Genomic DNA, 576,716 nt, shown 5'->3' with positions numbered 1-576,716 from the left:
CAGCATAGTGACTTAACGTAGGCTGATGGAGAGTTAAAAATACAAGTCGCCTTGGGAAGGGTACCAGAGACACCCGCCTTGCAAGCTGTCCTCCCACACCGTGACCTTGCGGAGGCCTTGGAGAGTTGAGTGGGAGGAGCTGGGGCTGTCACCATCACCTCCCGGGGTGTCAGTGTTGCCTTTGTCTCTGGGCTCTTCCGGAACCGGTGACCAATGCCAGGAGGGATTCACTGGCTGGAGGAACTTGGCCCCCAGGAGGACTGAGGACTCTGATGGGCATGTGGTGGCTGCTCTTCCTCCTAACCCGCTGGTGGACCAGGTCAGCAGGGACTGAATTTCCCGTCTTTACCCCAGAAAAGTCCATGGGGCAAGTGGTCAGGTGAGCGGATGCGTCATCAGAGGAGCAGCTTGCGGTGCCTCCCTCTAAAGGAATCCAGGAGGGGGGCGTTCGCACTGGTGCTGGGTGAGGGAAGATCAGGACAAGCTCCACTCTGGATGTGGGGGGAGCCTGCCCGCCCATTCTAGGGGTAGAGAAGTTCCCCGGTGGAGCTTCTGCTTGGAAGCCCCCGCCCAGGAGCAGAGGCAGGGAGAGAGCAGGTTGGCACCCACGTGGCACCGGCTGGAGCCCAATGAGAGGGGCCCTGCCGTTGCCCACCCCAGGCCGTGCCGTCCAAATCGCCCTGGGCCCTGCACAGGAGCCAGGGGTCCATCTGGCCTGGCGGCGGGTGAGGCAGGCAGGTCCGCGTGGTTGGCGCACTGGGGCCTGGCGGCTGGCACCGCTCACTCCCAGATGCTGCAGCTGCTGTGCAGAGCGAAGGCGAGTGAGGGAAGGCCAGCAGCCCCCAGCGCCACCCTTGTGGACCCGCCCGTCCTGACAGGCCCCAGTAAGAGAAGGCTGCATCCCCACCAGAAGGCCACTTCTCTCCGATGGTGAGCAGGGTGGGTTCGCTGTGGCCAGTGTTTGCCATCTCAATGCGAGTCAGACGCACTGTTCTCTCAAATAGAGGGTACCCTGGCTCTGGAGGGTACAGAGGACTTGGACCAGAACTCCACTCTTAAGGACACTGCGTTTTCCTCGAATCAGCTGAATCCAGTCAGCCAGGGCAGGCTGTCTCCTTGCAGGGGAAGAAGATGTGGCCATAGGATGTCCTCAGATGAATCACTCCCTGGGCAGCGGCAGCACCATCTAGTGGCTGCAGCTGGAATCCTTGGGGAACTGGGGTTTACCTTTGAGAATCTGAGGAAAGAGCCAGACTTCCTCCCATAAAAATCCCCTTAGGCAGTTTCACACACAGTGTGTGGGTCTCCTGGATCCTGGGCTAGGAGCCCCTCTAACAGTGGTTCTGGGGGAAAACTATTCAACGCGCCACGTGAGATTTTGGGGAGGAGTGCAGAGCTGGTAGAGTGGTGTATTGGGGGGGCGGGGGGCGGTGTGCTGGTGCTACACACCTTGCCAGGGTGGGGAGTCATTTTGGCAGTAAGTACATTTGAAAAATTTAGTATCAGAACACGGGACATGTTATAAAGTAGAAAAGCCAAAGCCGGAGGCGACAAAGGTCTCTGGCGTTCGGCCCTCTGGCTCTCCCTGAGGGCAATCCTGGTCTTCGGGGAAGACCTGGGGCTGAGGCTGAAAAGCAGGAGAGAGAGGTACAGCGAAGAGCAGACTTTGGGTCAGTCAGCTAAGAACTCAACTGGCAGAGGAGCTCCCACAAAACAGCCAGCGGGGACACAGGTAAGGTGGGGTGAGAAGACGGGGGTGGACGAGGGCCAAGATTTCTTGAAGCCATGGAAAGTGGCTGTTCACAAAGGAACTCTGAACCTTTCCCCATCAGGGCGACTTCTTCAGGGACAAAAAGTTTACTGCAAAAAAATGCTGACTGAGCTCGGCGTGCCTGGAGATTATAGTTTGGGTCCAGGAAACTCTTCACAAAGCCCAGGTGGTTTTCATGGATGGTAAATGTTATCAACAGGCTAGGAAGGAAAAACCCCACGCTTGTTAACATTTTACCCTGGACCAGCAGTGAATCAAAGTAGCTGAAAACTTTTTATTTTCAGTAAAATTTTCTGGGTCTAATTTCTTTTGAACTATTTCATTATCCTTAATTCCTGCAAAGCTAAGAGGGAGACTGTATCTGCAAAATGAACTGTGAAATCAGACTGCAAGGGAGCCGCTGCTTAAAGGAAAAACGACTTTCCCCAGTGGTTAAGACTGAGAGATGGAAGCCATGTAGCACGATGTCACTCGGGGGTCAGAGCAGCGAGAGTCCAGTACAGTACATGTGTCATCCGCCAGCTGCATTTGGGAAGTAATGGGGTTTTCTGAAGGGAAGCAGGAACCTCCACTGACACAGCCGCCTTCCCGGGAAGGACAGCCGTGCGCTCGGGAGGAGGGACGGGTCCCAGAGCCACTCTCTCTCTGGTTCTGTCATCCTCTCTAGCTGGATGTGCATCTTTTATGAACGAGGACCTTAATCTGAAAAAGATAAAAAAGCCTTCCGCAACCCTCAGGATTCAAAAGTTCTAGGACTCCAGGTAACAGTGTGTTTCCCAACCATCTGTACATGCTTGTAACAGCAGGAAAGCTGCACTTTGCTCTTGGATCAGGGTAGGCAAATCATCCCCAAGCTGAAAATATACTTACTCTGTTTGATAGTTCCTTGGGCCTTCTTTTTTAAAACCTTTATCAACAGTTGTATAATTCATCTTTTTAAAAACCTGCTTTTGGCTTTAGGATCAACTTCACTATTTGTTGGTGTTCATGAGATTTCCCTGGTGGCTCAGATGGAAAAGAATCAGCCTGCATTCAGGAGACCCTGGGTTGGGAAGATCCCCTGGAAAAGGGAATGGCAACCTACTCCAGTATTCTTACCTGGAGAATCCCATGGAGAGAGGAGCCTGGTGAGCTGCCATCCATAGGGTTGTAAGGAGTGGTACACGACTGAGCAACTAACGCTTAAACACTAGTTCATTAGTGTTCTTATCCTTAACTCCTTCCTTTTGTTGGGATCACTAGGACCTCTTAAGCTTTCTCAAGTGTCCGCTTAGTGCACTGATTTCCTGTCTTGTTTTCCATTAAGTCACAAGGTAACCCTGTCCCATTCTGGCCTCACCCCCTGGGTCTTGATGGTCAGTGCTTCTACTGTCTCCCTTCCTGGTTTCCATTTTTATTTCCCTCTTTAAAAGCAAGTCAGATCCATGTTGCTGTACAGTGGAAATCAACCCAATGTTGTAAAGCAGTTATCCTCCAGTTAAAAATATAAAAGTCCTACGTTAATTCAGGAGCGCCTGGAGTCCCAGGTCTTTGCTTAGCGCTCTGTTGAAGCCTGACTGGAACCCACTGGGACGGGGGCACGGGACGGGGCCTGTCTGCTGGTGCTGCTCGTCGTCTAATCCGAGCTGCTCCTGTGGCCGCCATCTGCGGTCATTTCTTGTGTGTGGCCTGTGGGTATCTGAAAAGGTACAGAATCCTATCTATAGCCACTGTGTTGAGCTTATAAATTATATTAAGTATGTCTTCCAAATCCTTACATATTTTTACTGATTTGATCTGACCACCCACCATGAGCATGGATTTCTCTGTTTAGTTCCATCAGTTTTTCTGCTTTGATATTTTGTAGATATGGTAGGTGGCTGCTGGTTACAAGAGTCTTTAAATCAAGAGGAATGCAGTGGTTTGCCCTCTTAATCTTACGGAAATGGAAGCTATTTATCAGCATGAACAGGTCTCCTGTGTTACCCTGTCTTATCTCAGTGGGTTAACATATAACGGTTCCTCCAGTATTATCCCCTCTTCTCATTCTACTCCAGAATCCATCATCTTCCCCCTAGGTGGAGGACAGCTGTTTATTCATGAGTATGTAGAAAATGTCTACTTTGTATCACATGTTACAGACATCATAGTAAGCAAAAGTTATTAATGAAATTATTGTACAAATATATAATTATAAATCAAAAGCTACCAGGATAAAGGACTATCCTCCCAGACTGGGGATGACCCGGAGTTGAATTCGTGACCTCAGATCCAAGAGCTGGGTGGCTGACGAGGCCTTGTCAGCTCAGAGACCAGCATATCCAAAGGCCCCCCAAAGAAGAGGAGTTTGGAGACTGGAAAGAGGGTGAGTGTGCTGGAGGAGGGTGCCACAGGGCCTCACCTGGGAGCTACAGCGAAGGCCTCTGTGCAGTGTACACAACGACGCAGGGAGACCCCCAGCAAACGGGAAAGCAAAGGTGCAGAGGAATGTGGGGGGGTCACACAGTGCACCCTGGGGTTGCTCTTCTCCCCAACACTTACAGCCCCATGCGGTGCCCCTCCCGCTCGCCAGTGAAGCGCCTCCCTAAATACTGTCAGGGGGGAAGGCAAGTGCGAGGTCGTAGTTGTAACCCGGCATGGCATCACAGGACGAGCGGCAGATGGGTACCGTGCTCTGAAAGGCCAGCTGGTCCACTGCAAACGCATAGGCCTGGATCAGCCCCCGGTGTCTAGAGAAAGCACAGAGACAGCACAGTCAGGCCCAGGGCCTAGCCCCCGCGGCGTCTGCTCGAGACAGCCACTCAGGACGAATGTCCCAGTGTGTGCGACACTCCGACCCCGCGCCTAGAGATGAAGAGGTGAGCAGACAGGTTTGATGGAGGGAACTGAGTGTGGGGAGGCGCCCAGCTGGGCAGGCCAACGGTAGTAAGAAGGGCCTCTGAGCCCCTGGCGTGGCAGCCTCGGGCTGGGTATGAGGACTGGGCTTTGGCACTGTCGCTAGGCTTCTAACACCATCTTAAGCCTTTAGGCTTGGGCTCTAGGCATGTGTGGCCACAGCCCCGCTGTGCCCCTACCACCTCCCCACCCCTGCAGCATCCAGCTGCAGCAGGCACTCAGCCCGTGTTCCTGGCCACACCTATGTGTCTGTTCCTGACTTCAGTGAAAAGAACGGCCGTGCCTGAGGGTTCGCCCTGCAGAGAACTAGGTGGCCCAGGCTGTTTTAGTAACAAAATCAGGCTAAGAGTGTCTGTTCTGAACACCCACCCACCCAGGCCAACCCCCGCCTGAGCGCTGACCTGCGGTGGGTGGCGAAGTTGTCCAGGTCGGCGCTGCGCACCACCCGCTCGTAGGGCACGTGGGCCGTGATGAGGCTGTGGCTGTTGAAGGAGATGTGCCGCACGGGGTGTCTGGAACACATGGGGACGCTCGTCAGGGTAAGCCTGTGGGAACTCACGTCAGTGTCTGGCCTCACGGAGGCCAGGCCACACGCTGGGCCTACTCTGTACACGCGTCTCCATGGTCCTGTGCTCTCTGGCTAACGCTCCAGCACCTGGCGTGCTGGGACGTAAAAGGACAAATAACCTGAGACAACTTTTGACACCCGTGGTGGAGAACAGCCTCTCTCACGGGCTGGCCTGGGCCGGGTTCCCCATCTGCAGGGTCCAGTGCTGGCCCAGTGCTGGCCACAACGGCCCCGCCAGGCTCTGGACTCAGGAGCCCCCTCACCTCCTTACTCTTGAGTGGACCCTCTGCTCTGGCCAAGACGCCTGCCCCGCCCCTGGCCACCCCCAGGACAGGACTCCCCTTCCGCCCCTCTCAGAGGGCCAGGCTGACAGAGCAGTCAGAGGGCTGTACTCTGGTTTGTGACAGCACATTCAGAACGTCTAGGAACAAAGTGGCTGAAAACCTATGTAGCAAAGACTTTGTTCATTTAGAAAAACTTCCTCCAGTGGAGCAATGGGCCAGGAGACATAGGATAGAAAAGCTGTCTAATGCAAGAAGATGCCTGCCATCAGAGTCCCAAGTGTTAAGAAGGTGGGCTCTATGCCCCTGAAAAGCAGCCAGTGTTTCCAGAGCACCAGAGACGTTATAAGCCACAAGATGAGACACAGTTCAGCACTGGGAGGAGGAACAGGAGACACCAGCAGAGACTACAAGGGTCTTCTAGGCCCAGTAGACTCTGGCCTGTCAGCCAGGCCCTCTGAGAAGGGCTGAGGGGGTGTCCCTGCCCCAGAGATGGCTGGGGGCAGGACAGGCTTCTTGGCCAGAGCTGAGGATCCTCTTAAGGTGGTGACGGAGTTCCCAAGTCCAGGGTCTGTGGTGCCGGCTGGACAGAATGTGTTCCTGGAGAACTTCACTTAGGGCCCAGCGAGGCAAGAGGAGGACGGGGAGGGGACAGGTCGGGGCTCAGTCCCAGGCGTGCCGCTGGCTGGCTGAGGAGGGGCGGGGGGACCTGGGGAGTGTGGCTGTGGTGGGCAGTGGGACCAGAGCTTGAGGGCATGGGGCACTGGCCCCCAGGACTGGACTGAGTCTGAGAATCCCCAGCAGCCTGAGCGGTATCAGCCTTGCGCTGGTAAATGAGGCTTTGAGACCTTCTCTGGGACAAGCGCTAAGCACTGGTGAGAACCGACAGGCATCACAAACGAGCTAGGAAGGTGGGGCAGGACACAGTTCTGGGCCCAACCTTACTCACCCTGGCTTCACCTTAACGATCCACCCGAGGGAGAAGAGATTTTCAGGGAGAGAGAAATGAGCTCTGCTCAAGGGCAGTCCTTGTGGGCTGACCGGAGCTGCTGGGGGCAGCTGGGGGAGCGGCCAGGCTGAGACAGCGCTTGAGAAAAAAGTCAAGGCTGTCCTTCCGGCAGACAGTTCTGGGCGGCCACGGTGCGGGCGTTTGCTGCCTTCTGGCACCACCTGGTGGCAACTCTGCATCCCCACGGATGGCAGGCACCCCAGCTGAGAAAGCTGCCGGCCAAGCACCGGCTATCACTGCCCAGCAAGAAAGCAAGCCCATCTTTTTACCTCGTACTTAACCTAGACCTGTGAGCAGACTTCACTTCCTCATGCAGTTGGCGGGGACACGCCTCGGTGTGCATCTGCAGCCTCAGCCATGGATGCTCTGCCCTACATGCACACAGAACCCCTGCCCCAGAGCATCTCATCGCCGAGGTGCTGATGGAAAACTCGGGGTGGGAAGGTGGGTGTGGGCGAGGTGGCAGCCTCGAGTCGGCTCCAGCTGACCCTGCTCAGGCAAGGCCAGCTCTGCTTTAAAGGTTAGAAGCAAGCTCAAGATGTTTAACAGGTGAGGCCCCCTTAAGTATCCCTTTACCTAGCCATCTGCTCTGCTTAGGAGAGTATCTGTCTCTTGAATTTTAGAGCTAAAGGTTAAAGTCACAAATTCCTCCTTGGTTGAACCTGAATTTTTCAGTGTGAAGTGCCCGTGTAAATAGCAATACTCCCTGGAGTGGAGGATGGGGGGCCTGGGCCAGCCCCACCCGGGGACGGATGGGGGGGGGTCTGTCCCATCACGGTCTCTACCCAAGCCAGGTGGGAGCCGTCTTAACAGGTAGCAGTGACCAGCTCCAGTTCTGAACCCATTTCCAGAGATCTCAGCAGCTGGCTCAGAGGATCACAGCAAGGACACTCTGTGAAGGGAAGTGCCCGCCTCTGCAGCACCTGTGGGCCAGCCTACCTGGAGTGAACCTCCCACAGCTTCTGGCTCATCCGGTAGTCCCACACGGAGACCAGACCCTCCTCGCCTCCACTGACGATCTTCCAGTCATCCATCTGGACCGCGGAAACTCCAAGCTGGTGGGCGGAGATGGACAGGGCGATGCTGTCAGTGCGGAGGTCGTGGATCCTCACCCTGCAGGGCCCAAGGTGAGCACAGAAATTAGCATTAGAGCCCAACGTGACAGATTCCTCTTCATCTGTGCACAGCAACCCTATGAAGACGAAGAATATGAAACCCCTTTAGTTACAAACGTCCAAATACGGACAGTAAACGTTCACCTCCGTGGTGTACTCTCACAGGAGGCTACAGGGCACTAGAAATGACCTACTTTAGAGTACCCACACCTACTCAAAGTACAGAAAAGTTAGTCACTCAATCATGTCCGACTCTTTGCGACCCTGTGGTCTGTAGCCTGCCAGGCTCCTCTGTCCATGAGATTTCCCAGGCAAGAATACTAGAGTGAGATGCCATTTCCTTCTCCAGGGCACCTTCCCAACCCAGGAATTGAACCTGGGTCTCCCATATTGCAGGCAGATTCTTTACTCTCTGAGCCACCAGGGAAGATCAAAGCACAGAATAAGGATACAGATACCAGCTGTCCTGGACAGCAGCCCACGGAAAGGAGGCTGTGACCTGACTGGCATGCTGCCTCCCTCCATGGGGACGTAGGCCCGAGAAGCCCAGCATGGCAGTTTTGCTGTTTGTATACAAGACTGTTAAGGGCAAGATGTAAAACAGCTACATTTGTCTGCAGCCTGAACCAGTACCCAGTTCACCTGAAAAATAGCCCTTTTCCGGTGGAGTGGTATATGGTTCATCAGTGTCTTGTTGAAATTTGGAAAGGGGACGGATCCATAGTTGACTAAGCATAAGAGAATCATGAGAATATGTTGACACTAGGGAGTTGCTTATCCAAAGTCTTGAGATAATTACCTACCTTGTAATAATCTGAATTTAAGAACACCTTTAAAAACTACTTTCTATACAAGTATGTGCTGAATTTCCACCACCAAGGAAGAGACTAGTGCTGCCCTGAACAGATGCCACCAGCTGGCAGGGGAGCTGGACAAATGTGTCCCACACGGAGAACGTGGGGAGAAGGAAGAACTCAAAACACGTTCCAGGTCCTAGACTCCTACAGTTGTATGAGCGCACACGCACACAAACTACTTCCAGCATTCTGAGGGGAAATTGTTTCAACTGGAAATTCTACACTGCATCACTTACCAAGTTTGAGGGCATAATGAAGACTTTTTAAAAAAATTTTTACCAGAAAAGGACTCAAAGTGAGCTACCCGTGGATACTCTCTGAAAGAAACTGGGGTGGCAAAATATCAGAAGGACAGTGAGGAGCCCCCGCCCCAGAGTGAGGTATGAGCATCACCGAGAGCAGAGAAAGACCCACCGCGTCAGCCAGGCAGGCAGACTCACAGACAAGGACAAACCCACCTCTGAGGAGGAAGAGCCTCCAACAGGTCACAGAGCAAAACTCAATACATGCTGTACGTCAAAGGCACATTTGTGTGTGACAAGGAAGAGAGGTGACCATTTTAATACCTGAAAAGGTAGATTTCAGAGCAAAAAGCATTAGCTGAGAGTACTTGATGAGACAGGTACAGTGTACTACATGTTTCATAAAACTCGTCAGGAAAAAAAGCCCACATGTAAAAAGTATAAATCAAATATTCCAATTAAAAAACCACCCCATGATTTACACTTTTACATGTCAGTTTTAGTACATTTAATACACTGTCACACAGGGAACTCAACCAACCCAGTGCTCTGTGACAACCTACAGGAGTGGGAGGGAGGTTCAGAACATTATACTTAATGGCTGATGTGTATAGTTGCATTGTATGTAAAATAAAAAATAAACAATACCTAAGAAATTCATTTTTGTTTTGCTGTGCCCCTTCCTTCCATTACAAGAAAAGACCCCACTTAAATTAGCAATTAAAGACAAAATGCCTTATAATAACTTTCTCAACATGGAGCTCTACCCACCAAAACTAACTATAGAGGACTCTGAGAATTGAAAACAATTAAAAACATTCAAGATAGGCAGGCCTTTCTAAAAACATTAAAAAAAAAAAAATCAACGCAACTGGTAAACTGGGGAAAATGCAGCAGAAAGGACTGGCTAATTTCAGGTAAAGAAAAAAATTTTCATTTAAACTGATACACCCCATTATTTTTTAAATGTTTACTCGGCTGGTTGGGTCTTAGTCGCAGCATCCTGGCTTAGTTCCTGAACAGGGACCAAACCCATGCCCCTGCACTGGAAGGTGATTCTTAACCACTGGACCAGGCAAGTCCCTGATGACCCATTATTAAACTGAGAGAAAAGAAAAAGTTTACAGGAAAAGAAATATTAATACTAATGGCTTTTAAACACGTACAAGATGTCCGAGTTCACTGGTAACGAGAAAAATTATGCACCAAAACTGCAGCACCATAATACCACTTGTCAAACTGTCTACCCTGCAAAGGTAAGTTCTGCAATACTCTGAGATCTTCCATGCTGGTGAGTGCTGGATGGACAGGTACATCTGTGTGGCTGATGGGAGCACAAGCCTTCTCTTTGGGGAGTGATCTGACAATATCCAACAAATTAAAAAATACACTTCACTTTTGACCTAGCAGCTCTACTTCTAGGATTTTATCTAGGTCACATCTAATACTGGGGCTTCCTCAACGACTCAGTGGTAAAGAATCCACCTGCAACACAGGAGATATGAGTCCGATCCCTGGGTTGGGAAGATCCCCTGGAGAAGGAATTGGCAACCCACTCCAGTATCCTTGCCTGGAAAACCCCATGGACAGAGAAGCCTGGTGGGCTACAGTCCACGTGGTCACAAAGAGTCAGACACAACTTAGCAACTAAAGAACAACACATCTAATATACCTGTATATCCATACACATATATATAAGGCCATTAGTCACAGCACTTTTTTAGTAGCAAAGATGAGGCTTCTGTTTCAGGTACCTGCTGACTATCCCAATAACCACCACTTAGTATTGCTGGGTAAGATGTAACTACATCCTTCTAAATGCCTTGATGAACTCACAGAACAACTGACCTCCCTAGGACCTATTTTAGAAAACCAGTCTGGAGAGTCTGGTGCCTGTAGGCATGTGTGGTAGGGGTGAGGCTGAGGGCAGGTCCAATCACAGGAAGCAGTGGGCCTGGCTCTTACTGCACCACAGGGCCAAGACTGGGGTCCACCCAAACAGGAGTATTGAGAAGTCGCTTCACAAAAAAGCAGTATAGAACTTCTAGACACAAAAACATAATCCTGCAATTAAAATCGCTAGACAGTCTAGAAGCAGATTAGACAAAGCACTTATAAATTAGAAAATAAATCTGAAAAGTTACCTAGAATGGAGCACGGAGAGAGAAGCAGATGCAAAATGTGAATGAAGGGTTAAGAGACAGGAAGGACGGGAGCGGACGGTCCAGCTTATTTATGCCCGAAAGAAGTTTCCATAAGGAGAAAATACAGTGTATGGCAAAGAAGCACTATTTGAAGTGTTAATGGCTGATGTTTTCCCAGAATGAAAGATGGGCACACTCACACTCATGAACACTAATCAGAGTAACTTAAAAAGAGATACATATCAAAGAGTTTCATCGTAAAGTGGGAAACCACACACACAAAAAAAGAGAGGTCTTAAAAGCAACCTGAGACAAAAAGATGTTATGATTATTAGAGCATCGTTTTTGCATCGTCATAAGTCTGAGACTCAATGGTGCGCACAGGTTACCTACCTCTGTCAGCTGAGGCCGTGACAGTGCGTCCGTACAGGCATGATGGAGGCCCGCATAGGCAGGAGAGGATGAGGAGAATGACACGGACTGAGGGCCGCCGTCACCCACACACCGCCACACCCCAGGCGCCTGGGCCCAGCCGTGTGCCAGGTCGGCTGGGGGGGCGGCTGCACCCACCTGACTGTGAAGGCCCCTTCTGGAGAATGCGGCTACCCAGCCTCCTCTGAGCAGAGACACTCCCAGGAGACAACTTTTCCCTATATATACTTTTTTGTGCTTTTGAATTAAATTTTAAAAGTGTAGATGACTTCTCTTAAAAGACTTTTAAAGATAAAATTCCAGAAGGACATACTGAACAGGTAACAGCAGTTACCATGGGGAAGAGCATCAAGGAGGAATGAGGGGAATAAAGGCAGCTTTTACTTCTTACTCTAGACACAGCCAAACTGTTGAAGAAACGAGCTCATTTAGGACTGGGAGGGGCTCCTGGGGCCGTCACCGGGCCTTCACGTACTGGTCAAGCTGTTTCCTAAGTGCCTGCCTGTGCTGGGGGGAATGCCCAGGCATTCGGTTGCTCTCTAAATTCTACACCACATACCCTGTATACACTTCCACGTAGGTGTTCTGTTTCAAATCACACAGGGTTTTAGAAACCTCGTGTCTTAGGACACAGAGGCGAGGTCCAGGGCTGCCTCCAGCTGTCAGCTGGACGACAGAGCTCCGTCAGCCTCCTCCCCTCCCAGTCCCGCTTCCCAGTGAGGAGGGTCAGTGACCAGAGAGAGGCAGAGCGAGTGTGAGGACAAAGAGCTCCCTGGGTCAGCATTTGGAGACCCTGATCTTTGGGCATTTGTGGGCAAGAGGAGAGAGAAAAGGTAAAGCTGCTGTGAAGGGAATTCTGCCTGCAGGCTACAGCTGCACGGCCTACTAATGGGAACCAGAAAAGGATGAGGGGGAGGGAGAAATTTTTAGCTCGAGTACTTCTCAGTGCATATTTGGGTAATAAGGGTCTATTTTGCTCTGGTGATTTTCATAAAGAGCTCCTCTGTTGAATATTTATACTCCCATCATTTACAGTTTGGCTGTTAAGGAGACAAAGGCAAACACAAATTTGGTCCAGAAGTTCAAAGTTTGCCATCTGTTTTCCTATTGTATTTAGATACCAGCATGGATGGCTCCAAACAAAACACAAATACACTGGAAGATACCACATCAGTGTATTATATCACTAAGGAAAACAAAGATGGGCCAAAAACAGACTCGAACTTCTCCCCGTAGGGAGAAAGGAAAGCACTTAGAAGACACCTCCTTAGAGAGGCAAGGCTCTGGTCTCTGGTAGACAGAGACAGCCACCAGGGTGGGAAGTCCCCATGGACCTTTCGTGGCCCCAACCTCAACGGCAGCGCTCCTTGGCAGAGCGTGTACCCTCGGCGCACAAATCAAATGCCTAACACGGGGAAACAGGTAGCGCAGTGAACGGGCACAGACATGCCAAGACAACTGATTCCAGGGACACAAAGAAGCCCATGGTGGACACGGTGAATCCCCAGCCACCGTGCATTTCATCAACTTTGCCCGATGAAAAGAATTAAAAAAAAAAAATTGGTCTGAAAGCTGTAATTGTATTATGCTTAATATTCATGGTTGGGTTTGGAGGACTGTTCCAACACTCCCCTTCTCTCCAGCCCCTCTCTAATGAAAATCACACCATAGGAGTCAGCTCGAGCCCGCCAATTAAAACAAAAGACACCAGAACCTTCCAAAGACTCCCAACAGAGGAGCATCCATCTGATGGGCAGGAAAACGTGCTGGAACTGAGAGGGAGGCACGCTCTGGCTGGTCCTGTGCTAAGAGCTCTGAATAACTTATTATAACACTTGCAGATGGAGCAAGTGTAACATTTACGCCCCACTCGCTCTCCCTAACAGCCAGCAGCAGCACCAGAAGCCACCACAACTCTGCATTTGTCAGGGCGAGAAGCAAGCTCCAAGACTCTTTAATTAGCGGTCACAACTCAGAGCTTGCTTCCCATTGGTTTGGACTAAACAGTGCCTTATAATAATAAGCAACCCCCCCCCCCCCCCCGCAAAAAAAGGCAAAAATTGTATTTGATGGCAAAGATGAAGGCTGTTCAGACTCTGGCTTGGCAGTTTCATGAAGAAAGACCTGACCTTCAGCTATACTTCTATCCAGAAAACAAAGGCAACAAGCAAGATGGCATGAAAATGTAGTCCTTCTTTTTTAAAATGACCAAATTAATAAAGAAAACAAGTATTAAAAAAAAATAACATAATTCTGTTTTGTCTCATTCAAAGCTGGGCTATTAAAGAGGATTTTAAAATATAACATATGGCCAAATCAGTAGCTGTATCTATCTACTTATCTATCTACCTATACAGCAACAATGATGGCCTTTGGTGAATGATTTATTTTTAACAGCAACTAGAAAAACATGGATTTTCAGGCAGAACTGACAAGCTGAATCCAACCAGGCCATGGTCAGAGCTCTCTGTATTGTAAAGCTGTCTCTCTAGAGTTCTTTGTATTTTGCCCACAAAAGTAATAAGCCCTGTAAAAGTGATCAGTCGACCTTTCTGGGCCTATCTCCTTAGCTGGGCCAGCACTGGATGGTCTTAAAGAGCTCTGAGAGACCAAACACTGTAATCCTTACAAGACAGCCCATGACACCACCTGTGGACAAACATGAGATGTGTGTAACACCAAATTAACAAGGCTCGTTGGGAATATGGAAACATTGAGCTGACTGTAATATCCTTTAAAATTTTAATCAGATGAGCATACCTAGCATAACCTCTCCACTTTATGGTCAGTTGGTTTTCAACAGTGCGGCCAGACAATCCAGTGGGGAAAGAATAGCCTTTTCTCAACAGACCATGGCTCTCCTAGGACAGTAGATGTCCATAGGCAAAGAAGAATGAGGCAGGACTCCCACCTCACACCATATACAAAATTTAACTCCAAACGCGTCACAGACCTCAATGGAGAGCAAAACCATAGAAATTCTTCTAAGTAAACATAGGAATATATCTGCAACTTTGGGCTAGGAAATGGCTTCTTCAGTGATACCAACAGCACAAGCGGTAAAGAAAAACTGGAAAAGTTAAACTCAATCAAAATTAAAACTTCCATGCTTCAAAGAACACTATCAAGAGCATGAAAAGACAACCCACAGAATGGGGAAACATATTTACCAGTCGTATCTGATACGAGGTTGGTATCCAGACTAGACAAAGAACTCATACAACTCAATAAATAAAAAGACAACCTAATTAAAGAATGGGCTAAGGATCTGAACAGACATTTATCCAAAAAGGCCAAAAAGCACATGAAAGGATGTTCAGTGTCACATATTTAGGGCAGCTCTCAGAGACAACAGTAAGTATGGGTGAGGGTGTGGAGAAACTGGAACCTCCACACACTGCTGGTGGGAATGGAAAATGGCACAGTCACTTTGGAAAAGAGTCTGGCAGTTCCTCAGATAGTTAATTAAACATACAGTTATATAAGCCAGCAATTCCCCTCCTAGGTATATATACACAAGAGAACTGAAAATATAATATCTATACAAAAATTTGTAGCTGAATGGTAATAGCAGCGTAATTCATAATAGCCAAAAAGTGGAAACAACCCAAATGTTAACTGATGAATGACTAGTGAGTAAATATGGTATACTCACACGATGGAAAATGACTTGGCCATAAGAAGGAATTAAGTGGTGACTCGAGCTACAACACAGGTTTATCTTGGAGACATTATGCTGAATGGAAGGAAGAAGCCAGCCACAAAAAGGTCGCATGTTCTATGATTCCATTTATATGAAATCTCCAAAGCAGATCCATAGAGGCAGGAAGTGATTAGCAGTTGCCCAGAGCTAGAGGGGTTGGGGAGACATGGAGAGTGACTGCTAATGGGCACAAGGTTTCTATCTGGGGTGAAGAAAATATTCTAAGATTAAACCAACTTTGTCAATTTTACACGGGATTGTATAATTTAAGTTGGTGAATGGTAGGTTTGTGAATTCTCTCTCAATAAGCTAAAATTTTTAAAAATGAAGACTACAGGAGGAAAAAGCAATGGAATTTGTTGGTTCAGTGAATGTTGCCTTGGCAGCCCACTAACAACCTGACACACACCCTTACTACCAACTTTTTTCTTTTTTTTGGGCCCGCCACATGGTTTTCGGGGTCTTAGTTCCCCCTGACCAGGGATTGAACCCAGGCCCCAGCAGTGACAGCGCAGAGTCCTAACCACTGGACTGCCAGGGAAGTCCCACCTTACCTTATCACCAGCTCTTATTCTGGTTCTCCCCAGCAGAGCATTCTCTAGTCTGGATCCCTGGCTTCACTCATTAGAGAGGAAGGAGCAGCTCCCAGAGAGGAGACTGAGAGCAACAGAATGGGGAGGGACCCCACTTAATACAGCTCTCTGCTGCCAACTATCAAGTTTATTTTAATGATTTAAAGAGAGTAGGAGTTCGGATTCTGACTTCAAGTAAGCCCACAGCTGCCTGTCCTCTGCTGGATGCACAACCAAAACCTCTGGACAAAAAGGCAAGGACCTGAGGACCCTGGAGGGCTGCACTCACAGGTGAGACTGAAAGAAGCCCCATCTCCTGGTCAGAGGCCCTAGGAAAGGGGGCCCTGAAAGCTAGAAGTGTAGGGATGAAGAGCAGGAGGAACTGGAGACGGGGAGTCTGTGATACTGGGCGTGACTCCTGCTCACAGACGCTAAGCAGCACAACAAAGGCTCCAGCAAGACGGACAGCTCAGACTGAGCTTCGGGCGGCGCATGCAAGACAGAGTCAGAGAAAACTGAACTGACACCCACCCAAGGCAAGATACAAGTTGCAGTCTCAGCCTAACCAGGGGGACTGCCTGTTTAAAACAAACACAGAACTTAGCATCCTCCAGAGGATTATGCAACAGGACACAAAGCAGACACAAAATGTCCAGGACACATCCCCCATTACTTAATACTCCTCCCACCCTGAAAGCCCCAGGAAAATGTGACCCATTCTCCAGGCAAAAAACAATGTCAACCCTAAAATAACTTGTGACTTTAAAGCAGCTATTGGAACTATATTCCAGAAGGTAAAGGCACAGTGGTAAGAAAGGATGAGATTAGGAGCAGAGAAATAGAAACAATGGAAATTTTGAACCAAAGAGTATAAAATTCAGAAATAAAAAATTCACTAGATGGGCTCAATAGTACAATGGAGATGACAGAGGAAATAGTTAGTGGATTCAAAGTTAAAAAGATAGATATTTGCAACCTGAAGAATGTAAGGCTTAGGAAGGAAAATGAATAGAGTTTCAGGTATCTGTGAGGTAAAAGATCTGTCCTTCACATCACTGAAGTCCCAGGGGAGAAGGGAAACGGATCAGTGTAGAAAAAAATATTTGAAGAAATAATGGCAAAAAACTTCCCAAATTTGATAGAAGACATAAATTTACAGATTCTGAATGTTCAGTGAACCCCAGACAAAGGTAAAACTAAAAAAAATCCAAAACTCACAGTGGTCTATTTCTTGCGGACTTTATCTTGGTAACCCAATCAAGTTTCTCACAACTGTTCTAATTTCTAAGTTATGGATTTATTTTTGCCTTCACTGAACAAATACAAACTTTTATTTAATTGAAAACACCATCCAATGTAAGAAGCACCATCACTTTATGTAATATTTTAATATGCTGCCAATTATTTGTAAGATGTTGTAAAAGACACAACCTGATTTTATAGATGTGAAAATGTAAAAAAACAAAAATCAGTGCATCTTAGAATAAATACAAAATATACAGAGTTAAAGGCTTCCCTGTTAGCACAGTTGGTAAAGAATCTGCCTGCAATGTAGGAAAACCCAGTTTGATTCCTGGGTCAGGAAGATCCGCTGGAGAAAGGACAGGCTACCCATCCCAGTATTCTTGGGCTTCCCTTGTGACTCAGCCGGAAAAAGAATCTGCCTGCAATGAGGGAGACCTGGGTTCGATCCCTGGGTTGGGAAGATCCCCTGAAGAAGGGAAAGGCTACCCACTCCAGCATTCTGGCCTGGAGAATTCCATGGACTGTATGTATAGTCCATGGGGTCGAAAAGAGGGACCTGACTGAGCACCTTTCACTCACTTCACATACAAAGTTAAGCCCTCTCTGAGCACCAGACAGACACCGCGGTAAGACACAAGCTTCGAGTCCTAACACTGGATGCACACTCCACCCCTCCTCCTCAGACGCTGCTTAACCACTCTTTCTTCTTGGCTTAGCAGCAAAACACAAAGTACACATTTAAAAAACCCTCACTGATCTAGGGTATTAAAACTCTTGTGCACAGCCCCACCTATAAAAGCCCACCGTATCACCCTTCCCTCCCAACGAGGGCAAGGTACAACCCAACAGTAACTCAGTCCCCACACCCTGATCATTTTATAATCCTTTATCAGACTCAACTCAACTTCTAGTGACAAGCTAGGTGAACTACTTTTTCATTTTTAATTTCAGCCTATACCACGCCGCCTCCCGTCACCCCACAACACAACTCCTTATAAAATTCCACCCATGTTTACAAAGCTACTCAAGCTGATTTCCTCACTTTAATGAAACTTTCTTTTTGTTTTAACCTTGGACAGTTTTATGTACCTTTAGAGTCTATTTCATTCTCAAACTATTTATAAAGTACCAAGAGAATGCAATAGAAATTTAGTTTTTAAAATAAAAAAGGTCCCAAGGTTTTTAAACTGCATGTGTCACTAAGTGATAGCCACACAGCTCTCTCCGCAGTATTTGTCCCTTACTCTCACTTCTGAAATAAAACATAAGCTGTACAACCTGGGTGGGTATCTCTAATGAGATCCTACTCATAGTTATTAAATATTGAGCCTTTGGGAAAATCCCAAATGACATGACTCTATACACTTATAAAAGTACAGAGTTCAAAAAAAAAAAAAAAAGTACAGAGTCCATATTCTTTCCTTTTTGAAAGTGAAAGTCGCTCAGTCATATCCGACTCTTTGGGACCCATGGACTACACAGTCCATGGAATTCTCAGGCCAGAATACTGGAGTGGGTAGCCTTTCCCTTCTCCAGGGGATCTTCCCAACTCAGGGATCGAATCAGGTCTCCCGCATTGCAGGCGGATTCTTTACCAGCAGAGCCACAAGAGAAGCCCTTCCTTTTTACAGATGCGTAATATTTTAAGCCCCATGTTTCAAATTCATGTTGCTAACACTGTAAATGTGATTCATAAACAACAATCCTACATACAGTGGTGACCCTCTGAGGTACCAGCAGTGGTCAAACTAGTGGCACACAGATCTAGAATTGGCCCTGATGAAATGCCATTTTGGATAGCCCCGTCCCCAAGTCCCGAGTTCATTCTTTTCATCCATAAAGACAAAAGAAAAGCCAAAGTGTTAGTCACTCAGTCATGTCTGACTCTTTTCGACCCCATGGACTATATAGCCTGCCAGGCTCCTCTGTTCATGGGATTGTCCAGGTAAGAATATTGGAGTTGGTTGCCATTCCCTTCTCTAGGGGATCTTCCTGAACTAGGGATCAAACCCAGGCTTCCTGCCTTGCCAGCAGAGTCTTTACTGTCTAAAAAAACCATAATGTTGGTATATCAATCAAAAGGATTTAACGTGGTCAGATTGGGCCTTCAAAATGACCAGAGAGCCCTCTTACACTGTGTGCCCGCTTCTCCTCTGGCAACGGGTATGTAGTCAGGTAGCTCTACTCCAGAATAAAACATCGGCTTAACCCAGTACGTGCTGGCCTCCTCACTGAGAGTAGGATGGGCGGCTGACAACAGTCAGGACGATCTGGCTGTAACTGTGCTTCTGGAGCAACCAGGCTGCGCTGTGCGGAGAGCAGAGGCCTCTTCTCGGGAACACCATTTGGTTTCCTGGCAGCCTTGCTGTGGTTGATCACCTACACGCTCATGCTGTCAGCAAACACTGAAGCATAACCCACAGTCCCACACCCTTCCATCTGGATGCCCCCCCAGAGCACTCCTGGAAGGCAGGGGTGCTGCTGGGCCCCTGGGGGAGCTCCTATCAGACACGCTTGGAGCCTTTGTCCAGTTCAGATCAGAAATGAAAATGCAAAGAGTAAACCTACAAACTGGTTTGTTTTGTCTGCTGTGCCACAAGTGAAGCCAGTTATCAAGCCCAGGGATTTTCCTTTTTCTTTTTTTTAAATAAAAAGAAAACCTGCCTGCACGTATACTGAGGATTCTAATTCTTAAATATTAGAAGTATCAGCTGTTTCAGGACACCTTGAGGGGAAAAAAAATAAGATCAAGTATTTTCTTTCAGTAACGCATACTCACATTATCTTTTTGCTCTATGGGAGTGGGGCAGTAGTAGTGAAGGTCAGAAGTTGGAAATATTATTTGACAAAATAATTATTTTTGCAAGCTGCTGCACTGGTGTGACAGAGGTCTGGGATTTGGCACAAAGGAGGACCCGCCTCACGATCTGATACCCCCACCGAGCGGCCCGCCACCTGCAGCCCGGAGCCGGCCAGGGAGCGGCCGCCGGCCGAACCTGGCCTCCGGCCACCCTACCTCTCTTCAGGGCACTGGATCAGACGTGACAGATATCCAGCCAAAAAAAAGGAAGAAAGGAAAGGAAGAGACAAGGGGGAGAGGGGACAGAAAGGAAAAAACACCCCTAAAATTTGGGCTCTGTCCTTTCAAACACTCTAATCCTTTCGTGCTGATGGGTCCTGGAGCGGCTGGAGCTGGCACGGGACCCTGGAACGGGAAAATCCGACTCCCTCAGCCAATACGTTAAAGGGAAGACTGCTAATCAGCTAAATAGAAACTGGAATCTGTTCACATGAAGTCCCCCCCAACCCCCGCATCACCAGAGGGACACCATAGTGTTCTGAAACACACTCTTGACATCATTTGGCAGGCAACCCTGTTTTGCTAAACATGATTCATCCCTTAGGTTATTGTTTTTAATATTAGAAAGTGAGCTTTTAAATGCCAAACAAATTTTATAGCAGGGGGACAAAAGATATTCCAAGTGGTCTCACTGGACCTTCCACCAACTGCATCCACCAAATGGTCTAAAAGACCCCCTTCCCGTGGAGTTTCAGAAACAAGGCAGAGAGGCGGCTCCATCCAACTATTACCTAATACGAGACTTTGTTCTCTTAAGTTCACAGCAACAGTACTTGCGGGGTCAGGGCTGAACTCAGGTGGGCAGAGCTGTGAGTGAGAAGTGAGGAGGGTGAGCTCCGCAGGAGATCAAGAGAGCTCAGTGGGGCTGAGTGGCCCGATCTCCCGAGAAGCTGCCTGCAGCGGCCCGATACAACCATGTGGAAACATACCTCCGGTCCATGTTGCCGCTGACCATGAGGTTGGGAGGGCTGTCCCGGAGGTTGACACAGGTGAAGTCACCCAGCGCGTTGCCCAGCTTCGAGACACAGCGTTCTGCTTCCAGGCTGTACACCAGGATCTGGGGAGGAGGAGGAACACATGGGGGTGTGCGTTAGGTGAGCAGGCCCGCACAAACACCTTCCACTCAGCATCGCCCAGGGAACAGTCACACCACCTGCTCCCACAGAGAACAGGCTCTGCCTCCTGACCCCTTCCAGGTCACGACAGTGGAGGACGTCCCTGCCAGAACAAAAGGAAATGCAGAAGAAAAGAAACTCCAAAGAATCCCAGGCCAAGGTGCAAACAAACTCAAAGGACACACAGAACATGCCAAGTGGGGCAATTAGGTATCCCAATTTCCTAACACAGAAAAAGAAGCATGGAAACCAACTAAGGGTCACTGCTTCTGATTACATGATAGGGGAGGCTAACAAGAAGCCGGCATGGGTTATCTGTTTATCCCCCTCTGTATTTACACCACAGCAGGTAAAAGAACAGCAGAAGCATTAAGGAAGATGAAGCTTGCAGAGTTAACCACTAGATGACTCCTTTAAATGACAAACCAAAACATAAAATCCTATTTAAAACATTTAAAAAAAAGTTTTTTTTAATTGAGATACAACTGATCCTCCCCAGCACTTCCCCAGTCACTCTCCACTTGCTAATTATAGGACGCTCTGTTCCATAAGGTATGGAGGCAGGTAAGAAAGTATCCTTGGTCTCCAGACAATGTATTCAGTATATCTGAACACTGCCTCTTCTCCAGGGCTTCCCAAGGTGGCTCAGTGGGTAAAGAATCTGCCTGTAATGCAGGAGACCTGGGTTCGATTCCTGGGTCAGGAAGACCCGCCGGAGGAGGGCATGGCAACCCACTCCAGCATTCTTCTCTGGAGCATCCCATGGACAGAGGAGCCTTGCGGGCTATAGACCATAGGGTCGCAAAGAGTCAGATACAACTAAAGTGACTAAGCATGCATGCATGTCTTCTCTCCAGCAAAAAGGGGGCAGGGAGGATGATTCATAAGGAATCTTTCTGAAGATTATTTAAGTCTCTTACTAAAAAGTAATTCATTTAACATTAAGTGCTCACTATGGGTCAGTAACTGTTATTTAAGTACTAAAGACACAGTCCTTGCCCCAGAATTCACAGTTCAAAAGCCTGCTCATTTACACACACACACACGAGCACACATTGTATTCTGTTGATCATGGGGTTAAAATTCATCACTAAACTCAAAAGTTTTAATGTAATATTTTATAGGGAGTCTCCTCTCACCACACACCTGAAAATGATATGCTATTTTTTTTGTTAACCTATACACTTACCAACTGTCAGTATACAGATTCTTATTTCAGAATTGAGACGTATTAATAAACTGACCCCACCTTGAAAACCATCGATCTCACTGTCAACATACATTTATAAGAACTGAATCTCTAGAAATTCCTAAGAAACTATTGCTCATAGTATCTGAAAGAAGAGAGGGCAATTTCAAAATGTAAAATGCCTTCTTAATCCACAAAGACTATAGAGAACATGCTAAATTTTATTTTTATTTCATGCAGTTGAAAATAAAATTTCTGAGAAAATTTCAACTATAAAATACCCAAAATAAGATTATATGGACCTAGAAATAAATCAAATCTGCTATCTACAGTGAATATCCTAAAAACCGCATAGAAATTAGTTCCTAGAGGGAGGGAAAAACAAAAACATCAGCAATCTCCTGGTCTACTCTAAAGTAACATTCCGCACTTACTTACATATCACCGTAGAGTTTTCAATAGGACTTGGACTCAATCTCTTGTTTTTAAAATACTTCAACATCGACAGCAGGAAGAAATGTCCACAGTAAATAGAAGAATTAAAATCTGATACTGAGTCTATTCCTATGTCTTTCCTTTTTCTGGAAGTTCTTTTTTGGCGGGAGGACAGGTCGTTTCTGAATCAAACAGTGGGATCTAATCCCTCTCCAAATATTCATCGTAAAGACGTCTAAGTTAGTAGTCAGGAGTCAAGGATTTTCTAAAGTGTTTAATAATTCAATGAATCAGAACTACCAGAAGAGTACCTTGACCATTATGTTTAGTTAAAGACCGCAGAGATTAGAAAACACATTACCCATCTCAGAGGCGGTTCTTCCCACGTTACGAGTCCCTCAACGACCTTTACCATCTCCCTCTCCCTCCGTGCTCTCTCTCTTTTAATAAGGTTGAGCAAATGGGACTTCATTTTATCTGATTGCCACAGACTAGTGAGATTAATTATTCATGCTCACGCTCTCCCTCTTGTTAAAGCCATGCATTAGACTAATTTTTCTCTTTATTGCCCTAGTTGGGTGAGTCTCAACCCATGGCCACTTGACTCACTCTCAGAGGTGTATGGATATGCTGAAAAGAGGGAAAAAAACGACCTGTAGTTAAAACCTTGGGAGAAAATGTTCTGCGCTAATGTGACCACCAAATCAATAGATGTTGCTGGGGGTTTTTTTCTTTGAAGTACCAAGAGTACATCATAAAAGGGCTTAAATAGTAATTACAAAGCAAATTTTTGTAGGAGTTGGATGTTTCTTTAAGATTTGTCCAGAAGGACTGAACCTGTTGTCTATTTTACAAAAGAGAACTGCAGGAGAGGCAGTGTGGGGTCTCTGGACACTGTGGGCTCTACTCCTTTCTCTCTGGCTTCCAGGTCGATGGAGAGGGCACCTGGGGGCAGCAAGTGTTGTTTAAAAAGCACTTTGCTTTTTCCATCTTAGAGATCTTAAAAGTATTGCTACAAAACCCTAGTCTCAGAATCCTAACTTTCATTTCTGTCAATTACTTAGATTTCTCTGAAATTTCCAAAAAATTTTTTTTTCTGATTTCAAACATAATATATAACAAGTTCTAACACAACAAAATCATGTAACAAAAACTTGTAACCTTCTGCATATCCATCTCTCAAAAAGAGCCACTTTAACAGTTCAATGTATACAGCTGTCCCTCAGTATCCACGGGGGCTTAAGACCCCCGGATACCAAAATCTGCCCACACTTATATAAAATGGTGTAGTGTTTATATGTAACTTATATTTTCTCATCTACTTTAAGTCCATCTGTGGATTACTTACACAACTAACACAATGTAAATGCTGGGTATATAGTTAGTTGCTGGTGCTCAGCAAATTCAAGTTTTGCCATTTGGAACTTTCTAGAATATTTTTTAAAATATTTTCAACCTGGGATTGGTTGAATCTGTGGATTCAGAACCTGTCTAGCTAACTGGGTACTGCTAGACTTTTTCCATACCCATGTCTGTCTTGTCTGTTGCTCCCTCTCTGTGTGTATGTGTGTGTGTGTGTGTGTGTGTAAAATTATTCTTTTCTTCAATGGGATTATTGTTCTGTGACTTGCTTTTCCTACTAAATAACATGAGAGATCTTTCTTTATCAGTACCTAGTAATAAGTTGATCTTTTTCTTTTTAAAGGTTGCATAGAATTTGTCATGGATATATAATTCCATATTGGTGGATATCTGGGTTGTTTCTAATTTTTTTAGACAAAGTAAATAACAGCTATCCTTAATTTGTAATTCTTTCTGCAGTCAGTCAACAAATGTCAATGACTCTTCTTCGTGCAGCAGGCACTGGAATGAACAGGGAGGGTGGATGATGTGCAGGAGCCTCGGCGGGCTGTCAGCTGAAACAATCCACCTCTTCACCAGACAGCGTGCAGCCACCAGCTGTCCCGCTCCTCCATTTGTGGGACTCACCTCTCCGAGGGGACCCACCTTTCCACCATGTCCTAGCAGGTGGCGATGTCACAGTAGGGGCAGCAGTACAGTCAGGATGGAGGTGGCAGCCACAGGCCCAGCATCAGGGAAACCTCAGGCAACACCCTGGTGCAGGCAAACCCTGCTCCTCCCAGGTGTGACCCAGACCAGCTAGTGTATCTAGCACTGGCTTCCCAACCAGACCCTGAAGGAAAGGGATGAGAAATGGCTCTGTCCCGGCAGTGGGGTGAGCTCAACGCAGGCCAACTTCACCCAGTAAGACCTGGATTTAGCTGCAAACATTTCTGACATCTGGGACTGCTATTCCCCTCATTATGAAACAGGAACCATTTGTGTACAGAAATAGTTGTGAAGAGATTATAGAGTCTTGCAGTCCCAGACTTGTGGTCATGCACTAATGACTGAGGAAAGGAACTCCATTTGTGCTTTTTTTGTTTGTTTGTTTATAATAGCCAGGACATGGAAGCAACCTAGATGCCCATCAGCAGATGAATGGATAAGGAAGCTGTGGTACATATACACCATGGAATATTACTCAGCCGTTAAAAAGAATTCATTTGAATCAGTTCTAATGAGATGGATGAAACTGGAGCCCATTATACAGAGTGAAGTAAGCCAGAAAGATAAAGAACATTATAGCATACTAACACATATATATGGAATTTAGAGAGATGGTAATGATAACCCTATATGCAAAACAGAAAAAGAGACACAGATGTACAGAACAGACTTTTATTTTTTTTTTCATTTATTTTTATTAGTTGGAGGCTAATTACTTCACAACATTGCAGTGGGTTTTGTCATACATTGACATGAATCAGCCATGGATTTACATGTATTCCCTATCCCGATCCCCCCTCCCACCTCCCTCTCTACCCGATTCCTCTGGGTCTTCCCAGTGCACCAGGCCCGAGCACTTCTCTCATGCATCCAGCCTGGGCTGGTGTTCTGTTTCACCCTAGACAATATACATGTTTCGATGCTGTTCTCTAAGCTTACCCAAAACAGTAAGTCTTCCTCACACTACTCTGCCATCTGTCAAAGGCATGACACCAGCACCAACGTTGCCCTAAGCAGCAGGCTCACCTCCTCTGGACTCCTCTCAGCTGTGCCCATTTTTTGCGACCCCATGGACTGTAGCCCACCAGGTTCCTCGGTCCATGGGATTTCCCAGGCAAGAACACTGGAATGGGTTGCCGTTTCCTCCCCCAGGGGAGCTTCTCAAGCCAGGGGTCGAACCTGCGTCTCCTACACTGGCCGGTGGACTCTTCACCACTTGAACCACCTGGGAAGCCCTACCACGGTCTCGTATACAGGAAATAATCAAATAGGGCTTGTCTGCCTTTCCAAAGAGGTGAGGAGTGGTCAGAAGGCTTCCTTACAAGACTACAGCTTTTTTAAAAGTGTTGTGAAATAAAGATAGTCTCTCTGCCACCATCTTAAAAAGGGGACGCGACAGAGAGGAAAGGTGAGGAGATGCTGTGCTGGACTGCAGCAAAGTGAAAGACAAAAGTCACAGGGAGAAGACCTGATTGCCATTCGTGGAGATGACAAAGTCTACCTACTTTCTTTTCTGATCTTTAACAACTCACCTCCGTCACTACCATATATACTCTTCTGAGGGGGTAAAGTCATGATTAAGAAGCCAAATTCTGGAAAGTAGAGCCTCATGCTCTCCTTTCTTCTGTCCCAATCAAGCTTATCTTGAGTTCTCTGTGAGCCCTTAGCAGAGCTTAGCCCTTGTGTCAGTGCTGACGCCATCTACCGTCTATGCCGTCCACCCCATCCAGTGTCCCCAAGGTGCCATCTAGAACTGTGCATTTGCTTCCTCCAACTTTTCCCCAGACCTGTGGTTCTCAAACGCTGGAGGGCAAAAGGGTCACTGAGGAGACTGATTTTACAGACCAGCCGAGGCTCTGTTACAAAGCGCCAGGCCACATGCTGCAAACACTGTCCTGGACTGTAAGTTCCTTGGGGCATGCAGCAGTGACGAAGGACCCAGCAAGTGCCAGGTACCCTGTAAGTGTGTGCACATTAACTACACGATTATCAGGTAAACCCAGGGCTTAGCACGGTCTGCGTGTGTGCTCAGTCACTCAGTTGTGTCCAACTCTTTGCGACCCCAAGGATTGTAGCCCACCAGGCTCCTCTGGCCATGGTGATTCTCCAGGCAAATATACTGCAGCAGGTTGCCATTTCCTCCTCCAGGGGATCTTCCCAACTCAGGGACTGAACCCGTATTTTCTGCATTGGCAGGTGGATTCTTTATCACTGAGCCACCTGGGAAACTCTACCATGGTCTGGTACACAATAAATACTCAGATAGGCCTTGTTTGGCTTAACATATTCCCCCATTCCTGCATGTCTGATCTTGCTGCCAGCTTGCACAAAGGAACCACTTCACTGTGCTCAAAACAGAAGGTTCCATAGATCTCTCTCCACAATATCCAGATTCTAGAACTCCCACACCGTATCCAGGCCCCAGGTTCCACCTCTGACAACACAGCACACTAGAGTGTCTGGAAAACTATCCTGTTTCAAACACTGAGGATGGCTGGTTAAGATTCATTCTTCAAACGTTCTGTTTAACTACAAAATCCGAGAAATTCCAAGAAGCCAGAAACGAAGAGAGCACTACAAGCAGAAGGGGAGGCAGCACTCAGGTCAAAAGGTGCTCTGGGGAAATGTCTGCTGGGGTCAGGAGCCTGGAAAACGGGGGAAACAGGGGTACAGTCTCTAGCCAGAGCCAGGTGGAGCCAGCACTGCGGAGTCTGCCTAAAGCTGGGGCCCTTGGACAGCGATGTACACTTGGCAAAAAGTGAGCCAGGAGCAAAACTCTATCCACTGGTGAAGGGAGACTCCTGCAGGTTCAGCTCAGGATGGAAACTGGTTGCCCTTGGGCCTGCAACCCTCACACAGGCTGGGGGCTTGAAGTCATATGACCTGCAGGGCCAAAAGACCCCAGGGCTAGTAATTATTTTCATGTCGGTAACATGGTTCCTGGTAGCTGGCTGAATACTGACAGGAGGAAGACCCTCTCAACCCAGGTCCAGTAGGAGATCTACAACTCGAGATCAGCCAAGTATGAGTTCACAATTCTTAAAAATAAAAAAATTATTTTTCCTAGAGAAGGAAATGGCAACCCAGTCCAGTATTCTTGCATAGGAAATCAAGAACTGAGGAGCCTGGTGAACTACAGTCCATGGGGTTGTAAAGACTCAGATGCAACTGGGCACACACACATGTACGTGGCAAAAGCACAACCTGAAATGTCTATTAAGATATGTGTTAAATCAACTGTACTTCAATAAAAAAAAAAAAAAAAACAGGAAAGGAAAAAATTTTTTTTCCAAAGGCAGAAACAACTCTTTATAAGTGAGAGACATAAACCAGAAGAATAAGGCTTCCGAGGACATCAGATATTTTATCAGATGAAGAAAAATATGCATGCTGGAAATGTTTACAGAAATGAAAGTGAGGGATCAAAGGGGCAAGTTTGATTAAGTGACTTTGAAAAGCAAAACAACTTTCTAGAAATTAAAAAAAAATCAATGGATGAGTTGAACAAGTAATTAAGAGTTCAAGAGAGAATTTGTGAACTGGAAGACAGATGAAGAAATTATTCAGGATGCCACAGAGAGAGAGGGAGATGGAAAAGATGAGTGGGTGGGGGAGGGCAGAGAAGGGAAAACAGTTTGGTCTAACACACATCTAACCTGAGTTCAAGACAGAATAGAGATAATGAGGGAGGGGAAATTTCAACAAGTCAACAGCTGAGAACTTTCTGCAACTGAGAGCAAAGAAGTGCCAGAAAATCCCTAACAGGGAGAACAAAACTAAATCCACACCTAGAAATAGTAGAGAGAAACCACAGAAAATTAAAGATAAGGAAAAAGCAGCCACAAGAAGAGAAAGAGTCCTAAGTGGGAATGGAAATTAAGCAACGTCTCAGTTAACATCAGTGGAAGTCAAAACCAATCATCTCTTCAAAGGTCCGAGAGAAAACACCTATACATCCTGGAATGACAAAGGACTGGTAAAACCACCTTTCAAGAAAGAGTATGAAATAAAGATGCTTTGGGGTAAAAACAGAAAGCACACTTGTGGTCAAGAGATCCTCAATGAAGAATATACTTTTGAAAGGTGTAAAATCATTCCAGAAGAAAATATCTGAAATGCCAGGAAGAGCAGTGAGCAAAGAATAAGGTAAATGTGCATGAAAGTCCATGAGTGTTGACTATATACCACCACAACAACGCTGATTTGGGGTTAAATAAATAGAACAAACTCCATCTAGTCATTATTATTATCCAAACAGTCAAGTGCCATGCATCAGGGCAATGTACCAGGAGCACAAAGATGCCAGGTGCATGGGGGACCTCCAGCAATGTGGTCTGGTGTCTTGGATACCTGTACTGTTGTGTTTGGCACACAGGATGGACTCGGTATATCTGTGATGAAAGAATGAATAACTGCTGCACATTTACGCATGTGTTGATTATAGGCAAATGATACACCGGCCTTACATTAAAGATACGCACCACACATACAAATGAACACATTAAGCCAAACTGCTTTCCACCAACAGCAACATATTTAGCTGGTTTGTAAGTGGGAGGTACAGTTTCATCTGATACATATCTTAAAGTACAAGGACTAGTAATGCTCACTTAAAAAAAAATACAAAAGAAAAAGACCTCTCAGTTTTGGGGCAGAATTTACTCATGTGAGCGACCCAGGTTGATCTCCTGACCTAACATAAATATGACCCACAGAAACGTGGTCAAAAATTTTACTACAAAAAATGCAGGGTCTGCTTATTGATGTTCACATACTAAGCTAAGTGAATCGCCTCTATAAATCCACAAATGAGCTAAGATTAAAAAAAAAAAAAAAAAAAAGATGAGAAAGACAGACAATTGGGCTGGGAGGGCAAGCCGGTGAGAAAAGAGTAAATCATACGCAAAACAGCCAATAAAAAAATAAAAAAGCAGTTAATATACATGAATAATGGATGTCTGATTTAAAAGCAGTTTACTCTGATATGATGTAATTTTTGACAATCAGCCAGAGAGACTATTTTGTAAGTCCCTGCCAGAGATAAGTCAGCATGCGAGGCCTAGTAAGGTGGCGTATCTGTGAACATGTGGAAAATGACTTTCACCACCATCCCAAAGGTGACACGCTGCTGGCAGACAAAAACTTGCTTCTCAGGTGCTTTTAGCAGCAGCGAACACAAGCTGCCAAGCTGAAGAAATGGACCCCTGACTCGAGCACAGATCCCTCGGCCGCAGCAGCCCCGAGACAATTTCTATGACATGCTTCTGGCACGGTCCACCCTCAAACGTGACACAAAGGGAGCAGTAGCCTGGGCTGCTTTCATGTTTAAGTTTTAATTGGAGTGACAAGCCCACGAGGCCAAGATATCTCAGGGATGGGATGGTGCTGCTGAGCGGCGCCAGGCGCTGGGTAGGCAAGGCCCGCGTGTGCGCCCCAAAACCACGCGCCAATGCACCTGCAACCCCCGCTGTTCCAGGACTGGACTCTGCTCGGGAAGGCACTGCCAATCGCACAGACCATGCCAAACGTGGGGCTTTGTGATGTGGGCAGATGTCTACCAAGGGCCAGAGCGAGGCCAAACCGACACCTATTGTGACCTAAGCCTGAAAAGAACCCAGAGAGCAAGAGCACGCTCGGGTGACAATGCAGGCCAGCCTGTGATCCAATCTCTCCCCATCCCCCCTACATCCATAGATGCTGGAAATAATAAAGGAAGGCAGGTGTCCTCTGTGGACTGAGCCGAGAACGGCTGTCTGCTCTGCTTCAGGAATCTCTGTAGACAGTCTATGTGCTTGTGCTAGAAGAAGGTGAAGAGCTATAACTAGCAAAACAACAGGTCAATGGGGAACCTGAAATGAACAGGAGCACGTTCACTGTCAGAGCATTCAGTGCAATGAGGAGACTGTAATTGTTATGCGAGTGTGTAACTCAAAGCTGAAAATCCCCACATCCTTTCACGCACCCAACAGGCCTCATCATAATGAAGAGCGTACGGGGACAGTTTCAGAGCACTTCACGTGTAACTAATCACAGCCCCCGTGGGAAAGAAGGTTGTCATTAAATCTGTGCTTGTGGAGGGAGGAAAACCTAGGCTGCAGACTACAAAACGAAGGCTTCAAAATTCAAGATAACTTGGACATTACTCTTTAACTGGGAAGAGTGCAAGTGAGATGACGGTAGTGTAACAACACTTGTGAACCTGTAGATTCACACTGTATATGCAGGTCAGCACAGTTTCTGACTTTGGCATCAATTTTCGACTGGCCTGGCAACTCCTTGCTTGGCCCCAAGTTGTGGCTAAACAAAGGCTTACAAGCAGGTAGACTGGCAGAATGTGGCTACAATCAGCTGATGGAGGAGCATGAAAAACAGCAGTGAACTTCTGGGGCCTTTGATGAAGGGCGCACAGTCCACCCCAGCTCCCTTCACACCCTCAAGATCTAACAACCTTTCAACGACACTGTATGGTCCATGTTGGTGTCGGCACAAACGCGCTCAGCAGTGTCTTGCACATAAAGACAAATATTAGCTGTTAACAATCATCATGATAGTCTTTTCACACAAATCCTGTCAGAATATCATTCCGTTTGGTTCTCACAACCAGTAAAGGAAGACTAACATTACCATACACATTTTGTGCATAAAGAAACTGAGCCTTAAAGTGACTTAAATACGAATAACTTGCCCCAATGACACAGGGAGCAGCAGCAGCCCAGGATGCATGAGGCAGAGCCCAGCTAGTCTCATTTCCAGGTCAGTGTGTGCCTGGCCACATGGCACCACACGACAAGCCTTTTCCAGCTGACGGCAGAGCTGCTTCCTGCACGTGGCAGAGGTGCCGGGCCTCACTGAGAACCTCCCGAGGCCTTCATCTGGAATGTGACTGCTCACATGTAGACTGAGCTGGGGTTTCCTTTGTCCATCTACAGAACCAGATTTACCCTGTAAATTAGTAACACACTGAGAGGATGAAGAGAGAGCAACTTTGTGTCCATTAGAAGAATGCATCTGCAACTCAATAATTGATAAGTTAATTATAAACCCACTAACAGTGCCTTATAGACTGAAGTGCTGGGAAAATTAATAAATCATATTCATCTACGTACTGAATAAAAAGCAAAAGCCCTCCACTCTGTAATATTTTCACGAGTCTAGTTTAAGCTGCCATGTGAACCTGAAAACAGTAAAACCTCTTAAATATTCTGAAATTCAAACTCACTCAGGCCATTTTCTGTGTGCCCTCTTCTCCTGCCCTTGACCAAACCAACACCATTTGTCTCAACTGTCTGGACATATGTACATGGAAAGCCTGTGGCCTATTGTACAGTGTTACTGTTCCTGCTGTAGGGTAAAGGCAAACATTTCTGACAGGCCCCCTTGATCTTCATTAACTAGAAAAACAAGCTGATTTTTAACCCTAACGGACCTTGTTGCTCCTCATCGGGCAGGAAGAAACCAAAGCCACATGTACTTAGAAGTTGACATAAATGCACGATAACTCCAAGTTCATTCTCTCCCATGGCTGTGGAATGGTAAACCAGGATGAAAACTCCACGTAAATAATTAAGAAAGCCATCAGAAAATTTAGGCCCTAAATAAAACTCTAAGCTTAATTCAAAAGACAAATGAGAAAAAAGGAAATGATCATCACATATGTCACTGTAATGGTCTTGTAAACGTGCTCAGCGATTTGAGAATACAGATCAATGTTTTTTAGAAATGAGAAAATGGTAAGAACGTCACAGATGAACGAAACAACGCCAGCGTGAGTGAAGACAGAAGACACTTCAGACACAGTGCCAGTCCTCTCGGACAAGGCCCCACATCCCGAAGAGACCGTTCACAGGGTGACCCAGCACGCGCGTTAACGTCCTGTGTTCGCCCTAAGCTCCCCAGCCCTCCCTACTCTACACGCATTCTCTCAGGACAGATCTTGGGAAAAGGAATCCTGTAACGCACATGGACTGCTGTAACTGCAGACGTGGCTTCGGCACAGCTCCCACCCCCGCCTGCCCCACCTGTGCTCACCTGTGGCCCACCAGGACCACCCCAGCGCCCGGAAACCCTCCTCCAGGCCTGGTGCCTCTGCACTGGCCCCCTCGCCCAGGCTTTCCTGATGAACTCTAACCCAAGGCTGGTGGGGGTGGGGAGGCGGAGGAGGAGTCTGAATGGGTCCTGAGCACCAGCCATAAGCACGTTGCCTGCTCTCTCCAGGTATTCTCCCGTTTCCAAGTGGGAAGCCTGAGGCACATAAGCAACTTGCCTAAGGCTTATATATAACTCTAAAACCCTTGGCTCCGTGTCCAATGGTTATACCACTGCCTGACTTCACTGAAAATACTTTTCCCTATATTCACTTTCAGTCATTTCCTCACTCCCTCCCCAGAGTGGTTCCGGACCACTGGAGATCCTAAAGCAGTCTCAGCTTCTACAAGTGGCAGCATTCCAAAAATGGGTTTTGCAGAATCACCCACTGCGGGTGTAGAGAATCAGAGAGGTGGTCGGGTCCTCAAATGTCTCTAAGTCAGAGACGGGTCTTGAGAAGCCCTGAGGCTCTACAGAGGCATTTCAAGGTTTTCACAAAGATGTGAAAACTATTCATTTTTAACAATATACTAACAATTATGCCAATTACTGATATATTTTGATATTAAAACATGTAGAAAATGCATATGAATGTTCAGTCCTCATCTATGTATTCATCTATGCAATTTTCTATAATTACTCTGGAATCCAGCAAGTACACCGTGAAGGTCACCTTATAACCTCACGTCCATCGCAACATGGAGAAAACCATCTTTGTATTTGCCATGCTGCTGTTAAAGCCCACAAGATGGCGAGCCCCGAGGCAGATGTCATGTGAGACATCACTGCTTCCAGCACAATCAGAGATCCAGCATATAGTATGTGTTCAGTAAGCAGCGGTTAATGACAGCATCCTGAGCAACAGAAGTGGGACCTTTGGCAACATCACTAACAATCCAGAAAATGCGTCTCTGAGTGTTATTTTCTTAAACTTCTCCAAGCAGAAAGTAAATAAATATGAAAAATATTAAAGGTTTAAGGCGAAAGTAAAGAGGAAATGAGACATTTATTTACTTTGTGAACTTTAAATTTCAAATTAGTCATCCTGCTAGTAAAATACTGTTTTTAGTTCTCTTCTGGAATGGAAACTTGAACAAAAAGGAAGGCAGATTTCACATGCTGGTGTAGGTATGGAAAATGGAGCCGGGATCCATGAGCACTGCATTGGATACCAAAGGCTCTCCCAGACAGGTATCTCAACTTGTGATGTGGGCAATAAACAATCCAGAGTCTTTTCACGTCTGCGTATGGGGAATGATTATCCTAAGAGACGTTAGCAATTGTTTTCCAGTGTGATGTAAGTTGTGGAGGCAGGGCCAAGCCAGGGTCCTTGTCAAACACACCCAGCCTCCTGGATTACTTCACTCATGTCCCCTGATTAGGATGCGTGCCGCGTGCTGCTTAATACAACCTGCTGCCGAATGCCAAGCGCATTAGAACTAAATTAGGAAATATGTCCAAATACAAAGAATGATGCGAAGAGCTGTAAGTGGGTCTCTCTGTTCCTTGATGAGGTATGAGACTCAGCGTCAACATAATGCTCTTAAATAAGGCAATTCTATCTCCTAATCCTCCACCTCAGCGAGCAAAATTCAATTCAGGTAGCAAAAGAATTAAAAAAGATGATATGGCATCATAAAAACGTTTTCATGGATGGAAGTATTTTTGACAGGTTCAGGAAATATGAGACATAAAAACAAATTTTAAGGGGCTGTTTGGGCACAGAGGGCTGCATTAATGGAGCTGACACCGATCTCTGCCCTGCAACATGAAGAAGAGATGAGGCCAGAAGAAATGCTATTACACTTGTTTTCTTTTACAATCATATGCCACCTAGCAATGGCTACCTTTAAGATCATTTATGCCCCTGGTGTGTGACAACCAAAGAATGCAAAGTCCAAACTTAGAGTCCATTTTCATCTACAAGTAAAAGGACCTTCAAGCAGCTCACCACACATGTCCCTTGTCCAGCAAGACACAGGAATTGAAGAAAAAGTACCAAACAAGTTCCTGCCAGCAATAAGCATGGCTTTAGGAGATCCTGTTAAGAGATTGCATGCTCAGTCATGTCCAACTCTTTGCAACCCCATGGACTGTAGTCCACCAGGCTCCTCTGTCCATGGAATTCTCCAGTCAAGAATACTGGAGTGGGTTGCCATGCCCTCCTCCACCAGGCGATCTTCCCAACCCAGGGATGGAACCCGCATCTCCTACATTGGCAGGTGGATTCTTTACCGCTGAGTTTCCGGGGCAGCACTCTGATTAGAGTAGGTGGCCCCAGTCTCCCGGATCTGATGACTGATGACCTGAGCTGGAGATGATGTAACAATAATAGAAATAAAGTGCACAGTAAATGTAATGCACGTGAATCATCCCGAAATCAACCCTCCCACCCCAGTCCGTAGAAAAACTCTTCCGCAAAACCAGTCCCTAGTGCCAAAAAGTCTGAGAACCACTGTGCTAGAGAAGTATCAGGAGAGCAAGGGACTCCTCAACCCATCTCAGAAGCCCTCAGCTCCCCAGCAGACCCCTAGGATGGATCAGCTCGACACGACTCCACAGGTGAAGGAAAAAGTTTAAACCACCTAACCGCCTGAAGACTCAAGGAACGTGGGTGCTGGACAGAAAGTGAAAAGTCCCATGTCCAGCCCTCCTCATTTTACAGAACAGAGGCAGGTGAGTCTACAGTCTTTAAAGAACCATGAGCTTCTCCCATGTGGCAGCCAACAAGCAGTGTGTGTTACAGTTCCTTCTGCCCTAATGGTGGTCTGACAGGGCTGTCGGGCCCACTGCACTGATTCCAGGTGAAGCCTGTGATTCCAGATGAGGTCATTCATCATCAAAGCAGAGTGCCACAAAATAATTTAAATGAGAGTCAGGACCAGACAGAGCCCTGATTATTCCCTCTGGCCTCATTCTGTTTGTGACCTTTTTGCAAAGCCTGTTGAGAAGAAAGATGCTAAGGAACAGCGAGGAGGATGGGATGCACGGCCATCCACCACTTTCCAAGGAACGCCTTCTACAGAGGGCAACAGTTATCAAATGATGAAGGCGCAGACCCTTCTGACCCAGCAAGTCTTTACTTTGAGGAACTAATCCTACAAATACGTTCACATGGACCAAGTGCTGTTCACAATAGCAAAAGACTGGGAACAAGCTAACATCCATCAACAGGGAGTAAGGTAGTCTAATTACTCAAGGGACAACTGCAAAGTGCAATGTCATTAAATCACACACACACACACACACACACACACACAAACTACCATTAAGTTCTTTATTATGTTACAAGAAATGATGAAATGATCTCCAAAACATTTTGTTGCAAGAAAAAGCAAGATGCAGGACAAAAATAGTGTGTTTTACCATTTATATTTTTTAGAAAGAAGGGACAGAGGACATGTATGAATAATTTGCTTACAGACGCATAAAATGTCTCTGAAGGGATTCACAAGACACTGTCTTAGCTCCAGGAAGAGAACCTGGGTGGCAGGTCGAAAGGAGTGGGAGGAGTCATCCCATCACACACCCTCCCTTTCGCATCTTTTGATTTCTGAATCAGGCAAATGCGTTACCGAGTCAAAAAACACTTTTTTTTCCCAAGGGTGTTTAAAGATCTGCTCTTTTAAGAAAGAATGAAAATAGATAATAGCCATTTTTCCATTACTTTACCTGGCCAAAGAAAAAGGAGGTAAACCCAGGCATGGCCTCTAATTCTGGCCTCTGAAATCCAGAAATCTGAGGATCCCTATGCCATGGGCAAACCAAGATGTAGCTGACCACTAACGTTTTCTCTGGTCTTTCCTACAAGAGCTGGACATGGCTGAGCCAGCTGTAATCACATGCGTTTCCTTAAATAAATCAAATTCTCCTAAGTCACTTGGCTTCATTTCCTTAGAAAACTATGTTTATTAGCTTAGAAACCTAAGTTACCAGACTACTGAGGCCTGTGCACAATGCTGTTTTAATTTTAAAATGCTGAAACACGACTGGTGTTCTGTAACTTTCTGTGGTGAATACGTGACAGGTTGGCTAGCAGGCATGTGAATGGATGAGTCTGAACCATTATTACTATGCTCAGACAGCTGTGGTATCTAAAGAATGCTAATGTGATTATCAGATGGTACAAGGATATTCTCCAAGTAAACAAAAATAACACTACTGGAATACTCCTACAGGTCAGGGAAACTTCAGTTCCCGCCAAAAAATTGACATCAACATTTGGACTTCACAGCTGCATTTATCACAGTCAATCAATAGTGGGCTCTAGCTGACCCCCAGTTCTGTATCTGGTAGAAACAAAGATACACCAAACTCTGTGTTCCCAAAAAGCCTTCATCTGAATCCTGGACATATGGCCAGAGGCAGGCACAAATTCCCACATGGACGCAGCTCCAGGCTCACTCTGCTGCTAACAGTCTCACATGAACCTGATAAAAAGTGCTGTTCATGTGCTGCCAGGCTGGCAACCAACAGGACCAAAGTGTGGAACTCACAAGCCAGGTGACTAGGAGGCCACACTAAAGACTTTGAGAATTACAATAGTGCATCATGCAATGGCAGGATGCTACTGAAACCTCACAGAGCCACTGTGTAATGGCTTAATTCACACGGCAATGCTGATTTTTCTGAGGAAGCAGAAAACCCATTGAACATCATCAGATGGAAAGTCCCACCTCTGCAAAAATAAGGAAAGTTTCACAGCAAAGGCTTGGCTTCCCTCACGTTCGAGTGGGTGGCATTCATGTTGGAGAAACATCTTAATGCAGAGTTCTCACCAGCGCTACTAACAACAACAACCCACCCACCCACCCAAGTGTATGAACGTTTGCTGGTGTACTCATAAAACCTCTGGATAACTAAATGCCATTGCCAGATTTCACAGAGGAGCTTAAACACATTCTTGTAGCAAATTTATTTCCACTCTTAAAACACCAATGAAAAACACCCACTAACAAGTGACAGACATTATTTTCTTTGCTCCAAAATCACTGCGGATGGTGACTGCAGCCATGAAATTTAAAGATGCTTGCTCCTTAGAAGAAAAGCTATGACAAACCTAGACAGCCTATTAAAAAGGAGAGACATCACTTTGCCGACAAAGGTCATCTAGTCAAAGCTGTGGTTTTTCCAGGAGTCATGAATGGATGTGAGAGTTGGATCATAGATAAGGCTGAGCGCCAAAAAACTGATGCTTTTGAACTGTGGTGCTACAGAAGACTCTTGAGAGTCCCTTGGACTGCAAGGAGATCAAAGCAGTCATTCCTAAAGAAAATCAACCCTGAATATTCATTGGAAGGACTGATGCTGAAGCTCCAATACTTCCGGCACCTAATGAGAAAAGCTGACTCACTGGACAAGACACTGATGCTGGGAAAAACTGAGGGCAAGAGAAGGGGATGGCCAAGGATGAGATGGTTGGATGGCATCACTGACTCAATGGACATGAGTCTGAGTAAGGTCCAGGAGATAGTGAAGGACAGGGAAGCCTGGGGTTCTGCAGTCCATGGGGTTGCAAAAAGCCAGACACGTCTTGGTAAGCAAACAACAACAAGTTTTTAGAGGGAATAGGAACTTCTTTAAATGAATTTTTATCAAATTAACACACAAATCAGCTAATTCTCATAATTAATGCTTTTCAATTGGGTTGGAAAATTTGAGAGCCATCCAAAAAAGTGCCTACTTAGACCAATATCTAAAGGATGCTCCAAGTCTAATTTTGTGCTGAGCTATCTCTTTAACTGGGGGCTTGGCTTCCCAGGTGGCACAGTGGTAAAGAATCTGCCTGCCAATGCAGGAGACACAGGTTCATTCCCTGGGTCAGGAAGATCCCCTGAAGGAGGAAATGGCAACCCACTCCAATATTCTTGCCTGGAAAATTCCATGGGCAGAGAAGCCTGACAGGCTATGGTCCATGGGGTCACAAAGAGTTGGACATGACTGAGCAACTGAGCACACACGCATCCCTTTAACTGGTTTCTCAAATACATCCACTACGACTGTATCACTATAGAAAGAGATCCACTCAGATAAGACAAAGAGAAATAGGACCTGTCAGCTGAAAAATTTATTAAAACTATGAAAGATTTAAACCAGGCTAGTATTAATTCAGCTATCACCTCACTACACTGAGAACTTGAGAAATAAGTGAGATAATCGAAACCTGAAAGCATGATGGATGAAAAATTAAGAAGCAAATAGTCTCTCTTCTTTCAACAAAAGAGCTTGCCAGGGATGGGAAAAGAGTGTTTTCAAAGGCTGACAAAGGAAACTGCCTTAGGAAACCAACTGCTATCCCTTTTCCCCCACTTTCCAGGAAGACAAAACACAGGAATTATATATCATCACAGACTTTCCAGCTAAGATACGCTGAACAGGCTCCGGCAAAGCAGGCCAGCTTGAGCACAAAGGGATCCCTTCTTACAGTGAGATGACAATGAGTCTCATGTATTTTCAACCACTTTATCTGTCTTCCTGGTTGAAGAACATATAACAGGAATCCAAGTCGCAAAACCAGTGAATGCTTAGAGAAGTGAGATGTGACCTCCCAAGAGACTACAAAGGAGAGACAAAATGTACAAACCACAACCAGAGGCTCGGCTCAGACTATGACTGCGAGAAAGAATAGGGAAGCACTCAGAGGCTGTTACGCCAGGCACTATGGGTAAAGTTTTACACACGTGTTTCTTTAATCCTAGAATTCTATGATGGACTGTGATGGACTCCTTTCTACAAATGAGGAAACTGAGGCACAATGCAGGCTAAGCCACCTGTTTAAGGTCACAGTGGGGAGCGGACGGCAGGGCTGCAAGTGGAACACAGATGGCCTGCATCCAGTCTGGCTCTCTCCCGGTTCACAACACTGCTACATGGGAAGGGCTCTTTCTACAGGAGAAGGACGATGTCAGAGGAGCTGCTGGCTCAGGGAAGTTCCTTCCCAGGGATTATACCCACTGCCAGCAGGGTCAGGAGCCAGCAAACGGGAGGAAAATCAAAACAACACAAACCTTTATCCATAACTCTCTCCGCTGATCCTACTGGGAGAGAGAGTTCTATAAGTCAGTTTTAAGACTAAGTACTTGGCCTACAGTCAGGAATGGTAAAATACTAAGTAGTGCTAAAATCGAGTCATCATGCGAAGAATTTCAATTAAAAACCTGTCTCCTTGTTTCTGGCTCAAAGAGTATCAAGAGGCGCTTTACACACTGTGGAAAAGGATGTAAATTTTGATGCAACCTCATCAGAAGGCACTTTGGCAATGTCCATCAACCTTCTGACCAAGCAGCATAAACGCTAGGAATTTATCCCAGAGATTTACAAGCTGCAGTGTGCCCTGGAGCACTGTCTATAACAGTCTACAGACAGGGAAAGCAACCTCAGTGCCCACTGATGGGAGCCTGGTGAGGCAGACTGCGCGGCAGGCGTGCTGGGATCCCAGGCAGAGGGCGCTGACAAGGAATGCTCTCCAGGGCACACTACTGAACAAAACCCGGGGCACAGAACAGTATGTACACTATGACCTCATTTCAAAGACTTGCTCTTCTAGTGTATAAATGTACCCATCTATGCATTAAAATTTTCTAGATGGATACCTAAAAACTGTTAATAGTTTCTTCTATGGCGTAGGGCTGGGGAAAGGGAAGAGAAAGGAAATTACTTACCACTTTGTATCATTTTGAGCTACTTGAAATCTTTTTTAACCAGGCTGACTATATATATATCAATGTATACTGCCTGAACACATCTTTTAAAAATATACCAGAGAGATTTAATTTTCAAATTGCCTCTTAAAAAATAAAACTCATGTTTTTTTGTTAAATCGTACATCTTGCTATTTTTGTACCTTGTTTCCTTCGTACACCCATCCCAGACTCTTCACACCAAAAGCAGCCTGGTTGGCGGAGACATCCAGACACGTGACCGGCTGCCCGTAGACGTAATGGAGGGTTCTGGCAGAGTCTTCAGCTTTTAGCAGGTATACCAGATCTCCAGCAGTGGCCACTGCCACAGGGTACCTTTCAGTGTCTGGAACTATTTCAAGGTAGTCAACCTATTAAAGGATAAGGGTTATTTAGTCCATCAGGTTTCACCTACAATTCGTCCTGACTTGGTCAAAAATACACAATTCCTCCTGCATGTCAATGAGAAGATCAGTAACCCAACAGAAAAAGACAGGTCAAGGGCCAGTTCATAGGAAGTGAAACACAGTTCCTACACAAATGAAATAATGCTCATCATAAAAGAAACACAGCATACTCCTAATAGGAGAAATGCAAAGTGAAAATTCACCAAGATACCATTTTCACTTGTTGTGTCAGTAAAGATCAATTAGTCTATAAAGACACTGGGCTGGAAGTGGAGTGGCAGACAACTATATTTTTGGATCCCACTTATGGTTGGTGGGATGTAGTCTGGCCCAACTTCTATGGAAGGAAATCCTGGAACATTTTAATGCAAGCAAGTGTGCATGTGCTCTGATGCAGCACATTTGATGATCCAGGAATCTATTTAAACATAAACTCATATTTATGCAAAACAACTATGTACAAGGTTATTTGCTGCAGCCTTATTTGGAAACAGCTAAGAACCAGAAAACCCAGAACATGCCTTACTAAGGCACTAATTAAACAACTTACAGTACACCGATGTACTGGAATACCATGCAGTCATAGAAAAAAGCACAAAGACATTCTTTATAAACTCTTACAAATAGATCACTTCTGAGACACACTTGGGAGGGAAAAAGCAAGGAAGCAAGGTAAGAGGACTTCACAGTGGGCCAAGGTGTGTAAAAGTGGCAGAGGAAGCCTGTGACACACTTGGTTTGTACGTGCGTAAATCTAACAGTGGCCACCTTCAGGGAGGGAAATGAGCTGTGGGACAGAGCAGAAGGGAGATTCTCACTGTAAACCTTATTGTGTCTTTTAAATTCTGAACCATGAGGCTACAACAACTATTCAAAAACCAAAGTTAGTTTTTATTTCTTCATAAGAAACTGAATAAATGACAAAATTCACTCAGTTCCAAATTAGCCAAAACTGCATTTTCACGTTTGGGCAAATACCACAAATGTGTTGCCGGAAGTGTCTGAGTTACCTGCTTTCTCCCGGTTTCAACCTCATCCAGGGTAGGAAGGCCACAGGGAGCGTGCGGACGCCACACAGTCCTGCCGGTTGCACTGTTGCTACCACTTTCTCTAACTGACACGCACAGGAGGGGCCCCCTTTAAGAATAATGTGCTTTTCTAGATTCATAAGGGCATGCTTGCCCCAGGGCCATTTACATCGGGTTTCACCTCCCTGAATAAATTCTGAGAGGACAAAAGCAGAAGGTGAGCCACCTCTGTAATTATGAAAATCCACAGTCCCTGACAAGAAGCCAAGCGAGTTCAAAGGCCTGAATCCTGAGACCTGTCCAGAAGCGCTCGAGAGCGTAAACATCTGGGTGACTCTGCTAATCCTCAGGCCCGACGATGTGAGTGGCGGCCCACATCCCCAGCCCAGGGGCCATCACCCAGGACAGCTGTTCTGGGCCGGCACTACAGACCCGGGAACACTGCCACTGTGACTCAGGGAGCCTATCTGAGGGAGACAAAGATGGCCCAGCCACCAGCCCGGAGGTGCCTTTTCCAGGGATGGCCCTCATCCAGGATGAGAAACAATGAACAGTGTTATGACACATGCCTCCAGCAATGGCTGCTTGAGTCCTCTGTCCCCCATCCTAAACGTCACTTCTTGCTTTCCTAAAATCAACATCTTCAGTCTAGCTGTTAAATTTCACCTTCATGTTGGATTTCTGACAGACCAAGAGCTCAGACTGACTGTGACTGTGCCATTTGCTGGCAACTGGACACGACTTCACAAAGCTTCTGGTTGGTGCCAGCATGCCACCTGATTGCCAAGGCTGGATTTGCACTTTCTGGAGGGACTCACATCTTAAGTAATTGTCTGAGTTCATATAATCATTGTTAATCTACAGAGTTCTTTAGGCAGAGGCCAAACAACAGGCACTATGTGGTTTTAAGAAGAAATGGAAATATGGCACTTTTGCATTTCTCTAATAAAATCCCAAGAGGAGAATACAGCACCAGGCATTTTGGGGAACGCTACCCCCAAACCAGAGAGGCTTGTCGTTAAAGGGACAAGCGGCTTACAGAGGTAAAGTGGTGATACCATGGCTTTTTAGTTATTCGTGTCTAATAAGATTTCCACTGGGAGCAAAAGGGAAAGGAATAGGATTTGTTCCAGGTCAGGCCATCAATTTATTATTCAGTGTTGGCTTTTCTGTTCACTCTCCTACAAGTGCCAAAATCAAGTTTGCTTTAAACCAAACCCAAATTTAACATAAACAGGTTCCAGCTCTTCCTTCTTACCATCACATCATCTCCCACCGTACAAATGTAGAGGCTTCGGCACAAATGAACTCAGAAACGGGCTCCATGTAATGAACTACTAAGGTGAGCTCAGTTTCACACACGGTGTTGAGAACACCGTGATCAACACTGATCAACACTGACTAAACCTATTCTCATTCAAGAATTACTCCCTGATGCCAAATGAGAAAACCTTCAGATGGAAAAAGTGTAGGAGGGAAACCTTCTTTCCCACATGGCCCAAGATATACCACTGCACTCATTTTCACCCACGTATCAGGCCAGATCCTGGTCTCAGATTCCCAGGGTGAACGTCCTGTTAATGTGAAGGAGGCTGAGGATGCCAGCGATGAGAAACTGCAGCCCCCAATGTCAGTCCTGGGGTCGAAATCACAACTTCTTATCTAGGGCAACAGCCAGTTCACCACTCGAAGTCTCTACTGACTTCTTGGTAAATGGAGGAAACAAAACTTCCTATTTCACAAAGCTCCTGTGAGATTTATGGAGAAAGAGTCACAGGAAGCCCTGAGTGGATGGGCGCTGTCAATATCATTTCTGTTTATATCAGACCCAGAGATTCTAAGAATGAAAAACAGAACAATCAGACTAAAAGCTCACCAGTTTCTGAACTTCAAATTCTGCAGCTATTTGCAAATTTCCCTCCTCATTGGGGCATAACATTACGACATCAAAAGCAGAAGCTGTGGCAATTGTTGCATCTTCCTGGCTGAGGGCTAGTGCTTGTATTCTTGCATCATGCTCAAAACGATGAATAGGATACTTTCCAGTCCTTAGATTCCAAATATTAAGAAATCCTATGTAGAAAAAAATAATTGAGGAATCAAATTCACTTAGTATGCACAATTATAAAATAATCATGTAACATAAAGAAAATAAAAAGATAAATAATAACTTGGTAAAAAAATACTTGCATCACACATAACAACGGGTCAATTTCCTTAATATACAAAGAGTTTATATGATTCAATAAGGAAAAAAAGCAACTGAAAAGTAAGCAAAGGACATAAGCATGTTATGTTGTTCACAGGAAAATAAATACAAATGACATATAGCATTTTAAAAAATATAAAAATTCACTCACAATTAGAAAAACACAAATTAAAACTATAATAAGATATTATTTTTCATCAGTTAAATTGACAAAAAAATTCAAAAAACATTTTCTTGCTGAGGATATGGGGAAACAGGCTTTTGTTAAACTGCTGTTAGGAATATAAACTATTTCAGCTAAGTCTGGAGGCAATTTTATAATATGTACCAAATTACAAATGTAGGTAGGATAGTCACTACAACATTTTTAACCATGTCAAAAGATTGGAAGCTATGTAAATGTTTACCAATAAAGAAATTCTTAAATAAGAATTTAAGAATTTAAATACCTCCATAGTTTATACCTCCATTGTTTGGAGTTTAAGCGAGCAATCAAAAGAGTCAGTCTTATATATATGAGCTATATGAAATGATCAACAAAATATACTGTTAAATGAAAAAAGGAAAGTACAGAATACTGGTATAGCACACTATGTTACGTGTTTTAAAACTGTACACACACACACAATGTATACTTGGATTACCCCAGAAGGACACACAAAAAAATTTAACAATGACTGACCTCTAAGGAAAGAAACCAGGGGAAAGAGACAAGAGTAAAAAAGAATTTTTTTTTTTTTGTAGAAAAGAAATTTACTGTACATCCCCTTGTATATAAAAAATTTTCTCCAAAGCTATCTTTGCCAAAAAGATAAACTTTTAAAAAACTGTTTTATGAGAGATCTAAGAATTGTTTTTAGTTGCTAGGTCGTGTCCGACTCTTTTGTAACCCTATAGACTATAGTCCACCAGGCTCCTCTGTCCATGGGATTCTCCAGGCTAGAATACCGGAGTGGGTTGGCCATATCCTTCTCCAGGGGATCTTCCCCACCCAAAGATTGAACTCATGTCTCCTGCATTGGCAGGCAGATTCTTTACTACTGAGCTACCAGGGAACCCCTCTAAGAAGAATAGGAGGACATAATTGCTGAATAGTTTTAACATATGGAGTTCTTAACTTATTTGTCCTTTTGCACAACAAATAATTTTTTTCTGGTTTTGTTAAAATATAATTGACACATAACATTATGTAAGCTTAAGGATGATTTGATATACTGTGAAATGATTACCACGATAAGTTAACATCACCTCACATAGTTACAAATATCCTTTTCCTTATAATGAGAACTTTTAAGATCTATTCTCACAGTAACTTTCAAATATACAATATGGTATTATTAACTATGGGCTTCCCTGGTGGCTCAGTGGTAAAGAATCTGCCTGCCACTGCAGGAAACACAGGTTCGATCACTGGGTTGGGAAGATCCCCTGGAGAAGGAAATGGCAACCCACTCTAGCATTCCTGTCTAGGAAATCCCTTGGACAGAGGAGCCTGGAGGGCTACACTCCATGAGTGTTGCAAAAGAGTAAGATACGACTGAGTGACTAAACATTAGTGACTACAGTCATCACTGCACATTACACCCTCAGAACTGGAAGTTTGTACCTTCTGTACCCACCTTAAATCAATTTCTCTACCCTGGCAACCACAAGTCTGATCTCTGTTTCTTTGAAGTTTTTCTTGTTTTAATGATTCCACATATAAGTGAGATCATACAGTATTTTTTTTTCCTCTGACTTATTTCACTTAGTATAATGCCCTCAAGATCCATCCATATTGTTGCAAATAGCAGGATTTCCTTCCTTTTTTATGGCTCAATAGTGTTCCACTGTATACATATACCACATTTTCTTTACTCATTCATCTGTCAATGGACACTTAGGTCGCTTCCATGTCTTGGCTATCGTGAGAAATACTTCAGTAAACAGGAGGGTAGAGATATCTCTTCGACACAGTGATTTTGTTTCCTTCAAATGTACACCCAGAGTGGAACTGTTGGATCACATGGTAAGTGCTGCTGTTTATTTTTTGAGAAACCTCCATACAGTTTTCCACAGTGGCTGCACCAATTTACATGCCCACCAACAGTGCACATGGGTTCCCTATCATCCACATCCTCACCAACTGTTCTCTCTTGCCTGTTTTTTAATAATTTATTTGTTTTTGGTTGTGCTGGGTCTCTGTTGCTGCACAGGCTTTTCTCTAACTGTGGAGAGCAGGGGCTACTCTCTAGTTGGGGTGCGCGGGCTTCTCACTGGTATCTGCTCCCGTTGCTGAGCACAGGCCCTGGCGCATGAGGGCTAAGCAGCTGCGGCTCATGGACTAATCGCTGTGGGTCCTGAGCTCCAGAGCACAATTGTTTAGTTGCTCAGTTGTGTCCAACCGTTTCGTGACTCCATGGACTGTAGCCCACCAGACGGGTTTGTTCCTTAGGTCGTGAAGATCCCCTGGAGAAGGAAATGGCAATCCACTCCAGTATCTTTGCCTGGAATATTCCATGAACAGAGGAGCCTGGTGGGCTACAGTCCATGGGGTCACCAAACAGTTGGACACAACTGAGCAACTAAACAATTTCTTCTCTACCGCCCATCCATATATCCAGTCCTATTTATTACAACTTCCTATTATCTAAAGCAGATAAAGCTTTCAATTTCCATCTTTCTGCAATCCCTCTTTCCATTTTTCTTTGCCTTGTACTTTGTCTTTTACATGTCAGCAAAACTGGAAAACTCAGTAGCAGCCACAGGACTGGAAAAGGTCAGTTTTCATTCCAATCCCAAAGAAAGGTAATGCCAATGAATGTTCAAACTACTGTACAATTGTGCTCATTTCACATGCTAGCCAAGTAACACTCAAAATCCTTCAAGCTAGGCTTCAGCAGTACATGAACTGAGAACTTCCAGATGGACAAGCTGGATCTAGAAAGGGCAGAGGAACCAAAGATCAAATTGCCAACATCTGTTGGATCATACAGAAAGCAAGGGAATTCCAGAAAAACATCTACTGCTTCTGCTTCACTGACTACGCTAAAGCCTTTGACTATGTGGATCACAACGAACTGTGGAAAATTCTTAAAGAGATAGGAATAGACCACGTTACTTGCCTCCTGAGAAACCTGTATGCATGTAAAGAAGCAACAGTTAGACATGGAACAACAAACTGGTTCAAAATTGGGAAAGGTACATCAAGGCTGTATATTGTTATCCTGCTTACTTACCTTATACGCAGGGCACATGTGAAATGCTGAGCTGGATAAATCACAGGCTGGAATCAAGATTGCTGGGAAGAATATCAACAACCCCAGATATTCAGATGATACCACTCTAATGGCAGAAAGCAAAGAGGAACTAAAGAGCCTCTTGATGAGGGTGAAAAAGGAGAGTGAAAAAGGTGGCTTCAAACTCAACACTCAAAAAACTAGGATCGTGGCATCTGGTCCCATCACATCATGGCAAATAGAAGGGGAAAAAGTAGAAACAATGACATATTTTATTTTCTTGGAATCCAAAATCACTGTGAATGGTGACTGCAGCCACAAAATTAAAAGACACTTGCTCCTTGGATGAAAAGCTATGACAAACCCAGACAGGCTATTAAAAAGCAGAGACATCACTTTGCCAACAAAGGTCCATCTAGTCAAAGCTATAGTTTTTTTCAGGAGTCATGTACAGATGTGAGGGTTGGACCATAAAGAAGGCTGAGTGCCAAAGAACTGATGTTCAAATTGAGGTGCGGAGAAGACTCTTAAGAGTTCCTTGGACAGCAAGGAGATCAAACCAGTCAATTCTAAAGGAAATCAACCCTGAATATTCATTGGAAGGACTGATGCTGAAGCTGAAGCTCTAGTACTTTGGCGATCCGATGCAAAGGGCCACCTCATTGGAAAAGACTCCGATGCTGGGAAAGATTGAAGGCAAAAGGAGAAGAGGTCGGCAGAGGATGAGATCGTTATATAGCATCACTGACTCAATGGACATGATTCTGAGCAAACTCTGGGAAATAGTGAAAGACAGGGAAGCCTGGCGTGCTGCAGTCCATGGGGTCGCAAACGAGTCAGAAAGACTGAGTGACTGAACAACGACAACTTCGTCTTTACACAGTAAATGCGATGAGCGTAGGATCTTACTATAGGGTAACATTCAGCACTAAATAAATACAGCGAGTCAGAAGAAAATAATACATTTGGGTTGCTCTGCAAGCCTTTCAAATTGTCAGTAGGCTAAGGAGGTGATTACAAACAAAAGCTTCAAGTTAAATGCTGCTTCAGATGTAAAACAGTGTACCCTTCTAAGAATTATGATAAACGTGTTGGTAAGTGGATCGAGAAAGGCTCCACAACACATTCCTCTGGCAAATATTTTGGCAAATTCTTTCCATTCAGACTCAGAAAAAGGGCTCTACATGTTAAATGGGAGACAGGCACGTTCCAGGACGTGCCTCTTCCCAACAAGCCTGCACTGCATCTGTTTGCCGACCACACAGTAAAGCAGTAAAGCCTGCGAGTGTTCACACGCTCACCTGTCTCCTCTCCCACAGTGCTTACTTCCACCTCGGGAAGAACATCATCATCTTCATTTAACAAAAGAGAAGAAACAGAAGCTCTGAGTGGCTCAACAACTGGTCCAAAGCCACTTGGTAAGCGATGAGGCTGGGCTGGAAGTCAGCTAGAAAGTGCAGGGTGAGCGGCTGCATTTACAAGTGCATAAAATAACTATGAGCTCGATGAGTAATCGACATAAACTCAACCTGTGTTCTGCCAAGTGTGGAAGTTACTCAACCACAGTTCACTCGAAGCACACATGGAGTTTATCTATAAACACATTTTTCATTATTAATCAAGTATTGGTTTTGTTGGCATCATTTCCCCAATAGAATTGTATGCAATAAAATACCCTTCACCGCAAGACTGCAGAGCTGTTCTAAGAAGGGTCTTCCTAGAAAATATATTCCAGGTGCCATCCATTTAATGGTCACATCCTTCTCTTTTGAATGTCTGTGGTGTTGTGGTCTTTGTCAATTTTCTCCAACTATGAAGTGTGTAACTCAGCCAGACCCTCACCTGTCATCAGTGCCAGTATTGTTCACACAGTCCCCAACTTCACTTTAAGGTGTGTTAACATTTAGGGCTGCACTGTTCTCTTGATGAGGTGACCTTCTGTCATATGAAATGTCTTTCTGTTACGTTCTTCCCTCTGAAATCTACTTTGATATTGATAGAGTCACTCCAACTTTGGAGTAGTGTTAGCATGCTATGTGTTTTTCTGTCCTTTCACTTTGCCTTGTGTCTATCTAAAGTGGGCTTACTTGTAGATGCTGTGCAGTTGGTCTTGCTTTTAAAGGGTATGTAGACTACTAATCTTTAACGTGACTACTGGTAAGGGTGGGTTTAATCTACCATCTTGTCTTGTTTTCTATTTGTCCCATGTGTTCTCTGTTCCCTTTCCCCCTCTTTTTCTACCTTCTTTTGCAATGAGTATTTGGGTTAATTATGTGTTCGTTTCGATTCCTTTGTTGGTCTATTAGCCAAACTGTCTTTATCTTAGCGGCTACTTTAGACTTGCAGCAGTCATCTGTAACTCACCGGTCTGCCTTCAGGCAATACTGCACCACTGCACACACAGGGAGCCAGCACATTCCCATCCACCCCCCCCCCCCGCCCTGCCTTTCTGCTATTGTTGCCATACTTTTTAATCTCTACGTATGTTATAAACCCCACATGCATTGTGATTATTTTTGCATAAGCAGGCAATTATCATTTAAAGAGAAATAAGAAAAAAAGCCATTTGTATCTATCCCTGTAATTACCACTTCTACTGCTCTTCCCACATCACTTGTAAGATGGTTAAGACTCCTGCAGTTTTTGCAAGATGTGCAATTTCACTTTCCCACTGTGTTGCTGGGTATCTGACCCCAAAATACAGAGACGAGGTGAGCAGGAGCCAGCACAGCAGCTGACAGGAGGGATGCCTGAGTGAAAGCTGATTTTATGAAAGGTCATTTTTTTTTTTAGTTAGTATAGTTAAATCATACTACTTTTACAACCTCAAAACTACAGGGGCTTCAACAGTGAACACTTGAATTATAAGAATGTTTTATAATATTACACTTGAATTATTACCCATGTTAACCAATACTTAGCCAAAAAGCAGTCAATGCAACAATACATTCAGCACATATATGAGCTCCTGCCCTGGCCCAGTCACTATTCTAAAAACCGGGAAAACTGCAGTGAACAAGACAAAATAAGCAAAAAAGTCCCTGACTGCCTGGAGCTGATGTTCTAGTGGCATCACCAAGCATCTTGTTTTGAGGGCATGCAGGAAGGATATAATCTCTACTCTCACAACATTCACACTGCAGAAAGACCTGTTATAGTCATGAAGATACAACTAACAAAAACATAATATATATACACAAAGTGCAACAGGACAATGGATAAGCTTAACTTTTTGTCCTGTTGACACACTATTTTAAGATTTCCAAAAAGGAGTAGCTAACTTTCACAGACATTTCAAGTTGAACTGAGTCCACATACATTGCATAATATTAAAAAAGCTGTAGTCAACACCTGTCAGAGCCCGATAAACTCCCTTCCCAAACAGGTGACAGTTTAAAAAATCTGATGTAAATTCACTTGAAAGGCCAAGTTTTATCACATTGCAGACACAGCACTAGCATGGATTTGGCTCCTAATATGGGTGGATTTCTGAAGTGGCAGGCATGTGTCCTTTTTCTGCTCCATTTCCTACGGAAAGTGACTGAACATCCATAAAGGTTTGCTGAATGTTTGTCTTATGTTTTAGCAATGGAACATTTGGTTGTAAGAAACAAATCCACTGGCTTAAATACAAAAGGAAACGACTGAACAGAAACGAGGCTAGTTCACAGAACCCAAGGGCAGAAAACATATCTGGACAGGAAAAGGGATCAGAACCGGAAGTAGAGAAACATTCAGACCCAGGCAGTTCATGTCCTGACGCACCACTTGCCTCTGCGTCTCTCTGTACTGCGCGTCCCTCCCCACCCGCCCCTCTCCACAAAGCAGCTTTCTCTCCCCCAGTTTCAGAAGGGCTTCTACTCCAAGCACACAACTGAGACTGAAAAATCGGAGCCCAGCGGCTCAGCCGAGAACAGGAAACAGCCGCCCCCAGACCTGGGGTCCCCATCCTTGTTTACTGAGGCCAAAAGACCAACTCAAATGCTACAAATATGTGCACCTCTAGAGGGGCTTCCAAGCAAGGAGATGCCCCCAGAGGTGTCTGCCACCCTTACTCCGCATGCTCGGCCAAGGTGGAGCAAGAGAAAACTTCTCAGCAAATGCAAAGGGAGCTCCCTGTGGCTGCTCGGTGGTGACCGAGTGAACAGGCCGTCGCCACCACTCCCTGAACCAGGCATAAATGACCCTCAGCACCGGGGCTGGCGGCCCATCTGCCTCACACCAGGAAAGCTGAGAGGAGAGCAGGTGTATCTGCCTTTCCCTCGGTTCTGGGTAAAAGATGTGTAACCCTCAACCAGTGCTGGATCTCCACAGCACTGCTTCCCTCATGAACAAAACAAAAAGGACTCAGACAAAAGAAACAGGGTCTCTCAAAAACCATGGAGGACCACAGCGAGGGAGGGCCACCAGCCCAGGAAAGTAAACAGGAGCTGGGCTTGGCAGGACCACTGCTCTCTGGGCCCAGGACCCTCCACCCTGACAAGCATCCGCGAGGCGGCGGGAACTCCAAGCTCACCCGAGCCTAGGAACAGTCATTAGTGGTGACATGAGTAACGATGGCCAGTCTTTGGAGGAGACATAAAGCCGGCTCGGCAGCTGTGGATGGGCACCGGTGCCAGTCTGCAGCACGTCCCTCCCACCTCCCCGAGGAGGCCAGCCAGAGTGTGGTAATGAAACTGCACAGAGTGGAGATGGGATCTCAATGAGTTTAAACTGATTTATGTTAGCTTTTGTAAAGCGCACACGAAATCATGAAAGTGCTACCACTGTGAAATAATGTCGACAATCCTTAAGACCTCCGCCTAATGGCACTTGGGCAGAATATTTATATGCCTCGTCGTGGGAACAAGGGCCATAATGGATACCATTTTTGTTTTATTAGGGATGCATATTTAAATTAATCTGCTATTTGCCTAAACAATTAGCTGCTTCTGTTTGCATGCACAAAGCCAAAACTGCAATTAGGCTTCCATCAAAAAGATAAGTCCCAACTAAAACTGTCCCAGTGGAGTCGTAAGAGCTCAGGGCAGAACTTCCCAAAATTACTTTTTAGCATAATGGTAATTATGTTAATTGCTTGAAAGGTAAATAACTGCTGAACTGGTTTTGGAAAAAGACAATTGGTATTACCCCTCCCCTTTGATCTTTTCCATGTACCATAAAATTTACAACAGGTTACCAGTTTAGAAAGTCAGAGACTGGTCACTTCTTGAACTGCAAGGTCTATCTTGTGTTCTTTTGTGCTATCTCGATTAGAACTTATTTTAGCCATGAGCTTCTCTTCACTTGAGGTGGCGTAACCAACACCTGAGGTTTGGTCTCAGCTTCCTAAGAGTTAAGCAGACAGGATCATTTAACTGCAGTTCAGAGACACTCAGTGAAGCTGACTATTCCTAAAGACGGCTGGCAATCTCAATTTCCACCATGTAAGTAAAAACTTGCCTGTAAGAAATGAAGCAGGAGTCAAAGGAAATTCTGCAATGAGAAAAAGCATCTTAACAGAAATTTCAATCACACCCACAGCACTCACTGAATGTGTACCTCTTCACTCATAAGCCTACACAGCATCACCATGAAATGCAAGCCAGAGATGGAGGCTGGTGTAAAGTTTGAGAGGACAAAACAACTTCTGCTTTCATAGGAGAAGAGGTGAGTAGGAGGTTAAAACCAGTGCAAACAAGGGTCATAAGGTAGGGCTAACTCACAGAAGATCTTGAAAAAGATGAAACAGAATGAAATTTATTCTTTACCAAGATGCTGCATCCACATGCATGTCAGCCTTGACCTCCCAGTTGAATGTAGCTCTAAAGTTGAACTTTTGCTTAAGGCAGAAAAACTGTACACAGGAAGCATTTTGGAAGCTGCGTCCCAGACTGACAAGTAAGGGGATCTGAGTGGGCCTGTGGACCGATGAACTGACTGTTTAGCGCATAAGCAAGGGAGCGGCCAAAGCAGAAACTGAGTCAAGGAGAAGGAAAGATGAATATATTCAGTAGTCTCAAGTGCAAAGCAGAAAGAATGAACATTCTAAAAAGAAGACTCAAAAACAGAGAGACAGGAAATTGAAAAGGAGGCAGATGATATGGTGTAAGAATACGACAATGTGACTGAATAGAAAAATTTACAGTCAGCAAAGTCAAAGGAAAAACAGACTGGCGGGGAAGAATTTGGACTGGCTCTTCTTCTGTAAGGGGGTGTAGTTCAAGAAGGCAGTTGATGCGAGAGAGGCGTCGCATAGAGTGGCTGTGCATACAGCCACTACCTCCAGCCAGTTCCTTCCTGCAACACAACTGAACGATGTGAACACAACACAGGCTGCATCTGGAAGAGTGCATCGGACACCGGGAGCAGCCAGCGTCTTTGGGGAGACTGGGATAACTGGGGGAATCAGGACCCTAAGGTGGTAGGGAGAGAAAAAACTTTTTTTCTTACTACATGTTTTTTCTACAAGTAGTACGATATCAAACAATTTGTTATAATTTGTAGAAATATCTCTATACATATTAATTTGATCAGTGATGTTGAAAAGATGGTCATTTCTTTATCAAAGGATGTTGACACCTTTCATAAAAAAACATTTTTTCTGGACTTCATTCAGTTCCACTGGTCTATCCTCAGGCCAGTATCAACACTGTTTTGATTACTGATCATTTTACAGTAAATCCTCCAATCAGGTAGCATAAGAACTCCAGCTTTATGCTTTTCTCCAAGATTGTTCTTTGCTATTCTTAGGCCACCACATTTTCTTTCAGATTTTAAATTTTAGAATCAGCTTTTCAATTTCTACCCAAAAAGCCTATGGGGATTTTGACTGAAATTGGATTGAAGCTCTAGATCAATTAAGGGAGAGCTGGCATCTTAACAGCATTCAACCTGCCAATCCATGAATCTAATAATAACCCTCTCCCTTTATTTGTGCTTTCCTCAAATTTTTCTCAGTAATATTTTATACTCAGCATATAGGTTTTAAACATATATTGCTGAGTTAATCCCCAACTATGTTATATTTCTGATGCAATATCAATTCCAATTGTTTGCTGCTCACTTGAATACTATAGACTTTTGCATCCTGACCTAATATCCAGTATCATTGCTAAAGATATTAATATTTATTCTAGTAAAACACTTTTGTTGATTGCTTAGGAGTCTATCCATTTATTCACAATTTTATTCCCTCCCTAGCTGGATACCTTTTTCTTGCCTTACTGCCCTAAGTACGTGCCTCCAGCACAACATTTAACAATTGTAGTGAAAACAGTCTTGCCCTGTTTCTGACTTTAAAGGGAAAGCATCTTTTACGACTAAGTACAAAGTTCGCTCCAAGTTTTTCACAGATTGTCTTAAGCAGACTGAGGAAGTTAGCTAAGTTTTTAATAATGAATAAGAGTTGGTTTTTGTAAAAAAATTTTTTTGTTTCATTGAGATGAACATACGGTTTTTCTTTTATAGTCTAATATGACGCATTATATTAATTGTTAATAGAATCAAACTCACCTTGAATTCCTGGGAGGAATCCTAACTGGTTATGATGTATTATCTTTTTAATATATTTGCAGGATTCAATTTTATAATGTAGTTGAGGATTGTGACATCTATGCTCATGAGGAATATCCATCTATAGCACTTGTTTTCAGGTGTTAGTTATTATCATTTCTTCTTTATCTAGCCTTAATGCTGGCCCCATAAGCGGACTAGAGAACTGTTCCTCTTAAGTCTATTTTACCCAAGTGTGTAGATTTGGTATTATCTCTTCCTTAAGTGTTTGATAGGATTCACTGGGCTTGCAGTTTTCTTTGTGGAAACTACTAAATTATAAATTTGATTTTTTTTTTTTTTTTGGAAATAGAGCTATTCATGTTTTCTAGTTCCTGTTAAGTGAACTTAGGCAGTTTGTCTTTCAAAAAGTCAATTCATCCATTTTATCTAACTACTGGCATAAAGGTGTTCATAATATTTCATTTTAACTTTTTAATATTTACAGGATTTGTAATGACGTCCCGTCTTACATTCCTTATGTTGGCAATTAATTTCTTTTCTCTTTTTTTCCTGATCAATCCGGCTAGGGATTTGTCAATTTGATCAATTTTTTCAAAGGTATGGTTGTCCCTTTCATTGATTTTTCTCTATTTTTTTTCTCTATTCTACTCCATTGATTTCTGCTCTTTATTACTTTATTCCTTCTGCTTCTTCTATTTAACTTTCTCTTCTTTTTCTATTTTAAGGTGAAAAGCTATACTGTTGATTTGAGACTTTCTCTTTTCTAACATAAACAGTCAATGTTATAAATTCCCCTTTAAGCATTGCTTTAGCTACATCCCATAAATGAAATACTGTTTTTAATTTTCCTTCAGTTCAAAATATTTCCTAATTTCTTTGGTGATTTCCTCTCTGACTTATGGGTTATTCAGAAGTGTGTTGTTAAAAAAAAAAGAAGTGTGTTGTTTAGTTTTTAAATATTTGGAGATTCTTCCTGCCCTAGCCCTGGAGTCAGCCATTACACCAAGAAGCTTTGGGTCCTTTTAGTAAAGAGCAATATTTTTCAAGACCTGAGCACTAGGTTGGCTTATCGCTACTGGACTGTTGCTGCTTCTATACCTTTTCCACAAACAAAGCCAGGACATACATGAAAACATATGCATACAAACATACATACATCTCTGGCTGCTTATCAATCAATACTGAAAACCATGCACTCCACACCAAGAGGTCCTATTCCAATCCAGCCCCACAGAGATCCTTCTGGCCATCCCCGTTTCATACCTGTACCTCCCTTCTCCAATAGTGAGACAACTGGCTCCTATTATCCTCAATACTCTTACCTGCCCAGTCTCTCTGTATGGTGCCAAACCTTCCGGACCCTCCAGGTCACTGTTCCCCTCGGGCTCCCTGCCCCACCTACCCCTGGCACCCCTGGGCTGCCGTCCCACTCCATGGGCCTCCCTAACAGCTCTGTGACTCAAAATACTGAATACAGTTCACAAATATATTCACCTCTGCTTTAACAGAGCCTAGGGTTCACAACAGAGTAAACATTACAACTAAAAGTGGAAGTACTGAAGAGGAAATTAAATTTTATGGCTTAAAATTAATTTTCTTGTAAAAAAAAAATCATGCTTAGTTTTCATTAGGTAGATTGAAGAACTTGGATAATTTATTTCTGTAGTTTCCACTATCTCCCCAAAGCTACCCTGTGCTATTTATTGCTCCCTTCTGTTCTTAATCTCAACTGTAGTAAGACAGGATAGCTACTCTGAATTCATGTATCATGCTGTGCCTTATTAAAAAATCAGTGTTCAGTAAAACCAGACCCCCAATAAACCAAAAGATTAACACCAACTCTAGTATCATTAATACAATGTGCCAGTGTTTTCTGCATGATAAAACTATTTCAAATTACTTTCATAGTAACTTCAAAATTTATACTTATCCAAGAAACTGCTCATTTGCTATGTGTGTCTGAAGCATGAGAAAGTTGCTCTCCAGTGTTTCTTAAATTCAAGCGCTTACAGACCTCTAAGAATTCATCTATGGGCCAGTTAGTGTGAAAGACAAAGCATCACAAGGCACCGAGGTGATCACTCAGCGCCAACAGCCTGTGACTACAAAATGCAAATTCAATTAATGAGATCTCACAGTATGGTTCAGTTACAAGGTCAAAAGTTCCAGATTCCTTTTTAAAATGACCGTAAAAACACACAGATTCTAAAAAATTTCCTAGAGATCTCACAACTCCCACCCACAGTTTCATCTGTGGAGTGCCACTTAAGGAACACTGAGCTGTTATTTAGTTACAACACAAATGCAGTCCAAAGCATGTATAAGCAAGTGTAAAACAAATATAATTTAAAACCCCCCTGAGGAACAGAAAAACCTTAAAATAAGTATTTTTATTTGACATCTTCCTCCATAACATAATCACAGTCTCTATGGCTTGTCTATGAAACAAATTTTAACACCCTAAGACCACTCCAAGTGCAATCAACTATAAAGTTCAATGCTCTAAGAAATACTTCCACAGTACTAAAAACCACCACCTCAGTTCAGAATTCTGCATTTCAATTTTTAATTCCACTCTGAATATCTTTAAAATGTAAGCACTTGTACTATTAAGGAAACCGTTTAAATGTGTCCGTCTTTTAAAAGACCTCCACCTGAGGCACTTCCCTGCTGGTCCAGTGGCTGAGACTCTGCCTTCCAATGCAGGGGACAGGGGTTCAATCTCTGGTCAGGAAACTAAGCTCCCACAAGTCATGAGGGAACTAGAGAGCCCAAGCACCACAAAGAGAAACCCCTGCAGTGCAACTGGAGAAAGCCCACAAACGTCAGTGAAGACCCAGAGCAGACTTAAAAAAAAAAAAAAGGACTCCACCTGGTATTTTTCTGGTTTTGATCAGAAAGATGTTTTATTTTGTTTTGTCCACCAAGTGTCTGAATAAGGCTCCTAAAACCAAAAGGTAGACAAAGGTTTCTGGCAAGAATTACTTACTGAGACTTTAAGAGAAAAATGACCAGAAAAGGAAAGCCTTGAAAAAAAAACAATCCCAATCCTCCACATTCAGGTATACTAGCCATCTCCCAAATAATTATGTTAATAATCCACTTCTGAAACTTCAGTTTTGATCAGGGGAGAGGAGCAGATTGAATACTGCATTCAAAGGTTATGTTATGACATTGAAATGTCACCAACATCTAAGAGACATAAGCAAAACTACTGAAGAACCAATTTTTTTATTAAGCATAAAATTACAACTAAAACTTTGGAAGCACCTAGTCTCAGTAGCCGCCTAAGTAAAACATGGTCTTACTGTTCACTGCTGAAAAGAAGCTTGGAGAGACCCACTCCCATCCATTGTACACACGTCAGGAAATGAGAAATCATAGTCACTCCAGCCCAGGGCAGGCAGAGTCCTGGACAATGGAGCGTGTGTGCGTGCAGACAGCTGCACTGGGAGTGCCGCACGAGTGGATAAGCCACTCTGCCTGGCTCCACGGCGCCCCAGAAAGACGGCTGCTGGCTGTCCCACCTAGGCTTCCACGTGCTGAAGAGCACTGGGTCTCCGCTCTCCGCTTCCAGGGACAAATCAGAACTTCTTTGCACCTAAGAAGTGTGTAATCTCACTTCTAACCAAAGAGTGAGTTTTTGAGACAAACTCTGAGCGGGGAGCGGGTTTCGAGTACACTGCCGTTCCCTAATGCGGTGGCTCGAGGCCAAAGGCAGGCAAGCATGGAGCAGATGGAGTCCTGGCAAGGTCTGCACTGTCCCTGCATTAGCAGCATCTGCTCATTACTCAGAACCTTCTCCTGCTTTATCTAATGCTCCAGGAAAAGCATTCTGATTTGATTCATTTCGGTATGGTAAACGTGCAACACAATTAGTGGTAAAATCAAACTGGAGGGCGGCCAGGGCTGACAATCGGAAACAAGGCAGAAGAAATATGAGGCCAGTGGGTTGGAATTCAAAAAATCACAAGTGTGGATCATCTTGCCAAATCTCACCACCCCAGGTGGATGTAAGAGTGTTCCTGCCGGGCAGGGAGGCTAAAAAGGACGTGGGGATGACTTACTCTCTCCCAGACCAGCTTGCATCTCCCCCTCTGGACCTGATTCCTTCTGTGGAGAATACATGTACAGACATACCATCGAAGGGGTCTCAACAGCTATGGAGCTTCCCTTTGGCACAACCAGGGAACTGAAGTTCATTAACTCGTTTTATTGTCTTATTCCTCTTTTCTGTGGAACACAGTCACAAATTTCAGACCCCCAAGGTGAATTTCCTTTGTGCCATGGCACTGCCTAACAAGTCCATGTTCACTGCTCTAGAGAGAAGCACTACAAAATGTGCATTTGATTATCTCAATCTGTCTTTGCCCAGAAGTAGCTACTCATGAATATGTTAGTACAAATATCATAGTTCCAATCTGCTAAACTGAAGTAAGACTAAAGACAGAGCCACCTGAGGTCTGGGGGTGGGAGGGGGAAATGAAAAGTTGTTACTTATCTCAGAAAGTAACAACTCCTATCAGTCTGATAAAACAAGCTGAGTGAGAGGAACAAGGAAACTCAGGAGCTATCATCAGAGAAACAATCCTAATGCTAAAAGGAGTGCATGCGTGCTGAGTTGCTTAGTCGTGTCTAATTTTGTGTGACCCCATGGACTGCAGCCCACCAGGCCCTTCTGTCCATGGGATTCTCTAGGCAAGAACACTGGAATGGGTTGCTGTGCCCTCCTCCAGGGGACCTTCCCGACCCAGGGATCAAACCCAGGTCTCTTACATCTCCTGCATTGGCAGGCGGGTCCGTTACTACTAGTGCCACCTAGCGCCACCTGGGAATACCAAAAGGAATTTGAGAGAAATCAAAGATTTCAACGCAGATGATGCAGCCAAGGAAGTACTACAGATTTTACCCACAGAAGGGTAAAATGAAACCCAAAATAATAAGACTGAAATGTGATGATGTAAATGTAAGCAACCAGACAGAACACTTGGACAAAACGTAACATCTAGAAACAGACTGAAATACTAAGAGTTTCATATGTAAAAATCTGTAAAGGTAGCACCTCAAACCAGTGAGGCAGAGATGGGCTTTCTACCAAGAGATGTTGGAAAGATATAATCAGATTCATATGCTATTCCAGGATGAACTCTACATTGGTCAAGATTCAAACATAAAGATGAGCCATAACACTGTCATCAAAAAGAACACAAATGACAAATGCCAGCCAGGATGTGGAGAAAAGGGAACCCTCATACACTGCTGATGAAAGTAAACTGGTATAGACGCTGGAAAAGAGTATTTCTCAAAACACTAAAAATGTAACTACCATATGACTAAGCAAGTCCACTCTGGCATATATTCGAAAAAACAAAACAAAACACTAATTTGAGAAGATACATGCAACCCCAATCTTCATAGCAGCATTATTTACAATAGCCAAGATATGGAAGCAACCTGTCCATCAACAGATATAAAGAAAACATGGTGTATATATATATACACACATACACACACACAACAGAATACTACTGAACCATCAACCATAAAAAACAATGGAATTTCCATATGTAATAACATGGATGGACTTAAGAGGGTATTAGGCTAAGTGAAGTAAGTCAAACAGAAAAAGACATGATATCATTTATATGTGGGATCTTAAAACAAGCTAGCAAATATAACAAAAAAGAAACAAGCTCATGGATATAAAGAACAAACTAGTGGTTACTACTGGGAGAGGGAAACGGGGAGGGGCAGAGACAAGACAGGGATAGGAGCTTAAGCAGTACAAACTAGTGTGTATAAAATTTTAAAAGTGACATGGATATATTGTACAGCACAGTGAATATAGTCAGTATTTTATGATAACTAAAATTGGAGTACAACCTTTAAAACTGTGAAGTACTATGTTCTACACCTGAAATTTCTATAGTACTGTACACCAACTATATCTAAATTTAAAAAAAATTTTAAGCCCTAAAGTAACAGAAGAAAAAAATTACAAGTGGCAGGTACACAAGTTAAAAAATTCAACCTCTCTCACACTAACAGAAGTGTAAATTCAAACATTTGGATACCATTTCTTATCAAAGTGACACCTAACATTTTGAAATAAATAACTCTGCTGATAAAACTAAAAAAACTGGTTGGTAAGAATGCAAAATGATATAACCCCATTTTTTTTTTTATTAGTTGGAGGCTAATTACTTCACAACATTTCAGTGGGTTTTGTCATACATTGATATGAATCACCCATAGATTTACACGTATTCCCCATCCCGATCCCCCCTCCCACCTCCCTCTCCACCCGATTCCTCTGGGTCTTCCCAGTGCACCAGGCCCGAGCACTTGTCTCATGCATCCCACCTGGGCTGGTGATCTGTTTCACCATAGATAGTATACATGCTGTTCTTTTGAAACACCCCACCCTCACCTTCTCCCACAGAGTCCAAAAGTCTGTTCTGTATTTCTGTGTCTCTTTTTCTGTTTTGCATATAGGGTTATCGTTACCATCTTTCTAAATTCCATATATATGTGTTAGTATGCTGTAATGTTCTTTATCTTTCTGGCTTACTTCACTCTGTATAATGGGCTCCAGTTTCATCCATCTCATTAGGACTGATTCAAATGAATTCTTTTTAATGGCTGAGTAATATTCCATGGTGTATATGTACCACAGCTTCCTTATCTATTCATCTGCTGATGGGCATCTAGGTTGCTTCCATGTCCTGGCTATTATAAACAGTGCTGCAATGAACATTGGGGTGCATGTGTCTCTTTCAGTTCTGGTTTCCTCAGTGTGTATGCCCAGAAGTGGGATTGCTGGGTCATATGGCAGTTCTATTTCCAGTTTATTAAGAAATATCCACACTGTTCTCCATAGCGGCTGTACTACTTTGCATTCCCACCAACAGTGTAAGAGGGTTCCCTTTTCTCCACACCCTCTCCAGCATTTATTGCTTGTAGACTTTTGGATAGCAGCCATCCTGACTGGCGTGTAATGGTACCTCATTGTGGTTTTGATTTGCATTTCTCTAATAATGAGTGATGTTGAGCACCTTTTCATGTGTTTGTTAGCCATCTGTATGTCTTCTTTGGAGAAATGTCTGTTTAGTTCTTTGGCCCATTTTTTGATTGGGTCATTTATTTTTCTGGAATTGAGCTGCAGGAGTTGCTTGTGTATTTTTGAGATTAATCCTTTGTCTGTTTCTTCATTTGCTATTATTTTCTCCCAATCTGAGGGCTGTCTTTTCACCTTACTTATAGTTTCCTTTGTAGTGCAAAAGCTTTTAAGTTTCATTAGGTCCCATTTGTTTAGTTTTGCTTTTATTTCCAATATTCTGGGAGGTGGGTCATAGAGGATCTTGCTGTGATTTATGTCAGAGAGTGTTTTGCCTATGTTCTCCTCTAGGAGTTTTATAGTTTCTGGTCTTACATTTAGATCTTTAATCCATTTTGAGTTTATTTTTGTGTATGGTGTTAGAAAGTGTTCTAGTTTCATTCTTTTACAAGTGGTTGACCAGTTTCCCCAGCACCACTTGTTAAAGAGGTTGTCTTTTTTCCATTGTATATCCTTGCCTCCTTTGTCAAAGATAAGGTGTCCAGAGGTTCCTGGATTTATCTCTGGGCTTTCTATTCTGTTCCACTGATCTATATTTCTGTCTTTGTGCCAGTACCATACTGTCTTGATGACTGTGGCTTTGTAGTAGAGTCTGAAGTCAGGCAGGTTGATTCCTCCAGTTCCATTCTTCTTTCTCAAGATTACTTTGGCTATTCGAGGTTTTTTGTATTTCCATACAAATTGTGAAATTCTTTGGTCTAGTTCTGTGAAAAATACCGTTGGTAGCTTGATAGGGATTGCATTGAATCTATAGACTGCTTTGGGTAGAATAGCCATAGCCATTTTGACAATATTGATTCTTCCAATCCATGAACACGGTATGTTTCTCCATCTGTTTGTGTCCTCTTTGATTTCTTTCATCAGTGTTTTATAGTTTTCTATGTATAGGTCTTTTGTTTCTTTAGGTAGATATACTCCTAAGTATTTTATTCTTTTTTTGCAATGGTGAATGGTATTGTTTCCTTAATTTCTCTTTCTGTTTTTTCATTGTTAGTATATAGGAATGCAAGGGATTTCTGTGTGTTAATTTTATATCCTGCAACTTTACTATATTCATTGATTAGCTCTAGTAATTTTCTGGTAGAGTCTTTAGGGTTTTCTATGTAGAGGATCATGTCATCTGCAAACAGAGTTTCACTTCTTCTTTTCCTATCTGGATTCCTTTTACTTCTTTTTCTGCTCTGATTGCTGTGGCCAAAACTTCCAAAACTATGTTGAATAGTAGTGGTGAGAGTGGGCACCCTTGTCTTGTTCCTGATTTCAGGGGAAACGCTTTCAATTTTTCACCATTGAGGGTGATGCTTGCTGTGGGTTTGTCATATATAGCTTTTATTATGTTGAGGTATGTTCCTTCTATTCCTGCTTTTTGGAGAGTTTTAATCATAAATGATGTTGAATTTTGTCAAAGGCTTTCTCTGCATCTATTGAGATAATCATATGGTTTTTATCTTTCAATTTGTTAATGTGGTGTATTACATTGATTGATTTGCAGATATTAAAGAATCCTTGCATTCCTGGGATAAAGCCCACTTGGTCGTGGTGTATGATTTTTTTAATATGTTGTTGGATTCTGTTTGCTAGAATTTTGTTAAGGATTTTTGCATCTATGTTCATCAGTGATATTGGCCTGTAGTTTTCTTTTTTTGTGCCATCTTTGTCTGGTTTTGGAATTAGGGTGATGGTGGCCTCACAGAATGACTTTGGAAGCTTACCTTCATCTGCAATTTTCTGGAAGAGTTTGAGTAAGATAGGTGTTAGCTCTTCTCTAAATTTTTGGTAGAATTCAGCTGTGAAGCCATCTGGTCCTGGGCTTTTGTTTGCTGGAAGTTTTTTTATTACAGTTTCGATTTCCTTGCCTGTGATGGGTCTGTTAAGATCTTCTATTTCTTCCTGGTTCAGTTTTGGAAAGTTATACTTTTCTAAGAATTTGTCCATTTCATCCAAGTTGTCCATTTTATTGGCATAGAGCTGCTGGTAGTAGTCTCTTATGATCCTTTGTATTTCAGCGTTGTCTGTTGTGATCTCTCCATTTTCATTTCTAATTTTGTTAATTTGGTTCTTCTCTGTTTCTTAATGAGTCTTGCTAATGGTTTGTCAATTTTGTTTATTTTTTCAAAAAACCAGCTTTTAGCTTTGTTGATTTTTGCTATGGTCTCTTTAGTTTCTATTGCATTTATTTCTGCCTTAATTTTTAAGATTTCTTTCCTTCTGCTAACCCTGGGGTTCTTCATTTCTTCCTTCTCTAATTGCTTTAGGTGTAGAGTTAGGTTATTTATTTGGCTTTTTTCTTGTTTCTTGAATATAACCCCATTTTCATTTACCTTTTGACACAGACATTTTTTGGCAGCAAACAATCCATCCTGCATTCACATGAAATGTCATATGTACAAGGCTTTTTACTACAACACTGCAACAGTGAGAGCAGAAACAATCCAACTGTTCCTCAATAAAGGACTATGTAAATAAATCATAGTGTACACAACGGGATACCATGAAAAAGGAGCCCCTTTCCCATGCACTGGCATGGACAACCTTTCATGCTATGTCTTTAATGAGATGTGAGCATTCTCAGGTTTATTACAGGATTATTTCCAATAGCCAAGATATGGAAACAACGCAGAAGCCCATCCGTGGATGAACAGATAAAAAAGATACAGTATAGGGACGTCCCTGATGGTCCAATGGCTAAGACTGCACTCCCGAGGCAGAGGGCCTATGTTCCTGGTCAGGGAGCTAAGGTCCCACATGCCACCAACTGAAGATCCTATATGCTACAACTAAGACCCTGTGCAGCTAAACAAATATTTTTTTAAAAAAGACATGGTGCTAAGTCGCTTCAGTCATGACTAACTCTTTGCAACCCCATGCACTGTAGCCCACTAGGCTCTGCTGTCCATGGGATTTTTTTAGGCAAGAATACTGGAGTGGGTTGCCATTTCCTCCTTCAGGAGGTCTTCCCCACCCAGGGATCGAACCTGCATCTCCTGCATTAGTAGGTGGGTTCTTTACCACTCGTGCCACCTGAGAAGCCCCTTAAAAGACAAGGTATATATACCCAAAATACACAACACACAATAAAATATTATTCAGTCATGAGAAAGAAGGAATTCCTGTCATTTTCAATAATGTGGGTGGACTTTGACCATATTATGCTAAGTGAGATAAGTCAGACAGAGAAAGACAAGTGCTGGATGGCAACACCTACATGTGAAATCTAAGTCAAACTTGTTTTTAAAAAAACAGTAAAATGGTGATTACCAGCAGGTAGGGGGCATGAGGGATAAGACTGATGGTGTTTAAAAGTACAAACAAAAAAATACAAAAGTATTTAGCACTTGTCAAGTGATAAACTTGTTAAGTGATAAATAAATCACAGGGTTTAATGCATGGTATAATGAAATACAGGCAATAATACTGTACTATAATTATATAATATGATAAATATTGCTACAATGGCCATATTACAATATATAAATGTATCAAAGTAACACACTGTACACCTTAAACTTACACAATGTTATACGTCAAATTTACTCAATTAAAAAAAAAAAGATACGTCATTAAGTGGAAAAAAAAAAAAAAAAGGCCAAGGTATGGAATAATGTTAGAAAGTAGTATGCTGACAAAGATCCATAGAGTCAAAGCTATGGTTTTTCCAGTAGTCATGTACGGATGTGGACCACAAAGAAGGCTGAGTGCCAAAGAATTGATGCTTTTGAACTGTGGTGCTGGAGAAGACTTTTGAGAGTCCCTTGGACAACAAGGAGATCAAACCAGTCAATCCTAAAAGAAATCAGTCCTGAATATTCATTGGAAGGACTGATGCTGAAGCTCCAATACCTTGGTCACTGGATGCAAAGAGCCAACTCACTGGAAAAGACCCTGATGCTGGGAAAGATTGAAGGGAGGAGAAGGGGGCAGCAGAGGATGAGATGGCTGGATGGCATCATCGACTCAATGGACATGAGTTTGAGCAAACTCCAGACAATAGTGAAGGAGAGGGAAGCCTGGTGTGCTGCAGTCCGTGGGGTTGCAAAGAGTCGGACGTGACTGAGCGACTGAATGACAACAACAATCTTTTGTTTAAAGGGGGGAGGAAAGGGTAAGAGCAGATATTAATACTTTGTATTTACAATAAAGAAACACTGCAAGGCAACACAAACTGAAAAATATGGTTGCTTTAGAATGGAGTGAACAAAAACGGGTAGAAGACTTTGCAATGTACAACTTTATGTTAGCCTGACGTCAATGTATTAGTCAAATATATTAAATTACAAAATAAAACCCACTCATTTATGGATTAAAAAATTAAAATCACAAATATACATACATACATAACTACTATCTAGAAAAATAAACCTTAAAGTTCGTTGAAGAATAAGTGACAAATTGAAAAAGTATTTAAGAACAAGGACAAGCTTATTTCCTTAGCCCTTATTTTCAACCACAAAAGATAACAATCCAAAGAAAATGAGGAAACTATTCACAAAGAAAGAAATACAAGCACCTAATAACACAAAAGGCTGCATATTGTCGCCCTGCTTATTTAATTTATATGCAGAGTACATCATGTGAAAGGCCAGGCTGGATGAAGCACAAGGTGGAATCAAGATTGCCCGGAGAAATATCAATAACCTCAGATATGCAGATGACACCACCCTTATGGCAGAAAGTGAAGAAGAACTAAAGAGCCTGTTGATGAAAGTGAAAGAGAAGAGTGAAAAAGTTGGCTTAAAACTCAACATTCAGTATCTTAAAACTAAGATCATGGCATCCGGTCCCATCACTTCATGGAAAATAGATGGGGAAACAGTGAGAGACTTTATTTTTTTGGTCTCCAAAATCACTGCAGATGGTGACTGCATCCATGAAATTCAAAGACACTTGCTCCTTGGAAGGAAACCTATGATCAACCTAGACAGCATACTAAAAAGCAGAGACATTACTTTGCCAACAAAGGTCAGTCTAGTCAAAGCGATGGTTTTTCCAGTATATAAGAGTTGGACTATAAAGAAAGCTGAGCGCCAAAGAATTGATGCTTTTGAACTGTGGTGTTGGAGAAGACTCTTGAGAGTCCCATGGACTGAAAGACGATCCAACCAGTCTATCCTAAAGGGAATCAGTCCTGAATATTCACTGGAAGGACTGATGCTGAAGCTGAAACTCCAACACTCTGGCCACCTGATGCGAAGAAGTGACTCACTAGAAAGGACCCTGATTCTGGGAAAGATTGAAGGCGGGAGGAGAAGGGGAAGACACAGGATGAGATGGTTGGATGGCATCACTGACTTGATGGGCATGAGTTTGAGTAAGCTCCGGAAGTTGGTGATGGACAAGGAAGCCTAGCGTACTGCAGTCCATGGGGTCACAAAGAGTCAGACACAACTGAGCGACTGAACTGAACTGAATAACACAATGAAAAAATATACAATTATATAAACGAAGGCAAACAAAAACAATGGTGAAACACCATGGCCACCTAGCAGACAAGCATGAGGAAGCAGTCATTACACTTTTGTATACATACTGTCATACACTTTTGGTGAGACTATAACCTAGTGAAACCTTTTTGGAGGGCAATCTGGCAATACTTATCAACATGTAAAGCATCCGCAGCCTCCAATCCAGTGATTACCAGTAAGTTACCCTGTGGATATACTTGTATAAGTCCATCTCGGTATCTGCTCAAGGATACTGCTTTGCAGTACTGTTTTTAATAACAACAACAACAAAATCCAGATGTGCATCACCAAAGGCCCTAATAAATAAATAATCATACAGCCACATAGTGCAATACTACACAGGCTAAAAGAGAACAGGGTTTACCTATAAGCACTAATACAGAAAGACCCCAAGACATGTTACTAGGTGAAAAAGCAATGTGTGTGCAACCTGTGAGAGGAACTAGAGGTAGGGCAACAGGGAGGAACACTTCAACTTCTTTTTGGATATCTCTTCTTTTACATTTTATACTTTTGTGCTCTGTCTGCATTTTAACTACTAAATTTTTTTAAACCAAGTATTTAAAAATACATGATGGCAATTACTTGCCAAGTACTTACTGAAAAGAGAAGTTCCTCTGGCATATCTATAAGGTTTCCTAATATTTCTGTGCAACAACACGGAGAAGGGTGACAAAGACAATTCTAACCAACAATCTAAAACTAGCAGCACACTTACATATCATCAAAAGCTGGATTTTCAAGCTCATGAGATACGAGACGCGAGCGTGAAAATAAATCAGATGCACCGTTCTGTAAGTGTCTCTGTGGAGTATTACATAAACAGCATTGGATCCCGGGTACCGCCTAGGAGAGACCACCACCGCTGTGGATTCACTACTGACGGGCGAGTCAACCTCAAGGAAATCACTTGGCTTCTCTGAACCTCAGTTTCCCGATCTGAAGAAGTGTGACTGTGTGTGTGTGTGTGTGTCAGGGTGAGGCTATCAGATTGTTCTGCAGTGTATGATTCTAACAGAGAAGTACTGCAAGCCTTTGCACAGCTATATGGAAAAAACTTCACTGGTAACTTGACATGTAGGAATCACACTCAAGCTGCTCTTCTGTTATCTCTGCAGGAACTCAACAAATGCACCTCATCTAGGACATACCCCAGAGCTGAATTACCAGAGGCCGAAAGAAAGATCCATCAGTGGTGTCCGACTAATGCCAAACCCAAAGAACAGAGTTCACGTTGTTAGAGTAATAAAAGGAACATATTTAAGATTTCAGCCCTATCTTTTTTTTAATAGCATATGCATATAAAGTTCCCATCACCTTCATTACCACAGTTCTGTCCTACCTCTGAAGATCTGTAACCATGCCATGACATGAACACTAACATTCTGAAATATCTCATGGTCCCAACTTTCAAGCAAGTGGAGAGATTTTGGAGGTTCACACTTCACAATATAATGGAAGTTAGGAGCATGAGAGGTGGTATACGATATTATGGCCATTGAAATTATTAGACTCTTCTTACCCAGTTCTGTAAATCCACAGTTGCCAGTACACAAAAAGAATTCTATGAGTCCCAGAGAGACAACATATTACCATAATTTATCTCATATGGTGTGTTAGTGCCAGGAAAAGGTAGGCCCTGACTTTTATTTTTCTATTTCTGTATTTGTCAAAAGATTATCTCTGTCTGTCCTCTTTTCACTGTTTCCTTTGAATCAAGCAGAGCCAACAGGAAAAGTAGGCCAAGTATATTTAATATTTTACACCAAACAAGTTATTTGCTTAAGATGGCTTGGCCAGCCTTGTGTCTGGCACTAAAACCCAGCCCGACAGTTCCAGTAGGAATTAAACACCAGTTTTAATGGGTGCTGTGTTCCAATGCCTACTAATGCATTGAGGGTTATTGGCCAACTTCTTCACATAAAGACAAGGATGAGTGTATGTGTGTGAATATGTGTGTGTGCCCACGTGTACGTATGGAGGGATTACAGGGGGGAGCTGGCCACAGCTGCTTAATTTTTGTCAAGCTTTTTTTTTTTTCTTAATAGGGAGGAGGGTTGCAGTTACTTACCATCCTCGTAAGCTGCCACCGCCAGCGAGCTGTTTATCCTCACAAAGGAGACATATGGCTGCATTCCAGGCTCATCCTCCTCAAACTCTGATTCCAGGAAGGGGGCTGTGTAGTCCCAGGTGCGGGTGTCCCACACCCTCACGTCCCCTGACGTGTATCTGGAAAACAAGGACACACTTGGTTCCAAATGGGGAGTGACTAGCAGGGCCACAGTGGAGAGCCTGTGGGAGCCTTAAAACACCCGTGAAGGAAGACTCGGCAGGTGGGGACCCACTCCTGCATCACTGTTTACACGAGTCACCCCCACAGGAGAAAACGGCAACTCGGTAACAGAAAGGCTGAGAACATGCTCCCTCTTCTCATGGCACAATGGTGATAATTTCAAAGGAGAATACTGTAATTAAAACACTGGAGAGAAAGATCTCCTTGCCTTCCTTTTTGACTATTATACTCCTTCTGCTACCTTAAGTTCTCCCAGTAAAGGGATCACTAACAGAAATGTGCAGAAGCCACACTATTTACACACATACGCACACAGGCAAAAGACAGGGAACCGCTAAGGGCTAATGGTCTTACAGGCACAAGCTTTTCTAATACCTCATCCATGCATCAGATTTGACTGATTAAAGTCCCTAAAGACTAATTGATTTGCTGAAACAATTAAATCTTGCCTTCAGCAGCCAGACAGTGCTGCCTTCTCATGAAAAGCTCTTGCCGAAATGCATGACGGTTTCGCCCACTTAGAGCACGGGAGCACTCACTCTCTCCTATCACTCCTGCCACTCCAACAAATGGCTCTCTCCATCACAGCCGAGGCAGGGCCAGAACCTGGGCAGACACCAGGCCCCGGGGACAATGGAGTGGCCAGATGACGAGGCAGCGCGCTGCCTGCCACCGGAGCCTTTATGCGGAGCTCCTCAGAGCTGGGGCAGAGGGTCTGCTTCAACACTGAAGCACCTGTGCCAAGGCATGTTAGATGCGGGGTCAGAGCCTCAGGATAAACCCACACAAACACAAAGACATGCAGACAACGGGAAAGGTATTCGGTCTTCCTGAGGCCAAGCCACAGTTCCTTCAGGGTTTCTTTCATTTCACGTTACAAATGTAGAACCGAAAAAGATAACGCCGAGACTTACTTAACTACTGAAGTCTATGACATGATACATCTATGAAGTAGCTGTACCTCAGTTTCTCACATGAGGTTTCTTAATAAACTAAGGTTACTCTGACTCGGGAATGCTTCACTTACTAAATGCAGCAGTGTTTTCCTCACATTATTAGTTGACAACCAATATATACACCATGAATTCAGAGGTCACCCTGTCACACACCTTCTCTAGGCTGGACCACTCGGCTCTCTCCCTGCAGGATGGCACCCGGGGAGTGGGCGTGAAGAGGCAGGCAGGAGACATGTGCTGCCTAAAACTGGACTGATGGGCCTCTGACCACTGATCCTCCAGCAAACAAAAATGCTCACTCCATGACAGTCATTAAGCCTGGTGACACACAAGCAAAAGCAAGATACCACAATCGCCAGGGCCAAGCATGGCCGCCGGCTCCCAGGCCCTCCAGGCAACGCTCCAGATCACGTGACCTCAACGAGGACACCTCAACAGAACACACAGCCCACTGCGCCCAAACTACCCGGCTCACTCTGACACCCTAAGAATGACTACACCATTCCCTGGAATAAGGCCACTTGCTTAGCAACAGACACACTCAGAGACAACGTGTGTAGAATTTCTAGGCTGTGTATGCTTAGATTCTTGAGGTTAAATCGTGTGAAAGGAACTGGCCAATTCAGAAAAGGCAGCTGAGAAGGATGGCGACATCATTCAGAAATAGAGAGAAGTGACAGACAGAGGGGACTCAGGAGCTTTGAGAGAAAGAACTACACAAACCAGGAAAGTGTATTTCCTTTCTGTCCATCTCTGTCATTCTGCTGCTTGTGACCTGCATATGAGAGCACATCACTCATCCTCAGGGCCTCTGTGGTGCCCCCTGAGGCGATAAGAGTGCAGGATTTGGGGGGCTTGAAACCCACTATTTGCAAGTTCCCTTTACACAAGGAGTTCCAAGGTAAAGCAACGGCAACGAAATCCAAACCTCACAACCGTGAGCCATGAAATACAGTCTGCCTCTCTCTTTTGGGGGAAGAGGAGAGATGGAGGGCAGAGGCCACAGAAAGAGGAGCATCCATTAATATCGGAAAGGCTCCTGACTGTCTTTTCTTCCAAGAAGTTGTCCCCTTCATGCTGCAACTCACTCACCTAAAATTAAACACATGCTCTCCTCAAAAAACCTTGGCCCACGACCAAACTGGCTTGTTGCAAGTTCTTGATTTTGTCAGAGACAGAACTTGTCCCAGGTCACCAGTGCAAAACTGGGGGGCTCCTCAACGCCCCTGTGCCACCACGTACACATCACCACACTACTTACTACACATGCAGTCCACACCCTTCCTGCTCTCCTCGCTCCCAGGCTGCCTCTGGGCCTGGCCCACCCCTCAGCCGCCCCACGACAGCCTCCCCACTCCCGAGCCTCACTCACCTTCGGCCACCCTGCACCAGCCAAGCCCTCAGAAATACCTGACTACGTGGCTCTCTCCCCCTTTCCCCCTCCACCCTCCACCCCAGACCGTGGGTGCTACCATCTTCCCGGACAGCAGCGTGGACCCTCCTCTGGTGGCAGCTGTGTGTGCAGGCATCTGACTGCTCATCTCCCCTATGAACCATGAGCTTCTAAGGTCAGGGGCTCGGTCCTGCTCCCCGCTGTTGATCCAGTGATCAGAACAGCTGAACTAAAATAGCGCTTGACACTAGGGAGCTCTTTGTAAATCCTGAGACCTTACCACCACAATGAATGAAGCTTTAACTGTCAGCCAGGCCCTGAGAACCCTCCACTAACTTGCCTCACTCCTCTCCCAGCCTCGTTTTCTCCTCTTCCTTAGCAGGAGCCGGTCTGTAGCCAGGATGGTGGGTCACTGCCTTTCACAGTACCGGTGCCTCTGCACCTCGGCTCCCAATTACCCACCTTTCTGGAGCCCCTTCCCTCCTCATGACCCAGCCAGGTGGGCCAATCTTGGCTACATATCAGAATCCCCTGGGATGCATTTAAACTCTCAATACCAAGGGTGCACCAGATCAATGACATTTCATCCTCTGGGGGCGGGACCCAATGAGCTACCCAGACGGAGAACCACCCACCTCCCTCAAGCCTGTGCTGTGCTGTGCTTAGTCGCTGTCGTGTCCGACTCTGCGACCCCATAGCTGCAGCCCGCCAGACTCCTCTGTCCATGGGATCCTCCAGGCAAGAATACTGGTGTGGGTTGCCATTTCCTTCTCCAGGGGATCTTCCCAAACCAGGGATTGAACCCAGGTCTCCTGCATTGCAAGAGGATTCTTTATCAGCTGACCTACCAGGGAAGCCCTCGCTTAAGCCTAATAATGTATAAAGGTCTAGCCCAGGCCCCCCTCCTCCATGACAGCTCTCTGCCTCCACTACTGTGCCCCTGAATCTGAAGAAATGGTGTTCACTGCTACGTCCCATGTCTCCTCAACGTGACCTTGAAGGCCCTACGACAGCGCCACAGCCTCCATCACGGCGCCTAACACATAGCTGAGAGAAGGGGTCCCCGGGGAACAGCCCGACTGGTCTGAGTGGCACCGCCTTCTCTCTGCTGGCCCACTTCCAGTGCTAATGGTCAGTGAAACACCCAGAACACACATCAAGATGCATCAGACTTCTTCCAGACTGACTGAAACCTCTCTACAAGACACAGAATAAGTTACGTTATTTTAGTAAACATAAAACTTTCTGTAGATACCCATTCTAAGTCAACTCCATTCTTCACAGCCAAAGAGCATGATAACAGCATAAATGTTTTGCTGTAAAAAGACTCACGAGGCAAATACAAAAGACTCGGTGCTCCTTTATGATGGGAACGGAGAATAAATACCCTGCTTCAGCAGGTACTACGTGATGACCCAGCAACAGGCTCTAGACTGCACCACGTGAAAGCAAGCACAGCAGCGGCGCTTGGACACCATGTGCATGAACGCGTGCTACAGAAGCGGACGCTTTCCTGAGGATGAGACACTGGCTGGGGCAGAGGGACCTGGACCAGACTCTCGCTGCAGCTTCAGAGTGCTTCCCAACACTGCCAGGAGAAGCAAGGACAGAGATGGAAGGGGCGAGGGCTGATTTTTCTCCAAAGCTCCAGATGTCTTTACGGCTGCCTAATGACAATTACACTCAACCAATTAAGACACCACTATGACAGTTGCATTGTCAGGGAGCCTCTGGACCCCAATGTTGATGGTTCTCTAATTAGTGCCTGTGCAAAGTACAATGGCAACTAATGTATTAGCTGATGTAAGAACACTAACGAAACACTAAGGAAGAAAGAAGCCTTTTCCAAACAAGGAAGGTTGCCCCAGCCCACGGCACGCATCAGTGAAGCTGTATGCTTTTTCCAGTCTTTCTCCTGCTTGGCAAGGTTGAGTTTACCTCCAAATAAACAGGTCAGAGACCACAGCTGATTTTTTTGTTGAAAGAATGGGAAGAGAGCCTCTTTCAAGCTTGGCACGCCAGAGCAATTGCCAATTTCAAATGATTTACCACCGAAGAGCTTTCATTAACTAGTACATTTCCAATAAGCGGACTACTTATTTGGACCAAGAGACCTGAAGAAAAACGGAGAAATGTTGTACAGCTAAAAACCACCTTTAACCTTTTTTCCTGTCTTAAGTAGCCAAGCGGGAGAGGGGATGGTTCCATTTTGCTTCCAGGTGCCAGTGCTAATTTGCTGAAAACAATTTTTTCAAGGTTCTTCATCACAACCAGGGGCATTGTTTTCATTTAAGAATCTGGGCGTAAGGTTAAGTGACTCAGCCAAGGTCACAAGAAACATTTTAGTGGCACAGCTGGGATCAGCCTGGGTCCCCAGGCTTTTCTCTAACCGCTGCTTTAGCCAACAAGTCACTGCCTTCTCCAATGACAGTGTCTTGGAAACAAATATGGCTTTTAAGAACCATTCCCATTTGAATGCAATATAAGGAATTTATCCTTTTCAATACTCTTGACTCAGGCTTGCAGGTCACTGCCCCTGACCCTAACTCATCAGTTCTACCACTATTGCTCAACTGGAAGGCAAGAAGCCAACGATGAAAAAGCTCCATATGCTGGCAAGGGGCATGGGACTGGGCAGGTGCAAAGGTGTCTCCCACACGTGGAATGGTTAAACTTCACTCTCGGGATTTCCTGGGTAGTCCAGTGGTTGAGACTAAGTTTTGCAATACATGGGGTGTGGGTTCGATTCCTGGTTGAGGGACTAAGATCCCATGTGCCTCCTCACAGTCAAAAAAAAACCAAACCATAAAACAGGAGAAATACTGTTACAAATTCAATAAAAACTTTAAAACTGGTCCACATAAAAAACAAAACAAAAAAAAGTCTTAAAAAAAAAAAAAAGTCTTAAAAAACTTCACCCTCTACAGGATCATGCTCAAACAGCCACCTGCAAACTAAGTCACAAGTCCCTTCTGATCAAGTACTCATGGCAGCCAAAAGGAGCCTAGTTACGGGGGCCTCAGGCCAGGAAAGCGAATGGTTTCACCTGTGTGTCAGATCCAATAAATCAGTGATAGCTGCCTACGGCCCTGTGCTGAGAAGGATTCTGAAGCTGTATTGCGCCCAGCTCACTGTAATGGACTTCCCAAGTCCATCGCTGGTGTGGGAGTGAGCAGGGGCAGCATGTGTGTAAGTCATGAGCATCCTTCCTCCACACGACACTCTGCCTGGACGACAACTCGCTGTCCCTTCCAGACTCAGTTGAGGAGTCACTTCCCAGGAGGAACCTGCCTGGCTCGGAGCCTACCCTAGTGCCTCTCCCGTGTGTCACGGCGCCTGCTCTTCCCCTATCCTGCTCTCTCTCACACTGGCCTGTAACCACCGATGACTGTATCGCTTCAGCCTGTGAGCAAGGGAGCTGCACCCCTCCCCCGAGCAAGGAATGGGTCCGTAGTGTTCCTCTGTGCTTAGTACATGCCCACAAATCTGACTTAAACTTAGAAGATGAAAGTGGTTTAAATACTACAATGCAATTAGGCCGAGGCCCCTACGAGTGCAGTGCCTGCATTTCAAGAAATGTTTATACCCTTAACATGCAGAGGTTTTAGGAGCTAGTCACATACTCCATACTTTCTTCAGTAATACCAAAGATTACAAATCAATGAAAGCAAGAGTATTTACTGTTTTCTATGAAACACGACTGTGTTGTTATTATGCAATTAACAAAATGAACTCAATCCCACAGTGCAGTCTTTCTGTGGAAATGCACTGCTGCAAACATCAAGTGCAGCTTAAGATGCATCAATTGAGAAATAATGAACATCTTAATGGACCTTATGAGATCCATGCACTACACACTTAAAACTGTTTTCCATACATCTTGGTTAATCACAATCAATAGAGTGAGAGTCAATGATGATTATGCAGAGTTATTGTAGCTGTGGCCCTTCCCATTATTCCTTGGAGAACCCGAGATGGGTAAATGCAGCCATGAGTTCACCAGTATTTATTAAGGATATTCTAGAGCTCCTTCATTAAGGATATAATAAATGTGACGCTCTCCTCTGGTCTCTTATCAGTACCTTACCTCAGACTTATTTACCAGAAGAGCATGTACACCTCACAGCAGAAAATAAATAAATAAAAAGTATTTTTAAGAAGAGGTCCCTAACGGGTAATGATTGGATTCCTTATGGGAAATAGTCCAACATCATAATAAGCAGCAGCACAAAATCTATATAACACAAGGTTGAAAGGAAAACTGTCAAGAGAAAGAGTTGGTTTTTTTTTTTAAAGGGGGAAAGATAAAGCAAGTCCTTAGTAAGTGTACATACAGGGTGACATTTATCTAAGGCTATTTGTATCACCAATCTGTATTTACAAGGCATCTGCTATCATCTCAAGAGCCTCAAAGTAATCCTAGGTATTATATTATCTAGTTTTATACATTCACATGAAGCTAGCAGAATATTAGAAACACCACCTTGAGGTCTTCAGCTCCTGAACAGAAAGTGTTTTAGATTTTAGAATTCAGGGCAAATACACACTACTTCAGATCAAAGCCATATTTTGACATGGTTTGTGGTCAATACTAATTTTTAATTATTGGGAAAAGTAGTGGAAAAATGGCTAAAAGCAAGACATTTCAAGATTACCTTAGACACATGCCTATGTCTGAAGTATTATTTTTCAACAGTTCTTAGCTATAAACAATAACAACATTCCAAGAAAAGTGTCAATAGGCAAAGTGAACCCAGAGATTCAGACACTCAATTTAACATATATAGATTAGAAACTCAAAATGTTGCTTCATGTCTACAGAAGACTGGCAATCCTCTTGACTATCCAGGTCGTATGGACAGAGTTTTAGTCAATAAAAGCCAGAACAACAGCCAGAGGTCACTTCGGCTGCTAGAGACATGTAGGCAGTTTTGCTCTGTGTCTTACTTGCCTCAAAGGGAATGGAGATGGGGAAAATCAATGTAGACCAAATGGGACAACAGAGAACTTCTTAGGGAAAGATGACAGCTAACACTTGGTGACATTCAATGATAGAGATTTCCCTCCAACCATACTTGGGGGTGAAGAGAAACACAGACACACAGTCACCATTCTTCTCAGTACAGACAGGAAGCGCACCCTAAAAAGGCAGATCACCATAGTAGAGAACAGAAGAGGGGTGGGGGGAGCATTTAGGAGTACTGAGAAAAACCTTGACACAAAAAGGGGACTTGACACTTTTTTAAACCGGAAGGGGGAATATGGTCCTCTAATGTGAACAGAAAAGTGTGCTTTCCTATGCAAACTGAAACGCTTCAGACTTATGAATCTTAAGTAACACTGAGGAGGGAGTTTATTACAAAACACACCACGGCATACTCTTGGGCATCTGATAAAAGCTTTTGGTGAGCTAATAGCTTAATGGCCGGCACAAGGCCTCCAGTGAGCCCCCTGGCTGACTTTCTCCTCCAAGTTTTACCTGAGATGCGCTCCTTCACTAGATGGCAGTAAAGCAAACATATTTCTGGCAAAGTATACCTAGCCCTGCATCTCAGGTTATAATGTGACCTTTCTGAACTCATGTCGTCATCTGTTTTCAACACCCGTAACTCTCAGTATGACTGTGGAGAAAGAGGACTGTCTAGGTCTCACAACACAACATAGGACGGGGACGCTGTCACAGCCTCGTCCCTTTGGTCTTTTCCCTCAATGATAAACGTGTCATTTGAGACATTCTACAATTCTCGAGCTCTCACCATAAAAAAAGAAAAAGAAAGAAACAACCACCACGCTTCCTAACCACTTATTATCAACCAACTTTCTAGGTAACATCTCCTTCTAAGCCCAAGGACGGCACACACTAAACCTCACCGCATTTCAGGAACGCTACCAGATCACAGAGGAAATGCAGACAGGGGGTCAGCTCTGACAGAGAGAGAGAGGTGGCTATGTACACAGACCGGTGGCTTCTCCGCACAAGTTACTCTCAGGTTAAAGAAACGGGAAATCTCAGCGAGCAAAAAACAAGTCTAAGTACAGGCTGTGTTTGAATCACGTACTTTGTCACAGTCGCAGGGACTTCCAAGAGCACAGAAAAAACTGTTTCTGATATCTTCTGGGATGCTGCACACACTGCCAGGTGGCCACACGACACCACAGAGAGGTGTGAGGGGGGGACCCGAGCAGAGGTCTGTGAGCCAAAGGTGCAGCAAGGCGGCTCGGGGAGCACAGTGTGTGAGGGGCTCTTCCTTCTGTGCGTGCCTGCCCCGAAGTTTCCTGGGTGCTGGGACGGGTGTTCTTTAGGCTCTGCGGCTACACACACTCTTCACACACAGGCCCCACCATTTTAAGAGGAGCACAGTCAACAAGATCCGGCTAGTGTTATTTATGGTGCTGACTGAGAACGGGAAGGTACCCTCAGAAGAGTGGGTTTGAGGGACGGTTTAGAGACTCCAAGGCAAAAAGTTAAATGGGAAAGAACTTGAGGATTATTGAAGGCATTTTAAGATAATTTTTTTTTTCCTTTGACCACACCATGCAGCATGTGGGATCCTAGTTCCCTGACCAGGGGTCAAACCCAGCTTCCCTGCTGTGGAAGTGCAGAACCTTAACCAATGGACCACCAGGGAAGTCCCTAAAATAATTCCTTAATCTGAAAAAGATAAAAAATCCAGCCACCTAAATCCAGTAACATGCATTTGAAAACCGAAACATAAATGGCACACACCAAAACCTATAATGGGAGCTGTGCTAGCAAGCTGGAAATCAGGCAGCTTTCTCTTCTCCACTTTCTAATAGTTTTGCAAAGACAACATGGTCTTACTACTGTTTTCATTTTTAACAGAAGAGAAAGGCCCATACCTGCCATAAAGGAAAACAAAATGACACTATAACAACAGACAGGCCATCCGAGCAAGGAGCCAGGGCTGGAGATGACAGTGAGGGGCCGGGCTCTCACGGGTCCCTGCAGAACCACAGCGGGGCGGGCGGGGTACGCCTGTCAACCCCACTCCCCAGACCTCGGGAGCCTCCACGACCTCACGCAGGAGGAGCATTTCAGAACAGAATCTCTAAAGTTCCTTCCAGGTTTCAAACTGTGTGATTCTAAGTTGAAAAGAACTAGGAAATCAGAACAGACAAAAGAAATCAGGAATTCCTCCAGTTTCTCACGTAACATGTAGTATACATATCGGGGGAAGGGAGTCTATTAAGTGTTAACATTCTTCAGATTAAAAAAATGTATCAGTACTACAGGGAGCTTAACGAAATATTATATAACACTTCTACTTTTAAAAGATGCTTACAAATTAACTGGGAATTTACATGACTATAAAGTTTAAAAATAAAATAACAACATAAGACAAAAATGTTTCGGTGAGGCCTCAAAGCCATGTGGTTAGCTGCCCCATGAGCTGCAGACAATCGCTTCCCTGGGAGGCATGAGAAGGGGAGATGCTGGCCTGGAGGCAGGGAGAGCCAATAGGCCAGTGCACCATGGAAGCTGTGGGTGGCAGCAAGACTTGAGCTGAGCCATAAAGAATGGAGACAGGGTTTCTTCTGGAGGTGATGAAAATGTTCAAGAATTAGATAATGGTGGACAGTTTTACAACCTTGTGAATGTAGGAAAAATCACTGACTTACACAATTAAAAGGGTGAATTTTATGGTATGTAAATTGCATCTCAAGTTTAAAAAGACACGGTCAGAGGTAACTAGGGCAGTATGGGGGGAGAAAAACCAAAGGTACCCTGGGAAGAGTAATGAGGAAAAAGGAAGGTTGGAAACAAATTTCAAAGGGCTCCAAGCATCAGGAAAAGGTAATTGAGAATTATCATCCACAAGATAGGAAGGGAAACAAACACTCATCGACAAGAGGGAAAGATCAAAAGCTTTGAGAATAATGTCTGTTTCCTCTGGTGGAAAACAAGCCTCAGGTGAGAGACATCCACGTCCTGCTCACTTGACAGGGACTCGAGTGTCTCAGAGTTGATGAGCAAATAAGCATTTGATGGGTACCCTGGTTCTGCGTGAAAAGAAGACTGAGGCAGAACCAAGACTGGGTTAACTCTACCTTTATGTGTAACACACATCAGTCTAAGTCTAAGCAATCCAACTCCAAACCAGGAACACCTACACAGAGGACTGAAAAACTGAGAAGAAGCTGGGAAAAGATTCTGCAACAGAATCTTCAATTATATAATTAACAGGTTTAAATGCAAACATGGAACATAGGTTACCTGCAAATATATAAAACTAAGCCTCTGAACAGATTCCACTTGCATAAAAAATAGAGAAGAAGGAAGGGAAGAAGAAAAATAGGAAAAATGCAAGAGAAGTAAATGAGAAAGAAATGGTGGGGTAGCCACTGTCTCTTTAAGAAGCTCCTTGGAGATACATAACTGCAGAAAGCCTGGTGAATACAACATTGATTGAGAATGAGGTAACCGCAAACACCACTGTTCTCAAATGAAAAGGGATTCAAGCTCTGACCCAGAAAACAAGCATCGTAACCACCAGATAAAATTTTAAATGATAAACACAAGATGCTGTATATACAAGCAAGACTCAAGTATCTGAGGCTAGGCCATCAACTTAAGGTTCTCTTAGAAAGAGGGGCTGTGAGGAGCCTCTCTGACCCACAGATCAAGTTTCATCTTATCGATCCACAAAACTCTGCCATCGCTGTGCTTTGTGCTGGCAAAATCCGTGACACTGAGCAGGCCTCAGGGGAACGGAGAGGCAGGAGAAGAAGGACTGGGATCTGGACTCACGGCCAGGCTGCCTCTTGTAAGGTCCACGTCCAGATAAGAAATTCATAATTGGCTTTCGAGAGTCATCTTCCTTATTTCAATTCCTTTTATGACTTTCAGTTCAATCTCAGCAGTCTGTTCTCAAAGGCCTCTAACCAGAAGACCCCTGTAACTAGAATGATCCCAGTCCCTCTGGGGGTTACTAAGGAATCTCAGCATTAGCAGGTGAAGAGGACCGTACCTGGCATGAGCTCTCAGGCCCACACCTGGCTGATGGGGGCAGAAGCCTAGTGCCACACTGATAACTGGATGGACAGAATTCTAGATTTCTAGTCCATCAATTTTTCTAAAAGTTTCTAACTGTTTTATGGCACTCCCAAGAAGGGCATTAACCTCGAAATCACGGTCAGGAAAACACAAGCTAAAGGAAAGTGTTGCTCCTAAGGCATAACCTGTTTAAAGCAAAGTACCTTTACAAAGGCACTATGAAAGCAGAAAACATTAAAATAATCTGACTCTTTGAAATTTCAATTCAAACTATACTCTTCAAGCAACGCTTCTGAAGGAGTTTTCTTTAAAAGGAAAAGGCTCTCCTATGACTATGTTGTTAAGTCCAAGGCTTCTTTCTGTTTGTCCAACCAGGAGAAACCTCTTTTGGGCGGCTCACTTCAGAGTCAATCCAGACCCAGAAGTTTAAGTGTCCTGGTCTCTACAGTATTAGGTACACAACGTGAGACTCTAGTTCAAGACATACTGTTAATTCAAAAAGAAAATTACCACCTTAGTATACATTAAAGAAACACATAAAAACACCTCTCCGATAAAACATGAAGAATTCATGAAAGTGGTTTTTGGAATAGAAGCCAAATTCACAGAAGCTAAAATTAAATTTCTCAGCAATGGAGATAGATACGTAATAAAACACCTATTTCAGGACAAGTTAACTGCAATATGAACTGTGTGGTAGGGAAGGAAGGTTACCTGTGTGGCCACAGCCCTTCCTCATAATGAAGGCTTCAGAATGAGAAATCAAGAATAGGACCTGATTCTGCCAACACTTATCATTCTTGCTTGAGTTTTTTATGTCTTCATAAAGAACAAACTGTTGGCCTTAATGAAAATCTAACATAATAACATGCCACAAGAGTCATTTAAAAGCTCAAAAGATATGAGACAAATGGATTACAGAGCCGCCCCACCCCACTCGCTTCAGAACCCTCGACTACTGGAGGACGCAGTCAGGGGCTCTGTCTTGTCTCCACGCGGGCTGTGAGTGGGAAGGCACGCGCTCCCAGAGGTAGAATACGGTGGCTGAGACGCAGAGGGTGGTCCGTGAGAAGTGAAAGACTTCAAGATGAAGAGTATTAAATGGAAAACTGTTTTCGCTTACCCAGCAATGACAACGCCATCGTGAGAGTGCACATCACATAAAACTGCGTCGGGAATGTGTTCCAGCTCACTCACCGCGCCTTTGCGATTCTGCGTGAGAAAAGGGGTGCGGTTTATACTGCTCTCGGGATGGCAGGGAGACAAAGCATTTCGCTCTCACCTATATTCCAGGGTGGGTTATCTACAGCAGGGACTGTGTCCACAGTTAAGAGACTCAAAAGGACACAGACAACAACCAGTATGTTAAGCTCCTAGCACTTACGAGCTGCACACACTGAATGCAGCCGGACTGTGAGACACTGACCCCCCGCCCAGGGATTACAGGAGCAAACGACTTCACTCTACAGAGGCTGCCGGTGAAGAAGTGCGTAAAGTGTATGTAAAAAGTTTAGTTTGACGGAGAGGACGTGGTTAATGCTATTTTACCTGGTAACAGCTCTTGTAAGTGCTCTCAGAATAAAATTAAAACATATATACAACAAAATAAAAATCAGGTTGGGGGGGGGGGGGGAGAGAAGAGATTATTTCTGATTGAGAGGTCAGAGGTTCATGGAAATGGTATATAAAGGAAACCCTAAAACCCATAACACAGTAGCTCCTGATGTAGGTGAAGAGAGGCAAGAGGAAGATATATTTTCCAGTATACGCCCTTTCATGACTTTTGCTTGTATCATGATTATTTATTGATTCAAAATATATACAAATAATTATTTTTAAAATAAAGGGAATCTGGAGGTATAGAAAGTATTTACATGTGGGATGTTGGGAAGGGTGGGACAGTTAAGCCAAAAAGCAAGCATGCATAAAGGTATTCAAGAATATCAAGCCATCAAAAAATATAAATACCTAACTGAATCACTTTGCTATACACCTGAAACACAATATTGTAAGTCAACAATACTAAAATTAAAAAAAAAAGAATACCAAGCCATCCATAACTTCACCTTTGCTGTACCAGCATAAGGATCAGAAATAGTATAAGTGCCAAGGACAGTTCTTTGCACACAAGTTTCCAATAGATGGTAGCTACTATTACTATCCATATTATTATTAGGAGACAGATGATGACATCCATTCCATTAAAACCGACATTTATTAAGCAGCTGAGCTCCAGACGCTGTGCGAGATGACCCGCTCGGGGATCGCACTGAACTCAAGACCTAAGTCCAGGCTGAGGGACTCCACTGGACACGTCCGGGAGGGGCTGTCCTGCTGGTGGAGACACGGGAGGGGCTGCAGAGCCATCCGTGCAGGCGCCACAGACAAAGTGACAAGAACAGCAAGCGAGAGACCAGGCAGTGAAAGCCAAGGAGAGGGTCTGTGCCCTCATGGCCTCCACGAAGTTTTGTCACGTGGCTTCCTCTTCGTCCTGGGCTCCAGCCCCACAATGGTATTCTGGATGAAGAGACCCTAGCAGCCACTGTGAAACAAGTGTGTGCAAACATCAGGGAAAGGAACACCATTTCACCCTTGCTCTGAAGTCCAGGTCAGTTTGTACAGGTCACCCTCTGTGAAGTACTGAGAACCCTGGGGTCCCTTCTGAGCTTCCCCAGACACTGACCTAGGAGATGTCAAACCAAATCACCTTCCTGACCCATCCAGAGGATGACCAAGAATAGCACCAAATCACAGCGTCCGTGTGCCAAAGTCAAGGCTAACTGAGCCACCGACACGGGCCACGTCCTGTGGGAGGAGCGTCAGGGACCATTAGACAGTCCTCTTAACTGCAGCCTGGAGAGCGCAGCTACTCTCAGCTCCACATTAGAGATGGGAAAGCAGAGGCACCCACAGGGAAGGCATCCTGCTCTCTGCTACCTTTCATGTTTTCATAAGGATTCCTTTCATTCCAGAATCACTACTGTTAATGCAAGAGACATCACTTGACCTCTGTAGTCCTTATAGGTAACAGTGCAGGATGCGGGCCCAAGATGCTCCAAAGAGAAGCCTCCCTCCAGTCTGACTCCAGTTCATTCAAGCAACAACCTCTTATTGAGCACTTACCAAACACATGGCTTTGTGCTTGTTAGAGAAAAACAATAAACAGATGTTCAGTTAAACTGTATGCAATCTGTACACAGGCATTAAGTTCCAGATGCTGTGAGGCAGGTCGTTATACACCTTCACTTCTGCCCCCTCCAGCCTGGATGAGGAGGGCATACCTGCTTCCCTCCCTCATTGTCTCTGGTGCATGTAGGTGTGTGTGCTCAGCTGTGTCCGACTCTTTTGCGACCCCATGGACTGTAGCCCACCAGGCTCCTCTATCCATGGAATTCTCCAGACAAGAAGACTGGAGGGGGTTGTCATTTCCTTCTCCAGGGGATCTTTCCAACCCAGGAATTGAATCTGTGTCTGTTGCATCTCCTGCACTGGCAGGTGGAGTCTGCCAGGTTACCAACTGCACCTGGTAAGTGCCCATTGTCTCTGGAGCAAACAAAGAACTCAGCTGCTGTGTTCTCCCTTAGGATCTGACATTTATGAACTTGAGCCATGGTACCTGGAGTATCTCCAGCTCTTGTGCTCACAACTCTCAAAAGCATCCCTCCTTCCGGGACAGAACACACTCCTCTCAAGCGTTCCTTAAATTATGGCCCCTCCTGCCAGGGTTAGACCCTTGGCTTTCCTATCTCCAGCCTGTCTCAGCAGGTTTGCTCTCACTTATGTCCTTCACACAGACCAAACCAAGCAAAAGGGGAAGAGGAGGCCTCCACCTGGTCTGGATGCACATGGCGGGGCAGCGGGACTTTTATTTAGTGGCGGTGTCTTTGTGGTCTAAGGACAGCTGTGCTAATTCTCTTTGGAAGGGTGGCTCTCAACCAGGGGTGATGCTGGGGGAAGGAAGGGAATGGTTTCTGGCCTGTACTGGGGAGAAGCTGGAGATGCCGCAGAAGCAGAAGATCCTGCAATGCCCAGGACAGCCCTCACTAAAAAGGATCTGGCCCCAGACGGTGCCAGTGCCGGGGCGGAGAAGCGCCAAGTTAAAGGAACACTGCTCTTATTGACTTTGCTAGGAACTGTGACACTGCCCAGATCTAGAATACGGTCACTAATCAGGTTGTGAGGTGACTGGGGACAGACGTGCACATAGGCAGTATGTCACCATCAGTAATGAGCAAAAGCTTGTTCATCTCAAAGTCTATCAGGACTGACTTTTACAGGAGGGGAACAGAGAATCCAGTTCTGTCCCTTCCCTCCACCTGAACACCCAGCCCCCAAGTGGGAAGAAACGGCCACCAGGCCAGCATCTCCTCGTGCCTCGGACAGCTCCATGTAACACTGCTCCTGACATGATTTCTACAGAAACACTTCACTGGGCAAATGCGCAGCTGTGATCTAATATTTCTGTAGAGATTTTGAAGTGATAAACGTTATGGAAGCAAGCCAATAGGTTATGTGAGGGAAGGGAAGACAGTACTTAGAGACGCTTAGTAATCTCCCTCTCACATTGACTGAAAAGAGCACTTTCAGCCCCTCTTTTGTATTCAGGTGATGCTTTCTTGGTCCATCCAGGGAAGAGGGAACAGTGAAAGGGGGCTGCATGGAACACCACTCCAAACACCCCAACCATCAGAGGGAGGTTTTTAGCACCTCAGGCTCACCTCCTCTCCTGGAGGACAAAGGATGCTCCCAAAATAGGTGGCTAGAAATGAGGGCAGATACTCTAACGGTCAACAAGTCACTGTCAGCTGCAGGGACACTCACCACACCCTTCTCTCCGCTTTCAGCAGTGAACCTCAGGCTGAAACTGGAGGGACTCAGGGTTTAATCCCGGGCTTGGATTCCTGGGTCCCTGGAGGCAATTCCCCTGCAGGTAATGGTACTGGCCACTGCCTACCTTCCAGTTGGTTCTCAACATGTGCTCCTTGGCTCGGCACTCTTGGAAGACGAGCTTCCAGCAAGAATAATCGGAGATGCTGCTCTCGGGGAGGTGGCCTTCCTGCTGGCACAGCCTGTACCATAGCACCTCGTCCTCCGCAATCACCTTCCACGTCTTGCTCACCTACAACAGCCCAAGTGACACAAACATCAAGTTCTGCAATTAGAGACATCCCTTGTCATCCAAAAATCAATCAACACCTTTCTTTATCACTGCCCTGGGTTTATGGCAGTATAAAATGTCTCATTAACAAAATCCTCCGAGGCGAAAAAAATACAAGCAAATGTTTCCAGTTTTATCTTTAAAGATTTCAAAATTGCTGTACTACCAACCTAATGCCACATTTTAGACTATTTGGTTAAATTATTTTATACATACACATGTAAATGCAAGATACAAAGAGAAAAATACACAAGCATGTAAAAGACAAAAAATATACACTAACATGTTAACAGATACAAAATCACACACAGCTTTTCAGAACAGAATCTCTGCTTTTTACTAATAGGTACTTGTATTTCCATCTTATAGAGCTAGACACTGATGACCTCTGAAATAAAAAGCTGTGATAAAATTAATATCCATAACCCAAACTTCTGGTCATGTGAGAAATACAAATTCATTTTATGTGTGAAAACTCAGATTTTAAGTGTGTAAATAAAAAATATTCAACAGAAAGGGCAAGCTATTAACTAGGATGACAAGATTCGATAGAGAGAAATGAACACTATATCTGGACTGGATTTCAAATCCCAACAGTATCCAGAGGAAAGGGCCGTTTTAGCCGTTAAGAGCTTTGTCTTCCAAGCCTAACTTGGGGAAATGATGGATTTTCTTCATCATGAGATTTACTGTACCAAGTTGGGCAGATTGTAAAGGATGGACTCTGCTGGTGAAATGAGACACTGACGCAGCAGATCCACATGATCTGAGGTCTGCTCAGATTCTGCTTGCTGCCCACCCAAAGGCTGAGCCTCACTTCTAATAAAGTCATGACCAGTGGTTCTCAGTAACCTGCGCTCCATAACACTCCCTTGGGGCTACTCCAAGACATCAAATACTCAGATAAGAAAGAACATGAGACACAGTGAGAAAGAACACACAGCATGTGCCCGGCAGACTCTTCTTTACACAAGGGTGCCTCACTTGATGAAGTGCTGCTAGGGAGTTAACTTTCTAACTACAGAGTGAAGATAGCTGAAAATCTGCTCCTCCGAAGAAGCAACAATAATACTGCCAAAAATTGTCAAAAATCAACTTTTTCAGAGCCCCAGAAATTAACTAAAAGCTTATAATATTCCGAGGAGCATTTATTCAAGGAAAACGGCTGAATCTTAGTAAGAATAGCAACCTTTGTGTTGTTTTCACTTGCATTAATCCCATCCTTGTCCTCCAGCTCCATGGTAGCCTTGAAAACCAACAGCCTCCAACTACAGTAGCTATAAAAACCAGAGGTCTAGCAACTCCCAGAGAGGCCAAATGGGTTTACAGCTCTCCGAAAGTACCATCCCCAGAAAACTGTCACTCTTTGGCCTGTCTGGCAGCTTGCTAGAAAGCTCTGTTCTGAAGGCTTGTCTTCATCTGACCTGACTGAGATCTAACTCTGTCCTATATCCAGGGCATTTGTCAGAAAAGATGAGGGACCACTGTTTAACAGTGCAGCTGCCTGACATGGTACTACCAACTAGAGCTAAAAGGAGGCTGATCGAAAGACTTAAAAGGAAAACCTGGGGAGTGGAACACCCCATTATAAATATGTTCAAAATACTAAAGGAAAGCATGTCTAAATAAACAAACATATACGCACAATGTCTCAGAAAGTACAGAATATTGATAAAAAGATAGAAATTTTTTTTTAAAGAACCAAATAGAAGTTTTATAGTTGAAAAGTATAATAACTGAAACAAACAAACAAAAATCACTAAAGGGGCTTAACCATAGATTTGAGCTAGAAGAAGAATCGGAAAATTTAAGGTCAATTAAGATTTTCCATACTGAGAAAGAAAAAGAATAAAAAATTAACAAAATTAACAGAACCTCAGAGAACTATGAGACACCATCTGAGTGGACCAATATAGGCATTATAGGAGTCCCATATAGGGAAGGAAAGAGAAAAAGGAGTAGAAAGGATACCTGAAGAAATTAAGGCCAAAAATTCCCCCAAATTTGAGGGAAAACATTCATCTGCATAGCCAAGAAGCTCAGCAAACACCATGAAGAATAAACTCAAAGAAACTCACACCTAGACACAGTTAAACTGTTGAAAGCTGGAGACAGAATCTTGAAAGGATCTACAAAAAAAAGACTCATTCACAAAGTACTCTATACTTCTCCTCAGAAATCATGGAACTCAGAAAGCAGTGGCATACAGCATATTCAAACCGCTGAAAAGAGACTGCCAATCAACAAATCTATATCCAGCAAAACGATCCTTCAAAAATAAAAGGAGAAACTAAGATATTCCCAGATAAACAGAAAATAAGAGAATTCATCTGGAGTAGATTTGCCCTACAAGAAATACTAAATACCATATTTTGACTGCCTAAAGGCAGGCATTTAGGCTGAACTGAAAGGAAATATACTTTATTTTCCAAGTAAACATCACCATAAAGGTAAATATAAAAGACAGTATAAATGTACTTTTACTTGCATCCCTTTCCTTCCATCTGATTAGAAAGACACAGCCTAAAACTGCTGATGGGCTTATAAAGATAGAATTTGTACACAATAATAGCACAAAGAAAGGAGAGGGAAGACAGTTATTCTGGAGCACTTTGGTTGTACTATCGGAATTATGTTGGTATTAGTCAAAACTAGATTATTTTATGAGGCTCACTGTAACCCCTAGGGCAACCATTAAGAAAATAACTCCAAAATATGGCTTGTACAAGAAACAAGAGAATTAGAATGGTATGCTAGAAAAACATCTAACACAAAAGAAGATAATAGTATCTGAAAAGAGGAACAAAAAAGATATACTAAGAGTTCCTTAAGTGACTGAGGGCAGCCATCACGTTTCCCCTTAGTCATTTCTTCACTGGTCTAAAACTACTACACATTTCCTTCAACTAATTGTCACAGAACTAGCTCCCATATTCATTACCTCTGAAACGTACCCTCATGTTTATGCATCTGCATTGTCCCTCTTCAAATGTGGTACTTGCGACTAAACAATACCCCAGATACACAACTTTCAAGTGCCATGAACAGAAGGATTTTATCAGATGCTAATTCGCTACTTCACTTAAAGATACAATGCAGAACCCATAGGTCAGAGCTTCTGGAGTCCATTTATTTTAATAAATATTTAAGGCAGACAAAGTTATATATTAAAAACACCCATGGACACACCACTCTGCTTAACAAATATTACCAATAAGCTTAAAACTCCTATGTATCTCTCCGAGTCCACATCCTTTTCTCCCCAACAGTAACCTCAATTTGGTATTTATCAATCTTCAGTCTTCTTAAACACCAACTGTAATTAAAGAAAAAAAAAAAGCCCCCATTTCTTACTCTCACACTATCATGTTTTAAATTCTTACTTTCTAAACTTTCTCTTCATTTTAAAACTCAGCTCATCACACATACCCAGTCCCAGCATTTTATTTCATCTTTGCGTTTTAATTCTTTCATCCATTATATGTATGATACTTTCCCTTTACATAAGTCATCTGCAAAATGTAGTCTATGGGCCTTCATGTCTTAATTATTTTAAAAAAACTAACCAGAATGGGGCTGAGGACAGAGCCCGTGGCAAAGCACTAGAGCCCTCCTCCCTGGCTGACAGGGATCCATTAAGCAGCCCACCCTGGGCATGGCCACAGCATCTGCTACAAATCCACGTAACCACACTGTCATCCCACACCTCTCCATCTCAGCCATAAGGGCATCGGGAAAACAAACCCTCATCTGATCACAAGTGGTCAGGCAATAAAGAACAGAATAATGACTCAATAATACTGGAGTCCCAGTTCTGACTAGCAAGAATACCATGGTTTTATTTTTGGCACGTCTGGTCCACAGCTGAGCCTGTCCATGACACTGGGTGGTGTCTGTCCATCTGTCTGTGCCAAAGGGAGTCTCAGCACTAGTCAATCAGGCAGAACAGACAGGGACAGACCAACATCCGCTGTAATGAAGGTAGGCAACAATTCTAATAGCTCCAGAGCACAGTATTTCTCCCATAGGCTCCTGGAATTCAGGGTTAAATAAAGTATAAGATAAGGGTGAACACACAGACACCCTCGTGGTTTATCGAAGGCACAGAGAGCTAACTAAACTGAACACAGAGCAGTTTACTCTGATATGTGGGATACATCAGCCCTTTTTCTTGTAAAAATTATAAAATGTAAAACCTTGTAGAAATTATGAAATGTAACTACCAGATGAGAGACTCACAGTAACTACGTCATTATTTCACTACATGCTACACAGCACTTGCCAAAGCATATTCAGTAGACTAGCAGCTCTCTAACTTTAGGAAAGGATTCTCAGGACTTCCCTGAGGTCCAGTAGTTAAAAATCTGCCTTGCAATGCAGAGGACATGGGTTCAATCCCTGGTCAGGAAATTAAGATCCCACACGCCAAGGGGCAACTAAGGCTCAAGCTGCAGCTAGAGAAGCCCATATTCCACAACCAGAGAAAAGTCCATGTGACCCAGCACAGTTAGATTAAACAAATAAATAAAAATCAAAAGGATTCCACAGTCACACAAGTTTGGAGAACACTGGTTTAAACAAAACTAAGCAAGACTCTTCACTGTGGGAACTTCTCAGAGCTTTTACTACATTGACATGTGCTGCCTATCTCTAAGGAGGAGATATAAGAAGCTGTGTTTCTCAAACATATCTGGCTCCTGAATTTTCCTAACAAGGAGTGTCTCGAAAGCCTAGTGCCCTCCAGAAGGCACCTTAGAGAATGCTGATATGCGTTATCAGTCAATAGATTAAAACACATGCTGGGCGCTCACCACACAACAGGCACTAAGGCCAGCAATTCTCATCCACTTTCCATCTTAACCTGCCTAACTGACACCTTTTGCAGGTAGGTAACACCCCACAGAGGTGCCCAGATTGGGGGCCACCTCCCCATGGCTGGGGAAGCTAGAAAGAAAAGTTCCAGTCTCCGCCTTCAGAGTTAGGCTGAATCACAAGACTAGCCCTGAGCCGGGGGTAATCTTTGTAATTCTGGAGTTTAGAAATTAGCCACAAGGCTGCACTTTGTTAGATGGAGCCAGGGAATCATCAGCGTCTCAGGAGAATCCAAATTCAGCGCTCACTGATTACAAACTAGAATATCCCAATTAAACTCAACATTCTAGATGAGGTTCTACCAGTACTAAACTGTACAAAGGTCAGCCACTTTAAAACGGAGAAACTTCTCACAGACTTTCAAGAGCTCTCAAATATGTCAGGCCTTATAAAAGTTGGGAGCTGAAAACTTTTTTTATATGTATCAGCTTCAAAGAAAACGCCAAGTAGTCTTAAATAACACAATCTAAAATCTGTACAACAGGATTATGGGATGAAAACCCTAGAATAAAAAGTTGATGTTTCAGTGCATCATCCCACCACTAACCCCCAAACCACAGGACTTCTTTTATAGAAAATAATATTCAGGATAAAGTTTAAACCCTGGATAACAAACAGTAAAGCTCTTTGAGGGATTTATAAAAGATTAGAGGTGAGAATAACTTCCAAAAAGGGATCAGGATTGTACTTACAATTAGGTATTAAACACAGAAACATGCCAACAATTTCTTTAGCAAACTGTAAAGGGAGGGCTGCCTTTTTATTGTTCTTTAAAGGAGAACAAAGATGACAGGGTTTAAGAATTTCTTTTAAGCCTGAAAGGGGAAAAAAAATCAACAAGAAAAAGACCTAGTTAAACTTTCACAAGTAAATTTTAGAGTCTCACCAAAAGGAAATCTAATTGTTTTGATTTCTTAAGTTACATTAAATCTAGAAAGTTTACAAGTCTGCATTTTCCAAAGGCCTAATGGTCTTTCTTTAATACACTGAGATTGGACTGGCCCTGCCCAGTAAAAGCCCCACTGAGTGAGCCTCAGCTGCAAGAATTTGCTAATAAAAGTGTCTCCATCATTTTGCTTTATAGCACCACTATGAATTGTAGCATTTAAAAAAAAAAAAAAAAAAAGCCCTTGGCTCAAAAACTAGCTTATTAACTCTGCCTGGATTAAGGTTACCAGTGGGGCCCACGACAGGGGAAAGTGTCATTGTTCCAGTCAAGCAAGGATGCACGAAGTCTACCTGGGGAGAGCACTGCTGATGTCCAGCTGCTAAATCCAGGAGACACTTTTCAATCCACCTCTCGGCTGACTCACAGTACCACTCATTACACTGGATCACCTCCACCTCCCTGTAAAATTCTCTTCCTTGGTTCAGAAACTATGCACGCTGGGTTTTCTTCCCACCTTACAGGTACTACCTTCTTAGTCTGCTTATCACCTAATCACTGTGGTATACCAGGCTCAATCTCCCAATCTCCTCCTCCGTCTACACTCGTGTCCCTGGTGAGCTAGCTGTTTCCTGGCTTTAAACATCATCCATGTGCTGACGGCTTCCAGATTTACATCTTCAGTCCTAAGTGCAACCCAGAACTCACCTGCAGCTTTACATCCAAACACTGATCTTTGCTCATCCCACCACTTTCCCCTCCATCAGGAATGGCAACCTCACCCCCGGCTGCTCAGGCCAAACACCCTGGAGTGCTGTTGACTCTTCTTTCCCTCCCCACATCCAACACATCAGCAACCCTAACTGTCCACTTTCACCAGCCAGTCCTGATCCAAACCATCATGAGCGCTTATGGGGGTGTGTGTGTATGTGTGCGCACATGTGTGCTCAGTTGTGTCCAACTCTTTGCAACCCCATGGACTCTAGCTCCTCCGTCCGTGAAATCTTCCAGGCAAGAGCATGGAAGCAGGTTGCCATTTGTTACTTCAGGCCATCTTCCAACCCAAGGATGGAACCAGAGACTCCGGCATCTCTGCACTGGCAGGCAGACTCTTCACCACTAGCGCCACCCGGGAAGCCCCCCTGTGTGCTCCTGGCAGCCTTCAAACTGGTCTCCTTGCTGCAGGTCTTGTCCCCCAGTGTATTCTCCACTTGGCAGTCCAAACGATCCCTTTTAACACATAGGTCAGACCTATCACTCCTCGGATTAAAACGCTTCAATGGCTTCCCATCTCATTCAGAACCCAAGTTCAAATTCCTTTTATTCAAGTTCCACAGATTAAGTGCCTTTCGAGTTGGGAACATCTCAGCTTTTCTTCCCTGGAGAAGGAAATGGCAACCCACTCCAGTACCCTTGCCTGGAAAATCTCATGGACAGAGGAACCTGGTAGGCTACAGTCCATGGGGTCGCAAAGAGTCAGACATGACTAAGCAACTTCACTTTCTTTCTTTCTGCTTCTCTTAGCCCTGTCTACTCACTGTATTAGTCCTCTATTAGTTTTCTACTGATCTTCTAACTACTTACCACACTTAAGGCTTAAAATAACACACATTTATTCTCTGACAGTTCTGGAGGCCAAAAGTCTAAAATCAAGGTGCTAGGGAAATTCCCTGGCTGTCCAGTGATGAGGGCTCCATGCTTCCACTGCAGGGGGCAGGGGTTCAAGGGGTCAGGGAACTAAGACCCCACAGGATGCATGGTCCAGTCAAAAAACAAAACAGTAAAAAAGTAAAAGTGTTGGCAGCCAGGTTGCATTCCTTCTGGAGGTTTCAAGCAACAATCTGTTTCTTTACCTCTTCCAGGTTTGAGAGGCCACCTACATTCCTTGGCTTAGGGCCCCTTCCTCCATTTTCAAAGCCAGAAACATGGCATAAAGCCAGAAACATTGCATCTCCTCTTCTTGCGGACCTCCTGCCTCCTGCTATGGAGCTTTGCAATTACACTGAACTCACCTGGATAATCCAAGATCACTCAATGTCAAGATCCTTAACATACATCTGCAAAGGTCCCTTTACCACAAAAGGTAACACATTCTCATCACAGGTCTGAGGATGAGCACATGCACATCTCTGGGAGACCGATACTCAGTTACCACAGTCTAGCCAACTCTGACCTTCCTGCTATTCTCAAACACAACAGCTGCACTCACCTCCGGGCCTTTGCACCTGTGATTCACCTCTACCAGAGACCCGTCCAGCTTCCTGCTTCCCTCCTTTCAGTCTGAACAGAACGGTCCCCTTCTCTGTGACATCTTCCTAACACTTAGAAGTGGAACCCCAACATCGTCTCTGCTGGTCTCTTTTCTCCACAGCACTTACCACCACCCGATATACTCTATATTCAATGCTATATTTACTGCACATAATTTTAAAGCCTTCTAAAAGGTGGGGGAATGGGGTTTCTCTTTTGTTCACTGCTGTGCTCACTGTCTAGAACAGTACATACCTGGCACATAGCAGGCCCTGTGTAAAAGACTGAATGAGAAGAATAAGTCCAACACTGTTTGCCACTTTAAAAAACTGGATTGTTTTTACTTTCAAAGGTCAGCTCCTGGCATGTGCTGTCCTCAAAAGGCTCTGACTTTCTTATTCAAGTATAATCTCTTGCTTGTTTTTTCTCATTTAAATTTTAATATGGAAAATGTCCACCACACAAAACTGAACAGTATAAAACAACTCTCAAGTCTCGCCCCCCCCCCCCCCCCCACCGCCAACTCCATTCAAATGATTATCAACACTTCACTGTCCCTGTTTCATCGAGGCTCCCCATCTTCTTTCTGGAGCTGCTCTGCTTTTCCCTAAGCCCATTTAGAGGCAGCAGCCATTGCAACCTGGCAAATTAAAAGGAAACGTCTGTGGATGCTTGGGTGTCAGATGCGCACAAGCCTCCCTGAAAGGCGTCTGGGGGCAAAGGTGAAGTTAGGAACTGAGGGAACTCTGCCAGCAACCGCAGGTCCTCAGCATCATTTCTGCTCTGAAAAATCGACCCAGAGCGCCTGGCTCTGAATCCCTAACTTTTAAACCTGTCATTAAGATCTGCAGCTAGAAAAAGTCTGGTTTTAGCTTCTCTTATTTGGACATCTGGGAAGATCATAAGATCACATTTTCCTTAATACTTGAAATATCATAATCTAATAGACTAGGCTTTAGTTCCAGAAGTACTTCTTTATTTTGGTAACACCTACTTCTTGCTTGCCAATTTTTATCATAAATCTTAAGTTTTTAACCTCTCCATCTTCCCTCTTTTTCTTGATTACATTCTTTAAGCATTTTTCTATGTTTTACTTGAAAAGCATGACCTTTTTGCCTTTGCAGCTCTACTGCTAAAATTACACATTAGGAAATACACATAACTAAAATGTATATTAGAGCTGAAAATGAAAAAATAAAATTACAGGGCTTCCCTGGTGGCTCCATGATAAAGAATCCACCTGCCCGTGCAGGAGGCATGGGTTTGATCCCTGGTCTAGGAAGATCCCACATGCCAGGAAGCAGCTAAGCCCGTGCAGCACAAGTGCTGAGACTGAGCGCCCCAGAGTCCTTGCTCCACAAGAGACACCGCTGCAGCGAGAAGCCTGTGGGGCGCGAGAGTAGCCCCCGCCTCATCGCAACTAGAGAAGAGCCCGTGCAGCAACAAAGACCCACTGCAGCTAAAAATAAACAAAAATTTTTCACAATGAAATCTCTAAAAAGTTGTTTAAATAAAATAAAATTACAGAGATAGAGAATAAATTCAAGGTTTCCAGGGGTTAGTGAAGGGGAAGGGTGTGGCTATAAAACAGTAGCAGGAATTCTTGTGATGAAAGTTCTGTATCTTGACTGTGTGGTCACTCAAATCTACACACATGATAAAACCACACAGAACCAAATACACACAAATAAGTGTGTGTTAAACTGGTGAAATTTGAATAAGCTCTGCGGACTTCGCAAATGTCAATCCCTGGTTTTGATACCATGGGACAATTTTCCAAGACACTGATAATGGAGGAACTGGGGGAAGGGTACACAGAACTTCTCTGCACTGTATTTTGCAACTACCTATGAATTTAAAATTAAAGTGTTTTAAATGAACACTTGTACATACTTAAAAACCTTTACTCCTTAGAATTATCCAGTAATATAATAGCACTTACTTTTTTCTCATAAAAAACAAACAATTCTGTAATTCTGAAATCAACAATTTTGTCATTGTTATCCATTTTAAAATATTACGTTGGAAAGATTGAAATTCTGTGGACATACACACACGCATACAAAGAACATAAAATTGCAAGCAGCAAAATGATAAACTGCTCAATGAGCTGTCCCATGCATAACTGCTTACTAAAGGTCACACTGTTTGAGATACCTCAGCATGAGACTCTCCCACAGAGATATAAAACCCTTGAGGGCCAGGTATGGACAGCAAGAAGCTAGGGAGGCCAGTATCCAGAGTCCACAGGGTCACAGACTAACGTGGGGGGACTTCAGTTTTGAAGCATCAAGCTTCACAAAGCAAAAAGGAGACGAAGTCAGAGCCAAATCAATTCTCCAAGTCTGTGGCATAATGAAATCTCAGAAGTCCTCCCCAACCAGGGTTCCTTACTGTGAGTCAGTTACCAATTTGGCATAAAGATCTAAGCAAACAGGTTTTCTCCAAGGGCACACATATAGTTCATAGTGCCAATTCCCCATAACTGGCCCAACCAATTTCACTCAAATCCCAAGGCGGCTAGATTAAAAGAGAACCAGAGGAAAACAGCAAGGTGGAGAGAGCTAGCCCCCTCTAAAATAAAATCATAAAGCAGCAGGACGTTCCACTGAACAGAAGGCCCTTTCCCCTGTTTCAAAAATAAAAACACCGTGAGAAACAAATGGAAATGCTACTTATTTTTATTACTTTGGTGTTTTATTTTAATGCTTGAAAAAAAAAAAACAAATCCAAGTCTACAAACTACTGGCCATCCATTGTCCTCTTCGTGCAAAAGCTCAGAAAACAAACATAAAAAATCCCTAGCTTCGCAGATCACAGCCACCTCAGGGGCTCTGGTTAGGGATATTTTCTATTCTTACACATGTGCTTTAAAAGAGGAATCGGGTGGAGAGGGAGGTGGGAGGGGGGATCGGGATGGGGAATAAGTGTAAATCTATGGCTGATTCATATCAATGAAAAAAAAAAAAGAAAAAAAAAATTAGGTTCAACAACAACAAAAATCCATATCCAACTGGCCCAAGAGGAAAGAATTCTGGTGGACAACTGGACTACTGTGTTGCAAATTAAACTGTTCACACCTGCAGAATAATCTCACCAGCATAACCAATCTACCCTGGAATGCAGCCCCACTGTACCAAAAGGGGGATCTCTTCTTCCACCAGATCCTATCTTTCCACTGATAAACTCTCTGGATGAGAAAACCAGCAGCAGATGTGAAAGCCACATGGCCCTCTACAAAGCGGGAGAGCAAAAAGCAATGTTAAAAGAAATGATTCCTTAAACAGCAGCTCCCTATCAAGAATGAAGATTTTATCACCGAACGCTGACTTTGTGGAAAGCAAGCTATTAGACACTGTTCTAAGGCTTCAGCTAACAGCATCCAGCTGAAATCCAGGAGCTGGACTCACTTAGCTACGCCCTTGTTTTCAATTCTTGGGATAGGGCCAATATGTAAAGTTAGAATATAACAAATCCAACTGCCAAGGGAAAGAAGACAATGTAGGTACTCTTACTTAATGCAATCAATAGGCTCTGAGCACAGTTTATACTGCGAAGATTTTTATTTTGTGAATTTTACCCTTTGAATAATTTCTTCCTAATGATTTCCACACTCTCCATCAAAAAATATTAGCCAACATCCCCTTTTAACTGATGCTGTGGCAATCAAAAATCCTGAAAACTTTCTCAAATTCATATTTAAGTAGAAAAACATTTTGATTAAGCAAACTGCTTCATAACAGGGTAAAATCATAATAGGGAAGTAGAGTAAAACCAGAAACTCTCTGTCTTGTATTCTGTTGTCATTTCACTGAACTGCCATGGGGTCAGCCAGCTCTAGAGTCTAAGTTTGGGCACAGTTTTCACCACTCTCAAACTGCCTTAATATTTTTAACTTCACATTCATGGCAGTGTTTTAGATTTTTAATGTGTAGTTTTTCTACCAGTTAATGTCTTTTTTTTTTTTTGGCCACATGACCCAACATGTAGAATCTGAGTTCCCTGATCAGGGATTGAATCCGCACCCCTTAGAGCGGAAGTGTGGAGTCTTAACCGCTGGACCTCCAGGTAAGTCCTTCCTACCACCCAGTTTCACCAAATTCTTTCTCCTAAAGGTATAGCGACTTGTGTCAAAGGCATTATAGGATCTACAGATGGGAAACGGTAACCACTAAACAGATGACTTTTTTGGCTGATGTGGGCCATGGATACTCCAGTGTCTTCTGGGAAATACAGCTGTCCGTGAAAAGCCAAGTGATCAGCAATCACATTAACTCTTCACCAAGAAGAGAATACAAGACCAACTTTAATGCCATAAATGCCTGCCTCTTAAAGCATGGCCAAAGCCACACCGGCTTCAGCTTGTAGAAATGCAGACTAGTATGGGCCACACCCCAGACCTCCTGAATCTGAAACTGCGTTTTATCCAGACCCGCTGTGATCTGTGCACACAATAAAGTCCGGCCTAAACTATCTGCCACCATCCCACTCCACCAGCATGTGGCCCAGAGCAGGCACGAGATGGGGGACGCTGATCTGCAATTCCCTCAGTGGGTCTCACTTCTCACATGCCTCTCGCCTCACTGCATGGAATTCGGGTGTCTGAAGGGTAATTTGGACCGTACAGTGGAACATGATGTCACTGTTTTGTCCCCAGGCTGACCCTCAGCTCCCAACCTAACGGCTGGCTTGATTGAACCAAGGCCTCACACCTTTGCATCAGAAACAGTGAGGACATTAACAGCTCTGGAGAGCTCAGAAAGGCGAGCACAATGCTGTCAGCCTTGAGCACGCTGCCACGGGTCAGCCATAACTCAGACTGCAGGAGGAACGCAGCACTGGGGCCGTCGGTCACGAAAAGATCAACACCACGTGGGGATGTGGAACACGATCATTTAAGTTCAAGGTTGCTTTCCTTCAAGCAAAGCTGCTATCCAATTCGTTAACTATGTGGAGTCTGTCATTCTGTAAAGTACACTTCTATTATGGAGGAGTTTCCCACAGTTGAATTACACACGGAAGTAAATCCTGACAGCTTACCTGTGCACACCGTCCTAGTTCTCTCCTGTTCAGATACTGAAATATATTGATTGCCAACTCATAAGGCAGTTGGATGTCAAAGAAGGGAACATCATCCATTTCATTCTGAGGAGGAAAAAAAGAAAAGAAATATTAAAATTCTGAGACATGAAAATGCAGGCCCTTTAAATGATCAGCAATGGCCTTAGGTGGTGACAAGAGAGACAATGCTGATACCAAGGAGAAGCAAAGTGTTCTCACTATTCCATGGAGCACAGTCATAGAACTCATTCAGACCTTATAGCCACTCTCAAATCTCTGACCCCCACATTCATGTGAGGTCTCCTCAAATCCACCTATAAACTCCACAAGACCATGTCACATAACGAATCAAAAAGGAGTGGCAGGGGCGCCACGGCAATCAGTGCAGAGGCCTGTGGAAAGCCTCTCAACATAGTGGCAGGAAGCCAAGAAAGAGCCTTGAAACCAAGGAGGCAAGCCACTGATCCTTCCAGGACAACTGCTCCTGTTCCCCAACCTAGACGGGAGTGCGTGTCCATAGCAGAGAAACGCTGACCGAGGTCACTGCAGTGTTTCCTCCAAGAAGAGGGGGACAGGGCTGTGAACGTGAGCAGAAAGTACACAAACGAGGCGCGGCTCCTGCGTAAGGTGAGCACGTCCCCCCTGGCCGCAGGAGAAGCGCAGGTTTCCTAACGCACTGGGGGGCTTGCGCTGGTGAACCGAGCGAGCCAGTGCAAACAAAGCAGTTTCTTCTTCGGTGTCATTTATGAACGCGGAGAAATTAGAGCTCGCCTGCCTTTGGATAAGCAATTAGGGATGAGGTAACAGGCTTTATCTGAGAGATAAGGCTGTCATGACGATCCTGGTAGCACAAAGAAATATGAGCATGAAACAGGAAAAAGGCCAAGTGTGCACATGTATCCCTCTGCCTGTTCCTGAATCCACCTGCCAAAGCTCGATTTAGAGTAGGCTCCTGTGAAGCTGGGGAAAGCGGCACTCTTTGTCCCAACAGAACTTGCTTCATTCACTTCTAGTAAGCTCTGGCTGACATCAGTGACTTACTGGATACAAACAAAAGTATTAATTCACCACTCAAATGCAACAGTTGTACACTGTAAGGCTGCATGGAAAATCTCGGCATGCTAAGGCACCAAGAATCAGGGTGAAGATTTTTCTGGAATTGTGTTTCCATTCATCTAGGACTCTCAGGGCTCAGAGTACCCAGGGCATAAGGAGGTAATGTATTCAACTGCAAAAACAGTACAAGGCTAATAAGCATGAAGGCCAAGAAGGCTCTCTAGAGGGAAAGGGAGGGAGGGCTGACAGTTCTCGGCGGGTAAAGGAGGAACAGAATGTTAAGTCAGGACAGAAGTGTTGGCTGTACCGAAAACAACGGGGAAAAAAAGAATCTGCAAGTGTAACTGGAAGACAAAAGGGATCCCTGCCTAAAAAAATACAGGAAAGTCACTGGTCAGGCTAGGTCCCCTCCTACAGCTAATCGACTTTACCCATCGAGAAAAAGAGGCATCACTTTCTCTCTGCCCAGATCCAACTTCAGATGCCTTATTATAACGGTGGAGGGAGTCAACGAAAGCTGCACACGTTACAAGACTGTCATTCACAACCCTGGACTTCCTTTTCTTTTTTGGATTATTTGACTACAGTGCGGTGGAGAAGTCTATCTTAACCATTCAGTAGAGAAGCAAGAGAAAAAAATAAATGTTCCCTGTCCTATACAAGCAGAATAAAGGCAAAGTCCGCATTCATGCAAACTGAACTCATAATTAGCTTTTTTTTTTTTTTTAATCCACTGCCAGCAACATGCCAGGCACTGTTTTCTTCGATCATCCCTTCAGAACTCCCTACAAACTGGTGTCTGGATTTGACATGACTGGGATGAAGAGTGAGAAATCATCTCTATTTTTTAGTTTTGTTGGTGCACAAAAGCCACACTTCTGGTGGCAGGTGCCTGCTCCCTTTTGCCTATTCGGTTGGCCAGTTCTCTCTTCTCCTCCTAGAAAATAAGGCCTCTGCCTTAGCACACTCCAGACTGCCACCATCCGTCTGACACCAGTGACCTCTGCGATGCAGTACCACCTGGGGGCTTAGAGTTCAGATTCCAACTGGTTGTCCTAGCTCTGCCATCTCACTAGCCATGAGACCAGGCTACACGCAACTGATTCTCAGCTTCCTCATCTGTGAAACAGATGTGAGCATACCTACTGTGTCATTCACAGGGCAGTTATAAGGATAAAATGAAATAATTCATGGAAAGGACTTGGCACAAGTACCCAAGGCTAAGCATGCAATCATCAATTGTTACAATTACTGTTTTCTTTCCTTAAATGGTATATCCCAGGCCCCTTTTTTTCCTTCAACAAGTATTTGTTGAGGTCCACATTCCACTTTGCCCCCCACATAAGCTTGTTTACACAGAAAGTTGTCTCCCCTTGTCACACAATAAGCAGATGACGGTCGACAACAGTGGAAAGGAACGGTAGAGCAGAGGCTGTCACTCAGGAGTCTGAACACTGAAAATATCCACACAACAAGGTCTCTTCCAAAACGGCTTTTAAAAAGAATCATCAGGGCTTCCCTGGTGGCTCAGTGGTGAGGACTCTGCCTGCCAATGCAGGAGACATGAGTTCGATCCCTGGTCCAGGAAGATCCCACCTGTCATAGAGCAACTAGGCCCATGTGCCACAGCTATGGAGTCCATGCTCCACAATGAGAGAAGATAACACACCACAGCTAGAGAGGAGCCCCCGCTCACAACAACTAGAGAAAAGTCCGTGCAACAACAAAGATCCAGTACGACCAAACATAAAATAAATAAATTTTTTAAAAACAGAATCATCAATCCTAGACAGTTATACCACAGTAATAACTACAGAAGTATCTGCTCCAGTGCTCACTGGATGAAGATGAGGAGGCCAGCAGGGTGTGAACCACCAGTCAGGGGTGTCAGGGCTCCCACACCAACAAACACTCAGAGACGGCACACTGGTCTCACTGCTGACACACAGTTCTGATGGTTCTTGATCACTTACCAGTTCTAGAGGGTAACAATTGCTTCGAAGCACTGAATTATAATTATGTAAGCACCAATAGCACAAAGCCAACTCTTTTTTTAATCACTGTGCTCTGAGAATTATTATCTAAATTTCAAAATGATGGTCAATCCCAAACAGATCAAGTGCCAGACTCTTATGTAAACGAACTTCCCTGTTGCTACCACTGGCTGGGAATGGCAGGAAAAAGCATAAGAGAAACCAATATATTAAAGAGAGGTCCACATCCCCACATCTTAAGAAATATGTAGACCCACAAGGTCAGGAGACCAAATGCTGCAGCTTCCTGTTGCAAACTTGGAATCTTTCTGGCAAGACATTCTCTCATTGGCTCTTGTAGTGGAGGCTGTGATGGGTCACTCAGTTTCCCTGTCGGGGTCCACGACACTTATCCCCCGCTCCGAGGCCCAGGATGCTGCCTGCCACTGGCTCATAGCTGCGTCCTTTCCCAGGCACGCCCTGGGGCAAACAAGCTGCCTCATTCCAGGCCACACTCCCTCTTCAAGGGCAGTGTGCAGCCAATGACCTTTCAATGGCTGAGTAAAAAGGCCTCAATATGGGACCCCTTAGCAAGGCCAACCCAGGAAACCACCTGCATGCAAACCTCTATCTCAGAGTCTGTTTCACGGAAAATCCTACCTTTATTCCCAAGCAGCCCTGTGTTCAACACATTCCCAAGAGTTCTTATGCACAACTCCAGTGTCATTAAGCTAGGCAACCTACTTCACTTTCCACTAAGGAGGCAAAAGAGTACGTTAGAGTGACATTATTACATCAAAAACCAAAAAACTACAGAGGAGCTTCAAGGTTAAGTAAATCACTCATAAACTTCACTTTGTTTTTACTAGTAACATACCACTTGGGAAACACCTTACGAAACATTGAGAGTTATGAGCATGTTTGATCCTGTGGTTGAAAATGCAACCCTTTTACAGGTACAGCATGACTGGACAAGCAGATAGAGCCCCATCCTGGACTGAGGCTGCAGTCCACTAGCCACGTATACATTAACCACAGCAGCAGGAAGGTCCTCAGTGTTCTCATTTGGTACCTCCCACAGTTCATAAATGTAAGTAAAAATGATAATAATAATACTTGCTACTAGTGTGCACAGAAATACCTCGTAACCTGAAAGGCACCACCACAAACTCCACCTAGACTGTTTTGAAGCATGTGCCGTTGTGCTCAGTCGCGTCCGACTCTTTGTGGCTCCACGGCTGCCTGCCAGGCTCCACTATCCATGGACTTCTCCAGGCAAGAATACTGGAGCAGGTTGCCATTTCCTACTTGACTCAAGGATTAAACCTGCATCTCTTGTGTCTCTTGCATTGGTAGGCGGGTTCTAGCGCCAACATACCGCTACTCCAAAAGTTATTGGCCACATTAACCAACTATATCTTTATTAACTTAAATATGGAAATGGACAAGTTGTCATTTTCAGAAACTAAGATTTCCTAAGAAGAAAACAGACACTTGAAGGGTTTCCCTGATGGTCCAGTGGTGAAGAATCCGCCTTGCGATGCAGGTGACATGGGTTAGATCCCTGGTCAGGAAAGATTCCACATGCTGTGAAGCAACTAAGCTTGTGCACCATAAGTACTAATCCAGTGCTCTAGAGCCCAAGAGCCACAGCTACTGAACCCACACACTGAAACTATTGAAGCCCGTGCACTCTACAGCCCATGCTCTGCAATGAGAAGCCACTGCAACGAGAAGCCTGCACATCGCTATGACGAGCAGCCCCTGCCTGCTGCAACTAGAGAAAGCCTGCCCAAAGCAACAAAGACCCAGAACAGCCAAAAATAACATAAATCTTCGAAAAAAGACACTTGAAATAGGAAACTTTGTCATACTGTGAAAGTGTTAGTATGACTACAAAGTTTAGAGAATAATTTAGGATGGCCAAATCTATGGTACAGAAGACCATTCGGAAGACCAATAAATTTAAAGTATTAATATTAATGTGTACATGCTTGACTGTGTTTGATTCTTTGAGACCCCATGGACTGTAGTCCGCCAGGCTACATGGAATCTTTCAGGCAAGAATACTGGAGTGAGTTGCCATTTCCTATGCCAGGGGATCTTCCCAACCAGGGATTGAACCCTTACTTACTGCATCTCCTGCATTGCAGGCAGATTCTTAACCCACTGAGTCATCAGGGAAGCCCCACAAAGTATTAACATTTCTTCTAACTTAAAGAAAAACATCCTTTTGACAGCATACAATTTGGCTTTTAATTTTTTTTTAATGATTCAGATATTGACTCACTATCCACTACTGGTAACCCCTGCCCTGTACCAAACACCAGAATCACCTTTGGAGTTGTGAGGGTGCGTGTGTTTTAAACCAAAAGCCCAGGGTCTCACTCAGACCTCCTGTCCCAAATTCTCAGGGCTGGGGCTCAGGCATCCACTCCTTAGGAATTCTCATGCATACTAAACGCTGAGAAACACAACCCTAACTTATCGACAGATATAAAAATCAAACTTTTCCCAATCAAGTAAAAAAAAAAAAAAAAAAAAGAAAGCCACCACAGAGAGGTTATGTTACTTTGTTAATTCAAAGTCAGGGAATACTCGACTTTCCCAAAGTCTACTGGACTTACTCCAGTAAATGCTAAAAGAAATTGCAAACAAATCCATCCCCAGGGAGGCTGATTTGTACTCTCATGTACTAATGTAAGACTAATTCTGTAAATGGATTGGTTTTGTGCCTTACTGTTAGAAATTTAATCTGTCTTCTCTTGTTTAGTAGAAGAAGGGATAATTACTAAGCGCCAAATCAGTAAAGAGTGAAGAAACGGACTTAAGGTTTGTTCCCAGCGTACATCTCTAGGACAAACAGAGCACGAAAGCTCTCTCTAAAGATGGTGTCGTAAGAAACCGAGACAAGGACCTCAAGTTTAGACAATAGATAAGCAACATTTCTGCAAAATCTGCCCCTGAAAGGAGACTGTTTTCTATGGGAATTTATCTCAACTGTTCACATACTGCTGAAGAGTAGAGCAGACCCACACAGTCTCCATCAGAAGCAGTGGATGAGTTCTGGTTTCACCTGCATTTTCTTTAAGAAAAATAAAATTGGTCGATTGGGGGGAAAAGGTCTGAAATACTGTTGAGATACACAGGTATTAATTTACGTTCCCAAATGTGTCTCAAAACACATGTTATTTATACAAAGGAGGAAAAAAAAAAGTGACAGAAGTCCACCAAAATGTTAACAGCCATAGCCTCTGAGCAATGACATGACGGGAGTTTTGTTTTTGTCTTTCTGAATTTCCTTAATATTTTTACATGGACTATGTGATGTTGTCACAAAGAAAAGCATTTTTAAAATAAGGTAAAATGTTTTATGTCCAAAACACTATCTGAATTGAGGACCATGCCAAGTGCTGGGGGGAGGGGAGGTACTATGAGTGGGTGTATAAGAAATGATGTCAACACTCAGAACTAAAATTCTTTAGAGATATATCATTGTCACATAAAATGGGATAAAAACTGGAGTCTACAAAAAGCAATAGAGACAGTCCCCCAAGGTATTCCCAAGTTCATTAGGAAGCCAGCTATTCAGAACTTGGAAATCATCTCTCTGAAGCAACAATGCTATAAAGGGTGGTTAAACTCCCAAACAGTCCACAAAAGGCCAGTTTCTCATTTAACACTTAACGTAATCCCTTGCGTGTCACTATGAGAAAGAAAAGGAATTCAGTGACTTTCAGTTGATCACATACGTGGTTGATGTAACTGAACTGTAACACTACAGTACCTACCAGGTACACTGCACTGCATATAGCAGATGCACATTAAACATCCGTGATACTTCTTTATTTTTAATGGGCTTGCCAACTTCAAGAGCCACTATCATTCACCACCTACTGGTATGATTCCCCCGCGCTGACAAGGGATGGACACAAAATGGTTTAGCAACTGGGGTAGTGAGAACGAGGGCAATCCCAGGAGGCTGGGCAGTGGGGGAAGCTAGGAAGGCAGAAGAGGCTGTATCTCTGCTTTCAAAGCCCCCTTTTCATCTACACTGGGGTGAAATTTCTCTCTCCAGGAGGAAGAGAAGTCAGGAGGAGAAGAGGGAGCCCCTTGTCAAAAGCTTCAGGTCCCAGAGGAGCCCGTGTGGGTACTGTTGGTTTGTAAAAGTTCCCTGTCAAGGTCCCAAACTCTCCAACCACATTCATACCATCAAGATAAGCTACATAATTTGTGCAGCCCAGAGGAAAACGGAAGTGTAGAGCCCCTTGTTTAATATTAAGAATTTCAAGATGGTAACAAGAGGGCATTGAACTAAGCATTGTATGCTGCTGAGCCTGGGGCCCTAGGGTGACCACACAGGTCACACGGACCCGTGAGGCCAGCTGGCCCTGGCCGCCACAGAACCTTTGCACTTGCCGTCCTCTGCCTAGAATGCCCTCCTCTGAATATCTCCCCGCTTCTGTAAGTGTGACCTTCCCAAGAAGGCTTTCTTGGCTAGACTGATCCCCAACACATACACACTCTATCCCTTCTGCCTGCTGTATTTTTCCCCAGAGCATCTACTACTCAACCATTATTTGTTCACTGTCCATCTCCCTCTTGCCCAAAATGTGGACTTTATAAGAGCATGGATTTTTCTGTCTTGTCCACTGCTGCAGCCTTAATGCCAAGAAGACCGCCTGGTACCAAGAAGCGCTCTCTCTAGCACACGTGTGTGCACGCCTGCTCAGCTGTGTCCAACTCTTTGAGACCCCACCAATTGTAACCTGTCAGGCTCATCAAGAAGCTACTTAATGAGTTATCTGAGGAGTGCATGAATGGAGCCCAGGCTGCTGCATGCAGCAAAACCTTCCAACACACAGATGCCCTGAGTTACAAATTGTTCTGGTGCACACACAGAGACCGTTTCAAAACATGCCCAAGTAGACACCTGCTCATTCACAATAGGAAAAAATGAATGGCACTGACAGGAGACCATTTTAGTTTGGGTAAGGAAGAAGGCAGAGAATCCTGGGCTGGAGGGATCAGGAGAGAGTAAACAGAGGAACAACAATCAAGTAAAGCCTTAAAAGGAAAGCAAAGGACAGAAAGGAAGGGAAGTCTCACCAGGCAGGCCAACACACAAGTTCACATTTGACTCAGTTGCCTTCTCATTTTGTATTAGTGTTTCCCTACTTGTTTCGAAGTTTAACAGAAAGAGGAGAGTCATCAAACTGACCTTGCTGACAACACAGATGTAGGCTCTGACAAAATATGTGAGAAAGTGAGCAATAAACACTGGCCAACAGTATCAAAATTTTTTTATCAGGCCTGAAAACCCAAATCTAACACTCTGAATGGTTACCAGGTTTCTAACCACCATAGATCCTCAAGAGGTTGCTGTCGGAAGCAGCAGTTCAGCCCGTTATTTCTACTCCACAAATGCAGGTGGGGCCACGAGTACACTCAGTACCACAGGTGGGGGTACGGGAGGGGGACAACAGACCTGCCCTTCAGGGATTCCAATCCAGGCGGGGGTGGATGCTGAAGCAAGAGGCTCACCTGGAGTAACTCTTAGCAAAGAGGAAGTGAGATAGCATAATAAACTCTTCTGCAAAACCACTGACGATAATAGTGCTAGCTATAACTTACTGGCTACTTACTGTGAGCCAGGCTTGGTGCTAAGAATGTCCCATGCCTCTATACAAGACGATACTAGCATCGTCCTTTTCTGATAAGTAAGGTAGGATAAGTGAAACTGCCCAAGGTCAAACAGCTAGGCAGCAGCAGAGACCAAATGTGAACTCGAGTCTGCCTGATTCCAGAAGCTGGACTTATAACCAGGGCCATCCTGATCCATTAATGTCACCATTTCAGTTTAAAAAAAAGCAAGACTGTAGGATTCTGAGGTTTGCGACTGTGTGCATTCTGTTTACTGCCAATTCCCCAGAACTTAGCTGATCCACAAGTACATGCTGGATGAACAGAAAACACCTACACTCCTGCAAACACTTTGAACACTTACTCCCTTAAAGCAGTCATCTGTTGTCTCTGCCCAACATCCACTTCCTCTTTTCTCTTAGGAAGTCATCCCACTCTTAGTCAACATGGTTTAGGTGAGGCTGACCCCACTCATCTGCAGGAGAAGACAGTGGATATGAGCCTGGCTAATCTGCATCAGTGACTGACCCGAGGCTGGACCAATGAGAGTTAAAGTCCATGACTCCGGGAGCATAAAACATGCTCTTTTCCTGCCTGAGTTGCTTAGCTGCTAGCACAGAAAACTTAACTGGCCAGCAGACATTTTATCCCGAATTGGGGAGCACCTGTCTATGAATAAAGCCAACAAAAGGAAAGCAGGACCAAGAAATGGAGAAATTTCTATTAGGAAGGAAAAAAAAAAAAAACTTTGCTAACTACAAGGTAAAGGATGCTAAACAAACTTACTACAATCATTTTGCAATATATAGCTATGTCAACTCATCATGCTGTACCCCTTAAATGTAGTGTTCTATGTCATTTACCAAGTAATCCAAGCCTATGCCCCAACCAGTAATGCTGAAGGAGCTGAAGTTGAATGGTCCCATGAAGACCTATAAGACCTTCTAGAACTAACACCCAAAAAAAGTCCTTTTCATTATAGGGGACTGGAATGCAAAAGTAGGAAGTCAAGAGATACCTGGAGTAACAGGCATATTTGGCCTTGGAGTACAAAATGAAGCTGGGCAAAGGCTAACAGAGTTCTGCCAAGAGAATGCACTGGTCATAGCAAACACCCTCTTCCAACAACACAAGAGAAGACTCTACACCTGGACATCACCAGATGGTCAAAACTGAAATCAAACTAACTATATTCTTTGCAACCAAAGATGGAGAAACTGTACACAGTCAGCAAAAACAAGACTGGGAGCTGACTGTGGCTCAGATCATAAACTCCTTATTGCCAAATTCAGACTTAAATTGAAGAAAGTAGGGAAAACCACTAGACCATTCAGGTATGACCTAAATCAAATCCTTTACGATTATACAGTGGAACTGACAAATAGATTCAAGGGATTAGATCTGATAGGCAGAGTGCTTGAAGAACTATAGATGGAGGTTTGTGACATTATACAGAAGGCAGTGATCAAGACCATCCCCAAGAAAAAGAAATGCAAAAAGGCAAAATAGTTGTCTAAGGAGGCCTTACAAATAGCTGTGAAAAGAAAAGAAGCGAAAGGCAAAGGAGAAAAGAAAAGATATACTCATCTGAATACAGAGTTCCAAAGAATAGCAAGGAGATAAGAAAGCCTTCCTCAGCAATCAATGCAAACAAAGAGAGGAGAACAGCAGAATGGGAAAGACTGGAGATCTCTTCGAGAAAATCAGAGATACCAAGGGAACATTTCATGCAAAGATGGGCACAATAAAGGACAGAAATGGCATGGACCTAACAGAAGCAGAAGATATTAAGAAGAGGTGGCAAGAATACACAGAAGAACTATACAAAAAAAGATCTTTATGACCCAGATAACCACGATGGTGTGATCACTCACCTAGAGCCAGACATCCTGGAATGCGAAGTCAAATGGGCCTTAGGAAGCATCACTACAAACAAAGCTAGTGAAAGTGATGGAATTCCAGTTGAGCTATTTCAAAAATCCTAAAAGATGATCCTGTTAGAGTGCTGCACTCAATATGCCAGCAAATTTGGAAAACTCAGCAGTGGCCACAGGACTGGAAAAGGTCAGTTTTCATTCCAATCCCAAAGAAAGGCAATGCCAAAGAATGCTCAAACACAATTGCACTCATCTCACACGCTATTAAAGTAATACTCAAAATTCTCCAAGCCAGGCTTCAGCAACACATGAACTGTGAACTTCCAGATGTTCAAGCTGGATTTAGAAAAGGCAGAGGAATCAGAGAACAAGTTGCCAATATCCGCCGAATTACTGAAAAAGCAATAGAGTTCCAGAAAAACATCTACTTCTGCTTTATTGACTATGCCAAAGCCTTTGACTGTGTGAATCACAACAAACTGTGGAAAATTCTTCAAGAGATGGGAATACCAGACCACCTGACCTGCCTCCTGAGAAATCTGCATGCAGGTCAAGAAGCAACAGTGAGAACTGGACATGGAACAACAGACTGGTTCCAAATTGGGAAAGGAGTATATCAAGGCTGTATATTGTCACCCTGCTTATTTAACTTATATGCAGAGTATATCATGTGAAATGCTGGACTGGACGAAGCACAAACTAAAATCAAGATTGCCAGGAGAAACATCAATAACCTCAGATACACAGATGACACCACTCTTATGGAAGAAAGCGAAGAACTAAAGAGCTTCTTGATGAAAGTGAAAGAGGAGAGGACACTGAAAAGGTTGGCTTAAAACTCAACATTCAAAAAAAGATCATGGCATCTGGTCCCATCACTTCATGGCAAATAGATAGGGAAAGAATGGAAACAGTGACAGACTTCATTTTGGAGGGCTCCAAATTCACTGCAGATGGTGACTATAGCCATGAAATTAAAAGATGCTTCCTCCCTGGAAGAAAAGCTATGACCACCAACCTACACAGCATATTAAAAAGCAGAGGCATTACTTTGCCAACAAAGGTCCATCTAGTGAAAGCTATGGTTTTTCCAGTAGTCATGTATGGATATGAGAGTTAGACTATTAAGAAAGATGAGTGATGAAGAACTGATGCTTTTGAACCATGGTGTTGGAGAAGACTCTTGAGAGCCCCTTGGACTGCAAGGAAATCAAACCAGTCAATCCTAAAGAGAATCAGTCCTGAATATTCATTGGTAGGACTGATGCTGAAGGTGAAACTCCAATACTTTGGCCACTTGATGCAAAGAACTGACTCACTGGAAAAGACCCTGATGCTGTGAAAGATTGAAGGCACGAGAAGAGGACGACAGAGAATGAGATGGTTGGATGGCATCACCGATGGGTATGAGTTTGAGCAAGCTCCGGGAGTTGGTGATGGACAGGGAAACCTGGCGTGTTGCAGTCCATGGGATTGCAAAGAACTGGACACGACTGACAGACTGAACTGACTGATGTCAATTATAGCTCAGTAAAACCGGGGTGGGGGAGGAGAAAAAGAGATGGAAAGATTTCTAGTTACATTATAAAAGCACCCAGAACAAGAACCACCACCTGTAATTCTCTATTATGTGAATCAACAGATTCCAGTTTGGTTTTTTAAACCAATTTGAGTTGGGTGCTGATTGCTTGTTGCCCAGAGTCCTGATTCACCACCTGAAGAGAAATGAGACTGAGCACTTGAATTTCATGACCACCACAGTGAAGAACGCAGCAATATGCTTGCGATTATACTCACGCGGCTCCACTACCTATGGCAACCCTGAGTTTACTGAAAAGGGGGAAAAAGACAAAAAAGGCATGCCTCCAAAATTCTATCCAGGGCCGTATCATTTCTTTCACTAATTCAACCATATACCAAGAAGACAATTTAGGTGTCCCTAACTCACCACCTAAAACAGATGGTCTCCAAGCACTGTTACCAAAAGCTTCATAAGAGAAGGCCCAAGAGCAATCATTTCTAAATTTTCATTCGAGCTAGGCTTGCTCATCAAAGGTCTGGCCTGTACCCGATGGTGTAACACTACAACACTACCCCATTAAGAGGCAATTTCACTCCTGATTGCTAACTTACTAGTTGTTCTTGCTTCAGTGTTGATGGTGAAGACTGAAGTGAAAGAGACTGCATCAAAAAGACAAGACATGACAGTTAGCAGAGTGCCAAAGATGGGGAGGAGAGGGGAGAGGGGATGTTTGGAGGTGGTGATGACTTTTTATTTCCTTCTCAGGTCAAATGGTCAAGACTGTCAAGAGTTTTTTTTTTTTGGGGGGGGGGGCATACCAAATGGAACTAATCTTCCTTTTCAGTAGTCACCCACAGATCCCAAATTCATGGCCCAAAGCAGATCCAGCCCACAGAGAGGTGTTACAGAGAACTAGAGGAGGGAAGAGCTCTTGTGGCAGATGGCTGTATTAACTAGTCCCGACTTCTACATGATTCTCTGTACTCAAGCATGTGGGTAGCTCCAATTCTGGATGTGGCCATATGAATTGCTCTGGTCAATGAGACAATGACAAACACAGACTTCAAAAGCACTTGTGGGTTAGGACTTGCCCTCCTGCCACTCTCATAACTCTGATTAAGGTCCACCCAGGGCTAACCTGCTGGATGATGAAGCCACACACAAACACAGCCAGAGCTGCTTCAGTGACAGGAGCTAACCTCAGACAGGTACTTGAACCCACCCATGCCCAGCCCAAACTGCCACCCTGAAAGACACTGAGCTAAATAAATTCTTGTCTTAAGCCAAAATTGGGGGGGGGGGGGGGGGGGGGGCGGGTTGTAGCGAAAAATCTTTGCTAAGAGTTGGACTTCCCTGGTGGTCCAAGTGGTTAAGAATCCACCTGCCGCTGCAGAGGACACAGATTCAACTGGGAAGACCCCACACGCCGTGGGGCAACTAAGCCCCTGCACCCTAACTACTGAGCCTGCGTGCAGCAACTACTAAAGCTTGTGCACCCAGAGACTGTGCTCCGCAACAAGGGGGCACCACAATGAGGCTCACGTGCCACGATGAAGACTGGCCTCCACTCACTGCAACCAGAGGGAGCTCACGCACAACAGCAAAGACCCAGCACAGTCAAAAAAAATAAATAAGATTATTTTAAAAATGAAAAAGAAACTGATGAGAGTCCACATAAAAATACAAATCACAATGGGGGGGGGGAGAAAAAAACGTAAAGACTCTACAACACCTGGACCACATTCTTACATAGCAACAACCAGCTAATATGGGTCAAGACTCCCACGTTTAGCCCAGCCATAACATACATTCCCCAATTTGTCACTATCATCTCATCCATGTTAGGGTCAAGTTCATTGCCGCATGTCATCTCAGGTGGGTGGGAGTATATTTATGGCAAAGAAAAAAGTGAAACACCATATTCCACATATTTCAATTATTATGAAAAGTGAAAAAGTTAGCACAACTATTTTGGAAAATGGTCAATATCTACTAAGGGTGAACATATGCCTACCGTGTAACCCAGCCATTCTACTCCTAAGCAGATACCCAACAAGTGTGTTCATATGTTCCGGAAGATGTACAAAATGTTCGTAGCAGCACTTTTCCAGACAGCCCGAAACTGGTGATTAACAAACTAGTTATCAGTAATGCCCATCAACAGTAGAATTAGTAAGATGTGGCATATTCCTAGGGAGAAATCTCATACATAATGCTATGCACAAGAAACCAGACACAAAAGTGCATGCTATATGATTCTACTGATACAATTAAAAAATCCGATAAAATTTAAGGTGTTAGAAGTTAGGTGAGAGGTTGCCCTCGGGTGGAGTGGCACAAGTAAAGCTTCTGAAAAGCTGGTAATGCTGCTCTGTAACCTCGGTGCTGTTTACATGGCTATATACACTCTCGGAAACACATTCAGATGTACATTTATGGTTTGTACAATTCAATACAGAGGTTGTCTTTTTAAAAAAATGGGGAAACAAGACCAAGAGGAGGGCTGTGCATCAAGAAAAACGGTTAAGTATTTTTTCTTTAGCGATATATCATGAAGACAATTTCTACACCCTTATGATGTTTTACTATTTAACGTTACAAAAAGAACGGTAGTTGTCATGAAACAAATTATTACTAAAGTATGGCTGGAATCTGTGCTCAACAGAAACACCTGATGAACTAGGAAAAAAGGATCAAATGAGTAACAGCCTACGTGACTCATTCGTATTCCTGCCTGCTCTCTGTGGGCTCTGGGACTTATAACCCCTGAAGTACAAATCCAGGTCTTTTTTATAAAAGCTGCCATTGGTTTTCTGACTGAAGATACTGGGTGGGTCCCTTAAGTCAATTACTTTCCTAAACCTCATTTGCCAAATGGGTCTAATGCTAGCCACTGGAGAGGGTCACTGGGAGAACTGGAAATCACGTTTCTAAACCCTGACAATACCAAAGAGACAACAAGCAAGCACACGATGATTTTATTAGTTTTTTATTTATAGCCGTGTTACTGATGATTGCTAAGTACAGAAAACAAAACAAAACCACTAGCAATGCCCCAAAGGTTGGATGCTGCTGATGGCAGTGTAGAGCCCAGTAGAACCTCATGTGGCGGTTCCGAAGGGAGCAGAGGGATCAGGGGCATATCCTCCAGGGCTGGCTTTCTCTTAACTACAGATGAGACTGAGATTCTAAAGTCCCCTGGATCCTCCAGAGGGCAAGCTGCTTCCATTTTTAGGATACTTAAGTGAGGGCTCCTCTGTTTTTGGAATGGACACCTGTGCATCAGGAGTGTTAGGTCTAGAAAGCTTCGAGCGAGCATCAGGATCCCAAACCAAGAGGCGGTACAGCTGAGAACAATATCTCAAACTCACCTGATCATTCCAATCACCAGGTTTCTGGGCCCCTCCTCTGCAAACTGACGTAACAAGTCAAGTTTAAGGAACTCCTAGCTGGTGAAATTTAAAGTCCAACAGATCTGGACCCAAATTCAATCCAAAGAACTTGTCAGATGGGTAATCCTGAGCAAGTTACAGAAAACCTGCATTTCCTCATTTGTAAAAGGAGACCAACAATACCTACCTCCCAGAATTGTTGTGACTCCTAAAGACAAAGCCATATTCAGTAGGGAGGATTACTGGTCCTAATAATCCCCATTCCTGTTTCTCTTCACCCCCCCATGCACTGGTCTTGCTTTGCCTACATATCTGTGAGAATAACTTCGGTGTAGATCCGGCCTAGCCTGGGCAACTTATCAGGTGATAAGTCACCTTGCCAAGGCATAAAATTTTTTAAATTTTTACGTCTGTCAGACTTCAGTGGTCAAACACTTCTTACAGAAGCAGGCAGGATGCCAGTATTAATTTTCACACATATAAAGAATTGACACGTTAAATGAGAATGTTTAACAAACACATACACCAAAAAAAAAAAGTCACCTCTAACTTTAGAGATAGGCAGAGTACAAAACCAGAAACTTTGTGAAAACTTACAGCTACTAATATTATTTGAATATAACTATGTATTATGTTGAATAATCCATTTCTTCTACAAACAGCTTGGCAATTACATAATTACTTCCAACTGGGAAGTCACAGATACTGCCTTTGAGCCCAATTTAAATCAAGCCATTGAACCCACTGCCTTACCCCAACTCTTAACCATGACTGTGTTTCCAGTTATCTTGATTGTGCCAATCTCCTGAGAAGGATTAAAAAAAAAAAAAGTCCCCGGCTTTCTCCAGATTCTGGAAGATATTCATGTCCCACAAAATGGTCACCATCAGTAGCATGAAAGTTACCATCAAAATACTCTTTTTTGTGTGTTTTAATTGAAGTAACACATGCACAGTCAGAAAAAAACCTTAACTGTCCAAACACTATATAGAGAAAAGTTAAAATTCCTTCCTATCCGCATGCTGGGTTTACCTCCCTGAAATTTAGGAGCCCTTCCATACCAGGATTTCCTCGATCTGGTACTTATATTTTGGACCAGGTAATTTTTTGTGGGTGCTGTCCTGTGCGTTGTAGAATGTTCATCAGCACCCCTGGCCTCTACCCACGAGATACTTGCAGCTACCAGCCACCCCACACTGCCCCGCCCCAGTTGTGGCATCCAAAAATGTCTCCAAACACTACCAAAACCGGGGACAAAATCGCCCCGCATTCGGAACCACACCTTCCAAAGATACTCAATGCATCCACAAACATAGGTTTGTGTCGTTGTTTAGTCGCTAAGTCGTGTCCTACTCTTGGAGACCCCGTGGACTGTAGCCCGCCAGGCTCACCTCTTTTCATTTCCCCACCCCCACCCCCCCCACCGGTGGCACACAGTCACTTGCCAACTCATTAGGCGGTCTGTATCGGGGCGGGGGCCAGCCCGTGCCTCGGCGGGAGGCGACAGCCACTCACCAGGTCCCGGATGAGCTGGTCCACCAGCTGCTCTCCGCCCCCGGCAGCGTCGCGGGCCGGAGGGGAGCGGGAACGGCTCGCCGCCTCCTGCCTCTCGGCCCGGGTCGCCCGCGCTGCCGGAGGCCGCCCCGCGCCCTCTAAAAGACCCTGGGCCAGCGCCAGGTACCCCGAGGCCTGCTGCTCGCCGCGCCCGGACACCACCTCGGGCCGCCGTGGCCGCCGCTCGGCAGCCTCAGGCCGCCGCCGCTTCCTCAGCGCCTGTGCCTGAGCCAGCTCCTCCTGCCAGCGCCGGCGGAACTCGTCCAGACCGTGGTCGTCCATCGCCGCCGCTCCCCGCCCGCCACGGCCCGCCGGGTGCCACGGGGCTGTCCCTCCGCGGGAAGTGTCCGCCGCCGCCGGAAACCGCTGCTTCCGCGGCGCTCCGGTTCCGGGTGGGCGGCCCCGCCCCGCCCCGCCCCCGGCGCGCCCCCTCGGGCGGTGCAGGGCTTGTGAGGCTTGCAATGGAGCTCAGGGCGGGGTTCTGTGCCCCCGCCCCCAGCTTCTCCGCTTGTGGCTCTTGCCAGGTGCACACTGCGGCTAGCCGTTTGTTTTTGTTTTCTTTCAAACATGCATTGAGCAACTATTGTACGCCAGGCGCTGAGAAATCAACATTTAAATCTGCAGCAACAAAAATAATTCCTTCCCTCTTGGGTTTTGGATTTAAGTAAGGGGGTGGGGGGAGGAAGAGACGTTCGACAAATAAATATGAACGTCTGATCCGTGGGAGGTGTTATGAAGAAGCTACAGCAAGGTAATAAAATAAGGCGAAGGACGGGGATGGGAGGATAACCTTTAGAAGGATGGTCCCGAGAATGGACCGTCTGACACGTCATGTGAACTAAAAGCTAGATGAGAAACCAACTATGAGATGATCAGATCTCAGAAGAGGTCTTTCCAGAAGGAACTACAAGTGAGAGGTCTGTGAGACTGGAAAGAAAAAAGACATACAATCGCATACCAACTTCGAAAGGCTTTGTATCAATTGTTACTACAGGGAGCCTTTCTCCCCACCTGGACCTGATTAACTCCTCCACAACTTTTCATGTCTCAGCTCATTCCCCAAACCCTGCCCACACAAATCAAGTCTCCCTGTTATTCATTCTTATAGCATCCCATACTTAGAGCACAGAACACAGTTTGTGATCTTTTATTTGTGTAATGGCTTACTAACATTTCCCTTCCCTACTGGACTGTCGGTTAGCTTGGAGGTCAGTGATAAGTAGGAGCTCAATAAATATTTACTTAACCCTTAAAGTGAGAACTAATGTCTCCACTGTATTGACAAACAGCCACAAATCACACAGCTAGTAATTTGCAGACCCAGGATTCTAATCCTCTTTCTTACTCCATATGCTTAGTCACTCAGTCATGTCTGACTCTTTGTGACCCCATGAACTGTAGCCCGCCGGGCTCCTCTGTCCATGGGGATTCTCCAGGCAAGAATATTGGAGTGGGTTGCCATGCCCTCCTCCAGGGCATCTTCCCAATCCAGGGATCGAATCCAGGTCTCCCGCATTGCGGGCAGATTCTTTATCGACTGAGCCACCAGGGAAACCCAAGAATACTGGAGTAGGTAACCTGTCCCTTCTCCAGGGGAACTTCACATCCTAGGGATTGAACCAGGGTCTCCTGCATTGCAGGCGGATTCTTTACCAGCCGAGCTACCAGGGAAGCCCTCTTACTCCATACCAGACCTGCTAATTGTCAAACTCATAGAGTCCACACATCTGAAACAGCTAGGAGCCATTTGACCGCACCTCTGGTTACCATGCGTGTGTGTATATATGTTTTCAAATTCAGTGATATCACCAGCACAGTTATTGACAGCCTGGGTGCCAGAGTTAGATCTCGATGGGAATTCCAGCACCTTCATTTACTCACATCCTCTTTCTTCCAGCAATTCCCCTTCTAGGAATTTATCCAAGAGAAGAAAATTGAGTGAGGAGTCCAAAGAATGCCTTTAAGAATGGTCTCTGAAACACTGTTTATAGTATTGAAAATCAGAAGCAATCTAAGTAGTTGAGTAAAGGGCATTGGTTAACTAAGTTAAACCGAATCAGAACGTAGGAAAGATCCTAACTGGATTGTCAGCTTCATGAGAGCAGAGACCTGATCTATTTGTTCATGGCTATGTCTTCAGTGCTCAATACAGTGTCTGGCACATAGTATTACACATGACAAGTGAGTAAGTGAAAAATTGTGCATCTATTAAATTACATTGGAGAAGAAAACCATATGAAAATATTCACAATAGAGCAAGTCAGGATACATAGTCATATGTATGGCAAAATCTCTTCAAGTGTATGCATTACAAAAAATACACACCCAAATCTTACCAAAAGAGATCTCTAGAGAGAACAGAATTATGGGTGATTTACTGTCTTTATCAGTATTTTCTAATTTTCTACAATAAATGTTGTCCTAGCCTGAGTTCTCCCAGAAAGCTGAGCTTGAGACCCCAGGGTTTCAGGCAGCTGGTTATTTGTAGGAGTGATTCCAGAGAATAAGCATGGGGGACCAAGAAGCAAGGAAGAAGGGACAGCTAATCCAAAGAGCATTCTTGGGTTGGTCCTGCTGTGGACCACTCGTCTCACTGGGACCTCCTAAGGAGCCTTAAAGATTGTTCTCCCAAGAAATAAGAACTGGAAGAGAATATTTCTCCATTGACTCATCCTCCATTAGAGAAAGGTCAAACCATGGGTTTTTCATAATCTGTCACTTCCAGGGTGAATACAAGTAAACAGATTCCCATGGATGTTCCACACTAGGGCAGTAAAGATACCCTGGGGCAGAAAGCAAGAGATACTCTGTGCAGTTAACCTGATTGTCAGGTTACCCATGCATGAAGTCAGCCACAGCTAAAGGAAACAACAAATCAAGAGGATGTAGTGTAGGGCATTAGAAGCACTCAATAAAGTATTTTTTGTAATAAAGATAAAATGAGCTATTTCCCCCCAAACATTTAGCTAACATCTCCCTTCATTCTAGATGTTTTCCATATGAATTCCAAAGGTCAAACATGTTTTTATTTATCTGCCTGTAGGTCAAAAGCCAAATAAGGCTCTTCTGATCTCTCTAGGATACTTGGAGCAACTAATACTTGAAAAGCAGACTGGGAAAAATGTTAAATACCTAATTTTGATGGTCAAAAAAATCAGTTTCTTTTTCTTTTTAGAAGAATTTTAAAGGGCAGTGGGGACAGGCTAATGGGGCCATTAGTCACCCAGGGAAAATGAAAAAAAGGGGAGAAATATGCTACAAGGAAGGAAACCACTGTCCTTTTCTCAGTATTAGCTACCGTTCACTAATATTATGATGTTGATTTTATACATTCCCAATAAAATAGCAAATTCCTGGGCCTCTGTATCATCAAATGAAAAATAAATGGAAAGATATCTTCCCTTTAGAATGACTGTAAGGCTGGTAGGATGCCATAAAATTCCTAACATCCATAAGGCACATAGTAGGCATTCTATGAATGATCATGAAGATCCACATTGATATGGTCTTGGCAGTTAGAGATTATGTCTAACTTATCCTCTGTACCTCTGGTGCTCCATGAGCCCCACCCTTTCCCCTATCAAGAGTGTTCCTTGCAAGTTCAATCCATTAGAGATCTTTGGTTGCAAGCAACAGATACCAGAAATTGATACCTTAAGCATAAAGTTGGAGAGATAAAAGAGGAATAACTAGACCCTGGGAATGCCCAGAACCAGATTAGATTCAGAGTTGTCATTTAGGAAGTCATGAACCATCTGTTTTGGTTGCACTCACCACCACTCTTCCGCCTTCTGGCATTCAAAATCCCAAAGCAGGAGTTCTCAGAGTGTGGCCCCGGTACCAGCATCACCTGGGAACTCAGGAACCGAAGCTCTCAGGCCAGACTACTGAATCAGAAACTCTGGGGGTGCATCCCCAGCAATCTGTGTTTTAACAATCCTTCCAAGTGACTCTTAGTACCCCTACCCCAGAGGATCATCTGAATGGCCTGGCTTGAGTCACATCCCAGACCTTGACTGGGGAGCAGGGACTACAGTGGGTTGAATTTCCAGGACCAGGTCAAGTGAGGAAGCAGAGTTTCCCAAAACAGAAGAAGGGGGAAGGTATACTGCTCCAGACTAAAACATCTATATGGCTGTCTATCCTAGCAGGGAGACTCTGAGAAGTCAGCCTTAGTGCTCCCCATGCCTGCACCTCCCCTCAGCCCACTGTCAAGGTGCTATGCGCTTGCCACCGAACCCCAACTCTGCTGGAGCCCCAGAAAGACAGCTGAAAATGGCCAACACCCTTCCCCAAGTACTTACTGCCTCACTCCCCCTCCTCAGTCACACACCGGCCTACTGGGGTTCAAGAACTTCACTGCAGAATTATGTAGATCTCAAAAAAGTAGTTAAAGTGGAAGACAGGAGCAGAGATCATTAATGTGCTCTCACGTACAAGGTGAAAGTGAAGTCACTCAGTTGTCTCCAACTCTTTGCAGCCCCAGGGACTGTAGCCCACCAGGCTCCTCCATCCATGGAATTTTCGAGGCAAGAGTACTGGAGTGGGTTGCCATTTCCTTCTCCAGGGGATCTTCCTGACCCAGGGATTGAACCCGGGTTGCCTGCAATGCAGGCAGATGCTCAGATGCTTTATTGTCTGAGCCACCAGGGAAGCCCCTCACGTACAAGGTAAGAGGGAGTAACAGTTTCCCATGGCTGCAGTAACAAATTAATAACACATGAAAAAACCAAGTGACTTAAACACAACATACTATTGTTCTCTTACTGTTCTAGAACCCAGAAGTCCAAAATCCATTGCACTGGGCTGAAGTCAAGGTGCTGACAGGGCCCTGCTTCCTCCAAGGCTTGAGAGGAGACTGTTTTCTTGCCTTTTCCAGCTTCTAGAATGCGCAGTCCTTGCATTCCTTGCCTTGTTGCTTTATCCTCCTTCAAAGCCAGCAGCAGTCTTCCTTCCGTCATCACACTGCCTTCCGTCTCTGTGTTCAAGTCTCCTTCTCCCTCCCTCTCGCTCTAAGGGTACCTGTGATTACATAAGACCCACCTGGGTAACCCAGGCTCCTCTCTCCATCTCAAGATCCTTAGTTTACTCTTTTATTTTGGCCACACTGCATGGCATGTAAGATCTTTGTTCCCCAACCAAGGATCAAACCCATCCTCCTCATAGTGGAAGCACAGAGTCTCAGTCACTCTTCTGCCAGGGAAGACTCTCAAGGTCCTTAATTCCATCATATCAGCAAAAACCTTTCTGCCATCTAAGGTGACATTCACAGGTGCCAGGGACTCGGACTTGGATATTTTGGGAGGTCATGGTTCAGCCTGCCGAAGAAGGCTTTCAGTGACTACAGACTCAAATGCCTTCAGGTGACTCCACAAAATGAAAATGAGGCAAGTAGACCAGGTGTGAACTGTGGCAAATGAAGCATAGATGCCCATCTAGAGAGAAAAACCAAAGCTCTGCTCCACTCTGCTTCTAAAAACCAGTATCTTGATTTTTAATTACTAGCAACAGTTTCTGACTTTTAAAAAATAAAGTTTTTATTAGAACTGTGAGTTGCATTCAGTAGCCCCAAAACCCAAAAGTAGTTCATTCCTGAGCAATCCATGAATTAGGACAAAACTCCCTTCCACTTAGTCCGAAACGACTGAGCTACTGAGCATGCACGCCCTTCCACTTAACACTGAGATACCACCTTAGCTCTTGTGAGCAAGATTAAGGAATCACACCTCATTTGGAACCACTAATGAGTGAAAAACACCAGGAGACTAACCTGAAGCGAATAGAAGGAAATGATGTGATTTCACATGTTTAGAAATATTAGCATAAACTTTGGAATTTTACAAGCAGCTATTTCAAGTATCAACATGACTCTGATATATTTATCACCATAGGTATTATTGCCCTTTGTGGCTGTTTTATGCCTTCAAGATTAAAAAAATATTAATTCCTTAGCATGCTAAATTGCTTCAGTCATGTCTGACTCTTTGCGACCCTATGGAACGTAGCCCGCCAGGCACCTCTGTCCATGGAGATTCTCCAGGCCAGAATACTGGAGTGGGTTGCCATGCCGTCCTCCAGGGCATCTTCCTGACCCAGGGATCGAACCCATGTCTCCTGTGTATCCTGCCTTGGCAGGTGTGTCCTTTACCACTTGTGCCACCTGGGAAGCCCATTAATTCCTTGGGTGTAGGAACAACTCTGGTCTTAAAGAAAAACTACCTATAACAAGAAAAGATCTGCTTGTACTTGAGAATTCTCCCATCAGTCGTTTCACTTTTTTTAAAGGCTGCAGACAGGATTCGGTGTCAGCTGCTAGTTACAAACTTAATCATTCAAACGGAGGTTGTCCCATGAGGACACCACTCCCCACATCTTCCTCTCTCCTCGGTCTCCTCTTGCCTTTTTTTTTTTTTTTGCTGTCCCGGGGCTTGGTTGCAGGATGTGGGATTCAGCTCACAGAGCAGGGATGGAACTGCATTGGGAGCACAGTGTTCTACGGAGGTGCTTTGCACATACTTCTCTTGTCATAAAATACTCTTTCCACATCGCTTCTCTGTGCAGCTAAAACCCTATCCACTCTTCACTGTGCTGCGCTTGGTTGCTCAGTCATGTCTGACTCTTTGTGACCTCGTGGACTGCAGTCCCCCAGGCTCCTCTGTCCGCGGGGATTCTCCAGGCAAGAATGCTGGAGTGAATTGCCATGCTCTCCTCCAGGGGATCTTCCCAACCCAGAGATTGAACTCAGGTCTCCTGCACTGCAGGCAGATTCTTCACCATCTGAGCCACCAGGGAAGCCCAAGAATACTGGAGTGGGTAGCCTACCCTTCTCCAGAGGATTTTCCTGACCCAGGAATCAAATCAGGGTCTCCTGCATTGCAGGCAGATTCTTTACCAGCTGAGCTACCAGGGAAGCCCCATCCACCCTTTAGCTTAGCTTATATGTGACCTCCGCAGAAAAGCCATCCCTGCGTGCCTCATCTGAGGCATCCATACATAACTGTTTGTCACTGAAATGCACTCTTACTGTAATAAGTTGTTTTCTTTGTTATTTACTTGTCATCTCCTCCATTGGAACGTAGGCTCCCTGGGAACCATCTATATCTTGTTCAGCCTTGTGTTCTCATCTCAGTTTTGTTCCTAGGATTTGTTGGAAAATTGTTGGTTGGTTGGTTGGTTGAATGGATGAATGACTGACTGAATGAATCCATGGGTGATGAAGCTAAGAGAAAGCAGAAGGTATTTCTGAGGGTTGTGACCACACATAGTATATGCTCAATAAATGTTTGTGTTACTGAGGAGGCTATAATAAAGATAAGCGCAACTACACAAACACTCACACAAAGTGTAAGAGAAAGATGAATTCATTCCTTTAAGAAAGAAGTGAGGGACCTCACTGTAAGTCTCATAAATCTCAACACAAGTGCTCATATAGGAGATGGAAAGGGTTTCTTGGTCTACTCCATTTTACATACTGCTGAAAACATGTGTCTCTATTTTATAGAAAAATCACCCTGAGCACTTTGGTGTACAGAGCACTTTGGAACTCTAATTACAGGTGACACACAAATGGAAAGAAAAATAGGAAATCAAACAATTGAGCCAGTAAGTTTCAATTTATATGGGCACTTAATAGCAGCAAAGTGCCCTAAGTTACTCAGAATTTCATCAAAACACTTTGCAGATGGAACTGTCATGAGGATGAAGTCAAGAATGTCTATAATATGGCTGAGTTCCTTGGTGACATCAGTGCTGCGAATCTTAATGTCCATTTTCACAGTATTTCTACAAGGTCAATGCCATGTAAGACCTTCTGAAATCTGACTCTAGCTCACCTCTGTAGTCTGATTTCTCAACGCTTTTCTCAGTCACTAAGCTTTAATCATCTCAGTCTCATATAGCTTCCCACCCCATGCTTTCATCCCCTCTCACCTGCATCTGCCTAACTCCTTGTTGCTGTTGTTGTTTAGTCCCTAAGTCATGTCCAACTCTTTGTGACCCCATGGACTGCAGCATACCAGGCTCCTCTGTCCTTCACTGTCTCCTGGAGTTTGTTCAAATTCATTGAGTAGGTGATGCTATCTAACCATCTCATCCTCTGCTGCCCTCATATTTTGTCTTCAATCTTTCCCAACATCAGGGTTTTGTCATCTCTTCACAACAGGTGGCCAAAGTATTGGCACTTCAGCTTCAGCATCAGTCCTTCCAATGAATATTCAGGACCGATTTCCTTAAGGATGGGCTGGTTTGATCTCCTTGCAGTCGAAGGGACTCTCAAGAGTCTTTTCCAACACCATGGTTCAAAAGCATCAATTCTTCGGCCCTCAGCCTTCTTTATGGTCCAACTCTTACATCTGTACTTGATTACTGGAAAAATAATAGCCTTGACTATACAGACCTTTATCTGCAAAGTGATGTCTCTGCTTTTTAATATGCTGTCGAAGTTTGTCATAGCTTTCCTTCCAAGGAACAAGTGTCTTCTAATTTCATGACTGCAGTCACTGTCTGCAGTGATTTTGAAGCCCAAGAAAATAAAATCTGTCATTGCTTCCACATTTTTTCCTTCTGTTTGCCATGAAGTGATGGGACTGGATGCCATTATCTTAGTTTTCTGAATGTTGAGTTTTGCCAGCTTTTTCACTCTTCTCTTTCACCCTCATCAAGAGGCTCTGTAGTTCCTCCTAACTCCTACCAGATTTCATTTTAGAGGTCACCTCCTCCAAGAAGCCTTCTTTCCTTCTTCCTTCTCCAGACTGACTTAGATTCTGTTTTACTTAAGATTCTTAGGTTGACTTTTGATTCTGCCTTTAAGGAGCTTGGGAGCCTCCCCTCTGTCATAACAACAAGTAAAAAGCTGAAGAGATTGAAAAATCTTCCACTCTTCTTGTATCCATAAGAGAAGTGATAACAGAGGAAACCATTGTCCCCTAGACTGGTAAAACATGGACTTCCCTGGTGGTCCAGTGGTTTAAAATCAGCCTGCCAATGCAGGGGACACAGATTTGATCCCTGGTCTGGGAAGATCCCACATGCTGTGGAGCAGCTAAGCCCATGGGCCACAACTACTGAGGCTGTGGCCACGTGGGCCACGACTGGCAATTACTGAAGCCCAAGAGCCTAGAGCTTGTGCGCTGGAACAAGAGACATCCACTGCAACTAGAGAAAGCCCCCATGCAACAACAGACACACTGCAGCCATAAATAAATAAATAAATTTTTTAAAAGATTGATGAAATTGGTGAATATAGGGAGTCTAGCCTATTGAAGAAGAGTTTCACAAGCAGAATAGTGCTGGGACAGGAAAACCTGAGCTGTAATGGATGGATTGCCTGAGGTCCAGTGTGCACAAGTCTGAGAGATAAAAGCTTCAAGGGGACCCAGTCACAGGAGCCACACTCTTGTGAGTTTTTCCTCCAGAAGTTTGGCCAAGTTCTTACCACAAATATCAGAGAAAAGTCCTCTCACAGTTCCAGTGGGGAGAGGGTAAATGAACCATTTTGAAATACACCAGAGTATTCTGTTCTTCTTAACCAGGCTTGCCCTCAGGAGAAACTATTAATAGTTAACCAGAGCACAACTTGCTGGGGTATTATCAGAGCCTAAGTGACCTGGGGGTAAGGGAAATGTCCAAATTCGATCAGCTCCAGCCTCCACATGGGAGGAGGGGAAGAAAGAGAAAGGATATAAATTACTAATATCAGAAATGAAAGAAGGGATATCACCACAGGCCCTATGGACAGTAAAAGGATAATAAAAAGACTATTATGAATAACTTTATGCCTACCAATTTGATACCCTGGATGAGAACCCAAACAAGAAGAAATAGATGATCTGATTAAGTTTATATTAAAGAAACTGAATCAATAGTTAATAACCTTCTAAAATAGCACCATGCCCAGATGTGTTCACTGGTGACTTCTATCAAGTATTTAAAAAATAAGTTATGTAAATTCTCCACAATCTATTTCAGAGGATAGAAGCAGAGGGAATACTTCCCAATTCATTCAATGAGGCCAGAATTCCCCTAATACTCTTATTATCAGAAAAGAAAACAACAAACTAATATCTCTCGTGAACACATATGCAAATAGTCTCAATAATCTATTAGCAAGTCAAATCCACCAACGAATAAAAAGAATTATAGGGACTTCCCTGGTGGTCCAGTGGTTAAGACTCTGCTCAGGGAACTAAGATCTCGCACACTATGAGGCAGCCAAACACAAAACAAGAAAAGGATGATATACCATGACTGTGATATTGTGATTTTTAAGAAAGATATGGGGATTGATGGGAATGCAAACTAGTACAGCCACTATGGAGAACAGTATGGTGAGTCCTTAAAAAACTGGGAATAGAACTGCCATATGACCCAGCAATCCCACTGCTGGACATACACACCAAGGAAACCAGAATTGAAAGAGACACATGTACCCCAATGTTCACCGCAGCACTATTTACAATAGCTAGGACATGGAAGCAACCGAGATGTCCATTGGCGGACGAATGGATAAGGAAGTTGTGGTACATATATGCAATGGAATTTTACCCAGCTATAAAAAAGAATGCATTTGAATCAGTTCTAATGAGGTGGATGAAACTGGAGCCTATTATACAGAGTGAACTAAGTCAGAAAGAGAAACACAAATGCTGTATATTAATGCATATATATGGAATTCAGAAAGATGGTAACAATGATCCTATATGCAGGGCAGCAAAAGAGACACAGATGTAAAGAAAGGACTTTTGGACTCTGTGGAAGAAGGTGAGGGTGGGATGATTTGAGAGAATAGCTTTTAAATGTGTATAATACCATATGTGAAACAGATGACCAGTGCAAGTTTGATGCGTGAAGCAGGGCACCCAAAGCCAGTGCTCCAGAGGGATGAAAAAGTTCTGAAGAGGGATGGTGGTCATGGTTACTACAATGTGAATGTACTTTGGGGTGGGTAGAGGGTGGGGTGTTCAGGATGGGTAGAGGGTGGGGTGTTCAGGATGGGGGGGACACATGTGCACCTGTGGCTGATTCATGTTGATGAATGGCAAAAAAAAAAAAAGCATCAAAAATTGTAAGGTAATTATCCTCTAACTAAAATAAAATAATAATTTATTTTTTAAGAAAGAAAAATATGCGACCTTCCCTGGAAGTCTAGTGATTAAAACTCCATGCTTCCACTTCAGGGGGTGGGGGTTTGATCCCAGATCTGGAAACTAGATCTCGCATGCCACAGCTAAGAGCATGCATCCTGCATGTCACAAAAAAGACTTCAGCACAACCAATAAATAAATAAATATTTTTAAAAAAAACGGTGGTTATAAGTAAAGGAAAAGTTTAAGAATGATAGATAAAAGGTCTTTAGACTTGGAATCATGGTTGTATGAGGGGTTTTGCTGCTATGGATTTTTTTTTTTAACTGTGCTAATATATATATAACATAAAACTCAACATCTTAACCATTTTTGTTTTTGGCTATGCCACACCACTTGTGGGACCTTAGTTCCCCAACCAGGGATCAAACCCAGGCCCCAGCCATGAGACCTCTTAATCTTAACCACTGGACTACCAGGGAATTCCCACCCACCATCTTCGTCATTTTTAAGTGTACAATTTAATTGCATTAAGTACATTCACATTGTAGTAACCATGACCACCATTCCTCTTCAGAACTTTTTCATTAACCCCAAGTGAAACTCTAAACCCGTTAAGCACTAAATATGCACCTCCTGCCCCCAGCCCCTCACAACTACCATTCTGTCTGTCTCTATGGGTTTGACTTCTCTAGAAACCTCACAGAAGTGGAATCATGTCCTTTTGTGTCTGACTTATTTCACTTAGCATGCTTTCAAGATTCATTCACATTGTAGAGTGTGTCAGAATTTCCTTCCTTTTCAAGGCTGTATACTATTCCATTGTATGGCTAGACCTCATTTTGTTTACCCATTCAACCATCTGTAATATGGTTATCTTTTGACCGAAGTGTTAGAACTTTCATTTCAACAAAGGTGGAAGGTCTAACATGGTTATTGTAAGGTTTCTCAAGAAGTCAATCTGAGATGGAGATTAGCATATAGCGATTTGTTAGGGACACCCTTGGGGTCCAAAATCACTGTGGATGGTGACTGCAGCCATGAAACTAAAAGATGCTTGCTCCTTGGAAGAATAGCTATGACAAACCTAGACAGTGTTTTAAAAAAGCAGAGACATCACTTTGCTGACAAAGGTCCTTATAGTCAAAGCTATGGTTTTTTCCAGGAGTCATGTATGGATGTGAGAGTTGCACCATAAAGAAGGCTGAGGGCCAAAGAATTAACACTTTGGAACTGTGGCACTGGAGAAGACTCTGGAGAGTCCCTTGGACAGCAAAGAGTCAAACCATTCCATCCAAAAGGAAATCATCCCTGAATATTCATTGGAAGGACTGATGCTGAAGCTGAAACACCAATACTTTGGCCACCTAATATGAAGAGGTGACTCATGGGAAAAGACCCTGATGCTGGGGAAAATTGAGGGCAAGAGGAGAAGGGATGACAGAGGATGAGATGGTTGGATGACATCACTGATTCAATGGACATGAATTTGCGCAAACTCAGGGAGATAGTGATGGACAGAGAAGCCTGGCGGACTGCAGGTCACGAGGTCACCAAGAGTTGAACACGACTTAGCAAGCGAACAATAACAAGGGACATGCTTGGGGTCACACCCTAGGGAAGGGAAGAGAGAGAAGCAGGACTGGGCACAGGGAGATGCTGCGCTGTAATGTGGCCCCCATGACAGGCAGTTCTGTACCTTTGTCGTTTTCCCTCTGTGTATGTCTGTGTCCAAATTTCCCTCCTCGTATGAGGGTATCAGTCATTAGAGTAGGACATACCCTAATCCTATATGACCTCACTTTAACCTGCTTATGTATGTAAAGACTCTGTCCTCAAGTAAGGCTATATGCACAGCTTCCAGATGGAGACAAACTTTGGAGGACACTATTCAATCCAGCACACGTGATATCTGGAGCTGTGGCAGCCCTCCTACAGCCATGAGACAATAAGCCTGAGGACCAAAACCAGAATACTGAGGACTCTGGAGTAGAAGTAAAGGCATAGCCTGATTCTCAATGAAATAGTTCTACCATCAACCCAATTCTGGGCTTGTCTTCCTCCAAATCAGTGGTTGACACACTTTATCTCTAAGGGGCAAGATAGTAATATTTTACCTTTTGCAGGGCATGCAGTTTCTGTTGCAACTATTCACCTCTACTGTTGCAGCAGAAAGAATTATGGAAATAATACATAAATGAATGAGCAATGCTGCATTCCAATAAAATTTTTACAAAAACAGGCAGCAGACCAATTGGCTCACATACCATAGTTTGCCAATCCCTGCTCTGGACTGGTTGTCAGGTAAACAATAAAAACCCTTATGATTTAAGTCTCTACCAAATGCATGCTGCTGCTGCTGCTGTTTAGTCACTTCAATCATGTTTGACTCTGTGCAACCCTATGGACTGCAGCCCGCCAGGCTCCTCCGTCCATGGGGTTCTCTAGGCAAGAGTACTGGAGTGAGTTGCCATGCCCTCCTCCAGGGGATCTTCCCGACCCAGGGATTGAACCCAGATCTCCTGCATTGAGCCACCAGGAAAGCCCCTACCAAATGCATATCAACTGTGTATCTAGAACAAGGTTTCTCACATTTGGCGCTATTGACATTTGGGGTCAGATAATTCTTTGCTGTCTGTGCACTGTAGGATGTTTAGCAGCATTCCAAGCTTCTACCCATGAGATGCCAGTAGCACCCTTCAGTTTTGACAACCAAAAACCATCTCTAGACTTTGCCAAATGTCTCCTGGAGAGCAAAATTGTCCTTAGTTGAGAACCACTGATCTAAGAGTAAATAGCTAGAAACGGAATCACCAGATCATAGGGTATATGAATTTCCGATTTTTCCAGGTCTGCCAAATTGTTCTCTAGTATTTATCCTCATTTACCCTCTCATCAGTATAATTTCAAGTCTAGTGATTCACGTGTTTAAGCTCAGTTGCCTCCAATAAAGTGATTATTGCCTGAGCAAGGGACAATACGTCTGCATTTTCACAGCAGGAGTGCAAGTTTAATCAACCCTATCTCTTGTGACTCCAGTAATCAAGGCATTAGGTTTTATTTAAGTGAGCTTTACCCTTTACACTTAAAGTATTGATGAGACTATAATTATGCGCTGGTTAAGCTTTCCTCTCCTGCTGTGGACATTTGTCTGCTGTTTTCTCTTCACTTACAATAGAAACATCCTTAAGGGAGAAGTAGCAAATGAATACTTAGGAAGTCTCTGGAGGAGTTACCCCATCGTTCCTTGTATCAGGGGGTTAAACAGGATAAATGTGAGAGATGAGTGCTGTCTTGCTCCGGGTCTATTGAATGCAGGGGACTTTCCTACGAATAACTGTGATGTCATTGAACACTGGACTCACTGAAATATGAATCCTCTTGTTTCCCCAATGGGTTTGGGTCGGGGCCCCTGTTCTTAAGTGGATGCTTAATAATCCTGATACTTCAACAAGGATCATAACAAATATTTATTTAGTGCCAAGCACTTAGCTAAACATGTGATACAGTCTTCCTTTTAATCCTCACAACAACCCAATGAGGTCAGGGCTTTGACTATTATTTCCATTTTACAGATAGGTAAGTAGAGGCTCAGAGGGATGAAAAATATGCCCAAGAAAGGACTCTAGATTGCATGGTAGGGCTAGGGTTCAAACCTAGGTTTCTCTGGCACAGGGTGTCAAACCACTGTGCGATAACTCTGATTTTGATTCAAGAACTCTGTTGTTCATCAGGCTGACTCCTGGCATCAAATATGCCCCTGGCACTAATATATGGCTTCAGAAAACACAGCTGTTTGGAGGCAGCAACAGCTGTTCATTCATTTACCATTTCACCAAGCCACAAGAATTAAGACACCATAAGGTAAGGCTCAGTTGGTCTAAAACACCAGGATAGGTAATTATTTTTTTAATTAAAGAAGAGAAATACTACCACAACCCTCCTCCTCATACACACACACTCCCTGCTCAAAATACTTGAGTTTTGATTTTTGTAGGAGGTAAGGGAATGACTTGCAGTAAGAATTGATGTTATTGATGGTAACAATTCTATGTACATCACTGTGTATATCTGAAAGTGATAAAGACAAATAAGAACGCTTACCATTCATTCATTCTTTCCTTCCCTCCCTCTTTGTTTCTTTCTTTCTTCCTCAGGACAAATATTTACTGAACACCTGCCATTTGCAGCATATAGGATCTTTAGTTGCAACATGTAAAGTCTTAGTTGCCTCCGGTGGGATCTAGTTCCCTGACCAGGGATCAAACCCAGGCCCCCTCCATTGGAAGTGAGGAGTCTTAGCCACTGGACCACCAGGGAAGTCCCACTGAACCCAGTTTTGAGTACCTGTATACTATAGGAAGTCTTCATGGACTAGAAAAATCTATCATTTATGAGAGAGAAGCTATGCATCCTGGCAATTGGTAGGTAAAGTTTTCTCTGAATAAATGTGTCAACTGGATTTCACAAACTATTTCTCAAAATAATCCACTAAAACAACTTCTCCCTTATATGTTTCCAACAGGACATGAAGGAGGAAGAAGGAAACACATGAACAGTCCTAGAAAAATGTCTAAGCATGTGGCCAGCAGTAAAAGTGGGGGCAGTCTGGTGAATATATTCTCCTAGCTTTCCTTTGAGGACATGTCCCCCCACCCCCAACACACACTCCTTCTGTATTAGGGCTGCCCTAACAGGGTGCTACAGACTTGGGGGCTTAAACATCAGAAAGTTATTTTCTCATAGTTCTGGACCAAGATCAAGCTGTCAGCATGGTGGGTTTCTTCTGAGGCCTCTCTCCTTGACTTTCAGATGACCTCCTTCTTGTACCCTCTTCTTATAAGGAGACCAGTCATAATGGTTGGGAGTCTGCTCTAATGACCTCATTTTAACTTAAAGACCTTGTTTCTGGGTCTTCTCTGGCTGTCCAATGGTGAAGACTTTTCTTCCAATGCAGGGGGCGTGGGTTAGATCCCTAATTGGGGAACTAAGATCCCACGTGTGACGTGGCCAAAATAAATAAATAAAAAGACCCAGTTTCCAAATACAGCCATATTCCAAGGTACTGGGGCTTAGGACTTCCACACAGGAATTTTAAGGGGACATAGTTCAGCCCATTACAACCTCTCTCCTTCCCTCCCTCTTCCCAAGTCCCCAGTGGTGACATAATGCTAAAGAGTATTAACTCTGGGCCAGACAGCGTTTTGACCTTGGACAAATTAAATGCTCCTCCTCAGTGTGCTCATCCATAATAAAGGACTAAGAATCGTATCTCCGACTCCTTGTGACCTCATGGACTATAGCCTGCCAGGCTCCTCTGTCCATGGGATTCTCCGGGCAAGCATACTGAACTGGGCAGCCATTCCATTCACCAGGGGATCTTCCAGACCCAGGGATCGAACCCAGGTCTCCTGCTTTGCAGGCAGATTCTTTACCATCTGAGCCACCAATGAAGCCTGTCTTATTACATAGGGTCATTAAATTGGTTAATACATCTAAGGCACTTAGAACAGTGTCTGGCACAGGGTAAGTACCATGTGTTTACTAAATTAAACATTAACATCAAAAACTCATTTTTACTAAAGTGTTAGGAGAGTGTTACCTGTCAATCTCCCAAAGACTTTGCTCTTTCTAGATAATACTCATCATTAGTGACTGAACCGCCAATTCACAATAGGGGACCCGTAGATACTGGGTTTACCAAAAAGTTCATTAGGGTTTTTCATCACCAGAAAACCCAAATGAACTTTTTTGCCAACCCAAAATATTTGAAGGTGTGGGCCCACCAACCTTCTTCAAAGCACACTTTTTGACAAATACATGATTTACCTTAAAATAGCAACATTAGCCAACATTTATTAAGTGCTCACAGTGTGCTGGGCACCGTACTCTGGGCTTCTGGGTATGATCTTATTGAATCCTGTAAGGTAGGTACTATTATTATTCCCAGGCTCCAAAAAGCCACATCTCAAGGCCAAGCTCCCCAGTAAGTGAATGATGGGCCCACTCAAAAGTGAGACAGTTAGGGACTGACTGTCACTTTCAGAGTGTTGGGGGAGAGAAGGACGTCTTCCCTTTTCCCCCTCTTTTCCATCACCCCCTCTGCTGGACAACACGTCCACAGTCCCCATGGCCAAGACTGCACTCTCTATACTACAGATAACATCCAAGCTGCTGGGACTCGACCCAGCGCCACCTCACAAGCCCAGCATTTCGAGGGGCACGCTTCCAAACAGGGTAATAATTGTCCCATTAAAATTAATGTCCATGAAGTGAGCCGTTAAAAGCGTGCAGATTAAAAAGGGGGAGGAGGAGGGAATTGTTCAATTTAAATCCAAAGGGCTTTTTAAATAGACACTGTATCTTCATTCTTGGAACGCTACATTGGGCAAGGGATCCGGTCCCCTCTGCAAAGTCTAGCGGGGATTAAGGAGGTGAGTCCCGGGAGAATGGGGAAGTGGTTCTGGCCAGAAGCAAAAGGAACCAAGGTTTATCCAGGGCCCGCTGCCTGCCAGGTGCTTGGCACACATTTCTCTCATTTAATCTCTGCCCCAATCCTGGAAGGGAGGTATTATTATTCCCAGATTACAGGGGGCAGTATAAAACCATGGTTAAGAGCTTGGAGCCTGCAGCAGACTGTCCTCATTTAGATCCAGGTTTATTCCTCACTAACTCTGTGATCTCCTGGCAAGAGCCTTTACCTCCCTGTGCCTCAGTTTCCTCATCTGTAAAAAAGGATAGTAATAGCACATTCTTACCACCCTAGAATTGGGAAACTCACTTTAGGCAGTGTAGACAGGGGCCCAGTAACCTACAACGGAAGGCACTCAATAAGTGTTGACCAATATTAAGGGTAGGAGAATTGGGGCCCAGTGGATCCAAAGATGAGCTCAGTTGTGTCCGGTTCTTTGCAACCACATGGACTGTAGACCGCCAGGCTCCTATGTCTATGCGATTTTTTCAAGCAAGAATACTGGAGTGTGTAGCCACTCCCTTCTCCAGGGGAATCTTCCTGACCCAGGGATGGAACCCAAGTCTTCTGCAGTGCAGGCAGACTCTTCACCATCTGAACCACCAGAGACGCAGCGAGGACCTAAAGAGGCACCAAGGTCACCCAGCAGAGCTGGGGGCTAAGCCCTGACCACGCTCCAGGCCAAGGGGAAATCTCTCCATGATAAACCCAGACCCAAACTAAGTTCACAGTCCTGAAGAATCTTGTTCAAGTGACCGAAGGACTTGTCAGGCCTTAGCAACACTGCTCCTGCGGAGAAGACGATGCAGCTGCCTCATCAGGACCTAGAAGGCCAGCTTGGAGCTCCCCCAGTTTTCTGAATCCCCGTGGATTCAAGGTAGGTGAGGGTCTCATTCTCCCCCAAAGAAACCCCCAAGGGCCCTCTCGCCCATGTGTACCCTCACCAGCAGACACAGATCCAGTCTGGAGGGACACAGGGGCAACTCCAGGATTGGGGGAAAAAAGGGGAAAAAAAGAAGCTGAAGTCTGCGGCGCCACCGCCCGTCCCCAACCCCTTAGTCTCTATTGCGCATTAAATGGAGATCACTGCTACAGACTAACCCCGGGCAGGAAAGTAATGCTGACAAAAGAAACACACGAAAATAAGTTTCCTTCTGGAAAACCCCTAGTGAGGGTCTTTCTCGGGTGGAGACGCGGTGCGCTGCAAACTGCCAAGGCTAAAGGCCAACCCCCAGCCCTCCCCACTCCTCTATTAAGGTTTCCAGCGGAGCTGGGGGCGCTTTAGGGTCCCCGCGGCTTAACTCTGATGGGGGTGGGGGTGTGTGTCGGCTGTGTTTGTATCCGCAGCCTACAGGTGCGGAGTCAGACCCCAAAGTAGGCAAGCTGGGTTGGATCTGACCCTCTGAGGAGATTCTGAACCGACCCACCTCTCCCATACAAAACAACAGCTTCGGAACATTTTTTTTTTGTTGTTAAACGCAGCCGAATTCGACATCAGCTTCATCCAAAGCGGCAAACAAGCCTGTTCCCACCGCCAAATCGGAATCGGAGCTTAATTCGGGAAAAAGAGGAGAAAACCTCCCCCGGCGCGCCGTGCTTCCTTGAGGGTCTCCTGCGACCCCTCCAGCCCGAGACCCCAGCGGTGCCCAGCGCCCCGCGCTCCTCCTCTCCCAACCCGCGCGTCCCCTCGCGGCCGGCGCCGTTAGGGTTAAAAGTTACCTCTCGGCTGCGTCTGCCTGCAGCCCCCCCCACCCACCCTCGGGGCCGGATGATGTAACCCCCCTCCCCGCGCCCTCCCCGCCCCCCTCCACCATGTGACACTTTAATTAATAATAGCGCCGTCAGCACAACAAACGCACAACACAAGGAGAAACTTGGTGTCCAGGGGAGGCCCCCGGCGACTGGAGCGCGGCGGAGGCAGGCGCAGAGGCCGGAGGGAGAGGAGGCGAGGGGCGACCGGACGCGGGGAGGGAGCGAGGCGAGCGGTCATGTGCCCGTGCCCCCTGCACCGCGGTCGCGGCCCCCCGGCCGTGTGCGCCTGCAGCGCCGGCCGCCTGGGTCTGCGCTCGTCCGCCGCGCAGCTCACGGCCGCCCGGCTCAAGGCGCTCGGCGACGAGCTGCACCAGCGCACCATGTGGCGGCGCCGCGCGCGGAGCCGGAGGGCGCCGGCGCCCGGCGCGCTCCCTACCTACTGGCCCTGGCTGTGCGCGGCCGCGCAGGTGGCGGCGCTGGCGGCCTGGCTGCTCGGCAGGCGGAACTTGTAGGAACGCGGGGCTTCTTGGTGGGGCCGGAGCCGAGACCCAGCCGGAGCGAGCAACAGGTACGCGAGCTAGTGCCAGGGCGCGGCGGCTGGGGACTGGAGACGTGAGGCTGGTTTGGGAGCCGGAGAGCCGCAAGTTTGCGGCTTCTTCTCTGCTTCATTCTCTCTCAGGGATCTTCTTCCCCTTCTTAGACAGTCCCCATCTCTCCTTCCACGTACCAGGCCCACCGTTTCTAGCCCCTTGTCTCCAACTCCCCTTAAGCGCATCCTGCCACTCCCTCCATCGGGGCGGGGGGTGCTTTGAGAGGACTTTAGCCTCCGTAAGTCCCACCAACCCTTCAAGGAAACACACTGCAAGTAGAAAAGTGTGCTTGCTCAGAGAACAGAGTTACAAGCCACGCCAAAGAATCCTCATCCATCGCGCTTTCAAGACGAGTCCTCAGTCCTCTTCCTGCGGCCTGCCATTTCTAAGAGCCACCGTCTCCATCACCTCCGCCCCAAACCCTGTTCTCCTTCAGTGCCCCTTCTCCAGTTTCTGTAGCCCATCCTTCGGTGCCCGGAGCGCATCTCGCGACTTCCTCCCCCTCCAGGTTTCAGGCTGGCTCCGTCTTTCTCCCTAAAACTTTGCACTTTTCCTCCGCTCTGCCAACTTCTCTCCTTCTCCAGTGAGGTGTCCCATTCAAGGAGCTCGGCCTCCTCTTCACCAAACGGAGGGAGTTGAGATGAAGGCGATGTCCCCAAATGAACGGGAATCTGAGGCTCTTAGGGAAACTCCAAGGGAAGGCCTTAACGAAAGAGCATTCACTGAGCTCTTTCTGGTTGCTAGGCCTTGTTGTTGGAGGGGATGTTTGAGAGCCTGCGGTATGCTAGGCACTGGATGGTGATGGGGGTGGGTAATAAGTAGTGAGCGCCCAGCATGTTTGGTACCAGTAGAAGAAGGGTACTGAGCGTCTACTGTGCGCTAAGTCCTTGGGTTGGGGAATTACTGAGCACACGCTGAGCGCCGGGCACTGTTCTAGGCACTTGCGGGGAGACGGCGGGTCAGGACTGTCTTTTCAGGTTCTGGAATCGAGAGGAGAGCTGCAGAGAATGGGGGTGGAGAGAATCAGGATGAGCCCACCACGGGTGGGTCTCGGGCCGGAAAGTGAGAAAGCCAGCCCCGAAGTCACGGCCCGCAGACGCCGAGCGCTCGGGTCGCGGCCGAGCCCCGCGGTGCGCCAACACCCTGGGAAGCTGGCGCGGCGCCTGCAGAGAGAGGCGGCAGCCGGAGCGTGGGGGGTGGCAACGCCCGGGGAGCTGCGGGGGTGCGCGGGGTGTGAGCCGGGAGCGCGGGCGACAGATGTCGCGTGGGCCGGCGCAGCCCCGGCGCTGGCGAAGAGAGGTGCGCGCTTCGCGGCGCCCTCTGCCCGGCTCCCGGAGGTCCCATCCGTTTCTCCCTCTCGCGAAAGAGACAGGGGGCTCCCCTCGGCTGCAGGGGGCCGGGCGGGGGCTGCCGGATCCTGGGAGCAGGAAAAAAATTTTGGATGGGGCACGGGGAGGCGGGGCAGAAAAAGAAGCCAAGAAAGAGATTCTAAGCCCAAAGTGTGTAATTTAGGGAAAGGTGGAAAGAAGGTGGGAGAGGAGGCAGAGACCAAAAAAAAAAAAAGAAAGAAAGAAAGAAACCCACCAAAAAAACGGCGGCGAGACAAGGAAAGAAAGTCGAAGAAACTGGAGAAAAAGAGACTTCCTGGAGAACAAGACAGTGGGAACGTGGATGTGAAGCGAGAGGAACCCAGTGGAAATGGGGAGGAGGGTTAGGACATCGCTTCCTCCAGTCTTGGGGTCCAGGCGAGGTTCGAGAAGCGCTGTCTTCTCAGGACAGGACGGTGCGGGATGCTGGGCGTCCCACCCCCCGGGACGGAGAGCGCGCAGCCAGAGCCTGACTCTGTTCGCTTCGGGGCCGGGGGATGCTCCCGGGGTCCTCAGGAGAAGACTGCCGCCGGGGAGGTGCCCCGAGACCTACGCGAGGGCGCGCGGGGCGAACGGAGCGCGCCGCTCTGGGTTTGGGCGCGCGGGAGGACCCACGCCACCCGGAAGGGGGACGGGGAGGAGTTTGGGAGGAGTTTCGCTGGGGCGGCGTCGGCTAAGCTTCGTCGCCGCTGAGTTTATTTCCCCCTCCTCACTCTATTTCTGCCGCAGAGTCTCGTGCTGCGTCCCGACTCCAGGCCACCTCCCGCCTGTGTGTCCCTGCCGGGAGACCCCAGCAGTCACAACCCCCTAGGGTCCTTCCTCCTTGGGTGCCCCGACCCTAGGATGCCCGGCACCCTCTCAGATCGCCTATAGAATGAATGGTAGAGTGTATACCACTACCATCCCGGGGTTCGCTGCGCTGGGTCTTCCAGGCTTGGCTCCCGTACCAAGGACTTGGCTTCTCTCCCTGCTATCCACCACTCGGGCCTTTCTTGTGCTCTTGGCTTAACTGGGGGAAAGCCATCTTTGGTTAACCTCTGGTACGTTAGAAAGAAGTGAAAGGAAATCCCCTGGGGAAAGTCAGTTTTTTGAGTTCTCTGTGTGGTCCTCTCCACATTTCCTACCCTGGAGGAGAAATGGAAATGCTCACAGGGTACCTTAGGGGTTTCAGGATGGCCTGAATCCGCCATCTACGGCAGACCATTCTCTTAGGCGTTAAAGGCAAGCTTAGCTATAGGTACCAGGGCAGTTTCAACAAAGCGGTCTGGAGCCTCTACTGTGAGCCAGCAATACTTTTCTCAGAAGTCATCATTAAACAAACAGAGTCAACCTCTCCTCCAAGACTCAGTTTTCCCATATGTAATGTGGGGACAATAACAGTACTTAAATGCATAGGTGTTGTCAAGAGGGTAAAATGAGGTCATATACAGAAAGCTCTAAAACAGCGCCTTGTGCATCAAGAAGGGATTGTGCATTTAATACCTGTGTTTCACTTTGATTGTGCATTTAATACCTTTCTTCCTGAAAGTAGACAACATTTTGCCATTGTCCTTGCTGGTGGTTCCACACTATTCCTACTTGCCATTTTGGGGAATCAGGGCCACATGGGCCCAGATAGTATATTGATGAAGAGCATGGGTTTAGGAATCAGATGAAACTGGATTTAAGTCCCAGCCCAAGAACTTTCTGGCAGTGTGACCTTGGGTAAGAACCATAACCTCTCTGAGCCTTTATCTGTAAACCTCAGCTGTATCTTCGTCAGGGTTGCTGGGAGGTCGATAGGAGGCCATCCATTTCAAATGCCCAATGCAGTGCCTGACACTTAGTTCAATCCTTAGAGGGTGCTATGAAATGGTTAAAGCCATTCTTATTGTTTCAAAGGGGAAACTGAGGCAGAGAAAGTCCACCTGAGTCGTCCCAAAGGATCAAGGGCAAAGTCAGAGCTGACATTGGAGGGTCTGTCTTTGGGGGCCTTCACCCAGCCACCCTTCAGATGATTTGAGGGGTGCAGGGGATGAGAAGATACTCAGCAGAAAGCAGAGGGGGTGGTGAGCCTCAAATTCCTGCACTAGAGAGATTCCCTTTCTGAGAGAGCCTCAGGGGAGTAGGGGGGAGACTCCCTGGAGGCTGGGGAGGCCCGGAGGAGAATGGGTGTGTTTTAACCAGTCACTGCTCGAAAGATACAGGAGAGGGAACAAAAGATGCTTTATGGTAAGCGCTGGCTGGCGGAGGCGTGCGAGGGAGAAGTGTGTGCCTTGGGAGGCGGAGGGGAGGGGAAGAGAAGGAGGAGGATTCTGGCAGGGGGAGGGGGCTAGGGGTGGGCAAAACCTTGCCTTAGGACTAAGGAGAAGTGGAGAAAGGGGGACTCTGCGCGCCCAAGAGGCGACGTGGTCAGTGGCAAGGAAGATAATGGGCCAGCAGGAGCCGGCTTTAATGAATTAATGACGGTTTGGCCTGCCCGCCAGACATGCTAACTGGTTCTTGGCAGGTACTTTGGGGATTAAGTGGTTAAACCTGGAGGCGCATCCTTCAGGCCTCCCTCCCAGACTGCTGCACCCCTGCCAGAATGACTTTTAGAGCTTGAAAGCCTCAGCAGGGAAGAGGGAAAGGAGGGAACAGAAGGGAGGGAGACAGCTGTTGGGAAGGACCACCCCCACCCCCTAGGAAGGGGCCAGATGTGCGGGACTGTGGCAGCCCTCCTGCCACATGGTCCTTGTCTGGAATCACTCACTTGCCTGCTGAGAGGCCAGGGCACAAGTGACTGAGCTGTGGATGTAAACATAGCCACACCCGGGGATAATTAAATACACCCCCAAATGTGGGCTGGGTGGATTTGGCACCCGCACCTCTGGTTTTTGAAACGTCAGCTTTTGAGACCTATGTTGGGAGTAGGGAGGACGCAGAATAGTGAGGGCTTCGGTTTCCCTTCTGGTCATCACTCTGTGTGGTAGGATTTCACCGGAGCAACGAGCTGCCCCGCAGTGTCCCCAGTTCATGGCAACTTGCTTGTGGCATAGTAGATACAAAATAACTATGACGAATACAGTACATGAGTCATTCAAAAACTGTGTCAGATGAGTATTACTGTTTCCCAAATTCAGCTTCTTCCACTCATTCACCTATTAATTCTTGAGTTCCTGCTGTGTGCAGGGCATGATGGACACAGACCAAGACATTAGAAGCCCCTGCCTCTCATGGAGCCTACATTTTAGGGGAAGAGTATAGATGATAAATCACTAAAGATTGTTCTAGTTACAACTGCTGTGTAACCAATGACTCCAAAACTTAGTGGCTTAAAACAACTATTTGAGGGCCTTCCCAGGTGGTCCAGTGGTTAAGAATTTGCCTTACAATGCCTGGGATGCAGGTTCAATCCCTGGTCTGGGAAGATCCCACATGCCGGAGCAACTAAACCTGAGTGCCCCAACTAGAGAGTCCATGTGCCACAATGAAAGAGCCCACACAATGCAATTAAGATCCCGTGTTCTGCAACTATGACCCAACGCAGCCAAATAAATCTTTAAATAAATATTCGAAACTGTTATATATTTAAATAGATATTTAAATATTATGTTTAAATAAGTGTTTAAATATTAAATATTTAAATAAACATTAAAAAAAAAAACCACAACTATTTGATTAGGCTCAAACATTCTAAGGGTTAGAAATCCAAACAAGGCATAGCAGGGGTGACTCATCTCTGTTCCAGGCTGACTGGGGGACTGGAGTCATGGGAGTGGGATCTTCATTTATATCAAGGTCTGGCTGTTGAAGCTGGGTATGGGCTGGGACTGCCAATCAGAGCATTTATACTCAGTCTCCTCCTGTGACCTGGGCTTACCCACAGCATGGCAGCCTCATGGTAGATAGATTCTGACCTGGTGTCTTAGAACTCCAAAGGCAGACATCTCAGAGGGCCAAGGGGAAGCTGCTTTGTCTTTTTTGACCCAGTTTCAGAAATCACTTTGGTCAAAGGACTTCCCTGGTGGTCCAGTGGCTAACATTCCTCACTCCCAGTGCCTGGGGCCCGGATTCCATCCCTGGTCAGGCAGCTAGATCCCACATGCCTCAACTAAGACCCTACGCAGCCAAATAAATATTTTAAAAAGAAAGAAAGAAATCACTTTGGTCAAAAGCAAGTCACAAGTCGGCCGAGATTTAGGGGAGAGTGGAATTAGATCCCACCCCATGGGTGGCAAGGTTCTAGAATAGCAAATGGGAGAGAAGATATTGTGGCCATCTTTGGATTATGCAGTCTAAACACAGAATTTCAGAAAGTGCTGCAGGCTCTGAAGGTAACACACAAAGATAATATACAGGCAGGCCTTGGAGATCCTGTGGTTTGGTTCCAGACCACTGCAATAAGGCAAGTCATGAATTTTTTTGGTTTCCCAGTGCATATAAGAGTTACATTTACATTATACTGTAGTCTATTAAGTATGCAGTAGGAATATATCTTTAAAAACAATGTACACACCTCAATTAAAAAATACTTTATTGCTAAAAAATGCTGCTGACCATCATTTGAGCCTTCTAGAAGTTGTAATCTTTTTTAAATAATCACATCAAAGATCACGGATCACAGATCACCCGTAACAAATATAATAATGATGAAAGAGTTTGAGATATTGCAGGAATTACCCAAATGTGACACAGAGACATGAAGTGAGCAAACACTGTTGGAAAAATTGCATCAATAGACTTGCTCAACACGGGGCTGCCACAAACCTTCCATTTGTAAAAAACAAAAACAACCGTGAATACTCTGAGGTATGCCTGTCATAGAGGGAGCACTAGGGAGCCTGGTGCATTCCTACCTGCAATGGATGGTGATGGCCACTCGAGGAGAAACCTAGGGGTCAGTGACTTGAGTGATGAGAAGGAGCCAGCCATGTGGGTGTCTGGAAGAAAGATGTTCTGGGGAGGTGACACTTTGCACTGTATGTCTGAGGAAGAGAAAAAGGAGCAGTGGGCTAAGACCACATGAACCAGGGGGAGAGGAAGTCAGATGGCCGGCAGGTGCTAGATCAGGCCATGGTAGAGAGGGTGAGTTTTGCTATAAAGGGAGTCACAAGTGCCGACAGCACAGGAAGAGCTGCTTTATAAGCGGCGGATTCGATGTCATGCAAGAAAGAGAACTGGCCTTCCCTGGTTGCTCAGTGGTAAAGAATCTGCCTTCCAACGTAGGAGACTCGGGTTTGATCCCTGTGTCGGGAAGATCCCCTGGAGAAGGAAGTGGCGACACACTCCAGTATTCTTGCCTGGGAAATCCCATGACCAGAGGAGCCTAGTGGGCTGCAGTCCATGGGATTGCAAAGAGTCGGACACAACTGAGCAACTGAGCCCACACACAGACATCAATAGCGTGTATATGTCAACCCCAGTCGTCCAATTCATCCCAGTCTGCCCTTTCCCCTTGGATATCTATACATTTGTTCTCTACATCTGTGTTTCTATTTCTGCCTTGTAAATAAGATGGTCTATGCTAATTTTCTCAGACTCCTCATTTACCCGTTAATATATGATGTTTGTTTTTCTCTTTCTGACTTACTTCATGCTATAGGACAGTCTCTAGGTCAATCCATGTCTCTACCAATGACCCAGTTTCTTTCCTTTTTAAGGTTGAGTAATATTCCCTTGTGTTTATATATACATATATACACATGTATGTATGTGTATGTATACATATACATGTGTGTGTGTATATATATATGTATGTGTATATATATATATACATACATATATAAACCACATCTTCTTTATCCATTCCTCTGTTGATGAATATTTAGGTTGTTTAAGGTCTGAGAGATTCTGGTCCCTGTACCAGCTCTCTGATGCCCATCCCTCAGTGCCCTTAGAAGGTTGTGGATACAGGCTGGATTTCCATCACCTAAGAAATTTCACCATTCAATTCCGTATTGTCTTCCTTCCCTCCTTCCTGCCCTAAACTGGTGCCCTGCTTTTGGGTGGAGATCTCTGTTTTAGGTCAGTGAGACGTGACCTTCCAGTAGTCCTGTACACCCAGGAAAAGAGAAGGCTCCTTTACCTGCCCTGTGGACGGAAAATTGACTACTCCACAGTGTTGCCATCTCTAAGCTTTTGCTCCACAGGCCATGGACTTGGGCAAGATGGAATTAAATAGCTCTGGGAAACTTTATGTAATATTCCTTTTTTAGAAAAAAAATGGCTTATTTCTTGATTAAGAAAAATATTACAAGCTTATTATCAAATATTTGGAAAATATTGAATAAAATAACATTTTACTTGATTGTTTTTACCTCACTACCCATTGTTAACATTTTGATAGATTTTTTTTTTCCATTTAAAAAAAAATGCACTGAGGGGACTTTCCTGGCCGTCCAGTTGTCACGACCCCATGCTTCCACTGCAAGGGGCATGGCTTGGATCCCTGGTCTGGGAACTAGGATCCCCCACACTACATGGCATGGCTGAAAAAAAAACCCACTGAGAAGTAGTTTAACAAGTGGAATTCCTGTAAATGCATTTTCTGTAATCTGACTTTGTCATTATATCGTGGACAGTTCTGCATGTTTTATAGTATTTTCCGTGACACACTTCTTAGAGGTTACTTAGGATTTCTCTATTTGGCTCTTCCATCATCTGCCTTCTCACTCGGCTATTATTGGAGGTTTGGATTGTTTCCAGTTGTGATACAGAATGTCCTTGGGTATCACTCTTCAGGTACCTCACAGAGATTTTCTTAAGAAGGCCCACAGGTGGAACTTTGGTCTTAAAAGTGTATGTAAACATTCTTTTATTATAAAGGGTGTCTAAAGGGTATAAAATCTTGTGGGTTCTAGATAAACTCTGCCGTTTGTTCCCATTTCTCATTTATGTCACCAGCCACTATCCATAATGTGGTTATCGCTTGACTCTGGAGCTGGCTGTTGCCATCCTCAGCTGAGTCTGTGTTGTGTTTTTATGGAATATTCTCCGTAGATCACACCTCTAGCCGTTGTTGGAGTGCGTAAGTGCAGTGACCGCTGGCATGCCCATCCCAACTTCAAGGCGGGGCTCCAAGTCAGAGCAGTGTCACTGAGTTTGAAGGACTTCTCTGCCTGCCTGGCTGTACTTGTGGCACGATGTTCATCTGAGATTCTTGGATTTGGCACATGGTACTTAATAAATACTGCAGGATGCTAACATATGATGGCGGGGAATCTTAGACAAAGTGATTTTGGAGGGGTCCTCTGAGAGTGGGAATTTGCCAGGGGCCATGAGATAGATTTAAGAAGAGGCACTATTTTAATAGGTTTCCGAGATGGCAGTAGTGATAAAGAACCCGCCTGCCAGTGCAGGAGACATAAGAGACATGGGTTCGACCCCTGGGTTGGGAAGATCCCCTGGAGGAGGGCATGGCAATCCACTCCAGTATTCTTGCCTGGAGAATCCCCATGGACAGAGGAGCCTGGTGGGCTACAGTCCATTGGGTCGCAGAGAGTTGGACACAACTAAAGCAATTTAGCAATCAGCACGCACCATTTTCAAAGACAGCCCAGATTGAAAATGTTTTAGTCTGTTAGTGCATCGTGGAGCCTCACTCTTGATTCAGAAAATTGAACTGCTGGTAACTGTTTATCTAACGTACCCAGATTTTTTGTCGACATAGGACGGCTTGGTGGAAAGTGACATGAACTTTCAAGTCAGGCTGACTCTCAGGTCAGGTCCTAATCTGCCATTTCCCACTCGTGTGACTGTAGGCATTAACTCTGTACCTTCTGAGCATATAAGGTGTGCCACTGATGTTCAGAAAATGGTGGAAAGTGGTAAATGATAGTGCAGGATATGTGTTCTTGTTTGGTGTAAATTTCAGTCCATGGCCTCATATTAGTGTATGGTGGGAACTCTTTTTTTTTTTTTTTAATATTTATTTATTATGTGGCTGTGTTGGGTCTGAGCTGTGGCATGTGGGATCTTCCTTGTGTCATGGGGGATCTTTCATTACAGCACACGGATTCTCTATTTGCGGTGCAAGGGCTCAGTAGTTGTAGCACACAGGCTGAGTTGCTGTGTGGCATGTGGGATCTTAGTTCCCTGACTAGGCATCGAACCCATGTCCTTTGCATTGCAAGGCAGATTCTTAACCACTGGACCATCAGGGAAGTCCCTGGTGGGAACTCTCAAGGGACTTCTCTGAGCCTTCTGCACAAAGCAGTTGTCAATCCTGCCTCCTCAACCCTGTGGATCACCAATAGACTTCTTAAGTCACTGCACCAGGGCAGGGGGAACCTCCAGACCACCACTCCCCAACTGTCCTAGGGGACAGGACTCCCCTACTGTCCTGGGGGACACTAGCCCTGGGGTCCCCAGGGGACCCCAATTCATCACTTATCCTAGCGCCTGGCATGGTGACTGGTACAGAGCAAGCATTTACTAACTACTGAATGAATGGATGGATGAGTAAATGAGTGAATAAGTTGGGGAGAGGCCTAGTAAATTTGGGACCCTCCACCAGAAACAAGACATACAATTGGCTGAGTCATACTCCTTTATTCCTCTCCCCCACTTCAGAGAGAAATCATAGCTCTGATCTGAGTCTCAAAAGATCTTGGACCCCAAGAGATCACTGTTCCAGAAGCCTAGCCAGAGCTAGACAGGACTTTGGAAACCACCAAACCCAACTCCTCACCTTATAGATGATGAAGCTGAGGCTCAGAGAGCTTCTGAGGGTTAAAAGGAGGTGGGCTTACACGCCAGCTGTCCTTGTCTAAGACTACCTTCGTGTCTAGGCAGAGATCGAAACCCGGTGGTTTACTGGCTGAAACGGGCCTGCTGTTGAGTTTTATTTGACTTACATGCTTTCTCCCCAACACTTACAAACCAGGCACTTTCGTATAGAAGCCCACATTTTCAGTTTTTCTTGAAAAAAATGGAAAGATCTGACAACATCGAGTTCCATGTGGCAGCGAAAGGCTACAGATGAGCATCAGAAACCTCTTTAGATGGGACACAAACTCTCCAATGACTGTGGCCCCTCCTGCACTGGATCTGATGTGTTTAAATTGACAACGCCTGATTTCGGAGACCACCCCGTCAGAGGTCCCTTGATGCATAGTCACACCCACACATGCATCCTATTTTAAATAAATGAGATCATTCTGGTCCTGCCATTTGTCATCTGCTTTTTCCCTAATAAAAAAAATAGGTTGCTGAGATGTTCCCATGTCAACAGAGGTTTTCATCATCTCTTTTTATGGCTGCATGGTGTTCTGTTGCTTGGATGGACCACGGTTTCCTTATTTGGTCATTTCCCCAGGGATATTTACACTGTTGCCATTTTCTGATAGTTCATAAATGAGGTTTGATGAACATTCTTGTTTGAACAACTTTGTTAAAAAAAAAAAGTGAAGGCCCTAGAGGTGAAGTTGTTGGGTGAAAAATCGAATGTGTGATAAGGCGATGATACGCATGGTGGGATCGCTGTAAGAAGGATCTGCCCATTTGATCTGATGTCACTTCTGTGCTGTGCCACTCCCCACCTCCCCAGCTTCTGTGGAGGGACTGAATTTGTGGACATCGACTGAATTTGGCATTCAAGGCCCACCTGCCAGAACTTCATAGTGGGTGGAGCTTTGAGTTCTCTGGGCTCTCTCCACAGACTTTATGTGATCAGTAACTATTCACTGGACTTCCCTGGTGGTCCAGTGCTTAAGAATCCGCCTGCCAGAGCAGAAGACATAGCTTCAGATCCCTGGTCCAGGAAGATTCCATACGCCGAGGGGCAGCTAAGCCCAAGAACCACAGCTACTAAGCCCGGGCCCTAGAGCCTGTGCTCTGCGGTAAGCGGAGCTGCCGCCGTGAGCAGCCCGGGCACCACAACGAAGAACAGCCCCCGCTCACCGCAACGAGAGAAAATCCCGCACGGCAACAAAGACGCAGCATAGGCGAAAAATAAATACAGTAATTAGTTAAAAAACACTATTCATTGGTAGAACTGATAACTATTCACAGATAACAGGGGCAACAGACAGATAGGCAGAGAGAAGCAAACACTCCTTCCAGGAGCTGCCAGATAAACGGCCGCTTCCTGTCTCGTACACCCTGAACCTAGCCTCCTGCTCTTTAGTCCCCTCAACCACCGTCTCCTCAGAGCCCGGCGTTCCGAACTGGCCAGCATGAGCTACACGGGTGGAGATTTAAATGATAACATGGGCCAGAGCATCTTGCCTCTAGGAGCATTCCACTTGAAGAACTTTGTACCCATGATTCTTAGACATTAGGGCCTACCACTGGTACCATTTGAACCCCATGGTCAAAATCACCTTGTTGAAACCAAAGATGAAAGAGTGGGTAATAAGGACGACTATAAAGCACAGGGAACTCTACTCAGTGCTCTGTAGTGACTCATATGGGAATAGGTTTTAAAAAAACGTGGATATATGTACATGTATAACTGATTAAAAAGCAGAGCATCACAGCAAAACATCACTTTGCTGACAAAGGTCCATATAGTCAAAGCTATGGAGAATCCCATGGACAGAGGAGCCTGGCAGGCTACAGTCCACGGGATCCCAAGAGCTGGACACGACTTAGCAACTAAACCACCACCATCATGGTTTTTCCAGGAGTCATGTATGGATGTGAGAGTTGGACCGTAAAGAAGACTGAGTGCTGAAGAATTGATGCTTTTGAATTGTGGTGTTGGAGAAGACTCTTGAGAGGTCCCTTGGACTGCAAAGAGATCCAACCAGTCCATCCTAAAGGAAATCAACCCTGAATATTCATTGGAAGGACTGATGCTGAAGCTGAAACTCCAGTACTTTGGCCACCTCATGAGAAGAGTTGACTCATTGGAAAAGACCCTGATGCTGGGAGGGATTGGGGGCAGGAGGAGAAGGGGACGACAGAGGATGAGATGGCTGGATGGCATCACCGACTCCGTGGGCATGAGTTTGAGTAAGTTCCGGGAGTTGGTGATGGACAGGGAGGCCTGGCGTGCTGTGATTCATGGGGTCACAAAGAGTCCGACACGACTGAGCGACTGAACTGAACTGAGGTGAAGAGCTGACTCACTGGAAAAGACTCTGACACTGGAAAAGATTGAGGACAGGAGGAGAAGGGGGCAACAGAGGATGAGATGGTTGGAGAGCATCACCAACTCAATGGACATGAGGTTGAGCAAGCTCCAGGAGACAGGGAAAGACAGGGAAGCCTGGTGTGCTATGGTCCATGGGGATCACAAAGAGTCAGACATGACTTAACGAATGAACAACAATAATAACTGATTTACTTTGCAGTACAGCAGAAACTAACACAACATTGCAAATCAACTATACTCCAGTAAAAATCAATTTTAAAGATTAAAAAAAAAATCCCCAAAGATGGAAAAGCTGGGAAGTTACCACCATTATTCAAGTGCTCAGTTAGCCACTGTCACTTGACAGGTTGAACTGAGCACCTACTGTGTGCCGGGCACGCTGCTGGGCCCTGAGGAAACACGATGGGTCAAGGGAGAGACTTGGTGTGTACATGCACAGGTGTCCTGGGTGGCTCGGGGGTGGAGTGAAGGCGACTTTCTTTTTATTTCTATATCCTTCTCGGCTGTTTGGAACTTCTAACTTACCACATATGCAAACAGCGAGAACAAAAAAGTTTTTTTTTTTTAATTTAAAATTGGGACCCCTTAGGAGGGAAGCCAAAAGTCCTAACTCTTCTCTGATGTAGGGGAAAGGGAGTGAGACTTCTGTCCCATCTAACGCTTCAGCGGGATTCACAGCTCCCCACCTGCCATGCCTCAGCCCAGGCAGGTGGGGTTTCCAGGCTTCCTGTCCCCACCTCCACCCCAACCCCGCCCCTCCACTCTGTGGGGGCAAAGGGGAATCAGGGCCATTGAAAAACAGAAGTTCCATGAATCTCCCCAGTTGTGAGCTTTGCTTATGAGTCAGCGTTTCAGAAAATGCTTTATGAGCCAAGTTTGAGGAAGCATATCCCAGGGGCAGGACAAGTGGTTCATAGCGGGCGGTGGACTTTATGTTTTTAAATTAATATAATGACTCCTTGCTCCTTGCAAAACAAAAGAAAAATAACAAACAATATGGAAGTACAGCACAGAGAGTACTGTAGTGTTCTTTTACTCGGCCCCTAAAGCTACGCCCCTGGCGTAACTTTCAGTCTGGATGTATATAATACAGCAGTAACAATCGTAATGACAGATGGGTCGGTGCTCTCAGTCCCTACATCACCACAATGAGATTGAACATACTGCCCCACTCCTTTTCCATATAGGGAAACTGAGGCCCAGAGTGGTTAACAACTGGCCCAAAGTCACACAGCTTTTAAGTGTTTGAATCAGGATTTCAACTCAAGTGTCAAGCTCCAGAGTCTGGGCCCTTAACCACTAAACTATTTTGCCTTTCTGCAATACTTTTTATATGGATACATAGATAGGTATAAATGTCTATGTATACACATACACAAATACATATATTGATTAAAAGAAAGAAAAAAAAAGACCTGGGCTATTTGCTCTTGTCAATTAAAAATCATAGCCAACTTTCTATCTCAATACATTAAAAAATTTTTTATTTTGTATTGGGGTATGGCCAATTAACAATGTTGTGATAGTTTCAGGTGAACACTGAAAGGACTCAGCCATACGTATACATGTATCCATTCTCCCCCAAATCCCCTCTCATCCAGGCTGCCATGTAACATTGAGCAGGGTCCTTGTTGGTTATCCGTTTTAAATATAGCAGTGTGTACATAGCCACCCCAAACTCCCTAACTATACCTTCCCTCCATCTTTCCCCTATCTCCTGGCAACCATAAGTTCTTTCTCTAAGTCATTGAGTCTATTTCTGTTTTGTAAATTCATTTGTATCATTTCTTTTTACATTCCACATATAAGGAATGTCATACGATATTTCTCCTCCTCTTTCTATCTAATGTAGATTTACTTCTTTCTAATTTACATGAGGCTTGTTAATCCAGTCTCCTGTCAGTGAACACATAGGGGACTTCCCTGATGGTCTGGTGGTTAAGAATCTGCCTGCCGATGCAGGGGACGCTGGTTTGATCCCTGGACCGGGAACTAAGATCCCACATGCCTGGGCACAATTAAGCCTGTGTGCTGCAATAAGAGAAGCCACCTCAATGAGAAGCCCACTTGCCACAATTAGAGAAAGCTTGTGTACAGCAATGAAGACCCAGTGCAGCCAAAAATAGTAAATAAAAATAAATACATGGGTTGTTTCCAAATTCGAGATTTGTAATAAATTGCGAATTTGTTACAAATAAAGCTGGAGGGGACATCCTTAAGTACACTTATGTGACTACTTCTGTGGGCTAGGGTAGGGTGTCCAATTTAAAATCCCCTAGAAGTGTACGCACAGGCCCACCCACTGATTGTGGGACGTGGTGACATGTCCACTGGTTTTTTCATGCAGTGCAGAGAGGTGCTTCTGATGTTCGTCCTTCACTGTGGACACCAACCTGTAATCAGGATGCCAACTGGTAAAGGAATTTGTCCATTTAGCAGCCCTGGGAGAGCCTTAGAAAGACTCATTATTGGCTCAATGATTTATAGGTAGGAAAAGTGAAAATCAGTTGCTGGTTCTAGTTTTGCAAGAAAACAATACCGATTCTTGCCTGATGCCACCTTTTTCCCCTTCATCATCTCTACTCAATTCAAGTATCAGCACAACTTCAGTTGTCACAACTGTCTGATGCAGTTCCCTGCTCATTAGGGTCTCCTGTTTGAGCCATACCTGTCACTGTCCTTGAGCCTTGCTCAGCCTCTTCCCCACCTAAACCATCTTCCCTTCTTCCAAATATAGGGAAAAAAACTCCCCATGTATTTTCAAGACCCAGATGAAATCCTGCTTCCTCTCTGAAACTTTCCTGGTGATAAAACTGCATCCCAATTTCTAGGCTCTACACACACCTGCAGACAATGGACTTTTGCAATCCTGACCGCTGGTATTTCATGTCTTCCCCAGTAAGACTGGAGGCCAGTTGAGGTCAGAAACAACTTTTTCTAGAGCAGGGAACAATGCTTATTAGTACAAAGTCAGCACACTTGATAGCACACGGTAGGTGCATTCTCTCTTTACTTTCTTTTTTTAAAAAATACTTATTTTTTTATTTGACTGTTCCAGGTCTTAGTTGCAGCATGTGGGATCTAGTTCCCTGACCGGGGTTTGAACCCAGGCTCCCTGCATTGAGCGTGTGGAGTCCTAGCCGCTGGACCACCAGGGAAGTCCCCCCATCCTTCCTTTTTTGTACTGGTATTTAAGGCAGCATAATTGCCTTAGGCTAATATTGCAGGGTTCCACTGACTTTGGCTCTATAGATCAGTATGACTAGGCACCAACAAAGTAAGATTTTTAGGAGTTACAGAAGCTGGTTTCCATGAACTAAATCAAGCGTGTTTCTCAGTTGACAGTGACTCTGAATCTGTATTCCATGAAAACACACAGCGGCTACTCAGAACGCCTTAGGCACTTGTGCCCTGATGAGACAGGAGGGGAATGGGGTTGGGGTGGTGGTTGGCGGGCTGCAGGGATCTTCTCCTTCCGCCTGAGCCTGTCAAAAGCAAAAGGTTTGAAGTTGCTGGTTAAGATCTTTGTGACCCTCTGATGCGGATGCATTGGGTTGGCCAAAAAGTTCATGGAAAAACCCGAACCAACTTTTTGGTCATTCGAATAGTTGTGGGGTCCACATGATTGTGACTCCCCTCTTTCACACAGTTGTATGTTTTGGCCAGGGTCCAAATAAGAGGCAGCGAGCACCCCCAAACTGATTTATCAGAGGAGAGTTTAGTAAAGGTTCGACGGCAACATGTGGGCAGGGTTTAGGAAATCAGTGAGGTGCCTGCAGTCCCATCTCCACCACCGCACCCTCCACCCCTCCCTGGCAGGCTGGCCTAAAGGTGAGGACAGGGACTGGAGCCTGGAGAGGACCCTGGAGCTATAGCAGAGAGCTTCCTGGCAGGTGCTCTGGCCAATCTGTGGCCCTATTTGTGGCCCCATGACTGCTTTCTGAGAACTAGACCCCGCAGGAGGCCACAAGCCCAAGTGAGCTTGTTGGTGCAGTTCGGACAGGTCAAAATCCCAGACTGCTGCCTACCCGAAGGTCATCAAGTGATCTTTCTCCTACCCCACGTGGTTTGTAACAGGCACAAGGCAGTTTCCCTACCACCTGCTGTAGAGGAACGTGTGAACCGTTTTCGTCTCCTCTGCTAATTCTCCAGCCTCCTCTCTCCCATGGCCCTGTGGCCCAGTCTTCACTTGAGCCTCATCATGCTCCCCACCCTTGTCATGCCATGTCATTCCTCTGGGTCCTGTTTCTTTTCCCTTCCTCCTCCTCATCCCTCCCTTCAGCCCCCTCCCCCTTCCCTACTCCCTCTCCCCCTCCTTATAGCCTTTTAAAGTGCACAAGTTGGGACTTCCCTGGTGGTCCAGTGGCTGAGACTCCATACTGCCAATGCAGAGGGCCCTGAGTTCAATCCCTGGTCAGGGAACTAGATCCTGCATGCTGCAACTAAGATCTGGCACAGCTAAATAAATATATAAATGAATACATATTAAAAATAAACTAGCAATCTGGTGGCTCAGATGATAACCTGGTTATCTGGTGGCTCCCTGGGTTGGGAAGATTCCCTGGAGAAGGGAATGGCAACCCACTCCAGTATTCTTGCCTGCAAGAACCCCACGGACAGAGGAGTCTGGCGGGCTACAGTCTGTGGGGTTGCAAAGAATTAGACATGACAGCAACTAACACAGACACACAGCAATCTTTTAAAAAATAAAGTGCACATATCAGTGATGTTTATTTCCAGAACTGTGTGGCCATCCCCCAGTCAAATTTAGAGCATTTTTATTTCCCCAGCAGAAGCCCTGGGCCCATTAGCATTTACCCCCGCAACTGTTTACATTTCCTGCCAGCCCTGGGTGACCATGAATCTGCTTTTTGTTTCTATAGATTTTCTTATTCTAGACATTTCCTATACATGGAATCATACAATATTTGTCCCTTTCGTGTCTGGCTTCTTTCATTAGCATCATGTCTTCCAGGTTGATCTGTGCTGTAGCATGTATCCATGCTTCTTTCCTCTTCGTGGCCAAATAACATTCCACTGAATGGAAATACCCCACTTTATTTATGCACTCATCAGGTGATGGGCATTTGCATTGTTTCCACTTTGGGGTCATTAATAGATAATGTTGCGCTGGACATTTGTGTACAAGTTTTTCTGTGGATGTATAGCTTCCACCCTCTTGGGTTTGTACTATTTTTTCAGCCCTGCCCAGAATACCTTACCTTAACTTGGCTAATTCACTGGTATCATTCAGTACTCAGCAGGGGTCTGTTTGCTCTTTCTCTGAGGACTTTTCTCAGACTCCTCCTCCTCCCTCACAAGCTACCTCTCCTCTGGTCCCTCATAGCCCACGCTTACCCAGATTGCAGGCTCTTGCCATGACGCTGTCATGATTGATTTTATCCCATCTTCCCTTTGTTGGCCTCTGAGCCCCTGAAGGGTAAGAACTGTATCAGTGGATGTTTAACACCTTAGGTAATGCTTGGCATGTTCATCAGTGAAGGAATGGATGGATGGGTGGGTGGATGGACGGATGGATGAAAGCAGAGTCTGTCCTACAAGTCTGCCTTGAAGATGGATCTATGAAATGAATAGATGAAGGTCCTGTTTCCTGACACGGAGGAGCAAAAAAGTAGTGTCTTTACATTCTTTTTTAATCACAGAAGATGCCTATGTAAACCCATCTAGGTCTGAAAGCAGAGACAGGTGTGTGTGTGTGCGTGTGTGTGTGTGCACTCACAAATGCATGCTTAGAGAAGGCTGCTACGTGGACAGGGCTTTGTGGGGAGGGGCAGCACCAGGACCACCTTTGGGGGAACCTTTCCTCCCAAATCGGAGCTTTGGTATCTAGCCGCTGCCACCCATCCCCCTCCCTGACACTCAGGGCTGGCTGTGCAGCAGTCCAAGGCGCTGACATCATCCCCAGCCGCTGTCTGCACGTGCCTACTGACTGAAATACGAATCTTTATTTCTGCAGGTTGGTGAAAACCCTGTGTCCTGGAGAAAGCTGGTTCCTGTTTTCCCAAGGGGGAGCCCAGAGCTTGAAAGGCCACAGTTGGCACTTCGAGAAGGAAGTGGAGAATAAATACAGCGCCTGGAGCAATAGTAGCAACGAGGAACGGGACTGGGGAAGCCCTCTGGATGTCCAGCTGCAGAAACAAGACACCCCAATGCTATTTACATACAGCTTTCTATATATAAAAAAAAGAAAATATGAATATTACTATTCAGTGCATGCCTTGTCGAGGACGTGGTCCCCTCCCTTTTCTGCACCTTCCGATGTGAACTCTGATGCTCTGTCATGTCTGGGGGCACTGGAAGAGAGATGCTTACTGTGTACCTAGAAAATTTGCAAAGACTAGTGGGAGTTAGCCTCGGAGGTGACCAACTGCCTGGGAAGGGATGCTGGTGGAGGAAGAGGTGAAATGGCAAAAGGCAAAACAAAAAAAAAAAAGTGAGGAGGACCTGGGGCCAATGTCGTAGAGGCAGAGCCCGGGAATACTTCCATTTCTGTCTTCACAAATCCTAGCCTCTCTCTGTCTACCTAGATAGATGGCTAGTCCCGCTGTCACATCAAGACAAAAGGCATTTTTTACCCCCCTGACCAATCTGGTGTCTCTGGTGCTTCACTTAAATCTTGCTGGTGCTAAGCGTGTTCTTGCTGGTGCTGCCATGGTGTTCTGTTGCCAGACCCGTGAGGCCAGGGAACGAGAGAGATGTATTTTGCTGTTTCAGATTCTTTTTTAAAAGGGATCAGTCACAAAAGTGCCACTTGAGAGTCTTTTCTCTTTCTCTACGTGGGGATGAATATCCAGAGGTGTTTTGGAGCAAACCTTGGGGTCTGGGAGGGAGGAGGTGGGTGCTGATGCCACTGAGTGGCTTGCTGGTTACGAGGTAGAAAGCTCACATGCGGCTTGTTTGCTGTCTCTTCCACCCCCACAGAAAGTATCCTGGGAGTTCAGTCCACAGCCTCCCCCACACCCCAAGGGGATTTCAGGGCTTAGGTTTTATGGATTAAAGAGCCAAGAAACGGCTAAGTTCTGGTCAAGGGTGATTTATAAGCCAGGGATGTTGGGGGAGGGAGCGGGGTCATTTAAATGAAATGCACCAGCATCTCACTGACTGAAGGTCTGATGTGTTTTTTTTTCTCCAGGATAAGCTACTATTTTCAGAAGTTTCTAGAAGGGCTAAAAAAAAAAAAAGATGTGTGCTGGACTGAGACTTGGCTGCAAAGACTCTTCAGGGAACGGTGATTATTTTTTGCTTTCATTAAAAAAAATCCAACAACAACAGGTATTATTCCTCTGTGCAGGGTAAGGGTACACCCTACGGCTTTTAAAGCTGAGGTGGTGAGGCACCAGACTGTGGGTCCAGACAGTCATTCTACAAGGCTGGGTTTGCAGGTCACCACCCAGTACTTGTGGACAGCGGGTGTCCTGGGTTGTTCTGCAGACACCTTCCAAGAAGCCAGCAGAGGGATCATTTGTATTAAGACTGACACGGGGCTGAAACAACAGCTGTTTCCCGTGGGCTTTGCTGAAAATTACCAGGTCCTTTAGAATGCAGGAGCTTTCAGTGCTGCTGCAAGCTGGGAGCTGTCTCTTTCTTTGAAAAATAAGTAAGTCCATGCCTTATGTTTTCCTAAATAGCCCTTTAAAGAAACACGCAACCCAGAACTGCTGAAGGTGAGGGCAGCTTCCAGTCTCCTCCCAGACAGCTTGGAACGCAGCAGAGCCAAAAGGAAAGCTTGTTTATAGATGATTTGTTTCCCCCATGGCTGGAGCCCTTCCTGCAGTTATGTTTACAGGGGATGGGTGTGTAGGCACAGTCGTCAGGGAGTGGCAGGTGACATTCCCACCAAGCCGTCAGCTCAGAGAAGGCAAATTCACTAGAATGAGATGAAATACAGTCTCTGCTTTTAGCCAGTCACTTTCCTAGGCAGATGCTAGACTTTCCAGCTGACCCCATTTTCTGGGGAGGAGGTTTTCATCACGGTAGTTGTACTTGATCACAGCTCTCTGCTGCTTTAAGACTGCACCTTCAAGACCACAGTGGGGATGTGCTGACCACCTGGACACAGGTTAAAAGGTCAGGGAATCCCCTTTTTGGACCCTGACTAGCTTATGACATTTCCACTGGAGGATACAAACTCTAAGCGCGGGGGTTTGGGGCAATTTTTATTTCAATGAAGTCACACTGCTGAGAGAACTGGGCACCCAGGACCCTCCTGATGGAGCTTTACAGCCAAGTCCCTTGTACATATTCTCTTGTATTATTAGAAACTGTGTATTTATCTAACCCTGGCTTTTTCTTGCACATCATTAATTTGAGTGCATTTCTCCACTGCCCCGATTTTTGACAAGGGGTTGTTTTTAATGCTTGTTTTTATATGAGATTTGACTTCTTGATGGACATTTGTATTAGGAAATTGAAGCATGATATATATGTATATATTGTCTCCACCGTCTCTCCCGTTGCATTACTTGGATTGCATGAGATAGTGGGGTGGTGGTTTTTTTTTTAAATATTTCCACAGCATGCAAAGTGCTGGCAGCATCCCTCCCTCTCCCCCTTCCCCACCCCCTTGCTTTTCTCTGGCTGCCAAGGAGTCATTGATTTTGATTAGCTTCACTGCAGAGCGTCTGTGAAGAGAGAGAGAGAGGGAGGGAGGCTTTGAAATAAATTTTAAAAAAGACCTCATATCGGGTTTCAGCAGAGAGCAGTGAGAGAGAGAGAGAGAGAGAGAGAGAGAGAGAGTGTGTGTGTGTGTGTCCGTGCAAAGCAGAGGGAGGCCTCTGAGATCATCGTTTCGGTAGCTTGCTGCATAATGAGGTGAGGAGCACACAGAAGGGCCTCCTTCATTCTGGTTACTCTCAGAAGGCAGGGATCAAGGAGCCACAGGGATTGAATCCTTTTGGGACTTCAACATTCCAGATTAGATCCATTCCCTTTTGGAAGCTTCTCTCCCTTACCCCAACTCCCATGAGCAGAGAAGATCTCTTCTCCCTTTTTTAAATTTGGGGTTCCCTTTCCTATCCTGTTGGACACAGATACAGCTTGAGTAATAGAGTTCTTTGGGGAGCCCTGTGCCTCTCTGGCTGCTGTCCATGGTCCTAGACGGTGCATTTCCTAGAACCCAATTCCCATTTTGTTCCTCTTTCACTGGGATCCTGGAGACTTTTCCCCCACTTCTTCCAGTGGTCTCATTTTAAAGTTCTTTTCTAGTTTGGTGAGGGGGAAAGGGTGATTTAAACAGTACTGTCACAGAACAATGGACCTGTGACTTTGCTTTCACAATTCATGTATCTGATCTCATGCACTCCTACCTTTATTTTCATGTTCCTGACAGTGACAAAATATCACTTCCCCTCTTGCTTGGGAAACTAAGAAAGACTTCTTTGATGCTATACAGATGTCTTTTGGGGACACTGGCTTGCCACTGTGGAACTGTTGAGTGTCCACCTGGTATTAGAGGCCGCAGTGATCAGAATACAGGTTTTGTTTTTCTATGTTGATACCATTTCCTTTTCCGAATGTCCCCCTAAGTCCACCTGGGCCCATCACAGGGTCAGAAGCTGGTTTAGGGGATGAAGGGGGCAGGCTAGACACTTTAGCCTTGTCCCATGGGAACTGATGGAGGAAGCTGATGTCAAAGTGTCATTTTAAAGTGTAAACCGAAAGTTTACTTTTTAAAAGTTTAATTCATTCAACACCTATTTATTGAGCACCTACAACATGCCAGGTTGTAGAATGTCCTCTGGGAAGAGATTTATGTATTGATCATGGTGGGGCAGACCCGCTTAGAACCAGACGATACTCAACGTCTCTTTCCAGTCTGGTTCATGGTCTTTAACAGATTTGTCAGGTCATCGCTGTGACCCCAAGCCTTGCTGGCAGATTGTTCTACAGAATTTACATTTACTAAGAGCTACACTCATGAAGGCGATTCAAAAGCCGATGACCTCAACTCATTCCCAGCATGAAAAGGCTGGTTCTTGCTGCTTCACACAGCAAAGAAGCTGTGCCAAGTGCTTTCTGCATTACCCCTTAGCTATTCCTCATGCCCACGCTGGAAGACAGTGCTGGTATTATTCCCAGTTGAGGAAGCTGAGGCTCAGAGAGGTTATGCAGCTTAGCTAAAGTTGCATGCAGAGTGAAGTGACTGAGCCAAGATCTGGACTCAGGTTTCTGTGACCCCCGCCCCCCTCTGCTGCCCTGGTCCCACCTCTCTCCAAGCCCATGAGCTAACCATCCTGCTCCACTGAGTTCCTCCCACAGCATTGCTAGTTCAAAGGCAAGCACATGCCTGGGGCCCAGTAAGGGGCAGGGGAGCCCCACTTAGGTTGCATTTGGGGGCACTCCAGGACAGGCTGGATGGCTTAGCTGGGGGTTTTTATCTGTTCCTGGCCCTTTGTGTTCCTGGTTTCTGTAAGGTCCCTGGGACAAGTATCTCATTTGCAAACAATGTCTGTTTGACTTGGTTCCTAGGACATGGGAAGTTTTTCTCCCTTCCTTGTCTCCTCCCTCCTCCCCAACTCAAACCCCCAATTTCCTCCCCTCAAGGTCTTTTGCACTATAAGCGCCCAGGAACCCCGTGTGTGGTGGGGATGGCTGTGGAGCTGCTTGGATCCTCAGTGAGGCCTCTGACTCAGCTGGAGGGGCAATAAGCTTGGGGACATTCCGTTCCGGGTTCTACCCTTGCTGGTTCGTTGTGCTCTTTTGTAAGAGGAATTTCATACCTTGGAGACGCTTTGTACATATTTGTAATGACTTTATTAAAAAACAAACAAACTAGTTGTGTGCTTCCAGCCAAAGGCCTTTGCGTGTTCATTTCCTCTTGGAAGATTGGTCCCCAAGGACTAAGGAAGGATCTGGCCGCACATGCCACCCTTCCTGGGGACAGAAGGCCACACACTCAGCTCCTGTCTATCAGGTTCCTGGGAATACCCCAAGGGGAGGATTGGCCTAAGCAGTACCCTTGGGTTGAGCAACAGACTGGGGGAACATGTCCACCAGTCCAAGGTCAGTGCAGAAAAGCATCATTTATGCATGACGTCATGTAGATAAGCAAGTGAGCCTACACACTCATGTCTTCAGCTAAGGATGAATGAACCGCTCTGGGTGGGGTACTTTCACCTGCATTTATCTGGTCTGAGTTGTACCAAGAGACCAAGTTCTAGTTTCTTCCTAAGAATGGTAGGTTGAGGACAAATTGTTTTTCTAGATAATAGGTCCTTTCTTTTTTGGGGACCCACTGCTTCCCCACTCTCAATCCATAAGATTTGGAGGGATGGACTTCCTTTCCCACCCAACTCTGTTCTGACGTCCAGAGCTCAACACCCAATACAAGCTTGTCCAGCGCTCTGAGTCCCCAGAGCTAAAATGATTGGTTTGGGAACAAACTAATGAGAATAAGGCTCGGGACTCCTGCTGGAGCTTCAGCAGGGGCTCTTTGCTGAGGTTGTGAAGCTGGTAGAACACAAGCACAGAACTTCCGGGTGCCCTCTTCCCAACACATGGGATCTGACCGCCTGAAAATCAAAGCATCTCAAAGGAAAACAGAACCGAGGGATGAAAAGACGTGATTCTAATGTCCCTGGAGCCCCTGAATCCAGCCGTACCTGAAGCCCATGCTGTTACATGAACCAAATAAAGTCCTTTTATTCAAGACATAGCTGACTTGGTTTACCAATAATTGCGACCAAAAGGTTTTTTGCCTGATGATGCTTGTGTGGCTGGCTTCCTAATGTTGACCCAAGAGGCACCAGTGGTCACTACTGCTATTGATGTTTTAAATACCCATCATCACCTGGGGTCTGGGAAAACCCTTCTTGAATCAGCCCATGCACCTGGTGTCCTTCAGCCTATAGTGAAGGCTGCGGCGGGCACTGTAGATCCCTCTTGCCAGTCCTCGGTGCTGTCTTGCACCTTTATGTGTTCTGTGGCACCTGACACTTTCAGGCGCCTCCTCAGTGGAGTGCCTGAGAGTCCCTCCCACCCCCATGAGTGGGCATGAGCCCACAGCTGGGAGCACAGAAGCCTCAGGGTGGGACCAACCCTGAGATGCAGCTGATGCTCCAGAGCTCCCCGTGGGACCAAGCTGAGCTGGGACTTTCCTGAAAGTCTCCCTCTTGTTGGGCTCCATCTCCTTCCTCTCCCGTTTCACTCATTCCCTTACTGGTTTCTCCTGGGAGCACTTCCTTAATAAATCACGTGCAACTCAATGGGATCCACTCTGGGGAAACATTGCCATCAAAGCCACCCCTTGCACAAAACATCTCTTCAAAATTGTCCTAAAACAGGTCCACCTGGCTTCAAGAGGCAAATGGAGACTCAAAACCCAGATGTAACTTTCATCAACACATCATATTTATTGGCAGACGGCAACTTAAGGAGATGTTAAACACACCAAAGGCGGCTCTGTTTGGCCCAGAGCAAACATACTATAAGATTCTAGGACTCACTTTATATTTCCTATTTCCAACCCCAAGTCTTGGCATCTTGGAAGTCTTCCCATGCCTCTTACATGCTCCCCTTAGGAAGATAATGAACTTATGACATCCAGGTCCAAAGCATGGTTTTTTTTTTTTTTTTATTTCATATTTATTACGCTCAAGATCTTTTACATTAGGAGAGCCATTTCCAAGGACTCCGTGGAACTTTAGCCAGTGAATCATAAAATATTAAGAGCAGGACTCTCCCACCTGACACTCAATTAACCCTGCCTCTAACAAATGAGTTTGCAGAGCCAAGGTGGATAAAAGACAGTGGCATTACTCTTCCTTTCCAATGGTGACTCTTGGCTGCTTTTACTAAAATCTCGTGTTAGGGATAACATGCAGCTTGATGTCTGGAAACCTCTGCCCTGGCCTCTGTTTCTCTGCCTTAAGCAGAAGTTAAATCCTCCCACTCCAAAAGGAAACCTCCAGAACGTGACTTTCTGCCAGAGGGTGGGATGAATAAATAAAAATCTAAACTAAATCATCCCACCTGCCCCCGCCTCGAGTGTCCCCCGCATATGACACTCTTTAGTGTCTGAGACACAGCTCATTATTTGCAGAATGTTCAATATTTTTTTTTGGTGGCATGAGTATAATTGACAAAATGGTTGGGGTATTCATCAGTAATCTACATTGCTGGTTTCCCTGGTTCCCGTAGATAATGCACTAGGCTTTGTCACCCTGGAGATGGCTACAGGGAGGCAAAGTGACTTCCCAAAGCCATGCGGAGTCTGAAATCAGAATTCCAGGCCTGACTCCCAGCAGACTGCTCTGTCTGCGCCATCACATGCTGGCACATTAATAAGTCTTCTTCAGTGGCATTTTCTCATGCTTCTTTGATGGCATCTGCAGGCAGGATGATCCTTCTGATAAAAATCAGCTGTAGAAGCTCCTGGTGTGTCCCTTCAGTTCTTCCTCAAGGCAGCAGGGTGGGGGTGGGGGGTAGAGGGGAGAGGGGGCAGAGCAGCCAAATCCGCCTGGCCCCACTTCCCCTTCCGACTTGATTATCCAGGCAAGTGGGATTGTTAACATCACGGCCATTACCATAGTAACAGAGCTTGAAAGATGCCATGCTGCCCTGGAAGGGATGTCTTGCTGGGTATCAGGAAAGAGCCAGGGAAGTCAGGCAAAGGAAAGGTCCTGACTTGATAGCACAAAAGGGGTGAATGTCCTGAATGTCTTGGGGATGGGATGGGCATGAGCAGCCTGGCTGAGGGTGAGGTGGCAGCAAGGCTCCCACCATTTCTCTCAGGACTTTCTTGCTAATCTGCTCAGTAGCCACCCAGACTGCTCTCTCTGTAATGCTGCTGGCACCAGCCTGTGGTGCTGAGGTTGACAGTGAGTGAATAGCACTGGGAGGGCGGGTAGGCCAGGCAAGATTCCAGTGGCTTCCAAGGGACCACTTGTGCCTTCTCCTCCCAGATTTCAGAGCAGGGTCTCATGGGTGGAGAGCTTGTGTTACAGAGATTGGGAGCTCTGGTAGAGACATTCCAGGAAACACCGATCGCTGCTGTGCTCTCTGCCAGCATACTGGCTTGTGGGAAAAAAAAATCTGTAACAAGGATCTTGCCTTTTGCTCTGAAGGCTACCAGGGGAGAAGGCAATGGCCGCAGGAGCTGTTGACAAGTCTGAGACTTAAATGAGGGACAGGACAAAAGGAGGAGAGAAATAAAGACGGGAAGGGACACCCAGTGACACCTGCATCTGGACCAGAGCCGGCCTTTCTCTTTTTTCACTTCTGGGTCACGTCCCATGGCATGTGGGATCTTAGCGCCCTGAGCAGGGATCAAACCCAGGCCCCCTGCACTGGGAGCACAGAGTCGTAACCACTGCCTCCGGGGGAGTCTCCAGAACTGGCCTTTCTTGACATGCCATATGCCGTGCTCCATCAGTTGTGTCTGGCTCTTTTGCGACCCCATGGACTGCAGCCCGCCAGGCTCCTCCATCCATGGGATTGCCCAGGCAAGAATACTGGAGGGGGTTGCCATTTCCTACTCCAGGGGATCTTCCCCACCCAGGGATCAAACCCATGTCTCCTGTACTGGCAGATGGATTATTTACCACTGCGCCACCTGGAAGATACCCCATCACAACTGAGCATCCCTGGCAGGAGTCCAGCTAAACAGCAACTTTAAGGACCAGATTTTTCCATGAACCCAGTCACAACTAGATTTCCGGAGCTGGCATTCGCTATTAGCATCCTCAACGCAGTCCAAATGAAACACACTACATACTTGAGTCACCGATGACGTCAGAATCACCTCCTGTGCTTTGAAGAGAAAAAAAAAAAACATGACTGAGGGGCCGCACGCCTGCAGTGTCTGAGCAGCAAGTCAGTGTGGTTAAGAGGCAGGCTCCAAAGCCAGACGGCCGGGGTTGGAAGCTTGGTCCATCACCGCTCACTGGGTGACCTGGGAAAGTTTCCACGTGGAGTTCTCAGCTCAGTTTCTTCATCTGTGAAACAGAGGAGACAACAGTACCTCCACCTTGGGGTGGCGTGAGTGTTACAGGAGTTTGTCTGGGCTGAAAGTTCCAGACTGCCTGGCTCACTCTGAGAGTTCTGATACTCAAAGTTCCTGTAGGTATGAGGTGGGCCCAGCATTTGCATTTGAAAAGTACTTCAAGGTGATTCTCACCTGCAGACCTGGGCCCCTGGTGGGGAGGCAGCATTGAAAGGCCTCTCTCCAGTTTGCAGCATCAGGTGTCAGGTCACCACGGGTTATGATCACCAACAAGTAGAACCTGGTCCATTATCAGTTATTTGACTCAGAGGGAGGAGAGACCAAGTGTGAGTGAGACGGCGTCCCCATGTGGAGGCGAAGGGTGTGCATGCCATGAACAGAACAAGAAAGGAAGGTGAGGGTGGAGGTGGGGGACAGGGGCTGGATGGAGAGAGGCAGGAGGCAGGACAGTCGGAGCCTGAGGGCTGTTTTCCAGGAAGCTCCTAGAGGTGGTCCCGACACCACTGACCCTCCGTCATCTCCCTGGTGTGCCTGGGAGCCCCGGGGCCACAGTCTTCAGCCCTAGTACACCTGGAAGTGTGCCGAAGTGGCCCCGTCCTTCCAGCAGCGCAGGGTATCCACGGCAACCGAGCGGCAGAGCGGGCAGGTGCGCTCACGGTCCAGCCAGAGGCAGAGGCACTCCTCACAGAACACGTGCTGCGGGGGACAGCAATCAGGACCACTGGGGTTGCTTCCCCCAGCATTCGCTCCATGCCCGCCTTGGTCCTAGGAGCTGAGACCCAGTATGAACAAGACAGACAATTTCTGCCCTGAGTAGTCAAGGGAGGCTTCCTGGAGGTGGGGTGATGCTTGTGTTGAAGTCTGAAGGATGTTTAGGGGTTAACTGGGGGAAGACAGGGGTGGGGCTAGAGCATTCCAAGCTGAAGGGAACAGCTGTGCAAACCTCCTGAGATGGGAAAGTGTTTGAGAATCTTGAGATGCTTAACGTGGCTACAGGGTGTAGGGGAGTGGGGGAGAGGAGGTGAGGAGGCCATGCAGAGCCTTGAAGGCCGTGCCCAAATTCTCACCATGGTCTGAAGGGCAGGACCCAAGGGTCAGCAAGCCCAGCAGCTCCTTGAGGGCAGTGACTGCTGCTGCAGCCCCACTGCCTAGCCCTGGCCTGCACTCTGACAAACGAATGCCGTCCCAGGCAGGTTGGGTAGGAGATTCTAGAGATACCAGGATGATGAAGACCTGGTCCCTAGCCTCCAGGAGCTCACGGTCTCCTTCTCAGAGAATCAGACAGGACAGAATCTGGTCCCAAATTAAGAGATTCAAAGCACATAGGACCCCAGGGGCCGGGCTGGAGGAGCTCATGACCTAGGACTGCCTCCTACATCTAGAGAAGCAAAGGCATGTCTACAGAGGGAGGGGGTGGAGGGGTCCTTCTGGGCTGGGATGTGTAGCATCAGGTTGGTTTGTTGGTAGGGGATCGCAGGCGGGGCTGGATGGTTAACTGTTCCCTGGCTATGTCTCCTGGAGTGTGGACTTGGGAGAGATATCCTGGGGCGGGGGGCGGGCCACCCTGCCTCAGGAGATGCTCTATCCATCTTGTCTGTCCCATCCACCCATCCATCCATCCATCCATCTCTCCAACCATCCCATTCCTTCCATCCAGCCAATGTTTACTGAGTCAGTACTGTGGTTACACTACTAAGACAGACACGGTCACCACTCCCAAGTGGCTTACAATCTGGCAAAGAGGAGACAGACCTTACCTAACCAGCTGCCCAGTTAGCCATCTAGCTGACAACTGGGATAAGTTCTCTGAAGGAAAAACATAGGATCTGGAGGCTGCATAGCTAGGGGTGTTAACTAGTCTGGAGAAACAGAATCAGGGAAGCCTTTAATGAGGATGTAACACTTGACTCATTCATCTATTTGCTCATTCATTCAGTGCATTTAGGAATTACTGAGGCCCTTTTCCCTGTGGAAGGCATCTTTGTCCTTGTCCTTCTAAGCCCAGCTCACAGGAACAGAGCAAGACTGAGGCATGTACTGGGCCTGGCCAGGTATGTGCCAGGTATGGCCAGGTATGAAGCCCAGAGCTTCAACCAGCACTGGGTGTGGCCACTGCTCCTAGCTCTGGGATGGTGGAGTCTTGTCCAACCCCTCCCACCAGTTCTAATCCAGTGATGGGAACACATAGTGGTACTGGGAGAAGAATGGGGGACAGACACACAGATAAAGGCTTAGAGAGACTGCCATCAAGGAAGAAGAAAAACTTTCACCTTGACATCATGTTCAAATAATCACTGCTACCGAGAAGGAAATACAGATGGCTCTGAAGCATATGAGAAGATGCTCATCTGCTCTCATAATTAGACAAATGCAAATGAAAACTGCACCAAGATAGCGTTTGTCACCTGTCAGATTGGCGAGGCTCAGGAAAGGCTTGATAATGTGGTGTGTTGGTGAGGGGGGCGAAGCAAGAGGGCACGTCACACTCCTCACTGGGAGTGCAAACAGATACACTCCTTTATGGAAGGTGATTTAGCAGTATCTGTCAGACTGCAAACCCTCTGGCCCAGTAATTCCACTACTAGGAATGTATCCTAAGAGCTTGCACACGTGTGAAATGGAATACGTGCCAATGAGAGCTAATGTTTATGGAACCCTGACCGTGTGCCAGGTGTAGTTCTAGATGCATCACCTGAATTAACTCATTTAATCAACACAATGAGTCCAGGGAGGTGCTACAGATCTCCCTGATCCCTCCTGACAACTATATTTGTAGTAACAAAAGATTATGAACCACTAAAGGCTCATCAATGGGAGGATGGTTGAACAAAGTATGGTCAATCCATAAAAATAGGATGTTATGCAAATAAGGAGCAATCTCTCCAGGCAGTTTCAAGTCAAAAAGAAATGATGCAAAATGAAGCTGGGATAGAATGGGTCACAAGTTAGGACTTTTTGGAAATGATACATTCATGGTGTGTGTTGTGTATTTAAACTTTTCAGAGCATCTCTGGAAAGATATAAAGGGAACTGGCAACAATGGTTGCCCGTGTGGGTACTTAGGGGCCTAGAGAGCTAGGGATAAGTGAAGGAGCCCTGTCAGCACTTCCCTTTTTGTATATTTAAAATATCTTTTTAAAGAACTTTTTAATTTGAAATAATCTTGTACTGTGCTGTGCTTAGTCACTCAGTCGTGTCCAACTCTTTGTGACCCCATGGACTGCAGCCCACCAGGTGCCTCTGTCTGGGGATTCTCCAGGCAAGAATAATGGAGTGGGTTGCCATGCCCTCCTCCAGGTGATCTTCCCAACCCAGGGATCAAACTCACGTCTCCTGCATTGCAGGTGGATTCTTTACTGACTGAGCCACCAGGGAAGCCCAAGAATACTGGAGTGGGTAGCCTATCCATTTGCCAGGGGATCTTCCTGACCCAGGAATCAAACCAGGGTCTCCTGCATTGCAGGTGGTAGCTGAGCTACCAGGGAAGTCTGCAAAGGCAGTACAGAAAAGTCTTGGATGTCCCTCCCCCAGTTTCCGTCTCCCCCAGCATCACTGTCTTGCATCACAACGGTCCATTTGTCAAAGCCAAAAAAGAAACCCACACAGGCATGACCATGGACTAAACTCTAGCCTCTCTTTGGATTTTATGACACTAGTTTTTCCCTCCTGTCCTCTCTCTGTATCAGGTCCCACACTGCATTTAATCATCATGACTTCTTCATCTCCTTTTTGAATGTTTTGAGTCACACAAATTTACTCTCAATTTAAAAAATAAATACAATTAAAAATTAAAAATGAACCTCCTAAACATCCCCAAACAGTGAAAACAAAAAATTTTGCTGGTGCCAAAAAAGGCCCCCACCTCTTGTCCTCCTACCCCTGGGTGGTGGGAGCGAGGGGGTAGGGGCAGAGCCATATGCTCTCCCATTCCTTCCAGTCTGCAGACTACGCCTCCCCCAAAGCCTTCTCAACCTCCAACTCATCGAGCTCTGGCCTGGTCCCCTGGGATGCTGCATGAATCTCTCTTACACAGCACTTATCACTGCCTGCCTTGTTTCATGGTTATTTATGTATGTGTCTGTTTCCCCAGGGAGACGGTGTACTTCTAGAGAAGGGTACAGGGCCTGTGTGCCCCGTGCCTGCCCTCCCGGGTGTCTGATAGGATGCTTTGACTCATACACATTTGCTGAACTGACATCTTAGACCGCCCCCATGTCAGGAAGGGGAGGGGGAGGGGGAAGGGTTGGGGGGGGAGGAGAAGGGATAAGTTTAGGCAGCTCAAAGTAACTGACCAGTCCTATGAGTTGGTGACCCACAACTAATAATGAAAACAAGTGGCAGTAATAATTATAATGATGCTAATAACTGTAATAGTATAAAGTTTTAGGGCTGAATATTTTAAATTTAGCTCTTTTCAGGGATGATTTCATTTGATCATATGAATAGCTCTTATGATTCAATAAAGTAGGCATTATGATGATACCTGTTTTATAAATGAAAACAACCAAGACTTGGGGAGATGAACTGAGCCACTTGGGGTCCACACACCTGCTGAGATTCACATGCAGAACATTCTGACACTGTACCATACTGAAATGTGCATTTTCTACATTTTACTGATGAAACCAAGGCTCAGAGTGGTGAAGTAACCTGCCCCAAGGCAGCCAGCTAGGAAAAGGCAGAAGTGAGTTTTATACTTGGGTCTGACAGACCCCAGGCCTGACCACACTGTTCCCAAAGACCCAGTCCAGAGCCCCGAGGTTTGGCCAGAGGACAGGCACCTGGGGCTCCTGCATGGGGCAGGGTCCTGTGGCCCCATGGCCCCCGTCTCCAGTGGTCCCACCCGGCCCTGCTCACCTGGCACATGAGGACCAGAGGCTCTCGGAACTCAGCCTGGCAGATGGCACAGATGTCACCAGCTTCTGTGCACTGCTGCCCCGTGGCCCGGACTCCGTAATTCTGCTTGACAGAAGGGAGGGAGAAAGACACACAGCTGTGGCCCCTCGCTGGAGAGGTACCCTCAGAAGCACAGTGTGGTCTCATCCCAGTTCCCGGCTCCTATGAGCTCGGTGAGGCCCATCAGAAGCCAACTCACCTGAGAAGTGCAGAGAAGCTTCAGGGCCTTCCTGACTCCGCCCACACGGCCACAGATGTCGAAGGACTGAAAGGAGAGTGAGGGGATGGCTACAAACTATCCAAGGATGGTTCAGGATCTTTCTCACCATGGGCCTCATTTTGACTCTGAACATCTGCAGGGTACATCCTCCCATTTGAAACTTCCCATTCCCACAAGTTTTGCTTGGCTTTTGTCTTGCTACCCATCAGCAGTCTCCTCTGCCAGTGGGGCCAGGATGGCGAATATACAGCATGCCTAGTGCCTCTTCCCCCGCCATAAGCCCAGGGCAGGCATTGCACATCGATCACTCTTCTTCTGAGCCAGGCTGTGATCATCCTTCTCCATCTAGCACTCCTGTCGGCCAAGGCCAGCAGATCAGAATCGGCAGGCAAGACAAGCCGCAGTGGTTGACTCTACATGGACTGCCTAGCCAGTCCTGCTTTAAGGAAAGGGAACACATGATTCTTCCAGGATTCTCTACAAGCCAGAAATAGATACGGAAAAAGAAAGAGGAGGATGTGCTTATTGTTAGGGGTGGGGGAATCTGAGTCTGCACTAATGATGAAAAGAGAAGCACTCTATACTGACTTGCAGAGTTGAGGGTGTGCAATTTAAGAGGAACAGAAAACAAATTCCATGGCCGTGCTGTTGGTGGGTTGAGATCTCCAGACTCTGGAGGTAGCCTGCCTGGGTGTGATGCTCGTTCTGTGATCTCCAGCTGAGTGATACTGGGCAAGATACTTCTCTCTGGACCTCAGTACCCTTCCCATAATATTGACATGATAATGGAATGTATCTGGAAGGGTTGTTGTGAAGAAGACTATGAGAAAGGATGGCATATAGTGAGTTTTATGGGAAAGAAATTAGGATGCCTGTACCCATAAATGCAGGAAAGTGCTGATGTATGGTATAATGTGGAGGAACCTCAGAAATGACTCTACGTGAAAGAAGCCAGACACCAAAGATCACAGAGTGTATGAGTCCATCTACATGAAAATGCGCAGAAAAGGTAAATCCAGAGAGTCTTCAGAAAGAAGACCTGTGGTGGCCAGTGGCTGATAGAAGAAGGAAGCGTGATGCTTCATAAGTTGCTGCTGCTGTTGTTTAGTTGCTAAGTCCTGTTCAACTTTTGGCGACTTCATGGACTGTGACCCACCAGGTTCCTCTGTCCATGGGATTTCCCAGACAAGAATCCTGGAGAAGATTGCCATTTCCTTCTCCAGGGGACCTTCCAGCCCCAGGGATCGAACCTGAGTCTCCTGCACTGGCAGGCAGGTTCTTTACCACTGAGCCATCTTTCTGTGTGGGGTGATGGAAACGTCCTGGAACTAGACAGTGGTGGTGTTGACACAACAATGAGAATCTTCTAAATGCCACTGAACTGTTCACTATAAAACAATAAAATAATTTCGTACTGTGTGAATTTAGTTTTTCAGTTAAACAGAAAGAGATTAGGGTGTTTATCCAGGTTCCTCACTTGCCCCACCCCCACCACCTGCCAGGTCCGGCTGGTGAATGGCTCGTCCTTAGGCCAGCCCACTAGCCCCCAGGCCGCCTCACCTTGCAGAGGCTGTAGAGGACGATCAGGACCCCTCCCAGGAAGTAGCTATTGGAGGAATCATCACCCATGATGTATTTATACCACAGCTGGATGGGAACGAGAGATCGGAACAGCTGGCTCAGCTCCTCGATGACCAGATAGAACTTTCCCTGCAACCGCACAGAAAGCATCAATTATTATCAGCAGTAAAGACCCAAAGGACCCAGCTGGGGGGCCCTCCAGCCTGGGGAGTATATGACATTCCAGGTCACAGCCAGCCCATTAATCAGCTCTGGAAAGCACTCAGGCCTGCTCCTAATGGGCCTGCGATGTGGCCGGGGAGACAAGGCCCCTGCCCACTGCCCTCGCCCGCTGCCCACCGGCCCAGGAGATCAACGCTCTGAGGATCGCCTTTCAAGGAGGCAGAAACTGGACACCTTTGGTAGAAGGTTGGAGTGGGGGTCACTCCCTGGTGCCTGCTGTGGCTTTGAGGGCTCCAAGCCGATCATGGGGCAACAGTCACTGGCTCTGCACACAGATCACGCTCATCTCTAGGGGGCTGGCCCCAGCTTCAAGGGTGACTGCCCTCAGTGGCAGGGGCAGGGTGGACCACGGGATGCAGAGAAGGATAGGCAGAGAAGAGGAGGGGAGAAGATGGCCCAGCTCCCCTGCCTATTGTCTCCAAGGAGGCAGGATCATATGTGGGGAAAGAACATGGACTCAGGGGTGGGGTCTCAGGTTGGGGGGGACTCAGAACCTCAACTTGCTACATGTCCATGAGCCTCACTGTCATCATCTACAGAATGGGAATCACAACTGCTACCTTCTGGGTGGCTCTGAAGATTAAAGGAAATAAACAGGAAAAGTATTTAGGGTTCTCTTTCTCTTCCTCTCTTGGCTTTTATTCAAGTCTCTCAGCTTTCTGGAGCCTGCGCTATAAAATGGACATGAAAACAACCTACCCTGCCATGTTCAATGAGGTTAAACAGAAACCTCTTTAGGACCCAGCAATTCCACTCCCAGGTGTGCACCCAAGAGAAAGGAAAATATATGTCCATTCACTGGTAAATGTTCATAGCAGCTCTATTCATAATATCCCCAAACTGGAAACAGCCCCAAACATCCATCCATGGAAGAATGGATAAACAAACTGTGGTATATTTATACAATAGGATATTACTCAGCAATAAAAAAGGAACAAATGTTTGTGATACACAACAGCCTGGATGAGTCTTACACATTCTAGCCAATCAAAGGAGACAGATACAAAAGAGTACATATTGTGTCATTGTGATTTACATGAAGGTCTAAAATAAGCCAAGGTAAACTGCAATGGTGGAAACAAGATCAGTGGTTGCCTGGGGCAAGATGGGGGAGGACAGACTGTAAGGGGGCATCAGGGAATTTGGGGGAATGAAAGAAATTGCAGATATTGTCTACATAAAATTTTATACTGTATATAGTGATGGGGTGGTGGTTATTCGTGTGCATACATTTGCCAAAACTCACTGCAATGTGTGCTTCAGATCTATGTGTTTTGTTGTACAGATATACAATGTTCTACACCTCAATAAAGCCGACTGAAACAAACAAACAGAAACAAACAGCCCTGCCCCAAGCACACACAGCCTTAAAAATATGAATAGGGACTTCCCTGGTGGTCCAGTGGTTAAGATCCTGCACTCCCAATGCAGGGGGCCCTGGTTTGATACCTGGTCAGGAAACTATTGGTAGATCCCACATGTCGCAACTAAGAGTTCGCAACTAAAAATTCCTCATGCTATAATGAAGACCAAAGATCCCAACTAAGACCCCATGCAGCCAAATAAATAAATACATAAATAAATATTTTTTAAAAAGTGAATAATTTTTGTTCCAGCATTTCTACTTCTAGGAATTTACACTAATAAATCAGGGATTTGGATTAATAGATATGTCAGTAGGAATGGCCACTGCGGCATTCATTGTAACAGAGCAAAAAAAAAAAAAAACACAAAAAAAAACAGGTGACAAAGTAAATGTGTACAAAGAGGGTCTGGTTATGATAGAGATGAATAATGCAAAGCCATACAGCCAGTCAAATACCATCCTGAAAATGAGTGACTTTGCAGTGAAGAAATCCAGCACATATTGCCTTAACCAAGGTTAATTAAGGTTAGCATCCCCAGTAATAAATCACTGAAGACTAAACCCGTGATATGATGCACTGAGAACACAGTATCACTCTTGTGTATTCTGGTCAAAAGCTTACAACCTCAATTGAATCATGAGAATACAAGAGACAAATCCAAACTGAGGAACATTCTACAAAATAACTATCTGACATACTTCAAAAGCATGACTTCACCAAAGACCAAGAAAAGACCAAGGAATTGTTAGATTGGAGAAGTAGGTGAGTGAAAGTTGCTCAGTCATGTCCAACTCTTTGTGACCCCATGGACCGTAGCCTGCCAGGCTCCTCTGTCCATGGAATTCTTTAGGAGTGAGTAGCCATTCCCTTCTCCAGGGGATCTTACTGACTCAGGAACTGAACCTGGGTCTCCTGCATTGCAGGCAGATTCTTTACCATCTAAGCCAAGACTAGGGAGATATGACTAATGCAATGTGGAATCTTAGATTTGGTCCTTAGATCAGGAAAAAGACATCTGTGGGACAATGGGCAAAATGTGACAAGGTTTGCAGTTTAGCTACTAGTAAGGGAATTGATCTTAATTTCTTGGCTTTGCTAACTGAACTATGATTATATTAAATGTAACATTAGGGGAAGCTAGGCGATGGGTACATGGGAACTCTGCTCTATTTTTGCAACTTTGCTCTGAGTTGAAAATTATTCCAAAATTAAAAATTAAAAAAGAAATAATCCTGGCAAAAGATATCTACTGATTCAGGGAAATGCTCATATTATAGTTCCAAGTGGAAAAGCCACAGAATGCAGAAACTACTCATTTTCGTTGTGGTTTTCTCTTTTCCAATTTTTTCGGTACTGAGCATACGATGTGTTTAAATTAGAGGGAGAAAAAGGTTATGAAAATATGTTGTGTATCCACAAATGGATGATGTAAAAGGCTATGGATGGAGACCTTATATCCATGTTGCTATATTCTGTCTTGATGGCCTGGGTACAGGTCACTTGCAGGGGACTCCTTGAAGTGGATGTACCCACATCTGCTAAGGACCAAGGACAGGCATCCAGTCATCCGTTCACCCCCATGTCTGACCTTGCAGAATCAAAACCTCACTTCATACCTGCTAAAGCCCAGAACCATCTGTAATTTAACAAGGTTCCCAGGTGATAGGTGTGCACGTTTAAGTTTGAGAAGCTCTCTTTCAATGGATAAGTGGAAGAAGGACAGTGCACTAATGTGGGCATGATGAGTCAGTCTTTGACCAACTTGTTGGGAAGCCTCCTGTTCTGTCCACCTGGCCCCATGATGGGTGAGGATATGACCACCTCATGAAAGGTCCCATGTCCCTGTGTCTCTGGGAACCCCTGCCTGCTGGCATCTGGCTGGCTCTGGGGGATAGACCCTCCTGTCCCCTGTCAGGCTGATCTTGTACCACCAGTCTGGCTTGGTGGGTAAGAGTGCAGCCTTGGGAACCACACAGCCTGGAGTCAGATCCTATTGCCAGCTACCTTGCTATTTCTGTTCCCTTGTCATTGTCTTTGGATTCCCCCAATTCTCAGGCTCCACTGGCTGAGAGCTGGTCCTCTGGTCCAGACCCCACACTTCCCACTGGCCTAATGGGTGAATCCAGAACAAAGGTCAGCGACCTTTTTCTTCTGCCATGGGCCAGATAGTGACTACTTTGGCTTTGAGATCATACAGCCTCTGTCACCACTATACCCCTCAGCTATTGACAACAGACAAACAAATAGGCAAGGCTGTAAAATTTTATCTACCAAAACAGGTGTCGGGGCATATTTGAATGCAGCTTGTGGTTTACTGACCCCTGATCTACGCATCAGAAGCTAGATAAGTCAAGTCTGGGGGCTCCCAACATATCCCCAGAATTTCAGGGCAGACTCAGGGCACAGCTTTTGGGCCCTTCTTTCAGGTGCTTTGCTATGAAGACCAAGCTCCTTGTCTGCAGATGGATGTCTGGTCCCATACGCTTTGCCGAGCTAACACTTGTATATCTTCTGTGTCTCAGCTAGCTGTCACCTCCTATGAGAACTCTTCCCCAACTACCTAATTAGGTGCTCCTGTTACACCCTTTAAATCCCTCTTTTAGATCACCTCTCACAATATTTAAAAACTCATCTCTCTCTTCCTCTGGATTGCAAGCCCCATCAGCATGAAGATAATTTGGCTCCTGGTCATATCGCCAGCACGCAACACAAAGTAGGTGCTTATTTAAGAGCTAGACACCTTGGAAGCACAAAATTTCCACCCTTATTACTCAGGTCAATGTCTAGAGTTTGCTGATGGAGAAACAGAATTGGAACATGGAAGAGAGTACTTTTCTTTATAAGCAAGCCCTGATGTCACAGAAAATAAAATAATGGGAGAGAGAAAGCTAAAGGTAGCAATTAGCTGCTGGCGGGGTGGGGGGAGGCACTTGGAGAAGGAGATAGAACCACCGGGGAGAACTGGGCATATCCCAGTGAAACCATCTCTCTCTAATTAAGCAGTTTTATAATTCCAGGTTGCTTAAGCGTGTTATTTCTGACGACCACCAAATGGAATGTGTGGTTTCTCCAGGGTGTCAGAGAACAAGAAAAGCAATCGGATTATGAGCCGTCTGGCCTCCCTGTCACCCATGAAGAGGGAACAGTAGCAATTGCTACAGAACTTGGGCATGGAGAGTTTGCTGCTGGGATTCTGATAAAGGGGGCGGTAACAGCTGAGATGGAGAAGGCAGATTCGGTTCTGACTTTCTTACTGCTTGGAGGGGGAAGGGAAGGACCACAAGTGAACTGGGAAGCTAGGAAACAACAGAGAGCTGACTCTGGAAGGGAGTGGGAAGTAAAGGCAAGTGGGATGCTGAGAAGCCGAAGGAAGGAACAGAGACAGCACTCTTCAGAAACATACCTACGAAAGGTGATGTGAAGGATTACGGGGATGAAGAGGAAGGGGACAGAGACAAGCAAGATAGTCAAAGACACATTTTTCTTGTCTACAGAGGTAGGACAGTACAGTGGTTAAGGGCATGGAATTTGGGGCTCCAAGGTCAAATATGCGGCCTACTAAATTGGTTGACTTAGGGCAATAATTAAACTTCTCTGAGCCTCAGTTTACTCATCTGTAAGTGGGCTTGAAAACAAACACACACAGTGGAAAACAACCGAAAAAAAAAAAAAAGGGGCCCCGATATGTACACTTCCAATTTCTCTGGTGTAAATACTCCCACCAGGCCAATTTCAAGCTACCTAGGGTTTAAGGACTTCTTGCAAATTTCCTGAAAGTGTAACCATCCACTCTCACAAGCCTGTGCAAGTTGGCTCCAATACACCGAAGTGATTGGGAGGACTGAGTGAGCATATGAACCTAAAATACAGGTACCCAGAAAGGGCCCAGTGCATGATGAGAGCCAGGAAAGAACCTCACGATGACCTGGGGATGTGGGCACTACTACTGTCACCTTCTTTCAGAGATGGGGCACCCCAGGTTCCAAAGAAATGGGACTGAACTAGAATGAGGCAGAGGTGCTATCTGGGATGCTCAGGCCCCATGAGACCTCGTAGCTGTCAGAGCCTCCCCCTCACTTGCCTTTCTTCCTCCAGCACCACATTATGAAAAACCCAAAGGAAGACTACATGCAGATGCCATGTGCAGAGGGAGAGGCTCTGAACAAGACTACATGGAGGAGAAGCAAGGAACCCAGACAACAGGGAGAGCTGAGGTGGCAGATAGAGGACTCTGGGCAATTCGTCCCACCCATGTCAGCTGAGCCATTAGACCCATGAGTGAAAAAGCCATCTTAGGTGGTCCAGACTCACTGTACATCACGTGAAGACCAGCTGTCCTCGGTGTGTCCTGGCTGAACTCCTGACCCACAGAATCATAGGAAATAATGAAATGGTGGCTGTTTGAGGCCAAAAGAAAGAAAAAAAGAGAAAGAAGAGCAACTAAAGTACTCATCTAAGGATACTCAGCCAGTGCTATAGATTGAATGTGTCCCCACAAAATTCTTACTCTGAAGCCCTTACCCTCAGTATGATAGTATCTGGAGAAAGGGGCCTTTTGAGAGGTAAGTAGGTTATGAGGATGGAGCCCTTCAAGAGGATGAAGGGCTTCATGAGGATGGAGCCCTCACGAATGGGATTAGTGTCCTTATAAGAAGAGATAAAAGAGCATCCATCCTCCCTCTCTCCCTTGCTCCTTCCCTCCTTCAGTGCTGACTACCTGTCTCTCTCTCCCAAACTCGCACAATCATCCTTGACTTTCCCTTCTCTCATAACCACCATCCAATCCATCTACAAATCCTCCTGGAAACAGCTCCCTAACGGCGACTGCCTTTGTCCCACTATGCTTATTCTTTGTACAGTATCCAAAATAAGCTTCTCAAACACAAGGCAGATCAAATCATCTCTGGGCTCAAACCTGCCAATGTCTTCCACCTCTCTTAGAGTGACATCTGATGCTCCCTCCTACCTTCCAGATCCTATAAGACTGCCTCCCAGCTCACAAGTCTGATGTGCTTGATTCTCAAAAAAAACAAAAAACAAAAAACAAAAATCAAGCATAGTCCTACCTTGGAGCCTTCACACTTGCTCTTCCCTCTCCCCAGAGCACCCTTCCTTCTGACGTCTGCCAACTAACTAGCTCCCTCACTTCCCTTGGGTCTTGGCACACATGTCATCTCATCAGTAAGGACCCCTGAACAATGTACATAAAATAGCACCTCTGTATTTCCTACTGCACCATCATACTCCCTATTGTCTTTATTCAGCTTTTCATTTTTCTTTTTTGCACTCACCCCCAACACAGACTGTTTTTATTTGTTATGAGAATACACACCCCTGAAACACAGGGACTCTGTGTCTTTTTGGTGTTATCATTTCTGTTTGAAGAATATAGAGGGTGCTCAGTTCACATTTGTTGAATGAATAAGTGGGCCTCCATGTCTTTAAATATAGACTGCAGATAAGGTCCTTCAAAAGGGTTTTGATGTTAATAATAAATATATACATTGAGGGCTTATTACTTGCCAGGTGCTATGCTAAGCTCTTTGCATTAATTAGTTTAATCCTCACAACAAGCTATGAGATAGGAGACATCATCACCCTCATGTTACAGAAGAGTAAACTAGGGCAAAGAGAGGTTAAGTCACTTGCTCAAGGTCACACACTGGTAGGTGGCACAGACAGAATTTGAATCCAGGTAGGCTCGTTCCAGAGGCCACTTTATAAATCCCCTCTCGTCAGAAAAGTAAGTAACATGTAAAGATATTAAAACAAGGTGTAACATAGCACAATATTAAAAGTTGGCAATTATTATTACTACTACTGCTTGCTGCCAGCTAAATGAAGTTCATTTTAGACTAAGGGCTAAAGAGAGATAAGTCATAACCATCTTGGGTGCTGACCGCCCTTAAGGCCAACTCTCTTGGGTAAGTCTGATGTGTGGATGGCTGGTGATGTTTGTTGGCTTGGTATGTTAACATTCCAAGATCCTGTTTTCAAAAGTCAGCCACACTGCCACAAGAAGAGCAATACCTGCTCTTCTTTCTAGAATGGTCTTTGAAAAACGCAAATCTGATCATTGTGGACTCATTGTGATGTGATTTGCAATGAATATGAGAACACAGGTATCTTCTACTAACCCACATAATAATCTATGAAAATACTAAAAAAAAAAAAAAATTCCCTTTTTCTCAGTAATTAAAAGGATACTTGTCTTTAAAAGTAGAGACATTACTTTGCCAACAAACGTCCGTCTAATCAAGGCTATGGGTTTTTCCAGTGGTCATGTATGGATGGGAGAGTTGGACGGTGAAGAAAGCTAAGCGCCGAAGAATTGATGCTTTTGAACTGTGGTGTTGGAGAAGACTCTGGAGAGTCCCTTGGACTGCAAGAAGATCCAACCAGTCCATCCTAAAGGAGATCAGTCCTGGGTATTCATTGGAAGGACTGATGCTGAAGCTGAAACTCCAATATTTTGGACACCTCGTGTGAAGAACTGACTCACTGGAAAAGACCCTAATGGTGGGAAGGACTGGGGGCAGGAGGAGAAGGGGACAACAGAGGATGAGATGGCTGGATGGCATCACCGACTCAGTGGACATGAGTTTGAGTAGACTCCGGGAGTTGGTGATAGACAGGGAGGCCTGGTGTGCTGCAATTCATGGGGTCACAGAGTCAGACACGACTGAGCGACTGAACTAACTGAACCGAACTGTCTTTAAAATGTTTTTACATTAATATGTAATGGGTTGATTATTAAGTTAATTAGTAAGTACTGTAAGAAGTTCTTGGTTTTAATTTTTATTGCGGTGAACTGATTTTAATTTCTATTATGGTTACGTGGGTCATAACAATAATCCATACATGGAAACTCTGTAGGGTCTTCAATATTTTTTAAAAGTGTAAAGAGGTCCTAAGTCTAAAATGTTTGAGAAAGCCCAAGAAGCACCTGAAATAGGGTAAGTGTTCAATAACTTTGACTACTACTATTATTATCACCATCTGTTTCTTTGATAGGCTGTGAGCTTCATGAGTGCTGCGAACCATATCCTGTTCACTGTCTTTCCCCTATGCTTACTCAGTGTGTATTCCTAATTGCTGGCTGTCACCTCACATTCGTTCTTTCCTTCTTCCTTAGTACTAGAGGCATCAATATTTTAGCTAGATGATATCTCAAGCAAAGACTACACTTCCAAGCTTCTCTCCTGCATCCAGCTGCCTTTTCAGTGGCACTAAGATATAATTGTCATGTGATAACTTCAGAGAAACTTTCATCTTACTCTTCCCCTCTTCATCCATCTGGCTATCTTGGACTTAGATGTGATGGCTGGTGCTCCAGCTGCCATCTTGGGTCATGAGGAAGTGTCCTACATCCCAGGATTGGTAAAGTAGTAACCTGGAAGGTGTCATACTACCAGGTTTGGATCGCTTACCTTTGGACTTAACATGGGAAGAAATAAACTCTTCTTAAATTTAAACTATTTTTTGCTTTTTTTGCTGTTACTGGCATATCCCAATTCTAACTAATACAAAGAGTTTGGAACTTGGTAGGTGATCAACAAATGTTTGTCGAATGAATGAATGAACAGATGAATAGGTGGGCTAAATAATCCTGTGGTTCAAATAGCTAGGTTTTCCACAGGTGTGGCTCATAGAGAACCCTGAAATCATAGATGCTAGGAACCAAGGGACTGTGTATAAGGAAATGCTTGAAACTGTTGAGGCTAGGAGTGAGGAAAAGGGGCTGTCCAGGGACTGCTGGGTTTGGCGCAAGAGCACCATGAGGAAAGCAGGTAGTGCAGAAGAAAAAAACAACGACTTAGCTCTTACTGTGTGCTAGGCACCCACTCCCTGCACAACGCTTTGAGGTAGGTGCTATAAATGCTCCCATTCTACAGATAAGGAATGTGAGACCCACAGAATTGGTAACCTGTCCCAGGGGACATAGCTAAAAAGTTCTGGATACCTCTACTTGCTAGGAAAGATGGCCACTGGCAGCCCCAAGCCAACATTCACATAGCCTAACTCCAACAGAAAGAGAGGCCCTGTTACTCCCTGAGCCCATTTACCAACCTGAACAGCAAGCCTTGGATAAACTGGTCACAGGGGGCAGGCAGTGGGAGGGGTGCCACGACTGACAGCCGCATCAGGACCACAGGTAGAGGGAGGGGTGTTTCCCCCATAGAGAGGGGAGTGGCGGGAAAAGGAGGCCAGAAAGCTTCTCTGAGTTTAAGTTACAACAGGGCCAAAGGGAGTCCTCATTGCAGAGCCCTGCTTTATTTATTTTTTTTTTTGCAGAGCCCTGCTTTAATGTGGGGAAAATAAACAGTAACTGTGTCCAGACTCCCGGTGCTTGCCCTCCTTTGCTTCTGTTGCCCTGGACTGCTAGTTAGCGCTGGGCTGACTCAAGGGACAGGGCCACGCTTCCTGCTCCAAAATGGGTGGGCTGGGCCAGTGCAAAAGGCTGAAAATAAAGACTTGTTTTCTTGGGAAGGCATCCTGCGGGTCTGTTATGATTGCTGGCTGCACCGGGGGGTCCACAGCTGAAAGAGCCCTTTAGAACAAAACAGCCACAACATTGACCTCTAAAGTGCTATGCCCATTGGCTAAGGGGCAGGAGGGCCCATCTGAGACTTCAGAAAGCTTAGGAGTGGGGAAAGAGCTTGGTAACTGCCTTCAGAACAGCCTAGCCTGGAGTGCTGGAAGCAAGAGGTGTTGAGGGGACTAGGACTAGAAAGAAGGCCAGAGAGAAATGTAGGGGGTGGGGGAAGGGGAAAGACACAGGAGGGGAAATAGGGGATGTGCCCAAAAGAAGAGCAGGGAGGAATGACAGAGTCAGAGGTCAGAAGAAAAAGGGCACCCAGGAATGAGAGACCAGCACAGAGAAGGCCAAGGAGGAGAAAGTAATCCCATTATTAAGCACATATCATGGGCCAAGAATTGTACATCAAATGGTCCCCTGGTAGGGTAGCTATGACCCAGTTCCATCTCTCAGATGATAAATCTCAACAAACACAGGGGAGGCAAGAATAAAGTGCAGGAGACTAAGCTAATGACATATGTACAAGAGCGAAGAGACAAGAAACTAGCAGCAAGAAAGAAGATCAAGGGCCAGCTCAGTTTGGTGATGAAAGCTTCTCTGGGAACACTTAGTACCTGCATGTGGCCCCCAACTCTGACAACCCTAGGAGTCGGACACTGTTCTTATCAGTCCCAGTTAGCAGGTGAGGAAACAGAGGCTCTGAGGGGTTCCCATGTGCTAGACTGGGGTAGAGCCAGGTTTAAAGCCAGTCTGACTTCCCATCTTGTGTTTTGAGCTCTAAGAGGAGACTCTAAGTTAAGAAGTTAAGAGTGAGATGAGAGGGAGAGAGAAAGAAAAGATACAAGGTGTGTGGGAGGGTAGAAAACCAGAGTGAGGATGAGATTCAGATAAGAGGTCCTTTATCTGAAAGAACTTCTATTCTTAGCTGTCTGACAGTCTAGGGAACAGAGTCTCTGGTGGGGGGAGCAGTAAGGGACCTGTAGGGTTTCTGACCAGAATAGAGAATGAAATAGATTTGTGGGTGCTGGAAGCACTTTATATCTCTGCCACCCAATACAGTAGCCAGTCGCCATGTATGGCTATTGAGCACTTTAAATGTAGCTAAATCTGTACTGAAAGTATGAAATACACAGGAAATTTCAAAGTCTTAGAAAAACAACAAAAAGGTAAAATACCTCATTAAATTTTTTTATATTGATTACATGTTTAAATGATAATACTTTGCACATACTGGGTTAAATATATTATTAGAACTGATGTCACTTATTCCTTTTTGCTTGCTTAATGTGACTACTTGGAAATTGGAAATTGCTTATGTGACTTGTACTATATTTCTGTTGGAGAGCACTGGTGATATCTTGAAACATATGGATATACATATACATATTTTACATATGGATACATACATATGTAAAAACTCATCGAGCGTGTACACTTATAATTAGACTGCTTTACAATATGTAAGTTATGCCTCAATAAATAAAAAAAGAAGGAAGACTGAGCCAGGTTGGAGATAGAGGATGGGAGCACGGTGGGTGGGGGGCGGGGTCCGAGGGGGCGGTGCCAGAGGCTGGCGGCCACACGTTACCCGGCAACAAGCGCTGCCGGTGACGTCATCGGTGGCGGCGGAGGCCATCAATCCCCCTCCCGGTGGAGCGGGCGAGTGGGGCCGCCTGTCTCCTCCTCCCCCGGGCCCGGATGAGATCACCGCAACGGGCGGCCGGCTGTCCCCATGCTCCCAACAAATCGACTCCACGGCAAGCGCCGGCATCTCATGATCTCATGGCCCCGCGGGACGGCGCCGGCCGATGAGGTCACAGCCCCGCGCCCCTGGCTGCCCAGGTCTGCGCGCCGGCTCCGTGCCAGGGTCTCTGGGCACCCTGCCATCAGTACCAAGCAAGCCCCCCAGCTCCTGGCTCTTCAGCCTTCGGGGACAAAGGAGGTGGCTGTTTCAGAAGGGCAAAGCTACCTTTTCCACTCTTCTGCTGCACCTTTTCCTGCCCACTTACTTGAACCTGTCACCACACGAGGCCACGTGTCTAGCAGGGAGAGACTGCAGCAGCTCCCCAGAACTTGAGGTCAGGAGCAGTGCAAGGCGACTTGCACGCGTGATTTCACAGCCGCTCAGTGAAAGAACTTCTATTCTTAGCTGTCTGGCAGTCTAGGGAACTGAGGCTCAGAGCGGTAAGGGACACCTGCCCCAGGTCACCCAGCTAGGAAAGGGTTGGAGCAAGGACTTTAATTCTTTGGCTCTCTCTAGCTGCATCCCAAACATCTGCTCCTTTATCCCAGTTCCTCCTTGCTCTGGTGGAAACAGTGATCACAGCCACACTTGCTGGGTGCCCACCATGCACTGGGTACTTTATATTAAAAGTCACAGTTCCACATGCCAAACCCATGGGAAAGGTATTAGAGTATACGGGCTAGTCTGTGGATAAGAGTCATAAGGCTCAGAGGGATGAAATGACTTGTGGCAGAGCCAGGATTTGATTCTACAGCACAAACTTTGTATTACTCTATACCACCTTCCGCAACAAAAGGGGACGCTATCCTGTTAAATGTGGACAATATACCCTCTCACCTGTCTCCTTCCCCCTCAGGTCAGCCATCAAAGGCAGTCAAAGATAGGCAAGTGAAAGGGCCTCTTGAAGGGTGGTTCAACTCCCTTGCCAGCAGCAGATTTTCCATCACTTACTGCTCACCATTTGCTCTCCAGCAGCATCCACTGCCTAGGCTGACAAGGGAGGGAGGGAGGTGACATTTACTGAGTGGCTGTGCTAAGCCAGGCACTGAGTCACTGCCATTACCACGAGCAGAGCTGTGAGGAGGTCATTACCAGCTCCATTCTGCAGATGAGAAAACTGAATTTATTTTAACTAAAATCAGATGGCAAGGCAGTACCAGCTTCAGCTCCAATATAATTTCCACACAGAAAGTCCTTCCCATCTTCCTAAATGAATCCTCCGTGAATTTTTTCTTAGTGCTTATAGAAGTTTGAAGCTTTATGTTTGTGTTTGTTTAACGGTGCTCTTCCCAACTCAATGAAGGCACTGACCCTGTCTGTTTCACTCACCGTTGCATCCCCACACTGTGCGGTGCCTGTTATACAACAGACACACAAGAAATGTTTTTAGGGTGGATGCAAAGAGTTGTTGGCTTAGGCTGGTAGGCAGTCCTGATGTTCAAACTCAGGCTCATTTGGGCTTAAGCTTGGGCTTACATTTACTTTCTAAGAAGTCCAAGCCTCTTGGTACACATAACTTTATTCGCAGCAAAATCCCTCTGGTGCTCACTCAGAGCCTATTAATCCTAAATTTGCTCACAGTATTGACAAGTTTGATGTTCTTGTTTCCCAGCAGAGCCCTTGTTTGGTAACAGAGAGAGAGTAGGAGGAGGAACTTGGTAAGAAATTGGGTGTAGAAGGGGGGAAGTTATACATGTTTATGCCTGCTCTAGTCTTTTGTTTTTATACAATTTTATTTATTCAGTATTTTTGTGCTGGGTCTTTGTTGCTGCATGTGGGCTTTCTCTAGTTGTGGAGATGGGGCATCTCACTGCGGAGCATCTCATGATGCAGAGCATGAGCTCTAGGGCGAACAGGCTTCAGTAGTTGTGGCACGCGGGCTCTGGACTGCATGGGCTTTGGTAGTTGGAACACGTGGGCTTAGTTGTCTCACAACATGTGGGATCTTAGTTCTCAGACCAGGGATCAAACCTGTGTCCTTTGCATTGCAAGGAGGATTCTTAACCACTGGACCATCAGGGAAATCCCCTCCTCCTGTCTTTAATAACAGCTCAGCAAGGAAGGAGATATAAAAACTACACAAAAGCAGACTCAAGGAAAAGGAGGTAGTGGTAACCACAAAACTCTGGTTTCTCATGCACAAAGGGAGGAAGAGAAATGGATAGAATCCAGGAGATGGGCATAGGGAGCTTCTAAGCTACAAGTAATTTTCTACTTTTTAAGCTGGGTACATGAGTCTTTGTTGTTTACAAACATACAGAACACAGAATTTCTTGTTATAAGGAAATACTATGCACTATGTTCTTTCATTGAATGGAAGATATATTTTAAGTGCGATGCATGTATTATTATTGAAGAGATCTGTAATACTGCTCTTCTAAGCTACCTTAAGCTGCACAAATTTCTGTAGTCTAAAGGTGAGTAAGGGAATTTCCCTAGTGGTCCAGTAGGTAGGACTCTGCACTTCCAATGCAGGGGGCCTGGATTTGATCCCTGTTTGGGGAACTAAGATCCCACATGCTGTGTGGCACAACCAAAACATTAAAAACAAATAAATATATAAAAATGAATAAGATGAAGGTCATTCACAGAAGTTTGTTTCCTATGGAGAAAATGTATGTGTTTTTTACAAGTCAGATGAACAAAGTTTTTGCAGAGATTGTTCTCTCAATGTATGGAGCTTGTTCTCTCAATATGAGGAAATGGCAACCCACTCCAGTATTCTTGCCTGGGAAATCCTAGGGACAGAGGAGCCTGTCAGGCTACAGTCCCTGGGGTCACAAAAGTTGGACACAACTTAGTGACTAAACCACCATGGAGCTTGTACCCAGGACTTGGAGTAGCTAGAGAAATGTTTGGGAAAACCTACAAACCTACGTTTTCCCAAGTTTAGCTGAAAGTTGTGTGAAACTGTTCAAAGCCCAAGTAAGAGTGAACTTTCAGCATGCAGGGAAAGGTTTGTTTCCCATTTACTAAATGTATATCTCTCACAAACTGGATGAAGAAAAACACCAAATTGGGAAAGGAGTACATCAAGGCTGTATATTATCACCCTCCTTATTTAACTTATATGAAGAGTACCTCATGCAAAATTCTGGGCTGGATGAGGCACAAGCTGGAATCAAGACTGCTGGGAGAAATATCAACAACCTCAGATACGCAGATGACACCAACCCTTATGGCAGAAACCAAAGAACTAAAGACCCTCTTGATTCAAGTGAAAGAGGAGAGTGAAAAAGCTGGCTTAAAATTTAACGTTCAAAAAACCAAGATCATGGCATCTGGTCCCATCACTTCATGGCAAATAGATGGGAAAGATTTTGGGCTCCAAAATCACTGCAGATGGTGACTGCAGCCATGAAATTCAAAGATGCTTGCTCCTTGGAAGAAAAGTTATGACAAACCTAGACAGCATATTAAAAAGCAGAGACATTACTTTGCCAACAAAGGTCCGTCTAGTCAAAGCTATGGTTTTTCCAGTAGTCATGTATGGATGTAAGAGCTGGACCATAAAGAAAGCTGAGTGCCGAAGAACTGATGCTTTTGAACTGTGGTATTGGAGAAGACTCTTGAGAGTCCCTTGGACTGCAAGGAGATCCAACCAGTCCATCCTAAAGATAATCAGTCCTGAATATTCATTGGAAGGACTGATGCTGAAGTTCCAATACTTTGGCCAACTCATGTGAAGAACTGACTGACTGGAAAAGACTATGAGGCTTGGAAAGATTGAAGGTAGGAGGAGAAGGGGATGACAGAGGATGAGATGGTTGGATGGCAACACTGACTCGATGGACATAAGTTTGAGCAAGCTCTGGGAGTTGGTGATGGACAGGGAAGCCTGGCGTGCTGCAGTCCATGAGGTCACAAAGAGTCGGACATGACTGAGCAACTGAACTGATATATATGTATGTGTGTGTACATATATATACACCTCATGTATTATCTTAAAAATGCCACAAGCAGAACATTTGTTTGCCTACTTATTAAATTGACTGTAACAACCCCAAGAGGCAGGGGGCAAATTAGTACCCCTAGTTTCCTAGAAGGTACAAAATAAACCCAAGCTTTATGGTCAAATGAACCTAGGTTTGAATATCAGCACTGCCCACTAGCCTGAACCACTGAATCTTGGGAGAAACTGAGGCTCAGTGTCGGAGAAGTTCATCATTTTGCCTAAGATCACAGAGCTGATAAGTGGCAGAGGGGGCACTGGAATCCAGGTCTGTCTGATGTCAACATGGATGCGCTCACCCACCACTACATCCTGCCTTCTGATAACTAGACGCCTGTCATTAAAGAGCAGAGCCGGTGAAAACACCTGCCACCCACACCCTCCCACCTCCAATTTCCTACACTGGTCCTCTTTCTGCTCTGGGTTTCCATGCCAATGGCTGGGATCGGCCTCTGTGCTGTGGCTCCAGGGGCCTGCTGACACAGAGTTCTTGTGGCTGGACTGAGGCCCCAGAGAGTCTCTCGGCTGTGAGGAGAAACCTGCCCTTCAGTAGCAGCAGTCAGGCATCTGGCTTCACTGGCTGTGGTTCCCTTGATTTAAAAACCTCTACCCGTGGGCTTCCCAGGTGGCTCAGTGGTAAAGAATTCGCCTGCCAATGCAGGGGACATAGGCTCCACCCCTGGTTCGGGAAGATCCCACATGCCACGGAGCAACTCAGCCTGTGCACCACAACTACTGACCCTGTGCTCTAGAGCCCAGGAGCCACAACTGCTGAACCCATGTGCCACAACTCCCGAAGCCCGCGCGCCTAGAGCCTGTGCTCCGCAACCAGAAGCCACAGCAATGAGAAGTCCGCACACCGCAACGAAGAGTGGCCCCTGCTCTCCACAGCTAGAGAAAAACCTGTGCAGCAACAAAGACCAAGCACAGCCAGAAATAAAATAAATTATAAAAATAAAAACTAAAAGCCTCTGCCCCATGAACAGGAAGGGCCCAGGCCATGTGTCCTGGCAACATGCGTTATCAGGAGCTTCCTCACAATCAGGGCCCCGCTTCCAAGGACCCAGGAGAGGCCCAATTATAAGGTGTTGACAATGAAGCCCAAAGTGGCCTGGGACCCTGTTGGCTGCAGAAAGGCGGTCTCTCCCCTCCATTCCAGCCCCAGGGGGATAGATGTCCTTACTTGTCCCTGCGTCATCTACACTTTCAGGCACAAATGCTCTGGCCGCAACTTCCCAAGCCTGTCTACCCCCTAAAGTACTGGGTGTGGAGTGGGGTGAGTGGGTGCACGGGGCAGGGGTGGCCAAGAAGGGCAGAAGTTGCCTCCTTCCTGGTGGTCTAGTGATCACGAGAGGAACTAGATGGACATGGACTTCAACTGCAGGTCTGCCCCTTTGCTAGGAGCAATTTCCCCCGCATTACCTCACCTCTCTGAGCCTCAGCTTCTTCTTCTGCAAACTGGGGGAGGTGGTAGGCTAAACAATGGCTCCCCCATATGCCCACATCCTGATCCCTAGATAATGTTCAATGTCACCTTGTGTGGTAAAAGGAATTCTGTGCCTATGCCAATGTGATTAAATGTTAAGGATTTTGAGAAGGGGAGGCTAGCCTGGATTGCCAGGGGTGGGAGCAATGTCATTACAAAGGTCCTTATCAGGGAGGCTGGGGTGTCAGAGTGAAAGAAGCAGAGGTTGGAGAGATGTGCTCTGAAGAGATAAGAAGGGGCCACAAGCCAAGGCTCACAGGCAGCTTCCAGAAGGTGGAAGACACAAGGGAACGTATTTTCCCCGGAGCCTCCTGAAGCGACCAGCCCATACCTAACACTTTGACTTTAGCTCCATGAGACTCAGTTTGGACTTCCAACCTCTAGAACTGTAAGAGAATCAATTTATATTGTTTTAAGCCACTAAATTGGAGGCAGTTTGTTACAGTGGCAAGAGGAGACCAATATACTCTGCCTTAGTTCCCCCGTCATGAGGACAGAGTCAGGACCAAGTGGTCGGAGACTCTTAGTTTAAGGCCTCTCCCTGAAAGGCTGGCTCCAGGGCAGGACAGGAGGAGGCCAGAAAGCATGTCCTGGACTGGGAATGGCCTCTGCTGCTGTGGTCCCCTGCTGCCTCTCTGACCACCAGGACTGGCTACATAATTTGCAACGCCTGGTGGAAAATGAAAATGCTGGGCCTCTTGTTTTAAATAAAATCCTCACAGCAAAGATTGAGCAGGCACTGAGAGCACTGTGCTAAGCCTTCTAAATCCATGAGCTCATTCTCTCCTCACTGGGCTCCTCTTTGACGCGAGCCACATACATGGAGGAGGCAGTGGAAACTCAAACCTCTAAACTCGCTTCTCTGAGGATACATGGCTAGTGGCAAACGGGATTCAAAGCCTAGCTGTTCTAAGACCCAGCCAGGGCAGGAAGTGTAACATATCTTTCCTTCTTTGGCCTATTCAAGGTCTGACTCTGGCACTCCTAAGCCCCAAGATGAAGAGGCAGGGGTCTGCCAAGCTTTAGCAGGCTCTCAGCCGCTGAGCAGCTTGTTTACCTCCAATCTCCAAGTTCCAGCAGAATTCTGACCATTGAGGGTCACGGGGGAGAAAACACAAAAGGAAATACACACACACACACATACTGAGCACCTATTACATGTCAGTAACTGCTGAAAGCACCTCTACCTGTGCTGTCTCAATTATGTTTTTTTAGCTCAAATCTCCCCTAAAGCCTTGAGGGAAAACAGCATTATCTCCTTTTTTACAGATGGGGAAAGTGAGGCACAGAGCAGGGAGGTGACAGGCCAGAGGTGATACTGATAGAAATGGCAGAACTAGACGTCAAATGGGAATCTGCCCCCCTCCAGAGCCCAAGCGCTTTCCAAATGACTCTGGAATGTTTGCAGACACACCGTAAATTGAGAAGTATAAGTGGTGGGTTCCCTCAGACCATCTCAGTTGTAACCCCCTTTCTTGCCCCCAGGGTATCTGGGGGAAATGTGAGAGCAGGGCAGGCCCACCCACAGCACAGGAAGTCAACCCCAGAAAACCAGCAGAGTGGCAGCTACCCAGCAAAACTCGGGTGCCCACCTGGAGGGAGGGGACGCCTGTGAGGCCACCTCAGGGAGCCTGGCTGCCTCCCTAATCATTTAGCTGGAGAAGAGCAAAATAATCACCAATTAGCTGGCTAATTAATCCCTGCAGCACCCCAGAGTAGGGGCTGCCGCTGCACAGCCATAACGTGGTGCGGAAAGGCACGCGGTGAGCCTGAGAGTGAGGGACCGGGGCCTCCCTGCCTTGCCCCGAATGCAAATTCCCACCAGCCATTTATATCACTCATCTGTTCACTTGAGAGTCACTGCACACCTACTATGTGTCACCATGCCTAGTCACGAGCATGGCGGACGTCACCCCTGCCCTCCCGGAGCTCAGAGTCCAGTAGGGGAAACATTCAACAGTTAGCTGGAAAAATGCACACGCCAAACTGATTCCCACTGCAGTGCCATGGTCCTGGCTGTCCCCTCTCCCTCGCCTGCCCTTCTGGTTTGGCTTTGCCTGGCTAACTACTAACCATCTTTTAAACCTCCAAGGTCTTAAGTTCCAAGGTCACCTTATCTAGGAAGACTTTGCTGGGGGCTGGTTTAGGTGCCCACCCCTCTATCTTCCAAGAGGGCTCCACTTCCTGCCTGTCACTCCATCAGACTGTGAGTTTTGAGCTTGAAAGTCCTAGGTCTGGGTAGCCCCCATGCCTAGCAGGGTGCCTGGCACTCTGCTAACGTCTAATAAATACTTGTAGAATGAATATATGAGAAGATAAATCATGTGATCTGGGAGCAGTAACTTTGGAGACTTGGTTTCCTTATCTGTAGAAGAAGAAGGTCTTTCTGGGTCTAAATCTGTGAACAAAAGGGAATGACCTCCCTGCTGGTCCAATGGTTAAGACTCCACACTCCCAGTACAGGGGGCCGGGTGTGATCCCTGGTTGGGGAACTAGCTCCCATATGCCACAACTAAGAGATCCTGCATGCCCAACAAAGACTGAAAATCCCATATGCTACAACTACAACCTGGTGCAGCCCCCCCCCCCAAAAAAAACAAACAACCCCTGCAAAAAAAACCAGGAGTATAGCCCAGCCTCTGAGGTACTGGGGGTACCTCTGGAATGTCCGTGTACAACAGTTCTCAGCATGGGAACTGAGAATTTCCAGATGTTCAAGCTGGATTTAGAAAAGGAAGAGGAATGAGAGATCAAATTGCCAACATCCGTTGGATCACAGAAAAAGCAAGAGAATTCCAGAAAAACATCTACTTCTGCTTCACTAGTCAGAAACCTTCACACCAAAGCCTTTGACTGTATGGATCACAACAAACTGTGGAAAATTCTTAAAGAGATGGGAATATCAAACCACATTATCTGCCTCCTGAGGAATCTGTATGTAGGTCAAGAAGCAACAGTTAAAACTGGCCATGGAACAACAGACTGGTTCAAAATTGGGAAAAGGGTACGTCAAGGCTGTATGTTGTCACCCTGCTTATTTTACTTATATGAAGAGTACATCATGTGAAGTGCCGGGCTGGATGAAGCACAAGCTGGAATCAAGATTGCTGAGAGAAATATCAATAACCTCAGATATGCAATGACACCGCCCTTATGGCAGAAAGTAGAGAGGGACTAAAAGTCTCTTAATGAAAGTGAAAGAGAAGAGTGAAAAAAAGCTGGCTAAAAACTCAACATTCAAAAAACTAAGATCATGGCATCTGGTCCCATCACTTCACAGCAAATAGATGGGGAAACAATGGAACAGTGACAGACTTTATTTTCTTGGGCTCCAAAATCACTGCAGATGGTGACTGCAGCCATGAAATTCAAAGATGCTTGCTCCTTGGAAGAAAAGCTATGAAAAACCTAGACAGCGTATTAAAAAGCAGAGATATTACATTGCCAACAAAGGTCCATATAGTCAAAGCTATGGTTTTTCCAGTAGTCATGTATGGATGTGAGAAAAAGGGGTGTAAAGAAAGCTGAGAGCCGAACAATTGATGCTTTCAAATTGTGGTGATGGAGAAGACTCTTGAGAGTCCTTTGGACTGCAAGGAGATCAAACCAGTCAATCCTAAAAGAAATCAGTCCTGAATATTCATTGGAAGGACTGATGCTAAAGCTGAAATTCCAGTACTTTAGCCACCTGATGGCGAAGAACTGACTCATTGGAAAAGACCCTGATGCTGGGAAAGATTGAAGGCAGGAGGAGAAGGCGACAACAGAGGATGCAATATTTGCATGGCATCACTGACTCGATAGACATGAGTTTGAGCAAGCTCTGGAAGTTGGTGACGGACAGGGAAGCCTGGGGTGCTGCAGTCCATGGGGTTGCAAAGAATGGGACACGATTGAGTGACTGTGAACTGAACTGGAATGTCCAAACTGAGCATTAATCATGGTGGTCTGGCCCCTGCCAAAGTCGCAAGCAGGCCAAAGCTTGTGAATCCCTCCAGCCTCTGCCAAGGGAGCTGGTGTATATGTTACAGCTGTCTTTGCCTGCAAGGAACTGAAACTGACTCCCACCAAAGCCAGAAGGGCCTGCTGGACTGACTGTGAGATCGCCAGGTCATCTGAAGGCGGAAGTGGAAGGACCTCTCCTCTTGAATGATGTTTTTCCAACTTTCCCTGGGGATCTAGTTAAAATGCAGACTGATGCATGATGCTGCTCCCAGGTGCTGAATGATCAAGTGTACTCAACTTCTGTGTTCCTCTTTCCCTGGGTGAGGGCACTGGATGGGTCCTTCTTGGGCCAGGTGCCTGCCCCAAATTTTCAGTGACAGCCAGAGCAGCGGGAGCACCGACAGCAGCTTTGGCCCCAGCAACAGCCGTGGCTGCAGCCCTGTGTCCGTGTATCTAGTTGTTCCTCGGGAAGGGTAGGCCCTGGGCTGGGGCAGCCACCCTCAGAGGGGGTGACTACAGCTGGAGGGAGCCAGGCCAGCTCCCTGTGTATGCAGTGACACTCTGAGCGGTGAAAGGTATCATCTTTCAACCTGGAAAGTGATTTCCAAAGGCCCAGCACTGGGGGCGGATGGAGGAGAGTTTAAATAGCAGCTGTGTTCCTAATTTCCCCAGGAGGAGGCCTGGCTGCCCCTCCTCCGTGTTGAGTGTTTGCCATTAAAAACAAACAGTATCATTTGGTTCAATATAAAATGAATTAAAGGAAATTAAACTGCGGGGGCCATGTGGCAAGCCTTGTCCTCCATTGTCTGAAGCCATTTTTCATCTTCCCCGGTGGGGAACAACAGCTTGGGGGGTGTGGAGCCGAGCAGGGCTAGATAAATAAATAAATAAGGTGAAAGACCCCCCTTTCCCCAGGGGTGGAGGCTGGGGTGCAGGAAATCCCAGGTGCCTGCTCTGGCCCGTCTGTACTGCATTCCTTGGAGGCAGAATGTAGCCCTCGAGTCTCCCAGGGAACGAAGGGAAGGGAAAAAAACAAAACAACAACAAAAAATGATGTGGGGCCTCTGAGACAGAAGCAGGGTCAGGGCAGCTGAGAGAGGAGATTATGGACCAGAGGGGCTGGGAGAGGAGGGTCTCGGGCACCTGACTGGTGGGGAGTGATCCTGGCTTTTCCCCAGCCGCACAAAGCAGGGTTATTGCCGCTATTTGTGCTGCGGAAACTGAGTCAGGAGGGCAGGGGTGGGGGAAGATGGGCAGAGAAGAGAGGACTGGATAGTGGTTAGAGGGGGGAGGTCTGGAACTAGACTGCCCGAGTTCAAATCCCAGCTCTGCCACTCATCAGTTATGTGCCCTCTGCAAGTCACTTACCCCCTCTGTGCCTCAGTTTCCTCATTTGCAAATTGGGAGTAGTAAGTATCTCCTGCATAGGGTTGTTGTGATGATTAAACAAGTTCATGTCTATTAGGCATTCAGAACAGTACTAAGGACACTGGCTATTTGTTATTGCTGCATCATAATTATCATCTTATGATTATCAATAATCATAAACAGAATATTGATTATGTAGTTATTCTGGTCTCTGGGGGCATCTCCCTTGGCATCTGAAGACTTAGCCTTAAGTCACAGCTCTGCCATAGGCTTGCTGTGTGATTCTTGGGTAAACGAATATACCTTGCTGAGCCTTGGGTCCCTCATTCTACAAATCAGGGATAAGCGACCTGGGACAGCATGTGCTGGTGCCTCCCAAGGTCCATTCTCCCTTTCCTCCTTCAAAATAAGAACTATGATTTTTGCTTAGATCCACTGGAACCCAGCTTTAAGATGGGCCCCAGCTCCTATGCAGCGACTGTGACTGTGTGGTAGCCAATGAAATGTAAGTTAAAGTCATAGGAGCCATTTCCAGGAAGCAACACCTTTTAATAATATCTCCCTAAGTCCCCAGAATAATAGTTTAGTAAATGGTAATTTTTTTCCATCTGATTATGGTTAGATTCTGACTTTCTTGCTTACCTTAAACTGTAAATGCTCTCCATTTTCTTTAGAATAACAATAACTAATAACAACATGGATTTATTGTATTGCACAAGGAACTATGGGCTCCCCTGGTGTCTCATCGGTAAAGAATCCACCTGCAATGCAGGGGATGCAGGTTCGATCCTTGGGTTGAGAAGATCCCCTGGAGGAGAAGGAAATAGCAACCCACTCCAGTATTCTTGCCTGGGAAATCCCATGGCCAGAGGAGCCTGGCGGGCTGCAGTCCATGGGATCGCAAAGAGTCGGACACAACTGAAGTAACTGAGTACACACACAGGGAATTATATTAAATATCTTGCAATAAAGTATAATGGAAAAGAATAAAAAGTGGATATGTAGACAGTGTATTAAAAAGTGGAGACAGGTGACGTCACGGGCGCGCCACCCCATGAGCCAGGAGCCCGGGACTCCAGCTCCGGGAAGCAGGTCGTCGGTCTGTCAGCCTGCTTACCGCGCGACTTCGGGCACAAGGAACGTCTGCGCCACAAACTTGGACGAGAGAGGCTGTAGCGGTCGAGGGCTGCTGAAGAAAGTAGAGGCGGATAAAGAGTGAGCGACGCCTGAAGGAGACGTCAGCAGAGCGCACCGGAAGCGGTCAGAGAATGACGAGTGCCGTCTACCATGCCTTTTCTCAGAAGGAGGCAAAAGAGTTCGACATTCAGCACATGGGAGCCCAGCGGGCCGAGGCCTTCGTGAAGGCCTTCCTGAGGCGGAGCATGCCCCGCATGAGCCAGCAAGCCCTAGAGGACCACCTGCAACGCAAGGCCGTTGTCCTGGAGTACTTCACTCACCGGAAGCAAAAGGAAAAGAGAAAGAAATCTAAAGGCCTTTCTGCTAAGCAGAGGAGGGAGCTGCGGCTCTTTGACATTAAACCAGAGCAGCAGAGATACAGTCTTTTTCTCCCTCTACATGAACTCTGGAAACAGTACATCCGGGATCTATGCAACGGCCTCAAACCAGACACGCAGCCACAGATGATTCAGGCCAAGCTTCTAAAGGCAGATCTTCACGGCGCTATTGTTTCAGTTACAAAATCCAAGTGCCCCTCCTATGTGGGTGTTACAGGGATCCTTCTACAAGAAACAAAGCATGTTTTCAAAATTATCACTAAAGAAGACCGCCTGAAAGTTATCCCCAAGCAAAACTGTGTGTTCACCGTGGAGATCGATGGCTTTATTTCCTACATTTATGGTAGCAAATTCCAGCTGCGGTCAAGTGAGCGGTCTGCAAAAAAGTTCAAAGCCAAGGGAACAATTGACCTGTGAGCTGTTACTGCCTAAGGGGATTATTTATGCCAGCCAAAGACTGGAAACATCCGCCTTTCAGGGAAGAGATGGTCAGGCCAGTTCTGGTTATAGACCACTTCCAGCCAGTTTAAATCAGCATTAAGGACATTTAGTCATCTGGGGAGAAGCACACTGTACTGAGCACAGAATTCAGGGACCAGAGGGATGTGTCTTTACAGATGCTCTCGTTTTTCTGTTACTCCCATGGAGAGAAAAGATTGGCAGAAAGCACCAGGAGTAACACAAGTTGACCCAAAAAAAAAATAAAAAAATAAAAAAAATAAAAAGTGGAGACATCACTTTGCTGACAAAGGTCTGCATAGTCAAAACTGTGGTTTTTCCATTAGTCTTGTACAGATGTGAGAGCTGGACCATAAAGAAGGCTGAGTACTGAATTGATGCTTTTGAACTGTGGTGTTGGAAAAGGCTCTTGAGAGTCCCTTGGACAGGAAGGAGATCAAACCAGTAAATCCTAAAGGAAATCAACCCTGAATATTCATTGGAAGGACTGATGCTGAAGCTGAAACTCCAATACTTTGGCCACCTGATGCGAAGAGCTGACTCACTGGAAAAGACCCTGCTGCTGGCAAAGACTAAGGACAAGAGGAGAAGCGGGTGACAGAGGATGAGATGGTGGGACGGCATCATCGACTCAATGGACATGAGTTTGAGCAAGCTCCAGGAGACAGTGAAGGATAGGGAAGCCTGGTGTGCTGCAGTCCATAGGGTCTCAAAGAGTTGGATGCAACTGAGTGAATGAACAAGAGCAACAACAATGTACATGTATGTACAGCCAAATCGCTTTGCTGTACACCTAAAACCTAATACAATATTGTAAATCAACTGTACTTAAAGAAGACTAACTAACCAGCTATCACTTGGCCTGTGTTATTTTAATTATCCCTCACAACAGGGTTGTGATACTCCCATTTTAAAGAAGGGGATACTGAGGGTCAGTGAAGTTAATCAGGGTCCTAGAGGTCCTGTAGGTCTACTCTAATCACATGAGCCCTTTGAAGGCAGAAGGGTAAGTTACAGAGACATGAAGCACAAGAAGCATTCCATTCTGGCTTGAAGATATAGGAGGCCACGTGAACAGACCAGAATGTGGTTTCTGGGAGTTGAGAGTGATCCCCAGCCAACAGCCAGGAAGAAAATGGGGATCTCAGTACTACAATCACATAGAACCTTATTCTGCCAATAACCCAATAAGGCTGGAAGTCAATTCTGCAGAACCTCCAACAGGAGCACCGCCTGGCCAACACGTTGATTCTGACCTCAGGTGACCCTATACAGAGAACACGGTCAAGCGCACCCGGCTTCTGACCTACAGAACTGTGAACTAACAAACGGGTGTTTTTCAGCCAGTGAGTTGGTGGTAATTTCTTAGGCAACAGTTGAAAACTAACAAGTGTAGGGACTACTGTGACCTCATTTTACAGTTGAGGAAGTGAAAGTCTGCAGGGTGACACAGCTGGTAAATGGCAAAGGGCTTCTCAAGCAGGAGTTGAACCCAGACAATCTGGCTTTTAACCATTGTGCTGTGTTCTCCATTTGTATTTGTCTATAACCATCTCCAACACAGATAGTTGTTTTAAAAAGCAAGGTGGAAGCTATGTATAGAATATTGTTGTTTGAAAAATGAACTGTGGTTCATTAGAGAATGAACTTATGGTTGCCGGGGGAAGGATGGCGGGAAGGGATAGTTAGGGAGTTTGGGTTGGACTTGTACACACTGCTATATGTAAAATGGAAAACCAGCAAGGACCTACTATACAGCACAGGGGAACTCTGCTCAGTGTTATGAGGCAGCCTGGATGGGAGGGGAGTTTGGGGGAGAATGGATACATACGTATGTATGTCTGACTCCCTTTGCTGTCCACTTGAAACTACCACAACATTGTTAACTGGCTGTACCCCCATTCAAAAGAAAAAGTTTTAAAAAAAGAATATTACTGTGTGAATATATAAAGATGAGTGGGAAGAACATACCCATTGGTTGGCTTGTATGTGGCACAGTAGCTATAAAAAGATTCAAGGATGGTATGATTATTTCCCAGGAGGAGAAATGGGTGTTTGGGGGATGGAGAGGGGAGGAGACTTTTCACCATTATTGTTTTGACTTCTGAACTCTGTGATTATATAGCCCATTTAAAAAATGGTGTCCTCAATAATGAGAGGAATGGGGAAAGGTTGGGAGACATCTGAATAGATGGAAAACACACTCTCAAAAGGACTCAGAATGACAGATAAACTGGTCTGTAGGTATATTAATTTCCTAGGGCTGCTGTAACAAAGTACCACAGACATGGGGCTTATACAACAGAAATTTATTTTCTTACAGTTCTGGAGGCCAGCAGTCTGAGATGAGGGTATGAGCAGGGTTGGTACCTTTTGAGAGCTGTAAGGACAAGACCTGCTTCATGCCTCTCTCCTTGGCTTATAGATGGCCGTCAACCTCCTGTGTCTCTATGTTGTCTTCCCTCTGTGTGCGTCTGGGTCCTAATTGCCTTTTTATAAGGACACTGGTCATATTAGATTATAAAGTGAAAGTGAAAGTGAAGTCGCTCAGTAGTGTCCAGCTCTTTGCGACCCTATGGACTGTAGCCTACCAGGCTCCTCAATCCATGGAATTTTCCAGGCAAGAGTACTGGAGTGGGTTGCCATTTCCTTCTTCAGGGGATCTTCCTGACCCAGAGATTGAACCCGGGCCTCCCGCATTGTGGGCAGATGCTTTACCATCTGAGCCACCAGGGAAGCCCTCATATTAGATTAGGGCCCACCCTAATGGCTTCATTTTAATTTCATTACCTGTTTAAAGACTCTATCCAAATACAGCCACATTCTGATGTACTAGGGCTTAGGACTTCAATATATGGATTTGGTGAAGGGACACATTTCAGTCCATAAAATGAACATTTAACCCAGGGTTTCTCAACCCTGGCACTCAACACTGGGGACTGGATAATCCTTGGTCTCAAGGCGTTGTCCTGCGCTCTATAGGATGCTGAGCAGAATCTTTGCTCTCTACCTACTGAATGCCAATACCACCCCCACCCCAACCCCATTATAACAATCACAGATGTCTCCCAAGGGACTTACCTAGTGGTCCACTGGTTAAGGATCTGCCTTGCAATGCAGGGTACATGCATTCAATCCCTGGTCAGGGAACTAAGATCCCACATACCATGGAGCAATGAATCCCACACACCACAACTATTGAGGCTGAGAGCTCTGGAGCCCATGGGCCACAACTAGAGAATCTGTGCACCCCAATGAAAGATCCTGCATGCCGCAACTAAGACCCAATGTAGCCAAATTAATAAATATTTTAAAAAAATATCTCCAGAAATGACCAAATGTCCCCCTAGTTGGGAACCCCTTTTAGCCCAGCTGTGTGGGCAGCTGGGCCAAGTACAGCCTGCTCATCGAGAAGTTCTGCACTTTCATACACAGAATCATGTACTGTGAGAACCACAGCTGAGACCTAGGAAACCCAGCCCTGCCCTGGTGGAGACCTTCATCTGCTTAGGAGGGGAGTGGAGAGGGGAATGACTGACTTCCAGGAGGGAAGGTGATTCAATCAATGGGAAACCACTCTGAGAGCAAAAATGTTGGGTTCCGGGCCCAGAAAATAGAGTGATTTTAATGGCACCAAAAGCCTCATGAATCCTCTCGGCTCTCACATCCAAGAAAAACCACGTTTCCTGCTCTTGTCGGCTCTCCCCTGTACTTAGAGACAAACCACCAGGCTGAAAGTTCGCGGAATCTCGCCCTCTGGAAACCTCTCATCTGGGGGCTGGCTATCCAGACTGCACTAGGAGTCAGTTAAGATGATTTCAGACACAGGAAGGGCTTTCTCTTTCCTATTCTGATGGGAGAAGATAGGAAGTTGGTCCCGTGCTGTGTTCTTTGGAGAAACAGCTTGGCTAAACTTTTCCTTGTTTCTGACATAGCTAGCCTTATTAACCATCCAGCAACTGGATACCTACTCTTCTACCTTCTAATAACCTTAACGGGATAAAAATGACCATTTCAGACATGAGGAAGCTCCAAAGAGTGAGGTCACCTGTCCAAGATTGCATAGGCAATAAGTGTCCGGGAACCAGGATTGGAACTCAGGTTTGCTAACCCTACAACTTCGCATCAGGTCAGCACTGACCCAGCTCTCAGTAGACGTCAGTTCCGCAAGTACGTCCTCTACCCATGCGCGGAGTCGCTCAGTCATGTCCATGGACCAGAGCCCACCAGGCTCCTCTGTCAATGAAATTCTCCAGGCAAACATATTAGAGTGGGTTGCCATGCCCTCCTCCAGGGGATCTTCTCAACCCAGGGATCGAATTTGCATCTCTCATGTCTCTTGTATTGGCAGGTGAGTAATTTACCAGTAGTGCCACCTGAGAAGCTGGTAACCAGGTTTGGGTTAGGTTAATACAAAAGCAAGTTTTACTCGCAGAGAATAAGGGAGTGCCTGAAGGCAAGGAAGGCGTCTTACTCATGTTTATATTCTCAAGGTCTAGCACTGCCTCTTTAAGCAAATAAGTTCCAAATAATGTGAGTCGGATTGGGGAGAGAGAGGGGAGGTGGCTGAGAAGAACTCTACGTGGGGGCAGCAGCAGACCTAGTTTTAACCTCCCAATAGGAATTTAACACGAGGCTCTTCACTCAGCCCGTAATACCCAAGGTGTGTTTCCTGTGCATCAAGACAGACCTGATGGTCCTTGTCCTCGTGAGTCTATACCCAAGTAGCAGAGGTAGAAAATAAACACAAAACAGTTCAGTCATTTCAGATACTGGCACATGCTAGAGGAAGAAATAAAATGGTGACGGGATAATGCAGTCTAGGACCACCACTCTGGACAGAGTGGTCAGGGAGGTGACAGAGTCTCAGAGGAAGTGACACTGGGGTGACACCTGAATGATGGGAATGGGACAGCCGTGGAAACACAGGCAAAAACCTCCCCAGGCAGAGGGAGCAGTAAGTGCTAAGGGTCTGAGAGGGAAGGCGCTGGCTGGTCCAGGGTGAGCAAGGCAGAGGAGAAGGTCATGGGTGATGAGGTCAGAGAAGTGGGTGGCAGTCTGATTGGGCAGGGCCTAGATGTATGGGTTGTATAAGTTATCTAGATTTACGATGACAAGTGGCTGCTCTAGTCATCTGGCCAGTGTGATGGTTTGGGGCTGAGGTTACAGATGGGTGGTCACCATTGTTAATCCCACCTCCCTTCTTGGCTGGCCAATGAGCCTAGAGATCCTGGGAGGCCCAGGTGTGAGAAGATCCTGGACAGACCCTCTGGTGTCTGGACGCATGTGGGGATTGGTGGCTCATCCGGCCTCACACATCAGGGACTGTGGGGCCATCAGGCAAACCCAAATTCCAGAAGCCCTTCCAATACAATGATTATAATATTAAAAACCAACGCACCCTCTCAGTGGACGGCATGGAGGCGCAGGAGAGAGCATCTGTGCTGTGAGCCATTAGGGTCCCTGACAGATGTGTGCCTCCCCCTCCCCCCACCAGCTGCAAATGAAGACCCGTCCTTTTCTTCTGCCCAGACAAGGATTGATGAGGATTCGGGAGAGCACTCAGACAGGCAAGGAAAGGCTGCGAACCTTTTCCAAGCCTGCAATTTATCTTGAGGAGACTATTCACATCACTCCTTACAGGCTGGATTCTGCTCTGACCTGGCACATTAATCTCGCCGAATAAAATAATAATAATCAGAAAAAGGGAGTTGGATAGTTGCCAGGGAGGCATTAATAACTGTCACCCACACCTCGGCAGTGCAGGAGAGGGGTGCCGAATCCCATCCCCGCCCCCTGACCCCCAGCAGTGCCCGTCGAAGAAGACGGAAGTGAGGAAAACTTTGTCTGAACCTTGGGGGGATTTTCTAGAGATGGTGTATGGGGACATAGTTCCTCAGTCAACGCAGGAATTTCCCTAGGCAAACGCAGAGAACTTCCCTGGGAGGGAGTGTGGCTAGTGATTAAGAGCAGTCCTGGAATCAGACTGCCTGAGTTCAAATCCCCACTCAGCCGTGTATAAGCTGCATGACCTTGGGCCTCTTAACCTCTCACTGGGTTTGTTTTTTCCTCTGGAAAACAGGGATAAAACTAGCACCTACCAGGGAACATAAAATGGTATAGCTGCTGTGGGACATAGTGTGGTGGTTCTTCAAAGAGTTAAACACAGAATTACCATATGACCCAGCCATTCCACTGTTAAGTATTACCCAGAAAAACTGTGTTCAGAGATCCTTGTGCGCACATGTTCAAAGCACCTGTATTCCCGATAGCCAAAAAGCAGAAGTAATCTGAATGTCTATCAAGGGATGCATGGATAAACAAATGCTGGTCTCTCCACACAATGGAATATTATTCAACTATAAAAAGGAATGAAGTGCTGACATCTGCTACAATGTGGATAAATCTTGAAAATAAGACACTAAGGGAAATAAGCCAGACATAAAAGGTCATATAATGTATGATTCCATTTACATGAAATGCCCAGAAAAGGTAAATACATACAGATATAAAGCAGATTGGTGGTTGTCAGAGGGAAGGGGGAGTATGAGGTTTTCTCATGCGTATGAGGTTTTCTGCTGGGGTGATGAAAATGTCTTAAAATTAGATAGACGTGATGGTTGCCAGTGAATGTACTGAATGTCATTGAATCACACACTTTTAAATAATTACTGGTTAATTTTATGCTATGTGAATTTTACTTCAATTTTTAAAAACCCACAAAACAACAGCACTTGCCTTCTAGAACAGATGTCAGAGGAAAATGAATTAGAGCCAGGCCTGGCCCACATGAAGGCCTGACTCCACATCCGCTGCTCCTACTGCCATGGGCATTATTATGCTGGGGTTTGCGATCTCTGGCAAATTATTTAACTCAGTGTCTGCTCTGTGCGTGCAAGGAAGTATCAACAGTATCTACCTATCAGGATTGTTAAGATTAAACAAGACAATGTCTTCAGTAGACTATCAACTCCATGAGCATGTGGATTTTTGTCTACTTTGTTCACTGATATACCCCTGTGCTTAGAACAGTGCCTGGCACACAGCTGGCATTTAGCAACTGTTTCTTGAACAAATGGCAGTGCTTAACTTAAACACGACCTGGTTCCTGGTAGTTGCTCAGCAATGTTTAGTTGTGTTTATTACTACTGGTCTGGCAGCTGTATCTTTTGAAGGCCCCTGCGTGTTCCTTTCTAGCACGGGGAAGTGAGGACTACTTTGCCTTGCAGGTCTTGGTGTCTTCACAACAGGGTGTCTGGACATCTACCAGACATGAGAGGTCTGAGCTGACTTGACAATGGAGTCTAAGCTCTCACTGCAGTTATAAGAGGAGGTGATGAGAGTTAGCGTAGCTAGCTAGACTATCAACTCATCCACTCACCCATCCATCTACCTCCCTGTCCGTCCATCCTTCTAAATCTCCATCCAAATATCCATCCATCCATCTATCCATTCAAATCTCCATCCATCATCTAAATATCCATCCATCCATTCACTATCCATCCAACATCCAAATATCCATCCATCCATCTATCCACACAATCACTTGATGATCTATCTATCCACATATCCACCAACCTTCCCAGCTATCCATTCAGTTCACCCATTTACCTTATATAGCCATACCACTTCCCTATACAGCCATTCATCCATCCATCTACTCCCCATATCTACATACAATGAACATTTCTGAGTGCATATCAGACGCTGGTGATCTATCAACAAAGAAACCAGATGCATTCATTTCCTGCTGTCACAGAGGTTACAGGTGAGCAGAGCAGGCAGACAATTAAACAAGCAGTTACGGTCAGAGTGGTGAGTGCTGGAACAGGGGGAGAACAAGGTGTTAGGAGAGCCTAACAGTAGGAGCACCATCCCTCATCTAAAGGGCAGGAAGATGCCTAAGAGGCTGTGATCTGTAGGAGGAGCGTGAATTGGTTAAGAGACAAGAAAGGAAAAGGGTCTCTGAGGTAGAAGGATCAGTGGGTAGGAGAAAGGGCAGCACAGAGCCGGCTCTGGAAGCTGTATGGGTTAGTTACTCAGCATCCCTGTGTTGAAGGTTTCTCATTTGGAAAATGGGATAAGAGCACCTGCCACATGTCAGATTGGGACCAGCTGGTGTATGGAAAGGAATGAAAGAAGTAGGGTCTGGTCTAACTAAAGCACAGGTTCCTCCTCTGTGGATTCAGCCACTCTCATGTAGAAAATCTAAGGACGTGGGACCGCGGATGCAGAAGGACAACCATAAGTGGCTTGAGCATCTGAGGAAAATCCTGGAACCAACCCGTCACAGATACTGACGGGTGATTGTGCTCAGCTTTTCAACTGGAAAGAGTTGATCATAATCTCTCTCTCTCTCTCAGAGGGGTACTGAGAGCCTTACACAAGTCAAGGCGTAGAAAAGAATCTAGCAAGAAGCAGAGTGTACTAGGTGAAGAGTAACCATCCTCTACCTGTTTTCCTTATCTTTCTCCCACAGCTACTTTGAGGCAGAGCTTGGGCCCTGAAGCTGAAGCTCTGGGCTGGAGTCCCAACCCTTACCACGTAACAGCTGCTTGTCCTTCCGTCTCATCATCAATGAGAGAAATAGTATCTCCCTGGGAGGAATTGAAGAGACTACAAAAGGAATTCATACATAAATTCCTTCATACATAAAAACCCCAGTTCGATTCCTGGGTCAGGAAGATCCCCTGAAGAAGGGATAGGCTACCAACTCCAGTATTGTTGGGCTTCCTTGGTGGCTCAGACGGTAAAGAATCTGCCTGCAATGTGGGAGACCTGGGTTCAGTCCCTGGGTTGGGAAGATTCCCTGGAGGAGGGCATGGCAACCCACTCCAGTATTCTTGCCTGCAAAATTCCCTGGACAGAGGAGCCTAGCGGGCTACAGTCCATGGGGTTGCAGAGTCAGACATGACTGAGTGACTAGGCACACACAGCACAGTCTCAGGTTCACAGCCAGCGCTCAGTAATTGCAAGCCATTGTTATTCCAGGCCGTCAGTGTTGAGCCAGCTTCCTCACATGCTTGGATTTACATCTCCTGCCTTCCACAAAGTGTCACAACTGCTATGAAGGAAAAGGCTCAGGGCATCTAGAAATGACCGAACCTAAGGAGGGGGTCGTGGGAACCCTGCTTTGTGGCTGGTTGATCAGAAGCACAGGTGACAACCTGGGGCTTGTGACTGGCCATCTGAAGAGACAGGGGAAGTCTGGTGGGACTAAGCCCTTCTCCCGTGGGATCTAATACTATCTTGAAGTGGATGGTGTCAGAACTAGATAAACTGTTGAGGACACCCAGCTGGTGTCACAGAATTACATGACGTGTGGGAAACCCACATGTCTGGTGTCAGAGGTAGTAAGTATGCTTGTGTACAGAAGAAACACAGGAGTGTGTTTTTCCTACACACCTGGCCAGTGATTTGACCAGCTGTCACTCAAAATGAATGGTCAATTCCAACTTGCTCTTCTGCCAACCAAGGCCTGGGATAAATTTTGAGCTTTCTGACCTAATGATGATGTCTCTTCCTAACACTGCCCAGTTCTCTGAATTACAATGATTATCCCCCAAGACCTCCTCATACCAACACCTGTTGCAGACCTTTCCCTAAGCTGACACTGCAAAGAATCCTTGTCACCAGTTCTCCTCCTGCAGCCATGGCAAGCATCACTCATAGATCACAGAATTCTTTTCTCCTGAGCCTCGGTTACCCCCACAGAACATGCCCCAGAAGCCACGAAGAGTGAGACCTGTGAGAGCCACCCTTCCATATGAAAAGCAGGACCCAGGGCATGTCGGTGTGCTTTTTTCCTTTCTCAGGAGGAATTTAGATGAAAACTGCATCTTTGCAGTTCAAAGGCCAGCTTTGAACAATAAGACTTAGGAAGTGCACTTGGAGAGTAGAGACGTGACAGGAGGGTGATGACAATAAAGAATGATTCGCAGCTTCAAACAATGATGAGAGGTGGGTCATGGATCTACCAGCTCAGGTTCTGTTCATTTGATGACCTGACATCAGCTCTGCTCAAGTCCAACCTTTCTTTCTCCAGGAGGCGCACTAGAAGCCCTGCATGATCAGTGTGATGGGGGCTGCCACCTGTGCCTACCTTGGACTTGACGGCCAGGATGATCTTAGGCAGGGCCACGACGAGGCACTTGAGAGCAATGGTGATGTACTTGAGCACAAAGTCTGCGATGCCCACAATCCATAGCAGGTCGAAGAAGTCCAGCATCTCCAGGTTGGGCTTCAGGAATATGAGGCTAGGGGAGGAGTCAAAGTGTCAGAGTGTTCACTTAGGAACACTGGCCCTTGGCAGCTCCTTCTACTCATTCTAGGAACCTTGTAAATATTACCTGTAGAAAGAGCACTAAACTACGAGTCAGACATCTGTGCTCTGTTCCTGAATATGCTACGAACTTGCTGTGTGACCTCGGTAGCTATCTTAACCTCTTGGAGCCTCAGTTCCCCTGAGAGTTAAATGATGAGCTTGGCCTGGGACATTATAAGTTAAAATCCCCTCCAGTTTTATGGGTCCACAACAGGCTTCACAAGAGAAACTGGAAGGAAGGGAGGGAGGAGAAAAAGCTGACCAACACCATGAAGGAGGGAAAGAGAGAAGCAGGGAGGAAGGCTTTGATGTGTGACAGTGTGCTAAGCCCTTTACCCACTGTATCTTATTGTTCTGTGCAGTAGGCATTGCTTACCCTCACTTTATAAATGAGGCACTAAAGCTTGGAGAGGTAAGGTAAGTTGCCCAAAGTCATACTGCATTCTAAGCATATGGGCATGAGTATCAGACAGACTTGAATTTGAATCCAGGCTTCTCCATTTTTTGAACTAGGCAAATCATGTTCTTTCTATAAGCCTCAGTGTTCTCATCAAGAAAATGGGAATCATTCTGTCCCTCCTAGGGTTATTGGTGGGATTTGATGAGATAATAGACATACTACAGGCTCTGCCAAGCAGCACTGACAATGACAACCACATCTCTATGATAACCACTGTTATCTACCCATTTTGCAGACGAGAAAACGGAGGCACAGAAAGATAAAGGAACATGCACATAGTCCTACAAATACGAAGGAACAGTGGTAGATTTGAACCCAGGTGTGCTAGCTACAATCACTGCCCTCAGTCCTTACTCTACAGTAGGGCTGCTTGGAGTGTGTAATCCCTCTTACCCATCCGTGACCAGGTAAGGCAACCTCACACTCAACTTCTGTACTTCACTCATGGGAGACAGACAAAAAGTCATTCTCAAACTGACTCTGGTCCGTGGCCCACATGTGGAGCAGCACTGCTGTCTGTCACCTCTGCAGACGACGATATTATTCATGTTAATAATATCTTGGTTCTTTACATCACACTGGCCCTACTCCACCTGCTGTATGTGTCTCAAGTCATTTCATCTTCCCAAAGGCTCTAACTGCTAGGCACTATGATTATCACATTTCCAGCTGGGGAGTCTGGCGTTCTATGACATCATGGAGCCCACAGTATCTCAGCTAGAATGTAGAGCTAGGATTGGAACCAGTGACCAAACTGTGCTGGGCCCCTCGCTTTTCTTTCTGCCGGATTAAAGGCTCCAAGCAAAGGCCACTCCGAGTCTCACCTGTCCCCCCAAAAGCAGGGGACAGCGCACACAGCCCAGACCGAGTGCTTTCTAAACTCTTCCCACATACTCTGCTGGGCTGGCAGACAACAGCGCAAACTGAGGTCCCCTGATGAGAGCATCCTAGGAGTCATATGGTCTGTTTTTTCACTTTTATTTTTAAAAATCAATTTCTATTTATAATAAAGATCTTTGAAGAGCTAGACTATGGGTTAAATCAATGAAAACAATCTATTTTGGCAACCTCTCATGACACCATCAGTGTCCTTCCACATCTGAGCCCCATCTTCATGGGATGCCTCGTCTCCAAGTCTGAGAGGCACCCAGGTTACAATATGGGCAGAGGCAGGCAGCCCTGAGCTCCTCTCTTCATCTCTGCTCTTATCCCTGCCTGAGCATATCCCAGGCTGGCGGGCTGACTTTCATGCCGTGCTTCTCTATTATGCATGCATCTCTGATTGCAAAAAAATGAAGATGTGCCATCCACTTTCCATTTTATCCCAGAGATACCAATCTGTTACATTCACCTACCTGGGTTTTACTTCATCATCTTTGTGTTTTTCTGTTGGCTTTGATGCCGGAAAGATGCCAAAGTGTTTTTCCACAGATTGATCACTATATCCACTTATTTCTAACATACACTATGAACTTTAATGGACAGATACATTTTATTGTTAGTTTTCCACCCCATTAGGCACCACCACCAAAAGGTATGGTAATTCATCATAAAACAATAATATTATGACATGATTAGGGCATATCAAATGTTGTACAGTTTGCCCAGTAGTTTCTGCATATTGTAATATTTGGCCTCTCTAATCATTAGCCTGTTCAGGTGGGTAAAGCAGCAATTAACTTGCTCCCAGTTTCACAAACATAGAAACTAGGGGAGGTTCAAAAAGGTTCCACTACTTTCCAAAGGGCACAAGCTAGTATGTGGCAGGACTATGACCTTCTGATGCTGGTCATCAGACTTCAAATCCTGGGATGATTCAAACTTGCTTTCACCTGCTGGGACTAAGGTTCATTAAAAAGGGCTTCATTAAGCCTCAGTTTCCTTACCTGTAAAATGGCAACAGCAATACCCTGCTCACTTGGAAAGCAAAGTAAGATAATGGCTGTTGGTATCACTTACAAACACACTCTAGACCACTGACATCAAAAAGGAAGGCACTCTACTGCTTTTCACCAAGCCACTCTCTTTCTTTTCATGTGCTGCCAGTTTGACTCAGCCCTGGTCTGATGAGGGCACAGAGGTCTGAGCCTGCAAATGTGATCATGCCCAGAAAATGGCACGAGCTGGAAATTCATCCAAGGTTCTGGGAAACTCCATCTCCTTTACCCTCCACCAGGACCTTGATCTTCTGGGCCGGGCAACTAATGCAACGTGTGAGAGGCATGTTGATGCCTTGGAACAAATTCCCCAAATTGCTTTTATGCATCTTTGGGTGGCCCCAGAAAGTGGTGAAACTGCTTACTCCTCTAAGTCCATTTTGAAAACAGATGGACATAATCTGAAAGCTTGGCTTGAGTTTCAACCCTGTATTAGAGACCATCACTGGCTAGTCCTTTCCCCTCATGCACTAGGTGGTCAGTAGAAAATGCAAAATTATACATGCGGCTTGCATTCTATTTCTGCTCAAGAATTCTGCCCTAGGCATGTGTGCACTTAACAACAGGGTGGGATCTGAAGGTTACAGTGTGGCTGAGGGCTGCTATATCATTCTTCAATGAAGAGACTGTGGGTCCCAAGTACAACAAAGCTCCCCACTTTCCCACTGAGGATCAGACTCCTCTGCTCACCTGTTATACAGCTGCTGGGAACTGAATGTGTAGAGCACATAAAGGGTGTTCCCCGCTAGAAAGGCCAAGATCCACAAGATGACCAGCACCGACCTCTTCTCCTGGAGACAAAGCGAGAGATCTGTGGGGATGCTAAAATGTCAAAGGTACACCTGGCAGAATATTCCAGAATGCTCCCCAACAAGGGGCAAATGTTCCCTTTCTCAAAGGTTTAGAGGAAACATGGCTAATGGTGAAAGGAAGGGTGTTGGCATCTTTCCATCCCACTGGAACCCAAGCAATGGTTACAGTGAAGGTAACAGAAATGTGTGAACCTGCTTGGAGAACTATCCAGAGTCAGGAGGGCACCATGGTTAGCAAAACTGATTCTAGAGCTGGATGACCTATGTTAAAATCCTTGATCTGCTACTTGGGGGCTGTTCAACCTTGGGCAATTACTTAAACTCACTGCATTTCTCTTTCCTCATGTTCAAAAAGGGTGAATATTATATCTTAACTTATAAAGTCATGAGAGCTAATGTACATGAACCATTTAGAACAGTGACTGACATATAGGAAATGCTAGTTTACATTTACTGGTAGGGACTGAGGCAGGGAGAATTTAAGCAACACTTGCTCAAGGGCACATGTTTTAATAACTTTTTTTTTTTTTTGACCACACTGTGAGGCGTGTGGAGTCTTAGTTCCCTGGCCAGGGATCGAACTTGTGCCCCCTGCAGTGAAAACATGGAGACTTAACCACTGCTCCACCAAGGAAGTCCTTTGCTGTTGCTGCTAAGTCACATCAGTCATGTCCAACTCTGTGCGACCCCAGAGATGGCAGCCCACCAGGCTCCTCTGTCCCTGGGATTCTCCAGGCAAGAACACTGGAGTGGGTTGCCATTTCCTTCTCCAATGCATGAAAGTGAAAAGTGAAAGTGAAGTCGCTCAGTTGACTCTTGGAGACCCCATGGACTGCAGCCTACCAGGCTCCTCCATCCATGCGACTTTCCAGGCAAGAGTACTGGAGTGGGGTGCCATTGCCTTCTCTGAAGGAAGTCCTTTAGGGGCACATATTTTAAGGTCCAGTGCCCTTATTCAAAAGTGAGGTTTTGTTAAGGTTTAAGTAAACTTGACAAATGTAAACATTTAGTCGGACACAGGAACGTGTTTCAGGGTCACTAAGTGGCAGGACCTGTTATTCCAACTTCACAACCCACCACTCGATTCAGATTGACAAGTCAGAAACTGCTGTTCTAACTTTTTTGTATGCACCTTTCCGGACTGACCATTCAGCACAGGGGCACGTTTGTAGGACTACAGTTAGCTTCGAACATATTGACGTCTAAGCCCTCTGCGATCCAGCCCGGTTTCTCTTTCTTCAGACTTGTTTCTAATTAGTCCCCAGGAAGACAAGCTGGGAAACCTTTTCAGTTTGCTTTCTCAGTAGTCTCTTGGCCTGAGAGCAAACCCAGGAAATTTCTAGAGGAAGCGTACAGCAGGGTGTTCCTGCCTGTGTACCCTGGGATACACAATCAGACCCCCGTGCTGTTGATTCTCAAAAGCTTGTCTCTTCCTGGACCGGGGCGGCTGCATTGCTGGAATAAGATGAGGTCATAACTTTCCCAGTGTAACCTTCCCTGCGGTTTCGGTAAATGCTCCAGTCTCCAGACACAGCTCAGTACTTCACACACTGTTACAACACACATTTCCATAGAGCAGACAAAATAAATGCATCTCCATCCACCCATTATTCCAGGAGTGGTCAAGGTTAACGGCCCGAGAAACCACCTCCAACCAACCAACTGCTCTTATCAATGTGATTAATCCACTCAGCAGCCCTTTTTATGCCAATAAATAATAGATTCCAGTTTAATCCCCTGTAAATCTGAACCAAAAGTAGAAGAGAGAGGGAATGAGCAATGCCCTGAGAAGCCAGACTCGGGAGGACAAGTGGGGTAGTTCTCCAGGAGTAAGCTGAGATTCCTAAACCAAGAGCCATGTAGACCTACTGCCACTGAAATATGCACACATAAGCAAAACATCACCCGAGTCTTCAAAGGCTGTAAAGACCTCTAGAAGCCTGTTCATGGATACAGGCATTCCCTTGTCCTTAAAATTCAAGTCAAGGCACCATGAGGATGTTACTGCATCTGAGAAAGAGACGCCCCAACAGCCCCACTATGACACTGAACAACCTGCTGTTCTTTTTTATAGGTGATTGTTTTTTTTTTAATTTTATTTATTTGGCTGCATGGGGTCTCAGCTGAGGCATGTGGGAACTTGGTTGCATCACGTGGGATCACTTGTTGCGGAGCACAGACTCCCTGGTTGTGGCCATGTGCAGGTTCAGTTGTTATGGCATATGGGCCCAGCTGCTCCATAGCATGTGGATCTTAGTTCCCCAAGCAGGGATTGAACCTGTGTCCCCTGCATCGCAAGGCAGATTCTCAACCAGTGGACCACCAGGGAAGTCCCAACTTGTTGTTCTAATAGCAACAGAAAGGGGTTTACATGAAGAAGATGAGACTGAGGGTCAAGAAGAACCTCTGGCTCCATGCCCTACTCCTGACTTCAACGTGCTCATTTGTTTAAAATAAAGACTGAGCTGGCATTTTTGTCTCATGGAGGCCTAGGTGCTTCCAAGAAAGCAGATGACCCCAAAGCAGGGTCAGAGAGGATCGTGGCTATGATAGGAGCCCATGTGCTGCAGAATACACAGGCTTGTTAAAAAAAAAAATAGCTCAGTTAAATTGCTCCTATGAGCCAGGTGCTGCACAAAACACGGTTCCACACACCATCTTGTTTAATCCTCTCAGTGGGTGAGTGAAGTGGGTGTGGCAATTCCTTGCCCAGAGGTGACACCTGAGGATGAGATCAGTGAGGTCACCCCTCCAAGGGCTTGCAGGAGGGTGGAGAGGCTGGGATTTGAATCTGGGGGAGCACAGGCTCTGGGCACATTGCCTGGATTCATATCCTGACACCATGCTTCGCACTGGCTGTATGGCCTTAGGCAGAAACCTTACATCTTAGCCAAGAAAATTCTGGGCCACTGTTTTCCTCATTGGAAAAATAAGTTAAGTGTGATTCTGCCTGCCTCCCAAGTTGCTGGGATAGATCTCCAAGATGAGCTGTGAAATGGGTCCAGCACGGTACCGGACACATTGAGTGCTCAGCAGGTATCAGAAGGCACTGGGGATGATGGTGGTGAAACCCACGCAGCCACCCAGAAGTGCCACGGGGGTGGCCTTAACCATGAGGGTGGGCTGGAAATGAGTTAACTGAATGTCAGGAGGGTAAGGGGACTGGGTTAGGGGCATGAGAGGAGAGGCTGCTCTTAGAAGGGAGAAGGATGGCACATCTGGGGAGCTGCCAGGGTAGGAGGCAGAAGAATGACTCCCAAAGGTGTACCTGTCCTAATTCCCGCAGCCTGTGAATCTGTTCAGTTCCATGTTGATAAAGGCTGCAGGTGGAATTAAGATTGCTAATCAGCTGACCCTGTGTTGGGGAGAGTTTCCTCGATTATCCAGGGGGTTGGTCCAAAAAAAAGTGGAAGAGGGAGACAGAAGAGCAGAGTCAGAAGGGGGATGTGTCTATGAAAGGATGTTCACAGAGATGCAATGTGGTTGCCTCAAAGGAGAAGGGGCCAGGAGCCAATGAATGTGAGTGACCTCTAGGACCTGGAAAAGGCGAGGAAAGAGACTGTCCTCTGAACCCTCCAGAAGGAAGACAGGCCTGGTGGACACCTTGATCTTAGGTTAGAGGGACCCACTTCAGACTTCTGACCTATAGAACCATGAGGAACCCATTTGTGCAGTTTTAAGCCACTGAGTTTGTGGTCATTTGTTATAGCAGCGCTGGGAGGTTGATTTGCCAGGTGACTCACCTTTAGAGAGACCTGTTCCCGGAGCGTGGAGTTGGCATAGGCGAAGGTGCTGGCCATTCCGATGCACACGGCAATGCCTGCGGGGCAGAGGAGGGGCCGAGACCACCCACTTAGATGCATCAGGCTTGGCCTGGCTTACTAGGGACACAGAACTCACACCTGCTCCCCTCAGAGTCAGCACACTAACCACAGAGGAGAGTGAAAATCCCATCTCTGGGGCATTTGGGCTGCCATGTATATTGCTGGGAACCTCAAGGCCCCTGACTTAGGGATGGGATTGAGGCCACTGGGGAGAGGGTATTTTATAGGACCAGTTAGTATGGGCTGTGCAGTCTGGTAAGATCTGGGTTCAAATCTCAGTTCTGCCACCTCCTCTCTGTGTGAGCTTGGACTAGTTACTGCACCTCTCTGAGCCCAGTTTCCTCATCTGTAAAAACAGAATAATAACAGAACTGAACTCAAGGAGGGATACTGCTTACGGTGCACAATCTCTAGCAGTTTGTGGTTGTCGTTCAGTCACGAGGTCGTGTCTCACTCTTCACAACCCCATGGACTGCAGCACGCCAGGCTTCCCCATTCTTTACTAACTCCGGGAGTTTGCTCAGACTTATTTCCATTGAGTCAGTGATGCTATCTAACCACCTCATCCTCAGCTAGCCCCTTCTTTTGCCTTCAGTCTTTCCTAGCATCAGGGTCTTTTCCAATGAGCTGGCTCTTTGCATCAGGTAGCCAAAGTATTTCTATTTTCAAAAAGAATCTGAAGCATGTTATTTGTAATAAAAACATATGTAGCAAAAGACCACAGCACCATAAGAAATGGAAGTTTTATGTTAAAAGGGAAAAGAGTTCCTAGCTGACAGGAAAACATGACCTTTGGAGAGGGGGGGGAAAGAATAGAGTTTTATTCCACAATTTGCTAAGCTACAATCAGAATTCTCCCTGAAAAGGGATTTTCAAATCCTACTTTTCGTTCCTTGTGGACAGGATTCTGCTTTTACACAATGTACACAATTTCCCATGCTTGCCGTTCACTTTTACTTTTTAAATAGTGCATGTATTTCATGCATGCTTCCAGATCTACTTTATAAAAGATGAGTTGCTTTATTGAAAACATGTAAAATCAAAATCAGTAACCCCACAATCCCTTCTTATACTCTCTGATCAACTGAACAAACCTGACAGCTGAGAAAGAATATGACCAAACTTGGGAATAAAACTTGGTGGTGAGTTTGCTGGAATTCAGGGTAAGAAGAAACAGGCCAGCTTCTATTTCTAGGAATAAAATGGAAGGTGGAGAAGGGCACGGCAACTCACTCCAGTATTCTTGCCTGGAGAATCCCATGGACAGAGGAGTCGGTGGGCTATGCAGTCCATGGGGCTGCAAAGAGTCAGACATGACTGAGTGCCCAGCACTCTCCCTTCCTTTCATGAAAAGGTAGAGGTGTATAGTACACTCTTTACCTACATTAGGAGAAAGAGGGGTGGAGAAAGCAGGGGCCTGCAAGGGCTGAGGCTCAGTAGCTTGCAAAGTTTAGAAGCAAGGGGCAGAACTTCCTGCTTGAGGCTTTGTCTACAACACCTGGGGAAAGGGTTCAGGCACGCAAGGAGGGGACCGGCCCCACTGCCACAGGAGCCCTAGTCCAGCTGGCGCTAGACTTGGAAGGAGGTGCTGAAGGGCCCAGAACCCAGTGCATACACAGATTATAAAAAACAAAAAAAGCTACCATTTTTTTAATTGGTCAAAAAGGAAAAAAAAAAAAGAAGGGACTGATATGGTAGCATCCCAAAAAGGAAGGAGTGATCTGGGTCAGCTGGAACATACCAGAAAGGGGCAAATAAGACACAAATGATGGCCTAACCTCTTCTAGATATTTCTTGTGGGATGTACTAGGCTATGAGATAATTTGTACTGCAATTTCTACCATAAGATGAAAACAATAGCCTAAAACTCTCCAGGGCACAGCAACATCATGATCTAATACCAGTAACAGAAATTAATAACAGTGGACCAGAGACCACGTTTATTGAATGTTAACTATGCTAAGTACTTCATAAATCATTATTTTGCTTCCTAGCAATAATAGGCTGTATTTATTGAGCACTTGCTATGTGCAGGATTCCACATTAAATATTTTACAGGTACTAACAATGAATATAATAAAGACAATCATTTACAGTTGCACAGCACTTATTCTCTGCCAGGCACTGACCTAAGGGCTTAACAAGTGTTTACTCATTTAACCTTACTCAATCTTATGAAGGCAGAAGCTGTACATAAAATAGTATCTGCAACATACCATTATAGTATATGTGTATCTATGATACCTCTATAATAGCATATGAAATAGTACAGCTGTCCCCAGCCTTTCTGGTACCAGGGACTGACTTCATGGAAGATAATTTTTCAACAGGTCAGGGATGGGGGGAATGGTTTCAGGGTGATTCAAGCACATAACATTTATTACGCACTTTACTTCTAATCTAATGCTGCTGCTGAGCTGACAGGAGGTACTGTTCCACGGCCTGGAGGTTGGGGACCCCTGAATAGTACAAATACTATTTTAAACCCCCATTTTAGGGATGACGGGACTAAAGCACAGAGAGGAGGTTAAATAACGTTCCCAGCATCACACAGTTAGGAAGGGGCAGAACTCAGGTTCAGACCGGAGCAGTCTGAACTCCTTGATGCCTTCAAGTCACCCAACCAGCTGAGGGAGTTTCTATCATAATTCTCGCTGGACAGATGAGGAAACCGAGGCTCAGAGAAGGTGAGTACCTTGCCCCAGGTCACACAGCTAGTAGACCAGGATTTGAACCCAGGTCTGAAGTGGGATCCTGGCCTTTTAAGGACTTTGCGCCATAAGGACCTCTACTACCTGCCCTTGGCACTTGGGATGGAGACCCCCAACCCCTTGGGTAAAGTGGCAGGCTTTGACCACTGCATCCCCACACCCCCACCTCTCCCCACCCCCCACACACACTCACCGAGCTTATGCTGGAAGCACAATTTGGCCAGGAGGATGAGGATGAAGGGCAGCCCTTTCTGGAGCCAGCAGATCACGGCCTTCAGCTCGGACAAGGCCGGGGCGGGTGTCCCGGGCTGCTCATCACCCACCTCGTCCGAGTGTGAGCGGTGGTCCCCACCCACGTGCTGCAGCAGGGAGCCCCCGCGGTGGCTGCCGTGGTGGAAGTGGTGGTGGGGCTGGCGATGGTGGTGGTAGGCGCCCCCCTCGCCGCGGCCCCCGCCTTCCTCCCTGGACGCCGGCATCTGCAGGAACACGTCCCCACCGCCGGCCGCGGCCCCCAGGACCAGGCTGGATGGGAACGGGGTGGTGGGGAGGCTGCCTGCCGGGAGGCCGGATAAGCCTGAGAAGAGCGCTGGTGGGGAGGCTGCTTCTGCCTTCAGACTCTCAAAGACGCCGCCTTCGTCCACACTCGCCTCGGAGCTGAGCGCTTGGCTGCGATTTCTGGACCAGAAAGGAGGAGGAAGTCCCACCAAGTCAGGCAGTGGAGGATGGGGGGCAAATGACAGTATCAATAATGTTACGGGCTGAATTGTGCCCCCTCCCCTGGGAAAATCCTACATTGACACCCTAACCCTCAGTATCTCAGCATGCGGCTGTTTTTGAAGAACGGTTTTTGCAGAGGTGATTAAGTTAAAAGGAGATTATTAGGGCCAGCCCTTGTCCAGGTTCACTGGTGGCTCAGATGGGAAAGAATCTGCCTGCAATGCAGGACACTGGGGTTTGATCCCTGGGTGGGGAAGATCCCCCTGGAGAAGGGCGTGGCAACCCACTCCACCACTCTTGCCTAGGCAATCCCATAGACAGAGGAGCCTGGCGGTCTATAGTCCATGGGGTTGCGAAGAGTTGGACATGACTGAGCGACCGACAGTTTAATCCAATATGACTTGTCCTTACAAGAGGAAATCTGGAGACAGACACAAGAGAGGGTGGATGATATGACGACACAGGGAGGAGGTGGCCATCTGCAAGCCACCAAGGAGGGCCTCAGAAGAAACCAACCCTAATGACACCCTGACCTTGGACTTCCAGCCTCCAGAACTGTGAGAAAATAAATTTCTGTCATTTAAGCCACCTAGTCTACAACACCTTGTCATGGCCAGCCCTCGCAAATTAATACAAGTAATAATAGCAATAGGGTTATAATCTTTATTGAAAATTTACTATGTGCCAGATACTTTTTCCAAGTGCTTTTAATTAAATTTACTCATTAAGTCTTCCTATCAACCCCTGTGAACTAGGTACTAATAACACCCCCATCTTACAGATCAAGAAACTGAGGCACAGAAAAAAGTAACTTGTCTAAAGTCACACAGCTGTTAAGTGGTGGAATAGGGGAGATTCAAACCCAGAAGGCTACCTCTGGAGTCTGCTTTCTTGACCACTTTACTTCACTGAAAAGGGAGCACAGGGTTCTATGATTCGAGAATAACCTCAGGAACTCAGGTTCCCCTGGCTCTGTCATCTCCAAGTTCAATGATTCCCAGTTCCCAAGAGGATCCACCTTGGTAACAGCTGGTATTTGGAGGACAGCAGAGAGTAATGGGAAGAAGATTTAATTGGAGAAGCCCACATGCGAACCCTAGCTCCACCCTTCCTAGGGATCTTAACAAGCCTACACTCAGTTTTCTCACCTAGAAAATGGGTATAAACACTGTTCATGCATAGAATTCCTGGGGATCAAATTTAGAATGCCCCTTTCAATATATCTGACACTAAGTAAATGGGAACCCTTGTCTCTATCCCCATGCAAAACCTCCAGGGCCAACTGCCATTTCTAGTTCCAAGCACAGCCTCTTATATTGGAATCAGATAAAGGATGATGATGCTCTTTCAGAGCCACTGCCAGAGGAGCAGAGAGCCTAGAGTTACTCTTCCAAGGATGGAGAGCCTTGAACTGGGTGCCCTTTCCCATAAACACCAGGCTCCAGAGCCCTGGATGTCCTGTCTTCTCTTGGGCTTGTCCTTTTCAAATGTAATCAGTCTACAGAACAGGTGGGGCTGATTAGTTTAATGTGCTGCATCAGTGGGAGGGGCAAAGAGCCACCCTTTCCTCCTCCTCTCACCCCAGAAGAGGGCCCCCAAGGCACCTCCACAAACCCCTTCAGTATACCCAAAACATCCCGAGTTTACTCCAAGTGAGAGCTGAGTTCCACTCATCCTCTGGACTCCACAACCCAAGGCATACAGTAGGTGCTTAATAAATTCATGGCAGCTATCATCCAGGCACAAAATGGCCCCTGAGGGAGGCTCCAGGGAAGGTTTTACACTGCCTTCACACTTGACCTTATATAAACTATCCCCAACTCAGAGAACAGAATGAATAAAAAAAAAAAAAACAAACCAATATATATTCAATTATTTCACTATCCCACTAAAAGCGTTTCCCATTCTAAACGCCCTCCTGCAGTCTCAGATAAATCCCATAGATAGGGACTAATATCATTCCCATTTTATAGATAAAGAAACAGAGTCTCTTAGCACAGCACAGCACACAGACTTAGTCTCAGAGAAATGAACTTGCTGGACAGCCTGGATTATCTCTGGCCCTGAACTCCAATCTCTCACTACCCAAGGGCTTCCTACTGGAGGGCCTTTGCCAAGTCCAGCCCCTTCACTGGCTGGCCCCCACCCCCGCCTGGTCCTACCAGGTAACCTGCTGATCCATCAGATTTCAGCTAAACATCTCTCTTGCTCGGTGGAGCTTTGCCCACCTCCCAGACAATGACAGTCTCCTTGCTCTCTGTCCTCACTGTACCCTAACCTCCTCTGTATGGGGCTGATCATAGTTATTTTACTCCTTACCTGGGACTCTCAGCCCTGTGTGTACATTATAATCATTCAGGGGAGTTTTTGAAAAATACAGGCCTTGGACCTAGTGTTGACCAACTGAATCAAAAATCTTTGGAGTTGGACAGTATACCACAAGTTAGAACACAGTACACTGATTTGTTTACATGGCCTGTTCTCCTACTAGACTGTAAGCTCCTTGAGGCCACACACTGTATCTGATTCACTTCTTTATTCTCAGTGCCCAGCCAGCGGCCTAGACCACAGCAGGTGCCTAGGACGTTAGAAGATGAAACAGCTAGATAAAGCCTAATCAATGAAAAAGAAACACTTAGAAGTATACAAATTCATTAAAGTTATATTAATTCTAACTTGAAAAAAAAATCTCTGAGGTTGGGCCGCAGTACCTCTATTCCCTCAGAGCCCCCAGGTGATTATAACATGTACTCAGCACTGAGAATGGTACTTCAGACTGGGCCCTGCTCCATAAGGTTAAAGACCATGACTGTCTGCCCTCCACTGGATTGCCATGACCCAGCACAATGAACCTGGCACATAGAATATGCTCAATAAATATTACTTGAAATAATGAATAAGTACACTAAAGGCTTTGAAAGGCTCTGAGAAGGCCTGCAATTGAAAAAATTTGTTTAAACTTTGTTTAACAAATTGGAAAAACTTTGTTTAAACCTAGTGTTTCCCAAACTTATTTGATTACGGGATTATTTTCCTCCACAGAAAACCTACTCACATCTTGAAGAACATCTGTGAAACCCGGCAGGGGAGATACTGATCTGCAGAAATCTTGGGGCTGGCCTCACCGGCCTTACAAACTTGACCTGGGCATAAGTTATTATAAACCACCAACTTTATGCCCAGGCAAGGGAGGGAACTTGAAGATGGCTACCTATTCCCCCACCTCCCATGGCCCATCCCTGGTAGCTCCAAAAGCCCAGGAAATGTATGGTCCTAGTTTCTTGAGCTTGGGATGATGATAAAGATAATAATAATAATAACAATAACTAACACTATGGCTATGATCCTCAAGGGGCCTTCAGCTTTTTCTGCACTTTAAGAAGCTGAACTGAGAAAGCAGGAGTCCTGGCAGGTGCCCACAGCGGCCACCCTCTCCCCCGCCACCCCAGGGGCCCTGGAAAACCTCTTGCCCGCCTTGAGCTCGCCAGCACTCTAAGCTCACTGGCTCAGGGGACCTCTAGTGCAACCAGGGAAGGCGCAACCCACCAAGGGCCTTTTTATAGCTGGCCTCCCTTCCCTGGGCCTTTCCCCAGCATGCAGTTGAGATTTCAGCCTAAATGAGAAAGAATAACCCTCGGGGAGAGCAGAGGCTGAGCTTCCAACTTAACCACTTAAAGGCTAGAATGTGAAGCAACCTGGAAGGATGGTGAACCCACCAAAATAGGAGACAGCTGAAATGTAGAGTCTCAAAGCACTTACTTTGCAGAGGTCAAATTGACTGGGGCCTGAATCTCAGCCCTGCCACTTCTTGTCTGTGTGACTTCGGGTATCTTACTTACCTTCTCTGAGCCCCAGTTTCCTCATTTATAAAATGGTGATAAACAGTCCTGACTTCCACAGGCTAATATGAGGGTGACATAAGAAAGTACATGGGTTATAGTGGCCATTACTTTTCCAGTGTCATCTCTCCCCCCAAAGATCTCACCATTCATTTGAAAGCAGAGAGCAGTTCCGTCTCTGGAGGCTGGAAAAAGCTCCAATGGCACAGCTTATCAAACATCCCTGGTGCTGTGTTTATGTATTTTCACTCATTCACAAGCAACCCTGAGTTTTATTATCTGCCATTTATAGATGGGGACACTAGAGGTGAAGGTGCTTGCCAAGGGCACTGAAGTGGGAAGTGACTGATGTGGGATTCTGTCGAAGGGTTATCTGACTAAAGGAGTTTTTCCTCAGAGAACAGGGAGGCTTCATGCAAAACTCAACACTGGCACTGGTGAGTACTTTGTGATTTTGCTGTGAACCTCAGAGTCACAGGGGACTTGAAATAGGAAAAGCTTGGTTGCCAGCTTCTTGGGTGTATGTTCCAGCATGGTGAGAGGGCTGGGGCCGGGAGACTGTCACAACCTGAGAACAGGGCCCCATGGTCTGTACTCTTTTTGGCTTAAGTAGGTAGAAATCCTAGTTCATTAGTGTTTTAACTGTTGTTTTCTTAGGTTCTGTATTTGTCTATTTGGCATCTACTCATTTTGGGGCTTCCCTGGTGGCTCAGACGGTAAAGAATCTGCATGCAACGCAGGAGACCTGGGTTCGATCTCTGGGTCAGGAAGATCCCCCTGGAGAAGGAAATGGCAACCCACTCCAGTATTCTTGCCTGGAGAACTCTACACATAGAGAAACCTGGCAGGCTACAGTCACTGGGGTCGCAAAGAGTCAGACATGACTGAGTGACTAACACTTTCACACACACATTACAGGATCAAACTAATGGCCAAACTTGTTTACAGCTTCCCTGTGACCTAGAGCCTATATCCCCAACCATCTCCTTTATCTAATTCACATTCTCAGCCAATATTTCCTCTGCTTCAAATCACCCAGGGCCAGGTACCAGACAGCTAGAGACCACTCCTATAACCTAGAGGCCACCAACATTATTCAAACTAGTCAACGCTAAGCTGTTTCCTTTGCCCTGCTTTACTTTGTGTGGAAAACACAATAAACGCTGTGACCTATGCTTTCCCTCTGCTCCTTTCTGTCTCCTGGCTGACCCTGGTGCTTCCCCGTGTGGCCCTGCGTAGGATGGGATGCCCTCTTCTCTTGGGAAGTGCAAGCAATAAAAATCTTCTTTCAAGGTCATCAGCCTCTCCATGTTCCCACCCAGACACCTCTATAAATTAAAATCCCCTGGGTGCAATCATTGATACAGTTAGTCAAGTGGACCACTGGCTGCACGGGCTTTGAGAATTACCGTAAGAGCAACAGCAAGCTGTTGTGTGTTGAGGATATGAGGTCATCTTTGTGCAAAGCAGTTTCCGATCCCTCCTCCACCCTTCTGACAAGTAGCCCCGAGGAGCAGGTAGTACTCAATCCAGTTTTGGGTTGTCCCGACCACCTGAAGCTTAGAGCCTCGGATGGAATGAGAGTGATGCCTACCTTTCAGGTGGAACGTTTTCTGTGTTGCTGCTGTGGCGTCTCTGCATTTTCCTTAAGACCTAAAAGTCAACACAGGCATGAACTAGAGTCTCCCAACATTCCCAGTGCCTAGATTGCCATGGTAACTATAAATAAGTACTACTCATATCTTATATCCCTAGAGCTTTCTGACATTTCGCAAACTAGGTTTCAGTCTGTTATGTCATTCAACCCTCAAATCAACATTCTGTCCCATGAGGAAAGTGTCATTCATGGATGAGGAGGATGAGACTTGAAGGTGGAGGAAGTCTTCATATGAGAGAAGAAAGAAGTGAACTATAAAGCAAAGAGGTGCTGGAGGAGGTGCAGTAGACAGACATTTTGGAAACACAGATCCTGGACTGCTGCCACCTTTAATTTGCTGTGTGACCGTGGACAAGTCAGTAACCTCTTGGTGGCCTCAGAGTCCCCATGGGTTCAAAGAGAGAGGGGTGGAGTGTCTGAACCCAGAGCTTCCTTCCAGCCCTCACATTTGGTAAAGTGGTAATGAAGATGTGAATTCCCATGCAGACACGTCACCTGGTTCACTGTGAGGAACCACATGGACTTCAGAACTCCATGTTGACGACACCTCAGATGGGCATTCAGGGTTCCAGGTAGGGATGTGACCACTGGATTCCAGAGAAAGCAGATCTCTCCCTCTTCCTTCTCTTCGAAGGGACACACAGGTCACAGGAGCTTACCAGAGACTCCAAATCCTGGATGGCACAGAACACTTAAGTGACTAGTTCATGGAATACCTTGAGCCTAAGAAGTCTTGGGGCTTCATGGGGAGCTATAAGCAGATGGTTCTGTTGCCTCCTTATCCCTTGTTAGCCTCCCATTGATCCCTCATTGGTATTCCTGAGGACAGTTATGATCTGAACATATTTTTCCGTATTGTCAAACTCTGAGTCCTGACTGGGAAATACAGACATGTTTTAGGGCCTCCAAAGGTAATCCACTGTAACCAGAATAAAATCAAAGTTTTGTTCCTGGCCTGCAGGCCTCACCTGTCCCCAACCTTACCTGCCTCCATTCTCCCTTTAACCAAGCCCCTTCAATTGCCCTGGTTTTTTCGTTTTTCAAAGATGCCAGCTTGTTCCTGTCTCATGGCCTTTGTGCTTGCTGTTCCCTCTCCCCAGAATGCTTTTCCTTCTGGCTAGCTCCCTCAGGTCAAATGTCACCTCCTCCTAGAGGTCATCTCTTCTCACCTTCCTGACCCAAAATATCATTGCCCTGTTCAACTATCTTCATAACATTCATCAGTTATTTACATGCTTGCTTATTTATTTATGCTATGTCTCCCATTAGAATGTAAATGCCACAAAAGTAAGGATCCGTCTGCCTAGTTTGCCCTTCCACCTCCACATGTAGAACGCTGCCTGGAACAGAGCTACACTAAACAAGTAAAACATCAGTGGGTCTCTCTCTTTACCTCTTTCTATATATCCTTTGCTCCTTCCTGACCTCTCACTCTAGAGAAGAAATAAAAGCCAGAGACTTTACATGAATAGGTTTAGCTTCCTTAAATATTTTCTTGGCCCAGAACAAAAGATGATATCTGGCTTAGTTCAGGGCACCATAATTGGCTGTTGAGTGATTTCTTGATTCTGACCAGCCTTCTTCAGGGGACAGTACCGGTGTTACCAGGGCTGCTGATTGGAAACAATTCACCACAGAAGCCTTTTTTCTTTTTGGAAAATCAGCCAAAAACAAAACGAAACAAAACTGGTCAGTAGCACCATCTCCATATATGAAGGAAAGTTTATCCCGTAATTGTATTCATCTCACATGCTAGCAAAGTAATGCTCAAAATTCTTCAAGCTAGGCTTCAGCAGTACGTGAACTGAGAACTTCCAGATGTTCAAGCTGCATTTAGAAAAGGCAGAGGAACCAGAGATCAAATTGCCAACTGTTGGATCACAGGAAAAGCAAGAGAGTTCCAGAAAAACATCTACTTCTGCTTCATGCTAAAGCCTTTGACTGTGTGGATCACAACAAACTGGAAAATTCTTAAAGAGATGGAAATACCAGAATACCTTACCTGCCTCCTGAGAAATATGTATACTGGTCAAGAAGCAATAGTTAGAACCGAACATGGAACAACAGACTGGCTCCAAATTGGGAAAAGCGTATGTCAAGACTGCACGCTGTCACTCTGCTTATTTAACTTATATGCAGAGTACATCATGTGAAATGGCAGGCTAGATGAAGCACAAGCTGGAATCAAGATTGCTGAGAGAAATATCAATAACCTCAGATATGCATATGACACCACCCCTAAGGTAGAAAGAGGAACTAAAGAGCCTCTTGATGAAAATGAAAAAGGAGAGTGAAAAAGCTGGCTTAAAACTCAACATTCAGAAAACTAAGATCACGGCATCCAGTCCCATCACTTCATGGCAAATAGATACAGAAACAATGAATGAACAGTGAGAGACTTTATTTTCTGGGGCTCCAAAATCACTGCAGATGGTGACTGCAGCCATGAAATTCAAAGATGCTTGCTCCTTGGAAGAAAAGCTATGACAAACCTAGACAGCGTATTAAAATGCAGAGACATGACTTTGCTGACAAAGATCCGTCTAGTCAAAGCTATGGTTTTTCCAGCAGTCACGTATGGATGTGAGAGTTGGACCATAAAGAAAGTTGAGCGCTTTAGAATTGATACTTTTGAACTGTGGTGTTGGAGAAGACTCTTGGGAGTCCCTTGGACTGCAAGGAGATCCAACCAGTCCATCCTAAAGGAAATCAGTCCTGAATATTCATTGGAAGGACTGATGTTGAAGCTGAAGTACCAATACTTTGGCCACCCTATATGAAGAACTGACTCATTGGAAAAGACCGTGATGCTTGAAAAGACTGAAGGCAGGAGAAGGGGATGACAGAGGAAGAGATGGCTGGATGGCATCACTGACTCAATAGGCATGAGTTTGAGCAAGCTCCAGGAGTTGGTGATGAACAAGGAAGCCTGGCGTGCTGCAGTCCATGGGGTCACAAAGAGTCTTGACACAACTGAGGGACTGAACTGAACATATCCTGTAAATTCATTTCAAGAACCTGCACTCTTGCCTTAATGCCCCCTCCCCCTACAATGATTCCTCATCACCTACAAATCCTTGGGGAAAATAAAATACATAATCCCAAGTTTCAGGGCTTCCCTCGTGGTCCAGTGGCTAAGACTCTGTCCTCCCAATGCAGGGGGCCCAGGTTCCATCCGTGGTCAGGGAACTAGATGCCATATACTGCTGCAACTAGGAGCCTGCGAGCCACAAAGAAGATAGAAGATCCTGCATGCCGCAACTAAGACCCGGCACAGTCAAACAAATTATTGTAAAAAAAAAAAAAAATCCCAAGTTTCTATCCACACATTTGCCACAGCCTCCTAAATCAAATACCCAAGATTCCACTTTCAGATGCTTGCTTTCGAAGGGGCTTCAGGTTCTGTGTTGGAAGCAGGCCATACATAACTATTCCAATACCGAATTCTGGAATAAAACGATTGCATGTGGGATGCTTCTGAAATGACTGATTGAAATGGCTTTTTTACCCTCTGCTTCATACATCGCACTCCATTTCTAAGAACGATTTCACCAAGAGTTTTCAATGTATGGGAGATTTTAAGTTGCACCCCCAGGCCGTTACATGATTGCACGGAAATGCACGCAAGAGAGCATCTCCTGCATCACTTGCATTGGAAGCAGGCAGGTGCACTTCGAATACAATGCCGTGGGCGTTTTTCATTCCTGCAACCAACATTTAGCGCGAAACGCCCTAGGACTGCAAGGGCAGATTACACAGACCACAGTGGGGCTGGCGGGGGCGGGGGGTAATAACGTTCTCTTTTTACCTGCACAGACGATTCAGCAATCACAGCGGCATCATTCACGTCCTTCCAAGCCAATCATTCGCGAGGCCCGGAGAGCACCTGACTTCCGAGTGCTTCCGGCCTCTCCTCAGGTTTTTCTCTCAGGTCGCTAGGTCCGGCGCTAAGACCCGGGCATAGCTCATGATTGCCCACCCCCTCCCGAGATTTAGCCAATAAGAAGCCGTCGCTCTGTAGGGGACCAATGAGGAGGAGGCTGAATGAGGCCCGGCGGGTGACGCGAGGGGTGCGGAGGCGGTGCGTGGGGCGGGGTCACGTGGGGAGGTGAGAGGTGGCTGACGGGAGCTGGCTGGGCTGAGGGCCGCCGGGCCGGCGCCCGCCGCGAGCCATGGGGCTGCCGGCCGCGTAGGGGCCATGCCGCCGGGGCCCCACGCCTGCCCCGCTCCGCGCCGGGATGGTGAACCTGGCGGCTATGGTGTGGCGCCGGCTTTTGCGGAAGAGGTGGGTGCTCGCCCTGGTCTTCGGGCTCTCGCTGGTCTACTTCCTCACCAGCACCTTCAAGCAGGTCAGTGCTGCACCGGCTGCCCGGGTGAGGGAAGCTGCCTCTGCAGCCGCGCTGCCCGAGTGTCCGGCGTGCCGGGGCGGAGACGGGAGAAGGAACCTGCCCCTTTGGTTGGGACAGAGCTGGGACTCGAGCCCGCCATGGTGGGCCTTTAACGCTGTTCTTTTCACCCTTAGGGCTTCCTACCTGCCGGGCTCGGGGCTTCCCAGCTGCCGGGCCCAGGGCTGAGCGGGGGCTGGCGTTTCTCCCTTCCTCCTCGCGGCGGTTCTGGGGGGATTTGGGTAGTGTCCACGTGTTATAGCGGGGGAGCCTGGAGACTGGGAAAGGTGGAGATTCCTGGGCGTAAGTAGCCAGGCTGCGAGGCCAGCGCCGGTGTGCCTGGTTTATTTGATTTCGGGGCTCAGTGGTCGCCAGGGAAACACTTCAGGACTCCCGCGGTTCCCTTCCTATACAAAACAGGGTTGGGTGGAATTTTCTTTTCACCTTCCCACCCCCTGAGTTTTTTTTTCTCTGTGCGAATTTCTGACAGAAAAGGCAGAGAGCTTTGTTGGGAAATGTTACCCAGAGCACGGGGCAGGGCGTTTAGAAATTTGGTGGGAGCGTTTGGGTTTTTCCAACGGATGAACCTGCTTCAGAGGGTACCCGGGACAACCCTGCTTTATGCTGTTGCTCTGATGGGAGTTTAAAAAATCTCTACTTTTCATTCTCAAGGGTCAAGTTCCTAAATAGAATGTATCAGTGAATAGAAAATTACTTAAACAAAGGAGGGAATATATGTATACTTACGGCTGATTCACGTTGTTGGATGGCAGAAACTAGCACAGTATTGTAAAGCAGTTATTTTCTGAGTTAAAAAAAATAATAAACGAGATGGTCACCCTAGTTTTAGCAGGTTGGTGGGGGAGCTGTAAAAAAGGACTTTAGAGAACTGTTTCCCATCTTTCACCTGTGTTGTAAACTCCCTCTGGTGACTAGGTTGTGTGGGTGACATTCCTGTGAACTCAGTGCTTCTTGGACGTGTGTTTTCACAACTTCACAGACACCTTCTCGTGGTCACATGCTGTCCCCTGTCTGTCCTGCGGGTGCTATGGTGAGCAGGGACTCAGCCCCCTGCCTCCCTCCCACCTGCTGTTGCTCACTGCTAGCACTGTTGGTTTCAATACCAACTGTATGCTGTTGGCTATCCTGATTTCTATCTCCAGCCTCGACTGATTCAGAAACCCCCAGGTTGTTCTGTCCAGTTGCCTGCTTGAGTCCCTTTTGAATGTATTGTCAGCTCCTCTTACTTGTCCAAAACCGAACTCCTGATTCTCCAGCACCCACACTTCTCTCCAGTCTTCACAGGCTCACTAGTTACCGTTCCTCAGGTGGTCCGGCCACAAACACTTTCTGCTTTACTTTATCTCACTCCTCGACTGCGAAACATTTCCTCTGCCTCCGCAGCAGATCCCGAATCTGTTCTCTCCCAATTGTCACCGCAGCCACCCCAGGGCAGCCTGCCCACAGGTCTCTGCTTTCTTTCTTGTCCTATAGTCTGTTCTCTACCAGCAGGAGGGGGTGATCATCTGAATAAAAAAAAGATATAATTCTTTGGGTTCCTGTTGCATTTAGGTAAAACTCCAGGCTCACGTTCTAGGATCTCTCCATGGTGAGTCTTGTTGCTGTTGTTAATTCAGGTGAGGCTTACTGTTACTGCCCCGGGCCACACCGGGTGACACGGTTTCAGTGACTTCACTTTCTTGTCCATAGTCGTACTTTATTTTTTTTTTTTGTGGTAGAAATAGCTTACTGAGTATTTCTGGATCATTTACTTGTTTATCTGTCTGCTCTCACTCTCCCTTCTAGAGCATCATTTTTTGGAGAACAGGGACTTTGTGTTGTTCATAGAATCCCAGTCTCTAGAATACTGCCGGGCACTATCGTGGTTATTCAGATATTGGTTGAACAATCAAATCTTTATAATTGGGTGGCTTCCTTTCTTCCCAGTTAGGCACACTCCTACTGATTTTTCCTTTCTTGACTGAGATGCTGTCTACTCTGTTACTTTCCCTACAATCTCCTTTTTTGAGGGGTGGGTGTGGATGGGCACACCATGAGGCTTGTGGGATCTTAGTTCCCTGACCAGGGTTTGAACCCAGGCCCTTGGGTGAAAATGCAAAGTCCTAACCTCTGGACTACCAGGGAATTCTCTACAACTACCTTTTACTCTGGTGTACCTAGTTTTTTTTTTTTTCTTTTCTTTTTTTAATTTAACTTTTGATCTATGGCCACAATCATAGGGGTATGTTTGGGTGAGGGGGCCGGGAATGATTGTGATTCCTTAAAACTGTTCACAACTGTTTTCGTTTTGTAGATTTTTTGGATCTAATTACCCCATGGCCTAAAAAACATGTTAGCCATGATCTCTCTATTTCTGCCCATTAAGCCCCTGGCAACCACTAGTCAACTTTCTGTCTCCATGGATTCACTTATTCTGAACATTTCATATAAATGGATTCGTACTGTGTGTCTTCTGTGTCTGGCTTCTTTCACTTAAAGGCCTGTGTTTTCAAGGCTCATCCATCTTGTAGCATGTATTAGTAGTTTATGTCTGAATAATACTCTGTTGTAGACATCTACCACATTTTGTTTGATGGAGACTTGCCTTGTTTCTGAAAATAGTGAAAGTAGTGAAAGTGTTAGTTGCTTAGTTGCGACTCTTTGCCACCCCATGAATTGTAGCATGCCAGGATCCTCTGTCCATGGAATTCTCAGGGCAGGAATACTGACTTGTTTCTACTTTTTGACTATTTGCCATGAACACTGGTGTACAAGGTTTTGTTTGGAAATAGGTTTTCAGTTCTCTTGGATATGGTCCTAGGAGTGGAATTGATGGGTCCCTTGGTAACTCTGTTTAACTCTTTGAGGAACTGCCAGGCTGTTTTCCAAAGTGGCCATACCATTTGCAGTGAACTTTTAATAAACTACACTTGTCAAGTTTTTGATGTACTATCAAAGGTTATCCATAATTATTTGGAAAAACCACTAAAATATTCTATTTCCAACTACAGATCTGTATGAGATAGATTTTCTTCATAAGCTTTAACCCGAACAATGTATTGCAATAGATTGGATGCAGAGGGAGTTGTGAGAATCCAGCTGTTTTCCATTGAGCCAGGCATTAAAAACATTTGCAGAAATGTAAAAACATTTTCTCATCTCAATAAATACATATTTTTGTTTTGAAAAATGTTCTTTTCCCGCACGCACATGAAAAACTGTTGATGGGTAATGGGCTCATTATTGTTATTTTTAAACAAATAGCTTATTTAAAATGTTTTAAGAAGTTATGTTTTAGTTTCTAATATGATAACGATCAATAGCCATAACCCTCAGTGACCCACATATTGAAGTCCTGAATAATTTTTAAGAGTATAAAGGGTCCGTGGACTTTTGTGAGATGAACATCATCCCAATCTGACTGATGCTCTTACACACGTGTGAGTTTGCTTGCCGGTTCTGTTTTCTGCTGCTGTTTTGGTCTTCGGTACTCTTGAGATCAGTGGCTTGAGGCGAGTGGGCTCTGTTTTGCCTACCCTCAGGCTCTATCTGTAACAGAGCTGTGCTATCTACTGGACAGGAAGGCGGGGTGGGAGTGGTTAGAATTAATTGAGAGGAGACTGGAAAACTCCAAAGCTTCATATGATCCTTAGCTCTGCTTCAGTGAGACTGAACTCTTGGAGCAGATGCAGCCACTTTTTGCCTAGAGAATAGTTGATTATTCTCTACAGCTTTGAATTCCTCTTTTCTTTGGTTTTCTTGTTAATTAATGCTCTGGGGGATAGTTTAAATTGTAGGTATGGGAACACGAGAGAAATGAGTGACCTTGGTGGGGATGCCATTGGGGGAGAGGGCTGGGTGCCAGGTGACTTGGGCACACTGATTTAACAAATGTTTTAGTGAAAACCAGCTGCACTAGGCAATGTCTGCTAGATAATGGTGATACAGTGGGGGGCAAAGCAGATGTAATCTGACTCTCCAAGAGCCTGTATTCTGTAGGGGGTGAGGGGTAGAAATGGCAAATGAGCAGGATTATTTCACATAACAATTTGTAATATAAAGAAAACAAAACAAGGTACTATGATAGAGCAGCAAGGTGGGCCTAACTCTTTGGGGCATTTGAGCTGAGATTAAAGAAATCCCAGTCTTGGAGTCAGAAGGGTCCTTAGAGGTCCTCTCATGCTGTTCTCATAGTTGTTCAAGTAGTGCAGTTCTGAAAGTGTCAGGGCTATTGGTATAACTACTTGAGAATACATGAACATCATCATCTTTAAAGTAATTAAGTATGTAAATTGGTTTCAAGTTAGACACTGTCTAAAGTGTAATAAATCATGAGAGAGTTGTTCATTTGTGTTTTTGTTCTGTTTTTCACTGATCACCAAAGTACATATACCTTTCAGAGTTTGTAAAGTGCTGCACAGGTTAGACAAGGAAAACAGTTATCTTTAATCTCAGCCACCAGAGGGATTCACTGATGATATTTGGGCATATTTTCTTTCTTCATTTTCATATTTTAAACATATAATTGGGGCATTCTCTTTTTTCATTTAACATGTATGCATTTTCCCATCTTTAAAAGCTCTAAGTATAAATTTTTATAACTAAAATTTTCCATGATCAGGTTATATTTATTAGTCATTCCCCAAATATTGGACATTTGGGATTCCCTCTGGCCTTTATCTCCCTTTTTTTTTCTTTTACTTTTGAGAATCATAAGCGAGTCTTTTAATGACAATGCCTTATGCTTAGGTGCCTTACTGCTTACATGAGACACGTATCTCATTTGACCCTTAGGCTAACTCCTGAAAAATAGGACAGTTATTAATACGTGTGCCCATGTGCTCTGTCACTCAGTTGTGGCTGATTCTTTACTGCCCCATGGACTGTAGCCCTCCAGGCTCCTTTGTCCATGGAATTTTCCAGGCAAGAATATTGGAGCAGATTGCCATTTCCTACTCCAGGGGACCTTCCCAACCCAGGGGTCAAAACTCATGTCTTTTGTGTCTCCTGCATTGGAAGGTGGATTCTTTACCTCTGCGCCACCTGGGAAGCCCCAGTTATCAATATAGCCCCTTTTAAATCAGAGATTAAGTAATATATGTTAGTAATAAAACATTTCTATAGTTGCTTGTAGTTTATGAAAATTCGGGAGGTGCTTTGAAAATAGAGAACCCAGCTACCTTTGTTTCTGTATCCTTAACGCATTGTAAGAACTTGGTGGCTTTGGATGGATCTGAAATGAGAAAATACAAACATACTGGGAGAGGATGTTTAAAATTGAGACAGCCTGTTAGGGTAGGTGGACCAGTTGGGGAAAGGTGTAATGCTGCTTGTTCAGTGAAGGAACCCCTTCAGTGCCCCTTCACCACGTCTTTGGAAAAACAACCATGTGCTAATTCATTACATTTGTCGTTATGTCTTACACTCTGTCTTGTACAGTCTTTTCTGGTTGTACAACTCTGACCCAGTCCTTTTGGCAAGGTCGTGAATATTCAGGTTTGAAAACAATCTCAAATGCTGGGAGCATTGCCTTCCTGTTTACCAGGATCATAGTAATGTGGAAGAGGTCTTTCTGGAATGCCCTTGTCCACGAACGCTTGTTTTCTTTCAGGAGGAATAACAGGAAAGTTTGAGAGTAATTTGAAGAGCACTTTCAACCTTGCTATACTGTAAATCCAGTTTACTGTACTTTGACCAGCCTCTTAAGTCTTTATGGCTATTAATTTATCTAGGGTAGCATTTGAAGTGCAGTTTAGCTTGCACATAGCTTGGTTACCTCATTAACTGATACAGCCCCAGCAGAGCAGAGGAGCATGAATTAACAGGTGGTTAAGCAGTGTGCACCTAAGTGATTTGTCCATATTCCCAAGGCTTCTGCATTTAACTCCCATTCTTCCCCCAACCAAGTAATACTGATGTTTTTGTATAACCCATCTTGTTCATGCTGATGCTAGTTCAAAAGAAACAAAAGAGAGGGGAAAGTGAAAGTCGCTCAGTCATATCCGACTCTTTGTGACTCCATGTACTATACAGTCCATGGAATTCTCCAGGCTGGCATACTGGAGTGGGTAGCTGTTCCCTTCTCCAGGGAATCTTCCCAACCCAGGGATTGAACCTAGTTCTCCCACATTGCAGGTGGATTCTTTACCAGCTGAGCCACCAGGGAAGCCCAAGTATACTGGAGTTTTAGCCTATCCCTTCTCCAGGGGATCTTCCCAACCCAGGAATTGAACCAGGGTCTCCTGCATTGCAGGTGGATTCTTTACCAGCTCGGCTACCAGGGAATCCCAAAAGAAAGGGGGCAGAATAGAAATTAAAGCCACCTGGTAGGACTCTCTAACCTTTAGTAAATTAAGGAACAAAATTCAGTACTGGTGTGGCACAGTGTTATTTAAATGCTGGTAATGTTATAAGTGGCATATATAACTTTTGGAAAATTACCTCGCACTGTGTGAAGAGCTGACTTATTGGAAAAGACCCTGTTGGTGGGAACGATTGAAGGCAAGAGAAGAAGGGGGTGACAGAGGATGAGATAGTTGGATGGCATCACCGACACAGTGGACGTGAGGTTGAGTAGGTTCCAGGAGTTGGTGATGAACTGGAAGCCTGGTGTCCATGGGGTCACAAAGAGTCAGACACAACTGAGTGACTGAACTGAATTATAGCATTGACTCCACTTCTAATAATAATTCCTACCACAAATGATGCAAGAGAATAAGCGAAAGGTCTCCCATTTTTATTGCAGTGCTGTTTATGATAACAGAAACCTGGGGCAGGCTGAAACATTGATCTGTAGAGGATGTGTTTACTAAATTACAGCACATCAACATGATGGATTATTATATAGCCTTGAAAATGATTATCAAGATAATGTAGGTACTTGAATCATTTACCATCCAATTAGTGTCAAGAGGAGCTGAATGTGAAGCATCCTAATTTGTAGTATAAATGCTGGGGTCAAAGGCTAGAAGTTAATATGCAGAAATAGCTACAGCTTTATTTAAGTAATGGGATTGTGGGGTATTTATGTCTTTCAGATTGGTAATCATGGTTATTTTAAAATAATAAACTTAATTTGGAATAATTATGGGTTTACAGAGAAGTTTCAAGGGTAGAGTTCCTGTAGATTCTGCACTAGTGTCTCCTCTTGTTAATGATAATCATGTTTTTAATAACTTTTATCATTTTATTTTAAATTCAAAATGAAACTTTTCCAAAGATGAAAGATGGTAATAATCACCCATCCTTTCCATGTTAATGGTCTGTAGTGTATCTTTCCATGCCTTTATCTCAGCTCTTAACAAACCTGTATGTATACATTAATAGAGTTATTATTGTAATACAACATGTGGTAATATGCATATTATTCTGTAACTTGTTTTTTAGCTTAATATACTAAGGACATCCACCAGTGATCTGCAGCCCTGTTTATTAATATCATCTAAGTGCTTTGAAAAAATAATGATTCCCAGGTCCCACCCACAGAGCTTTTTACTCAGTCTGGAGTTGGACTCAGGAATCAGAATTTTAAGTGTCTTATATAATCTAACATTCTAGTCATGTTTAAGGACTCCTGCTGTAGGTAAATACACATCAGTCATGTCTTTTTTTTTTTTCTTTCTTTTTTGGTAATAGCCATAGCTATCCATGTTTATTCAATCATTTCTTTGTGGTTGGGGTTCCTGGTTTTTTTTTTCTATCACATAAACAGTCCTATAGTGGACATCCTAGTACACCCTTACACATTGGTACTTTCTAGAGGCTAGGTTTCAAAAATGTGTTTGCTGTGCCAAAGTATATGTGGATGTGCATGTTGCAAATATTAAATAACTCTTCCCAGAAAATAACTCTTTTCAGTTGTCTTAAAGTATAACCTCTATCATCAACTTTCAAGGTTAGTCCCTTTTGCTCAATGACACATGACAGGTCATTCTTAATGGCAAAAGCCACAGAGCTCTATTAAAATGGTAGAATGGTTAAATTATCCTCTGTCCATGGGACTTCCCTGGCAAGAATACTGGAGTGGGTTGCCGTTCCCTTCTCCAGGGAATCTTCAGGGATTGAACTCAGGGATTGAACCCTGTGTTGCAGGCAGATTCTTCACCACTCAGCCACCAGGGACCCATATAATAGATGGGTTGAGTAATTCAGAAGATGGCTGTCTCCTGAATCAAGATGGCATGGTCTGTGTTTTGGCACTCGGGCACCTTACTTAGTCTGTCTTAAGAGTATAATAAGACAGTTTGGAAAGTCTAACTGCGACGCGGGGGCTAGGAGAAAAGGTCTAAACTCTTGCCTCTAGAGAAGCTCCTCACTTTGCATGTCTAGGTAAAGGCTGTCTGACGTGGGTGTCCTTTGTAAAGAAAGATACATTCTAAGGGTCACATTGTTTGCTTGCTAAGTTGCTTCAGTCATGTTTAGTCTTTACAACCCAATGGACTGTAGCCCACCAGGTTCCTCTGTTCATGGGATTCTCCAGGCAAGAATACTGGAGCGGGTTGCCGTGCACTCCTCCAGGGGATCTTCCTGACCCAGGGATCAAATCTTATGTCTGCTGCATTGGCAGGCAGGTTGTTTACCACTGGTGCCACCTGGGAAGCCCCAAGGGTCATACACTCAGTATTTTTTCATAGAAAAAATTTGCAAGTTTCCATGCTTCTTGCACCTAAAATCAAGCTCTTAATTCAGTGTTCCCATTAGTTTACCACTGTACTCCTCACTGCAAATTAAAGTAACCTTGTTACCTGTGATGTGTTCCAGTATTGTCTGAAATGAAAAGTTGGAAAGTTTCTTTGACGTTTCCTCTTTTATTTTAAAAATGTATTCAGATTTTACATTCTACTCCACAATGTAAATGTTTACTTTGACATAAAAAAATGTCCTAAATGATTTGCCATCAGAAAGTTCAAAACTCTTTCCCTTCAAATTTTTTGAAGAAACTAATGCTTTTGTACACATTTATAATGTGTACTTAATCCAGGGGCATTTATGTAAGTTTTGAAGCATAGCTCTAATTTATTACTTCTTCCTAAGGGTTTATTTTGCATTTTTTTTTTTTTCATTTTTTTTAAAATGACTTTGGCCCAGACTTTTCTTACACCAAGTGAGGTTTTCTGTTGTGCAAGCTTTTTTATATTGTTTCTGTCCTGTTACTGTAGTTTATATGAAAAATTGGTGAACATGCAAGAAACGATAGCTGAACCTTCTCATTTATGGTCTCTTTGTAGGAGGAGAGGGCAGTGAGAGATCGGAATCTCCTCCAGGTCCAAGACCACGATCAACCCATCCCGTGGAAAGTACAGTTTAATTTGGGCAATAGTAGTCGGCCTAGCAACCAGTGCCGGAACTCCATTCAGGGGAAACACCTCATCACAGACGAACTGGGTAAGGCTGGCTCCCTTCCTCTCCTGCAGACTGGTGCCGCTTTTCCTTAATGTCGACTATCCAAACAGTGGTCAGAATTCCTCAGTTGTTTTGTGGGGTTTTTTTTCCTTTTTCAGCTGGTGGTTCGCAAATAATCTGGTTTGTTTGGCAAGAGTAAATTTTGCTCTTAGAGGGTCTCAGAACAAATGAATTATGAACCTAACAATAACTGAAATTGAAAACAGTAACCCTGAATTAGTCTTCATTGACACATGATGAAGCTCAACAAAATGAAGACAGGTACTGTCTTTAAAATGAGACTACAGTGCATGTGTGTGTGTGTGTGTTTAAAGTTTGCAACCTCAGTAAAATTACTAAGGAAAAAAAATTTTTTCCTAAAAGATCTCAAAGGTGTCAGAGCATAGGAGGTTATTTGGGATTAAAGGAAAGAATCAGGAAAACTAAGCAGTGCTGAGCTCTGTTTTTAAGATGACATTGAAAAAGCAGATTAAGTTGCAAATAACATTTGTTTTGTTTTAATGGAGTAAAGTTCAGTTAAGGGAAGTTACTTCTACAGTATGACCCAGCTAGTCAGGCAGGGGTAGACCTAGGACTAGGACCAGGACTGAAGTTGGAATTCAGTGCTTTTTTCTTATAGTTTGTATGATACCCGGTGAGAAAGCTTGAAATCTTATGCCTTGACTTTATTATTTAATATAAGGTTATAAATGACAGTTTGTCTTTTCCTTTGGTCATAGCTGGCAAAAGAATGATTTCCCTCTGATTAATTCAAATGAGACAAAGACTCAGATTTCTTAAATAAAAAGTGCCAAGAACTAATCAATAAAAATCTAAGAACGATATGTTTTATATTACCTCCATGAATACACGAGAGGAGATAAACAGTGTAATAAAGAAAACTTGCAGGAAATTTTTGCGTTTTAGTGAGCAGATGCCACCAACACGAGTGTTGCCAGTTATACCTTATTCAGTAAGACAACCAATAGAGTTAGAAACTTTGCAAAGGTTATAAGTTGGTTTCTCAGTCAGGAGCAGCACACTCTGAGATTGTGATCTCACAGGACTCGTTGTTGGAAATAATGTTTGCAAGAGTGCATTTCTCTAGGTGCAAAAGGAAAAATCTTGATGGGCTTTCTTTCACCAGAAATTAGAAAGATCTGGTTTCAAAGCTCAATATTGACAGATTGTACTGGGGAAAAATAGAAGACCCGAGATGCCAACACTTACAACATGGAAAAGAGAAAAGGCAGAAAGATCATTTCAACGAGGGTAATATTTTACATCTTTCTGACAGATTACATGATAAGATGCTCTGTATTTATCATTTGGGGCAGAATTTTAAGGAACATGCTGACTTATTTGGATTTTTAATTTGTAATTCCTCTGAAGATGATGAGTAAGAATAGTTAGGAAGAATCCCAGAAACATTTATTGTGGCATTAGGATCATCCTCTCTTATTTTCGAAGACAAAACTGCATAGTTAAAACTACCACAGCAGCGACAAGAAGCACCAGCACCCGGATAAGTGGAATCTGCTTCTCACAGGCCTCAGTTTCCCTAGTATGAAGTGAGGGCCCTTCTCGCCTCTTCCATTGTTATTTTACTAGTGCCTTCTGCTTTTGCACAGACTTTGTTTTCCAGAATGGTTTCTGAAAACAACCTCTTGCTTCACAAGGTCTCATTCTCTGAGGATTGTGAAGCTGGGGCATTTGGAATGGAAGGATATGAGGAACAGCTGCTCTGCACCTGTGGGCCTGGGCCTGCACCTGGGAGTTTGCCCATGGGTCAGGTGGTGTCCTCATGGACTTACTCTTACATTTTTCTGTCCCACTCCCAGAAGGATGTAGAGAATTGTCTCTTTAGCAGCTATGAAAAATAAGCTAGCTTTTGTGAGGAGATTTCTTTTCTTAAAGTTGAATATGAATACATGAACTAAGTTGGAGGGGGTATATTTAGATGATGAGTGGAGGAAATTAGGATTTTTCTTCCTTGAGTCTTAGAGTACTGGCATTCCCTAATGCTGAGGGCTGATTGAATCCCTGTTCTGTATACTTAAAAACAGCCTAAATAATTTTCTAAAGGTTAGATGTGAAATGGCAAGTATATGAAAGGTATTTATAAAAAGTGTGTGAAGTTTTTTTTGTTTTGTTTTTTATCTAGGAGGATCTGATTTTCAGGAATGAACGCCTTGTTTTTTTCCTCTCTTCAGATTTTTGTTTCAAAAAAAATTTCAAACAAATTTAGTTGGAAAAAAAATTTCTCTAGGGATAGATGAAAAATTGGTTTGCATAGGTTAGAACAGAGAAACAAAGGCCATGTGATGATTAAATATGTGACTGCAGACTAAAAGGTCATTTAGGTAGATTAGGATGTGTGTAGCCTACTTATAAAATAGGAGTCTGTGTTTCCTATAAACTGTTGCATGCAGGTAGCAAGCTCTGATTAGACACTGTCTGACTCCAAACTCGGTGGTCTTTAGGATGCTCCTGACTCCAGACTCCTGCCTGGGTCTGTGTTCTTGGGGAGCAGGCCTTTCACTGCTGCCTCGTGATCGCCCCCGGTGGACAGGCAGGGGACTGCCAGGTTTACTCAGGCTCGTCTCTGACTTGCAGGTTACGTCTGTGAGAGGAGAGACCTGCTGGTGAATGGCTGCTGCAACGTCAACGCCCCTGGCACGAAGCAGCACTGCTGTGACGGCTGCCTGCCCAATGGCTGCTGTAGCGCCTACGAGTACTGTGTCTCCTGCTGCCTCCAGCCCAGCAAGGTGTGGGGAGTTGCTCCTTGGGCTGCACCTCCTTTAATTTTTCTGCTTGCATTTCACATTGAGCATTAGAATCTTTGTGTGGGATTCTTTGAAAATAGAAGAGAACCCTGTCTGGGTGTCAGAAATGGCTGCTGTGAGGTAGCCTTTGTCTGCAAGGGAAGGAGGTAGGTCTCTTTCCTCCAGCTGTGCTTTGGTAGGGTGGGCTGTTGTAGTCCCAGTCAGAAGTCTAAAGAATAGGACATCAGCCTCCTGCTCATGTAAGCCCCTCTTTCTCTCCCTCCCCTCCCTGCATCAGCAGTCTCTTAGTTTAGGAGAAGTTTCCAAGGTTACCTTGTGCTGCTGAGTTTGGAATTTATTATTTATTTTTTGAGTTTGGAATTTATTATAGGTACTAACTTTTGTTTCCATAGCAACTCCTCCTGGAGCGCTTCCTCAACCGGGCAGCTGTGGCATTCCAGAACCTCTTCATGGCAGTCGAAGATCACTTTGAATTGTGTTTGGCTAAATGCAGGACCTCATCCCAGGTCAGAAGCCATGATGCCTCTGGTGGCGGGGTGGGCCGGTAGGAATCAAAGTCTGGAAGAAAACTTGAAAATCCACTCTGGGGGCCCTTTGGTGGGGTGATAATGGTGAAGAGATTTAAATGGAACTTTGGGGGATTGGTTGTATAGTCATCCCTTGGTATCTGAGGATATTTGGTTCCAGGACCCCAAATTCCTAAATGCTCATATAAAATGGCATAATGTTTGCATATTACCTCCCTCCATCCTCCCGTATGCTTTAAAGCGTTTCTAGGAAAGAAACAAACAAAAAAAATAAAGTGTTTCTAGATTACTTATAATAACTAATACAGTATAAAGGCCATGTTTTGCTTTTTGGAACTTTGTGGAGTTTTTTTGAAATACTTTTGATCTGCGATTGATTGAACCCATGTATGCAGACCCTATGGATACAGAGGGCTGACTGTATTTAGAATGTCAACATGAGATTTATATGATTTAGGGATGTAAAATATTTATATTTATTCAAATCAAGGTCTGACTAACTTGCATCTTCCTTGTCTGATTAGCTTGTTTGCATTTTAAGTCCTACTAGTCAAATTCCTGAGAGAGGCTCTCTCCTCTGTCTTTGACTGAAATTTGACTAAGGCTTTCCAGCCACCACTCATTTAGAGTGGGTACTAAGTTACTCTGGGACAAAAATGTGGTTTATTTTAGGATTCAAGGGCATGGGGCAGGGGGGTGTTGAAAAATACACAGATAAATCTGTAGGTTGTTAAGCTTTCAGTATTTTCTAGCATGTTGTCATTAAATGCTTTGCTCTGTGGGCATTCAACATGGCACCAGCTGCTGAGAGTGTCTGAACCTTTTTGCCTGTTGACTCCCCGTCCTCTGCTCTCAGCCTTTGTGATCTGGTGGTGGTTGGAGCTCTCTCTGTAAAATCACCAGATTTTCGTTATACAAGCACACTTCCTTTGGCTTTCCTTCATGGTGCCTCCAAGATTGACCTGGCTCTATCTGAGATACATGACTCATTTGCCATTCTCTGGAACTCTTAAACCCTCTGCCAGATTTCTGTAGTCCTCCTCTGGGTTTTATGCTACTCTGTATGTCTCTGGTTTGCTCTTACGGCATCTAGCATTGTTGGGTAAATGTTTCAGGGATTATAATGAGTATTTGAAACATGAAGAAATTCCTAATGGCCTTGTTTTGCTGAAAGAGCTTTCCATTTGACTAGACTTTAAAGAAAATGTGGAGGAAGTTTGAACCCATGACTTTGATTCATACTCTCATTCAGAGAAATGGAAAGTAGAAAAAAGGCCAGGTGTTTTCTTTCCTTAACTGATAAAACCCAGGAGTTAATTCCAAACTTGAGTGAAGATACTGAACTTTCCGGCTTTGCTTTTTCATTGTAAAGAGAAAATTCCCAGTTGCCAGTTTTCCTTTATAACAGTGTCCCAAGAAACAGATTTGGCTGCATGACTATAAATTGGAATACTTACAATTTAGATGTTTAGGCTTGGTCTTAGACTAATTAATGAATTCTCAACTAGCCAGAAATTCAAGTTGCTTGTATGAAGACAAATTGCTGAAAAACTAGTCATCGAGGCTGATTATCTGTAGTCACAGCAGTGTGACTCCCCATTTGCTTGGCCAGATGTGGTCAAGCATTTGTGTGGTCATTTGTGTGGTACCGTGGTGTTTTGCTCATGTGCCAGCCCTTAGGTACACAAACCTTGATGGAAGCAGTTGGAAGTGCATCTCCTTCATCTCTGCAGGGTGCAGTGCCGGGGACGGAATTACTTTGAAGCACAGGGTCAAGTGCAAAACACCTGTTGGATCTTAATCTGACTTAAAATAATCTGAGGAAAGTTTATTGTCTCAAGTTGTCCCAGTCACAGCTGGGTTTTAAAAAACTTACTAGTGTGTGTAAAAGAAATGGTCCTGTGACGCTCTGTCCTTTCTCATGCCCTTCGTTGGCGTTCCGTGCTGAGCATCCGCCTTGCTTGCAGAGGGTGCCCTGGTGACGTTTTGGAGCTGGGCTCACCTGGGCTCCTGCAGGGAGCGTGTGCCGGCCGCCATCCCGCTCTCTCTCACAGCGCTCTTCTCTTCCGTTTTGCCAACAGAGCGTGCAGCACGAGAACACCTATAGGGATCCCATAGCAAAGTACTGCTACGGAGAGAGCCCTCCCGAGCTCTTCCCCGCGTGACGCTGCGGGAGACTCGGCCCTCTGGGAGGATGTGCTGCTGAAGAACTTGCAGCCTGAAGCTTTTCTCTGGTCTTCGAGAGAAGACTTGATCATGACCACTTCTTGTGTTGTGCTCTGTGGCCTCACTTGCCCCCGGGCTGACCAGATGGACTTGCTCCGTAAAGCAGTTGGAAACGCCAGCGGGTCGCATTCGAGAAAGACAGTAACGGCGGGTGACCTGGTGGAGGCGTCAGCGGTCTGGGCGCCTCGGCCCTGCGGCTGCTTGGGAACCTGTGGGCCCCCTTGTGTGTTCTCCCCGGGCCCTTCACTGTAAAGTTATTTATTGGACTTCTTTGGAGTGGTGGGAAAATTCTGTTTCCTGTAGGAAAATGTTTTGCCTTGATAGTTGAATATATTCAAGGAGATTGTTGTTCTTGTTGTTTTCTTGTGTTCTTGAGTTTCATGAGTGAAATCGTCCCTTCACCTACTAAAACTTTGGCCTCTTAAAACGTGCATGTTCTCTCAAGGTGGTTTATTTTTGATTTTGTTTTGACAGCATCTTCAGGAGTGCGCCCTGACGTCTAAAATTGTCTAGAAGCTCAGATGCTATTCCCTTCTCATCCTGTGCCAGCTTTCTGGCATCTGGCACTGTGTGCTCTCACGTTTTTTCCTAGTCTGTTTGGATGTGCTTGTTTACTGATGTACATGCATCGTTGTAACCAGAAATTCTACCCTGTGGTCCTGGAGGGTTTTGTAATTGTTTCCTACACCCTAGTTGAAATGACTGGTCTTCTCAGCCCTGGAACATCAGGAGTCTCAAGAAAGTCACCTGCGGGGAGGCCTCCTCCTCTCCTGACATGGGAACCCTGTGTTAAGGTGATTCCCAAGTGAAGATACATCTCACAACTGACTGTAAGTGGCCGTCCTTCATTACTTTCAGCTTCGGGAGGTGTAACAGGTACAGACATTTGGTTTCTCTCTGATTTACGGAGAAGAACAACAAAACTCAAGTTTCGGTCACGGTGCTATAGGAGACATCTGCCGCCAGTGGATGCAGGACTCACAGGCGCTGGTCTGCTTGCTCAGGGCCTCCTGTGCTTCTGTTACAATAATAACCCTCTGGTCAATGCCAGCAGCACTTGGGGCTTAGATCAAGACGTCGTGCCTGTCGCATAACACAACTCTTTGCTCTCTGAAGTCATGCTATCACCCACAGTTCTTTTACAGAGCCCTTCACTAACCTCTGGATCCGTCAAGGTCTCCCTCGTTCTTTGTCGGTTGTTCAACTGCTGCCCTTGGAGCAGAGCACAGGTTTTACAGCCCGCTTTCAGCATTTTTATTTCAGTGGAGCTTTGCCTTCCTCTGTATCTCTGAAGTCTGCATGTTGGAATTTCCCTTAACTCTTTCGCATTATTTCTCACCCTTATCTTCCCAAGCTAGTTGTCCCCCTAAGTCCACTTTCTTAGAGGTAAACTATCTGGCAATTGTTTTTAAATGTTAGATCCCAAGAAATTTATTTAGTGTGCATTGGGCTCTTTGGCTTCTGTGTGTGTTCTGTGAAAGCGTGAGTACGTCTGCCTGTTTCATCATCTCACTGCTTTTGGTAACTCAGCCTGTCTCCTGGTGGTTGTCACTGATCAGCCTCTCCTTTGAGCTTATTTGAACCCTTGAACAATAACTCACAGTAGATTTACTGTGAAAACAGTTTATATCAAAGATCAGCCATGCCTATTTACTCTATATTTGAACATTGGTGTGCATTGCTTTGCATTTTCACTGCTTTCACAGTCTTTGTAACTTAAGTAGAAAATTAAGCTCGCTTGTTCCCACCTTGTAGATGAGGTGATAGAATGAAGTGATTTCCCTGGGTCCTCACGACAGAACCAGAGCACGACCTTCATCTGCTGCTCGGGGGTCCACCGTCCTTCCCAGTGCCCCTCGCCCGCTCCAGTGTTGACTCATCTGTAAACACTCCCCTGAGAGCATATAGATTTGGATTGTCCAGGCTGGAAGAGAGAAGAGGTGGCCTAAGTAGCCAAATTGGGTCGATAATCAAAGGTCGTTTTCATTCAGTCCTGGAATATGTTTCTCTATACTGTAGTCAGTGAAGAGGTGTGTTAACTGTTTTCGGAAACTCACGGTACTGCAGACTGTAGCGAAGCCTCCCAAGGACCTGGAACATCATGGGCCTCCCCAGGCTTCCAGCCTGGACCCCTCTCTACTCCCCTCTCTGGTTTGTTTCTGGTTCCTTTGATTGAAAATTTCCATAATTAGGAATCTTGTCTTAGTTTTGTATGCCCAGAGGTCAGCAAAGTGCGTGATACACATTGGATTTTAGGAAAAGATCAAAGATGAAACGAGAATTCCTTTAGAAGAAAATATATTAAATTGGAAACATTTGGGGTGAAAGGTAATTGGCTAATTTAAAGCACTTCCCCCAATTCTGAATCCTACCTGCCATGCTTGTTGGTGGAGCTGTAAAGATATGTCCTGATAGGGAAAGAAACGTTCGTGAAAAGGGTGCTGTGCAGAAAGGGCCACCTGCCTCGATGCAGCCTGGGACTCAGGGTGGCCCTGGACCTGGCAGTGTTGGAGCTGGTATTGAAGGGCCAACTCTGCAGCTCTTGTAAAAGCGGGGGATAGGATTTTCGAACAGGGTTTGCAGCTTTCAGCCTTATCCCGGAGCTGACTCGGAGGCTGTCCAGGGAGCGCCTCGGTTGGTGAGGCTGCACAGGTGCTGTGGGAGCTGTGTGCAAGATTCCGAGCAAGCTGGTCCCATCGTTGGGATTTGCAGGTAAATTGTAAACGCGCAGAGATGTTGCTGCTTTAATCTCCTCTTCACTGACTGGAGAGATTGTGGCCTTGCAGTCAGTAACTCCTGCTTGTTACTAAGGCGCGGCCTTGGGTAGTCCTCTTTCCTCTTTGGGACCCAGGCCCTGCTCTGTGATACAGGACCACACCCGATGGCTCCTCGCGGGGCTGTTGTGAGGTGTCAGAGTGAGGGAGGGCTCAGTCCTGGGCACAGAGTCACCTCTGCAACCCAGCAGGGGCCCCGCAGTAGGTGGTCAGCAAGGTTGGGAATGGTGGGCCCCTCGGGTGGAAGGAAGGGAACTACAGAGTTCTGGGTATTGTTTTCATTACTATTTTTAGAAGAACTCATGCTAAAGATAATTGTTCAAATGGAGGTAATTTAGAAATATGTCAAGATGAAAGTAATAATTACCTAAAATCATGCAATCTAGAGATCAGCCCCTGTTTTTTTCCTCTTCCCTCATGACTTTCTAGGCAGATACGAGAATCCTGTTTCTTCTTGAAAGCAGTCCTCTGATGAACATTCTTCTGTGTGACATACAGGCCTATCTAATAATCTTTAGTGATCACATGGTGTCAGTTTCATGGATATACAGTAATGTTATTAATCCCCTGCTGAGGGCATTTAGCGTGTTACTTTTTTCTTTTTTGGCTACTGCAGGCAATGCACTGATGATCTGCTTTCATGTGCACAATTGTATGTTTATCTGAGAATGATTTTCACCAATTTATGCTCCCACCTAATGTATGAGATGAGTGTCTCTTTCTGCATACCCAAGAACCCCATGGTATTGTTTACCTCTTTGCCGACAGAGCTCAGTGTTCTAATTGATGTTTATCTGATTTCTTCCCATATTTTGATTGGTCATCTTATCATTCTGATGTAGTGAACTGCTGCTTGTGACCTTGGCCGGTTTTTCTCTCATTGGTCTTTATCTTACAGAGCGTTTTTCACCGAAGGAGGCCTTAAACCCCTTTCCTTGTCTTTCTCAGCCCTGCGTTTTACAGAGGCAAGTGGCTTGTTTGTTAACAAACTAACCTTTCCACTTGATCTAGGGCAGCAAACAGGGGCAGTTTTGCCCCCAGGGGACAGTTGGCAACGTCTAGATTGCCAGGTGGTCAGTAGGTGTGATGGTTGGAGACCAGGGATACTGCTGAACACCCCACTGCCCCTGTGACACAAAATGATCCGGCTCCAAGCGTCAGTGGTGCCGATGTGGAGAGGCCCTACTCTTGGTCACATTTCCTCCCTTTCAGTTAAAGAGAAAAAACTACCAGGAGCTGAGAGCTGACTTGATTATTTCCTTGCCCTTGCCTTCTGTTGTGCCCAAGTGCTGCTGATTAAATTACCTTGAAATCCCACAGGGCATTCGGCTTCCTTGCTGGTCTCTACCAGCCCAGTGCTGCCTCCAGGAACTGGCTTATTACTCTGCATCAGCGTCCCTTGTGTGCTGACACAGCCCAAGCACAGACACCCTCCTGTGGGCAGAATAACCTCAGGTTTACTCACAGCCCCCTCTGCTAACCGTTCTCCGCAGCAGCCCTTTGCAAGGAGGGTTTGGGGGCGGGGGGAGGGGAAATGTCACTACAGATCCCATTTAGAAAACTAGTCCTTCTTCTATAACAAAGTACCACATAAGTGGATAGTAATAATGAAAAGGAAAAGCTTTTGGAAATGTGGAGTTGTGACAGTTCTTTCCTGCACAGCACTTTCCCTGACTCTCTGGCATCAGTCCATTGCCTTCCAAACCCCTTGCCTGTGTGGACTCTTCATGCAGGGTTTGTTGTCACAGCGTAAAGACAGTTTGGGGTACCGGGATCCCTGTTTTCACTCAGTCACATGGCTGTGATGTTCTTCGTCCGGTCTTCTTTCACAGGTGGGAAGAGGAACAGGTCGCCCCCTCAGGCCTGAGTGGGGACCATTGGGGGTCATCGTGTTTGTGCAGCTGACTCCATGTCCTGGTAGCCCCTCGCCACATACCTTCATGTGTACAATTTGATTCCCCTCTGCTCTAGAGCTGCAGTGGTGGACTTTGTAAAAATAGAAGTGCAGCCTTTAATATTATAAAGAAACAAAACATCTAGCCACTTAAAGCGAGTGGGCCCAACTGTCAGTCAAATGTTTAAACAGGGGTCCTGTATTGTTTCCCAGGACTGCAAGGTCAGTGACTTCAAGGGAACCAAAAGCAAAACTATATCACTGCAAGCAATGCATTTTATTTGTAAGTGGGTGCTTTCCTAGTTGTTGGTAGGGTCATTAGTTCCTCCAGTCTTTGGACTTTTTAAATTCTTACATATTTTTATGGAGCATAGTGTAGGCAAGCTCTGGTCAGCTTGCATTTGGGTTATCAAAGTCAGAAATGTTTGCTAAATGAGAAAAAGTGGTATTGGCTATCAGTGAAATTCAAGATCTCAGTCTATGGTGGCCACATGTCACTATTACTGAGGAGGAGTATGTGTGTAACAGCAGAAGTGTGTGAGTAGCATCCTAATTTTATTGAGAGCACAGACATTTAGTGGCCTTAAGTAAATTAACCTTTTCTGGCTTTGGTTTTGTCATTTGTCAGAGGCAGGTGATTACTAAGATATCTTGCAGATCCAAAATTCTGATTTTTGTGCCAAAGATCCTGCCATATATAAAGCAAGACCAGAGCCCAGCAACTTGGTCCTTGGCCCTGATTCTCAGAGGGTAAGTGGAGACCAGCCATCTGGAGCCTGTTTTCTTCAGACGGGCTTCCCCTTCTCTCTTGAAGATTTCGGCTGGGGCTCACCATATTCTGCCTCTTTCTCCTCAAATATTAAATAGACACCATATTCTTCTCTGCTGGCACCAACTTATCATGTATTGCTGCTCTGCACCTGTGAAGACAGCTGCTGTGTTTTCCATCATAAAAACAGCTGCCTTTTGGCAGAGAGGCCCAGAATGTGCTTTGTAGCTGTACCTTAACACAGTGCTAAATTATTTAGACATGCTTAACCTGAGATACTCAGAGCATCTTGGAATTCCTGTTTAGGGCTTCTGTAGTCACTGCTTCAGTAAAAGGTTTCCCTTTCATATCTTTTGTGATTACTAGGCAGAAATCTGAAAATACAGGAAATTACAAAGATACTAAATTATCAGATCCCCAGCACCGCCCCCCCCCCACCCCCGGCAAGAGATAACCACTAATTAAAGTTTTGGTGTAAAGTTTTGCCTTTTTTTTGTATATAATGTATATTTTGTGTTAGTACATAGATAAAGGTAGAATCTTGCTGTGTAATATTTTAAAATAAACCTTTCCTGTTGGGTTGGCTTAACTCAATTATAGCTAATTAATTTACAGAGTGGGAAAAGTGTACATTTTAATTGTATCATCTGTGCCTCTAACATAAAGTCACGGTAGGGTTGAAAACCCTTTTAGAACTGCACACAGGTTTGGCATTGCCTTTCTACATCCCTTTTCTTTGTCTGATTTCTACACAGTGGGGAGACAAGTCTTTGTGTTCCTCACAAATAAATTGCAGGCCTCCTACCTCAGCCAGAGTTGACTTGCAGGAAACGTGAGGAGGTTGAAACCTTCACGGCAGAACCCCACTTTCTCGAGAGAGCTAAGGAAAAAAGATGAGGGGAGCCCCGCTCCAGATCTCCCCAACTATGTCATTCATTTCAGTGAATCACTAAGCGCAGCAATTAAATAAAAAAAATTATAAAATGGCTGGGAAGGACACGGGGACCATCTTTCTGGATACTTGGTTTGGGGAAAGGATGATCTGAGTTCAAAGCAGCCAAGTTTTGTCAAGTTTGTGGCCCACAGTGATGGTTTTTGAGGGAAAGAGGGATGTCAGTTTCTAAAGATGTTCCAGATACTCCGCGGGTTGCTATTTGGAGCTGGAATCCTCTGTGCTCCCCTCCAGAGCCTCAAGAGGCCTGGCGTCCCTCGCATGTGCTGGACTCAGTTTCTCTGAGGAAGTTTTTGCCTGGGCAGCAAGTGCTGACACCCGTGCCCTTCCAGGGCTCCGCCTGCAGTCTGCTGCGTGCCAGCTCGGAGGCCTGAGATAAATGGTTTTGCAGCCGCTTAGCCGTCAGCCAGGCTCATTTATTTGACACAAATAAGCTCATTGACCTGATTTAACAGAGGGAGGAACTATGGAGTCAAGTCCAATATGATCTTAAAGCCCTGTCTTTTCATCGCAGTCTTTTCAGATCTTTAAGGATGGCTGCCGAGTTAAACGATGCTCATGGGCACTCTCTCAAGGAAAAAAGGAGAAAGAGAAGCTGGAGAGATGGGAGGAAGGGGAGAGGAGAGAGCAGGAGGTGTTGGCACAAATGCCAACAGTTGCTCTCTGTGCCACTTGGGGGCACCAGTTACTTAGGTTTTCTGTCCTCAGCGTAGTCCTTGTTAGGAGACCGTGAGACGTGTGCCCACGTGGGCTCCCTCTCACTGAGACAATGAAGCTGTTCCTATAGACGAAGGACCATCTGGTGGTGAAGACAATCCAGGACTCTTTCCCAGAGCCCCATCGACTTTGTGCACAGGGACTCAGGCATGTCCTTTTGCAAAGAAAAGGAAATCTGCTGCTGGTGCCATTGAAGACCTCAGGCTTAACTCAGGGCCCGTGCCGTCCCCTTCTTCCTCCTCTCCCATTTGCCGAGGTGAAATGTGGGATAGTCTCTTGACTGTTCCTACCCCGACAAAAAAAATCTGGGAACTGCTTACAACATACCATCCTGCATTTGCACCATCACGTTCACACGGCAGTGTCTCCTGAGGCAGGTATTCTTTCTCATCTTCATTTTAGGAGCCTGGCTCTGACACGGGTTATATTTTTCTCCAGGTTATAGATGCCAGTTGCAGAGCCCCGGAAGGCGCACACAGGCCCAGCCTAGGTACGTTGTGATCGCAGCGACCGTCTTCCAATCATTTCTGGTATTAAAGGCCTCTTATTTAATCTCAACAGCCACGCTTATGAAGTTGAAGGTTTTTTATCCTCATTCTAAAGAACTCAGAGATTAATTTCTTTGTCTGGGGAAACATCATCTTAGTGGTTTAAACCAGGATAGTGGTTGAACCCACATCTTTTTTTGCTCCAGGACCTTGACTTTTAGCCCCTGAGATGTAAGTGCCACTGTGGGCTGAGTGCTGAGAAGGAGGCTGAGATGGAGGAGGGGTTGTTTGCTTTAACCTTGCTATTTGGCCTAGGATTTGGATCATCCTTGATTTAAGCAAAATGTTTCACCTTCTTGCTGCTGGTTCTACCAGGAAGAGTGTTTGAAGAATGCACTGAAAGTTGATTTTAGCTTTTCAGCACAGCTCTGGTAACTTCCTTTTTCTCCCTGATCAGAGTCCTTATAATGGGCTGAACTGTCTCCGCCTACCCAAATCCATATACTGAATTCCCAACCCTCAGTGCATTACAGTGTAACCTATTCAGATAAACTGCCTCTGAAGAGGTGATTAAGTTAAAATGAGGCTGTGAGGGTAGCTTCTAATCTACTAGGACTATGTCCTTATGAGAAGAGGGAGAGAAAGCCCTTAAAGAGGGCTTTAAGAAGGCCGCCATCTGCAATCTAAGAACAGCCTCAGGAGAAACAAACCTATTGACGCCTTGATCTCAGACTTCCCAGCCTCCAGAACTGCAGGAGAATAAATTCCTGTCCTTTAAGCTCCCCAGTCTATGGTATTTTGTTAAGGCAGCCTGCGGTGACTGATAACAATCCTTGAAGGAAATGATGCTGAGTTACTATGCAAACCCAAAGGATAGCAGGGCAGGTAGCAATACTGATCTGCACCGCTGGAGTCGTCTTGGCTCCAACGTGTTTCTTTTCTGTGAAAGTGTACCTGAGACCATGTCCAAGGTTCCTTCCAGCCCTGGTCTTCAGGGGTTCTAGTTTCAGGGTCTAGCCTCAAGACCTGAAAAGTGCTGCTTTAAACCTGTGGTGTTTAACCAGAGGGGCATTTTGCCCCCCAGGGGACATAAGCCAACGTATGAAGACAGTTTTGGTTGTCATGACGTGTGTGTGTCTGCCTCCAACTGAGGCACACGCGCAAGTGCCCTGCACAGCCCCCACCACGGAGGGTTGTCCACCGCCTAGTGTTAGCAGGGTTGAGGTGGAGAAACCCTGGGTTCAGCTTTGTTGCCCTTCGAATGGGGGTGATGTGGGATTGTCAGCTCCGGTCATTCATTCAGCAGGTACTCACTTAGCACTTACTGTCTGCTTAGCTCTGTGCTAGGGAGTGCAGAGACCTAGAAGAGTCTCCTGAAATTTAAAGTCGGGTTGATCTTAAGCTTCTGGTCTTGGGAACACGGTATTAATACCTAAACATTCTTAGGTGATGATGTTACCATCCTCCCTAGGATAAACTGTCACTTTGGATTTCCAGAGAACGTTTTTTGCTTGGACAGCCAAGCATCATTTGTTGAATCCTGCCTCATTCACAGATCTACACTAGTATACCTTTATTGTTCAGTCACTAAGTCATGTCCGACTCTTTGTGATCTCATGGACTGCAGCATGCCAGCTTGGTTCTTTTTATAAAGGATTGGAGGAGGGACTTGCCTGGTGGTCCAGTGGCTAAGTCTCTGCTCCTAATGCAGGGGCCTGGGTTCGATCCCTGGTCAGGGAACTAGATTCCACATACAGCAACCAAGAGTTTGCATGCCACAACTAAAGATCCCTCGTGCCTCCACGAAGATCGAAGATGTTGTGTGTCCCAACTAAGACCTGGTGGGGTGCAGCCAAATAAATAAAAGTAAATATGAAAAAATAGAAAAGACCTGAGGAAGCTATGTATTTATATATAATACTGATTAGTAGAACTAGTTTAAAAGGAATGGCTACCCACTCCAGTATTCTTGCTTGGAGAATCCCATGGACAGAGGAGCCTGGCAGGCTATAGTCCATGGGGTCGCAAAGTTGGATGTGACTGAGTGACTGACACTTTGAAAGTGGAATGCCAACATGCAGATGTGAGACAGAAACACAGTTGATGTGTAAATCCATATATGCATTTTTCCTAATTACAAAGTGACACATTACATTATAGAAAGAGAAGTAAAGAAAATAAAACTTTCATAATCCTTCCATCTGTAGATAACCACTTATGTGATATGTCTCTTTTTGTATACATGCACATATATTTAACAAAAAAAATTGCAACCCTACTTTCCCCTTTTGTCACCAAGTGAATGGCCCTTGAATGGGGCTTTGACATCTGATTTGGTGATCACAAGGCAGAGAAAGATGTCTGCATGCCAGACTAGCTGTGGAGTTAGGTAACCAGGGTCACTGCCTACCAAGAATGCATTGATCCAGGGAGATGGTGAACACCCACATTTCACAACTCCAGAGGGCATCATTCACGTAGTAACAGAATGGTGTATTCCGTGTTACCCCTCCGCCCCTCCCCCCTTGTGTGACGCAGCAGCCCTGGAACTCTATTTTTTTGCAGCAGCTTTGTTGAGCTGTGGTTCACTTACCATGTAGCTCACCCATTTAAAGAGTACAATTCAGTGACGTTAGTGTATTATTCAGAGCTGTGCAGCCATCACCACAATCCATTCTCGAACATTTTCATCACCCCAGAAAGAAATCCCATACCTGTTAGCTATCACTCTCCCATTTCCCCTGATCTTTCCAGCCCTAGATAACCACTGATCTACTTAGTCTGTAGATTTGCCTATTCTGGACATTTCATATAAATGGAATCATATATAATCTTTTGGGACTGGCTCCTTTCATATATCATCATGTTTCCATGACTTGTCCAATTATAGCATGTATCAGTGCTTTGTTCTTTTTTAAAATTTTATTTTTCTAGTTGAATTGTTCATATACAATACATTCACCTTTTTAAAGTATATAATATTTTTTCCTATTCACAAAGTTGTGCAGCCACTACCACTAATTCCAGAATATTTTCATCCCTCCAAAAGAAACCCCTTACCTATTGGCAGTCTTTCCTCATTCTTCCTCCCTGCCAGCCTGTGGCAACAATTTACCTTCTGTCTCTACTGACTGACCTATTCTGAATAGTTCACATAAATAGAATTGTACAGCATGTAGTCTCTTGTTACTAACCTCTTTCACTTAGCATGTTTTCAAAGTTCACTCATGTTGTAGCATGTGTCAGTACTTCATTCCTTCTTATGGCTAAATATTCCACAATATGGATAGACCCCCTTTTGCTTATCCATTCATCAGTTGACAGGCATTTTTGGTTATTGTGAATAATGTTGCTCTGAGCATTTGTGTACCAGTTTTAGGTGGACATCTGATTTCTGTTCCCTTCTAGGTATATACCTAGAAGTGGCATTACTGGGTTATATGATATGGGTTTCATCTTTTGAGGAATTGCCAGACTGTTTTCCAAAGCAGTTGTACCACTTTGCATTCCCACCCAGCAGTGTACGAGGATTCCGATTCCTTCACACCCTTGCCAACACTTGTCTTTGTTATTGTAGCCATCCTAATGATGATGAAGTGGTATCTCGCTGGGGGTTTTGAACTAGTGTATCCCTGATGGCTCATGATGCTGAACATCTCTTCATGTACTTAGTGGCCACATGGACATCTTTAGGGATGTGTCTATCTTAATTCTTTGCCCATTTTAAAATTGGGTTGTCTTTATAAATTGTTAGACTTCTTTATGTATTTTAGATACAAGTCCCTTGTCAGATATATGATTTGCAAACATTTTCTCCTATTCTATGGATTGTCATTTCACTTTCTTGATGGTGTTCTTTGAAGCATAAAAATTTTAGTTTTGATGAAGTTCAATTTAATTTTTCTTTGGTTGCTTGTGGTTTTGGTATCATATTGTGATACTAATTGATTTTTAATGAATGATAATATTCCTTGGAATAGATGTAGCATAAAAAGATAATTGTTTGATACTAATTGCATAATGGTCTTTATTTTAATGTCTTCACGCCCACCCCCACCCCCAATATCTTTATTCTGGTGACATTGGGAGTTATACCTCAAGTCGTTTGCAAATTGCATTAGATTCCTGTAGCCTTTGTAACACATCATTGTTCCACATGTCCTTTTTCCTCCCCTACGAATGTGCTGAGTGGTGCCCAGACCTCTGCAATGCAACTGACAAGGAGCAGAAGTCTCCATACAGCACAACTTAGCTGCCCTCTAAGTCCCTGATGGCCAGCGTTGCAGTGTTGCAACCTTGTGGGGCCACGTCGCCATCTTCTGGCAAAGGCGGGAAAGTGAAATGCCAGAAACTTCAAGGTTTTACCGAAGGTCTTTTTATTTTTCCCTTTCTCCATGGCAGATTGTCAGGTACCAATTAATTCTTTTCCTTCTGACCTCCTCCTGTTGCTTTAAGGTCTTTTCACCTTTTGAAGTAATGTTTAAAACTTCAACCACTTACAAAAAGTGAACCTGTTTCCTGTAAGTCAGGGAAGCTTGTGTGTTTCTCTTTCTACAGGCGATTGCTAGTGTGTTACACATTTCTACTATCGAGCAGGAAGCAGTTCTTTACCTTCAGTGTGGAAAGGCAAATGGATGCAAGTCATTTCTCGTGTCATCTGGGTCAAATTACTGTGTTTGTTGAGGCCTTGATAGGCTAGGACTCTCTCAGGTGTGCATTTTGCCTGCTTTGCCCAGCCCTCCCAGGCACACCCAGGTCTGTGTATCGTTCCCACTTTGCTGATAAGAGGGAGGCCCTAGGAAGGGAAGTGACTCATTTTTGTTTTCTAGGACAGAATGGGCAACAAATTTTTTTTTTAAATAAATGATGGAACAATTGGGATGTGCAATCTTTAGTATCCAATATAATGCCGTATACTCTATTTTAATAAATCTTTATTGAAGACAAAAAAAAAGAAATTCTGTATCCTGACTCCCAACCTACTTTCTCTTCACCACACCCAACTGCTTCTCCTATCATAAATGCCTAAGTCATTTCAACGAATATTTGCACTGTTGTTCAATGAGAGAACAGGTGTTTATAACTTTCAATCTTTAATAAAATGAGGAAAAATGTGATTATTAAAAGACTGTGCAGAAAAACACCTACACAAATATTCATGCCAGTGTTAGTCACAGCAACCAAAAAGTAGAAACAATCGAAATGCCCATCAACAGATGAACAGGTAAGAATGTGGACCATCCACACAGTGGAATATGAGTCAGCCACAAAAAGGAGTGAGGTATTGACACAAGCTACAGCATGGTGACTGTTGAAAATGTGATGCTTAGTGAGAGAAGCCAGTCCCCAAAGGCCATGTGTTATATAATTCCACTTATATGGAATGTCTAGAATAAGCGAATTTATAGAGACTGGAAGCAGATTACTATATGGGGGGAATTAAGGGTGGCTGCTAATGGATGTGGGATTTCTTTCAGGGTGATGAAAATGATCTGAAGTTGATGGTAGAGATGGCTGCACAACTCTGAATATACCAAGAAATATACTAAAAATACATTTGAAATGGGTGTGCATTTTATGCTATATCCCAATAAAGCTGTTTTTAAGGTGTGTACAATGAGCTTTGCAAAGGGCTGGTGTGTGTATTGGGAAAGGGTGTTGGGCTTGGGACCCCGCGGAGGAAGTGGAGCGCTGGGCTCAGCCAGAAGGACCCCAGCTTAAACCCCAGTTCTGACCTGGACAAGAAGCATCGTTTTACCGCAGTACTTAGCTGCTCTGGAGCTTGTTTCCTTATTTGTAAGACAAGCATGATAGTATGACAGTATCCTCCTCACAGGCTCTTTTTGGATTAAATAGATGACGTGTATAAAGTTTCTTACACATAGCCACGCTCAGCAAATACTCATCCCTGTCTTTCAACCCTGAATTGCCATGAATCTGTGACTTCAGGCTAGTGAACAGACTCTGAAGCCCCCTTTGCCTCCCAGAAGCATCTAGTGGGTTAGGGTTAACGCAGTCAAGTGGATCCAAAATGTGAAATGAGGGGTTTAGACTAAGCTAAAAGCCTGGCCACTGCAGGAGTCTGTGGTGTCTTTGTTTCGATACCCTAAGTTAGTGGTCTGCTTGAGCCCACTCTGGTCTGTCCTGCAAGACCCCTGTCCTGCGCATGGCGGCTTGTGAGCCAGTGGGCACACCTGCATTGTCCTCCGATCCTGAAAGGCCTGTGCGGCATCTGTAGGCAGTGTCCTCCTGTCTGCCGGTCACCCCCATCTCTGCCTCCACCAGCTCCTTCTTCAAGGGGTCGATTGGCAGAGGGGCCTTGTTATAAGGGGGACGTTGGGAGTGTGGCCAAGAGCAGCTTTTCCTGTACCCTCGTAAAGCAGTTTTGTCTTGGATGAATAAGGACCCTTCAAGCTACTCAACACAAACAATGCTTGGGATAAAGGCAGATAAGCATGTGCCAGTGAGGCTGGGGGAGAAATGGAAGGGGGTGTCTCGAATGTCTCTGCCGTCCCTAAGCCAACAAGTCACATCTGTCCTTCGATCAGACACCTCGGGACCAGAGGAAATTAACTCCATCGGTGACCCCTGACCCCTCCCAACAATCCTAGGCAGCCCAGGGACCTGGTGAGCCCCATCCTGTGCTCTTCTTTGAACCCGAGGCCTCAGTGGGGCGGTGCCCAACACAGGGGAGTGAGTCCTGAACTCACCCTGAACGAGGCCAGCAAGTGGGGGTCAGACTCAGCCCTGCATCTGGATGTGAGGTGAAGGCGTTAGGCAAGAAGTGACTGCAAATGAAGACCATCTGTGCTCATTCCTGGGCCCTCCGCCCTTCTGCCCACACGTGTCCCAGCTGAGCTCTTTATCCTGAATGAAGAAGCCTTTCTCCCCATGAACGTATGCTGGTTCTTGCTTCTGCCTGAGTGCTGAATCTCAGAAGCCCCTTTGATGACACAGACACCTGGAGATGGGTGCAGGAGATAAACCCAGTCAGGGCCGAGGGCAGTTTGACCCTCCCAGGTAGAAGGTCATGGTCAAGGCAGATGTGAAGGGACAATTGGTGGAAAAAAAAAAAGCCGGATCCAGCCTGCAGGCTATAGTGTACTGACCTCTGGTTTAGCAGGCCGATCTTAATTGCTCAAACCCCCTCCCTTCTTAGTGTTGTCCCTTATTTTAGAGACAAAGTGCTAGAAAAGCCTCAGTCTCTTCAGTGATCACAAGAAGGTCGCTAACAACTACAAAAGGCCACCTTTAGAGAAAAACCTGCACCAAGTGGAAGCAACAGGAATTTGGAACTTTTACCCTCCGGCAGATGCTGAGAAATGAAGATTCTACTTTTTTCCCATTGTCCCTCAACGGAAGGCTGGGTGTTTTAATTAGCTAATGTTGGCAAATTGCTTTGAAGAAAATTGTAAAATGTTTCGTGCTCCAAGTGCCAAGAATTCTAATTAGCTTTCCTTAAAGATACCACCTGGAAGTGTGAGCGCTTGTTGCTCGAGGTCCCAGCCAGCAAGAATAACCTGCGGACCCCAAACCGGTTTTTAAGCAAATGCAACCGAATACAAACAGATCTCTACATTGATGTCACACTTTCTTCCTTCTGCTGAATCTGAGTCCTAGCAGCTGGGATATTAAGCCCCCAAAATGGAGGTTTGTTGTTGTTGTTTTTCCAGTGAAAGTCTGGTGGCAAAGGAGACATGAAACACAGTAACCCATCCATTTGTCGCTCGCCTGTGTTGCCTTTCAGAGTTTTAGCTTGTGTGTTGGAGGCCCTGCCCCGGCGCGTCAAGGTCACAGAGAGGAGGAGGCGGGCAGCCACTCAATCATGCAGCAGGGCCGGCTCCCAGGTCCCCGGTCTGAGAGAGACGCGTGTATGCTCTGTCGCTCTTAACAGCTGGGTAATGAATTTGCTCTCCAGCAGTTTCGTTTCGTGTGGTGGCAGTGGTGACGGCAGCAGCATCTGATCTGTGTCACCGTCAGAAGCAAGTGAGATGTAGTTAATGTGGACCTTAGCCACCGACGGGCATTGATTTGGAATCTCCAGGCTCTGACAAAGTCCCGCTCAATTGGCAGGGCCGGGCGCCGCGTGAGAGGAGGCGTCCAGCCCAGGGGCGGGGAGGAATTCCTTAGCCTCACCACCGTTGGCGTCTGGGGCCAGATGAGTCTTTGAGGTGGGGACTGCTCTGTGCACTGTAGGGCGTTGAGCGGCATCACTGGCCTCTACCCGCTAGGTAGTGGTAGCAGCCCTCCTTCCCAGTGGCGACAATGTCCCAGACACGGCCCGATGTCCCATGATGTCCCAGACACGGCCCAATGTCCCAGTGTGTCCCAGTGTCCCATGATGTCCCAGACATGGCCTCGTGTTCCCGAGAACCACCGGGTTAAGGGGAGGGATGGGGCAGGGAGTCATGTTGTCCAGGGGTGCACTTGTACCAGCGACCTAGTAGAGAGGGGGCTCCAAGCATCACTCTTGAGTCCTCTGTGCCACACCGTCCTCTAATCCATGAGCGAGTCCCAAAGGTTCTACCTCAATGGCATGTTCTGCAGCAGACCACTTCCTGCCACCCTGCCTCGCCTGCTCTCATTCAAGCCCCTACATTTCTGGTCCAGAAGAGGCGAGCAGCCTCCCAGCTGGTTCTCCCACTCCCCTTTGCTCCGTACAGACAGAGGGACCCTCGGGAAAGGAAAGAGAAAGCATCTCACCATCCTGCCGGGAAGCCCAAGGCTCCTTGGCACGTACCCTTGAAATCACCAGCCCCACCAGGTGATATGCTCTGTGGGCACCTCCCCTCTGCCCACAGACGTCCTTCCCTGGATCTCTGGTTGAATGCCCCTCTCCAGAGGCCTTCCCTCACCCCTAACCTGAAGACCAGACGTCTGTGTTCTCTGGGCCAGGGTCCTCAGCCTCAGCACTATTGCCGTTTGGGGCCAGACGATTTCTATAGTGGGAGCTGCCGTGGGCATTGTAAGACATTGGGCAGCATTCCTCACCCCTCCCCAACTGATGACAGTGGCACCGCCCACACCCAACTGTGATGCCCAGCAATAACTCCAGACATGGCCCACTGTCCCTGGAGAGGCAGGGTTGCCCTGGTTGAGAATCACCGCTTTCCTGCAGGTGTTTTATTTTTCTTCATGGCGCTCTCCGACAGGCTGTCCAATCTGTTTGTCTTCTTCAGTGGAATGCAAGCTTTAGAAAAGCAGGGACTTAGATTTGTCCCCTGCTATATTCCAAGGGCATAGAATGGAGCTTTGGACATGGTAGGTGCTCTGTAATTGTGTTGAATTACAATGCTACAATGCTACAAACTTCATGCTTCTAAGTAACTTGTGAGGGGATGGGGTCAAGGATTAGGGCAGGACTGGCCCTACAGAGTGTGCCTTAACTGGTCATGGACATCGAAATGCTGTGCTTTGGCCACCTGCAAGCTCTTTAAAGCATAAGGAAAGCTCGAGAAACCTAAGCCAGGGGTCTGGTGGAAGGGCGGCTCCAGAGCCCCTTCACCAGCGGAATAAGCACTTCCGGGGATAAGTGGCATTTTTCACAGGTGCCCAGATGAGCCTGCAGACCATCCTTGGATGGTCTCACCAGGCTCTGTTGAGAGTGATTGGTCTCTGGCCGGCAGACATTCTCAAATCGAAGGATTTGTGTGGTCTGGAGAGCCAGCACATATTCTAGCTTCTGTTCGTGGGTGTCTTGAGGATTTCTTTCCTGGCTGCAGGTGGTACTTGGAACTTGGCTAATGAGGGCAATTCTCCTTTTCTCCATCACCTCTCTCAGCATCACTGAGATTTCCAGGTGACGGCTGTGGTCGGGCGTGGTGAGCCCTACAAATACAGCTGCAAACCAGTGTCATGGAGGCAGGGGGCCCGTGTGCAAAGCCACGTCTTCCTCCTTCTGGTACTGTTCTTTCAGCGTCTGGTGTTTGCAGGTTATTTCTCCCACCTTATATTCATAGCAATGGGGGCATACTGTCAAGTGTAGCTAATTAGGAGAAATACGACTTCAAACTGAGACTCTTCCACTGACTGCATGGCTTTGGCAAATGTCTTCACTTTTTAAAAACTCAGTTTGCCAATCTCTACAATGGGGGTAATAATACCCAGGTATCCATTTCCTCATGAGGATGCCATGAAAAGAGCAGGGCTCCTCACCTGGCCTGGCCTACATAAGACCTCACTGGGGAGCTGCTATTATTATTTCCCACCTGCCAGGGCCTTCCTTTATCCAGCTCAGCCCTTAGACACAGGGTTCACCTGCCTCCTCCCTTCGCCTCTCGAGTGTGGCTCCTGCTGCCTCTGCAGTGTCATCGTCCCCACCAGCGAACGACTTCCCCCCTCCTGACTCTCGCCCCCTCTCCCCTCTTCCCAGCATGCGTATCTCATCACTGTGATTACGCCGTGTTAGCCACCGTGATTGTTCCATGCCTCGGCACCTCATTACTGAAATAAAGTTAACATTAATGGGAGTCCTGCAGCTAATCCCTGTGCTTACCTCTCCTGAAAATGCATTCCAGTGATTAGCAGGAGAGACACATGCATATATTCATTTAAGAACTCTTCCCGGCTCCCCCCTCTCCCTCCACATCTCCTCCTCCGTCTCTGCAGAGATGGAGGCCAGGGGGCCTTTTAGCTGCCAACGGGCAGAGGAGGCGGTGAGAGCCTTCCGAACTGGGGCAGGCAGGATTTTGGTAGCAGCCAACTTTTCCCCCTAGAAAAAGAAATGCATCCGTTTCCTTAGGGCGGGGTGCAATTACAAACAAAACCAACCTGCAGACAAAAGGCCTTGGAGGGAAACCGACCGGGAGCTGTGTGGTAGCCCCGGCACTTTCTCCTAGGGGACCTCGGTAACATAGCTTTAACCTTCCTAATGCACAGTCTCCTCCTCTCCTGAAGGGGATGTCAGCTCGGGGAGGATTATGTCAGATAAGGAACAGGGAAGAGCCTAAGGTCTCAGGGCTTGCTTCCCTCCCCTCCCCACCCCTCCCCTCCCCAAGGATCGCTTCCCCCCCACCCCCACCCCTGCTCCGGGTCTGTGAAACCAGAGGTCACGTGTGTCCATGGGGCTCCTTGAGGTCCCCAGTGTCGAGAGATGGCGCCGAGCACGATGAAGATGAATTTCTCCGTGACATATTATCATTCAGAAGAACTTGGGTGAAACTCACTCCGTCTTCCTCCCCTCCCTACCTGGGAGAATCTGCAGATCCCTCACAGGGTTCGGGAGCTGGGCTCCCAGTTCCACCCAGGTAACCAAAGCTCTCCTTTCCCGCACTGCCTCTGTCCTGATTAAAGCTGGGGGCAGGATGACCCCCACTCCCCGTGCAGCTCCCCCCAACATGGCAGCAGCCAAGAAAAGGGAGCAGGGGGACTGCAGAGGGGAGGCCTGGGGCTGTAATGAGATTCGCAGGCACCCTCACTCACCCTCCGTGTCAAGGAGACATTTTCAAAAAAGATTTGACACAGCATCGTCGCAGAGCCCTTTGCCAAAACGCAAGGTGGAGGCCCCCAGAGTACTTTAAGCCGGCTCCTGTTAGCAGAGCGGCCCGTCTGCATATTATAATCACGCCGCTCCAATTGCCCGTTAAGCAGCTGTTCCCACAAAGGGGGACAATAGCCCAGCCCCACCCCTTTGAGAGCTGATTTCAGTCTTGTCTTTGCCGGTGCCAATTCTTTGATCAGTTTTCACTTAGGATCTGGAGGGCATGTTACAAAGTGCTTTGGGCTGGCTGCCAACGGGCGCCTCACTGGAGCATGACAGGGGCCCAGAAGTGTCAGTGTTGGGAGAGAGACAGTGCTCACAGGATGCCTTTTAAAAAATAATTATGTTTGAATTTTAAAAGCAATCTTCATATATGTTAGTAGATTCATTTATATGGAAAGCTATGCTGGTTGCTATACCCTTTAATATTTGATGTCACATCAGCTTCCTTCACAGTTGGGGTAAGCGTTCTGTGGCATCTTGGGGACTTTTGGGATCCCTGGGTTAAAGAAAAAACAATGAGAGGGCTAGATACTGTCATTTCTTTTCCATTCCTCATCTGTTCTCCTTCCTCCCACACCTCAACCAGATGCTTTGTTGCTAAATTGATTGTAGAGGATCCGAGTGAGCAAGGTGGGAAATGGGAGGAGGGTGTCCAAAATAAATTTGGTTTGTTGGTGGTGGGAGAGGTAACTATATCTATTGTTTATTTTCTCTTTTATTGTGATAAAATATACCTAATATAGAGTTTACCGTTTTAACCATTTCTCAGTGCACAGTTCAGTGGCGTGAAGTACATTCACATCATTTTGCAGCCATCACCTCCATCCCAAACTCCTGAACTCTCATTTTCCCAAACTGAAACTGTACCTGTTAAACCCTAATCCCACCCCCACTCCCCAGCCCTTGGCAGCACCTTTCTACTTCCTGTCTCTATGGCTTTGACTCCTCTAAGAATCTCGTATGAGTGGAATCATACAATATTTATTTCTTAGTGTCTGATTTCTTTCACTTAGCATAATGTTCTCAAGACTCACGCATGTTGTGGTAGGTGTCAGAACTTTAACAACTAATATTGCATTTTTGTATATACTCCATTATCCATTCATATGGCCACTTGGGTTGCCCACTATTTATTGAATATTATGGTTTCCAGTCCACCATGTGAGGTGTTTGCCTACCTACAGATATCTAATTTAATTCTCACCAATGCCATTTTATAGTTGATGAAAGGAAGCCTGGAGAAATGAAGGGTCTTGCTTGAGGTAACCCACTATTAATTGGTGGTGCTGAAATTTGGTTTTGGGGCTTAGCACTATAGTTCTTGGCACTGCCTTAGTGGTTCAGTGGCCACAACTCTGAGCTTCCAATGCAGGGGGCTTGGGTTTGATCCCTGTTCAGGGATCTAGATCCCACTTGCCACAACTAAGAGTTCTCATGCACAACTAAGACCCAGTGCCGTCAAGTACATAAATAATATATAAAAATTAAAAAAGATAAAACTATAGTTCTCAAACATTCCAGGAATTGTTTAGGAGGTTCCTGGGCCCTGTCTTGACCTACTCAGAAGGTTCAGAAAGTCTGCAGTAGGTCCCAGGAATTTTTGTCTTAATAAGCATACTTCTCAATACAGGTCATCAGAGAACTAGAGTGTGCTTAATATCAGTAAAGTCTAGGGGTTTTGACTACTATCCTATATGATCTTGTTCTTAAGGGAGTTGGAGGCAGCTTTCACCCCAAACATTTTAAGATAAACAGAAGTGTTCTGGGTAAAGGGAGAGTTGCAACCCATAAGGCATTCACACACAGGGGCATCTGCGAGGGCCTGTAGTTTAGGCTGCAGGGTCAGCTCTGAGCTTCCTAGCAGCCCAAGCAAAGAGTGAAATAAGATTAGCCGTAACATGTATCTAGCTCGTAACATAAAACATACCACCAGGAGCACAGCTATTGTGTGCATTTTGGCCTGAGGGCTTCTCATTGAGAAGACCCTGTGCTATGATGGAAAATAGTCACAAACACCCCTGAATCAGTTTGACAGGACCATCATAGGGCTGTGTCTAGAGCAAACCAAGGTGCGGTGCTAATGAACCCTTCCGGTAGAGACGAACCTGGAGAAAAGCATACTAAGCTGTTTCAAGCCTGCCTTTCTGCAGGGGTGTGATGGAGCTCTTCATGTTCTGAAACAGATCCCCTGGCTTTTTGTTAGACTGCTGGCCTGCCTCAGCGGCTCCATTCTTTCCAGCTCCTCTCCTGAGCCTGCAGGTCCCCCCTGCCCTGGAGAGAAGAGCTCAGCGGGGGGCCTCTGCTTTAATGACTAGGATGCTTGTCTTTAAAGTTTGCCAAGCCCTCGTCCTCCAACCAGTGGCCAGTGTGGCCCTCCTCTCCTTCGGCATGCAAGAAAAGCTGCTGTCTGGTTGAGTGAGCTCTGCTATAAATCAAAGTGTCACCACTTAGCCAGTAGAAGTGATTTAATTAATCCGCTGTGTTGTCCCCTGAGCATCACTCCACCTGACTGCTAATCAACTTCCATCAGCAGGAGGAAAATACAGACCCCCTTTTACTGAACCACATTGCATGAGATGAAGGAGGAGAGGGAGGGGGAGAAAAAGTTAATTGTGGCAGGGGAGCTCAAACTGTCACAAGAAAAAAGTCTCTTGTCTGGCATCTGCCTCTTTACACACCGTTGTCCCTGTCTTGGGTGAGCTGCAGGAGAGGACCACGTTTTAGTGAGATTAATATAGACATTATCTATTGTCCATATCTATTTATCAAAAATAATATCTTGCCTAGAAACCCTTGACAGCTGGCATATTGCAAAAAGGAACTGTTCTCTTATCATGCACCCAGTATTTAGACCTTAAAAAAAAAAATCCCACACAGAACCTTCATTGATAATCAGATAAGACTGAGAGTTTATATATCTATCTCTTGGGCACAGGAACATTTTTGACAGATGACCACCCCAATTTCTGTCACATTCAGGTGAAATAAACTCAAGGCATTTCTCTGCAGTGTAATTAGGCAGATCTAGTTAATGCTATAGTGCTTTGAAGGTGAAATAAGCTTTTGTAATGAGAATTCCAAGTCCAGGATACATGAAACCTTCTTTAACACCCTTCAGTCTCCTTGAAACTCTTCACAAATGGCAGCTAGCACGGCTCCATTTTACAGTAGGAGAAACCGAGGCAAGCAAGGGTCAGGGAAGTTTCCAGGAACTTGCAGAGCCAGTGTGAGTGTTCTGAAACTGGGATCCATCCCTTGTTGGAGGAGAGGGGCTGCCTAAGATTCTGTTTTAAAGCACGGGCTTATCTAGAATTGGATTCTTTTCTGATTACTGAGCACTTACTCTATAAAGAGAAATTTATAGAAAGTCTCTTTAACAGGATAAAGACCAGAAAATCTTTCATCTGATCCAAAAAATGACATCTTGCATCAATTATACATAAACCTTGGTTTTTTCCCATCAGAGGACTCTCCTTCCTCCACCCTCCCCCACCCCCCACCCCAAGCAAACACGGAATGCCTGCCCTGCTGGGCTTTTGTGGGTGAGTCACCCTGTCTTTAAAGATGGGTTAGGGGCAGTGTTTACCTGCTCGGAACCCTGTGTTTCAGCAAAGATGTGCTTGGAATCAGAGCCCCTGATGTACTCAAGTTGATGGATGTGCCTTTTAAAGGAAAGAGAGCCCTGGAATCTAATTCCACTAACTCGAAATGCCCAGGGCGGTTAAGGACTTCCCTGGGCCCCTCCACATGTGACCTCTTTATGTGCATTATCACTGCTGGGCCAGGGCCACCCGCACAATTCTGGATGAGCGACAGGGTGAATGACAGGAGTGCTTCTCCATTATTATTAAGTCGAAATCTGATTAAAATGGATATCTGGGGCAGTCTTAAAGGGAAAGAGCTGCCGTTAAGAGATGCGGAGTTGCGTGTGGTCCGTCGAACACTGGGGGGCAGTATCACCTCTTCCCCTACCCTAGGATGTGGTTTCTCTAGGAACAGCTTTCCTCTTGCCTGAAGGAAAGCCAGGGCTACCTGGGTAGAGGAGAGATCCGGAGTCACTAGCTTCCACCAGCTAAAGGTCGCAGCACCCACAGGACGAGCGCTGCCTTCTTGCAGAGTGTGGGGGCCTGCCCCAGTCTGTTGCTGGGGCAGGGTAACAGGGGCTACCCATGGTGCTGGGTAGAATCCTGACTGTGCTTTTGATTACAGTTCCCTCTCTGGACTGAGTTTTCCTTATCTGCAGAATGGGAATGCCCATCTCCCAGACGGGACATGGGGATGAAATGAGATCATATATATGCAAGTCTGCAGCATGGCACTAGGGAAACTGATAATTCGAATCCCAGAGTCATGTGAAGATCCAAATCCTGCCAAGCCTCCCCTGCCTCCCCTGCCTCCCCTGTCCTTCACCCCCTCAAGGCAGGCATCAGGGAGTCCCTGCCCCCCAGCTCAAGAGGCTGGGACCCTCCTCTCCCCACCCACCAAAGCATTGTTGCCATGTGGAACTCCTTTCCTTTCACCTGTTTCCACCACAGCCGTTGAACCGCACTCCAGGCCCGGCTGCTGGTCATGTGGGGGCCAGCCAGGGAACCCTTCATTGTGGCTTTGTTTATTTTTGTACACAATTTAGAAACATCTGTTCTGACATTTTCCGGGGTCACAGACAGGAAGAGAATGAGGCTGATATTTCTCAGGTGTGGGGCCCTAGTGCATCTGTAATTGGAAAGTGGAATGGTTGGGTTGCTTCTCCATTTGTCAAAAACATTTCATTTGAAAGTGAAGTCAGGGTTATGGTGCCCAGGGGTTACATTGTATGCAAACAGGTAAGCATTAAAGGGAAGTCTTGGGAAGTGAGAAATGGCAAAGCATTAAGAAATCCATGGCATAGGTCTGTGCAACTTTCTTTAAGACAAAAGACCAACCATGGGGAGTTGACTGCAGCCCTTGTCTGCTTCCTTGCATTGGAAGCCTATATTCCTTTTCTCAGTTACTCCCCTTCTCAATGAATGTGGTAAAGGTGGTGCCCGGAGTTCACTGAAGGTAAGTGATCAAATGTATTGGTTCGGAAAATATTTACTGAGCACCTACTCTGCCCAAATCTGAACTAAGTGATACATAACATAATTATATTATGAACCAGCAGGTATCACCGTGATACTAAGGGAAGTTGGAGAGGGACTCAGGAAAGGTTTCATGAGAAGTTCGCCAGGCAGAAGATGAGGGAGGAGATCAGGAGACAGAAGGATGAGCTTCTACCAGGACCAGAAAAGGTAACAGAAAAAGTCATCAAATAGCATCATTCGATTATATACCAAAAAGTATGCTAACTACAGGGCTTCCCAGGTGGCTCAGTGGTAAAGAATCGTCTTGCAATGCAGGAGACATGTGTTCAGTCCCTGGGTCGGGAAGATCCCCTGGAGAAGGAATGGCAACCCACTCCATTATTCTTGCCTGGAGAATTTGCCTGGACAGAGGAACCTGGCAGGCTGTGGTCCATGGGGTCACAAAGAGTGGGACACACCTTAGCGACTAACCGCAACAACAATGCTAACCATTTTCTTGTTTTATCCTCCAATATCCTGCAAGGAGTAGGTGGTATTATCCTTGTTTTTCAGATGATGCTGGGGGAGACTGCATTGCTCAGCTGAGGTCAAGGCTAACCAGGTGGAGAACTAAGATTTCTCCCCAGGCCTGTCTGTCCCTCTCACCCCACCCCACATGCTGTACCCCAGCACTGCCCTACTTGGTATGATTCGAACGTAGAAAATGGAGCTGGAGAGGTGTAGGGAGCCAGATTGCAAAGGACTTTTCATGGTGTGTTATGGAGTTTGGACTTTTTCCTGTCGGCAGTGGGAAGCCAGCACAGGTTTTTAAGTGGATATTGATTCCATCACCAATGGGAGATGGATGGAGAAATAACCTGGGCCGGACTGTGCCTGGAACTTTGACCACCATCAGATTCAAGTCCTGCCCATCCAGCTTCTTGCCCATCCTCAGGGCTGACTAGCCCCTCAGCTGAAAGAACTAGACCACTAGGGAGGACGAATCTCATAAGTGATATAGGAAGGGAGCCGTTTTCTATTCATCTTTTTTGGCTTGGGTATGCCCTTTTTGTTCTTCCCCATAAAGCTCACATGTGAGATTTCAAAAATGCAGCAATGTGGTATAAAAGAGAAACAAAAGTAAAAGTTGCCTTCCAATTCATCTCATTCCCCAGATGTAAACAGCTACCAATTTCTTGTATAGCTTTCCTGAAATTTTCTATTCATGTATAAGGATCTGTACATATGTATAACTTTCTTTTTTTTATTTTGTCCATTTCTGCCCAGCTAATACATGTACATGGTTCAACATTCAAAAGGATTTTACTGGGAAAAGTGCCTCTCCCACTGCTGTCCCCAACCTCTCTGTTCTCCTCCAGTGTCACCATTATCTTGTATTTATGCAAATACAGGCTCATGCTTTGCACGTGTTATATCTATTTTCCCTGTAAGTACAAAAGCTATAACAAGTGCTATCTACACTGTTGTACCTCACACTCTTTTGCTTCATGGTAATTTTTAAAATTCCAATATTTAGATAGTGCTTACCAAGTGCCCCGAATTCTTCCAAGTGCTTCCTGTATTAGCCCACCGAATCCCATGACAGGGGCAAGTGTTTACAATCCTCGTTCACCAGGAGGAAACTAGGGCACAGAGAGATTGAGTGACTCACCCAGGGTCATTCGGTTAGTAAATTAGCCTTGACTGTAGGGCTGGAATTGAAATAAGACTGGAGAGGAGATGCCACTGGTAGCCAGGGCCAACCTGAAGATGTTTGGGTCTTGCTTTTTTGAGGCTATCAGCATACCTTGGAGATATTTCCAGATTAACACATACAGACTTAATTCTTTTACATGGCTGGATAGTTAACTTCAGTTAATTCGTCCCTTACCTATCGATAGATATTTCCGTTGTGTCTGATGCTCACCTCTGACCAGTGCTTCTGCTGAAGCATCCTTGTACGTACACCTTGCAGTGAGGAGCAAACGTACCTGCAGAATAAATGACCCCGTGGGCTTGCTACTCACCAGGTGTGCACACTCTACCTTTCAGTGGATGACGCCAAACTGTGCTCCACATGTCTGCACCAGTTTCCCCTCCCCCAGAGTGCATGAAGGTACCAGCCCCCATCCTCACCCTCCCTGAGCTTTATCAACCTGTTTAATCTTTGACAATCTTCCCACTGAAAAATTGGCTCATTGTAACGCACATGCATTATGAGTGCATTTTTTCATGTGTTTATTTGGCCATTTATAATTCTTTTATGAACTGGTTTTCCATGCCCTTTGCACAGTTTGTGCTTTGGCTTTGTCTTAAAAAAAAAAAAAAAAGAGAGAGATATTTAAGAGCTCTTTGAATACTAAAGAAATGTGTTACAAATATTTTTCTAGTTTATTGTTTGCATTTGTAATTTTTTTCACCATGGAGATTTTAATTTTTATGTAGTTATATATATTAATCTTTTCTTTATGGCTTTTGGGTTTTGTGTTTGCCTTTTCCTCTCCATGACTATATATATTTTTAATGACCAGTTTTTTTCTCCTTAGCCTTTTTGTGGCTTTAATTTTTAAATTGAATGCTAGTCCATTTGGAATTTATTTTGATGTAAGGAGTGATATAGGGGTCCAACTCCTATTTGGTTTTGAGGGGAACTTGTTTGGACTCCTTGATGCCCAGGTTTCACCAAACTGGGGCGGGGGGTGGACCACAGCAGGAAGCTGGGGGGAGAATTTGCAATGTGGCAATGTGGGGGGGTGCTGGGGCCACAGCAGGCTGGGGCTTCAGCCCCCAGGGGCTGTTGAAACCCAGAGTGGCCAGACCTCTGGCACCTGGAGAAACAGGGGCTTCTCTGGGGTGTATATCTGAGCTGAACACAGAGACTCTATCATCGTAAGGAAAGAGATGCATCTTACCTGTCTCCGTATATTCCCAGTGCTGCTTGCAGGCCCTGGCACAAGCTTGGTCATTATCGCATTGTATGGAATCAACTAATTCTGACCCCTGAGCTGCTGCTGACTTGTTGCATGTGATTTTGGGACTCAGCGCATCCCTTCACATCTCTGAGTCACACTATCCCCATCTGTGAAGATAGGACACTCCACCCCAGGAGCTATTGCAAGAGGTCTCCAGAGTAAAGGTGGAAATGGGTGTGATTGCACTTGATGAACCCCAGTGAGCTCTGCGGATGGAACATTGAAATGCTCAGCCACCTCTTTGCTGCTATCCATGTGTCTCAGCCTGTAATCAAATGAAGTTGTAAAAAATTATAGTTCATCTCCATGTGGGATGTGACTTTTTTATTTTTTAACTCTTAGTGAGAAAAGGCAGCTTCTGAATTTTTTCTGAATGTATTCTTGTACCCCCCAAAAATGTTGTCTATTACTATCCCCAAACCTCTGACATTTAGAAAGTAAAGCTGGGCTTGGAATGGGAAGGTCTGTGTGAAGCAGAATCAGGTACCTGCAGGGAACAGAGCAAGGAATTCACTGCCAGTCCATAGGAGAAAGTCCTGGGCGCTCAGGCTTAATTTGATCCTGAGTGAGACTTGGACCATTTTGTGCTTCAGTTTCTCTCAGTTGGTTATAAAAGAGACCTCACATCCAAGAAAAGTCAACCTAGAGCAGCCATCTAGACTCGTAGTTAAGAGGGTGGGTTCCAGAATCTGACCACCAAACTTCAAATCCAGCTCCACCATTTACTAGGTGACTTTGGACAGCTCACCTGCCTTGTTTGTCACGGGGCAGGTGAAGACCTGAGTGTCTGAGAAGCTTAGAACAGACTCAGGCATACAGCAAGTGCTTAATGAATGCACTTATCATCTTCAAATATTTTATTGGATTTGATAGCCTGTTATGTTAATATATCGAGGCATCTTTCGTTGATAGTCCCATAGGAGGTGCTTCAGGGAACCAGGGGTGATGGATACAAAAAGAAACTAGAGGGATGGTCCTCAAAGAACCTAGGAGATATGCTCAGATAGGAGAGATGCCACAAACACACATGAGAAGACTGCAGGCCTAGGGTTGCAGACTCTAACACCTATGGAGCACAGAGAGGCCTCAGGCAGGAGTGACGCATGCAGTATGACGCAACCATACGCAGATGACTGTGCTCCTTAAATCACAAAGGAGTGATCTGCTTCTCCACAAAGGAATATGCTTTCTCCATTTGTCTTGAAGCTTGCTCACCTAGATTTTTGGTGGAGGCCTGGCTACAGAGAGAGGGTTCTTTTGTCATCATAGAAACAACAGTGCATGTAAATGATCAGTGACAGCCGAGCCTGGCCTCAAAACCAGGGAAGAAGGGGATCCGTGGAGTCTTGGGATAAGGTGACCCCATCCAAAAGGGCAAGTCCTTGTGAGGCTAGAGCTTCTGCACTTCCAAGAGAGAGCAGAAATCAAGATTTTTATCATATTTTTTTAAAATGTCGGATACAACAGTTTTAAGATAATATGCTGGCTCAACACAGCATGTCCATGGGGATGAATTTGGTCTTTGGGCCCAAGATTTGCACCTTTTGCGTATAGCCTGTCTTATAAGCGTACTGATGTGCAATTCACACACATCACACAGTTGTTACGTAAGAAGCACTGCCTAGCTGAGCAATTTTGCCTTTCCAAATCATTCAGGTGTTGTCTCTTCACAGTCTCCACTGTTCCAACCCATAGTCTGCCATGATCCCTTTACACAAAACTGCCTTATAGGAAAAGATAAGTTGGAAAGCATAGTGTGTTTTCATACAATGTGTGAGGTTAGAAGAAAGATACTCAGGGTTTGAAGTTGTGCGATAATCAGTGCAGCTGCCATTTTAGATGTTACCTGGTTGAGCGTGCCGGTGTTCACAGCAGCATTAGCCATAATAGCCCGAAGGTGGAAAACAGCCCAGATGGCCATCAGCAGGTGAATCAAGAAACAAAACGCAACATATCCATACAATGGAATAATATTTGGCAATGAAAATGGTTGACGTGATACAGGTAGATGCCCCAAAATCTAATTTTCAAGGACAAACCTTGAAAATACGATGCTCAGTGAAAGCCAGGACCCCAAGATCACACTGTAGGATTCTATTTATATGGAATACATAGAATAAGCTAAACCATAGAAACAGAAAGGAGATTCGTGGTTTCTAGAGGGTGGAGGGAAGGGGAACTCGGATTCACTGCTATTGGTATGGAGTTTCTTTTAGGGGAGACAAAAATGTTCTAAAATTAGATTGCGGTAATGGTTGCACAACCCTGTGAATATATAAGAAAAAACACATTGAATTGTATGGTACGTGAATGGTGTCTCAAAAAGCCATTTGAAGAAAAAGGTGACATGATTCCTTCTTTGATGCTCTTTGCCACATACAGGGACAGCATCTGTCATCCCTGAATACAAAGGCCAATGACATAATTAGGACAGTTACAGCCTTTTAAATGCACTGGCAATTGGTTGCCACAGGCACAGACAACTGCAGTTCAGACCATTGGATCACTGGATCCTTATTATATTGTTTACTAATATTATGTTCCGAATCCATATCCAGCAGTGTAAACAGTCTTGTTAATTTTAGGTCTGTGAGGACAGGGGAATTTTTTTTTTTTTTTTTTTTAATGGACAGGGGAATTTTAAGAATGCCGGCGCCTCTTCCCATAACCCGCCTCGTTCCGGCAAAGGGAAGCCCGGCGGCTGTGCCACCAAGCCAGTGTCAAGTGTGAGCCCAGAGGATCTTGGCTCGCGGCCACCAGTTCATCCTGTTTGCTACCAGTTGGGGGTTGTGTGTGGGTGTGTGTGTGTGGTTATGTTTTCCTTTGGGCTGCCAGTCAAGCTTCGCCTTTATCCTCTTCACCCTCCAACCTGATCGATGTAACCCCACCAATGAGGGTGAACTGGACGGTCCCTGCCATTGTTGCTGAATGGACATGAATGAAGGGGCAGCCACGTGGCAAGAACCAGGTCCCGCATCTGGCAGCAGCCTCATCTGCTTTCTCTTAAAGGGTCCACACATTTCCCACCAGCAGAGAGCCCCAGTGGCAGTGTAGACCGTCCCGGGGGCCAGCACCGCTCTCCAGTCCCCTTGCCAAGTCTTACCCCTTTCCCCCAGAGCACCTTGCTCAGGGCTTCAGGCTGGCTTGGCTGATTCCCTGAGTTCACAGCACATTTGCTTTGTTGCCCCTCCTCTTCTCTGAACTCTGAGGTCAGTGCCCCTTCCTATTGCTTTTTCCTGGCTCCGTTGTTTCACTCTGGACTGTCACTTAGCACGCTTCCTGCCCGAATAGGACAAGACCTGGTAATGAAAGTCCCCCTTCACTCTGGGGGGCCCTTGAGCATTAATGGCCTCTGGAAGCAGATATTGTCTGACTTCCGGGAGTCTAAAGTGCTTGACCTGCGCATAATTACAAAATGACCTACCAGACAAGGAAATGTTTGTTTATACTTCATCTCTGTCGTCCCTGCCCCCCTCCCCAAGGGGAAAAGCTTGGCAAGGTCCATTCTCCTAAGTCCATTGTGAGTCCTTCCTCTGGGTTTCCGTCCTGTCCCCTCCCCTCGACCCGCCAGTGAAGTGGGTGGTTGAAAGCAGATGGAGTGAGTTTCTTGCTTAAAAAGTAGGCTGAGTTGTGCAGGTGGGTCGCCTTCCCGTCCTCACACCTGCAGCATGTATCTCTTGAGCTTATATGATGAGCCAGGTGCCACGTCGGACACGATGCTGTCGGAGTGTGTCTGATGTGGCCCCTGCCCTCATCGAGCTTGTAGTTTAGGTGACAGGTGCAAGATGACAGTAGAGGTAAGTGCTCTGATAGAAGAGTTCAGGGCACCTTGCAGGCATTTAATGGGGTCAACTGACCCATTAGTGGTGCTGGGAGGTTGAGGAGGTCAGAAAAGGTCTGGGTTGCATTAATCAGGCCTTGGGGGACCCCATTCTTTTTAAAAATTACATTTTACAATGGAGTTAGTATAAACCCAGGCTAGATTCATCAATATATAGTTGCTATTATAGTCACTTTGTTCTTCTGATTTTAAAAGAAGTTAAGCATTTTTCTCCTGGGCCCCTAAGGTATTGTGGGTCCTTGGCTGTGTCTAATGGAGAAATCAGCCCAGGAAAAGCTGCCCTGAGGAAGAGACAACTAAACTGAGATCCAGAGAATAAACAGTACTTAATTCAGTGGACCTGGCAATAGAGGCAGCACATGCAAAGGCCCTGTGGTAGGGGAACTAACCTTTGGAGAGTGTCAGAGATGTGTAGTGCAGAGAATAAGGGGACGCAGGGATAAAGTGAAGCTAGAGACAAGACAGGACCATATGGGACATGAATGTTATTGTGACCTTTGCCCCAGGGCAGTGGGAAATCGATAAGTTTTAAGCAGGGCAGTCTGGATGACTTCTAAAGATATCAATAGGAAAAGCTGACTGAAAAACCAATGATGCTCCCATGGGGACTTCCCTGGTGGTCCAGTGGCTAAGACTTCACGCTGCCAGTGCAAGCGACCCAGGTATGATCTCTGGTCAGGGAACTAGATCCCACATGCTGCACCTAAGAGTTAACATGCCACTACTAAAGATCCCACATCTGAAATGAAGACTGAAGACCCTGTGTGCTGCAGCTAAGACCTGGTACAGCCAAATAAATAAATATTTTTAAAAAGAATAGAAAACCATTATGCTCCCTATCCTCAAATTCTCTCTATTAAATCTAGTCACCAGAATGAGAACTGGTTTGAAATTGATCAGGCATCAAATTATGTTAAAAAGAAACTGAGACACAGCTGCTGGTCTGTGATTAGTGGAGAAGAAAAGACAGTATTTTGCCTCAAATTTCATTATGCTCCCCCAACCTGGATGGGGCCTTCAGGAAATAGATTCTGAGACAGAGATTGCATGTAGATTCCCGGAGTGTGCTCTGGGGAAGAGCATCTGTAAGGGAGTGAGGGCAGGACCGAGCAGATGCAGCAGGTATCAGGCATTCCCACGGGGCTCCCTGGAGAAGCATCCCCCGTGGAGGCCAGGGAGTAGGACCTTTGCACCTGCCAGATGAGTGGCTGCCACGGGGGCAGCGGGGAACCTCCGGTGAGCCGCTCTGAAGTCAGTTCCCGGCCAGGGTCTCAACGCCCAGCAGCCAACACCGCTGGCCCCCGAGGGACGCACTTTTTCTATTAAGGGCCTGGGAGTGGATATTTCCAGCTCTTTGGGCCATACGGTCTCTGTTGCAACTGCTCAGCTCTGTGGTTAAGGTGCAAAAGCAGCTGTAGACACTACATCATGAGTTGGCATGGTTGTTGGTCAATAAAACTTTTTATGGATGAAAATTTTTAATTTTAAATAATATTCACTTCTCACAAAATATTCTTCTTTTGCATTCCCTGCCCCCCACCCACCCCCAACCCAATCATTAAGAAATGTAAAAACCGTTTTTAACTTGTGGGCCTTGGACCAGGTTTGGCCTGTGGGTTGTAGTTTGACAACCCCTCCACCACAGCATAGAAGGAGACGCAGGAGTTGGAATCTTTGGTGTTTAAGTTGTCAGCTGTAGGCTAGTTGTCAGGGGACAGTTCCCTTCTCCCTTGCTTGTCAGTAAAACAGGAATATCTTGAAAACCCAAGCTCCTGCAAGGGGGGCTGAGTGGTGTTGGGAACCCGGGGCAGGCTCTGTTAAAGCATTCCTGAGTCATATTCAGAATACTGAGTACCATGGATACATTTCTCCATCCAGTACTGCCCTTTAGGCCCAAGCCATGCTGGAGTCTAAAGAAAACACGTGTGTCTGCTAAGGAGCCTGGTGACATCCTAACTGCACAAGGGGGAAACAGAGTCAGAGTTGGTTTAGCATTTGGGGGGTTTTTCCCCAGCGTGAAAGTCACTTGGGACTCAAACCTACACCAGGCAAGTTCCTGTCCTTTCTGTTTCTCATTCTGGAGAGACCAGTAGTCCCCTCTCCCTTCCTCCTTCCTTCCCCTGCCCTCACATTCTCACCATCTCATCACCTATGTGGTAGCAGCCCTTGTTAGTGTCCTAACCTAGGTTGCATACCACAGGACTGGGTTTCCAAAGCTGCCTGCAGGAGGCCTCCGAGTGCTTAGAGATGAAAAGACACAGTCTCTCCAGCATCCTCTTCCCCCCAACCCCCACAGGAGCGAGCACATATCACCATTGCACAGCCCAGAATGCTCCAAAGGAACACTAAGTCTGGGTTTGTGACTCTAAGACTCACAAATTGCAAGAAGAAACTAATAGAACATCAACTTTGAATTTCACTTCTGTCTCTGGCCTCTTTCCTTGACAGGTGCGTGTTCTCCTCAACCTGCATTCGTGGTTCACCTCATTATTGGTTTCCATTTATTTTAGGGGTCAGGAAGTGATTGGGAGGGGGCAGAATGCCATTTTAGCGAGTCACAGCTCCCAAAGTACATTGTAGAAGTCGCTGGCCCTTCTGAATGTCTGGGGTCACCCCTGACCTCGGGGCCAGTTCTCAGCTTTCAGCACAGCTCAGCTTGGCAGCTGCCACTGTGCCTTGTTGTTTGTTGTCCCATTTAGCTTGTTCATTTGCACCCCACCCTTGTTCTCGTTCTGTTCTATTTCCTTCCTCTCTTACTCTGGTATTATTCTGGCTATCGTGGGAGAGAAAAGGTACAGCGTTTCCATCTGTCACCTAGTGGTTGTCTGGGTGTGACAGCTGGCACTGAAGGAGCTGGTCAGTCTTCCTGTTCCCCTGCTGTGTTCTCTACGCCTGGGTCTGAGTGCCATTTTCATCTCCATTCCTTTAGTCCTGGGATGTGTTTGCTTCTGACAAAGTTGATAAGCCTCGTGGAGAAGATAGTTCATGGATAGTTAGTGGATCAACTAGATGGAAACTCCTGCAGGCTCAGAATCATGCCTTGTGTTTATTTTCCTGTATCCCCACAGTGCCCAGAATAAATCAGCCTTCTAGAGTCACCTGTTGGTTGACAGGACAAGTCTAGTGTTTCTTGGATCCCACTCTCCTTCTGCCACCCAGGCCCTCATCATCTGTTTCTTGGGCCTTTATAATACTTTCCTATTTCACCTCCCTGCCTGTCCCCTCTTCCCCATTCCCAGTGAAGTTCAAATATTTGAGCCCATAACTTCCACTATTTGGCCTAAGTTCGCTTGGTGGGGCAGCAGGGAGCCCTGCTATTTGGATTTTCCTGGACTGTGTGAGGGTGAAGGGGGCCCATTTCTTATCCATCTCCATATCTTCAGTGTGTGTCAAAAGGCCCAACTCTTAGTGTGTGTTCAACAGTGTGTGCTGAGTGAATGAATGAAAGGACAGGAGGAACCTCTTTAACTCGGCATGCTCCCCTCCAGCTCTCTCTAATCCCAGGCAGGATGAATTCTTCCTACTCTAAGCAAAATCTTTTGGTTCAGCATCTACTGGCACGTATTATAAAAATCCTCCTCAAAGAGGGGGATCCAGAAGGAGCCTGCCGTCAAATGAGTTTGAGGACTAGCTGCATCCCCTTTACACATTCTAAGACTGACCATGCACTTTGGCATTTAAAGACTGAGACATCCCATGTTTAGATACCTCTTTAGCTTCATTCTTTTGCTTGTGGATATCCAGTTTTCCCACCACCATGTGTTGAAGAGACCATCCTTTCCCCTGTTGTGTCAGTAATTACTGATTTTTATTTCAGAGCTTAAATGCACAAGGATAGCAGTGGTAGTGGTAGAGAAGGGGTCTATTAGTGTTACCTCGGCCTAGGGACATCTTTCAACTAATTCTCCTCCCCAGTTTGCCTGGGAGTGGGAGGTGTGGAGACTGGCCAGGTGAATGTTGAAAAAACTCCAGGTGAGGACATACCTGGTGGTACAGTAGATAAAAATCCACCTCTCAATGCAAGGGACATGGGTTTGACCCCTGGTCCGGGAAGATTCCACATGCTGAGGAGCAGCTAAGCCCACGCGCCACAATTACTGAACCCACGTGCTGCAACTACTGAAGCCCATGTACTTAGGGTCTGTAAGGCTGCACACAGCAACAAAGACCCAGCACAACCAAAAATAATAAAAATAAATAAATAAGAAAGAAAAAACTCCAGGTGATCCAGTATATGTGCCCCTCTTCTTCTGGTTAACAACCTAGAACCAACGGAGGACAGAAATCATTAAATCGACCGGAAGCATCACTGTGCCGGGTAGAGACACTTTGCCCGTGGGATCTGCTTGGCTAGCATGGACTTTGTTCCTACTGGGTTTTCCCAAAGCTCACAGGTGAGCTCACCCACCTGTGAGCTCTCCGGAGGCTCGGGGATCTGGCTGCCCAGGTACTGAGGAAGAAGTGCTGGCTGTCCTGTACTTGGACAGTCCAGGAAGCACCCTGAGCGTCTGCCTGCAGTTTGCACATCCATTTGAAAGGCTCCCTTGGGGGAAAAGGGAGGAAGAGCTGCTGAAGGGAAGAGAGGAAGGACAGACAGTTGGTCTGCATGGAAGGCATCTAGCACAGGTGTGTGTAGCAGCAGATGTCAGCCTGCAGCAGAACCCCCACGGTCTCCTGGCCCTGCAAAGGGAAATGAGAGGGAGAGGGAAGCCGGCTGGGCTCCTGAGGAGCCGTAGCCTGGAACTGCAGCGCCCGCCTCTGTGTATATAGCACTCACACCTGCTCCTCCCCTCCAAGTATCGATCCGAGGCCTGGAGTACACAGGCATCTCAGAGAGCTGGGTCTTCACCACAGGCTTACTGGTGCTTCTAAATGATTCTTACCTGGGGGCTGTGTTGCTGTGTCTCTGAACACCCACTCAAGAGTCCCACCAAGCCTCCACTTTGGCCACAGTATGGCTGAGGGAGCGGCCAGGGCATCCAGTTTTGTCTGCTGGAGATGACCATTCACAGGAAACTAGATCAGGCGGAGGAAGAAAGGGCCCCAGAAGCAAAGCCTGAGCATCCTGGGTTCAGCAGAACTTTTATCCCTTACTCTCACTGATGGCAGGCAAACCAGTGGAGGTTGGTGGTGGAGTGGAAAGGGCGGGAGGTGAGCGGGGGCAGCAGGAACAGGAAACAGCAGGCACCACCACTCGTGTTCACAGCAAAGCATGGCTTCCCCATCAGCATCTCTACTGTGCTTCGGAATCCTCCTCAACAGCCGCCCTTGCAGTCAGCGCTGGCCCTGGAGAGGAAGAGGAGAGCTGTCCTGTAGGATGCTTATCCTGGCTCTGTCTCTGTGGCCTCTGTGCATCTGGAGATATCCCTCCACCCATGAGACTTTCGTTGTCCCAGCTGGAAGAAGCAGGAAAGTTGCTCCTCCCCAAGTATTTGTTCTCTCTTTGCACAGAGGCTGGAACAAAAGCCCAGAAATCCCTGCTCCAGAGTTCTGTGTGGTGTGGAACCTGGGAGCCCTGGGAAATTGTCGAGCCCAAAATTGAGAGACAGTGTGGGGCCAGGGGTATGTGTGACCAGGGAGATCATGGTGTTGATGATAACCACCCCCACCCCCCAACACAGGGTGCTGCACGGGCCAGCCCGATCTGAATACTCTGCATGTGTGAGTCCATTCAGCACCCCCAGCCATCCTGGAACTAAGCACTGAAACCTTCCTATCCCACACACGAGGAAATGGACTCTCAGCCAGGTTGAGTAACCTGTCCACACAGCTGCTGCTGCTGCTGCTTCTACTACTAGGCTGGGATCAGATCACAGGAAAGCTGGGTTCAAAGTCCATGCTTTTAACCACTCTTATGCTATAAAACAAGCAAACAAAAAAATCAAATCCAAAATCAAAAGCTGATTTTCATCCACCAGACTGATGACAAGTAATAGGTTTGATACAATCAAATCACCATGAGGCAGTGGCGAAGGGCCTATACCTCATTACGTCCAAAAAGGCCTAGAGGGCTAGGACTGGGGCTGGAGGCTGGTGGGCACTTTCATCTTAGCTTGTGTTTATTCTGCAATGCAGAATATACTTGTACAGGACTTGGGTTCATAACTCATAAGAGAGAGAGAGAAGTGAAGATGATCAGGGAAAAGAACCAAAGATAAAGACCTGGAGGGTTTTCGGAATCCAAAACCTTTGAATGTGAATTCAAACTTTGAGTGTGACCTCTTGGCTGCAGAAATTCTGCCGGCCTTGAGGCTTGGAGAAGCTCATGTTTTCCTCCAGCACACATTTCTTTACTGAGGACCCCTGTGTTCCAGGCTCTGGGTCAGGCTCTCGGCTCTTTCCACACTAACCCAGGGTGTGTCCTGACGGTACCGTCTCACGTCTCTCCCCAGTCCGGGTGCCTCTGTGGCGATGAGGTCACGGCCGCACGCAGGGAAGAGCGGGTTCACCCCTCAGCGCCGATTTGTGCTGGGCTGCTGCCCCAGAGCAGCTGCTGCAGCAACATTTACTTTGTACAGCGGCCAAGAGAGAGAGGGAGAGGGAGGGGAGACAGCGAGCCGGCAAGAGTGAGCGCGCATGAGCCTACCCCATTCCAAAATATTTCTGACAAAATCTGGCACTCCTGGTTCTAATCAAAATACTGAACTTTGGAACAAATTAACATTCCACAGCCTCGCAGGGAAGGAGAACTCAGCCGAGACAACTTCAGTTCACAACCACAACAAAAATAGCTTCTCCCGGGGAAGACACAGTCTGCTAACAAGGTCACTTTTGTTTTGCTTCCCCTGCCATCTGGCTGAGTGGCACCAGGGGCTGGATTTGGTACCGACTTCTTCTGCCGAGAGTGGATGGGAGCCGGGTGGCACTGCAGAAGGCTTCTCAGCCTCCTGGCAAAGGGTGCCGGCACAAAGTTACCTTCAGACACCCCCCAGCAAGCACGCAGGCAGATGGAGCCCCGGTTTCACCCAGCCCGACTCAGCTCTGAGCTCCGAGTGTGCAGAAGGTGTGACACCAGCAGACAGCAACAAGCAGGTGGGAGTCAGGGGAGAGTGAAAAACACGACAGGATGGGGAAGCTATCTTCGTCTTGAAAAACATTCCAGGACTCAACGCAACACTCGCTCTGGCAAGTCGGGAGTCTGAGTTCCAGAAGGCGAACAAAGAAGCATGATTTTGGGTTTGGGTTTTTTTTTTTTTCCTTTTCCTCTTCCCTTCTGCTTGCAAGATTCAGCCCCTCTCTATCATTATCAGGGATGTTCAGTAACCTCCCTTGGCCTGTTTCCTCGTCTGTAGGACGGAATCACCTGCAGTCGTGGGTGAAGAGAGCGGATGTCACTGCCTAAGGACGTCAGGCTGAAATTCCCAGAGAACACGAGTGCACTCTGACCTGGTAGCCCAGGAGGGCTTCCATGTAGAAAGACCCCTCAACAGCCCTCTATAGAACTTCCAACATGACATAAACAGTCTGCCCAGAGTTACTTCATTTTGAAGGTGGGGAGCTGGGGTTTGAACACAAGCCTTTTTCTTACGAAGATTCTGCTGCTTCTTCTATACCAACGATTTTCAATCTTTTAAAAAAGGATCAAAAGCCATGAATATCCACAACGGGTTCACAGCCTACTAAAACCATGTCCCTCCCATGAGGAATCTGTTCGTGCTAAGTTGCTTCAGTCTTGTCCGACTCTTTGTGACCCTATGGACTGTAGCCAGCCAGGCTCCTCTGTTCTTGGGATTTTCCAGTCAAGAATACTGGAGTGGGTTTTCATTCCCTTCTCCAGGGCATCTTCCCAACCCGAGATCGAACCCCCATATTATGTCTCCTGCATTGACAGGCAGGTTCTTTACCACTAGTGCCACCTGGGGAGAGGAGTCTAGGGAGCTTAGTTAATTATCATAGTAGATCTGCTGGGAAAACAAACAAAGCTTTAGTAAAACAGAGAAGGAATCTTTAAAATGACCTAAAACCTCCCTACCCTTAAATGAAGGAAAATAAGTTCATTAGAACATCTCCTTTTAGGGTTCCCACATCCACTCGCCCCCATCCCCTGCCAAAAGACACATAAGGAAACTTTGATTTCAAGTGAGTTAAATCTGGTCTCCCAGGGGTCAGAGGTGGGGTGAGTCTGGTGAAAATCTTGGGACTCTAAAGTTGTGTCATTGCTGCCTCTGGGGAATGGGGTGAACAAGGGGAGCCCAAGGTCCCACTGTCGCAGGTGGCTCCTGAGTCAGAACTGAGCTATGATATCTGGCATAGGGTTGAAAAGGTCGAGAAGAGTCCTGGGACCATTTGCAAGTGTTCATTGGTGTTAAGGACTGAGCTCCTCTCTGCTGCTGGAACCTGTGGGTCTTGCTTCCCCACATAGCACAGGGAAGGCTTCCACTGCCCCCCAGCAAGGAATATGGTTGGGGGAGGGGAGCGGTTAGGCCACTGAATATTGATTATACACCAGTCAGTGAGCTCAGCTCTGTTGTCTAACAAGGAAGAAGAGAGATAAAGCACTTGTCCTCAGAGGGCTTTCTGTCTTGTAGGAAGAGAGACATTTAACTCAAAGAATGGGACAGGGTGGAATGAGGGCAGAGATTGAGTTTCTAGGTAGAGAAACACAGGCCATGAGAACAACTTGAAACAGAAGAGAACACTGGTGGCTCCAGAATGTTCTATCTCAGAGACACATATTGGTAACTTGTCTTGAAGCAGTGTTAAAAATAGCACTTTACAGGCTTTTGAGGCAGTGAGAATTACCTAATTCAAAGAATATACATGGGAGGTATTGAGTGGAGTGGGATGTGGGGAGGTGGACCAAATTCCTGGGTGGCCGAGGCAGAAGTCCACATCGCCTCTTCATCCTTTGCTTCCCTGTTAGCAGCACCAGATGGACTAAATCCTTACCTTATTAACTGGTCCTATGACACCTGCTGGACTCTCCCTGGTCATCTAGGCCCTCATGTGGTGGCCACTTGGACCCCAGAATGATAGGTGGATCGACACTGGTTCTTGGATTGTCCACATCTGGGCCTCAGGTCGTCCCTCGCTCTTTTAACTTCTCACACAGTTGTTTGCTGTCAACACAGCAGTCAGTTACCCAAGATGTAGGACAAGCTATCCTCTTAGGATCAGGCCTGAGAATGGGGTGAAACTTCTGGGCATTTTTTTTGGTGCTGACAGGCCCTATGAGTCTGTGACATGACCCTAGCTGGAAGAGAATCAGTCAATGAGACTGTCACCTCCCAATAGGTCAGGTTCCTGACGCAGGGTCCAGTAGACCCCACCAGGTTTGCAGATCGGCAAGGAAGAGTGAGTGTCACAACTCTTCCCAGTCAGAGCCTGTTCTCAGTGGCTCTTGACTCAGGCTGGTGCTTACCCAAACTGGCCTCCCTCTTTCAAGTAAAGGACACATTTTTCACTCTCTGTGTTTTCAAAGAGAAGCTGACACTGAGAGAATGTTGCGAATCACAATCAGAGCTCCCTGCTGCAGAGCACACAAGATGAGAATTGATCTCAAACCTTTTACTGTCATCATTTACTGAGCACTGGGAAGACACACACATAAGTCAGCAGAGAAAAACCCAGAGTCCTGGTGTCTAGCTGCATGTCAACAAAGCGCCCAAATAACGCTGCCTGCTGTAACACCGAGCAGAGTTAAACCACAGCCCAGCCAAGTCTCCTTAACGCTCCCAGAGTATCAAGGAGATCTTTGACTTTACCTTTATATGTCTTTTAGTCAACTTTATTGAGGTGTAATTTTCACACAATGAATAGCACTCGTCTTAAGTGTATGGGTTGATGTTTTGACAAATGTCTACAACTGGATAACCATCGCTTCAGTCAAAGTATAGGATATTTCCAACACTCCACCCCTCCAAATCCCTTCCGGCTTTTGGAAGAAGTCCGTCCCCTTTCACCTCTGCCCTCAGGCAGCCACTGATCTGCTCTCTGTCACTCCACTTTTACCATTTGTATAATTCCATGTAATGGAATCAAACTGTGTGTACTCTTGTGTCTGGCTTCTTTTTACTGGTTTAGGAGATTCAGCCACATTGTTACATATATCAGTAGTTTATTTCCTTTTACTGTTGAACAGCATTTCACAGTTTGTTTATAGATTCACCTAGTTGATGGGCATTTGGGTTGGTTCCAGATTTGGATGTTATGAATAAAAATTCTTGTAAACATCTGTGTATGAGATTGTGTGGACATATGTTTTCATTTCTCTTGGATATATACCTGAGAGTAGCTGGGTTGTACGTTAGGTATATATTTACTTCTTAAGAAACTGCCAGACCTTTAGATGCCATTTTCACATTCCCCCCAACAGTGTCTACTTCTAGGTGTTCTATATCATCAGCACTTGGTTTTATCAGTCTTTTTAACGTTAGCCGTGTCTAATGGACATGGTGGTAGCTCATTGTGGTTATCATTTGCATTTCCTTGATGACTAGTGTTGAGCACTTTTCCATGTGTTTACTGGTCATTGTGTACCTTCTTTTGTTTGTTGCTTGGTCACTAAGTCGTGTCTGACTCTTTTGACCCCATGGACTGTAGCCCACCAGGCTGTTCTGTCCATGGGATTTCCCAGATAAGAATCCTAGAATGCGTTGCCATTTCCTATTCCAGGGAATCTTCCCAAACCAGGGATCGAACTCGCATCTCTTACATGTCCTATATTGTCTGTTCTAGGTCATTTGCATTTCCACATAAATTTTAGGATCAGCGTGTTTCTATTAAAGAGTCTGCTGGAATTTTGGTTGGGGTCGTGTTAAATCTGTTTGGGGACAATCAACATCTTAACAATTTGACCCTACCCATCCATGAACATGGTATATCAATCCATTTATTTTAGTCTTTTAGAATTTCTTTCAGCAGCATTTTGTAGTTTCTATTGTACAGGTTGTGTACACACTTAAAAAAAAACTTTTATTTCATGCTTTTTGGTATTATAAATATAGAATTATATTTATTTGTTTCTATATGTTCGTTACCCTCTCTTCTTCCTCCTTCTTTTCAGTTATCTCTTCCTTTTTGATTCTAATCCTGACATTAAAGCCTTAAATATATATTTTTTTTATCCTTGACACTACTGATATCCAGGGCTCAAAAATTTCCCAGTTGATAGTTTAGTCGAGAATTGGCATTGATGCTACTCTGCATGTTGCCTCTCATCTTAGCATTTACAGCTTTTCTTAGCATAATTCTCAGCTTATCAAACCATCTCCCTTCTATCATTTTCATCCTTTTTCACAGCTCCCACAGTCACACCTCCTCCATATAGCCTTCAAGAAAGATGTGACAGGTACTGTGGTATCTTTTCAACATTGACTCTTCTGTTACTCACCACCACATTAATTGAAACAATTATCCAGCTGTTTGTTCAAAATGAAGGAATTTTATGTTATTTAACTCTTGTGTGCCTGTGTTACTTACCTTGGGCTGCTGTAACAAGGTATCACCAACTGGGTGGCTTGAAACAATAGAAGCTTATTTTGTCACAATTCTGGAGGCTGCAGTCTAAAATCAAAGAGTTGGCAGGGCCACACTCCCTCCGTCACCTGTAGGGGAGAATCCTTCCTTGCCTCTTTAAGCTGCTGGTAGTTCTTAGCAGTCCTTGGCATTCCCTGGCTTGCAACTGCATACCTCAATTTCCACTTCCATCTTCACATGGCATTCTCCCTGTGTGTGACTGTGTTTCTTCTTTTCTTATAAAGACATCGATTGTACTGGATTAAGGGTCTACATACTCCTGTATGATCTAATTGTTATATCTGTGATGACCCTATTTCCAAATAAGGTTGCATTCGCAGGTTCTGGAGATTATGACTTTAACATCTCTTTTGGGGGAACACAATTCAGTACATAGCAGTGTCTTAGCTCTTTCTTTGTCTCAGATGTTCTTCCTCATTTTATTCTCTTGAAAAATTACTAGAGGGCCAAGTTCAAAATCCTCCTTCTTGGGTATTTTTTCTGAATACCCCAGGAGAAGTGAATCACCTCTTTGCCTATATTTATAAGCATTTTTGCATTACTATTAGAAAATTTCTCACATTGTGTGGCACCTAGGGACAGAAGCCATCTTATTCATCTGGAAATAGAGCTCAAAGCCCCAGAATCCCATTTAGATGATCCCATTTCCTCCATGGCAAAGCTTTTCCTGATGTGGGCATTTCAGGCACATATGTAAACAATCCCTAGTCTGTAGCCTTGTAGGTTAATGAAGAAAATGAGGAAGATTCCAAGGTCCTGTGTTATTTAATTTTTTATTTTAGGAAAGTTATCATTAGGAAATACTCTGGGTAAGCATTTGAGATCCTATTTATGTCTTCATGTGTAAAATTCCCTTTTCTTATTGACTACTGTATGTTCAAAAAACCAAAGTAAAACAGTCTTTTAATGTAAATGTGGTATAACAGTTTCTCAGTCTTGGCACTGTTGACATTCTGGGTTGGAATATTCTTTGCTTCAGGGGCTGTCCTGTGTATTGTAGGAATCTGAGCAGCCTCCCGACCTCTGTCTGGTAGGTGCCAGTAGCCCCTTCCTCCCTCGTTGTAACAACTAAAAATGTCATATAGCCAAGAATCCCTGAAGTTGAGAGCTACTGTATAGTATCATAAGGCAGTTGAAATTCTTAATGTAAACATTACAAAAATCATCCAAATTTCTCTTTGTTCTGCTTTCTTGTTAATCCGCTCCTCGACCCTGAAAGCTGCTCTGTACCGAGGCCACTGGAGCTCTGAGTAAGCTGTGTGGCTCAGCTTTCCCTCACCGCTGCCTCTGTACATCTGGGGCCCGTGGGTGGCCTCATTCACGCAGAGGGAAAAATTAATGCCCCTGCTTCTCATAAAGACTTGAGGACTCGAGGAACATGAGGAACCAAGCCAGTGCTCTGGTGTGCGGAGCCCCGTTAACTTCACTCTCACCCCCAGAATCTTCTAAAGCCCTTGCTGAGTTCCTCCTCAACTCATTGAACTAGAAGGAATAAGATTGTGGTTTTAGAAGAAAGATCAAAAGCCAGGGGTGGAAATAAATCATTATCTGGAGGGAATTTTAAAAAGTAGTACATTGGTGGACAGGAGGGCTGGGAAAAGGAGTCCATGGTGGCCCTGCACTCTCTAGAATTATTTCTAGATGATTCTAGATTGCAGGTTTTTCCTGCAATGGTTTCCAAACACACAGACCCAGCTGCCCTCATCCCCAGGCAGACCAGATCGTGCCCCTTTAACGTGTAAGTTCTGCTTTGTAGTTCTAAGGAAGAAGTCAGGGCTTGCTGTTTCGAAATGACCTAGAATCTGCCTTCTTTTCTCAGCTCTCATCTTTGGTTTCAGTTTGGAAGTTGCTGCATTGTAGGCTGAGGTGCCAGGGCTCTCCTCTTTTGTCTGGCCGACAGGGGTTCCTGAGGAATTAGGAAAATGTTGCTTGAGAGTGGAGACCTTGCCTTGGGCTTTGGGTTCTGCTCAGTGATGTAAACCCTTCAAATTGTGGGACAGATTTTTACTGGATGAGGAAGCTTTTCCTCTCATATGTTAAAAAAAAATTGAGGTAAAATTCACACCTGAAAAATCCCATGGACAGAGGAGCCTGGTGGGTTATAGTCCAAAGGGTTGCAAACATAAGATTGATTAATTTTTAGAGTATATATAATTCACTTATGCTCAGTGCATTCACAGTGCTGTGCAACCATCATCTCTGTCTAGTTCCAAAATACTTCCACTGCCCCCAAAGGAAACTTATACCCATTAAGAAGTAACTCTCCGTGCCTCTTCCCCTAGCCTCTTACAGATACTGAATCTACTTTCTATCTTTATGGATTTACCTATTCTGGACATTTCATATAAATGGAATCATACAGTATGTGACTATCTGTATCTGACTTCTTACACTTGGCATGTGTTTTGGAGGTTCATCCATTCGTAGCAGATGTCAGCCCCTCATTCCTTTTTTATGGCTGAATAATATTCCATTGTATAGACATGCCACATTTTGTTTGTCCTCCCGTCTACTGATGGACATTTCGGTTGCTTCCACCTCTTGGCTATTCTGAATAATACTGTATGAACGTTTGTGCTTCTCATATTAAAAAAAAACTGTGGTGAAATATACATACATAAAATATGCCATTTTGACCATTTTAAGGTGTACACTTCAGCGACACTAATTACATTCATCACATGGTGCAACCATCACCATAGTCTGCTTCCCAATCTTTTCCATCACCCCTAAAGGAAATCCCATACCCGGGAAGCAGTAACTTTCTATCCCTAACCCCAACACTAGCCCCTGATGTTCTCTGATGTGCTTATACTCTCAGTGAATTTGCCTAGTCAAGATAATTCATACAGATGAAATGGTACAATATTTGTTCATTATATCTGGCTTTCACTTTGCATAATGACTTCAAAGTTCATCCATGTTGTAGCCTGTGTCACTGCTTTATTCCTTCTTGTGGCTGGATAACACTCCATTGCAAGGACCCACCACATTTTGTTTATCCATTCATCTGTGGATGGACATTTGAGTGGCTTTGCCTTTATGGTTTTTGTGAATAGTGCTGCTGTGAACAGTCACATCTCTCATAGGTGTTTGAAGAGTAACCATAACCCTCAGCATAATGTCCTAACTCCTCAGCATGACACCCATTGTGTGGCTGCTGCTATTCCCCTGTCCATGGTGTGCACCCTCCTGATGGCCTGGCCATGCAAACTACTTATAATTCCTGAATTTGACTAAATGTGCTTCTAACTCCCGTGTCTTCGCACAGGTGCATCCTTGGCTTGGAATGCTTTCTTCTGTCTTTTCTTCACCTGGCTGCCTCTTAAATGTCCTTCAAGTCTGAGATGAAGTGTCACCTATGCTGGGAAGAGTGCCCTAGCCTGGCCTGCCTCACTGGCTTAGGCAGAGTAGCCAGGCAGAGACCAGGAAGAGACCCAGGAACCCAGCCACTGGTGAACTAGTAGGGCGGTAGAGGGTATGGTGCAGTGAGGCAAGGGGACATTGTGAATGGTGTTGGGGGGTCAGAGACGATTTTACTAGGGGTGGATTTCTGGCTTCAATGGGACAGACAGGCTAAATGCAGCTCAGGTCTGCTGGTTCCTATTGTATTCCTGAAACTCTCTGCTTCCCTGTGTCATAACTCTTACCTTGTCACTGTGTCATAGTCCATTAACCTGACTGTCTCCTCCAGTGGACACAGGGCCTATTACATATACTGAAAACAGGCACTTTTCCTAAGGGAAGGAGACCTACTCTTACTAATTCAGCCTGTTAGATTGTCTTTTTTTTTTTTTTTTTTTTACTATCTCTATTGGGACTTTCCTGGTGGTCCAGTGGCTAAGACTCTGCACTTCCAATGCAGGGGGTCTGGGTCTGATCCCTGGTCAGGACACTAGATGCCACATGCTGCAACTAAGAGTTCACGTGCTGTAACGAAAAGATTCCGTGTGCCACGATGAAGATCAAAGGTCCCACATGCTGCAACTAAGACCTGACACAGCCAAATCAATCAATATTTAAAAAAAAAAAAAAAGCTCTACTGAGATATCATTTACCCATGAAAAGTGAGCAGATCAGTGGTTTTTTAATATAGTCACAAAGTTGTGCAATGCTCATGATAGGAATCATATACCCAATGGCAGTGACTTCCTGTGCCCCTCAGTCCCCGAACCCTACCCCAGGCAGCCACTTCTCTCCTCTCTCAGGTTGTCTTAAATACCACCAACACTAGACACCCTCCCTCCCCTTTGTAGGAGAAGGCAATGGCACCCCACTCCAGTACTCTTGCCTGGAGAATCCCATGAACGGAGGAGCCTGGTAGGCTGCAGTCCATGGGGTCGCACAGAGTCCGACATGACTGAAGCGACTTAACAGCAGCAGCAGCTCCCCTTTGTATGTCAGGTTTGAACATCCGAGTTAGTGAGAAGATTTTTCCAGGCAGAGGCTGAGAGAGAGGCAGGGTTTTCAGAGAGAGGAAGGAAGGAAGGGACAGACACTGGGGCACAGAGGCAGCAGATAGATGCAAAACCGGGACCGTCTGGCTCAAGATTCACAGAAAGAAAGAAAGTAGAAGACACAGAGAAATGAGTAGGGAGAGAGCCAAAATGTGCTCCTTTGGGAAAGTTTGCTGAGTTCTTTTCTGTGGAAAGAAACAGTGATGTCATGGAAAGTAGATGGCTGGACATATTGTTGAGATGAATGTTCCCATTGATTATATGAGCTGCTGACAAGCTGCTGCACAAATGCTGCTGTGTGTGATCGGTGTCCATGGTTTTAAAAGAAAGTGACGAACATTATCTAGGGTCTTCTTTCCACCCCGTTTTTATGTGTATGAGGTAAGTGATCTGCCTGTTTGATTCTAAGTCTCCTTATTTAAATAAGCTCCTGAACATGTAAACATGTCTGCTGACTATAAATATTGTATTGAAATGCAGATTTCCATCTTTCCCCACTATGTTCAATTAAAAAGCAGGTCCATTTAGAGGATTTCTTTGCCCTCTAATGGGAGAAGCAGAGCACCGAGGTTTTCTGTGGGAGGAAAAATAACGGCCCCTCAGAGTGTCCACCACCTAATTCCCAAAACCTGCAAATCTGCTGCCTTATGTGGTAAAAGGGACTTTGCAGATGTGGGTAAGAATCTGGAGATGGGGGAATTAGTGTGGATTATCCAGACGGGCTCAATGTGATCACAAGGGTTCTCATCAGAGGGAGGCAGGAAGGTCAGAGTCACAGACAATGTGATCACGGAAGTGGAGGTAGCAGTGAGGTAGGGCCAAGAGCCATGGAACACGAGTGACCTCTAGAAGCCGGAAAAGGCAAGGGAGAAGATTCCCCCCAAAGCATCCATTAGGAAGGCAGCCCTGAGGGCCCATCTCAGACCACCGACCTCCAGAATGGTGAGACGACAGACTTGTGTTGTTGCGAGCCACTCAGTTTGTGGTCGTTTGCTACAGCAGCGACAGGAAACTCACCTAGATTTCTACCTTCAGTTTGAGTTTTACTTTGAGACACTGGCTTTTCCTTACTGAGATAATATCCCACAGCTACTGCATGAGAGTGATGTGCCGGGAACTGTGCCAGACCTGGAGCAGGCGTCATCCCGTTCCATCCTCCCAGCGACACTCCTAGACAGGCACCGTCATTACCTTATTGTGTGTGTGTGTGGGGGGGGGTGAGGGCACACATGCGCACGTTCATACAGTACATATGTGTGTGTCCAGAATCAGGGTGTCAGCAGGACCACCTTCCCTCCAGAGATTCTAAAGGAAACCCATTCCTAGCCTCTTCCAGTGTCTGGTGGCCGCCAGCATTCCTGGGCTTGTGTTCCACATCACTCCAATCTCTGCCTCTGTCTTCACATCAACTTTCTCTCCTCTGTGTGCCAGTATCAAATCTCCCCCTGCCTCTCTCTTCTAGAAACATGTGATTGTATTTAGGGCCTGCTGGGTTAATCCAGGATGACCTTCCCATCTCACAATCCTCAGGTTAATCACATCTTTTGCCATATGACATAATATTCACAGATTCTGGGACTTAGGAAGTAAATATATACCTTTGGAGGGCCACTTTTCAGCATTCCACAAGAGGATAGGCACTTTATCCATCTTTACCTCTCATATCAAGCCTAAAAGGTAGCTATAACTTTTGAAGTTTTACAGAAGAGGAAATCGAGGCTCAGTGAGGTTTGCTATCTTGCCAGTATTTCTCAAGCAGCTGGTAAGTGGGCCAGCCTCTTTCTGCTACTCCCAAAGAATGTTCTTGGGAGAGACACTGGACCATGCTGTACCATCCTGTGTGACTTCAGAGAGTTCACTTAGCTTCTCAGATGCTTTGACATCTGAATTTTCATCTGTAAAATGAGAATCAATTAGACAATTGTTGATGAAAATTCTTTGAAAAGTATTATGTTATAGATGCAAGTGGTTATTATTATCTAGAGTGTACTCCAAAGAAAGTCTTCATAGAAAAGAGATGACTTAACTGAATACCATGAATGAAATGCCAAAGAGTTCACTGTTATCATCACCCTGGCTTGGCGCACTCAGTCTTCACTTAAGATTGTGAATAAGGTTCTGATGTAGATATGTTTAAAAATCTGCCATTTGAGGAATTGTACCTGGAAGCCACTTCCCAGAGAAGGAAAAGGAAGAAATGCTGAATTATTTCAAGCTGAGGGGGAAGGGAAGGGAGGTTTCACTCCTTATGATGCTTATTCATCTCTTCATGCTTCTAGGCACTCGTAACCAGCATGTTAGAATTTGGTTGCAATGATACCACATGATGTTTTCATGTGTTCACTCTCTGGTTTCTGTCATCTGGGTAATAGAGAAAGGATGGTGGGAGAACAGCGTGGGTGGGAGGTTGCATAGGTAAGCAGGAAAATGACACCCGAAAGAAAAACTCAGGCACAGTGAAGAACGTTTAGTGAGAACCTAGATGTCTTTATTGAAATTGCTTTTTGACTGGTCAGGCCTCTACTCTGCGTTCATGCTGCATTTGTAAATCTAGATCAGACGTGGAAGACATGTCCATTCAGATTAGAGAAGGTCCGGTGCCATGGCAGACATCACTAATCAATCATAGCAAACCTGTGTTCCCCACCAGTCAACAAACCCTAGCTATCGTCTCTGTACTAGATGATAAGCCTAGGACATAAATTTCACTGCGTTAACTAACTTACTTAATTCAGAAGACTCTTTCGACATGTTGTTTGTACTCAAGCTTAAGCTACCCATTTACTATTTTAGTGAAACCTGGTTTCTTTGTGACCCAATAATGCCAGCTACTGATCACTCACCGTGTACCAAGCATGCTACATTTAATCCTCACAGATGTTTTCTAGGTAACCAAACAAAGCTCATCTGAATATGATTATCAATCAAAGGAAGGGTTGTGTTGCTTACACAGTGTTTGAAGGTTACTGCCCTAGAGAATAGTGTTTCTGGAGGTGAGTGAGGCACCCCACTGTGTTTGTTCTCCGGTGTTTATTGTTAGATGGCTGGGGAATGCAAAAGGTGTTATTAATATTTACCCTCAAAATACTTATGCTTGTGGTGTGGGCAGGACAAACTCACATGATCCAGTTAAGGAAAAACAAAAACCATGTGTGTGCATGTGTGGAAAGAAAGTGAGAGGGCATTAAAGCAAATTGCAAATATGACAAGATGTTGGCAGTTGTTGAATGTGGGTGGAAGATATTCAGGAATGCATTCTTTCAACTTTATATGTTTGGAACTTTTCACAATAAGAAGATGGGGATGGAATAAAATACAGAGAGTTGATATATTTGGGGAAAAAACCCACTTCATTTATGAGCTTTCTGTCACTTCTGTTTCTCTAAATTTTTATGGAAATATAACTTGCATAACATAAAATTCACCATTTTAAAGTGTATTTTTCAGTAGTTTTTTGGTATATCCACTGTTATACAGTCATTGTGCTTTTGTTGTTTAGTCACCAAGTTGTGTCCAACTCTTTTGCGACCCCATGGACCATAGCCCACCAGGCTCCTCTGTCCATGGGGTTTCCCAGGCAAGAATACTGGAGTGGGCTCCCATTTCCTTCTCCAGGGGATCTTCCTAACCCAGGGATCAAACCCACATCTCCTGCATCGCAGGCAGATTCTTTACTGCTGAGCCACCAGGAAAGCCCCTATATGATCATTACCATTATCTAATTCTAGAACATTTCCATCACCAGAAAGAAGCCCCATACTTATGGTTAGTCTCTCATTTTCCCTCCTCTGTCCCCTGGCAACCACTAATCTACTACTTTCTGTCTCAGTGGATTTGCCTGTTTTGGACATTTCATATAAATGGATTGATCTAGTACATGACCCTTTGTATCTAGCTTTTTTCACTTAGCATAATGTTGTATGCTATCCATTGTATGGGTATCCATTGTATGGGTATATAATATTTTATTTACCCATTCATCCATTGATGGAAATTGGGGTTGATTCTACTTTGGGGCCATTATGAATAACGCTACTATGCATACTCATGTTGAAGTTTTTGTGTGGCTGTACATTTTTAATTTTATTGGGTATATAGTTAGGAGCAAAATTGTTGGGTCATATGATAAGTCTATATTTTACCTGTTGAGGACCTGCTGGATTGTCTTCCAAAGTGACTGCACCATTTTACATTCCCACCAGCAATGTGTGAGGGTTCCAACTTCCCCACATCTTTACCAACACTTGTTATTGTCCTTTTTCTTTTTCTAATAGTCATCCTATTGAGTATGAAGTGATTTCTCGTGGTCTTGATTTGTATTTTCACCACTTGTGTTTTTTATTTTAATTCTGATGGTTGACTGTCAGCTGAGAAACCAGACTAAGAAAAGCAATAGAGGGTCCTAATAGCAATTGCATTCTGCCCTTACGTAAGAATCATCTCCCTGTGCTCTCCAGACTAACCCTGAGTTGACTGAGACTTGTTTTAGTTTCCTATTACTGTCTAACAAGTTACCACAAGCTCAGTGGCTTAAAATAACACCCGCAGTGTTACCATTTCCCAGTTCTGTAGGGTGGAGGTCCAACATGGAGGAGCTGGGTTCTCTGCTCAGAGTATCTCCAGGCTCAGATCAAGGTGTCATCTGGGCTGAGTTTTCATCTGGAGGCTCTGGGGAAAATTGTTTCCAAGATTGTTCTTGTTGGTGGTGGAATTCAGTTTCTTGTGACTCTAGAACTTGCTGACTGTCAGCTGTGAGCCATTCTCAACTCCTAGAGGCAACCCACATTCTTTGCCATGTGGCCCCCTCCATCATTAAGCCAATGATGGCATATAGAACCTTGCTCTTTGAATCTCTGACATTTAGATTCAGCTTTATAGAGCTCGTGTGAGTAGGTGAGACCCACCTGGATAATCTCTGTCTCTAAAGGTCAACCGATTTATGACCTTAATTACGTCTGCAGAATTATCTTCTTAGCAGTACCTAGATTGGTGTTTGAAGAACTGGGGAAAGGTGTCTATAGAGCAAAAGCTGGGCATCTTGGGGGCCAAACTAGAATTCTGCTTCCCACAAGGCTTTTGACATAAACACTAAAATAGGTCTTTTGTTGATTACAGCTTCAAAACGTTTTAATGCACCAGCCATGCAAGAAGTTCCAACTTTATGGCAGACATTGGCCAACAAACGTTTAAAGTATAACAGTATTCTGCAGCTCATTGATATTATCTCTACTGACTCTTGTCGATTATTGAATTGATGGCTCCTATTCGCTTTAGGGGCTCTTAGCTTGTGGACTGGGACCTTGCCGAACCTTGACAAAGTGATAAATCACGCTTTTATGTCCTTGTTTGATTCTGTGGCTCTTTTGAAACGAACACCCTTCTGATGTGCCCAATAAAATCCTCTTTGATGTGTCAAATACGGGCAGTTGAACTTTTAAGGGATTTTAAGCGCCAAAATTAGTGTCTGCCCACACTGGTGCAAGCACCACTTTCTGTTTGTTCCTCATGATGGACAGTAGATTTAGGAAATGTGTCATTTCCCTCCCCTGTATGAGAGTCTAGCTCTCATGTTCTGAAATGGGAATAAATTGCTTCTTGTTATATTAAGTAGAATAAACCACCGTGAGCACATGTGAAAGCAGAAATGACTTTGAGAGAGAAAGCCAGGGGGAACAGAGGTCAAGTCAGAAGTGACTAGGAATTTCTCTCTTTTAATACTGTCAAAATGCAGTAGATTTTCAACGTCTAACTACAGCATTTTCCAGCATGTGTTATTGGGACACTAGTTTCATAAGATGAATAATAGATGTTAAGTGGAAAAGGGTTCTGTGGTCAAATAGGTTTGCCATTAACATGTATTAAAATTTCTGAGGGATAGATACAGTATACTGTGATTTCCAACCTTAGAGGCTGAACACTCATTTTGGTTTTCCATTTAGGAAATATTTATAAGATTGGAGCTTTAAGGAACACGCTTTGGGAAGGACTGTGTTGAACTAATTCTCTGACTCAGAAAGAAGGACTATGTGTGTTGGCACCTTTCTGGCACCAACTCAGAAATGGACACATCTCCACATTTGTGTGATAAGTACATGTATGTAGGTCATAGATGCACACATTTAGATCATAAAGATAGATAGCATTTTTTTCTGCCTCAAATAAATTTCCTGGTATGATTATTTCCTAATTCCTTCACAGTCTATTAATATTATTCTCAACCTAGCCTTAGAAGTTGCCTCAGACACTTGTTACAATTTTATAATCTAATGAATGGAGAAAAGAAAGAAATCAATATTTATTGATCATCCCCAATGGGATGGGTGCTTTGTATGCGTGCGTGTGTGCTAAGTCGCTTCAGTCATGTCCAACTCTTTGTGACCCTATGGACTGTAGCCCACCAGGCTCCTCTGTCCATGGGATTCCCCAGGCAAGAATACTGGAGTGGGCTGCCATGCCCTTCTCCAGGGAATCCTCCTGATCCAGAGGTCAAACCTGCATCTCTTATATCTCCTGTTTTGGCAAGTGGGTTCTCTACCATTAGCACCACCTGGGAAGCCTGGGTGTTCGTATACTTTGTCCTATTTAAACTTCACCATAACCCTCCTGGAGTGTTATTATCTTCGGCTCATAAATGAGGACACTGAAACTCAGAGAGGTTAAACAGTTTGCCTAAGGTCTCACAGCTTAGAAGTAGCAGAGGGCACTCAGATATGGGGCCCAGGGTGCTCTGACTCCAAAGCCTCTCCTCTTCTCAAAATGACCCCCTGCTTCTCTGCCCTTGTTGCTAATCTGTTTTAATTTATGCTATAAGTGAGCTTGCTGAACGCTGGGTGCAGATCAAACATTTCAAATCGAGTTGTATTTTCCCAGTGATCAGCAGTATGATTTCAGTGATGCTTCATCTGTAACCGCCAATGGTTTGGGGTGTTTGAGTTCTCAGTTTCCCCATCCCTTCCCTATTCTCTATCAGATGATTAGTGATCTGAAAAACAACCTTTCATAATGAACTAGGGAAAACAAATTCTGATTTCATTTATTTTCCATACTTCTATGCCAGGTAAAGGAAAGCATATGTTTTCGTTGATTTGCATAATAATAGAGAGCCTGCAGTCAAACAGCCCTGGGCTCCAATCATTTGACCTTTGGCAAATGACTTCATTTCTGTGCCTGTTTCCTCAGTCTGTAAAATGGGAATGATAACTCACTCTTGGATGCTAGTCCGGGACTAAGATTGTGAAAAGGGACACTTCCATGGGGTGCTTAGAAAGAATGTCTCTTCTTCCTCAACACTGGGGCTTAATATTGGTGATAAAGATGAAAAACAGGAAAAAAAAGAAAAGACATGCCTGAACAGCACTTAAGGGCTCTGATATGGTTGTGAAGAAGCTAGCACCTGTTCCCGTGTTGCTCTCACTGATTCTGCTACTCGTTCATTTATGGCCAGTTGGTACCAATTCAGGGTATACTTGAAAATTCGAGTAAACATGAATATACATTAATATTAACCAAAGAGCAAATATTTGTGAAACTCCCCTGGCCTTCATGTTTACCTTCACTCTGAGAAGCGTAGTTAGCAGAAGTAACATCAAACAAGAAGGCTGTTTCCATCATCCAGGGAGAGGGCTGTCCCCGGCTCGCCACACTGGACCTCGAGCTGATCTCTGTCCTAATATGAGGGAGATTCATTGGTATTTAAACACTAGGTATCTTTGCTTAAACATATGTCATTTTAAAACACTCTTAATCTTGATAGCCACAGAGCTAGGGAACACAGCGCCTTGCGCATGCTAAGATCACTTTGCTGAATTAATGAATATTTACAGAAACATGCTAAATTCCATTTCCCTCGCTATTTAACTCCCAGCGAGATGAACGGGTTTTGTTTTGCGCCTGGACACAGTTTGGCTCCTGGAAAATATTTTCCCAAGGAGCACAGTGGAAGATGAAATAACCCGAGGTTGCTCAAAATAAGACTACGCCAGTATTTGTCACCCAGACTCTCCAGCTCTGACCTTCATCTGTTTGAGACAGACTTTCGTGGCTTGGCAACAGAGAGTAGCAGGCCGTCTCACTTCTGTCTGAAATCTTAAGCTGACTATAGACAAGCCCCGCTCCCAACACACACCTTATAGTCTTCCCATTTAGAATCATCAGCTGCTCAGTTCACTCATACCTCCTTCTGAAGGGTAATTTAAGAGTGCTAAAGCAGTCTGGAAAACCTGCTGCCTTTCCACCTTGCTAAATGATGCCATACCCACTGCGTACAACACTGCATAACCCGTGCCACGCTGCCCCTCACGGCTGCTTTAGAGCAGGTCCTAGTCACTGACCCGGGGCAGCTTCACCTCTCAAAGACTGGAGTGACAATGTTTTCTAACCTTGCACCCATTTCCGTTTAAGAGTCCTCTGGTAGTCATCTTTGGGACCGCATAGATTAACCCCATTCCTCGGAAATTCCGCGCAGAGCCTGGGTGGAGCCAGTCTGACCACTGAACTGCACAGTCTTGGAGGGAGTTCCTTCTGGAAAGCCCACTGAGAGGGGACAGCAGCTGTCCCCTCTCCCCTGTCACTCACGGTGGCAGACTGGAAAAAATTGTCCTCAGTTTTTCCTATCTGGAGAGTCAATGGGTTGGTCTGTGCGGTGCTAGGAGGCCACCCTGGAAAAGGTGCAATCTCCCTTTCTGCCAGTAGGGGATTTTAAAATAGTGTCTCAAGAATCTCGAGAAAATCATTACAAACAAGAGATCACAGGGACGTGACAGAGAGACACAAGGAGGCAACTGCTATTTCTGTTTGCTGCTTGGGTTAAGATGATGAGTAATATTTTTAATGTGGGATGGGGGGCAGGGGGAGAGTGGTAGGACATGAGAAACAGAAAATGCTATCCAGGACTCTCGCTGGTCACTGGGGGCTCTCCAGCCTGGGGGGCAAGCATGGCTATGTCCACATGCTCTCCTTCCTCTATGCTGGGCGAGAACAAAAGTCATAACGGAGACAAGAATTCAAATATCCGATGCCAGTGCTTTTGTCACACCCCTGGGGTTTCCCTATTGAACTCAGCTCTAGTTTCTTTTCCATTTAAGTCGTTTATTTGACTATTGTTTTTCGCTGCGGTAGATACTACATACATAAAATTTACTATCCTAACCACTTTTAAGTGTGCAGTTCAATGACATTAAGTGCCTTCACATTTTTGTGCAACCATCGACCGCCAACCATTCACAGAAACCTGTTTTCATTTTGCAAAACTGAAACCCCATACCTGTTAAACAGTAACTCCCCCTTTCCCTACACCCTCCAGCCCCAGTAACCACCATTCCACTTTCTGTCTCTGTGAATTTGACACATTTCATTTTCACAACGTGGTTGGGGTGCTGTGGACGTCTGGTAGGTAGTAGAGGCCAGGGATGCTGTTGAACATCCTGCAGGGACAGCACAGCCCCTGAAGACCAAGGAATACCTGACCCCAACTGTCAATAGTGTTGAGAATGAGAAACTTCGGTTTAAAAGATGCAGGGAAGAAGGAAGAGAAAGGAAAGAAATGGATGTTGACCTGGAGAAAGGAGCCTGGAGAGAGAAAGTCATCAGTGAACACATTTACCCCGGGAGCAACAGCTAGAACCTCAGCCAGGGAGTCAAGAGATGAGCTGGGCTTTTCCTCCCACCTCTCCAGTGAGCCCAGTCCCCTTCCCAAATCACCGTGTCCCTTCTTCTCGCCGCCTCAGTACCCTGCTCTGCTCAGTGGGGCTAACGCCAGCCCCCTGTGCCTGACACAGTGACTGAGAGCGACAATGCAAGGTACTACCAGAGGTTGAACATGCTTGACTTCCAGGGCCTGTGGCGGCCCCCACGTCACCCACCAGCGAAACATAGGTTCCACCTTTCTGAGACTAACAGAGGGGAGGAGCGGAGAGAGTGAGGAGAAAGCGTGACTGTGGGCACAGGCCCCAGCTGCATCTTCACCTAGCACTACCCGCCGACTGTCACCCTCCAACTGACTCCCAAGAGAGTCCCTGGGTCTCAGATCATCAATTGGCATTCCCAGGACACCCAAATGACGCATGGCTTTTTCAAGTCCTGTTTTCTGCATTTTAAGGCGTTCGAGGTCAGTGACAGAATGCAGAGAAGAGCCAGCCTGTCCTGTTTGTGTAATTTGGTGTATTTCCATATTCGTGCCCATCATTACACCAGGCGAGGTAGTCGTCTTGGTTGCAAGTGTTCACCTGTCTGGCCCGAGCCAAATTTGCAAATGCTCCCTATTGGCTCCCTATAAATATTCATTAATGTTGAGGTCAGATAAGCCGTGGAATTCAGCAAAGGATCATTGTTAACACAAACCACAGCCTTCTCCCCCACCTGAAGGACGCCGGGTCTTCCAGCAGGAGCGAGGAAGGCACAGGATCACACGTCAAGAGCTAAGGAATCAGAAAGAGCTAAGGAATCAGACTGAACTTAAATGAAATCAAGATATGAGAAGATGTGCCAGATGTTAATCACAGAGGAAGATACACGCCGGTTAACAAATGTGCTCCTCCTCCATTGCTCTTCTCATCTCCTCTGTCATGGCAATTTCCCTAAGTGCAGTGGGGGCTGGGGAGAAATCTTTATGCCAATAAAATATTCGCAAGCAACTTTTTTCTTTTTTTTAATTTGGTAAGTCCACCTGGAAGACTGGCATACATACTGATGAGCAGGAAAATCAAAATGACCACAGAATTCACCTTCCAACAGGGAAGAGGTAAATACCAAGGATGATTTTCATTAGTCCTCAGATCACACATGAACAGCCTCCGCTGCTGGGGTTTATTGGCCCTCGTGTAGGTCTTTGGGGTTCTGGAGAGCGGGGAGGGGTGGGCTGCCTCAGTTACAGACAAAATAGATGGCTAGCCCAGTGCCAATTAACCTCCCTTTAATTGATAATTAATTTTAAAACCTATTTACTCTCCCTGGAACAGCTGAGACTTTAAAAAGACCACTGTGAAAACAAATTGAGAATAAAGTCCTCTCTCAGGAAATGAAGGGGGCCTCTCGGGGGATGGAGAAAGAGCAGACCTCTTGGACAAGCTGTTTTATTAAAGGATTCTGAGTGTTCATGGAGGTGACAGAGCAAAGTCATAAGGTGGTCACAGCTGCCTTGTAAGTGGGCTGTCTCTTTACAGCACTGCCCTGCTAACCATCAGGCTGACTGATTGTCACCATGTGCTCAGGACTGAGGGTTCCCCAGGACACGGGATTTTCAGCGCTAAAGATGGAAGAGCCTTGTGTCCTGAGCCCTACACCCTCTAGATCGATTCCTTCCACTTCCTGCCTCCTCTGGGCTCCAGGCCTTGGCCTCAGCCTCCCCTTAACTCTTTTTGGCAAAGCTCTCCGTCCTCCTGCACCCAGTCCTTCAGCCTCGGGATCCCGTAGAGCTTACAGAACAGTAAGGTTGTTGTGTTGATCAGTGTCCAGACTGATGTATCAAATGCTTTCCTTTGGTTGGTTGTTTATTATTATTATTTTTCTGACTATAAAAACAACTAAAACATCCTTACTGACAAAGAATACTGGGGGCAGGGGAGGAATAAATTAGGAGTTTGGGCTTAGCAGATACACATCACTATATATAAAAGAGATAAACAACAAGGACCTACTATATAGCCCAGGTAACTATATTCAATACCTTGTAATAACCTATAATGGGAAAGAATCTGAAAAAAAATGTATGTGTATAACTGAATCAATCTGCTATATACTTGAAACTGACCCAACATTGTAAATCATTGTAATTTTAAATCCTTCCATTTAAAATTAATTAATTGGTTGTTTAATTTAAAAAAGAATACCAACAAACAGAAAATGCAGCAAAATATAAAGAGAATGTAAATATACAGAGACTATAAATAGAGCAAATCAGAGATCGCTTGAATCTCAGCTCTCGGGAAAAACAGTCAGTATCTTTGTGCAGACTCCTTTATTAATCTTTAGAACAAGGAAGTCACAAGTCTTCTGGTCGCATCCTATTTCATCCATTCCCTGTTTAATGACATGGGGAAAATATGACTATGGTCTCTACTGTATCTGCACTGTGATTATTCTAGATACTCTGAAGAGACCCAGATATGGAGATCCTACTGTTCATAACATCGTCTGTAACAGTATATCATAACGTCATAACAGAAGAGATAATGGTAAATAACAACATCATAATCATAACAAAATAGTATTTTCTGCCATCACTAATAAAAATGAACTTTGTTTTGCTCTGAATTCACTCCAAAATGTGTTTGCGGTTGGGCTGAGGGGGCAGCTAAGAGAATCGCTACCTGGACATGTGAACTTGACTGTGCTCAGCTGTGACATGCGATATCTTTAGAGGGCTCCCCTTGGCCGACGTCTAGACCTACTGACCAGCCCAGTTACTCCAGCAGGGTCTAACTTGGGAAGTTCGAATTTTTCTCCCCCTGGGGATCTCTTTTTTTTTTTATGAATTTATTTATTTATTTTTTTTTTCAGTGGGTTTTGTCATACATTGACACGAACCAGCAATAGATTTACACGTATTCCCCATCCCGATCCCCCCTCCCACCCCCCTCTCCACCCGACTCCTCTGGGTCTTCCCAGTGCACCAGGCTCGAGCACTTGTCTCATGCATCCCACCTGGGCTGGTGACCTGTTTCACCATAGATAATATACATGCTGTTCTTTCGCAACATCCCACCCTCATCTTCTCCCCTGGGGATCTCTGAGTCTCACAGGAGACTCTGTGAGTCAGCACACAGGAAAAGATCTGTGACTCTGAGTCTGAAACCTCAATTCCCTTGTGAGATGTGGATGTAATAATATTTACCAGCATCTGGCAGTGGGACTGGTAAAATACCCACATATTCCATGAGTGCAAATACTCATCACGTGCAGCAGCCCCGGTCAGCCTCTACCCCACTAAATAATAGGGTCCTGGGATTTGAAGGGATCCCTAGAGATCACCCTGCTTCTGGAAATACTGGACTTGTCTACTTTTCACTCATTACTTTTCCTTCCTTCCTTTTTTCTATCCTTTCTTCCTTCCTTTCTTCCAGGCAGCTCTAGTTGAAACTATGGATTCCCAAGCTCGTCTATCTAGGTACAGACTCTACTTTCCACTGACTAGCTGTGTGTGCCCTTGGGCAAATGACCTAACCTTTCTGTGCTCAATTTTCTCATCTGTAAAATACGTAGAATAATAATACTTAATACCTATCGCATAGGGTTAGTATCAGGATTTGGCAAGTTAATATGCATGTATAGCACATGTTCTATGACAGTTCTTGCACACAGTTGCTCAGTAAATGCTAATTCATTCATTCACCTAAGATCTTCCAAGTTATTACAATAAAACGGAGCAAGGAGTGTGCTAGGTCTGGGGACCTTGCATTAAGGAGAAAATTTATCTCTGCTCTCATGGAATCTATCATCTAGAGGTGGCCAATAAACAACAAGTAATGTAATAAACAGTAATACAACAATAAGCAAGTAAACAGGCGAAACAATTACAAATTGGGGTAGATTCTCTGAAGGAATCCACAGTGTGGCCAGACGGAGAATAATGAGGGAGACATGGGCTTCCGCCACAGCATGGTCCAGGCAGCCCTTTTGGAGGAGATGACACTGACCTGCGATCCGAGGGTCAAGCATGGGAAAGGTCAAAGGGCAACCCTGCCCGGCAGAGGGACTCCTGGCGCGCAGAGTCGCTGGGAAGGAACTTGTGGTGTCAGAGCCAGCGTGGCTGGAGCAGAGCTGGCGAGAGGATGAGTGTGGGGTGGGTTGAGGTTGGAGAGCTGAGCGAGATCCCGTCACACAGGGCCTCTCAAGGAGGCAAGTGGTGCTATTTGATTTCAGCTTTTAAAAAACTGATTTTGACTGTGGCCTGGAGAACAGACTGAAGAGGGTTCTGTCAGGCAGTTCTTAGGGTAAACAATGGAATCCACTCTGGTTTAAGCAGAAAAGAGATCTATATATATATATATGTATATTTTTAAGGGATATGTGGTCACTCTCAAAGTTATGGGAGAGGACCAGATTTGAAACCAAGCTTCCAAGAGCAGCCACCAAAACAGTGTCTGCCCAGGGGCCCGATGCTTAAATCCTTGTGCTGCCTGTGGTGAGCTCCACGTGCCCTGAGCACAGCTTTCCTTTCTGCTTCTGCCCCAGCACTGGGGTCCCAGCTGGACTGGCAGCCCCTGCAGCACCTTCCCAGCCGCAGTCCGTCTTGGGTCTCCTTCTCCTACACCGACGAACCCCGACCTCTAGGGTCGGTGCGTGAGGAGCGGCCGACGTGTGGGCTCTGGGTCACGTACCTATAAAGGGGGCCTGGGCACCTGCATCCTGATTTCTAAAACATTGAGGAGGTAGAATTCTGACACCTCTGCTAGCTTTGTATGTAGTAATGCTTCCTAAGGCCCACTTGACTTCACATCCAGGATGTCCGGCTCTAGTTGAGTGACCACACCGTTGTGATTATCCAGGTCATTAAGACCTTTCTTGTATTGTTCTTCTGTATATTCTTGCCACCTCTTCTTAATCTCTTCTGTTTCTAGTCTATACATATTTTGACCATATTTTTCTAAGCAAAGATAAAGATACGTCACCCAGCCACAGGATGAGGTTTTGAAATTAAGCAATTCCTGAGGAAACTGAGGACAGTATCGGATCTATCTGCCTGCTCCTCAGTAGTGGATCAGTTATCCATAATATTCTTCTACATCTTCTTTCCCTGTATGTCTCAATTATCCCCAGACACCGTGAATGAGTAGCTGGAAGGAAGCGATAACCTGGGTCATCGTGTGAGCTCCTGGACTAACCCCCTGCTCCATCCTCTCCTCTAAATGGGCTTCCAGGTGGTGAAATGGGCTGTTTGAAGTCAGCTCCTCTGTGACGGAAGCACTAACAGGTTGTGAAACAGCTTAGAAGCAGGCTGAAGGACGTAGCAGGAGAGGCCCTGTCCCTCCTGCAGGAAGTGGGACTTGCGGGCTCACCCGGCCTGTGGTCCGTGGTCCATGGCGGGTCCTTTGTATGTAGCCTTTAATGGGAAGAGTGTGTAGATTTGGTGAGTGAGGTACAAAGCCATCAGCCTGAGGGCTCCTGGGTCTGCCTTTGGCTCATACAGAAACACAGTCCTAAGAGTAACCCAGTCCTGCAAACCATGGATGAACAAAATCTGCTTTACTACATTGGAGGTTTGAGTCAGTCAAGGATGAGAAAAGTTATATGCAGAGGAAGTACCAGACACCCGCTGGACTCTAGTTAGAGTCTAGGCTTGTGTCCTGTGATTTCTCCTTTCAGGCTGTCTCCATTCTTAAAAAGACCAAAGGAACAGTCAGGGTTACCCTGGAGTCCTGGGGCTCCAGGTTTGTTCTAGAAACATCTTTCTTACTGCCCATTAATTCACACCATGGAGACAGGGGTCTCCTCCCTTCTTCCCCTGCCATTTAGCATTGGTCTTGCTTTGCCGTTGACTTCTCACTAATCTCATGTATGGTACCTTGACTGCCCCCCACCTATGTTTCCCAGAATCCCCATCCTTGCATGTTCCAGATGATTGAGTCGATCATGCCATTGTGATGAAATCCCAAGTCTCTGCACAAAAAAAAAAGCCTGGTAGAGCTTCCTGGTTGGAGAAAACAGCTGTGCCAGGCTTCATGTTGATGATGGAACACATTACGATGCCCTGGTTCCCAGGGAGGGCAGGGAGGCTCCATGTTCAGGGCCCTCCCCAACCTCACCCTGTGTGCTTCTTCTTCTGGTGATCTGATCTATGTCCTTTACAACTGTTCTGAGTTCTGTGAGGTGTTCTAGGGAATAAGCAAACCTAAGAGAATCCTGGGAACCCCCTTGGTTTTGTGGCCAGTCATGCAGGTAGCCTGGGGACTCCTCCTTGTGGCCAGCGTCTAAAGTGGAGGCCAGTGTGTATAGTGGCCCAGCTTGCTGATTGGCCTCTGAGTGATACACTTGCCTCACCTGCTGGTTCTCCCTGCCTCCTCTACCCAGGGTGTTCTCTGCTCTCCATTCAAACCCTCCAATCTACTCTTTTATCACCCACCTGGCATTTTCCAGTTCCCTGGGTGTCGGAGAAGGAATGATGCCATTCAGTGCTGCAGACAGCAAACAGGTGAATATTGCAATGATGCTGTACAAAAGGACAACCCCCTGGCAGATCTGGGCAGGCTGGAAGAAAGGGAGCATTTATTGACATCAGAAGTTTGGGAGAGATTTCTATGACTACAGAGATTGGGTGAGGTCTTAGCAAGGACATTTCCTTCCTGAGAATTTTTCTGACACTTGCTGCCCAGACCTTACAAGCCTGGGATTGTGTGCGGTTTTCCTCCTTGTTTGATTTCCCACTGCTTCTAAAGGTCTTTCTTCACTAGATTGGCAGAGCAATAATAGCAGCTTCTATTTATACAGAACCCATTCTACGCCAGGCACTTGCCATACATAATCCCTAAAGCTTGCAGTCCACAAATTTGGATTATTAGCTCCACTTTGCAGATGGGAAAACTGAGGCTTATAAAGCCACATGTTTCGGGCACAGGGCCGTACAGACAAGTATAAATGGCAGAGCTGGGATTCGAACCCAGATCTCTCTGGCTCTAAACTCCATGCTTTGCCCTCACCTACTAGTCTAGGAAGACACTCTGTGGCTCTGGCACATAGCACCAGGTCTGGCAAGAGTTGCTTCACCTGATATCTGCTGAATTCTCCTGCTCCACCATCCCCACCTCCTTACCTGGCCCCTTTTCTTACCGGGCACAGGGAGGTGGGGGGAGAAAGGGTTCCCTGACCTGCCCCCACATGGGGCAGATCACTGGGTATTTTTAGCGGCCTGAGAGGACTCCTAGTCAAAGGGACTCCAGTTTTCAGTTTGCCTCGTCAGCCCTGCCTCCTGAGTTCCCTGCAAAAGGTTTACGGTCAACTCCGGAGCAGCTTTGCTGATGCAGCTGGGAACGTTTATAACCACAGCAAGCCCTCTCGGAGCCCCGGCACTGATTTCTTGCCCATCTCCATCCCCGAACAGAAGATTTTTCAATTGAGTAGGTTCGTCTCATGCACAACATTAGTTTTAAAATAGCTCCAGCCCAGCTCTGAGGATGGTACAAGGCTCCACAAGGGGATCTGTACTCGAAGTCAAGCAGATACATTTATTTTGCTTTCCTCTTTCTCCCTCTTTGAGGAATTTTAATCCATCATGCTGGAGTATTTTTCCCATGTCAGGAAAAAGCCTTGCTCCGCAATGAAGACAAAGAGCTGTGTATTGTGTTTGAAGAGAGGGGAGAGCTCCGTTTGGGCTCACCCGAGGGCTTCTCAGGATTAGATAACGAGGAACTTCCCCTTAACACTTGACCCTGGGAGTAGGGGCTAGAAACTTGCTCCAGCAAAGGCAATCTTCCTGCAATTTCAACGTCGGACCCGAGGCTGGCAGAGAGGCGTTGTCTTGCCAGGGTCAGTGTAGCGCGAAGGATGAAGCATGCCTGGGTGTGACCGAGCCCTACATACAGCATGAAGGCACAGTCAGAGCCTGTTCATGGACAAAAGAGCTGACCTGTGGAGGTCAACGTGCAACCCTGTCTATCATTATTTTGTACCTACTCAGGTGTGTCTTCAGGATAAAGTCCTAGAAATGGGCTCGCTGAGTGGCAGAACACTTGTTAGTTTCCCATGGCCGCTTAGCCACAAACGAGGGGCTCAGGACAACACTGAACCATCTTCTCTCACAGCTCTGGGGGTCAGAAGTCCAAAATAAATTTCATCGGGCTAAAATCCAGGTGTTGGCAGGTCAGATTCCTTCTGCAGACTCCAGGAGAAGCATGTCCTGGCCTTTTTCTGCTTCTGGTGGCCAGCTGTCTTCCGTGGCTTGTGGCCACTTCCTCTATTCTCAAGGGACACTAAACTCTGCTCTGTCAGCACATTGCCTCCTCCTCTCTCCTCTCCTGTCTCCCTTCTATAAGGACCCCTGGATAATATCAGACCTACCTGGATAACCTAGAATAATTTCCCAGTCTCAGGATTCCTAAGTTAATCTTAGATCCTTTTTGCCACTTAAGGTAACACATATTCCAGGGATTAGGATGTGGACCCTAGCATTCAGCCTCAAAGGATCTGTACTTTCATATACTCTTGACAAATTGTAAATTGCCCTCCATACAGGTGGGCTTTCCTGGTAGCTCAAACAGTAAAGGATCTGCCTACAATGCAGGAGACCTGGGTTCAGTCCCTGCCTTGAGAAGATCCCTGGAGAAGGAAATAGCAACACACTCCAGTATTCTTGCCTGGAGAATCTCCATGGACAGAGGAGCCTGGCAGGCTACAGTCCATGGGGTTGCAAAGAGTTGGACACAATTGAGTGACTAACTTTCATTTTCTTTCCCTTTTCTTCCAGAGGTGGTAACAGTTTACCTCTTCACCATCGTTATGAAGGCGAAATTATTTCCTATACCATTAACACAGCTTTACCAAACTGATTATTTGGTGATAAAAAACCATACCCATAAAAATTAGAAAAAAAGTCATATCATTGTGGTTTTAATTAGTGTGTATCTTATGAGTGAGTTAAAGAATATGTTTGCATGTTGAAGAGCCATCGTATATTTCACCTCTGGTCCTCTGTCCTGTCACATTTTACCCACCTTCCTTTGGGTTACTGGCCTTTACAACCTTGGTATTGTTTTTCTTAACCCCCCTTTTTTTTTTTTTTACTGGTGAGAAGGTTGAAGTATAGAAACGTTAAACTGCTTTCTCAAAGCTGCAGGATGGTAAATGGCAGGGTGGGGATTGAAACCCTTCTGACTTTGAACTTAATCTATGTTTCAGTCTTATCAGCTGGCAGCCAAGCATAGATTATTTCTCTGTCAAAACACACATTAGGGATAGCAAGTAATAAACCTCTTATGCTGGATGGTACTTGTGCAGTTTTCCAAGAGTTTTCTTTTTTTAACCTCATTTTTACCTTCTTAGATATTATCATCCCATTTTACATATGAGGGAACCGAGGCTCAGAGAGATTTAGGAGCTGGCCTTGGCCGTGTGACTGATGAGTGTAAACCTAAGGTCAGAACCCGCTTCTAGCACAGTGCCTTTGTGCTATTCCATCAGCCGTTTGTGGTTTAAGGCTTTCATACACCACCTTTAAGTTTTGTTACCCCAAGTCCAACTGTATAATCACTTATCTATTATCATTTTAAAAATGACTTATTTTCTAAAAACTTAGCCCTATTCTAAGTGGCAACAGTCATGAAATAACAAGTCTGTTGTACCTTATTTGTTCTTAATTCCACATATCTAAGAATTTCCGTGTCCCACCTGGAACCCTGTCTTTGTTTCCTGTAAGTGGCAAAAATGCTGCACATTTTGGAAACACTGCATTACATTCATAAGACCTCATGACAAATGACGGGCTCTTACAACCATTGTCCTTTATTAAGCATCTACTACATGTCAGATGCTTCCTTTAATCCCTACAGCAATCCTAAGAGACTGAGTTTTCTCAGTTCATGGAACAGTTCATGGAAATGGAGGCTCAGAGAGGTTAGTTGACTTACCCGATGTCACACAGCCAGCAAGTGGCAGAGCTGGGATTTGAGCCCAGGTCTTTCCAATTCAGAAGACCATCCATTTGCCCCAGACCTGCATTCTCCCAGGTCCTCCCCAGCCTGGGCACTAGTTGTCTGATTGCAGGGTCCATCCCCAGTTGGTGATTGCTGGTCAGGACTGTGAACATCTCTGTAAGCTCTTTCACTACATACAGTTAGCATTTCTGATGCAGCCCATCAGATGATTCAGGGGCCTTACTGGTCTGCCTTCAATTTGTTTTATCAGCACAACCTTCATGAGGTGGGCAAAAACAATGAACCCATTTACAAGTGAGGAAAGTGGAGAGTTTACATGAACCTCTAAATTCAACCAGTAAGAGAGCTACAGAGCCAAGAATAATACATAATATTATTTCAGGAGACTCAAACTCAGTGAACCTAAGAGCTTCCCAGGGCCCTGTGGTACTCAGGTCATCAGAAGCTGTTTCCCAGCCCTGACCCTTCAGAAGCAACACTTCCTCACTGCTGCAGAGGTCGGGGTCGTGTGGGGGGAGTGTGCAATGCTTACATTTGGGAGTTATTCGGACTGTCCACGAGAGCTCAGACCACCCAGAGCATTTTCTCTCAGTTATTCCTTTAAAGAACATAGCCCGAGTAAGTTTCCACCAAGAGAACAGCACTATGTATTTTGTAGTGGTAAAAACAATACAGATTTTACCTAACAGAACACTCCCAGGGTTACTGTGAAAATGAATGGAGTAGTATGCCAAAAGCAGTTTTGAATTCTAGACGGGGCTGAAGTGGAGGGCAATTCTATTGTTGTTCATCCTAAATAATAGTATAGGCAGACCTGAGAGCTATCACAGGTTCGGTTCCAGACCACCGAAATAAAATGAATCAATCACATGTATCTTTTTTGGTTTCCCAGTGCATATAAAAGTTATGTTTACACTATACTGTAGTCTGTTAAATCTATACTAGCATTATGTCTTAAAACAACAAAGTACAGACCTTAAGTTAAAAATCCTTCTTTGCTCAAATATGCTAACCCTTATCTGAGCCTTCATCAAAGAACATTGATCACAGATCACCATAACAAACAGAATAATAGTGAAAAAGTCTGAAATATTTTGAGAATTAACCAAAATATGACACAGATACAGGAAGTGAGCAAATGCTATTGGAAAAATGGTGCCGCTAGACTTGCTTGACACAGGGTTGCCACAAACCTTCCATTTGTAAAAAAGAAAGAAAGAAAGAAAGAAAAAGCAGTATCTGCGAAGCATAATAAAATGAGGTATGCCTGTAATTGATTGTTGAGGTTGAGGGGAACGAGGTTCCTTGATATCCTTTTGATTTTGCTATGAAAAACTGATTGAACAAAGGGTTGTTATTCCTGTGTGTGTAAAGATAATTCTTACATTCTGATCTCCACTTCAGCCATTCCCCTGGTATTCTCAGCTACATTTTTTTCAGATTTTAGTGGCCAGTGTGACTGACACAGCAGAGTAAATTCCTTTGGGCTCACTTCTAGACTGCAAACTATCAAAAGGATGCTGAACATCTGAGACACAGCTGGTCTGGTTTTCAGACTTGGGGAGTTAAAAACTTATGTCCACATGAAACCCTGCATGCAGATGTTCATAACAGCTTCATTCATAATTGCCAAAACTTGGAAGCAACCAAGATGCCCTTCAGTAGGTGAATGGATAAATAAACTGTGGTCCATCCAGACAGCAGACTATTATTAGCACTAAAAAGAAATGAGCTATTAAGCTGTAAAAAGGCATGGAGGAAAATTAAATGCGTATTAGTAAGTGAAAGAAACCAATCTTGAAAAGGCTAGATACTATATGATTCCCAACTATATGACATTCTGGAAAAGGCAGACCTGTGGAGACAGTAAAAAGAGTAGTTGCCAGCAGTTGGGTGGGAGGAGGGAAGAATAGGCAGAGTCCAGAGTGTTTTTTGGTGGTTCAGGTGGCATAGTGGTAAAGAATCTGCCTGTCAAGCAGGAGACAGGAGATGCAGGTTCTATACCTGGGTGGGGAAGATCCCCTGGAGAAGGAAATGGCAATCCACTCCAGTATTCTTGCCTGGGAAACCCCATGGACAGAGGAGCCTGGTGGGCTACAGTCCATGGGGTCATGAAAGAGTTGGACACGACTTAAGCAACTAAAAAACAACAACACCAAGAGGATTTTTAGGGCAGTGATACTTTATGATACATGAGTGGCAGATGCATGCCATTATACTCTTGTTGGAACCTATAGAACGTACAACAGGAAGATTGAACCCAAATGTAAGCTATGACTTTAAGCAATGATGATGTCTCTGTGTAGGTTCATCGATTGTAACAAATGTCCCATTCTGCTGGGGGACTTTGAGAATGAGGGATCTGCACATGTGTTTCTGCTCAACATTGCTATGAACCTAAAACCACTCTAAAAATTAAAATTTACTTAAAACACACCCACACACAAAACCCGGAGTATGTCTCCGGGAGATGCCCAATTTATAGATGGGAAAACTAAGGATAGACTTGGACATCCGGCAGGCATATGACTTAAGATCTGCCGACCTTGAGGTCGTTGTCCTTTCCACTGCACCCTACCTGCCAAGGAAAATGTCAGCACGAACCCATCCGTGACCCGGTCGCCCACACCCAGAACGGAAGACGCGAACACTGACGTCTTTGGCCCCTACGAGGCATCCTCCCCAGAGCTTCTTCCTCAGGCATGCTTGCTGTTGAAGCCGGACGATGGCAACTGCCTCTTAACGACAGTGGTGCCTGCTGGCCTGGATTGTAGTTGTGTGCCCACTGACTGGGCATTAGGACATGTTTATGTTGTGCCTTGAGCAAAGGAAGGCATTACTCACACTAGCATCTGCTCCCAAGAAGTCTGAAAAGCTCACTTATTCCACAGAGCACGATGGAAAATATAGCCCCGAGCCGAAGGTCATCCTCTGGCTCCTTTGAATGCGGGGAGCCAGCAGTCTTGACCCTTTCCTTTCATTCGGCCCCAACTGTTGCTCGAGACTCTTTGATCTTAACTTGAATTCTATAAATAAAAATACATCCAGTTTTTTTTTAATTTTAAAAAGTATATATAACTTTTTTTTTTTTTTTTTTAGTAAAAAGCTTTTTACCGGGAAACCAGTTGGCCTCCAATGTCTTTGAATGGATTAAGTTTCAATTCATAAAGTCGGATTAAAATGGGGGAGCCAGCTTCCCACTTGCACAGGGTGTTTACTCTGTTCCCGGAAGCCCCGGGAGGAGGTCTGGCCCCTTAGCCGTTTCCTCTGACCAGCAGCTGATTCCTTTGATATCCCATCTTGTGTCCTGTCCAAAATAAATGATGGGAGCGATGCAGGCTCCCGTAGCATGGAGAGACCGTCTGCTGGTGCCATCTGATTCCTCAGCAGGCAGAGCAGCACCACCCTGAGATGCAAGGGCCACCAAGGCGGATTTGTAGGCTGAGGGGGAGTGGGGTGGGGGCGGCGGAGACCACCTTGCCCTTCACACAGGACAACAGCCTACCAAGGGGCAGTGCGCCGCATAGTCTTGGGTCCCAGGCACTAGAACCCGTGCCAAGAACTTGCCCGGACCTCTGATCCTACAGGAAGCTGCCTCCTGTGTGATGGATCGCCACCAAGTTGCTGTGTGACCTTGGGCAAGGCACTTCCCCTCTCTGAGACTGATTTTCCTCACATGTAAATGAAAAGAGCATCATCATAATAACAGTTAATGAGTATATCCCAGGCATTCTCTCAGTTACCCCCTGCAAAGGACCTCTGCCACCAGCATGAACATCCTCATTTTGCAGACGAGGGACTGTGACGGAGAGAGGGTTTGCCCACAGTCACAGAGCTGGTAGCCGACACAGCCAGAACCTGGGCTGCGTGCGGCCGACTCCGGAGCCCACGCCGTTAACCTCCCACGATACGCCATCAAAGGCCTTCTGCACAGTCTCTGCGAATCCTCAGGGCAACCATAGAAGGCTGATGATAGCATCGTTTTATAGCATTACCCAAGTTTTATAGATGAGCAAAGGTCTCGTAACATCTTTTCCACCTGTGAAAAGTCTATTATTTTAAGTTCAGGAGGACAGTGACAGAAACATGAGATTAGGAAGGTCAGTGCTCAGACTTCCTGTTGGCAGAGGAGAAGGGACAGAGGGTACAGAGTGAAAGGAAAACAGGAGGAGAGAGAGCGGCTCCTCGGTCAGGTCCACAAAGCCCTTCCCAGGAGACCTCTCAGCTCACCCAAATCATTTTTTTTTTTTGTGACAACCGTGGGAGTGGGTGCTATCGCCTCCCACTTTTTACAAAGGAGGATGAGGAGAGAGAAAGATGTCCCAGGTTACAGAGCTCTTAAGAGGAGCCGTGGGGCTGGACCCCAGGCCCCTCTGATTCCAAAGACCTAACTCTCGAGCCCTTTGCCATCCATCCTGCCTCCTGACCCTCTAGTCTGGCCACCTGAGCCCTCCTGGTTCTATAAACGCCCCGTGTACTTTCAAACCCCTGTGCCTTGCACTCTGCAGGTTCCTTTGTCCAGAAAATCCCTTCTTCTCCCCTTGTCTGTTGGCCAGATTTCTTCACAGCTATCCGATCAGGGCCAGCTCAGGGCTCTCCTCTCCTGAGATCCCCGGCAAATGTCACACCTCTTCATCTGTGTCCCCTGAGCTGTATGATGGAAATGAGAGCATCAGATGATGATGATGGCTGTAACAATAATCACTGCTATCATAAAAACTTCAGCCTTTCTCGAGTCCTTACTGTGGGCCAGGCCTGGTGGTCAGCATTCACACATACCTCGTTTCACGCATTCCCACCACTGATGCCTTTCTGAAGAGGAGACTGGGGCTCAAAGAAGTCAAGTACCTTTCCGATGGCCCCTCGGCTATCACATGCCTGCACCTGTGTTGTCGTCAGCAGTAGGAGACGTGATGATGGATCCTGGAGACGAGAAGGACACAGGGAAGGTGCCACAAGCTGAGGAATGTGGGCGGTGGCCTCCACAAGTGGAAAAAGACAAGGAAACCCATACTCCCCTGAAGCCTCCAGAAGGAGCCAGCCCTGCTGACACCTTGATTTTAGACTTCAGACATGCAGAACGTGAACCAGTGTTGCTATAAGCCGCTAGGTCTGCGGCCGTATGTTACAGCAGCAAGACCAGACTCATACAGGCAGAAATGCTTTTCGGAAGAGGAGTTGACAGTCTGTGGTCAGTGCCTCAGCCAGGGCCTGGCTTACAGAAACACATGCTCGTTCAGTGAAGACATGCAGGCTGGGTGTCATCTGTGAGCAGGACTAACTGTCCAGTATGTTGGCTTTTAAACCCGGATCACTGGAGCTCTCAGCCTGGCCTTTCTGTCCACCGTTCCAGAACAAGCACATCAGCCCCACCTCCTCTCCATGTCCTGTTTGAATGAATGGTTCTTTTCTGTCCGTACAAGGGATTATTGTTCCAATTATTTGTGCATCTCTATGGAAACATTCCTTAAAACTACTATACGTCAACTTGAATTTTCCACCAGCAAAGTCTTTGGAACATCTGTCTGTGACTATGGTCTTGGTTTACATTGAGGGAGGAGGTACTTCCCTTTCGTCCATGCATCAGTGATAGATAAAGCCACGGAAAAGCCTCTGGGCATCAGGAAGCCTGAGCTCCCTCCAGCCCAGACCCACCCTTAACTTTCTCTGTGACCTTGGACAAGTCACTTCACACAACATCCGTGTACTTCAGCTCTGTTTCCATGCTTACAAAGTGTGTTGAACTGAGTGATCTTGAATTCTCCTTTCTGCTCTAAGATTGTATGATTTTGTGTCCTCTCCTGGTCAGAAATAATGCAGTTCTATCTACCAACCAGGCTTGTTATCCACCACTGTCACTTTGCACTCTGCCTTCAGGGATTACAAAGCTATTTACATTTTTCTGAGTGATAATAGTAATAATAATAACCATCTGCTTCCTCTTTGATGCTACTCTGCTAAGCACTTTATGGGCACTATCTCATTTAATCATCACTGCCCCAGGGGTAGGTATTTTTATCCCTGTTTTACATATGAGCAAAATTAGGTTCAGAGAAGTTAAGTAACTTTCCCAGCATCACACAGTAAGTGGCAGAGATGGCATTTAAGTGAGCTATTTGTTTCCAGAGCCAGCGGCACTCTTAACCACTAGTTCATAGACCACCAGGAATGTGGTTAGGGCCCAGTCAGCACTTGCAGAACATTTGAATGAATGAACCTGAAACTCATTCCAAGAAGCAAAACAGTTATCATATTTCCCTGCTGGGGGCTGAAGGCACTTCTTAGAGCAGCCATCCCTTAGCTGAGCTTCCATGGGGCACAAGTGGCAGCTTCCTGGTTGGTTTACAGCGTGCCCTGCCTTGGAGGTCACAGCCGTGGGAAAGGACAAGGTCTGAAGCACTGTTTGGATTGTCCCTTCGAAGCCAGAAACCCCAGGCAGAGGGTGTCCCCAAATGAATGTAGTGTATTGCTTTTGCCTCAACTATCACCATTTACAGCATGCATTTCTCAGGTTTGTTCAGAGCTTGTGTTCCTAACCTCAGTATTAGGTTAGTTATATATAGAGACAACTTTCTTCTGGAGTAGACCCGGGAAGGGTTTTAAGCCAGCCTTTGGCTCCCTGCCTTTCAGCCCAGCCACACCAGTCAGCAGCCTCTACCTGGTTTCTTTTATTTTTTTCTCTACCTGGTTTCTGAGTGAGAGGTCCAGGCAGGAATTCTAAGATGCTATCATAAAGAACGAGCATCCTTTCCCCCATTTCCCCTTCCGTGGAAACAAAGAGAAACCCTGAGCAGTTTCCCCCTGGACATCCAAAAAGTCTGTTTCACAGAAGACCTTTGCTTAGAAGGTCTAATTCTATTTAACAGAAGACCAGTCCTAGGTTGCTTTGAGCACTGCCGTGGTTAGTGCTGTAAGTCATTTTCAGAAGGACACAGAGAAATGCCTCTTTAGAGGAGCTACGCCAGCCTCTTAGAATAGGTTCATCCTTTTGACCTTTTTTAAGAGATGGCTGTGTACATGCTAATCACTTAGTGCAGGAGTTCTCCGTGAGGGTGGCTTTGCAGCAAGGGGACAGTCAGCAGTGTCTGGACAGTTTTGGTTGTCACAATTGTGTGTGTGTGGCGGTGGAGGTGGGGGGGCAGGGGTGCTTCTGAGCATCCTGCAATGTGCAGGATAGCCCCACCACAGAGAATTGTCTGGGCCCAGACGGACATGAGTTTGAGCAAGCTCCAGGACTTGGTGATGGACAGGGAAGCTTGGCGTGCTGCCATCCATGGGGGTCACAGAGAGTCGGACATGACTGAGAGACTGAACTGAACTGTTACTAGTGTCGAGGCTGAGGACCCCGGCTCAGAGAAGACAGACAGTGGTCTTCAGGGTAGGGGTGAGGGAAGTCCTCTGGAAAGGGGCAATCGAGCAAAGATCCAGGGGAGGGAAGGATGTCTGTGGGCAGAGGGGAGGTGCAAACAGCGCACACCCCTGGTGGGACTGGGTGTTTCAGTGTAAGTGCCAGGGAGCCTGGGGCTTCCCAGCAAGATGGTGAGATGCTCTCGCTTACCCTGTGTTGACGGGAGCTGGAGATGCTTAGTAGGAAACACATGGTTTAGGTCCTTAGGAATTTGTAGCATCATCAGAATACGAATCCAAGTACACACTGTATTTTGGCGTGGAGACTGGTACTGGCAGTAAGTACTACAGGGGCCTGTGTGTGTGTGTGCTAAGTCGTTTCAGTCATGTCTGACTCTTTGCGACCCTACGGACCAAAGGCTTGCAGGCTCCTCTGTCCCTGGGATTCTCCAGGCAAGAACACTGGTGTGGGTTGCCATGCCCTCCTCCAGGGGATCTTCGTGACCCAGGGATCAAACCCTTGTCTCTTACTTACATCTCCTGCATTAGCAGGCAGATTCTTCACGACTAGCACCACCTGGGAAGCCCCTCAGATGCCTATAGCCATTTCCATATAGTTTGGGGGATTCCTTTTAGTCTTTGGGCACCTCCTAGCCATTTATTCAATAAATACTACTTAACACCTATCAAGTATCAAGACCAGGGTAGGCACTGAGGCTTCGAAAATGCACCACAGGCAAGAAGGAGGAGAAAACCCAAGTTATGGAGGCCAGTAGGTGGTCTCCCGTCACTCGCCAGCCACGTGACCTTGGACAGAACATTTCTTCACGTCTCTGAGCTACAGGTACATCACCTGAACACTGGGAGGAGATGACAATGGCATCATCCTTCTGGTGTTGTTGGGAGTGGGTAGGTCACTTAGCACCACGCCTTGTATGCAGGAAAGCCCCAATTTATGGCACCGGTGATAAGATGCTATCCCTGTGGCCCAGAGCTCACAGCTGGAGCAGAGAGCACCAGGAGAACAGTTTAAATTTACTGTTTTATTGTGAAATCACATTTAAGCTGATCACTACTGGAATGGATGTCCAAGATACACTGTCCAGTGGGAAAACAGTACATTGCAAGAACGCAAAGCACAGTCCCATTTATGTAAAAGAAGAAGTTTTAGGCATTACACGTGAATGTGTAGGAGAGTAGGTTATGAGTAACGTACATAAATATGCATATATTAGAGGACAATCTGGAAAGTTATCAACCCAGCAGTTACCAGGAGCTAGTCACCTGAGCTAGTTACCTGGAGCTAGTTACCTCTGTGGAGTGGGATCAGGGTTTGGAGATAACTTTCAGTTTGGGGCAGAGACAGTCCTGCTTGCTGTGTAGACCTTGTGTTCGCGTCTGTTTCCTTGTCTCCGTGTTGTTTGACAGAGGCTGAGTGACGAGGCTGGCCATCGGGGTGAGCGTGTCTGCGTGTCCCTTCTGGGTGGAGCTGTTTAAAAGCAGGTGGGAGTTTCTGACTCTCGCTCTCCCCTTTGCTGCCGCAACCCCGGCACCGCGTGCTGAGGTGGGGAGAGTCCCCGATTTCCTGCATCAGACTTCTTATGGTTGAGTAATGGACTGTTAGGAGGGACTGAGGTTTCAGGGCCGATTTGTTACCACAGCACAGCATAGCTGGTTCGTACAGACTAGTTCACCCTGGCAGTGGCATCCACTTCTATGCAGTTGGGGTTTTCCACATTAAGCATGTATTTTAAAAGTTAATATTAAGCTTACCTCTCAAAAGACCTATATACCATATGATTCCAACTATGTGACATTCTGGAAAAGGCAAAACTATGGAGAAAGTAAACAGACGAGAAGTTGCCAGCAGCTGGGTTGAGGGAGGGCTGAGGTTGAGGGATGGTGGTTGAGGGAGGTGGAGCACAGAGGACTTTTCAGGGGAATGAAACTACCCTGTGCGATCTCACAATGGTGGTTACATGTCATTATACATGTGTCCAAACCCAGAGTGTCAGTCGTGGGCTTGGGTGATGATGGTGAGTCAGGATGGTTCATTGGTTGTAACAAAGGCCCCACTGTTGTTGGGGGATAAGGATAGTGGGGGGAGGCAGTATGTGTTGATGGGCAGGGGTAAATGGAAACTCTTTTTACTTTCCACTCAGTTTTACTGGAGCTTCCCTTGTGGCTCAGCTGGTAAAGAGCCCACCTGCAATGTAGGAGGCCTGGGTTCGATCCCTGGACTGTGTATAGGCCATGGGGTCGCAAAGAGTCAGGCACGACTGAGCAACTTTTACTTTCAGTTTTGCTGTGAACCTAAAACTGCTCTAAAAATGAAGTCTATTTTTTTTTTTTCAAAGTTAAAACCTCTTACTTTATTAAAAAAAGGAAATAAAATGATACTTTTTACATTTTAGAAAAGAGATAGCAATGAAGGAAATGTATAAATATATTCCAGGGTAAGACTGTTATTACACATGGGGCATGCGTGTGCGCTCAGTTGCTAAGTTTGTGTCCAACTCTGGGACCCCGGGGACTGTGGCCCGCCAGGCTCCTCTGTCCATGGGATTTTCCAGGCAAGAATACTGGAGTGGGCTGCCGTTTCCTTCTCCAAAGTCTATTTTTTAAAAAGTTAAACTTTCACTGTGGTATGGACCATTCCTGTGACTTTTAGAAACATATAACTTGCTGAAAACTCAGATTATTGTTTACTTAGAAATTAACCGGGGCTTCCCAGGTGGCACTAGTGGTAAAGAACCAAAGAGATGAAGGTTCGATCCCTGGGTCGGGAAGGTCCCCTGGGAAGGGCATGGCAACACACTCCAGTATTTTTGCCTGGAGAATCCCGTGGACAGAGGAGCCTGGCGGGCTATAGTCCATGGGGTCGCAAAGAGTCCAACAAGACAGAAGCAACTTAGCATGCACGCAGGCAGGAGTTAACCAGTCATGGCAAGTCCAAGTGTTCAGTGCCAATGTCGGTGATCTACACACTTGCCTTGAAGGCCAGTTGTTTGCCGGGGCTTCCAATCGTTTGGGGACTCTCTGGCTTAGGAAGGAAAAAGGGGAGTGAGGCCATTCAGGAGGATGACACTGAGAGCAGGCAGCAGTGACAAAGAAGGCAAGTTTCTCTCCCTGAGGCCGAATCTGGGAGCCATGAGCTGCCTCTTTTCCTTTTAGTATCTTTATTCAGAATGAGACCAACAGCCCAGCCAATGTCTATAAATAAACAGCCCATGACGATCTGTCCCTCCTGGTTGCAACTGTCCAAACAAAGGAACGTAGCCCGTTCCTGGATCCGAGCCCCCTCACCCCCCCGGCCACGCTGAAGCCTTGGCAGCCCTCAAGTCCCCAGAAAGAGGGTCTCGTGGTCGCTGTACAAGAATCCTCAAAGGCATTTCAGCTCCAGTTCCCGGCCACAACTTGAGGATGGAGTCAGCCAAACATTTGTGAGGCTAAGTGGGAAGAGAAGGAGCTGAAGGAGAAAGACATTTCTCAGTGCCCAGGGGACCCAAATGAGAAGCAGTCTTTCAGTGGTTTGATTTTTTTTTTTAATCACTTTGGTGGTGCCACAAACTTGCCCTTGGATCTTGGCAAGGGAGGGACTTCTTAAGATACGAATGCCAGGGCTGCCCTGTGGCTCCTGCACTTCCTTTCAGGCCACTGACTAATGCAGTCAGCTTCTGCCTCCTCTGCTCCTGAAAACTGGGCTTCCAAGGCCAACAGCAATGTCCCAGTTGGCAAACAGAGGGCCGCCTCCATCCTCGGTGGCTCTGAGTGCATCTTCCTCTTCCCGCTTCTACTTGCCGGCTACTCCTTGTGCGTTTCTCTCGCTGGTTGCTGTGAGTGTGGCCCTCCGTGCCCTTCCTTAGTTCTCTTCTCGTCTCAAAGTCTTTCCTTGTGCCTGCCCTCATATAGATTTCCTGCAGCAGGGCCTGAGACCTGTGCAGTCACACGGGGCCCCGCTCTCAGTAGGACCCTGAGCTTGGTCTAATGTTCTGCTCTCACCATCCTGAAATACTTAATGCATTTTGAACAAGGTGTTCTCATCTATATTTTGCAGTCAGCCCTGCAACCTGCCTGCAGGTTACTTTGTTTTAATACTTCCCAAAAAACTATGTGGGCACGTGACTTAATTTCTCTGTGTCACAATTTTCTTCGGTTGTTTTAGAAAATTCAGTGACACCGTCTGGGAAAGCGCTTGGCGTGGCACCTGGCAGGCATACAGCAGGCACTCAGCAAGTGCTGGTTAGGGTTATTATTGTGTCTGGCCTCTCTCCTCCCTCGAGCTGGTTCCTCTTGCTCATCTCAGTGAAAGGGATTAGCAGTCATTCAGAAGTATTATCTGCTAATCGTTGGCTCCTCCCATTTCCCTTCTCCGCATCCAAACGGTCATCAGCTCCTCTCTATTCTGCATTTGAAATGTTTATTAAACCTCTTCTCTTCTTACCTCTCTACTGCCACTGTGCAGGCTTAGCTCACACGGGCTATTGTAATGGCTTCCTAATTTTATTTCCTCTTCTCTCATCTTATTTTTTTTTATAAAAAAAAAAAAAAAAACAGAACCAGCAGCTGAGATTAAGTTAAGCTGGTCCGACAGGAATTTATGCAAATGTCCACTTGTCCTTGAGGATGAAATATGCTCCTTTGAAAGAGGGTGGAAAAAAGAAAAATGAACATCCCTGCCTACTTTCGTGCCAAGTTCAGGACATAGTTTTTCGTGCAGTCCTCACCAGGATCCCATCAGGTGGAGACGGCTCTCTCCCATTTGATGGTGAAGAAACCAGGACTCAGCATTGGCAGAGCTTTGGGCAGTTTCCCAGTGACAAAGCTGGGGTTCATACCCAACCCTCTCTGACTTGAAAGTACCTGTTTGTCGGGAATAAAAGGACATGAGGAGAGAAAAAAATAGTGAAATGGAGAATAGGACCTGTAGGTTAGTTAGTTAACAGTGATGTGCCAATGCGAGTTTCCTGGTTTGGCTTGTTGGGCAACAGTTGTGTAAGATGCTAACATTAGAGAAAGCTGGACAAAGCATATACAGGAAATCTCTGTACTATCTTTGAGCCTTTTCTTCAACTCTAAATTTATTTCAAAGTAAAAAGTTAAAAAAAAAAAAAAAAGAAATACCTTTTTACTATGGCCTCCATGCCCTTCACTGAAATTCTTGATCTCATTGTCTAGAACAATCTTCACATCTCGATGCAGTACCCCCAACACACACACACATACACACGCACACACATACACAGGTGCACACATGTGCGCGCACACACATGTGCACACGCTCATGCTCACACGTGCTCCACAGTGTCTTGCACAGGAACATCAGCCCCAACTCGCTGCACCCATCTTCAGCTGATGCAGCTTTGGCTATGACCTACCCCAAGGCATCAGCAGGAATTATGAAAGGAGACAGTAACGGGGTGCGTTTGGCTTACACTATAACTATGTTCACTCCCCCACCCTTTGGCTATAAAAATGCGGCAGTGTTGCAATTTATACATTGCAAAACGCCTCTCCTGCCCCCCCCCCCCCCCCCCCCCCCCCCCACATCATCTCCTCCCCTCTCTCTGAGTTGGCGTGTAACCTTGATGATCCAGCCAAATGAGTTATCTGAGATGGAAACGTTAATTTATCCGAGCAGATGGGTGTCACCGCTGCTCTGTAAAAAGGTGGCGTTTTGCCGTATTGGCCCAGAGCGCGCGGATGAGGTCCGGGCTGCGTCTCTGAATCACCGAGTGTGAACGGGATCATATGTTAGCAGCACTAAGGGAAATGCCTGTTTAAGCTGAGCCCTTCCAGAAAACAATCCTCGCCCCCACCCACCCCCCACCATCCCAATTTTTGTTTTAAATCTGGATTTTCACATCTCTGATTTGCGGAGGGTATGAAAAACCTGAAACTCATTATTTCTCAAAGTGTGGTCCAATGTCCGCCCGCATCAGAGTCACCCAAGGGTTTTATTAAAAACGCAGATCCGTGGGACCCACCCCCGACCTACAACCCCCCCACTCTTGGGAGTACAGGCTTGGGGATTCTGCAGTTTTAACAAGCTCCCTGGGTGCCTGTCACACACACTGAAGGTGGGACTACTGTGGCTGAAATGATGCTCTCAAACTGCCCAGGAAAATCTTCAAAACAGAACAAAGCAAAAAATCTTGGGATCCAAGGTGGGGGTTTTTGCGGGTAGGTTTTTTTTTTTGTGAGGGGTGGGGGTGGGGGGGGTCCTGTTTTGTTTCTACTTTCCTCTCCTCTTTCAGATTTTGTGCAAAAAAAAAGAGCATTAATTTGTGGTTGGAAATAAATACGTAAAAGGAATAAAAAGATAGTACAAAGAGATTATTTGTGCACTAGTAGCCAAAGATGGCTTGGAAATGTCAGGAATTTCCAAGACAAGGGGTGTCGCTGTCCTTGGCACTGAACTTTCGGTCCATGTTCTCTCCTCAGACGCCCTCCCCCTTCCTCCCGCTTCCTCCCCCTTCCTCCCCCTTCCTCCCCCAACCGACTGCTGCCTACTCTAAGTGTTACATCCAATTTTCTCTTGAATACACGTAGTGAGGAAACTCAATGACCTCCCAGGGGACCTTACTTATAGGGAAGAAGCACAGCGAGAGGATTTATGGAACGTCTGTAAAATATGTGTGTAGAAACTCACGACATTTTGATCGCTACCAAGGAGAAAAATGGACAGTTTCTTACCATCTTACCAGTCAGTTTCGTGAGCACCACCCCTCGCTTTTTTTTTTTTTTAAATGGGTTACAATTAATTAATCTCCACCGCCCCCCCCCGCCCCGCCTTTGTTAGGAATTCTTGGCACAGAGACAAGCCCCGGAGAAGGGAAACATTGCCCACGGGCTATATGTCCAAACTGTCAGGATTTCAATCCCAAATCTCTGGGGGCAAAGCCAGGTTTCACGTGCTCCCCATGAAGTGGGGAGAGCCTTGTCAATGTTGGCGGGAAGGAGGGTATTATCGCTATTGCTGCTCCCTCTTCTCTAACAGACTCCGTGCTGCTGGCAAGCTTCACAGGCTCCCAGACACCCTCTCCCCCTGGGGGGGAGCTGCCTCCACAACCCAGGGCCATTTTCAGGGGAGGTGAGTCCAAGATGGTTGCCACATCAGGCCCTGTCCTCCTCCAGCGCCCTCGTCAAACGGGGGGGAGCATCGATTAGGCATCTGGTTTTTCTCAGCCTTGCAGGTTCCACTCCTTCCCCTGGGAATCTGCAGCCAAAGACAATGAACCCGAACGGAATTTCCCGAATGGCTGGAGGAGGAAGAGTCCTCGGAGGGGAATTTGGGCCCTGTATCCTGCTTTTGTCACCAACTTGTCTTGAGCCCTTTCTTGGCCTTGGTTTCTTCATCCATATAATATAAATTCAGGGGAGTATTATGAAGATTAGAGAAAATCTATAAACCATTATCAACCAGGAGGGACATGCCCCCCCCACACACACACACACCCTGCCCACCCAGGGGACATTTGACAATGCCTGGAGATAGTTTAGGTTGTCCTGACTTGGGTGGGGGTGGGAGGGCAGTGCTACTGATGTCTGGTGGGTAGAGGCCAGGGATGCACAGGACAGCCTGCCCACCTCCCTCCCCCCCAACACAGAACTGTCCAGCCCACTTGTCAATGGTGCTGTGATTGAGAAACGCTGATATAAAGGGCTTGGCAGACAATTAGTGACTCAAGTGGTAACAGTGAGGAAGGGTGTGGAAAAAGGAACACAGTAAGTATATTCAATAAACCTTAGCTATTATTAGTAGGTCCGAGATAATTGGTAGCTGCTTCCTGGAATGCCTCGGAGGAGTCTAAGGTGACAAACAAGCTCAGCTAGACGGTGTCATGATGGATTAGTGATGTCTGCCGTGGGCCTGGCAGGGGGACGTGGCAGCCTGAGTGCAGTGTGTTTTCTGACCCTGGACTCTATGATGTCTAGCATCTGTTTCTCCTCTGACATTCTGTGATTCTATGGCTGTGATTCTGTGAGTCTATCTATAAAGTTCCGCAGTCAGCATTATTTACAGAATATTTAAGCAGCCCGGGCTCCCGCCGGCTCCCTTGCCAGGGCAGGAGGGTGAGTGGAAAGCCAGGAAGACACAGCTGGCTCTGCGCAAGGTGAAATAGATAGCTGCCAACAGGATGCCAGGTGGGGGATGCGACGTGGGCAACTCCCCGCTTAGCACCCCCGTGTCTCCCCCACCTCTCCTGGGTTAAAAATGTTTATGGTTAGAGTCACTCCATTGGATTAAACATTGTCTCCATTGGCTCCAGGAAGCCTTTGTTTAAATGCATAAAGCTTACCTAGAAGGGATAAGAGTGCAATCCATCCCTGTGTATTAATCCAATAAGCTAGCTGTTACTCAGCAGAATAGAACTGAGAGGGAGTGGGACCAGAGACAGGTGATCTTCGAGAGCAGGTGAGGAGGTCAGGGGGAAAGCAGGCCTTAGAGGGCGGGAGTCAGAATCGTGACTGTACAACTACAGGAGGCGCTGTTTACACTGAATTAGCGTGTCCAACCTGTCCTAGGACGCTCCAGGAGTTTTTCTGAAGACCCCATGCCCTGGGAACTCTCTCTGTCCTGGGTGACCCAGGATGGTCGATTATCCAACCTCTAGGCCATGTAGCATGGAAGGAGCTGTGTAGTCCTTGCTGTAATGTATCCCTCATGCGGCTGCCTGAATTCTCTTTCTGGACATATCCATTCGTATGCTACGAATACTCTGTGGCTCCCCAGGACCCCCCAGACGAGGCTGGGACTCTGTCATGGTGCTTACGGTGGCCCCCAGCCTTGCTCCCTGATGTCACCTGACCCACCTGTCTCGAATCTCTCCCCCAACTAGTCGCCACATTGGAGATGCATTATCAGGCATGATTCTCTCTCTGGGTTGGAGGAGGAGCTTTCCTAGAGGGGAACTCACTTCTTGGAGTGTATTCAACTTGGGTCAGTAGCAATAGAGCTAATTAGCCCAGGCTCTGGGCTGATCTGACCCCTCCCCCCACCCCACCCAGAGATTCGGGGCCCGGGGACATGGCTACCACTTTGTGTCAAGAGAAACCCCACATACCCCCAGAGAGCCCCAGGAACCCTTGGAGGGTGAGGGCGAAGCCACCAGGCACATGGAACCACCCTAAATGAAAATAAAGCCTTCCTTCCTTGCTACACCCCGTTAAAACTTTTCAAAGCTGTTTCACACATACCCCTGGACAGATCGCCTCTGAGAAACAGGGAGGATGGATGTCATGCCCATCCAACAGGTGGAAGAACTGAGGTCCCAGGCGGAGGGTCCTATACTCAATAAAGGAAGGTTCCTGGACGGGAAGGGTCAGGCACAGTGACATTTACTATCTCATGGCACATCAGTGCCTGAACTGTAACTAACTTCTGCCTTATGTCCTCTGATGTTTTTCGTTCATGCATTTACCAAATGCCTCTTACCACGTGTGAGGCACCATGTTCGTCTCACGATAATGATGATAGCTAGGGTCGTGGGCGACTTTACTACTCTCCAAGTCCTGCCCGCTAAATTCTGGACATGACTTCATTTCAGGGCTCAGCAAGCTTTGTGCTGTGGGCATGACTACCGTCCCAGATACAGGGGAGGAACCCGAGACTGAAGAGGGAGAAGCTGCCGCCCAGGCCCTCCGCTCACACGCGGGGGCTGCGCTGAGGCTCGTCGTGTGCCCGGGGGCGGCGTGCCTGTGAGGAGCTCTCACTCCTGTCAGGAGAGAAACACGAGGTGCAGGCTTTGACCCTAAGACTCTCCCGGCTGTTCTCTCCCGATGAGCGGCACTCCAAACGGAGAGAAAGGAGACCAACGTCCATGGAGCATCTTCTGTGGCACGTGCACCTCACGTTTTCCAGACCACCTGGTGAAGTATCTGCAGTTGGGCCCGGAAGGAATTGAGGCTCCTCGGGTTGACGTGATTGACCAAAGCTGGCCCAGCTGGTGTGCGCGGAGTGGAGACCTGGCCTTGGCCGGTCATACCGCATGACTTGCTTTTTCCACCAGCCCTCCCAGAGGACGGGCGGTGGGGAGACAGCTTACCACAAGTCTTCAGGTCACATAAGAACCACAGGAGCAGTTCTCCTGCGGCTTGGTACGTGACCTTAAGCACAAACCCTTGGGACAGGAACCAGAAAGCCGCTCACCCACCCGTGGTAGGGCAGGGGCGCTGGGGACCGGACCCAGGGCCTGTCCGAGTGGAGGCCCTCTGCCCACGACGGGCAGCAGGTGGCGCTGTGGCCCCGGTTTAACAAGGACAGCGGGAAGGTGGAAAGGAGGGGGGAATCCAGAAAGAAAAACTAGTGGAAAACAAGGATTTAAAAAGAAGAACAATTTGTTCCAAAACATTTGCCTTGTAACGGGGTCATCTATAAATTCTGGGATTTCCTGTTTGCCGCTGGGCAGGCTGGCGGGCGGGCAGGCCACTCTCTTCTCTGCAGTCTGGAAGAATCATTTCAGCCCAGCTCACGAGCTCTGGCCTCCCCTGGCCCAGATTGGCTCTGAAATTTCCCGGCTTTTGTGCCCGTAAGCCGGATCCTGTGACAGCAGGTCTCCTTGAGCCGTGCTCCAGTTTCCACGGGGGTGGGAGGAGGAGTGAGATCATGGTCATTTTTAAAGGAGAGACTGTCTTCATGAGCACCCTGTGTTCTCCTGCTGCCAGACTTGTTTTAAGGCATGAAGTAAGAGAGCAGAATAAAATGAAAGAGACAGAGGTGCATTCTTTTATCTTTATTTTCCATAGTTACAATTTTGTGTGTGTAGGGGGGAGAACACTTAAAATCTACACTCTTATCAAATTTCAAGAATGCAGTTCAGTACTATTAATCAGCAGTATTAAGGAGATCCCCAGAATTTATTCATCTTCACAGTGAAGTTTTGTGCCCTTGACCACACCATCTCCCCATCTCCTGTACGCTCCCAGCCCCTGGCAAGCACTGTTCTACTCTCTGCTTCTGCAAGGTCAACTTTTTTAGATTCCACACATAAGTGATACCGTGCAGTATCGTGTTTCTGGGTCTGGCTTATTTCACTGAGCCTAATGTCTTCCAGGTTCTCGTTGTTGCATATGGCAGGATCTCCTTTTTTTTTTTTTTAATGGCCTAATAATATTCCATTGTGTAAATATGCCACATTTTCTTTAGACATTTCCCTGCCAGTGGACACTTAGGTTGTTCCCATGTCGCAGCTATTGTGAATAATGTTTCACTGACCTGGAAGTTCAGATATCTCTTCAAGATTCTGAGTTCGTTTCCTTTGGAGTTATACCCAGCAGTGGAACTGCTGGATCATGTAGTAGTAGTTCTGTTTTTACTTTTTAAAATATTTGTTTACTTGTAATTTTGGCCGTGCTGGGTCTTCACCGCTATGTGGACTCTTCTCCAGTTGCGGAGAGCGGGGGCTCCTCTTTGTGGCAGTGCGCCGGCTTCTCTCATTGCAGTGGCTCCTCTTGCTGTGGAGCACGGGCTCTAGAGCACAGGCTCAATCGCTGGGGTGCACGGACTTAGTTGCTCCACGGCATGTGAGATCTTCCTGGACCAGAGATTGAACCTGTCTCTCCTGCATTGCCTGGCTCTCCTGGTGGCTCTTTACCACTGAGCCACCAGGGAAACCCTGGGGGTTTTTTTTTGCCTTTTTTTTTTTTTGGATGAAGGAAGTAGCTCCTTTTAAAAAAGAGAGAGCTGTTCTAGTCAATATGGGGATGGAAACATTTCACTGGAAAAGAGAGAGAAAATTCTTTTTACCTGCCTGGTAGAAATTGAACCAAGCCTAAAGCCCAAAGCCATCAGTTGATGAATGGCTAAAGAAAATGCAGCCAGCCAGGCATCCAGCCATCTATCCATGCATGTGCTCATCCATCCATCACTTATCCACCCATCCATCCATCCACCCATCCAATTACTCACTCATTCACTCAGCAAACAATTGTGGAGTACCTACCATAGGCTGGTAGCTCAACCTGCTTTACTCTAAGGGTAAGCCTGGACCAGCTCTGTGGTCTCCTTCTGGGATCAGGGGCATGTGGAGGACATGTGAGTAGCATCTGGAGTTGGTGTCCAGAAGGTGGGCTTGGGACTCCTGGGCAACAACTGTTGGGACCTTTAGCAAGGATTGCAACATATTTGGCCAGGGCGAGGGGTACAGTTTGTGGCTGAGAACAGAGTTTTTCTCTGAATAAGTCAAACGAGCCTGTCTGGGATCAAATCCACGAGGGCTGGACAATCTGGTCCCAGCAAATTAAAACAACATGGGCACCAGCCAGCTACATTTTTGAAAACAGTATTTGTGTTGTTTTAATCAAGGACACCACCTCCTCTGTCCTTTGCTCTTGACAACAAGCTCTGAATTGAAATGGGGCAGAATTTATAAGAAAATAAAACAACTCTTGGGCATCGCAGCACAAACTCATTTTCCTTCTCATCAGCTTCACAGTTTAAGGGCCTTTGTCTATCTCATTGTACCCTTCTGTCTGCAGGCTTATGAGGATGAATGGGCCCATGCTAAGACAGTGTCCTAAGTGACGCCAGAACAACTCTTCTCTTTCCTTATGTATTGAACCGGACCTGTTGTATCCTTCCCACACTTTGCCAGGGTCTTGGTCCCTGCAGTGACTGTGGGCAGCTGGGAGGATAGTTTGAGACCCCAGGCTAAGTCTGCATATTAGCTGTGTCTTATTTCCTGTATTCTGATGCTTTGAACATCTTGGGACCTGCTCCTCCTGGGTTTAGCCAATTTCTAGAGATAGGGAACAAGTCGCCAGGAAGCACGCCTTTCAGATGCAGACCAGCCAATCCAGAGGTCACATCTCTGACCCTCTTCTTGACAGGACTCTCACCCTCTGAGCCACTGTCGACCTGCCCTACTCACCCAGGACACACAACGTGGGCACCGTCCCCACACCCCAGATCTCACTGAGATTATTCCCATTAGCCCATCTGGAGCCTGCTCCCCTGCCTCACCCATTCCTCCCAGGAGAAACCGTAGTAAAAGTTATCACCTGTACTTTTCCCTTGCTGCTCCATCTCCTGACAGTCCCTGGTGCTTCCCCGTGGCACCTGGCAGGTTGGGCCATGCCTCCTGTTTCTAGGGATCTGCGAGTATGATGTTCTTCTTTTTCTCATGGCAGTCATTTCTGTGCCCGAGCATCTTATCAAAGCTGCTGAAAACAAGCCCTGGGCACCCTGAACACGGCCCGCTCTGGCTGTGTGCCTGGGGCAGGGCACTGTGCTCTCTTACCTGCAGCCTCTGCTTCCAGGAAGGTGACTTCCAGTGGCTACGGGGATTGAGGAGGTGACAGAATGATTTCCCATCCTCAGGAAACACCTCTCCAGAGTCCTCTTTATCACCACGCTCACTCTTCTCTCTCTTTCTCTTTTTTTGGTTGTGCCACTCGACCTGTGGGATCTTAATTCCCCAACCAGGGATCAATGTCCCCCCTACGCCACTGCTGTGGAAACGCAGAGTCCTAACCACTGCACCGCCAGGGAAGTCCCTGTTCTCTTTTCTTTATAATGTTTATTTGTATTTGAAATGACTCCTTCCTTTCTCTGCCTGCCCCCATCCCATTAGAATGAAAGCTTTCTTTCACTGCTGAACATCAGACTAACTCCTAGAGCAGTGCCTGGCACACAGTAGGTGCTCATTTATCAATACGGAATGTGTGTAAACACGCCCGGCACTTAGGATGCCTGCTTGTTGCCTTTGGGTCTTTCAAGATCCTCTGGCATGGATTCGGGCCACTTTGCAGGGTGGAAGCTGTTGAAGGAGATTCTAGTCCTTTCTGCTGGTTTGTGAAGCTTTGTGCTTGTATGGAGGCTCTTGTCCAAGACACTCAGAGCACTTTATAAACATGAACGACGTAAATGGTGTGCTTTGTTTGCGGCAGGTGGGACATGATTCGCCGAAGCAGGATGCTTCCCAGCGAAGCCAAACCTGTTCTGGAAGTGAGTGGAAAGTTTAGGCGCAGGCCATTTGCCCAGTGAAGTCCAGTGGGTGCCTCTGGACAGCAGAGATTCCTGGAAGACAACCCCCCAACCCCTAGGAACCCCTCCCTCCCCGCCCAGCCCCGTGCCCTGGAGCTGGTATTGTTCTGCTCCTTTGGCAGAGCTTCCAGAATTAAGAAGCTTCTGCTGCCAGAAGGCTCCTCACGTGGATTTATTGAGCCCCTACTTAGAGGCGTTGAGGCTGCGAGTCATATGGTACTCACATTCATTCATTCAACAGAGCCTTCTGAGCATCCAGTCTGGGCAGGTGCTCTGCATGGAGGGGTGAGGAGACCTATGGGGGTGACTGTCACAGGGGAAGTACTTGACTGAGTGCACACAGCACGGGGTCCGTAGGAGACCAGAAAAGAGGGTTTGGATCAGGACAGGCCTCTTAGAGGACTGACGCTTCTGTTGATATCCAGGAATCTTTTAGTTAAAGGTTACAAAACCCTAACTCAGACAGGCTTAAGCCATAGAGACAATACATTGATTCACAGAGTGGACAAACCCAGGAGGTGATGGCTTCAGGAACGACTGTATCAAGGGGCTTAGATGAGGACTCCATCCCTTGGTGCTGTTTCTTACTCCACCTTGGCTTCATGTCCAGCTCCAGGCAGAATTTCCCCCACTTAGTAAAAAAGATGGGAATTGGAAGCTCCCGGTTCCTGTTCTCCTTCTACTCATATGTGTATGTATAATCGCTCAGCTGTGTGCAACTCTATGACCCCATGGACTGTAGCCCACTAGGCTCTGTCCGTGGGATTTCCCAGGCAAGAATACTGGAGTGGTTTGCCATTTCCTCCTCCAGGGGATCTTCCCAAACCAGGGATCACACCCACGTTGTCTCCTGCTTGGCAGGCAGCTGCTTTACCACTGAGCCACCTGGGAAGCCCATTCGTATGTTTACTTAACCAATATTGACTAAGTGGTGAACAAGACAATGTCCTACAGATTTAGCCAACAGATAAACTTACGTTTTTGCACCGAAGACACCGGTGCAAGAATATTCATTATAACATTGTTTACACCAACCAAAGACTGGAAGCAATGTAAGTGGCTGCCAGTAAGGGACTGACTGAGTAAATTACGCAACGGAAGGCTGGAAGGCCCTTCGGAAGAACGAGGCATATTTACATCAGCAGTCCTCACTCCGGCCAGCTTTACCCCTCAGAGGACATTTGGCGAAGTCTGGAGACACTTTTGGTTGTGATAAGTTGTGATAACTGAGGGGGGAAGGGCAGCACTAATGGCATCTAGTGGGTGGAGGCCAGGGATGCCGCTAAATATTCTGCAATGCTTGGCATTGCCCCCACAATAAAGAATTATGCAGCCCACAATACCAGTGGTGCCAAGAGTGAGAAACTTTGATCTGTAGCTACTGATACAGAATCTTAAAGATACATTAAGTTTAAAAAAGACAGTACAGAAAACAATAAGTATATTGATAGTAGGCTACCGTATCTATATATGTGCTTATATATGCATAGAATTATCTCCAGATGAATAAATAAAAGAGTGTCTTGTGAAGGCCTAGGGGAGAGGTGTGGAAGAGAGACTTATTTTCCACGTACAGAATTTATTATACAGCCTTTTTTTTTTTTTTAACTGTTTGAATATTTTAAACCACATACACAGCTTCTTTTTTAAAAAATTAAAATATAAAAAGGATGAAAGTTTGACTAGACCTACCCACATTCCCCATCTGGCTTCTTTCCTAGCTGTGTCTTCTCCCTTTGAGATGATGAACTTAAGAGCAATCCCACAAAGTCACTGTTGGAACAGATCTTAGAGATCATCAGATCTTAGCAGCCATCAAAGAGCTTGTGGAAATGCTGGATTAGATGTGTTTAAGTGGGTCTCTTCTGGAGGAATCGTTAGACCTTTTAAGGCAAGAGTGTGACTGGTGGTCTCCAAGGGGTCACGCCATACAGAATCAGCAGACGTTCAGACTGCCTCAGCAGTGCCCTGGGGCAGCCATAACAAAGCACCGTGAACTGGGGGGGCTTAAAACAACAGAAATTGGTTGTCTTCCAGTTTTGGAGGCTAGGAGCTGGAAATCAAGATGTCAGCAGGGCCACGCTCCCTCTGAAGGCCGTAGGGACGCGTTCTTCCTTGCTTCTTTGTAACTTCTGGAAGTCTGTGGCGGTTGCTGGCATTCCCTGGCTTGCGGCTGCATCCCTGTGATCTCTGCTTTCATCCTCATCTGGCCTTCTTCCTGTGTCTGTCCTCACATAGCAGTTGTCTTATAAGGACACCAGTCATACCGGACTAGGGGCCCACCCTACTCCACTGTGATCTGATGTTAACTGATTACAATTGATTACAATTGTTCTACTTCCAAATAAGGAAATGTTCTGAAAGTCTGCACGTCTTCAACATGTCTTTGAGGGGAGGGGAGAAGGGACCCAATTTAATGCGTCACAGTTCCTAAGCATACACATGTGTAAATAGTCTTCCCATTTCATTTCAAAAGACTGCTGTTCTCCTGATGATGCTTCAAGAAATGCGGATCTCACTACAGTTCCTTCACTTTGCAGTTGAGGTGTCTGAGGCCCAGAGAGAGACAGTCACCAGCTCAAGATCACACAGCAGATTAGAGGCAGGGCTAAAACAAAAATCTAGGTCACCTCTCCCCTTGAGGATAGAGTTGGTGAACCCTACATGTCCTTGACAGAAGCTGCTCTTGGTATAAGAGTTTCCGAGTGACTGGTGAACAAGACAGCATTCCTCAATTCATCATCTCGTCCACCTGCCCATCCGCCCTCCCACCATTCCACTACTTTATCTGCTAATATGCAGACAAAGCTGCCTGATGGAGCAGTTATGGCCATGGGTCTTATTTCTGAATGTTGCCAAGTGTGTTCTCTGGAATTCTAGGTTGTGACAGAAACCACCGTAGGCTGTTTGAAGCCATAGAGGGATTTATTGGCTCATGTATCATCATGAGGCAGGGCTGGATTCCGAAGCCCAAAAAACGCCACGTCCCTCTCTCCTCCTCTGGGTCTTGCTTCCCTTGTGTTGGCATCATCCTCAGATACACTTGCTCTGTGGTGGGAAGCATGGGTCCTGGCCACTCCAGGCCCATTAGAATTAGAAAGAGTCTTCCCTTTCCCCAGGTTCCTACCAAGGTTTCAAGGAAGGTTTGCTGCCCACACCCCAGAACTCATTCCTCCAGCCAGAAGTGTTTGGTTCTCTGCTTGGCCAGACCTGGAGCAGATGAGTGAGGTCAGCTCCACCTGAACCACAGCGGCTGAGAACGGAAGAGCACTTATTATTCTCCCCAAAGGTGCTGGTCAGGTGAAACAGTGGTGAGTTATCTCTGCTGCCCCCTCACTAGCTCTTCAGCAGATGCACAATTACTTTCAGTGGTGTTTGGGTGGAAACTGGGAGGCTCTGGGCAGCCCCATTGTCACTGCTGTGGGCCAGTTTGAATCACAGACGGTTTGGTCTCCTCTGTGTTTCTCTAGACTCTTTTCACTCTGACAGGTGTTTACTTTTCTATCCCCCACCCATAACCAGACTGTAAACTCCTTGGAGGGCCCTGGCATATTCCCCTTCACAAACCAGCAGGTAGCACAGCAGGCATAGAGTAGGCTCTCAGTTACGTGCGCACTGAACTGGGAGTCTCACAGGGCCATGGCTGTCCTAGGTACTCCATAAAATCTTGCCAAGTGAATGAGTGAATGATTGAATGAATGATGGATGGATGGATGGATGGATACGTGGGTGGATGGCTACATGGATACATGGATGGATAGACACACAGATAGGTAGGTGGATAGAAGAATAGATGGGTGGATGGATGAATAGATAGATCAATTGATTGGTGCATTGATGAATGGGTGGATGCATTGGATGAATGGATAGGTGAACAAGTTGATGTATGGATGCAGGGATGTGGGGGAGAGTTGACAGATGCTATCAGGACCATCACTCTGTCACAGCCTCCACTGCAAAGAGCATCTCCTATCAAGGGCAAAAACTCCCTGATTCTCTCATTGTCTGGCTGCCTGATTTCTGTAACACAACCTGCCCACTTTCATTTATAAGACAGGATGTCAGTGCTCATTTCCCTAGTGAAGTTTGTTCGGATTCTACTGTTGATCTTTCACAGACAGTGATGAACCGTGCTGCAGAGGACAAGGACCCAGCTGTCTGCTCAAAAAGAGAAGGAAATGGTTGAGAAGTAGGAACTGTATGCCCTGCTCTCTCTTCCTGCAGACAAACTTTATCCACGCAGTGGTGGAGACGGCTGGAATAACCCTCAAGTCACATCTTTCCGACTCTGTGGAGTGGCAGCTCTCTTACCCTGGTTTGTACAAACCAGAAGGACCCAAGCATCTGGGTGCTTGGGGCATCCCATGGGTGGTATGCTCTGGAGACAGCCCCCGCCACCCTCCGCATTATTTTCCTAAATGTGTTTCCCTTAGAGACTCAGCCTGCCTCCACTTCAGATGGGAGTCAGTCCCAACAGGGAGAACATTGCACTCCACCCTGTGGAACTCTGGCTTCCCTACTCCCCTTGCTGTTGCTCTCATGCCTCCTAGGAAAGGGGCCAACTCAGCAGTCAGTCTCAGAGGGAAACCCCCTTGGGAAACAGCCCAGAAGGACCACCTGACGTGGCGGGCAGCAGAGCTGCTGGTAGCTGGGCAGCCCCCTGGAGTCTGGCTTGCCAGTCAGAGAGCACTGACCATCAGACACAGCAGACCCGCCATCTCCCTTAGGTGTCAGCTCTTGTGAGGCTCAGTGAGATAGTTTGCTGGATGCTGAGCAGAAAGGCTATTTCCCGCTGCCTCTGCCACGCTCTCCGCGGGGTGCTGTACAAGAGCAGTGTGCATTCAGCTCTTCCTACATGCCAGGCTCCCTCCTACCTGCGTGAGACAGCTATTAATATCCCCACTTTACGAAAGAGAAAATGGGCTCGGAGAGATGCGTGGACTCACTCATGTTCATGCACGAGCCAAGACTCAGTCTGGGGCTCCCTGCAAGTTCACAGCCACCTCTGTGGACTGATGTAGCCGGGGCTTCACTGCTGGTCCATTTTGGAGTTGAATCAATAGAAACCTCACTTAGCTATTTATCTTTTGTATCAGCAATTCATGAACTCATAGTCTGTGAGGGAGAAAAGTTGCCCACGGAAACAAAGACTGATGCTAAAAACTGGAAATGAGTCAGTGTTAGCACTTATGTGCCCTTTCTGTTTTGGCTGCTGAAACTGAGTAAAAAGCATGGGCCCCTGGGAGAAGTGATGTGAGGCTCTCTAAGTACTCCCAGTACCTAACAGCTCCTCAGTTTCCTGAAATTTCACCTGGAGACCTTTGTTTCTTAGTGTCTGAAATCCTTTTTGATTTTTTGAAAGACTTTAATTACAATGACAATACCCCTGAGAATGGTCAGTCAGGCTTTGAGCCTGTGCATCAGGTCAGAGCTGAGCAAAGGAACAGAGAATGTGGCCTTGGGAAAGGGAGTGGGGAAGGCGAATGGAAACAGGTGCAGACCCTGAAGAGAGGACCAACTTTGCCTCCATCGTGATTTCACCCAAGGCTAGCTGAATGGGGAGACCATTGTGTCTGCTATTAATTGGGGCATTACAGATGATTCTGACACTTAGACGCTTAAAGCAACGATAAACATTTATCATCTTGTGCAATTTCTGTGGGTCAGAAACCTGAGGATGGTTAGCAGAGTGCTTCTGACTCCTGATCTCTCAAGAGGGTGAGATGGCAGCTGGGGCTGTTATCTCATCTGATGGCTTGGCTGGGGCTAAAGGATCTGCTCCAAGTGATTCACTCACATGGCTGTTGGCGAGATGACGCAAGGGGTCGCAGTCCCTCCCCCAGATGGGCCACCCCCTCGGGCTGCTTTAGCATCCTCACAACCTGGTGGCCGGCTTCCCTCAGAGCTAATGAGCTGAGAGAGAGAGAGAGAGGAAAGAGGAGGCTGCGATATCCTTTATGATCTTGGCTTAGCAATCACCTCCTCCATTTCTGCATATCCTGCTGGCTCCACTCTTCAGTGAGGGAGAGCCCCACACAAAGGTAAGAAAACGAGGTGGTGAGGTTATTGGGGACCATCTTGGACAGCGACCTGTGGCTCCTGCAGTCATCATCTTTCAGTTCAGTTCAGTTCAGTCCCTCAGTCGTGTCCAGCTCTTTGCAACCCCATGGATAGCAGCGCGCCAGGCCTCCCTGTCCATCACCAACAGAGTTTACCCAAACTCATGTCCGTTGAGTCGGTGTTGCCATCCAACCATCTCATCCTCTGTCGTCCCCTTCTCCTCCTGCCTTCAATCCTTCCCAGCATCAGGGTCTTTTCCAGTGAGTCAGTTCTTCACATCAGGTGGCCAAAGTATTGGAGTTTCAGCTTCAACATCAGTCCTTCCAATGAACACCCAGGACTGATTTCCTTTAGGATGGACTGGTTGGATCTCCTTGCAGTCCAAGGGACTCTCAAGAGTCTTCTCAACACCACAGTTCAAAAGCATCAATTCTTTAGCGTTCAGCTTTCTTTATAGTCCAACTCTCACATCCATACATGACTACTGGAAAAATCATAGCCTTGAGTAGACGGACCTTTGTTGGCAAAGTAATGTCTCTGCTTTTTAATATGCTGTCTAGGTTGGTCATAACTTTCCTTCCAAGTAGTAAGCGTCTTTTAATATCATCATTTTTAACAAGTGACAAAACAGAAGCATGAAGAGCATAACTGAACACAGCCTGGATGTTTTTGTGAGGCAGGGATCACGTCTGATTGCTCACTCTGACATTCCTGGAAGCATCCACAACGGTGTCCAGAGTTTAGTGGCTGTTCAGTTCACACTCACTGAACGAGACACGTGAATGAATTCATGCTCAAGAAAGTAAAGTGGTTCTTGAAACTCAGTCCATTTTATTTGCTCTCCTGTTAGATGTCTTTAGGGAGAAGGGATCGAGGAAAAGGCTTTTGTGTTGTGAGATGTCTCATTATCATCGACTTTTTATGCACTCTCCTGTCACGGCCTATCGTTCAGTGAGTCCTCTGTTTCTTTAAGACTGGAGTCTCCTGGTGTGTTGTTGAAGGGTAGGGGTTTGAAGAAACCCCACAGGAAGAAGCCCTCCCCTTCTCTGGATAATAAAAGGGTCACTTTAATTGAAATAGAGTTATAACTGGTTGCCAGATTTAAGCATAGGGCCTCTCAATATGTCAGAACCTTAGAGCAGAGAGATTATATATATGGGCGGCATATATATAAGTATATGTATAATTTATGCAATATTTCTCCAATTCACGCTCTTTACTTAAGCTATCCATTAAAGCCCATCACATTAATTTAATTGAAAAATTCTAGGGGAATTGTATTAGCTTTTTCCCCATTAAATTAACATTACAGCCTTTAAATAGATGTCCTGGATGCCTATTGTTGCTAACAAAATTATTATGCAAATCGAAATCTGGTCTTTCTGGATTTGGCCACCAGCTTCTCACCCTCCTCCTCTTTCCGCGACCCTGTTAATTTAATTGCCCTTTCCCTACAAGTTCCCAGGCCACAGAAGCGGGACAGGAACCCTGGCCTAAGGAGAGGTTTCTAGGCAGGGCTGCAAAGCTGGGTCCAGGCTCAGCAGAGCAGTGTAGAGTTTTAGACTCTGGTCTTCAAGACCCTTATGAAAACCCTCTTATCTCAGGAACGACAAAAAGGGTGGGTGGTCTCCCCCTGACCCTTCTGTGGCCAATTTTGTGCTTAGTATTAAAGAGGAGTTTCTGTGAGTCAGACAGGCTGGATTTGAAATTAGATTCTGCCCCTTAGAGAGTCTGAGATTTGGGGCAAATTTTCTAACCTCTGTAAAACCAAGACAACCACCCTTCCCTCAAGGGAAGCTGAAGGAGGATGTGAAATAATGCACAGTGCCTGCCTGGAGTAGGTGCCCTTAAAAGGTTGCTGTTATCATTTATCACTCACTCATTCATTCACTCATTCATTCAGGAAGTTGGTCTGGAGTCCACTGGGCTGGGCGCAAGGGAAGCAGCAAGAAGTGGACAACCCAGGTCTCTGATCTCCTGTAGCTTGTGTGATGGTGTGGAGGTGGGGAGTAAACAGGTAAATAATATGGTTGTGCATAGAGGTAGATGTTATTGCCATTATTAGCAAGTCAACCATTTAAAAAAATTAATTAATTAATCTTAATTGGAGGATAATTTCTTTACAATATGGTGGTGATTTTTGCCATACATCGGCACAAATCACCTACGGGTGCACATATGTCTCCCCATCCAAGCATGTGTTTAAAAAGTGAAAAATGCCGTTCTGCTGATAATTCAAATATATTGATTTGCATGTTCCACTTAAGCCTCCAGGAAGTAGAACCAGCGTTTTTCCCTGGGTTGGATCCCCAAGGCCTGGTTAGTCCCTGAGTACTAGTTGGAAGGAGTTTTTTCTTTAACCCGAGCTGCTAGATGACTGGAGACAGAAGCTGAGTGACAGGGACTCTGGAGCAGGAAAATCTCTTTGTGAAATCAGCCTAATTCCAGTTTTGGATGGGGTAAAGGTTCCCCCAGTCCCGCTTTGGGTCTTATCCTTCTGACCAAAGTTAGTGAAGTGATCCCCAGCTAATCTCTCTGGATGAACACCAAGACTTCACTACCCTTCAAGAGTATCCAAGGGGACCATTTTATCTCATCTTTCCCATCTGTTTAATCTACAGGAGTCTTTCTCCTTTCATGAATGGGCTCTTTCATTTGCATAGACACTAAATAGATTGAAATGAGGCTTGACAAAGGAAAGTCAAAGCTTCCTTTGTCTTTAGAGTTTGAAAACAAACCCCTGAAATAAACAGAAGTAGTGGAAACCAGCCTAACCCAGTCACAGGTTAGTTTTCCCAGCAAAACTAGTGCTAAGTTAGCCCCTGTATTCTTTACGACAGAGCCACCAGAGAAGCCCAGAGCCTGGAAAGATGGGACATTTGGCTGGGCAGTTCTAGCTCAGGGTATCTCATGTGGTGAAAGTAGGGTCCCCTAGAAGTCTAGGTCACCTAGATGCTCATGTCTGGCAGCTGGGCTGGACAGACTTATACCCCTGGTTGGGGGCTGGAACAGCGGGGTTCCTTGGGTGTATGTCATATCTCATTGTGGTCTCTCCAGCAGAGTGGCTTCAGGGAAGCTGGCTCTCTTACATGGTGGCCAAGGTACCCAAAGCAGATGTCCTGAGACAGAGAGAGCCAGGTGGAAACCACATCACTTTCTGTGACCTATTCTTGAAAAAAGTCATGCTGTCACTTCTGCGGCATTCTATTGGTTGAGAATTCTGTTGGCCAGCCCAGGTTGAAAAGAAGGGAAGATAAACACTATCTCTTGATGGCAAATGTCAAGGTTCTGGAAGAACACAGGGACTGAAACTATTGCAGTGGGTAATGCTCACTCCTAAACATTTCTGGTTGAGTTTGTTCAGATGGTTGTAGACTCAAATGTACAAGGTAAAACAGGAGCACTTCTACATTTCTAAGAAATAATACAGGAGAATGTCTTCATGACTTTGAGGATAGGCAAATGTGACGTAATAAGACATATGTATTGGATTCTGTGTCTGTTTCCTGATACACAGCTCCTAAATCCCTTGAAATCTCCTGGGTCAAAGGAGCTTCTTTCATCCTAATGAAGCAACTCTTGGTGGTCTCCTGGATAACTTCAGGATGGGGCGTGCATGTGTCCATGCTCAGTTGGGTGGCCATTTCCTACTCCAGGGCTTGTCATCAAAAAGATCAAGTCATGATTAGAGGCTTTGAACTTTCAGCCCCACTTTCCATCCTCTAGGGAGAGGGGAGGGGCTGGAGATTGAGTTAAAGGCCAGTCATGCCTATATAATGAAGCCCCCATAAAAATCCCTAAACTATGAGATTTGGAGAGCTTCTGGGTGGGAGGACATATCATTTTTGGAGAGTGGCACATCTCTACTCCATGAAGACCGAAGCTTCTGTGATCGTGACCCTTCTAGACCTCACCCTATGTACTTCTTCATCTGTACCCTTTATAAGTAAATATTTTCCTGAATTTTGTGGGCTGTTCTGGCAAATTATCAAATATGGGGAGTTGTCAGGGAACTCCTGACTTTGTAGCCAAGTCTGATGGAAGTATGGGTACCTGGGGCACTTGCTACTTGTAACAGGCATCTGACTGAGGACAGTCTTGTGGGAACTGAGCTCTTAACTTGTGGAGTTTAGTGTCAGAATTGAGTCAAATTATAGGACACCTGGTTTGTGTTCCAAGATTGGGAAATTGGTTGGTTTGAGGGAAAAAAATTCAACACATTTCATTCAGAAGTATTGTGAGTATAGAGACAGTTTTTCTTTAGCAAATATTCCTGAAACAGGATGCACACACACACACACACACACACGCAAATAACCAGGAAAAAATAATTGATCAATTGTTCAATAAAATTAAGAACTTCTGTTCATCAAAAGACTCCATTAAGACAATGAAAATGCAAGTCACATAGCGGGAGAAGATAGTTGGAATAAAGATATCAATGGAGAGCTCGTATTCAGAATATTTCAAGCACTCTTGTAAATCAATAAGAAAAAGAAAATCCTTTTTTTAAAAAAAAAATGAGCAAAACACATGAATACTTTTTTCACAAAAGAGAAATCCAAAGGGCAGATAAACCTGTCAAAAGAGAGTCAACATAATTAGTAATTAAGGGAATGTGATTCAAACCACAAATAATTTTTATATGAGTAAAAACTTTTAGATGGACACCTAAGATTTTTGAACTTTGCTATATATAAGTTTTATACATATACAAGAATGGCTAAAATTACAAAGAAATCTGTCAATACCAAGTGTTGGCAATGCTGGGAACTGCTGGAACTCTCATAAGCTTAGGATAGGAGGGCAGATTAGAATACCCACTTTGGAAAGTTACTTGGCATTTACAAAAGCTGGATGTAGCACATGTACTCTAGAAATATGCTCAATAGTAATAAGTAAATGTGTGCACCAAAAGACATGGCCAAGAATATTCATAGTGGTATTATTTGTAATAGCTCTGTCTGAGCCCATTCAGGGGGCTATCACAGAATACCATAGACTGAGTAGCTTATAAACAATGCATATCTATTTCTCACAGTTCTGGAGGCTGGGAAGTCCAAGATCAAAGTTTCGGCAGAGTTGGTGTCCTGTGAGGGCCCACTTCCTGATTCATAGATGGCCATCTTCTCACTGTGTCCTCAGATGGTGGAAGGGACAAGGATCTCTCTAGGGTCTCTTTTATAAGGGCACTAATTCCATTCATGAGGGCTCCACCTGTATGACCTAATTACCTCCCCCAAACCCCACCTCTTAATACCATCACAACAGGGATTAGGTTTCAACATATAAATTTTAGAGGGACAAAAAAATTCACTCTATAGCAAGCTCCAAACTGGAAACAACCCCAATATCATCAATATCAGAACAGATATATAAAGTGTGATGTATTCTTACAATCTGATAATTGCAACACTATATATAGAACGCTGTATAGTGATGAAATTGGATAAAACTACACGATCGCATGGAGGGATCTCACATATCATTGAGCAAAAGAAAGTGTTGTATGATTCCATTTATATAAAGTTTACAACCATGCAAAACAAATTGTGAGGATAGAAGTAAAATTAGTGGCTATCTTTGGGGGCTGGGGATACCTAGGAGAAGCCCAAGGAACACATTTGGTGTGCTGGTAATGTTCTGCAACTTAATCTGGGTGGTAGTTATAAAGATGTGTTCCCTTTGAAAAATTCATCAGATTGGCATACTTTTATCATACATATATTAGATATACTTCAATGAAATGGTTTGCTTTTAAAAAATAATTATGCCCATGTTCTGTAGCAGAGGTCAGCCCTAGGGTCAAATCCACCCATTACCTGTTTTTTCAAAGTTTTATTGAGACATAGCTATGCCCATTTTATTTACATACTGCTACAATGACAGAGTTGAATAGTTGTGACAGACACCAAACAGTCCACAAACTAATAGAGGTACTATTTGGTCTTTTACAGAAAAATTTGCTGGCTCCTTTTTTTTTTGTTTTGTTTTTTTGTTTCTACTTTTGGCCAGGTAGCAGCTTGCAGGACCTTATTTCCTCAACCAGTGATTGAACCTGGGCCCTCAGTAGTGAAAGCATAGTGTCTAAACCACTGAGCTGCCAGGGAGATCCCTCTGACTCCTTTGCTATAGCCTGTCACTTTGGGGTCTCATTCAATCCTTCCGCTTGTATTAGAGAAGAGTCATGACTGTTTTTCAAGGAAAATGTCAGCCCTATTAAAAGGCTCTCCTTCAGCCCACCCCCATGCATAGCTGGGGTGCCTTCTAGTGCATCTCCTTGGGTTCAGTGCTTTAAGACCCCATACCAGGAGACCAGCTCCATTCTGCCTTCCAGTGATTGTCAAAGTAATTTGATTTGCTTTGAATTTCCTGTCCTAATTCTGTTTTTAAAAATTCTGATCATTTGAATTACAAAAGTAATACATATCTTTTGTAATATTTGAAGTAATAAAGAAGTGTCTGAAATAAAATTAATAGTCTTAGCACTCCTCTCCAATCCAGCTCCCTGATATAATCAGTGTTAACAGTTAGGTATAAATGTTTCCCTACTGTTTTCTTTATTTGTAAAAACATATAGAAACCCACGTACTGGTTGTGACTTTTTTTTTGTGGTATTTTTGTTATGTTTTTTAAATAAAAATAGGATTGTACTTGCTTTTATTCTGTTTAACAAGGTGTTGTAGGCATATCTCCCAGTCAATGTGTACAATTTTATTTTATAATTTTTAATATCTGTGCTGTATTCCTTAATATAAATACATCATGATTTGTTCAACCATTTTCTTATTAATGTACGTTCAGAGTGTTTCGAGGTTTTTTTTTTTTTTAAACTATTACAAACGGTGCTGCAATATACTTCTTCATATATTTATATCTTTATACACTGGCATTTTCATTTCTGGTGGATATATTCCCAGAAGTGGGAGTGCCGGGCTACAGTTTAAATTTTCAAAAATACCAACAGTTGACTTTCCACCACTTTATAATAATTTACAGTCCTCCCCCGATGGCGTTTGAGAGAACTAGATTCCTCACACTCTTGCCAGCTCTGGATGTTACACATATTTTCCATTTTTGCCAATCTGATGGGTAAAAAATAGTATCTCATTGTTCTCATTTGCATTTCCCTGACAAGTGAGCCTGAGCATCTTTTCATATGTTTATTGAATATTTGCATTTCTGCTTCTGTGAATTCTGTATCCTTGGCCCACGTTTCTACTGGGTTATTGGTCTTTTCCTCATTAATTTGTAGGATCATTTTATAACCTAAGCATATTAACTCTTTATTAATTATATGGCTGCAAGTATTTTAATCATTTATCACATGTTTTGCCATGGTTCTGCTCTGCTTTTGATTAAAAAAAAAAATTAAATTTCTGCCCCCTAGGTTCTTGCTAAGAATATAACATTAATTGTTAGTTTTTCAAATCGTATCAGAATCTCAGCTATGAGAAATAATATATGTGAAGCTCCATATAAGCAGTAGTTCTCAAACATTTTCTAATTTAAGTACCCAAATCCCTGCCCCTTCTCTTCCCCAAATATGTCCTTGCGTTGGAAAAAGAGAAACTGCCCTGGTTGATTGCATCTGGGAACTCAGATCTCTGCTTGCCAGGGGCCTCTTCCCTTCCCTCCCTGTAGCCCCTGAAACACTGTGGAACCACTGGTGCTCCATGGAACCCAGTTTGAGAATCGACCTTAAAGGCTCTGCAATCATTCCACCCATTTCGTCAGTTTTCTGCTGCGAGTTCCGTAGAATATCAAGTAGGATATTAACAAGTGCTTTGTGAAGAAAGGACTCGGGGATTGTTCCATGGCCTGCCAAAATCAGACATGCTTTCCCTTTTCAAACCAGCTCACACTTGGCTTCTTTTGAGATGGAAACGCTAGTGTACCAGGAGACAGGAGCTGGACAAAAGTTAACACACCCTTAATTTCTCTTCACAAGCGAAGCCAAAACAGACAGACAGTCACTGCCCCTTCTGCTCCCCGCCATCTGCCGAAGGTGCAACTCGATAGTTTTCTGACTGGTCTGAGTAAGTACTGCTGGTTTAGTGCTCAGTTATAGGTAGCAGAGGACGTGGCTATGGTTATGGGGTTTTTTGCTGCTGTTGCTGTTGAAGGTTTTATTTATTTGACTGCATTGGATCTTAGTTTTGGCATGTGAGATATTTTGCTGTGCCACACATACTCTCTAGTTGCGGTGTGGGGGCTCAACTGCTCCACAGCCTGTGGGATCTTAGTTCCCCGACCAGGGGCCGACCCTGCGTCTCATCTATTGCAAGGCAGATTCTTAACCACTGGACCACCAGGGAAGTCCATGGCTATGGTTACAGATACCTCAGGGGTCTTATCCGATATCTGCAGAGGTGGCCAGCAAAGAAAAGGGGTGTGCTGACCCCTTATTAATTTCTCATGGGGAGAAACTGTGGGCTCTGAGTGATGGTCCATCACACCTTTCTTCTGGTTTATTTGGAATTTGAATGACCAGTTTCTTTTCTAAAACATATTTCTTTATTTGGAGTCATACCTAGAAAAAAAGAGCAAATAGGATTTTAAATAAAGGTGATTTTAAGGAGGAGATTTGCAGATATTACTTTGTTTCTTACACCATGTCCTTTTTAAAAAGTATTGATTTATTTATTTGGCTGCACCAGGTCTTTGTTGCAGCATGCAAACGCTTAGTTGTGGCAGGTGGGATCTAATTCCCTGACCAGGGATCAAGCACAGGCTACCTTCATTGACAGCAGAGTCTTAGCCACTGGACCACCAGGGAAGTTCCCCCCTGCCCCGCCCACCCCATGTCCTTTTAAGAAGGAACAAAAGAAAGAGGTATTGGCATATGCTGCTTAAGAATGGCAGTCTGTTCATCTGACCTGTTCTTAGGAGAAAGAAAAGTTATTTACAGTAGGACCTAGTTCCCATCTGGAGACTATCCCTAGGTTCTTGCACAATAGTGGGCAAAGGAGCTTGAGAAATGCTGGGTTTCTTTACTGCAGGACTTCTCAGAGCCTTTAAAATGCTAGTGTGCACTGTGAGATCCCAAGAGGAAGTCGGTGAGGTTGGAGGAGGTTTCCCACCTCCTTGACTGCAGAACCCTTTGTGGGCAGAGCTTTTCCAGGACTGTATGCCATCACATGTCCTTTAGGAAAAGCTGGACTAGACAGCCTTATGTTTTTCTGTGGATGAAACCAGACTCTCAGAGAACTGCAACCTTTTATCTCTTTGTTTTAAGGCCACTTATAGATTGGCTTGTATTGAACTTTCCTTAACTGGCATGGAGTATAAACTTGCTATCATTTTTAATGCTGGAAGGTTGCAATTTTACCAGTAGGAGCTGTGCTTTCCTACGCAGTCAGTTTGCTTATATCCAACACCATCAGTTTTGCAACTGATTATATTTCCCTCTTTGCCCTTACTGGCAGGATGCTGAAACTGGATTTCTGGGTCACTGCCAATAATGGTGTAGTAATCCATGGTGTATATTTTGAGTACCAATCTTATTCTTCATTTCAACATATTTTCCTACCTTTTCACTGAGTCCCCATCTCCTCGTTTAAAATTTTTTGTTTTGTGGTATTGCTGTATGTAAATAGGCTAACTTCTAATCCTATTTCTTAAATGTAATGGGGCATAATAATAAGATAAGCACATACCTACTTAGGTATTTCAATTAGCATATAGAGCCCTATTTCCCCAGGTCCCTAACAAGTACCATGTGCAAGGTACTCATTAGGACCCCGGGGAAATACATATGAACACGTTGTAGTTGTTGTCCCCGCAGAACGTGCAGTCTTGTTGCTGGTGACTAAGTCAATTACCACCATCAACAGGCATAAATAATCACCAAAGTGCTGTGTGTTAAATTATGAGAGAAGTATGTGTAAAGTGCTCTGGACGTTCCAGAGAGGCTGAGGGGAGGGGACCGGGGAGGGGAGAGAGAGAGACAGGGTAGGGCAGAGATCCCCTCCAGCAGCCCAGCTGTCTAGGTCTTTCCAACATCAGCCTCCAGGCAGGTGAGTGAGCAAGTTCTGGATGATTCCAATCGAAGTCTCAAGCCGCCCCAGCTAACAGAGCAGAGGGCACCTCCGAGCCCTGCCCAAATGACACATGTGTGAGCAAAATAAACTATTGTTGTTTTGAATTGAAAAGAAAGTGTTATGGGAACTTGGTGAAGGAGCAAGCAACTCCATGAGGATGAAGGAGAGCAAGGCTGGGATTGTTCGGCTGAGACAGTGGATGAGGTTCAGGACACATGCTCACAACTGGACAGGATCCGCAAAACCGTGTGTCTGAGTTTGTGCATTTTTTGAGAAGAGGCTCCGCTGCTCTCTTCAGATTCTCAGAAGAGTTCATGACCCACAAAAGGTTAAGATCCATTGCCTTAAAAGGTTGAGGAGACAATCGCCAGGACAACAAAGAATGGAAAAAATGTGCAAAGCCCTGGAAGCGCTGGGGTCTGTTTTGGCAAATCCATAGTCCAGGCGTGACTGTAAGTTCACGTTCATGCCGTCTTTCTTTCATTCAACAAATAATTTCCTGAACACCCACCGTGGATCAGGCATTGTGCTTGGCATCAGAAACACAGCAGTGAATCGTTTGTCCCTGTATAACCCTCACAAGCTCTGGACACCTCCCCAGAAGGCTAACCTAATCCCCATCTCTTTTTCCCACTGGCCGAGGAGGTGAGCTCAGTCAGCATGAACGTACCAGTCTCTTTCTTAGGAAAGGAAAAGCCCCAACAAGGAATGAAAAGACTTCTTCCTAAGTTGAACCAGACAATGGACATAGCTAATAAACAAAGCTTGAGGGAAAAAAAAAAAAAACAACACAGCCATGTGATTCGATGTGCTTTTACTTGACTATGATTTCAATTTAAATCTTGGTCGTATATAAACATCATCTCTCAACACTCTGAAAACCCAGCACCTGTGAAGGCTTGTTTTCCTTTCTCTCTCTCCCCTCTCTCTCTTTCCTCCCTGCTCCCCTGCCCATGCTTTCAAAACTTGTTTTCAAGGCTCCAGGAGAACTTTACCCTGCAGTCACGAACTCGATTCTAGGTTGTGTCACTGACTCACCATTCCACGTACTGTACCTCTGATTTTCCATCTCCGAGATAGGTATGATTATACAAGAAAGTAATGTTTGTGGAAATTTTAGAACCTCAAGTGATGAGTTCTGTAGAACTTTCACACAGACACACATACACACAGACACAGACAGACACACACACAGAGTATCTGATTAGCCTCTATGCAGAGTGGAGGCGGCAGAATTTCCTCAGAACAACCTAAGCAGAGAACATCTGGTTCCTTTACCTGTTGATGCATCTGACTATATGTTTGGTTGAATTAAACCACTGGATGAACTAGCCTGTAGCCACCTCATCTTCACTCTTGAAACACAAAACATTCTCCTTCAGGCAGGGAGCTTCCAGCTCTGAGTGGTTATGAATAAAGGAAGGAGAATGGACATGTCTTGTTCCTTGCTCTGTTCCCAGGACACAGGTTCAAGCTTGCCTCCCCTACCCCCACCCCATGTGTTCTATTTTCTGGAAGTCTTCCTTGAACATTGGCAGACTCAGAGAAATCTGTTACCAATGAGCCCTAAACTGATGTTTCTCACCTGATGTGAAGTTTATATTGTCTATGTGTGTGTGTGTGCGCTCAGTCATGTTTGACTGTCTGCAAACCCCTGGAATGTAGCCCTCCAAGCTCCTTTGTGCATGGAATTTTCCAGGCAAGAATACAGGAATGGGGTGCCATTTCCTCCTTTAGGGGATCTTCCCGACTTAGGATCGAACCCGAGTCTCTTGTGTCTCCTGCATTGGGAGGCAGGTTCTTTACCAACTGTGCCACCTGGGAAGCCCCTTTATCTTGTCTATATGTTGCCCATAAAGTGCAGTTGTTGCTGGGAAAGTCTTTCTGTGTTGCAGGGGAAGGCAGGGATGTGAGGGGAAGGACAGCTATGCAGTCTAGTGTGGAAACAGCAAAAATAAACACCGAGGCTCAGCGTTTAAAAGCCAACTCCTCTTAAAGATGCTGTTCTCTAATAGATACTGGATATTGTGTCTGTTGTTTATCCTTGGCTATCAGCCATTTTCCTTTTTTCTGGATAGAGAAACCCAGTTTTGTTTTGGTGATCCATCCTTTTCCATTGGATGTTTTCTTGGTAGTAATCATTAATCAGAGTGACTTGCTCTCCTCTGGCCAAAACATAAGCCCATGACTGTGGCTAGTCCAGATATAGTCGCCCAGAAATTTGACTCTTGAAGGACTCCACAGGGTTGGAGCTCATTCATCCAGGTTTCCATGCCCAGAAGAGACTCTTAGTTCCCCTCAGTCTCCAGAGCTGCTGTGGCCAACGTCCCTTCTGAGGACTGTTCTTCGGCTAGTACATCTATTCTGTGAGTCCCCCTAGGCCCTTCCAATGCTTACTTTTTTTCACTCTCTCAAGTTAGTTAGAGTCGTCTTCTGCCTCTGGCCATAATAAAGTAACTGGCACCAGACGTGTTTTCTAGCTGTATGCAACTAGGAAAATGGACAAAATATATGAAACAACTGTTCTCAGGCATTGGGCAATAGGCTGTGCAGAACTGTGAGCCTGAAAGAAGGAAAGCAGATGACTGAGCCCATGATCACTTTGCTGCATGAAAGTACTTTTTAGATTGCAGCACAAGAAGGATGTGTGTTCTTGCTCAGTCGTGTCCGACTCTGCAACCCCATGGACTGTAGCCCACCAGGGTCCTCTGTCCATGGGATTTCCCAGGCAAGAATATTGAAATGGGTTGCCATTTCCTATCCAGGGGATCTTCCAGACCCAGGGATCGAACCTGCATCTCTTGATTTCTCTGCATTGGTAGGCAGGTTCCCTACCACTGAGCCATAGGAAGGATGATTCTAAACAAAGCACAGTGGCCTCTTAGAGTTGAGGAGACATGGATTATCACATGCAGAGGCTAAAGAGGCTGGAATCTGTGAAGTACAGTTCCAGAGAAGAAGGTACCACATAGATAAACAGTGCCAGAGATCTGTGTGAGGAGCTCTTGGAGTCACTGACTGAATACTAAGTTGCCCAGGCTTTGGATAAAATGCTACAAATATAGCAAAGCATAATTAACTGGAAGTATAGGCTGAATAATTCCCAGAGTGCTCATGGGATTAGGTGCACTTATTCCAGCAAGCCAGGATGGGAATAACCTATTGAACATCCAAGGTATTCATTAGAGACCACAGTGAGGTCAGACCTTAGTAACAGGGTTAAACCAGCCTTAGAAGAAGGACTCCTCTAGATCCACTCCAACAAAGCTTTTTAAAAAGCCTCAAAAAATCAAACTGACCAGTAAATCACTGCCCTCCAAAACCAACAAAATCTAAATAAAAAAATACCAGACATCTAAGGAATAAGCACTGAAATGTGAACCATTACCAAGAGAAACATCAGTCACGATAAACAGACTAGAAATAATAAAGATGGTGTAATTAACAGACAAGGACTTTAAAACAGCTATTACAAATATGTTCAAAGATTTAAAGGAAAACATGAATATAATGAAAAGTAGGAGAAAAAAATTTAAAGAACCAAAGGAAACTTCTAGAAAGAAAAAATGTCTTAAATGTAAAATCCACTGGACAGGTTTACATATTAAGTAACATATGAAACATCTTCTTAGCATATTAAACAACAGCACATTAAAAAGTTGCATAAGGAAAGATTAGTGCACACATTAACACAAGAATAGAAGTTATTCAAACTGTAGCACTGTAGGGAGAAAAAAGACTTGGAAAAAAAATTACCACAGCATTGGAGACTCTGCAACAGTTTTAGGTGACTGACCCTACATGTAATTAGAGTCTCAGTTGCTTTTGAACTGTGGTGTTGGAGAAGACTCTTGAGAGTCCCCTGGACTGCAAGGAGATCCAACCAGTCCATCCTAAAGGAAATCAGTCCTGAGTGTTCATCGGAAGGACTGATGTTGAAGTTGAAACTCCAATACTTTGGCCACCTGAGGTGAAGAACTGACTCATTTGAAAAGACCCTGATGCTGTCAAAGATTGAAGGCAGGAGGAGAAGGGGACAACAGAGGATGAGATTGTTGGATGGCATCACCGACTCAATGGATGTAAGTTTGGGTAAACTCTGGAAGTTGGTGATGGACAGGGAGGCCTGGCGTGCTGCGGTCCATGGGGTCACAAAGAGTTGGACACGACTGAGCGACTGAACTGACTGACTGACTGACTGAGGGAAGGAGCCCAGAAGTTTGGAGGTGCCGATAGCCTCAGGCTCTGCTGGATCCAGGGACTCAGACAGTATCACCGGGAATTTCTCTGCCTCTCATCTTTCCTTTCTTTGGTTTTGGCACCATCCTCTGGCAGGTTCTTCCCAGATAGTGGCAGAGATGTCCTCCGGCAGCCCCAGGCTTAGACGCCACTCATGTGCAGATCCAAGACAGAGTGAATTTTTCTCTTTCCCAATATTTTCAGATATCATTCACTCTGATTAGCCCACTTTGGATTGCACATCCATCCCTGAATAATCCCTGACTCTGATGGGCCAGGTCTGAGTTGTATATTCTCCTTCCAAGGTGGTAGAAGAGAGATGATCTCCCAAAGATAAACTAGGATGCTGTCACCAAAATACAGTGTCATAGTTACTGAACTGCCAAAAACAACAGGCATTAACTACACTCACATAAAGCACCGAACAAAAAGAGCTGTCAAGTACCGCCTCATCCAAGTACAATTTTGCATGTGCAAAGTCACATAATCTTACAACTGTGTCAGGGTGGAAGCTTATGAAGACCAGTCTTATGACGGTTTTCTGGTTCCAGCTCCCAGCCTTGTTGTGACCCAAGGTGGTGCCTCCTGTCCCCAGGCACTGTAGGTACTGCGCTATCAGCTTTGGGCTTGCTTTCTTTATTTTTGGGAATTACCTGGGAATTACCCTGATTTCCTTAGAAACTCTGTTCTGCATTAACAGTGATTATTCTTTTCAACATCTCTCTATATGTTTAATAACAGGATCATTTTCAGGTCATCTCTCCATGGTAGAGATAGATCCCCAGTGTATAACGGGACAGCTCCCCCATTGAATCAGTGAGGAAACTGAGGCTCAGAAAAGTTAAGTAGCTTACCCCAGGCCACACAGCTAGTAAGTGGCCGAGCCAGTATTCAAACATAGAACCCGTTTTCTAACATGCCATGCTCAGCTCTGTCAGTGAATGGTGGCTGGTTAATGAGGTCACACACCTGTGTCTCTGTCTGTGTCAGAGTCTTATCTAGAACTGGGGACCCTAGCTGCTCCCTAGATCTTGGAGTCCTTGGGGCACCATCTTACTTCCTGATAATTACTAAGTCCAGAAAAAAGAAAGGAAAGAAAGTGAAGTCGCTCAGTCGTATCCAACTCTTTGCAACCCCGTGGACTGACGCTCCTCCGTCCATGGGATTTTCCAGGCAAGAGTACTGGAGTGGGTTGCCATTTCCTTCTCCAGAGGATCTTCCCAATCCAGGGATCAAACCCGGGTCTCCCGCACTGTAGGCAGACACTTTACCATCTGAGCCCCCAGGGAAGCCCAGGAAAAAGGGAACCTCAATATCTGTGTAAGACACCTTGCAACCAAGAAGCTATGAATGTTTTCAGTCCAGACAAGGGGAAAGGGGTGGCGAGGAGAAGGCCTGGCAAATGGAAGCCATGGTGACTTTGTTAGTTTCCCGTGGCTTCCGTGCCAAATCCTTGGTGTTCCTTGGCTTGCAGCTGCATCAGGACTCGTCTTCCCCTGGCCTTCCCGTCTATATCTGCAGTGTCTAATCTCCTCGCCCTCACCCTTGTAAAGACCCCTGTCACTGGATGTAGGACCCACCCAGGGAATCCAAGGTGACCTCATCTTGAGATCTGTAAGTTTGTTACACCAGAAAAGACCCCCCTTCCAAGTAGGATCACATTCACAGGTCGCGGGGGTTAAGACATAGACATCTCACTTTTGCGGTGGGGGGAAGGGGGCGCTACTTAACCTACTACAGTGGAAAAGCGGTCCATCTCCCCGCCTCTGAGCTGTGACGGACAAGGAGAGCGCCACAGGCCTGGCCAGGTGAGCGAGCCGCGGTGGGTTTCTGACGGGTGGGTTTTTTTTGTTGTTGTTGTTTTGTATTTTTCTCTTCTGTTTTGAGGTTTTCTGCCCTCTTTTCTGGAAGGCGCACGGTGCTCCGTGCTGGGCCCTGTGGTTATTTTCGCCTCACAGCTGTGTTTCCGGTGAGCAGCTGGGGGGGGTGTGCATCTGACTCAGCAGAACCGTAGCAGTAACCGTCAAGAAGCCGTTCAGGCAAGGCTAGAAATAAAGAAGCAGTTTCTTCCCCCGGCGTCCCCCCCTCCTTTCACTTCCCCACCCACAGGGCCCTTCTGAAAGACTCAACAAAGCACTTCTTAAAAAAAAAAACCAAAAAACAAAAAACCAATCCACTTCAACCAGTATGTTCAAGGCCCCGGCTGAAGGTAGCCCTCAGCTAGGCTTTGCGAAGGCAGATGGATTCCAGAAAGGACTCTGCCAAGCCCGCCTGGGCCGTGTGGGTAGAAGGGCCCCTCCCGGGGCGCCCCCGCCCGCTCCCCACGCGGCTTGTGTCTTACAAGTTTCCCACAGGTCTAAGCAGTGAAAGCAGAGGCGGTCAGGACTTGTGTGGTTTTCCAGGGTGTGGCCGCAAGGGCCTGGGTATCTCCGTTCAGCAGCCCGTCTGTTTTTAAAAAAGGTAAATGATTCCACCTAGGGCCAGGGAGGCAGCTCCCGAGTTCCCCCCACTGGAGAGAGGCCCTGGAAGTCCTGCCCGCAGCAGGAAGGGAACCAACCGGGTGGGGGGGGGGGGGGATAATTTTTTTGCGTCCTGGAGAGCCAACCTCTGTGCATGCTGGTGCCTGCAGAAGGCTCACGGGAGAGCGAGACAGCTGCATTCTGAGCCTGGCTGCTGCTGTTCCGAGAAAGAAAGGAACAAATAAATTTAGCTCCGTCCTACGCATCCTTCACAGCTGCTTATTGACCAAACAGAAAGAGGCCTCTATTTCAACCCTGGCTTCTTAGCATTTTTCAGCCTGAGGAGGTCCGCCACCGCCCTAAACAAGGGGGCTTTCTAGGAGGTGACGACCCTGGCCGCCTTTAACGCTGGGCGAGAGGTTATGTAAGGTGCTCACGTTCAAGGTGCTCACGTTTGCCACCCTGAAGCAAAATGGCGGCCGCCAAACGTTTCCACATGGGCCTTGGCTCCTGGACTTTCTAATGAATTCTTTGCAAGGCAGAATGTGGGGAAGGCTTGACTGCTCAGAGGCCAGCCTCTAGGTCCCAGAGCCATTAGTTTAACAGCACCATTTGTGGAAATAAAGAACTCGCTGACTGGGTCTGCAACTTAAGAGAACGGAACAAAGCGCTGAAGAGGTTTCACGGGGCTCACCAGCGTGGACGGGTTCCTCTGGGATAGCGGCAAGCTGTGGCCCTGGAGTTAGACAGATTTGCCTTCAAGTTCTGGCTGTGATACCTGACAGCAGGATGCCTCTGGGCAAGGAAGGCTGTTTCCTCACCTGGAAGTAAGGTGTGGGCTACAACGTCAAGCCTCTCTGTGCCTCATGAAGCAGCAGTAATGATACACGGTTGTTGTGCACACTATCGTAAGTTGAGCATGCCCAGCCCAGTTTTTGGTGTTCCAGGATAGTTTTTAGTGCATCTGTTTCACCTCCCTCAGCCTGTTCCCCTACCTTCTGGCCACAGCATCCCTCTCTCTCTTCTCTGTAAAGGTTCAGGGCTCACCCTCATTCTCACACTTTGGAGGGGAGCTTGTGACCTGAGACTGATCCTGGAGAATCTCACACACTCCTGACCGTAGGGACAAGTTCCTGGATATGCACAGGACCCAAGTTGAGATCATCAGAGCTAACTTCAGGGATGCTGGTGGAATTATTGGGATGGAGAAAATCTTTCTGCTGGGTTTCTCAGCGGTCAAATTTTAAAGGTGGTGCTGCTGGCGGATCTCTTTATATAAAGGGAGGGAGAATCTGCCTAAGAAGAAAGCCAACACAGAAGAAAACAAACATGCAGTGACTGTGTTTTGACCATTTGAGCCCCTTGATCCAGCCATGCCTGAAGCCACCACCCCCATGAACTTTCCAGCTATATGAGCTAATACATTCCCTTTTGGGTTTAAGCCAGTCCGAGTTAGGTTTTATGTCTTGCAATCCTAAGTATTACACAGCTCAATACATATCTTTTTGAATTTGAACTTACTTGTGGCCTCATGCAGAACCAGGAGGTATATAGGTAACTGCTCACTGCCACCTCCAGGAGTGAGAGTCTGTGAAGAGTCTCTCTATGTTCTGGCATGCTGATTTCCTTTGGGCCCTTCTTAAAGATAGGAAGGCCATGTGGTGGAGAAAAAAGAAAAAAGGAATGAATTTTAGGGTAGAACGGATTGAGCTCAAATCTTCATCATTTATTAGCTCAGAGACCTTGGGCAAGTAACTTATTCCCTGTGATTCTCCTGTGTAATGGGATAATAATACTACCTATGAATTGCAGTGTATGTGGGTACTAGATTCTAAAGCCAGGGTGAAGGCAAAAGCGTCCATGAAAATCTTTCAGACCCCCACCCTTCCCCCGCAGGGTTGAGAAACCTTGTTCTAGAATCACATAGAGTGGTGACATGACAGATACACATAAGAGGAAAGGCTCCTGGGTTTGGAGACCACGGATGAGCAGGTCCACACATTTTCTTTGCATGCTTCCTGTGTGGCAAGTCTACATAGGGACAGGACACGGGGTGTTGTCCACACCCTTTTAATGAGCATCCTCCTCTCTTCTTTTTGGCCAGTGGTGTGTGGTGGAACTGATATATGAATGCATGCAGGGTGTGCCAGCCCTGCTTCTGCCACATAGAGTTGCTGTGGGTATCAGAGAGGCCCCTGCGTAGAATGGGCTTTGCACAGAGCAAACCCTTAGGTGTCCCACTTGCTAACTTTTATTATTTCACACGTAGCTCAAATTGTATACATAGTAGGTGTTCAGCATGGGTTTGCTGAATTGCCTAAATTCATAAGCAATGCTCCTGGTCTTGTGGAGGAGAAGGTGAGAGTTCCAGGGAATCACAACACACGGTTCTTGTCTGAACTTGCAACTCAGACCACACAGCTCAGACCACACCTCTCACCACTCTCTGCTTCAATAGTTGTTGTTCCTCTTGTCTTTTCCCAGACCTCAGCCCCAAATGCAGGGAACATGGGGTCAGTTTGCTTGGAGACCACACTCTGGCCCCCTGCCCCAGCTCCTACACCCAACCCTCATCCAGTCCCTTTACCTCTGAGGGCCTCCGTTTCCTTGCCAATAAAACAGGGATCCTAAACACCAACTCTGCACAAAACTTGTCTCTGGGGGCTTACTTAAGTGCACCAGACTTACACATGGGCATCCCAGGCCTGAGATTCAGTCTGCAGGCTTGTTTCATTTGGCCTATATATATTTTTTCTATTGAATATTTGAATTACATATTTTCTAGTGTTTTTAAGTGAGGGATAATTGACATAATATGAAGTGAATCATTTCAAAGTGAACAACTCCATGGCATTCAGTACAGTCACAATCTTGTGCAACTGCCACCTTGATTTAGTTCCAAAAAATGTTCGTCACCCAAAAGGAAGCCCCATACCCATTATTCATTTATCCCCATTCCCCTCTCCCCCCCAGCTCCTGGCAACCACTGATCTTTCTGTCTCTAGAGATGTACCTGTGTTGGACACTATGTATAAATGAAACCATACACTGTGTGACCATTTGTGTCTGGCTTCTTTCCTTTAGTGTCATGTTCTCGAGGTTCATCCCTGTTGTAGTCTGTGTCAGTACCTCATTTCTTTTTTGTGGCCAAATAATATTCCATTGTATGGATAAACCACTTTTTGTTTATGCCTTTAGCCATTCACAGACTTTTGACTGTTTCCACCTTTTGGCTATTTGTGAATAATGCTGCTATGACTGTGTCTGTAGGCATGCTAGTTTGAGCACCTGCTTCGAGTTCTTTTGGGCGTGTAACGAGGAGTGGAATTGCTGGGTCATGTGGTAATTCTGTTTGACTTTTTGGGAAACCATCACACTGTTTTCCATAGTGTCTGGGCCACTTTGCGTTCCCACCAGCCATGGATGAGGGTTCCAATTTCTCCACATCCTCCTCAACACTTGTTACTTACCATTTTATTTTTTTATGATAGCATCCTAGCCAGTGTGAAGTGGCACCTCATTATGGTTAGGTTAGATCGTAATAGGTAAAAGGAGAAGATTTCCCATATATATCCAGAGCAATTTCAAGTTTCTCTTGAAAAAAGGAAAGAGCTGTCAACACTGGGACTGCATTCAGGAGGAGGCAGGCATTGTCCGTCGCTCAGCAGCAGCTGCCCCTTCCGCTGGAGCATCCTTTCCTGGCGCTCCACAGGCCCCACCCCACCCTAGAGTTCCCCCAGCTCTGAATCTGCGGCTTCTCATCACACTCCACTGCTGTTTTTCTTAAAGAAACAGGCACCCATGTTGCCATCAAACAGGAGGCAAAAGAGACTTGGAGAGAGCCCTGTGTTTTTGAAGTATAGGAAGACCCGTAATTCTCTGTGGAAGTGTTTCATATGCGTCTGCATCTTTTACTTTTTTCTGCCACTTGGTCCCTCTGTGCATCTGAGTGGGCAACACGCTGACAGCCAGCCCTGTCCCCCCCTTTCCCCTTAGGGGTTGGGGGGAGGGCAGAACAATGACATGGGGCCTGTGCCCTTCTCCCAGGCTGATGGGCCAGGCCAGCCTGGACTCTCCTGGGCTCTTACTCACGCCATCTTTCTTCCTGGAACCCTCTGTCCTTCCCTTCCCCACCCAGCCCAACTCCAGTTCTTCTCCAGGTCTTAGCGTGAGCACTGTTTTCTCCACAAAGTCTTACCTGCTGTTCCAGAGCACATCAAGTTTCTTTGCTGTGTGTCCTTGGAAGACCATGGGCACCAGCCCACCCACCCCGCCGGGTCCCCAGCACAGTTGTCACTAATTAATTCGTTACATGATTTCTTCCCTTTTTGTAAAGTTTGGACCCCGGATGCATGCATTCGTAGCATCACACGTCCCAGTTTATGCCACAGGTTCAGCACTTGTCAGCCTCAGAACCCTCTCGTGCCTTCTCGTGTTATTTTTTGCCTTCATCTACTATTACCGCTCTCACAGGCAGTGACTCCAGTGTGTGAAAAATAAATCCTTCCAACCCACTTTCCAATGCTTATGAAACATACACAATGTTGTTCTTTGGGTGTGTGTGTTTTAAATTTATGTCAATGGTTTTATATCATAAATCTCAGTCTAGTTCCTACTTTTTTCATCTCATGCTATGTTTTTAAGATCTATCCACGGTGATATATGCAAACCCAGTGTATTATTTCTGCCTGCTGCATGTTATTCCATGATCTGCATTCATCATATTTGGCTTATCTGTTTCCCTTGTCATGGACAGGTAGGTCGCCTCAACCTCCTTGCTGTGACAAACCTGGCTGCCACCAACATCCTCACACATGCCTCCTTGTCACCCCAGGCAGGGGTGTTTCTAGGATACATACCTGGGAGAAGCACTGCTGTCTCCCAGATTGTTATGGGTTGAATTGAATCTCCCAACCAAAGGCACATTTGAAATCCTAACTCAGAGTACCTCAGGATATGACCTTGTTTGGAAACAAGGTTGTTTCAGGTGTAATTAAAGATGGGGTCACACTCAAGTAGCCTGGAGCTTTAACCCTGTATGACTGATGCTGTTGTTGTTGTATATGTTGTTCAGTCTCTAAGCCATCTCTGACTCTTTGCGACCTCATGGACTTCAGCACGCCAGTCTTCCCTGCCCTTCACTATCTCCCAGAGTTTGTTCAAATTCATGTCCATTGAACCAGTGATGCTATCTAACCATCTCATCCTCTGTGTCCCCCTTCTCCTTTTTCCTTCAGTCTTTCCCAGCATCAGAGTCTTTTCCAATGAGTTGGCTCTTTGCATCAAGTGGTCAAAGTATTGGAGCTTCAGCTTCAGCATCAGTCCTTCCAATGAATATTTAGGGTTGATTTCCTTTAGGATTGACTGGTTTGATTTCCTTGCAGTCCAAGGGACTCTCAAGAGTTTTCTCCAGCACCACAATTCAAAAGCATCAATTCTTCGGCACTCAGCCTTTTTTATGGTCCAACTCTCACACCTGTACATGACGACTGGAAAAACCATGGCTTGGACTTGATGGACCTTTGTGGGCAAAATGATGTTTCTGCTCTTTAACACAGTGTCTAGGTCTGTCATAGCTTTCCTACCAAGGAGCAAGCATCTTTCAATTTCATGGTTGAAGTCACTGTCCACAGTGATTTTGGAGTCCAAGAAAATAAAATCTGTTTCCACATTTCCCCCTTCTATTTGCCATGAAGTGATGGGACTGGATGCCATGATCTTAGTTTTTTGAATGTTGAGTTTTAAGACAGTTTTTTCACTCTCCTCTTTCACCCTCATCAAGAGGCTCTTTAGTTCCTCCTCACTTTCTTCCATTAGAGTGGTATCATTTGCATATCTGAGGTTGTTGATATTTCTCCAAGCAATCTGGATGCCAGCTTGTGATTCATCCAGTGCAGCATTTCACATGATGTACTCTGTATATAAGTTAAATATGCAGGGTGACAATATACAATCTTGACATACTCCTTTCTTGATTTGGATCCAGTCTGTTGTTCCATGTGCAGTTCTAACTGTTGTTTCTTGACCTGTATACAGGAGACAGGTGAAGTGGTCTGGTATTCCCATCTCTTTAAGAATTTTCCACAGTTTGTGGTGATTCACAGAGTCAAAGGCTTTAGCATAGACAATGAAGCAGAAGTAGGTTTTTTTCCTGGAATTCCTTTGCTTTCTCTGTGATCCAATGAATGTTGGCAATTTGATTTGGTTCCTCTGCCTGGTGAGAGAATACCACGTGACCATGGAGGCAGAAATTGGAGTAATGTAGCTGCAAGCCAAGTAATGTCAAGGATTATCAGGCATCATCAGAAACTAGGTTGAGGCAAAGAAGGATTCTACCCAGAGTCTCTGTGGCCCTGTTGACATGTATCCTAGGTCTGCATCCGTAGGCTTCTGTGAATATTTGGAACTTAAAGCTTTCTTTTGATGATGAATACCAGTGATTTGGCTCACTCTCATATACAAACACTCTACATCCATCCATCTATCCATTTATTCATCTGTCTATACATACATTCATTTATTTCTCCTTCTGTCCATCCATCCACCTATTTATATATCATTCATCCATCCCTCCATCCTTTCATCCATCTATCTATCCATTATCCATCCATCCTCTCTCTCCACAGATTTTTATTGAGTGCTTTCTCAGTTCTGGTGCCACAGTAATGAATAAGACAAGTAGTTCTTTGCCCTCATGGAACTCATCATTAGTGGGGAAGACAGACATTAAGCCAACAGTTATTTAGACACAAGTGTGATGAGCTCTGTAAAGGACAGATATAGTACCTGTGAGAGCAGAGAATGGGGGGTCATGGAAGACTTCATTGCAAAGGTGACATCGAAGCTGAGGCCAGAAGGCTGGGTCTGGATTGGCCAGAGGAAACATGGGCAGGAAGGGCCGCCCACCACAAAGAACAGGTGTGCATGGTTTGAGATTGGAAAGCATTTGGTGCTTGTAAAGAAGTAAAAGAAAGTCAGCATAGCTGGTGGAGGGAGGGTGGGGATATGGCTGAATAACTGGCTGAGCCAGTATCCATGAGTGTGTGCTAGGGACCAATGGGTCAGCAGGGAAGCCCCACACTACATTAGGAGTAGGAATTACTTCCAGCCCATCCACGTGGCTCACTTCGAAGTCAGCTCCCTTCATTTGCTAAGGAATGGGCACAACAACATCCACTCCATAAAAGAGGTGAGCAATAACACAATACTCTGGAAATGCCTCAAGGCGCCTAGGACAAAACAAAACAATTACATAAATCCATTCATTTTTTGCCATTATTAAAATCTCACAAGTTAGTAACACACACAGTAAAAACAAACGAAATGGCTATGCTTAGCATTTACCTGGCTCCAGTATTTCTCGGAGACTAAAATATGGCTTTTAGAGGCTTGTCTCATTTATCCTAGAACCGGGACTATGAAAGTGATAAAAGGTGGAACATTACAAATGAGGCAGCAAAGAAGTTGAGAGGTTAAGTCACCTGCCAAGGTCACACCGCAAGATGGAGAAAGAGGCTGAGGAAGAAGACAGGCTTCCTGCCTCTTGGTCCACTGCCAGACCCGTGACAGCCAGAGCAGGGAGGAATCGCTTCTCTCCATAATTGGGAATACTACTGAGAGCTAATTTCTCCCCACTAGATCTACAGAGTGAAGAGCACTTGACCTGGAGTCTTGTTAGGGGGGGCGGTCTGTCATGCAGACTGAAGACAATCAGCTAGCCTCATACTTCCATTTCTCTTTGGCTGCTCCTGTCCAGAGAGAGAGAGAGAGGGAGTGCACGCACCCCAATCAAGGCTGTAAGAGCTGGGCTGCAACACATCCACGGAGGGCCGTCAATACTTGGGTTTTACCAACACCCAGATTCCGAGTCGACAGCTCAGTGCCTCTTCATTGATTTAACTATCATTTCAGGTCCACAGCTCACAGCTAGAAACCAGCCTACATGAAACCTCACATTATGGTGCTTCTCTTCTTCTTGAGGACACTACATTCCATTAGGAAAACCAAATAATTAGAGATGGGCTTGACAGATGAGCCTGGTGTTATTACCTCACTACACAATTACAGGGCCATCCTCTTAGAGGGGTACACCCCAGTACACATGTAGGATTTGGTCTACGAGATGGGCAGAATGTGGGGGAAGGTTAGGAGTTTGGAACTGGCATATACATACTTCTATATATAAACTATATAATCACCAAAGACCTACTGGATAGCACAGGGAGCTACTCAGTGTTCTATGACAACCTCTATGGGAAAAGAATTGGAAAAAGATTAGATATATGTACAAGTGTAGCTGAGTCACTTTGTTGTACACCTGAAACTAACACAACATTGTAGATCAGCTATACTCCAATGTAAAATAAAAAAAAAAAAGAATATGCCCAGGCACCCAACCCTCTAGTGGTCATCCAAGTTTACTCTCAGAAATCCTCAGGGAATTGCACTTCAGAGAGAGACCTTTCTTCTGACCTAATTTCAGAGTCCAAACAATGAAAATTAATTACTGCACAAGTATTGATTAAGTGCCTACTACATCTAGATCCTGGGCTAGACAGCAGGGACATATAAAGGCTTTACGCTGAGGTGTGGTCTGAATGCTCTCAGCACCCCACTCAACATACTGCTCTGGGTGTTCCCTGCCCGTTTCATCCAGGCTGGTTCTGGAGATGAAGCCTGTTTGTTATCTGTGGTCTAGGAGTTCAGAGAGTGGCCAAGCAAGGCTCTTTGATAAGGCAGAATGGGCTGGGCTTTGAAGGATGGGCAGAGTAGAGTTGGGAGAGGTTGGGGTGTCTGGTAAGACAGTATTTTGAGACAGGCCAGTTCCCATCCCTTTCCATCTTCCATCCGTGGACATCTTAGCTGATCCAGGACACTGGTGAGGTCACGTAAGGGCAGGCTTGTAGACATCTGCTTTGCAGACACACAACAGAGCACACACATGGAGCGTGCGCGCGCACACACACAGAATCTGTCTATTCTAGGCATGCTCATTATCAGCTAACTTTAATCATCTTTAACGCTTGCATCTCAAATACCAAATACTTTAGTGTGTGCTGTCTATGAACACATACCAAAAATAGTTCTGGGTAGATAAATACATTGTGCCAAGAAGCTGGTTGATTGCAGTGTGAGTCACGTGAAGTCACTGCCTCTTGGATCCCTTCAGTGCAGCCGAGGCAGAACCTTAACACAGGATATCAATAAATAACTAATGTGAACTGTCTCCTGGCCCCAGCCAGCGATGCAGGCAGCTCACGACCCCCGGTGGGAAAGCCAAGATGCTCTGTCCCTAGGCCTTTGACAGGATGTGTCTGCCTGAGGGTCGGACCTTGTGGCTGAAACTCTCTGCTTCCTGCACCCACCTCACCCCCCAGGATGCAGCAGCTCTTGCAATGAGGTGTGCAATGGCTGCAGACCTGCATCATTTAAGGAGCTGATGAGCATCAGTGAGAAGGAAAAGTTGACAGTGCCTTCCTGTCATCTGCCTCTTTCCTTCCTCATTCCCAAGTACCTGATGCTGGCTACTGACTTATTTATCATAATGAGAATAAAAAGATTAAAAAGAAGAAGAAGAAGAATTACAGGAGTGTGCAGCCTTGTCTCCCACCCACCCACAACCCACAAGAGGAAGGACCCAGTATCATCTTGTAGTGGGTTGAGTGACGGCCCCCTGCAAAATGTATGTCCGTATTCTGACCCCACAGAACCTGTGAATGTGACCTTATTTAGAAAAAGCATCTTTGCAGATGTGATTAAATTAAGGAATTTTAAATGAGACCATCCCGGATTCATCTGGGTTGGTCCTAAATCCAATGACAAGCGTTCCCATGAGACACACAGAGGAGAGATCCACAGGGGCAGGAAGTGAAGCTGTGGGGGCACCAGGAGCTAGAAGAGACAAGGAACAAAAATCTCCCCTGGAGCCTCTGGAGGGAGCATAGCCTTACTGCCACCTTGATTTTGGACTTCTGGCCTACAGAACTGTGAGAGAGTAAATTTTTATTGTTTTAAGCCATGAAGTTTATGGCAATTTGTTTTGGCAGCCCTAGAAAACTCATATACATTTCTTGTTGCATTAATGGAAAAGTGGGTCAAGTTGAGGGAAAAAAAAAAAAAAGAACGGGGAAGCCAATAGGATTTAAATAACAGGTTGCATTTATGGGGCACTTACATGCCAGGTTCCCGCTCAAATCAGAGTGGCAGAACTGTGTTTGTAATCAGCAAAGTGAGCCCCAGCACTCATGCTTTTAACCAGCTACCCTGTACTTCTAGAAAAGAATGGATGCTGTATTTGGAAAGAGAGATGGGAGAGGAAATGAAAAGTTAGAGCTGAAGGAGAGTTGGGGAGAATTTGAGAGTGACTTGGGGGCCAGATGCCATTAAGGAGAAATACCAAAGTTCCGAAGTTTTGCTTTACATTATAAATCAGATTTTTTTGGATGTTTCCTGAAAATTCTGGTAAAGATTTAATTTTTTTTTATATGACATAGTGCTGAGATTTGCACTTCACCTGCGTTTTACACAGGTTACTTTATACAAAAATTTATTTATTTATTTATTTAGGCTGCTCTGGGTCTTCATTGCTGCACGCAGGCTTCTCTAGTTGTGGCGAGCAAGGGCTACTCTCTAGCTGCAGTGCACGGGCTTCTCATTGCAGTAGCTTCTCTTGTTGCAGAGCACTGCTCTAGAGCATGGGCTCAATAGTGGTGGCACATGGGCTTCGCTGCCCCGTGGCATGTGGGATCTTCAGGGATCGAACCTGTGTTTCATGCATTGGCAGGTGGATTCTTAACCACTGGACTACCAGGTCAGCCTCTAAACAGGTTACTTCTTCTTTTTTTTTTTTTTAACTTATTTGACATGTATTCCTTGTGCTCTGGCTTATCTGCCAAACTCTGCACACTCGGTGCTAGGCAGACCTGCAGGTAAGTGAGAACCAGACCCTGCCCTGGGAGCTTAGTTTATGAGGTGGGTAGGGCCCAGCAGATGAAGGTCCTTGAGTTTGGATGTCATTCTGTGGGCAGTGGGAGTTTTTACGTAGGGACAAAGTTGAGAGAGTGAGGACTGGCTCTGTGCTCCCCAGGCTGCTGGGAATCTCTGCACCCTCTGACTTCTAGCGGCTGGTGACTAAGTAGGTAAACTGATAAACTTACTGGACTACTGAGGATGAAAGAGTTTCCCCATTAAGGTAACACCATCAGATTTTAAAAGTTTTTTTTTGTTGTTGTTTTCCCCTCTAGGCTTTTTTAGTATGGGGTGGGGAGAGAATAGGAAATGGAGTGATGTTGATTGACTTTTTTCAAATCTTATCACTTTGATGGCCCCTACTGAACCCTGTTGTATAGGTTTGGTCCTGGCTTTCAGAAAATAGTTACTTTGACAATACAGCTGAAACCAGTTTCTGTTCATCTTTGAGAATACGGCAGAGACACATCTGAGGTGATGGTACAGCTCTCCAGCTAATCGAATTCAGACCATGATCAGAAATTAACCTTGAAAGCCCTTGGAGAGACGTTCCACTGGAGGCGGTTGTGATTTCTCGCCGTCAGCCCAACACAGCTGGGTTTCTCCGGTTTTGGAGAAGGTTGTTGATTGCTCAGCTGAGCACCAGATGAAGCTGGCCAAATTTTAGAGGCTGTCTTACATGAAAACAGCAGATATTTATGCGCTGGACTCATGCTGAGGACTGAGAGGTGCTCAGGGCTGATACTGCATGCACCCCAGAGATGAAAGGCAGATGAACCCTTGCCTTAGCGCTTACAGGTATTTTGGTCTATCTTTTCTCTCGTTATCATGTTATTGTTATTATTACTATTCTGCAGAGCCCCATAGTTGAATGAATGTACGGAACATAACTGCATACATTGTGGGACCAGACTGTAGCGTAAATTTTTCTTAAAAGTTCTTGCCTTTCACTATGAGAGTTATCCTTTCTCAGAATAAAATTTGGCCAGCTCAGCTGTCCGTGTGGCTCTGCTGACGGATCACAGTCTTCCAGCCAAGTTGGGTCTTGTCCACAGTGATCTGGAAGCCAATTTTCTGAATAAATCACAAAATCGCTGCAGAGTTGGTATATTTACCCCGAAACTCATCTTCTATTGCTGTGCACACAGAAGAGTTGTGAATGTACTTTGCTTTTTACAATATTTTATACAGCGTGGCATTTCCCGAAGCATGGGAAGAGGGGAGATCGCAGACCAAAGGGGCAGTTTTAGGGACCCTGAGGGATAATGAGGTGCAGGGAGGGCAGGTGAATCCCATTAACTACGAAAGACAAGTCAGCTAGAAAAGATGTGAGGAGCCTCTTCTCGGCAGACCCAAGAAAGAGTGACTCAATAAAAACACACAGCTGGAATAAATGCTGGAGAGGGTGTGGAGAAAAGGGAACCCTCTTACACTGTTGGTGGGAATGCAAACTAGTACAGCCGCTATGGAAAACAGTGTGGAGATTTCTTAAAAAACTGGAAATAGAACTGCCATATGACCCAGCAATCCCACTTCTGGGCATACACACTGAGGAAACCAGATCTGAAAGAGACACGTGCACCCCAATGTTCATCGCAGCACTGTTTATAATAGCCAGGACATGGAAGCAACCTAGATGCCCATCAGCAGATGAATGGATAAGGAAGCTGTGGTACATATACACCATGGAATATTACTCAGCCATTAAAAAGAATTCATTTGAACCAGTCCTAATGAGATGGATGAAGCTGGAGCCCATTATACAGAGTGAAGTAAGCCAGAAAGATAAAGAACATTACAGCATACTAACACATATATATGGAATTTAGAAAGGTGATAACGATAACCCTATATGCAAAACAGAAAAAGAGACACAGAAATACAGAACAGACTTTTGAACTTTGTGGGAGAATGTGAGGGTGGGATATTTCAAAAGAACAGCGTGTATACTATCTATGGTGAAACAGATCACCAGCCCAGGTGGGATGCATGAGACAAGTGCTCCGGCCTGGTGCACTGGGAAGACCCAGAGGAATCGGGTGGAGAGGGAGGTGGGAGGGGGGATCGGGATTGGGAATACATGTAAATCCATGGCTGATTCATATCAATGTATGACAAAACCCACTGGAAAAAAAAAAATAAAAAAAAAAAAAACAAAAACACACAGCTGGGAGGCACCTCCAGGCGGGGTCTGCAGCAAGTTGCCAGGCCAGGGACCTCAAGGGCCCAGGCAGCCCTTTTGCAATTAATTATCTGTGCCCAGGGACAGCCTGACATTCCAGTGGACTTGGGGTTACTTCTCATATTGTCGTTTAACCTTCCCAGAGCTCAGGTTTCTGCTGTGTGGCCTTCAGCTCCTGGGTTCACCTCTCTGCCTGTTTTCTGACCTACAATATGGGGGTAATAATAATTCGTGGGGATTACATGAATTATTGCACACGCAAAGCGTTTTCCAAGTTCCTGGCACATGGCACATAACTTGCTTTGTTAGCTACCAGTCCTGTTAGTGCACCTGTTTAGAACCTGTGATCCTACCTACATGCTTTCATATACTGAGCACTGACTACGTGCCTGACAGCACTGAGCACCTTACATGATTTTAATTCTCACAACAGCTTCAGGAGGAAGCAATTACAAGTCCCATTGACCCTTGAACAACACGGATCCACTTACATGCAGATTTTTTTCAGTAAATACTATGGTCCTACATGACCTGTGGCCAGTTGAATCCTCCATGTGGAACCGCGGATATGAGGGCCACCTAGAGAGTTATATTGGGGTTGTTTTGACTGTGCAGGAGTCCATGCCACTAACCCATGTGCTATTCGGGGGGCTGGAGGAAGACAAGACATTGGCCAGGGTCCCCTCAGTTGGTGAAACCTGGATTCAGAGTCAAGGCTGACCACATCCAGAGATCTGGTTTTTTACTACTACATCAAAGAGTACATGGGAGTGATTTTATGTGCCACGTAGGTGACATTTTTACTTATAAGAGTTACATATCTATTCTATTTAAATTTTCCTTTTGAAATAAGCATTCAGCATTCACTTCGGTACCACAGATTCCCAAATTGGAACATACAGAGAAAATTAAACAGTCCCTGAGAAAAGATGACATGCAAGTACGTGAAGCATTTCATGTTTTTACAGTGTTATATGTCCATTATATCTAAATGAATGAATGAGGTAAACTTATTTAGCATCACTATTCACAATAGCCTAAAGGTAGCAACAGCTCAAATATCCATCAACAGATGAATGAATAGACAAAATGTGATCGATGCAAACAACAGAGTATTACCCAGTCATAAAAAGGAATGATGAACTGATGCAGGCTACAACAGAGATGAACCTCGAAGACATGATGCTGAGTGAAAGGAACCAGACACAAAAGATCACGTATTGTCTGGTTCTGTTTATATGAAATGCCCAGAACTGGCAAATCCACAGGGACAGAAAGCAGATGAATGGTTATGAGAGGTTAAGAGGAGGTGGATACAAGAAGAAACTGCTTCATGGGTGCAGGGTTTTTATGTTGGAGTGATGGAAATGTCTTGGAACTAGATAGAGGCAGTGGTTACACAACACTGGGAATGTACTAAATGCTCTTGAATTGTTCACTTTGAAATAGTGGTTTTTATGTTCTGTCAATTTCACTTTGATAATTTAAAAAGAGTAACTTATTTAAGTTTGAAGAAGGAAATTAATTTTCTTAGAAGTTAATTTAAAGAAGACTGTGAAGTAAGTAACTCATAGCACAGGGGGAGTGCAAAGGTGGCACTTAGAAAATATGGCACTGACTTATCTGCTAGAAGTTCAAGGCGTCCCATCAGGGTTGAGTCTGGCAGTCTTGAGTCTTGCCTGCCTTTTTTTTTTTTCTACCCCTGCATCCAGCTCAGTCTTCAGAAATACTTGTTGAGTTCAGCTCTGTCCGGCTTTGTTAATTGAGTTAAGGCGAGCTGAGTCGTACTGAATGCACCAGCTGGCTGGCCTGGAGGAGATCCAAGCTGAAGATGTTAAGAATCACACTAATTCAATAAGCGGCCGCAAGGTAGTCTAAGTAATGAGCCCACGTGCCTCTCCTTACCCGACCCACCCATGTTCCGCCTGCACTTTGGGAGCCTTCTCTCCCTGGAATCCCCTGTGTGTGTTTGCCGGAGACACCAGGCAAGAGAGCGTAGGAGAGAAGGGAAGCGGCAGCGGAGAAGTTTCTGTCTGCATACGGGTGCGGCTCCAACTGCTCCTTCCTTGTCCATGCCTTCCTCATGCACCTCCTGTACATGGGCTCATGCTCTTGGTTCTGATGGCTTTAGTTTGAAGCTGGGTGAGCACCCTGGAGAAACTGATTCATCTCTCTGCACCTTCATCTCCTCACCTGTAAAATGATAATAATAGCACCTCTTTTACAGATGAGGAGAGGAAGGGGGCCTTGGGGGGATTCGATGAAACAATACCCATCAAGAACTTAGCACACACTTTTGAGAACACTGTAAGCACTCGAAAAAGGTTAGCTACTATGATTAGCAGTGACTGGTGCTGCAGCGTGCTGGGTCTGAAATACATGGCAGGGCTGGAGCCCAGAGACCAGCTTTCTAGACACGGAGGGCAGAGCAGAGAAGTTGTTTGTAAACATCTTAAACAGAAGCACATGGCTCACTCATGTAAGTTCTTCTGGGACGGTGATGTAAGCTCCCAGGACAAGGCAGGAGTAGTGGAATCTGACTGGTGTTCTCCATGCCGGCAGGATTTTACCTACAGAGGGTGTCCCCCGTGGCTGCCTGTACCCAGAGACCAGAGAAAAAGCCACACTGAGTTCCCCTCTCTCTGCTCTGCCCTGGGAAGCCGCTCCATTCTGCCTCCTTGGCTAACCAGTCAGTGAGACGTGGCAGGAGTGCGTGTGGTGGTCTCTGTCCACAGACCTCTAGCCAATCCGCAAGGTGGCAAGTGGGAAGGGCAGGACACGGGAACCCTGAGGTGTGATTTCTCAGATCCTGCACTTTGCTGCTGCCCGCGTGGCCTTGGCTAGGCTCCTGCCTCTTTCTGGCTATTATTGTTACTCATTTATGAATGAGTGAGCAGGCAAAGTTTGCAAAAAAAAAATCACTGATTTTCAAGCTTTGAAACTATGAGAATCTGTTTGTTTAAATGAAAGTATTCAAGGGAATGAAACATACAAATGGACACAAGAGTTGTTACACAGCTCAGAGAAGGGCAGGTGTCCTATAGTCCCAGCAAGCAGTCCTCCTGGCTCCCCACCACTGTCTTCCTCCCTCCAGCAGCACCCACCCACCATCCATTTCCCCTTCCGGTAAGAGTACCCTGGTGTTCCCGGGGGGAACCACTCACCCTTACTCTATCCCTGTGACTTGGCCAGGCTTTAGCAGTGAGCATGTGATTGAAACCCGGGCAATCAGATCATTCTAGCCCCTTTGCCCTAGTCATTGGCTTAGCAATGGGCAGCTGAACCTATCAGAACCCACCAGACCCGACCCTGGGACTTTTCCAGGAGGCAACCAGGAGAAAGCCTCCATCAGACTCTGTAAAACAGATGGAGAGAGCCAATCTCAAAATGAAACCAAAACAGGGGAAAGCAGGGCCAAAGAGGTCAGGAGAGGCAGATTCCCGAAGACTTCAAGGATAGCCTGGGTCCTGCCATGGCTGAAACCCAAACAGCTCTTACGTCTCAGTTAAAAACTCCAATACACTTTTGATCTGGCTTAAGTCCATTCAAGTTAGGAGTTTGTCATTTTGCAACTGAAACCTCCTGACGAACACAATGGGCAAAGTGTCTGTAAAAATCCATACATCTCACCCCTGTGAAGTGAAAGTTGCTCATTCCTGTCCAACTCTTTGCGACCCCATGGACTGTAGTCTGCCAGGCTCCTTTGTCCATGGGATTCTCCAGGCAAGAAGATTGGTGTGGGTAGCCGTTCCCTTCTCCAGGGGATCTTCCCCACCCAGGGATCAAGCCCAGGTCTCCCGCATTACAGGCAGATTCTTTACTGCCTGGGCCACCAGGGAAGCCCCACCTCCACCACACCCCTAAACTATAAACATCTGTAAACACATATATGCCATTACAGCAGCAGCAGCAAGACATCAGCAAGAGTGGCTAAGGATTTTGAATACTCACTCACTAGTTCTCAAGTTGGCTACCATCAGTTCACTTTATTCTCTAAATGAGGGTTGAGAGGAGAAGCAGCAGACAAATAAATGTCCATTATAAGCAGGAAAGGAGAAAGCAGGAGGCCAGATATTAATGGGAAAATGCCAGGGGAACGTATATAAGGCCTCAATTTTGGACTTTTTTCAATTAGATGGTGGGGAAGGGGTCTGCAGGGGACTAAGGTTCCCACAATTATGCAGGTGGGGCTGAGCCCAAGGGAAAACCTGCCAGTCATATAACCCACCCCCTTCCCCACTTCCCTCTTTCCCCCAAGGCTCTTGAGACCAGGGAAAATCTAGAGGAAGAGCTGAGAGGGATTTGTCTTAGAGAAGGAAGTGGGGAGGCCCGCGCTCTGAAATCGTGGATGAGCGCTTGACAAGCTCACAGCCAGCTCCACGCTCGTGGCCAAATCTTACTTAGCTGGACAGACCAGGCTCAGGTTTGTGCAGCCCCAGAAGAGCTGTTTCTGGGGACCGCCATCTCAGCATGCTATTGTGGTCTGCCCAGGAACCCTTGAAATCGAAAGCCCCGAGCTCCCCTTGTCACTGCTGGCGCACATAAATACCACCAGGGGGGATTTCCCACGGAATTTTTTGCAACCACTCAAATGTTTCATTTCCCATTGTTTGCCAGCCCCTCTCCGAGCCTCAACTGTCAAAGCAGCAACAAACACAGGCTGCTTTTCCCCCAGGACCCCACGGCGCTTGCTCCTGCTCCCCCTCCACGTCAGGAAGCTGGCGTTGGCAGGATTTGATCGGCTCGGCCAGGGAATAAGGTCTGTTAGTCAACTAGTGAAGCACGTCAGCAGAGGGAATACCCGGCGATACACAGCCCAGCCTGATGTGGAGGCCCGGTTTTGTGCCACACACACCCCCCCAATTATTAGTATACTCATGGCGACTAATAATTATATTTATAGAAAGAAACCCCTTCCACAAATCCAAAGCACTTGACTAAAATATATACTGCAGCTGTTAATTTTTTGCTTTTTGAATATGAACTTGAATCATTTCTTTTTTTTTACCTGACCTGGCATGTTTTAATGGAATTCTAAGTAGTATTCCATACATCAGTGCTTAGAAAAGATCATCTTTACTGATTGAAAACATCTGTTTTTGACAGGCACTGTGCTGGGCATGTGGGGGACCTGAATACCATAAAGCGGTGTCGTGATTTTATCGCAACATGGGGTGGAGAGCGATAATCAGGGAGTTTATGCAGGGGATGTTGGCCTGAGGGCTGGTAGGAGTAGCCAGGCAGACACGTCTATGATCTCTCACCATTGGCAATGAGTACACGTATTGTGTGCGGGGTTTCCCAGGTGGCTTACTGGTGGCTCCTGCCTGCCAATTCGGGAGACGCGGGTTCAATCCCTGGATGGGGAATGTCCCTTGGAGAAGGAAATGGCAGCCCACTCAAGTATTCTCGCCTCGGAAATCCCATGGACAGAGGAGCCTGGCGGGCTATAGTCCATGGGGTCGCAAAAGAGTCGGACACGACTGAGCGACTAAACAACACGTAGGATGCATGACCCTGGGCACCCAGACAAGGCTGGACACGTGTGACACAGGTGATTCTGTGAGGATCGGGGATGGTAAAGATACCTGTAGATATCTGTTCCTTTGGGCCCACCCTGTGTACCACAGAGGTTGCCCTCATCATGAATTTATTCAGGTAGCCACTCATTCATGCATCCATTAAAGCCACAAATATTTACTGATTTTCTTCGTGTGTGCCAAGTCAAGGCTATATTCTGGGGGGACACAAAGATGACCAAAGTCAACCTGGTGCCTTTCCTCTGAAAGTTTTCATCCCAGCGGGGCATTCATTAAACAAATACCTATGTAAAATTATAAAGAAATATACAATAAAAAAGAGCGGTCAAATACACACGAGAATCTCCCTGCTCCTCTTTTACTGATCTCCCACCTTATGCCAAGTGCTGTAGGGGCCACAGATTTGAATCAATGCCTGGTGCAGCAAAATCCCAAAGACCAACCAGAACTCTTGACAGAAAGAGGCCAGTGCCACAGTGGCACTTTTCAGTTTACATGGCTCTTTTTACACCATGGGCACTCTGGATCCTGCCAGCAAGACTGGGTTTGGCTGTTTAAGAGTTATTCTCTCCACAGGAGGAATTCGAGGCCGGGAGAGATAAAGGGATTGGCCTTCCTGAGGTCACACAGCTCGAAAGGCCAGGAATGCTACACCTATTTTTACAATGACAGAAACGGAAGCAGAGCAAAGTGGTCATCTTACTTTCCCAGAGTCACACTGTCTGTCAAAGCAGAGGAAACGTAAGTGCAAAATTCTAGTGGAAAAGAGAACAGACGGTCTGGAGACAGGTGAGTCTCAGAAAGTAGAGATGGAGGAAGATGATAACACAGAGCATGAATTCCAGCTCACAAAAGGGACCTCTCCTCTGCCTCCTGTGGGTGGGTTTTAGTCTGGCAGGAGCATGATTTGAAGTCACCAGAACCAACACGTAGCGACCCCTCTGATATCCCAGACATCACAACATTCCTGCGAGGAGCGTATTAAGGCTCCCATTTTCCAGATAAGGAGGTTGAAACTCTGAACACACACAACCGGACAGTAGGAGAAACACAGTTTATACTGTGGTCCATCTGATACTAGGACCTGTGGAGTTTCTGATACCCAGAGCTGCCTCCCTCTGGGAGCCTAGGAGTGCTGGCAACAGGATGCTGGAGGAGGTGGCCTGGGGAGGCAGGGCCCAGGGGCTGAGGACACAGTCTGCCCAGGAATGTGGCCCAACCCGCCCACTTTTTAACACGGTGGCATCTCTGACAGACCCCCTTGTCCTTTTCCTGCGCTGGCCTTCCTAACGCAATAAATAAACCCTTAGAGAAACGTGACCCGAGCCAGGCAGTAAATGATGGCACTGTCAGCTGTACACGACTGTTGAAACAAACACAGACTGTAATCATCGTGCTGTACGGGGAGAAAGACATTTGGCAAATGAGATTCCATTTTCACATCGGTTTGTGCTGAGCATATAAATTTCCTGCGGGCCGGGCAGCGTTGGGGATGTGTAATTGATTGCCTGCATTATAATAAACAAGCCGTGACAGGTGATCATTCATCATATTCCGCTGAACGTTCCAGCACACCAGAAAACGGAGGAAGAGAGGGAACGCGCGAGCGAGGGCAGAAGAGAGGAGGAGCCTGGGGGAGGGGAGAGGGTCGGAAAGACTGAGTATTCCCGACAGACAGAAAGCCCGGGAAGGGGCGGGGGCAGAGAATCCGCAGAGCGGGCTCGGGGAAAGTGAAAGCAATTACTATAATTCTTCTGATTATCTAATTTGTTCTTTCTGGTCTTCGTTAAGTGACCCTCCCGCCGCCCCCACTCCCACCCCCACCCCATCCCACTCCAACACTGGAGATCCCCCTCGGGGACTTGGGAAGACACAGAGAGAACACTCCTCCCAAGACTGAGGAGGGGAAGGGGAAAGGCGAGGTGGGGGAGGGGCCGCGTCTAGTTGTAACCGGAGTAGGTACGTTCGGGAAAACCTCGGGAGGAGGGTGTGTGCGTTTGTGTGTGTGTGCGCGCGCTCGCCTATGTGTGTGCGCGCGCGCGCCCGTGTGCGGGACTCAGCTTCTCTTTTGCTCTGTAATGCCTCCAATCAGATGAATAGGAACCAGTATCTTTAAATTTAAAAAATGTAAAGGGTGTCAGGGGGAAAAAAAACACAAATGAAAAGTTCCTTTTATTGAGGAAAAGAACAGAATCCAAGTTGGCACAGGATCTGGTTCCAGAAGCCTGTCAAGTGGGGCTCTCACGCGTACCCTCTCGTCCCCCGCCCCCCGCCCCCCCTAACCCCTCCCCAGCCCCAGCCTCTCTCTGCACTTGGCCCGGGGGCTGGGGTCGAAAAGGAGCTGCTGGGAAGCACCCTCCTTTCCAGGAGCTTCAACCCAGATAGACACGAGGCGGAAGCCCATTGGCATATGAAGGACAGCAAGACAAATGAAGAGCTCTCGAGCCAGCGCACGCATTAAATAAGTACTTACAATATGCAAAAGCCAAAACCCTCAACAAGGGAGTGAGTGAAGAGCAGAGACAAGGATGGATTCGTTTCCCCAGTTCTCACCCTGCCAATTTCTGACCCTCCGATCCTCACCCACCAAATGCCCTCTCGTTCCCTCTCGGGTACCTATGGCTTAGCGCAGGTGAGCCTCCTACCCTGGGAGCTGCTGGGCGTTGAGGGGGCGTGGCCCGCGCTAAAATCGGGGGCGGGGTCTGGGTGGGGCTTAGCCGGGGGCGGGTGAGCACAGAGAAAGACAGTAACGTGATGGGCGATTGCTTTCCATCTCCCACTGCTTCCTAGAGTGCACTCTCTTTTTATCCTAGCTTTAACAACTATAATCTGTTACTTTGGAGATTCTTATAAAGGCGCCGCTTTTGGAGACTCTGTTCGAGAGACTTGCCTTCTAAAAGCTGTGACATCAGCCCCAGCGGTGTGAGCTGCCTCCCCTCCGTGATCTGTGTTGTCTCTGAAAAATTAACAGCTTCTCCAGGTCTCCCAAGAATCCCGGGAAGAAAGCTAGGGCAGGTGCTGTTGTCTCAATACGCTTATTTCTTCCCATCTCCACGTAAGAATTTATGAAATAGGTCTTAGGGTCCCAGTTTTACAGGGGAAGAAATGGAGACACAAAGAAACGAAGTTACTTGCTTAAGATCTGGCAGCAAAAAGAATAAAAAACGGAACCCAAGGGTCTTCCATGCTTTCCACATGCTTTCTTCCTTCCAGCCCCGTGAATAAGTGTGCAAAGGGATAATGAGGGAGTAGAGTTGAGTCTGTTTGGGATGACCAAACCCTCTTGCTTTAACCTGCAACATATTGTTCAGATCTGCCCTTTCCTTTCCACCACCACTGTGCCCCCTGATCCAAGCCATCTTGCTCCTGCACCATGGCTTGCACCTCCTCTCCCACACCCATCCTAATATTGCTGCCCACTCACATCCATTATCCACCAGCCGTCAGGGTGATCCGTTCATTGTTCTGAACATGAGAACCCCATCCAGATCTTTTACCAGCTGGCTACCTCGCTAGCTCCATCTTTTACTATTCATACTATTATTATCATCATGTTTACTATAAAATACATGTAACATAAAGTTTACCATTTTAATGATTTAATAATAGCTTGTGTAACTCAGGGACCTTACGTAGATTCTCACTGTTGTGCAACTATCACTACTATCTAGTCCTGAACTTTTCATCACCCAAACAGAAACCCCTTACACATTAGAGGTCACTTCTCATTCCACCATCCTTCAGCCCCTGGCAGCTGCCAATTTGCTTTCTATTTCTGTGGGTTTATCTATTCTGGAAATTTCATATAAATGAAAACCTACAGTGTGTGACCTTTTATAACTTCTTTCACTTAGCACTATGTTTTCAATGTCCATCCGTGTTGTAGCAGCTTCATTTCTTTTGATGGGTGAATAATATTCCATGGTATGGACAACCCAACTTTTGTTTTTTCATTAATGAACATTTGTGTTGTTTCCAACTTCTGGCTATTGTGAATAATCCCTCTGTGAATATGTGCATACAAGATTTTGTTTGAACATCTGTTTTCAATTCTTTGGGGTATATACTTAGGAGTGGAATTGCTGGATCATATGGTAATTCTATGTTGAACTTGTAGAGTAACCACCAGACTGTTTTCCAGTGACTGCACCATTTTACATTCTTACTAGCAGAGCACAAGCCTTCTAATTTTTCTACATCCTTGCCAATACTTGTTATTTTCCTTTTTTTTTCAGTAGCCATCCCAATGCATGTGTCTAGCTCCATCTTTTCTCTTCCCTTCACTTTTGCTTCTCTGGGCTTCACATTCTCAAATAGACTTCTTTCTCTTAAAAGGGGGCTTGTATATACAATGACTTCTCCCTTCCCTCATCTACAAAGCTAGATCAGATTCCCCAGTGATGATGCACCTAAGACCCATAGCCTTCCTTTCAGAGCTCCCAGCTTGGTTGTGAGTTTATGTTTCCTGTGTGATTACTGATTAATGTCCATCTTCTTGACTTGACTACAACCTCCCCCCAAGCAGGGACCATTCTGCCTTTGTTCATCCTCTGTACCTTCAGCACTTAGCACATACCCAGGTAGAGTCTAGGTGCTCCAAAACTACTTGGTGGATGGATGAACAATGAATGAGATCCAAGTTCGGGTCCTACATCCTTCTGAATTTCTCTTTTCTTCACTTCTCAGTGGAGTTGGTAGGTCTCGATACATCAGAACCTGAAAAACCTGCTTCCTACATAAGAAATGTGGAGGCTTAGGAGATTCTGCTTGCAGAATTCATCCTCACTGATGTCCTCGTTAAGAGCCATGGCAATTCCAGCCTGGGATTCTGTGTCTCGAGTGGGAATTGTGCCGATTCTGCCCTGCAATGCTGCTGAAGGTTTAGGAACTTGAAATATATACGCTTGGTGTAAACATGACCTCAGCATGACAGGGTGATCCCTGTGTTTGCCAAGCCATTAATTTTTATGTAATAACAGCCACCACGACAAACTGCATTTCCCCCACGCTCTGAGTCGGTCTTAAGGTCAGATTCTATGGGATTGTGTGAGACAAAAGCCTTACACGCTAGACTGTAGTGGTGAGTTCTCTGTGTTTACAGCTCTGCTCCTACATGCAGCTCCAAAGAGCTGAAAATAAAGGATTAAAAATTCATGCAGCTACTCTCTTCCAAGGAATTCCAAACACTTAGAAGACGATCTTTATCCCATGAAGTCATTAGCTTTTGGATATCACCATGCCCATCTCAAAGACAGGGATCAGAGGCCCAGAGACGTGAAGCAACTTTGCCAGGGCCCACCCCCCACCCCTACCCCTAATATAGGAGCCGTAGGCTCAGGCAAAGAGCCCTCTCTCACCCATCTAGCCCATGCCCTCTCCATTAGCTTGATTAAGACAATTGATTTATTCATTCTTGGTGGTTGAGAGGGGGAAAAAAACCAACATGCCATTTGTGTGATATAAATATCTCTGGAAAAAGCTTAAAAACATTGTGTCATACATATTTTGTTAATACCACAGTCAATCACACACATCCAAGTGCACAGTTCCATCAACCAAGAAGGGGGGTGGGGGGAAATGGGGTGAGGGTAGTGGAGGGGGGTAGACTCAGGAGGGACTTAGCTCTGAATCCTCTGTTCCAGCTGAAGACGCCTTGGCGGTTTTCTCTTTAGCATAGTGCCTTCAAAGAACCTCCTAGAGGTCTCAGAAGCTTGATGTTGGGCCAGAACATGAGTAGGTAGGGAAGCAAGGGTGCTGGGATGCCTATCTACCTGGCCAGTTCCCAAAGAAAAGATGGGAAAGGCACTTCCTCATTCAACATGGTCTCTGGACTCACAGAAGGATTTGGAAACTTGGTTCCTCTTCCCCCACTCCCAGTCAAAGCACTCCCTTCCCAATGCCAATCGTCAAAAACCTTTAATCTCAGTGATTCTACTGTTAAGAATTTAGCCCAAGGAAATAATTAAAGATATGTAAGATTTTACAACAGGATATTTCTCATAACACAGACTATAGTGAGAGATTAGAAACAGCCTCCACAGCCAACCAGCCATAGGTGATTGATAAATAAATGATGTGGTCCATCCCCTAAAACTCTGCTGAGATTAAAAGAAAAAAAGACTAGAAGGAAATAAACCAAGATGTCTACAGAGTTTGTCTTTGGGTGTGGAAATATGGGTCATTTTCCCCTTTCCTGTAGTTAGTTCTTGTTTTTAGATGATCTCTTCAAAACCGTCTTAAATTTGGTTGACTCTAATAGAAATTTTATGACATCACTAAGATTTAGAAGTCAAAAATGGAATAGGAAGTGACATAAGTAAAGGCCTAGAGGCAAATTGGTGTTGGGGAGTAAGCAGCCGGACTGTAGTGGGACATTCCCAATGCTGAGTGCTGAGAAGTGTAGGTTTGTGGGTTGTGGACAGATTGTGAATCTTTTGAAGCCAAGAAAAGGAAAGTACACTGGATGTGACAGGCATTTGGGAGCCGCTGTAGATTCTTGAACAAGAAAAGACATGGGCAATTCCAAATCAGACCAAAAAGAGGCAGTCCAAGAAATGAACAAACTGGGAATGGATCTGGTGGTCTCATAATTCTTTAATGGAAGGATCTGAGTTCATTGGTTTGGGGGTAAAGAGTTTTGGAGAATAACAAAACTCTAAAGAAGTCTTGAGATTGCTTTCATTTTTACAGATAAGACAACTGTAGCCCAAAGCCTTAAATAAACTGTTTCCCAGACACACAGTAAGATGGTGCCCAAGTTGGGACTGGCAACCAGGGGTTCTTATTTCCAGCTCCAGTCCCAGCCCACCTCTTTGCTGGCTGGGATCCCAATTCTGAGATATTAACCACATGTACAACCTTCTAAGACCCTAGCTTACTTCTTGGAGTTCCACCTAAAGCTCCATCTGTTCATTCATTCATCTGCCCATCCATCCATCCAACACATATTAAGGACCTATTAGGAGACAGGCATGCTAAGCGTTAGGGTGGGGGTGGAGAGGAGACAGTGATGGTACATAGTAGGTGCTCAGTAAACATTTGTGGAAGAGAAGAAGGGAGGGAGAGAAGGAAAGAAGAATAGCTCCTGCCCTCAAGTCACGTAAGATCTAACTCTGGAAACAGACACGACCTTCCATGGGGGGCAGGGTGAAAGCTTTCATAGAGATGTGAACTCATGTACCACAGGTCCAGGCAAGACACACAACAGAACCAACCCTAAAAGAGTCGACTTTCGTGTCTTTTATAAGAGGACTTAATTCATATAACATTTGTGGAGCCCCTCTAATGGGCTGGGGATTAAGATTTCCCCTATTTCCCAGTGTTTACACATTAAGTCCAAAATGGCCAGGGTGAGGCATCTATGGAAGGAGAAAACCCAAAGGGTCACCAAGCATCCCCAAAGGACAGATACTGTTCATTTCTTTGAACAACTTTAACTTCTTTTTCACACTCCAGCCACTTGGTTTGATTTTCTTTTGGCCACTGGTCCCAGAGTCCTTGGCTCAGTTCTGATGTGGGGAGGGCCAAGTTCAAGCCACAATCAGACCCTCCCATCAGCCCCACCCTCCTCCATTTCCCTTTTCCAGTTATTCAGGCTTCTCAGGCCACTGCAACCTCGCATTGCCAAGTGAACATAAATCAAGAGGCCACAGCTCTGGGCTCTTTGAGAAACTGGGACTTTGTGGAGCCTTTCCAAGGGGGCGCATGGGGAAGGAAGGGGAAGAGGCATAAGGAGAAAGTTCCATGTGGTTCCTTTAATCACTGGGTGGAAGGAGAGAGGAGAAAGTTCAAACAGAGCCCCGCAAGCCAGGCTGGGAAGCCAGCTCTGTGCTCCACTGTTTAAGCAACTGCTGTTGGCATCACCAAGGTTTGTCTTGGCCCAAACCTGTCCTGGGAAACAAGAGAAGCTCACGCTCTTGGAATTCGCTCCCTTAACGATTCACTCAGCAACTCAGCTTTGGTGGACAATTAAAAAAAAAAAAGAAAGCCAGCGGGCAGGGTGGTGGGGGTGGGGTGCATGGGGGAGGTGGGAAGAAAAAAGAAAGAAAGAAAAGAAAAGTCATGGAACCAATGGTTAAATGTACACTCCCCAAACTCATCAGCTTGGACTGGGCCAGGAAGAAGAGAGAAACTTTCTGAGGCTTCCCAGGGGAACCAGCCCCTCCCAGCTGTGAACAGCCACTTCCTAGAGTGGAATTCTGGGTGACACAGCTAGAAGCAGGAGACTGGAACACTCTGATTCAAAAGCTATCCCGTTACAATCTCCTTTTTGGAGAGAGGCACTTGGTAAACAGTGAAAGGGCAAGGTGGCTCTCAGACAGTTGTGTTTTACTGAATGCTCACCATGCACCAGCGTTGTTCCAGAACCTTCCATCCCTTGTCTCACTGGGTCCTCAGAGCCAGCCCACGAGGGCGTATGCTTCAGCCCATTGCACAGATGAGAGAGTCAAGTCTTGATTGCTTACTGACCTGCCTGAGGACACACAGCTGATGAGTGGAGGGCAGGGGGTCATCTGATTGTGAATCTGATCCCCTGTGCCAACCCCGCCCCACCACCACAACAATGCTCCTGACCACTCTTCTCTCCTGCCTTTATTTACTGCTTCATCGCCACATGGCATCACCATCACCGTACCCTCTCGGATGATGCAGAAAAGCTGAAGAGGCGTGCACTCAATCACAAAACGAGACAGGACAGCAACCCCGGGCCAGTGGTGTCTTCCCAGCAGGGTTGTGAGGCCCTCAGCAGTCCTGGCTGACCGCAAAGTAGCACAGGGTGTGGAAATACCACTTGATTAACAGGGCCCCAAACCTGGCATCCTCAGACCCCTTGCAGGTGCAGAGGTAGAATTCAGGGATCCATGAATTTACTTGATGGAAAAAAAAAAATGACATCTTTACTCTCACTAACTTCTAGTAGAAAGGCAGCATTTTCTTGTATGAGGAATGCAGGTGACAAACCACTGTAGCGTCGGCAGTTCTGTGACTGCAGCACGCGTGCAAATCGCAGAGACTCTATCATTAGCAGTTGTTGTAGAGATATCAAAATATTGTTTGTGCGCCTCACAAAAATGACAGTAGTAGAGCGACCAGAGGCTAGATCTTGATACTTAATACATAATAAAGAAGCTCATAAAAGTACTATTTCACAAATGTGGATCTTCATATTTTGATACCTGTATTATGGTATAATTGGTTTCCTTTGCAATCCTAAATGCTTTATTGTATGGATTAAAAAACTTGATCCTGAACAGGGGTCCCTGACCTTCACCAAACTGTCCCAGGGGTCCATGGCCCATGCTTGCCTGGGAAGTTGAGGTGAAGCTCCTTGTTCTTAAAAGGTGTGCTGCCTAATTGGAGAACAAGACAAATGCATGTATCAATATTAAAGATTCAACCTTAAGTGTAAAAGAAAAGAGTAAACTCCTTGAGGGCAAGGATTGCATTTTTTTTAATAAAATATATACTCTTGGGGGTTGGGGGAAAGTATCTGTATACTCAAATCCAGAGCACCCAAAGCAATGCTCAATAATCAGTAGTGATAGGTCATTAACTAACAGTGCCAAACATGTGAGCTCAGTCTCTCAACCTGTGCCACTTATAAGCTGAGTGATCTCGGGCCAGCGGTGATGACCTTTCTGTCTTGATTTGGAAGAGGGGCCCAGCAAAACCTTTTCCTCAACATGGTCGACACAGTCCAATGAAATGAAGGGTGTGCAGGCACCTGGCATGGTTGTGAGCTCACCATCGAGGTCAGTGTAGGAGGACAGCAGCCCTGTGGGCCCCAAAGCTCTCTTCTGTGGGAGATCAGCTTTGAGGAACCTGCCCAACAGGTTCCACGCCTGGGGGGGACATGAGTCACTCTGGAAGGGTCTGCAGCAGAGCTTAAGACAGAAGAACCAGCAGATGTGGGTCTGTCTGTGCCTTCGGGTGCCTCTCTGCTAGCCCGGATGTCCCACACACCTCCAGGAAGAAAGCACTGTCTCGCCTCTGTGGTCCCTTGGGGAGTCAGGGCCGGGGGCGGGGGGTGCGGAGGAAGGACTGGACAGCCAGGTCCCTCAGCCTCAGTGCCCCCCAACCCCCTGCCACACGCCGGGGTGGTATGATCCGAGAATGGAGAACGCCTGCCTTATCTTGCCAGGGATTGCTTCACCACTCTCGTGCTCACACATTTGCTTGGAAGATGTCTGTGTCTGCAAGGGCTGGTAAGAACCTGGAACAGCCTTTGAAGGTAGCCAGCCAACTGAATTTAATTAAACTGCAGTTCCAGAAGCCAGCAGCATTTTCCTAAGAAAGCAATACAACTTCTAAAAGTCCCCTGACACTCCTGTGCAGCCCATTTCCTGTGCTTCAGACTATGTCATAAAACTGCCCATAAGGTGGTTTCCTTTGATGATGGATACAGTTGGCAAGACATTTTTTCAGTAAGCCAGCATTACTGTCTCATCTTTTTTAAGTTAGGAGCATCCCAACCCTCCCCTTACAGTGCATTTGTTCTTGCTTCTCCAAGCTGAAGTTGCAGGACCTTTACTTTTTTTTTTTAATTCAACACGTGTTTATTGAGTATACCTATTATATGCCAAGTGCTAAGTATACAGTGGTGAATGAAACACATAAACCCTGCCCCCAAGGAGCTTACAGTCAAGTGGGAGAGTCAGATAATAAATAGGTAAATCAACAAATAAATATGTGTAACTTGCATTTGTTCTGGCATAGGACCTTTATCTTTTCAACTTGGCTTCTTGCTTGGACCCAGAGGCCACCATCTTGGGGAGTCACACTCCCACTAGCTCACAGTGAAGACAGCATCACACTCTGGGACCAGATTTGATTGTATTGCTGCACTATGCAGGGTAAAGTGATCACTGAGGAGTCCTCCTCCTTCTAAACATACTTTTCAGCCACTTGTTCTTCAGCACTTGGGCCCCTATTATGTCTAGGGGCCGGGGATATAATGGTGTCTGAGGCAGCACAGCTCCCACCTGCATAGAGCTTTATATGGTCAAGGGAGAGAGAGATAATGAGGACATAAGGAAATAAAGACATAAAACAGTTACAGATTGTTAAACGTGCTAAGAAGACAGAAACAGATGGCTGGAGAATAGTGGAGGGATATTCTTAGATGAAGTCAAAGAAGATCTCTCAGAGAAAGTGACATTCACGCTGAGACCTGAGGGATGAGATTGAGCCAGCCTGGCAAGAAGAGCCAGGGCAAGAATATTCCAAGGCAGCAGGCATAGCATGTGCAAAGGCCCTGGGGTGGGAAAAGCTTGGCAAGAGCCAGGTATGGACAGAAGGTCAGGGTTGCCAGAGTGTAAGGAAGAGAGTTAGATGAGGAGAGGAGAGAAAGGCAGGCAAGGGGCCATGCAAACCACTGTAAAGAGTTTGGATTTTATTCAAGCTGGTTGGGGGTGGAAGTTCACATAGGAGGTGTTCCATATGTGAATTTGTTGGTTAAATGGATGATTTGGAAATATTCTTCCATTTACAGGTTTAGGCATCAGTCTTTAGGAATTGCATCCCTATCAGATTTTCCCCTGGACTCATTTTTCTGTCACTCAGTTGGTCCATTTGCATATATGCCCGTAAATCAGCTCTAAAGACATGGTTATGGGAAGAGCCAGGTTTACCAGAGCAGCCGCACTGACCCCTCCTTGGGCTGACCCCAAGGAGGTACCATTCTCACTGTGTTCTCTGTAAATGCATTCCTGGAGTACAGCATAGAACTGGATGAAATAGTGCCTCCTAGATTTACGCAGGCATGAATTCCTGGTCCCAACGTGGACGTTTACTAGCTACACGATCCAGGGCAAGTTTTGTGCTCCCTCTGGGCCTCCATTACACGGAAAAGGATGATGCCATACCTACCTCCCAGGGTTGCTGAATTTTCAGGCTAAGGGCTTGCCAGGTGGCACTAGTGGTAAAGAATCCGTCTGCCAATGCAGGAGATGCAAGAGACGAGGGTTTGATCCCTGGGTTGGTGGGGAAGATCCTCTGGAGTAGGAAATTGCAACCCACTCCAGCGTTCTTGCCTGGAGAATCCCATGGACAGAGGAGTCTGGCTGGCTACACTCTGTAGGGTCATAGGACTGATCAACTGAGTGCCCCCTCCCCCAACACACACACAAGGAAGTGAAAACACAGTATTGAAACTTGGTAAAGAAGAGTACCTAACTGGGGTCCTGGGATGAGCTTCAAGGATCAGTGGATCCCCCTGAAATTGCATTCAAAGTGTACATCACATGTGTACCTCTGTATACAAAGGTCAGTGAGCTTCTCAAAGGAGACGATCCAAAACTCCCTTCTCAGTTTCACAAAGACCTGTAATCCACCATAGGCTACATGGTATTATACACCTGGCAGTTGGGTCTGCTACTGGCTCTTGAATTTGTTCTTTTGCTCTGAGATCTAGTCAAACATTTGCTTGTTGATGTCCTGTTTCCTCCAGAGTCTGTAAGTCTGTAAGCAGGCAAGTGACTGCCTGCATTGACCCTTCCTTCCCCACCTCCCAGTGGTGCTGACCCCTGTCTTCCCACCATTCTCACTGTCTTCTCTGCAAATGTATTCATGGAGTACAGCATAGAATTGGATGAAACAGTGCTGCCTAGATTTATGCAGGCATAAGTTCCTGGTCCCAACTTGGACCCGCCCGGCAGCAAGCAGTCCATCAGCCCAGGGCCAGTCCCTCTGCACTGTGCACACCAAAGGCCCAGGTCCCAGCTGCAGCAGTGGCCGAGAGCGGGTGAAATGAGCTCAGTCTGTGTGTCATAAGCCAGGCACAGCCTTCCTCCCCCCAAGTAATAAGATGCCTTAACCCAGATAAATGTTCTCTGCAGGCTACCCCTAAGGCGCGGTAGCTAAAGGCAGGAACTTCTGGCACCAGGTTTGGCCCATCAGGAAGAGGCTTCTGTTTTCAGGAAGAGATGTGAGAACTTTAACTTCCACCCACCCACAGAAGTCTGACCCTGGGTGGTTTGTATATATGTCTGTGTCCCACACACATCCAGCACAGCACCCAGCACATTACAGGCACTTAACAAAAGCAATAAATAAATAATGGTCATTTCCAGCCCATCTACCCACCACACCCTCTGGGGATCTTAGTACACTCGCCTCTCATCTAGCCAATTTCTAACTGGTTCCCCCACCTCTTCCTGAGAAGTAATGAAGCTAATGATACCTTGTGTAGATGTTCCATCTTTCTTCCCAAGAACTCCAAACACTCGACTGTTATTAGCTCTTCATCCTCATTTCTGAGTTGGGTGTAAAAGGCAGGGGTGGGGCATTCTACCCTTCCCCATGCCCTCCCACCAAATTGGTGTTATTTCAAGGAACTGAGGCCTAGGACAGGACAGCATTTGTCCAGATCTGCAAGTCACAGGCAAGGGGAATGGGGAATATGGACCCGCCTTTCTGGTCTCCATTCCTGAATTTGATCTGGGCTGCCCTGGTAGCTCAGCTGGTAAAGAATCCATTTGCAATGCAGGAGATCTGGACTCAATCCCTGGGTTGGGAAGATTTCCCTGGAGAGGGGCATGTCAACCCACTCCAGTATTCTTGCCTGGAGAATCCCTATGGATAGAGGAGCCTGGCTGGCTACAGTCCAGAGGGGTCACAAAGAGTGAGACACAACTAAGCGACTAAGCACAGCACAACACTGCTGAAATCTTTCTCTGCCTGGAAGCAAAGCAGATCTTTCAAACTCTGCTGATGTCCCTAACAGTCTCTCGGTTCCTGAGGTTTGAGAAGTCCCCTTGTTTAGGAAGATCCTCACAGGGAAGAAGAGATCCCCCATGGAGTGATGCAGCCAGACACGGACCAGGATACCGCTGCCTTGTGGACAACCTCGAATTCCAATGAAGTCCCTCCAACACACCCAGGGAGTATGAGGTAGGGATGCACAGTGGGCTTGGATCTCCATGGCAAGCACCTTCCTCTGCTTCCAGAACCAAGCCCATGGGGCTGAGAGGCTGTCCCATGGCCCAGGGAAACCGAGAGGCCTGCTCATGGCTCTGATTAGCTGAATAACCCAAGGAGAGAATGAGTAGGTTTGGATCTTGGTTGCATCATCAGTTAAATGGGCCTAATCTTAGCCACCCTGTGCTCCTCATCAGGAGGTTGGCAGCACGAAGCCAAACAGATGGGAGGGTGCTTTGAAAAAAATTGGAACGCTCCATGGAGATGCTGGGCTGCTGTGAACATTAGGAGGGATGCAGTCTGTTCTCTGAAGATCACCTACAGATTTTTGGAGCCAGAGGGGAACTTGAGGCCCACCAGCCTGTCCTTTTCCAGAAGAGACCAGAGATGGGAAGCGGGTGTAGTGATGTGAAAAATGCCCCTCTCCCCCAAAGACAGGCCTATCAGATTCTGGGAACCTCTACTTGTGGTCCTATTTGGGGAAAAAAGGTCTTTGCAAATGTGATTAACTTACTGGGCTTGAGATGAGATAACCCCTGGATCACCTAGGCAGGACCTGAATGCCAGAACATATACCTTTATAAATCAGCCACACAGAGAGAAGAGAAGGCCATGTGACCATGGAGGCAGAGACAAAAGCAATGTGGCCACAAGCCAAGGGATGCCTGGAGTCACCGGAAGCTGGGGTAAATCAGGAAGGATCCTCCCCCGGAGCCTTCGGGGGTGGGAGGGGGGACACGGCCTGCTGACACCTTGATTTTGGACATCTGGCCTCCAGAACTGTGAGAGAAGACATTGCTATTGTTTTAAGTCACCTAAGTTTGTGGACCCATGTGACAGCGGCCCTGGGAAACTAATACATGAATTGTGCAAACTCCTACCTTTTATTGATGGTAGAACCAGGTGTCCTGACTCCGCTTCCAGTGCCTGTCATGTCACATCCCTCCTGGCCTCTTGAGAGGTGAGGAATGAAGCTGTATCCTACCCAGAGGACCATCTCCAGAGCTCAAGGTCAAGGGAAGACAGCAACAGCCATTGAGAACGGCCCCTTTTGGTAGGATGGAAAGAGGGCAGAAGGAGGCCACTCACAGGCAGAAAATGTATCTCATGGCCCAGGTGATGCTGGAGCCCACAAATATCCCAGAGACCAAGCCAGCTGATGAGCAGTGTCCTCTGCAAGAAGAGGAACATGTCTTCCTACAAGCTAGATACCTGGACATGCAGAACTCGGTGTCCCCCATGCCTTGCACTGCTTCCCGTGCTCCTGGGCCTCCCAGCAAAGATCAGAGCTCCATGTAGGAGGACAGGTACTTGGAGCTGATCTTTGATGGGTCAGAGGGACAGCGGTTTGCAGTTTCTACCCGCGGTCGGGCAGGAAGGGCCCTCAGCGCTGAGCGAGTCTTCTCCGCGTGAGAATGCTCACATGTTCAGGGAATTGGCAAAGTCGATTCCTGACCTAGAGCAGATCCTTACAGCGCTGTCGGAAACCAGTGTCTTGACTTCTAGTTCCCCAGCGAGCCAGTCACTGATGAGGGACGTTCCTGCTGAAACTCTGGCAGCTTCTAACTCTAGTTCCCAGGGTTTCACAAAGGCATGGCGATGACACCTCACATTCTCAGGGCTGCACTAGGGGCTCTGCCCCACCCCCGCTGATGGGACCAGCAGCCAGTCCCTGGCTTTCGGCAGGGCTCGCCGGCTCCAGGCCATCCTGGTGTCCACAGGGAAGCACTAAGGATCTCTCTACCCCAGGGACTCTGAACCTAGACATGATCAACCTCTGGGACCAGGGCATTCTTTGCTGTGGGGTCTGTCCTGTGTTTTGTAGGGCATTAAGCAGTGTCCATGGCCAGTCTCACTCTCTGCCCCAACATAGTGATAGTAGTGATGGTGTTAGTCAATCAGTCATGTCTGACTCTTGCAACCCATGGACTGTAGCCCACTAGGCCCCTCTGTCCATGGAATTCTCCAGATAAGAATACTGGAGTGGGTTGCCATTCCCTTCTCCAAGGGATCCCAGGTCCCCTGCATTGTGGGCAGATTCTTTACTGTCTAAGCCACCAGGGAGTCCCCTGTCATGACAACGAAAAATGTCTCCAGACATTGCCCACACATCCCTGAAGGACAAAATCCCACCCCCACCCCCAACCTTGCGATCCCGCTGGTCTGGTCTCTTTCTCCAAGCAATAGAAGCTTCCTCTTTGCAGCATTGCCCCCGAGATATCTCACAGCTCACTTTCCTGTAATGTCATTGCTGTTCCCCTTCTATGGAATGGGAAGTAAAAATAACTGTAACAACAAGTTATTGTATACTGGTTTTAAATCAATCAACTCATTTAAATCTTTGTCAGCAACTCTATAAAATTATTCCATTGTAAACTGTTATGAGTAATTAGGAATAATGTATTACAAGATGAGGAGGAGACGAAGGCAGAGAAAGTCAGTGAACTTGGTCAAGGTCACACAGCTTTTAAAGAACTGAGTCAGGATTCAAACTCAGGCAATTGAGTTCTTAAGCACCATCCTACACTACAACTTCAGTCATACAAAATGTCTGGAATATGCTTTAGAATTGCTAACTTTTTAAATGGCTATTTATACCATTGGGCCTGAGATGGCATGGCAGGTAACAATATGATATTATTATCATCCCCATTTTTCAGATGAGGAAACTGAGGCTGGCCCAAGGCACATGATAGTTCAAACACAGTCCTGGGCCATGAATCCTGGTTTCCTGTCATAGAATTCAAGCTTTCCCTGCTATGGCAGGCTGCATCTGGATAGGAACTTTAGCAGGAGAGGCTGAAGATATAAATGTCCCTTCGGCTGCTAACTGTCAAGCCAGAGAACTTAAAATAGGAGGCTCTGCTTTTTCATAGCAATCCTGGAGCCCAAAGTGAATACCCCACGTGGGTTGCTGGGTGCCTGTGTGCATTCCGCATATTTAACATGAGATGCAGCCGGTGAATTTGTCTTGCACCACCCAGCCCTTCCTGGAGGCAGCTGCTTCTTTCAAGGGCTGTTGGGCATGGCTGGGAGGTGACAGCGGCCACAACTGGTCAACTGTATTGCTTCTTGGACAGAAAAGGCATCTTTGTCAGTAGGCATCCCTCCCACAGTCCACTGCCCCTGTGTCCAACATCTCATGGAACAGAGTGTGCAGGTGTTAGGTCTTTCCACTTGAATGGCAATCCTGGTGGGGAGGGGTCATTATTATCACTCATGTTTTGCTGGGGAGAAGACTGGGGTTGGAGTTTCAGAGACTCGGTCAAGATCATACACCCAGTACGTGGTAGAACCAAGGTAGTGTGCTGGTTCTTGGACTCACCTTCAGCTGCTGCCTCTTCTGGGGCCCAGTCCTTGCATTTTGTTGGGATTCGAATACAGAGTGCTAAAGCAGAAGGGCGTCCCATGAGGCGCTAGCGGTAAAGAACCCCCTTGCCAATGCAGGAGACTAAGAGACATGGGTTTGATCCCTGAGTCAGCAAGATCCCCTAGAGGAGGGCATGGCAACCCACTCCAGTATTCTTGCCTGGAGAATCCCAGGGACAGAGGAGCCTGGCGGGCTACCGTCCACAGGGTCACGAAGAATCGGCAAGACTGAAGTGACTGAGCACACACACATGCAGAGTGGAAATGTGTAATGCTTAGGAACAGGCCTGACTCCAAAAGATGACCAGTCTCCTCACTGTGGGAGTCCTGTCTAGATTGTTTATTCATTCCACACAAAGTCATGGGGGACCGGTGCTACGCTCATGTAGGGCACACAGGTGAATTAGCAGGTAAGCAGAGGGTCGAATGGTGACCCAAACTATCCCCTCAAGAGGCGTATCCACCTCTGAATTCCCATACCTGTGAATGTGACCTTTTTAGAAATAAGGTCTTTGCAGATGTAATTAAGTTAAGGATCTCAAGATGAGACCATCCTGGCTCCCTAAGTCCAGTGTCAAGTGTCCTCACAAAAGAAAGGCAGAGAGAGATCTGAGACATCCACGTGAGGACAGAGGCAGAGATGGAGTGTTTAAATCAATTTCTGTTATTTTAAGTCAGTGATTGATTACCAGTTTGTGGTCATTTGTTAAGGCTGCCCCACAACAAAAATATATCCTGGAAGGGGATCATTTTGAGAATGAAGAAGAAGAAAAGAAAGAAGTGCTGGCTGTGAGACGAGCCAGGTAGCACATATTAAAATTCGCAGGAGCAGACCCTCTTGTGCCCTGTCAGAAGGACACAGGCGAGTTCTTCCTGGAAGTCACTGAAACAAATGCAGCGGAACCCTCCACCCCCAAACTTCCAGCTGTTAAAAGAAGGCAGCCGACGAGTCAGCAGGGTAATTAGACAGAGACAGGAAGTCAAGTTGCTCCAGGCACCTTTAGGGGGAAGGGTGTCATCAGCTCCAGGTTTATTCATTAATGTCCATGAATGCCTCCATCCCTCCCTCTTTCACAAACAAGAAATGTGTGTGTGTGTGCGCGTGCACACTCATGTGTATGTGTCTGTGGGAGGCCCCACACCATGCTCTGAAGAGGGTATAATGCAGCCCCTCCCCATGGGGTTCAAAATCTGGTGGGGAAACAGTGATGTCAGACTCTGTGCTTAGAGGCAGCGCTGATATGATATGTATTCATACTGATACAGTGACACTGTTTGTTGAAATGGTGGGACACTTCTGTCTGTAGCAGTTGGTAAGAAGCCATTGATCTGAACCCCTAAGTGCCACCTGCCAACTCGGCTATGCCAGCCCCCTCCCCTTGCAGGACCCCCTGGACCTCTTCACCATCCAGCAATAAGGGGACGATGGTACCTGGGCACATGGACCCTCCAGGATCCTGCTTCAGTGCTATAACCAGGGTCTGCTCTGATGGTCCCTGCTGTCCTAAGTGTCACATAGTTTGATTATTATCGCTGACTAGGCCTCATTGCCAAAGGAATGAGTGGCTGGCTTTGAACCCATGTATCTCAGCTATTTAACCCTAGTTAGTCATCTTGAAATTGCACGCCTTAGGCAGGAAGGAAGATGAGCAGGGGTGGACCAGTCTGTCCACATCATTCACCCATGCCTGGAAAGTAGCCTCAGAGAGATCACCAGTTCCCTTCAAGAGCACTGAGACGGGTCTGGGGAGAGCTCTGGAACCCAGAGCAGCAAACATATTGGCCAGAGCCATGCCTTCAAGTTAGCAGGGTCCAAGAAAGATCAGAAGCCAAGTCCAGGCTGTGGACCCCACTGTCTGTTCACCCTGCAGAAAGTCAAGGGTCTGGAGCCGGCAAGCAGAGAAGGCAGGGCCCCAGATCTGGGATTCTGGTAGAGGAGGTTCCAGGTGGACCAGAGGTTATCAGCTCAAGTCAACTCAAATTTCTGTCCACAGGAGCCGGGCAGTTAAAGCAGCTTCCCCAAGCGTAATACTGGGACAGCCTTAACACACTTACAAAGCCATTTCTATTAATATAATTCTTGCAGCATCCAGAGTATTTCTGTGGTGGGAGGGCTACTGGCCCGGAGTTTTGTCAGGAAAGTGGCTGCAGGTGCCATGGAAGGAAAGCATGTCTATCCTCCTTCCTTATGTTTCTCCATGAGGTCAAGGGGCCAAACATGAAATCTTTCGGGGTCCTTCCAGATATACATACGTGTGTGTGTGTCTTATAGAATACATTTTATTTCATTTTGGGCTGCTCTGGGTCTTCATTGCTGTGCAGGCTTTTCTCTGGTTGTAGCAAGCTGGAGTTACTCTCTAGTTGTGGCAGGAGGGCTTCTCCTTGCTGTGGCTTCTCTTGCGCGGAGCACGGGCTCTAGGGCACGCAGCTGCAGTAGTTGCCGCACGTGGGCTCAGTAGTTGCAGCTCCCAGGCTCTAGAGAACAAGCCCAGTAGTCGCGGCACACGGGCTCAGTAGCTCTACGGGCATGTGCAGTCTTCCTAGACCAGGGATTGAACCCATGTCTCCTGCATTGGCAGGCGGATTATTTACTACTGAGCCCCCAGGGAGGCCCTTCCATGTGTTTTTTGAGAACTGACTGGGACAAGCCCCTTCCACCGGGTTTAAGCAGAAGGCAACACCCACTCATCAGCATTGTTGCTATTATAACAGGGACGAGGACCATACGGTTCGTGAAAGGACAAAGTTTTCCAGCAGTTCGAGACCAAAAATGGAAAGGACTTACTTCATTTAACCATTAACTCAATTAACCACAACGGAATTTTGTACCCGGACGGATCTGCAGTGCTACTGCTTACAGCCGCCTCACTCGGGCGCTCTTCTCCTGCTTTGCCGGTGTCTTATCTTATCCTTCAACAATTTCAGGAGGCAAGCATTATCATCGCGCCCCCGGGGTACAGATGAAGCTACTTCGGACCAGAGAGGTCCAGAGTTCTGATTAAGGTCACACAGCGAAGGGGCCGGGAACTTGAAGCCGACCAGGCTTCCTCGAGAGAGGGAGTGAGCTCCCTGTCCTGGGAACAGCCCAGGCACTGGGGAGAACTGAGGATCGCCCGGCGTCTAGGGAATTCCTGCAGGGCGTGGGAGGCGGGGCTTGATGACCTCTGAGTTCCCCACAACGCCCAGTTCCAGCTTTCTACGATCCCATTGTTTCCGAAGAAGGGATCCCGTGACTCGGCGGGGGCGCCGGGCCTGGGCCCGGACCTCGGCCTGAACAACGCGGGGGGAGTGGGGCGCTGTAGAATCCCCGCGCATCCGGGGGCGGAGGGGCCGGCGCAGCGGCGCCGGAGAACCGGGTCCCCGGCGGCCCGGCGCGCGGAGCCCCGATCCTCACAGCGCCGGAGCAACCCTGAGAGGGCGAGGCACCGCGAAGCGAGAAAGCTGTTGTTAATAAGCAGAATTGGGTTTTAATGGGGTTCGCAGAGATAGAACAGAAATCAAATTAGGGCCTAATTGGCATGCACGCGGCAGTGAGCGCGGCGGCGGCGCGGCGGGCCCGCTGGGGTTGAGCAGCGCAGCCGCCCCGGAGACGCGGCGTCCCGCCAGCTGGAGGCCCGGGCGCTCGGGGAACCCTCCGCCGGCGACGCCCCTCCCCCGCCCGCGCGCCCGCCCCGCCCCACGGAGGACCCGGGCAGGGCCTGGGAACGCGCAGCGCCGGGCCAGCGGCGGGGCAGGCGAACCCCGCGCTGGGGCAGCCGCGCTCAGCACCCGCCCCAGACGTTGACCCCGTTCCTAGAAAACGCCTGAGCGGCTGAGCTGCGTCCACGGCTGGCTTTTTTGTTTGTATCGCTGGAACAGATGAAAGGGAGTGGGGGAGACGGCCGTGGGGAAAGGACAAGAAAGGGGAAAAGAGTTACAAGCCGAAGAAGCCAAGAGTTACCCAGCGTGTAGTAATTAGTAGTAGTCGTAGGAAGAGTGATAACTGGGCGCTGACCCTGGACCAAGTCCTCTGCAGGCGCGTTGCGCTCTTTTAGATCGTGACTCCTTGAGGTTTGTACTTTTTCTCTCCATTTTACACGCGAGGAATCAGAGGCACAGATAAGTTTAGTTTGCTTACCCAGCGTTGTCCAGCAGGGAAACCTTGTAACTGATACTCCAACCCAAGGCTGGGCGACCGCGAATGTTATTCTTGTATCTGTTTCTGCCATGAACAGTGCATGTGGTTACGTTTCTTGTATTTATCTTTAAAAGCACTTACAAGATTCTCCTTAGACTGATGATATGTTGATTTTATTTGTAACAATGCAGAAAGTTACATGATGACATTTCTTTTCAAAATGTTTCAAATCAAAATTTCTCTGTATCCCATAAATTTTAGGTCTGCCAAATTTCCCTTTAGGTTCATTGGTCTGTGCCAAAGAGTACGCCAAGGGTTTGGGAGGTAGAAACTCAGAGAAGCAAAGATCCCAGCAGTTCCCCAGGTGAGCAGAGCTGTAGTGGAAATGAATAACTGGGGAAATACCAATAACAGTTCTCCCTCCTCAAGCATCTCCTGTATAGAATGTCCACCCCTCAAAAGATTCTTCAAGGGATGTACTTTTTTATTTTTAAATGTGGAACTAGGTTCAGAGAAGTATAGTGACTTCCCCAAAGCCACACAGTGAGTCCACGGTGGAGCTGTCCCAGAACTGACCCCATATCTCCAGGGATTAGACCATTTGTTCCCAGAGCACAAAAAACTGGTGTACTCTGCCCTTCTAGCAGCTGGAGGGTAGGATGAATTACTCCCCTCCAGGCCACATAACCTTTGCCACATTCCCCACCCTACCTGGCCTTTGGACCAGATTGGAGGAAACTTTAAGCACCCAGTACTGACCATTTCAAGCCTGGGGTGGAACCTTGATATGCCTCCAAGGGGGGATCAAACATTTCTTGGTTGCTGCCGACTGACAACATTGCAGCACAGCATTTTCCAGTGTGTATGACATGAAACATGTCCAAAATTGTCCATGAAACAACAGACTCTGTGATCAAATGATTTGGGGGAAACTTGGGGTTGAGCAAAGTTAAACCTGCTCCTTTACTGCAGGACTTTTCAGAGCTTTTATCATGCTCAAGCATGAGATCTCCAAGAGGGTCCGCTATACGAAGCATTTTCCAAATCATGGAAACTTTTTCACAGCATTGTGTAGAACTGGAGTTCCACAGAACCCACCCAGTGAAACATGACCCAGTGTGTTCTGGAGCTCTTAGGGAATTCCGTTCCTAATTGGGGATAAAGCTTGCCCTCTATCCTTTTTTCTACCTGCTGTTTCCTTTTGTGAGGAGAAACATTTTAAAGTCCCACTCATAGAAAAATGTTCACAGTTGAATGAGGAGCCCCGGTTGCACATTTCCCCAAAGTATTGCCAATCACACTCCTCAATCAAAAATATTTATTGGACCCTTATGCCTGCCCAGAACAGTAAGGAGCTCTGAAGACTTAAAAGCAGATGAAATTAGCCAGGTGATGTAGGTAGCACATTTAGCACTGAGGAATGGTGGAGTTATTGTCGCAATATCTTTTATCCGTATTGCTGTTAGACCTGGTTCCTGCCCTCTTGGAGCTCAGAATCTGGTTGAATAATTAAAACACATGCACCCAACATGATAAAACAGCTTGGTACATCCATGATAAAGGCCACTGCAAATATTTGGGAAGCATAGCTATTTTATTCCCTAAGCACATTTAAAAATCTTTATTAGATTTTTAATTATAAAATTAATACAATGCCTATTGGAAAAAATAAACACTTTAGGAAGAAGAAAATGAAAAGCAAAAAGTTCCTATTCATACTCTCTGCCACCCCTGACTCCTTAGAAGTAATCATTGTAAATGCACTGTATACCACTCCAGACTTTTCTGTGCAAAAAGCAAACAAGTAAACATGGAGTTTTCTTTTTACAAAAAAATTGGGTCATAAGACACTACTTGTTAAGCTCCTTTTTTTCCACTTCACTATATGCCACAGATCTCTTCTTTCTAACACACCAAGACCAACTGCCCTCCACTCCCAGCTGCCCCCAAGACCCACCCCTTGTGTGCCTCACTTTGTCAGCCCTTGAGAAGGGAAAAGCCATAAAAGTCTACTCATTTGCTGGACATATCCTGAATGTCTTACACATGTGTGCTGGGGGAGGGAAAGATGGAAAAGTATTTAAATAAAGGGACCAGAATATGCAAAGGTGTGCAAGTGGGAAATCAGGTAAATGGAGCCAGGTGTGGAAGATGTCCCTCTCCTTTCTCAGTGACCAAAGGCCATCCCATTCTATGCCCAAATGGTTTACCTGCCCAGTCCCATTCATTTTGAAATGGTTTTTTATAAGAGAGGTTAGAATATTGCTGATCTGCTGTGGCCAGAGTGTAAGCACCTAGAAAGCAATGGGTCAGATTTCTATAGGGTTTTACCCAGCATCGTCTTTCCATAAATGCATGCCTATTAAATCTTTTAGCCAATTTCATGACTGTTTTCAAAGACACTATGGATTGGAATTACCTGGTGTGAGACCCTTTTACTTAGAAGAGCAGAGTCAAATGGTAAACTCAGTGACACAAATATGTGACTTGAGCATGTCACCAGCCACTTGTCACGTTCATTCACACACTCAAGGGGTCAGTTGTAGTTGCAATTAGCTAGTTAACTAGCTTTTGTTGGGCTCTCAGGAGCTGCTGAAATATAGCAATGATGGCAGGAGGAGATTTTACAATTGCAAGGACAAATATTGCCCCGTGGCAAAGGGAATAGGGGAGAAAGGCTCCTTTAAAAGTTTCTCCAGGAGGCAGTGTGAAATTTAAAAGCAATCATAATTAGTCTTCAAAATGAAACATGATGGGCCGAATGTCAGATGCTCACTTGTCCCTTCTCCATGCTGTGGCCTCAACCAGACAGGGTCCTTCTTGTGTTCCGGTACTCTGGTTCCCTGCAAGGAAGCCCAGAGAGTCTATTAAAATTGCCAAATAGCTGAGATTCTTTAGGATCAGCAGATCCACACAGAAGACCTTAAATCAGCAGAATCTGTGAGCTTTCAGCTTCGGTGGCTGGTGCGCAGGGCTTTTCAATTGTTTCCATTCAGTTCCCTGAGTGGATCTCACAGGCCGAGTGAGATCTTTATCATCAGTCACGGTGCGCGCTGGGCCTGCCGCGGTGGAGTCCATCCCAGCCTCATGAAGACATCAGCAGGCCGAGCCTCTGCCTTGTCACTGCCTACAAAATGCGTGGTCCCAGCTGAGGAGGTGAGAAGCCCCTGGCCTCACTTACCTGGTCCCTGAATGATATCACCTTCCCCCCGCCCCAACCCCATTCAGCTCCAGCCCTCTTACTGCTAGAGTCAAAACCTCAGAAAAGCAATTTGAATCAAAAAGGGGTCATCATAACCTAGCAGGCAGCTGTAGACAGGTGGTGGGGAGGTAGTGGGCCTGGGGGACTATCCCAACTCTGAACCTGCCTGCTGAGCGCCCTTGGGCTTATTGTTAGAACACTCAGAGCCTCCAGTATAAATAGGCACAAAAAAAACCCACCTTCTTGGGACGGTGAAATGATTTAAAGTGGAGACTTAGAGTCCCTGACTAGTTCAGAAAATTTTGTCTAGTCTGTAGCATGTGAAGTGAAAGTCATTCAGTCGTGTCTGACTCTTTGAGACCCCACGGACTATAGTCCACCAAGCTGTGCATGGAATTCTACAGGCAAGAATACTGGAGTGGGTTGCCATTCCCCTCTCCAGGAGACCTTCTGGACCCAGGGATCGAACCTGGGTCTCCTGCATTGCAGGCAGATTCTTTACTATCTGAGCCACCAGGGACGCCCAGTCTCTAGCATAATAGACACCATTAAGATTTCTGATATATCCATCACCAAAACACTTACTGACACAATAATATGAAGGCACTTAATGCCGCCTAACTATACACCTAAAAGTGGTTAAAATGATACTTCTTATGCCATGTCCATCTCAATTTAGAAACAAGACATTGAGCCAACTGCTTTATGCTACATGTTGTACCTGCACTTAACCTGCACACTTCCCTCAGATGGGAGAAATTATCCCCATTTTAAAGACGAGGAAGTGATCTCTGAGTGGCCACCCAGCTGGCAAGGAACTGAATCAGCATTAGAACTAAGACCATCAAAGTCTGTTCTCTTAACCTCAACTAATGTCTTGTTTGCCTGAGGGTGGTATCTTGGATGTCTATTCAGCATATCACAACAGCTCACAGCCCCATTCATACATTCAGTCAGACTTGAGTGAGTACCTGATGGGTGCAAGTGATCATGTCAGATGCCAGGGAGGCAAAGATGAGTAGAAGCCCGAGAGCAGTACCATCACAGGCCAAGGCAGGCAGAGGAACAAACAAGACACTGAGTCCTTTAGAAGTGGAGCAAGCTGTAGGCCGAGGACCGTGAGGAGAGGTGTCTTCCCAAAGGAAATAACCTATGAGCAGAATGAGATGATTTTTTTCCAGCAAGTGGAAGAGGGGACAGCACTGGCCAAGACATAGTGGCAGAGGGGACAGCTAGTGCGTCAAAAAGTGCAGAGGGGTCCGGGGAAAGGAGTTAAAGAAGATGCTGGAAAGATAGCCAATCATAAGCCAAGGAAGCTGCATGGTTATCTTAAAAGCTTATCCTCCAAAGAGTTTAAGGGAGGATGACAAGGTCAGGTTTGTAGATCTACAGAAAGAAAACTGTACTTCCCCCCTTTTTTTTTCTTTTCAACTTTTTTTGTCTCGGTAAAAACAATATGACGCCAAAACCCCAAATGTCTATCAACTGATGCAGATAAACAAAATGTGGTATATCCACAATGGAGAGTCTACAATGGAATAGTGTTCAGCTGTAAAAAAGGGATGGAGTACTAACAGATGGATGGACCTTAAAAACAGGATGATGAGTGAAATAAGTCAGGCCCAACAGGCCACACATTATGTCATTTCACTTATATGAAATGTCCAGAACAGGCATATTCATAGAGACAGAATATAAATTACCAGTTGCCTGAGGCTGGGTAGGCAGAGGAAATGAGACTGACAGCTAATGAGCGTAGAGTCTCTTTGGGGATGATGAAAACGCTCTGAAATGAGATCTATGCACAACTTTGAGAATGTACTAAAAATAATAATAATAATAGGGTTTCCCTGGTGGTTCAGTGGTAAAGAATCCACCTGCCAATGCAGGAGACAAGGGTTCAATCGCTGGTCCGGGAAGATTCCCACATGCCTCAGAGCTACTAAGCCTGGGTGCCACAACTATTGAGCCTGTGCTTGAGAGCCCAGGAGCCACAACTACTGAAGCCCTAATTCCCAAGAGCCTGCGCTCTGCAACAAAAGAAGCCATGGCAAAGAGAAGCCAGCACGCTGCAACTGGAGAGTAGCCTCTGCTAACTGCAGTTAGAGAAAAACCCATGCAGTAACAAAGACCCAGCACAGCCAAAAGTGAATAAATAAATAAAAAGTAAAATTGCTGAGTTGCCTGATTTTAAAGGGTGAACTTTATGGTGTATGAATTATATCTTAGTAAAACTGTTATTTAAAAAAGCAACAACATAACCATATTAAAGTTTGAAAAACAGAAATGCCCTCTAGTCCTACACCCCCAGCGCATGACTATTATCCACTTGTACATTTCCTTCTTTGTCCCTGAACTTACATATTTTATATGTACAGTATCAGAGAGTATCATTTTCTATTCCTTTTTTAACTTAGCATTTCATCACAAACATTTGTCCACATTCCTATGAGGTCTCCATAATTGTTTTCAGATCCAAGTTTTAGGAAGATGAATGAATTCATTGAACAAATATTTTTTGAGCACGTGCCAGGAGCTGTTCTAGGCACTGGGCAAGGCCCCTGCTCTCCTGGAGCTTATTTTCTGGTTGGGAGGACAGACAACAACAAACTAACAAATGAACAAGATAATTTCTGATGGTGAGGAGTGTGATACTAGCAGAAATCCAAGAGGGAAGTGAGACAGAGGCATGCTGTGCAGCTAACTTCAGAAAGGGCAGTCAGGGACAGAGGTGACCTCTGAGCTAAGACTTAAGCCATGAGGAGACACCAGCTCAGTGAGTTCTGAGAGGAGGCATTCTAGGACAAGGGTACTGTGAGTGCAAAGGCCCTGAGGCAGCAACATGTTTGGCATGCTTTAGGAACAATAAGAATTTGGTTGACAATGCAAAGAGCAGGTTTGGGGAAAGAAAGACGTGGCAAGGGACCTGGTAGGCAGCCACAGAATCCTCTGAACCTGCCCTGAACATCACTTTGGCCAGAAGCAGGGACCAGGGAGCCCTAGCGGTTCAAGTCCAGCCACAGCATAGTTGTCAGAGTCACCTCCAGGCCTCTCCCTGGGAAGGAGCCCCGGAGCCGGCACCAGCCGCATGCTCAGAGCTCTAGCTTGCCCAGGTGCTTTCCAGAGCTGCCACATGAAGCCACAACCCCGAGAGCCCCGGGGGCCTCCGGAGCCCGGCGAGTGCGTAGGCAGACCCAGCAAGTGCCAACCTGACAGCTGATGGCAGCCGGGCCCCTCCCTGCCGCCCCGCCACCTGCACATCAAAGTGGCGATGCTCCTGGCACATCCGCTTCCTCCAGCCCTGAGCCCACGGGCTGGCACTGTGCCCCCAGCATGCAGCCTCTGCCCCGCACCTCCCACTCGCTGCTCCCAGCCCTGGGCTTCATAGCTCCTCCTTCCCTCTCAAATCACAGGCTTGCTCTAGAGATGGGCCAGTCTGGGTCAGGTCCCCTGTGAAACTCACATGGCTCTCTGATTTCTGCCTTGTAACACTCACTATTCTTTGTATTAATCCCTTATTATCCATCTTCCCCTTTGAACTGTAAGCTCCAGGAAGGTAGGAACTATGAATCCATAGTGTTTAGTATATCATACAGTGCTGTCAATAGAAATATAATGTGGGCCATATATGCAATAAAATTTCCTAAGAGCCACATTCAATTAGCAAAAAAAGAAGCAGGTAAAATGATTTTTTAAAAATACATTTTAAAAAATATTTATTTATTTGGTTGCATCAGGTCTTAGTTGTAGCATGTAAGACTAGTTGCCCTGTGTCTTGTGGGATCTTAGATTGTTGACCGGGGATCAAACCCCCATCCCCTGCAGTGGAAGGCGGATTCTTAACCACTGGACCACCAGGGAAGTCCCATAAATTTTAGTAATGTATTTTCTTTAACTCAATAATTCAGAATATTATCATTTCAACATGTGGTCAATATAAAGACTGCTAATGAGATATTTTATATTCTTTTTCCTTATACTAAGCAGTCAAAGTCCAGTGTATATTTTACATCACAGCACATCTCAATTAGGATGCTAAGTTTTCATTGGAAATACTCAATCTTACTTGGATTGCATCAAATTTATGGGTAGAGACAATTCACTTACCCAAGTTGTGCCAAATGTACATAAAAGTTTTCCAGTTGTGGAATGAAGAGCTTTTAAATTTAGGATTAAGTGAAATTAAATAAAATTAAAAATGCAGTTCCTCAGGCGCACTAGCCATATTTCAAGTGCTCCATCGCCATGTGGCTAGGTTACCATATTGGAAAGCAAAAGATATCAAAAGTGCCCACATTCGTAGCAGGAATGCATTGATAAATCCTGCGTTCACCGTTTCCTGGTAATATGTCTTGGGCCTTGAGGTGATTTTATTTTTTATTTTTTTTTTATTTTTTTTTTGGGTGATTTTAAATACCCACCAATTCTTTGGTACTCCTCCTGTCCAAAGGTGGAGCCTGATTCCTCTCTCCTTGAGCGTGAGCCAGACTTAATGACTCACTTGGAAGGAATGGAATGTGGCTAAGTGACAGAGGGTGACTTCCAAGACTAGATCATGCTGTGTGCTCTGGGCCCATCCGCCTCTGCCCAGGCTCCCACCTGTTCTGTCTTGACCTCACATTACCCCAGAGAGAAGGTCTCTCCAGCTCCCTAGCTGCTACACAATAGAGGGCGCGTCGGTCGGGCAATGCTCTCACCCACGACCACGTCTGAGCCTCAGTCTTCAGGCCAAACCCGCGCTTGGTCCAGGGTAGCGAGGTCATAAGGTCACAAGGCCACCTTTTCTCAGAAGATGGCCAAAGCACCAAGGACATAATGGTCTTGTCTCCGTCAGGTCTTTGGGTGAGTCCACCGATGAACGTGGACCTGTTTTCCTTGTCTGTCATATGATGGCTGACAGTAGGACTTGGACCACCCATCAGGTGGCTGTGAGGGTCCAGGGGGTGGCTCAGACAAGACCCTTTCCAATAGGAACATCTCGTTTAAATACTACTGCTGTGACAAAGGCAGCTTTCTGCGAACATGAAGTAGAAAAATGTAGGCATCGTCCTATCCATCAGGGCTGTCCTATTCAAAGAAGTCACAGAGACTTAGGACACTGGGCCCATTTTAAGCACCAGTGAGATGAAGAAGATGAAGTTGCGTTTAAAAAAAAAAGAAGCAGCTGTTTCTTGCCTGTGGCGTTTCTGGCTTGTGCACATCATCCCTGTAATATTTCTTCTTCCTTTTTTGTTAATGGCTTGGGGGTTTGAACACTGTTTTGTTCAGCCACACGGGGAAATGTTTAATGAATCCTTGTGAATATTCATTAAATGCTGTTAATATTTTCTGGTGGGGGAGGCCCTGCTGCCCGTCCGGCGGGTCTCAGAACGGCAGCAGGGGAAGCAGCCCACCACTTGATTTCTGTTATTTGTTTTCCATTTCGATTGCCCTATTTTCTGAGACCTCAGGTGGTTTGCGGGGGCCAAGGGTGGAGGCAGGGCTGGCTTCCTTGCCTCCTTTCCCCAGACTCACGAGGAGTTTTAGAGAGGGGTGGTATGGAGTTAAAGATGACTACCCCCTGCCCCCCAGCAACCACACTCCTTGGTACGTACCTCCAAGAAACCCTCACATGTGCACAAAGAAATATGCCGGGAATGCTCCTGGCAGCACTGCTTGCAATAGCAACAAAGAGAGAAACCACACAAATGCCCATTAACGGGAGGATGGATGGATTTAGAATTTTCCTACTAATGGATTGCTGCGATCCAGGAATGAAAATGAATGACCAGGCCTGTGTATTACAGTTGAGTCTTTTTTATTGAGATATAATTCACAAATCATAAAATTCACTCTTGAAAGAGACACAATGCAGTGGTTTTCAGGATATTCATTGGGCAACTACCACCGCTCTCTAAGTACAGAATATTTTCATTAACTTCAAAAGAAACCCCATGCCCATTAGCAGTCACTCCCCATCTCCATCCCCAAGCCACCCCTAATCTGCTTTCTGCCTCTATGGATTTGCCTGTTCTGGACATCTCATATAAATGGAATCGTATAACATACGGTCTTTTGAAACTGGCTTTTTTTTCTTTATTTAGCATAATGTTTTCAAGGTTTGCACACTTACTAGCATGTAGCAGTACTTCATTCCTTTTCATGGCCAAATAATATTCCACTGTATGCATAGACCACTTTTGTCTATCCATGGATATTTGGATTGTTTCTGCCTTTTCACGCTTATGAGTAAGGCTGCTATGTACATTCACGTACAAGTTTCTGTGTGGACATTTGTTTTAATAATCTTGAGTGTATACCTAGGAGTGGAATCGCTCAGTCATATGGCAATTCTACATTTAACTTTTTGAGGAAAAAAAACAAAACAAAAAAAAAACTTTTTGAGAAACTGCCGAATTGTTTTCCAAAGTGGCCGCACTATTTTATGTTCCTATCAGCAATGTCTGAGGGTTCCAATTTCTTCATACCCTCACGTGGTTGAATCGGACAGATTATAATGTAGAGAAAAAAGCAAGTTGCAGAAAAATCTGTGCAGTGTGACACCACTTCTATGAGGTTTGGAAACGTGCAAAACAACACCATAGATTACTCAGAGCTACACTACGTGCAGTTCAAGTCTAAAGAAAGTCATAGGAATGGAAAACACTGAAATATGGATAATGCTTCCCACTGGAGGTGATGAGAGCAATGCGATCAGAGTGTGTGAATATATGGGGCTTCCAATGCATGTGTGCTGTTTTATTTCTTAAGCTAGGTAATGTTCATGGGAATCGTTGAATTATTCTTTATCCTTCATTGTGGATTTTAAATATTTCCTCACGAAGTATTATTTTACATTTATTTTTGGGTAGGGCATATTTTGGGGCTCGCCAGGTGGCACTAGCAGTAAAGAACCTGCCTGCCAATGCAGGGGATATAAGAGACACAGTTTCAATCCCTGGGTTTAGAAGATCCCCTGGAGGAGGGCGTGGCAACCCACTCCAGTATTCTTGTCTGAAGAATCCCATGGACAGAGGATCCTGGCGGGCTACAGTCCATGGGGTTGCAAAGAGTCAGACACAACTGAAGTGACTTAGCAGTGCTTATTTGACAGTTACACCTATCTTTAAGAAGCCTACTCTGTGGGAATCTTATGGAATTGGAGAGTTTCTGAAATGGAAAATGTCCTGAGGGTTTGAGTCCCCATTGAAACACATAATTCCCCCCCTACTCAAGCTGGCAGTGTCATGGGGTATAATGAATATTGTCTTTGGGATCTTTATAAGTAAAGAAGATCCAACTACAAGTAACCATCATGGCTTGTAATACAAAAACTCTTTGTTACCCCTCCCTTTAAGAACTGGAACATAATTTCTCTCCCCTTGAGTATAACCTGGCCTACGTAACTTTCAACGAATGGACAGAAAAAGGCAGAAGTGACAATGGGTTAATTGAGAGACTTGGTCATAAAAACCAGTTTGGCTTTTTCCTTTCTCTGTCTTTTGATCACCAGATCCTGGGGAAAGCCAGCTGCCATGTTGTGAGGACTCTCCAGCTGTCTGTTCTCCCGGCAGACCCCTGTGGTGAGGAGCTGAGGCCCCCTGCCAATAGCCACGTGAGCAAACCATCTGGGGAAAGGGTCCTGCAGCCCCAGCTGAACCTTCAGTTGCCTGAAGCCCAGGGCAGCCTCTAGACTGCACCCATGAGCCAGAACCTCCCAGCTAAGCTGCTTCTAGATTCCTGACTCTCTAAACTGTGTGAGATAATAAATGTTAGTTGTTTTAAGCTGCTGCATTTAGTGGTAAGTTGTTACACAGCAACAGATAAGTGATACAGTATTTATTATCTCACATAGCAAGCCTCTTAAGGGAGAATATTCCAAGGTGGGTAACTCAGTTTTAAATCTCACACTGCCATCTTGAGTGTCCTGGTTTTTGTCTTCAAGTTTGTCTCCTCATGATCTCAAAGTAGCTGCCACAGCTCCAGACACCACATCCCTATAGATCTCTTCCACTGAGTGGAAAAGGAAAAAATATTTTCCCCACATGTGCTGCAGTAGACTTCTCCATATGTCTCTTTGGGCCAAGCATATCACATACTTCCACCCAGACAGGACTGCCAGGGGGAATGGAATCACTCTGAATGGCTTGGGCTAATGCCAAGCACCGGTGCTGGCCACAGAGGCATACTACTCTGATCTCCCTGCTGCAATGAGGGTAGTCACCTGGTAGCCTGCAAGTGTTACACCTTCGATGAATCTGCTGCAGCGTCCACGCAGATACCCTGCTCTCCCCAAGTGCTCCATAACAGTGGCTGTATTCATGGTAGGGGTCCGAGAGCCAGAAAATTTCCATCTCATGTGGGACCCTACCCCACATCAGCCCAACTAGGCCTTTCTCAAAGCTGCACTGCAATCTGAGCCTCCTCCTCACCAATCCTCATTCCTTCCTTCCTTCCCCTTCTCCTTTCCCAGGTGTCAGAACAGCATTGTGACTTGCAGGCTCCCTGTCTCTCTGTGCTCCTTCCCTCTGTCCCTCACAGGCAGCTCCCCGATAAATCTCTTGCCCATCTGTCATCTTGGCATCCCCTTCCCAGGGGACTCAAATTGCCGCTAGCCCTCTGTGTCTCATTCCCTGCATGTGGGATGGTGTACACCTAAACAAAATCAGGAAAGAGGGGTGCAGAGTATGCCTCTTGGGTAGTTAGCCTGCTGTGTGTTCACAATGTCAGATGAGCACAGACCCCAGCTCCCCTTGGACTGCTATTGGGACTCGGAGAGTTATTAATACCAACCTCTCCGGTCTCAGCTGCCTCCCCTGTAAAAATACACTCGGGATGGTGGACCACTTAAACGGCATCTGTAAATCTAGCACATAATAATAACGGCAGCGACCATCTGAGTGATTCCTGGTTTCAGGAACTTTACATGGCTCATTTCATCCTCACAGTTACTCTCTAGGGTTGTGCTATCTGTGGCCCCAAGTCTGAAGTCCAGAAAAGTTGAGGAGTTTGCAGAAGTCCCCCGTGAGTAAGTGACAGGGCGAGTGTAAAACACAGACAATCTGATCCCAGCACAGATGCTGAGGGGCCATCGGGCTGTATGGAACACTGTAGGTGTTTGACGTGTGCCGGCATCGGTCTTGACATTTCCACGATGGGGCAGTTCAGTATGATGATTGCTATCATTTATGGAGCGTGAGCTGTGTGCTGGGTGCTTTAAATAAATGATCTCATTGACACTTCACTGCAATCTGTTGAGAGGGGGTTTCTGCAGCCCACTTTACCGTCCAGGAAGCAGATGTACAGTGAGGAAGGGACAAGGTTGGGATTCCAGCTGGGTGGGCAGGATGACCTCAGAATCCACAAGCAACCTCTGCACTGCCTCCTGTTAAGAGCCAGAGCTTCCACAGAAAGGATCGGCCTGGAGCCCCAGTTCTACCCCTGAGCCGCTGACATAGGGCAAGTTACTTAATATTTACTTAACCACTGGATCACCAAGCCTCTGTTTCCCCAATTTTTAAATGGAAGATAGATAACACCTAACTCAAAAGGGTTTTTCTTCTGTTGTTGTTGTTTTCTTTTTCTTTTTTTGCCGAGATTTAGATGAGAAAACATCTTTAAAGCTAGGACAGTGTCTATTACCTGAGGAGGCTCTTAATTAATCATCACAGGATTCCAGGCATTGTTGACATTTATCTCTGATTCTTGTCTCCGCAGAAATCATAAATCTGGTTCTGATTATCACCTCATGCACAGGTTCTTCCTAAAGATTCACAGTCTCATGCTTTTATCTGTTCTCTAAAATACGATGCAATTTACAGAAGTTTGACTTACAACTCCTTTATAAGCCCAGCTGGTGTGTAAAGTGATGCATTCTGTGGCCCATTGTACCACAGAGCACAAGGCCCCAGGGACCAGGCCAAGAATGGGAACCTCAATTCTTTGATAATAAAGGATCCTTTTTGTAAAACGAGCTCCACCGGCTCGCATGTCTGTGGAGACAATCCAGATTTTCCTGTTTAAAGCAGAGTCCCCAGGATCTCATTCCCATAGGGGAAGCTGGAAGAATAAAAGATGAGTGACCACACCTCCAGCTGTTTTCTAGAACTCCTCGTGGATCACAGGGCTGTGACAGTCACCCCTCACTCAGTTTCCTCATCTGTACGATGGGCATGATATTTGCACTCAGTGGTATCCTATACCCGGCAGGCATGAAGGGACTTGGTGCAGTGAATGTTTGTAGAATTGGATTTAGTCATTCATGTCATTCAGCATGGGGTTGTTGTCATTCACATCACTTAACAAGAGTTTGTTGAGGGATTTCTTAGATTCGAGAGAAAGATAGGATGGGATCTATGCCGTTCTAGAGGGTTACTGCCTGGATGGCCTCGGGAAGACGCTTTATTTAAACTTGTGCCTTCTCTCTTCACCCATTCGACTGTTCTATGTTCTAGTGTTATTTGGAATTTCAAAATAAATGAAACACAGCCAGAGGGGAAAAAAAGAAAGCAATTAAAACAATGGCGACTCTAAGAGATGAAAATATATGTCCACTTAGCATCTGTACCCAAACGTTCATAGCAACACTATTCACAATAGCCAAAAGGGTGAAAGCAGCCCAAATGGCCATCTGAGGACAAATAAACCAGATGTAGTCTATCCAGACAATGGAATATTATTCAACCGTAAAAAGGAAGGAAAGACCAGTTCATATCACTACACACACGAACCTTGAAAATATTATACTAAGTGAGAGAAGCCAGGCCCCAAAAGATCCTGGAATGTATGATTTTTGTTCACACAGAAGTCCAGAATGGGGAAATCTAGAGAGACAAAAAGTAGGTCAGCGGTTACTTAGAGATGAAGGTAGGGAAGCAAGGTCGGAGACTGGAGAATTAAAATAACAGTGGCAGCAGCAACAATAATAATAAATAATGACTCTGTGTGTCCATTACCCTCTCCCATCTGCCAAGACACGTGCCCCGAGGAACAACCACTGAGTAGAAATGCACGTCCTGAAACTTGGTCATAGGAGGGACTGGAGGAGTGTGGGCTGAGGGCATAGAGGACGCCTTGCAGAGGAGGTGGAAATGAATGAACAGGTAGCAGATTCACCTGAGAGGGGGAGGCAGGGGGTGCGGCCTGTGGGGAGCAGTGCAGGAAGCCCATGCCAGGAAGGGTTTGGGGCTGGGAGTTATCAAGGTGCACTTTGTTTGGGGGGTGCTCTTGAACCAATGCACTCTTCAGAGCCTGTTCTGGCTGGAGCAGCAAGGTCGCTGTAGGAGAAAAATAGTAGATGAGGTCAGAGTGCTGGGAGGGTAGGATCAAGGGGGCCTTGGGTGGCCATGATTTCATCTTGTAGTTCTGTAAGCGTCCAAAGGCTTTTGAGCCAGGGGCTGACATGACTTCATGATTTAAGAGGCACTGAGGCTGTCCTTATGCCCAGAAGTCTTCACACACACACACACACACACACACACACACACACACACACACAGGAGCAACTTGAGTCCCAGAGCTCAGACACTCAAGTCTTTCCGAAGGAAGAAACTAATAGCCTAACCCAGGGTGGGGAGTCCTCAAGGGATCCATTTCCAGGCGCTCCTGTCTTCAGAATTAAACAACAAGAGTAAGTTCAGTGCAGACAGCTCCATCTGGACCCCAGCATCAATAAATTCCACCCTGCCCCCAGGAATTGCACGCCCCCCCCCCAAGACAGCCCCTGATGGGGGACCAGAGAGCGAGTCCTCTCCTGGAGGAGGCCTGGGTCTGTGCACTTCCACCAGCCCCTGTCTCACCCCTGGGGCAGTGGGAGGAGAGGGGCATGTGCCAAGGATGGAAGACACACAGGACACGGAGACAGGGACCCCCAGGGTGGAGCAGGCACAGGGAGAAGCCAGGAGACTAAGGGCAGGAGAGGGGAGCCTCAGTGCCCACAGGCTGGATGTGACTGCAGGCTGAGAGCCCAGGGCTGCCTGAATAACCATGTTAATCTGTGTGCATCCCGAGGGGGGAGCCCCTAGGCTCCATCTCTAATCAGGTCGCTACTCTCATTTAGAGGGTTTAATGTACCGTCGTTCATAGTGGGACCCGCGGTGTCAGCCTGTGAAGCCGCTCAGAGGAGCGGCTTTTCTGTCCCCTCCACTCCTTTCCCTCCGCCTCTGCCCACGAATCTCACCTGGGCCCTAGTCTGTTGCCCCCAACCTGCCGCGCGGCTCCCCCCAACTCTTCTCTGAGATGTCTGCCCCTGCAGTGCCAGGGTGAGCGTCCTGAGACACAAATCTGTCCCCACTTCAAATCCTTCCTGCCTCCAGGCCTCAGTGCGACCTTGCCCAGCCCAGCCCACCCCTGTGGCTTCATCTCCTGCATTATCTTCCCCAGCTAGGCGCTGAGTGCCCGGCACAGGGCAGACGCCCTGCCTCCTCTGTGCTTGGTGGTGGGGCCGTCCTGCGGGCTGTAGGGTGTTGAGCGGCATCCCTGGCCTCCACCTGTTAGATGCCAGGAGCACCTCCACCCCATCCATGGCAACCAAAGATGGCTCCAGATGTTACCAGGTCGCCTCCCCCTGCCACTGAGAACCACTGCTCTGGAGGCATATACTGAAGGTCAGGAACACCTGCTCTCAAGCCCGACAGACCTGGATCCATCCTTCTGCCCTCCAAGCCACACAGCACTGGGCAAGTCACTTTAAATGAAGACAAAACGGTGCCTGTCTTGTAGGGACTGTGTGACTGTCAAATGAGGTGATCCATGAAAACTAGGTGCACAGCCAGCACGTAATAAACGCTGCCTGGTGCTGCTATGCCGTGCGTCATTTTGTTCCGTGTTCCTGGCTTCACCTTTCTCTCCCCCTGCCCCCCCACCTCTTGGCCAGCCAACTGTGTTTGTTCTTCAAGAATCAGCTGGTCCGTCAGCTCCTCTGAGAAGTCCCTCTTGACCTCTCCCAAATCTTGGACATTTCTCCTCCTCTCCCACCCCGCCGTGTGTCCCACCTTGTACTGAAGTTGTGTGTTTAGGAGTGTGTCTCCTGCACCTGCCTGTGAGCCCTTAGGGGCAGAGGTCTTTAACCACAGCGCGTGCGTTCACGCTGAGCTTTTATTGGTGTGGAAAAGTGCATGTTGGTGGGGACACACTTGGTTCTGATCCTCAGAGATTGAAAGCCCATGTGTCTGGCGTGGGTTAGGTATAGTGGGCTGTGATCCCCACAGAGAGTACGGGAGGAAACTCATTAACTCAGAGCACATCACCCACATCCTTGACCTCATCAGTTTAAGGCAGGGATGATACAGGTAAGGTGCCCTGTCTCTGGGTCTCAAACCTGACCTCTGTGGCCCACGGTCAGTTGACTCAGGGCCTCAGTTTTCCCATCTGTATAATGGTGGTGATCACAGCTACCTCCCAGGGTTACTTTGAGGACAGAGGTGAGGCACCCTGGGCAGTTTTCTCACGACAAACAAGCATCAGAGAGCGGGCAAGCAAACCGAGCAGGGGAAAGGGATTCAGAGAAGACGTGTCTTTGCTGTGGAAGACCAGCCAGGGTTGGCAGTGGTGGATGGGACTGTGTTTTCGCATCAGGGAGAGTTTCCCTTCCTTTGTCTGTGGTCTTAATCTAGGAGATGGATGGGACACACAGCTTATTTTTCCTGTTGCGATGTACAGGAAGGTCTCCGTGTCCACGAAGGACAGAAGCACAAAAAAAGCCACTTAAGTTGTAGTAGCTGATATCTAGCTTGGAATCCAGGAAGAATTAATTGATAACAAGGGTCATTAATCCCCAGAGCAGGATGCCACCAGCACAGATAATAGAATTTCAATTACTGGAGGGTTTCTTGTCTATTAAAGCCCTCCTGTTTCTACAAGGCAGTGCTTAACTACCAGAGCTCCCAGGACACCCTCCCTGCCACATCACTGAAGACCATTCTCAGCATCCTTTGACCTCTAGAAGCACTTACTGCCTCTGTTCTGTCTTGTTGGGGTGTGTGTGTGTGTGTGTGTGTGTATTTGGAGAGACAGAGAGAGAGTGTCCCAACCAAATCCTACCAGAAGTGTAGAAAGCTGTGTCCTTTACCTTGCAGTAGCTTTTTCTCCTAAAATGCTTTTGTAAGGTATTCAATCAATATCATTCCTTTTTTAATTGTACAGATAACCTATATTCACCGTAGAAAAATCCTGACAAGCCAGAAGAAACACAACCAATCACCCATAACCCCTCTACCCAGAAAGGCTCAGTGTTAACATCTTTCCATGGTGGTTCTTTGTCTTTTAAGTTCAGCCAATTGCATGAATGCATGCAAACTACGCTAGAAGAGGGGGTATAAAAAAGTACCCCCTTTCCTACTTCCCCAGTCCCCCCCCACAGAAGTCACTGCGGCCAAGCATTCGGTGTAAACTTGCACACCATCTTGTTGTTTTGTAGACATGTGTGTATAGACAGACAGATATGCAGTATGTTTTAAAAAAAAAACACGCACAGGGTCACACAATGTGTGTGTTTCTCTGATTTGCTTTTTTGTGACCTGACACTATGTCTTGGAGAGTTTTCTGTACCCACTCTTTCAGATCTTACTTTTTCTCTTGGACAACTGGGTAAGATTCCATTACATCAACAAACTGTGATTTATAGACCCACTCCCCGATGGGCACTTAGGTTGCCTCCAGTCTGTCACTAATACAAAGTGTGCGTCTTTGTCCACCTGTGCAAGCATTTTTGTGGGGAAGATTTGTAGAAAAGAAATTATAGATCAATGTTGATAGACATTGTCAAATGGCTCTCCAAAGACTGTCTCTCAAATTATCTCTTTCCATATAGTGCATGAGTAAATCTGATCCCCCTTACCCTTGACAGCACTGGAAATAATCAGTCCTCTTTTTTTCTTTTTTTGGTCAATTTCCTGGATAAACACATCATCTTCATTTGCATTTCCCTGATTACTGTGAAGCTAAGCATCTTTTCATATGTTTATTGGCCATCAACCTTCTTTCTATACATATGCAGCCATATACACTTTTTAGATGTCTTACATTGCTTCATTGTAAAATCTGCCTTTTTTTTTTCTCCAAAGTGCAGAAAGGACATCTTTCTATGTCAGCACACAAACTTCTGCATCATTCGTAGTGGCTATATCATGCGTCAGTACCACTCTTCAATCAGTTCCTTATTGTTGGGCAATCAAGTAGGTCCCTAATCTTTTGCTGTTCTTGCGAAAACTGTAGTGAATGTCGTTATAGCTAAACAACACACTGACCACTCTGATTTCCTTGGGATGAATCCCCAGGAGTGGAACTGCTGGTCAAGGGATGCACATATTTTAAGGCTATTGCCGCTTATTCCCAAAGTACTCCCCCAACAGCTGGTTGGCAGGTCTGGCTTCCCCACCAGAAGCTCATGAGAGTGTCCTTAACCAGATATGGCCACATGTCCTCCTGTGGCGGGGCGGGGGGGGGGGGGGGCGGGAATCACCCCCAGTAGATACCCTCTTCCTTAGAGACAGAGTGATCTGAGTGCTCAGGCAGCTATAGACAAATATTTCGTTTATTCCCGCCAATGGTCTGACTCGGTGGTTCTCAAGGTTTATTGTGTCCGACTCTTTTACAACCCCATGGACTGTAGCCCACCAGGCTCCTCTGTCCATGGGATTTCCCGGGCAAGAATATTGGAGTGGGCTGCCATTTCCTTCTCCAGGGGATCTTCCCCACCCAAGGACTGAACCCGCATCTCCTTCACTGCTGGTAGATTCTTTACCACTGAGCCCCCAGGTGATTTATACATGTTACCATTATACCCTATTTCATGGGCAGAGAACTTTCCAGGATAACTTGACTCCATCCAAAAAGCCTTACATGCTGATACTAGAACCCCACTTAAATGTAACACCACTGGTCTCCTGAAGAGCCCTGCAGTGGTCACAAAGGTCTTCCCAGCACAGAGTCTCTCTCATGCTCAGGCTTCTGTGAGGTCAGTGGTGACAACTTGCCACTATTGAACATAACAGCATCAGACCATCCACTGCAGCCTCACGCTGATGTGGTGAGGTAGGCACTGTTACTGCTCCATTTCACAGAGGAGACACTGAGGCTCACAGAGCTTAAACAACTTGCCCCACATTACATAGTCAGTAAAGAGCGAGGCCATTTGACTGCAAGTTGTAGTGCTTTTCAATAGAAAGCATGCACAGTAGGTAAAGAAAATGTCTATAACCAGTGCTTGTGTATTGATTAACATTCCTGCCTTCATGATTCTGTGTCAGGTAGGTGAAAAGTAAAAGATGCAGCCTCCATGGCTCCTTGCTTTTGTCTTCAAGGGGGCAGAGGTTGGCATGTCCTGAGCTCTGGGCAAAGTGAAGGCATCCAAACCTGAGACTCTTGAGTGCTGTTGGAATCATTTCCGCTATTGGGTTGTAAAGCTATGACAAACCTAGACAGCATATTAAAAAGCAGAGACATTACTTTGCCAACAAAGGTCCATCTAGTCAAAGCTATGGTTTTTCCAGTAATCAAGGATGTGAGAGTTGGACTGTAAAAAAAGCTGAGCACCAAAGAATTGATGCTTTTGAACTGTGGTGTTGGAGAAGACTCTTGAGAGTCCCTTGGACTGCAAGGAAATCAAACCAGTCAATCCTAAAGGAAATCCAAGGTGGTGGAAGGACTAATGCTGAAGCTGAAACTCCAGTATTTTGGCCACCTGATGCAAAGAACTGACTCACTGGAAAAGACCCTGATGCTGGGAAAGATTGAAGGCAGGAGGAGGAGGGGACAACAGAGGACGAGATAGTTAGATGGCATCACCAATTCGATGGACATGAGTTTAAGCAAGCTCTGGGAGCTGGTGATGGACAGGGAAGCCTGGTGTGCTGTAGTCCATGGGGTCGCAAAGAGTCAGACACAACTGAGTTACTGAACTGAACTGGGTTGTATTAATCGTCTACTCCTGTAGGGTTGCCATTTGGGGCCTGGGAACTATGTTTCTGTTGTAATTTAAAAGAATAATCTTTTTTTTTTTTTTTTTTTTGCAGTTGAGGAAACCACCCCTCATTCTCCTCCTTCACCTCCAGGAAAACTCTTGACCCTAATAAAATTGAAGCCCTTTGAGTCCCTTGGAGGAAGGTGTGCCTGCAAAGTCAAGGGTGTGACTAGATCAGCCAGGATCTTCCTGTTCTGACCAAAGGAGCCAATTAGATGATCTAATGGGAATCCTTTTTGTCATCCAGAAATTATATGATGCTGTGAAGCTGCCCACTCTTATGTGCCCTTGATGATAATGATAATGTCTCCTTCCAGAGTCACAAAACGCAAAACATAATAACCTCTCGTGGCAGCCTTGGTGTTAATGTCCCTGCACCCATTTGACTGCTGGGTAGAGTGAGTCAAAGAAAGATCACAGGACTGGCTCACCTTCCCTCTTCCCTCAGCAGGGATACTTGCCCAGTGGGCTCACTGAAAGCAGGAGTCATATTTCTATACCATCAATCTGAAATTCCAGCTACAGCAGAATTTCCCCCAAAGATTTTTTTTTTGGGGGGGGAAGGTAGTGTTTTGGGGAACACTAGTCTCCTGGGAAACTCTGTGGGGAGCTTGGAAAATGCTTCTAGTCCTTCATTAGCTTTTCTTACATACATTAGCATATTAAAGGCTCTGAGAAATCCTGTAGTAAAGGTACCTTTTTTTAGTTGTTATTAATCAGATACTCAACTGGTAAAGAATTTGCCTGCAATGCAGGAGACCCTGGTTCAATTCCTAGGATGTGAAGTTCCCCTGGAGAAGGGATAGGCTACCCATTCCAGTATTCTTGGGCTTCCCTTGTGGCTCAGATGGTAAAAAAATCTGTCTACAATATGGGAGACCTGGGTTCGATCTCTGGGTTGGGAAGATGGAAGATCCCCCAGAGGAGGCATGGCAACCTACTCCATTATTCTTGCCTGGAGAATCCCCATGGACAGAGAAGTATGGTGGGTTACAGTCCATGATGTCACAAAGAGTTGGACATGACTAAGCACAGCACAACACAGCCTGATACTTTCAAAATTTAACTGACCACAGAATCTTGCAAATAGCCCTTAACACCCCTTGGATGCCCTTCTGATAATTCTGTGTTTGAGACATTTAAACGATCTCTGTTGTCCCAGAAACTTTTGCAGAGAGGCCCTAAAGTTGGGGATAAAGAAAGTAGAGGCCATAATTGGAGAATGGATGATCAAAATAGCAAGATGGCTCCTGGGAAATTTTCCCCATCTTTCACGGGTGCCCTATGTCTGTGAACCTGAAGACCCCCCGACCTTAAGGATGCCCTAGCCCACATCAGGTCAGATACAGTCTCACCATTGGTGTATGTCAGTATTTTACAACCATTTTTAAACTGGGACAGAATTGTTGCCTGGTGCTGAAATTGATGGGTGTGTACGTTGGGGACAGTGTCGAGCTGAGGAGGGTCCTAAGGAGAGAATGAAGATGGAGCCAAGACAACACAGAATGGTGTCGCCCGCCTTCCCCAGGAGGGGTGCGCAGGCTGAGGAGCCTCTGAAATGCTCCTTGAGTGCTGGATGGGCACTGCTGGAGTGAAAGGGACCAAGCGTCGCCCGCATCAAGGCAGCACAGAAGCGGGCACGCCTGTTGTCTGTCTGTCTGCATGCCTCCTTCCACAACCATCTGAGGCAGCTGAAAAATCCAGCCCTGTGATGTTAACCGGAAGGAGGTGGATGGAGGAAGTCGGGACAGACAGAGGTGGAGATGGAAAGTGAGACAGGAATTAGGCTAGTACAATGATGGCCATAGTGTCCTTGGCTTTTGCTTTCTTGAATCCAGCCTCCTGTCAACTCACACAACCCAGGTGTCTGTCAGCCTAGGCAGGCTACAATTTACTGAGCACCTACTATGTATTGATTCCTGTGCTAAATATGTTCTATATTTTTTTTCCAATGAAGAGACTAAACACAGTGTATATTTTCTCCTACGAGGAAGGCTTTTCATCTCCGTTACAGAGATGAGGACTCGAAGAGACCCGAAGGCTGAGGAACCAATCCAAGCATGCACAGCTAGGGCAACAGAGCTGGGGTTTGAACGTGGGACTTAATCAGTCTTGAGACTTTCTGTTCTCTGGATCCTGTGCTGTACTGCCTGAGCCTTGTGGACCAACGAATGCCCTCTTCCCTCCCTTCATTTTCTTTTACCGAGACAGATGACCTATGTGTGGAAAAGGGCTTGAAACATATATGTCAGTATGAAGGTAATTATCAATTATAAATACAGTTATAAATACTCACACATCAACCACTTAGGCAAAGAAATAGAACACAGCCAGTGTCTCAGGGGCCCCTGTGTGTCTCTCCCAGAAGGCACCCAGCATCTGAGCCCTTTAGATATTTATTTGTAATTGTTTTGCCACATATGTTTACATCCCTACACTGTTTCGTTTTGTTTTGCCTGAATGAGAACTTTATGTAAATGGACTCACTCACAAATTCTTTTTTCCCTTGCTTCTTTGCCCTCAACAAAATGGGAGATTCAGACATGCTCTTGTCCACAGCGGTGGTTCATTCGTTCCATGGCTTCGTTGTACTCCATTGTATGAACGTGCAGTAGACCACCCCTTCTACCGCTGCTGGATATTTGGGTCACTTCCAGATTTTGGCAATCATGACATTGCTGCATTGTTACATGCGTCTGTGAATGCACCTGGGTAAGAGTTTCTCTAGAACATAAACTTGGAGTGGAATTGCTGGGTCGCAGCCTGTACTTATTTTCAACTTGACTAGATACGTGGTTTTGCAAGAGCTCCTGTTCCTCCACATCCTCACTAGTGTTTTTTGCTGTCTCCTATCTTTTCTTCAGCATGATCCTCTGTTATCTTTATCCTTGATCAATCTGTTCATGGATTTGCAAAGGCAAGTGGAGGAGCCCAGCACAAATACTGGCTGTACCTACACTGGACCCTGTATATACTGAATCAGACTCACCAAGGGAGCAGCCCAGGCTGTTTTTCATAACCTCCCCTAGTGATCCAGATAATCAGCTCTGTTATCTAGAGCCTTGACGCATTTTTTTGTCCTGGGATTCTTGTTCCAAAATAAATCTTATGCAGGGTGCCATATGTGCTTAGTCGCTCAGTTGTGTCTGACTCTTTGCAATCCCATGGACTGTAGCCCACCAGGCTCCTCTGTCCACTGGGATTCTCCAGGCAGAATACTGGAGTGGGTTGCCATGCCCTCCTTCAGGGGATCTCTTCCCAACCCAGGGATCAAACCCAGGTCTCCTGCATTGCAGGTGGATTCTTTACCATCTGACCCACCAGGAAAACCCAAGAATATTGGAGTGGGTAACCTATGCTTTCTCCAGTGGATCTTCTCAACCCAGGAATCAAACCAGGGTCTCCTGCATTGCAGGCAGATTTCTACCAGCTGAGCTACCAAGGAAGCCCAGAATGCCATGTATAAAACAGATAAAATCGGAACTGCCCTACTTGGAGCAGGAAGTCAGAATGGAGGGCCCAGTAAAATAGACTGGCTAGCTCTTCACCACACTCATTCCTGTTCCTCCTGTAACAGAGTCAGACTACATCTCCCTGCCTCCTTTGTGAGTAGGTATAGCCATGAGCTCTATCCAGTGAATGAGGGTGGAAGTGATAAGAGATGGGGGCATATCCAGGCCTGGGCCATAATACTCCACCCATCTGAAGGCTAAATGCAAAGAAACTGAGAGAATCCAATCTCAGTCATGTCCAACTCTTTGCGACCCCATAGACTGTAGCCCACCAAGCTTCTGTCCATGGAATTCTCCAGGCAAGTATACTGGAGTGGGTTGCCATTCTCCTCTCCAGGGGATCTTCCTGACCCAGGGACTGAACCCAGGTGTCCCGCACTGCAAGCAGATTCTTCACTGTCTGAGCCACAAGGGAAGCCCCAACTGAGAGATGGGCAGAGCCAAAAGCTGAAAAGAACTGGGGACCCTAAATGATCTTGGGGAAGACTGCCTGCCAATCAGCATACCTATCTGGGATTTCACACAGTGAAAAATAAATGTCTATTGTGTTAAGTAATAGATTTGTAGGGGGCAGGGGTATTGGTTTGTTATAGCAGCTGATATTGCCTCAGCCCATCCCTGCTCTTGGTCCCCAGGGCACCTCCATGGATTCTTAGCACTCTGTGAAGCCCTGTGGAAGACCAGAGCCGTAGATGAAAGGAAACACTGCATGCAGTCACAAGGCCTGGGCTTTGAATCTCCATTCCCCTCATAAGAGGAGGGAGAGAGGACCCCACCTCCCTCCGCTTTTGTATGGATTTAATGAGATAATATATTTGGAAAGTACTCCGGGTGCAGTGAAAGGCTTTTCAGATGTGAGTTATATTTAGTTATTGATACTGCATTTCTGCGTGTGTTTCTTTCACTACATCCGCAGCCAAGCTTCTCTCCAGTGGCTACTCCACAGAAACTGGAGGAGCATTAATGCAGTAAATCTCAAAACTCAGCCCCTCTCTCCCCACTCCAGGCAGGGCTGGGCCATGGTCCCCAGAGCAGCTGACCCCAAGCATAATGCAAATACTGCGTTCCGTCAGGCTATTTTAAGACAGGCGAGGAATAAGTCTCCCGCTCTCCCCATAAGAAATGTACATCATTCCCTGATCTTTAATTTCCTTTTGATTAAAAAAAAAAAAAACAGCCTATCTGAAAAATATCTACTATCTCTCCTTATGCTGAGAGATGAGAATTAAAAAAAAAAAGTCAAATGTGCTTTCTGGCCCTTCAGAGTCAGAGGGACCCCTTAGGACTTGCTATGGGAGTTGTGTGGATGTTTTTGGTGAGTGATGAGGGTTTAGGCTCAGTAGGCTGGCACTTAGGATTATCTTAGTTCTCTGGGCTAGAAGAAGAGGTAGATTTAAATTCTTCTGAAATGTGTGATGGAAGTCATAGCCTCCAGACTAGCCACGCCTTGTCTGACGGCTGAAGGGAAGAGAAGGGGGGAAATCTCTACTTCTCCCCTGGCCCCCAAACCTTGACCCAGAGCCCCTGTCTTCTCTCGCCTTCCTCCTTTCACTCGGTCCATCTCCAAGGTGGTTGTGTGCCGATTCACAGATCAGCACCCAGTAGGGTGGACAGTTCCCACTCTCGAAGGCCTACCCACAGCCTACCTACTGTGTGCTGGGCATCACGCACAGTCCTGAGCCCAGACTCCTGTGGATGAAGCCCTGTTGGCAGCTCTCAACCACAGCAGGCTTCCTAACCAGGATCCGGTCCACCGTCCCCTCTTCCACTCTGTCAGACCAAATCAGAGAAAACCAGGTCTTCTTACTCATAACAAAGTACGTGTCACTTTCCCAGGGCTCCCATAACCAATTGCCACAAGTTGAATGGCTTAAAACAACAGAAGTGTATTCGCTCGTGGTTCTGGGGGCCAGATATCTGAAATCAAGTTGTCGGTAGGATGGGCTCCTCATGGAGGCTCTGGGGGAGAATCTGTCCCATGCCTCTCTCCTAGCTTCTGGTGGCTCCTGGCAACCCTTGGTATTCCCTGTCTTGTCAACCCATCACTCCAGTCGGGTTCCACAGTCACATTGCCTTCCTCTCCTTTTGTCTGTCTGTTCTCTCCTCCTTCACAAATATGCCAGCCATTGCATTTAGGGCCCAACATAAACCTAGGATGATATCATCTTAGATCCTTCAGTAATTACATCTGTAAGATTCTGTTTCCAAATAAGGTCACATTCTGAGATGCCAGGTAGATGTGATTTTTTTTTTTTTGGGGGGGGGGGATGTCACTATTAAACCCACTGCAGTCTCCCTATGGACCTCCAAAATCTACATCCATCTCACAATGCAAAATGCTTCCACTCTACCCCAACGTCTGGAAATGGGCACTGAAAGATGGGGGTGACTATAAAACCTCTCACAAAGTGCCACATGGACAGTAAAATAAGTCATTAGCAGGCTTAGTACAGTGCCTGACTGATAAAGAAAGAAATGCAGTGAAGAGTGGTGGTAGTAGAAGTATTTGTATGAACTATGCCGATACACGACTGGATGGATTTTCCCAAGGCGCTGCCTTTTTTAAGAAATCACTTTCTTCCTTAAAAGCCAGCAGGGTTTCCGACTGCCTGCGAAACAAAGTCTGAGCTCATTTGGTTAGTGAGTAAGGGTTCTGCAATTGGCCCTCCATCAGAATTTCCTCTCTCTCTCTCTCTCACCTCTTACCCTCAAGCCCAGGTGATACCCAAATTCTCCCAGTTCGTTCTTTATGTCCCGTCTACTTACTTCTACCAATGTCCTCCTGTGTCTGTTTGGTGGTACCTCCTGGAAACTCCTGTTCACAGTGAAGCCCACCTCTGTTGAGCTCACATGGCCGCTACAGGTGCTCACTTGGGTCACCAACTTGGACATGTTGTTCTTTTTTCCTCTGTATTTTTTTCCTCTGCTCTACCACAGACCATGGTTTCATGAAGGCAGGGACTGTGTTTCTGCACGAGGGACTCTGTGCCACAGAGGTCTCACAACTCTGCCCTTTAGGCGAGAAACATTAACATCTCTGTACCTCAGGTTCCTAATCGATAAAATAAGGGTCATTCTATCTCCCTGTTAGGGTTCTTGGGGGGGTAAACCAAGTAACGCAGGTAAAGTGCCTGGTGCCTAGGCAAGCAGTCAGTGTTCTCTTCCTCAGCTGGATGCTGCCCCCTGCGTCTGGTCTGTAATGGGTTTTCTAAGATGGGAGCTTTGTAAACAGTTGTGGGTGATGGTGAGCATTGAGAAGAAACGACGCATTCTGGCATAAATTAGGGCATAAACTTTCAACCAGAACAATAATAACAGCAACATGTATCAGGCAAGCTGCTAATGCTTTCCATGCATCATTATTTAATCCTACCGTTTTACCAAGAAACGTATATCACACATAGTGCCCAGTAGAGGTCCCGCTATGTAATAGTGGGCAATCAAGGCAGCCCCGGGAAAAACCATCCTGGCCAGATTAAATGGGGATGTGCCACCAAGTTTATACATTCCCCCTCCATCCCAGGAAGTCATCTGGTGGAACATCCCCCACCAAAGACCCCCCCTTGTCCGCATCCCCAGTGTGCCCTGACTCAGTCGTGTCCAGTTCTTTGTGACCCTTCTGGACTGGAGCCCGCCAGGCTCCTCTGTGCATGGGGATTCTCTAGGCATGAATACTGGAGTGGGTTGCCATGCCCTCCTCCAGGGGGAATCTTCCCAACCCAGGGATTGAACTCAGGTCTCTCGAACTGCAGGCAGATTCTTTACTGACCAAGCCACCAGGGAAGCCCAAGAATACTGGAGTGGGTAGCCTACCCCTTCTCAAGGGGATCTTCCCGACCCAGGAATCAAACTGGTGTCTCCTGCATTGCAGGCAGATTCTTTACCAGTTGAGCTACCAGGAAAATCAGTGCGCCCTAATGAAGTGCATTTGTCTCCTAGGTCTCCCAGGGGCCAGAGAGCTGACCCGGGACGCTAGGGGAACTGTACAGGAAAGGTGGATGCAGGAAGAGCTGCTGAGAAATGGATGGGCACTATTCCCACGGTGCCTTGAGAATATTCATGAGACAGATGCTACGGGGGGGGGGGGGGGGGGGGGCAGGGAAGTTGAGACACGTGATCAAGGAAGGCTGCACCAACCTACATAAACGGAGTAACAATTCCTTCCTTTCCTCTGGGGCTCTCTAATTGCACAAAGTGCTTTCCGGCGCAGGGCAAGGGAAGTACAGCGCTCTGGCGGGAGCAGAGAGCTTGCCAGCCTTTGGGTTCCAAATTTGGAATGTGCGCGGGGCTGCTACTTAAAACAATCCCAGCTGCCCATAAGGCTGGTGCCCAAGTCCTCCCTCAGAAACATGTATTTTCCCAGCAGCCTGCAGGAGACAGAAGCAGGCTGCCTCGGAGTCCACGAAGGTCAAATATGGGAAGCTCAGGCCACAGCAGGCCAGCCACCGGGAAGGCAGTGGGAAGGACAGCAGGGGGCAAGTGGTACCTTTCACATCCTCCACATGCATCTTTCAGACGGCCATCCGTGAGTCAGCCTGAGCCCAGCTCCACCGAGAATGGCCCAGCTATGGTCCTCAATATTAATATTTACAGCCGGCAGTGTTTGCATGCCTTGTACAAATGCCCCAAACAGCAGACCTTGTACTGTGCATGCAAAGGAAAATGATCACCTTGGACTTGAGTAGCTCTCCTTTCCCGGGCAGCTCCAAGGATATGATTTAGCAGATTGTTGCAAGGATATAGAAATTTTTTTTTTTTTCCCTTTTATTTTCTTTTTTTTTTTTGTTAGAGACAGGGTCTCGCTATGTTGCCCAGGCTGGAGTACAGTGGCTATTCACAGGCGCGATCCCACTACTGATCAGCACGGGAGTTTTGACCTGCTCCGTTTCCGACCTGGGCCGGTTCACCCCTCCTTAGGCAACCTGGTGGTCCCCCGCTCCCGGGAGGTCACCATATTGATGCCGAACTCAGTGCGGACACCCGATCGGCATAGCGCACTGCAGCCCAGAACTCCTGAGCTCAAGCGATCCTCCAGCCTCAGCCTCCCGAGTAGCTGGGATTACAGGCGCGCGCCACCGCGCCCGGCAGGATATAGAAAATATTGAAAGTAGAGCCACTGCCTTATACAGGATAATCCAGGTAAGAGTTCAGTCTCTGGAGAAATTTAAGTGTGTGTTCGAATCACCTCTCTGCTCACAGAGCTGCCACCAGCCCACCCGTCACCACTGTGGGAATTAGGAAAGGATGTTGTTGTTCAGTCGATAAGTCATGTCCAACTCTTTGCGACCCCCATGGGCTGCAGCATGCCAGGCTTCCCTGTCCTTCACTATTTCCTACAGTTTTCCACTGAGTCGATGATGCCATCCAACCATCTCATCCTCTGTCGCCCCCTTCTTCTCCTGCCCTCAATCTTTCCCAGCATCAGGAAAGGATGCTCAAAAGGACACCATTGAGTCTCCCACTCACCTTGTGTTTGACTTTAACTAAGTAATTTATCCTTCCTGAGTCTCAGTCTCCAAATCTGTGAACCAAGGATAGTTATGTCCAGTCTGGCATTAGTTCCCAGTTGGAGGCCAGTAAATAATAGTCCATATCGACTGAATGGTAGCCCTCTGCCAGGCTCCTGGTCTCCGCTCTCTATATGCACTGTCTCAATTAGTCCTCATGACAGCCTTGAGGGTGAGCAACATTATTTTTGAGTTCATAGATGAGGAAGGGAGGCGAGGAACTCCCCTTTTTGTGAAACTCTTAAGAAATCCAGAGGAAGCATTTCTCTCCATACTTCAGTTCCTCGGGCTGGATTCACCCATATTCCTCTTAGAATGCGGCTTCATCATAGAGAAATAGCAATCATACCATCTTTTTTAAAGTTCAGTGATACAACCCAGTGACCAGGTATAAACTCTGGCATTTCCAATTAAGAGTCACCTTGATTCAATAGGGCCATCAAATAAATCAAGCTGTTTCTATATATAGATATGTTCAAAAGACATGTTCTGTCCCAGGGTTGCTCCAGTGTGAATGGAAAAGGCTTGGCTAGTTTGTATTCATGGATGGGTCCCTACCCCTGGGAGCAGCATCACTAGCCTGGTCAGGTTTAATGCCTTGAACTTCATCTGAAGTTTCCACTTTGATCCCTACAAAAACACTGACTGTTATTCTTACCCACTTTCTACGCATGAGGAAACTAAGGTTCAGAGAGGTGAAGTCAGTTGCCCAAGGTCACACAGCAGACTGGCAGAGCCAGAATTTGGACCCAGATTTCCTGCCTCCAGAGCCCATGATTGTGACCACTTCACTATATTGCCTTCTTCTGTACCAGCAAGGTCTTGGACTAGGATGGGGGGATTTGGGGAGGGGGTTGGGGGGAGTATCTTCTTTTTAATAGTCATCATTTTTTTTTTTTTTAGAATAGCTTTAGATTTACTGAAAAATTATGAAGATGGTGAAACCATTCACCTCAGACTGGGACTTGAACCCACGTGGCTAGGACCTTAACCTGGCCAAAATCCTGCTTGGAACTCTAACCCACATGACAGGTACTTGAACCTAGCCAAAACCCACAGTCTTCCAACTGAGATCACACACCTGGTTTCAGAACCTAACGCAGCTCAGGCTCTGGGTGTCTCATCACAGAAAGAAATCAACGAGAGACAAAGTGATAAGTAAGAATTGGTGATTTTAAACCATGATATTGGAGAAGACTCTTGAGAGTCCCTTGGACTGCAAGGAGATCAAATCAATCAATCCCAAAGGAAATCAACCCTGAATACTCATTGGAAGGACTGATGCTAAAGCTGAAGCTCCAATACTTTGGCCACCTGATGTGAAGAGCCAACTCATTAGAAAAGACCCTGATGATGGGAAAGACTGAAGTAAGGAGGAGAAAGGGATGACAGATGATGAGATGGCTGGATGGCATCACCAACTCAATAGACTTGGGTTTGAGTAAACTCCGGGAGGTGGTGAAGGACAGGGAAGCCTGGTGTGCTGCAGTCCATGGGGTCACAAAGAGTCGGACACGACTGAGTAACTGAACAGCAAAGAAGAGGATTTGTTTGAAATACAGTCCACAGAGTGTGGGCTGTTGCAGAGGGCAAGAGCGGCCTTGAAATACGGTGTGGTTAGCTTTTATGGGCTGGGTAATTTCATAAGTTAATGAGTGGGAACTGTGTTAGTCGCTCAGTTGCATCTAACTCTTTGCAACCCCATGGACTGTAGCCTGCCAGGCTCCTCTGTCCATGAAATTCTCCCAGTAAAAAAAAAAAAAAGAAATTCTCCCAGTAAGAATACTGGAGTGGGTAGCCATGTCTTTCTCCAGGGGACCTAGGGAAGCCTTAATGAGTGGGAGGATTATTCCAACTATTTGGGGAAGGGAGCGGAGATTTCCAGGAATTAGGCCATCACTCACTCTTTGGTCTTTGATGGTTGGCCTTGGAACTGTCTTGGTGCCTTTGGGCAAGCCATTTAACTTGCTTGGTGGCTCAGATGGTAAAGAATCTGCCTGAAATGCAGGAGACTCAGGTTTGATCTTGGGTTGGGAAGATCCTCTGGAGAAAGGACTGGGTTACCCACCCAGTATTCTTGCCTGGAGAATCCCATGGACAGAGGAGCCTGGAGGTCCATGGGGTCGCAAAGAATTGGACACGACTGTGCAAATAACACTTATACTAAGGATCAAAGGATCAAAGCCTTGTCTAAGTTGATTTGTCTGCCATCTTGGACCCATTTGATTCTAAGCTGTTTATGTTCTGTCCTCAGGCTATGTCATTCTTTCAAAGGTTGTGCCCTGCCCCCTTCCCTCCTGTTTCAACAGTACTGAGAGTTCCCTTATACCCTACACCCAGTTTCCCCTTATAATTAATATCTTACATTAGTCTGGTTCATTTGTCACAATGAAGGAGCCAATACTAATCCATTAAATAAAATCCATACTTTAGATTTCCTTAGCTTTTCCCTAATGTCCACTCTCTGTCCCAGGACCACATCCAGTTAACCACATTACATTTAATCACTGTGTTTCCTTAGCCTCCTCTGCCCTGTGGCAGTTTCTCAGACTTTCCTTGTTTTTGATGACCTTGGCAGTTTTGAGGATTTCTGGTCAGGGATTTTGCTGGACTCCAGCCGCAGACCCCTCCCCACATTAAAATTTGTCTGAAGTTTTTCTCTTGACTAGACTGGGGTCATAGGTACTGGGGAGGAAGACCACAGAGGAAAAGTGCCATGCTTCTCACCTCTGATTTACACTTGATGTCGACCTTGATCTCCTGGTGGAGGTAGTGTTTGTCAGGTTTCTCTCCTGAAAAGTTACTTTTTTTCCACCCCCCCCCCTTGGGGGGGGGTGGTTATCTTTATCTTTTATCTTATCATTTACAATTCACATTCTTTCTAGCTAGGGAATCTTTCTTTTTTCCACCCCAGGAAATTGTACTTAGAATCACAGCCGACAAGACTCACAGTCCAGCCGGTTGCATGGGCAGGTGACGGACAGGTTCCATCACTCGGGGCATGCGGACTTGGAGACTGAGGCTCTGCTATCACCATCTTGAAATCCTAATACTTTTATCTTTGGATTTCTTTTGTAAATGGAAGTCAATGGGACCAGGCAACATGCACAGAGGGCTTGGAGCTTTGACCTTGGGTCACACTCCTCTGGCCTTCTCATCTCCCCAGGAGGGAGTCTCTCAACCTCTCCTCAGCCCCGCCCAGTAACAACTCCCACCCTGTCTCTGGCAGTAGACTGTGGGTGTCACAGGGAGAGTTGGGGCTGGGCGTGTGTGTCCTGCAGTGTCTCAGCATGAGGACAGAGTGGCCAACTTCTCTGTACCCCAGAGGGCAGTGCCGTGGTGTAGTCAGCAGGCAACTCAGAACAGGCAAGTCTATTGCACACCCCCAATCCAGGTGCTAAGCGCTACCTGGCCCCTGGGGTCACTTGTCCACCAGGGGCTGGGGTGGCAGGCTTATGGAAGGGGAAAATGTCCTGATCAATTTCTCCACCCTACCCAGGGAACAAGTTAGTTCAGCAGGTGGTGGAATGGGGACCCAGCAGCCAGTGGTCCCGGGCACCTGAGTCAGCATTTGCCCCCCAAGTATCTCCATGCCAAAGAGAAAGCAACATTGAATAGCTAATAAAAACACTCTTTTGACAGCTTGAGAGAGAAGGAAAAGGCTTTTTATATGTTAGCACCTTTAATAGCACTGCTTGTCTCTTGTGAACAAGAATCCCACATGTTCAGTTTGCACTGTTGCACTGGGCTTCAGGCATAGCCAATCCTGCCCTCACTGTCCTTGGTGTCCCCACCCCACACTGCACCCCAAATCCTTCTGAGGAGCCCCACCTCTCCATGGGATGGAGCCCTGCATGAGGTATTCTCATGGGCTCCACTGACTCTGACATGTGGCTGGCCATGGACATTGGAGGGACCACCTTTCTGGGCCAGACCCAGGTCAATGTTATCAAGTAATGGAAAACTAGAGAAACTGAAGCACAGTGAAGAAGAATGACTTAACTTACTCCGCAAGCAGCCTGAAAGCCAAGGTTGGACTGGGGGTTTCTTCCAGTCCCACTCGGAGTTTGCTAATGGCTGTGAAATGATTGGGATGACTCTGAGTTGGTGGAGAGGTCCCTGTGCCAGGAGTCAGACAGAGCTTGGTCCTAGACTCAGCTCAACCCACTCAGACAGGTGCACTTTCTTCTCTGAGCCTTAATGTGCCCATCTGTAGAGTGGGTGTAAAACTGTAAACCATGAGGTGCCCAGAGTCGACTAAGCTTGATTGAGGTAATTCACGAGGGTCTCTTAGGGGCTGGAAAGCCCAAATGGGATGTGAGATGTTTTCACCGCTCACAGTCAACTAGGAGTGTCTGCTGCATCGTTTTGCCCATTTCTGCTTCACACTTGGATATGTTTCAGTGTGAGGACATGAATGCCCAGAGGACCAAACCCATGACAGTTTAAGTCCCTCCAGGCCCCAAGTTGAGTAGGCTCTAGCTTAATAGGAACCTTGAACAGGGAGGGAGGCGGAGGTGTTCCTGCTTCACCTGGAGCAGGCTCCTCTGTTTCAACTCCATAAACTGTGAAGGCGACAAAGCCCTTTCTGTATTTTGCGAGAGATACAGTTTGCAAATGATCTCATTACCCCTGCAGCCATGAACAGAGTTATGTCGGGCCTTCCTAACAAGTGGCAGTAAAACATTTTATAGACCCCTTCGGCCCCCCTCTCTCTCCCCCACCGTGTAATTTGCTCTGTTTGGGGTTAGACTTGGTGTTTTCCCTCTTTCCTTTCTCTTTCTCCTTGCACTTTCTCTCATGTTAATTATATTAGTTGCCATGGAAACGGTGATGTCATTGGCACGAGAGCACTCAATGACATCCAAAAGCACGGTTTATAGCATGGCTCGAAATTTATTCCATGGCTCGCAGCCTTGAGGGGGGTTATACCGCGATTATATCGCAGGCACCACCATCTGGGCGTGAGGGTGGGAAGTGGCACGAACGCTGATGAGTTCGGGGTGCCTCCCAGAATCCTCGATACTGGAGGATGGTTACCTTTGGATAGCGTGGAGACCACCTTGGGTACTGTGAAGAACTGTCCATTGGCTTTTACTTGCACTCACCGGCCTGACAGCACCATGCCCCATGTTTGTTCCCAGGTTTAAGATTTCAGAATCCTGAGCAGAGCGGTGCTTCAAAGTGCTTTGCACTGGAGGCGTGTGCGCATGCGGGCACGCACACACGCCTCCTAGCGCACGCAAACCATGCTGTTGGCATGAACATGCAATCTTCAGCATGCATTGTACTGTAGTTCACCCACTGGGTTCGCGCACACGTGTGCACACTCGCCCATCTGTACTTCATTCTAGAAGGTGCAGTTGCATAGATATTAGTGACTTTGGTGCCACGCGCCCCCCACCCCCCACGCCATCCTCCGTGACTCCCTTTTTAGTGAGTTGCCTTTGACCAGGCTCTAGGGTTGGGGTGGCAGGGCTGTATACAGACATGGTGGGGCTGCGGCGGAAGTCGAGCACCCTGTTCATCTCTCGCGGGGGAGAAGATGTGCTGCTGTGGGCCCCGGCGAGCCCTCCCCCCAGGCTTGCCTTCCGTTGATCTGTGCGGAGGCCTCATGTCTTGATCTGACACTGAGTAGACAGACCCCCAAGGTGAGAGGCAGTTACTTCTTCCTCCCTGGGGACACGTGGATGTGTTTTCAGTTCCTGGTCTAAGTATCACCTTGAGTTTGCTGAGGGTGGGCGGGTAGCAAACAGTGTGCAGAGCTAAGGGGGCCCCCAGGTGTCCCTCCTTGGTTGGGGGAGCTCTTGGGTCTGAGACCAGAAGGATGAAGGACTTTCCCACCAGGAAGACTTGGATGAGGGTGTAGGAGGCGCTGCAGGGCAAAGGGCACTCCTTGGGAAGTCAGGCAGCCTGACCTAAAGGGACAGACTCCAAACAGCTTCAATGAAATAGGCAAATTTTTAGCCCCAGAAGTGGAGAGTTCAAGGTGAAAACTTCAGGCATCATCTGACCCAGGGTTTCAAATGCTGACATCTGGGCTCTTCCTCCATCTTGCAGTCCTGCCTCTCTTGGTTTGGATTTTCCTCCACGTGCCATTAAGGCTGTAGGACACTTGGCTGTACCTTTAAGCTGTCTTTCTTCCAAAAAAAAAAAATGTCACTGGACCAAGTTGAGTCATGTGCCCATCCACGAGCCAACTTACTGTGGCTGGGGGCGGGGGGACTTCCCTTGATGGGCAGGCCTGGTTCACACAGCCACCCCTGGAGTCTGTAAGATAGAGTGGCTGGACCGTGTGGACCCAGATGGGGTGAGGGGGCTTGGAGCTGGGCCAGCTCCTCCTCCCCTTTGTATTCCTGTTCTAGTCTTCCCAGCCAACATTCTCTTCAGTGGTCACCAAGCCCCAACCCCATCTGCCACCAGGACAAAGAGATGCATGAACCATGGCCCCTGCCCACTCACCTCCCCAGCTCCCAACTTGTGGGGCAGGGAGGGTTGTGGGGGGGATGGAGTGGGGACAGGTGTCCACTACAGGAACTGTTGAAAAAGAGATGCGTCTCCAACAGGGGAGCCCAAGGGTGCTCCAGGCCCTGAGGAAAGTCTTTAGAGAAACAATCAGATCAGAAACAGGTCCTGGGGGAAGCAGGGGAGGGTGCTAGGTGGAGAAAGGGGGCACAGGCCATGTGAGCAGAGAAAAGGGCAGGTGCAGAAGCACAGAGGCATGAAAGGGCTTGGGGAAACTAAGACCCACATGCAGAAGCAGTAATAGTGATATCTACCAGCCTAGCCCTGAGTTAAGGGGCATTGCTTTATTTGTGACCAACTTCAGCAGCCCTAGAGAAAAGCGCTAAGAAATTAGTTCACACGTATAGAAAGCATGGTTTCTCAGGTGGCTCAGTGGTAAAGAACACACCTGCCAATGCAGGAGGCACCAGAGACTCAGGTTTGATCCCTGGCTTGGAAAGATCCCTTGGAGGAGAAAATGGCAACCCACTCCAGTACGCTTGCCTGGAGAATCCCACAGACAAGAGACCGGCTGGCTACAGTCCATGGGGTCTCAAAGAGTCTCACAAAGAGTCAGACACGACTGAGCATGCACACACATATACACATATGCACACACATATACAAAGCCCTTAGAACAGTTCCTGGCCACATAGAAAGTCCCAGACAGGTGTCTGTTATGGTTTAATAGTAATAATAATGAAGGGGAGCGGTGGATGGTTTTAGCAAGGGAGAAAAATGAGAGTGAGGCATTTGGGTAGAAGACAGGAGCAGAGATGGTTTAGAGCAGTGAGCCTCAACCAGTGGTGATTTATCTCCCCCATCTCAGGGTACATTTGGCTGTGTCTGGTGACAATTTGAGGGGAGGGATGTTACTGGCATCTAGAGGGTAGAGGCCAGGGATTCTCTTAAACAACATATGGTGCTTAGCACAGCCCCCACCACAAAGGATTCTCCCGCCCAAATGTCAGTAGGCTTGAGGTAGAAAATAAATGTGAGTTTAGGTTGAGTATGGGGGCTGGTGCAGGACACAATATGGGTTGTCAGAGGAGGCTCTGGGCAGGCCCTGGGATGGCCAGCGACTGGAAGAGTCTCCCCCGCCCCGCCGTCCCACCCCCTCCCTCCTTCTCCAAATGAGCATCAGAGAAGGGGCTGGCTGGGGGAGGTGCGTGTCGCCAAAAGGTCTGTAGGCCCTGGCAGGCGGCGGGCTACCCTTTCTCCAGTTGTGCCTGCAGCTCCCGAATCGCAGGCCCAACAAGTTCCTTGAGGTGGATGCAGGCGTCCGGCATCCGTGCGCCTCCTGCCACTTGGAGCCCCCAGCCAGAAACCTGGACCCCTCGCTGCTCAGCCAGCAGATCAGAAAGCATGGGCAGCGGGCCCACCCTTCAGTGTTCCGAGTCAGAAACGTTGATTTGTTATAGTAACATGAGCACAGGGGAAAGACGAGAGGCAAGTGAGCTAGCGAGAGGGGGAGAGACAGGGAGTCAAAAACAGTGAGGCTGACCGAGACGGAGACTGGGAGAGACAGACTCCGCAGGAGGAAAGAACCCCCGAGGAAGAAAGACACGGAGAGACCGACACTGAGCAAGAGATGGAGACCGAAATGGAAGGAGACATCCTGAGAGTCCTGGGGGAACACAGAGAGAGCAGAAGCCAGATCCAGAGAAGGCAGGATGGATTGAGAGCAGCGAGAAGAGAAAAAGATGGAAAGAGAGCCAGAGGGAGAAGGGTTGAGCGGAAGGGAAGACAGAGAAAGTGAGCAAGAGAAAGATTTCCTTGCAAACCCTGTGGTCCCAAGCCCAACAACCCTCCAAGTCTTTGCCCTGTTTCAGCCACGAAATTGGGGGATCAGGGAAGTTTTCCTGTGGCAGGTCCAGGACGAGCAAGCCTTGTTCACATGACTGCTGGTGTTCCCTGCTAACTGGACATTAGCCAACAGGAAATTCCTGGGACAAATCTTTCCACTCGGAGTCTTTTAAAACTTTTATTTATTTATTTTAATTTTCTTTTACTTGGGGATTAAAAAAAAAAAAAGAGTGAGAGGGAAACAAGAAAAAAAAAAAAAAGGAATAAAGAAAAAGAAATGAGCCACTCGGGATGAGAAAAACATACCCAGCAAACAGTCCCAGCCAGGCCAGGGAGCCTCAGACTCCATTGTGTCCACTCTGTCCTGCTCTTCCCCTGGAAGGATTTATGACCTCACACTCCCATGACATCACAGTGTGTTGCCATGGTCCCTGCTTTATTATCATAAACAAAGGCTGGTTCTTGGGATGTCTGAGCAGGAGGGTAGGGGGCGTGCTCTATGTAATGTGTTTTCTTAGGAAGGCAGCTTGTTCAGAAGTCTGAAGAGCTGTGAGGATAGTTGTACACACAGTACCCTCCGTGCGGCCCTGTAGCCTCTGGACAAGTTTGGCGATGAAGTCAGCTCCCAGCAGGAGGACCCTCCAGCTCGGCGCTTTCTCAGTGCCAAAGAGCAGCTTCCCCAGGCTTCCCTCACTGCTCCAAACAAGGTTTTCATTCATTCAGCCAAAAGGCACTGATCACCTACTACATGCTAGGCATTGATAGAGCTGGGTTACAGATTGATGAAAAACCCAGATGAGGGCCTTATCCCACCTACCCCAGCCCAGAACCTGGAATACTCAACATGTACACAAACAAATCAACAGGAATGTGTAACATTGTAACCTGGGTCAGGTATGCTGAAGGAAGCAAACGGGAAATGAGGATGAGAGGAGAAGAGGGAGAGGACTACTGAGATGGGACAATCTGGGAAGGCTTCTGTAAGGAGGTGACATTCCTAGACAAGACTCAAAGGAAGAGGGTCAGCCATGAAGAGTGGGAGCAGGTGGCAGGAAGTGGGCAGGGACAGTCAGCTGCTCCAGGCAGAGTGACTGTGAAGACTGAAGTTCCCATCAGGGGTCTCGTCCCACAGACTTTACAGCATCCTGGATGGCTGACTCAGATGAGAGGGCTTGTAGAGGAGTCATTCACGGACCCCAGTTGAGTAACGATTCTTTCTGGACCCTGCCGCAGCAGTGGCAGCAAGCCCCCATTCCCAACCCAAAGGGAAGTTTGCAGAACTGTCCGATTGACACTTGGTGAAAATAAATTAGCCAGGAGTAGAAACACCTGTAGGACCCCAAGCCCATGCTTCCTGGCTGAGTCAGTTGTGCAGGAAGAAGGTGATGCTCTTAAGACACAAAAACAAGAGAGGGAAGGGCTGGGGAAGGGAGGGCAGCAAGTGGGACAGATGTGGGCACTGCTGGCTGGTCAGGAAGCCAGATGAGTGACAGAGAGATAAGCCACTCCCCTGCCAGGAGATGGACTCTAAGGGAGCTAGGACCCTGGACCTAGAACAGGAGGAGGTCTTCTAGATCATCAGCCCAGTGTTGGGGACAGATGCGGACATGGAGGCCTGGAAAGGGGAGAGGCCTGGCCCAAGGTGGCACTGGGAGTTAGGGACAGAACTCCACCTCTCATTTGCTGTGTGACCTTGGGGAGCTCACTTCACGTCTCTGAACCCTCATCCCCACTGTATCATGGAAAGAGCGTGCAGAACGCCCTTTGCACAGCTGCAGCACTGTCACTCTTTTGTACCCCTGCTTTTCCAAGAACACATTTATTGTGGCTCAGTCATAAAGAATCTGCCTGCCAATGCTGTCGCCACAGGAGACATAGGTTCGATCCCTGGGTTGGGAAGATCCCCTGAAGAAGGAAATGGCAACCCACTCCAGTATTTTTGCTGGGGTAATCCAATGGACAGAGGAGCCTGGCAGACTACAGTCCATGGGGTCACTAAGAGTCGGACATGAATGAGCGACACGCCAGGCACTATGCTTTGGGCTTCTCAGGCATTCTATTCCTTTAATTAACACTCAGTGAGGCCCTAAGAGGTAGACTCAGCTATCCCCATTTTGCAGATAAGAAAACCGAAGCCAAGAGGTTGGAGTGGTATGCGCAAGGTCCCAGGGCCAGACTCTGACTTCAGATGAAGCCGTGTTCTCAACCATGGAAGCACACATGACCTGTTCTGGGGTTCACGGCTGCGTGCAGGAAGGAAGTGACAGCGGGGACCAGAGAGGCCCGACCCTCTGACACAGAGCCAGGAAGAGGTGACGGCTGCACAGTTGTGAGAGTGGACTTGCAGGCCAGCGAAAGCCATGATGTGCCAGAGGCCCACAGGACAGCAGAGATCAAGGACGTGCGGGAGCAGGGAGGGCTGCGTTCTACATGCTGAGTGATGTTACCAGGTGTAGGGAATCTCATTTTTATGTCCAATGCACACTGAGGCTTCAGATCAGGGTAAGGAAGGGCCAGTGTGCACACTAGTAACTCAGCTGGGTCCAACTGACTGATGGAAGAAGCATCGAGATGGGAAATTAGGGATTGGGTGAGCTACTAGACTAGGTATTGGGCACCTCGGCTTCTGGGGCTGTGTCACACTTTATGAATATCTACCCCTGGGCTAGGTACTTTACTGACTGTCTTTTTTAATTCTCACCATATCTTGTAATATTGTCTTCCATGATGTAGGGACTGAGTAGAGAGAGAACTTCCCTGATCCTAAGTTTCCTGTTACAAAAAAAGTGAAAGAGTGGGTCTTAATCAGGGATTTGAGGACTTTTACTGTAAAAAGTGAGATAGTAAATATTTAGGCTTTACAGGTCACATCATCTTTTTGTGGCAACTCTTCAGTTCTGCCCTAATGGCGTAAAAGTAGCCATAGGCAATGTCGAAGTGGCAAATGATTGTGGCTGTGTTCCAATAAAACTTTATTTACAAAAACAGGTAACAGCACTTCACATCCACTAAGGGGACTGTAACTGAAGAGTCAGATAACAAGCATTGGTGAGGATGTGGAAAAATCGGAATCCTCATACACCATTGATGAAAATGTCAAATGGTACAATACTTTGGAAAATAGTAGTACCTCAAGGGTTAAACGTACAGTTATCAGGTGTCTCAGGGATATACTCTACTCCTAGGTGTATGCCCAAGAGAACTGAAAACATGTGTTGCACAAAAATCTGTATGCTAATGTTCATAGCAGCCCAACGGTCACAAATTAAAAGTCACAAGAGTCAAAAAGAGAGAACCCAAACGGTGATCAACTGATAACTAGATAAACAAAATGTGGTCTGCCCATCAGTGGAATATTATTTGGTTATAAAAAGCAGTGTAGTATGTCTGATACGCACTACAACACAGGTGAGTCTTGAATTATGCCAAGTAAAAGGATCCAGACACAAAATGCTTCATACTAATATGATTCTATTTATTTGAAGTGTCTGGAATAGGCGAATCCGTAGAAATAGAAAGTAGATTAGTGGTTGGTTAGGGCTGGAGTGGAAGAATTGGGGGATTCAGAGGGGCGGGGCGCTGGCGGCTAAAAGAGTTTCTTTTTGAAGTGGTAAACATATTCTAAAATTGATTGTGGTGATGGCTGCACATATCTGTGACTATACTAAAAGCCATTGAACTGTACACTATAAATGAGTGACTTTTATGGTATGTGAATCATATCTCAGTAGAGCTGCTATTAAAAATTTCATTCACTGGGATTTCCCTGGCGGTCCAGTGGTTAAGACTTCATGCTTCGGATGCAGGTTCGATACCTGGTCAGGGAACTAAGAGCCCAGATGCTGAGCAGCACCACCAAAAATATCAATAAAAATAAAAAACATTCATTTACTGATAAAGCATAAAAAAGAGGGAGCACAAGCAAAATCTTGGGAGTGGACCGAAATGTTCCAAAAATTGATTTTGGTGCTGGTTGCATGACTGTGTATATTCACAAAAATATATCAAATTTTACATTTAAAATGAGTGAAATAATTTATGTAAATTATATCTCACTAAAGCCCTTAATCAGAGAAGGCAATGGCACCCCACTCCAGTACTTTTGCCTGGAAAATCCCATGGATGGAGGAACCTGGTAGGCTGCGGTCCATGGGGTCCCTAAGAGTCAGACATGACTGAGCAACTTCACTTTCACTTTTCACTTTCACACATTGGAGAAGGAAATGGCAACCCACTCCAGTGTTCTTGCCTCGAGAATCCCAGGGATGGGGGAGCCTGGTGGGCTGCCGTCTATGGGATCACACGGAGTCGGATGCGACTGAAGTGACTTAGCAGCAGCAGCAAAGCCCTTAATGGCTGGGAGGGAGAAAGTAGGCAGCAGACTGGATTTGGCTCACGAGCCATGGTTTGCTGACCCCGATCTACATGATGACCATATCAGGGCTCTTTAGATTTCAAATAGGCAATAGCCCAACTCAAGCTGATTAAAGCAAAACGAGGAACTTCTTGATGCATTAACGAAAAGCCTAGAGGAGAGGTGGGCTTTAGACACTGTCGGATCTAGGAGTGCAAATATCACCAGAACTCCATATTGATTCCACTCTCAATTTCCACAAAATGGCCACCAGCAGCCCCCACCACATTTTCCCAGCTTCAAGTCCAGCAGAGAAGAGTGAGCAGTGTTTTCCAAAGGCAGTAACAAAAACCATTAGTCCCGTTGGTTCTGATCGGGCCACATGCCTACTTCTGATTCAGCCCCTTTGGCCGGGAAATGCAGGGTTCTGATTGGTGAGTCCAGAGTCACATGGTCCCTGGAGCTGAAGGATGTGCTTACTGGTACCCAAAGGGACTGTGCATAAGGGTGGCAGGGGAGAGGTGGCTCCCCAGAGGAAAACTGAGGAGCTTCGACCGGAGGGAGACTCAACAACAGTATTCACGAAGCATTTCTTATGCCAAATATTTTTGCTTAAGCAGTTCCAAAACACCAAAGGAGTTAAATAAACGTTGTTAGTCATGTTCTGTCAATGACAAATTGAAGCCCCCAAGAGTGAAGACAGCCTGCAGGTCACTGGCAAAGCAAACCACCCCCGCCCCCCAGCCCCGATGGCTTCACCTTTGCTCTCAGCATGAGGTTTAACTACCTGTGAGTCAAGACAGAAGGGGTCATTTATTCGACAGACTGTTATTACAGCCAGCCACACACACCATGTCTGTAAAATTCTCCGAGATCGGGAAATTGAAAGGCTTGGAAATTAAGGGGCAGACATAAAGACTGTGCGGCGAGGGCAGGCTGGTTCTGGGCTCTGGGGGCCGTGCCCCATGGCCCAGATGAACCGAGCCTTTCTTGGGGCAGCAGCAGAATCTTGAAAGGTCTCGCCCTACACCACCAGCTGAGCCACTGTCCTCACCTCCCCAGAAGGGGAAACAGGGTCAGATTAAGAGGAAGTTGGAAAGCTGGGGTTCAGGGTCCTAACCTCAGCTCTGATGCTGACAGGCCGCTTGTGTGTCTGGGTCGCCGCGTCCAATGAGAAGGAGAGCCTTTTCCCTGACTTTTCCCTCCTGCTAGCCTTCATTTGGCCTGGCCCACTTCTGTGCCTGCCTCACCTCCCCTGGCCCCTGATCTCCCACCCCTTCCTTGCCCCTCTGCTCCTTCCATATATGTGGCTTGTTCCTACCTCTGAGCCTTTGCATGTGCTGTTTGCTCCGCGTGGAACTCTCCTCCTCTCCCCGCATCTTCCCAAGTCTAGCACATCTGGATCCTTGGGGATCAGCTTGGGGAGACCTGCCCTGGCCCCATGCGCCCTCAAACCTCAAGGCAAGACCCCCAGGGCTCTCTCTTTCTCTCACAATACCCAGTTTTGTCTTCTCAGCAGCAGAGCCCCACTCCAAGATGCTCAGCAGGTGTTTATTCTTTGGACGGAAAAAATTACAGGACAAGTAGGGACAACGTGCATGCTTGATCCAAACTCCAAGGAAGGCTCAGTGCCACCATCCAGCCCCCCAAACTGGGGCCCAAGTGTAGGGTGATGTTCAGTGGGTCCTGACTTTTCTTTGTTCTCCTTGTTCCTCTCAGCGAGTGTTGGTCCTGAAGCTGAGCTCGTGTGCCCTCCCTCCGCTGCACCTCCCCACGGTGCTCTGCGTCAGCAGCCAGGACAGCTGCCCCAGCCCCAGCCCCAGCCAGGGTGGGCACAGGGCCTAAACACCGCCCTTCAGTCACGACCCTCCCACAGATCCTGCCGGCTCCATCCTCTGTGCCACTGCAGGCCGGACTCGCTCCTTCCTTGCCCTCTCCTTGACGGCCCTCATCTTGACCGCCTCCCTGCCAGGGGCCCGAGGCTTCTCTCTGCACGCACTTTGCCCCACTCGTGTTTCCTCCAGGCTCCCTGCTGGCCACCTGTGTTCTGGCTGATTCCTTTGCCTCAGTGCCCTTCTCCATCTCTCTGACTGGTGCCTGCCACCTCTCAGTGCAACCTCTTTCTAGAAAATCCTTTGAACTGTCACCGAAACACAGCCCCCATGGGGTTGGGAGTCTCCCCTTTCTCTCCTGAGGTCTCTCCACCCACTAAATGCTGCAGCAACCCTTCCTGCGCTGGAAGGGACGGCCCGCCACCCGCCCCCCGCCCCGACCCCGAATAGCCGTGAGCATCTTGAGATCAGAAATGACATCACTTGTCTCTGCCATCACTTCACCTGTCTGCCTGGCACACAGCAGCTGCCCAGTAGATGCTTTCCTGAATGATAGACGTATGCACGCAAGTATGCCCGGGAGAGATCTGGAGGCAGGAGCTACGTCCAGTGTCCCCAGCACCCGAAAGAGTCTGGCCTTTGGTGAACTCTCAAAAAATGTTCAGAGAATGGATGCATGAAGGAATGATTCCTTCAAGGTCCACCTGAAGTTTCCACCTCCATGTGGGGTGACCAGCTGTCCCTGTTTGTCCAGGCTATGGGACTTTTGGTGCTTGTCCCAGACAAACTTGGATGAGTTGGTCATGTGACATGCTACCTTCTGCCTGTGTGACCCCATGTCAGACCTGATCCCAGTCGGGCGGCGCTAAATCCCAGTCACTTGCTATTGTCATGTGTTTTGAGAGTTTTCTTATAATTTCACACATTTGTGGCCAACTTTGCTAAAGAGCAGAGGCCATCTTTCCTTACAGCCCACTATAACCATTCAGGGCCAGACAGAAACTGGCTTGGAAAGATCTTCATCTCCCTCATCACCATCTCCTAAAGCCTTGTCCAGGCTCTTGTACATTTTCTTCTTTAATTCTCCCAGTGACCACGGGAAGAAGGAATTTTCTTTCTCATTTTTCAGAGGAGGCTGTTTTCAAAGCCTAGAGTTGAAGGCAAGACCAAGGGAAACTCACACACCGTGGAAGCTGCAGGACTTAATACTATCAGAGGTCATAGCTTTTGCTGAAGGAGCACCCAGGAGAGCCCCTATGTCCTGTGGGGCCCAGGTCCTGTGGGATCTAGTGGTCTCCTGAGCCTCTGTTAGCCCCTGAATGCCCAGCTGGATGAAAGCCCCCCCTCCCCAGCCATCCCCACTCCCCATCCGCCGCCCCCCCCCCCACCCTGCCCCCAGACAGAACTTCCAGCTGCCAGGGCAGGAACCTGAGTTCTCTTCTGGAGAGCAGAGTATCAATGTGATTCCTGTGTGGGGACAAAAGTCACTCTCCAGCTCTGGAGACTGGATGGGACCAGGCTGAGAGCCAGACACCCTCCTTCATCTCTGACAGTCATGCTCCCCCATTCCATTAGACCCAAGAGCATGCAAAACAGGTCCCCTAAGGCCAGGAGTTTGTATTAGTCTCCTGGGGCTGCTGTAACAAGTTACCTGGAACTGGGGAGTTTAAAACAACAGAAATGATTTCCCCTCGGTTCCGGAGGGCAGAAGTCCAAAATCAAGGGTTCCTTTGGAGGATTTAGGCGAGAGAGGGTTCTTTGCCTTCTCTTAGCTTCTGATGGCTCCAGGCCATCCTCGGTGTTCCTCAGCTTGTGGCTGTGTCACTGCAGTCTCTGCCTGCCTTCACATCACCTTTCTCTCCTTTTGGCTCTGCATCCTCTCCTCTTCTTATAAGACCCCAGTCATCAGATTTAGAGCCCATCGTAAACCCAGGATGCTTTGCCTCAAGGGCTTTGACCAAATTTCCAACTAAAGTCACACTCAGAGGTTCTAGATGGACACGAACTTGGAGGGACTCTATTCAACCCAGTTCATCGCTTTGGGTCCTCCCAGTGTCTGCTGAAAACCTTACCTACTTTCCCGTGCCCTCCCTCCAAAGAACACTTCTGCAACCATTGTAGGGGCGGCAGCCACACCCCCCTCCCCCCAGCCCATGGACCCTCCAAACATACCCACCCCACCCTCCCAGGTTCCCTGGAAGTCTAAAGGCTCCAGGACAAGCCCCAAGTGCTCGTGGGAGATGCGCGGGGAAGACCACAGTTGCAGAATCCCAGCATGCGGAGGAGAAGAAAAATGCTGACTTAAAAATTGAAACCCTGACAGCTGTAGCACTTTTTAACTCTGCGATGGGCCTGTTGGCACTTGTCAGATCCCAGCACGTTTGCTCATGTGCATTTTCATCAAAGGGCTGAGCCTGCCCCAGCTCCCAGTTGCCTGCCTCACCTCTTTGCTTCCACTTCCTTTCCTGGGTTGGTCCTGCGTATTCTCTTTCCTGATTACTGACCTCCCCTCGCCTTTCTCTCTCTGTTTCTCTCTGTCTCACAATCTCTCTCCCCCTCAGGAGCCCCTTCCCCCCGGGGTTTTCTTCCTTCTGTCTTCTTTCTTGTCTGACTTTGGCTCCCCTCTGCTCCTCTTCACTTGGTTCAGCAAGATAAACACTTGTGGAGCTGCCTCAGTAAGCCAGGGGTTCCGAGAGTGAAGGGATGAAAAGACAAACAAGAGGGGTTACACTCACCACCCCTTTCTGCCCTGCTCTGTTCTCTGCATAGCTCTCCTCTTCCTCCCCCTCCTTGCTCTTGGGATCACCTCTCTCTCTTCCATTGTTCAGACCAGTTGAACCAACTCTTTCCTGCTTTGTGCCAGGCACTCTGTTAGGAGTTAGGGGTGCAGGCAGGCAGGACTAAGATGAGATCCCCACTGTCTTGGAATCTCCTTGTGTTTCTCTCACTCTGTTCTTTTCTTCTTCCTTTGTCATCCCTACCTTTTACTCCTCCCAAACCCTCACCACCATTGTCCATCGCCTCCACCCAACCCCGGGCAAAACAGGCAAGGTTCTAACTGGGCTCCTCCACTGACAGAGCCAGGCCCTGCCGTGTTGCCTGATGGTGCTGGAGCCACCGGCTGGGAACAGCTTGATGTACGTGGACAGACAGAACCCGAAAGGCCCTTGCCCCTGCTGGCCCCCGCCCAGAACTGCTGATCAGCCCGATATGTCTGACTGCACAGGAGCAGTTCTGAGAGGCCTCGGCCCTGTGGGCAGCCGGGAAAGGCTGATGCGAGTGGACACATGATCAGGAGCAGAATGGAAAGTTCTCTGGCTGGCTCTGAGCTGGGCTGGCTGATTGGAATGGACGTGCGGGGTCACTGGTTGGCTAGATGCTGGAGGGGGGCATTGAAGGCAGATGATACCCAGGTGCTGGACACCATGGTAACAAGGAAATCAGGAGTGGAGGGTGACTGAGCTGGAGGGCTCAGGACCACCCTCACCTCAGCTGCTTCCCTGACTATCCAGCAGGTCAAGAAGAAGGCAAACACTGGATCTGTTCACTGTGCTTAACCCCACTCCTCCCACCTCCCCAGTATGTATTAAACCCAACAGACGTCAAGCGTGGGGCTCCCCTTTTCTCTTGCTGGGATTAGTTCCCCAGTGGTTATGTGATCCAGTGACAGTCAAAGAGACACAGGGGGAATGTCTGCTAGGGCTTCTGGGAAAACTCCTCCTCCCTCCTAAGAAGGTGATGCTGGATGGTCATGACGTTTGAATGTGATGTTGCAAGTCCTGCAGCCTGAGAAGGTCAGGTCTGAGATGGAAGGAACTGGTGACCTTGAAGATATAATGCAGCCATGGCCATCACCCCGGAGTGTGCCCTTCCTTGGATGTTTTATTATGTGACATAATGAATCTTCCTTGTGGTTAAGGCCATTTGAGCCTAAGTTGTGTGGTCTATAACTTGCAACCTAAAGCATCCTTAAATAACAGACTAGAATCATTAGAGATCATAATGCCTAGGCCCCAGGATTGCCATGAGAATTCATGAAAGGATGCATTTAGCTCAGTGCATGGTACATAGGAAGCACTCCTAAACATCATTGTAATTATTGCTTACCTATGAATACATTGTAGATTATACACAATTAGCAGTCAGTTATACATGGGAGTCATTAGTGCTGTTTGCCAAATATTTCTGGTTCTCTTCCCTCGCAAATATAATGCAGTAGTACAGGCAGACCGCTGAGTTACTGCGGGTTCCGTTCCAGCGGAATGGAATAATAAAGTGAATATTGAAATAAAACCAGCCACATGCATTTTTTGGCTTCCAGTGCATAGGAAGGTTATATTTACACTGTACTATAGTCTATTTGGGCTTAGTTGGTAGCTCGGACGGTAAAGCATCTGCCTGCAATGCTGGAGACCCGGGTTCGATCCCTGCGTCGAGAAGATTCCCCTGGAGAAGGAAATAGCAACACATTCCAGTATTCATGCCTGGAAAATCCCATGGACCGAGAGCCTGGGGGCTACAGTCCATGGGGTCGCAAAGAGTCGGACACGACTGAGCGACTTCACTTTATAGTCTATTAAGTGTGCACTTGCATTATGTCCAAAAAAAAAAAAAACCCAAACAAACTAATGCACATACCTTGACTAAAAGATACTTTATTGCTAAACCATCATCTGAGTCTTCAGCAAGTCATAACCTTTTCATTTTAGTCACATCAAAGATCACCGATCACAGACCACCATAACTGATATATAATAATGACAAAGTTTGAAATATCGCGAGACTTAGCAAACCGTGACCGATATTTGCCTAAGTGCTGTGAGGAAAATGGCGTCGACAGACTTGCGCGACGCAGTGTTGCAGGCCTCCCATTGGTTAAAAATGCGGTATCTGTGAGGCACAGTGAAATGAGGTAAGGCTGTCCTCGGTTCCTTCACAGGCGGGAGAAGCCATGTGACTATTCACACAGTTTGGCCCTGTTCCCACCACCTCCCAGTACCCGGAGTGGCCCCTCATTTCGTCAACGTTGCCCTGTGCCAGGCTCCCCAGAGCTGCAAACGTCGCCTCCCTCAGTGACACTCAGGCAGGGGCGTCCGGGGCAAAGCTGGCTGGGTTCCAGAGGCCCAGGCTGTCTCTCAACTCACACTTAGCCGTTTCCCTCCGTGGCACCCACACGGCACCTGGGGGCAGCTTGCCGCGCTGAACTCATCACGGGGCCCCACAGGACTGGGGTAACTTGGAGCTGCTCTTTTTATCCAGCTCTATCTGTGTGACGAATTATTTCTAGGGGGTCCCAAATTGTTGCTCCTGCACTCTGGCTTCTATAGGTCGTTGCTGTTTAGATGCTAAGTCGTGTCGGACTCTTGCGACCCCGTGGACTGTAGCCCGCCAGGCTTCTCTGTCCCTGGGATTTCCCAGGCAAGAATACTGGAATGGGTTGCCATTTCCTCCTCCAGGGCGTCTTGCTGACCCAGGGAGCGAATCTTCGTCTCTTGCCTGGCAGTCGGATTCTCTCCCACTGAGCCACCTGGGAAGCCTAAAGCTTCTATAGGGCTTTCCTGTAATTCCAGAGGACAGGGCTCTGTGTTTCAGCCCCGGTGGCAGACAGAGGCTTGCCTCAGCCCCCATGAGAAATCAGTGATTATTTTGGGATTGACATGTATACCCTGCTATGCATGGAATAGATAACTAGTGAGAGCCTTCTGTTTATCACAAGGGGCTCTGCTCAGTGCTTTGTGGTGACCTAGATGGGAAGGAAATCCAGAAGGGAGGGGAGTTATGTATACATAAGGCCTGTCCACTTCGCCATACAGCAGAAACTAGCACAATGCTGTGAAGCAACTATACCCCAATAAATTTTAAAAAATCAGAGAAAGAAAATAAGCCTTGGTGAGGGTGTGGGGGGATCAGAACCCTTGTGCATTACAGAAGAGAAAGAAATATGTTTCTATGGCACCATATGCCATAGAAACCAGCAAAAAGCTCAATCTAGAGTAACCCTGTGACCCAGCCATCTCACTCCTCAGTTCACCCAAGAGAACTGAAAACACGTCCGCACAAAAACTTGTCCACAAATGTTCACAGCATTATTTATAAAAGCCAAAAAGTAGAAACAACCCAATGTCCACCAGTGGATAAACAAAATGTGGCAGATTCAGACCATGGAATATTATTTGTCCATAAAGAGTAATAAAGCATTGATGCATGCTGCTGTGTGGATGAACCTTGAAGGCATGAGGCAAAGTGAAAGAAGCCAGCCCCAAAAGGTCACATGTGATATGATTCTGTCTGTATAAAAATGTCCAGAATAGGCAAATCCATAGGGACGGAAAACAAAGTAGTGGTTACCTGGGAGTAAGTGAGTAAAGGGTACAGAATTTCCTCTTGGGGTGATGAAAATATTTTGGAACTTGCTAGAAATGGTGGTTACACAAGGTTGTAAATGTACACACTACTAACATGGACTTACTATATACCACAGGGAGCTATATTCAATGTCTCGTAATAACCTATAATGAAAAGAATATGAAAAAGAATATATATATGTATAACTGAATCACTTTGCTATATACCTGAAACATTGTAAATCCACTGTACTTCAGTTATGAAAAAAAAGATTGTGAATGTACTAAATGCCATTGAATTGTATACTTTTAACATGGTTAATTTTATGTTATGTGAATTTCACGTCGAGTTTTAAAGTACCAGTAATTAGAAATGTGTGTGGAGGAGGGAAAGGCAGGCAGGCAAGCACTGTAGAGGTGTGACATCCAGTCCCAGAAATGCCCAGGCCCCCTGCCTGGCCCCAGATGCCTTTCTTGTAATATCAATGGAGCAGAGACTGACAGACAGTAGGTGCTGTCCTCCCTTCCACCCCACCCCCACTACCTGCTCACTCTATAAAAAAGAAAGAAAAAATTCTTTTCACCCCCATCATTTCTGCACTTGAACCTTTGGACTGAGTCTTGCCTGCCCTTAGGGAGGGTCTTGTTTACCTTTGTGCCCTGACCACAAGCCTGTACTTTGGGATCTGTGTTACCTCCAGCGTCGCAGGAGAAAGCGCTGCCCAGTTCTAGCTCCAACCGGTGTAATTACACATTATGCCAGGTCTCACTGCCACTGTTTACAGAGCCAGCATCATAATTAACTGCTTATTAGGGTCTTTCGGGCCCAGCTGGGATTCCCCAGTCGCAGCGATCTACACCGTCTTCTGGCTATCCCCCCTCCCCTGGCTGTTCTGGAAACACCTGGTTTGGGTGGCCACTGGCCGGGAGTCCTCGCACATCTTGAAAAGTTTCTTCTCTGGCAGTTCCTGAGGCTGCTGGGGCTGGAAGCTCTTCTTGGGGGTGTTGAGAGGAAGTACAGGCGGGGGCAACAGCTGTGACTCTAGCCACCTCTGTCCCTCTTGGCCAGAACAAGAGAACCTGTTACCTAACGGGCATGGAATAAGGTGGATGGAGAGATAAGTCGCTGTATCTCAGAGCCCAAGGGGCTCACAGTCTAGGTGGGGGATGAAGAAGGAGGAAGAGGTGGTCACGTCCTGTCAGATTCTGAGCAAGATCGGCTATGGAATTTTTGGGGCCCAGTGCAAAATGAAGATGTGGGCCCTCTTGTTAATGTTATTGAGAACTTCAAGACAGTGACAGGACATTAAGAAGCATTGCCCTTCTAAGGTCCAGGCCCTATGGAACTGTACAGGTGATGCACCCGTGAGGCTGACCCTGGCTCTGAGCCTCAGTAACAGCAAATGTGAATTGAGCACATACTGTATGCCCACGGCAGGAGACAGCAGGGTTTAGGGACACAGATTCCAGCTCTGCCTTTCATTTCTCTGTAATCATGGACAAATTATGTAGTCTGTCAGTGCCTTAGCTTTGTCATCTGTAAAATGGGGGTAACACCGATTAAAAGTGAAGATCTGTGCCTGGCATGTAGTAACCACTATGCAAGCATTCACTGTTATTTGCAAGGATGAATTTAGTTGATCTCCAGAACAATCTAGGGGGTGGATGCTATTACTATACTCAGTTCCAGGTAGGGAAACCGAGGCACACACAGGTTAGATAACTGAACCTCAGTCACTCCGAGGCAAGTCTCACATTTGAACCCAAATGCTCTAGCACCTGGGCTTTGGTGCTGATGTTGGCACAGAAGAGGGGGAAGATCAGGATGAAGAAGCAAGAGGGGAAGGCCTTGAGTCCACTCTCAGGGGCCTGGGGGGCACACAGGACATCCCCGCTATGCCTGGCTGTGAGCCCATGCTCCTTAAACATGAATAGAATCGAAGCATGGACCTTCCTTTGTGCTGGACACTGTCTTACCACTTGATTCACATCTCAGGGTGTGTTTGATGATTTCCCTTGCAGATGAGGGCCCTCACCCAGCGCCAGGAGACGTCTCTGGGCCAGCGTCACCCAGCCAGGAAGGGGCGAGTCAGAGTCTGCCCTCTCAGTTCTCTTGGATCCCAAACTCCTGGCTCTTTCCTGCCTAGCCAGCTCCCCTCCGGAAGGAAACTCTGCCCAGAAACATGCCCGGTTGGCACTGCTCAGCCTGGGAGGCTTGGTCGGCCCAGATCCTGTGAATGCCGCCCACACTGCCCTTCCTCTGGGCCATAAAGACCCCCTCCTCTCAGCCCTACCTGACCCAGGCAGGTGAAACAGCGAGACCACCCGAGGTATGTACTCTTCACAATGCTTACTGACAGACGTGGGGCCGCTGTAGACCCCTCACCTCCATGGTCCTCTGCTCTGTGGCTCTGAATAGAGTCCCCCAAACCCAGATGTGTGAGGGCGGTGGAGCTGTGTCTCCACAGCCGAGGGTTCCCAGGGAAAACTCTCCATGACCGCCCCCTTGGGGCCCGTGACCTGTCCACACCCAGCCTGGCCTTCAGAGAAGCCCGGGTGTGGGTGAGGTGGACAGTGAGTTTAGCTGTGGCCGTGGGGCAGGGCAGGCCTGCGAGCCCCCAGAGGGAGACGGGAACAGGGCCTAAGTCAGCTGAGGCAGGCGTTTCCAGGGACAGTCCCGCCCCTACTGCAGGTCAGTTTTTCCTCTTGTGGGGGGCAGCCACACACCCACTGCAATCTGCTTCTTTCTTTTTCATTACTTTTTATCTAAATACGATTTCGGACTTACAAAAAAGCTGCAAGGACAGTACAAAGAATTCCCAGACACCCTTCACCTGGATTCTCCACTGTAAACACTTTATCACATTTGCCTTATTCTTTTCCATTTCTCTCTAGATAGATATACATAGAAGAGGAAGATGTGTTTTTTTTTTTTTTAGAACTGTTTCACCGTAAGCTGCAGACATAATACTGCTTTTACCTCTAAATACTTCAGCATGTATTGCCTAAAAACAGATGACATTCTCTTACAATATGATATCTTACAATATAATTACCAAAATCAAGGAATGAACACCAAAACAGCATTCTTATCTAATCACAGACTTTACATGGATCTTGCCATTTGTCCCAGCAATGTCCTTTATAACACAAGGAAACTCTGGACCCCATATGGCATTCAGTTCATATCTCTCAGCTTCTTTTAATCTGGAAGTGTTCCTCGGTCTTTCTTTGTTCTTTCAAGGCATTGATGATTTTCGTGTAATATTTATTTATTTGGCTGTGATGGGTCTTAGTTGCGGCATGTGGAATTTTAAGTTGCAGCATGTGGGATCTGGTTCCCTGAAAGAAACTGAGAATGTTACTGTTCAGTTGTGTCCAGCTCTTTGCCACTCCATGCACTGCAGCCTGCCAGGCTCCTCTGTCTGTGGGATTCTCCAGGCAGGAATACTGGAGTGGGTTGCCATTCCCTTCTCCAGAGGATATTCCCAACCCAGGGATCAAACCACCGTCTCCTGCATTGCAGGCAGATTCTTTACCATTTGAGCCACCAGGGAAGCCCTTATTCCCTGTTCAGGGATCAACCCTGGGTCCTCTGCATTGGGAGGATGGAGTCTCGGCCACTGGACCACCAGGGAAGTCCCAAGACATTGATAGTTTTTAAGAGAAGTGGTCAGTTATGTTATAGAATGCCCCCTCAGTTTGGGTTTGTCAGATATTTCTTTGTGATTATTTTCAGGTGTTACACTTTTGGCTGGATGATCATAGACATGTCCTGCATTCTTCCCAATGCATCTTTATCACTTTGCCCCATTCTGGTGATGCTGACTGTAATCACTGGGTTAAGGGACCCTTCCATATTTTAAAGCTAAAAAGCAAGCAAACAAGCACATATAGATAGCAAAGCTTGAATTCTAGTCACACCCTCTCTAGCTCCCAACTCGGAAGTCACAGAAACCGGCACCACCAATTTTTTTGCTCATTCAGAAAAATGTTAATGTATAAGTTATCTCCTGCTGCATAACAAACCATCCTGAGACACAGCTGCTTTAAATGTTAACAACGGCTCTACTATTGCTTATTCTGTGGGTCAGGAAGTCAGGAGGGGCCCTGCTGGGCAGTTCTTCACCTTATGTGGCTACGCTCTCCTGGGAGCATGGCTGGGTCTAAAAGATCCAAGTTGTCCTCCCTCTCCTGTCTGGTAGTTGGTATTGGCTGTCTGCCCGGGTGCTTGGTTTTCCTCTGTGTGGCCTTTTCAGCTGGATAGCTTGAGCTTCTTGATGTGGTGAACAGTGAAGCTGAAAGACTTCATAGGGCTGAGGTCTGGATGTTGACCTGCCTCACTTCTGCTGCATTCTGTCCTAAGACCAGCCCTGACTGAAGCAGAGGGGAGATGACCCTGCCTTTGGATGTGAGCAGGGGCACCTCCAACTGCAAAAGAGCAAGTGAGATGGGGTTTGTTTGCTTAGCTGTCTTTGGGGATGGAGCGCACCAAAGGTGCCTGCTTACTCACCCAGAATGTACAGGAGAGTGCCCAATGAGGAACTGGGCAGTCAGCCTGTGCTGTGCCTTTCCCAGGGGAGTATCAGTCCCCATGCTTGGAACGTTTCCTTTTCACTCTCCTTTTCAAGTCTGTGGAATTCCAAAAGCCTTTCTGTTACATAGTGATATCTGTGGAGTGAATTTTAGATAACCGTTATATCTACTACTAGGGGCAACCATCCCTTAGAAGAAATGGAGTAGCCCTTATCGTCAACAAAAGAGTCCAAAATGCAGTACTTGGGTGCAATGTCATAAATGACAGAATGATCTCAGTTCATTTCCAAGGCAAACCATTCAACATCACAGTAATCCAAGTCTGTGCCCCAACCACTGATGCCAAAGAACCTGAAGTTGATCAGATCTATGAAGACCAACAACACCAAAAAATAAAAAAAGATGTTCTTTTCATCACAGGGGATTGGAATGCAAAAGTAGGAAGTCAAGAGATGCCTAGAATAACAGGCAAGTTTGGCCTTGGAGTACAAAATGAAGCAGGGCAAAGGCTAACAGAGTTTTGTTAAGAGAACACACTGGTCATAGCAAACACCCCTTTCCAACAACCCAAGAGATGACTCTGCACGTGGCCATTACCAGATGGTCAGTACCGAAATCAGATTTATGTTCTTTGCAGTCGAAGATGGAGAAGCTCTATACAGTCAGCAAAAACAAGACTGTGAGCTGATTATATATATATTATATTACAAAATTGAGGTATAAATTGAAGAAAGTAGGGAAAACCACTAGGTCATTCAAGTATGACCTAAATCAAATCCCTTTTGATTATACAGTAGAGGTGATGAATAGATTCAAGGGATTAGATCTGGTAGACAGATTGCCTGAAGAACTACTGACAGAGGTTCATAACATTGTACAGGAGGCAGTGACCAAAACCATTCCCAAGAAAAAGAGATGCAGGAAGGCAAAGTGGTTGTCTATGAGGCTTTACAAATAGCTGAGGGAAGAAAAGAAGCAAAAGGCAAAGGAGAAAGGGAAAGATATACCCAACTGAATGAAGAATTCCAGAGAATAGAAAGAAGAGATAAGAAGGACTTCTTCAATGAGCAATGCAAAGACAGAGAGGAAAACAATAGAATGGGAAAGACTAGAGATCTCTTCAACCAAATTGGAGATATCAACAGAACATTTCATGCAAGGATGAGCACATTAAGAAGAGGTAGCAAGAATACACAGAAGAACCATACAAGAAAGGTCTTAATCACCCAGATAACCACGATGATGTGGTCACTCACCTTGAGCCAGACATACTGGAGTGTGAACTCAAATGTGCCTTAGGTAGCATCACCATGACCAAAGTTAGAGGAGGTGACAGAATTCTAGCTGAGCTATTTCAACTCCTAAAAGATGATACTGTTAAAGTGCTGCACTCAATATGTCAGCAAATTTGGAAAACTCAGCAGTGGCTGCAGTACTGGAAAAGGTCAGTTTTCATTTCAGTCCCAAAAAAGGGCAATGCCAAAGAATGTTCAAACTGCCATGCAGTTGTGCTCATTTCATACGCTAACAAGGATATGCTCAAAATCCTTTGGTTAGGCTTCAGCAATATGTAAATTGAGAACTTCCAGATGTGCAAGCTAGCTTTAGAAAAGGCAGAAGAACCAGAGATCAAATTGCGAACGTTTGTTGGATCACGAAGAAAACAAGTGAATTCCAGAAAAACATCTACTTCATTGACTATGCTAAAGCCTTGACTGTGTATCACAACAAATTGTGGAAAATTTTTAAAGAGATGGGAGTACCACACCTCCTCACCTGTCTCCTATATCTCCTATATACAGGCCAAGAAGCAACAGTTAGAAACTTACATGAAACAATGAACTGGTTCAAAATTGGGAAAGGAGTAGTCAAGGCTGTATATTGTCACCCTGCTTATTTAACTTCTATGCAGAGTACATCATGCAAAATACTGGGCTGGATGAATCACAGGCTGGAATCAAGATTGCCGGGAGAAATATCAACAACCTCAGATATGCAAAGATATCACTCTAATGGCAGAAGGTGAAGAGAAACTAAAGAGCCTCTAGATGAGGGTGAAGAGGAGAGTGAAAAGGCTGGCTTGAAACTCAACATTCAAAAAACTAAGAGCATGTCATCCAGTCCCATCACTTCATGGCGAATAGAAGGGGGAAATGTGGAAACAGAGACAGATTTTATTTTCTTGGACTCCAAAATCACTGCGGATGCTGATTGAAGCCATGAAATTAAAAGACTTGCTCCTTTGAAGAAAAGCTATGACAGACCTAGACAGCGTATTAAAAAGCAGAGACAGCACTTTGCCAACAAAAGCCATATAGTCAAAGCTATAGTTTTCCAGTAGTCACATATGGATATGAGAGTTGGACCATAAAGAAGGCTGAGCGCCAAATAATTGATGCTTTCAAACTGTGGTGCTGGAGAAGACTGTTGAGAGTCCCTTGGACTATAAGGAGATCAAACTGGTCAATCCTAAAGGAAATCAACCCCGAATATTCATTGGAAGGACTGATGCTGAAGCTGAAGCTCGAATACTTCAGCCACCTGATGGGAAGAGCCAGCTTGTTGGAAAAGACCCTGATGATAGGAAAGACTGAAGGCAAAAGGAGAAGAGGATGACAGAGGATGAGATGGTTAGATAGCATCACTGACTCAATGGACGTGAATTTGACCAGACTCTGGGGAGTAGTGGAGGACAGAAGAGCCTGGTGTGCTGTAGTCCACGGGGTGGCAAAGAGTCAGACATGACTTAGCAAGTAAACAACAACATCTATGGAGCACCTACTATGTCTTCAGGGCTCACCTACTATGTCTGCTGAGGATGGAGGCATGAAAATGAGTTAGTCCTTGCTCTCTGGGAGGTCACCATCTAGAGATAAAACTGACCTGTAAACAAACCATTGCAGGTGATTGTCAAGAATGTAGGTGTGTCAAGGGTGGAATCCAGAGGAAAGGGGGGCTGAGTGTGCCTGGGGTGGGGGTGGGGTTGTGGTGGAGTGAGGGGTGCTGGGGATGGGTCACAAAAGAAACCATGCAAGAGTGGACTCCTAAAGATGGAGTGGATGGGCAATTCAGGCAGAGGGGCAGCCTAAGATGGGCAGTGGGTGTATTTGGGGAATTACCCCTACCCAGGAGTCAGCAAGGTGTGGTGAGGCCCAGGGGAGAGTGCAGAGGTAAGACTGAGTGGTAATCATTCATAGAATCTACAACCTACCAGCACTGGTATTTCCACCTCCTTCCCTCTTTCCCCTAAGAGTGTTTGTCAGCCCAGTTCTAAGACCTGAACCTGGAGACTCAGCAGAACCTCCATCCAAAGGCGACATGGGACAAATGAGGAGGGTGGAGAGGACTTGGTAGAGAAACTAATTTCATTTACATATCTAAGAGCTGGGACAATGAGAAAGGACATGCTGTCTGGGAGTTTAGGAGTTTGGAATGGGGGATGCAAGAATGGGGGAAGGAGAGGACAGCTTGTATTCAGTGTTGCCATGGGGTTTGGACTCTACACAGTAAGGATTTGATTACTGTCTGATAGCTAGACGGCAGTTCTTCTCATGCAACTAAGTCATAGAAGGAGCCATATGGGGACCCATAATTTATATGGGTTACATATTTTTATACACAAACACAATAGTCATGAGGGAGGTCACAGATTTAAAAGGAATGTATTCTTGAAGATCTTTACATAATAAAAACCTCAACTAATCCAAGCATAGCCCTGAAAGGGGTGGTAAGCCTGTCTGTTTATATCCATTAAAACGTCTCTAACACATGGCAACTGTGCACCACCGTTTAAATTTCACTCGAGCCACTCGGTTTTGAAATGATGCAATTACTGATGTCTTTTTTTTTTTTTTTAACTGCAGAAATTTGCATGCTTCTACGTTTTGCACCTAACGAGAGGCTTTATTTCATACATACTTTTATGTTGCAGTATTTCTGATTTCAAATTCTCTCTTTCCAATGTTAGACCCACCCACACAAAGAAGGGGAGACAATGCAGTGGGGAGGGTGTCTTGGGAAGAATCCTGTGGTTAAGAGGGGACCCCTGAGGGTTTCTGATGCAGTCTTCACTGAATGAGACAATAAACGCTCTCAAAACAAAATAGGGTTTTCCAAAACGTTACAATGAAAGGCAATGAAAGGTAACAGAGGGAAATCCCTACTTGAACTCAGACAGGTGGGCTGATTTTCCAGTTTAGGCCAAACAACACAGCAGTGGAGAACCTAGGTTTTTTTAGTCTTTGCCACCTGCCAGCTTTCTGACCTTGGGAGACTCAGTTTCCTCATTTGCAAAAAGTTGTTACTAATAGCCACCTCAAGGTGGAGATAATAAGTAGCAAGGTTCTTAGCACAGGGTTCTTAGCTCAGTAACAGGTAACCATCACAATTTATTGTTGTTTAGTTGCTAAGTTGTGTCCTACTCTGCAACTGTAGTCCTGCCAGGCTCCTCTGTCCATGGGATTTCCCAGGCAAGAATACTGGAGTTTGTTACCATTTCCTCCTCTAGAGAATCTTCCCAACCCAGGGATCAAACCCATGTCTCCTGCATTGGCAGGCAAAGTCTTTACCACTAAGCCACCTGGGAAGCCCTAGCCATCTTGCATCTTGCATCGTGCTTCCTTGCATCTTTCCCTCCAGCAGAGGCCAACAGTTACCGTTGCAACATCACCTTGGCCTCCATGCCTTACTTACCTGTTGATGATGTTTTCCCAGCCAGACAGTAAGTCCCTGGGGCTCTCTGGTGTTTACAATCCCAGCCTAGCACACAGAGCTGACCCAGGGTATGCAGAGTGTCTGTTGGACTCCACACAAGTCACCCCACACAGACCATTCAGGGAGGGGGTGGGGATGGAGGAGGCATTTAATATGCCCTCGGAGCTCTTTTCCCTCTTCCTTCCATATTCCAATCCCAGAAGCTTCCTTGCTGTCTCTGGAGTGGGGATGGGGGAAGCAACCCCCACCTTCTCCATTTCAGATGTGCAACCCTCATTTCTCTGGGCCCCACCCTTCTACTCTAGGGTAGATGGAACACTGATAAAAGTCACTTACCCTCAGGCACTGGGGACTCAAAGGGGCAGATTTGCATTAAAAAAAAATCACAGAGGAGCAAGGGCCTGCGGAACACAGAGAAAGTGCTCGCTAATGCTCATGTTAATGAAGGAAATGTGGAGACTTGGGCCAACTATCTAGGGTGACTTTCTGAAAGAGAATAATCTCCTACCTGCTCAGCCTACAGTGGGCTGGTGCTGTCAGTACCCTAAGTATCAGTTTCCGTCCCTAAACAAAGGTTGACTGAGACCACAGCTTGGAAAGGAAAGATAAGAACGTTTACAACACCTGTTGCATCTCTGACTTCGAATCTTGCCAAATTTCCCAACCCCCAGCATTACTGTGACTGTGACCTCCATTTTGCAGATTAGGAAACTCCTGCTCAGAGAGGTTAAGTGACTGACTGGAGAACACACAGCCTATAGGCTTCAGAGCTGGTATCCAGACCTGATCTGTGCCGCGCTTAGGAAGGCCAGTGTGCTTCCTTGCGTCTTTCCCTCCAGCAGAGGCCAACTCAGAGGAATGGAATGTCTGACATTCAAGGGCCTCTCTGACTCCTCCAGAAGCTCCTGGGGGATCTTGACTCATGTGCAGGAAGTCATCCCCTCAACCTCCTTGCCCCCAGCCTGCTGGCCTGCCTCCTCCCCAAATCCACCAGATGTCTCAGCGTTCTCAGAACCCACCTTGCCCTCCTGCTGGAGCTTTAGTACATTATGTCCCTGAGTCTGATTTTCCCTTTCCCCACCCCTTTTCCCTTGAAAACTCCTTCACCTTCTCAGTGATCCAGACCAAGTGTCTCCCTGAGCCTACACATATAACTCACACCCTTGTTTTTTTCTTCCATTCAAGCAAGACTGCCATGTACCTTTCTACAGGTTGTGCACTGCACAACTCCAGAGGGACCGTTTGCAAAGATCACAGTGACATTGCCTGGAGAATGCCCATGGACAGAGAAGCCTGGCAGGCTACAGTCCATGGAGTCGCAAAGAGTCAAACACGACTGAGCAACTAAGCACAGCACAGCGCAGAAGTTCGATAATGTCTGTTTGTGGCTATAAATCTGAGGTAAGGAGGAAAGCACATCATCACCACACCCAGTGCCTCGGACAGGGCCTTAGTGTGTTAGTGACTCAGTCGCATCCTGCGGTAGCCCGCCAGGCTCCTCTGTCCATGGGATTTTCCAGGCAAGAATACTGGAGTGGGTTGCCATTCCCTTCTCCAGGGGATCTTCCTGACCCAGGGACTGAACCCGGGTCTCCTGCATTGCAGGCAGATTCTTTACCACTGAGTCGCCAGGGGAGCCCCTACTGCTTATCAAATGTTGAATGAATGAATCTTACATGATACAACTGTAGCATTCAGAGACCCCCCCCCCCAATACCCCAGTACTTTCCCTTCCAAACAAGTGTTTCCCCTGCCATAGCCACCCCTCCAGGGACTTACTCACTTATTCCAGGAAAGCTCCCAATGCTTATAGCCCTTTTGGAACTCCTCTCTGGGGATTTCCTTCAGAGAAAGGCTCCAAGTCACCCCTGCTCATTATTTTGCAATCAAGATCTTTTCTCATCCAAAGTGATCCCAGCCAGCTTCATCTCCTACCTTGTTCATCAGACCTGGCTCCATTTAACCTTGGGCTCCATCCAGAAAGCAGTCCACTCTCCAAGAGTGAGGGCCTGCTGGCCGCTGAGGAAAGTCAGGACAAATTGTTGAGGCGCCGATGGCTCATCAGCAGCCAGTTCCTGAAATACCCTGCCAGGGCTGCTGTTCCCCAGGCGGGCCGGCTGGCCAAGGGTCGGGCTTCCCGGGGGCCTCCTTTGAAGGAGTATGCTTTCTTCGCCATATATGTTCTGGTGTGCAGACTTTGAAAATCCATTTCTAATTTCCAGACTTGTCAGGAATTTGCCGAGTATTAGTTACTGAGCGTTCATTGGGTGCTACAGTATTTTATGAAAATTGTCTTCTTCAATCCTTGTAACCATTGGGTGGGATGGATCTAACTTTTCCCATCCTACAGATGAGGAAATCGAGGCTTGGAGAGGTAAAGAGACCTACCTACTCAGGGGCTGTACTGGGTGACTGAGGAGCTGAGATAAGGACCCAGGGCTGTTTGCCTTCAAAGCCAAACTGTTTTGTTTTGTTTTTTTACCATAAGCACCAGCCTTGCCATTTTGCCCTTCAGATACTGTTTTCTATGCTGTTTTACCATCTTAGAGGTAGAAATCTGGATTTCATATGATTCACCCTTTGTGGAGGCATTCTCGGCTCTTCTCTGTTGCAGCAGAAAGTGCTGGACTCCTGCCTCCATGCTCCTCTGATGGGGTTCATTTGTGTAAATCCTCTGCACTCCTCCCTGGTCTCTGGTTGGGTCAGGGATGCTGTTACTAGGTATGAAACCAGGATCAAAATGTGGCCCATATTTAGTATTAAGCTCTAAAACAGGTAAAACTGGATTTTTTTTTTTCAATTAGATACTACAGCTCTTCACCCTTGCATACTCAAAAGTGTGGGTCACAGGACATTAGTGATACATTTTAGTTGTTTATTAATTTCTGTCCTGGCTCTGTCCTCCATATTCAATACATTTCAAACATGTTGAGGATTGAAGACTCAGTCAATACCTCCTAAACACTCCTTCATGTTCTAGAACAGGGGTCAGCAATCTATAGCCCTTGGGCCAAATCTAAAGAGACACTTGTTTTTGTAAATAAAGTTTTATTGGAACACAGCCACCCCCATTTGTTTACAGAATGTCTGTGGCTGTTTCCATGCCACAAGGGCAGAGTTGAGTAGTTAACCGTATGACCCTCAAGGCTGAAAATATTTACCCTCTGACTCTTTACTGAAAAAATGCTGTGACCCCTGTTCTAGAAGATATTGGACGGTTTTCTGACTGCCCAGTCTGTGAACCCCTATCTTATGTTAAAGAATCTCCCATCTAATGAGGTAGGGCTCACTGTCTGCCAGAGAACCTGAAAACACAGATACTCACTGCAATGGGTTGAATAGTGATCCCCAAAGATATGTCCACACCCTAAACCTCCAGAATCTGTGAATCTGATCTGATTTGATAAAAGGGTCTTTGCAGAAGCACTGAAGTTAAGGATCTTGAGATGATGTCTTCCCGGATTATCCAAATGGGCCCTAAATCCAATGGCAGATATCTTTATAAAGAGACACGCAGAGGGGAGACACAGAGAGAAAAGTGGGAAAGGCCATGTGAAGACAGAAGCAGAGACTGGAGTGATGTAGCCACAAGGAATGGTAACAGCCCCCGGAAGTCAGAAGAGGCAGGGAAGAATTCTCCCCTAGAAACTCCAGAGGAAGGGAAGCCCTGCAAACACCTGGAATTTGGACTTCAGGTCCACAGAACTCTGAGAGAACAAACTTCCACCTGATTGCTGGTTGTTTGTTAGAGCAGCCACAGGAAACTAATAAACTCATTTTCCCAACTTCCCTTGCAGCTAAGCAGAGACATACGACTTGACTCTACCAATCAGATGCACCTTCCTGTGTTAAATGGAAGCTAATGGTGGGAGGAAGCAGGGGCCACACTTCTCCTGGGGCCTTCTCCATGCTGGCAAGGATGGCATTAGGGGCAGCTCTATGGTATTTCAGGGTTTCCCTGGTGGCTCAGATGGTAAAGAATCTGCCTGCAATGTGGGAGACCCAGGTTCAATCCCTGGGTTTGGAAGATCCCCTGGAGGAGAGCATGGCAACCCACTCCAGTATTCTTGATGGGAGAATCCCATGGACAGAGGAGCCTGGCGGGCTGCAGTCTGTGGGGTTGCAAAGAGTCGGATATGGCGGAGTGACTAAGCACAGCACAGCACCATGGTATTTTCAGGGCTACCAGTGGCTGCAGTTTTCGTGGCATTGGCCAGTGTCCAGAATTGTTAGTGACGACGGGGCATGTTACTGTATCTGTGCCAGAGGGGACAGTAGCAACATCATTACTGGATGGCTTTGTGGGTAATTTAGGATGTAACTTCTGCCTGCACAAACTCCAGGCTTCACTCACCAACTGGAAATTCTGCAAGCTACCCCCTATCCTCGGGACTCATTTATTTTGTGATACAATTAGCCAGAGTTTGTGTCTGTTGTCTTCAGGGCTGCACTAAGGGGCCTCCGCTCAGTGCAGAAGGACCAATGGTTCATTCCTCTTCCCAGCTCTTTATTCAGTAATGTCACGTTGGTAGCTTGCAAGTGTCAGTGATGGGAGTGTTTACACTACGGAAATTGGCAAGTGCTACAAATCAGAGCTTTTTGTTTCTCAAGGAGTTGATTTATCAGCAGTAACACTGGATGTTTCCAACTAAAGCTCTGATTGATGGAGTATCTCATTTCATCCTTGTATCCAACCGATAAGACTTTATCATCATCTTTCTACAATGAGCAATCTAAGAGAGATGAAGGGATTGTTCAAAGTCATACATCTAGGAGGTGATAAATCAGGGGTCTGAACTTTTGATTTCCCATCCTCTAAATCAAAATAAGGCTAATGACCACTTTTTTTTTTTTTTTTGAAAGTGAAGTTTTAAAGCTAGGCTGCACCAAAAAAGCAAACAATAAAAACCACACAAACCTCCACAATACCCAAGGGACACTGTCTAGCCTAAACTCACCCAAATCACCCAGGGTCTTGAAGAAGAAGGGCCCCTTCTGGCAGAAAGTTTTCAGGTGAAACTTTGGCTTCAGAGGCATTTCAGTTGGACCTGAAGCACAGTCTACCTTGCAGTTAAAACTCCCTTGACGCTTTCAGTGAAGAAGGTGACAGCCCTCCACGTTTGGAGAGAAATAGACAGCAGGTGCAATGAACAGACTTGAGGGAAGCAGACAGTCTCACCTTGATGCTCTGAGTCCAGGTCTCGTGCTGTGGGCACTGACAGATTTACCATTAGCAGGATCCATCGAGAGCCTTAGAGCCTCATCTCCAAGAGAGAGATTTATAATGCCCACACAGCTGTTAGACCACGGCTCCAGCCAGATACCACGTCCTGGGCAGCTTCCTGTCAGAAGACACATCCTTACTGGGAGAGGCGGGGAAGGCGGCCCCCACCCCCTGTCCTCCACTGTCCTGACTTCATCCCCACTCATCTCTCTGCCAGGACCACACCTAGGGAGCTGTAAGACCAGGGTGCTTCCTGACCCTTGACCAGAGAGAAACCCATGAGAACCTTTAGTGGGCCCAGAGACCCAAGGCCAAATGACCAGCCCCTTCCCTTCCCCCTTCCTTTTCCTCAGAAACCTTCCTCAAGCAATCCTGTGGGCCTCTGCAGCTGCAGGTTGAACGTAAGAGCAGGGAGGCCCATTTCTGTCAGGAAACAGCCCCCTGGGGACTTCTTAACTGGTAGCTGGTGGCCCAGAGGCCCTTGTGCCATTCTGGTGTGATGCTGGGCGAGTCATCTTACCTCAGAGAGGCTCCCGAGGAACCAGGCTGCACCTCAGTCTTCCAAGACTAGGTTCAACTGTCAGGGACACCCTCCCAACTTGACAACTCGGCAAGGTTTTTCTTCTATTCTTGTTTGTTCATCTGGGATCAGAAAGCCCTCCCCTGTCACCCCGTGTCTCCGGGGACCACCACAGTAGTTCTAAGACTCTGGAGTTGGGTCTACTCTCCCCAGAGGCCCATCTTACCAGGGAAGCACCGGAGAGGGATATGTCAGCCTCTGCTTGGACATGGTGAACAGACTACATCCGTTACCACCATTCCTGGAATCCTCTCCTAGACAGTGGCCCAGTCCTGTTTCCCAGGATGTGGCACATAGGTGGTTCTTTGTAAGCATCTGAGGACTGAACAACCCTCTGACTCACCATTATCATTTCAATCATCTCAAACCAGTCCATTTACTGATTGCATTGATCCAACCAACAGAGCTGCCATTTTGGGCCTCTTACTATAGGCCTACAGCCTGATATTTGTCATCCCAAAAGGATGTATTACTGCAGCATCATTTATTCAGACCCACACAGCTGAGATTCAGCAGAGGGGGTATTGGAACTCAGGTCTATAGAACTCTGGGTTTCCCTCCAAACTCAGCTCCTTTCCAGGATACCTGCTCCCATCAAGCCGATCATCAATTTCGGGGTCTGCAGACACACAGTCTTAGTCCAGATCCTTTAGAGAGTAAATTTTTGAAAGTTCCATCTTGGAAATTCCCTGGCAGTCCAGTGGTTAGGACTCTGAGCTTTCACTGCTGAGGGCCCAGCTTTGATCCCTGGCTGAGAAACTAAGATCTCACAAGCCATGTGATGTGGCCAAAACCCGCCCCCCCAAACCAGTAATTAATTAATTTTTTAAAAAGTTCTATATTGAAGTCAGACATTTTTGATACAGGGGTTCTCAGAACCTCTTCCGCCCACATCTCCAAGGCTCCCCAGGAATCCAGGAGACAGTGAGCTCTTACCAGGAAATCTTGTCACTGTTTCTATGGAGTTGCTCTCCTCCCTTAGCTGCAGTGGCCTGGAGGGTCCAGGAGTGTGGGGTGAGTTTTCTTCGCCCCCTCGAATCTTTGAGATTCTTGGGATCTCCACTGCTTGGGAAGTAGTCTTTTCACAGGGAGATGATGATGACGATGGTGGGATTATGACTCTTATGATTACTACTGCTTGGGTCTGTGCCATATACTGCGCTACACTCTGCCACATCTAATTAGTCCTTAATGAGCCCTGTGCCAAAGGGCACTATCCCCATTTCACAGATGAGAAAACTGAGGTTCCTGTCACAGGACTCAAACCTTATTCCAACGAGTAAGCCGCCTCTCTTACTCCGTAACACACGGATGCCTCTGGACAAAGCTGACCATAGAAGGGCCTTCCAGAATTGATCTTGCAACCCGCCTCCTTGGCTCACAGGACTTGGCCCTGGAGACATCAATAAGAGACTCAATTCACTTCTGTCCAGAAGCCAGCAGGGCCTCCTTGCCCCCAGGTAAGTGGGGCCCAGCGTGGGGCCAAGGCTTCCTTGAGCCTCCCTTTGACCTGTCAGTGGATTCCTTCACATCACCCCAGTTTTCCTGTGTTTAAAAAGAAGGCTAATCACAGCTAAGCAGTTTGAAGTCCTGGTCTGAAAAGCATCATTATTATCTGCTTGAGGATCTTGGCATCTCAGGGCCTGAAGAAAAAGAACAACAACAACAACAACAAAATAAAACCACATTGATTTCTCATGCAAATTGGGTTTGAAGAGGATCCCGAGCTCTGGCTTCTGAGTTCCCAGTCACCCACAGAGGAGGGCACACCCCAGGGGGGCTGTTGCCCTGGGCAAAGAATTTCCTCTCATCAAGACAAAACACCAGATATGGTCATTTCCCGCTCTCAGACCCCAACGGAGGCCTGCCCCAGGAATGTGCAGCCTCAACCTAAAGTCAAAGCAGAATTCCCGTGTCTGTGATCACAGGGCTCTTCTCTCCCTCCCTCCCCTTCCCTGCCACTGCCTCTTCCCACCATGTGTGTACACACATGTGCTTGCGTACACACGCACACGTGCGCTCACAAGCACACACAGTTCTCACACGGACACACAGTGCATTTACAGACACTCACATACACACACTCTCACTCACTCCCTCACTGGCCCTTCCCTGTCAGTACTTGTTTCTCTCTGGCATTGTTTTCCTCGACGTTTTCTTTGTGGTTTTGCCTGCTAATCACCCCCACTCCCAAGACCCTGGGATCTTTAGCCAAGATGTCGAAATACCTGATATATTTGCTCAGAGAGACAAGAGCAAATGCACCTCGGGTTTGTTGGAGATTTGCTTCTTGTAAGTAGGCTATCAACTTCACCCTGCCCCCACCCTGCCAGAAAAAACAAAGGGAAGGAAGTGGATTCTTTAAGGCCTTCTCCCTTCCTGGCACTGGGCACAGCCTTCTCACACTCTCAGCCACCCTTAGAGATCCAGATTATTTTTTCCATGTCTCAGATGAGGAAATCAAGGTGCAGAGAACTTGGTGACTCGTGTTAGGTTAATGAATTCTTTCAAAAAGTATTTAGTGAGTACCTACTGGGTGCCAGGCCCTGTCTTGGCAGTGAGGAATGCCACATTTGGACAGGACAAAGAGCCTGGCCCCTGGGCGCACACCTACAAGGCTGGCGAGTTGGAGGAGAACGAGGGGTCCCCTTCCGGTTTCTTTAATTCCAGGTCCTTAATTGTTCTGTGTCCCTGCAGGACCACTTTTGAGTGCCTTAGTCACTTTTGCCTTTGTGGGTTCCTTCCTCCATAATTATATTTTATGACTGCTTTGGTATAAAGACAAATATAATCCAGGCCAAATTCAAAAGTAAAACATTGTCTTCAACTCCTAAAGTCAGGTTTCTTTGCTTCTGATTTTCAAAGAAATGAAGACATTTTCGTGGGCCCTAGACATTGTGCTTCTGCACACAGTGGGTCCACTGGGGCTCTGTGTCCCTGAACACCAGCGTGGGGTTACCTCCCCTCAAAAAGTGAGCCTTGAGATTGTTCACCACACCTGAAAGGTGAAAATACCCAGTTAGCTATCAACAGGGAGGTAAGCAAAATGTGGTCCATCCAGACAATGAAATACTATTCAGCCATAAAAAGGAATGGAGCACTGACACATGCTACAACATGGAAGAACTTTGAAGGCATGATGCTGAGCGGAAGGAGCCAGTCACCAGAGGCCCATGTTGTAGGAGTCCATCCATCTGAAATGCCCAGAGTCGGTAAATCCATAGAGATAGAGAGCAGAGTAGTGGTTGCCAGGGGCTGGGGGGTGGGGGGGCGATGGGGAGGGCGTGACCACTTAACAGGTGCAGAATTTCCTTTTGGGGTTGATCAAAACATTTCGAAACTAGATCAGGTTGGTTGCACGACCTTTTGAATGCACTTAATACCATTGAACTGAACACTTCACAATTGTTCATTTTATGTTCTGTGAATTCCATCTCAATTAAAACAAAATAACACTGGTGCCTGAGATTTCCCACTCTAACTCACACTGGAGGCTCTGGGTAGGAGCTGCTGGCCGTTCCTCCGGTATTTCCACTCCTGTCTCCCTCTTCTTGAGTCGTGGCCTTTTGCTGACGTGACAAAAATGACCTTGGCCCAGGAAGCCTGGCTGTGCTTCCCATGTCCCCTGGGGCCATAGGCCAGAGATTGCACGTGGTAACCCCAGGGCCCAGTTTGGCCTGCTGACATATTTTCCTTGGCCCTTCCAGTGTTCTTAAGAATTTCCAATAGGTGCCAACATTTCAAAACCAAGAGATTTCACATGAAACAGACATGCATATTTCCAGCTCCTCAGGAGAATTTTAGTATATGCACTGCTGAAGCGAGCACTCTGGAGAATTTTAGAGGCGTTCATCACTCTGAGCACCCGTTCCCTTATAGCTCTGGGAAATAGGCTGTTGCTGTCGCCTCATTAGAGGGACCCCTTCTCTCCAGTTTGCCACATTCCCCAACCCTCCTCGTCATCTTGGACACCATTTGTTTCTCCTGGCTGACCCCTTTGGCAGTGGAGTTTGTGACCCCAGCCTTAGGCAAATAACCCAACCTCTCCAGACCCTCTCAGCAAAATCAGACAGGTGGATTTGGCAATCGTTAAGGGTCTTTTCAGCTGACAGAGTCTGTGATTCTTAGCAGCAAACTGATGTCTACCTATAACTTTGCTGGACCCAGGAGTCCACCTGATGTGAAGGTTTGGGGATGGAGAGTGAGAAGTTGTTCAAGGATGCTACTGGTGCTATGCATAGAATCCCTTTATAGAAACGATATGCCTCTTCCCCCATCCCCAATCTGGGAGGAACTGGGAGTGTAAACTGCCCTTGAGAGGCATCCATTGGTCACCATCACTGTCTCCCCTTCCAGGACTGCACGATTTAGCAAAAAACAAAAACAGCTAGCACCCAGTTCATTTGGAGTTCCAGAGGAACAGTGAATATTTTTAGTATAAGTACATCCCATGCAATGCCTGGGATGTACTTACACAAACAAGGCAGCTCGTGTTTTATCTGGCAGCACCCCGTTTTACAGATGAGGAAACGGAGACTTAAGAAGGGTATGTCACTTTTCCCAGTAAGTGGCAGAGCCAGGAGCCCAAGCTGGATCAGTTTGAGACTAGAAGAATCCTCAAGCCTGTGGCCACTAGGACTTCTGGAAGGATCAAAGGAGTGAATGCCCAGGAAGCCTGGTTTTAGAAGAATAAGCCCTACTTAGGTGGGAGAGGTGGCTACTTGTTTGTGCATCTGTGTCACTCTCTAGACTCTTCTGCTGACTTTCCATTGGCACGGCATCCAGCACAGAGTGGGTGTTCATGCAGCATTTCGTCCCAGCGAAGTGAAGAATGGATTCTGCAGAGTCCTCGGCATTCAGCACAGGGCCTAGTGCATACTGCGTACTTGTTAAATACTGGATGACAGGATGATCATTTTGACAAGGACAGGAGACATTTCGCTCTCTGACTGACATCAGAGGCCACCACACTGCAGGAAGCCCATGGTGGTCGCCTGCTGAAATCTACACATACCTTAATGGCTGTGTCACCACCTACATCCATCCCTCCCTCACCTTCAAACATGCTCTGAAACTCACTCATAATCATGACAGAAAGCAACATGTTCCCGATTTCCATATTATTAGAAAGAGGTGGAGCTCGCCATAAATGATTCAAGATGTGTCAATCAAACGACAATAATGATGATGCATTTATTTATTTTTGCCTCTCATGGCGGGCTTGCTTTGTTCCCGAGTTCTCCTTCTGGGGGGTTTCTGGCACCCTCCTTTTCTTTTGAAGTGTGTTGGCTAATATTTTATTCATTATAGAATTTAACAAAGGCTGCATGGTGCAAAGAATCCAGCATGGTATCTCTAAGAAAATGGTTAGCAGAATGACGTGGGGTCCTCAGGACTCCGGTTGGTTCCAGAACATTCTGTCTCTTCTTCTGAGTTGTTTCAGTCACTGGGAGAGCAGGGACACGGCAGTGAGCAGGGCAGACACCATTCCTGTCCTCGGGGGCCGACAGTCCAATGGTGACGATTACCGTGTGCCCTGGATGGGAGACTCAGCCTTTTTGGGCCTCCCTTCTCTGACGGTTGGTTTGGCTGCCAACCCCTACTGCAGCAGAAGTCCAGGTAGCGCATTTTAACATATTTATTTATTTATTTATTTATTTTTGGTTGCACCAGGTCTTCATTGCTGTGTGCAGGCTTTCTCTCCTTGTGGTGAGTGAGGCCTGCTCTGTATTTGTAATGCAAGGGCTTCTCTTTGCCGTGGCTTCTCTTGTTGCAAAGCACAGGCTCTAGGGCAGGCAAGCTCAGTCGTTGCGGTTCGCAGGCTTCATTGCTCTGTGACATGTGGAATCTTCCCAGACCAGGGCTCAAACCCGTGTCCCCTGTATTAGCAGGGGGATTCTTTACCACTCGACTACAGAGGAAGCCCCCAGGTAGCCCATTTTAAACAGCTTTCTGGGTGGGGAGTGGATGAACAAGTCCATCAAAATGTGAATAATCTTTGACACTGAAGCTGCACTCCCAAGAATTTATCTTGATGAAACAATTAAGGAGGTACCCAAAGACTTAACCGCAAGCAGCTTCCTCTTGCCTTCTTTCGCAGTGGGAAGAAAACCGGAAGCCCTCCATCCATGCAACAGACTTACAAAGTGGCTCCAGAGTCTGTGGTCTGAAACTCTACGCCATACACACTTGGTACATAGCTTCTAGAAAACTCGATCAGGGCTTTCTGGTGACTGGACCATAAGTGGTTTTGATTTTTTTTTTTCCTTTCTCTTTTGGCCCATGTGTATTTTGGGTTTTCTACTAAGACCATCCACTGCTTACATACCTTACCAAAAATAGAAAGTAAAAAGAAATATCAGTATTTAAACCAGTCAATCGATGTGCTATTTCTGTGTACCTTCTGTTGTGAATGAACCACCCCCATATCACTGCCAAAGTCACTTGTCCCCAGATCTTGTGGCCACGGGGGTCCCTTCCCCATGCTGTCAGCCAGGGTGTACATCACAGTCTGAGTTGCCTCCCGGTGCCATGTGGGGCTTTTGAAATCAAGGCAGGTTGCGTAAGAATGGCTTGCCCTGGAGACACGGGGCTGTTTATCACCCCCTGAGTTATTTTTATTGGTGTGTAAACCGAATTCTCCTCCTTGGGAACTGCCTGAGGCTGTAGAGAATCCTGAAACCCCTGCCGAGGGAGGATGAGAGGCCTTGGCCAGAGCCGGCCTGGGATTTCGTGAGGCTCCCTGTCCAGAGTCAGAAAAAGGTGTCAAAGGAACTTGATGCCTGGGCTGGCATCCTGGCATGTCTGCCAGACCTGCCTGGTAGAGCTGATGATGATAATCACAGTGACGCTACAGATAAAGCAGACAGTCCTTACTTTGCATGGTCGTACAGACTGTAAGAACCTGCAAGCTGAAATTGTGCAAAAAGGTCTTCAAAAAAATCAATGTGAGAAAATAAAGATTACTCGGTGACCTTTAATATTCTTTTTGCCAAAACACTGAATACTCTCTTATTGTCAGTTACAAATGTTTAAGGAAATGAACAAATAACTAGCAAAACAAACATGTATTTAGGGGTGTCCCTGGTGGCTCAGAAGGTAAAGAATCTGCCTGCAATTCAGGAGACCCAGGTTTGATTCCTGGGTCAGGAAGATCCTTCGGAGAAGGTAATGGCAACCCACTCTAGTATTCAACATGTATTTAGTATACCTAAATTTAGACCATTGGAAATATTTGGAACTGAAGTGTGGTTATTTCCTTCTGTAAATATGATCAAGAATAGTTTGAACAGTGCTTGCCTTCTTCTGGTTGTTTAACTAATAATACAGAGGGAGCATCTTTTATATGCCTTGGCAAATTGTCATCTTCCTTTATAAGATTGGATCCTTTTCCAGCATTTTATCCTTTGTTGCTTTGAACGTTGTGAAATATCTCAGAGTTCCTGCTGGCTTCACTTCCTCGGGATGTCTTCATCCTTTTCGTCACAGCCACTTGCCTCATTTATGTCACTAAATCTGTCTTCCTCTGGCAGCAGGTCTAGAGCCTCTTACATGGAGACAGTGTCAATATTCCCACGATCGTCTGTTTTTTTCTGTAAGCCTGTAATCCTCTCATGGTTAATTTTATATTAATTTGGCTGGGCCAGCGTACCCAGATTATTTGATGAAACGTTATTCTGGATATTTCTGTGAAGGTGTTTTTTCAGATGCAATTAACATTTAAACTGGTGGGGTTTGAGTAAAGCAGATTACCCTCCTTTATGTGGGTGGGCCTCATCCAATCAGTTGAAGGCCTTAATAGAAGAAGAGTGACCTCCCTTGAGGAAGAGAGAATTATGCCAGCAGATGGCTTTTAGCCTCAAACTGCATTTTCAACTGTGTTTCCAACTTGCCAGCCTACCATGCAGATTTTGTACTTACTAGCCTCCTCTATCTACCTGCCTACCTATCTTTCTATCCATCCATTCATCCATCCACCTCTCCATCTATCCTTCTTTATATCTATCTAGAATATATCATATCTGTGCGTAGTAATGGTGTGTGTGTGTGCACGCTCAGTCACTCTGTCATCCAACTCTGCGGCCCCATGGACTGTAGCCCGCCAGGCTCCCCTGCCCATGGAAATTTCCAAGCAAGAATTCTGGAGTGGGGTGCCATTTCCTACTCCAGGGGATCTTCCCAACCCAGGGATTGAACCTGCATCTCTTGCATCTCTCACCTTGGCAGGCAGATTCTTTTACCACTAGCACCATCAGGGAAGCCCATGTATGTAATATATAGCCTATAATTTCTGTCTCTCTGGAGAACCCTCACCCTTGGTGTTCTCCAGTGACAAACCCCTCTGAAGCTTGATTCAAATCTCACTTGCAGCTTAGCTTTTTAATTTCTTTCCTGCACTGCCCTTTCGTCTTCGTTGGCCATTCCTTTCTTTTTATCATCTATTTGTGTGAACTGTCACATGGGTTATCACTGGGAGCAGGGAGGCAACACAGCTACATACTCAGCTGTCACCATGTGGGCTGCATGGCAGATGCTCAGTGACGACTCCCCAGCAGACTAGTAAGAAGTGACGTCACGGGTCATGGGCCATGATGCACTTCAGTTACTTACCTAGTGATCTGGAGACTGAAGAGCCAGCAGTGAAGTTTGTACTTTGTGCAATCACTCACACTTAATATGCCATGTTAAGTTAAGTGTTGTTAGTCACTCAGTCGTGTCTGACTCTTTGAGACACCATGGACTATAGCCCTCCAGGCTCCTCTGTCCATGGGATTCTCCAGGCAAGAATACTGGAGTGGGTTGCCATGCCCTTCTCCAGGGGATCATCCTGACCCAGGGATTGAACCCTTGCCTTCTGCATTGCTGACAGATTCTTTACTGTCTGAACCACCAGGGAAGCCCAATATACTGTGGTCAGTGAAATTTGAACCGTGTTGGAGAGTGGGGATGGCTAGAGCTATTTTTTAAAGCTTGGTAGCTGAAGTTCCTGCATATCAGAACCATGCAAAAGCAGGGACTGCTATAATAATAAGTTATAGTGCAGACTTCATGCCACCTGTGGGTCACATGCCTTTGGGCTAAAGTCATAGCCTTTCATAGCCTTTCAGAGCCTCAGCGACCCCCTCTGGAAAAGGCAGAGTCAAGCCCTACCTCATAAAGATCAAATGAGATAATGATACATATCAAGTGCATCGTAACTGGCACACAGCACATGCTCAATAAACATGAACTAGCCTCCTTGTTCCCAGGCAGACGTTCTAATACTTACTCGGAATGGGGGTTGTCTGCCCTCTGCCTCCCCAGTGGACCAGGAGCTACTTAAGGAAAATGAACTTTTCCATCTCTGGCCTCGGCTCCCAGCGCAGTGCCTGGCACAGAGTGAGTGCCCATTAAATGCCTGTTAAACGAGTGAATAAAAACCAAGACGAGTCTGTTCCCAGGCTGCCCATGTTAAACGTATTGATAACTGCGGAGAGTAGCCAATAGCACTCACTGAGAACTTGCCATGTGCCAGCAGCTAACGGTGCCAGGCTGTTTGTGTGCACTATCCAGCTCACCATCCAAGCAGCCCCACAAGCTGGATGTTGTTTCCTCCACATATTCGAGTTCCAGGGAGGCAGGGCTGGGGATCGCACCCCTCCTGCAGGACCATCCAGCATATCATCTCTGTCCACCAGGACGATCTTGACTGTCCAGTGGGCTGGCAAGTGGCAGGAGGATTCGAGGGGGCCCACGGGGGTGCTTTCTGAAGGATGAGTCCTCGTCAACAGGGGCAAGGCTGCGGTGATGGTGGAGCTGTACAAGCCTGTGGTGCTGCCCTCTGCTCAGGCTTCTGGCTGTAACCCTGCGCCTCCTCGGTGCTCAACCACCCCACACTGAGCGCCTTCCCTCGTGTCTCCTCCCGTCCAAACCTGCCCAGCACGGGGTTTCATGGCTCCAGGCTCCTGCTCTCTGTGCTGATAATGGGTGGTGCTGGGTTACTCAGCTAAACAGATCCTCACACTCCCTTGACCACCCAAGTCACTGCTGAAGCAATTAATTAGGGAACCAGACGCGGCTGTGGGACAGCTCGTCTGTTGCTAAATTGAGCCGTTATTTAATTTTTTATTGTTCTTCAAGTTTTCACAAGTGGGTTGTTTTGTAAGCTCCCCTTACACTCCCTGAAGTGGCCCTCCCTGCCACTCCAGGCTCAGTAGGTATTGATGCACAATAGTTGTTCAAGAAAATTCTCATTTGGTTTTCCTGTGGTTATCATCTTTCCTGGAAAATCGAACCACTTGTACCCCCAGAGACAGAAAAATGGGGAGCAGATCTGGTCGCCATGTCTGGGGAGCCGGAGGTCCAGTGCCACCCACCTCTCAGCCCCCTGGGGACTCCTAGGACACCAGGTTTGAAAAGCCCCTGATCATTTTGTTAATTAGCCAACTTGTCTGTTTTCTGTAAACTTCTTGAGAGCAGCGGGGATGAAAAAAGCAAAACAAAAAAATGAACAAAACACCAAGAACTTGGAGCCAGGCCCAACTGACTCTGGAGCCCGATCTGACTCTGCTACTTACTACATACTTGACTTGCATTAAGCCCCTTAACCCTTAACCTCATGGGGCCTCAGTTTCTTCCTCTGCAAAATGGGGAGAATCTTAAATACCTACTTCATAGCATTATCATGACGATCAAATTCGCTACTCAGGTACCTTGTAAATTACCAGACAAACATGAGTGGATGTTGCTCCCAAAATAGTCTGTATGCAGTAGGAGCTAAAGAGATGTTGGATGAGTGTAAGGTGACAGATTACTTTTCTCAGGACCTTTGGGAGCAGACTCATTGGTGGAGATCTCTGGTACTGCCACTGGCCTGTGGGTGGGAGCGGGGGAGGGGAGGGGGAGGGGTCATTCACTGTGCTTCTCAGTCATTTCCGTTGCACAACTGCTACTGTGTCTATGCGTCAGACTAGTCCTGTCTCCAGTAACTCTCTGGGTCTGGGCAGCAGTTCTTCCCTAAGAGAGGAAAAGAGAAACCACTGTGTTTTTAGATAGCATCACCGCCCCCCCACCGCCCCCCCCCACCACCAACTTCCCCAGGGTTCTCCCCAAGCTTCCTCCTCTCCTTGGCTTATGTTGGGTGGAGCCAGCTTCCTGTGACTCCGTGAAAGGAAAACTGGGCTCCAGTCTACACAATTTTAGGGGCCTGGGGCTCGCCACCTCGCACATTGGTGGTCTATTCAAATGTGTTTCTCGAGAGATGTGTTAGCTAAGCATTTATTTTCTATGTGCTTATGGCTCAGCTGGTAAACAATCCACCTGCAGTGCGGGAGACCTGGGTTTGATCCCTGAGTTGGGAAGATCCCCTGGAAAAGGGAAAGGCTACTCACTCCAGTATTCTAGCCTGGAGAATTCCATGGACTGTATAGTCCATGAAATCACAAAGAGTTGGATATGACTGAATGACTTTCACTTCAACTCACTATATGTGTATATATATTTATGCACACACACACACACACACACACACACACACATATTCTTTTGGAGGAAGAAATGGCAACCCAGTATTCTTGCCTGGAGAATCCCATGGACAGAGGAGTCTGGCAGGCTAGTCTGTGGAGTTGCAAGAGTCAGACACAACTGAGCAACTAAACTACTACTACTATGAATTTTATGTGTGTTCATGAATCCTCACAACAGACCTGCAAGATGAGCACCATCATTTTATGAGCACCCATTTTACAGATGAGAAACAGGGCTTAGCAATGAAAGGGAGCCAGGCTGAGTCAGGATTTGGGGCCAAATCCAATGAGTGCCTGAGCCCTTGCACTAACCTCCACCCTGCATTGCTCCTAATGCCTCAGCCTCCCTCAAGACCCATGATCACACTGTCATGGTCTGGGTAATGCTCACACTCCAATGAGGCTCTCTTGTTGGTCCTCATAAAAGGAGAAAAATGGCCTATTTCAGGGCTATACTCTGACCTTGTGCCTGAGGGTCTTCAGGCCTGGCTCTTCGTGTTTTGCAGCTGGGTTTCCCTGATCCTCTGGGGGCCTTGGAGCTCACTCATCAATTTAGAATTTGACACATAATGATGGATCACACATGCTATGCCACACACTGAGCAGGGCACTGAGATTATAGATACCGTCCTCGCCTGCAGGGGACAGAAAGTAAACCGATGATGGTCTTTGGGACCCAGGCCCTCTGCTCTTTCCTGGGGTGGAGTCCAAATCCAGTAAAGGAGACCCACAGAACCTCAGAGTTTGGCAATCTGTCCTTGTCTCCTATATCAGTTACCTATTGCTGCCTAGTAATATTCCCACAGCTTAGAGCCTTCAAACAACACATATTTACTATCTCACAGTTTTTGTGGATCCAGAGTCCAGGCAAGGCTTATCTCCGCTCTCTGCTTACCATCCCTCACTGCAGTCAAGAGGTCAGCTGGGGCTGTGATCTCATCTGAAACTCAACCAGGAAAAGATCCGCAGCTGCCTGTTAGGGTCTGGCTTCAGTGGGAATAGCTAAAAGATACATTTATCACTGGGAATACTAACTCCTATTGGCTTTTCTACAGCTTAGCAGGCTGAAAGAGTGTCTATCTTCTTCATAGCTTCATAGCCTTGACTTAACATTACAAAATATCCAAATACAAATTAAGAAACAATGAGATACCATTTAGTATACCATTTAGTACCCATTAGATTACCAAAAATGAACAAAATCTGATGATTTAAATGTTCACAAGAATGTGATGGAATTGGAACTCTTATTTGTTGCTGGTGGGTTGGCAATTGCTGGTGGATTAGAAATGTGGAAATATCACATAAAACTAAAGATACATATACACTGTGCCTCTGCAAATACATTTCTACATGTATGTCCTAGAGAAGTTCTCATCAGACATGCACAAAGATGTTTATTATAGTATTGATAAGAACAAAATTTGGAAAACAATAACCATCTCTTACTAAGAGAGTAGATTAATATGTGGTGTTTCATTTACAAATTAGAATACTATTCAGCAGCTAACATGAATAAATTTGGTCTCATATAAAAAGGCAATCATAAGAGAACAAAGCAGGTTGTCAGGTTTTATATATAAGAGAATACACTGGTCATAGCAAACACCCTCTTCCAACAACACAAGAGAAGACTCTACACATGGACATCACCAGATGGTCAATACCGAAATCAGATTGATTGTATTCTTTGCAGCCAAAGATGGAGAAGCTCTAGACAGTCAGGAAAAACAAGATCAGGAGTGGACTGTGGCACAGACCATGAACTCCTTATTGCCAAATTCAGACTTAAATTGAAGAAAGTAGGGAAAACCACTAGACCATTCAGGTATGACCTAAATCAAATCCCTTATGATTATACAGTAGAAGTGACAAATAGATTCAAGGGATTAGATCTGATAGAGTGCCTGAAGAACTATGGACGGAGGTTTGTGACATTGTATAGGAGGCAGGAGTCAAGACCATCCCCAAGAAAAAGAAATGCAAAAAGGAAAAATTATTGTCTGAGGAGGCCTTACAAATAACTCTGAATAGAAGAGAAGTGAAGGGCAAAGGAGAAAAGGAAAGAAACACCCATTTGAATGCAGAGTTCCAAAGAATAGCAAGGAGAGATAAGAAAGCTCTCCTCAGTGATCAATGAAAAGAAATAGAGCAAAACAATAGAATGGGAAAGTCTAGAGATCTCTTCAAGAAAATTAGAGATACCAAGGGAACATTTCATGCAAAGATGGGCACAATAAAGGACAGAAATGGTATGGACCTAACAGAAGCAGAAGATATTAAGAAGAAATGGCAAGAATACACAGAAGAACTGTACAAAAAAGATCTTCATGACCCAGATAATCACGATGGTGTGATGACCAACCTAGAGCCAGACATCCTAGAATGTGAAGTCAAGTGGGCCTTAGGAAGCATCACTACAAACAAAGCTAGTGGAGGTGAAGGAATTCCAGTTGAGCTATTTCAAATCCTAAAAGATGATGCTGTGAAAGTGCCGCACTCAATATGCCAGCAAATGTGGAAAACTCAGCAGTGGCCACGGGACTGGAAAATGTCAATTTTCATTCCAATCCCAAAGAAAGGCAATGCCAAAGAATGCTTAAACTACCGCACGATTGCACTCATCTCACACGCTAGTAAAGTAATGCTCAAAATTCTCCAAGCCAGGCTTCAACAGTACGTGAACCATGAACTTCCAGATGTTCAAGTTGATTTCAGAAAAGGCAGAGGAACTAGAGATCAAATTGCCAACCTCCGTTGGATCATTGAAAAAGCAAGAGAGTTCCAGAAAAACATCTACTCCTGCTTTATTGACTATACCAAAGCCTTTGACTGTGTGGATCACAATAAATTGTGGAAAATCCTGAAAGAGATGGAAATACCAGACCACCTGACCTTCCTCTTGAGAAATCTGTATGCAGGTCAGGAAGCAACAGTTAGAACTGGACATGGAACAACAGACTGGTTCCAAATAGGAAAAGGAGTACGTCAAGGCTGTATATTGTCACCCTGCTTATTTAACTTATATGCAAAATACATCATGAGAAACCCTGGGCTGGATGAAGTACAAGCTGGAATTAAGATTGCCAGGAGGAATATTGATGACCTCAGATATACAGATGATACCACCCTTAAGGCAGAAAACGAAGAAGAACTAAAGAGTCTCTTGATGAAAGTGAAAGAGGAGAGTGAAAAGTTGGCTTAAAACTCAACATTCAGAAAACTAAGATCATGGCCTCTGGTCCTATTGCTTCATGACAACTAGATGGGGAAACAGTGAAACAGTGACAGACTTTAATTTTGGGGGCTCGAAAATCACTGCAGATGGTGACTGTAGCCATGAACTTCAAAGACACTTGCTCCTTGGAAGAAAAGTTATGACGAACCTGCTTAAAAAGCAGAGACATTACTTTGCCAACAAAGGTCCATCTAGTCAAAGCTATGGTTTTTCCAGTAGTCTTGTATGGATGTGAGAGTTGGACTATAAAGAAAGCTGAGTGCAGAAGAATTGATGCTTTTGAACGGTGGTGTTGGATAAGACTCTGGAGAGTCCCTTGGACTGCAAGGAGATCCAATCAGACCATCCTAAAGGAAATCAGTCCTGAATATTCATTGGAAGGACTGATGCTGAAGCTGAAACTCCAATACTTTGGCCACCTGATGTGAAGAACTGACTCATTGGAAAAGATCCTGCTGCTGGGAAAGATTGAAGACAGTAGGAGAAGGGAAAGACAGAGAATGAGATGATTGGATGGCATTACCAACTCAATGGACATGAGTTTGAGTAAACTCTGGGAGTTGGCGATGGACAGGGAGGCCTGGCATGCTGCAGTCCATGGGGTCACAAAGAGTCGGACATGACTGAGCAACTGAACTGACTGACTGAACTGGGAGCACTTTCAGAATGGAAGAGAAAGGGCCTCTGAAATCCTGCTTCTCCATAAAAGCAATGAGACCTATAAAAAATTGTCAAAAAGAACTTTCTGAGGACTCTGGAAATTAAAGGCTTACAACAATCTAAAGATTATTTTTTAATGACTGAATTTCAGTGACAACAATGAGTTTTGCCTTGTTTTAACTTACCTACCCTAACCCCACTTTTCTCCCCTCTAGCAGCTGCTAGAGGGATCAAATGGGTTTAGAGCTCTTCAAAAGTCCCATTCCCAGAGAACTGTCACCATACAACCTGTCTGGTGGCTTGCTGAAAAGGTCCATTCTTAGGTCTTGTCTTAATCTGACCTGACTCAGAGCTCTCCCAGTTCTATCTCCATAGCATTTGTCAAAAACAATCAGTGGCATTTTTTTAACATCACAGTCACCCAAGGCAGTTCTACCATTTGGGATTAAAAGAAGCTGATCAAACAACTGAAAAAGACAACTGTCCCTAGGGGGCTTTGAAAAGCTCTGATATAAACCTGGGAATCCGGAAGGTCTTACATACATGCCAGTCTGTGTGTATGGTCATAAATACCTTAGAAGGCACTTATAGCTCAACTCTGGCTAACCTTGAAGAGCTGTGTACAAGCACAAGTGAAGATTAAAGCAATTAGATAAACTGCCTGCCACAGCACGGAAAGTATAAACCAATACACATAAACCTTCAGCAAAGACTGGGAGACTAACTGGTTCAAGGCATTTATGAAAATCTCTGTTAAATAAAAAAACTGACCACTAAGATAGCAGAGCAGAGATTTCAGTGATTAAGCACAATAAAGATTAAAGACTTTACAGAGTAAGTCCAGGAAAGTCACTAAACAAATAGTAACAACAACAAAAAGCAAAAGCCCTGGGGAGAAAGTTTGATCTCTGGAGTTGCCATATTATATTACTAACAAGTCCAGTTTTCTACAAAAAATATTAAGATGTTGAAAAAATCAGGATATATGGCTCAGACACAGGAATCAGTCCCTTTGGAAGCCAAGACATTGGACTTACCAGACAAAGATTTTAAATCAGCTGTATTAAATATGTCCAACGAACTAAAAGAAACCATGTCTAAAGGATAAAAGAAAAAGATGAGATGAAGTGGGTGTCTGTGGTGGCTCAGTGGTAAAGAATCCACCTGTAATGCAGGAGACACAGGAGATGTGGGTTGATTCCTGGGTTTTTAGATCCCCAGGAGGAGGGTGTGGCAACCTACTCCAATATTCTTTCCTGGAGAATCCCATGAACAGAGGAGCCTGGTGGGCTACAGTCCATAGGGTCACAAAGAGCTGGACACTACTGAAGGGACTGAGCACGCACATGAGATGAAGTACTGCCAGACAGAGATATCAATAATGGGATAGAAATTACTTTTCAAAGAACCACATAGATGTTCTGAAGTTGAAAAGTGCAGTGCCGTAATTAGAAAGAAAAATTCAGTGGAGGGACTTGAGCAGATTTGAGTTGGTAGAAGAAAGAACTAGCAAACTTGAGGACAGGTGAATTGAGAGTATCCAGTTTGAGCAACAGAAAGAAAAATGAATGAAGATAAATGAACAGAGCTTTAGAGACCTGTGGTATACCATCGAATGTATAATGGGAGTCCTCAAAAGAAAGGAGAGAAAGGGGAAGAAGGAATATTCAAATAATATCACAAATTTGTTTTAAGAAAAAACTAACCTGCACATCGAAGAAGCTTAACAAACCCCAAGTAGGGTAAACTCAAAGAACCTGTATCTGGGACCAGGAGGAAATCTTGAAAGCAGAGAAAAGTGACTCATTACCTCATACCTCATTAAGATTAACAATGGATTTCTCATCTGAAATCATCAAGTTTGGGAAGCAGCAGGATGACATATTCAAGGTATCAAAAGGAAGACTGTGAACAAAGGATTTCATACCCAGTATATCTAGCCTTCAAAAATGAAGGTCAAGACATTGACAAACAAGAAGCATATTTATTGCTGGGAGACCTGTTCTACAAGAAATACTAAAGAGAATCATTCAGGTTAAAATTAAAGGACCCTAGGCGTTAACTTGAATCCCAGAAAGCAATTAAGAGCACAAGTAAAGGTAATTATATTGGTAAATATAAAATAATGCATAAAAGTACTTTTCTTTTCCTTTGTTATTTAAAAGACAATGGCATAAAGTAATAACTATTAATTTGTGTTGGTGGGCTTATAATGTGAAAGATATAGTTTTTCTGTGTACTGTGTTGTGAGACAGCAAAAGCACAAAGACGGGGTAAGGAAAAAAAGCTATATTGAAATAAAGTTTTTGTGTACTGTTGAAATTAAGTTAGTATTAGTCTGAATTAGATTGTTTTAAATGAAGGTGTTAATTGCAGGACAATCATTGAGAAAGTTAACTCAAAAAAATGTAGCAAAAGAAAGAACAAGAGAATTAAAATGGTACCCTGGAAAATGTGTATTTAACACAAAAGGAGGCAGTGATAGAGAAATAGAGGTTAAAGAAAAAGACATAGACTCATAGAAAACAAATAGAAAAATTACAGACACCTCATCCATAATTACATTAAACTCTACCTTATAGTGAAAGTGTTAGTTGCTCAGTCGTGTCTGACTCTTTGTGACCCTATGGGGTGTAGCCCACCAGGCTCTTCTATCCATGGAATTCTCCAGGCAAGAATTCTAGAGTGGGTAGCCATTCCCTTCTCCAGGGGAATCTTCCTGACCCAGGGATCAAACTTGGTTCTCCTTCAATGCAGGCAGATTCTTTACCATCTGAGCCACCAGGAAACTAAACACACCACTCAAAAGCAAAAATGAGCAGGATGAATTTTTAAAATCCAATTATATGCTGTCTATGTAAACAGTTTAGATGCAAAGATGCAAGTATATTGAGAATAAAAGGATGGAAGAAGGTGTATCATGTGAATAGTAGCCAAAAGGGAACTAGAATGGCTATACAAATATCAGACAGAATGGACATTAAGAAAAAACTCTACTTGAGACAGACAGACATTTTGTAATGATAATCAGTCAGTCAAGGCGATAACAGAGTCCTGAAATGCAGGAAGCAAAAACTGACAGAACTGCAAGGAGAACTAGACTATTCAGTGATAAAAGTTGGAGATGTCAATACAGTACTTACCAAAAGGCAGGAGATTAACAAAGAAATAGGAGACTTGAACAGTACTATAAACCAACCAGGCCTCTTAGGCATCTATGAAACACTTTACCCCAAAACATCAGTGACCATTCTTCTCAAGTGCACATGAAACATTCTCTAGGAGAGACCATATGCTAGACATTTGAAAAACTGTCATTAAAATGTAAAGAATTTGATCTGTAATTTAATAAACTTCTGATGAAGAAAAGCCCAGGCACAAGTGGCTTCACTGGAGAATTCTACCCCACATGTAAAGAATAATTTTTAAAAATGTTGAAAGGAGATAATTAAGACTGATCCCTTCACACACTCTCCTGAAAAGTAAAAGAAATCATTCCCATGGCCAGTATTACTAAGATACTGAAACCAAAGACACCAAAAGTACAGGTCGTACTATAGTACGGCCTAGTAAATAGAGTATGGTCTAGTAGAAATGTCTCTGGTAAATATAGATGCAGAATTTCTCAACAAAGCAAACCAAATCCAGCAACATATAAGATGGATTATACACCATGACCAAGTGGGATTTATCCCAGGAATGCAAGATTGGTTTAACATACTAAAAAACTAGTCAATGTAATGTGCCGTGTTAATAGAATAAAGGGGGGAACCACACAATCATTTCAATAGGTGCAGAAAGAGTACTTGACGAAATCCAAAATCCTTTCATGATTAAAAAAAAAAAAGCGCTCAAAAACTAGGAATAGAAGGGAACTTTCTCAATCTGATAAAGGGCATCTATGAAAAACCCTACAGCTAACCTCATACTTTTTTTTTTTTTTTTTTCCAGTGGGTTTTGTCATACATTGATATGAATCAGCCATGGATTTACATGTATTCCCAATCCCGATCCCCCCTCCCACCTCCCTCTCCACCCGATTCCTCTGGGTCTTCCCAGTGCACCAGGCCGGAGCACTTGTCTCATGCATCCCACCTGGGCTGGTGATCTGTTTCACCATAGATAGTATACATGCTATTCTTTTGAAATATCCCACCCTCACATTCTCCCACAAAGTTCAAAAGTCTGTTCTGTATTTCTGTGTCTCTTTTTCTGTTTTGCATATAGGGTTATCGTTATCACCTTTCTAAATTCCATATATATGTGTTAGTATGCTGTAATGTTCTTTATCTTTCTGGCTTACTTCACTCTGTATAAGGGGCTCCAGCTTCATCCATCTCATTAGGACTGGTTCAAATGAATTCTTTTTAATGGCTGAGTAATATTCCATGGTGTATATGTACCACAGCTTCCTTATCCATTCATCTGCTGATGGGCATCTAGGTTGCTTCCATGTCCTGGCTATTATAAACAGTGCTGCGATGAACATTGGGGTGCACGTGTCTCTTTCAGATCTGGTTTCCTCAGTTCTAACCTCATACTTAATGATGAAAGACTGAATAATTTCTCTCTAAGATCAGAAGCAAGACAAGGATATCCACTGTCACCACTTCTATTCAACATTGTGCTGGAGGTTTTAGCTAGGACAATTAAGCAAGAGGAAGAAATAAAAGGCAACCAGATTAGAAAGGAAGATGTAAAACTATCTCTATTTGCAGATGGAATGGTCTTGTATATAGAAATTCATAAGGAATCCACAAATGCAAAAAACAAAGATGAAAATTATTAGAACTTTAAAATGAGTTAAGCAAGGTTGTAGGATACAGAATCAATATATAACGATCAATTATATTTCTATACATTAATAATAAACAGACTGAAAATAAAATTAAGAAAACAACTCCATTTACAGTGGCATAAAAAAATAAAATACTTAGAGATACATTTAAGCAAAGTACAAGATTTGAATATTAAAAACTATAAAATACCATTGAAAAAATCAAAGACCTAAATAAATTGAAAGAATCCCCATGATTATAAGTTGAAAGACATAATATAATATTGTGATGATGGCAGTACTGCTCAAATTAATCTCAGTATTAATTCAATATTCAATGCAATCTCTATCGAAATTCCAGCCATCTTTTCCATAGAAATTGACAAGCTGATGCTACTATCTAGATGGAAATGCAAGAGATCTAGAAGAGCCAAAACTCTTGAAAAAGAACAAATTTCGAGGACTGACATGTCCCTATTTCAAAAATTACTGCAAAACGACTATAACCAAGACAGTATGGTACTAGTGTATGAACAGACATACAGGTCAGTGAAATAGAACTGAGTCCAGAAATCAACCTTTACATTTGTATTTGATTGATTTTCAACGGGGGTGCCAAGACATGCTTCAGTGGCCAAAAAACTATTTTTTCCACAAAATGTACTGGGGCACATACAAGAAACACGTCTACATGTGTAAGCATGAATCTGGGACCTTACTTTATACCATCTACAGGAATTAACTCAAAATGGATCAAAGGCCTCAATGTAAGAGCTAAAACTATAAAGTTCTTAGAAGAAAATACAGGCATAAATCTTTGTGACCCTGGATTAGATGGTGGTTTCTTAGAAATGACATGAAAAGTTAAAAATAAAGTGACAAATGGAAAACATAGATAAGTTGGACATAATATTTAAAATTTTTGTGCATTCTTCCCCAGAAAGGGAAAAAATATTTTCAAATCATATAACTAATAAAAGACTTGTATCCAGAATGCATTTTTAAAAACCCTTGCCACTCAATAATAAAAAGAAAAATAACCCAGTTTTTTAAAATAGGAAAAAAGAGTTGAATAAATATTTCTCAACTGAAAATACAGAAATGGCCAATAAATATGTGAAAAGGTGCTCAGTGTCATTACCATCAGAAAAATGAATATCTAAACCTTAGTGAGACAACCACTTCACACCCACTAGGATGACTATAATCAACAAGATAGCCAGTAACAAGTATTAGCAAGGATGCACAGAAATTGGAAACCCTCATCATTGCTTGGGGCAGAGCAAAATGCAACAACCACTTTGGAAGACTGTTAAGCAGTTCCTCAAAAAGTTAAACATAGGGTTACTGTGTGACCTAGTAATTCCACTCTTAAATACATTCTCAGGAAAACTGAAACATACATCCACACAAAAGCATGTACATGAATGTTCACAGCAACATCGTAAAATAGCCAAAAAGTGGCAACAACCTAAATGTCTATCAGATGATGTAGGGATAAGCAAAATATGGTCCTTCCATACAATAAGATATTATTCAGTCATAAAAAGGAAGTATTGTTGCTGCTACAACACGGATAAACTTTGAAAACTGGTATTAGTTGCTCAGGTATGTCCAACTCTTTTCAACTCCATGGACTGTAGCCTGCCAGACTCCTCTGCCCATGGGATTCTCCAGGCAAGATTACTAGAGTGGGTTGCCATGTCCTTCTTCAGGGAATGTTCCTGACCCAGGGACTGAACCCCTGTCTCCTGCGTCTTCTGCATTGCAGGCAGATTCTTTACTGTATGAGCCACTAGGGAAGCCTTTCTAACTTTGTGCTAAATTAAAGATACCCAACAGCCACATGCATTCCATTTTTATGGAGTGTCCCAAATGGACCAGTCAAATAGATGGCGAAACAGTGGAAACAGTGGCTGACTTGATTTTTCTGGGCTCCAAAATCACTGCAGAGGGTGATTGCAGTCAAGAAATTAAAAGACGCCTACTCCTTGGAAGGAAAGTTATGACCAACCTAGACAGCATATTAAAAAGCAGAGGCATTACTTTGCCAACAAAGGTCCATCTAGTCAAGGCTATGGTTTTTCCAGTGGTCATGTATGTTGTGAGAGTTGAACTATAAAGAAAGCTGAGCGCCAAAGAATTGATGCTTTTGAACTGTGGTGTTGGAGAAGACTCTTGAGAGTCCCTTGGACTGCAAGGAGATCCAACCAGTCCATCCTAAATGAGATCAGTCCTGGGTGTTCATTGGTAGGACTGATGTTGAAGCTGAAACTCCAATACTTTGGCCACCTGATGTGAAGAGCTGACTAATTGGAAAAGACCCTGATGCTGGGAAATATTGAGGGCAGGAGGAGAAGGGGGCGACAGAGGATGAGATGGTTGGATGGCATCACTGACTCAATGGACATGGGTTTGGGTGGACTCCGGGAGTTGGTGATGGGCAGGGAGGCCTGGCATGCTGCAGTCCATGGGATCGCAAAGAGTCGGACATGACTGAGTGACTGAACTGAACTGAACTGAAATAGACCAATTAGTAGAGATAGAAAGTAGACTAATGCTTGCCAGAGGCTGGATGGAAAAGAAAGGCAAGGGTGTGATTATGATCTTCTTTCTGGGTAACGAAAATGGTCTAGAATTAGATAGTGGTGATGGTTGCACAATTCTGTGAATATACTAAAAGCCACTGAATGCTCAGACAGTAAAGAATCTGCCTGCAATGCAGGAGACCGGGGTTCAGTCCCTGGGTCAGAAAGATCCCCTGGAGAAAGAAATGGCTACCCACTCCAGTATTCTTACCTGGAGAATTCCCTGGACAGAGCAGCCTGTTGGGTTACAGTTCATGGGGTTGCAGAGTTAGACATTACTGAGCTACTAACACTTTCACACTTTCACTGAATTGTAAACTTTTAAAAGGATGAGATTTATGGTATGTGAATTATATCTTTATAAAGCCTCAGCTTTTTATAGAGATACAGTGTGATAGCATTTGTGCAATACTTTAAAAACACACAGGAATTATTACTATCAATTATTTAAAGTTGCATACACATGCAAGGAAAGTATAGCAATATGCACGAGAGCGTAAGACCAAATTCAGGATTGTGGTTCTAAGGAAAGAAGGAAGAGAAGGGATGTGTTTGTTGTGTTTTATATTTTTTTCTTTTGCAAGACAGAGATCAGAGCAATTACAGGAAAATGTTAACATCTGTTAAATCTGAGTTCTGGGTACATGGATGTCTGTTATTTTACGTTCTGTGCTTTTCAATGTTTGGAATCATGACTGATAAGTTTTAGGGAGCAAATGAACCCGTCTATTTCCTTAGTCTGTAGCAGGTCGAATGGTGGCCTTCAAAAGATACTTCCACTTGTGGATGTGACCTTATTTGAAAAATGGGTCTTTGCAGATGTAATAAAGTTAAGGATCTCAAGATGAGATTATCCAGGATTAAGGGGAGGGGGTGTCCCTAAATGTGAAGTGATGAGAAGATGAGAAGTGTCCTTAGAAGAGAAGAAAAGGTGGGGAGACACACACAGAGGAGAAGGCCGTGTGAAGAGAAAGGCTGAGACTAGAGTGATGAAGCCACAAGCCAAGGAATGCCTGGAGCCACCAGCAGCTGGGAGAGGCCAGGAAGGGGCCTCCTACCAAGGCTTCAGAGGGAGTGTGAGCCTGACACCTCCTTGATTTCAGACTTCTGGCCTCCAGAACTGAAAGACAGAAAAAATTCTCTTGTTCTAAGCTAGCAATTTGTGGTCATTTGGTACAGCAGCCACAGAAAACTCATACACTGCCTATTTCTTCCTGCTCAACTGGCCCCTTTCTTCTCCTAAATGCTGCCCCGACCACCCCAGTGGTCCACAGGCTTTTCTCTCTCTGCAATGCTCTTCTTGATCAACCACATCATCTTCCCTACTATAGGTAGAAAGAAAGGGTACCCCTGTGGCCATACCCAATAGGGCCACATCATACTTGATCTAGGGGCCACTGATTTTGCTGCTGGATTTGAAGGTCTCGTTGCTCTTCCCGCCAAGTTCTCTTCACCCTTCTGTGGCCACTTCCTACCTCTTCCCACTGCTGCCAGAGCCCTTAGTCCCCAGGAATTGGCTTCTTCCTGGTCTCAGGTCCCCAAGGTCTCCGACATATCTGGATATGGGAGCAGACCCCTGCTTCCCACCAGCAGCAGCCTGAATAGCACTTTACAAATAAAACAACAGGCAAGATGAATGGCCATAAGACCAAATGACCGTTCTCGCAATGTTCACATGTATCATCTCACTTAAATTTATAAACTGGGTACTACTGCTATTCTTGAGATGCTCAGAGAGGTTATTTAATGAATACATTGCCTAAGATAATGTGGCCCAGCTGAGTTGGCCTTTGAGCTGAGACCTGGCTAATTGCAGACATGCTCAGTGAGCATCCCGGGACAGTCGTTTCTTGCTGTGTGAAATTGAACCCGTGACTGAAACTCTCTGCCTCTCTGTTTCTGCATGTGTAGAAGAGGTAATAATGGCCATTTCTGACTCAGAAGTTTGTTGTGAGGATGAAACAAAGTTTATGTAGAAAGCCATCACTTGGCTCCAAGAAGAACTTGATAAATGTCAGGCAGTATTCTCCATGTCAGTGGTGGCTGTAGCAGGCTTTGTTCCGTATATATCCCACTCAGTTCAGCACCCCATAGGGAAATGGTTTTGTTTGATTGGTTAAGTTTAAAAAAAACAATGGCTCCTTTAAATTTTATTCCAAGTCAGCATCTCTCCAAGTGGACCTAAATGTGCATGTCAGGGCTTCTGTTGACAGCCTGAAGTCAGGGTTGGGGCTTGTGGCCATTCATACCATGTGCTCTGGGACTAAAAGGAAAGTTCTGGAAGGGGCTGGTTGTGGGTGGTGAAGGGCTCGGCTGTGCAGCACACCTTTCTGCAGTGAGCTTGCTTCCTTGCAAAATTGAAGATCTCCCAGGCTCTAAGGGCTCCATCAGAGGGAAAATGCCTTCTTCTCTGGCTTATTTGCTCAGGGTTTAAAAGGTATTTCTGGGCTTTGGCTAAGAGGAAATTTAGCTTTTGAGCAAATCCTCATGCACTGGTTTTCTGTAAACATCTGAATGTAGTGTGTGCAGCTTGGAGCCCACTCTGGTTGGCTTTTTCCAGATTTGACAGCCAGATTGGATGGAATGAAGTCAGCTTGATATTTGTAGAATGACGTCAGACTTGACAAGCAGGTTCTATATGTTACTGCTAGGGTTGTCTCCCCAGCACTCTACCAGGGACATGCAAGGAGTTGGAAAAGGGTAGTTAGTTAGCATGAGTATTGGGAAAGGATGGAGGATTAGGTAGCATGATTAAGACTTTGTTCCTGCATCTCCATTCAGGAAGCTTCCCTGTGGTCCAAGGACCTCTGAGATGGGAGGTCCATTTGGTCACTTCCAGACATATTTCCTGAAGATCTAAGGTGTGTCAGGCCCTGTACTTGACACAGGGGACTCTACCTTTATGAAGCTTGAGTTCTGGTGGAGGTGAGCCTTTTCCCAAGGAAACGCTAGATCAGAATGTCATTATAGCAAAAACCCTTCCAATAACATCTGTATGAGTAAGGATAGGCTAGCCACTATAACAAATAGCCCCATCTCAGTGGATACACCAGTGAAGGTTGAGGTCCCCATTACAGTCCAGTATGGCTCAGGTTGGAAGAGCTTGGCTTCAGGCAATCACCCAGGGGCCTGGGCATCTTCCAGTTGAGTGGTTCCACCCTCCCCTAGGGTCTCAGAATGTTCCACGAGATCCTCTGCATCTGAGCAGCAGATAGAGGATCACGGGCTTTTTTTTTTAGGGCCAGGCTTGGGAGTGACCCTCGTCACTTACCACACATTCCTTTGGTCAGAATTCAGTGGCATGAACCCAGTTCACTGCTGGGGTCATCTGTGTGTCTCAAAGAATGAAGACATGGGTTTTGGTGAGCACACAGCACCACCTCTGTCACAGGACCCATGTGCCTGGGACCAGGTAAAGACGTCAGAAGGAGTGTCGATGGTGCTGCTGATGAGTGTGGTCAATGAGAACGGGACACACGTGCTAAGCGCCAAGCTCTCGGCTCAGAGTGAGGGCAAAGCATCTTCTGAGCCCAGGCTGCCTGCTTTCCGCTCACTGCACACTCTCTGCCCAGCTCTTCTGGGTAATAGCCATGCCTCCTCATGCAAGTTGCCCTGCTTCTCCAAAATGAGGTTTGCTCAGCTGGAAAACAGAGATGCTAATCAGAGTCCCCACGTCACAGGTTCCTGTGAAAAACCAAGAGGACTGGGAGCGGAGAAGCATGTTATAAGTCCAATATCTGCCACGTGGCCAACACCTTATAAATGTGGGTCATGATAAGATGGATCTGGACGTGACTTCCCTCTGCCACTTATGAGACTTGTAATGACTGTGACCAGGTCACCTTGACCCCTTTGAGCTTCAGTCTCTGAATCTCCAAAATGAAGATAATCATCGTCTCTGCCCCAGATAGCAACAACAGGATTAAAGGCATTAAATAAAGCCTGCTTGATTTATTGCCATATTTATCTAAAAAAAAAAAACAACAACAACTTAGCATGGAGCTTGACACATAAGTGCTCAAATGAGGATTAGCTATTATTATAATTATTATTATTATTTAAGCCTTTTTACATACATGACCTCATGTAAGCCTCATATCTACTCCCTGAGATAGAAAACAATCCATGAGTCTGCCCATGTGTATCTGTGAGAGAGATGGTCATGTGCTCTGGGAATGAATGAATGAAGGAAAGCAGAGAAGAATGAATGAATCATCACAATAACCTGTGTCTTCTGCAGCAATAGGTGCACAGTCCATTTCTCAGAGCAGTGATGAAGTCTGCCAAAATAAATTAACTTTCCCACATCAATGACTCATTTGGCAGAAATAACAGCCTTGCAAACTGAGTAGAGAATGGTGAGGGAGGAGGCCCTGGGGCCAGGGTTGGGATGGGAAGAGGAGCTTTGTAATAACTGGAGATAAAAGAAGCAGCTTTCAGTCTTCTCACTCTCCCTCTCTCTTCATTTTTAACCAAAAAAACATAGTAAATAAATGTGTGCATTTTTGAAGGCAGGGAAGTGCATAGAGGCGTCCAACTATCGGGTGACTTTGGATCTCAGGAGCAAAGAAGGCGGCTAGATACAGCATCATCAGCCCCTGGCTGGGTAGATGGGGGTCGCCATGGCCACATCATGTGTGGCAGGTCAGGCCTTCAGCCAGCACTCGCTCCCTGTCCCCCCGGCTCTGGGTGAGTCCCGGGTCCCCTTAGACACTCGCCCTCACCCTGCCATCCTCACACCCTGCTCACACCTCCCTCATTGGCCAAGGAAGCTTCAGGGCAGAGCGAGGAAAGATCAAAGACCAAGACCACAGGTCCTAGAAAGGAAGGGACTTAATTACCTGCTTCTTGTCCACACAGGGGGTTTTATGAGGAGGCCTCTAGGAGGGGTTCTGCCTGTCTCCTAGAAACCAGGCCAGAGGCTGTGAGCCTGGGATAAAAGAGATTGACAATAGACACGAAAAGGAACTTTTTGATCTCTGCAGTGATGACATTCCACCTGAATCGTGGCTCCAATGGGCCACTCAGACTTTCTCCAGTTCCCCATTCCTGCAGGATACAGGATTTGTGGTTAGGACCATGGGCTTTGTGGTCAGAGAGACCTGGGTTGGAATGAGTGCTTGGGAAATTCACTTAACTTTCCCAGCCATTACTCTGTAAAAATGGTATCTTTGTTTGCTAAGACTGCCATAGCAAAGTACTACAAACTGGGTGGCTTAAACAACAGAAATTTATTGTCACATGGTTCTGGAAGCTAGAAGCTGGAAATCAGAGTGACGACAGGGCTGCTTGCTTCTGCAAGCTGTGTAGGGAAGGATCCGTCCGAAGTTTCTCTCCTTAGATGGCCATCTTCTCCCTGCACCTCTTCCTGTTGCCTTCCTTCTCTCTGTGTCCAAATTTCCCCCTTTTCGAAAGACACCAGTTATATTGATTGGATAAGGGTCCACCCTAATTACATCATCTTAACTAATTATCTCTGCAATGACCCAAGCAAGGTCACATTCTGAGGTATTTGATGGGGTGGGGTTGGGGGAAGTAGGACTTCAACATATGAATTTGGAGAGGACATAATTCAACCCATAAAAAATGAGCAGTAGGTAGAACCTGTCTCATAGGGTGGTTGCAAAGATCGCATGAGATAATGCATATGAAATGCTTAGTCCGGGACTTGGTGGATTATAGGTCGCCAGAAAAACATGCCTAGGATAATCATCATTACTGTCATGAACACTCTTCTTGGTCACTCACCAATGACCCCTTATTTTTTCTTTCATGATAAATTCCCCTGATGTTGTTCAGAACAGCAGTCTGTCTAGGTCCAGTAAAGTGCATGCATGTGTGCTCAGTTGGGTCTGACTCTGCGTGTCCAGTAATGGGTCATGCCTAAATTGAGGGAAAAGAAAAAACAAAACACAGTATTATTTTTCTTTGCCAATGATTGGTTTAGAGATGGGAAGGTGACCTAGTTCTACTCAAACAGATGTAATAGGAAGTCTTGTGGGAGGGTGGTCTTGGAAAGATTTTCTTTCCCAAAGGGAAAAGAATTACCTAAGAATATTTTCTCTCTTTCCTTCTCCTTTTTCTCTCATCCGTATCTGACACTGTCAGATGAGACTGTGATGTCTGGTGCTGTGGCAAGTTGTCTTGCAACCATGAGGACAGACAGTATTGATATTCTGAAACTGGGAGAGTGAAAAAGTGGAAATAACCTAGGATCTCTGATGGCACTGTTAAGCCCTGACAGTAGTGGGAGGTACTATGTGCCTCTTTGTGAGAGGGACCATGTGCCTCTTGGCCCCTTGTTAAATAAATAGCAAACTATTGTACAAATTATATAAACTTACCCTTCCTCTGGTAAAAGCATCCCAATATTTCTTGGAAGATTTCTCCCTCCACTGTCTATCCACCATAGTTCAAGAGGAGCTGATTTCACCTCTGGCTTGTACAAGTGTGTGGTAGACAGACTTCTAAGATCCCTTCTTACCCCCTCACCCTACCCCGTGATCCTTGTCTCTTGTTGTTCACACCTTTGTATAATCCCCTCCTCCTGAGGGTTGAACCTAAAGACTGACTTCTAATCAGCAGAATACAGCAAAAGTGATGGGATGTCACCTCTGTGACTAAGTTACAAATGGTTGTGGTTTCCATGTCCAAGATGGACAAAGTAGCAAAGGCTTCTGCAAAGCAACTGAGGACATTTGTAGTGAACACAAAGTTCAGGATAAGCATTATCTACCTGGCTTGTTTCTAGAAGGTTGTACTGTTTACCCTGAATGAAAAGTGTCTGGTTCACCAAATCCTAGCCAGTGTTGACCTCCACTGGAGTTATTTCCCTCCTTGCTAACTTTGCTAGTTTAAAAGTATATATGAATGATTTCTAAGTGTTGTTTGAGGTTTCCTCTCTCGGATAATAGTCGTTGAATTGCCCTCCAGATTTGTTTAGTATCTGCATTTCCTCTCTCACTGTTCTCCAGCCATTTAGTACAGGCTTGCCTTCGATGATATAATTCTCAGGAGTAAGGATCCAATCTCTCCAGGGCATCCGGGCCGAGGTCTCTGCCCTCCCAGAGACAGAACAAATGATATTTACCAACTGATGAGTGTCAGGTTTTTCTGCTAATTGCTGAGCTCATGATTCTTTCACAAGAGGGACCTTGAGTCTACACTAAAATACACGTGTAACTGAAAGATGCAACACACCATGCCAGGTCTACAGAGTTCTTCTGCGATTGCAATCTGCAATTAATAACATTAATTTAACACCACACCTCTCCGTTTTGAAAAGAGTGGCTAGATTGGAGGTGGGAAACCTTGTTTTGCTCTTGGGATAAGTGAGAGATTAATTGTTAAGTCTTCTTTAAATAACCCTCAAAGGGACTCTAGAGATGAAATGACTTTTAATTGGCCAACCTAGCACTAGCTCTTGAAGGCTTAGGTGAGTGGAACGTGATTTCTGTCTGTTGAAAACCTGACTTTGCTTCTTTATTATTTATTTATTTTTGTCCGTGCATGGTCTTCAAGACTGTACATGGGCTTTTCTCTAGTGGTGAGCAGGGGGCTACTCTCTCATTGTGGTGAATGGGTTTCTCATCGCAGTGGCTTCTCTTGTTGCGGAGCACAGGCTCAAGGCATGCGGGCTTCAGTCCTTGTTTCTCACAGGCTCTAGGGCCTGTGCTTGGTAGTTGTGGTACATGGACTTAGTTGCTCAGTGGCATGTGGAATCTTCCTAGATAAGGGATCGAACCCGTGTCTCCTGCATTAGCTGGTGGATTCTTTACCATTGAGTCACCAGGGAAACCCCTGACCTTGTCTCTTTGGTCTCTTTCTCTCCCTTCTTCTCAGGCCAAGGATTTATCTACCACTCTTCTCTGAATCAGAGTTCTTCTGCATGGCTGGCATTCACCAAAGACAAGGCAGCAGCTGGAGATCAGGTAAGTTGGAGAAAAGTGAGCTTCTGGATTTTTTTTTTTTTCCCTGTCTTCAGGAGACATGAAGGTGTATCATGGCAATGGAAATGGCATGAACTTGGATCTTACTGTAGTCCCATCACTTCCTAGCAGTTGGCCTTGGGCACATCACTTAGCATTTCTGAGCCTCAACTGCTTCATCTGTTCAAGGGAAATGATTAATACCTATCACAAAGGTTGTGTGTGACCACTGGTGCTCAGGTGAATATCTGATAATGGGCTCCCAGGAGGAAAACTCTGATTTGCAGCATTTGCCAATTGCTGTGGTGCAGAGTCTCTCACTGTGACCAGTTTCAAGCTACCAATATGAGTTCACTGAATGCAGATTTGGGAAAAGATGTGCAGACTGATGTATAGTAGCAAATACCATATAGTATCTTCACCGTACAGAAGTAATAGACGTAAATAATCTCTACAGCATAGATGGTAGAGTAATTCAGTCAATTGATTAAGTGAGGAGTTCTGAATACTTATTTCCTTTGTTACTAATAGAATTTATTTAATTGGAAGTTTATATAATTTTGAAAAAATAATAGCCGTGTCTCTCTGGTCTTTCAGAGTTTATACCCCAGGGCAGTAGTCCCCAACTTTTTTGGCACCAGGGACTAATTTCGCAGAAGACAGTTTTTCCACAAACCAGGGTGACGGGATGGTTTGGGGATGATTCAAGCACATTACATTTACTGTGCACTTTATTTCTAAACTAATGCTGCCACTGATCTGACAGAAGGTATATGTCTGCGGCCCAGAGGTTGGATACCCGTGCCCCTAGGGAACATAGGTGTCTGCAGGTAACCAAAGTACAGGATGGCTTATTGGGAGGTTTAGGGCCCAGATTGGGAAGTCAAACAGACTTAACATTCAAATCCTGCCTCCCCGGGTGGGTGAGCTAGATCAAGTAGCTCATCCTGTCTATAAAATAATCATCTTCTCTTGGAGTTACTGCCAGGTCTAAATGAGATAACATAAGAAAGCTTTGAGCACGGTGCCTGGCACATAGTAACAGCTCCATAAATGGTAGACACGCTGATTAAGAATGTGATAATTGTGCTAATGGAAAAGTGTGAACGTCATAGTGTTGGGAGCCTAGCAGAGGGACAGATTAAGGAGCTGGGTTCAAGCCAGGTGCAAGCAAGCAGACGAAGGCTGTAGTTTGAGCTGGAAGATTGGGAGGGGGTTGCTTCGGGCTGATGAGCAGCCCCACCCTTAAAAGAAAAAAAAAAAAAACCCAGATAGGAACTTTGGGCCTGCCTCTTGCTTTGGATGTAAGTCTCTCCTCTCTCTCTCTGGGAACAAGGGTCAAGAGGGCAAATCAATGAGCTTGAAAAGTGAGAGCAGGTCAATGATGTGAGGCCCTCTCTGCCTTCCTCACGGGGCAGGCTGCCGTTGTGGGGACTTGCAGCCCACTACCGTCCGCCTGGAGAATTGTGAACTCACGGGTGGTGGGAGTAAGAACCTCTGCCGAGCTGCAGGGCATCAGCCAGAGCTGCACTTCAGAAAAGATCCGTCGCCCGGATAAGGAACAGATGCGGTTGTTCAACCCAACCTGTCCTTATCGCCAGGGAACCAGCCCAACATCCTCTGTGTCTCCGACAGAAGCACCAGGACCCCAGGAGATGACCAGCTCACGTCCTCAGAGCTGAAACTGGGGGGAGCTGGGACTCTTGTTTCCAGCACCCCCCACCAGGAGGTGGTGCCCACAGGAGCCCACAGGAGCATCACGGCTCAGGTCCAGACAGGAGGAAGAGGCAGGGAAGTGTGACTCCTGTAAAGGGCTGTGAAGATTCCTGAAGAGCTGCATGTGCGGGCTGCCTTGCCCTTCCAGTCTGAGCCCGGGTTTTTCTTAAACAAGAAATGACCAGTTATCGTTCTCTCTGAAGATACACCCAACCGACTCGTCAGCTTGGCTGGCCACCTTTGATCTGCCTCCAGATGCAGCCGGTACTCCCACTGCTACCCCCCAACTTCCTCTTTCGAAGCTGCAAATATGGTAACAATAGTCTTAACTGAGTGTCAAGCACTTCTTGGGCAGACTCTCATTTAATCCCCACCACAGCCCCTGAGGTAGGTTTTAATGTATCATACCCATTTTATAGATGAGAAAACTGAGTTCAAATAAGAGAATAGACCCATCCACAGTCACCTAGCTGGTAAGCAGCTAAAGCCAGGATTGAAACCCAGATCTCTGTGGCTCCAAAGCCCACTTGCTGCCAGTAGCCAAGAATGCCCCCTGTTTCTCTGAAAACTTACCTACCCCTGGGGGCAGGGCAGGATGGGGGTGAGGCAAGCACTGGGCAAAATGTAAGAAGTTCACTCAGGCTCAAGTTCCTGCCACTGTGGGGCTGGGCCCTGGCACGACTCCGTGAGCAAGTGCCTCCTTGAATTCTGAGCCCTGGGCACCTGCCTCAGCCCAGCCTCTAGGTAAACACCCAGGTTTAGTAGCTTATTGCACACACCAAGTTCAGGGTAGGTCCTACACAGGAAGAATGTTCTGGTCAAACCAGCTGTGGCCAGAGTTTCTTTCTCCCGTAATTACACCGGTGCAATTTTCAGACCCCACCCCACCTCACCAGGGACTCTCAGCCTAGGAAAGGACCCCTGAGACAGCAGGTTCCATCTCTCAGACCCCCCACAGCACAGCTCCCTGTGAGCTGGAAGCCCAGGAAGCCGGCGCTTACCTTCTCTTCCATCTCTCACCACATCCGCCCCCCCCCCCAAACAGCCCCCACAGATATGTCCCTTCTGGGTGGACTCAGCAGTAGAGGCTCCAGGCCCTAGAATTAGACCTGGGTTTGAATGCTGCCCTCACTTGCAGCCAGCTGTGTGATTTTGAACATAGGACTTTCCCCTTCTCTGTGCCTCGATTTCCCCATCAGTAAAATGGGACCAGTGGTGCATGTTTTGCAAGATGTATTAGCTTCCTATGGCTACTCTAACAAATTATTACCAACTGGGTGGGTGAAAACAGAAAATGATTGTCTCACAGTTCCGTCGGCCAGAAGTTCCAAATCGAGGTGTCAGCAGGGTCATGCTCTGTCTCCAGGCTCTAGGGGAGGATCCTTCCTGGCTTCTCCCGCCTTATGGTGGCCCCAGGCGTCCCTTGGCTTGTGGCAATCACTCCAGTCTCCCCCTCTGTCTTCACACAGCCTTTGTCCTTGTGTCCGTGTCCTTTTCTATCTCTTGTAAGGATATTCTCATTGGATGTAGGGCCCAACCTAACCGGCTGTGATCTCATCTCAATTCTAGCTTAACTGTGTCTGAAGTGAAAGTCACTCAGTTGTGTCCGACTCTTTGTGACCCCATGAACTATACAGCCCATGGAATTCTCCAGGCCAGAATACTGGAGTGGGTAGCCTTTCCCTCCAAGGGATCTTCCCAACCCAGGGATCGAACCCAGGTCTTCCACATTGCAGGCGGATTCTTTACTAGCTGAGGCACAAAGGAAGCCCAAGAATACTGGAGTGGGTATCCCTTCTCCAGCGGATCTTCCTGACCCAGGAATCGAACCAACGCAGGGGTCTCCTGCATTGCGTGTGAATTCTTTACCACCTGAGCTTACCGGGAAGCCCTGATAATTGTGTCTGCAGAGACTCTATTTCCAGTGAAGGCCACATTCTGAGGTTCTGGGTAGACGTGGGTTTGGGGGGACACTAGTCACCCCCACTGCACAGAAATGGGCCTGACCCTCAGCTCTCTAGCAGCCTTCTCCTCCGCTCTCTCCTACTCCCTGACTTGGAGGTTGTGATGGTCAATTACATGTGTCAACTTGATGAGGCCACAGGGTGCCCAGATATCTGGTTAAGCACTTTCTGGGTGTGTCCCTGAGGTGTTTAAGGATGAGATTAGCATTGGGATGGGTAGGCTGAGTAAAGCAGATGGCCCTCCCATATCCAATCCCTTGAGGGACCGAATAGAACAAAAAGACAGAGGAAGAGAGAATTCACTCTCTGCCGGCTAGTTTTTGAGTTGGACGCAGTTTTCTCCTGTGATTGGACTGGAACTTACACCACCAGCTCTCCCAGGTTTCCAGCTGACAGATGGCGGGCTGTGGGACTTGTCATCCTCTGTAATTGTGCAAGCCAAATTCTTGGAATACATCTCTTTCTCTCCCTCTCAATAGATAGATAGACAGATATAGATAGATGTAGATTATGTGACATCTATCTCAGATCTATATTTATGAATGTCCATTAAAATATATGTAGGGGCTTGGTTCCAACAGATACAAATTTCAAACACTGTGCGTTTCCTAGTGGCCTACTGGTTAGGATTCTGGGCTTTCTTTGCCATGGCCCAGGTTTGATTCCAGGCAAAAAAAACCAACAACACTTGACAAAGATGCTAAAGTTCCTTACATAAAATGGCATACATAGCACAGTGAATACAAGCAACCCTCTGTATCTAGGGATGTGAAGTCCGCAGGTAAGGAAGGCCGGCTGCATACCCAAATCTACATATGGATTGATCTATATCATGTATAGGCTTCCCTGGTGGCTCAGTGCTAAAGAATCCACCTTCCAATGCAGGAGACACAGGTTCGATCCCCGAGTTCGGAAGATCCCCTGAAGCAGGAAATGGCAACCCACTCTAGTATTCTTGCCTGGAAAATCCCATAGACAGAGGAGCCTGCCAGGCTACAGTCCATGGAGCCACAAAGAGTCGGATATGACTTTGCGACTAAACAACATATTATGTGTATCCTACATATAGGATATCTATTTCATATCTATATCTCTATATACAGAACTACCTATATAGATACAATGACAGAGACATGTGTCTCCAGACAGAGTTTGTTTCTCTGGAGAACCCTAAGACAGAGGCTTTTCTTTCCCCCAAGGGAAGAGAAAGGACGCTTCCAAGGGTATTTGGACAAGGGGCAGATGTTCCCAGTGCTGATTGCCAGTTCCCTCTTCACCCTGGGGCTCTCCTGTTCGATTTCTGAGTAAGTGTGGGGAAGGGTGAGTCCAAGCCGGATCCTCCCCTCATCTGAACAGCACTTTCCATGGAAATAAACTTTCCCAAGGAGGCTCACTGCCCCCTGCTCTTCTTCACCCAGACGTTGAGTCCACAACCACGTCACTCGTAACCACACCACCCATAACAGAGAGACGCCCTTGAGGGGTCCCTGGCTCCTGGGAACCTGGCCTGGCTTGTGCAAGGTCACATCCAGTTGTCACAGGCCCATGAGGAGAGCATGACGATGGCGATTTGCAGGGGAAGAGCTGAGGGTCAGAGGGGTTCCGTAAGGAGCCCAGAGGCACACAGCTTTATTTGCCAGCAGGTGGGGGTAGGGTGTGAATGTATTTGAAGGTTATGAGGTTACAATGATTGCCCTGCACCCCATCCCTCAGCCCAGGCCATCTGAGATGAGATGGGCTTTGTGACGGGCTGGGCATGATGCTTTGTATTCACTTGCTTCATCCTCATAGCTGCCTTGTGAGGTGGCTGTCACCCCCAGTCAGCAAACAAGGCTCAGAGAAGATCGAAGAAGGGCTATCCTGAAATCCCTGGGCTCCTGCAGAGCCAGGGTCCAACCTGAGTGGGCCCATCCCCAAAAGCTCTCCTCCTCCCTCTCCCCTGACCCCTCCCTCCCAGCTCATTCTTCTCTGTCTTCCCCATCCTCTCCTGGGTGGGGCAGGTGGGGAGACAGTGTTCCCTGGAGGAGGGAGGGGCAAGGAAGGTGGGTCCTTTCCTTCACCTGGACTGCATTCTGCAGAGAGTGAGAAAGCGCCTGGGTGAGAGTGTGTAAATGTGTGTGACTGGGGGTCTGGGTGTGTGTGAGCATGAGTGTGTGTATGAGAGAATGTCTGCATGTTTGTGTGAATGTGTATATGTGTGTGTGTGTGTGTCTGAGGGTATGTGTGTGGCTTGGTGGTCTGGGTGTGTGTGAGCATGAGTGTGTGTATGCGAGAATGTCTGCATGTGTGTGTGAGTGTGTATATGTGTGTGTGTGTGTCTGAGGGTATGTGTGTGGCTTGGGGGTCTGAGTGTGTGTGAGCATGAGTGTGTATATGCGAGAATGTCTGCATGTGTGTGTGAGTGTGTATATGTGTGTGTCTGAGGGTATGTGTGTGGCTTGGGGGGTCTGAGTGTATGTGAGCATGAGTGTGTGTATGTGAGAATGTCTGCATGTATGTGTGTCAGTTTGTGTGTGTGTGTGTGGCTTGTTGGGGGGCAGAGAAGGGACAGAGATAGGAACAGACATTCCTCGAGGTTGGGCCAGGACTGGGTAGGCATCACCTCCCTCCCCTGTCTCTGCCTCTCCTCTCCTTTTCCTCCCCCAGCCCCATTCCACACCCTGCACCCCCTGCCCCAGGATTCTATCAGCCTGGGACAAATGAAAAGAGCGAAGCTAGGGCGGGCCCATGGCAGGGGGTCAGGGGGGCTAAGCAGGTCAGGGCCCTTGTCTCTGCTTCCCTGGGTTCCTGAACACCAAGGATTACAGCTTCAACTTCTGCTGTTTAATCAGCTGGTAGCAATTTAACCATTACACCCCAGTGAGAGAATCCAAGACATTTCCTACAGGAGGGGGAGAGGGGAAGACTAAGATGGGAGGAATGCAGGAAGGGGGAGCGGTGGAGACACAAAACAGTTTTATTAAAAAGAAAAAGGGAGGAAGAAAAGGACCGTGATCTGTAATTGTATCTCAGTTGAAACAGAGCTCCCAGGGCTGGGTGGGGAAGCAGACCCCTGGAGACGCAGGGAGGGGGAGGCTGCAGGGTTGAAATGGGGAAGGTGGGTGCTGGTTGGGGGGCAGGGGAGGGGGACATAGAGGAGCTTGGCTTGGGACGTGGGAAGGAGTTTTGTCTCCTGCTTTGAGGGGCGGTCTCCAGACCCAAGGAAGGCCCTGCCCCTTGCAAGCCGTGCTGGGTCTGGCCCCTCTGAAACTGGAAACAGCAGAGCAGCTAAGCAGAGACTGATTCACTTGGCACCACGGGTTTATCTGTAAACTGCTTGGAAAATGAGTCGGCAGGTGAGGTGAGATTCTTTATCAAATGTATTTTTATCCTGTAAAAAAAAAAAATCTTCTCCAGCCCACTCCCATTTTTCTGGGCCCCAATGTGCCTAAAGTGCTCACACCTGAGTTCAGGTGACTTTGTGATCAGCTGCTGCACTTGGCCCCCAACCTAAGCAAGAGAGAGCCTCTGCTATGTGTGGCCTGATGCCAAGCACCTGGGGACGTCTGTGGACGAGAAGTTGGAAGAAAGCCAGGATAGCATTTGCGGCATAGAAAGAGCCTGGCTGTCTTGAAGGCTGGGGTTTCAGGTTTGAGCCCCAGGGCTGTTCTCGGCTGGCTGAATGAACTGGGGCAAGTTGCTAGGCCTCTCTGAACCTCAGGTCTTTACTTTGATTTACAGAGGCCAGCACACTTTTTCTGCAAAGGATCAGATAGTAAATACCTTTGCAGGCCGTTCGGTCTCTGCGGCAACTATTCAACCTTGTCGCGGTAGTGTGAAAGCAGCCGTGGACACACATAAATGAGCAAGGATAGCTGTGTCTAGTACAACTTTATTTACAAAAGCGGGCAGCTAGCCTAGGGGCTGTAGTTTGCTTACCCATCATCTAGAAAACAGAAATGAAGATGCTTCTGGGACCCCGTTAATTAAGTTAAATTCAGTGTGGTAGTACATTGTCAGGGTCTGAAACACGTTGGCTTATTGTTATCCAGACGGGGTGAGCAAGACAGCGGAGACTTCTCTGACCAACAGACTTTCCACCAACTTTCCATCATTTCATGTCAGGCATGAGCAGATGCTACCATTAAGTCAGTAAAGAAGCCACTAGTAGGAATCTAGAGAGACAAGGGCCTGGACATCACCATGATTACTGTAATATTTTATGATGATAAAGTATTTTATAATATAAATATAGTGTTTTGTAATTGTAATTATTACCGTTATTGAGCTTCCCTGGTGGCTCAGATGGTAAAGAACATAGAAGATTCGGGTTCGATCCTTGGGTTGGGAAGACCGCCTGGAAAAGGGAATGGCAACCACTGCAGTATTCTTGCCTGGAGAATTCCATGGACAGAGGAGCCTGGCGAACTAAAAATGTACTGTTTTATAATTATTATATTATAATTATTACCATCCTTTTTTATTATGCCAATGGGTCTGCACAGGCTGTGGGGACACATTGGTGCCCAAGTCTGGGAGGTCTGGATGGTGGCCTGCCATGGGACGTGGATTTTGAGCATTTGTTGTGGCTCCCTCACTGTGAGGTCAGGGAACCAGGAGATGATGTACAAGGCATAGATCACACATCACTTCCTCCATCCCTTACAGCACTTCTGCACAATATACTTTCCCATCTCCATTTTTCAGATGAGGAAACTGAGGCTTAGCGAGGGCTTAAGTGACTTCCTCAGATTCAAATGACTATTAAAGCATGGGCAGAGCTGGGGTTTGAAACTAAGAAGGCATTCCAAACTCCAGGCTCTTTCTATGTCACACCAAAAGCCCCCCACCTGCTAAGAACCAGGATATTCAAGCATCAAACCCACCATCTTGGTAGGGTGACCAACCATCCTGCTTTGTCCAAAACCCAGGGGGTTCCCAGGTGCCAACTGGGGCAGAAGTCCTCAGAGAGTGCAGGCTCCCCTTACATTTTGGTGTTATGGACGCTCGGCCCTTCAGCTACTGACCTGCCCTTTCTGCCTTCCAGTGTGTCTGCTTCCTGCCCCGTGTTCAGACCCTCTTTCTTCTGTGCTGTGCTGTGTGTGGGTACAGCCTCCAACGGCCATCTCTGTGAATCCCCGTCGCTTTTCCAAAGTGAGCCTTTGTGAAACCACCTTAGGGCACAACGTCCTAAAATTAAAGCATTAGTTAAAATACATAAAACATGAAACAGCGAAAGCAATGGAAACAGCTGAAATAGTATAATAAAACATGTCATTACAGCAGATTAGGATGAAAAATAGTTCTTGCATTATGCCCTGAAGGTTGGCAAACTGGGACTTCGTAAATATGTCAAGAAATGTACACACAAACGCACACGCAGAGATATTTATATACAAAAATCTCAGAAGCAGTGGAAACAGCTGAAATGGTAGAATGATGTGCACTTTAAGTATCTAGTGTGCGTTCTTGCCCTAGTTTATAAAACATGATCAGATACCTGTTGGCGGGGGTGGGGAGGGCAGAGACTCTGGAAGCTGCAAAGTGTTGCCGGGCTCTGCAATTTTCCATCAAGAGTTCTCTGGGAAGTTAGAAGCAATCTGTACAAGATCAGCTTTCGCACCCCCGCACCTTCACCTATCAGAGGTCTCCCTGCACGTTTACCAGTGTGTGCAGCTCCCCTACACTCGTCTCACGTGACCCCCACATTCCTGCTGCTAATGGGTTCACAGTCTGTTTCGCCATATGGGGGGGAGGTAGAATTTCTAATGGGAAAGCCGAAAGCCAGCCTCTGCCCACTCTTACTCCTACTGGGACTGACCGATACTCACACTTGGGAACCCCGGGAAGGGGACATAAATGGGGTAACCAACCCTCTCCTGGCTCTAGCACTGAAGCCTCTCAGTCCCAGGCAAACCGGGATGACTGGACCCTCTACAATGAAGTCCCAATCCCGTGACTGTTTCGGTGTTCAACTTCTTTCTTTTACATTTTAAAATCACAGATGGACAAAGCCACTGAAATCACCTCAACCCATTCCTGAGTCATCCTTCCCCCACTGGATGCAAAAAGGAACATGTAATTCAGGTTACAAAAATCAGCAGAAAGACATAAATTGTTGGTGGGCCCCCAAAATCCTACTGTCCACTGATGATCAGCAAACGAGCAAATTGCTTCTGGGTTGATCTTTCTGGCAAGTCTTAGTGTCTGTTTTATTTAACTGACGGCATCTGTGTCTGATAGCAGGGCTTTCTTGGAGTGATGAATTGCGTCCATATTTACTCTTCTTCCTAAAGCTAATTGTTGGGGGGGGGGGTGTTTTAAATACCTTTTTGATGTGCTAAGAGCTCCCCGTGAGGTAAATAAACAGACCGTTAGGTTTCGCCCAGAAGTGTCTGCAGAAGCACCATCTCCTAATTCGTTGTAGTTAATGGACATTAACCTCTCCAGCTCCCTCTCTCCGTTCAACCCTCATCCTATAATCATTGTCATTACTTATAATAACATTTTACACTTGTAGGTCAGCTCTTCTTTCTGAGTGCCCGAGTCTCATCTAATGAGTAGCTTTTGAATCTAAATAATGAAGTATTTGCCCTTCTCAAGTTTCCACATCTAGGAACAAGAACACTCTTCCCCTGACCTTTGCTTGGAGCCTATTCACGAATGCACAAACACACATATTCACACTCAGGGAACAGGCACTCACATAGGCATACATGCACGTGCACACACACACACACACCCTCTGAATTACCAATGGGAACTAACACCACTTGTCATTTGCTTATCTTCAGCATGCAAATGATCATGATAGCCACCATTTCTGGTGGCTTTCCTGATGGCTCGAATGGTAAAGGATCTGCTTGCAAATACAGGAGACCAGGGTTTGATCCCTGGGTCAGGAAGATCCCCTAGAGAAGGGAATGGCTACCCACTCCAGTATTCTTGCCTGGAGAATCCCATGGATAGAGGAACCTGGTGAGCTACAGTCCATCGGGTCACAAAGAGACACGACCAAGTGACTAACACTTTCACTTTTTTTTTCAAATCTGCCCTGCTGCTGTGTTAAAGGCACTCAGCATGCATTTCATTTGTATCGCAACGCTTTGAAGTAGATAATCGGCCCATTCTACAGTGGGGGAACTGAGGGTCCCAGAGGGGCAGTAACCTCAGGTTCACACAGCTAATAAGTTACCAAGAGCCATTCCCAACCCCCAGACTGTCTCCAGGGCCCTCACTTTAAGTCACCAATAACCCAAATGATCCTAGTCAACTCAGAATCCTCAGATGCCCTTGTCCACTGTCCTGGGGCAATCCCCCGTGGGAGGGACCTTCTTTCAGGCTGCACTTTGCAGTTGCAGATCACTGGAGACAGTTTGCCCGATTACAGGGACCAGAAATGGCGCCGTTCTTTCTGGATCCGGTGTAATGTCAGGGCGGTCTGGACCCGGAGCTGCCATCTCGCAGGGGACACTGGAATGGGCCTGGCTGGACCTGCTGCACCTTGCAGACCCCCAGCCAGCCTCCTGCCTCCCCTTCCGGAAGGATATAGCACTTGTCCGTCTTTCCAGCCAGGAAGGAGGAGGATGTCTGTGGTCAGTGTCATCACAGCTGCCACGGCAAGGCAAGAGCCTCCGAGGGACAGAGGCCCCTAAGGAGACAAGCCTGTGGCAAAGAGAAAACCGATTCCCTCAGCATCCTTTCAGCTGGCAGCTTGAAGCTATTTGAGGCGTCAAACGTCCCCCAGTTGGTTTCAAGGCAAACGCCACTTGGCTGGGGAGGGGCCCCCACTTTCAGCAAGTGTTCTAGCAGAATGCCAGAGACCAAAATTACATGCCTTCCCCTCACGGCTTAAAAAGCAGCCTTCAAGGGGGTTTTACCCATGTATAATTCAAGAAGCGCCGGAGCTAGAAACTGCAAACTCTGTTAGATTTTCCTTCCTCGGGAGGATCTTTGTCTCAAGCCACAATTGTTTAAAATTGCAGTGTCGCGTGCATGGAGGGGAATGGCTCTGACCCCTTGTTCAGGTGACACTCGTCAGGCCCTCCTCATTGAGGAGCCTGCAAGAAGACACATAGCGGAAAACCTGAATGACTTTGGTCTGCGTCCAAAGTTCCTCTTCTCTTTTTCTTTGTCCTTTTCAAGAACACAGAGTTGTGAAGCAAATTGCAGCCCAGTCTGCTCGAGTCTGGTCCTCAGAGTCTCAGAGGCCCTGAGCACGTCTCACTGCCTAAGGGTGGCAGCTTAAATGCCCAGAGACTCTCAAACAACCAGCCTGTGTGTGTCGCCCAGCCGCCACCCAAACTAGCAGGCAACCAAGGGGCCAGGAGACTGGGTTCCTCCTGTAGATTGCCTCCACCTTACAGGCCTCGCAGGAGCTGGCCCCAAATGTAACCACAATTTCCATTACCAAGGGACACAGTCACTCATGTTGGCAGCCCTCCAGACTCTCCCACTTCCTGGGGCATGGCAGCACGGCAGACTCCAGAATCAGAGTCTGTATTCAGACCTCTGCCCTGCTACTCCAGGGCTGTGTGACCTTGAGCAAGTTGCTGAACCTCTCTGGACTTTCTTTTCATCATCTATAAAATGGAGCTAGTAATGCTTGCCTTGTGGCACTGTGAAGATTAAACGAGTAAGTGCCGCCTGTCGTGCCCAGAGCTGGCCTCTCCATCTAGCGCAGCAGGCACACGGCCTGTGGACATGGTGCTTTCAGGAGTCCCCCCCAAAAATATTTCTTGAAATAAGCAAGATGCACATCTTAACTGTGTTGGTATAAAGGTGAATATATTAATAATTAAAGTCGATTGCATTTATCTTTATAACTATGCAGATATAAAAAATAACTTTTAGTATTTTTAATGGGGAAAATGTTAGTCACTCAGTCGTGTCTGACTCTTTGCTGCCCCATGGACTGTAGCCTGCTAGGCTCCTCTGTCGATGGAATTCTCCAGACAAGAATCCTGAATGGGTAGCCATTCCCTTCTCCAGGAAAGGAGTCCACAAAAAATCAAGGTGTGGCCCTGTTGATCCCCACTGAGCACATTATAGTCATCTCCTATAAACCTCACAGCCCTTTGGGGCAAATGTTGTGAGCCCCATTCTAGAGGTGAAGAGTATGGGTCTCAGCAGGGCTTGGTGACTGTCGAAGCCACCCTTCTGATAAGCCGCATTCTCTTTTTCTTAAGCTCCTGCTATAAATTAGAAGTCACCTTCATACAACAAGGAACAGAAGAGAAGGTTAGTTTGGCCCTGCCTTCGGCAGGATCACAGGTGAAGCCTTTGCCCAAATACCCCCCTACCAGGACCTTGGCCCCATCCTATTATTTACTCAATAAATTTCTTTAAATTATTTGTTAAAATCAGTCTATTTTAAAAGAGAAATTGGGGCTTCCCTGGTGGCTCAGTGCCTACCAATGCAGGAGACACTGGTTCAAGCCCTGATCCCGGAAGACCCCACATGCCTCGGAGCAAATTACCCTGTGCACCACAACTCTTGAGCCAGTGCTCTAGAGCCCAGTAGCTGCAACTTCTGAGCCCACGTGCCGCAACTACTGAAGACCAAGAGGCCCTAGGGTCGGTGCTCCCCCACAAAGAAACCCAGTAAGAAACCCAGTAAGAAACCCGAGCACCACAACTAGAGAGTGGCCCCTTCTCACTGCAGCTAAAGAAAAGCCCACGCAGAAATGAAGACCCAGCACAGCCAAAAATAAATAAATAAAACTATTTTTTTATAAAAGAGAAATGGTATATCCCTACCATGAATAGAAAGCTGGGATCACTTGCCATAATAAGAAAAAAAAATACATGTGTATTAAAATTTTGAAAGTTCCCGTGAGGGCCATCTAAGATCATCTTGCATCAGGGTTATAGGAAGATGAGTGGGGTCAAGGTCATGCCAATGAGGGTCAAGGTCATTTGAGTGAGGGTCCAAGTAGAGTGAGTGAGAATAAGATCCTGTACTTATTATAAATTTTGTTATTTTGTTCATCATGGATATTTTTCATGAATCTTAATTCTTCTACTATTGCTTGTGCTTATTTTATCTTGATGGCTGAGTTTTTGGCCAGCACCTTAAATTCTGGACCAGAGGCAAGCATTTCACTCGCATTACATCACCTGTGTTGCATATAGAAGGAAGGTACTCCCCACTTGAGAAACCCAGTCTAAGGTCAGTGACTTCCTGGGCCAGCATCTTAGAGAAAATCAGACCAAGGAACAGCAAGTGGAGAGGTTCCAGGGAGGCGTAGACAGGGTGTGGAGATCAGTGTGGGCCGAAGTGGTCGGCAAATGGATTTTGAGAACTCTTTTCAAGGCCGAATTAACTTCCAGGCCTGGAGGGACCATTAACTTCTGCTCTCAGACTCCCCTTAATGGACTGAAGGCTCACTCCCCACCCAAGGTAAACCGCTTACCCCGCCTCCCCTCGCTTGCCCTAGGCCTGGTGTTTATAAAGCCATTTGCACTCCCAGGAGAAGGGAGAATGAATGGTGATTGTTTCATCATTAAGTTAACTCTGCGAGGACTCAAACGCAGTGCAGGGGTGGCCCCATCCCTGTCCTCCCACTGACCCACGAGTGTCTACTGTCTGTAAATACCACCCCACACCATGAACGGGGTAAGATCTGGCCAAGTGAGCCCGGGCTGGGGCTGGAATGCAGAGCGATGCCTTGAGTGTGAAGGGTTCTCAAGGCTGCAGAGTCCCACACATTTCACAGGCCCTTTCTAGCAAAGCTAATTAACTTCCCACTCCCTCGGGCACTGGTGTAAGAGCAAGGAGTAGGAATTATTGATGTGACCAAGTTTCCTAGCAGCTGGTGGGTTGGGGTCGCCTTCTTGCACTGATCTGAGGGGGCAACTAGGACTTCCAAGTAGACACATGTGCATGTGAGCACAGACACATATGGGCCTGAAATTCCACCATTTGATGCCATCAGACTTGGAGGGAGCTTTCTGAAATGGGCTTCCCTGGTGGCTCAGATGGTAAAGAATTCGTCTGCAATGCAGACCTGGATTCAATCTCTGGGTCGGGAAGCTCCCCTGGAGAAGGGAATGGCTACCCACTCCAGTATTCTGGAGTGTCCTGGAGAATTCCATGGACAGAGGAACCTGTACAGTCCATGTGGTCACAAGAAGTCCAACATGACTGAGCGCCTAACACTTTCAGTTTCTGCAGTGTGTTATGCAAATACAGGCCTCCTTGAAAGGGACCCCTGAGCCTTTGTGGGTAAATAATCTCATATGATTAGGGTACATTCTTATAGCTGGGGCATAAGGTGAAGGGGACAGCAAAGAGAAGACAGGAGACCTGGGGGAAAGAGATGGTAAAATATACAGAGAGGTGTTGAGTGTAGGAGGCAGTGTGTGAACACATTTGTTCATTGATTCAGACAATATTTACTGAGCATGTGCCAAGCACTGGGCTAGAGTCTTGGCATATAGTGGTGAGCAAGGGCCCTGCTCTTGTAGAGCTCACAGCCTAGGTGGGAGACTAACCAAGCAATGAACCAACTCCTTAGCTCAGCCTCGAAGGCCTTTTATGATCTGGCCCTTGGCCTTGTCTCATCTCCTGTCACCCTCCCTGGGACTGCCAAGCTCTAGCCACTTGGCTTTCTTTTACTTCTTGAACATACCAAACTCATTCCCACCCCAGGGCCTTTGTACTTAGTTTTCCCTCTGCCTGTAGCTAACTTTCCTGGATTTTCATATGACTCATTCCTTTTTACTTCTCAGATCTCATAAAAAATATCACCTCCCCAGGAAGCCCTCCCTGACAACCCCCACTCTAAATTTCCCTTTTCCTCTCTGTCACTTTCCAGCCCATTGCCTAGTTTGCTTTTCTTCTCAGCACTTATCACCATCCCGGATAACTACTGGTTTCTGGGTTCCGTGTCTTTCTTCTCCATGTCAATGCAAGCTCCTTGGGAGTAAAGCCTTTGTCTAGATAAAGGAAGCAAACAAAAAGTTAATAAGTGATTGTGCCTTGTGACGCAGGGAACAGCTCAGTGAGAGAGGATAACTCGGGCAGGTGTGGCCTGTTCAGGGCCGCAGGGCGGGGGGTGGTCAGGGAAGGCCTCCCCAAAGGGTGATATTTAAACTGAAGCCTGCAGAATGAGAAGGAAATGGCCTGGAAAGCAGACAGGAGTTGGGGAGGTTTCAGTCAGAGGAGCAGCACCCTCAGAAGGAAACCTCCAAATGGCATTTTTCAAGGAATCAAAAAGACCCCCCACTCTGGACAGTCAGGCCTGGGTTTGAATGTCAGTTCAGCTGCCTCTAGCTGTGTGACTCATGGGCAAGTCATTTCCCTCTTTTGGCCTTAATCTCTGTCTTTATAAAATGGGGATTAAAATGCCTTCCATGAACTGTGTTATTAAAATTACATAAGATAATATAGAGAGAGTTTGGTATAGAGCAGGAGCTTAATAGATGTTCATATCTACCTCCCTTCCCTTCATGAAGTTGCTAGTGACTCCAGGCTGGTAGAATTGGCCTACTCTAAGACAGGACCCTCTCCACCCCTGCCTTATCCCTACTACCTTTGCCCCTTCTCCTTGTATCTGAAACCCAATCCCCCCACCCCACTTCTCCCATTTGCACAGCCTACCTGGCCTGCTGTGGGTCTTTGGCTACAATCTCCCCACTGAAGACTGCTCAGAGATCTTAGTGGCAGCTTGTCCCACATCAGACCTGAGCTAGGACGAGACCCCAGATCATCTAAAAACAAGACCAGCATTCCTTCCATGTTACCTACCAACTGAGGCCCAGAGCAAGGAGGTTGCAGTTGTTCGCTATCAAAGATGCTCCCCGCTTCAAGTTCAAGACCCAGGAAGCAATAGCGCTGACCCTCACACTCTTGAGCTGAGACATCTCTAGCAGGATAATAGTAACTACCAGTTACCCAGCCCTGTCAAGGAGCTAGGTGAGCTGCTGAGTTCTTTACAGGCCTAATCTGATTTTGCAGCCTCATTGATCACAGGAGGTATTATAGTCCCACTTTATAGATGAGCACGTTAAAACTCAGAGGTGAAGTGACTTTTTCAAGATCCCATAGCTGTGAAGACACAGTGTTTATAGCCCAAGCAAGGGCATTATTACATGTCTTTAATAACCAGCAAAAGTATGGCCATCTGCCAATCAGAAGAGACATTAGCTTTGAACCCCTGGCCTGGCGTACCTAAGAGCATCAGCCCCAGTGAGGCTCCCTGCAACCTATGATGCTGTGGGGCCTCCGGGGGAAGCCAGTGTACTTGGGGTAAAAATGAGGGAGCTGCCCGCTGGGTCAGACAGCTTGGGAGAAAACCAGAGAATATGATATCCAGCCAAGAGGTCATCTCCCTGAGGCTACATAGCACACTTTGAAGGAGTAAGCAAATCTCAGAGGCATGACCCAGAGTCTGGGTGCAGTCAAGTAGAGGGACACGGCCTGGCACATCCAAGTAGATGAGCTGAGGCTGGTATTCAGAGATCCACAGGGGCCTGAAGGCATCTGAACATCTAGGCCAAGGTCCATGTGTCCAAACCTAGTCTGAGCTCCTTCACGTTATTCAGACAGAATTCCTTTACTTTTGTCCAAGACAGCAGCCCTTTGGACATACTGCCTGGACTTGAAGCACAGATTCACTACCTGTCAGCTCTGCAACCTTGACTAAGTTGTTTAATTCTCCCTGTGTCTCAGTTTCCTCATTAATACAATTTTATTGCAGCAATTATTAGGTAAATTATACTTTTTAAGCTCTGTGAAGCAGTACTCAATGCATAAATAATTTTCCCAGGATGGTTTTATGAAATACCAATTGTACCAAACTATTTGCTTTTCTCCCATCACTCTCACATCTTGTGGTGGTGGTGGTTTAGTTGCTCAGTCATGTCCGACTCTTTGTGACCCCATGGACTGTAGCCCACCAGGCTCCTCTGTCCATGGGATTCTCCAGGCAAGAATACTGGAATGGGTTGCCATTCCCTTCTCTACTCACACCTTGTATTGGTTAGGAATTGTGCTTGGCTGCTGGTGTGCATGCTAAGTCGCTTTGGTCATGTCTGGCTCTTTGCAACCCTGTGGACTGTAGCCTGCCTGGCTCCTCTGTCCAAGGGATTCTCCAGGCAAGAATACTGGAGTGAATTGCCATGCCCTCCTCCAGGGTATCTTCCCAACCCAGGGATTGAACTTGTTCCTCTTACATCTCCTGCATTGGCAGGCAGGTTCTTTACCGCTAGTGCCACCTGAAAAGCCCCAGCTACTGGTAACAGAGACATAAAATAACAGTCGTTTTTAAAAAAAAAATAGGAATTTATTTTCTTCTCACTTAAAAAAGTCCAGGACTGGCATACTATGTCCTCAAAATCATCAGTGTCCCATGTTCATTTTTTTTCTCATTTATCCTTGGTTTATGGTTTCTATTATCAAGATCACAAAATCACTGCTGCAACTCCAGACATCATGTCTTCATTCCAGGCATGCAGAAAGCTGAAGAGAGAAAAGCAAAAGAGTACAGTGGCTGAGTTAACCCATTTTTAAAAAGCTTTCCTGAAAGCTCTACCCAAATGTTTTCCACATACTGTTTATGTGGAACAGTATATCTGGACTTGTATATCTGGACACAAGTTTAAGCAAACTCTAAGTGATAGTGAAGGACAGGGAAACCTGGCTTGCTACAGTCCATGGGGTCACAAAGAGTCGACACAACTGAACAGCAACAATCTGCAAAGGACGCTGGGAAATGTAGATTTTTTTTTTAGTTACTCTGTTGCCACTTAACAAAAAACAAAGTTAGGTCACTAAGGAAAGTGGGTATAGATATTGCATGGGCAACCAGAAGAATTTGTCTACTTTTGTCCATGGTGGTTTGTGTACTTGACATATTCCCTTCCTGTGAAAATCATACTGATCCTTTGAGGCCTGGCTCAAATGTGTCACTTCCCTAAAGTCTTACCTGGAATCCTCTGTCTAGCCCACACCCTTTTCTACCTGCATTGCTCAACACAGGAGCCAAAGGCAGCCACTAGTGCAGCTGAATAACAGAATTCTTAATTAAAATAACTTAATTTTAATTAGTTTAAATTTAAGTTAAAAAACTAATATTGCATTCAATTATTGGAAAACTTTGAGTATGTTTGGAACAACTTGGATATGCGAATCTAGTTTTTCAACCATAAATTATAAAATCTAAATACAGATCAAGTATTTTCAATGAAAATTTAGTGTCTGAATTGAGACATGTTATACTTAATACACAGATTTTTTTTTTACTTTAAACTTTTTTTTTTCTTTTGAACTTTTTATTTTGTTTTGGGGTATAACTAATTACTTACACACAGATACAAAGATGTTTTACCAAAAAATAAAAAGTAAAATATCTCACTAATATTTATCTTCATTACATGTTGAAATGATACTGTTTGCGGTATATTGGGTTAGATAAAATATTAAAGTTAATTTCATCTGAATAATTTCATCAGTTCCATTTTGCCTTTTGGATGCAGCTACTAGAAAGAATTTAACTATGTATGTGGCTCTGGGTATGTTTCTATTGCACATTTCTGCTTTCTGTCTTCTGTATTTGAGTCAATTGTTAACATATCTGTCTCCCTACTCCATGCATATGGCTACATAAGAGCCAGCATCCTTGTAGCATTTATAGCAACTATTTACTGAGCACTTATCCTGTGCTAGGAACCATGCTATTTTAACTTAAGGAAAAATTCTTTAATTATTATAGATTCATAGGAAGTTTCAAAAAAGAAATAAAAGGACAAGGAAGATCCATGTACCCTTACCCAATTCCCCCCAAGGAGAATATCTTGCATAACTATAGTGTAATATCCAAACCAGGAATTGGCATTGATACAATTGACCAGTTATTTAGATCTTGCTGGTTTCAGGTGTCCTGCATGTGGACATTTCTATGCAGTTTTAAAACATGCAGATCTGTGTAAACATCATCGCAATCAAGATAAAGAACTATTCTGTCACCATAAAGCTGCCTCATGCTATCCTTGTATAGCTACAACTCCTCTCTCCCAGTCCCTGGCAACTGCTAGTCTATTCTCCATTTTGTTATTTTGAAAATGTTACATAAATGAAATCCTACAGTATGCAAACTTTCAAGACTGGCTCTTTTCACTCAAGATGCATCCGAGTTCTTCATTCCTTTCTATTACTGAATAATATTCCATAGTATGGATGTACCACAGATTTTTTTAACCTATCCTCTAATTGAGGGACATTTAGGTTGTTTCTAGTTTTTCATAATTCTGAATAAAGCGACAGTAGACATTCTTGTACAGGTCTCTGTGTGAACTTTGGTTTTTGTTTCTCTGAGATAAAGTGCCGCAAGTGCAATTGTGCACTACATTTTTTAATATGACATCATGCCTCCGTCTACACTCTGCTGTGGTAGGCAGCCTGTGAGAAGAAAGGGAAGAATATGGGCTTTGAAGAAACAAGCCAGGATTTGGATCTTGACTCTATCACCCATGGCGGGAAGTGCTCTCAGTTCGCGCCTCTGTGAAATGGGTGTGTGTAACACAACTCTCAGGTTTGTGAGGCCAACAGATAAGCAAAGCAATTGTGTGGCAGGTGGAAGGTGCTTTACTGATGCAGGTTTCTTTCCTTGCACACTCTGTGAATCCTAGCACAGTGCCAACAATGTGGAAGGCGTGGGATCAAGGAAGGAAGCTGGGGGTGGGAGGTGGGACAGGCGAAGGACAGAGCCCAGCTGGGGTTTCAGAACAGGTGGGTGGGCTTGCAGACTCCACACACAGCCAGGATCTGGCCTAGAAGGGAGGCCGCCTGCTCTGGCTGGATAGGAATCTCTTCTTGGAGTGGCAGGTGGCAGGTGCACACTGCCCGCTTAGCAGGTGCTTGTGGCTGGCAGTGTCAACAGAGGATCTGAATTGTTGGTTAGAACTGCAGTGAAGGCTTTCAGAGCCCTCCCTTCCCTTGTTCCCACACTGTACTGGAGGCCGGGGGGAAAAGCCCATCTTCTCTGCGGTTGATTGTCTAGAATTAGTTAATGGCTGCTATTTCTTGAGCATTTACTATGCACCAGAAGCTGTGCATAGAACAGCGACACAGCAGGGAGAAACCTTCACTCTCCCCATGTTACAGATGAGAGAAGTGGGGCTCAGCGAGGTGATGTTTGTTTCCCCGCCCTATATATGACCCCAGTACCCTTCATTTGATCCTTGTGCCATACCATTCCAGAATAACCAGTCTCCTCTATGTGTCACCTATACGCCATCAAACCAACCCCACCCCCCTCCCCCCAACTAAGCAGAAGGAACCAGGAAGAAACCACACAGGAAGGGGACTAATCTAGCCCTAAACCATCTGTGAGAGTAAGAGTAAGCCTTACCCGGTGATTGGATATCTAAGTGAGGATTCTTTTTACCAAGTTAATAGACACTCAACCTGATCTGACTTATACCAAAAGGAAAATATATTGGCTCCATTAACTAAAATTTCCCATTTCTAGTTTCAGGCACAGCTGGATCCAGGTGCTCAAACAACATTATCAGAAATCTCTCTCTTTTTTTTTTGGTACTGACTTCCTTGTTGAATAGCTTCTTTCTTTGTAAGGGCAAAGATGGTCACCATCAACTCCATGGTTGCTTTCTGTCAGTTTCGCAATCTCAGTGGAAAAAGAGAGCACCTACTCTCACAAAGTTCCTATCAAAATCCCTGGATTGACCATCACTGGACCATACACGCATGACATGCTCAGTCCTGATCCCTGTGTAGCCAGGAGAATGGGACCTGCCGGTCTCTACAGTTGGGGGTGGGGCTCCCTCTTAATCCAAACAAAGACTCACAGCAATGACAGGATGATTCCCCAAAGGCAGGGGGGAAATGGATGCCATTCCCAGGAGATAAAATGGTATCTGGACAAAGCAAACAACATAGAGTGCCTCCCCCAACTCCCATGAAACGTTTCAGCTGTGTTACATCTCTGCCTGTGCCAATTTGGGGAGGAGGGGTTCCTGTGGTGAGAGATGTTGGAAAAATTCCTAGTGGCTCTAAGAGACCAAATAGACAGCGTCATAGGAGCTGCCAGACATTTCAAGGACAGTTGTTTGGGAAAAACAAGCTTTCAGGGTGTGTGAAGCTAGCAGTTATACCTATTTTGTTATTCTCTACATAAGCTTTCTCCCTCCTTTCTAACAGACTTCAACTCTTCAGAGGTATTGAAATTGGGAACCTCGCATTGAGGGGCCAACTGCGAGAAGCTCACAAGTCAGGGAACTTACTTCTGTCTTTGCCTTGAACCTGGCAAAGAGAGGTAGGGGAAGTCAGGGAGGCCCCAACCTCCTATACCTGCATTTCTTGAGCCTTGGCGTCAAGATCGCAGCCAAAGATTTCCACTGAGCTGGCTCATAGACTTTGGGTCAGGCTGGGGCTTCTCAGACACCACTAAGCTGCAGAGGTTCGTAAAGTCCCCATGGCTCATTTGGAATTCACAGCTTTCCCTCATGTCATTCAAAACACCAGTCAACCCTAAGCAACGGGACAGAGCCACAACACAGAACAAAATGCTCTTCGCCCAAGTCCTTCAGCTCTCGCTAGTACATGAACACTTTACTTCTAACACAGGAAATTCAGGAAAACAGGACCAGCTGATTTTTTTTTTTTTTTAAGGGGCTCACACATACAAATAGTAATAATAATAATAAAAGCTTTGCAACTTGCCGAGAAACTTGCCCACGGCACTTCTGGCCACGTTTGGGCTGGGCCTTTGTGACGTCACATGAGCAATCCGCCAGTGGACGGGTGGCTCCAACTTCCTAATCTGCATATTGGCTCGCATTGGTTCAAATTTCAGGACCGTCCTATTGTGATGGTTTCTCTATATTCAAGGTTACCCACGTCAGACCGAGGACAAACTCCACTTCTGGCCTCCCTGCCTGGCTAGATTTAAGGATTGGAATCAAGGCAAGTCAGTCCCTTCTGGGAAAGCGGCCTTATAGAGGTTGTGAAATCCAGCGGGGCGTGGAAGGAGAAAGCGTTGGCAATCTAGAAGGGATGGAGGCAGGAGTTGGCTCCGTGACCTGTGCTTTCCTTTCTTGACCCCACCAGCGCTCCTCCTGCATTTCCCAAGTGATTTAATGATCTATTCTTTGTCTCAAAGACGGTTAGCCCTGAAATTTGGATGAGGAGAAATCAGATGCAGGTTACTTAAATTATTGTGCTTGATTTTTATCTTGCTGACTGGTAGCTCAGGCATGTGAATTGAACATGCAAATGTGAGCACAACAACATGCATAATTTAAGATCCTCAAATTAACAAGAGGGAAACAATTGAGTAATCTTACTGCTTTCTCTGAAGCCCAGTTTTCTGAGAATGTTCTTAACTCACCCCCTCCCCTTAGCTATCTGAAAGGAGGACTTGGAAAACAGAAGGAATCTGAAGCAGAAGGGTGTATGTAGCTACTAGTGGCAAGGAAAAAAAAGTAGGAAGATTGATGTTAAAATATGGTCATATTTCATTTAGGTATCATTTAATTTGGGTCTGGTGTAAATAACCTCAAACAAGCTTCTCTTTACTTTGTACTATCTATAAACATGGCATCTATTAGACCTCTGGTTCTCAGCCCCTAAGGTTTTAATTCAACAGATTTGGGCAGAATTAAAGACTTTTAAACAGATGTTCTAGGTGTTTTCTGCCAGAGAAGGACTACCCTTGAGAAGCTCTGCCTTGATTTTTTAAATATTTACCCCAATGATCTTTACAAACTATTGAAATATCTCAGCAACTGAAATATTTATTTTATTTATTTTTCGCTGTGCCACATAGCGTATGGGATCTTTGTTCCCTGATCAGAGATCGAACCCGCATCCCTTGCATTGGAAGCGCAGAGTCTTAGCCAACTGGTCTGCCAGGGAAGTCCCTGAAATGTTTTAGCATGCAAACTTTATCTCTCCATTTGCCTGTCATACCCAAAAGCAGAAGCCCCTAGTCCAGACATTCAGAGATCTAAACTTGAAACTGGAGCCACCCTAACTACAAAGAGAGGTGAAGCAACCTTGATAATGTGCCTTGAGGACCTCTTACCACAGGACTTGTAGTTGATCGAGGGCCCCAGGGCTGGCTTTGACATCCCCAGGGCTGCTGCTCCCTGCTAGTGAATGAGCACAGCAGCTGTGATCCATGGGCCTGGCCGAATGAATCTGCCTCAGATTGCATGACAGTCTAGGTTGCTTCCCACAAGACCTGCCTTTCCTCTCCTCTTCACTGGGGGGTCTGATAATCCTCCTAACTTCCATGGCTTCCTCCCTGTTTTTTCTCACATGGACCTTTCCCCTAATAAAATCCTTTTGCTTTAAATCCCACCAGGTTTTGACAAGGAAATTAACAGAGTAACAACTATAAGAGGGGAGGCATTTGGGGCCCTTTCTTTATTGAGAAGCTTCTCTCTCTACACATTGTCCACCTCGTGTTCTAAGGGGAAGAGTAGAGTGAATGTCATCTCAACAAAGCAGGTCATATGATGTAGGGGAAGCCCATCCAGACAGGAAGAGGAAGGGCAAGCACTTTCTTGAGGACCTCAGGTATCATTTCATGAACACAACTCTGTTTTACCAAATGAACGTCATATATTCGTTTAAGGAGACCCCCTCCACCACTTCCTGACATTGCTTCTTTGGCAACCGTACTTTTTTCCAGATAGTTGAATCATTTCTTTCCAAATAAATTCTAACACTTGAACCACTTACTCGTTTAGACTGTCTCTCCTTGCACAGTTCAAATTAGTGAGTTCAGATTTCCAGATGCCATGCTGTGAGTATCAGCTAAGAATAGGCATGTAGGGGAGAGGGGAACAAACCTTATTTTTATGGCATTTGTTTTGCTCTTTTCTTTGACATGGTCTGACCCCAGAACTTCCATACTGCGCTGTCTCTTGGTTTCTCATCTAACAGAGACAAGTGCTCAGCTTCCTTCTAATTTTTTTTTTTCCTGAGAATCAAAGAGCTCTTTCAAAGCCCTGTCCCCATTATCTTGGAGACAGAATTGAACATCATTGTGTTTTCAGTAATTTCTCCAACACTTTCCTTTTAGGCAGAAGCACCACATTTGCTTTGGAGCAATACTTCTTTAGAGAGGGGAGGCTCAATTAAGTCTCCCTCTGTGGGGAGTGTGCCTGACTTGCCCTCCAGAGCCCAGTTATCAGGCCAACTCACGTGGCGTTGGTGGTTGCCATTCTTGGACCATCAGTGCCTCTTCCCCAGAGGAGGAAGTGGCTCTGGTTTCCAGGGTAGAGAACTCTGGGGCAGCAATTCCCTGGGGTTTCCATTTGGCACTCACTTGGCATCTGGCACCATTTTCATCTCCTTTGTTCTAGTTACGACTTCTTGTTGAGAGGTGCTGTGATGGTTCACAGAGCTCTCTTCCTTCTGTTCTGGCTCTTGACAAGCTATATTGCAGTTGCCTGTTTACATGTCTGTCTCCCTGAGAGGCTTTCATGTAATGACTGTGTATGTCTATGCTGCAATTAAATCCCTTGGGCCTGGTACAGTGCCTGACACATAGTAGGTATTTGATACATGTTTGATGAAGGAAAGCTGCCAAGAGAGATCAGGAAAGGCTGGTGTTGGGATTGTAAGCATATCTACAGGTGTAGACATCCAGCTGTCATTCCCAAGACTGGATAGACCCAGGAGAGAGAAGGCTACAAGATGCCATGGATATAGGGTCCTGGATTTGGCCAAATGTTAACCCAAAGCTGCCAACAGTGATGTAATCAAAGGGATTGGCATGAACCTCCATTGTGGAAAGAAAGCAGAGCTCAGTGACACAATTCTGGGGAAGGAAGTCAAGTGTGACCCACTGCTCAGGAGGGAATTATGAGATCACAGCCAATATGAAAGCATAAATCAATCTGAAGCTTAATCTAGGGGCTAGATATACCTAGAGGATATTAGGAACAAAAGGCAAGCTAGCTCGGTCAAGGCGAATGATCCAGGACCAAGGCTGTGAATGAGTTGACAGTGTCAGTGGTTCATTTGTATTGAATACTGACCATGTGGCTGGGGTGAGACCTGCCAGCTTAAAGGCATGTGGCCAGGTCAGGCCCCATCAAATGTCTAAACACTGAAACAAGCTCAGGGACCGGGCATCCTAAGTCCAGGCACATGGGGCCAAGAATCACCAGCTGGGCTGGGCACTTCGGATTCTTTTCAGGGGAAAGTAGAGTCTAGTAATCAAAGTCCAAGTAAAGCCCAGCCCCAGTTCAAACAGAAGGGTCAGTTAGTGGAAATCCAGGTGGATGGATGGCACAGAAGTCAATACATCCGCAATTGTTCCTGGAGAACCAAGATTTGAGACTGGGGACCTATTATATAAAGAGTTCATCCATCCAGCCAGCCATTCACTCATCCTTTTATGTATTGGGCAAGCAGGGGTTAGATAAAGCAGTATCCCAGCATCTAATATACTAACCTGGGAACCTAGTCCCTGGCATTGAGGTCCTGAAGTATGAGCAGGACCAGGTGTAATCGCACTCCTTTCTGGATCTTTGAAGCTGTGAACAGTCTCATCATTCTCAGAACAGTGACAGGACAGGACAGAAAGTTTAGATGAAGACTGAGATGGAAGGTAGGGCTTTAAGTAGACCCAGTTTCTATAGATTGGCTAATGCAGAAACAGAACACTAGGCTCATGCGCACACACACACACATACTCACACACACACACACTCCCCATGCCTCAAATATCAATCAAGTTGACCTTCCTGATATAGACAGCTCTTGACTGCCAATATATGGATTATCTACCTAATGATCCCAACACCTAGCAAATATTCCCCCACCATCACTCAATCTGTGCAAAGTAATTTCTGTGTTAGCCAAAGAAGAACCTAATTAGGAAGGTAAATTTGCAGAATTCAAATTACATAATGCATTCTAAAGTCAAATAGAAATGATTATGGATTAGCACAGATAGTAGCAGGATGGAATCTGCAGGACCCGCTCATTGGTGCATTCAGTCGCTCGCTCAGCAAATGTTTATGCATGGAGTGGGGGGTGGAGGGGCAGTGGGGAGAAGGAGCCACAGCCCCTTGCAATTTTAAGCCCCCTGCCCTCTCATCTTTCTACCTTATTCTTAGCAGCAAGTGAGTAAAGGAAGAAGGTTATAAAAATAAGACCTCATGAGAAAGAATCAGAGAAACAAAATGCCAGGTCTAGTAAGGAAACACAGCATGCAGTGGAGTGGAAGCCCCAGATCCAATCAGGTGTCAGGGTATATGAGCCCTTCTTATCTCAACTGGAGACCCATTTCTCTGGCCTTGACCTGCCCCAGCCTGCTAGGTTGGATGGGAAGCCCTTCTTCCTCCACCCAGGAATCCACTGCCATGTTTCTGGCTTAAGAAAGGGGCAGCCAGCTTCTCCGTGTTCCAGTCCTAGCCTCGCTGCCAGCTCCTGAGTTCTCAGTTGCTGAACCTGCCTGGTGACCTGACTCTAGACTCCAGACACTCATGACTTGATGCTTTTGATTGGTGCTCTTGGCTCTGACAAGAAAGCTTGTCTATGATCAACCCTATTCAACCCTCCAGGATCACCTTTGGCACTGACTAACCAAAACCATTACAACAGCTAAACACATGAGGGTCTATCTTTTCACCAAACAGAAATTGTGCTGCCCATCTCAACTTTAAGCTCTTTGAGGACAGGAACCATGCCACTCTTGTCTAGAACAGTGCTTAAAGCTTAAATGTTCAGTTACATAGTTTTGATAAGTCCCTTGCTTTTTTTCAATGCCAATGCTTTCGGTGCCTACAGAAGAATTCAGATTACTTAACATGGTACAGAAGCCCCTCAGTGTTGAATAAATGAATGAATGAAATTGATTACAAACCATTCTGATAGGGCAAGATATTGATTACATTTGGGGTGATGAAATTTGACCATTGACAATCTGTACCCCTGGAAATAAGGATAGGCCTGCAAATCCTAGGCACTGCTATTTAACACATATCTACTGAAATGATACTAACAGTTGTTCACCAAGGCCCACAGTGGGCCTTCTTAAATGTACTTTGAAAGGTTTGCTAGGTTCCTAGCTTTTTTTGGGAAACTAGTTCTGACATGACTGAACCACTAAACTAACAGCACAATTTCTGTTTGGTTAGTATCATTTCAGATTCCTGGTGTAATAATATGCTGAAATCATAAGGACCATCTCTGCTTTTCCCTTGTGCTGGTGTTTGGATGACCAAGCCCCTTCACATCTGGGCCACTCCGCCATTTTTCCTTCAAGGGCAACTCACACTTCTTCCCCCTACAGGAAGAAGCTATAGCTCAACCTTTAGGCTGAACCTATTCCTCTTTCCTGCAAGTTACTTACATTGTGTGCCTGGCTGCCCACTGTGGGCCAGGCGTCAAGCCAGGCCCTTCATGTATGTTGTCTCATTTAATCCACTCAAAAAGCCCATGATGGAGTCCTCATTAGTCCATTTTCCTCTTTGATGGTCTGCTGTGACAAATTGAAGTGGAAGAATTGGGGAGCATGAAAAGCTAGGTACAGGTGAATGATAAACGAGAGGTTAAGACATGGGGTTTTCAACTCAGAAGTCACAGGCAGCTGGAACAGGAGCTCAGGTGATGGAATTTCAAGAAAACTGCAGTGAGAACAGCATCAGAGCCATAAGGAAACAGCAGAGCCCACGGTCTCTGTGGAGTCAGGGGCTTTAGGTCACTTATGAGGCATCCACTGTCTGATACTTGTTTTTATTTCTCCGCATGGTTAATTATTGTAACCGGTGTCTGATAAGGCAGCTGCCCTCCCGCCCAGAAAGCCAGGGTTATCTGCAGTTTTACGGCCCTGTCATGCAGTAATGAAGCAGATAAGCTGCTAGGTGGCGGCTGCTTGGACAGTCATTACAAACTCTGCTGAGAAATATGAGTGGGAAGCGGGGACTATGGAAGGGAGGATGAGACCAAGGAGTGATGAGAAGAGACGTAGTGACTGGAGCTGGCCCAGCACCCCCCGGGCCTCCAGAGGGAGCTGCCAGGGGCCTCGCTCAGCAGCCCTGCTCCTGGTTATGTAAGGAAACTCAATCTTAATACTCCAAAAGGAAATTCTATTCTAGGTGCATAGCCTGTATTCCCTCAACTTACTCCCAAGTATTATAGGTTTTAATACTATAGGTATGGGCTAGCGTGAGCCCATCCTCTATCAGAGGAAACGGATTCAGAGGCCAGTGAACTCCTTTCAAGCTTAAACTATTGCTTGTCAGGCTCCATGTCAAGCACTTCCCATGTTTTAACTCAGGAGTCAGCAAATTATGGTCCGTGGGCCAAATTGGGACAGTCACCCCCTTTTGTATCACCCACTAACTAAGAAAGTTTATACACCTGTAAATTGGAGGAGTGAAATCAAAAGAAGAATAATTTTGTGATATGTGAAGATCACATAAAATTTAAGTTTCAGTTGCCACAAATAGTTTTTAAACAGCTCCACTGAGGTATAATCTATATATTTTAAAGATCTTTTGAAAATGCACAATTCGATGCTTTTCAGTACATTTAAGGAGGTGCCAAAAAATTCAGGCTCAAGATAAGCAATATTTTAACATGATACTTTTTAAAGATTTATTTATTGATCTTTGGCTGCGCTGGGAATTTGCTGCTGCGTGTGGACTTTAGCTGTGGCGAGCAGGAGCTGCGCTCGAGTTGTAGTGTGCAGGCTTCTCACTGCAGAGGCTTCTCTTGCTGGGGAGGACAGGCTCTAGGTGCGTGGCCTTCATTGCATGGGCTCAGTTGCCACTTGGCCTGTGGGATATTCCCCTAGCAACAGGCTGAACCTGTGTCCCCTGCGTTGGCAGGCAGACTCTTCACCACTGGACCACCAGGGAAGCCCAATATGATATTTCTAAAAATAAAAATGGATGCCCCACAATCCATAATGAATAAAACATCAGCATTTTAAATAAGGGCAGGATCAGTAACAGTGTGGTGTACCAAGCAATATGGTGGCCTGAGGCAAAAGGAAAATCAGTCATACTGATCCTGTCTTTATTTAAAATGTTAATATTTTGTTCATTATGGATTTTTTCCCATTAATTTTAATTTCTGAAAAAATATGGTATTAAAATATTTATCATGACTACCGAGATTTTTTTTTGGTGTCACTTTAAATTTTGAACCCAAAGCAAGAGCCTCAGTCCCCTCGTGACTTCAGTCTGTGTCAGAGTGCCTCAGGCTGGAGGATGCAGCATTTAAGGTGGACACAGTGTGACAAGGCAGCCAGCAGCTCAGAGGGACATTTTTGCTTAGATTCCTGTAACTTCGGCAGCATTGTAAATGGCACATGTTTCTTTTTCTACTGTAAAAACATTTTACCAACATTTAAAAAATATAACTTTACTCATTTATTTATTGACAGTGCTGGGTCTTCGTTGCTACAAGTAGGCTTTCTCTAGTTGCAGACAGCGGGCGCTATTCTTCAGGTAATGGTGTGCAGTCTTCTCACTGCGGTGGCTTCTCTCGTTGCAGAGTGCAGGCTCTAGGGTGCTCCAGCCTCAGTAGTTGTGGCTCCTGGGCTTTAGAGAATGGGCTTAGTAATTGTGGTGCATGGGCTTAAGTCGCTCCTCATCATGCGGGATCTTTCCAGATCAGGGTTGGAACCCGTTTCTCCTGCGTTGGCAGGTGGATTCTTTACCAGGGTCACCAGGGAAGCCCTTCACAACATTCTTTCAATTTTTATGAAAATACCTTCTGATTCTAAAAATAATAAATGGTCTTTGCAAAAAATAAAAAAACCCCAAACCTTCAAATAGTAAAAGGAAAAAAGTTTGCCACAAATCCCATCACCCCAAAATACCTGCTATAAACATATTCAGTGTCTGTCTGTCCAGATTGTTCTCCACCCTTATAGAGATATAAAGGTGACATACTTTGGGTTCAGTTCCAATATCACCGTGATAAAGCTAATATTGCTAAAAAGCGAGTCACATGCAGTTTTCAGTTTCTCCAGTACATGTAAAAGTTGTTTATACTATACTGTAGTCTATTAAGTGTGCAATAGCATGATGTCTAAATAAAACAAGGTACATACTTTAATTTAAGAATATTTTATTGGGACTTGCCTGGTGATCCAATGGTTAAGACTCTGTGCTTCCACTGCAGAGAGCACAGTTTCAATCCCTGGTCCAGAAACTAAGATCCTACCTGCCTTATGATGTGGCAAAAAAAAAAAAAAAGAGAGAATACTTTATTGCTAAAAATGTTAACTATCATCTGAGGCTTCAGCAAGTCAATCTTTTTGCAACAGTAATATCAGAGTTCACTGATCACCACAGCAAATATAAAAAATAATCAAAGACTTGAAATATTGCTAGAATCACCAACCTGTGACACAGAGACACAAAGTGAGAGAATGCTACTGGGAAAACAGCGCTGATAGACTTGCTCGACTCAGGGTTGCACATACCTTGAATTTGTAAAATAATGTAATATCTGCAAAGCACAATAAACCAAAGTGCAATAAAATGAGGTGTGCCCATATATAAATGAGAGCACACTGCACAAACTGCTGTAAAACATGCCTTTTCATTCGACACACATCCTAAGTACCTTTCCATCTCAGCAAAAGCAGACCCACAGTATCATTCTTGATTGCTGCATAGTACTCCATCATAAGGAAATAGCATTCACACAATTAACTCCCTCCCTGTGAACATCTGGGCTGTTTCCAATAAGAAGGAATGCTTTAAAAAAATAAAAAATAAAAAAAACCCAGCAAAAATCTGTAAAGCAATTATCCTTCAATAAAAAATAAATTAATTAACCAATAAGAAGGAATTCTTTTAAGAAAAATAAACCTTTGAAATTACTCCCAAACAACAGATTTCATTTTTTTGCATTCTCTTCCTGTCTGTATGGCATGACGTATTTTTACATGGTTGATATCATGGCAAGCATCCCATTTATATTTTGCAAAGTTTAGTGTATTATAAACATTTCCCCATGTTGTTTTACAGTCTTCATCCAGTTTTCTCTTCCTCCAGGGTCAGCACTTCACATATCCTTTGTTTGTTTGCTTTAACAATCTTTTCATAATTCTTTAAAAAAAAAAAACAGAAGAACATTTTTAGCTTGTTGGTCATATAAAAACAGGTCTTAGCAGGTCTTAGGCTGAATTTGGTCCATAGACTTGCCAGCCAGCCCATAGGTTATTTTGCCAACCCCTGTCTCTGTGCTGCTGGGAAGGTCTCTATGTATACAGCTTTTTCCTTCTTTTGAACCACTTCCTTTGGATAACTTCCCAGGAATGAGATTACTGGATCAATGGACAACAATGTTTTTAATGGCCCCTGCTATGTATTGCCATATTATAAAATTGTGCCAGCCAGCAACTTGTGAACATATAGATTTCTTACAACCTCACCAGCGCTTATTATTAGGTTAAATCTTACTCTAATTTAGGAGATATAAAATGATACCTTGTTTTTAGCTCTATCTCCAATTGTTCTCAAAGTAGGGAATTTTTTCCTGTGTTTGATTGCTCTTTGTTGAGTAACTTTAGAGAAGCCGAACGTCAGAATCAGCTAAAAAGGAGCTATCCTGAGCCCCTTTCTTCAGTTCAAAAAATGAGATGCTCCTTTGGTTCAAATTCGAGTTCACATGTAACTTCTCAGCGAGTTCTGCTGCATTAAAATGACAGAGAGAAACCCAGTGAGGCCTTATCGCTCTGTGGCAGCAAAAAGGACTGGAAAGTAGGTCGAGGAATTAATCCTGCTGGTTCCAGTAATTAGAGTAGACAATGGGGTCGAAAGTTCAGGCTGAGCTGGGGAATGCAGCCGAAGAGTCTCTTACCAGCCCTGGACGCATTGCCCCTGCCTTCAGCACTGCCCTGGACTGGGCTTCCCCATCATGGCAGTCCCAGAGTGTGTTTTCTTTTTCCCACCCGCTCTTTAGAGAGGCATTTTTGGTTTTTCCTCCCATGAGAAGTCAGATGGTCCCAGAGGCAGAAATGATTCCCACTGAGAGCCTTCTCCCTTCCAAAGGGATACCCGAGGTTATTTTCCTCCTCAAGCTTCAGCAAACTGGTGAGAAATATTCTCTGTTTTTGAGTCCAAAACCGTGTGAGACACTCCTTTTACTTTCAGTGCAGGTTTGCACGTAACTCTTGAACACATTAGATGCATGAAAATGATGAACAGAGGCTGATAAAGTGGGAGGGGCTCTGGTGGAAAGATTTCAAGTGTGAAGTCAGGGTTGAATTAAATGATAGAGTCCTACTAACTGTTTCTCACCAGGCTTTTTACATAAAGCACAGATGATAATCTCAATTAGCTGAAGCCAGACAAGTATTAATAAATATGACTCAAAGTGAAGGAAACATTTGGGTAGAAGTGGTGAGAGAGAACTATGGTGAACAAAAAGTGCACTCATGGGAATCCCCTGGTGGTTCAGTGGTTCAGAATCAGCCTTCCAATGCTGATACAGGTTCAATCCCTGGTCAGGGAGCTAAGATGCTTTGCGGGGGGGGGGGGGGGGGGGGACAAAACATAAAACAGAAGCAATATTGTAACAAATTCAATAAAGACTTTTAAAATGGCCCACATCAAAAAAAAACAAAAAACAAACAACTAAGTGCATTCCTGCCCGAAAGCATTTACACTGAAATGTTTAAAAATCATAGTTCCAACCCAACCAAACATGTTTGCAAGGCTGAAGTAGGGCCCTCCAGTCACCCCAGTTTCTAAATTCTAGAAGCACCACCAGAATCTTCCATTCCTCTATCAGCCTCCAATGTCATGTTTCCATTTCAGTCTCCACTTCCCTATCCTTCTTCACCTCCTCTTGCTAGGGTCACCTTGACTCCACTATGAAAAAAGCCAAACCTTCAAGCCAAACTTTGTCCCAAAGGATCAGTTGAAGATGGGCAGACAGCTTTTCTCCAGATAATGACACTCTGGTCTTTACCAGATAACACAGCTTAGGGCAAAATAGAAAGCAGGTGGTCCAGGCTGAACATCCTGAGTTGGACGAAACAAAAACCTGCTCAGTCTCCCCCAAGTAAGACAAGATTTATTGTAAAGACAATTCTCTCAGAAACCAAGGACAGAAAATCAATAAAGAACTGAGAAGCCTCCTGAGAAATAGAAAGCCTCCGGGAAGTATTCCAGGGCCCCATGGGGGGCAGACAGGACCTCAGCAATGGGATCTGTGGGTAGGCAGGTATCTTAAAATGGATCTGTTTCTTAGGATTTAGGAGCAGATTTTCCATTCAGTTTAGTAAGCTTGAGATTTTGACTGTTTTTAACTGAAGATCCAATGAGTGCCCACCAGGAATTCAACCTACCGCTGAGAACCATGCAGACACACCCACCCATCTGTTTTCCCAGCCTGCATGTAGAATTCAACTTTCCACCAAGGCATCAAAAATAAGTTGATAAAGGCTCATTAATTAAGCTTAACGAGCTGTGTGTGGCCACCAATTAAGAGATATGTGGAAGGATTTCTCCTTCCCTGGGGCCGAATTGGAGCCCCACAGAATGAGCCTGAGTAGTGAGATGGGGAGAAAGTCCACCTTTTCTGATGCCTGGCCTTGTGTTTCCAGAAGATCTCCACTGGGTTCAGGCTAGGGTTTGGCTCATGGGGTCACAGTTGGAGTGGGCAAGAAGGATACCCCAAAGAGCTAAGAGTGGGATGAGCCAGAAATGACTGCAAGCTGAATCCTTAGAGAGGTGGATGGTCAAGGAGAGTGAATCGGAGTTGGGTCAGCAAGTCCAAGGAGATGAAAGTGGCGCTAGAAACATGAGTCCAAGCTAAAGGCTTAAAAATAGAGAAAAGAGACACAGATTAAGGAGTAAGAATGAGGATGTTCCAGCCATGCTGACCTTTTTCCAATTTCTAAAAAAACCAAGCACTTTTCTACTTCAGATCTTTGAGCATGTGCTTCTCTGACCTAGAATACTTCACCTGGTTCTTTGACTAGATGATTATTTTGCAGGCTTTAGGCCTCATCTTTTCTTGCCACTTCCTCTGCAAGGTCTTCAATAGTTGATACCCAGAAATTTTGCCTGCCCAACGTCCATACCAATTTTGGCAGGGGCCGGGGGAGGGCGGGTACAAGCATCACTTACAGTGTTTTGGTCAGCTTCAGCAGGGTAACAAACAGCCCCAAACATTGTGGCTCACTGCAGCAAACGTTTATTTCACGTATGGCACCTCTTCGCCACTGCAGCTCCAGCTCCGCGCATTTCTCGTTCTGTGATACAAGCCGAAGGAGAAGCCACTATCTGGGACAAGTCACCTGGTGGTTGATGGCAAACAGCAGGTAACAACTAAAAATGTACACTCTCTCTTTTTTTTAAAGAAGTGTTTTTATTTTCAAAAAATATTTATTCATTTGGCTGTGTCCAATCTTAGTTGTGGTGTGCAAGCTCTCTAGTTTTGGCATGCAAGCTCTTAGTTGTGGCATGTGGGATCAAGTTCTCTGATCAAACCCTTTTCCCCCCAACCCCATATTGGGAACACAGAGTCTTAGTCACTGGACCACCAGAGAATTCTACGCACTCTCTCTTAAAGCTATTAACTCAGACTTGGCGTGTGAATGTCAGGCATATCTGCTGATGCTCCATTGGCTTAAGTAAGTCACATGTCCCAGTCTGTCAGGATGGGGAAGGATAGACCACCTTTAGGGGGGGATTGCAGTTTATGCAGGAGTGAACAAGAGTGTATAAGCTTGCTATAGGGAAGGAAGCCAATGGTTGGGGAACAGTAGTACAATCTACCACAATCTGCTGAAAATACAGTTGGCTGCAAGTAACAAGAGAATGCCTGACAAACCGTAGCTTTAAAAAAAAAAAAGGTGGTTTATTTTTCTCACAAAGCAACATCTCAAGTGATTTCAGAGTTTGGCAACACAGTAATATCCTGACCAGTATCTCCGTACTTCTCTTGGGCTTGCTCTCGTGGTCTGTAAGAAGGCTGGTGGCTAACATTCCAAGCTGTTTGTTTTCCACATTCCAACCAGGAAGAAGAGGGAAGTGGTGTTGCTGGCAACTTCTGTCCCTTTTATTCAAAAACAAAAAGCTTTTCCAGAACCCTCTCCCCCCAAACCCCTTGTCTTATTGGCCAGACCTGTGTCATATACGTAGCCACCTCTTCCTGCAAGGAAGGTTTGGAAGGTGAGGAATTAGGTTGTATCAGCCTTGACAGTGGAAGCATGCAGAAGGGAAGGAGGTGGAGATGTATATTGGTCTGGCCAGCCAATGGGATCTGCCATGGGACCCCCCTGTTTCCTTCACCCTGTTCCACGTGGTCTTGGAACAACTGTCAGTCAAGATGTCCTGCCCTTCCACAAGGGGCCCTTGACTCACGTGAACTAAGAATAGGAAATGGTTGGCCCTGATACCTCCTGTCTGAGGTATTTAAGACATCACATTCCTCTTGTGCCCAGGATTCCCAGCATTTCCCTGGTTCCTGTTCTTCCAGCACCTTGTCCGGTTCTCCATGGCATCTGTGAGTCATCTCACATTTTTGCAACCACATTCCAGCATCATTTTCTGTTGCTTGCAACCACAGAAGCCTGGCTGATAACACCATCCTTGATCACAGTGTTTAAATAGGGCCTCCCCTGCTATTCTCAATACCCCTGGAATTATACAATTGCTTTGCTGTTTGCTTGTGTCATGTCTTTTTCTGACCAGACTGTAAGCTTAATGCAGACAGGGAATGTGACAGACTTGATTCATCACTGCATGCCCCAGAACTAACCCACGCCTGATATATTTTAAAGTCTTTAAAAAAATTTTTTTTTGGCTGCACTGGGTCTTTGTCTCTGTGGGAAGGCTTTCTCTAGTTGTGGTGCCGGGGCTTCCACTGCGGTGGCTTCTCTTGCTGTGGGGCACAGGCTCTAGGCGTGCAGGTTCCGTAGTTGTGGTGCTCAGGCTTAGCTGCCCTGTCGCATGTGGGATCTTCCCAGACCAGGGATCAAATCCATGTCCCCTGCATTGGTAGGTGGATTCTTAACCACTGGACCCCTGGGGATGTCCCTATTTTAAAGTCTTAATGAATATATATTAAATGTATGAAGGCGTTCTTTAGGCATCTGGAGGTCAGAACTAGAATTTTATTTATGGATACTGGTCTAAAATGTGTTCTGTGGGTAACTCATTGTGGTTTAAATGTGTGCAATCACTGTTGATATAGAGGCAACTGGAAATGTCAGGGCTATTGAAATGTGTTGGGGGGTCACTAAAGCACCCCAGAGAGGAGATTTCTGAATTTCTAGATCCTAGAACAGTGGCTCTCAAGTCCTTTTGCCCCTTTTGGTTAATTTAAACCAAAGTTAACTTCAGTCTTAGTGGCCAAAGACCCTTCATCCAGTCTCCATCCCCAGTTCCCTTTCTGATTTGTGTAGTAGGAGTTCTACAAGGTTGGGAAGTACGAAGCAGGAGCCAGCCTTCCAAGAAGAATGCTGCAGCTGAGTTCTTGGTAAACCCTAGTAACATACTAATTTTAGTTATGACTAGTGAATTGTAGTAACTCAGTAGTTTCCTAGAAAGTGACACTTAGTCACACATAAATGGAAATCCACGGATGTACGTGTAACTTGCTCAGAAGAACCAGAGGAAGCGAATGGCCTTTCAGGACAAGGTCGTGGCCCTCAGGAGGGAGCCACAGACCCTCTCAGTGAGCTGTGGGTCACCAAAGTGAGGACGACTCCACTGTGACCTGCAGTCGGCCAAGGTCTGGTGGGGGGGGAGGGGGTGGGGGCGGCCCACATGTCCAGAGTGCAGCTGGAGTTATCCATTGAATGAATAAACAATACCTCCCACACATAGACATATGACTGGATTTTCAACACTAGCGCAATGAAAAAAAAATCCTTTAAAAGCAGAGAATAAGTCATCATGGATTTTGTTGTTATGCCTTCTCTTAAACAACTGTTTAATGTGTAGGTCAGTGAGATTTTGAGAGGGTCTAAAAAGGGCGTTCAAAGGTGCTAAACACTGGGATGGTTGGGAACCAGAAAGGAGAAGAATGGGGTGCTTGGTTTGGAGCCCCCGTCCCCTCAGCTAAGGTCACCAAGGGACAAACTCAGACCTTACCTTTCCAGCTGGCACCTAACCCCTCCTGCCTGGCCCTTTGCTTCCTGAGGACTGCATCACCAAGGCAGGCAACCACCTTACACCAAGGCAAGTTGGATTTGCACAAGCTGAATGTGTGTATGGTGCAAGCCCCTGACAGTAAGTTTTTTGGGTTCATTTTTAAAGTTACTTTTTTTTTTTTTAAAGTTGTCAGGAGTCCCTTTCTGTCCACCCTTCGGCTCTGCTTTCCCTGGGTTGGCTTCCTTTGCAGGGAAGACCTCCCACCGATGGCCCCCAGCAGCTCCCGGCTCACATTCTACCAGTTTAGCAATCCTACAGAGAAAAGAATGCCTCTCTCCCCATGGTTTCAGCCAAAAAAATAGCTGCCATTCACCGAGTGCTTCTTCAGAGCCAAGCCCACCTCCTGAGCACGTTCCAGGATTCGCTCACTGATTCCTCACAATGACTGTCTGATGTCGCTGCTATTATTATCCCACTTACAAGAGAGGAGACTGAGGTTACATAAACTAGCCCAAGGTCACAGGACTACTAAATGACAGCTGATGCTCTTAATCATCACGCTTTACTGCCCGCTGCTACCTTGGACTTTCCTGTAGTTATTTCCACATCTCTGGGATCGGGCAGGGCCCGTTCGTCACAGTTACTGATAATTAGCCCTGTTCAACCTGCTTTGCGGGTATTATCTCATTTTTTATCTCCATTTCTCCTAAAAGCACATTGAGACTCAGAGAGGTTAATTAACTTTCCTGAGCTTGCACAGAGAAAAAGTGGAGCATTAGAGATCGGAACCCCAATCTGCTGGGTTCTAAAACTCCTCACTTAGGGATGTTGCACTTGGTGGTCCCTGTACCTGCAAAACCCTTCTCCCCACCTTGGACCCTGGCATCCATGTGACCTAGCCATTCTTTCCTCCAGGTTTTCCTTAGTGAGGCCACTGAGTACAGGCCTTTTATTGTGCTTCAACTGAGGCCTTTTATTGTGCTTGACTTTATAGAGATGCACAGATCTTGCTTTTGTTTTTTTTACAAATTCAAGTTTATGGCAATTCTGCGTCGAGCAAGTCTATAAGGCGCCATTTTTCCCAATAGCATTGGCATACTTTGTATCTCTTTGTCACATTTGGATAGCAGTATTTCAAACATTTTCATTACTATATTTGTTATGGTGTTCTGTGATCAGTGACCTTTGATGTGACTATGGCAAAAACTCACTGAAAGCTCAGATGACGGTTAGCATTTTTTAGCACTAAAGTATTCTTAGAGTATGTAATTGGTTTTTGACATCATGCTGTTGCATACTTAACAGGTTACAGCATAGTGTGAACATAACTTTTATATGCATTGGAAAGCTGAAAACTTCATGTGACTCACTTTATTGCAATCTTCACTTTATTATGATGATGCGGAACAAACCCCACATCTTGAGGTATGCCCGTAATCTGGTTAAAACTGTAACCAGCCTCTCTACTTCTTCCCTAGCCCCTTACCTGGCTCTACTTTTTCTTCTGGAGAAAGAAAGGTCTATTTATAACCCTTTAATATACTAGAGAATTTACTCATTTATTGTGATCTATTACTTATTATTTATTCCTCCTGTTGTAAGTTTGACAAGGCAGGGATCCGATATATCCAGAATAGGGCCATGCATAGTAGATGCTCAATAAATATTTGATAAATGAATGATGGGTCTTGACAGATGGCAGGTCAAGAAATCAGCCCAACATTATGTCAAAAATTCTGTACGGAGTCCAGAGTGGATAGGAGCATCTGACCACCAGATGACTCAACAAGACCCCTTTCCCCTTGTACTTATGTTCAGTCATGTCCGACTCTTTGTAAGGGCACGTGGACCCAGAACATCAGATGGACTGTGATAGGTGTGGGAGCCAGGAGGAACCCAAGCCCAAGAAGAGAGGGCCTTGGTTTTGTGTCTCCTTCAGTTATGGAAGCCGCTGAGGAACAAACTCAGTCCTCACCTTTCCAGATGGCATGCAACATCTCCTACCTGGCCCTTTGCTTCCCGAGAATGACACTCACTTCCCCATTACCAGGCGGAGGTCAGGCCGCCAACAACAGTGTGGGCACTCGGAAAACAGTGAAGGGGCTCCATCTTGTTGCGAGTTGGCTTTTGATCAGCCACATTCAACAGGAACTCAGGAAAAGCTCCTCAAAGCCCACAAGTGATGCTGTCTCTGGGATATGGGGGCAAGCCCATGCCTCAGCTTCATCCTCTGCAAAATAGTAAATGAACCTTAGTTATGGAGATCAGTATGTGGTTAGCGTTTTGGGATGACAAGGAGCAAAAACAGCCACATGGGCAAATAAATAATTGATTGGAAGTTTGTGGGGGTAGCTCTGGAATTAAAGAAGAGATGAGCCTCTGGGTCCTAGGAAGAGGGTGGACCAAAGTAGACCTGAGGCCCTTGGCCATGACCCGTAACCAACAGATGGCTCAGCAGATTCTCTTTCCCCTCGTGCATGCCCACTTGTGTCCAACTCTTTGCGACCCCAGGGACTGGAACCCACCAGGCTCCTCTGTCCATGGGATTCTCCAGGCAAGAATTTTGAGTGTGTTGCCATTTCCTCCTCCAGGGGATCTTCCCAAACCAGGGATCGAACCCTTATCTTTAGCGTCTCCTGCATTGGCAGGCTGGTTCTTTATCACTTGAACCACCTGGGAAGCAGGTGCCCACCTGCTTCAAGAGTCCAACTCCTGGGTAGAACCTTTCACTGACCTCTCTTAGGCAATATCCCTAAGGCTAGGTCAGTTGAGACAGGTTTTTTGAGCCCCAGCAGTGTTCGAGGCTCTGGTCTAAGAGCTGGGGATGCAGCTGGGAACAGGACAGACAAGATCTCATGTCAGGCACCTCATGGCAGGGAAGACAGACCATAAACACCTAAAGAAGTGAGGGAGTTTTAGGTCTTGACCAGTACTTTGAAGAAAATCAAATAGGGCAGAAGAGGAAAAGTTTCTTGGCAGAGGTAGCCGTTGTGCTGGGCTTGTAGGATTTCCATAGGGAGAGAAGGAGGGAAGAAATAGGCTAGACTTGAGAAGCAATAAACGCACAAAGGACGAAAAGTACAGAGCCCATCCTGGGAATGGAAGTAAGCCAAGGGGGAGCATGGGTGTAGAAGGAAAAGAATGGCATCACACCACGGAGAGGCCCTAAGGGCTAAAGGGGTATACTTCACCTCCCAGCTCAGGTGGGTCCAGGGGACAGTGTCAACTCACACATAGTGGAGGCTGCCTTCCTCCCACTACCCATCAGAGGTGTTGCCAGAAAAAAGGAGGAAAGAGTGCTGAACTGAGTAGGAAAAAAAATTCATTGTAAGCAAATCCGTTCATTCGTTCGACAACAAACACATATTGAGCACTATTCTGGTGTTTCAAGGCTGTGCTTGACATAGAGCCATGGAATCCTGAGCTTCAGAATCTTCCCTCTTTCCTTCTAATGGGCTCAACTACTCTCCACTTGCCTTCAGTTGTTTTAGTTTTTCAAGTTCAAATCTCTGAAAGATGTCTGATTCTCTTGTATTTTGAGGCCAGCTACATTAGAGGCCCAGGGCAGGTCCAATCAGGAGCCACCATGGGGTACAAACAACTGACAGTGGTTCCCCAAAGCAAGCATGGTTGTTTCCAGAGAAAGGGAAGTTGGGCTCCATGTCAACATGACACAGTCATAAGCAAGGATCATGACAGCAGGTCAGCCTCATAGCCTCCTTCACTGAAATCAGTGCATGACTCCTGACTTGGACCGAGAGTTGTTTTCGTGGTACTGGCCAGAGTCCTGTGCCAAGGCTGGGGATCCAGTCCCAAGGGCTGGGGAAGAAAGGTTATGAACTTTCCCAATGTTGGCAGTAGCAATGATAGGGATGCAAATTATCACTGACAGTTTTTTTACCACTGTATTTGCATTCAACCGTTTGAATATTATTAAATGATTTATACTTTGAAAAGGCCCCTGTTCCCAATTGGGCTTCCCAGGTGGCACAGTGGTAAAGAATCTGCCTGCCAATACAGGAGATGCAGGAGACTTGGGTTTGCTCCCTGGGTTGGGAAGATCCCCCAGAGGAGGAAATGGCAACACATTCCAGTATTCTTGCCTGGGAAATTCCATGGACGGAGGAGTCTCATGGGCTGCAGTCCATGGGGTTGCAAAGAGTCAGACATGACTTTGTGACTGAGCATGAGCACTGTTCTCCATTTCGGAGGATGGGAGGCACAATTAACTAATGACTGGTAATCTCTGAGGAAGAGACATAGTGGGAGAGAGTGGAAAAGCAGAAGCTCGTCTGTTACTGTAGAATTGTACACTGGGCCTGCCTTCCTAAAAAACAACTTGGCAATACACTAAAGCACTAAAAATACCCAATCCCTTTGATCCAGAACTTCTAGGAATTTGTCATAAGGACCAATCAGATATGTATGCAAAAAATGTTCCTCCAAGGTGGCTCACTGTAGCATTAATATAACACTGAAAAGTTAGAACTAAATTGAATATCCAGTAATCAGGGATTAGTTGAGTAAATTATGGCATGTCCATGTGACAGATTCAATACAGTCCAAAAAAAAAACTGCATAGAAGCATATTAAATAACATGGGAGAATGTGGTATATGAAAAGGCAGATCGTAAAACATTATGAACATCATGTCATCTTTGTAAGGTTAATTTTGGAGATCTTTGGGTAATAGGATAGAATGGAGGAGTAACAGAGGTGGCTAAGGATGAGGGCTTGGAGATAAGACAGACATGAGTTCTGTTCCCAGATCCACCACTTAGCAGCTTACACTGTAAGCCTCAGCTTCCTCATCTTTGATATGGGGCTGGATGGTTTCTGGACTATACCAAGGGCAAGGTGCTTATTAAGTAAATGTTTCTAACTAAAATGGTGGGTGATAGTATGTGGGTATATGTGTGTGTTTGCTCACCGTGGTGCTTTCTGGATATGTTCAGTTCTTCCTGAATTAGGTTGTTATTGCTTTTGTAACTTGAAACACAGTTATTAACATACAAATGGAGAGGCAGAAAGGAACCATGAGAATATTATTCAACATAAGAAATGTTGTCAGGACAGGAGGAATGTCAACAGTGTGTTAATTTGCCATCTCTGTCTGCTCTCAGAGTTGTCTGTTTTGAATCATTCTGTGGCATTTCTGTTCCTCTTTTTTTTTTAAGGACTAGTTCCAAGAATTAGAAAAAAAAAAAAACACAAACAGAAAGACAGAAAACCCCCAAAACTTCAAGCCATGTGGGTGAGTACAATTTGCAGAAAAACATTTCCAAAATAATGTAGCCAATACAGGTCATGTTTTAAACCTCAGATGTCTGAGCAAATATTTAAATAACACCTATAAAGCTCTCCTGTTTGGTAACACCTTGCTTGTTGGAGATAATTTAGAGAGAAAGTTCCAACGTTCTTTGGTTTTTGCCTGCCCCAGCATCCACCTATTTTGTACCCCTGCCCACATTGTCTGGCATCAGAATTCAGATATTTCTCTGGGAAAATGATCCCTTCCCCTAGATCCTTGTGGCTCAAGGTGGGCCTGGCCATGTATTGGCTTTAGAGGAAGGTATGACCCGGTCCTGACTAATAAGAGTACAGTGTTGTTCTAGCCACTGGATTGGCTCAGGGATGGGCATATGACCCAAGCTACACCAATCATAGACAAAGAATCTTAGCCTTGGGATTTTTGGCGGAAGTGCTGATGTTAAGAGTGCTGTCTTTCCACTGGGATGCTAAGTGGGTAGAATATAAGGCTGAAACTGTCGGGAATGGCTTCAGCATCATTTAGGCCTGCTTGAGAATGGAGCAAACACAAAGGATGAAAAGGCAGGAAACGGACAAAGTTAGATTCCTGCTGACATCCCTTTAAGCACGGGGATTCACCTCTGCCTAATGTTAACAAACATTCCTTTTTGTTTCAGCCAATTGGAGTTAGTTTTCTGTTGCTTGCAACTGAAAAAGTCCTGACTTCCGCCAGATCAGTCTGAAGTAGTAGATACATTCATTTCATTATAAGCTCTAAGAGTCTATAGTGTTTATAGTATTTCAGGTGCTAATGACTCATTCAGTGTTTCTTAAGTAGAGCTCCTCCAGGACTGGCTGCAGTGAACACCTAAGAGCCCTTTGTAATTAGCTCATTAAAGGAACCCCGGCAAAGTGGTTGTCAACTTACTTAAAAACAGTTGTCTTGAGTAGGCTAAGCCTTTCCCCTGCTACCCCCCAACACAATCAGGCTTTGGAGAGCCTTTTTCAGAGTTAGAACTAATATAGGTCCACATTTGACTCCTTCCCCGATTAATAGAATTCTCACTAAAATATTTAAATCTTTATCTGTAATCCTTTATACTAACAGAAACAGTAACACAAACAAAACATTGCAAAGAGGTTGTGTTTTCTATAGAGAGCAGACCAGCCACTGTTATGCATTATAATGGTGCTCTGCAGATAATGTTAATTCTATTTATATTTCATTTTATCACCCGGTTTCCACTCTTTTTGGTGTGGTTACCAAGCTATAGATTGCTTGAAATAGTGAGCTCCTGGGTGCATGCATGTGTGCTCAGTCTTGTCTGACTCTCTGCAACCCCATGGACTGTATGTAGCCCACTGGGCTCCTCTGTCCATGGAATTTCCCAGACAAGAACACTGGAGTGGGTTGCCGTTTCCTTCTCCAGGGAATCTTTCTGACCCAGAGATCTAACCTGAATCTCCTGCATTGGCAGGAGAATTCTTTACCACTGAGCCTCCTGGGTAATGGTTCTTTTTCCCTTATCAAAAAATTTTAAAGACCAGTCAACAGTCTAAGAGGTTGATTCATATCAAAACAAGCTTTATTGAGTTCCTAGTGTTTACAAGATAGCGTCAGGTTTGAAGGAGACAGAAAGATGAGAAACTCCACTCTTAGTCCCCTGGAGATGACTGTCTAGTTGGGGAGATAGGAATGTGGATTAGTGTAGAGGGCCTGGACTACTGAGGTTCAAATACTAATTCTGTCCCCTCCTAGCTACATTCTTGGGCAAAGTACAGAATCTCTGTATACTTCAGTTTTTCATCTGTGAAATAGGGCTAAATGATAGTTCCTACCAAATAGGCGTATTTGTTGATTAAATCAGTTTGCATATAGAACGTCAAAGAAAAATGTCTAGAACTCAAAAAAGATGTCCAAGTTGTCTTTATTTCTTGTTTTATATCTTCATAGATCTCTTGTATAAGATCTGATTTTGATGTTTTCCCAGTAATTCTCAGGTATATCTTGGGGTCAAGAATCAACATGTTTGGTGATAGTCCCACACATCCCTCAAAAATCCCTTTGGAAGAAGCCATGTTGGTCATCTGTAGACCATCTCTCAATCTAGTAAGTTCTGCCCAGTCAGTTTATCCCACATTATTCTTTGGTTGAGTACCAGATAAAGCATTATCTTTGTATTTAGGAGTCAGGTTGTATGAAAAATGCTGACCCTTAAATACTTTAAAAACATTTATAAACACTGGACTCCCCGTCAGGGCAGCCAAAGGCCACACATAAGAAAATCATGAATCAAGGGATCGGCCACCCTCTCAGGTCCCACCCAAAAGTCACCCTGGATAAGCCTTCATCCCATATCCTGCTATAGAAACCACCTGTACTTGTTACATTGTTCTTTCTCTCCACAAGATTGTGTGGCTGAATCCATGAACATTAAAGGCTTATAGGAGGCAATTTCCCTATATTTAATTTGCTTCATAGTAAGACTGTTCAGAAACGTTAAGACGTCGGGGTCAAGGCTAGGACCTGGGGATCCCAACCCATCTTGACCTTGAAAGCCCTCTTTGTAAAAAGCATAAGATCTGGAGTTCAAAGCATGAGACTTGAGTCCACAATTTTCCACAGGGTGACCTCGTTACTGGTCACTTTATCTCCTTCAACTTTAGTCTCTTCCTATGAAAAAGAGGCTCTTGAATATATATACCACCCACAGTTACTGAGAGAATGAAGATAAAATATTCGTGTTAAGTTAAAAAGGGTATTCATGTGTTATTCACTAACTCTACAGTCGTAGTATGGGACCAGGGTCTAGTGATGATGAGTAAGTCAGTTCCTGACGTCAAGAAGCACTCAGCCATGTGGGAAAATGTAGTAGAAATATGTAATGAGACTATGGTGTGGCAAGTATGATGGTGAGTTATTCTGTAGTACCTGCCAACACTCCAGTCTTTTTGTAGTTCCAAAGGAAATGATCTGTTTTGTTGTGACAGTTAGTTAATGCATGTTTGGGTAGTTTCTGTTTTGTGTTGCAGAAGAGAAACACAATTTGAGGTATATATATATATACATTCTGAAAAGCCCTATCCTTGCTAGCTGGGATGGTGGGAGGATTGGGCAATCCTATCAGGCTTCTTCAGCTCAGGGAAAGAATTCTGAATGACTATTCGTGATCAAATTAGACAGATTTGTTTCCCACTAGTAAACAGTCACTAAGAGTTATTGAGTATATGCTGTGCATATTGTATTTTCTATTGAAAAGCCATAAAGCTTGACATCAAATGGGTTCTACCATTTACTAGCCGTAGAATTTGGGGCAAGTGATTTACCCTGTGTGAGCTTCAGTATCTCCTCTTGAAATGGGACAGAAATGGTATAAACATGAGGATTTAGTGAGATGATGGGACACCATGGGGAGTGTTCAGCAATGGCAGTTGTCACCATTGGCTCCATGGAAAAGCCAGGGCATAAGAGAGATTCTGTCCTGGAAAGATCTTTGTGATCACTGCAGGGCTCTTCAGGAGACTGGTGGTGTTAAATTTAAAAGAGGTTTTAGGTTCTCATGTCAGCACAAAAGGCAAAAAAGGATGGGGTCAAGGTACACTTGAAAATGCCCTGCCCATAAAGTAGGGTATATATGGTATTATATACAAACAACTTGGGTTTGAGAACCACTGAGTCAGACTATCAGACAGAATGAAAGGAAAGTTTCCCTACAACTGCCTGAGGATTCAAACCATTCTGTGTCCAAGGAAGAGGGTCTCAACTGGGGGCCATTTTTCTCTTCCAGAGGACATTTGGCAATGTCTAGAAAGGCATTGTCATAACTAGGATGGGGTATGATATTGGCATCCACCGGGTAGCAGCCAGGGATGCTACTAAATATCCTGCAATGCCCAGGGCAATTTCCCAAAACAAAGAACCACATAACCTAATATGCCACTAGTGCCGAGGCTGAGAAACCCTGCTGTAAACTATCAAATCCACATTTAGGAATGAGAGATGGGTGAAGTCTGCTTGGATGGTCTACTTGTCAAGGGTTGGGGCTGGGTGGTGGGAGATTAATGGGATGCCATATGTCAGAGCTCTTCATTCAGGGCCTGGCACAAAGTAGGTGCTTAACAAATGTTTGGTGAGTGTATAGTTACATCTTGCTTGCTGGGTTCTATCACATACACATTGTTTTTTGAAATGTGGCTGGAGACCTGCTAGGCCACCTGCCTCCTGTCTTCCCAAACTGGAATTTCCACTTCAGCCCCACTCAGCGGGGATGGACCTCTTGCAGCTATCTTCCACGAGGGGAGGTTCTGAAGCCAGCACCAATTCAGATGTGATCCTGCTATATCATGACTATCAAAACTTCCTAATTTGGATTCAAAATTACTGACCTCTCAACTCTCTGTGGAAAGCCTTCCTCATAGCCACATGATTTTAAAAAGGAGCTCTCACAAATACAGACTCCATTTCCCCCCGAAAAGAGTGGATCTGAACTAGGAGTCCATGCATCCAAAGCAAAGCTGGGGGATGGTGGCTGGCACTCACAACCTAGGAAATTCTCAAGGACCACAAAGGCCAGAAAATTGCTTTTAAACAAAAGAAATATTTCCATTTTGTTTTAGCCCCTAATGTATCACATAACTCTAATATCATTCCTTGTCCAACTGAAATATTTGAATCCAAATAATTCTTAAGTCATTTGGACTCTATTCAAAAGTGAATTCATCTCTTTAATCATCCTTCCCCTTATTTTTTAAATAAAGACTAATATTGAAAGTTGAGTCTATTTGTGGATTCTTTTTTTTTTCACTCTAAGATGTTTCTTTTTTTATAGTCACTGTTGCTTTCTTCCCCATCATTTCTTACTCATCAGTGTCTTGAAAATCCTAAACTTGTCTTTTTCCATTTCTAAATTTTCCTTCATTTAAATATTATGGACAGCAGGCAGATTGAATAATGATGAATATGATTAATATTCAGACTTAATAAGTCTTATGAAAAGGCCTCTTTATTCCAAGGAAGGGAGGATGTGCGATTTTGGCAGCATATGGTGTCACGGTGACAGAATCGAATGTAGGGTAACTAGATAGGGGAAAGGCAATGTCCTGGCCGTACTGCCCCTGAGAGGGAGGACATGCATATGGTATTCTCTTCCAATATATCCAGAGGAGAAAGGGAAATGTGCCCCCAGAGTGCATTTCTGTGTCACTCTGTCTAAGGAGTTTTCTTGATTTGAAACATTGTCTTGGTGTGTCTCTGTGACACAGAATAACACACATTATGCTCATATGCGCAGGGCCTTCTCCTTGATGTCCTCCTTTTCCTAAAGCACCTGTGGTAGAGAAGACCATACTGGGATCCAGGAATGGGAAACACACAGCTGATTCACCTCTACTTCCCACTCCTCTGCCTTGGCAGACATTACCGATCAATGACTCTTCTCCCCAAACCACACACACAGCCACTACCAGTGGATTGCAGAGTGAGCACATAACAGAAAAAAAGATTTTTTGCCTCTGCTAAGTAAGAAAGAATAATACTTGAAGAGCATGGGAATGTCGCCACCACTGTATCCTTTTCCAGAAACCCCTTCAGTTCTCCAAATCCCAGTTGACCAAAGGTTTGAAAAAGAGGGACAGGTCAGCTTTGCTTTCTCCATAGCAATTTGGTTTAAAAACTTGAAGTCTCTGAGTACATAGAAACAAGCAAATTGAATGAATTCACCTTTTTTCTTAATAGAACCCCAGTTTGTAGTTTTTTAGTAAGTTGCAGATTTATTTTTATTTGCCGTTTTCCTCTTGAAATTGTATAAAAATTACCTCTCCTCTCCCCTCCAGTCCTTACAACTGCTGTTTTTTCCCTCAAATTCCTGTAAAGAAGACCAACAGTGTTTTTACTATAGGAATTTTTTTTCAAATTTTCAAATAAGTTCCTGATGTTAATTTATCTATTAAAGTCCTCAGTCTGAGATGGAGTTTTAGAAACAATCTAGAACCAAAATTAATTCTACCATTTTATAATCTGCCCAGTCAGATGCAAAAAAAAAAAAAAGAAGAAGAAGAAGTATATGGTTTTCAAGTACTTTCTATACTTGAGACTAAAAATGGCATTTTCTTTTCTTTAAGCAAATGCAACTCTCTGGGTACTTACTGTAAGAGGATTTTAGTCATTGGAGACATTTAAAAAAAGATCTCAAATGAGAATCTTTCTTTATATTTTTTTCAAAAGGATATTTACTTTGGAAAGTGCTACATTTAGAAAAATTGTGCCTCGGATGACAACTGGCCTACTAAGTTTTACTGTTTTTTGAGGGGGAGAAAGGAGCGGAGGAGGTTGGAGGATGTGTAAAGGCAGCTCTGTTCAGCCACCAGCCAAGCAGGATCTGAAAGTTCATTTTCATTCATTCATTCATTCAGTCAATCAACATGTATTGAAGGCCTGCCATATAGAGAGCATTGTGCTAGACAATGGGCCTATAGCCATGAACGAAACACTCTCTTTGACTTCCCACTTTTCTTAGCTGGGCATGCCAGAGGAAGTACCCTAAAGTCCTAAGACAGGGGTTCTTGGGCAATATCTGGAGACCTTTTTGGATGTCACAATTGTGGGAGGGTGCTACTGGCATCCAGTGGGTAGAGGCCAGGAATGCTGCCCATGATAACACAGCCCCTCACCCCAAATGTCAACCGCATGGAAATTGAAAAGCCTAACCTTAAGGCAGACAAGATGCATAAGGAACTAACTTCTAGTCAATGCTTCTAGTTAAGCACCATCCTTGGGAGAAAAGAGAAAACAGAAGCTCAACTCATTTTCTTTTTTTTTTTTCCAACACTCATTTTCTGTCAGATTTTCTTCTCTCATGGAACCGTGAGTGAGAGAGGTCGGTACGATTGCTCTCAGGGTATGGTCCATGGACCAGTGACATCAGCGTCACCTGGGAGCTTGTTAGAAATGCAGACACTCAGGCCCCACCCCAGGTCAGCTAAATCAGACTCTGCATGTTGACACAACCTCAGGAGATCTGTGTGCACCCAGTTATAGTATGAGAAGTTGCAGCTCTAATCAGACATGAAACAGAAGTTTTAAGTGACAGTCTTGATATATGCTGAAATCCTATTTCAGGTCTTAAGCGGTGGGGTCATGAAGGCAGGAGGCAATTAGGTCATGAAGGCAGAGTCCTTATGAGCGGGATTAGTGCCCTTATCAAAAGAGACCCCAGAAAGCCCCCTCACACCCTCTATTGTTTGAGGACATGGCATGGTGTTTTGGACCATGTTTGAGGACATTGTTTGAGGACATGGTGAGGGTTCATTTCTCACCAGACACTGACTCTGCCTTGATTTTGGATTTCCTGGTCTCCAGAACTGTGTGAAATAAATGTCTGTTATTTCAGCCACCCAGTCTATGGCATTTTTGTTATAACAGCCCCAGATGCTTTCAAAATTTGGTGGTGGAGAAGACTCTTGAGAGCCCCTTGGACAGAAAGATCAAACCAGTCAAACCAGTAAAAGAAATCAACTCTGAATATTCATTGAAAAGACCGAAGCTGAAGCTCCAATACTTTGGCCACCTGATGCAAAGAGCCAACTCACTGGAAAAGACTCTGGTACTGGGAAAGATTGAGGGCAAGAGGAGAAGTGGGTGACAGAGGATGAGATGGTTGGACGGCATCACTGACTCAATAGACATGAGTTTGAGCAAATTCTGGGAGATGGTAAAGGACAGGCTGTAAATTGAAGGCTGGATTGGGGATCAGCCAGGAAAATAGGGTTCCTGGCAGCGGGAATATCACCAGCAAAGGCTAAGAGATGGGAGGGAGCTTGGTCAATGGGGGAGCTGAAAGAAGATGCATTATTTCCAGAGTCCTTTAGCATGGTGTCCTAAGAGCCGAGAGAACTGGTCAGACCAGAACTGGAATCCCACGTATGATAATTGTCCCAGACACCCCAAGTCTGACATGAGACAAAGCAAGAACGATCCTGCTGGGAACAAACGCTGCTCCCCAAGCCCTCTGACTTAAGGTTACAGAGCCATTATGTCGATACATTTCTGTACAGATTTTGTAGTTTATGACACATTCTGGCAACGTTTAGATGCAATTTCAATGAGCCAGAATATAGTACTGTAAACCTAAAACTGGATATCCCTTGAAGCTGTTAGAATCTGGCAGGAGACCTGCTCCCAATTACAAGCACAGTTTCCAACTTCACTGTTCCCTCCTCAAAAGCATTGAAAACAAAATCCATTTTTAATGAGGAACTACTAAACACTTTGCATTCTGTTAATGTCCCCTTTGGCCTCTCAAGCCTCAGTATATCTTACACCCCAAGAAATGACCCCCACTAACTGATTGGCCAAGCAAGAGGGTATCCTGGGAGTCTTGCATCCCAGTGCAAAAATGGCGACCGAATGGATGGAAACCAAGGGATTCTGTCCCCACCCACCTCAATCCCCTCTGCACATGGCCAGCTGGGTGCACATGGCCAGCCCTTCTCAGGGCTGGATGGGAAATCAGGAGAAGTCATCTCAACATACACACCCAGTATACACTTGGCGGCCTGACTCCTCATCTCTAACCTATTACTAATCTTACAAACCATCCATTATCCACTCAGTATCTGGCAAACGTGAACTTGGCCCACGTCAAAGCTGACTGATGAGATCCAAGTTAGAAGAAGTGGGAGAAAGAAGAGAAAGTACAAAAGATGAGCCAGACGGTTTTCCAACCTGTAAGAACATGTTGTATTTACCAGGCATGAAAGCCAAGCTCCGTTCCCGTTGTTTGTCTTCTGCTCAGGGCCTGGGTTATGTTTGGTGCAAGCAGGTCAGTACCCCCCCCTCCTCACTTCCATCCGATGATTGGCGTATTGTTTAGAGACGAGGAGGGATGATCCTGTGCTCCAGAGGAAGTTGGCAAGAAAGTTTAATTCTATAAAAAGAAACGCGCGGTCAGGATACGGTTTCCTATTCTGAGTCAAGGCAGAGAAGGGAGTCAGAAATTCCAACCCAGAGGGTCAGGACAGGCTCCAGGACCTGTTGAATCACATCTGAAACATGTTCCCCGTCCTCCTTTCTCCTCCTCCCTGTTCTTACAACTGGCCAACTGGGATTACACAATTCTCACTAATTTTGTTTCACATGTGGCTGTTTCTTATTAGGAGGCTGGATCTTATTTTTTTCCTTTACCATGTCATCTCTCCTGATTCAGGTGAATAATTCCATTTCTTAACACACGGATTCTGTTCACACTCTTGGCTGGACTCAAAAAAAAAAAAAAAAATGTGCACTCAAAGTTTTTCTTCAGGTATCTTTTTCCTGTGTCTTTTTAACCCCCGAATCTTTGTTTCTCTGCCCAGAATCTTCATCGTTTCCTCATTCTGAGGAGTTGGACCCGACAGGAACCAATGGAAAAGTGAACATTTGAGTCAATCGACAGGATGTTTTTTGGTCACCCAATACCCAACAACTGTTTCTAAACGGTTTTGTCCCCACCTCCATCCCCCCACCCCGCAACTAGAGTGGTGAGTTTTCTCTTTAGCTGAATTCACCAGATGTTTTGGCGGTACATAAACCTGGCTTTCCTGTCTTCCAAGTGGATGAAATAGGATCCAAATCACAGCACGTCGCCTCAGCTTCTCCAACCAAGTACTTAATGGTTCTTGAGAATAATGTAAAGATGGAGTTCAGTTTTCTTTAGGCCTTGGGCCCATCAGATCCAGGTGTTGGCATTTTCTGGCTTCACTTTAGAAGATTTCCAGGTGGAAACCCAGATTCATGAGTACGAGTCAACTTCCCCACAGTTACCCTCCTCCATCACTTTAATTTTTCTGGCCACGTATCAGAAACCGTAAAAGTACACCCCAAAATCCCCACAAAGGATGAACTGCCATAGTGGCACGCACATGATTCAACCACATCTGGAGAAAAAACTGCTCTGCAACTCCCCCTCAGTCTTTGCAACTCCAGGCACCGCCCCCCACGCCCGAGTCAAAGGGGAAAGAGGACCCCTTCATCGGCCTCCAACCTCCCTCTGCCTTGTGCCCCGTTTTGCTTAGAACAAGCTTCAGCATGCCATGCCACCTCGCCAGGCCTTGCCAAAATCCACGAATGGCACAGAGAGCACATTAAACAGATGGAATGCAACATACATGTAAAGAAATAAGAGCACTGCCAGGAAGGTTGGCAGCAGCGCTGGAATGCTTTAAACAGTGTGTGTGTGGGTAGGAAGAGTGAGCCCAGAGTCGGTGAGGCTGCCTCCTTCTCAAGAGCTGTTTCTTTTACAGCCATGACCTGTTTTGCCAGTCAAAATAAATACGGTGTTAAATGCCCCCTTTTACTGGCTCCCAATACCTTGGCAATGCAACTTGAAATATGACCCGCTCTCACTGGAAAAAATGTCCTTTTAACTGAGTGAAAAGGATGTGCCCCTTCTAGGCAGTAAGTAGGAGGGTCATGGATGGTGGGGCCTTCTGAACACAGACACACTGAAGAAGCAGGACCTGCCATGGAATTGACACTGCCTGTTTAAAAGTCATCACCTTTAGAAGGTTCCTGGCAGACACAGAGCAACACTTGAGGCTGGCTTTCAAGGCTTCTGTCCCCTCTGATTTCAGCAGGAACAATAAAGCAGGAGGCCTGAGTGTGGGCTGTCTCACGAGGCACCTCGAGACAGCCAAGTCCTTCCTTCTAGCTGTGCTAACCAGGAATGGCCACGGGGTCAACCCATTCACGATGCCATTTAGTTTTGTGTGCTCCCCACGGTCACAGTCACTCCATAACCACATCAGCATCTTGCCACGTGTGTGAGAAGCTAGATGGATTTCCCCCAAAGAGTCATCATCGCATTTTCTGCATACCAGGCACTTCGGATGTATTTTCTGAATCATCCCATTATCGCATGAGATAAGGATATCACTACTCCAGGGACTTCCCTGGCAGTCCAGTGGTGAAGATTCTACTTCCACTGCAAGGGGCATGGGTTCGATCCCTGGTTGGGGAACTAAAATCCTGCATGCCATGTGGTGCAGCCAAAAAATAATAAAATAATTTTTAAAAAAGGATATTACCACTCCTATTTTCCCCTTCATGGATCACAGCCTTGTTGTTGGCAATGGAGTTTGCATAACTCAATGAAGCCAGCCAAGAGGAGAAGGGGACAGTAGAGGATGAGATGGTTAGGTAGTATCACCAACTCAGTGAAGATGAACTTGAGCAAACTCCAGGAGATAGTGAAGGGCAGGGAAGCCTAGTGTGCCACAGTCCATGGGGTCGCAAAGAGTCAGACATGACTGAGCAACTGAACAACAATTCCTATTTACCTGTGAAGAAACTGAAGTTCAGAGAGGTTGAGTCACCTGCCCAAGATTGTACAGCAGGTAAAAGGGAAGCTGGAATTTGAACTCAAGTCTGCCTGCTCTCAACGATCAGGCTGTAAGGGCTCCATGCTGGCTTCTAACAAAACTCCCAAGGCAGCAAACCTGCAGCATCACCTTCTTTATTCTCAGAACCCTGTGAGGCAAGGTATTGAATTCCCTATTAAAGATGCCATAAGATGTGTTAGTTTCTGGGGCAGCTGTAACAAGTTATTGCAAACAGGGTGCTTAAAACAACAGAAGTGTATCCTCCCACAGTTCTGGAGGCCAGAAACGAAGATGTTGGCAAGGCCGTGCTCCTGCACCCTTTGAAGGTTCTAGGGGAGAATCCTTCCCTCTTTGAGTGGTTGCTGGCATTCCTTGGCTTGTGATTGTATCACTATAATCTCTGCCTCTGTCCCCACATGGCCTTCATACAGGTCTCCTCCCCTTCTCTTCTAAGGACATTTGTATTGGACTTAGGGCCTCTTCACATCTTCTTTTTTTTTTTCACATCTTCTTATCTCAAGATGCTTAACTTAATTACATCAGCAAAGATTCTTTTTCCAGTGAGATCACATTCCCAGATTCCGAGGAACTGATTCTAAATCTTTCCTACCACATCGAGAGATGATGAGATGATTTATAAAAGTGAGAGTCTCTCCCAAATTTTGCGGGTCTGCAGAGCTTATTATAAGCATTTAAAATATTTTTGCCATCCCATATCCTCTCTTTAAAACAATGAGTATAACAACAACAAACACTTCATGAAATCTCACCAAGTTCTGCCACTTAGTGTCACTTAGTCCTCACAGAAACTCCACCATATAGACACTGTTCTTTCCTCACCGAACAGGGTAGGAAAAAGACTATGAGAGGTTAAGAGTCTTGACTGAGATTTCACAGCCAGGAACCAGTAAGGGGAGGACTGGAACTCTGGGGTCTGAGTTCTCAGGCAGGATGCAAAACTGCCTTTTCTTGGGAATTCAGGATTTGTTGGGAGACCGTGGTTTGGAAGGAGGTGGAAGCATGGGGCAATGGGACAATTTATGCCACGTTTTAGCCAAGAATTATTCTTGGGCGGAATATTCAGAAAGGCAGAAAAAAAGGTGTTTTGATTGGGAAGGCAATCAACGCGTTGGTTTCTCTCTTGATTTTTGTGATTGAGGACCACTGTCTTCTCTCTCTCGGGGCTGAAATTGGAGTCTTCCTGCAGAGAAACAGGAAGTTGGAGGCCCACAAGAAAATGCCCATTTTTATTGTCTTCCAGATTTCGGTTCAGTGACATCTGCCAATAGTTACATTCTTATTGCAGAGAAAAGTTCACTTTTGTTGTGCAATTGCCTGACCCAGGAGACTGGGTAGCTCACGGAAGGCAAAAATCAGAGCTGCTTATTCGAGGACGGCTACAAATGGCAGATGACCTCTTTTCCTGTTGTCCGGTGACCACAGTCACCGATTCAGTCCCCCTGGTGAACAAGATCCAACTTCTCTTTGAGTCAGAGCTGCTGAAGGCTAAGTGTTCTGCAGGTATTATCACCTTTGAGCTTCCCAATAACCCTGTGAAGTCAGAGCAATACTGACCTGATCTGATGCTCAGGAAGGTCAAGTCACTTGCCTGAGCATGCCTGCCAGCAAGGGCTAGGATCTCTCTGGATTGCCTGAGACCACAGTCTGAGACCTTTTAGCTGCAGCAATACATTCCCTCCAAACCCATGTCCCAAGACTCCCCACTGCCTCGATTAAAGGAATGATAGATAAGGTATGGGGGACATTTACTCACTCGCTCGTTCACACATCCCTCCATACGAGTGTATCTGTGTCTGCACCACACACCACGAAAGCCAAAAGAAAACCCCTTCACTCATGTGTGTACCCAGGTCTCTGTGTCCAGCACCTTTTTGGACTTTGGAACTAGGAAGACACTGGCTCAGCATTAAAGAGCTGGCGAAGACAGATGTCAAGTCATCTAGGACAGTGTGGTAAATGCTATGGAAGGAGAGGTCAAGAGAGAAGATGGGGTCGGGGACGACTTCCTGGAAGAGGAAAACCCATAAGCTGAGACTTGAAGGAGGAGGAGGAAAGTGTCGCCAGAGAAGAAAGAGCTGGCCCTCATTTGAGGCAGTGGGTTGATGTTCAGGAGTCTGGCTATGTCAGGTCATATATTTGACTACCTTTGTTGTTCAGTCGCTAAGTTGTGTCTGACTCTTGGTGACGGCGTGGACTGCAGCATGTCAGGCTACCTTGTCTTTCACTATCTCCCAGAGTTTGCTCAAATTCATGTCCATTGGGTCAGCGATGCTGTATAACCATCTCATCCTCTGCTGCCTCCTTTTCCTTTTGCCTTCAATCTTTCCCAGCATCAGGGTTTTTTTTCCAGTGAGTCAGCTCTTTGCATCACGTGGCCAAAGTACTAGAGCTTCAACTTCAGCATCAGTCCTTCCAGTGGATATTCAGGATTGATTTCCTTGAGGATTGACTGATTTGATCTCTTTGCAGGCCAAGGGACTCTCAAGAGTCTTCTCCAATACCACAATTTGAAAGCATCAGTTCTTCAGTGCTCAGCCTTCTCTATGATCCAGCTCTCACACCTGTACATGACTACTAGAAAAACCATAGCTTTGACTATATGGGTCTTTGTAGGCACAGTGATGTCTTTGCATTTTAATACACTGTCTAGGTTTGTCATAGCTTTCCTTCCTACCTTTGTATTGATGGATAAATAGGCAGTGCCTGCAGCCCACTGCATACCTTCCACCTTACTCTGTCTTCCCTGGGCCTCCATCCACTTCCCGTAATGCAGAGAAGACAAGGTTAACAACTGGCACAGCAGGACTCCCCTTCAGCTCCTCCGTCCTTCCCTGGTGGTGCTGATGCCGTACTGGTTGTTGGTGTTTGACTTTTTTACTCCTGGGCCATTGGGAAGCTGTTGAGTAGGAAGGGCGTGGGGGAGCTGGCAGCCAGCACAGCTAGAAAACAGGGAGCCCAGAAGTGCCGGAGGTGGGGCTGAAAAACAATGAACAGCCCCCTGAGGAAGGACCTTGTGTGACAAAGACAAGACTGTCTTGAGGGTAATGTGGAGCCCTTGGGGGATATTTTAGGCCCAGTGTTTATTAATTGATGTACAATGATCCTCAGTGCAGTGCAGTCCTTTGAAATCTAGTTTGATGAGTTTTGACAAATGTTTATCTCAACCACCTCCCACCCCCGCCGCCACCACGGGTTTCCCTGGTGGCTCAGATGGTAAAGAATCTGCCTGCAATGCAGGAAACCTGGGTTTGATCCCTGCGTCGGGGTAGATCGCCTGGAGAAGGGAATGGCTGCCCACTCCAGTATTCTTGCCTGGAAAATCCATGGACAGAGGAGCCTCATGGGCTACAGTGCATGGGGTCACAGAGTCAGACACGACTGAGCGATTAACACTTACCCCTCTGTGACCACCACCTCTACATCAATATAGAACCCAACCCATCCAGAAGAGAACAGGAGAGCTCCATGATTATGCTCTGCTTTTCTCAGGCTTGCAGTTGGAAAATCTTTTACTCATTTCTTGAGCCCCTCCTGGGTGCTGTGCCCTATTTCAGCAGCAGAGAAGGGGGATGGGGTGCTTTCTGGTGGGAAGATGCCTTTTGGGAAAAAGCATAAGGTGACCATGGCATGCAGAGCCAGTTTCACTGGCGTGTGACCTATGCCGTCACCAGGGCCTCACATTGGGTTTAATACTCTGCTGTCACCATCTTGAAATTCCTCAATATTTCTGACCAAGGGGATCCATATTTTTATTTTGCACCAGACCCCCACAAGCAAGGGAGCTGGGCCTGGTGGTACAAAGGAAATGAAGGAGGAGGGGGGAGTCAAAAGAGAGAGGATGTGGAGGGTCTTACAGAAAGACCATCTCAAGAGGAATGAGGAAAGAGGCCTGACAGGTAAAGAATGAACATCACCCAAAGGATCCAACCCCCCAAATTTTTCTCTATCTAGTGCAAGGGACTTCCCTGGTGGTCTAGTGGTTAAGACTCCACGCTTCCACTGCAAGGGGTGCAGGTTCAACCCCTGATTGGGAAGCTAAGATTTCACATGCCACGCAGTGTGGTCAAAAAAAAACAACAAAAAATCAAGATAAGTTCAGGGTAGTGAAGACATTTCATATCTGCTGCTATTCCTATAAATCTACCCAGTGAACATACAAGGGCTCAATTAATTACAATGACTAACACATCTGACAAGCCAAATGTTAGCTCACAAGAACTGAGCACACTTATAAATATTAAGTACAGATACAAATAATTAACAATAAGCTCACTGGCATTATTATCTTCTAATTAATTAGCTGTAAAAAAAAAAAAAAAACCTTAATCCAGAGTAAAATTTAAAAAAAAAAGGAAGCAAGACCTTTGCCCACTCTAGAAATGCAGGTGATGCAATGAAGAAAGGTACAGTTTGGTAGCTTTTCATCTGCTCTCATGATGAATTTAATCAACCTTCCTTTGCCGATGTCAAAACCAAAATAAGTGCCTTGGTCCCTGTTTCTTCCTGCTGGGGCCAGATGTCTGATAGGAAGAGGCTGGCAGAGGGCTTCCAGGAGGCGTAATTACCAGAGGCTGGAGGGGCAATGCTGGCATCCCCCTTGGAAAAATCCATCTTTATCAGTCTCAGAAACGACCTCTCATCTCGTCTCTGAAATTTGGAACAAAGAGAAGGTGAGCTGCAAGGAATCCAGTTGTCTCCTGGCAATTGGCTCTTCTTCCTGAAAGGAATTCTGGAGTTGGGCGTTCAATCAGAAACCCCAAATTAAATACCTGGTCTGCAATGATATCACCAGTAAATTTTTCCAAAGCAAGGAAATCTAGAAACAAACATTTTCCCCTGACTGATGTTACCTTCCACACACTACGTGTGTGTGCTCAGTCATGTCCAACTCTTTGCCACCCCATGGATTATAGCCCACCAGGTACCTCTTTCCATGGGATTCTCCAGGCAAGAATATTGGAGCAGGTTGCCCTTTCCTCCTCCAGGGGATCTTCCCGACCCAGAGATAGAACCCGAGTCTCTAGCGACCCCAGCATTGGCAGGCAGATTCTTTACCACTGCATCGAAAAGGAAGCTTTTGCGATTATCTGAAAAACTTGACATCTAAAATCTCTAGTTTTGGCCTAAATTACGTCAGTTTTTGCTGCTTTGGGTTTTCCAGTTCTCTGGAAGGTCCAGAAACCCTTGTTTTCATTGTGTCAATGCCTTCTTACTTTTGGTGGCCTTATGACTCACTGCAAATCACACTGGAAACTGAATATGGTCTCTTTTGCTCACTTTCTTTTTATTTGTTTCTTTCTGGCTACACTGGGTCTTTGTTGCTACATGTGGGCTTTCTCTAGTTGCAGCGAGTAGGGGGCTACTCTTTGGTCGAAGTGCATGGGCTTCTCATTTGACATGGTTTCTCTTGTTGAGGAGCACAGGCTCTAGGGCACGTGGGCTCAGCAGTTGCAACTCACAGGCTTAGCTGCCTCTTGGCATGTGGGATCTTCCTGAACCAGGGATCAAACCCATGTCCCCAGCATTGGTGGGCTGATTATAAACCACTGGACCACGATGCAAGTCTGCTCACTTTTCTTTTTAGCTCCTAATCTGCCCCTACAAGGGAGCCCACTTTGATAATAAAGGCGGCTACCATTATTTTGTATTAACTACATGCAGGCTCTGTGATGAGAGCTTTGCCTGCATTATCTTATTTAATCCTCCCGATAGGAAGTTGTGTTGGCTCTGCCTTCAGAATATATTCAGAGCCCTGCCATTTCTCACCTCTGTGCCACCACCGCCGTGTCTCACTTGCATTACTGCAGAATGCGCCTAACTGATCTGTCTGCTGCTGCCCCTGTCTCTCTGTGGTTTACTTTCAACAGAGCAGATTAAATGATGTTTTTGAGGTAAAAGTCATCTCAGGTCAAAAGCCTACAAGGTCTCCTTTTCTCTCTCAGAGTAAAATCCAAAGTCCTTCCCCCAAAGCCCTCAAAATCAGCTTCTTCTGTTCTCCCCCAAATGCACCCTGGACCCAGCATATCAGTCAGTCTCCTCAACTTTCTGTGAATGTGGGAGAACATTCCTGCCTTGGGGCCTTTGCACACCTGTTCCTCTTCCTCCCAGTTACCCACATGACTTATCCTCTTTATTCCTTCACATCTTTGTTCAAATGTCACCTTCTTAGGGAGGCTTATGCTGACCACACCATTTAAAATGCAGACCCTCCCTCAGCCCTCCTGGTCTATTTTTTCCTCGTAAAATGTATCACCATCTAACTACCTCATAATTACTTTTAGTTATGTTTATTTTTTGCCTCTCCCCGCAAGACCAGGGACTGCTGTGTTTTGGTCAGTAAATGCTTGTATAGGTGTAGAATAAATGTTTGTTGAATGAGCCATGAAGTATCTCCTATAACCATATTATAGAGGAGAGAACTGGGGGACCCAGAAGGGTTAAGTGACTTTCCCAGGGTAAATTAGTTAATGGCAGAGTCAGGACTTGAATCCAGGTCCTAGTGTCCCAAAGCAACTTAACTACTATGGTTAGTTAATCCCGACTTGGTACTGATCCCAAGTTAAGCCCATCTTAAGATACACTGATAATTTCAAGCTACCATTGAGCAAAAGCCCATTTCAAGATCCTGTTCACCTGGTCTGGTGTTTCAGCAATTCAGAGTTAGTGCTATTGTGCTTAGTAATAGTCAGAACTATTGAATTTCCACAAGTGGTAACAGAAAGTGAAACTTTCATGGGAAATCCTGGGTTAACCATTTGTTTAATGTACTTTGAATAACAGTTCCCCAAATGCCCATGTAATAGCAATATTTGGAATATCCTAGAAGTGAGATCTTAGCAGATGGTTTTTAAAGCATAGATAAGGTAATTACATAGTAATTATCTTCATCTATGTACTTAACTGCCTAGACTCAGGGGACATGATAGAGAAACTGAGGAGAACTTAGGGGAAGTTTTTCCCATTCAAGCTATGTCCTCTATGGTCAAGGAAGTGCTATGAGATTTTAAAAGCAAATCTTGATAAGGTTAACCATATCCCCACAATTTCATTCCTGTGTGTATACACAAAAGAGTAGAAAACAGGTGCTCAACAAAAACATGTATGAGAAATGGTTATAGTATTATTCATAATATATAAAAAATAAAAACATCTAAAATGTGGATCAACTGATGAACACATAAATTGTGGTCGAGTCATACAATGGAATATTAGCCATAAAAATGAATGAAGTACTGATACAGGCTACAACATGGACGAACCTTGAAAACATCATGTTACATGAAAGAAACCAGACACAAAAAGCCACATATGGTGTGATTCCATTTGTATAAAATGTCTGGTATAGGCAAAGCCATAGAGACAGGAAGCAGGTTAGTGGTTTAAGAGGGGTTGGGCAGAGTGGAGAGTGACTGTTAATGTGTATGAGGTTTCCTTTTTCAAAAAAAATTATTTATTTGGCTGCATCATGTCTCAGGTGCAGCACACAGGGTCTTCATTCCATCATATTGGATCTTTCATTGCAGCACGGGCTCTCTAGTTGCAGCAGGAAAGCTTAGTTACCCCATGGGTATCTTAGTTCCCTGACAAGGGATCAAACCAGCGTCCCCTGCATTTGAAGGCAGATTCTTAACCACTAGACCACCAGGGAAGTCTGTGAGGTTTCTTTTTGGAGTAATGAGAAAGTTCTGGAACCACACAGTGCTGGTGGTTGCTTAACACTGTGAATGTACCCAATGCCACTGAATTGTATACTTGAAAATGGTTAAAGTAGTACATTTTATGTTGCCATTTTATGTCTATATATTTTGCCATTGATTTTTATTTTTATTTTTTCATTTATTTTTATTAGTTGAAGGCTAATTACTTTACAATATTGTAGTGGTTTTTTGCCATACATTGACATGAATCAGCCATGGATTTACATGTGCTCCCCATCCTGAACCCCCCTCCCACCTCCCTCCCCATCCCATCCCTCCGGGTCATCCCAGTGCACCAGCCCCAAGCACTTGTCTCATGCATCCAACCTGGACTGGCAATCTGTTTCACACTTGATAATATACATGTTTCCATGCTATTCTCTCAGATCATCCCACCCTCGCCTTCTCCCATAGAGTCCAAAAGTCTGTTCTATACATCTGTGTCTCTTTTTCTGTCTTGCATATAGGGTTATCATTACCATCTTTCAAAATTCCATACATATGCATTAGTATACTGTATTGGTGTTTATCTTTCTGGCTTACTTCATTCTGTATAAGGGGCTCCAGTTTCATCCATCTCATTAGAACTGATTCAAATGTATTCTTTTTAATGGCTGAGTAATATTCCATTGCTTATATGTACCATAGCTTTCTTATCCATTTGTCTGCTGATGGGCATCTAGGTTGCTTCCATGTCCTGGCTATTATAAACAGTGCTGCGATGAACATTGGGGTACATGTGTCTCTTTCAGTTCTGGTTTCCTCAGTGTGTATGCCCAGGAGTGGGATTGCTGGGTCATATGGCAGTTCTGTTTCCAGTTTTTTAAGGAATCTCCACACTGTTCTCCATAGTGGCTGTACTAGTTTGCATTCCCACCAACAGTGTAAGAGGGTTCCCTTTTCTCCACACCCTCTCCAGCATTTATTGCTTGTAGACTTTTGGATAGCAGCCATTCTGACTGGCGTGTAATGGTACCTCATTGTGGTTTTGATTTGCATTTCTCTGATAATGAGTGATGTTGAGCATCTTTTCATGTGTTTGTTAGCCATCTGTATGTCTTCTTTGGAGAAATGTCTTTTTAGATCTTTGGCCCATTTTTTGATTGGGTCATTTATTTTTCTGGAATTGAGCTTCAGGAGTTGCTTGTATATTTTTGAGATTAATCCTTAGTCTGTTGCTTCGTTTGCTATTATTTTCTCCCAATCTGAGGGCTGTCTTTTCACCTTGCTTATAGTTTCCTTTGTTGTGCAAAAGCTTTTAAGTTTCATTACGTCCCATTTGTTTATTTTTGCTTTTATTTCCAATATTCTGGGAGGTGGGTCATAGAGGATCTTGCTATGATTTATGTCGGAGAGTGTTTTGCCTATGTTCTCCTCTAGGAGTTTTATAGTTTCTGGTCTTACATTTAGATCTTTAATCCATTTTGAGTTTATTTTTGTGTATGGTGTTAGAAAGTGTTCTAGTTTCATTCTTTTACAAGTGGTTGACCAGTTTCCCCAGCACCACTTGTTAAAGAGGTTGTCTTTTTTCTGTTGTATATTCTTGCCTCCTTTGTTGAAGATAGCGTGTCCATAGGTTCGTGGATTTATCTCTGGGCTTTCTATTCTGTTCCATTGATCTATATTTCTGTCTTTGTGCCAGTACCATACTGTCTTGATGACTGTGGCTTTGTAGTAGAGCCTGAAGTCAGGCAGGTCGATTCCTCCAGTCCCATTCTTCTTTCTCAAGATTGCTTTGGCTATTTGAGATTTTTTGTATTTCCATACAAATTGTGAAATTATTTGTTCTAGTTCTGTGAAAAATACCGTTGGTAGCTTGATAGGGATTGCACTGAATCTATAGATTGCTTTGGGTAGTATACTCATTTTCACAATATTGCTTCTTCCAATCCATGAACACGGTATGTTTCTCCATCTATTTGTGTCCTCTTTGACTTCTTTCATCAGTGTTTTATAGTTTTATATATATAGGTCTTTTGTTTCTTTAGGTAGATATACTAAGTATTTTATTCTTTTTGTTGCCATTGATTTTTAAAGTAAGTCTTTAAATTCTGGCCTTGGTAGCAGGACATTTTGGGTTGGTTCTGATTTGGCAGGCAGATAGCTAAGGTTGAAGTCTCTTTGGGACAACTATAAACTAAGAGGAGCTATGACCCATCAGATTAGGCTATGTAACACACTTGCATCTGTGACTTGATTGGATGGTAAGTGCTGTGGAATTGAGGCTGATTCTCTGTACCCTCAGAAATGGTGGTGAGTTCAGTGTTATTCATACATGCCAGAAAGTCAACTCTTTATTTCCTTTATCACTGTCAAACTCATATACTCTTGTAAAAAATCTCAATAATATAGAAGGAACATTTTCCTTCTCATCTCCACTATTCCCACTTCCTGGGTTTAGCCACCACCATCTATAACCTGGTGTGTATCCCTTCATACCTTTTTCTACATGTACAAGCATCTGCATATAAATGTGCACATTTTTTTAACCAAAACAAACTTATACTACACATACTGGTCTTCAGCTTTCTTTTTTTCCACTCAATACCATATCACAAAAATCTTTCTACATGAATACGTATGGATTTATCTGTTTCTTCTTAATGGGTACATAGCCTGGAAATATCACCCTTTAATTAACCAGTCTCCTCTTGTCAGATAATTATATTACCTCCAGTTTTTCACCCTCACAAAGGAGGTTGTGAGGAACACCCTGTTTGCATATTCTTGCCTACTTGTAGGAGTTTTTCAGTGGGGAGATTCCTAGAAGTGAAATAGCTGGGCTAAAGTCAGATCCTTTCTGTTCTGTGACTTTTCAAGAATACGTTGATTTGGGACACAAATGTAATTGTCTGTGGTCTCAGGACATGAAGTCTAGAACTCAGAGCTTGTGATCAGGCTTTGCTCAACTTGGCATTCTACCCTGCATTTTGTAATCATAGCTATTTTCATTCATCTCATAGGCTCACTATCTCCAGATTGACTCCAGCAGAGGGAAAAGAAATCAGGTCCTTCTGTGCCATTCTTCAAACATTTAGAGGAAATTGATTTTCCACATGGGCTGTAGCCAAGCGAGGGATGCGCTGGCATAGAAGTCCTTGTGACAGGTTATTAAAACCAGCCCTTGCAACAATTAGACTCAACCCAACTTGAGATATTTTATTAGCGAGTGTAATTCCTCATCAGGCTAATATTGCAGATTGCCAAAAGCAGCAGCAATCCTAAAATAGGATTTCCTTCATAATCCCTTTTAAAGGGAAGAACTTGGGGAGACTTGAATTGCCTAGAGAAAGAAAGCTTTTACTCTCTTGACTGAGGAAAGAAAGTAGTTGGTCCAAAGAGCTTGCCTTCCATTTCTGCTCTTAACCCCTTTAAGGTGCTTCCTCATGGCATTAGCTGGGAGGATTTCACCTGCAAAGAACAAAAACACAGTCTCAAACTGGTTTTGCTAACATAGTACTTCTTCAACCTGGAAATCCCAAGGGAGGCACGCTTGGGGTTGGTTGACTTGATATCTCAACAATGTCATCGAGAATACAGGTTCTTTCCCAAAGAGGTTAAGAACACTGGCTCTAGAGCGAGACTGTTTGGTAGTGAATCCCAAGTCCAGCTCCTAATAGCTGCATGACCTTGGGCAAATTACTTAACCTCTCTGAGCCACATTTTTCTCATCTGTTAAAAATTGGCTAGAAATAGTACACTAACTCATAGTACTGTTGTCTGTGCTAAAGCAAGGGCAGGCAAACTTTATAAAGGACCAGGTAGTAAATATTTTAGGCTTTGCTCTTGGCAAGGTAGTTGATAGTTTCTGCCCAACCACTCAACACTGCTGTTGTAGCATGAATGCAACGATAGACAACAGATAAATGAGTGGGCATTACTGTGGTCCAATGAAATTTTATTTATGGACACTGAAAGTTGAACTTTATGTAATTTTCATGTGTTGTGAAATACTGTTCTCTTGATTTTGTCTTTAACCATTATAAAATATAAAAACCATTCTTAGGTTCACGGGCCATCAAAATAGGTGCAGCCACCCCCCTAAACTAAAGCCTATAATACATTTAGAATAGTACCTGTAAAGCTCTAAATGCTCAAAAAGTGTTTGCTGCTATTATTATTGTTGTTGTTATTATTAACACATCCAGAATCATTCTCTGGACCCCTCCCCTGTCTGTGTTGCCTTCATCCCCCATTATGATAGCAAGATGGTGACCAGAGTTCAAGGTGGGGCATCCAGAGGAAAACAAAACTTTCTCCTTTCCAGTCATAAGGAAATTGTTAGGAGCAAGGAGAGGTTTCCCCACACTCAAGGCCTCAGTCACTAGAATGGGGTCACGTGACCCCTACGGAACCAATCACTGGCAAGAAGAGGGACTATTCTTTGACCAGTCAGGCCCACCCCTGCAGCCAGGGGTGGAGTCACTTCGCCCTGAGTCACGTTCTGAATGGGGACAAGGCGAATGCCTGACCCCAACAGATCTTTTGTTAGGACAGAGCAAAGTAGAACATGGATACTGGGTAGGCAACCAGCACAGCCTGCTACACCCACTCTTTCAAATCCCCATGAGTTTATGACAAGCAGAGGACCCGCTAATCTGGTTTATATATAACGTCTTATAACAAGAGCAAGTCTTTTAAAGATTTGAGCTGGAGAACATTGGCTCTACTGACCTTTAAGTCTTTTAAAATAGCCACTGTGGTCATAACTCATTGGTTCATAAGCATTCCAAACAACTTTATGGCCTTTTTGAGTTTACTACACACCCTCCCTGTCAGATGCCTCATTTGACCTTCACAGTTCTCTGAGGCAAAGACTATGAGCCTCATTCCGCAGGGAAGAGAAGTGACATGACCAAAGGCATGTGACATGGTTAGGCCCTAACTCTGGACCTTGAACTCTGGTTTCTGGCCTCTAGAATCCCAGCCATTTTTCACTCTACCTCCTGGAGCAAGGAGAGTTTTCCCCATGTTCACTGTCTCAGTCACTGGAATGGTATCACGTGGCCCCCATGGAACCAATCACTGGTAAGAAGAGGGACTTGCCAGTGGCTACATCATGGAAAGCTGTGCTATGTGCTAAGTCACTTAAGTTGTGTCCAACTCTTTGTGACCCCATGGACTGTAGCCTGCCAGGCTCCTCTGTCCATGGGATTCTCCAGGCAAGAATATTGGAGTGGGTTGCCATGCCCTTCTCCAGGGGATCTTCCTTACCCAGGGATTGAACCCGTGTCTCTTACATCTCCTGTATTGGCAGGAGGTTGGGTTCTTTACCGTCTGGATCCTATCATGGGAAGGATTAGAAAGTATCAGTGACAAGGCAACCAAAGGGATTTTGCCAAGAGTCAACACAGCCCTAAAACATTTGCTTTGGGTAAAGATATTTAGGTATAATCCACAATTTTCTCTGGAATATCTGCAAGTTTAATATACTAGGAAATATCAGGAAATGATAAAATAATAGCAATAATTATTCTGATGGCATACAAATGTGCCTTTTTCTTTTTTAAAAAAAAGTATTTATTTTTGTCTGTGCTGCCTCTTCATTGTTGCATGCAGGCTTTCTCTAGTTGTGGTGAGGGGGGCCTACTCTCTTGTTGTGGTGCAAGGGCTTCTCATTGTTTTGTGACCCCATGGACGGCAGCCTGCCAGGCTCCTCTGTCCATGGAATTCTCCATACAAGAATACTGGAGTGGGTTGCCATTCCCTTCTCCAGCGGATCTTCCTAACCCAGGAATGGAGCCTGGGCCTCCCACATCGCAGACAGATTCTTTTTTACAGTCTGAGCCACCAGGGAAGCCCTTTCTCTTGTTGCAGAGCACGGGCACTAGGGCATTTTAGTAGTTGTGGCTCATGTGCTCAACAGTTGAAGCTTGTGGGCTCCACAGCATGCGCTTAGTAGTTGTGGTACACAGGCTCAGTTGCCCTGTGGCATATGAGATTCTCCTGGGCCAGGGATCAAACCAGTGTCCCTTGCATTGCAAGGTGGATTCTTAACCATTGAATCACCAGGGAAGCCCCAACATGCCTTTTTCTGATCTCAAACTCTGTGTTAGTCGCTCAGTCATGTCTGACTCTTTGTGACTCCATGGACTGTACAGCCTGCCAGGCTCTTCTGTCCATGGGATTTTCCAGGCAAGGATACTGGAATGGGTTGCCATTTCCTTCTCCAGGGCATCTTCCCGACCCAGGGATCGAACCCGGGTTTCCTGCATTGCAGTCAGATGCTTTACCATCTGAGCTACTAGGGAAGCCCACTGATCTCAAAAGGGAAGCATAATTGTTCAAGCGTCTCTTTATATTTAAGTCATAATTGTAATATGTGCCTCCTTACATTTAAGCCCTATTTTTGGCTTACTGACTTTGCAAGATAAGAAAAGGAAATCTCACCCCCTCTCCCAATTAAGAAAAATGATTGAGTCAATTGAGTATACCTAAGTGAAGGAGTATTATGCAACCATTAGCTTTAATGCTTATGAAAACTTTGCAATGCCTTGAGAACACTCTGAAGATAAAACGTTAAGGGATAGAAGCAGGACACAAAATTACATACGGATAATGAGATCAGGACCATAGAAAAGATTGGCAATCAAGAAACCAAAGCGTTAACCCATTTGCCTCTGGGTTGTGAAGTCATGAGTGGTTTTTCCCCCAGCTTCTTTATATGTTTTTCCTATATTTTCCAGTCTGTCTTTAATACTCATTTTTATGATCAGAGAAAAACACAGAGTAAAAGCCAGAAGAAGACTGGGTCGTTATGCAGGCTAGGGTTTCTTATTATATAGACAGGTCCAGGCAATAAAGGACTAAGTGAGGCAAACCAGGACTGTTTGTGGAGTGAAAGGATGAAAACCACAACTTGAAGGATGCTCGTCCTCCAGGGGTAGGTGTGCAGCCTGAGCACGGCTGGCTGATGAGGAAATGGACAGATTCCTCCAGCTACGGAGTCAGAAACTCACAAGCCGTGTGGCTTCGAGCAAATGAACCACTCTGACCTTCAATTTCTTCATCTGTTACCAGAGAATAATAATGCCTAGTACATAGGATTGAAATGTTTTCAATTACATATTTTTATTGAGTTCTTACCGTCGTAGGAGCTAATGATGCAATAGTGAGCAAAGAAACAAAGTCCTTGTTCTCCGCCGGCACATTCATTCTAGTGGAGGGTAAGGGTGAATGTTGTCCTGGGGCAGACAATAGCTTGGCGCTTTATACCAGAGAGTGTTCTTATGTGTCTGGAACTCCGTGCGTAGATGGAAGCAGGGGGAAGAAGTAGACAGGGGACAAGCCTGGCAGGCCAAGGCCAGAAACTTTGATTTCATTCTAAATATAATGGGTTGGCCACAGACTAGCATGATCTGATTTAGAGTTTATGTCTTAAAAAGGCCACTCTCCTGCCACGTAGAGAATAGATTGTAAGATTGTGTGAGACGATCAATACACAAAAGCACTTAAGATTGGGTCTGGCACAAAGTAAGTGTCTTAATAAGTGGTAACTGTTTTTCATTATTATCATCATTATCCTTATTATTACTACTCTTTTGTCTGCCTACAGCTGGCTCACAATTCTTGGACATTTAACTGCACATATTGACAAAGCATTCTGATGAGCTGGTGAATCTTTCAGATTTGTTTTCCTGGTGTTTTCACATCCTCAGAGAGGTGATGGTTAGAAGCCAAACACAAGCTGATACCTGTAAACTGAAGTGAACACAGTGAACAGATTCTTGAGTCCAATATTCTTTCATCCTTCAGGAGGAAGCTCTGGTTATCCTGTAGCTCAGAGAAGACCCTGGGTCTTGATTACAGGTTTCAGTCTCCACCAAAGTCCTGACTGAGCAGCTTCCGTGTTGTGAAACCCAGCCTATGTGGGTATATTTGAGAATACCTCCCCTCCTGCCAGCTCCTCCTTCCTCCAGACTTGGCTCAGAGAAGATTTTTCTCAGGGAAGCCTCCCCTGACCTGGCCACAGGCCCCCACCCTACACCAATGCTGACTTCGCTATGCCCTTGGAACTTGGGCAGAGCCATAGGGTCTGTATAGTCAAAGCTATGGTTTTTCCAGTAATCATGTATGGATGTGAGAGTTGGACTGTAAAGAAAGCTGAGCACTGAAGAATTGATGCTTTTGAACTGTGGTGTTGGCGAAGACTCTTGAGAGTCTCTTGGACTGCAAGGAGATAAAATCAGTCCATCCTAAAGGAAATCAGTCCTAAATATTCATTGGAAAGACTGATGCTGAAACTAAAACTCCAATACTTTGGCCACCTGATGCAAAGAACTGACTCATTGGAAAAGACCCTGATGCTGGGAAAGATTAAAAGCAGGAGGAGAAGGGGACGACAGAAGATGAAATGGTTGGATGGCATCACCGACTTGATGGACATGAGTTTGAGCAAGCTCTGGGAGTTGGTGATGGACAGGGAAGCCTGGCGTGTTACAGTCCACAGGGTTGCAAAGAGTTGGACATGCCTGAGCAACTGAACTAAACTGATAGCATAACACTTACTGCCTTGATTAACACAAATGGCTTCACCTAAACTCTGAATTCCTAGAACCATCCTGGTTAATACAATGACCACCAGCCAACTGTGGCTATATAAAGCTACATTGAAATGAATACAAATTAAAACAAAACCTTTAACATCCAGTTCCTCGGTTGCATTAGCTGCATGTCAAATCCTCAGTAGCCATTGAATTGGACAGCACAGATAGCAAATATTTCTGTCGTTGCAGAAAGTTCTAGTGGACAGAACTGCCTTGAGGGGGTGGGGCCGGAGTCATGTGTTGTTTTCTTAGTTTAGAGCTAGAAGTGTATTTAAGATACATACTTGAGAGGTGGGCAGATATTAGTTCAAATCTCAGCTTCTAATCTTACTAACTCTGTGATCTTAACCAAATTCATTTTCTCAACACAGGTGTCCCCTGCTTATCAGAAGTTTGCTTCACACCACTTCACTTTTACCAAAGACCCACACCAGTACCCATCAGTACGTCAGTAACCGAAAGAAATCTGAAGAGGACTTCCACTTTTACAGAAAAAAGGCTAAAAGCCAAAATAGTGTTCACTGTTTGTTTTGCTGTTTGACTGTTTATACAGGCAACAGGTGCCCCCAAGCAGCAGCACTGGCAGCTCCAATTTTCTTCTCCAGAAACTCCCCACAGCATCTCAGCATCAAGTCGCCACAGCGTTGAACTGTGTGAGCATCTGTGCTTTATTTCAATCTATTTTGTGAATTTGTGAGCAAGATGTGCATGTGTGCTCAGTCGCTCAGTTGTATCCAAGGCTTCTCTCTTTATGGGATTTCCCAGGCAAGAATACTGGAGTGGGTTGCCATTCCCTTCTCTACAGGACCTTCCTGACCCAGGAATTGAACTTGAATCTCTTTCATTGGCAGGTGGATTCCTTACTGATGAGCTCCCCGGGAAGTCCACGTGAACAAAATGTGTTGTTCAGTCGCTCAGTCATGTCCGACTCTTTGTGACCCATGGACTGCAGCACGCCAGGCTTCTCTGTCCTTCACGATCGCCCGGAGTTTGCTCAAACTCATGTCCATTGAGTCAGTGATGCCATCCAACCATCTCATCCTCTGTTGTCCCCTTCTCCTCCTGCCCTCAATCTTTCCCAGCATCAGGGTCCTTTCCAATGAGTTGGCTCTTCGCATCAAGTGGCCAATGTATGAGAGCTTCAGCTTTAGCATCAGTCCTTCCAATGAGTATTCAGGGACAATTTCCTTTAGGATTGACAGGTTTGATTTCCTTGCTGTTCAAGGGACTCTCAACAATCTCCAGCACCACAGTTTGAAAGCATCAATTCTTTGGCACTCAGCTTTCTTTATTGTCCAGCTCTCACATCTGTCCATGACTACTGGAAAAACCATAGCATTGACTATATGGACCTTTGTCAGCAAAGTGATGTCTCTGCCTTTTGCTGAGCAAGATGTATCTAAAGTAATCTCTTCTTTGCTTTAGATAGTCTTGGCTTACAAAGTGTCGTAGGAACACTCTACTTTCAGATATTAGGAGAAACTGTTCCCACCCAATGGTCTGCTTGTGAAGCTTGTGTAAGTTAATATATATGAAGGGTTGGCAGTAGAGCCTAACTCAGAGTCAGCCCCCACACAAGTGTTAGCTACTATTATCATAACCTCCAGTAAAATAACCAGCACATAGAAGGCCCTGATCAGTCTTTACTGATCACCTGAACCAATGAATGAAAGAACCAGTGAATGAATGAACTTTAATTTGAGCTTTCATGAAAACAGACTACCCTCTTCTGAAACCAAATATATCATCATTAATAATAGCTTCTACTTATTCAGCACTTACTTCATACCAGGTGCTGTACTGAATGCGTTCCACACATTTCTCCCAAAGTCCCGTGAGTAAGGGATTGTGATTAACCAACCACCTCCTTTAAGAGATGAAGAAATTGAGGTTCAGAGATCAGAAGCCAAAAGGTATAAGGCTAGCAAGACAAGAAGCTGTACCTGGCTGCCTCCGTGGAGGTATGACCGCGTCTAGGCTACTGGCTGCCGGGATTGATTCTAGAAGCAATTCTACCTCACCTCTCTGGTTCTGACCTTGTGGAGGAATGGGGTCTGCAGGCAGAAGCGATGTTCCTGCTCCTCCCTGCCCCCTGGGAAGGGCTCTGGCTCCCCACCTGCAAGGTGACCTGCTCAGTTTTCTTTCCTGCTCCCAGAAAGACTTCTGACCCTGGTTGCTCAGATTTCTTTCTTTCCCCATCCATCCCCAGGGTTGCTGGCCCACCCCCTCCCAGGCGCCCCACGCGCACCAGCGAGCAATGGCCAGGCCCGCAGACAAGGGCGTCTTTCTTCCAAGTGGTTCCCCCTCATCTCATAAATTCTCAGCCCCAGCCTGATTGGCTGTGACAAAAAAGGAGTAAGGCCCCTGCTCCGGCTCCTCAAATACAAAGTGAGTTGTGTGCAGCTTTTGCCCATGTGAGGCCAATCACAGAGGCCCATGCCTCTCAGAAATCCCAAAGGACAAAATACCAGCGAGCCCCCGACACAGCAACTGCCTGGTCACGGGATCAAAATTATCTCTGGCCACACAATGGACAGCAGATAGCCGGGAAAGCCAAGACAATGAAGAGGCACGTGAAGGAGACCTCCCTGGTCACTGCTAACCTGAAGGCTGGAAGGATGGTTAACCCTTTCCCGGCTGAACCTTTCAACTCCCAGACAAACCGAGACCTGTGTACAGCTTGGGCTGGCGCCCAAACCTTGAGGGGATGGTACCCAATTCAAACCTTCCTGAGGGTTTCTTTCACCACTTTTGAGAATTTGCCTTCCCTATGAAGCATGATTCCAATGTTTCCAATTTTTAGCACTAAAATTAGTCCAACTGTGCCTTCTAATTCTGTAGACACAACCCAGCTTGTGCAAATGTCCCTCTCTCCCATTTCTGGGTGAATTTTTGCATAGTACAGACTGCCAATTTTGTCGCGTGTTCTTGAGGGAAGATAGAAGTTGAAAATCAGCTAGCTGCTTACCGTGAAACAAATGCTGTGGAACGCAAAGTTCTGATTTAGAGAGAATGCTGCATGTAACACTCTCATGAAAAGAAAAACACAGACAAATGTCTTATATGGATCACTGCTGTACATAGCCGTAGGAATATGAACTGGAATTTTTTGAACACTTAACTATATATTAACACCTACTTACGCCCAGCAAGATTAAGTAACTTGCCCAAAGATGCAGCTAGACATTGACTGAGCTGAGATTGGAACCCAAATCTGTCTGTCTACAAAGGCTGAGTTCTAAACCACAGTGCTTAATAAATGGCAATCATTAGTTACTGTCATAAAATACAGCACATTATCTTTAGGAATACAAAGATTCTCCCAACATATAAGTGACAATACGGGAGACAAGATTGCACATTGTGATACTTTTAAAATAGATAAATGATAGATAAATGGAGAAGAGGAAAAATACTAGAACAATCTTTGCCAAAAGCTTGAGTGACTTTCTCTCATGATTTTTTGCTTCACCCCCCCCGCCCCCCCGCCCCTGTTGGTGCTTTTCTTTGGATTTCAAGTGTTCTTCGTGAAGCATCTATAACTTTTGCCATTAGGAAAGAAGTGTGTGTGTATGTGTGTGTGTGTGTTTTAAAAGCCAGAGGGAACAGAGAAGATGGCAAAGTTGGCCAAAGAAGCTGGAATTGCAGTTATTTCAATCTTGCCCAAAATTGCGATTTGGGAAGTTCAAAGTTATCCCCAAATGATGAAGCAAAAGTCTTAAGCCATCTGCCCCCTAGACCAAGTGAAGCCCAGTGACAGTGACAGTGAGAAAGTCCTTTCAACAATGACCTAGAAGAGGGTGTGCTGTGAGGGGAGGTGGAACCAGAAGGGGGCCAAGGTGGCAAAGTTCACCTAAGGAAAAAGAGGTTTTCTTTCTGATGGACTCTCCCTGCATTGTATTCACTGCTTGGATTCAGTCAGCTCCAGCTTGACCAAGGAAGACCAGAGCAGGCAGGGGAAGGGGCAGAAAACCTTCAACCTGGCCCCCAAGACAAATCCCTAGGAGTCTGGCAAGAGGCAGCCTTGCCGATTCCAGGCCTATATTTTTCATTTCTTGTTTTAACAGTCATAAACGCCTTCCGATGCCAAAGCAGAACATGACTTTAATCCAGATAAAATAAAATTCCCAAACCCTGAAAACTATACAGAGATTTACAAGCCAATTTTGAAAAGCAAAAGCCTCAGTTCCAAGAGTGGCACATTCCACGTGGCCAGCACCGGGGGCTGCTCCATGGCCCGGCCCCATGGGGACGAGGTCCCAGGGCTTGCTGCTCAGCCCCCGAAATCCACAGCCCCCTTGGCAAAGAGAATGCAGGCCGACTCGGCCCTCGACCTGGACTCTTCTCATATTCCTGGGCTCTGGGGTCTCTTGGCTTTCAGGCGTCCTAATAGATTCCAGCTCTCCTCTCTCCACCTCCCCTCCACCCCCCAGCTGTTGCAGAAAACCACAGTCAACCTCTTCTTGCTCTCAGCTGCCAAGTTTTCTCTAAGTAAACACAGAATGTAGCCGTAGATCAGCTCAGTTGCATTCCCAGCACTGTAGGTTGGGTCAAGGCTGGCCTGGCACCAACCTCAAGAACCCAGGCCGGTGTGGGTTCTGGGGTAAGCATGGACTGCAAAGCCTCATTATGTGCAAATGCCTTACAGACATGAACTCAGTTCATCCTACTGATCCTATGAGGTGGGACCTTTGCATATTGCATTTCATCTCTTTGCCCCTCTGGCTCTGCTGGCCCCCCTTTACCCTTGCTCTGAGCGCGGGAGGCTGACCTGGGTGGATGGTACCAGTCGGCTCCCATGTGCTCTGGCCTCTGATTGGATTTTTACAAGAAGAAACTGGGGGCAGTAACTCCACTCCCACCCCTCCAGATTCCTCCTTGCTGTGTGGCTATAGGCTGGCTCCTTCGGGTGATTCTCTCCATACAGCTCCCCTGACCAGGTTCTGGAATTAACCCTTCTCCTTGCTCCTACAGACCCAAGACAGGAATAGCGCCTCCCTCTGCTATCCCCAGGTTTTGCACTCTGCCTTGATCTCCCCAAACCCTGCCCGCAACAGTTCAAATAATCCATTAATATTAAACTCACCTCAGATTACTCCATTTCAGTGTGCCCTCTGTTTCCTGCCCAGACTGCTGACCAGTGCATTTGCATCACTTCTCGTTTATAGAGGAGGAAACTGAAGCTTGGAGAAATTAAGTCACTTGCCCAGGGGCAATTATCTGAGGTTTGAATTTGGATCCGCCTGAATCCAGAGTCCAAGCTCGTCACCTCCTCACTACTATATAAAAACTAAAATGAAATTAGCTTTCACTTGGTGCCTGCTGCGTGCCACGCAGTGTGCTGAGCCTCTCGTGCCTTTGTTTCACAGGCATTCTGTGGACAATTCTACTTACTACTCCCATTTCACAGATAAGAAAACTGAAGCTATGAAAAGCTCACTCAGCATAAATAATTTTAGATTCATCCATGTTGCTGTGTATCAATACTTCATTCCTTTTTATTGCTGAGTAGTATTCTCTTGTATGGACATACCATAATTTATTTATTCAATTGTTTCTTTGGTTGTTTATTTCCTTTCTTCTTTATTCTCTCCTATCTATCTATCTGTCTACCTGCCATCTGTCATTTATCTACCTATCTATTCACTTCCTTTAGAAGTGAGCCTATTTGTAAGGATATTCATCATAACATTTATATTTAATAGTGAAAGCACTTATAGTGACCTCCTTATCTGCCTGATAGGGAAATGACTGAATGAAGTTTAACAAGATCTTGGAACCTCATCAGAGGAGCACCAAATACAGACTCCTAAGCCAACTTGCTGTAATCGCCAGAAGGGCTATGTCATTCTTGGTTCATGGCCACCTTTCTACTGTGCCTTGCCACAGTTCTTGATTGGATGGAGAGAGCCATTCACTGACACCAGGCTAGCACTTCTTGTTTCTTTGCTTTGTGTCCATCTATCTATCCATCCGTCCATCCCTGTGTTTATCTCTCCATCCATCCCTGCATGTGTGTAGGCTAAGTCACTCAGTCGTGTCCAACTCTTTGCTACCCCATGGACTGCAGCCCGCCAGGCTCCTCTGTCTGTGGGATTCTGCAGGCAAGAATACTGGAGTGGGTTGCCATACCCTCCTCCAGGGGATCTTCCCAATCCAGGAAAACAACCTGTGTCTCTCACATCTACCTCCAATGGCAGGCAGGTTCTTTACCACTAGTGTCACCCGAGAAGCCCTCATCCATCCTTATCTATCATCTGTTATCTATTTCTGTACATATATTTTCCTCCTTTTCCTTTAACCATCCTTTATCCATCCTTTGATAGCCATGAGGTCAACAAGTGTTCATGTCCTCCTGTAACTGGAAGAAGACACAGATTACTTAATAGTAAATGTGACCACCTAGTAAGAACCTATTAGTTACCAGGTACCGCATGAAGAAATTAAAAAGTGCTGCACATGGCCTGACACATATAAGTGTCATGGAAAAAAGCATTTTATTGAATTCTTTCCTTTGTTGGTGGTTGTAATTACAGATCTTTGCTACTGCTTCAGTAAAACCTCATTCATTCATGACAATATGTATGAAGGGCAGGTTAAGAGATCCGTCTGCATTAAAGGGCCTGTTTAGAGTCCTTAAACAAAATGAACCTTTCTTTCTTTTGAGTACAGAGGAGAATTTGACAAAGAAAGAGTTCCCAAGGAGTATTACTTCCCAGCTGCTCTAATCAACATTTAAAACTCATCTGGATTTGGCAGGAATTTCTTTGGTTAAGACGAGGTGCTAAAAGCCTTAAAACGGTTTATTCCTTTAAAGACATGAGACACTCTTTACACAACCTTCTTTACACGGTTACACTGGTAAAGTTTTCTTCACAGGTAGAGCAAAGGTAAACTGCAGCTTAGGCCAGGCTGACTTATAACAAATTCCATTATTAGCACAGTTCAAATTAATGAGATTTTCCTTTACTTCAGTTTCAAAAGAGGCTCAAAGCCACTTAGTAACTTGAGACCTCTTGTGAATCTCATTACTAGAAGAGTTTTTAAAACACAGTTTGGTCTTTGGTTACCATAGGAAATTGCAAAGACCCAATGACTGTGTTTCATTCTGGATCCAAGTTTTATGCCGGATGATTCATTTAAGTTCTGATGACTTTTTAATTTAAAAAATTCCCCATTAATGCTCAAAAAAAAAAAAAAATCTATCAGCACACGGTGAACACATGAGAGGGATACTGTCTGAGTTCTATGCCAAAAAAAAAAAAAAAAAATTGAGAGGGTGAAAAGTAAACAAAACTTTCAAACTTTACAATATTTATCTTTAAGCCCTTAGTAGCCACAGATGCAAAAGTCTTTCTTCATGTTTTTAAGTCAGGCAACCTCCTAAATTAAGTTGGACTTGTCCCAAGGACCAAATCAGAAAATTAATTCATGAGCTAGGGCCCTCCAGAAGGTTTTTTCCCTTTCATTTTGTTTAGTCACTTTTATAGTCCTTTCCTTCTTCGAAGTAATTTGGATTTGATTGCTTCTTCGTGAAATTCTAATGTCAAGACTGTGTCTAATTCTGTTTTATGAAGAAATCTGGGAACTATACAAAGGAATGAATTGAGATGCAGAGTCAAATAAAATCTGTAATGTGATAACTCTATCAACCCTGCCTGGAAAGAGACTGTATTTCAATTAGATCTTGAGACATGTTCTTACATAAACTGACAGCATCGGATTGACAGCGTTCATCTTCCCAGAGAACACAATTTACAAGGACAGAATGGGGGAATTCGGTTCCATATTCCAAAGGTATGTCGGAGTGCTTGCCTCACCCCAGCCTGAATAGAGGTGTGATTTTAACAGACAAGTTCCCTTTCAGCATAAAATAAAAATGGCAAACATATGAAAAATTCCCATCAGCACCAAAAAAAAAAAAAAAGGTATTTAAAATTTAAAGTAATAATAATAATAATACTTAGCATTTAAACAGTATTTTACATCTTCAAGGCACTCCATAAACAGTGGTTCCAATTCTCCAGGCGTTCCATGGTCTTTGATGTGGAGAAGAACTCCATGCACAGTGGGGGAGATAAAGCTACAACCACAAGAACTGAGCCCAATTAACTAATTGTAACACTTTCATTTCTTCCCCCCTTTCAGTTTCGTTTTATTTTTTTTCCCAACTATCTTTTGTTGTTCTCATTTAAAGGCCTCTCAGGGTCACCTATGCAGGCCTGCTGGTATTAACCAGGCTCCCATCCAAACTCATCTGCAAGACCCAGGCCGCATTCTTTTCCCCAATTCACAGTGAAATCAGAAAAAAAAAACAAAAAACAAGTCCAACCAGATTACAATTAGATTGATTTTATTCTCCACGTTTGCCTTTCCAATTTTTCAATGGGGCAAAATGTCGTTTTATTTATAACACCATAGGAGGTAGTACTATGTTTTATAGATAGGTTTGTTTCAGTCTTGATTTTGTTGTTGTTGTTGTCTTTGCTTAGCCAAACAAGAAGCTAGCAGTCTTGCGTGGATCTCCACCATTCTTTCTGGAGAGTGTACCCACATGTGAAATCCAAACATCTGGGAAACCCTGATCTTGATGACCCCGAGACCTCCAGCAGCATAGATTTAACATATTTATCCCAAGTGACCGTCCTCAGTGTAGGTGAGGCTGCGGCAAAGCATGTAATCTCCGGAAGCAGGCTATCTCCTCCACTCTTGGCAAAAGTGTAAATTGGCATAACCTTTTTGCAGGATCTATGAAAGTTGCGATCTTTTGTAAACTTTGACTCAGCAATTCTACTTCTAGGAATTTGTTTTAATGGAAAACTCACACACAAGTTTGCAAAGAAATATGCAAGCCCATCAGTGTAGCCTTGTCTTGAAGTGAAAAAAACTGGAGGGTACCAAGGACTCACAGTAAGAGGACTAGCAGAGACATGCGAGACACAGCTAGGCAGCAACATTCATGGTGGTGCCCCTGGTGGGTTAATGATGTGCTTCTACGTTTCCCAAGGTGGAGGGAGGTCTGCAGGCTTGGGCTTCTTTCATCCTCCACACATTTCTCAAGCACCTCCTAAATTCCAGGCACTGCTCTAGGCAGAGGATGCAGGAGTAAAGAAAGGAGACAATGTCCTTGTCCTCATGGAGCTTACAAAAAAGCAAGGAGCGTGGAAAAGCCACTTTGGAAAATAGTTTGGCATTTTCTTGTAAAGTTATACATAGTCCAACCATCCCACTCCTGAGTATTTACCCAAGAGAAATGAAAACTTATGTCCACCCCAAAACTTGTGTGTGACTGTTTATAGTGACTTTATTTGTAGTCACCCCCAAAATGGAAACAACCCTGTGTCCTTCAACTGATGAATGGTTAGACAAAATATGGTACAGCTATACGATGGAATATTATACACCAATAAAAAATAAGGAGAGGCTAATTCATGCAACAAAGTGGATTATGTTCAGTGGAAATACTCTGTATTTTCATTTATATGACATTCTGGCAAAGGTAAAATTTAGGGACAAAGAACAATTTAGTCGTTGCCAGGAGCAAAGAGTGAAGGAAGGGGTTGATTACAAAGGGGCATAAGCGAATTTCAGAGGATGTTAGAGCTGTATTAAGTCTTAAAAAAAAAAAAAAACTTATTCATTCATTTGGCCGCAGTGGGTCTTAGTTGTGGCGCTTGGAATTTTTAGTTGAGGCGTGTAAACTCATAATTGCAGCATGTGGGATCTATTTCCTTGACCAGGGATCAAACCTGGGCCCCCTGCATTGGGAGCTTGGAGTCTCAGCCACTGGACCACCAGGGAAGTCCCTGTGTTAAGTCTTTGTTGTGGAGATGCTTACACAACTGTAGATGTTTTGTTGAGAATCCTAAGAATGCTACACTAAGACCAGTGAATTTTACTATATGTAAGTCATACTTCAGTAAACCTGATTAAGGGGAAAAACTGAAGTGCAAAAGGTGCATACAATATGATCCCATCTTTGTAAGTAATAATAATAATAATGTTAGAATATGCTTTGGAAAAAAATTTAGATGAATATCCATTATGCCAAATTATTAACAGTAAGTTATCTGGGTTGGGGAAAGGGGTGCTTCATTTTCTAAATTAGACACTTGTTTGATGTTTGAATATTTTATAGGACAAGTGTTACTTGCAAAATTAAGGGAGAATCAAATTGTGATACAAAATTTGTCCTCTGTGCTGGCCAGGCTACTGCGGGGAGGCACAGAACTCACCTAAGAGGCTCAGGCACATCACGTGACCCTAATTTTGGCTCTGGAGGGCAGTTGTTCACTCAGGGTGTTAAAGATGTAGTGTGACTTTGCAGACCCTGAGAAGCCTGGGGGATGCCCTCCTCTTTGGCTTGGGACCCCCACCCCACTTCCAGGCGAGGAACGCTGCTGTCCCCTCTAAGCTGCTCCTGGGGGGAGATGGCCTTTCAGTGGTTCTCATAGGAGTAAGTTTTCTGAATGGAGGTGGAATGAGGCTCAGGGTTGTCATGACCCTCGTCCTCCTGTCGTGGAGAAGAACTGTCCGTGGCCCAAGGTGGTTTGACACCTCTGATAGTAACAGCCGTTTGTTGACACTTGCTCTGTGTCAGACACGGACCAAACACTTACCACTTTGTGTTATTTTGTAATTCCTTCATTTAACAAACATTTATTAAATACAAACAATGTTCCAGGCACTGGGGATATGGCAGTGAACAAAGAAGAGGAAAAAAGAGCCCTTATATTCTATCACCTGATGTTCTAATAGGGGGAGGGGGAGACAGGCAAAAATATATAAAAGCAAATATATGTCAGGGGATTTTAGATGCTAAGAGAAAACTGAACAGAGCGAGGGGTGCCAGAGGGAGGGATGAGGCGCCCTGTCTTGGGTACAGTGGCCCGAAAGGATCTTATCACTCTGGGGATCACTGAGCCGAGGAACAGAGAGGCCTGCAAGGGCCGGGGCCCTGAGGTTGCATCTGTGAGAAGACCCCCAGGGAGGTCACAGGCCTGTGGCCGAGTGAGCACAGGGACACACGTGGCACACAGCAAGAGGCCAGGCCACACAGGGCCCTGCAGACGGTGATGGAGCATGCGGCTTCTACCTTGAACGAGGTGGGAGTCCGGGAAGGGTTTGGAGAGAGGAATGACCTTGATCTGACTTAGGTTTAATTAGACTCCTTCCAACTGCTACGTGGAAAAGAGACCATAGTGAGGGTGGGGTGAAGGAGTGAGAGCAGCAGAGAGGCCAGTGGCTTAGACTTAGTGGTGGCACCTTCTGGATATTTTTATCTCATTCTTCATTTTCCCCATCTGCAAAATGGGATGATAATAGTGTCTCTTTCACAGGAGGATTAAACAAGCTCATGGTGTTAAGTACCTGGCCCTGTGCCTGGGACAGGGGATGTGCTCAGTACATATGTCCGTGCTTGTTATTATTATTATTATTATTATCAACTCTTCCAGCGAGGCCAGGATAATTATGCCCACATTATCGATGAGAAGACTGAGGCTCAGAGGGCAGATGACTGGTGAGTGGCAGAGCTGTATTTCTCCAGAACCACTTGGAACATTTTTGAGGAGACACATGGGGCTGACGAAGACAAGAAGCTCAGATGAGAGGCAGAGGGTGTCCAAGCCTGGGGAAGCCTTCTCACCTCATCTGAGTACAGAAGGCAGCAGTGGCCAGCTTTTAGATCCTGTCTGGCTCCTCTAAGCTGTGTGACCTCAGACAAGTTACTTCACCTCTCTGAGCCTCAGCTGTGTCACTTACAAAATGGAGACTGGGATAAAACCTACCTCATAAGATAGCTGTGGCAAGTAGATATCTGGCATAAAATGAGCTCCATAAACACATCTGGAAGAGAGCACCCTCCTGAAAAGGTGGTACAATAAGGAGAGTTGTAACTGAGTAAATGGCTGGTTTTTCTGGCTGCACCACACAGTTCTGCTAGGGAGAAGAAAGCCTGTCTTCCATTGTGATTTTGGGAAGTGGCTGATTAGATTATAATGAACCGGCTCATCGGGGTGCACGTGCTGTGTAGACAGTGACCTGTTCATAAAACCACAAATACAGAACCATGCAAAATATGCTTTGAGTTATTGCATGGTGAACATGAAATAAAGTCCGCTTGTTGGAAAATCATTTTAAGGGTCTATTTTTTTTTTTTTAAGTGAAGGGAATATTTACCGAGGCATTTTTGGTAGAATAAAGAAGGAGCTTCTATGTTCAGCAACCGTTGTGAAACGCCGGTAGCAAATCCCCATAACACAACTCGCTAACATTTACAGAAGCTGTTGTGATTAAGTGGGAACCAAGCTACCGAAAAATCTACAACAAGAAGTCAGCAAAGTAAGATCAAGAGACTATAAAGTAAACAATATATAGAGAATGAAATGTAATTTATTTCCTTGGGGAAGCGATCTGTACCGACAGCAGCAACAGAGAGACTCTGTAGATGTACTCCATTTCCATCCTCGACAGACTATTGCAGTCAGCACATTTGAAAATTGAGAAATTGTGTGTGCAATTAAAAAAAAAAAACCCAATTGATTATAACTCACCAGCATCCTGAGAGGTTGGCAGCCCATTTTAAAAAGGAGAAACTGAGACTCAAGCTGGAGAGATGAGCTGCTTGCCTCATCGTTGCCAGGAACCCATAACCTAGGCAACAGGAGGAGCCTGGTGAACCGGTCACTGAGGCCACATGAAGACAAAGTGATGACTCAAGTTTCACACATGGCATTTTTTTATTGCCTCCAAAGTGCTGTGGGAGTGAGGACCATGCTCTTTCCAAGGGTTGCCTTTAAATAAAATGATCTGTTGCAGAAAGCAAGATCTGGGCTCCAGGCAGGGACCCAGCCAGCAGGCAGCCCACACACCTGCGCCAGGGAGCAGGCAAAGTGTCCTCTCAGGCTGGGAACGGAAAGTGCCAGACAGTTTGGAGGGAACTGGTAGGGTCCCTGGAGGATGGTGACCTTTTGGTGGCCTTTGTCTAACGTGACAGGACCTGGATGCCGCTTCTCAAAAAGCAGCATCACATGGCCTGGGCGGCTCGATCAGCTGCCTTCTCACCTATCCAGACCTTGGTTGAAGTCCCCGATTCAGGCCACCAGTGAAAAGATGTTTGTCTTCCTTACAAACCCCCTGGACGCTTGGATCTGGCCTGGAGCACAAGAAAGCAGAAAGGCTGAGATGGGCTGGCAAAATTGCCAGAGAAGTTGGCGTCTCCCCTCCCAGAGCACAGCCTGACTGTGAGCCTCTCTCGTGAGCACTGAATTTACACTTGCACAGCCCTGGAGAGGAAAAGTTACAGAATCCACCTCTTGAACACCCTCTTCTCTTAAAGACAATTTTGTTCAGCCTCAAACCAGAATTGGCTGTTGTAAGCGAGGCCGTTCAGACTGCGAGAGAGAGAGAGAGAGAGAGAGAAAGAGAGATAGAGAGAGAGAGAGTGTGTATGTGTATGCGGGTCCATCCAGAGGAAACAGAATTTAGTTTCACGTGATATATTTCACCACCTGCCATGGTCATAGCCTGCAACATGTAAACGTAGCGGAGGCTGAAAATTTATGAATGTGGGCACTTGTTTTGGGTCAAGCGGCAGAGTAGTCAAAGAAAAATTTCAGGGGACCTTCACACACTTCCTTATTATTGGCTATTTGAAAGCGCTTTATCATGGTTTGCTAAATTCATTCAAAAATTCACAGTACCAGAAGCAAGAGTCCTTTGTATGTAGGTGTAGGTAAGATGCCACTAAGTACAGTTAATTTAAGCTCATTGGGATTTTTAAAGACTCAAATCATTGCTTAAAAGATCTCCTTGGTGGTGTTTGTTGGAGTTTCGTCTCCGCCTACATTTTATAAACGCTCTGGTTCTGAAGAGTCACTGACATTTATTGAACACCTATTATGTGTCGGGTGGGTGCCAAGTGCTTTGTGTGCAGTAACACGCTGAATACTCACAGTAGCTCTAAGAAGCAGACACAAGGGCGACCCCACTTTAGGGATGAGGAAACTGAGGCACAGAAAGGTTAAGTCACTGGCTAACAGCTCAAGAGAGTCCAAGACAGAGCTGGGGTCTGGACCAGCACTGATGTTCTTGCCCTTACCCAGACCTCAAGCCACCCTTGGAACCAGCAACGACTGCTATTGTTTTTACTTCATCCTCTGCACGGTCTTAGGGGAGAGGTTGGAACAATTAGGAAATCCTTGGTGGTTATGAGCAGAGCTGTTATTGCCCAAGGCAGCCCAGCTTGATTGGTATAAGACCATTCTCTCAGAGGGAACTTAAGAACCTCAACTTAAAAATTGAATTATGAAAGTGAAGGAATGAAAAGGATAGGCATGCCGTGTGGAAGCATCTAGAAACATCTTTCTGGAATTACAGAATGAACGGCCTTGTCCACACCAGATGAGAGGGACCCAAGACTCGTGTTTGTCACTGAGCCCAGCCCCTGGCTGCTCTCCTTGAGACTACCTTTGGTTCTCTTTCATCTCAGCTGCTGACTTGAGAGTAGCAAAAACAAACAAACAAACAAAAAAAACCAAAAAACACCCTCGGGAAGAAATGCAAAGGGTCCAGAGACCCAAGAGAAGATCTACCTCGCTGGAGTTTGAGAAAGCAAATCCAAACAACAATGATACCACTTTTCACCATTGGGTTGGCAAAAATTTTAAAAGACTGGCAACATACAAATGCTGGCAGGGTGGTGAGGAAGTATACTGTCTTCCCTTATTGCTTGAGGGAGTGTGGATTGCTACAATCTTTCGGGAAAGTCTTCCAGTTGTATTTATTAACAATAAAAATACACATTTATTAACAATAAAAAAGCAATCCTATTTTGGGGACTTTATTCTACAGAAATAAAAGTGTCACTTCATAAGGAAATATGGATGAGGATATTTACTGCACCCTTATTTAGAGTAGGAAAAAAACTGAAAACCACCCGAAGGTTCAGAAATAGGGGAATAATTGGATAAATTATGGCACAGGTGTTCTATGAAACACTATACAACTAATAAAAGACTGAGTTGGATCTAGATATATAGGCCTGGGGGTATATTTGTGATAAATTGTTAAGTGAAAAAAAGCAGCTTGCAAAATAATATATGTGACATGATCCCATTTTCATAAAAAGCAAAAAAAAAAAATACTCTTAGGAATGTGTGTTTAAATTGTATTGGGTTGGCCAAAAGTTTTATTTTTTTTTCTGTAAGATGGCTCTAGTAATGCTTAGTTGTCTAACTTCATTTGAAACAGTTTTGTTACATTGTATCATGACAGCTGTTCTATCAGTGTGCATTAAAAAAAACATCAAAAATGGTGAATTTTGGGGTAGCCATTTTAATATTGAAGATGGAAGAAGAAAAGCAACATTTTTGGCATAGTATGCTTTATTGTTTTAAGAAAGGTTAAAAACATAACTGAACACCACCCCCCCCCCCCCCCCCGAAAAAAAGATTTGTGCAGTGTATGAAGAAGGTGCTGTGACTAGTCAAATGTATCAAAAGTGGTTTGCAAAGTTTGGTGCTGGAGATTTCTTGCTGGATGACACACCAGTTTGGGTAAACCAGCTGAAGCTGATAGCAACCAAATCAAGACATTGAGAACAATCAATATTATACCATGCAGGAGATAGCCAATATACTCAAAATATTGAAATCAAGCGTTGAAAGTCATTTGCACCAGCTTGGGTATGTTAATTACTGTGATGTTTGGGTCCCACATGTCTGTGTGCATGTGTGCTCAGTCACTCAGTCGTGTCCAACTCTTTGAGACCCCATGGACTATAGCCTGCCAGGCTCCTCTGTCCTTGGAATTTTCCAGGCAAGAATACTGGAGTTGAGTGGCCATTTCCTTCTCCAGGGGATCTTCCTGACCCAGGGATTGAACCTGTGTCTTGACCATATTTTCACACTCGATTCTTTACTGAAATGTAATGAAAATGTTCTGTTTTTAAAACAAATTGTGACGGGCAACGAGAAGTGGATACTGTACAATAACATGGAATGGAAGAGATTGTGGGGCAAGCAAAATTAACCACCACCAACCACACCAAAGGCCGATCTTCATGCAAAGAAGGTGAGGTTGTGCATATGGTGGGACTGGATGGGAGTCTTCTATTATGAGCTCCTTCCAGAAAACCAAATGATTCATTCCAACAAGTACTGCTCCCAGTGAGCCCAACTGAAAGCATCACTCGACGAAAATCGTCTGGTATTAGTTAACAGAAAACACATAATCTTCCATCAGGATAACTCAAGACCAAATGTTTCTTTGATGACCAGGCCAAAACTGCTACAGCTTGGCTGGGAAGTTCTGATTCATTCACCCTATTCACCAGACATTGCACCTTCAAATTTCCGTTTATTTCAGTCTTTACAAAATTCTCTTAATGGGAAAAATTTCAATTCCCTGGAAGACTGTAAAAGACACCTGGAGCAGTTCTTTGCTCAATTAGATAAAAAGTTTGGGGAAGATGGAATTATGAAGTTGCCTAAAAAATAGCAGAAGGTATTGGAACAAAATGGTGGATACGTTGTTGATCTAAGTTCTTGGTGAAAATGAAAAATGTGTCTTTTATCTTTACTTAAAAACTGAGGGAACTTTTTTGGGTCAACCAATACGATTTGGTATGATCTTGGAGGAAGCCAAATAAGGATTCCTAAAAATTTGGTTGAGTTTGGTGATCTCAGTGGTAGAGATTTCCTTGGGATGCTCCCCTGCTATTTAACCTGTTACAGCTAGCATTTTGTTACTTTTGTTATTCACGATAAACTACATCCAATGACACTGAGGTTAAAGGGAGAAAAGTCCTCCAAGTGATGTGACTGGGTGCTACATTCCATTGTACAAGGATAGACAAGTGACTTGTGATTGTTGTAATTTATCGATCACTGTGCTATCACTCTGGGAGGTCAACCCACTGGAACAGGGGTTAAGTGACCTGCTTAAGGCTGTGCAGCTAGCACATGACAGAGCAGAGACTGCAACCCAGGTGCCTCTTACTCTGAAGCTGTCTTAACTCCTACAAAATACTCCCACCCTGCAGCTGTGGTGGCTTCCTGTGGTCTTTCTAACAGGGTGGTTCCTCCTCCGGTCAGGTTTTTGCTTCCATTTTCTCTCTGCCATGACATTTGGTAACCATGAAAGGGAACTAACCTGTCATTCTCAGAATAGGACCTGAGACTTGTGCAGAGGGGCCCATCCATTTCCTGCCTGGGCAGTTAGGCATTTTCACAAAGAGGGAAACTCATGAATGTCATGAACAAGGATGCTTCTGATGAGCCCCCCACATGGGGAACTGGACTCAGAAGTGCCTGGTGTCTTGGGGCTGCCTAGTCGCCAGCATGGCTTTGTTTGGTTTTGATTTTATCTTCCGAGGCTCTCCATCAACTCCCATTGCTTCCTCTATGAGGGTTCTGCAGATATTTATCCGTCATCTCTACAGTGCAGAGTCAAAGGTTTCATTGCTAGAAATGACTTGGCATGGAGGATCACCTGGGCTGCCTTTTCGCACAGGAGGAGACGCCCAGAGAGGTCGGGTGGCTTGTCTAAGATAACAGGGCTGCTCAGGGGCCCACTTGAGACTAGAACCGAGTTCTCTTGGGTCCTCATTCTGTTACTCATGTTGCTGGGGCAATTGCACACTGCACTTCTGGCCTTTTCTTTTCCACTCTGGGGCTTTCGCTTTGACAGCTGAAGAGATCTCCCTAGATGAGGTTTTCTTTTCTTTTTTTCTCCCAATTTGCTTCATTTGCTTTCTATTTATTTTTATTTGATTGCAAAATTTGATTTCAATTTTATCTATAGATTTGTGTTGTTTAAAACTTACTGTATTGAATAGGTAATATACACATTTGGCTAAAAAAATGCGAAACAGTGAAAAGCGATTTCTCTCCCTACTCTCTCCATCCCCAGAGAGAACTGATACTACCATTGTCTCTGGTGCAACCTTCCAGGGATATCTCAATTAATAATCTCTTTCTGAGACTATTCTGTATCAGTATACATAGCATTAACTCATTATTTTTAATGGCTGCATGGGATTAAATTATACTGTTCACTACTCCCCAAATGATGGACATGGAAGTTGCTTTCTACAAAGAAGCTTTAGTTCACATCCTTGCTCTATAGGTCTTTTACACATCTGTGCAGAATTGCTAGGTCAAACAGAAGGTGCATTATAAATTTTGCTCTTTTCCAAATTGACACCCAAAGCTGCAGTGCTAATTTATATTCCCACAGACAGCATGTATGAGTTCTGCTTCCCTTCACAGTTGCCTAAGCTTTTAAAATATTGTCAATACTTATTATAGCTTTAATTTCTGTATTTCTTATGAAGAGTGTCTCAGTCCACTTGTTGGGCCGCTCCAACACATTACCATAGACTGACTTGCTTAAATAAGAGAAATTTATTTGTCACAGTTCTGGAGGTTGGTAAGTCTAAGATCAAGGTGCTAGCCAATTTGGTTCCTGGTATGAACGCTTTTCTTGGTTTTGTCTCCACAGGGCAAAGCCAGTTGAGGTGGGGGAGGGCAAAGTAGGCTGGGAGAGAGAGAGAGAGAGAAGGAGGGAGGGAGAGAGTTTGAAGGCTGGAAGTCTTTCCTATCTCTTCGTACAAGGGAACTACTGCAATCATGAGGGCTACACCCTTGTGACCTAATTACCTGCCCAAAGTTCTATCTCCACATACCATCACACTGGGAATGAAAGTTTCAGCAGATTAATTTTAGGGAGACACAAACATTCTGTCCACTGCAACAAGTGAGGCTGAACATCTTTTTATATATTTAAGAGCAACATGTCTTTCCTACTCTGTAACCTGTCCATGTCCTTTTCTCATTTTTCGATTAGGTTGCTTTGGGAGACTAAAAAAAAACTTAACTGAAGAATGAGAATTTGGTGACCAGGTACGTAAGATGAAAGCCTGGCATAGAAACACACCTGGATATGATAGACCATCAGTCTGATTTTCAGACCCAAGTAACATCATGCATGTTGATAAAGTGCTCTTCCCCCCCCCACCCCCAAACATTTTCATCAATACATCTTAATAGAAATGCATGAAATTGGTCTGAAGTCAGTGGGTCAGCAACTGGGACCTCTCTGACAGACTGGGAAATGAGGCTCAGAGAGTTAAACTGTGGTGGTCAAGGTAATACATCCATGGGTGCCAGAGTCATCTATAGGCACTTGTTGACAGAACCTTCTGGACTCAGGCTTGGGCTCTGAAGCCAAATACACCTGGGCTTGAGCCGTTCACTAACTGGAGAGCTTGGAGGTGTCACTGCACTTCTGAGCTTTGACTTACAGCCTAAGGATAAAAACAGTATCTTAATGCGGTTGTTCTGAGGACTATGTGAAATAATGTAGGTACATTCGTTATAACATAGTGTCACTGGGTTATAACATAGTGTCAGTCATAATAATACACATTATAACATGCTGCTCCTGAGTTTTGCTT

At 45.8% G+C, this 576,716-nt stretch overlaps 5 protein-coding genes, 3 long non-coding RNA genes and 1 other non-coding gene across 28 annotated transcripts; 5 read left to right on the top strand and 4 right to left on the bottom strand.

Moving 5' to 3' along the window:
• Positions 1-3,809: 3,809 nt before the first annotated feature.
• FBXW8 (F-box and WD repeat domain containing 8) lies at positions 3,810-116,458 on the bottom strand. The gene is made up of 11 exons (XM_043901771.1): positions 116,048-116,458; positions 99,049-99,153; positions 85,797-85,961; positions 81,966-82,054; positions 69,256-69,413; positions 43,558-43,754; positions 40,411-40,617; positions 20,603-20,730; positions 7,443-7,616; positions 5,047-5,157; positions 3,810-4,479 (listed from the first exon to the last, which is right to left on the bottom strand). The coding sequence occupies exons 1-11, from the start codon at positions 116,366-116,368 to the stop codon at positions 4,335-4,337; spliced, it is 1,800 nt and encodes a 599-aa protein (XP_043757706.1). The 5' UTR covers positions 116,369-116,458; the 3' UTR covers positions 3,810-4,334.
• A 19,056-nt stretch (positions 116,459-135,514) lies between these two features.
• Positions 135,515-156,863, top strand: HRK (harakiri, BCL2 interacting protein). Its single transcript, XM_043901770.1, has 2 exons — positions 135,515-135,959; positions 154,385-156,863. The coding sequence occupies exon 1, from the start codon at positions 135,628-135,630 to the stop codon at positions 135,901-135,903; it is 276 nt and encodes a 91-aa protein (XP_043757705.1). The 5' UTR covers positions 135,515-135,627; the 3' UTR covers positions 135,904-135,959; positions 154,385-156,863.
• Positions 156,864-160,754: 3,891 nt separating this feature from the next.
• Positions 160,755-224,905, bottom strand: RNFT2 (ring finger protein, transmembrane 2). Of its 5 annotated transcripts, none has more exons than XM_043901744.1 (11): positions 224,752-224,905; positions 221,439-221,617; positions 220,881-220,939; positions 214,924-215,405; positions 211,939-212,015; positions 208,074-208,174; positions 204,765-204,918; positions 170,046-170,195; positions 168,465-168,530; positions 168,227-168,328; positions 160,755-163,171 (listed from the first exon to the last, which is right to left on the bottom strand). In XM_043901744.1, the coding sequence occupies exons 2-11, from the start codon at positions 221,460-221,462 to the stop codon at positions 162,995-162,997; spliced, it is 1,392 nt and encodes a 463-aa protein (XP_043757679.1). In that variant the 5' UTR covers positions 221,463-221,617; positions 224,752-224,905; the 3' UTR covers positions 160,755-162,994. The 5 variants fall into 5 exon arrangements, with proteins under 5 accessions (XP_043757679.1, XP_043757683.1, XP_043757684.1 ...); XM_043901747.1 differs by having other exon boundaries at positions 163,029-163,176; XM_043901746.1 differs by having other exon boundaries at positions 163,035-164,065.
• On the top strand, positions 193,728-194,893 carry LOC122693852 (ribonuclease P protein subunit p29). 2 transcript variants are annotated; one of them, XM_043901768.1, is made up of 2 exons: positions 193,734-194,381; positions 194,484-194,893. In XM_043901768.1, the coding sequence occupies exons 1-2, from the start codon at positions 193,958-193,960 to the stop codon at positions 194,618-194,620; spliced, it is 561 nt and encodes a 186-aa protein (XP_043757703.1). In that variant the 5' UTR covers positions 193,734-193,957; the 3' UTR covers positions 194,621-194,893. The 2 variants fall into 2 exon arrangements, with proteins under 2 accessions (XP_043757702.1, XP_043757703.1); XM_043901767.1 differs by having other exon boundaries at positions 193,728-194,893.
• Positions 224,906-225,027: 122 nt separating the features above from the next.
• Positions 225,028-411,573, top strand: SPRING1 (SREBF pathway regulator in golgi 1). Of its 15 annotated transcripts, XM_043901758.1 has the most exons (7): positions 225,031-225,292; positions 234,556-234,712; positions 237,326-237,477; positions 237,888-238,001; positions 247,793-247,844; positions 401,617-401,686; positions 411,116-411,134. In XM_043901758.1, the coding sequence occupies exons 1-7, from the start codon at positions 225,182-225,184 to the stop codon at positions 411,117-411,119; spliced, it is 660 nt and encodes a 219-aa protein (XP_043757693.1). In that variant the 5' UTR covers positions 225,031-225,181; the 3' UTR covers positions 411,120-411,134. The 15 variants fall into 15 exon arrangements, with proteins under 15 accessions (XP_043757688.1, XP_043757693.1, XP_043757687.1 ...); XM_043901753.1 differs by lacking the exons at positions 401,617-401,686; positions 411,116-411,134 and adding an exon at positions 323,593-324,776 and having other exon boundaries at positions 225,028-225,228; XM_043901752.1 differs by lacking the exon at positions 401,617-401,686 and having other exon boundaries at positions 411,116-411,573.
• LOC122695850 lies at positions 364,839-364,943 on the top strand. Its single transcript, XR_006341594.1, has one exon. It is a non-coding gene; the product is annotated as a U6 spliceosomal RNA (small nuclear RNA).
• A 7,872-nt stretch (positions 411,574-419,445) lies between the features above and the next one.
• LOC122693853 lies at positions 419,446-421,777 on the bottom strand. Its single transcript, XR_006341040.1, has 2 exons — positions 421,615-421,777; positions 419,446-419,593 (listed from the first exon to the last, which is right to left on the bottom strand). It is a non-coding gene; the product is annotated as an uncharacterized LOC122693853 (long non-coding RNA).
• Positions 421,778-442,948: 21,171 nt separating this feature from the next.
• LOC122693854 lies at positions 442,949-558,242 on the top strand. The gene is made up of 5 exons (XR_006341041.1): positions 442,949-443,252; positions 486,585-486,673; positions 521,517-521,609; positions 557,811-557,910; positions 558,109-558,242. It is a non-coding gene; the product is annotated as an uncharacterized LOC122693854 (long non-coding RNA).
• Positions 455,164-458,285, bottom strand: LOC122693855. The gene is made up of 3 exons (XR_006341042.1): positions 458,204-458,285; positions 456,912-457,618; positions 455,164-455,513 (listed from the first exon to the last, which is right to left on the bottom strand). It is a non-coding gene; the product is annotated as an uncharacterized LOC122693855 (long non-coding RNA).
• Positions 558,243-576,716: the final 18,474 nt, after the last annotated feature.

This window comes from Cervus elaphus, chromosome 5 (assembly GCF_910594005.1).
Source record: "Cervus elaphus chromosome 5, mCerEla1.1, whole genome shotgun sequence".
In the NCBI taxonomy this organism is placed as follows: domain Eukaryota; kingdom Metazoa; phylum Chordata; class Mammalia; order Artiodactyla; family Cervidae; genus Cervus; species Cervus elaphus.
This window is presented reverse-complemented; position numbering and strand designations above follow the sequence as displayed.

Coding starts and splice junctions, on each gene's coding strand:
- LOC122693852 (XM_043901767.1), top strand. CDS start 193,958: ATGACGAGTGCCGTCTACCATGCCTTTTCTCAGAAGGAGGCAAAAGAG.
- RNFT2 (XM_043901744.1), bottom strand. CDS start 221,462: ATGTGGTTCCTCACAGTGAACCAG. Junction 208,175..211,938: donor GGGAACAGGTCTCTCTAAAG/GTGAGTCACCTG, acceptor CTTTGTCTCCAG/GAGAAGAGGTCGGTGCTGGT. Junction 168,329..168,464: donor AGCTTCTCTGCACTTCTCAG/GTGAGTTGGCTT, acceptor TCTGTCAAGCAG/AATTACGGAGTCCGGGCCAC.
- HRK (XM_043901770.1), top strand. CDS start 135,628: ATGTGCCCGTGCCCCCTGCACCGCGGTCGCGGCCCCCCGGCCGTGTGC.
- SPRING1 (XM_043901750.1), top strand. CDS start 225,182: ATGGTGAACCTGGCGGCTATGGTGTGGCGCCGGCTTTTGCGGAAGAGG. Junction 225,293..234,555: donor TCACCAGCACCTTCAAGCAG/GTCAGTGCTGCA, acceptor GTCTCTTTGTAG/GAGGAGAGGGCAGTGAGAGA. Junction 234,713..237,325: donor CCTCATCACAGACGAACTGG/GTAAGGCTGGCT, acceptor TCTGACTTGCAG/GTTACGTCTGTGAGAGGAGA.
- FBXW8 (XM_043901771.1), bottom strand. CDS start 116,368: ATGGACGACCACGGTCTGGACGAGTTCCGCCGGCGCTGGCAGGAGGAG. Junction 40,618..43,557: donor AATTTGAAGTTCAGAAACTG/GTGAGCTTTTAG, acceptor ATCCTTTAATAG/GTTGACTACCTTGAAATAGT. Junction 5,158..7,442: donor CTGTGGGAGGTTCACTCCAG/GTAGGCTGGCCC, acceptor CATGTGTTCCAG/ACACCCCGTGCGGCACATCT.